At 45.4% G+C, this 553,941-nt stretch overlaps 6 protein-coding genes across 17 annotated transcripts; 4 read left to right on the forward strand and 2 right to left on the reverse strand.

Annotated features, from left to right (window-relative positions):
• Nucleotides 1-9,490: 9,490 nt before the first annotated feature.
• LOC142572858 (uncharacterized) lies at nt 9,491-81,602 on the reverse strand. Of its 5 annotated transcripts, none has more exons than XM_075682269.1 (20): nt 81,399-81,602; nt 80,744-80,864; nt 80,319-80,423; nt 76,642-76,974; nt 64,364-64,492; nt 61,464-61,541; nt 58,093-58,178; nt 55,441-55,686; nt 52,096-52,377; nt 50,096-50,335; nt 44,117-44,252; nt 42,052-42,192; nt 36,734-36,912; nt 35,959-36,009; nt 35,299-35,362; nt 34,398-34,510; nt 24,724-24,810; nt 22,464-22,571; nt 13,550-13,722; nt 9,491-10,223 (listed from the first exon to the last, which is right to left on the reverse strand). In XM_075682269.1, exons 2-20 carry the CDS (start codon nt 80,817-80,819, stop codon nt 10,094-10,096), a joined length of 2,757 nt encoding a protein of 918 aa, XP_075538384.1. In that variant the 5' UTR covers nt 80,820-80,864; nt 81,399-81,602; the 3' UTR covers nt 9,491-10,093. The 5 variants fall into 5 exon arrangements, with proteins under 5 accessions (XP_075538384.1, XP_075538381.1, XP_075538383.1 ...); XM_075682266.1 differs by having other exon boundaries at nt 58,087-58,178; XM_075682268.1 differs by having other exon boundaries at nt 58,087-58,178; nt 80,744-80,876.
• A 6,771-nt stretch (nt 81,603-88,373) lies between these two features.
• Nucleotides 88,374-163,955, forward strand: na (sodium leak channel non-selective protein na). Its single transcript, XM_075682271.1, has 41 exons — nt 88,374-88,519; nt 89,393-89,508; nt 92,959-93,144; nt 93,394-93,477; nt 94,576-94,715; nt 96,369-96,497; nt 98,896-99,041; nt 102,088-102,230; nt 104,788-104,892; nt 108,829-109,050; nt 111,338-111,505; nt 111,956-112,015; nt 112,143-112,274; nt 113,326-113,463; nt 113,551-113,625; nt 113,837-113,968; nt 115,253-115,452; nt 117,024-117,128; nt 117,601-117,783; nt 120,306-120,485; nt 122,167-122,287; nt 125,027-125,158; nt 130,001-130,168; nt 131,249-131,353; nt 133,032-133,135; nt 137,763-137,883; nt 142,105-142,203; nt 144,223-144,423; nt 144,789-144,863; nt 146,016-146,135; nt 146,302-146,370; nt 147,500-147,648; nt 149,154-149,247; nt 150,902-151,031; nt 151,965-152,080; nt 152,165-152,212; nt 152,551-152,660; nt 154,769-154,919; nt 155,236-155,448; nt 157,329-157,425; nt 160,321-163,955. Exons 2-41 carry the CDS (start codon nt 89,407-89,409, stop codon nt 160,503-160,505), a joined length of 5,238 nt encoding a protein of 1,745 aa, XP_075538386.1. The 5' UTR covers nt 88,374-88,519; nt 89,393-89,406; the 3' UTR covers nt 160,506-163,955.
• A 6,103-nt stretch (nt 163,956-170,058) lies between these two features.
• Nucleotides 170,059-388,137, reverse strand: Uggt (UDP-glucose-glycoprotein glucosyltransferase). Of its 6 annotated transcripts, XM_075682272.1 has the most exons (45): nt 387,940-388,137; nt 372,132-372,268; nt 369,692-369,777; nt 356,635-356,765; nt 276,183-276,298; nt 274,938-275,130; nt 270,548-270,644; nt 269,544-269,619; nt 267,121-267,221; nt 256,616-256,776; nt 253,410-253,565; nt 252,778-252,864; nt 251,949-252,068; nt 249,134-249,219; nt 244,514-244,649; nt 243,913-244,041; nt 243,741-243,824; nt 242,893-242,973; nt 241,461-241,584; nt 236,287-236,379; nt 232,320-232,414; nt 229,812-229,838; nt 227,567-227,776; nt 223,442-223,573; nt 218,584-218,723; nt 218,068-218,157; nt 216,740-216,925; nt 213,325-213,514; nt 211,977-212,028; nt 208,623-208,729; nt 203,032-203,117; nt 202,571-202,655; nt 201,164-201,249; nt 199,204-199,263; nt 196,535-196,552; nt 195,938-196,039; nt 194,183-194,267; nt 188,884-188,993; nt 186,128-186,200; nt 184,452-184,555; nt 182,684-182,740; nt 181,185-181,299; nt 178,100-178,216; nt 172,593-172,767; nt 170,059-170,287 (listed from the first exon to the last, which is right to left on the reverse strand). In XM_075682272.1, the coding sequence occupies exons 2-45, from the start codon at nt 372,263-372,265 to the stop codon at nt 170,253-170,255; spliced, it is 4,728 nt and encodes a 1,575-aa protein (XP_075538387.1). In that variant the 5' UTR covers nt 372,266-372,268; nt 387,940-388,137; the 3' UTR covers nt 170,059-170,252. The 6 variants fall into 6 exon arrangements, with proteins under 6 accessions (XP_075538387.1, XP_075538389.1, XP_075538391.1 ...); XM_075682274.1 differs by lacking the exon at nt 229,812-229,838; XM_075682276.1 differs by lacking the exon at nt 199,204-199,263.
• A 209-nt stretch (nt 388,138-388,346) lies between these two features.
• Nucleotides 388,347-451,683, forward strand: Acsl (Acyl-CoA synthetase long-chain). 2 transcript variants are annotated; one of them, XM_075682280.1, is made up of 14 exons: nt 388,347-388,515; nt 432,399-432,540; nt 433,158-433,361; nt 434,473-434,650; nt 436,930-437,036; nt 437,407-437,696; nt 440,345-440,403; nt 440,768-440,832; nt 440,967-441,038; nt 441,481-441,620; nt 443,413-443,585; nt 444,042-444,305; nt 445,420-445,695; nt 450,457-451,683. In XM_075682280.1, the coding sequence occupies exons 2-14, from the start codon at nt 432,406-432,408 to the stop codon at nt 450,633-450,635; spliced, it is 2,142 nt and encodes a 713-aa protein (XP_075538395.1). In that variant the 5' UTR covers nt 388,347-388,515; nt 432,399-432,405; the 3' UTR covers nt 450,636-451,683. The 2 variants fall into 2 exon arrangements, with proteins under 2 accessions (XP_075538395.1, XP_075538394.1); XM_075682279.1 differs by lacking the exon at nt 388,347-388,515 and adding an exon at nt 417,278-417,595.
• Nucleotides 451,684-456,465: 4,782 nt separating this feature from the next.
• Nucleotides 456,466-462,275, forward strand: LOC142571028 (uncharacterized). Of its 2 annotated transcripts, XM_075679329.1 has the most exons (3): nt 456,466-456,595; nt 457,847-458,419; nt 460,714-462,275. In XM_075679329.1, exons 1-3 carry the CDS (start codon nt 456,518-456,520, stop codon nt 462,196-462,198), a joined length of 2,136 nt encoding a protein of 711 aa, XP_075535444.1. In that variant the 5' UTR covers nt 456,466-456,517; the 3' UTR covers nt 462,199-462,275. The 2 variants fall into 2 exon arrangements, with proteins under 2 accessions (XP_075535444.1, XP_075535443.1); XM_075679328.1 differs by lacking the exon at nt 456,466-456,595 and having other exon boundaries at nt 457,611-458,419.
• Nucleotides 462,276-520,403: 58,128 nt separating this feature from the next.
• LOC142570505 (uncharacterized) lies at nt 520,404-520,973 on the forward strand. The gene has a single exon (XM_075678887.1). The coding sequence runs from the start codon at nt 520,404-520,406 to the stop codon at nt 520,971-520,973; it is 570 nt and encodes a 189-aa protein (XP_075535002.1).
• Nucleotides 520,974-553,941: the final 32,968 nt, after the last annotated feature.

Here is a 553,941-nt window from a genome sequence, read left to right on the forward strand (position 1 = left end):
ATAGCGAGCGCGAAGTTTTCAAGAAAGGAAACGCATCCAAGACAGATGAGTGTTCTGGGACAAACATAAACGCCAACGGGTGCAAAGTGAATTTTGCTAACTTTGCACGTTTCGAGTACCTGTCTAGCCTCCTACTTCATGATGTTTCTTCAACTGGGTATATATCAGAATACGCCTGGGGGCATGTCATGCATGTATACATAGCATTCACGAGATGTCATAACCTCGATGTCAAGACATAAATGGTGCGAGTGACATGGTGCCGTCGCGGTCGTTTCTTTAATTCGTTGTATATCAGGATATGAATTGCATGCATGTGATGACATGACTAAGGCATGCACGACATGACACATGCTTGTCATGGCACGTATGTCATGACAAATGGTATGAGTGACATGATGCCGTAGCGGTCGTTTAACTCGTTATATATCAGGATATTATTTACATGCATGATATAAGTATGACATGACATGCTTGTCATGGCATGTATGTCATGACGTAAATGATATTGCTACATCGAGTTTTCCCGATGGAGTCGTTCAATCGGCGACGTAGAGCGAGCGAGATGACTGGCGACGAGAGAACGGCGAACGGGACTGGTGACCACGTGGGGATGGTGAACGACGATACGGCATGGATGGAGCGTCGTCACCGGTGGTTTGGGGAGGCTCGCGGTAGGGCTGGAATCGGCCATGATCCATGTCGGGGCGACGGCTGTATCCATAGGGCCAATACCACCAGTTGTTACAATGGCGGGCCACGTGTCCAATACGACGGCAGTTGAAACAAATGGGACGATCATCAGCAGTACTCCACTCGGCTGGATTGCGAGTACGGAACGGATGCCTTTGACCTTGGGCGTCCGCGGTCCGCGGACGCCCAAGACTCCGATAATCCGCGGTCGATCAGCTGGTAAGGAGCTGCGGTGCACACAGAGTCCAGGCCAGCATTGGGGAGCTCTTGATGAACGACAGCTTCGACTAGTGGCACCATCTGGGAGCTATGGTCACAGGTACGGCCGCGCGCGGAAGCAGGAGACAGCATCAATTTCACGTCGGATGATCACGTGCTGAGCGGCGCCGACGGCTCAGGTACGTCTTTGCACGAACACGTTGCTGCCGTGTTCGGAAGTCGAGCGAAATGATGGGCAATGCGTCGACGTTTGGCGGCCTAAAAGCGCTTGCACTCTTGGGTGATGGCATCGAAGGTGTCCCAGTCTTTGCAGATTGGCAGATTTAAGGCATCATCTCCTATGCCCTTTAACACGTGGCCAACTTTCGCAGAGTCAGTCATGCCGTCGTCGGCTTTGCGACAAAGGGCAAGCACGTCCTGTATATAAGTCAGGTATGACTCTGTCGCTGTCTGCACGAGATGCCAGCTTCTTCTTTGCAGCTGCCTTTCTACCTGAAGACTTGCCGAACAAGGAACGCATCTTTTCCTTGCATGCATTCCAGCTCCCATTTTCGTCTTCGTTATTTTCAAACCACACCTTCGCTGTTCCTTTGAGGTAAAATAATATGTTTGCCAAAATGATCGTCTCATCCCAGTGATTATTCTTACTTGCACGCTCATACAGGGGTAGCCAGTCCTCGATGTCGACATTATCAGTCCTGCAGAATGTGCCTGGGTCTTTCAGCTGAGCCAAGACGACCGTTTTCGTTGCAGTCGCCTCGGTGGGCACCGAACCCTCTTCCACCATCGTGGAGAAAGCCAAGCGTCGGCCGCTGCGGAGCTCCATTGTACTGTGTGGATACCCCGCACCTCCACCAAAATGCCACGGGGATGAGAGCAGCCAAAAGGGGTAGGAAATAGTATTTACAAAATATATACAGAGAGAGACGGCTGCAGGCTAGATGGCAGAACAACACGAGTGCTACTCTGATCGTCATCTTCACCGTCTTTCTGGCGCATTCTTCCATGCTTGGCAGGATGCGTGCTTCAGTGTGCCGGAATAGCGCGTAATATTAATGGCATGACGCCGGCGTGATCGTTTATTTTACTCTATATACTCTATCGTATATCTTAAATGGATGACATGAATATGACTTAATTGTCATCTTATGCCTTATCGCATGAATTGCATGTCACATAATTCTTGTGTCAGGCACACGTCTCATAATACATATCCTGATACATATCCAGGTAAAGAAATGGCCACAATGCCATCGACGCATTTACATCATTCATGAGAATGACTATTTCTTTAAAAAAGGCACCTGACATGACCATCATGACATGACATAGGATTTAATGATATGACATTTCTTTACCCGAATGTTTTTTGGATATGCCTATCATGACACATGCATGCGTGACATGACATGTCACAACGTGCATGTCATAGCATGAATGCCATGAACGCAAATCATGGCATGTCTATCAGACTGACATGATTACCGTAAATGCCACGGCAATAATGACGAATTCATGACATGCATGCATGCATGGCATGCATTATTACCATGATGAAAACATGCCGACCCAGTGGACCAAGTTGTCTGCTAACTTGGTTCGGTGGCTATATGCTCGTGTTTGTGGTGCAATGACTGTACTGCTTCATCATTCCAGCATCGTAACCAGACTCTCTCCTCCGATTCTCGCGCTAGAGCCGCGTGGTATGCGTAAAAAGATCCCGGCACCTCGGCAGCAGCACACCGGGTGGCGGTTGCTTCCAGTGATTGAAAAGCAAGTTTTCCATTAGCTTTTTACAGCTCTTCTTATGGTTACCAGGACGCTTTATCAAACATCGAAGCCGACTTTTGTGGTGCACATAGTATCCGAGTACGACAACGCTACACTTATTTCCACTACGAAAGCGTCATCGCGGCTCGGCCAAAGTGAGCGACGCACCACGTGACTCATCCGAATGGCTACAAAATGACACAGGCTCCAGGCTGTGCTAGTTTCACCGTGATGTCATTCGTTTGTGCCCTCCAAGTGAAACCACGTTCTACCGTCGGCGAGTATTTGGCTTCAGCGTTTGTTACCCATCTCGCACGTCCATTCCACTCGATCACATGAATTCTGTTGTTCATAGAAAGCATACCGTCATCGTCATCCTGCTGCTATCGTCACAAATACACACTATCATGTTAATTCCAGTTCATTGTGCTTGTGTCACACACACACAAATACAGTCGACTCTCGTTACAACGAACCCTGATAATCTGACAAAATAAAACGACCATTTTATCCGAAGTCCGCAATATCCGAGACGCCTCACTTCCAAAACTTGCGCCGCAATGTCTAACAACTTTATTGCAAAGCGAGTGACGACGGTCCAAAGTTACAAAAAAAAAAAACAGTCGCAGTTTCACCCAAAAGGCGAAGCATGGATTGTGATAGCAAATTAAGCAAAATAAGCGCGGCAGCAGCAGCGAGCGATGAACGTTGAAAGCACAGCACATACGAAGCTACCGGTACTGAGCGCACTTGTCCACATCGTTGAACGCGTTTAAGATACGGCGCTCGCACGGCCGCACCGTTAAAGGGTCCCTCACCTGGCCCCATAGCAAATTTTGGTTATACGCTGGAAGTTCTTGTGTGTCCTCTAGGGAGCGTTCTACCGCAAAATTTTTCAAATCAGCTCATTAATAGCCGAGATATAAATATTTCAGTGCCGCGAACTCTTCACCACTGGTAACGTCATTTTAGCCACGGCCTGTTCCTGTGCTGTGGTGGCAACGGGAGTCTTTGAGACGACCTCCAGTTTGCTGTACAGGCTTGTGGTGCACAGCCGACCGTCGACCCCTCTGCTTCCATTACGGCAAACCAGGCCACATTGCCCGTTACTGCCCCCATGCAGGTGCTGGAGCCGGTTCCTTTTTGCCTGCCACTTCTCTGCACTTCAACGATCATCGCGCCCCATACAGTGATCAGCTGTCACCCTGCCAAGCAGCTTCACCACGTCATCGCTGGCAGTCCCCTTCACCTGTGCACTCCACTTCCCCAAAACGCCAGAGTTTCACCACTCCAGAGGAACATGAAGAGATTCAGAAATAAGTGAAGAAGATGCTCGAGGATGGTGTGAAACAGCCTTCGAAAATTCCTTAGGCGTCACCTGTGGTATTAGTCCAAAAGAAAGATGGTACTTTGCAATTCTCCATCGATTACCGTGAATTAAACTAGGTCACGAAGAAAGACGTCTACCTGCTGCCACGCATCAACGATTCGCTGGACGAGCTGCGGCATACACATTATTTTTCATCAGTGGACCTACGAAGCGGGTATTGGCAGATCGAGATCAATGAGAAAGATTGTGAAAAAACTGCCTTTGTGACCCCCGACGGTCTTTACGAATTTAAGGTCCTTCCTTTCGGTTTGTGCTCAGTGCCTGCCACTTTTCAGCATCTAATGGACACCATACTGTCAGGTCTGAAGCGGCAAACATGCTTGATTTATCTAGACGACGTCATAGTGTTCTCAGCTACATTTGAGGAGCACCTAAGCCGATTACTCACTGTTCTCGAAGCTATACGCTCGACTGGCCTGACGTAAAAACCCAAGAAATGTCATTTTGGTTTCAGTGAACTGTGCTTCCTCGGCCAGATCGTCAGTCACGAGGGCGTACGACCTGATCCAGACAAAATAGATGCTGTGGCAAAGTTCCCCACACCGTCGGACAAGAAGGCAGTGAGGCGCTTCTTGGGGCTGTACGCCTATTACCAAAGCTTTATTGCAAACCTTTCATGTATGGCTGCACCGTTCACACGTCTGACACGAGATGATATTCCCTTTCCGTGGGGGGAAAATGAGCAAGCAGCATTTAAGCAAACTACACCAACACCTGCAAGCACCTCCTGTTCTTGCGCACTTCGACCAGCATGCTCCTACAGCACTTCACATTGACGCGAGCAATGTTGGTCTGGGTGCTGTACTGGTGCAGTGGCAAGACAGCTCCGAAAAAGTAATCGCCTACGCTAGCCAAACTCTCTCTCATATGGAGGAAAACTGCTCGACTACCGAGAAGGAATGCCTCGCCGTGATGTGGGCGGTTATCAAATTTCGCCCTTATTTGTACGGCCGTTCATTCAAGGTTGTCAGCGATCATCATTCTCTTTGTTGGCTGACTAACCTGAAAGATCCATCTGGCCGTCTGGCGCGATGGAGTCTTAGGCTTCAGGAGTTTGACATGACCATAATTTACAAATCAGGGAAGAGGCACACCAACGTGGACTGCCTCTCGCGGTCACCCATCGAGTCCGCAGGTACCGATGACATGGACCTGGACGCTGCATTTTCGGGCGTCGTCGATGCCGTTACCACTTCACAAGAGCAGCGCCACTACCCAGAGTTGCGCCCACTATTTCTTCGAAGGCCGAAGCAAAGACGTTCCCGGACTTTATGCCAGGGGACTGCAGTCATTTTGTCTCCGGAACAATGTTCTCTATAAGAAAAACTTTTCTGCGAGTGGCAGCACGTACCTGCTTTTCGTACCAGCATCACTACGAACAGAAATACGAAAAGCACGCCACGATAAAACCACCACAGGTCATCTAGGCGACACATAAACATTGTCCCAACTCCAACGCAAGTACTAGTGGCCATGGCTATCCGCTGCTGTAAGACATCACGTGCAAACATGTGCTGATTGCCAAAGACGCAAAGCACCTCCCGGTAAGCCTGCAGGTCTCTTACATCCGGTCGAGATACCAGGCCAGCCATTCGCCCAAGTTGGAATGGATTTCCTGGGCCCATTTCCAACTTCTACATCTGGCAACAGATGAATAACTGAGTAATACTTGTTGGGGGACTAGTTGGTGCGTGTTTCCAGAAGAGGGTTATAGCGCCGAAAAAAACACAACACACAGCAAGTGAGACGGGACAGGCGTGAACTTTTGGAGGCCTTCTATATTGAAAGAAACTGTAGAGATTGTGTTAGCGCCCCATCTATCTCCATTTATAAGAATGAAACTGCTTTTTTAGATACACGGGCGTGAGATACATGTGTACCTCACCTATCTTTATCTGCTTTTTGTAAAAACCTCGTGCGCATGTGTGGTTCTTGCTACCCTTCTTTATTTGTCCTTATATTCATTCGCATACGCGGTGAATAAACAGTTGGAAGTTGCACCTGTCCCGTCTCGCTTGCTGTGTGTTGTGTTTTTTTCGGCGCTATAACCCTCTTCTGGCAACAGATGGATCATTGTTGCCACCGATTACCTTATGCATTACGCGGAGACGAAAGCTACCCAGCGGGGCACAGCAACCGAAGCAGCTCATTTTTTTCATCGAACACATCGTCCTTAGGCATGGTGCCCCAAAAGTCATCACCACAGACAGGGGAACTGCCTTCACTGCCGAGCTCCTCGACTCTGTTCTCAGACTCAGTGGTACAAGCCACCGAAAAACAACCGCATATCATCCCCAGATGAACGGACTAACGGAGCGTCTTAATAAGACCCTCACAGACATGCTTTGCATATATGTCGACGTAGATCATAAGAACTGGGATCAGATTTTGCCTTACGTTACCTTCGCCTACAATACCGCTCGACAAGAAACTACTACACCGTTCAACTTGGTCCACGGTTGCGAAGCCTGGATGCTGGATGCCACGCTGCCGCACGAGTTTGACGACACACCTACCGACATTGACAAATTTACCCAGCGCGCCGAGGAAGCCAGGCAGCTTGCCCGCGTACGCATCTGCATTCAGCAAGACCAAGATGTGAAACGATACAATCTTCGACACAGGTCCGTTTTCTACACTCCCAGCGACAAACTATGGGTCTGGATACCCATACACTGTCGTGGACTTTCCGAAAAACTCCTACGACAGTACTTTGGGCCGTATGGAGTGATCCGCTGCCTGAGTGACGTGAATTACGAGGTCGTTCCTGACAATGACAATAGTTCAAGTCGCCGCAAGCACTTGCCTGAGGTGGTGCATGTGGTACCTGTTGAACTAACTTTTGATTTTTATCCTTTTCTTCTCTTTTTATTGCGTGTTTAACTCTGTTCTGTTATACACCGCCCTCATACGCTTAAATTGCGCATCGGGACGATGCTTTCTTCGGAGGGACGCAAATGCCATGCCTGTACTCCATTGAAGAAGAGGAGAAGTCGAGTGTGCCCGAGCGTATTTGTAAATGCGCAGTGAAGAAGAAGTCGCGGTTGCACACATAGTTAAAATGGCGACCTGCTGCTGTGCCTCCTGCTTTAAACCCCTGTTTCGACACTGCGACAATATGAAAGGTTTTGCATTTGTGCCGCATCGATGCTACTTTAGCATTTTAGCATTTTTGCACATGGCTACCGCACTAGTAACAACTGAAATTGAGTCAACCTTAGAGTCACTGCCGAGAGATCTTTAATCAAAGCCTTTATCAATTAGAGGTGTAACCTTAGCTAAGATCTTAGACTGTTAGAATGTGTAGAACAGTTAAATCAAGGCAATGCAATAACAACAGACACGAATTTTCACGATAGCAGTTCGCAAAATTCACTGGCTGATGTACATTGTGTATATGTTCAAATGTTCGAGCAACCCGAACAAATGCTTTGTCGCGTTCATTCTGGCTTATGCAAATACATGAACTGTAACCACGGTGTGTTTGAGCCACCACCAAGAAACCAACAACAACAAAGGGAACGACCGAAGCAATCCTTTCGTTGCTGCAAATGCACTCGCGTCATACAACTGTGGTACCGCTCATTGGTGCCTTCTTTGGCTGGCCCATAAACAAGCCAGCTCACCAGGTTTGCAAACCATTCACCCTTTCTGCCCTTCCCTGCATCTCCATGTCACAGTCTGCATTCGCACAATAAACATCAAGCACTATGGCTAGGTGATTTATTGAGTAATCTTCAAAGTATTTAATGCTTCAATTGTGATTAATTGCTTGAGGTCAGATAAGCAAAATCTGGCAAGCTTCAGCATCTCGCTTCACTTCCTCTTACTACAGCAGGGACGGGAGCTATTTCAGTTTCAACATTCCCAATAAAATTATTCCAGTGGATCTTCTGGAACTGAACATGCCCGTGTGCCACCCACCTTAGAGTTCACAAAAAGAAAATACAACACAATACAATTGCCTTCTTAGGGCAACAGGCAGGACTAGAGCAGAAGAACTCTCCACTGACAGAGGACATTGAAAAGCTTCTTTGCCTCCACATCTGGAACCTCACTTGCGTTCTCAGTGAGCCTGATATGCTTGATATGTCCACAAACACAAAGTATAGCTACATGGTACTGAAGGCAACTGTGGGCTCAAATAGCTAGATGTCTTTCTGCAATGGTTACGTACATAAATTGTGAGGTATATTGATTATTTTAGCTTTGTACTTAAATCCACAATTCCAAGGAATTTACTGAATACTCTGATTATTCCAGTTGAAATCTTTAGTCAATGGCCAGCCCTACTTAATGCCAGCGTGAATAAATAGATGCACAATACTGCTAGGCCAGCATTGCAGACATCCAGGTGTGGAACTTCATTGACAGGTACGATCGATTGCCTGCATGACCCTTCACGAGGTGCTGCACTCTGCCATTCATTTCAGCGGTGCATCAATGACGCACTCTAAACCCTGCCGTTCGTTTCAAAAGGTGCAGGGCTGGTACAAGATTTTACTTCACCCTCTCTACTGTCGGTGCTGACTTGGTGCATGCACACAGGTGCGAAGCAGCAACGCAGAAGATGATGCAGCTTACGGCCGCACACGTCGTTGAAACCATGCTTACCCGCATCTGCCGTGTCTACGCAGGCACAGGTGTACTTACACCTCAGGAGCCAATCACACCAACGGTTCAGGGCCACTGAAACTTGTGCACATTGGGCAGACAAAATGTAACGCCTGCACTGCATCTGCACCTTGGCATTCATTTCAAGTGTCATGCTGTGCCTGCGCCACAGAAATCGAGCTGTACAATTTCTGAACTTCTCGTGCACCGCCGTGAGCTGGCTCACAGTGGCGCAGGCAAATCGAATGGACCTGCCAAACGGCAATGCACTGCAGCTGGAACAGCGCACACCGTAGCCATGCACGAAGAGGGCCTTCCCTGACATTGCCTCTGTAAATTCTTGGAAAAGGCCATGTCCAAATTATTGCAATAGCAATTATATATGAACACACGAGATGCACTTTTGTTGCTGCCGCCATACTGCCTTGAGTCAAAGTGCAAGGAGTCCAAGTGGGAGAAGAATGAGCAACCCACACATGTTGATGGTCTTATGATCTGCTGCGGGTGCAAGGGCAAGCATGCGAGTGCAAGACGAGAAGGCTGGTGGCCTTCTTGACTCGTGGGCTGCAAATTATCAAAGATGTCCAGCCTGTTTAGGGACCCTTTAATTAGGTAGTAATTTATTTTGAACCTGCCAGAAACAAGCCAGATGTTTTTCCCTGTGCAACACAAAGAATTGAAGAATTGACAGCATACACAAATGCCTAGATGAAAAGGCTGAGTCACAAAAAACTTGTTGCTTTGCAGCTTACTTCAGAGTATTGTTACACAGAATGCCAGAGGCAATGGACAGTCACCACATAATGACAAAAGACAAATGCTTGCTTTAATTGTTCCTTCAGTTTGGCACTTGAGCAAGGAAGTAGATTTTCCGCACAGTTATGTTTGAGCAATGATCCTGTAACTGGTTCCAGACAGGAGCTTAGTTACCATAGCCTGTCATTTGCCACATATAATTCTGTCCAAAATTAAAGGTAAGTGCGCAATGTAGCCATTCTAGCCCACTCTGTACTTAAGTCACCTTGCCACGCACGATGCAATAATCTTAACCCACAGAATGCTAGGGTAAGCTATTTTGTTGCAGCTACAGTACTAATACAGTCCTCCTGCAGGCCTACAATAGTATATGACTACGTGATAACACGATTTAAAGAAAAGCCACTTGATTATATAAAAGTTATCTTATTGCTGCATATCTACGGAAAAGCAAGAAGAATTTGGCTAACTGTACAAGCACTAAAACATTGCTAGCGAATAGCTTGACAAGAAAGTCACCGGGATATGTACAGAAGCACTGAATACAGCACACACACAACAGAAAAGAAAACTCAGTTGAGACATTGTTGCATATGCACATCCGGAGTAGTACCACAAGCTGTGTAAACTGATGCTGGAAGAATATAGAAGTCACACGAACTGCTTGACATCCATAGCTTTGTACGCTTCAGGGTCCCATTTACGAATGCAGCTCAGCACTCTGTTGAAGGCTGTACACCAAGCATTCAGATCATCTTTGCTGTCTGCAGAAAGCCGGTGCCTGCAAGATAAACAAGATTTTTCCTCAGCAAACCAGCGCCAATCTCTGGAACGTGCAAGAATTTCCTATCAAAGCAGGTTGGAAAAAATAAAAGCACTAGATAATGTCAGAGTACAGCCTGCTCACTACTGTAATTCCTACAGCAGCAGTAGTGGTGCTTTTGAAGCAACATCATTCCAACCACACTGTCACAGCAACACCTGACAACCCCTGCACTGCAGACGTGGCAGTTGGGCCAAAAAGATAAAGTATGTCAAGTCAAGACGTACTTGACCAGTGGCCTCACTGGTCACTGCAATCAGCTGGGCACCAAATTTGTTCTATCTCAAGGTAGTATCATTATCACAAGGTGGACCAGAACCACAAAGCTGAGATAATCCAATTTGTATGTCACCACTCTACCACAGGTTTATTAGTAGTGCTCCCATATAATTTACACTGTTGCAATGTGCCCAATATTCAAGGAATTGAACAGATGCTTTTTGCCCCAAGCCCACAAAATTTCTTTCATATGCAAGTACTAAGAAGACTACTGACACCAGGCAGCGACATGTCAAATAATGTATGTTTCCTGTAAAGGAAACACATACACCTATTACAGCACCACATATGCAGCAGTCAATGATGTCTTCAACTTCCTCTTCTGCTAATGCTCATACCCACTAGTATTACCATGCTCAGGCACTGCGATGTGCTGAATTGCCACATCCAAAGGAAGGGCGGGGACTGTTTGTTCGATATAAATGATGTTCATGTCTGAGAAGGATTGAACATGGAGGAAGGAAAGAACTAGGAGGGAGCATTGAGGGATAAAATTAAAGCCAGGAGAAGTTGTCCCAACTCATGATCATATCATGGAAAGTTTTGATGTTTTCCACCATCGCGCCAGCTATGCTCAGCACGTGACCTTCCAAAAAGTGACTGCCACAGCAATGTGCAACTGCCACACTAGCACATTGCAACAAAGATGTTAAATGTGTTCGTTGCATTAGATGACCAATGCACAAGTATATTGGGAGAAAATGTGCTCATAGCAATTGGCGAAGTACCAAAACAAGTGCACATTAGCCAAAACCTACCAGGAACTAAGCACACTGGGTAGAGTCTGCCATGGTCAGGTGATCAGCTGACTTTTCGAGAGAGAAAGCGATGGGGATGGCCCTCACAAGGAGTTGGTTTGCAAAGGCTGGCCGCGTGACGTAATGCTCCACCTTAGTTTATTTACTTCCTCCATGAGATTGACTCGGAATTCAGTAACGCATCACTTTGGCTGTGGCACACACCTGTTCCCGTGCCTCAGGTCTGCCAGAAAGTTGAGAAGAAGGTTCTTCAGATGGGAGGTTGGGACAATTATTTTATTAACATTTCAAATACCCCCCCATATTACTGCTTGTGCGGTTGCCCTGTCTTTGTCCCTACACTTTCCTAAATATATTGAAGTTCGAAGAGATACACTGACCAAGATAATTGAAAATCTTTTCACACTTATTCAATATATATTACCAGCGACACAGGCTGCATCAAACGTTGGACTTCACTTACCTATACTGGCTGCTTGTGCACGCCACATTTGACTGAGACATCTTCATTGCTTCTGAAAGCCTGGAAGGCTCTCCTTTGTGCCTACACTATATGTGGGACTGCATAGGAATGGAGAGGAGGTGCTACTCATTTTCCTAAGTGTGTGGGTGGGGGTCTGTTGTAAATTTTAGGCCTGTCACTGACTACTGTTTTAGCTTGATGTATGCATTACCGTTACCTTATTATACCGTAATAACAAAGACTACGATGAGAACAGAAGTGGTGACATCTTGCAGCAGCACATTCAACCTTGACTTGTTAGAAATATTCTTGTGTTACACAAATCTTCTAATTAAAATGCCAAAGAAAAAGAAAACCGTTTGTGATTATTATGTTACCAATGGCACCTATTACAGCACCACATATGCAGAACAGAGTTACTCATTGCACTAAGAATTATGCCCACTTTAGGAGAACACAGTGACCCAAGACCTCGCCAGTTCATGTGTGTCCACGAACATCTTTCATATCCCAGTATTGTACAGAAATAGTAATAGGTACATGCCAAGTTAAAGTGCATTACTAAACAAAGAAGGCTACATCTCAGTGACATAGTGCGCTGTGGTTCACAAATGCAGAAGGTCTCAATTGTGAACTGCTTTCCATGCAAGTGTGTGCAGCATGTGAACACAAAAGAATGCCAGTCTCTCTGGCACTTCACTCAACTTTACCAAATATGTTGTGCAGGTGACTGAAACAGTATAGTATGTGAAGAGACCAGCACTGCACAAAATTAAACCGACTGCACTGCAAGAGGCCTCCCTCTCCGAGAAACACAATGGAAAAGAAGTGACATCTGGAACTTCTGCTTACTACGTGTATGAACAACAATGTAGCAGAAGCTACTTTAAAGGTGTTCTATGACCTCAACACTATGAATAATAGTATATGTACAATAATTAACAGTCATGAAGTGGAAGCATCAAATGCAGTCTCTCCACTACAATAGCTTTAATGTCAGCAAGCCAATGTAAGCGAAGAGGGAAGAAATAGCCATAACACCGTGATATTTAGACAGTCGTTTTAGCGAAATCTGAGCAAGCTGTTCAAATTTCTTTTGTGTTCAGAAAAGTATCAGGCAACAGTCTCTGCGGTAGTATCGTTGCATGTTCTGGAGGTCATGCCAATGTTTAGAAAAGTACTCAAGTGATGATGTCCTCGTAGCTATCACTGTATGCCCCAAAGATCATGCCTCAGAGTGGAGAAGATGATAATAAAAAAAGCTTGACTTTATACTGGGTCGTGATCCCACAAATTTGCACAAGTCAGCAAATTTTTTTAAGGAAAAGCTTTCTCTTGATTTCCATTTAATCCAGCTGTAATAGATTGTACTCTGTGTTCAATTTGGCACTTGAAGCCACTTCAATATTTTAGTCTGCACAATCGTAACTTTAATACAACTTTTCATTTTTAGCATAACTGAGCCATCACAGTTTTGCTATTAGGTCCCTTAACTGACAATGACGAGTTATCTTGTCATGACAAAGGCTGCAATACCTTGCAATTTTGACATGACTAAATATTACACAATGTCCCGCTGTCTTTTCTTATATATTTTTTTAACAAGAGCAATAGCGCTATAGGCATTCCTAGCATCACATATTTTAGAAAAAAAAAGGGGGATAATGAGTGCTTATTTTGAAAAATCTGCACTTCTCATCAATTTTTTTGAAATTTCGCATGGCAGTTGAGAGTAATGCAATGCAGGAAGAGTCTTGCCAAAGGGCAGTGGGTACTACACCTACCTCGTGAGTGCCACTGTGGCATGCCGGGTGGTGGTCAGGGTGTCACGGTGCCTGTTACTGAGGGGCTCCACAACAACCAGCTCGAAGGTGTGGGCCCGGGCGCACTCAGTCCGTGGCAGGCGTGACACCTCCTTGGTGATGCACTGCCGCAGGTCTATCGAGTCAATGGGGGGCTGCCAAGGACAGCATTATAGTATGAGGATCAATCCAAATACACAAAATAGAAGAACACTCAACAGGGAGATACAGGATGAGAAATCTGATTGGCACTACCAGACATGATGGCAATGATACTGTTATGACTGATGCATCTACTGCCTCTGCACTGGTTTCTTCCAATTGGCCATTATCCTAATTAAATACTGCACTACTCACAGAGACATTCTTTTTTATTTGCCAATATGGGAAGCAATGTTAATAAATGTGAAGCTCTGTCATCAATTTTAGATGCATGCTCGACCAACGTGGTTCTACTTACTGAAACCTGGTTATCATCATCAATTGATAGCTCAGCTTTTTGAATGTGAAAAAAATTAGGTGATTTATCACTGTGATCGGTGTGACATACATAATGGCAGCATGCTTATTGCTGTAGCCAATTGTTTTGTACTGCATATGGCTGCAACCAAATAAGGTTTGGAATTTCCGTTTGTGCTTGTATTTCTTTAACCCTCACAAAATTTTTATTTTTATTTTTTGCCCATGCTACCACCCATCAAGTGCTGCTTTGGATTTCTGTGAAAAATTACATGACATGCTGAACAATGTGGTATCACAGTTCCCACGCTCACTATTATTTTTCTCGGGGTTACATTATACTGCCCAAAATTATCTGGTCCAGACATGCCACAGTTGTATCTGAAACATTACTTAACACATCATCTTTCACGGCTATGTGCTTAGACTAACTTCACTTAGCTCGTTTCCGAACCTACTGCGATTGGTCCTGCATTGGCTAGCATTCTTGATCTCATTTTAACAACTAAACTTGGTCTCATACACTCAATTTCACGCATGCCTGGGTTAAGTGACTACAGCTTTATTCATTTTGTTATAACAAGTTACACCACATGTCAGCCATCAAGAACAAAGATGTTCACAAGAAAGGGAGATTATGTAAGTCAATGAGGAGCTTGAATTATTCTTGGACCACTGCATTCCTCAATTTTTATTTGTACAGTGGAATAGAATACCACTACAAAAAATTTCACACAAACAACAGGCACCTTGGTTTAACAACGCATTGAAAAGGTTACTGTAAATAAAAGAAAAAAAGAAAAGAAAAACTTCATTTAGCAATATGCACCAACAACCTTGCATGTTGATGTGCATATGAAGATATTTGTGCTCGTACGCATAGCTATCAAACACGCTAACAAATATTTTTTGCAGAGTGCGCTCCTTTCTCTTTCCATCAATCCTTCCGAATTTTGGAACATTATTAAAACTACAAATAATCATGCCATTTCTCTTTTTGACTATGCTATACATGTGCTGTGCAGTGATACCGTACTTACTCGAATCTAATGCGCACCCTTTTTCGATAAAACAGGTCCAAAAGTTGCATCCACGTTGGAATCAAGTATGACCCTAAATCTGCATTACCATATCACCATCGGCATTGGAAAAATGGCTGCCTCGTACACGCTTCTAGCCTAGCTGCCGTAGCTTCCTTCATGTGCATACCTTCATGTTTTAGTCTACCGCCTGTCTTCCCATTTTCTGCGTTTATTCAATCAGCATGGAAGCGCCGACTGCGAAGACGTGCCAAGTCCACCATGATGCCAGATTTAAAAGGAAAGTTATGTGCACGGAGATTGGTGGAAATCGGGCCACATCACGGGCGTTTGGAGTACCCGAAAATTGTGTGCGGGACTGGCGCAAACACAAGAAGAATATTTTCGCCAGCAAAGCAACAAGGAAGGGTTTCAGTGGACCAAAGCAGGGCCACTCCGCCGAAATAGAAGAGCTGCTCGCGGAATACGTGCTACAAGAGCAGCGAGTGGCACAGCAGCCTGTGGCGACCGATCTGCTCAAAGTACGGGCGATGCAGTTAGCCCTACAGAAAGGGCTAATGCGGAGTGACTTCAAAGCAAGCAGGTGCTGGCTATCATATTTTATGAAAAGAAAAGGCTTTTCTCTTCGAAAGCGGACAGGGATATGCCAAAAATTGCCCAAACAATATGAAGAGAAATTGCACAGTTTTCAGCAGTACGTTTTGAAGTTGTGCCATAGAAATCGCTACCACTTCGGACAGATTGGAAATGCTGATCAGACGCCGCTCTACTTTGACATGCCTGCCACCACAACCATTGAAAATAAAAGGGGCGAAGCAAGTGTGCGTTTTGTCTTCCGGCCACTAAATAACTAGATTCACCACCATGCTTTGTTGCACTGTTGATGGGCACAAGCTGCCCCCATATCTTATCTTCAGACGAAAGGCGCTCCCGAAAGGAATCGTGTTTCCGAGTGGCGTAATTGTGCGCGCAAATGAAAAAGGTTGGATGACCATGGACTTGGTCGCTGTCTGGATTGATAACGTTTGGCGAAAGAGACCCGGCAGCAGTTTGGGTCTGCATGGAATGCTTGTGCTCAACGTGTTCAGGTGCCACCTTGACCAATGCATCAAGGACAAGCTGGCTGCACGCAACACCGACCTTGTTGGCATGACATCGCAGCTCCAGGCACTCGATGTTTGTTTCAAGAAACCAGCGAAAGATAGAATTCGGGCACTCTTCGGGCTGCCACGAATTTGCACCCGCCAATAAAATGAAGCGTGCCTCACTGCAGGACTTTGTTGGATGGGTGAAAGATGCATGGTGCACGATCCCATCTGCCATGGTCAACAAGGCCTTTAAAAAGTGCGGGATTTAGAATGCCACGGACGGCACTGAGGATGAAATGCTTTGGTCTGTTAATAGTGATAAGGAGTTATCTGATAGCAACGACTAGTGATAATCTATTGCGCCATGCGGGTCGTACCGGTGCAGTGAAAATCTTGGCGGCATGGTACACCGCTTCCATTTGTTTTTATTTATCGCAACTTTAGTGTATTGGGAATAAATGTTTTTTCCAAATGAGAGAAAATAGTATTTCTATATGAAAGCATGAGGTGCGCGGTATTGTGCTCTCTTTATTTTATGTTTTTTTTTTTTGTCATGGAAAACAGGTGTGTGTTACTATCAAGGTTTTCATTTTTTTTAATTTTTTGGTCATGGAAAACGCGTGCGCGTTACAATCGAGGGCACATTAGAATCGAGTAAGTATAGTAAATGGTTGTACTATCATGAATGACGTTTTCTTAAGTGTGATTACTCAGTCAACTGTCATTGTAACATTGCAGCTGAGTAATTCCGATTTCTTTCCTATGGATGCAATTGTAGTCGACTTTGCGAATAGCTAAATTGATGTTTCTGAAGAACACAAAAGTTTACTCTTCAGTTTTCCCATCATACCTCTTCCCACAGTCCATTGAATGTAGCGGGCTACCATCAGATTGGAAGGGTGGGAAAGTAATGCCACTGTTTAAATCTGGGAACACGCATTCTCCTCTCAATTATTAATTTATTTCTTTTAGCAGTATCCCATGCAAACTTTTAGGGCATGTAATTTACTTTAACTTAGTCCCATATCGTCATTCAAATGCCCTTTCTTTTTTTCCTGCCAACATAAATTTTGAAATAATTCCTGACAGCTTCCGTTATTTACTCATCACATCGCAGCAACTCTAGATCGAGGTTCTCTTCCAAGAATTTTTTCATTATTTTTTTAATGCATTCAACAAAGTACCTCATCAATTACTCCTACTAAAGAACAGCACCTTCTATATTGACTCGAACATCCTCATCTCAACAGCCTTCGCCACGAGTCTCCGCATAAAGTCCAAGTGCGATACAATTGTGGTGCGCGCCATATGTTGTAGGTGCAAGGGAAAGCACGTTGCGAGGGTGAGTCAAGAAACATAGTGGCTCGGTGCGGCGGTGCCTGCTCGCGTGAACAGCGGAAGAAGGCAGAGAGAGTACGCGTTAACTTTTCGAGTGCACAAGGGGGGGGGGGGGGCGCAAGGAGATGTGCTCACACTAGGAGGGGGAGCAGGGGAGCACGCGTCTGCGCTTCTACTCTGGCCGCAGCTTGGTATGGCACGACAGGGCACCTATATTGAAGGTAATCTGTGGTGGGTTCGAAGGCTAGCCGACACGAGATAGCTGATGGTGTTGTGTGCACTGTGTTCTCGCACATCTAGTTCAAGTTGAAGTGAGAGGCAGCACAAAGGAAAATTCGCTCTCTGCTGCTAATGCTCTTCATCACACCAGCGTACTGGCAGGGAGTTTGGCGTGCGCTTGATCGCGTTACCACAAGCAAGCTCTCCTCCCCCTCTTTGCTTGTGCGGGAAGGCGGTGCTCATGAAGCCACCATCTTTCTTGTCTCGCCCTCGCACACTTTCACTCGCACCTAAAGCACGAAGTGCACGGGCCGCGATAGGATGTTATCGCACTTGGACTTTATACCGAACATGATGCGGCTCCACTTTGGCGGTCGTTCTTGCCACACTGCGTGGAGTTTGAAAGGTGCGTTTGCAAGCAGCCACTTGTAATTCAATCAAGTAACCATCTGCGTCTGCCGAAGTTTCCATTTATTGTCTTAACATTCCTTTACGTTACATTGAAATCGCATACAAACACACTATTATATTGAGGTTATACCGTAAAAGCCTGCATATAATATGAACCCACATATAGTATGCGGTGAAATTTTTGGTGCGTGAAATGTAAAAAAAGTTAAATAAAAAAAATAATACGAGTTAGGAAAATTCGAGGGGAACATGTATTTATACTGCACTCCGCATTTCAATCACTGTCTCCCTCTCTCTGCTGCGCCCTCTTCGGATAGTTCCTTGTTGGACATATAGGTCCTCATCCTCTGTGCCCATCGGGCACGTTCGAGATGCCGCACTTCTCGAATATGCAACGCACAAGGTCCTCTGGTATGCTGGCCCATGCGTCCAAAATCCACTTGCATAGAGTGGCTGGTGAAGCCCACTTCAGCCGCCCCGGTTGGAGTCACTGCAGGCTCACCTGAGCGCATCCAATCTGTGTAACACCGCTTGACCGCATCCCTGAATGGCTTGCTCACGCAAACATCTAAAGGCTGCAGCTGAGATGTCATCCCACCCAGAATAACGACAAGTTCAGTGCCCGATTCGCGCAACAGCCTCTTCACTGAGTCGGCCAAATGGCAACGAAATGCGTCCAGCACGAGAATGGACGGGAACGACGGCAGTGCACCGGGCCACCTACACCAGACAGACTTTATCCAGTCGAGCACAAGATTCTCGTTCATCCAGCCTTTCTTATGGCATCTCACGACCACATTTTTTGGCAGCTCTTCACCTTTAGGCACTGTCTTGCGCTTGAAGATGACATAGGGCGGGAGCTTGCGTCCGTCTGCCGCGCACAACAACATGACGGTAACTTGCATTTTCTCGTTGCCAGTGGACCGGACATAAACTTGTTTAGAGCCCTTTTCGTGCACGGTGAAAGGCGATGGCATGTCCAGATAAACTGGCGTTTGGTCAGCATTGCCGATTTGCGCTAGCTGGAAGTTCTTGGACTTGCACAGCGAAATAACATGGCGCTGGAAAGCCACAAGCAGCTCTTCTAATGATTCTGGCAGCTTTTGCGAAAACGAAGTTTGGCGGCGTAAGGAAAATCCAGCACGGCACATGTAGCGATAAATCCAGTGCTTGCTCGCTTGGAAGGCTGAGCTCGGTAGCCCTTTTTCTCTTGCAAGCTCCTTAGCTTTTGCCTGCATAAGCTCCACACTCACAGCTAGATGCGCAGCTTGCTTCTGTCGATGCCATCCGCGAATGCTTCCCTCGTTGACGCCAAACTGTCTCGCGGCCACACCGTTACCGATGTCCTGTGTGGCTAAAATAACCTTTCTCTTGAAAGCAGCAGAGTACTGTTTTCGCGGTCCGAACATCTTGGTCTTTCAATGCGGAACAAAAAAGATGCCCTTTGCGAAGCATGGTTTGCATGTGTGCTGCCAAGGTGCGCACTCAACAATAAAGAAGCGATGCTGTAGTCACGCAGAAATAACAAAACCAAGCCGTTTTGTTCGGATCCGCATATAGTACAAGGTGAAAATGTGGCACGCTAGTAATAGGAAAAATACCTCATATTATAGCGGGTTTTTACGGTAAATACATGATGTTATATGGACAGGAGGTTGTGAAAACTACCTCATTATATAGGGAATTTCGTTATATTGAAGTTTATCAAGGTTTAACTGTATAATTTGCAAGTGAATATCTACAATAACATGAATCTGCAGTAACAATGTGTCAGCATTCACTGGTCTGCAACCGCTAAAACAACATCTATCTGAGCTATGAGAAGATTGACAATCTCAAAGCAATCACTTTGGACTTTCTTCTAGTCAATACAACTGCGATATTGGAGCAGAGGTTTACTCCATCGTAACGAGGGTTTAGTAGGTTTAGTGTTGCGCATAAAGGACACGGACACAAGATAGAATACAACACTTTGCACACTTATGGCATACCAACAAGCCCAAGTAGCTACCTTAGAGGGTTTAGTGTATATGGTGCTAGGCTACAACTGTTTCAGCCCCTGAACTTATGTAATTTGTCTGGTAATGCCAGAGGAAAGACCTCCTCGGCTCATGCCTATTATCGCTGCACAATAAATCATGGAGATTGAAATTCTGAAGCCACAGGTGGCTATATGCAGGAGAGTACAGTGGGGGCCGCATTAATCACTGTGATGTGTGGTTTTAATGTACACATAAATTTAATTAGGTGTGAGCACTTATGCATTCTGTCCCCATTACAATGCGGCTTCCAAGTGAGCAGTAAGCAACACCTTTCCTACACCGAGTTCTGCCAGGCAAGCAGCTTCCTCAGCACCGCTTTGGGTTCTTTCACCAGCCTTTGAATGTACAGGTTTATACATTATAGGCTTAAAGAATTTTCAAAGATCACCTGTGAAGGAATAGTTCTAGTCCTTGTGCTGGATTATTCAAACAGGCAGACATTAATTGCATGAGAAATGAAAATGCAATCAATTGACAGAAATTCACTAATTAACTTAATTACTCGATGGCACATACAGAAAATAACGAATTGTAGCAGGTGAGTTTGCAAGGCATATGCACTTGGAACAAATTTTGAGGATGGCACAGGTTTTCATATATTTGTCATCAAACTCGGGTTAAAGTGCACCGTTGTTCCCCTTAACTTTTTTTTAACAAAATGGTCTTCTATGCACTGAAACACAAAAGTAACTGGAATGCCCATGTATTTCGTTTTCCACTTTGCCAATGAATATATTGAAACATGTTATCCTGAATGCATATTTGTGTACTGCCTTCAAATTCACTGGCTGCAATTCATAAATTACAGTATGTGCCATAAATAATTCATTTAGGAATTATGTTTTGTGATTTGAATATGTGTTGATTTTTTGTGCAAGTAATAATTTAAATACTAATCGAGCTCAAGGACTAGAATTATGTTATCTGCCGCAGGCAATTACTCAACATTCTGTAAAGCCTAAATATGATCCCCCGGTAGTATTTACATATAATAACCAGCGGGCACAACGTAACAGTGTCATTGTGGACATCACACATTTTAATGGGAGAAAGTTATGAAAAACATTTCTGGAAAGGGCAGTGTTGAAGTGTTGCAGTTTTGTAACGTACAGCGTGCACAACAATAATTGCATTCAGAAAGGCTGCTTGCCAGCGACATTGTAGAAGACACTGTGGCCTCTCCTCTCAGTGCAAGTAACTGTCCACCGAGCTTTGCGTAACCTGAACAACATAGAATATTTATTCAGTTAAAAGTAACTGACATATAATTTAGCTCTCTTTTTAGTTTTCGTTTTACCTGCAGCATTTTTGCTACAGTGCGAACACAAAAGAGCAATTTATAAACAAGGCACCAGTATCACTGACTCGCATTGGTTAACATCCTTGTAATAGCTAAGCTTTCTACAGCAGGCCAATGTGTGCAAGAACATTGTCCCAAGTACTCTTGAGGAGCCAAGAAAACTTTAAATGCTGCGAGCTTTGTGCGAAGCTGTTCAGTCAAGCACGTTTAAAATAACATGCAAGTTTTATGAAGATAAAAACATTCATGTTTGGCATCCACCATTCGACACCAAAAAGAATTTGCTCACTTCTTCACAGACTTCCCCACCTTCAAGTATTAGCTGCTCCTGCTGAAGCTATAGAGAGGCTTCATCAATTCATATCTCACAAGATAAATTTCAGAAAACAAATTTGGAGTTATACAAATGGCTATACAAATAGACTAAGCAAGCATTCGAAATTTTTTGTACAAGCATATGTTATGTAGCAGTGAAATCTATTAACACTTAGTGTTTTGCACAAGTATCTAAACTTATGTGAATGATTTGGTGCTTGCAAACTGTCAGGAGAAGCTGTATTTGGTGTTCTACTAAAGCAAAGGCCACACAGCAATCACAGTGTGGCATCCATGCAGGGTGCATCAACATTTATCCAAATAAACAATTTCACAACTCGGCAAGTTTCACAAATATTTTGTCAGTGGCGAGCTCGTTATCAGAGTATCAACCCATTGCAATGAATTCAGCAAGTTTCATGCTAGTAGTACAGCAGATCTCCTAGCCAGCCGTTTATGCAACGTATACCACATGGCACACACTGAAGCACATCAAATGAGTGCTTGCTGTACCTGCAGTCCTGCACAAGTCCTGCAAGAATGCGATGCGCAGAAGCAGGTATAAAAAAAAAGAATAATGTGCTCCCATGCTTCCTTTCTAAGCAATGATTGACGTGAAGTAAATTCAGGCACTTTCTTTTCGTCAGATGCTAGGCGCCACTTTTCTGCTGGACATTTGCTCACCTTGCTATCTTCATCCTCGGGGTACCTCCAGAGCACCAGGTGGCTTCCCCTGAGCATGCACCACAGGCGCGTCCAAGCACCGAAGCCACCCACTTCCTCAAACAAGGTCTTCAGTTTAACATGCAAACAGGAGTAAAAGAAATTACAGTCAAGGCACATCATAACGGAGTCATGCTCCAGAAAGGAATACACCTTTGTTATATCCAAGTTCATTAGATGCTAATATTGGAAAGAGGCATTTTATATCTATACTTTGAGATAGTATGATATTTCATTACCTAACCATGTTCACTATATTGACGCTCAACTGATAGACTAAGTTCTACTAAAGATCCGTAATTCAAGCAGTGTAGATTGTGCAAAAACAACCAGGGCAACTATTGCTGAAACACAATGTTTCATAGCTTCCTGGGCAAAGGCTAGCAGGGCACGCTGCACAGACTTCCCACAGCCTCCTGTCTGATCCACCACTTTCAAAGTTCCTGCAGTGAAGTAGCTATCACACTCAACACAACCAGCACATAATACAAGCATGATTTGTGCCTACCATATGTGCTGCTTCTAACCTCTTATGCTTTGACCTTGCCCACATGACCTTCAAGTGGCCCATGCTGGTTTTCTACGTTGTTGTCCACTCCAGGACTCCAGCTCTGCACTTCTGGTCCCACTACTGCCAATTGCTAGTTCGGCTCAGTTTTCGACATCTCTGCAGAGTCTCTACATTATGTCTGGATGCCAGCCGCCATTTTTCCTTGATATGCATGTTTGTGCCAACACATTGGGGTGGGTGAGCCACTTCACTCAACACTGCTACCAGCATGCCACTGCTAGTATTTCACAGTCGCTGACCTCCAGGCAAATTGTACTAGGGCTCTTCAATGATATTTACCTCCAATAGGAATACAACACCAGCCCAATAAGCCCCTTTTGAAGATGGCATGCTTGGCTCAAAGCTCGCTGTTATGACAACCTAACTAGAACTGGAGTATTAAGCCCCAAACTTATGCAAACCCCCAGACCACAACTTGAATGATAGTAACGTTACCAATGCTCATACCACTTATGGCACACGTACCATACTTGCCGATGCCAGTTAATCTAATTTTGCTAGACCCCCAACCAATGCAACACAATTTTACTCCCTCAGATTTTGGTAAGACTGCCTTGCACTTATTCTGGCAACACTCAGCAGGTGAGCTGATTTCTGCCAGCGCAGCACACATGTTCTTGTACTGAATCAGCAACTATGTCACAGGTGCCAAAGTTTGCTGGATAACCATCTCTCTCAACATCACTGCTGCAAGTGGTGCCTTCATGTCCAGTGATCAAGCTGTACACCCCAACTACTCAAGATACAACTGTTCCACGAAGCATGACCTTGTGGCTGCTTGTGACTGCTTTGGCCATGTTTTGTGCACGGCTAGTGCACGTTTGTGTTCAACCACCACTCCAGGGCAGGGAATCATTCACACAATGGGAAGACAGCTACTATAAATTGTGATCGTGGCAGCTACCTTTTCACGCCACCTCCAGCTGTTGAATGTTCCCTGTCATTGTTCCCTACACAAAACCACCAGAGCAGTGGCCATGCCTACTCTCACTCCACCACAATGCCCTTGACCTTTCCTATATAGTGCCAGCCCTGGTCACCAGAGACAGTTCTAGCAACTTTCACATCCTCATGCATGCCTACTGAGACTGTTCTACTGCTACAATGTTTATAGCTTGGATACATTAGTATAGTTTGCTTCTTTAACATTATAGCATTGTTCAACACTCATTGGAGGAGGCATCGCCTGCAGCAACCTGCGTAGCAAGATAAATTTAGGGGGAAGGACAACTGCTGTGACACAGGCTACTATTACAAGCTACAACATTCGACCAACTGATTTGGTCATAGCCAATTCCACACAAATCCTTGCCAAGCGATGATCACTTCATCAGCAGTGTCTGCAACATCTGTAAGCTAGGCCCCATTGCTATGGCCAGCTGTTTCTGTCATGTTTCTTCTGCTCGATCGTGTCGTTTACCCATTCCCCTTTCCTCAGATTCTTGTGGTCAAAACCTTTGTAAGATTGCAGAGTCTTTTTGTGCTTACATTGTTAAATTCAGACAGAGTGAGTCGACATTTTCACAGCGACGATAGGCCCATAAATATTGGCAAGGAAACAGCATAAGATAAGGCACAAAAGTAAAAGCTTACCACAAATATTTTAGAGCTCTATTACTTTAGTATAATGACATGGCGTAAGATACACACCAGGAAGCCCCGGTGTTCCAATCCATGATCAGCATGCAAATGTAAATCCACAAATGCCTTGCCTTCTATGAAGAAAGAGCCTGGGACCTGAAAAAGAAGAGCCCAGATTCACAATGTAAATCAACTGCACATATTTTCATTTGGCTATACAGGTGCTATCAGCATGTGAAGAATTCCAAAACTACTCAAATGTGTTGTTACATTTCAAGGTTCACTTGCGATAATGGCTTAATTCAGATTTCAGAATGTACATCTGGTATAAAAAAGGACTTGCTGGGGGCCTAGTTGGCATATACTTAACATAATTAGTGAGCTCGACAATTCATTAAAGTTTGATTTTAGCACTCATCAATTATGTCAAGTGCACTCAGGACTACTCGTTCAGAAACCGGTTACAGAGTGATTACATGCCGTGTTTCCTTGTTATTACATATAACTGGCGTTCTGATCAGTTATTGACTTTTCATATTTCAATTTGTGCTGATGGTACATGGGCTGTTACCATAAACCTAGGACACCCTAACTACAGCAGACTGCCGTAACCAAAATATACAGTACATACATGCATGGTGAAGAGTAATTGCATTTTGTGGCATTTGACCACTTTTCAGAACATGAACGGGTACCAGAGGTAAATATTGAGAGGAATATTATTTGCAATAGCAAAGCAGCGACTTTTGCAGTGCTTCAGGTGAATGCACTTCTGTCATAAGCAATGTTGAGCACGTGACTGATCATCCGAATAATATAGCAACAACTGATGGTGTTGTATGCCATAAAACTGCATGGTTATGACATAGGCTTCAGGAGAGATGCAAGTTTGACCACACAGAGCTCTTTCAAATGCATTTAAATCTACACATGTAGGTATTTTTTGGATTCAGGTTCATTGGAATTCCACAACCGATGCTGGGCATTGAACTCGTGACCTTGTGCTCACTAAGAAGAATTAAATTCTGGGGTTTTACATGGAAAAACCACGATATAATTATGAGGCAAACCATAGTGGGGGACTTTGGATTAATTTTGACCACTTGTGGTTCTTTAATGGCACCCAGTGCGTGGTACAGGAGCACGTCTGCATTCCACCAGAATCAGAGTGTGACCACCGCGGCCGAGTTCGAAACCACGACCTCGAGCTCATCAGCACCATGCCATCGTCACTGAACTACTTACGGCGGGCTGCCTTGTGCTCATCAGTAAAAAAACCACATGCACCACGATAGGTTATATGTGGAAGTGAATTGGGCGAACTGGCAACAATCCATAATTGAGCAAGCATCAGACGAAGCATGATTTACACATTATGGCATGTGCCCTGTGTCACCCATACTTAACTCTTGCCCTTTGCGTACTGCTGGCAAGTATTGTGAAAATGGATTGCATGCACACAGATTGCAAGAGAGAACAAAATGCTGTGTCTGGTGAAATCTAAATGCAAGCATACTTGCCAGGAGGAGGGTTAAAGACTTGAAAGAACCCTTGAAAATTTCTTATGCATATAGTGGTGGCTCTGGCAATGTTTTTAAGGATTCCACAAATTTTTCTTTAAATATTACCTTAGCAACTATAAGAAGTATAGTTAATTCTAAGCACTGTCCATATCTATACATACAGAGATCTCGCACTCTAAGGTGACCAACATGGTCTTGTAGATTCCTTCGTGGCTCCCTAAAAAGAAAATAAGAATGGTTTCTGGCAAATGCCTTGTCTCAAAGAGGCTCTGAACACTCTGCTAACTAATCATGGAATGTCCCGACTACTAAAGGAACTTGTCTCGTGAATCTCATGCCACAAAAATTTTTCAAATCCTTGAACTGTAACTGGAGTTATCACACTGATACTTGACTTTCTCCCTCTTCATCTTCTCTAGCATTCTGGAAGCTACACTGTGGGGGAGCCAAGAGGGCAAAAGCCTTGACCGAAAGCATGGGTAGACAAAGCATAGTTAGCACTCCCAAGAAGCAGCTTGAATACAAGGAGCGGCAAAAGGAAAAAGAAATGGCAGTACGGCCAGAGATGGCGTGTTGCCAAAATTACCATTACAGTAAAAGCTCGTTAATTCAAACCGCAAGGGGAAGCCGCTTCAGTTCGAATTAACAAAAGTTCGAACTAACGAAAGTGAAGGAGAACAACAGTACACTGCGATTTGGAAGCAGTAGGGCATGTCAGGAAGTGATGGCGTGTGCTGCGTGCACATGTCATCTTCAAGTCGCAGCTCTGGGTCCGATTGTGCCACACGACCAATGTCCACCGAAACGAACGTTAGCTGAGGCTTAACACCATCATAAAGAATCGCGATGGCCAGTATATCCTAAGCTGAAAACAGACGTGCACAACCAATGAAGACTGCCAAGACAAAGACGCTGAACATGTGAAGGTGGCGAAGGCCCCGATTAGTCTGTTCTTGATTGCAAGCGCAGCTGCGACGCACTTGATTCGCTGCGTTTTGGTGCTTGCCGCACCATTTGCCGCGCAACATTGGCAGCTACACAATATTTGCAAAGCCTCCAAGATTCGCGACGGGCAAGAAGTCTTGGAGGTCACGTAGAACAGAGAGGAGGCAGCCGCCGCTGCCTTCTGGCTGATCCCACGCCGGTTAGATTTTTCCTGATTTTGACTTCTCTCGCTGTTCTCGCCGTTCCGGAGGCGATTCAGCCTTGTGTGTAGGCAGTAGGCACGTTTCTCTGGCCGTGTGCCAGGCACCAAGCCGCCGGCAGGGTGGCGCGTAGTTCAAATTATCCGTGGCAGAACCTTCTCACGTTTGAATTAACGGGCTTTTTTATATAGACTTCTGTGAAGCTTGGCCGGACCAAATCGTACAGTTCGAATTATCCATAAATTGGAATTACTGCAGTTCGAATTAACGAGCTTTCACTGTACTACCATTACTCTAAAGCAATAAAGCATAGCATGCCCCCCTCAGCAGTTCTAGTGGTGGTTTCCAACAGCGTCGCTGGATATGGACTTTTGCAGGGCTGGGATGGCGAGTCAATTTTATATGTTTGATTAATATAACTCAATGTTAGCATTACTGAGAAAGGCCTCACAATCATGAAATCAGCAAATAGCTTTGGTGGATCACTGCTTGGGGCGACTCTGCACAATGATGTTACGAAAGCAGGAGCAAGCGTTTTTCTCACCGTTTCTGACACGAGATTGTAAATTCCCTGCAGCATGCAGGGCAGTAATATTTGGCTCGCATGTTCACAGCAGCCTCTATGACAAATTGGCGGTGTTTTCTTACTACTATATCGAAAAAGTGTTTCAGAGTCTTCTAAGTAATCTCTATATACCTATGATAAGTAAGACAGTTGTACAGTTCAGCTTATGGACAATGAGTTCACTAGGTCACTACAACTTCTGCATGAGGAGGGCCCGCAAACTTCTATTTAAGTACCCATAAGGTATGCTGCAGGGCAACTTGTTCGAATTTAAAAAAGAGGGAAAAAATGCGAATCAGCAAGAATGTGTAAGGAACGCCATATATGTAGGTCTAATTACCTTAATACAGTATATTAAAATGGCAGTCTTATTTGCTTAGACAGCCTTGTACTTCCTTGTCAGCGACAGTAATCCCAAGTTATAATGAAATCACTTTACTCAAAATGTCGCTTTATTTGAAATTTCTTATGGTCCCGATCCAAATGCATCCATTTTAAGCCACATCACTCAAGGCACACGAAGAGCTTGACTCACTTAGAGCGAAGTGGCGACCCTTTTGCGCATGCAGTGTCAAATTAATACCACCAACGAATTACTCACATGCAGGCACAGAACAGGCTACGAAAGTACCAAACAGACGACCAATGACCTAGTAACGGGTACCAAGCGAGTGCAGAGTGCTCCCAGTGTTTCATCATCATCATCAGCCTTGTTACGCCCACTGCAGGGCGAAGGCCTCTCCCATACTTCTCCAACTACCCCGGTGATGTACTAATTGTGGCCATGTTGTCCCTGCAAACTCCTTAATCTCATCCGCCCACCTAACTTTCTGCCACCCCCTGCTACGCTTCCCTTCCCTTGGAATCCAGTCCGTAACCCTTAATGACCATCGGTCATCTTCCCTCCTCATTACAAGTCCTGCCCATGCCCCTCCCCCCCCTTTCTTTTTCTTGATTTCAACTAAGACGTCATTAACTCGCGTTTGTTCCCTCGCCCAATCTGCTTTTTTTTATCCCTTAATGTTACACCCATCATTCTTCTTTCCATAGCTCGTTGCGTCGTCCTCAATTTAAGCAGAACCCTTTTCGTAAGCCTCCAGGTTTCTGCCCCATACACGAGTACTAGTAAGACACAGCTGTTATATACTTTTCTCTTGAGGTATAGTGGCAACCTGCTGTTCATGATCTGAGAATGCCTGCGAAACGCACCCCAGCCCATTCTTATTTTTCTGATTATTTCCGTCTCATGATCCGGATCTGCCGTCACTACCTGCCCTAAGTAGATGTATTCCCTTACGACTTCCAATGCCTCGCTGCCTATTGCAAATTGCTGTTCTCTTCCGAGACTGTTAAGCATTACTTTAGTTTTCTGCAGATTAATTTTTAGACTCACCCTTCTTCTTTGCCTTTTCAGGTCAGTGAGCATGCATTGCAATTGGTCCCCTGAGTTACTAAGCAAGGCAATATCATCAGCGAATCGCAAGTTACTAAGGTATTCTCCATTAACTTTTATCCCCGATTCTTCCCACTCCAGGTCTCTGAATACCTCCTGTAAACACACTGTGAATAGCATTGGAGAGAGATCTCCTTGCCTGATGCCTTTCTTTATTGAGATTTTGTTGCTTTCTTTATGGAGGACTACGGTGGCTGTGGAGCCGCTATTGATATCTTTCAGTATTTTTACATACGGCTCGTCTACGCCCTAATTCCGTAGTGCCTCCATGACTGCTGAGGTTTCGACTGAATCAAACGCTTTCTCGTAATCAATCAAAGCTATATATAAGGGTTGGTTATATTCCGCACATTTCTCTATCACCTGATTGATAGTGTGAATATGGTCTATTGTTGAGTAGCCTTTACGGAATTCTGCCTGGTCCTTTGGTTGACAGAAGTCTAAGGTGTTCCTGATTCTGTTGGCGATCACCTTAGTAAATACTTTATAGGCAACGGACAGTAAGCTGATCGGTGTGTAATTTTTGAAGTCTTTGGCGTCTCCTTTCTTATGGATTAGGATTATGTTAGCGTTTTTCCAAGATTCTGGTACGCTCGAGGTCATGAGGCATGGTGTATACAGGGTGGCCAGTCTTTCTAGAACAATATTCCCACCATCCTTCAACAAATCTGCTGTTATGTGATCTTCCCCAGCTGCCTTCTCCCTTTGCATAGCTCCCAAGGCGTTCTTTACTTCTTCCGGTGTTACTTGTAGGATTTCAAATTCCTCTAGGCTATTCTCTCTTACATTATCGTCGTGGGTGCTACTGGTACTGTATAAATCTCTATAGAACTCCTCAGCCACTTGAACTATCTCATCCATATTAGTAATGATAGTGCCGGCTTTGTCTCTTAACGCATACATCTGATTCTTGCCTATTCCTAGTTTCTTCTTCACTGCTTTTAGGCTTCCTCCGTTCCTGAGAGCATGTTCAATTCTATCATTATTATAGTTCCTTATGTCAGCTGTCTTACACTTGTTGATTGATTTAGAAAGTTCTGCCAGTCCTATTTTAGCTGCAGGGTTAGAGGCTTTCATACATTGGCGTTTCTTGATCAGATCTTTCGTCTCCTGCGATAGCTTACTGGTATCCTGTCTAACGGAGTTACCACCGACTTCTATTGCACACTCCTTAATGATGTCCATAAGATTGTCGTTCATTGCTTCAACACTAAGGTCCTCTTCCTGAGTTAAAGCCGAATACCTGTTCTGTAGCTTGATCTGGAATTCCTCTATTTTCCCTCTTACCGCTGACTCATTGATCGGCTTCTTATGTACCAGTTTCTTCCGTTTCCTCCTCAGGTCTAGGCTAATTCAAGTTCTTACCATCTTATGGTCACCTTGTCGCACCTTGCAGAGCACGTCCACATCTTGTACGATGCCAGGTTTAGCGCAGAGCATGAAATCTATTTCATTTCTAGTCTCGCCATTCGGGCTCCTTCACGTCCACTTTTGGCTAACCCGCTTGCAGAAGAAGGTATTCATTAGCCGCATATTATTCTGTTCTGCAAACTCTACTAATAACTCTCCCCTGCTATTCCTAGAGCCTATGCCATATTCCCCCACTGACTTGTCTCCAGCCTGCTACTTGCCTACCCTGGCATTGAAGTCGCCCATCAGTATAGTGTATTTTGTTTTGACTTTACCCATCGCCGATTCCACGTCTTCATAGAAACTTTCGACTTCCTGGTCATCATGACTGGATGTAGGGGCGTAGACCTGTACGACTTTCAATTTGTACCTCTTATTAAGTTTCACAACAAGACCTGCCACCCTCTCATTAATGCTATAGAATTCCTGTATGTTACCAGCTATATCCTTATTAATGAGCAATCCGACTCCTAGTTCTAGTCTCTCCGCTAAGCCCCAGTAGCACAGGACGTGCCCGCTTTTTAGCACTGTATATGCTTCGTTTGTCCTCCTAACCTCACTGAGCCTTATTATATCCCATTTACTACCCTCTAATTCCTCCAATAACACTGCTAGACTCACCTCACTAGATAACGTTCTAACGTTGAACGTTGCCAAGTTCAGATTCCAATGGCGGCCTGTCCGGAGCCAGGGATTCTTAGCACCCTCTGCTGCGTCACAGGTCTGACCGCCGCCAAGGTCAGTTGCTTCGCGGCTGCTGGGGACTGAGGGCCGGGGTTTGATTGTTGTATTCATATAGGAGGTTGTGGCCAAGTACTGCACCAGGGTGGCCAATCCTGCTCTGGTGATAGAGTGCGTTACCGGTTCTGGTCACCGGGATCAGGCTGCACTCCAGGCCTGTTTATAGAATTTTATCAACACATGGACTTTTTTTTTTTTATCTGGTGGAAAATTGCGCGGCCCTCTTGCATGCGAGGCGGATACTCTACCTCTTCGCCACCGCAGGAGTTGTACGCCTCATTTAACCTACAGTGGTGCCTTCTTACTGCAGAGCGAACGGAAGCTGTCAAATTCAATGATGTAGCGCGCCCGAAGCGTTAATCTATAGAATCCACACGAAAATAAAGTTTTCTCGATGCTTTGCGATGCCAGAAAACCGCAATCTCTTGGAAGGCAAGAAGTGGCCAAAAGACCGCAGACAGACTTGTACCGTAGCATCCCATGGGGTGCACTCGATGAACAAAGTTTTACCGCTCTAAAGAGCACTTCTTGCACTGAAACGTGCCGAAAAGCACAAGAGAAGTGTCCCCATGTTCGACGCAGGGAGCTATATTAACAAATCGAGAAGATGACTTCAGGAAAGCCGGTCTAGAAATTTGCTCGCCGCCCGCCAAAATCGGCTTGCATCGCAATAAACCGCTGCCCCTAGCTTTGTTGCACTTTTGACGGTGCAAATGAACCAATAAGTTGCAAAAACATGAAAAATCCGAGTTGCCAGCAGCGAGTCAGGCTGTCAACATGGCAGGTCAACGCAAGCTGGTGTTGCTCCGGTGATTTTCTCGAGCTGGTTATGCTCGATTTGTGCCATACTACTTTAGACAAACAGCCGAACGTGTGGTATGGTCATTTAATTTGTTCCTAGACATTTGTCAATGGCATGGACGCAACGGTACACAAAAACCGACACTCAAACCGTAGAATTAGCACAGTGTTGTTGACAATGGTGCGCCAAAAAAATCTCGTTTTGCAAACTTCACGGCTGCACACCTCATGAAAAAATTGCTGATAGGTCACGCAAACCCCTCCTGCAAAACCATTCAGTTTTCACGATCGCGCTGCATGCCCACAATGAGTGGCTAATCGTTTTTTGAGCACAACAAACACAACTGAGCCACGGCATTTGCGGTGCTTTCTAGCGCGACACTCTCATAGTCTTCCGTGACCTCCGCAACCCCCCTATAAGGTGGCCACTTCCTTCCCCTCCTCATATGCTCTCCAGTCTGCAATTTGTTTGGATGCCAGTCACTCCTCTTACTCGCCTTCATGTCAACTCACCTCCTCGCTGCCAGTTTCGACGTCACTGCTCCTCCAAAGCTGCCCTCTTCTGGCCTGCCCTCCCAAGCACAATCTCCCACCAACAGGTGCTCTTCCACAGTTCCTACTTCTTGGTCTCCACAACCCAGATCGCCTTTCTTCCACTACAAGTGATGGGGATGCCAAGCCCACCATTGCAACCGTCGCCATCACTAACGCACACTGATGAGGTAATCGAGATGCAATGACAACATTTTGAAGCTTCTGCCTTCTGCATTGCCCGCCGCATTCAGTCACTTTGGCGCCGACAGCGCGTGCATTTGGATCTGTGCTGCATGCCACGTGACTGTGTGTTATTCCGAGTGCTTCGTTAGCATGCCTCGTGTGTGCTTTTGTGGTGTACAGTGATAAATGGCTTCGTCAGTCTCCAGGCGAAAGTGTCTCACTTTGGAATAGAAAGTTCTGCTGATAAAAGAAGTGGGAAAAGGCGGTGACGATGACCAGACTTGCAGCAATCTTTACAAGGCTATTCATAAAAGTGATGGCCAAGAGATAGAATGCGACTTCGAGAAATTCGCATTGGCTGACGCAGCTGCTCCCATGGTCGCCCCAGAGAGTGATGCGGAGATAATTTACACTGTCGGTGGCCCAGATAAGGACGAAGAGCCATGTGAAGTGGCAACTATGGTGCAGACACGGGAGGACCTATGCTTGCTGCGAAATAAGGTTGAATGCACAGGTGGCGATCACTGCCTCGTACAATGCTTGGTAAAATTATAGCAGGCGTTGCTTGCGCCCAGTAAGAACTTGAAACGGCCAAAGCTCACTGCCTTTTTTGCACCTGGATAAAGTTTTGCATCACCGAATAGCATTCTACTTTGACTTCCTCGCAGTCGCAGCGCAATTAAAGCTCGACTGCTTTAGCTTTTCTCGAGTGGTCGCTTATGTCGAGTTACTGCTTATAACAAATTTTATCGCCATCCCGCTGACTTCACATTAACGAGGCATTATTGCACTCTAGAAAGAACCAGCCAGCTTAGCTACTGCTCACACCAAGCTTCCTATTGTGTGCATGACTTTACAAGTAATGTATAAATGCATCATGCTGGCATGTTAAGATTATAGTATTTGACTATCTTCAGTGCTGTCAGCAATTCAAGTGTTACATTGTCTACATTACCTTGAAATAATTGCTGTATTTAATTACATGAGCAATTCAATGTTCAGCACCAAAGGGGCCAGTTTCACTGCAGGGAACTTAACACAAACAACAAACTGCACAAGTGCATGTGAATTTTAAAATTGCTCTCTACAAAAAGAAAAGTCATTCCCTGCCAGTTCCGGAGACATGGTTATACCTGAACTGCAGCTCTCTTTGCACCATGCTCAGTCACATAGTGCAAATACACCAACCCCACAAATAGCACAAGTTTCTGCAAATAAAACTCCACAATAATCATTTCCAAACTGATAGCATGGCATGTCAATTCCTTAGTCCCAAGTCTTTTTCGTTTTGGCTATAGCTCTAAAAAGTTGGCTCTTCGATTTTGGACTACTCAGTCATTTTTCACAAGTTGTTTTACAAAGATCGAAACAGATGCATGCTAGCACACCTTGGACAATGCAAAGGCGCTCTGGTGACAGTTTGACGTGCTCAGAACGAAAGAACCAAGGCTCTGGAAGGACGAGGTACGCACAGCATTGGGACCACCTGGACTGGAAATTCCTGTAGGGAGGGCAGCAGTTGCCACAAGAGAAAAACGGCAAGCAAAGTTCACATTTGTGAGCAGATGTGCCAAAAAGGCATTACAATGTTGATTCTACAAGAACCGCTTCACAAGAATTCTATCAGGCAAACATCTTTATTTTGTTGCACAAATGTTTGAGTAGCAATTGTACAACTCTGTCTTGCGGATGGCACTATTGCAGCAGCAGGAAAACTAAGCAAAACATACAAGCCACGGTGAAAGAAAATTACAAGTCGTACATGCTAGAATGAGAACCAAAAGATGAACAGAACCTAACTTGGCTTAAAGAAGCTTTCAACTACAATTTACAGCTGCGTGACAAGCAGATGAGGCTCAGTGTGCACAGTTTTACTTCCGAAAATTCTCCCTCAGACATTTAGCAGAACGTCAAACGACTGGTTGGTTATCAGACCATCAATTTCTGCAACCAAACAGTTAAAGCACTGTCAACACATATATGCTGTCAAATGTGATTATACTACTGAGCGATTCCAGCAAAACTCAATTCACAATGGAAGCAGTGGTTTATACAACAGAATTTGCAAAGGCTCTTTTATATGCAAACCATGTTTTTAGAAAGGCCCCATCCATCACATGCACACACAAGAATTGCCTTGCTGACTATAATTTGACATGCCATCTTGCGGATATCGGGGGCTACTTTTCGAAGCCAATGCTGTCCATAAACGCTGCAACACGGAAGATACAAAAACAAATGAGAAAGGAGCGATACTCTTTGCACCACAAGGTGAAGCAAAAGTCTTACCTGGAGTCATAAATATGCTGTCAGTCTTTTTGCCCCGAGACGACAGCTTCATCCTAATTGTTTCCTAGAAATTCAAAGGTGTACAGGAATTAGTTTAGAACTGAGAGTATTTGCCAGACAAGCCATTTAACTATATTCATATCTACACACAAGATGCAAATGCTCAGAAAGATTAACACATGTGGCAAGTATGTATGCCATTCAGAACAAAAAACCGAAACTAAAATAAAGGGCCTTAAAATACAGCTGATTCAAAACCACCTTAAATGTGGAACCAAAAACATATCTTGATATAATTAAGAAAGTCTAAGAAGAACAGTTCCTGCACTTTCCACAGAAAAATAAAATGGACAGGCTTTCGCCTTCTGTGCGAAATACTATATCAAAGGCATGTAGCGTTAACTCATGCCAGTTCATTGATTCGCTATAGTATGCATGCCGTAGTCCTGCACAAACTTGACATAAATTTGCTGTTAAGGAGAGAGCCTGCACTTGACAGAGCTAGACAGCCTCCCAGATAATGGGGTTAAGTTGTGCTACTAATGACTAATATATACCATGACTAAATGTTCACAATCACCCAAAGCTACCATGTGAACATTGACAGTTGTAGCGCCAAGAGCAAGTTGATAGATTTGAGGAAAGATGTTGCAAACTCACTTTTTTTATGTGGTACTTCTTGTCATGAGGTACAACAGGAGAGACAGTTTTCTGGAAAATTAAAGGATTTATTTTTGATGGCAGTTCAACCTTGCTCCGCTAATTCCTAATGTATTTTAGAGAAATAGACTATTGCTAGCATGAGGGTTTTGGACATTTATTGGCTTAAGTACTACACCAATCAGTGTTTAAGTTTCTTTAGCTACTTGAGTATCTTGTGCTCAATAAGAATATTTCATTTCAGGCATCCTTAAGGACCGTAATGTATAGCAGAGGCAGCATCACACATACTATAATATCTATTTTAACCTGCACACAATTCTTTACGGCTTTTTCTACAGGCAAAGTTTTGCTTTGCCCAAAGTGATCGACACAAGTGATTAACAAGACACTTGTACAGTTTCTTCAAGATGAAGGCCTGCATGCATTTAACCATTAAGTGCCATGTGGCAAAATGTGCAGAAAAATTTTTTGCCGTTGATGCAATTGCACAGTGAAATAAGCCTATTCAGAAATCTAAATGAACCCTGAAGCTTTGTCACAGAGCTGAATTTTAAGCAAGAAATCATGAAATCATGCCTTTTGCTAAGTCAGCACATCACACAAACTTTGGACATTCCATCAACAGCCATGGACAGATATTGGAGAAAGTTTAACAAATAATTCCTACATATTACATACAAGAATGTACTAGAATTGCTATTGTACTAGAGTGTGCTAGGATCTTATATACTACTACAGGCTTTTACATTGCAAACAGAAAACCTGTACGTACGAGTCCATACAAGTCGATCTGCACTTGGAAGTCCTCATCCACGTTGGTATATTCAATCACGTTGTCAAACTCCAGACAGCTCTGCTGGCTGCTCAGCAAGGCGTCACTCGAGATGAGCTGAGATGCATGCACCTTTCCATGGCACTGAACCATGCACAGGAAGTGGTACAGAAAGCCACCTGCACAACCGTTTCGAAGACACTGATGAATGCACTGCAACAGACTTGCACACAAGCAAGCCAATGTTTCGCCCCGAAACAATGTTTGCTAGTAAACCAATCTATTCAGTAGATAACCTTAGCAGCCTTACAAAGAGGGGGAAAAAAATCCTCAAGGAGCGCTGTTAAGACATTCTGTAATCTGGAATTTGGTTGATGAATGAAAGGCAAAACGATACTGCAGAATATAAATTGTCAATTACAACAGCAAAGCATGGTAAAAGAGGTTTTTGAAACACTTATTACATTCAATTACCATACTGCCTAGTTACAGGCCAACTGCAACATAATTTTGGCCCACAATAAAAAGTCTAGTTTAAGGGGCCCCTCACCAGGTCTGGACATTTTGAGCTGACGAGCGCAAAGCATACATAGTGCGATACATGATCGCGTCTGCAAAGTATTACATCGCTATGCGCCGCAGAAAGATATGAAATTTCACACCAAACGCTGTTTTTCCTTCTCCTCATGGCCGCCGTGCTCCAAGCCGGACGGTGACGTAGTCGGGCCCCTGCGCTATGTAGTCATGTCTGCAGTGTGACGTCGCTCATGGTGACACGCGACTTCGACAATTATTCAGGACAACATCTGTCACCTGTGCGATCTGTAGCTTGAATTGACGAACTGAAGTTTAGAGAAATAATAAAACACACAAACGGAATGTCTGTGTGTTTTATGTTTTACTTGGCACCGAAGCAAGAGAGATGTACTTCCACTTCGTCTGCTTGTTCCCACGGCCTTGTGGTCACGTGCACAGGTACCGAAACTCATTTTCTACCGTGTTCAAGCATGTGACCATGCTCTGTGATACGCTTTTTCTGCCTCAGTAGTCGTGTAGCACTGACTTATACCACTAGTCATGTTTCTTTGTGCACAGCACGCAAAATCGTGCACTGCGCGAAATGAGACAATTGCAACAGCTCGCACGCAATGCCGTCAACGGAAGTGCGCATTGCCGAAAAAAAAAAAAAAGAGGAGAAAAAAAATGAAAGTGGGGCCTGTGACGTATGCCTCACGCAATCCTCGAGGTGTGGTATGGGAAAATGCAGGGAAGTAATTTCACTTGCGAAGGCTAGACGGGGCGAGTGGAGAGAGCATCTTGCTTGGCAGTGGAGCTTGCCTGCTGAAATCATGGGTTCGCGGCCCTGAAATATTTCTATCTCGACTATTAATGAGCAGATTTGAGTGTGAGTGAGTGAAAAACTTTATCAGCTCTAGATTCACTGGTCTTCTGCGGTCTTCAGATGGAATCGTCCATCTTCTAGCACAACGGTCGGTTGCCCTTAGTCCAGGGCTCCGCTGGATGCTGCTGCCAGTTGTGCTCGCCGAATCAGACCTTCTTGGTCGACCTGGCGATCGCTGGAGAGCACTCCCTCCCATTGCTCCGCACTCGGGTTTGGTATAGACGTGAGCAGATTTGAAAAATTTTTGCAGCAGAACGCTCCCTAGAGGGCATGTAACAACTTCCAGCGTATAACCAAAATTTGCTATGGGGCCTGGTAAGGGGCCTTTTAAGATGATATGGATATAAGGAGTCTCTGTGAAACACTATAGGTTTGATGTTTTAAATGTGAGCAGGACGTCACAGGAAGCTTGGAACAATAGCCATTTTTGATACCGAAATTAGAAAAAGCACCGCAAATTATCACTCATCGGAAGGGACGCATCCTTGACAGGGCCTTCACAATCTCAGAGGTCACAGTGCTGCTAGCAAACAGATACTGCAGCAAGCCCTTTATGCCACGTGTTCTAATCGGTCTTTGTGGTTCTCCAGGTGTGGCTATGGGAGTCAGCCCAACAGGTCTGCACCCGTGGCACTCCGAAAACTTTGATGCGACTTGCTGGAACTTGCATCATACCAACACAACCAGGTATAGAAATTGTGTGCTTAGATGCTGCTTAAAGGCTGCAAAATACCTATACACTTACCAGCTCTGCACCTTTGCCAAGATTGGTTCAGTGGTGTACATATATACCATGCATTTATAACAAATTTGGTCAAAGTGAAATTTCGTTGCAGTTGGCCTTTAACTGCTGGCACAATATATGAATGCTTTGCTGCAGTTGCATATTTGCTACTCCATGTGCGTTGAAGTTAATGAAACAAGGTGTTGAAATCAATACGCACTGTTACACAATCTTCAAAAATAGATGTGCTCATGATACTTTAGCACACGAGTGCTACAACCATACATCAGTACATCATGATTCCTAATACCCAAATTCTACTAGGTTACTCACGAGTGCACTTGTATTAGAACTGCATCCTATTCGCATCCTGTGCACAGTGTGTGCAGCATTCTAAGCTTGTTGCCCTGTCAGACACGTCAACCATGACTTCCCCTCAAGATCAAGCATTCATTTTTGAATACGGAGTTATCATACTAATGCAAATCCAATAATGCATTAAAAACTAGTTTTCAATTACCTTTGAAGGCAAGCTCATTGACTCAACATTAAAATCCCGTGGCAGCACTGGAACACATCCAGAAGCAATCATGTAAAGGTGTTAAAAAAAAGTGTGTTCCAATGATCCAGAGAAGAAGCGATGTGATAAACATGCAATTGGCAATATGTAATGTATGTGCATAAGGGTTCAAGAATCCCCCTGCTGTTTTCTGTCATGACAATACAGAGAATATTGTTGGTGGTGTCACTACCATATTGAGATGTAATAAACATGAAATTTAAAGCTCCACTACAAGCACCTTGGGAAGGGGAGTGCACAATCCAATGAATTCCATTTGGCACACAAAAATGCTCAATGGCATTAATTGAAAGCCAAAAGGGGCCACCGATTAGAACAAAATTAGGATCAGCAGTGCAGCACCAGCAGCAGCAGTACCACCCGCACGTGTTTGCAACTCTCCCATATATGAATCTGATGTCCAAGAACACCGTAGTGGGCAAAGCTATGAGACAGCTCAACCATGGCCTCAAAGAACTTCAAGGTCAGGACTCAACAGCTGCCCTTGGTAGCAGGCCAAGTGCATGCCTGCCAGCCTGTGAACTTCAGTATTTGTAAATATCCCACAGACACATCAGAAAGGGATGGGGGGGATAGCAATGCACTGTTAAAGGGCCTCTCACCAGGTCTGACAATATTGAGCTGACAGGCGCAATGCATTCACTGCATGCTAACGATTGCATCTGCTAAGTATTACGTCCCTATGCGCCGCAGAGAGGGCCTAAATTGCGAACCGAACGTCGTTTGCCCTTCTTGCAGGCACTACACCCCCAGCCAGAGAGTCGATATCAATCGCACAAGTGTGCCTATGTACACAGCAGGGCTGTGACATCGCTCATAGTGGCATGTGAATGAGAATTATTTAAGGCAACAGTAGTCATTTGATTGATCTGTTGCTTCAATAGACAAATTAAGCTTTAGAGAAGTAATGAAACTTACAAACCGAATGTCTGCGTGTCTTTATTTTACTTCGTACCATAGCAAGAAAGATGTACTTTTGTTACTTCTGCTTCTTCCTATGTCAAGCAGTCGCACGTGCAGAAGGCGAAACTGTCATGTTCTACTGTGTTCCAGCACACGATCACACTCTGCTTCGCTTGCATCTGCCTCAGTGTTCGTGTAGCACTGGCTTATAGTGCTAGTGAGGTGTTATCGTGCACAGCATGCAAAATCATGCATTGCGCGAAATGACGCAAACACAACAGTTCACGCGGGAGGCCGTCAGTGGAAGTACGCCATGCAGCAATAAAGCAAGGAAAAAAAATAAAGAGGGCAGGGCCCGTGACGTATGTGTTTCGCGATCCTCCAGCTCCAGTATGGGAGAACATAGGGAAGGAATTTCGCTTGGGGAGGCCAGACAGAGGCAAGTGGAGAGACTTATGTTGGTGGTGACGCTCGCCTCCTGAAATCATGGGTTCACGGCCCTGAAATATTTCTATTTCGGTTATTTTTTTCGGTAAAAAAATTTTGCGGTAAAACACTCCTTAGAGGGCATGTAACGACTTTCAGTGTATAACCGAAATTTGCTATGTGGCATGGCGAGGGGCCCTTTAAGGTGTGCCCCGAGAGCACACAGTTTTGGGGATATATAGCATGCACTTTATTAAGGACTGACAAGCAACATGGCATTTTTAGATGACAGTGTCTTTTTCAGTGAAATTTCTGTTGCAAATTTTGCCTGAACTCTTCTGAATGAATTTACTTGACACAGGTGCCCCTCTAATGTCCTTTTGCAATCGGAAGGTTTTCAAGGGTATGGTTAGAGACCAGCAGGCAAAACTTTTCCAAAGCGAACTTATTTTTCATAAGACTTGACTATTATACATTTATAAAACCGTAGAATAAATCTGAATTTGTAAACTTTACAGTAAATTGGGGGGAGTTAGCAGGCATGCAAGTGTGACTGACCATATTGTGCCGTATGTTGCTGTTCCTCGAATGTACATCACTAAGCAACAGGTCTCCTGCTAGATGAGCGCAGCTCAGTGTAACGATGAGCTGACTACTACAACAATCACTGTGTTGATGCAAGTCGAAGTAAAAAAAAAAACGCAGTTGTGTTCCTATGGCTTTGACACACAACAGTCAAAAAATATTTCAGCAGCCTCATCACAAGGCTGCTTGAAGCCTGACTATGAACGATTTGATTTAGTCATGATCTAGTGACTGCTCTGAAATGTGAAGTGACGCATGTATAAATAATAAACTTTGTCTGTGGCATAACATACAGTGGCAATGACAAGGCTCGCCGATATTGTCATTTGGGCGTTTCTTCTATTTAGGGAAACAAAAATAAATGCGATTTCAACAAATCTAGTTTAGCTACTCAATACTAATGCCACTAAGCAACCACGGCGAGTGATACAAATGCCAATTCAGTGCTCGCCCACAACGTGAACAATCTCTAACCGCCCAGCCTCTGCACAAGAGCTGGGCAGGCTTGGGATGTTGTCATGCTCCAAGAAACTCCACTGAAGGAACACCTTAGAAAATAGGTGACAGAGCAGATCATGACAGCGCTCGTTCAAGTGCTCCCTCCTCGGTTCTTTCCTCGTGCATTTCATACCAACTCACTCAGAAAAAGAGCCCAGTGCCAACAAAATGTTTCGAGAGAGAATGGCATGCACACTAACTGGAAGACTTTAGGGCATCCTTATTGATGGGGAACTGAATCTTCTTGATCACCACGGACCCCCTGGGAAGCTCGCTTGCCGGATTGTCGCCTCCAACCTTGAGCCGCTGGATTTCGTTGATGTAGGCCAGTCGCTTCTGGGCTGTATGAATAGGTGCAAACAAAGAGGCCATTCACAGAACTTTGGAAAAAAATACAAATCATTGACTCTTAGGTTCGTCAGCTACATCAGAGCCAGGTCGACTGTATTACTTTCGGCTACCCAGTATTTTTAATGCATGAGCCAAATCTTAATGTACCAATCAGGTTTTGGTGAAGTGAAAAGAGTCTGCTTTGTGCCTAAAGTCGCACTGCCCTTGACATTACGTTTTAGCTGATCACACAAAAGGTAATCTAAACAATTATTTGTTGCACTCTTGAGAAATTGACGCCCTACAGCATACTTGGCCAAAATCTATCCAATAAACATACATAAACATGACAAATTTTTCCTTAAACGGTAAATATTAGGGGTATTTTGAATACTCAAATGCCACCGAAACAAATATTGAACATTCGAATACTTCGATTCACGAATACGATACCTAATATTCTATTTTTATAATATTCTATTTATAGAATATTTGGCACATTTGGCGCAGAGATCCGCGCAGTACCACATGTAATATGCGCCACGGAGCCCCTCGTGCTCGATGCCATGCAAGTGAGTGCATCATTTGGTTTTTCCGTTTTTCATTGTAAAAGGAGTGCCAAGTGCACTGCCGACAGCTCACCCCAGCTGACCCAATCATGGAATCTGGTCCTTAATGCAAGCACTTTTGCCTAATGCGCTCTCTGACATCAGCCCAATCCGGGGACCACACACACAACACCTAAACACTGCAATCTGCAGGATGGAGCTGAGTCAGCTGGGGCCGACTCTGTCAGTAGAAGGTTTGAACAGCTTGACATAACCAATCGACACGATAATGAGACATGGACAGATAGAACAGCACCAAAAGTAGGGCATATTTCATAAAGTGCAAAAGCATGTGCGAAGATCGTGTGGGATATGCAGCGATAAAATTAAAGCCATTTCAACAGCCATCAATCTAACCTGTACATGTGATCTCAGGACCAATCATTTATGAACCACCCGTACAAACATAGCGGCAAGCATTCTGCGACAGCTTGCAGCCCGTTACATCAGCTATTAGGCCTAATCGGCACTGCTTCGTTGGGCATCAGCGACTAAAGTTACGGTCTGGTACCAAATCGGTGAGGATTTATTCACAGTAGCCATGCAACACTCGGAAAAGTCAACAAGCTGCCTCGCAAATGAAAGTGAGTGTACGGGATGGCAACAAAGTTGTTCACTAACGACCACCATCTTTGCAACACACCACATGCCAGCTTTTCGTTCCCAACGCCAATCATACATTAGTCTTTTTGTAGCTTCGAGCAACCTATTGCAAGACTAGCTTTAGATGGAGGGGGAGGGGAGCATTGTATAAACTTGCCGTGACCCTTCAGTTTTAAGAATCTTTGACAGGTGGCAAATCACACCAACCTTGACAATGAAAAGGCACCTGCTCTTTATGATCGGTGCCAACCGCAGTTGACCCACACGGCACAACACGATGATGGCTACATTCGGTGCAGAGCACTGATTGAGTCATGCGATGCCTGGTCCACGCTTTTATCTGTACCTCAGATTTTATTTTATTTGAAATCTATATTAGCACACCCCTAGTATATGTGTCTCACTAGATTCATACATTATTGCCCCAAAAGTCTCTCAGTCTAAGTTCTGCACAGAATGGTGGCTTAGCAACGTCTGAATACAGAGTATTTCACGGAGATAACAGATTGTCTGAGAAATGGATCAAAATATGTCGTCCACACATCAACACAAAATTTCTGTGTTGTGCCGGGTTTCTTGGAAATAATGTACAGCTATGTGCTACTGACCTCAGAGATTCTGCATTCCAATTTAACTTGGCATAATGTTTCCCTTTAGTGTTGCTTTAAACAGCTGATATGTTTATACGACTAGCAATATGTGAATAGCTGGTGTCCACACATACTTGCAACGAGCAGCAGTTTCTCTCCTTCAACCTGCTCAGAGGAGCCAAGGAACTCTGCCGATGCTTGGCAGAGGTTCAATGCCTGGGTGGCCTGGCTTATGACTGTTTGCTGGGCCAGAATACAATTCTGTAAGGCCTGCAATCACATTAGAGGTAAATGATACCAGCATAAGAATAAAGCACATATCTTCCACACTGTTTATGCACATGGCAAGCAGTAAGAAAGCTTGCATGTGTCATATGCAAATGTAAACCCGCAAGAAAGAAACAGAGCAATTATACCCAGGGCAAAAAAGCTATAAATGTGCTAACAGTAAGAACCATTCACCCTTTTATTCATAGTGGCTTTCATTATTATTTCATTTGGCACAACAATAATTTTGAATGTTGATAACACAATATGTATCAGTTTACAGGACATAGTGCTATTCGATTGGGTGCACTAAAGTTACTGCATACTAGAGCTTGAACTCTGGCTCCAGTACAGAGTTGTGTGTGTTTTCCACACACCACTCACCCTGTCATTCGCTGAGTGCTGTTATGTGGCAAAGTTCAGCAGAGAAGCAAACAAAATAGCTGCACTGCTGAGAGTACAAACACTTGAATTACTGTTCATCATATTCACTCATGCCACAATGGTCTTGTGATATAGTTCACAATATTTCAGGTGCTGTGCTGTGCAAAACTAGAACTGCTTGATCATTGCATCATCTACTCGGGACACAAATACAAATGTTCCTTCTAAAATACCTTTCTCCAGTGCAATTTAGCACAGAAATGGCCATCACAATCACACTTACTCTTAAAGTATTTTACATACAATTGTAATCACAGATTAAAAGATTATCGTTTGAAAGAAAAATCTGAGGTACACTGTGTTGCTTACTACAGTAAGAATCTGTGGACGATTCCACATAGTGTGGGAATCAGTTGCAGACCAGCTGTAAGTAAAGACTACAAGCCAGTTAAGCACATTTTCCCTTGAAAACACCTCACTTAACATAAACTTGTGGTTGACCATGCATATGCTAAGCATGGCAACGAAGGAATGACCACAATGGAATAACAACTGTTTGACCACAATAGCATGGCAACACTCGAATCGCAACACCAAAATGGTCTTGCCATAGATGTCTTTCTTCCAGTGTAATTCAGCACAGACAAAATGACAACATGATGACAATGCAATGACAATGGCATGATGACAGAGCGAGGACGAAGGAATCACAACAATGGAATGACGACGATGGCAATATCACACCGACATGACATCAACTGCATGACAACAACAAAATATGACAATGGGATGACAACGATGGTATGATTACGATGGCGTAACAATGATGCTGATGCTGGAATGATGCCACTGATATGACAGCGACGGTATGACAAAGGGAATGATAGAGCTGGAATGTTGATGGCATGATAACAATGGTATAGCTTTTGGAATGACAATGATGGCATGCAAATAGCAGCATAACAACATTGGAATCACTACAACATAATGATTATATTGGAATGACCATGAAACCGACATGAGGACCATGAGATGATCAAATGATGACAAGGTCATGCTGATGGTATGACTATAACGGCTTGATTATACAACAGTGTGACGAATGGAATGACAAAGCTGGAACACAGAAAGTGGCATGACAACTATGGGGTGACAAAGATGGAACGATTTTTGAGACACAACGAAGATATAATGATGACGATGCAATGGCGACAATTGGCATGACGACACAGACTGACGGCAGTGTGACAAAGGGAATGACAGAGCTAAAATGCAGATGATGGCGCGATAACAATAGGATGATAAAGCTGGAATGCAGACTATGGAATGATGATGCAAGGACGACGTTATGATGACAAAGGCAAGATGACAATGAAACGACCATGACGACACGATGGTGACTTTGCGGCGACATCGCAATAATGATGGGCATGATGATGGACTGACGACGATATAACGCAGTGAAGCAACAGAGTGAAAATGGCAGAAAGATGATGACATGACAGCATGTTTGTGTTTGAACTCATGTCCATGCTTAATTGCATCACCTGTCACCACAGGCCACCTCAAGTCGCACTTATATGCAGTGTTTCTTCACAAATGTCCGGTACCAGCCAATCAGACAACAATGGTACAATGTTGACATCACTTTCATTAGGTACTACACATTCAGCAGCCGGAAAATAAAAGTAAAAGGCAAAGACAGCTTCTTTCTAAAAGCTTGAGTTTGATGGGACTGTGTCCAAGGAAATGGGAAGAAAAGTACACAGTGAAATAAAGAAAAGTTCTGGGGCTTTACGTACCAAAACCACGATACAATTATGAGGTACACCATAGTGGAGGACTTCGAATTAATTTTGACCACCTAGGACTTGAAGTAGAGCACTGCATGGGCAGGTTTTTCAGGCCCAGGTCCGGGCCTATGCGGCAGCCCGCCCGAGCTCGACTAGGTTGTTTCAAACCTGACCGGTAGCCAGCCCAGGCCTGAAAAATTTGGGCCCAGCCTGGCCCGGTTCGGCCCGCTAGCCCTTGAGCATAAGCGAAGCATGGTCCAATTCTCAGTAATTGTGAAGATACTGTTACGAGGAGTATTTGATTGACAGTAAACAGCTAGCACTTGGCTAGTCAAGACTGCACAGGGCACACAGGTTTTAGCAGGTCTTTTTCAGTCCAACAGGAGAGACTGACCCAGCCCCACTACAACGTCCTTGTCCTCGCCACTTTTCGTGACATTATCCCTGGCCGGTGAAGCACCATCCCAGAGCTGGTTGTGGTCAAAATAGGTTATCACAGTTGTAACATTTGAGGCGGGAGACATGTACGATGTCACTTCGTTGTGACCATCGATGAAGTGGATGCCATGGGAGTTATCTCATAGGTGACAGGGTCAATTGGTGCAGCACGCAGTAGGGCCCGACGTACCACGACATTAACTTTTCACAGAGGCCAACACGACGAGATGGGAGCCAGAGAAGGACGAGAGAGCCCAGTGGAAAAGCAGTATCCCGGTGTCGACAATCGTAAGGGGACTTTTGTGCAGTCTGCGATGACGAGAGCCGAGCGCGGGCTACTGTGCGCACGACTAGTGCACGCGTGATGGCATTTTGCACATAGGAAGTCGTGGACATGGATGATGGATCAGAAGAGAGCAAGGTGTCGAAGAGTAATAAGGGATGGCGGCCAAAGAGAAGATAGAAGCGTAAGTAGCCGGCAGTGTCATGACATGATGAGTTGTATGCAAATGTGATGAATGGAAGGGCAACGTCCCAATCGTGGTGATCATAAGAAACGTACATGGAAAGCATGTCAGTCAGTGTATGGTTGAGACATTCGGCGAGGCCATTGGTTTTAGGGTGACACAAGGTGGTGAAGTTGTGATGAGTAATACATGATCGAAGTAGATCATCAACCACACGAGACAAGAAGTAGCGACCGCGATCTGCGAGTAGGTGACGTGGAGCACCACGTTCGAGGATGACATCGTACAGTAGGAAGTCAGCTACGTCCATGGCGCTACGCTCGTGCTGATCATCAGCACGTGCCAGCCCCAGCACCAAACTTCTACTCGGTTCGTGAGCCTCCTCCCCATTTCAAAGGCAATGCCTCTTTCCAAGGAATTCACTAAGTCAAACGCAAGCACTTTTGGCTACACTACAGCGCACGAATCTCCTTCCTTGGACGTTCCTGCAAGTTTTCTGTTCAGGGGCACCTCACTCATTACCGATTTAGAGGCTATCCCACCGGCTCCACTAGGTGCAAATTTCACTCTCGCAGGCACGGCGATGCCACAAGTGCAACCTTGGCAATGCCTTCAGTGACCACCGCAACCGTGATGCTATTGGCATTCAAGATTTCACTGCAAGCAGCAGAAGGAGAGCTTTCCGATGTTCTGTGCCCACACATTCTGCAGACATGTGGCCTGCTGAAGTTTTGCAGGAGCAGCTCTGCTATCTGGCTTCTTCAGCTCTAAAATCACTTCTACGCCAACAACATGAGTGAACAACACTTTCACTATCGCCATGCAAGTCGTGAGCTGCGAGACGGTCTTCTTTTGGAGCTTCAACTTCTACAGGCCGAGGCATTTACGAAAACTTGCAGTAGGTCGTAATTTCGCACTACGGCATCACTGTGGCTGCGCCTCACTCACAACCTACACTGCCGATGCTGCCTGGTAGATCTTTCTCGCAGTGCGGAACCCAACACTACCAACGACTGCCACTGTTGCTACCAATGACACTACCAATGCCACTTCCACTGTTGCATGCCGTTCGACAACACCATCTTCAATATTGTTCCCCTTAACGACCTGAACACTCTGCATGCCCCCAAAACCAGCTAATATGCCTGAATTCTGCTTGCTGAGTTGCAACGCACAAGATAAGGCAAACTTTTTGCACATGTTTCAATCGTGCTTCGCACTAGGAGGGGGGCCCTGCAGCAGCGCAACTATCACCTCCAGAGCCTGTAAAGGAAAAGACGGCGCACAAGCATGTAGCACAAGAATAGAACATTAGCATGCTCGGCCTGAGCGGGCGTGGGAGCTGCCGCTCGCAGAGATCCCACGGCACCATTGCTGGCTGGGCTAAATAAGCCGTAGCTACAGCAGCTACCTTTTCGTACCACCTCCCACAGGTTCTGCAATGTGTGCCTAAATCCTAAATACCTAATGTGTACCTAAATGTGTACCTAAAAGTATAAACAGTACTCAAACCACATTTATCCGGCCCTTGATAATGAGAAAAATAAGATAATTGGGTCTTGTCCTCTGTTCCCAGCAGGTGTATGCTTTATTTAATGGCAACAAACTCTTAATTTGGACATATTTGGCATCAAACTAATTAATTCGGATAACTCTTGAAGCGAGGCAAGTGCAGAGTGCCGTGAATGTACGATGCAAATTAGCAAAAACTGCATTAGCATCCATCCGAGATGAAGCGACAGAGTCTCCATAGCCACAGTCATCAGGGTAAATTGTATGGGGAACAACAGGTATGCCAGGATGCTTCGTGCTATTTGTGCCTTTATATCCTTTATCGTATTTACCGCCATAGATGGCACCACAGTCTCCACGGGCCTTTGAACTTCATAATCACCATACATCATGATCGTGTCGATTGTGACCACGATTTCATCCACAGCATTTGCGGCAAACAAGTTTCATTTGGACTCAGCGTGCGCGTTAACTCCGAGCCTTCGGAAATGCATGGTCGCCATTTATGATCGCGTCGACAGCAACCACGGTTTCGTCTGCGGCGGTTGTAGCTTCATTTTGGCTCTGTACAAAGTGCACAATGTCACAAAACACGGTAAAAGTAGCCGAAGATGAACAATTCTGCCGTGGCCCACACGCTGGCATCAAACCCACCAGCCACATAGTGATGGACGGGCGGTATGTATGGCGGCAAGAAAATAATCGGGATGTGTGTGCAGTATTGAAAAGCATGTCTCAGATGAAAACGTGGGTCTCGCGCCGTGGCTGCACTGCAAAGAAAGTGAGTAACCTTCACCGCTACAAGCACTAATCAGTCACAATATGACAGAATCGCAGCTTCCACACCGCTTTCGCGCTAAACAGAAGCAGGAGTTTATTCATTAGTAAGCATTCGGTTTATAGTTTTTAAATCTTCGGTAATGTGACGTTCAGTTAAAACATTTTTAGGGAAGTCCTGTGAAATGCAAAGTTAACGAGTTTTTACTAAATGATTTTACATCTCGTTTCCATCGAAGTGTGGCCGCCATATACGACATCAAACGCACAACCTCAACCTCAGCAGCGCAATGCCTAAAGCCACTGAGCTATTGTGGCGAGTTACACAGTGAGTTCTAATCCCATCAGACTAAAGTGGGATACATAAATATTCCTAAGGCTTTTCATACACTGCCACTGGAGGATGCTGAAAGTTCGTGGAATAGGTTAAAAAAAAAAAAAGAACTGATGGAATGAAAGAGCAAGAATAACTTGCCTTTAGTTTGTCATCCAGGGACAACTGCTCCTCTTCTCCCGCCACAATGTCTTTTGAAGTCTTTGACGGTGTGGAAAAAGAGGGGTGCTGAGGCGTGGCATCACGTTGCTGCTTGCGGAAGGAGCTGATTGTGCGTGGAAGCCCGGCTGTGCGCTGGCCTGTGGAAGCCTTTGGACTAGCAGGTTTTGGTGTTGACATCAGATGACTTGAGGGCTGCTGGCACTCCACTACATGTGAATTCTTAAAAGAAAGCAACAACGCCATTTAGGCTCGCAGGCATGTAAAATGGACCAAAATGATAAGCTTCTTGCATAGGGCCAGGAATGTCACTTACAGCAGTTTATCTTAAAGTTTAATCCAGACTGACTCAGTTGTATCCATACTATCTTTTTCACGCCTTGAAAAAGACAAGTCCACTTGTCAAAACATTGGCTTCTGCTTTTACCTTGTTCTCGTTTTACTCATCGCCTTGAATTTCCACCTCCCGCCTTCCCCGTGTTTCCCCACGCTATACCAGAAACACGACTGGTCACAGCAAACGGATCATAGAAGAAGAGTCATAAATAGCACTTACAACAGGCTCTTACTAATGTCTTTGAACAATTTTACGTACGAAAAGTCAATTCGTCTTCAGCCATTGTGCACCTTCAAAAACATTGCACGACAACAAACCGTGCGCACATAAGCAATACTGCCCAGTCCATTGCAATGCTTTGCAATTACCACTGCCATGGCCAGTGAGAAGAAACACTAAGCTAGGCATAAGTATTTGACAAAGAAAACCAAATACGAGACTATGTCAACTTGGTAAACATTAAGCTTAATGTAACATGAACACTGCCAGAACTGCTTAACGACACTAGAAACACTCGACGCTCTGGAATGATGAAATTTCCTTATGGTATCACAAAGCCACAAACTTGGCATGCAGTATACCATATTAGCATGCATAACACTTAGCATTACGTGCAGAAGATCAGCACCTCAAATGTGCTTGCATTATTTTTTTCGTGCATCAGATGCATGAGCAAACTTCAAGAAAGTCAATAAATTGAAGTGCAAGGCATTCGTTCATTCAAGGCTGAGTAGCCAAGCAGTCGCATGCAAGCTATGTGCCTTGAAGGGATGTGCAGCTAGCATTATGCATGCAAAGATGCCATACCTTACTTGCATGCTCCTCTGTTCAACACCAACAATTTTTTTCTAAACAGGTAAACCTATCACAAAAGTTGACCGCATGGCTACAATCTCACCTCCCATTGTTCAGCTGCAGCAGTGACAAGTCAAGATACCATGTTTGCACACTTGCACAACTCGCTCACAAAAGATAGATTTTTAGGCTGCACCACAAGTTTACGAACCTGAACTAGATTTTGTGATCTCACTCCCTGCAACATGCTAAATCAGAGAAACCTGCAGAAGAGTACGCATTTGGGCTGGTTGGTTCACGATTACAAGCAATAAAAAACAGCGCTAAACAACAGGACGAGTGAAGGGATACAGACAACAGCTCTGACTAACAACCCCTTTTGGTTGTTAGTCAGCGCTGTTGTCTTTGTCCCTTCACTCGTCCTGTTGTTTAGCGCTGTTTTTTATTGCCAGAGAAACCTGTTTTTAACTTCAGTAATGTCAATCATGTTCTAAATGGCTGGTCTCATAGAAAAATGATAATGCCAAGGGTTCTTTAGTACAGGTATCTGCAAACAAAGGAGTTTTAATGACAATTTACAAACAGCAAGGTTGTGGAAACATAAACCTAATGTAACATGCCAGGTCTGCAAACACCATTAGCTGATTGGCCACATTTTTAGACCTTCAAACCTTGACAGGAGATGGACCACTGCCAGCTGTCAACCTCAATGACCAAATGAGCTGGTTACTTGTTTATTGTTACATTACTAGGCACTGTTCGAGAAACGGCTTGCACGAGTGAGTCATTGCAACAGCTAACTGACAAATTCCTGCAAGCAGCAAAGTGATGCCAGAATATCCTCACTCACTCGAGGTGGAGTCAAAGGTGGCTGCAGCTGCACAGGCTGCACCAAGCTGTAACTTGTCTCGCTGCACTCACTGTCCATGGCATCATTCAAGATGTCGTCGATTTCATCAAACACTGCAGCTTCCTCGGCAGTCATCAGACAGTCTCTGCTCTCGCTGCAGTGCTGGACTTCACTTATGTCCTTAACTGTGTCGCATACGGTGTCTGGTGCGCTTGGCAAAGTTTCCGCACCATATTGTGAAGGGTGTGAAGCACCAGTCTTCTCGCCATGTGTCTCGTCAAGCTGGAAGTTCAGGGCACCCATACACATGGGTAATTTTATTTTCAACTCTCCTCAACTAGCATTCCCATGAGGAGCCAATTGCAACAGCTCCTCAATTACAGAGGAAGTTAGCATAAAATGGCAGGCAACCCATTTAAACTTGTGGCTACTGTTAACACAGTTGTATCTACATTTTTGCCACTTACAACACCTTAAGCCAGAAAAGCCTTAGAACCGGCTAGTTGGTCTATCATGAATTAAAGATCAGGTGCAAACAAAAAAAAGTAGCACAGTAAAAACAGGACCAGCACTCTCTTCTGTCAGTTTACGATTGCATCCCCGTGGTTGTGCCATTACACCTTGTGAGAGGCAAAACAGTGCAACACTACTTGTGTCCATACAAACATTCAAGAGGAGTTTGCACAAGAGCGAAGAAGACACACATTGAGTTCAGAGGTAGACAACTGGCAACAGCAGTCAAGGTAAATCAGTTGTCAGAACCTCTTATGCCATTTGTTACATTGACTTTGTATTTGTTTTAAGGGCAACAGTCATTTGGACAGTGTACCCATAATCTGTGTTCAGTGCTGCTATTGGCTGACAAAAAGAGAAGCCTAGCTAAAGCTGGGTTTACAGGACGGACGTCATCTTCAATGCATAGGTGACAGCGCAAACGCATTGAAACACTGCGCATGTTCATTTATGGACACTGAGCTAACACCGTAACATATGCATTTTTTGCATGCATTTCAACTCGATTATCGACTTGGACTGGATGGAATATGATTGTCATCAGACCAAGGAGTTTTATCATCAACATTTTTGTACTTTTTGCTCAAATTCCAACAGTGATTTGGCTTTCAGGCATATTGCAAAGCACTTCGCAAGTACCAGGGGAGTGCCGCAGGAGTGGGTGGTGTATGATCATGTGATACACCATCTGCCTGCTCAAATGCGCTGTTGAGTGCTCTGTTGTGTGAATACACCTCAATGGGAAAGAGAAAATGCAGTATGAAGTGGGACTGCAGATTTCCGAAGGCATGTGCATGGAGTGCAGAGGATATTGCCAAGCAAAAAGTGGGCATGCTAAAGTAGAACACACTCATTGCTTCAAACATAGCACTAAGCGGCTCACAAGCTTGACCACAGCACCAATAATGTGCTCGGTAAGCCAATGAAAAGTGTGCTGTGGTAGGGGCACAAAGTGCACAGTGTTGCAAAAGAGGAGATCATGATGATTCAAGTTTGCGAAGTAGAGCAATCACATAAGTGACGCATGCATGATACCCCAAAAGTGCTACAGTGAGGAAAATAAGTGAATGGCAATGCGAGGTCCCAATGTCTTAAACAGTTTGCTTAATCTGCAGGGAGCTTGAGCTGTTGCCCAATGACTAGGCACACAAAGATGAAAGGAACTGCATACTACTTTGGTATATATCAATTCAAAAGGCTGTAACTGCCCTATACACAGTCCTCGCAGCATCATGCAACCAGAACTTGCACATTATATTACTGTAGAATTGTCACACGGTGATATTGTACAATTTCCAGCCCAGGAAGCCAGTGCAGCATGATTAGTATATCATCGGTGCTACATGGAAAAAATATTGGGAAGTTCTGCAGCAACAGCAGTTAAGAGGACTTCCAGAGAAACCTTGTCCTGTCGTTTCCTGTTTGGAATCATCACTTCGGTACCAAATGTTTCACCCATGCTTGTGTTGCAGAAATCTACAGGCAATTTTCAAATGATTGCCACAGGTAGGCAAGAAGACGAAGTGAGGTAAAATTTTGCAGGAAGTGAGTACACCTTGTGTAGAAAGTGATTAGAACTCTAAATATGTAATGTGTAGCAAACTCATAACAACTATCATTATAAAAGGTGCAATGAACCTTGGAGCAGGTAGATGCCACAGCAGCCAGTGGAAAGCTTTTTGAGTTTCGAGTGGTCTTCATACAGATTTCTGTAAACTTGAGTAACCTCCGACAACTTCAGCACTACTAACTAGACATTGCATTTGGAAATTCTTGCACACATTTAGGGTGTTCGATCTTCGCTGATGCCGTTCTTGATGGATGCTTACGAAGTTTGCATGGATCTGTTCCTCAGGTTTTCTTCAACACAAAAATGCTGATTTAGTATGATACTTTACGCTCAACCACCAATCCTGCATAGAAATGTTTTATAGCAGTACCAAATTATTCCCAGCCACTTTTTTTTTTTGTGCATATGTGTCAGCAGCATGCACAGAGGAAGTGCACATACATACCCATTAAGCTAAATGCATAACTACAATACCAATAATAATGTTGACCACTGGTACCAATACCATTAGCAAAGCAAGTGACCACAGACAATCACATAAAATGACATGCACATGTTTTTCAATGATCCAGTCCATCTTAACAAAAGCAAGTGCCTTTAAACAGTCCCATACATTCTAGTGCATGCTGGTATGCAGTACAAAGTAGTGAAATGTTCACCATTTATCTCATATTTCTCATGAACTTCTCGTGAAAAATCAAAAAGCATTGCGATGCTTCACATGCAAGCAATGATTAACACTGCTGACAAGGACAAGTATGGAAGTTCGGTCAAGTTTACAGCGGTTCAATACGGTGGCATTCGTATCAGACGAATGGCTACAGAAAATTAAGAATAGCAGGCACTTTCACATCTTACTCATTATTTTCTGTAAGCATATGTGCACTTTGTATGCCATCGCAATGGCAAGGGCAAGTGTAGTTCTTTCAGGGTGAAAGCTTTCTCATGAACAGCAATTAAGTCCGCTGCTCAGCGCGGTTCTTTACTTCATCAGAGGCACCACACCCTCTTTTTACAACCACTATCCTTCCTCATTACACCTCAGTCAACTTTACAACAGTGCTTGTTTACAATACATGAGTGCTCCCTTCAATAGCATTATATCTAGCACCAATGCAGCAATAGAGATATACAAAGCAAAGAAATGGTGCATATTGCTAGGCTGCTTTGATATATACCAATACAAGGCTAGTGTACTAGTGAGCTTTATCAACACATTTCAAAGCCCACCGCAAAAGGACAAAAAATGGGATGGAACTTACTGCCGGAGTTGGAGACAATGTTTCAGTTTCCAATTGTGTGGCTGATGGAAGAAAATTTTCAGTTTCTAATGACGTTGCTGTATTAGAGTTTGCAGGTTTCCCAACATCTTCTCTGACACCTTCTGGCTTGCCATCGTTTACAGTAGTAGCAGCCTGAGCAGCTGGATCAATCTCGGAGGGGACCACCGTGCTTTGAAAGGTGCCTTCATCAGTACACTGCTCATGCATTTCAGCAACCTCGTTTGCCTGAAACATGCGTAGGCAAACAACCACAGTGCAACAAAAGCATTAATATTTTAGGGTGCTCCAACTGTAGCTGTAAACAGTACTGCCATGGGCTCATTTTGGCAATGCCAAATGTACAAAGCTTGGCAGCAGCTAGGAGCATGGAAGTTTAACAAAACATAACCACGAAATGGTGAAATCGCCACCACAAAAGTGGGATCAATCCTACCAAAAGTGATAAAAGCTGACCACTAACTCAGTACAACATCCCAAAGCAAACCAGACAGGAGATGCTCCCATGGACTGCAATTAATTCTAATAAATAGATGTGCATTTCAGTTTTCAAGAACATGCTAACTAGAATAAAAAGTCAGATTTACTGCTAAAGTTGCACATGCACCTGCTAAATGTGGTGGGACCACGGATGAATTAAGTGTAAATGTTGGTGCAAGTTTATTTCGATGTAGACTGCCCTGTTATTACCTTTCTCATAGAGAGCAATGAGGTGACAATCATGGCAGCAGTTATCTCTGTCGTTGAATAAAGAAATGTTGAGGCAACGCTCTCATTTTAAAAAACATTCTGAATTCAATCTTAACGAATTGTGCTTTTTTTTTTTGTGCTCCACTCCATTAACTATGTCCAAATATTTCCGCACGCATTCCTGTATTTATAATAACATGCTACCCCTTCAAACTTAATGAGGCAGTCAGTAAGGACAGCATTCCTACACTGGGCCTAGTTTGTAGTTTTCTGGAAGATAACAACTAATGGGGTTTAACATTCTGAAGCCACACAGTAGGCTATGAAGGATGTCGTAGTGGGGAACTTAAAGGGGCCCTGAGCCACACCTTAGACTTATTAAATAACATAGTCTGTGGGTGTCATATGCTGCTGTTACCATCTCAGTCAAGTTTTGCTGTTGTACGTGGTGTGTGAAGCTTGCAAGCGGATCACCAACTCACCTTTTTCTCAAACGCTCTCTTTTCAACAGAAAGCTCGGTCCTAACTCTCTTCTAGATGCACTATTTCATCATCTGACGCACTATTCCGTCATTCCCTTAGACGGTTGCTGTTGGCTGATAGCCGACATCAAGCTGCAGTCAGCTACATAGCGTAGATACCGCGGCCGCCGCGGGGTGCTGCAACGAGTCCATTGGCTAAGCACACTCACACTGCAGTTCGGTGAGGACAACCGCATTTGGCTTATATTTAGCGCGTCGTAGGCTCCAAAGGCGGAAGTCGTGGCATCTACGTTAACATCCAAAATGAAATTTGAACTGTGCACCATGGCAACATTTAGAAGGCGGAGCGCTGCAGGCATGCCCCATTGCGCCTTAGCCTTCGCAGTGCAAGGCATTGATGAAGGAATGGGAGCACAGCAGCTGCCGCATTTGATTGCCAATAACTACGCTTCTGCGAACGCATTGAAGTACGCATTGAATGCATTGAAGAAGCCAACAAACAAAGACACCAAGAACAACATAGGAGAAATTACTTGTACTTACCAATTGAATTAAAGAAATTATAAATTATGGCAATGAAAATGGATGAAAAAACAACTGGCCGCAGGTGAGGAACGGTCCCACATATTCGCATAACGCGTAAGACACTAACCAACTGAGCTACTGCGGCACCGTTTCTCCATATGCTTTCTTGGGTATTTATGTTTTTACTGCTGTAACTAACCTTGGGGAGTGTTACCCAGCGCCACCACTCACAAACCTTGGTGGCAAATGTGGAACATCCTTTCTGCCGCAAGCGTCACCACTACGTGATCTTTTCTGTGGGGGAACGCAACTGGTCAATAAACCCACACATGATACCTGAAGGCATCAACGTTGCTGGATTCGAGACTAGTTAAGTAATGAACAAGAAGAAAGGGGGCTAACCGAGGGGCCCGATATTTATTAATCATATGATAAGAAGCCAACAAAGACACCAAAGACAACATAGGGGAAATTACTTGTACTTACTAATTGAATTAAAGAAATGATAAATTAATGACAATGAAAGTGCATGAAAAAACAACTTGCCGCAGGTGGGGAACGATCCCACGTCTTCGCATTACACGGAGACATGGGAAAGTATTTCTGAAATAGCCCATTTTCACTTCAAATGCCTTTCTCCACTTTGACAAAAAGTGTTTCAGGGTCCCTTAAGACTGATTTCGGCTCGAAAGAAAGGAGGGGCTACTTAGGATTTATTTAATATGCATCTAAATGCAAGTACTTGCACATTCTTTGCATTCTTTTCCCAACACAGACTTCAAACTGCAGCTGGGATGCGATTCTGTGACCTCGTGCCCAGCACAACATAACTGGCGAGCCATTGCAGCGTTCTCTTTCCAGCAGATATAAAAGCACAAAGAGGCAAATAATGCCTGCAGTTTCGAAAGAATAAATAAATGAACAAGCTCACCAATACCTCGTGTGTGACGTCAGCTTCCTCGTGCGAAAGGGAAAGTGAGCCATTTTCAAAAACAGAATCATCTGCGTCCTCACAGTCGCCACCTACAAAACCAGGAAGCACACAAGACAGAGCTAGTGAAAAAGCACCATGCCACTCTTGGATAACCGCCAAGCATTAAAAGAAAAAAATCTCATCAATCCAAATTTGCTGCAAGAAAGTATTGTAGAATAATAAGAGCAGAGTAGCTTGGTAAATGAATACAGAAGCATTCCTTACATGATAATGATGCCCCCGCATTTTCGCAGTTTAAGTACACTATGACTTAAAGTGCCAGAATGCTAACAAGAAACAAAAGGAGAACAAGTGGGTGATGGGTGGTAGTATCGTACACCATTATCCCCTGATGAATAAAAAGAAAGGCATCAAGCCAAAAACAACTGCATTTTCTTCCATTATTCAAGGGTCCCTGAAATGGTTCGGACAAATTTTTTAGACACCTAGGGTAGAGGTACTGCGAAACATTTGGGCCGTGGTCTAAGTGAAGCATCCTATATTAAGAGAGCAACAGAAGATTAAACGTTACCCTCTTCCCTAGCCATGGTTTTTCTCCTCAATTCATTCGCCAAGCGATCGGGGCTCTGGCTATATGTCATGATGTGACATCGTGTCGTCTACTTCTGGTGCCTAGGAGCCATCGTGCAATGCCTCTCCAACCTCTTCACTAGCCACTTGGCGTCGATCCCTAGCAAGCGCTATCCAAGCAGCATTCATTGCGAGTGCTCAGTCACAGTGCCGAGCATGTCCAATATTTCGATGAACGCAGGTGAGCTGGGCGTTTTGACGGATGGGCGGAGATGTAGACTAATGCCCCTCCATACTACTACCATGTGGTGAAGGGGATTCAGCGCAAACGTGAGTGGCCTAAGCAGCCTGCACGGTGCAGCCACCTGGTGGCACAGAGCTTAGCCAGCCACAAACAGAGCTAATATTGATGCAACTAAGTGTAAAACATTTTAAACATTTAAGAAGACAACATGTTCATGATTACATTGCTGCAAAAAATTTACACCAGCAGCAAAATAGAATACATTTGGTCACAGCTATTTTAGCTCTGTGCCACCAGGTGGCTGTACCCTGCAGGCTGCTCATGTTGCGCCTCCACTCATCTGGCAAAATGTCCAGTTCACCTGCATTTACCAAAATATTGGACACGCTTAAACTCTCTATTGTGGCAGTAATCCCCCGGCATGAAGTGACAGCTGCAAATGCGTAGATCCTGGTGTCGATCGCTCATTAATAGCCTGATGCACTGCAGCCGCTCTGCTTGCATGTTGCTTTGCAGAGGGACACGATGTCGCAGCTAAACATGTCGCCGATCGCTAGATTTACAGCCCACAGCGTAACAAGGGTGATTCATGGTGCTCACGAAAAGAAAGCACGAGACCAACATTGACCTCGCAGCTCGTGTAAACACGGAATACATTGTAACACAAGCAGACAACACTTGCTGTGTGCCTGAAGTGCTTGAGTGTAGTGATACATTATCATTGTGTATTCCATTTCTGTTACTTTTTTTAGACAAACATTTTAACCAACATTCAAACTATTAGGAACATTTGTTCATCATAATGTTGGAAAAATTATTGGCGACGTGACCTGGGTAGCCAATCGGATAGTTCGCCCAACTGATGTCAATTATGCTGCCACGTCAATTGTAAAAAGGCGGCTGAAAACTCAGGGGAGAGGCGCCATTGCGATCAGCAACAATGCACATTTTTAAAACCTTATAATAAATTATACACTATAAGCGGGGCAGTTAAATACATCGCTTAATGATCAGAAGGCCCTGCCCGAACGACTCAGTACGTTTGCACAAAATCGTCAAAATTGTTTAAGGGTCCCTTTAACATTTCACACATGGTATAATAGTCTTAGAGCGATTCATTATTTGCTGCTGTGAGAGCTTGGAGTAATCAAGCATCTACTTTGGAATCTCAATGATGCGAATGTCTCGGGCTGGTGCCAAAATTTGTGTCGCCCAAAAATGCAAGAAAATTGGGGAAGTGAAGGGGATGCGGCAATAAAATGGACAATTTACTCAAGATTTCCTATTTTTTTATTTTCTAATACATCTTTTTACCCAATCCTAAGACATTCCTTTATGTTATGGGGAAATATCTGGAAGGAATATGCAGCAGAATTTTTAGAAATTGGACATTTTTATTGTGTCGTCTTTGAAATCGGGAAGAAAATCAGACTTTGGGTGATGCTATCGCACTGTTGATCGTGTGGGCATGGTTTCCTATTGACGCTGTACCACCATATTGATATTGCCGTAAGCACGAAATCAGCGAGCCACTGCCCTATTTCTCCATGCAGAGATACAGCGCTGCAAAAGAAATTGATTGCGAAAAGGGAAAACTAGCATTGCAATTCGTTACTGCAGTCACATGGCACGCAGGGAGCACTCCTACTGACTATGTGAATGTTAATCACTGGGAATGCGCTTGTTTTGCACATTTGGCCCACATTTTGGCAGCAGTGAGCTGTACACTTTACGTTCTGAAGCCGACATTTCAAGATCTGCCTGGTTATCTCAAGTTTCTTTTACTGATTTTCATTTCCAAGCTGCTGCCTGATGGTGATAAGCACATGACTTGCACAAGATATGGGAATATGTCTACTTCTGTCTTCGAAGTAGCGAAGCTACTTTTTATCATGTGATCTGATGGGTGCAAAGGTAGATAAGTTGCCAGTTGCCCATTGGTTTCTGAAGACGACAAACAGCATGGAATACAGAGGGCTACCCAAAGAAGCGAATGCTTCTGATCTAGCTAATGGGAGAAGATTGCGTCATGTGTGATTGCCAGCTTCTGATAAAGTTGCAAGGCATTTGAATATGGCCGACAAGTTGCAAGACACTGCACACAGCAATTTTTTTTTTTTTCTTTTTAGGAGGCAGGCGCGGGGGTTGGAGATGGTTGAGTCAAGGAGGAGGGACAAAGGTTGCCCTGGCAACAGGAATGCAGCCAGCGCATTAGTGTGGCCAGTTCAGTGGCCTGAGAATAGCCAGTGTCTGGCATTAATGGTGCACCAGGGAATGCGCAGTGACTCGATTGTTCATACAATCCACCGTAGCACGAAAAGCAGTCCACAATATTTTAAATTTAGCACACTGTAAGCTAACCGATTTGGGATGGGACTTCTGAAAAATTAATATCCTGAAATTCATATCAAGTCTTATTGTATCACCAAGATCCTACTGTATATATTCTAGTTACTGAATAGCTAGCTTATACCTTACTGCAGCATATCAGTTGGCTAGGAGCTGGTCCATGTTAAGGGTTAATATTCATTAATGCAGCCTCAACAGACATCCAACATACCAGATAGAGGTCCCACAGGAGCATCAGGAAGTGTTTCAACATTGTCGGTATTCACAGGCACGCCACTTTCTTTTGTGTCTATAGGAAAGCACAACAAACCATGATGACAAAGTCACTCTCAATTAAAGCATGACGCCAAATTGATCAAGCTTTAGGTATGTGTGTACAACGACATGCTCGTGCTTAAGTGCATGCAACACTCTGGTATTAAAGTATCCTATAACACAAACTGCTGAAGTTGCAGTTTCCCCTTTGAATTGAAGTGTTTATGTGCCCAAAACAGCCTATAAAAGTCTTTAATTTGGTGCACAATAAATAAAGACAAAATGAGGTCATAAACAAAACACACATCAAAATACACATAACATGCACAAAATAAATATATATTTACGAATAATAATTCAATAGTATTTAAAGCAATAACAAATATTTATGAAAATGTCAGCAATGTCATTGCTATTCACATTAAATAAACATTACAAACAAATTATGGGTCTCAGGTCACTAATTTTATTTACTCTGAACGAATGTTTCCGCCTAAATCAACTTTCTAAGAAATAAAAACAAATAGATTAAAGCGAAAATGGGCATTCACTATGTACCCATGAATACACCTCTGCAAAAATACGAAGTCTTGAACTTTTCATCACCATTTCAATGTTTTCATGTTGTACTCATCAAGAACTCTCGTGTAACTCATATGAGAAACCTATGAAGCTATCAAAGAGTATACTAATAAATGTGCATTGCACTTTTTCCATTTTCTCCTGAAGAACAATGTCAGTGAAATTCCATACTATTGAACAATACAAAAGTTTACTAACAACCAAAGCTTGAAACAATCTAATAAAGAAATGACAATCACTAAAACCACTTGTTAATCGGGATATAAAACTAAGAACATTAAAAGATGCACTTATGATGCGGTTAACATGTTCACCAAATTTTAGATTACTATAAAAATGAACACGTAGATATTTACATACTTTTTGTTCAACAGTGCCATCCAAAGAGTATGCAAAACAGTAAGGGCAATTTTTTCCGGTAAAAATACGTAAGTACGTCTTTCCTGCATTTATAGACATTGTGCAGGCATTGCAAGCATGTTAAATAGTGCAGAGGCTGGACTGTACAGCACATGTATCGCTTACCATGCTCAACCAGTCGAGCCTAACCACATCGGTTCTAAGGTTCCAAATACTCCTCTCAAACCTAGACAGCCCTTCCAACACACACAACAAAGGTCACTGCTCATAGTGGTTGATAAAGCTACTAAACATTGAGCTGATGTCAGCAGTCAAAAATGAGGCTGCTAAAAAGTTTGTCATGCACAGAAAAACAAAAATGTAAAATTTTTTCACATTTCCTGCAACACATAGGCACGAAGGAGGACACTGAACGATCTTCAAATGTACAACAAGATGTTAAATAATTCACAGCCTGCCAATATCAAAATTTCCATACTCTAGTGTTGACTCATACACCAGTAGAATTATCTCAAAATGCAAGTACTCATATAGAGAAGAAGCTTTGAGAAGTCCAAATGTCATCGCTTCTGTCACCACCGTATTTAGCACTAGATTTTCCACGATAAATGGCAATAACCATTCCTGGAGTGATGGTGTGTCACCCTACTTGCATGAGATTTCCCCACAATTAAAAGAAGCACAGCTTCTTTTATGCACTGTGAAAATGCAACATTCTGTCTCTCAGGTAATTATAGTCAAAGTGACAAATATATTTGCTTTGTGTTTCTCTCTTCAAAGTGACAGCAAAAATGACGACACTCTGGATGACACCAAGTACAGTCGACTCTTGTTACAACGAACCTTGATGATCCGACAAAAAACGTCCGTTTTATCCGAAATGCCTCACTTCCAAAACTTTTTTCGCGATATCTAGCAACTTTATTGCAAAGAGTAAGTGACAAAGGTCCAAAGTAAAAAGCAAACAAAAGAGTCGCAGTTTAGCCCGAAAGGCAAAGCATCGATTGCGATAGCAAATTAAGCAAGATAATTAAGCGAGGCGGCAGCAGTGAGCGAGTTGACCTTCACGCTGTCTCTCGCTTCAATGTGAACTAAACGTAGAAAGCACAGCACATACGGAGCTACCGACCCTAGGTGCACTTTGTCCACATCGCAGATCGCTTTGAAAATACGGCAGCCGCGCCGTAAGCAGCAGCCGCCAGAGTTTGAAACCTACATGATAGGAGACTGCACGTTACCGGGCCCGCCTTCCTCCCTCGCACGATATTGAGCCACGATCATCGGCTGACCTTCGCAAGCCAGTTGCCAGCCCGTGTCGACACGGCAAAAGTATGTTTTATACTCCCGACTCTCAAAAAATTGCCGCTAATTTCGTCTGCTATAGCAGATAGTCCGTTATAGCACGATCCATTAAAAGCAAACTTCGTTGCAATAATAAAATAGGCGGACCAAACTAAGGCTGAAATATGGTCCATTATATCTGAATGTCTGTTGTATGCGGGTCTGTTGTAACGATCATAGACTGTATAAAGTTCAATTTTGGGAGTACTACCATACTACCGTTAGTCTCCAGTACTTTTCATGGGAACTGTGAAGGAACACTGGAACTTTCACAACTGTCACTCAAAACAATCCCTTGTTCAGAAAGTTCCAAGGAAGAAAGGTGGTTTTTCATTCTTGCAAAAAAGTGCTTATTCTTTGCTGTAAAAGCTTTGCAATCGAATTTGTGCGTTTTAATGGCTTTTTAAGCATTTGAAGTTATAAGTGCAATCCATTCAAACATTCTGAAAATAACTTGCAAGCGAGACCTTAATGGGCTCAGAAACACCAATTTGCTGTGGTTTTATCCACGTGTAATACATAAAGCTGTTTGGAACACTTAGAAGAGGTCCAAAGCAGGGTACCAGCCCTCACCTGTTTTTGCAGCAGCGGTTTCGCTTTCAGGTTCCTTGATAATAGCAAGACCTGGCAATTCAGGCTTCTTGGGAGTGCTAGGTCTAGCAAATGATTTTCCTCTGTTCTCAGGTGGTGGTGGAGTCACTGCTGTTAACCCAAGGCAATGAAAAATGCACATTTAACATCAACAGCGAGGAGGTCACTTCAAACATTGTTGCCACGTGTGTTCTACAGCCAACTCATAGCAACAAGCATTTAACAGCCAGCAGCTTAGAGCCCATTCTAAAATGTTTTGCCTGGACCAAGTACTATCTAGTTTAACAAGCTGCCTCCAAAGATGGAAAACTTGGCATGGCATGCGACTTGCTGTAGCTGAGTAGCCAAACAAGGCATAACTGTAGCTTCAGACTTATTATTGCACCTGAATAGAAGGCCTATAAGCTAGACACTATGATGATGACCCACAACTTTTGCCCCACCCTTACAATGTAAATTACAGATAGTCTCGAAAAAAAAAAAGATATATATTATAAAGGAGATTTATTGAGGCTTGTAATGACAGCCGGTTCTAGGATGCACCAAGCTCAGTCTCCTAGCTCGAGCCTCTGCCACACGCTTGATGCTGCTGACTCTGCGCTCATGTTCGTTATCTTCCTTATAATGGCCCCACGAAAATAAAGGAGCCATCCTGTCGACAGTTTTCTGAAAGGATGGTAGAATGGCGATACGGCTTGAGAAGCTGAACGTGAACGACTTCGCGGTTATGACGTCGCATGTCGGACTGCGGCGTTAGCAGCTCAACCAGGCAATTAACGCGTTCTTCAGAAGTTTTGAAGTGAGCCCAGGCGTGCGGTGTGGCACTAACAATCAGATGAGGGCACCCAGGAGAAAAGTGGGAGTCGAATTCTGGGCGTCATGAACGGATTTTTGATGGTTCAGGTCGTCCGAGGTGAATCGGCAGGCCAGCTGGCTACATTCTTCGGCGTGTCTGGCGGCTTCCGAGATCGGCCGGCATTCGGATGGGTCCGGATGGTAGGGCAGAATGGCGTTGACTGTGTGCGAAGGATTACGGCTGTAAAGAAGGTAAAAGGGTGAGAATCCGGTAGATGCCCGAGTCGCGGTGTTGTAGGCGTAGGTGACAAACGGAAGAACTAGGTCCCAATTAGAGTGATCAGGTTAGACATACATGGTGAGCAAGTCATCAAGAGTTCAATTAAAGCATTCCATGGTACCATTAGTCTGTGGGTGACAAGCACTGCATTTACGATAAACAATAGCACAGTAAGCAAGCAGTTGTTCGATGACTTCAGATAACAAGGCGCGGCCTCTGTCGCTTAAAAGTTCACGTAGACCTCCATGACGAAGGAGAAAACGGCGTAGTATGAAAGTGACGACCTCCTGCACTGTAGCATTTGGTAGAGCAGCAGTCTCCGCATAACGTGTTAAGTGGTCTACCGCAACAATTACGCACCTGTTGCCGGTAGGAGTCAACGGAAGTGGCCTGTAGAGATCTATGCCCACACGATCAAAGGGTCAGAATGGGCATTGTAAAGGCTGGAGTTCCCCGGCGGAGTTGTGCGGTGGCGCTTGGCGGCGCTGGCACTCATGACAAGAGTGGACGAAGTTTCGAATGAAGTTGCACATTCCCCACCAGTAATAGTGGTGTCGAAGTCTTTTGTAGGTCTTGAAGGCTCCCGCATGGCCACACTGAGGGTCGACATGGAACGAGGAGCAGAGCTCTGATCGAAAGATTCTCGGAATGACGAGTAACCAGGTGCGTCCCTCTGGAGCATAGTTGCGTCGATACAGTAGCTGGTCTTGAATCGCAAAATGATATATCACGCAATATGATCTTTGTCGTAGCGGTGAGCGAGAGCCAGTGTCGATGTCTTGCTCGACTGTCAATGCACGGCCAAGAGATGTTTGCGCAACATCGAAAGAACGGCGGAAGTGCTGAAGGATTGCGAGAAGTGGAGATCGCTGCGAATGTGTCAGATCTTCGGCGATGAATGGGCTGAACACACCAGTCCATGTTGAGTCAGGGCGGGAGAGGGAGAGACAGTTCATGGACGGCAGAATAAGGTACTTCGTCGAGGATGGAGACAATTCGTGTTAAATTAACCGACTTGATGTAACCAAGGCATTTGTGGCGGAGCTGTGATAGCGACGATGAAAGACGATTGTAAATAGGCATTGTGCTGACACCGGCGGCAAGGTCAAGAGCTGCAAAGGGCAAAGGAAGTGCTTTTCGGGTAACAAAGTGACGAGAGGGCATGACGAAGACCGTCCCATGGAATATAGTACTACACAAGACTGGTACAAATACTGAAGAGCACGGGTGAATACAGGTGTCTTCTTTCACAACAATTTTAGCAGCAGGATGAGCATCGACTGAGGCCAGGTCACCAAGGTGGGAAAGTTCAATCTCAGCCCGAGCGCAATTGACGATGGCATTGCAACATGAGAGAAAATCCCATCCTAGAATAACAGCGTGGGAGCACAATGAAAGAACTATGAACTCAATCGTCCATAAAACGTCCTGTGTGGTCACACGGGCAGTACAAGCAGTGGTAGGGCTAATGGGTTGAGCACTCGCCGTTCGAAGCGACAATCCAGACAGAGACGTCGTCACTTTACGAAGCGAACGGCAAAACCTGGCATCCATAACTGAAATAGCGGCACCGGTATCGACGAGGGCGACTGTAGCGACATCTTCGATAAACACATCAATGACATTGGCAGGTAAAGGAGGAGGACTTCGGCATGGTGACACTTGAGCATTTCTTGCCTCAGGAACTGCGTCCTCTAGTTTCCCTCTTCGTTAGACACTGGTTGTCGACACACAGGGGAAAGTGATCGGCGACGTGGGGAGGGTGACCAGAGGCGTTCGAAGCGAGGACGGCAAACAGTCTGGGAGCAAGCTGGTGATGGGTTGAAGAGTCCATAAGGCACATTTGGATAAGGCAGCCCCATTGGGCGCTCGTCAAACGCCATCAAACGCCTGCGATCGGCAGCGCCAGAACCTTGCGACATGACCGAGATACCTACATGCAAAGCATATAGGACGATTGTCCGGCGAACGCCACGGGTTAGCGACGGCAGTGGTGGCCCAGGGGACGGGAGGGGGAGGACGATGCACAGGCTGCTGCGGTGCAGGCACTGCGAGGGGCCATTGCAGCAACTGTAGCATAAGTGACTGGTGTAGCCATGGCATCCTGCTGGTGAATAGCTGGCAGTGCTTTTGCGACCTCTTCATGGATCACGTTACGGAGATGAGACAGCAAAGTGCTGGCAGACTCCTGAGTAACAGACAGGACACCAGAGATAGCTGTCGTACGGTTTATTCGCAGACGAAATCCTTGATTTGGGTTATCAGGGAGGCTTGTTCAGGGCCGGTGGTCAGGCTGCAGAGTGACGCCGCATTTGGTGTGGGATGTCACCTTGCCAAAGCTCGCCACTTACGTAATTCATCATAGCTCTGGCACAAGCTGATAACGTCGCAAACAGTGTGCGGGTCCTTGGCCAGAAGCATCTGAAACGCGCCATCAATTCCCTTCTTGACGTGCTTGATCTTTTCCGCTTCTGTCATGGCAGCATTCACGCTGCCTGCACAAATCGAGAACATCTTCTATATAGCTGGTGAATGGCTCACCCGTGTCCCTTGCGCGTGTACGCAAACACTGCCTGGCTCGGAGTTTCCTGATGGCGGGTCGGTCAAATACTTCTGTAATTGAAGTCTTGAACGCCGACCATGTTCGAATATCCCTCCCATGATTTCTGAACCAGAGACTGGCCACACCCGCAACATAGAATGATACGCAAGCCAGCTTGTCCGAGCCATTTCATTTGTTGTGAACGCTCACCCGTTCGTAGGACAACAGCCACTCTTCAACAACGTCGTCGGTTCCGCTGAAGATGGGAGGTTCCCGCTGGTGAACGGTGCCAGCGCAAGGGACCGGTGGCGATGAAAGAGTCTGCTGGTCGGTGTCCGGCATGGCAGAGGGTAGCGTCCGAGAACGGATAATATAATATTTGGGGTTTTACGTGCCAAAACCACTTTCTGATTATGAGGCACGCCGTAGTGGAGGACTCCGGAAATTTTGACCACCTGGGGTTCTTTAACGTGCACCTAAATCTAAGCACACGGGTGTTTTCGCATTTCGCCCCCATCGAAATGCGGCCGCCGTGGCCGGGATTCGATCCCGCGACCTCGTGCTCAGCAGCCCAACACGTCCGAGAACGGAGTTCCAGGATGGTAGAGTGGAACGTTACTCAGTGGCTCCACCACTTATAAAGAAGATTTATTGTGGTTTGTAACGACAGCCGGTTCTAGGATGCACCGAGCACAGTTCCCTAGCTCGAGCCTCTGCCACACGCCTGATGCTGCCGATGCTGCCAACTGTGCTCACGTTCGTTATCTTCCTTATAATATATATGTGTGATGCGAGCGGGAGGTTGCGGACGGAGACAAACATGGTCGCGCAAACAGTGCCTTTATTCTTCATCTTCCTCTTTCTCTTCTACCATTCATTCTAGGGACTGAATGGTACATGGTGTGGCCTATACTTGTTTCATGTCTGTTATTTGTCATGTTCTTTTGACCTCTGTCGATTTGTCGCAGCTGGTAGACATGTGCTGCTGCTCAGTTCAATGGTTGTTGGACTATCTTACTCGAAAACAGTCTGTATCCTTTGCATCGTATTGTGTGAAGTAAAACAAAGAACACGCAGACATTCTGTTTGTGTGTTTTATTATTTCTCTAAACTTCAATTCGTCAATTCAAGCAACAGATCACACAAATAACAGATGGTGCCTTGAATAATTCTCGAAGTCATGTGTCACCACGAGCGACGTCACACCGTGGACTCGAGTATGAAGGTGCAGGGACGCGAGTAGGTCATCCTCCAGCTTGGAGAGCGGCAGCAGCAAGGAGAAGAAAAAACGGCGTTTGGTTTGAAATTTCCTATCTATCCACGACGTGTAGCAATTTAATACTTTGCAGACATGATCGTTATCACACAATGTATACTCTGTGCTTGTCAGCTCAAAATGGCCAGACCTGGTGAGGGCCCCTTTAAAAAATTCCCATCTGCTGTCAATATGTGGCTGTTTACAGAGGAAGTACAGTTACAAAAAACGGCTGTAACTCTTGTTTTACGAAACTACCCCAAAACAAATTATATGACAATTAGCCCGTAAAATGACTACTATTACGCTGACTTTTATCTACTTTTAATAATTACGTAGTTCACAGGGAAGTTGTAAATATTGTGGAATTCCCGTCTGCTGTCAATACATGGGCTTCTACAGGAGGAAAATGGCCAGTCCCATGTTTGTCCGCTAGAATAAAACTAGTCCTTCCAAGTTTAATTCACCTAATTAACTAGGAAGTATGCTCAATCGCAAATTACAAATGTGTTTTGTTTCGTGCCCTCCTGTGACTGCGCTCCGGTCAAACCATATGGTCGCTCGCGTCCAGGCTCGGTTTAACAGCCACCTGCGTCATATACACACTGTTACCAACAGTGGGTGTTGTTTGTTGTGGTTACGTCATATGCACCTAGACGAGCTTATCGGCAGTCAGTGCTGCCAACGCTAGAGAAATGTCCTTAGATCTAGGAATATTGTGTGCTTTTCAGAGAAATAGGTAATTTTGACCAAACTTAGGGACACAATTTACTAAGAAAGCACTTCTGCGGCACCACAGCAACCGATACCTGAAACTGCTGCTGTGAAGGCGAATTTTACAGTGAAGCTGTTAAAAGTTCGCCAGGTTTCTCTTGACGTGCGCTACTTCGCCGAGCTGGGGGAGAGAGCTGAGAGAGTGTGAAAGCAGAGTATAAATACAGCATCGCGCAGCCTGGCGATGCAGCAATGGTGGGTGGAGCCTAGCTGGGGAGAAGGAGCAGTGCGCACACGAGCGAGGAACGCGGCCTGGATAAGTGCCTCTCCTGTGGCGCGCGATGCAAGGGGGTCAAGCGAGGAAGCAGGGGCATTCTTCTTTGGTGGCTGCTATACTCTGTTCCATACATAGCAGTCAATGCTGTGGAGCTGTAATTTGCGATTGAGCATACTTCCTAGTTAATTAGGTGAATTAAACTTGGAAGGACTAGTTTTATTCTAGCGGACAGACATGGGACTGGCCGTTTCCTTCCTGTAGAAGCCCATGTATTGACAGCAGACGGGAATTCCACAATATTTACAACTTCACTGTGAACTACGCAATTATTAAATGTAGATAAACGTCAGCGTAATATTAGTCATTTTATGGGCTAATTGTCATATAATTTGTTTCGGGGCAGTGGCTTCGTTCACACTTGGATATAGTTCACCAATTTTTTTACTACAATTGTGCGCAACTGTTTTTATATGGGCTCAGTATTGAATAAAACAAATTTCAACACTCACAAACAAACACACTGTGGTATGCAGCAGCTAGAGCATTTTGTAGATCATTTTTGTTCTTGTTCTTTTGGGATTTTTTATTTGCAACCCGTCGCGAGGAGCCTCACGAACATGCTCGCGCGAGCGAACGCTGTTGGCGCGCCGTGAAGCATAGACGGAACGCGCGAAGTGATAACTTTTCTTGACCGAACTTCTTGCGTAGCTTTCACAGCATTGACTGCTATATATGGAATGGAGTATAGGGTGCCTCGATGTCCTCCTTGCCTGCTGCTCCGTACAGAGTGGAGACAACCGCAGCGTCTACTACGGCGTTGGCAACGCGAATCGCGGACGCCATAGTGGACGCCTTTGGCAGACACCGCAGGAACATGTTGCTGGCGCTAGTGCGTCTTGTGTGCGGTTTGGCACTACTTTATTGGCCGTCCCCCAGCTCCACTAGTCTCTGGCGCTTGCAATAGCAGAGCCATGCATAATTTTTTTATTTCAGTGACCACAAATTACCATCTCATTACTGCGAAGCGTGACTTATAATTGCTCTGCAGTTTGGTGAACGCATCCTGACGAAGAAACTACAGAGTGTGGATGCCCTAGCTTGGCTGGTTACCAAAGCATTGATTTGAGCTTTTGCCGATTACAGTGCTGTTGTCCTGTGGATATCCGTGCATTGAAGGAAACTTCGATTTGTCACCTGCGAAACTTTCGCATGCCGCAACACTGAATGCAGCAAATATCGGCGCGAGTTGACAGTGTAAGAGTTGGGTTCGGATATGTCAAAAAGGGGTAACTGGCCCATGCCATCATCCGACTCATCCATGCTAAGGACGTTGTTGAAGGGAGGAACATGTTCTCGTCGAGAATGAGGAGTACTGGGTTTATTTGCAATATCTACATGAGGAGTTGAGAATGTTATATCTCAACAGTCTAGCATGACTGAACTGAAGCACATTGAGGAGCTGAAAAAGTCCACTTAAATCTCCTCTGTGCTCCCTAGATCCCTAGGCCTGAGAAATCTGCCATCCCACCTTGGTCCAATCAAAGCGTCCAAAGTCATCGAAGGACCTGGTTTGAGGGCGGGGGTTCGCACATTCGCTCCCACACCTTTTTTCACTGAACATACAGAAAGGAGGAGAGCTTTGTAGACAGGGATTACCACGCTTGACTCAAGCTAGCGCGTGTTGGTTCCTGGGATGACCCCGCAGTTAGCTGGAGCGTCTGTCAAACGACCGTGGCGGTTACCGGAGTCTATGATGAAATGCCTTAGAACACCCTTTTCCAGGAGTTTCTTGCTCCCATTGGCCCATGAAGACGACAGTGGACCATCAAACAATACTTGGTCTGACAAACGTGTCTCACCTTGGTGGCGCCGCAGGCCTGTCCATTGTTAGCTTCGCAAAGCAATTCAACACAGTGGGGCAGGAAAGACTAGAAGGTCAATACCCACGCTGGCCGATTCTAACAACGGATACATACTATACTGTCGAGTAGGACAAGTCAGTTTTGGCACTGAGCAGCAGACAAGTGCATGACAAACAAGAAAACTTAATCCACATCTTTTATGTCGGTGTCTTGAAGTGGCACACTGCATTGACACTGTTACATTCTGTAACGAGAGGTAGGGTACCCACCTTCCGCAGAATCCCAAAAAGGTCCCGTGAAAGTCTTGTTTTACGTATTGAGAAAAGTTTCTTGACTTGTTCACCGGTGAATTACTTCCATGCTAAGCTGTGTTCTTCAACTAACAACTTGCACAGCAACTTAATTTCAGCTTTAGTTCAGTAAAACTTTATTTCAAATCGAGATTAGAAATAAACTTAAACATAAATTTCAAGGTGTACTTATATAACAGCATATTTGTGTACAGAATTCACATTGGCAAACTGCACTGCAGTTAGTGAAAATCTAGGGAAATCTAGAGAATAATTAAAGCCAAGTTTGGAGAAAACTGGCTTCAGAGGCTGGCAACACTGTCGGCAGTTTCCACAAAGCTCTGGTATGGGCTGGACGCATGTTGAGCATACGGAGGAGGAAAAATGCACCCATGCAGAGTGACGGCGAGAGCAACAGCGCGCATATGCATATCGGCGACGTGAAGCAGCATAGGTGAATCGTGTGAGCATCGACGAGTCCATGTCGTCTAGCGGGTCCACCAACGAGTCCCACTGTATGCGCCTGAAGTTTGTCGACGGGAGCAGCAACGCGAATATCAGCAACAGCGCCGTGAAGCTGCTAAGGAACACTATAGCGAAGGCTTGGGTGAAGATGATCTATGGTGCATCCATGATGAACGAGACCTTGCAAGCATCCGAGAATGTAAGCGACAGCGTAGACAAAACGCCACTACTGAGATGCGTGCGGCAGATGCGGAGTGGAAGTGTAAAGCCCGCCATGTGGCTGGAGAAGAGGATGCGACTGATGCCATGGAGAGCGAAGACAATACACGAACTCACTTGAACATTTCACCGCCATCACGGCTCGGTTTCAGCGGGAGTTTGTGAACAATCTGTTCCAATACACATGCGACGTATGTGATTTCAGTCGGACTTGAGCGGACTCGACACCGTGTGCGACGAGACTCAGCGAGAGTGCGCGGTGAAGGCATTAGGATGGCGTTTGCCATCGGATCGCGTGTCTGGCACATGTGTGTGTGGCACATGCTGCGAATCTTTGTTCAATGGCGGCGTACCGCGCTTCACCACGGTCATTGGCCACACATACCCTCCGATTCACACACACTTCCCAAAACTGAATGTGGTCAAAGAAAGGCTGATAGCGCTTCGCCTGCCATTTATGGTGGTACATCGCTCAGTAACAACCAGTTCAGCATAAAGGGTCAAGTCGTCAATGTGCCTATCAATGTTCAAGACATGGTGAACTGTTTACCATGTCACATAGGAAACGATCTCGCCATAGACGTTCACATTAAACATCTTTTGACGAAGCCTACATACCGCCGAGGCCTAGTCAAGAAATTGAATATAAAGGCGTAGTTACAATATTTTGTGAATACGCCTTTGTACATATACCATAACATCACTATTGATGACCATGTAATGGCTACCATTCCGGAGCATGATAAGGACGATGGTGATGACGATGAGGTTGAACATGAAGTAGAGGTGGAGGATGTCAGGGACCTGGTGCAGTGTACAGCAGCGATGAATGCGGTAGGACACACATTAGTCTACGACGACGAATGGGGTGCTTTGGCCAGGTTAGATGAAACATGCATTACCAAGCTATAGCCCCAGAGAGAACCAGGTGCCCATCTTTCCTCTATCATGAACACGCAGAGAAACTCATTTCCCCAGATCTATATCGGTCAGCCGCTTAACATAACGAGTGCGCACCCCATGCCGTTCACAAAGGCGACCAATGAGATTAGGCACTCCAATCGTCAAGGCGTTGAACCATGCCACGTCCTTTATATGGCCATGAAAGTCATTCATCATAACATGGTCAAGTGCATGGTGACATTAAGTGCAAACGCCAACACTGATCGCATTACCCGCAAACACAAAGAAGGCGACTTTCTGCAGGATGCCACCGATAACAATATGGTGTTCATGCAGGGTGTGCCAAACACAGTCAGTTACTGGATGGAGTGAAAGCGCTAGGTTTTCGCAGCGATTCGACAGATCGGGAAACCCACAGCTTTCCTCACATTATTGACGGCCGAAGTTCACTGGCCATGCCTCCTCGAGCTACTGGAGCGTATCCATGTTCGCAGCGACGAATCATTGCAGCGTGCAATTGACAACCTGCGGCTTGTGGACAGAGTGGACGTTTGCAATAACAGCCCCATGACTTGTGCTGTGTATAGCAACAAACTATTTAGAGTCATCTTCAACATACTGCGGGACACATGCCTCTCTCCGTTTGGACAGTATCAAGTGATAGACTTCTTTTCAAGAATTCTACCAATGAAAATCAAAAGTGCAAGGAAAAGTATAGTTTCAACAACGAAAGAGAGTCGAAGTGTAGCACGAGACAGAGTTCCGCGAGAGAAACGGCAGAGAGACGGTGCACTTGTAGTTCAAGTTTGATGTGCAGCACGTTGGCCAGATGGCACAACTCAAAAGATGTCAAAAGATGTATTCGTTGTCTGTGTCCTTTAACAACAACAACAACAACAATAATACACACAGATGCCTCGATTCAGATAAAGCACACCACAACTTCGCTGCTAGTCCTTCAGCCACCTCGCTCATAGAAAGCATAGCATAACAATGGCTGGACCTATTTTGATTCAGTTTATTTTGCTGTGAGCCTTAAACTGTGCTGTGCATCAATACATTCTTGAAATGTTTATCTTTCCATTAGTTCATTATTTCAGAATAACTACATGGCTCTGTGCAGTGAAACACCGTCACATGAATCTCATGTTGAGCAAAAAACTATTAGAGCACTAAAAAAAAATCTAACACTTTCTATGTAGATTACACATTTGGGCAAACATACAAAGCATTCCCAGTTCCCTAACTTCTTTCGTTACTGTGCCAGGCTTTCCACATTCAAGAAACTTGTAAATTCTTATAAAACAAATACTAATGAAGATATGTTAATGAAATTTTAGACTTTTCTCTTTATTGCAATGCATGTGTCAAATTGCAGCCCTTTCTGCAAGAAACAAAAATTTATTTCTCATTCCCTCCTCCCCTTTTAAACACTTGAAAAATTTTTTTCCAGCTCAACAGGATGTCGTTTCAAATTATTTAAGTAAACTACACTAAGCAAGCTATAGCATCGAGAGTACGCATTTCTCAGTCGAATTAGTTCTGGCAAATGCCTTCAGTGACAAATGGCATTAAGGTGAATGCCATTTGGTTGGCGTGTGTGGCACCGCTCAAGTGACATTAAATCTTAAGTCATTAGGAAGTTATTGCCATTTTCTGTGCCCATATAGTATGGGTGTTATAGAATCTCAAACTGGCTCACTCTCAAGCCTTGCAATGAATAGATCGTGTTTCCGTGATGTTCTATGACACAGCTTGGAGATCTACAAGGTAACGTAGTAGTGTTAGTCAGGGCCCCCAAAACAGAAACCGTAATGTTTGCCTTCCCATTGCTTCAGGCTATGTTTATTACTGTTGCATCACTGGTTTCTTGGGGAAACCTTGTTGTGATGGCAATTTCGTGCAACCTACAGAATGAACTGCATGGATTCAGAAGGATCAGCCTTACTTGCTCAGAAATTTCTCACCGGTGCTGGCAGCTACGGCAAGGCTGGTGCACAGGATTTTAGCCTGGCACTCCTGCCATAATACCCAACAAGTGTTTTTCTAGCAAATACCGTCTGCTCCTACAATATTTCTGGCCTATTGCCCTTTTTATTGCCTTTTATATTGCCCTTTTCAGACGAAAATTTCTGGTGGTAATTCAAGACAAGGTACGCGACAATCGGTATTTTATGCAAGACAACTACATAGATTTTTTTTGCTATCATGTCACTGCACGCCAACTTGCTTTAAGAGACCCCACTCGCCCACGCAAACACCCAAACCCACCCGAACATGCAGCGGAAACATCCCTAGCTGTTTTAGTCTACAGCAGAGCAAGAAACTGGACCAGTTGACAGACATTATAGCGCGAAATTGGACCACATTATAGCAAAAAGTGAACTACAAAAAAGACAGGACAAGCTCTGTTCAGTAAAGCAGTATAACTATACATGAATGTAGAACCGCAGCACTATATACACTTCCAATTATTCAAGTAAGTCGAGCTGACGCTATATTTTTACTAAGGAACTGTTGTACATCAAAATTTGCACACTGGAGTGAAAGATGATGTGATGAAACCGCAATACCTACAGATAAGCAAAGCGCAAACAGCAGCACACCCTGAAAACTCCTTGCCAGCAACTAAGCCATCCCATGCATGCATCTACTAACCTGCACTCAGCTCCTCTGCTGACAGGGCCGACAACTTGGCGGCAGCATTCAGGCGAGGACCATCAGTTCTTATAGAGTGTGACCGTCCCACGTTCAATGTGGAGAAGGACTGCTTGAGAGGGGGTCTCGAAATCGGTCTCTTGAGAGGAAGGGTGCCCCGGCCACTGTTGCCCCCAGACTTGGAGATCGCACTCTCAAATAGGGCAGCCCTTGCCGCCACTGACATTGTGACAACTGATTGGTCAGTGCCAGTGCCATTGGGTGTGTGTCCTTTTGCTTCCCCCAGGGCAGCCACCTTAGGGAGCTCTGCTTTTGGGTGTTCACCTCGTGGCACTATATAGGTAACACACAAACAAACATACACACATTATAGGTGCAGCAAATGCAAACTTGAATAAAACTGTGTCAACGCCTACACGACCAGTGAGTATGAAACTGAAGAATTAAAATTTAAGTTAGCTAGCACAGATTCATTTTGGTGTCTTAGGCACCAAGCAGAAAATGCAATTCCATCCTCTTGTATTGTGTTCTGCATGCCTGTCAATCTGCAAGCTTTAAAATACGTAAAATATCGCTCGTTGAAAAGGGGGAGAGAGGGCATAGCACAAATATTTTTGTAAACACTTGCCCTGAGCCCTAGCATTTTTAGGGATACGTATGCACTTTATTAAAGATGAGTTAACTTCTGACGCCGCACAGCAAATAGTGATAATTGTATTCAGATCATAGTGACTTTTTCGGCAACTGTTTCAAGAACTAGTCTGTACAAACTTCTTTCACCGTGCATCAGAAAACTTATATACCTATGGGGACCTATGCAAAAGACATTTTTGTGACCATAATTTATTTTTCACATAACTTTATGGAACATTCGTAAAATCCTAAAACATGCCCAAGTATGCAAAGTTCATGAAAGCTTAGGAGAGTTGGCAGGTATGGTTCTGCTTGGCACCAATGACACCACGAGCAGCTTGAAACTGGTGTTTGCACTGACATGTATTGCAGCCAATGACAGTGTGAAACAACCAAAAAGGAAACTTAAGTGAGGGCTGGTTTTACATAAACAGAAAATTGAAGGCCAACTGCCTCGAAAAGTGAATCTTCAATCCAATAACTCCCTTTGACTATCTACTATGGGCTACTTCCACCAAGCACGGGGTGGCAATTGGGGGGTACTAGGACAACCAACTTTCACAGGTCTAAATATTGTAAAAAAAAGAAGGGGGGCGGGAGGCAGGGAGCAGTGGGTCTGCCTGTCTGTCAATGCTCCCATGATGCACATGCAAAGCCTCCTTTGAGTAACTGGAATAGATTACTTGTAGCTGGCTTGTACAATCACACTAATTGAATGGTACAAAAACAATGGCAATCTGCACTAGCTGCTCCAACAGAAAGCCCAGCTCTTCATGGCACATGCACAAACCATGGCCACTCAACACACATGAACACAGAGCCGCAGTCTTCAAATGTTAGTGCTTGTTTCTTTTCCCTTTATATTTTGGTGTCGGAATCTGATGATTGCACCACAAGCATCTTAGCATTTCTGAAGGGCATAAATTGTTTTGGGACATTCCACACCAAATGCACCAGACATTGAACTCGATCATCTCAAACTTCTTTTTGAAAAATTATGATTTATCTCGTTTATAGTGAGAAGTGGCTCCTTCTGTAGCATACTTCCAGCCAAAAAAAATTTCTTCAGTTTCTGGCCGCCTAATTCGTTTTTGCAGATGCAGCAAAAATGTCACTTAAGAAAAAAATTTTTACAGTATATGGCTTGGGCATTTCCGTTGTCAGTGAACAACCCGCGAACTAGCTCATTGGCGTCCTTTGGTGTAAACGCGATCGTGCCACTGCTCACGCGTTCGTCGACGTCTCCTTCCACAGCTGGCTCCATTGCCGCTCCTTTCTTAACTGGTTATAAGCCATTCATTGGCAAGAGGAAACTATTGCCACCATCATCATCAACTATCATTATCAGCAACTATCATCCTGAGGAATGGCTCGAGCATCCTCATCTTCCACAGCTGGCTTTGTTGCTGCTCACCATTCCACCATAGAATTTTATTTCTCCTCTTTCGTAATTGGGAAGTCCGCATTGGAAACATTTTTCTTTTCTTTTTTTTAGAGTGGTATGAACAATTGCTTAAAGGGGCATAAGCCATTCATTGCCCTACGCGACAGATGCATTTAGTAACAGAGTTAATACGACAATGTGTGCGCATACCTATCGTCCCTATGACCACTGATCAGGGCAGTGAACACGTTTGTACTTTTGTTCAAAATTTTATGTCACCTTTGTCTCGTGTGCTAAACAGCTTCGCTGGTCTTCCACCGTCACAGAGTAGAATAGCTTACCATTTTTTATTCCAATTTTATTTTTATTGGTATCAAAGTTTCTTGAATGGTTGAGAAGGCATTGTTTGTAAAGATTACATTTGCTGTATGATTTATGTTTAACTTTTTATGTGTTTACACCGACTATAAAAAGTAGAAAAATTAACAAGGTTTGGACTTTTCCACAACCCTTTCTGTTATCTATCAATTTCAAGACATTTTTCTGTTAGGTACAATGTAACCAAGTGGCCACAAAATATTGCATGGCTCGAAAACAAAGGAAAGTCTATGAAGAGCCATATAAGGTTTCTCTCTCTAGCAATTAGTCATGTAGAACCTTGACTCAGTGTGCAAAACAGATTACTACAGTGTGCAGGAGACCCACGGTATTGCCCACGCCTGACACAACACACTTCAGGTAACTCTATTGCTGTCAAGGGAGAATTCAAAGAGAAAAAAACCTACAACAAAGAAAAAAGCTACTATTATTAGCAGATACATCCACAGCAATTTGTTGCACTTGGTCATGGCAATTTCTTCTGCAATTTTCACCTAATTAAGATATTCACAATGATCAAGAGCATAGTAACTGTTTGTATCGCTTTCAAAATCTGACAAGATTGCTATCGTGAACAAGGTGATCACTCGCCAATTTGAATGTGTTGCATGCATGCCATCTAAACTTTTCACAAATGGCACAAAGAATCAAAAGACAGTTAGGCCAACACTAAGTCCCCATGACACATACCTCATTGCATAGTGTACAAAAATTATCTTTGCTAAGATTACACAACATTTTCATATAAAATGCTGACATATGGCCTTCAGTTCTGTTCACAACAGCTGTGCCTTGGTCGTGAGTAGCTAGATTGCAAGGTAATCAAGTTATAAAGGTGTCACATGGCACACTTTTGATCATGATCAAGCCTGATCTGAATCAAGCCTGATCTGAATCAAATTTCTCGGTCTCAATCAGCTCCTTTGAGCAAACTGCGCGAGGGAGCTAACTGCAGCTGAGAATTTTGATCCGGATCGAGCTTGATCGTGACCAAAAGTGGTCGTACGACACCGCTATTATAGCTACTCACTTGTCATTTAAGGCATAAAATACAAAAAAAAGGATATTGCTCTTCCAATTATTTTCCAGCACAGCAATTTCATAATGGGTATAATGTTATCAAATGCTGATCTCGTGAGCATGACACAAAATTGCCAACCAAAAAAATAGTCATGCTTCCATGTTCAGCTCCCCAGTTCAGTGCACCCGTGCTGCTGCAGTTCACACAGGGCACGTTACAAAGACGCATTTCAAATTGTAAATGTGGTAGCATGATACTCACTCTGCTCAACTGAAGGCATGGGCGCGTCGTTCTCTTTATCCTTATCAGTTTCCAGGCTCTCTCCCAGGTCTACTGCACAGATCTTCTTGAAGATAGTACTGCTGTCTAAAGTAAACAGAAAAATAACGCAATCTCTTGACCAAAGCTACAGGGTGACAAGCAGTCTATAAGCGCAAGTTATACCAATTTGCCCATATGCACGCAATTAAAGATTACAGAACGGACGATCTTCGGCAAATACCAGGTCAGAAAGTTGTCGCGGCTGATCATGTAGGCTACGTTGTAATCACAGACAATAGTCAACAAGCGTCCAAGGACAACGAGTAAAAATAATTCGCGAGAATGCTGCGAAAGCAATAGCACATTGCAGTTCGTGCGATGTGTATGCGGCAGGGACAGAATCAAAACAAAAACAGTGTTCTCACCGGAACGAGCGGAAGCTTCTGATGTGGCCACGTCCTGTATCTTGCGTTTTGCAGACCGTGGAGACGACGGCGGCATCTTGTTAGGCGTCTTCTGGCGCACCTTCACACGAGTGAAGAGACTCTGCAAGGACCGCTGCAGTTGGCTTCCTCAACGTACAAGTAGCTCGCAAACACAGAATACACATGTCTCGCAGATAGAAATCGCGATTAGCGCTAGAAAACTAACGCGCCCACTGAAACAGCAACGAGGAACTAGCGCTAGGGTGAGTCAGCTTCACAGAAAAGCGTCGATGGGATTCGAATGTCACCGTAAGAATACAAAGCGGCAACGGAAACAAGCCCAAGACCGCCGCCCCTCGCGCTCTCCGAACCACTGAGCGGCCGCGAAACGCGATGGGCGTCATCCGACTAACTCACTGCACATCATCAAGTTTCAAGATGACAGCCGCGTAAACAAGCGACGCTGCGCCGACAGCGACGACGTGCAACCGGCTGCCGGCACAAGAAACCGAATTCACGTACACAATTAGGTAGTTCCTTGTAGTACGTAAAGCAAGTAGTAAAACATGCGACGAAGAACTAATTTTCAGAGCTACGACAATCAAGAAACTCGCGCACAACTCGGGAAAATGACACGGGCCGCCCAGAAACATACCTGCGCCGCTGCTTCTAGTTCCTCAATCTTGGCGGCTGTGCGGTATCCTCGCACGGAAAAAAGTATGGTTAAAGAAAACTCCCACGCGCAGCCGAAATTTGAAACGGCGACGAGCACACGGGATCAGATAAGGGCGAGTACAGGCCGTTTGAACTGTTTAAACATCCCGGCGGTCCCGGTCATGAGGGTTTGTCCGGCACTTATCGGAGGAAATTTGAGTGGAACGAACGGTGCTACGGTGCTCTCCCTCTGAGGCGCTGCGTGTGGAAAAAGCTTGCGAGGGCGCTGCGAGCGAACTGTATTGGGATGGAGCCGCGCTTCGCGGCACATTCAATGTAATTTCGCTGCGGGCGTTGAGACCGATTGTGTGCGTACGCTCTTCTAATGGCGCTTTATCTCAAGTGCAAATTTCTATTGACCCCATGTTGCTAAGTATACATATTTGAGGCATGGGTTGTAAGACATGGCGTCTTCTATTTTGATGTTGTTATCAAGTGTGTCGTCTGCTAGCGAGCGGGCTTTGGTTGCGCGGACGCCAGCGGACGCCCTGTTTTTCTCGCAGAAAGCATGTGCAGTAAATTTTTTTATGGTTTTCCTTGCTTTGCTGCGCCCGCGACTCTTGTCGACCGGTACCAATTGTAGTTTTAGTCAGGTGAACTGCTATATTTAACATTGTCTTCTCAAAGTAACACGTAATTTTTGCCACAAAAGCCGCCCATCTGCAACATGTAGCTCCGTAAGAAAAATTGATATCGTGTCATTTTACGCGCGCTTCTTGTTGGTGGAATATTGATCGGGAACAGTGATCAAATAAAACAATACTATATAGTGAAATAAATCAGGTTTATTAACTGCGTGGTGCGAAGAGATGCAGAGATGATCAATGCATATCTAGGTAAATCCATAGGGGTACACAGACGTACACATATATGCACAACATATATGTAAGGGAGGAATTGTCAAATATTGTAAATACACGAATTGAAAAAGTGAGATATCCCGACCAGAATAAACGTGTTTCTTTTAAATGCTGCACGAGCCCCAGGTGAACCAATCGAGCTTTCCGAAAAATATGGAATCAAGGTAATTATTGGACGTTAATATGAACAGTAGTGTTAGGGAAAGACATTGCTTATATACTCAGTCTGAATCGGGGAGACCGGAAAGTCTTTGCCAACGTAATCTCCGTGGCTTGTTTAACGATCTCCTTCAACGTGCCAGCAGGTGAAATGAAGTACAAACATATGTAGTCTAATCGAATGGTGTTTGCTACTCAGATTGTATTCGACTTCAGACTTCACTATAAAAATTATCGCATAGCCGTCTCCGTTCGAATATAACGCATAACGTACAGCACTTACCCGCCGCGGTTGCTTAGTGGCTATGGTGTTGGATTGCTAAGCGCGAGGTCGCAGGAACGAATCCCGGCCACGGCGGCCATATTTCGATAGTGGAGAAATGTGAGAACTCCCGTGTATTTAGATTTAAGTGCACGTTAAAGAACCCCAGGAGGTCGAAATTTCCGGCGTCCCCCACTACGTAATGCCTTATGGCGGTTTTGGCACGTAAAACCCCATAATTTAATTCGAATAACAGCACTTCTGAAATCTCGAAGGTGAGGGGCCGATATGCAAGTGAGGACTTTTATTTCGGATGATTGTGGTGCGGCTGTTTACGCAGAGGCGCACCAGCTCCTCAGAAAATTAACGCACGTGTGTTAATCGGCTCTGCTGAACAAGTTCCTATAGCTGCCATTCAATATAAACGGCCTGTTTTCGGGAAGTCTGTAAATCTGTTAAGTTGATTCAGGCTAGGAAAACATTTTTTGACAGTATCATCATGTTTTCAACCCACTAAAACTGTGTGCCCAATGTGGTACCACACTTCAACGAACACAGCAGATCTACAAATATCTCTACGTGTATGTGAGGCATGCGCCGTTTCATTAATTGCTTCAGTATTGTTCTTATGAAAGCGCACCGGATAAATGAAAGCAGCAGCTTATAATACAGAAGCTGCTGCGGACGTACAGTTGGGAATGATATGAGATAAGCGCAACACGTTTTTCTCAGAAATCAGGCTCGAGAATTATTTCTTTCGTTTACACACCTGAAAAAAGGCAAAGGACGCAGCTACCTCCTTTTTTCTTGTATATATTAATTTTAAAAATTTCTGGCGTTTTAAGTCTGGTGATATGATTATGAAGAATCCTGTTCAGTTCTAAACCTAAAGAGAAGTACACGAGTGTTCCTCCATTTCGTTCCATCGAATTCCACGACCTAGTTTGAACCCGTACGTGAACTCGAGCTTAACAAAGCAACGTCATGGATGTCCACTATGTAGGCACTAATTAGGCAACAGCGTCGCTTCTCTTTTTTCGTTGTTGTTAAGCATGCATGGACTGGACAAAAAATTTCACACGGCTTACGGGCCAAAGATTAGCATATATAATGGCTACCTACAGCTGTTTTCGGCACCCTAGGTCCGACCGCGATAGAAGAACAATTACTCGATCCACATTCGGCTACGCGAGGAAGACGGAAACATGAATGGAATGTTGCACTGCAGCCTTTTTATTGCAATTATATGGACACTCCAGGCGGATTTCTGCCGTCGCCGTGAGGTTCCGTGTGAGTGAAAGCGTGTGAGGCAGAGCTGCCGAATGCGGTTCAATCTCTAGAAGAGTTGACTGTTGGGCTAGTTGGTCGTCCATATTTGAAGAGGTAGCTTAGCGCAAATAAAACCGCTTGTGAGCGCTTGTCCTTGTCTGTCTTCCTTGTGTCCGTGGTTTTATTTGCGCTAAACTACCTCTTCAAATGCGGTTCAATCTCGCGTGCGCGAGCGATGAACGCGGCCCGGATGCGTGCCCTCTCCTGTGGCGCGCGAGGCAGGGGGGGAGTGGTGAGGCGAGGGAGGAGAGGCGTTCTTCTCCGGTAGTAATAGCAGAAAACATTTATTCACAAAAGAGGAAAGAAATACGGAGAAAAAAATGTACAGTGAGTGGAGTCTTGAGTCTTCATTTCAAAACTCCAGTGGCCTTGGCTGCTGCTCTCGCCTGGATTACCAGTCCGCGCTGAGTCTCTAGGTCTGAGCTGGACAGGGTGGCCTCCCACTGCTTCTCTGGTGTTAGGGTTGGCGTCTGACACCACGTGGCGAGAGGGCATTCACCCTACCCCTGAGCCGGAGCCCACGAGCGACCTCATCCCCGTCGCCTCTTATGGTCGTGGCATCGTGTGTGCTTACCTCATCCCCTTCACCCCCCCCCCTGAGCCGGAGCCCACGGGGGCCCTCTCTCCGTGCCTGTCACGTGTCATTCGACGGAAGCAAGATCCCGCCCATAACTTGTAGAGAGCCTATTTAAGGGGCTCCGAAATGTACTTTGAGAGACTTCATACTTGAGACTTCATACTTGAGACTTCATACTTGAGACTTCATACTTCATGCTTTTCTTGTTTTCTTTCAACTACCTTTGAATAAACAGTGCAAGTTTCGCACTAGCAAATCGTCTCGCCCCTGCTTGGTCGCCATGATCTACCGGATGCCTGCAGCCCGCCGACAACGCCACGCTACCCAATAAGTAATGTCGGTCGAGCTTCGATAGGCAGGCGTCGCTACTTCTAGGCAGCAGTACGGTACGCTACCCTGGAGTACGCAACACCGGCTGTTGTGTTTGTATGTCTGGCGGTTTGGGGCCCGTACGCCCCCACGTGACGTGGTAGGCAGTGGGCTGTTCGTTACACTAGGGGCATGAGTCTTTGTAGTGTTCTGAGAAGATGGTGTATTTGTGTAAGTTGGGGAAAGTCTTGGTCTGGAGCTGTCTCCAGTCCCGCGCTTCCTGTGAGTTTAGCCCCTTGTGTGGTGGGGGGCAAAGCTGTCGTTGTTTGCGCAGGTATTGAACTTTCGCGCCGTAAGCCGCGGCGACGGGGCGGGTGGTTGTGGAATCGAGGATTGTGGCCGCTCGGTTTGTGTGCCCTCGAGCTAGCCTGTCCGCGACCTCGTTATATCGTCCAGCCCCGAGTGTCCCGGGGCCTACGTAATCTGGTGTTTGAGTGATGAATTTGTAGCCAATGGATTATTCGTGAATCTAGCTAATTTTTGAAGTATTCTGCCTGCTAAAAGGAGCCGACATGCCGCTTAAGCGGGATGTCGGCTCCTAATTGGGAGTCGGTTACTACTTGTAGCTCTCGGTCGGTCGCGTCCCCGTATTGAACAGCCAGCACGATCGCCGCCGCTTCCGCTTCCGTGACCGTACAGTGCGGAATGGAGATGCTGGATACTTGTGTGTAAGAAGAGTCCACCATCACGACTGCTGCTGCGTTCGATGTACCCTGATATAGGGAAGCGTCAACGTATATATAGACAGTCTTCGGGCTCCGTCCCACTGTGCGTTTGAGGTAGTCTACACGGACGTTTATTCTGCCTTCATTGTGAGCTTGAGACATGTTTTGTTGGGAGCGGGGCCACGTGTACTCTGGCCGGGTACGGTTTAGGAATGTTCGTGGTCGACTGGATGGTGTCAATGTCCGCCGGGTAGCCGATGCGCTTGTGGATGTGTCGGCCTGTCGCTGTGGAAAGGATGGCGTTCTCTCTGGGACAGGAAGACCGCCTCTTGAATTTCCTCGAACGTGTTGTGTAGTCCCAAAGCTTCCAAGCTCTCATTGGATGTATACGGCGAGAGACCAAGGGCATTCTTGTAGGCTACGCGTATCATCGCATTGACTTTGTTTAGGTCTGCTCGGAGCTAGCAGGGGGAGGTAGGGGAGCCCGTAGGAGATGCGGCTGATGACCAGCGCCTGCACCAGACGGATCGTGCCCTCCCCCGCATGCCTTTGCTTCTGGCCACCTGGCGGATCATCTTAGAGATCTGCTGTGTTGTCGTTTTGAGCAGTTGGATTGTGTGGTTGGCCTTTCCGTCGCTCTGCAACCAGAGACCCAGGATCCGGATGACTGGCACTTCCCGGATTGGAGCCCCTTCTAGGAGGATGCTCAGGTTGCCTGGTGATTTGTAGTTGTGTCCCTGTATGCGGATAACTTCGGATTTGTCGGGTGAGCAGCAGAGCCCGCATCGAATGGCCTCGGTTTCGACGCAGTTTGCTGCCGCTTGGAGTGTTTCTTCCTTCTCGGCTAGGGAGCCGGTGTTTGTCCAGATCGTAATGTCGTCCGCATACAGGGTGTATCCACTGTTCGGAACTTGTTGCAGAGCCCTTGCGACTCCCATCATGGCGAGGTTGAATAGGAGCGCGGGGAGATGATCGATCCATTGTGGCGTGCCCTTGTTGGGCATGTCTTGGCGGCTGCGACGGTGCCTCGATGTCCTCCTCGCCCTCCGCTCCGTACAGAGTGGAGACAACCGCGGCGTTGGCCACGAATCGCGGACGCCGTTATAGACGCCTTTGCCGTGCGCCGTATACGAACACGTTGCCGGCGCTCGTGTGCCTTGCAAGCGATATGCGATGTTTGTAGAGTGCGCGTAGTGCCAGTATAGCTCCGTATGCACTTTTGTCGCTTCGTACGCGTTGAAGCGACATATGCACGGAGGTCAGTTGGCTCGCGGCTGCTGCCGCGATTACTAACTCCAGCGTTTTTACAGTTTCCGTTTCCGCTGTGATCGAGCGATGTGTTCATGTACCTGTGCGCGCGTGATACCGTGCCGGTTAAATTGCTTAAAACACGTTGACGGGCTAGTTGGTTTGAATACATGATAGAATGTGTAAGCGCGACTGAACAAGGACGTAGAAAGAACCAGACACACAAAGACAGCGCTGTCTCCGTGTGTCTGTTTCTTTCTACTTCCTCGTTGAGCTTACAAGTTCATACAGCCGATAAAGCTACTATCCTTACTTTGTACAGCTACCTAGCTAATTTGCTATCGCAATCGGTACTTCGCCTTTCCGGCGCAATTGCGAACTTTTTCTATAAGAATGCTTTCCGTAAATCTGAGTACAGGGGCCGGATCGGGTAGATATGTCTTCTTTGTTTCAAGGGCGCATGCAAGAATTTTACATGTTTTTTCCGTCTGCGTCTCGCGGAACCTATTGATATGAAAAAACTATATGCGCAAAAATATACACGAGAGATACATGCTGCTTGAAGAACAAGAAAGAAATATCTGTTCTACAAACGGAACCGTACAAATGACGTAGAGTAGAATGAAAGCCAACACTGCGGCCGCAATGCAGGCGCAATCATTGAGCGGCATTAAAGAAATAAAATAAAAATAAAGAAGAGAAAGAAAGGCGCCTATTCCTAAGGCATAAATAAATGTGATATCCAATTATAAACACCGATTGAGCGGCCTGAACGCATAAACCAGCGCGCGAAGACCCTTCCAAGAAGTCTCACCAGCAGTTTCCAACGGCGCGACCTTGATGCAACCCAATTCATTTCGATCGCAGCGCCGCCACAGTATTTTTTGTCGTCGCGTATCTCATTGCAAAGCATTCGTCGCCCCAGCCGCTCGCCCCACTACACCGTATTCGAGCAAATCCTTTCAAAACAACTGTCGCCGCCGCCGTTGCTTTTAGGCGCTAGTGTTGAGTTAAATTAAGATTGCCATCATCACCGATGAAAATAAATTTGATGCAACCTTTATACAGCAAACAATAACACATTTTTAAATTAAAAGTGAAATAATAAATATAAATTATTTGTTTCAACCAAAGCTTGCAAACTCCTATTAAAAAAATAACAACAAATTTAAGCGCCCCTTACTGCAAAACCTAAATGTTTCGTTAAACAATTATAGTTTCATTTTTTATTGCTAGATGACGTTACCATAAGCATAACGCAAATGTCCCCTCAACACGTTATATTCTAAGGTTTGAGGCAAACAAGGGACTATTATTGGGTTAAATAAGCTCTGGGCTGATCCGGGCTGCAACGGAGGATGTTTAAGAGAAGAGAGGAGGTTCGGCGTGCGCGCCAGCCCTTTCCCGCGCGCTCCATCCGCGCTTTTCCTCCTCGTCTCTCGCCGCTCTGGGTGCTCCTTCTTCGAAGAAGCGAGGCGCCGTATCCATCCCTCCGTGGAATGATCAGGCCGGCCGGGGAAAATGCGACTGCGAGTCGTCGTCCTCTTCACCTATCCTGATCATTTCTTAATAGGACTGCCACCGACCTTCAAGGTGAGCGCCCCACATGCGATCACGGCGTATCAGATATCTCCTATTTTCGCACCGCGCGTTGAACAAACATCGCACGTCGGCAGCGCGCGCGCGCGATGACAGGTAGCCATGAAATCGATGGCGGCCTCGCTGCCGGCAGCTACGTCCCCCGCTTCTCGCACGCGTCGAAACGGCCGTGGGCCGCCAGGTTTTAGCACATTTATATGCGCGTTTTACGACTCGTGGTATATAGCGCTGCCTCGGCGGCCTAGGCGTAGCTAGAGATACACTTCGAGCACGAGACGTGCGACCAGCGCCTTTGCTTCGCCAGATGCTGCGCCTTCTCCCGGTTCCGAAAACGGCACTCGCGGTTTGTGTATACAATATCATCTCTGCCATCTCGCCGCTGAGTGAAACGTAAACGAGTGAAAAAATAAACCGTGTCGTGTGTGTGTAAATATAGGCGCGCACTGCGTGGAAGCGTATATATAAGCACGCATTTTATTAGTCTCGTTTAAAACACGAGGAAGTTTAGGATTTGAGAGAGTCGGAAAGTGCCGCGGTGAATGTTGACTTCCACGTGCGCAGGGAGCTGCTCGCGAGACCGCACGTATCATATACGATACGTGCCCCATAAATTAACTGTAATTAATTTTCATATATATACCGCTAATTTAGTGTCCAAATATTTTCTTTTTAGGAGATCATTTGTGTGACTGATATTTTGCGAGTGTGTATTTTGCTTCCTTAAGTTGTTTTAATGATGCTTTCTTTTTCTGATTCACTATATAAAGCATCTATATATATATATATGTATATTAGATCCAGTGTATTACTGTTAACCTAATCTTATTGCCGCAGCTTAATTAATTTGGCAAATGGGCCTTCTTGCAGTCTATACGTGAACAATGCTAGCCAGAAAACAAAGCGTCCGAGGAGAACCAATCCTCGCAGACTATGGACCTGATGAAAGCCTTAATGAAAATGCTGATATCGAGTGGGTTAACAAGGTAAGTATCAGTAACCTCTTTTATGACATGTATTATATCAGTCTCTTTTTTTTATCAGTCTTCTGCTCACAGATAAAAATTGAACTGAGGGGTATGAATAAGAATTTTTAATATCTTCACATTTTCGCACCAACCAAATGACTCATTAATATAGATCTGCACTTACCCTTGCCCAGAAAAGTTTTGTTTGGGTATAAAAAGCAAGGGTGTTGTGAAAATAAAGTGCAGAATTTGTATGTACCGCCCATTTGGAATAGTTTGGTTGCATTTACTTGGCATGTACATAAGTGAACAAGTTCAATAGTTGTTATAGAATATATGTGTACACACATTACTAATTTCCAGGGCTCTAATATATATCCTAAAGAACATTGAACCTGGCCTATAATGGCTATATTTGTCAGCTCTGGGCACTCGTATCTGAAGTGACAGCAAGCTCATATATTGATCCTTGCCTCGGGTATTCATTTAAGAACTATATAAAATTATATAAAGGTTAATCAGTGATCATGTATCCATCTTGCTGTGATAGCTTATGGCCATTCTAACAAAATAATCAACAATTATTATAAAAATGCTGAAAGTCAAAAGCTTCTGCTGTTGATCGGGAAAAGATACCTTCAGTTTCTCTTATACTCAGTTCAGCTCCTGTATACATACATAAGTTTGTAGAAGAGCATATGAAGAGCTGTTCTATATGTTGATTTTTTAAAAGTTAGTTCAACATAAAGACAACAACAAACATTTTGGAAGGTGTTGTGCAACTTTATACATTGCTTTTACTGCTGATCTTAACAGGTGCTACAGCATGCAAACATTCCCGATTCATGGGGTTGCTGCTTTGCAAATTAAAAGTAAACCACCTGTATCTCTTACCAATGCATAAAGTTAGTAGATACGTAAGCATGTATAAGAATTTGAAATGCGTGATGACAGTTTTCACAGTGCATTCCACCTGCAACAGTGTGCAGTTATAATGGTTGCCTTTACATATCTGCTAAGTCCTATAGTCAAGGTAACTGGTAGGCCTTTTACTTCCTGGGGCCGTATTCTGAAACGATTCACTTCAGTGATACTGTCGCTGAGGCGATAGTATCGTAAAGTGGATGCTTTAGATAATGAAGTTGTTTAAGTGCCTAGTTGCATGGCAAATCAATGTGTTTGGTGCAAGACACGTCTTGAGAAAGCAGAACTCCTACATACTTGCTGCATTCCACTATATGCAAGCTACAAGCTTGACAAGCATTACTGTTGTAATGTTTATGGTTTTTAGTATAGTGAGAGAAATGCATGAAGACTTTGTTTTGAGGTAACTAGAATTAAAGGCAATAAGTACATTTATTTCAAAAGTTTCTTTTGATGAAGAGAAAAAATTTATTTATTCAGTAGCCCTCTGCAGATATCATTAGTCTTCTTTCGTCTTCTCGACTTCTTGCTTAACAAGCTTCCAACCTTCATCATTAAAAAATGCAGAGCTGTGCTTGCAACGCCTCTCGCATGATAGCGAACGCTTCTCGAGCAGAGCGGGACAGGCTCACCAGATACAACGACATAACCAGTGCATATTTGAACGCCAGAAGAATATACCCACCGCTGAGTCCCAAATTGAACAGGAGGCAGGCCGTCGCCTGGCGACAACTCCAGACGAACACCTTCCCTAATCCATTCCGTCTGAAACGTATCTTCCCAGATAAGCATCAGGACGACATGTGCAAATTGTGCCAGGAAGGACCAGCAACACTCAAACACATGCTATGGGAGTGCAATGTAGTTATAGGAGGGATGGCAGTTACTCCGGAGACCTTGTCGTCGAGGTGGGCCGCCGCTCTGCGCAGCTCATTCCTCGGAATCCAGATGTGGGCAGTCCAGCAAGCCCGTGAGGCGGCGTTGAGGCAGGGCCTTGACATTCCCCCGTGGGAAACCTGAGCTCAGGTCGCGTTAAACCTTGCCGGACGTACAAGAAAGTTGTATCCATCCATCTATCCATGTGCTTGTTGCAAAATTGATAATTCTTACTGAGTCTCTGCCCTGCTTAGCAAACCAAAGAAATATCTTACTTTTACTGATACACATTCACTGCAGAGTGATGTTGAAGAGTTAAAAATTTAATTCTCATGCTGCCAATGTCTATATTTGAGAACTATCTTAGTTCATTGATGCACATCACCAAGATATCTCTAAAGAATCAACTACTTCTGCTATGCTAGAAATGTTCTTGTAGTCTCACAACCTCGTCATTTTTTTCCTCCGTATATACATGGAGTGTTTTGTATTTTTACTATCATATTTGTCTGTTCTTTTTACCACTTATGATTATGATTTTGACATAGCTGGCCTTATCTGTGGCTTAACTTCCCATGTTTCACATTTGATAAAAAGATTGATGGTCTCTTATTGCTGTCAGGTGCATTAATTGTGCCAGTCAGTTAGTTTAGAAACATATTATGGATGAAGAAAGCGAGAAAAAGCTACTTTGTATATTTTTGTCAACATGAAATCAACAGGAAATGATATCACAGACTGCATCTTTGTATAGAAAACAATTACTCAAAATTTGTGAACAGAGCAAAGTATTAATTACTTCTCTCCATCTTGCGGGTTTCCACAGAACTATTACTTCAAAGCAAAGTACCCTCATTTATCCAAATTATAGCTTGTGTGGTTACCTTAAAACGTTTAAAACAATGGTAGTTTCTTCTTAGCTACTTTGCTTTGTAGCTATCACAGTGTACAGTCTCAAAAAATAGGCAGAGCACATAGGAAAGAAACCTCATAGCTGTAACCTGACTGGTTAAGCAAAATTTCTGTATGTTGTCTGTTTGTTCTGGGTCATATGATACAACAGTAATTGTTTCAAATAAGTTTGTCTACAGTGATATACAGTTACAACAAATTGGTGTTCTGGCTGACCAACATCACTTTAGGTGATCTGCAATGTGCGATTTCTCTTTTCATGTGGAACCAGACAGCTCATATGTACCCAGTTGTACACAGTGAAAATGTAGCTAATAAATATAGTAGTCTAATGTAATCTTATTAACTAGGTGATTATTATGCATGCTTTTCTTTTTACTGACAAAATTTGATGATACAGCTTTAGTGGTTCTTGTATATTGGCCACCATACTACCAGTGAGCATGGTAAGTCACATAGTTTGGTTGTAATATATAGGGTGTCCCTGCTAACTTTAGCCAAGCTGTTCAACAGAAAAAAAAGATTGAAAAAGAACTGTGAAAGACATGACTTTAAGACCGAATAGTGTACGTCTTATAACTGTATTGTGCACCGTGTTTTGTTAATCTTCTTTTTCGTTGAACAGCTTGGCTAAAGTTATCTGGGACACCCTGTATATATGTCTGTGATTAAAGCTACATTACGCAGAATATGCAAAAGCTGTTTGTTCACTTTTTCCAGCTGTCTGTGCATGTCAGCTGTGGTTGCTCTATGCAGGTATGGGTGCGACGAGTACTGCGTATGTGCGCGCTTCTGTCCTTGGTTTCTGTCAGCCTCAACACCACACGAACATTTGAGAAGCACCCGCCCCTTGTGTACGTCACCTTCTTCTGGGACATCTTTGCCACTCTGCTCTTCACAGCAGAGATGATTGCCAAGATGCACATCCGTGGGCTCATCACAGTATGTGAACAGTTCACATATGTTTGATATCTCAACAATTTCTGTGCGAATTCGGAAACTTAAGCCTGGTAGACACGCACTGCACAAGTTGTGGAAGATATAGCTGGATTCATTAAATGCCCAATGACATAATTTCCTTTCATCACAGTATCTTGCCATTGCTGCCTACTCTGCATTTTCTTAGCCCACAGTCACGAAACTGCTGACTTTCTGATTTTTTATATATACCTTTTTTTTCTGATTTTTCAGGGAGAGTCACCCTACCTGAAAGATCGGTGGTGTCAATTTGATGCCACAATGGTATTTTTTCTTTGGATATCAGTTATTCTTCAGGTAGGTTTCATGACAGTGATTCTGTGCTTTACCACATCTATAGCTTTACAGGAAGGTAGAGTTAATTGAAAACAAGATAGTCTGTTTGTAGTATTCAGTCTTACCTCACTGCTGCCCAGTTATATATCCACAATACCAAACTGAAAATGTTGTTGTATATAGGTATCCTTATATATTGATCGACTGACCTCAAAACTGTCCCACAAAAATCTTTATAGACCCTATTCACAAGCTAGTTCGCTCACTGTAAACAAATGGCACTTGCGCCGAGTCTTGCCATATGTTGTTTCAAGACCTGTCGCATTGCCTCCACGACAGTTTGATTCCCGGTCGTTGTGGGCACATTCTGAAAGGTATGGAATGCAAAAACGCTCCTGTAATTAGATTTAGGTGCCCACTAAAGAAAACCAGATGGTTGAAATTAATAATCCGTCATAACCCACTGTGTATATTCAGGATGCTAAATGCCACATTTTCTTAAAATCTGTTAAAATGCATACACACTTGAGTAAGGTGGCTTCCTAGTTGCTGGATTTACAATTGTAGCATTCACACATAAATTTTTGTACTAATGGCTGATCAGCTTGCAATATTTTGTGTTCACAGTGGTGAAGCATTGAAAAAAGACGTACCACTCGTTAATGGCATGCGGTTAACTCTGGTTTACAGTAGCTGCTATCATCCCAAATGTTCTTTGTCCTTGTATCTTTTTGCCACAATCTTGGTATAACAGATCAAACTGTCATCTAACTCAAACCAAAGTGTTGCTATGGGAGAACAACTTAATTATTAATTATTACATGCAATTTACCATGATATGTGGTATGGTTGGAAGGGGACTGTACTGTATGTTGTTCCTTCTGTTACTTTTAGGATTATGGCCATTTTATTATGTTTCAAATCATTCCGTAAGCCAATATATTTGTAGCCCTTGTATGTAACGGATCTTATAAAATGCATGCATCTAGTATCTACTGTTTCTTTAATCAGCACATAAGATTGCGTAGCTTTTGTACATGTTTCAGCATAAATCAGTCATGGGGTATTTTGCAGAGATGGATACTGAAAGTAACGTTTGTCTCTGGCTTCATCTGGTAGGTTTTCGAAATCACGGAAGTGGTTCCCAAGTTCTCCTACCTGTCTATCCTGCGAGCTCCTCGACCGCTTATCATGATCCGATTTATTCGAGTCTTCCTCAAGTTCTCAATGCCAAAGTCCAGAATCAACCAAATTTTCAAGTGAGTGCAACATGTTACTTTGGCACTAGTTGTTATGTCTGCACCTTAATGATGATAGCCATTATGCAGATTGTTCACAAGCACTCATGTTCCTGGGGTTGTCATCAGAATTGACTTTAACATTTTAAAGAAAGTGAATGAACAGTTCAGAAGAATAGACTGTTGGGCCAGGTGGTTCATCATGTAGTGTCGTTGAGTGGAGATACTGGAGGAAAGAAGTGAAGTTGACAGGACAGACACTCTCTTACAACTCAGAAAGAGTTGTAAGAGAGCGTCTGTCCTGTCCACTTTGTTTCTTTTCGCCAGTATTTCCACTCTCGTGACACTACGGAATGAGCTGTATCTGCACATCACTAAATGGTGTCAACACATTGTAAATGACATAGTACATGCATGGTGAAGCGGCTTGTGTAAATGCATTTATTGCAAAAATGGATGGGTTCCACTCGGCTATCATCAGTAAATCTTGTTTACTGTCGAAGTTAAAGAGTTCTTTAGATAAATTTATTTCTGACAGAAGTGATTTATAACAAGGTAAAATAACCAAAGCACAATGCTGATAATTCATAGGGCTAGTTGGTCTTTATATCTGAGCAATGGTTGCATTACACAGGTTATAAAAAAATAACATGAATGAAAGGTGAAACTAGGCACAAAAATACACCTTGTTTTCGTGTCTCGTCCTGTCTTTTATCGGAGTGATTTTGTTGTAACCTGTGTAGTGTAATCACAGTATGGGCCTTAGAAAGATGTCTATGTTCACAAGTGTGTTCATGCACCAGTTGCACACAGGCTTGTTTATTTCAAAAATGGCAACTACACACATCAACATCTAGCACTCTAATATGCATGCTGCAATATGCTTGACTTGACACTTCTGAGCTAAAGTATCTGTCCAGGCAACTATCTAGTAAAAAAAAAAATTAAAGAAAATGTTTCTGTCTTGTTTGAAGATACACACAGGAGCTAATGAAAGTTTTAGAAGCATAAAAGTGACAAGAGCTAAAGCATACAGCCAGAAATTAAGGGGTGCACTCAGCACTCGAGTGTAAGCTAAACACACAAGGCTCAAGCAGATTGTTTTTTTCATAGTGATATTGTTCTGAGCACTTCTGCGAGCAGCTGAACGTTTGTTTGCATGGTACTATAGTGAGATTTCATTAGGTAATAATCTCTCACAGCGACAATAATCAAAGGAATATGTTTTGCACATGACACAAAAACAGAAAACCACCAGGCAAGTTGATGAGCTTACGTATGAGAACAGTTCAGAAACTCAAGGGGTACAGGAGTGGCACACTACTTTGCATTCCTTCGACTGTGCCCTATTTGTTTTCATGCAGTTCTATATATGTATACGCAGGACACGTGTGGGCAGCTGGCCTTTTGTTAAATTGCCCACATCTATGTATTTAGGGTGTAATGAAATTCTTCTCAATCAGCTTTCTTTTTTCTTTTTGCTTATGTGTGTACATATTGTAAGCAGCAAATGTTTTAAATTAATCACTGACTGCAAACATAGTTTTCCTCAGTCATTTCATGAAACCCGGAGAATGAGCCCTAAAAAACTGCACTTGCAAATCACAGCTAATCTGGTGCAGAAATACCATATTGCTAATCGAGCTTGCTTGTCCTTGTTCTTATGCTCTGCAGGCGATCAAGCCAGCAGATATACAATGTGACGTTGTTCTTCCTGTTCTTCATGTCTCTGTATGGTCTGCTGGGAGTACAGTTTTTTGGCGAGATGAGCAGCCACTGTGTTAGAAATGGAACGATTGCAGAGTGAGTCTATTGACTGTTTTCAAGGTGCACCCTGCTATAGTGCAAGGCACTCAGTTTTTGCACTCTGGCGACATTACTCTCGTTGTGATGTGATTTGTATGGTAATAACTTCTAAGAGTTGCCACCCTATGGGTGATGAAGAGTAGTATAATTAAGACTGTCACTAAAGCCAACGCCTTGACAAGCGTTAAGAGGCAGGATTCTCGTTCTAACAATTGGCGGCAGCGGTGGCATACGAACCAACAACTCCAAAGGCACTGTTTTGAGGCACCAGTCTCTTCGGAGGTGTGCATTTGTATTCCACCGCTGCCAACAATTGTTAGAAAGAGAATCTGGTGTAGGTACGGTAATTGCTTGCAAACTGCAAACAGCAACTGCAAAAGCAGTAGTTGTCCTGACAAAGAAAATTCTCATTGTCGATAAACCTTGGCTCCAGAACCATTTCTTGTTCTACCATTGTTCATCATTTCAAGCCTCCATCTATCTGTGGACCCCTCTTTTGTTTTGGATTTTCACCCTATAGATGGTAACTCTTTGAAGCATGGTGACCACAGCAGATGACTATTATTTCACTAGTTTTCCTCTGTCTTCGTGATAGTTATTCCCCTTCCTTGTCATCACAATCTCCACAATTTTGCAACCTTATACCGTTTACTTCAGGGCAGTGGTAACTCTATGGCTCTGCAGTGGCAAGGGGGGGCAAAACCTTTTTCTGCTAGCTCAACAGCAGCACAATGATGCATCAAATTTGTGTGACTTCATCAAATTTTGTTAGTCCTTATAAAAGTATTTTATTTTTAATTCAGTAGCATTTTCCTATTGTCTCTTATCTCCTGTATATTTTTGTGTTGTTGTTGTTGTTGTTGAATAAACAAGATTTTTTTAAATAAACGTCTGTGCTTGAAAGGTTAAAGTAAATATATGCTGACAAACCTATACAGCCGCAAGTTATGGCCTCCTTGAAAGATACTATGTTGGCTTCCCTTCTAAACTGTTTTTGATATGCTGCATGAGTATGAGTGTGGTTAATTGATAACCTGGCTTCTGTGCACAACAAAAAAAAGAACATAACAGGAGAAATTTAACTTGTGTGATGCGTCTTTAGAAGTTTGTTGCAACCAGGCCTAGAATAATACCGCATTCGCATATCTCCCCATTTATGGCATGAAAGGAAGGCTGCTCTCTTTACCACGCATGAATTCACTGTGGCACAACATAGGTAGGGAGCTTGAAACAGTATATTAAAGCATCTTTAGAACTGCAACTAACTTCAAGAGTGCTCAGTGGCAGTGACAGTTATGTTGATCATAGGTTCATTCTTAAGTTTATAAACTACAGAGGCTCTGTGAAGTACACCTTATTGTAGGGCTACAAGATTAATACTGACCACATAAAGTTCTCTAATGTGTATTGAAAGCCTGATTGACAAACATTTTTGCACTCCACCTACATTGGAATGTGACCACCATTTCTAGAAACTAAACCCATGGCATCGTGCTGAACAGTACATGTGGAATTGAATCTAACATAGTTTGAGCATGCTGCCAACCAGTATCGGTACATTAATTGTTATCATGGCCATAACAAATGCAAAATTAATTAGTTAAATTATCGTGTTTATGTACCAAATGACGATCTGATTATGAGGCACGCCACTGGGGGGGACTCCAGATTAATTTTGACCACTTGGAGTTCTTTAACAGGCATCTAAATATAAATAAACAAGCATTTTTGCATTTCACCTCATCAAAATGCAGCTGTGCGGCCGGGACTGAACCTGCCTTCGCAAAATTAGCAGTTCAGTGCCATAGCCACAAAGCTACCACAGTGAGGGTAAGGAACGCGTCCACTGTTATCATGGCTGAAACGAGTACCATGGGGCACCTACTGATGACATTTGATAACTGGTTGAGCGTAACGTCTCCAATCAACACAGGGACTATGAGAGACATAATATTGAAGGGCTTTGAAATAAATTTGACCACCTGGTGATCTTGAACGTGCACATGGAGCTTGGTAGATTAGTAGCACTCTTTTATTACGATTCCATCCTCGTCAAAACGTGGCTGCTGCAGCCAATAGAACCAAATCTGTGGCTTGGGTACCTGCTGTCACCTTTAGTTCCATGGAATACATTTTGTCTAAAATCACAGTGCAGTCATCGTGAAATGTGAAATGGATGCCCCTATACAAGTCAACAGAACACTGGAAACTCATCGGAAATAATTTTCATGTTGTTGCCACTCTGGCCTCTGAGCCAGTGTGGAAGAGATTTATATTCATTATCACAAGCCTAGTTGTCAGAGGATTTTCAGCCCACTGCTTACACTGTGCCTTGATGCATAAGACTCCATAGCCAAACATTGCTTGTGTCCTAATAGTTCCTTTATTTTTGCAGAAGGGTCACACTGAACGACCTTGCAGTGCCAGACGCCTACTGTTCAATGGACAAAGAGTCCGGGTATGAATGTCCTCAGGGAATGGTGTGTATGGATCTGAATCTTCCAAAGAGCATTTCTGGGTTCAATGGCTTCGACGATTTCGGTAGGTTCCCTCTTTTTCTTTCACCTATTGCTGAGTATAGTGTTTGGATTATTATTGTCCTGTGTGTTTGTTTAAGTTAGTTAGATGCTCCTGCAAAGTTTTCAGGAATCATTATTATGTGAGGATTTTTGCCACCTGTTTTGTTAATGTGTGTGTAAGCTAAAGTGTACGAAAATGTGATTAGGAATTACGAAATGCATCAATGTGATGCAGTGAGGGCCTCATATGTAAAATATGTGGCCCTCTATGTGCAGTTACGCATCATATGCAAGCACATAAAAGTGCAGTATAATTGTAATGATGATGATGATTATTATGATGCATTGAAGTAGGTAGCTGATGCTCATTTATAAACAGCAGGCACCAAAATTAATTAATCAATTAACTTATATCCTGAGGTGATTTCAAAGTGAGTACAAATATGATGTCACGGTTACTGCTAATTACTATGTTTTGCTACCATTCCATAATTCACATTCACCTCTGGAAGTACCTATTGGTACTAAATGCTCTGAAGAGGAAATATGATTCTATAGTTATATGAGAGGTGTCAAGGAACTGCTATTGGTATGAGTTCATCAAGTCTAACAAATACATGCGTAATTGGCATGAAAACTTATTGATATGTCGAGTTGAGGTTGTACCTTATCACACTGTAGGCATTGTGTGTGGTCTGACTGTGTTAAAGCTGCTTTTCATTGTAGATTGCAGAGAGTGAATAAGTCTGCAGGCCGTGAAATGTTTTAAGATTACGATAACAATAAATACCTTTTACAATATTTATCCTCTGTCATTTTCTCTGCTTAGTGCTGCATCATCTTGAATGTGTAGGAAGTAGTCACCGTGTTCAGATTTCCAAGAAGATAGAATTAGTGGTCCTGAAATTAAAAATAGCCTGCCTTTCTTGACGAGAAATGTCACTTATTTTGACTCTGAAATGTTTATTGACAAACTCCAACAGCAGTAACATACACATGCATGTATTCTTTGCAAGTGATATACAGAGCAATTGTATGGTGTCCATAAATATTCACGCAAGCTATTGCCAGTCACTCTGCACCATAAAAAAGTGGCAACCTGTTCGTGTGTGTTATTCAAGCCACATCCTTAATGTAATACCCTACATTGGTCCCCAGGAAAGTAAAAGTGAAGTAAAAGCAAGGCTAAATTCAGGTCCAGCTGCCCCATGAACTGCGTCTCTCACATTGCGATTGCAAATCCTGTCTCTGCAGTCAAATGCAGCAAGCTGTGCTTATGCTAGCAAAAGAAACAGCATAATGCAAATACAAAAGGCATCGCATATCACACTTGTAAAGAATATCCCAGCCAGCAAGTTTCAAGGAGTTTCTTATAGAGTCCCTACTGAGGAACCGGATAGTATAGTCTACGTGACACCTTCGAAAAAGATAAATCTTTACACCTTTGAGCACATGCTGGTGGGCGAGTTGGTTATGCATGATTACAGCGAAGGCGCCAGATAAAACAACGGACAAAGGAAGGAGACACAAGGCAACCACGTAGGCACTATGTGGTCGCCTACGTGGTTGATAGATCCCAGAACTAAAGGAGAAAGAGCCTTGCCATTCTTGTTATTTGGCAGTGCCAGTGGCAGAGTTCTACAGGTTTTCCTGCTCACTTTAATCCTAGCACCAGCTGAAATAATCCGAGTGCCAGGCTATTTAATCCAAGTGCTAAACATTTAATCCTTAGATCAACGTATTTATTCTCAGCACCAGCACAAATAGGATGCGCACCAGTGAATTTAATCCAAGTGCCAACGTGTTTAATCCAAGCGCCAGCAACTTTAATCTAAGTGCCTGCCAATTTAATACCGGCACTAAAAACAAGATTGCAAAATAAAAAGGCTGAAACATTGAAATTCATTTACTGGAAGATGACAGCACTCGTTTTTGTGGTCGTTGCTAACATTTATCAAATGAATGAATGTGGTATTTTTCTGGAGGCCTAGAGACAGGCACTTATATACTTCAGTAAAAAACAATATTCACGAAAATTGGATCGCACCATTAATCTCTTGCTTGTAGTTCGTATAATCAATGTGCAGTTATAAAAAATGAAGACAGTGCTAAGTTTGCTGGGTAAACAGTTTTATGCATAAAGGTTTTTGCTTATCTTTAGAGCGGCATGTGAATGGAAAGGCAGGTTTTTTATCATTGCTTCTTATTTAATGCAAAATAAAAAAAAGGAAATTTTTAGTTAGTAGTTTTAAATTATTCGTCTATTTGAAGCGCGGACAAATTTTGTTTGTAAGGTACCATGACGGCGTCTTGCTTTTCCAGCCCAGCAAGCGAGTTTCGAAAAGTCCATGAGAAAGTAGCCCGAAGGCCATTTGCTAGCAGATGACAATAAATTTCTGCCAGAACGCAATCAGTCACATACATGGTTAGCAGAAATTGTGTTACTGTTACGAATAATTAAACTTACGAGTTCTCGGTTGCTTATAAAATTATAACCTGATGGTGCTTTAAGCCTTCATAACCTCTAAGCATGTAAAGTAAAATTTAAAAAATATGTTAATGCTTTACATCAAAATTTTGTCCATAATGTGATATTTCTTTCTATGCAGAATACCCCAGTTATTCATCAGGTAAATGTTAGCAGTGACCACAGGAATGAGTTCTGTCGTCTGCCAGTAAATGTCTTTCTGTGTTTCAGCCATTTTAATTCGCAATCCTGTTTTTCCCCAGAATTTCTTCATTGTATGCAAAGAGGTCCTTGAGGATTGTGGTGATAATTTTCCAACTCTGGATGTTTGAGATAACATACAAAACCACAAACTAAACAAGATGATTGTGACCAAGGTAAACAAAGCTTCTACGCTCAGCACCGATGCGCCAAATAATTTTCGTTATTAGACTTGTGCAGTAAGGTTTTTCCTGCCTGTTCGGACATTTCACATGCTTTCTGTCTTCTGCTCGCCAGTGATGAGATTTACAGGTCACTCATGACAGCGATTTCTGACTGCACACTCAGGAAATTCCACGCTAATCAAAGCTTTATTCCTTTGCCGCGCTCTCCGCTGCAGCCCATAGTTTTTTTACCGTGTACCAAGCAGCCTCCCCCGAGGGATGGGCCATTCTCATGTACCAGGCCATGGATAGTCTTCCAGCGTGGAGAGCCACCTTCTACTTCACCACCATGATATTCTTTCTCGCATGGTTGGTCAAAGTGAGTCACATGCCATTTTGTCTCTATTCGTTAGTGTGTGATACCTGGATCTACACTTCCCATTTCTTGTGCCCCTGATGACCATAGTGGGGGAGAGCTAAACTGAAGGCAAATAAAACATTGACATACACGCTTTAAAAAGTGTTTTTTCTGGCTCATTCATTCTGAGAATGGGGCAGTGCTTAGATTTGGTGGGATACCAAGATTCGATGATGTACAGTACGCATGCACATATGTCGGCTGGCTGTGGTAAAATTAAATCTGATCGACAGAAGCCAATGTGTGACTTAATGTGTGCATGTTTCCCATGCTTTCTTAAAATTGGGCCAATCCCTTGGCTTACATAAATTGCCAAGGATACCCTCCAAGTATAGATGAACCACTTAAAATGCACAGACTACTGATATCTTTATAAATTGCTCTGCTAATTAAATTCATTAAACGAGAAGAAAGGGGATTAACCGAGGGGCCCGATTTTATTAGTCATATCATAAGAAGCCAACAAACACTGACACCAAGGACAACATAGGGGAAATTACTTGTGCTTAATAAACAAAATGAATGAAATAAATGAAATGAAACCTTCGCATGCGAAGGTTGTGGGATGTTAAGGTTGTAGGATCATTCCCCACCTGTGGCAAGTTGTTTTTTCATCCAGTTTCATTTTCCATTAATTTATCATTTCTTTATTTCATTTATTAAGCACAAGTAATTTCCCCTATGTTGTCCTTGGTGTCAGTGTTTGTTGGCTTCTTATGATAGGACTAAATAAATTCATTGTTATACAAGGGTCACTGTGCAGAGAAATTGAGAACAGGATATATATTGGTGCACCTGTCAGGCCAGGTGAATGATCAAGAGCATTGCAACAGTGACCAAAATGTGAGAGAAAGAGTTGTTGCAAGCATCAGCTTGATGCATGTGTAATCAAAAGAGACTTCCTCAAGAGCCTGTTAGATTAATGTTGCGCAGCAGTTATTCAGAAATTCATACCAGCAGACAGTCGCACCAGGAAATGCATACAGCATCCCCAAGAGATTGTAGAGAGGATGTACCACGTCCTTTCTCCCAGATTCTAACTATCTCCATGACACTGTGGCAGCTACTTGCTTTATAACGGAGGAGTAATGGAGCAGCACCTTTTTCTCAGTGAACAGGTTGTCCTTGACGGGCTAGTTTTGCATCCTTATTACTTCAAAGAGAGATGTGTTCTCTTCAATAATACTGCAAACTTTGGATAACTGTATTTGTCAACATATTGTACGGAGCGTGAAGCTAGTGTAGAGGGTGAGCTTCCTTTCAGACACACACATACACACAATTGTTCTGTAACATGTCCACAACCCATGGTGCAAAATATTTAGAATCATATTTAGAAATATTTAGAAACCATGGTGAGTTTGGAAAAGTAAGGCAACTCAACAGCACATGCTTAAGACAGTCTTTACTGTCTGAGAAACAACACAAACTTAATTAAAGTAGTGAGGTGTCCCCTTCACATGGTTTGATGGCACACCCATCCACTGCACGGGCGTGTACATTCACTGTGCCCAAAGCCCATGCACGTGCAGTTGTGCCACTGGCAGTCTATTAATGGTAGCAGTAACATGACTCCAGTATGCCAAATTGTCCTAAATGGCGCACTACTGCAATGGGGCGGAAAAATAAACCATGTGCATACAAGCTACATGTGCTATTGCATGCCATGGTTATGGCGGTGCTCAATCTTCGAAAACTGGTGATGGTAGTTGCTTCTGCTCTTCAGTTCTGGTGAAATTTGCGCAGTGCATTTTCACCAATTTTCATGTGGTGAACTCACGACGGTCATTTGCACTTTATAATATCACAGCAGCACCATTTTGGGACTCTTACAGCAAAGAACTTCCACAGCAATTATAGCCTGAAGTACCATACATATGGAACTGTAATTAGAGCCCACGTGATCTGGGCTTAACTTCTAAAGCATTGTCTACAGTCTGCATGTAAATCAGCCTTGAGGTCTGATTTAGTTGCTCTCATTGTAGCTCATCCATTAGCGTGGTAGTTTGCCTGGTGTGCTATGGTATGCTGCACGTTGTTGTGGTAGGAGAATATATTGATATGCGTCTTTCTTTTGCAAAAATAGGCACATGCCCTAACCCATACAGCAATATACTACAGCATGCTTCAAGTGTACTAGCGATATCTTGGGCATTAAATTCAGCGCAGTTCAGTTGCGTTTTTCGCTGATGCTGTGGATACTCATTACAGTGCATCAAGCCATTTTCAGCAGTTTGCCAAACCGGTTTGCTTCGTTCTGAATTGTAACACTGAACTTAGCATCAAATTGTGTCTTCTTGACTAATTTCCCTTTAGCTACTGTGTCGTGCCCTTGATATGTGGTGCTATGTTCTGCAACACCCCTGAGGGTCAATAAAGTATTTTTACCATGACCACAAACTTTATCTTGGAGGGAATGTGCCTACCATACCTGCATGCACAGTGTGCAAAGTTGGCTTTCACTGTCACGCTTCATTTCTTCTCTGATTCAAGCATTTCTATGCTCTTTTTTCTGCAGAATGTTTTCATTGCGGTCATCACAGAAACATTCAATGAGATTCGAGTACAATTCCAGCAAATGTGGGGAGAAAGGGTCCAAATTCAAACAGAATCAACACCTCAGGTGAGAAATGCATTCATTTATAAGTAAAAAAAAAATTATTTTCAATCGTGCTGTGAAATTATTCATTGTTATAAAGCATATATGGATGCTGGTGAACAACTGCATCATTTAATGTGCTTGATTTTGGACACCTACTGTAGTCTGTCAAGTGAAAATTATTTCATGACGTTTTTTTTAATTCTCCCAATTGCAATTACATTGATATACCATATTTACTCGATCCTAGCGTTCTCTCAGTCATAACACACACCCAATTTTCACAGCCAGAAATGAAAAATGCAGTGCCCTTGATTGTAACACCCACTTTGATCTTCATATTTAACAAAAAAAAAAGAAATATAATGCTTGAATTTTAACTCAGCAGATTTTCATAACAGTGAAACTAATGGTGATTTGTTCGTGCTTGCAGAAAGAAAATATATTGCGATACAGCCATAGTGGACCTTGAACTGCTTTGTTGTCACTGTCAACAAAGGCCTTGCATACCCTGACAGCCTAAGGAGCTTACGCAGGGTGCACAAACATTAACGCAGCTGTAGAGGATATTTGGATTGATTTGAGCTACATCCATTTTTAATGACAGTGAGAATAGCTCTTCACCGTTGCTCTTTTCATTTCGTATTCGATTCTAATGAGCATGCCATTTTGTAGTAAATTATTTTAGAAAAATGAAAGTGCCTTATAATCAAGTTAAAATGGTAATAGGAATAACCTATGTCTATAACTGTGACAGGTGGATGCAATTACTGATGTGCAAGGTTCAGTAACTTTCCTTTCCTTCTGGGCTTTGTCTATAGTTCTAAACCAGGAATCTTGTGACCAAAGAAGCAAAAGAAAATAAGGACTGCCACGACTGCACATGGTGATGACCTTCAGTGTGTAGCTGTGTAGAAAGCAGTGTACGATACATGCTTTGCTGCTGCCTAGCTTTCAGCATTTGAGCTGTAGCACTTGTGATCCTAGCTTTCAGCACTTGAGCCTTAGCACTCGTGATTTTACACTATGCTAGCAAATGAAAAGTTAGCTACGCCTGATGCTTGTTGCACAACCACACTTTCATCTGACTTGTCAGTGCAAACAGAGCTCTGAACTGCTACCTTGTGCACAGCAACACTCGGTAAATGGCAGGCTGCTGCATTGCAACATGATAGCCACTTGTGTATCCCTTGAGGTAGTGCTCAGCAAGACATTTTTGTGTTTTATTTCTCGTATGTAAGTAGCATGCCCTTTACTTTTTTTCTTCGGTGTCCCATCTGCAGGATGTCCAATCAGCTTAAGGCATTGTAAATTCTGTTCTGCTTCTTTCTAGCAGCAGAGAATATCCATTACTGCAATTAGTACACAAATATCGACACCATTCAAGTGAAGCTTTCACGTGCAATATGTAGCTACGATATGAAATATCCTAGTCATGCAGTAAAAATATTATGATAAGCACTCACTTCCAAGTGACCTGAATGCCACTATAGTAAAGAGCATCCTATGAATCTTAGTAAGATGAAATTGTAGAAAATGCAAACATAAATAAGGGAGCAAACATTCTAAAGACATAGACGAGACAGGTAGTGACCAGCTTTCAATCAACTTTGACCATCGTAAGCCTTGGCTACCCTAATCAATCAATGGTTGATATAAACATCTGTGCATATTAGGGAATGTCCTCGCCTTATGCATGCCAATTTTACGCCAAACATACAACTTCCATCTCATGGGCGTACTTCACAAGATAGCTCCATTTTATAGAAACATTTACCTACCAAAGTGCCATACTGCTTTTGAACATTGAGGCATTTTTGACAGAGCTTGCATTTTGTAAAATGAATGTGACACACGTTTATTTATGTTTTTTTCTTTTCAATAAAAGTGTGGATGCAAGATTAAATATATGTAAAATTACTCTAATACTCGATGGAACCTGGCATTAAGCACAGGGACACGCTGATCAGACTAGTGATATTAGCTAGTGAATCCACATGAACTCATGCCTAACGCAGCTCTTGAATGAGGAATTAAGTGAGTTCGTGTGCACAATCATAAGCCACTGGGTTATTCTAATTTTCTGCTTAAATATACACCCTGCATTATTCCCTGAACAATGCAGCAGGGCAAGCTTAGCAAGGTTTTTGTTATGATGATATTCCCACAGGCAGCAAAATATTACTAAGCCATCTCAGGAGCTGTGCTATGCTAACTTCTTACTGTGCTATCAGTATGGCTAGAATACACTGACCCAGCATAATTGTATAAATATTTCTGGATGGCGCTTTTAAGTTCTGAGCTTAGCTATATAGCAGTAAGTGGGTTCACTTCTGTGTGTGCAGTCATAAACGTGATGCACTGCATTAGTTTGCATCATTAAGGTTTACTATTGTGCTTTCAGGTAAATGTGGTACGTGTGGCATATTAAATATGTACGGTATGTGCTTTTGGTATTGTAGGGCGCCCCCTCATGGATGCCTTGCGCACCTGGCTCGCCATTGTTATCTGTGTCGACACATGTGAACCGCTGGCGTGTGAGCATATAAGCACGCTTCACGCTGCCAATGGGAAGCAGCAAGCTATGCCCACAGTGTGTAGACTCCTGTTAATTTGACTCCGGTTAATTTGATTTATTGGTTAATTCGATCCCGAGCGAAGGCCCTGGCTGGTCTGGGCCCAAACTGTGGGCCCAGACTTTCGTTATTTTGATCCTAATTATTTTGATCCTGGATAATTTGAACTTGACCACTCAGCACACACATGTCTGACCGCTGTGATGACCCCAATAGCGACTTAGTAGCGACCCAGCTACTGGCAGCCTCAGTCTCGGCAGAGCTTCAGAGACATGGAATGCATTGAACACGCATACGTCATCTCCCGTCGAAAGCGCCTATTTCCAGCCTGTCCTGGGAAGATTCTCATGCAGTAACGGTAGCTCACAATGTCTGATTACGGTATTTACCCGATTTTAATGCCCACTTCTTTTTTCTTCTTTTTTAAAAACCAAAAATCGCATTAACAGCGTTTGTTTGCTTTGCCACATAACATTTCTGTATTGCGGCGAAGCGGACTTTTAAAAACTGTGCGGCGAAGCTGACATTAGGAAACCGACCATGCACTTTAGATTCCTATTTTGTGTAGGAGCTGTAATGTTATCTCTACGTTGGTTTTTCTACTTCGAGTACATAAAAAGCAGGCACATGTTTGATTCGAGGCCGTGTTAGAATCAGGCAAATATTGCCAAATGAATCAGGCGGTGGGTTTTGATGTTTTTTTCAGTATGTTGTTTTAGTTGACCCGCCGGATAATTCAATCAGTTTCGATGGTCCCGTCAGAGTCATATTAACGGAAGTCGACTGCGTATATATATATATATATATATATATATATATATATATATATATATATATATATATATATATATATATATATATATATATATATATATATATATTGGAGTGCTGTAGACATGTGTATTACAGCCATGAAATTTCCGTTCTAAAGAGGGCGAGCCAGATTGCTTTATCATGTGGGCAAAATATGAACTAACAGAGAAGTATCCACAAACACTATATTGTGACTTCCATGTTGGCTCTCTTACTGCTAGTCCTCTGTGTTTGAAGCTGAAATATCTAGTACAAAATTTCAGAGGATAGAACTTTATAGCATGTTCACACATGCCACAGCAAAGGGGCACACAATGTACTGACTTACAACCATCTGGATTTATTAATGAGAGTACTATGTACAGGAACTGTTGAAAAACGTAACAAACAAAGCCAAGGTATAAAACATCATTTACTATAGATGACCAAGTCATCTACAGTCATGGTCTTTGTATGCACTGACAAGTCTCTTGTGTCTGATACATGCGTAGCTGTTTGGGGCTCCTGGCTAAGGAGTCTTGCTTGTCATCTGCATGACATTAATGACGGTTTGGTGTTCTCATGCGTGCAGGTGCTGAAAGGGGACGACACTGGCTGGAAGCTGGTTACGGTAGACGAGAGCAAAGGCCGTGGCAAAGCTCCGCGATGCCTTCAAGTGGCCATCCACTCGGCTGCTTTTCAGGTCATTGTCATGATGGTGAATGTGGCGAATGCCTTTGTGGCCGCAAGCATCTCCTTCGTGCACGACGAGCGACCACGGGAGGACTTTTTCAAGACCTACTACTTTGCCGAGGTGTGTCCTCTGTCCTGCAGGTGCAGATTTTCTAGCTTGGGTATCGGGTATCTATTGTGCCTAAAGGTCTGGTGTTCACTAAAATTTCTTAAAGAAAACGGTTGCATATCTTTTAAAGAATTAATTCAAAAATATGAACGCAGTCTGTTTGTTGTATATTAGACTAATTCAGGGACGTCGTAAAGAAATCTTTGTCGAGTTTCATCAACTGCAGCCAACTGTGAGGAGAGTTGAGGTGATAGGAAACAGCATTTTCACATCGAAAACAAAGCTACAGAAATGGGAGTCAGCAAAGTCTAAAGTACTTCTGTTCCTCTGCAGTAAATGTTATGTTTAAATAAAAACTCACAATTGGCAACAAGTATGGTCACTGTGGCTGCATATTGGTTTTATAGTCTTCAATAAAATTGGTCTTGATGTTCATTAGCTGCTCAAAACTTGTGACACAAACTCATTCACAAAGCAGGAACCATGTAGACAAGTATAGAAATCTTTGGGAAGTGTCAAGTGAACTTTTTCTGTAGTTCATTACGCACTGTTATATTTGGTATCTCCTAAGATGGTGTCAGTCTACTTTCACTTGTAGTTACCTTTTCTCACTTGATAATTTATTTTCATAACTGCCTTTGTTTAATCACATCTCATTAAGCAGTGTAGGCTCTTTCACCTTCCCTTCCTCATATAGAGAATTTGCTGCCTCATTTTCCTTCTGTCTCGGATGCACAGAATGGTGACTTAAGGGAGCAGCTCTCAACAGCCAGAATGTGTTTCTGTCACTGAAGCAAGTAACAATGAAGCTGTCTCAAATCGGGAAATACCCACAGTGGAGCTAGCTTACTGTCATGAGAGAAAACAGCATTGATATTGTCTAGGATTGTGAGCTTTTCCTGTCAAATATCTACACTTTGGAAGAAACTGTAGCAAGGAATGGAAAATCAGTTTAGATGACCTGAAGCTTTGTCAGCTCCTTCTGTTGTCAAGAGCCAGGTATTTGTGCTGCACTATTAGGTATTTATGTCGAGTAATTGTTTGAAATTGTGCAGTGGAGGCAACAAGGTAATTTTTTGAGCAACAGATTATTTGCATAGGCAGACATAATGAGTTGTGTGAGTATCACTTATTACCCTATGGTTTAAGAAAATTCATTGATTTAACTTTTTCACATTACTTCAAAGCACATGTTGCCATAGTGAAATTAAAACGAGTCAGTGCTGCCCACTTTGTCAGTGTCCAGAGATTACGCTTGTGGACAACTCTCTGTGGCAATGATGGGAAAGCTATAGGGATGGAGCTTCTGTACATGCGTTACGGCGCCAAGTAGTCTGGCAAAGTTTGACAGCACTTTCGTTTTCTTGTAACAGATGCTGAATCAGTGTAGCTTCCATGTGCAGTGGTTTAGCATATGCCCGAGTGCACAAGACAGAAGCAGAAAAATAAGTCAAATTTAACACTCACTGATCCACTTTGTCTTATTTTGATGCCGCAAATAAGATGTTTCTGTATTCCATTCCACTGCTTAAACATGGATGAGGATGTGGGACTTTTTTCAGGAGCGCTGTTACTTGTGCGTGCTTTGCCTCCGTAGCTTTCCTTTCATAGCCCCAGAACGTTCTCCTTGAATATAGCACCAGTTTGAAGATGTTCGTTCAGACACTTTCAACGAGATGCATTGGTGTTCCACTTAGCTCAACAAAGTGTTTTTGTACGCTGTGTCACAGAACTATGTGGAAAATAAGATTAATTCAGGTGAGATTTTGGAGAATATTAACTCATACTGGGTTCCTAATAAGTCGACATACCTTCATTATAATTTGCTTCACTTTCCCAATTACGACACGCCCACTAAGGTTATTACTTAGAAGGTAAGTTAGTGACTTTTAGTTCATAAAAAAAGTTCAATGGTGATTATCACTTCTTATGTATACTGGCATAAAGAATGTGTAAGCAAAAAAGCATGCAAGCATAGTGAACTGTTTTCAAGAGTTGCATGAAGGCTATCCTTAAACACTCACCACCTGTTCTTAGCGAGTACATTTAACATGGGAAACTGAATGGAAAAACACATGGAAAAACTTCAGGGAATAGTATTTTATGCAAGTGGGAGGATCAAGTGCCAGTAAGTTCAGCAGTAAGCATGGTCACGAAATTCTACGCATGCTGACAAAAGCATTTTTCATATGTGGAGACTGTGCAGATGTACTTTCATCACTTGTTATCTTTGTCATCTCAATTGATGTAAATTTAAATTTGATTTGCTCATCATATATTACCTGTTCACTCGTTACAGATTGGTTTTACAATATTCTTTGATTTGGAGGTACTCCTGAAGATTTGGTGCCTTGGTTTTAATGGGTACATTAAACGTTCTCTGCACAAACTCGAGTTCATCCTTGCCATTGGGACTACACTGCATCTCATGCCTGACTTCTTCACCTCTGAATTGACTTATTTTCAGGTGCGTCACATTCAACTTCACGGGTTTTGTTGCTATGCACCTTGCTTGTTCGGACAGTTAACCAGGGAACCTACTAAACGTGAATTTTGCTGGCACAAGAAATTGCAACAACTTGACTCAGAGAATGCATTCATCAGAATGACAGGTAGCTCTGGTCTTAAATTCAGAGTAATATAGGGTGAATCTTGAAGAATTGAGATATGTAGCTTGATTAGACTATAAATAATAACATAGTCACAACGGATGGTCACGCCACAAAGTGATTGCTTTGGCATTGAAGCTTGATATTAATTTGCAAACCACAGGAAAGAGAGGCGGCTAGAACAGTTAAGAAAAGCTTGTCTCATGGCAGAATTAAGAAGATTAGAATCAAAGAAAAACAAATGGAGCTTTTATACTGCTTGAATGGTTGCTAACAGTAGCTAACAGTTGTGGCATTTTATTGTGCAGGTTCTGAGGATTGTCAGACTTATTAAAGCATCGCCAGTGCTTGAAGATTTTGTTTACAAGGTAAGATGCTCCATCTCTTCCTTATCTGGATGACAGAACAAGCTAGCATGCTCAGTCTATTTATTATTGTATACATTCAATTGTGCAATTTGTGTGTTCATACCCAAAATTTCACTTATTATTTCAGATTTTTGGTCCTGGCAAGAAATTGGGAAGCCTTATAATATTCACCATGTGTTTATTGCTGATTACATCTAGCATCAGTATGCAGCTATTCTGCTGCCTTTCAGACTTCATGAAATTTGAATCATTTCCAGAGGTAAGCTGGAGGATTGGTGCACAATTACGTGTCTCATGATTGGTCAGTTGATTGATTTGTGTCGCTTTATGCAAGCTGCATCATGCTAGAGGAACATGTTGAAGGGCCAGTCAGTATACCATTAGTAGGGTATTTTGTCATAGGCTGATCGAGTCATAGCTATCTGTGATGACTATTCTGTTTGCATTTCACAGGTTATTGGGAATTGCTAAATGCTTTGTTTTGACAAATAATGCTAAGGGCACTGCCTGTGACTTCACTTCAAAACTTATGGCTTTGTTTCGCTTTTGCTTGGTTTTTTTGAAAGCATAACAAAGTGCGGGAATGAGGACGCTGAAAGTGACAGAAAAAGGTGAAATGTTTCTGACCTAAGAAGCTTTCTTAAGAATCGGGGCTACAAAGTATGCTGGTGGTTGCACGAACAAATTCTGTTGGCACCCCTTACTGTGAACAAACTTCCCTCTTGGCAGCTTACAGTACATGCATTTTTGTTGTCTCCTGGGCATTCTTGTTTCCCACATTTCATAATGATTTAGTTTTCGCTGGTACAGATGTTGTAAAATTTGACTATCCTTGAAGAATTTTTATGCAGCTTAGTACAGGGTGAAGCAAACAATATGCATATTTCCATTTGTTGAGTATGACTGATCGCTTAACTAGGCCCCAAAAGTGAAGGCATATTATCATCTAGCTTAGTTGCATTCTTAGCAAGATCCAGAAGGCACATCATTTAATGTCATAGAATTTAGGTAGCAGTAAAGACACAGCAATATGAGACATAGCATTCCCTTTGTACTACTGAATAGCCTAGTTTCTTTGCCCCCTGTTAATGTATCTTTTATTATTGACACACACTTGCTGTTGGGTAGGAGCTGCAATTAATAATTGTGGAGGAGGGGCTCTATATAGGAACACTGATGTTTAGAGATGAAAATGGAGTTGGTATATTGCTTTTTGCATCGAGAACTCTATAACATTATACAGTACTAAATCAATGTAATGAAGTGACTGAATCAATATGAACACATATTTTCTTTCTTTTTTACTTTAGGCATTTATGTCGATGTTCCAAATCCTCACCCAGGAAGGCTGGGTTGAGGTGATGAACGAAACGATGTTACGAACAAGCAAGACGATTGGCCCACTTGTGGCCATTTATTTTATCCTGTATCACCTCTTCGTGTCTTTGGTAAGAAAACAAATTGTCTGAACAAAGAGAAGAATGCGACAATTTTGTGTACACTAACCATTCTTCTATGCTGTTTTATTCCTCTAGATTGTGCTCAGTCTTTTTGTAGCTGTCATTCTTGACAACTTGGAATTAGATGAAGACATAAAAAAGCTTAAACAAGTAAGTGCCCAGCGGCCATTGCTTGATAGATTCTGTGCAAGCTGCTTGCATAGAGTTAAGTATTAAGTCTTGGAGCTACTGGCAGTAAGTCTGCTACCTTCATTATGTAGACTAGCTTTGAGCAGCAAGCCAAGATTTTTACCATTGTGAATTTCCATGCCACTGTTCTGTCAAACTATTTTTAATAGTGATCACTGTCGGCATGTTCCAGCTTAAAGCAAGAGAACAAAGTGCGGGCATCACTGATGGCTTACCTATACGGCTCCGCTTCTTTGAAAGGTTTGCCGATAGTCCACAAATGACCCGACTCCATAGAGCACCCTCGGAGTTTGGCGTGCCCAAGGCAAGTCTGATAAGCTGTTGTGTTTCTCGCTGCATTATTTATGCCTAGCAGACTTGAAGGTTGTGCTAAGCAAAGTCATTAAATGGAGTCATTGCATTCTTTTGAAGCAAGTGTGGTACTGGTAATTAGTGACAAACCCATTTCCTGTTCTATAATATGTGCTTGCTTTTAGACTTGCTGTGCAAGTACATCTGATGTGCAACTACATTAAGCTACATTTGAACAGACTTTTTCACGAGTGATCAGGTTGTTCGATAATTCAGTAAGATTTACACTTGGTGTTTTGTATCTTTGTATCACAAAATAGAAAGATTTTGACCTGGAAAGATGCATGATGATCCTTACACTATAATGGGTCAACAGTTGGCACCTCTTGCTGCGCTTCTATTTTGAGGCATGCGCCAAAGAAACTGTCAGCTGTGTACATATAGAGTTCATTAACAAGACCATTAAGACTTCAGTCAGGCCATTCTTGGGACAAATATGTAAGAGCTACATTCACTCATGCGATTATGTCTTCTGGCTTATTGTAAGGATGTTATATAACTCGTTTTTCTGTGCTCACCACTATGAAGCTGAGAATTCTGTGTCTGTTATTGATATTGTTGGCTTACTTCAAATGTAGCAGTAAGTATGACAAAGGCTAAGCATGAAAGAAATTGAGCAGAAAACATCAGAGGATAATCATCAAAGCCATGTGATAGCTTCCCAGTAGACCTACTGAAATATGTTGCTGAATATACTGACTGGTTATAATCTGTTGGTCAATGCTATGACACGTGTAGGTGCTGTGACATTGCACTGCCTCCAGGATTGGCCTGCATCACGAACCATGTTAAGATTCTGAGAGGATACACATCATGCATTGGCCCACCAAGTCACCAGCGTTGATTACACGATTTTCAGGAGTGACTGAGCTTCGATTACATTGTCTCTCAGATCAGCCCAGTTTACCTGGTCAGACAGGTGTTTATGCAAAGTGGGGGGGGTGGGGAGGAGCCAAAGAAAGCTTCACTTTTGCATACAAACTATAGAACTTCGTGTGAAGTGGAGACACTCTGTTGTTTGTGTCAAGTCAGGACACTTCTGCTGCGTGGCATTATAAAGCCTGAGTAACTCCGTCGAAACTGTGAAGATCTCACATATTTCAATTACTATTACCAGCTGCTGCTTCAAATACCAGGCACTTAGTACTTCTGTAGGCCAGCAATATTCAACGATCTTTGTTGACATGGTGCACCTCTGCTTCGGAGTGCACCATCATGTACGGGTTTGTGCTCCCAGGTTCGGGAGAGCTTTATGCGTCAGTTTGCGGAGGAGCTGCCCGAGGAGTGCTCGGAGCTGAAGAAGGCGGCCGCTGCCGATCTACCCGAGAACCTCGTGACATACCGCAAAAAGCCACCCATTCACCTGCTGTCCTCACCGAGCAAGGGCCGCAATGCTGCCAGTCTACTCAAGAAAGTCAGTGTCACCAGCATTGTTCTGTGAGTCCTAGCTCTGTCCTCCACATTTTCACTCTGTGCAGGCTGCACAGCTACGTTCGGTCATGAGTGTGATCACTCACAACAATAGGCAATGCATGGTTTTGACAGTGCTCAGCATTGAAGTGTTACAAAGAATACAGAGGGAGTTTTATTGGTGTGAGCGATTCAATGCACCATGCTGGCTGTTTTAAAGGGCATCTGTGCCTGAATTTTCAAGTTGGCCATGTTGAAATGCAGCAATGTCTGATGCTCCTATTTTTGTATCCACAGTTCAGTGTCACCCTTGAATAGATTTCACTATTTTATATCATAACGAGCATAGGTTGTTACAAAGATGATGTGGCGAACCTTTTGACCCCATGACACTCATTTCAGTGTGCATGTTAACAAATGTTCCTAAACAATGCAAGCTGTTGCAGCTAGCTTTATTTACAGGGGCTGTGTAATGTTAGCTGGCAATAGGCTGAAAGTCGGTCCATATATAAACATTAGCAGTAGCAGTAAGATTGTAGCAGCTGTCAAGATCACGCAGTGGTACTGCCATGTTGCTGCACCTCTGTCCAACACCTAACACCCTTGACCTTAGTATGGTAGCATTGAAGTGTGGAATGCTTTCATGTTGTGTAGTTGTGCTGCACATGAAAATGTGTTCTCCTAGAACAACACATCTTCATGTGCAACAAAACTATACAAAACAAATACATTCTGCACTTATATGCTGCAAATACTAGAAAGAAAAGAGCATTATAGTGTTGGATAGTAGTGCAGCATTATGTCATTGCTGTTACAGTGGACTCTTTTTAAACGAAACCTCAAGGGACCAGGAAAATCGGTTCCATTTATCAGGACTTCCATTTATTGAGAGACATTGCAGAGAGCATTGCATGAATACAAAACCAACCAACCATAAGGATGGGGTTCCGTTCAAGCAGCAGTTCCGTTTAAGCGATTTTCGTTTACTGATATTTCACTGTATATTCCTTGTCCAGTCCAGCTGCAGAAATTGTTCACACATAGGCAGTTTGCCTCATCATACATAAATGAACTTCTGGCAGTAGTAATTTGTACTGCATTGTAACTTGGTATTGGCGAGTCTCATTTGGGAAACATTTTCAAAAGATGGTAGTACTGCGCTGCTGTTGCCACCTGTGAACACTGCAGATGAATGAGCTGTGCATGATGCACAAGTGCCCCTTAATCTGGGCTGGCCTTCTGTAGTTTTGCTTATACTTTGTGAGGTGCCCAAAGGCTGACCAGCTCAGTTATCTGCTTGTGCAGTATTCCTGCATCAACAACTTTGCCACTAGAGGCCCTGTTTGCAGTCTGCCGGTTGTAACGAACGCTGGCTGCCTGGATACCATACTACATTTTGCATCTTATTGTTTTCGCCACGATTTTGTCTGTGCACATTTGTTTCCTTTCAGGTATTGATAACTGAGTAGAGCAATTCAGTATGCCTTTATGTAGCTGCAGCTGATAGGCAACTAAGGTTGAGCAAGGAAAAGTAGGAGCCAGCCAGCCAGTTGTCAAAGTCACTGAATCGTGTCGCATTTAAAAACTTTTCTTTACAGTGACTCCAACAACCAGCGACTATTGGATGGGGAGTCTGGACCTCTCCCAACGACTGTCAAAGGTCAAAAGCAGGCCCAGAAGCAACCCATGAGATTGGATCGTAGGTGAGTCCACGTGAATCATTGATGTGACACGGACAACCACAAAACTGTCTCTTCTGTTATCACTCGTAATGCTTTCTGTGAGCTCTGCATAACTGAAAAACAGCATATTCCATCCAATAAAAATGATTAGGAACATGGATATATTGTGAATGCTTGTGTTGATTACGTATAGCGAAGTCATGCAGGGCTGCCATTTATATTCCCATTGCTTGCATTATAGTTGAACCTCGATATAAATATGGCCATAACAGATTATCAGATATAACAAAGTAAAAACATATTTTCTTGCTGGTATCAGTGCGTAACGAATATATGCTTATAACGAATATCAGATATGGATGAAACTGCAATAAATAAATGAATGAATGAAGGTCTAACTGTGTGCAGGTTTTATACGTGGGAAAGCATTTTACTTGATGGCACCATTGTACGTATTAAAAAGTGTGACATGCACATTCCGGTGCCTGGGCAGGTTCTCCCGATCTAGGAGCATGCGGAGGTCCGTTCGTGGCTCCGTGAAGATGAAGCAGACCTACGATCACTTGAAGGAAAACGGAGACATGGGTTCTGTCAATGCCGCTACGTCAGGCAGGAGCCTGCACGATTTTGACATCAAAATGCTGCAGCAGAAGCGTCAGCAGGCTGAGATGAAGAGGTCAGTGGCATTTTGGCGACTTATGACATCGGTGATGCTTGTCTGACTATAGAAGCATGAAATGACATATGTTACATTTTTTTCTTCTACAAGGATCTCCGATGGTGCCTTGCACCTTAAGTGTTTCGGATTGTATATAAGCAATTCTGATTTCTGCGGCGAGCATGCTAGGCCTCTCTCGGCCACGTAATCGACTATTAGAATTAGAATCGTGGGCCTGATTCTCCAGTCACACGGCCACAATGGCTAGACCGTCAAGATGCTGCAGAATCACGCAATACAGACCCCGAGCCTAATTAGGCGGGTGGCCAGCAAAGGCCGAGGGCTAAAGGAGAAAAATTTGATTAAACTTATACAGGCGTACATGTTCAGCCGGGTGAGCTATACAACGCCATATCTCAATTTGAAAGTAGTGGAAAGAGAAAAGATTGATTCTCTAATGAGAAAATCCGTAAAAGCAGCGCTGGGACTGCCCATGTGCACATCCACAGGGAGACTGATGGCTCTAGGAGTGCACAACACAGGGGAAGAACTGGCGGAAGCGGTGTGAACCTCTCAAATTGAGAGACTTAGCACCACGAGGACAGGAAGAGCCATATTGGCCAAAGTTGGAATAAATCCAGACAGAGGCCCCACCCAAAAGGTGGAAGTAGATAGGGAAGTGAGAAAAATTTGATTACCCCCCCTCCTGCCAAAAAACGTGCACCCGGAGCACAGCAAAGACAGGAGGCATAAACGAGCTGAAGCATTAAAAATTAGATTCGGTAAAATTTCGGAACACGAGGTGGCCTATGTAGACGCGGCGGGAGGTAGCGGCAGTTTCACGGTGGCAACGGCCGTCAGTGGCCGGGGTATTCCCGTGACCGTTGTCACTCTGCGCGGGTGCAACATAGAAGTTGCCGGGGAAATTGCGATCGCATTACCTTGCGCTGGAACGGACGCAAAACTTGTGATCAGTCACAGCAAAACTGCCCTACAAAATTTTAGCAAGGGAAGGATCTCGCCCTTAGCGGCCAGAATCCTAGGCCAGAGAAAGTTAGATCTAAAAATTTTGATAATTTGGACTCTGGCGCACGAAGCCGTCCCCGGCAACGAGGCGACCCACGAGCTGGCTCGAGATCTCTACCGCCGAGCTGCTACGGGGCCCCTCGATGACCGAGGGAGCGGAGAGCGCATGCTAAAATATGGGGAGATCACGCAGCATTATAGATTGACTCGTAGACTGGTATCCCCGCCAGACCCAAAAGTAAACAACAGTCAAGCAGTCGCGTGGAGACGACTACAAGCTTATACGTATCCGCACATGGTTATGGCGAACCACGTGTTTCCCGAGGCCAGGAGCGATAGATGTAATCTTTGTGGGGCGAGAGGGACCCTCGACCACATAATGTGGGAATGTCCGTACTCTCCCGGGGGAACGCACAAAATAGGTAGTAGAGACACTTGGGAGACCCTGCTGCGCAGCTCGGACTCTGAGCTCCAGCTCCGGCTCGTCCAGCTGGCTGAAGAGGCTGCTGGGACCCAAGACCTCCCACCCTGCATCTGAGACGGCGGCACTCGCCCCCTGACCTGTGTGTCGGGGGGTGAGTAGATCACCTTATTCGTTGAACAATAAAGTTTATTCTATCTATCTTCTACAAGGAAACTTTTCTTTGTTGAGCCACATTGCTGACCTTAACTCCTTATTAATTGTGAGTATCAAATAAATACAGCCCTTGTCATAACCTGATATGCACCTTGGATAAGAACTGCTTAGTACATTAGCATAAAAATTAAGCAGTTTCACAAGATGGCCTGTGCAAGTGGTCTGTCTTGTTGAAATAAACAGTTTGACCATGGTGTGATGGTACAGTTATATTGCTTATCTCAGAGTCCACATGCCGCTGTATGCCAGGATACCTTATTTATGTATTCATATCACGCATAGAAAACATTTATTGATAAAAAAAAACTCATTGTTATTTGTTTTGTGTTGCTTTCAGGCTAATAGGCTTTGACCCGTCAATTCAATGCTTTGCATGCGAAGTGACTTACGAGATGCTTTAAATATTGAGGGCTTACTCACCTGCAAGACGAGGTAACAAGCATGCAGTTAAGTTAAGGGGGTGCTAGAGTTTGAAAAAAATTAGATCTAATATCTGTATTGACAGTGTGTGTAATAAATTTTTAAATCTGTGTAACTCGCGTAGAATTTTGCGTGAATATTGCTTTGAGATACAAAAGTTTTTACTGTTGTGCTTTTGCCAAGAAGGATACCAAAATACTAGTATATTGTATTGCTTTAGACTGCAATTTATGCCATCCAAAGGAAGGAAAGCATGACAAGAAATACTGTAGTGTCACAAACTGCACAAGAGATTCCGGAAGATGCATGATGAGAAAAGCTTGCTATTAACCACAAAAAGGGGTTACGGTTGATGATTAGGTGAGCTTAGCCATAAACCATTAAAGAAATCTGAGTATACAGTTGTAGAAACGAAGTCACGCTGTGCATTAGTGAATGAAAACACTCCATAATGCAGGAATCAACGAGAAGAGGACCTCCGCGAAAACCACCCCTACTTTGATACGCCTCTGTTTGTAGTGGGCAGGGAGAGCAAGTTCCGCAAGATCTGCCAAACCATCGTGTATGCCCGCTATGACCCCCGGTTCAGGGACCCTGTCACCGGACAGGAACGCAAAATCAAGTACAAGGCCGTGCAGTGAGTATCTGTAGTGCAGCCCGAGGGATGTGGTCTGGTTGTGCCACAGGTGTGCAGGTAATGATGCCTCGTGTAAGGTATACCTTCTCACATTTATATGTGCTCTCCGATAGTTATTGAGAAGCTTGAAAAATATTGCTAAGAGATTCTGTTGCTTTCTCTGCATAGTCAGCGGGGCAGCTATCAGGCTAAGTAGGCCGTGTTTGGCATATTGGATGTTTGGTCGGTTTTAAATGGTGCACTGAGTTTTTTCTCAGCATTATAGATTATATTATTGGCTTTTATTTCAGAACTTAAGGGAAAAAAATATTCCTTTGACAGAAACGATCAAACTTTATAATTTTCAGCACCAGCTTCAGTTTGGGTGAAATATTAAAGCAGGAAACTGCTTGTTAGAGGCACAAATGTTTGTGAACAGTAAATACTTATAACAGAATTATCGGCAAATTGAAACACTCGGATTTTATACTGTCTTGAGAAATTAAGGTAAAAGCCGAGCTATTCACTACAGCTTGTTTGTAGATTTCTTGTTAGAAAATACTGAGCAGCTCTATAGGCTGTGTGTTGGAGCTGAATTTTACGGTAATAGTTTTAATACATCTTGTCTTTTAGACATATTGATGCTATGCTTTTCAAACTGTGACAGTATTATTTGCTGTTCAGCTCCTAGAAAAGAGAAGCAAGTGTTCTTTGTGGTGGAGCATGCAATCACTTTGTTTGCGTGCATTAATGGGCTTTCGTGAGTGCAATATATAACTCACCTGCCATGCCAAGACACTTGATACATACACTTTGCCATTGTAAACAAGGCCTGTATATATATGTATGTTTCTATTGATAAGTAAATGCCCTGTAAGCATAGCCAGGAAGAGAGCTTGCCCACTTTGTCTTGGCAGTGTACGAAGCATGAAGTGCACTGAAATTAACTGTACATGGGGCCATTACGACAACTAAAATTCTTTAATTTCTGGAATTTTATGTCCCGAAACCACAATATGATTATGAGGCCCGCCACAGTGTAGCATGCCATGCAAGTTCTAAAATACACGACGTTGCAGCAGTCGTTATGTGGAAACGTCTAGATACCCACTTCCGGCAGTTTTCACAGAGAACACTTATGACCTCATGAATGCAGGCTGAAAACCGCAAGCTTTTCTATGACAGATATGAGGAGTCACTCTGAACGAAAGAACTGTACTACATGTAGGACACTTTATATATATATATATATATATATATATATATATATATATATATATATATATATATATATATATATATATAGGTTAATTTTGCCCAGCTGGGGATCTTTAATGTGCACTCAATGCACCATGGGATATGGAGGTTCTTGCATTTTGCTTCTGCCAAAACGGGGCCACGGTGGCTGGGATTTGATACCATGACCTTGTGCTTAGCAGCACAATGCTACAGCCGCTAAGCCACCATAGCGGGTTCATTATGACAAAGGTCTACTTTATGTTTTCATGTAGCAGAAAGTGCACACGTAACAATAAGGACTCTGTGACACCACCACTTTGCATTCGCATGTCACATTAAAACTTCCCATCTGAAAAGCACCAATGTCTGAAATTGAAGCAGCATCGACTTGGAATGTGAGCCCTAGAGTGTGTGTTCCACATACAAAAGCAAAGCAAACAAATCAGCTGAACTTTTTTTGCAGTAACCTGCTTGGACTTGTCACATACCTCGACTGGATGATGATCTTCGTCACCACACTGTCATGTGTGTCCATGATGATGGAGACACCAACACAGCGAATTATGAATACACCAATGCTCCAGGTGAAAACACTGCATGCACAATTTGGACATGTGTGCATCAAGGCTAGTCACAACCTGTGTTTGAACTTGTTTATTACGGCCAGTTTTGCTTGGGTGTTGTAAAGATTTTAGATAACTGTATGGTTCTTTTCACAACTGTTTTCTGCTATTCTTATCAAAAAAAAAAAGGCAGTTAGATTTTTTATAGAAGCCAGTGAGACTCACCTGTTACTGGGATGAAAATTTTTATTTTGGTATTGTGCAACAAAACATTAAAGTGAGCTGGCCGTACCAAACCAGCTCAGTTAGAAGAAATTGAATTTTAGTTTGACTGGTGATGCCAGCAGAACACTAAAACTTCCTGCAAGGCTCATTTGGGGACGTATTCTGGGACGATCACTTTCGGTGATGTTATTGCCTCGGCCATCAGCTGCACATTGATTGGCTGGTTGAGCAAAACCGGATGAGCTGATTGGCTGGTTGAGCACTACGTCACGCGGAGGTGATAGCGCCGAAAGTGATCGTCCGAGAATACATTCCTTGGTGTCGATTGGAGCAGTCTAATTTTTATGCGGCTCATATGGCACCAACTGTAACAGTCGATGGTCTATTTATGGCACAGCTGGTATTGCTACAGTGACCAGTCAGAGGAGTCCACGGGACCAAATATTTTTATAATGAGGTCTGTATGAGGGTCACTTTTCAGTGTTTATGGCGATGTGACAGTGTTGATTATAATGTAATCACAGTTTGCTGGGTATATCTTGAAACAACCCCATTCATTGTTTGAGTGGGACCAATACATATAAACAATGTTTATTTGTCAGTTATGCCAAAAATTTTACAATAAGCAGTCTGCACATTATTTACGAGCTCAGAATGGATATAGTTGTAATAAAGTGCAAAAGACAGGTTCCATTCACTAAATGAGAGAGCAATTAAAGGCTGACTTATTGACTATGTTGCAGTATGCTCATGCTGCATTATGACAAACTATTGATTATCATTACCTGAGAATTAAGAGAAGAAGGAGAGAGCACAACCTTCTTGTTCTTGGTCAATCTCTCAGAGTGGGGATATGCCTTTTGCACTGATGGAAGCATCAACAAGAAGAAACAGCAAGCTGCCTGAGGAAGTGTAGATGAAAGATGGCGTTGCAGTGACTAAAGGTACATCACCATCAAGCGTAGACCGAAAGGTGCTCCAGAGAGAACCCTGAAGTGTGGCGACTCAAAAGAGATGGAAAATGCAGCGCTGTCATTAGGAATTTCTGAAGCACAGTAGTAAGGCACTGAAAACAAGTGGCAGTGATGGGTCGAAGCAAGTGCCAGTGAAACCATTGAGAAACCATCACACTTCCTGAGTGTACATCATCAATCAATTCAATTTGTCCCTTCTACATTTGGTGCCATTCGAATCACCAAGTACAAAGCATACGTAATTTCACTAACTGCTTCCAACCGGCAATTTTTAAAAAGGAATCAATTGATCTTTTTCACTGGATTTTTATATACATGTTAACATTTAATTCTTGACTAAAGAATACCAGTAGGATACTTTAGCACCTTACTATTTTAGATTTCACGCATGTAGTTGTGCATTTGACATATTTTTTATATGCTTTTGTTGGTTTACATTAAAATACACATGAATGAATGTTGTAAAAAGGAGTATACTTTAAAATCTTAAATCTTAGGTTTATGCTACTGTGACAAAATTCCTTGGGCGCCAAAGCAGTACGGGAGAAGGGGGGGGATCGAATATAGAAATTCTGGATTTATTTCAATTTTGCTTGCTTGAACCGAACTCTTTTCCAAGGTGTTCAGCAAATTTGCACTTGTGTTTCGGCATTACTGCATGCGCTTCCAACACCACATGTGTTACAAGCAAGATAGCATGAACTTTGGCTTCTACAGCTCGTTAGCCAGTGCATAGGTAAGTTTATTGTAGCTGGATTGAGAAAATGTACGAGGCATGAGTGGTTGTTCACTCCAGGAGAGGCGCACTATTACAACAGTGTGAAAAGCGAGCCATTCACTTGCCCTCGTGTGATTGATGAGAATTGTGCTTTCAACAGCAAAAGTGCCATTGTGACCAACACCCAAAGGCAAGGCAACAGTTCGCTTTCTGAATCGCTTTCTGAACTGTTATGATATTGCAGGTGCTATTGCCTCACTTCCTGAAGTGTTGCGCCTTGGCAACTGCCTCTCAAGTTTTTTTTTTAAATGTGGCACTACCACACTCGAAGATGTGAACAGCCAATTCGGCCATCACAGCGCAGGCATTTCGGTACAAGTCAGTGTCCTGAGAGGCCAAAGCAGGAAAAACACTGTTCCACACGTAAGCCGTTGGACAGGGGGTTCATGGTGGTAAAAGCTGGACGTGTCCAGCCTAAATCAGGACGTCTCATCACCGTAGTTTATGCACACACGTCTAAAACATCATTTTCTTATTCTTAGGGAAGTGTAGTAATTTCTTGACTCAAAACACTAGGGTATATCTTTCTATGTTTTTCACTGAAAGAAAAAACAATATTCATGGTACGGCATTAAACTTTATAACAGCTTAGCATGTTCTAGTGAATCCTTTGGATGTTTTTATTTTTATCATGACTGAAGTAAAATATCTTGTTGCCTTAGAAAAATTTTGTGACAGCTACATTGATGTTTGGAATAAGCAGTGAACTTAAACATGCTGTATTTGCAGTGTTGATTTAATGTTAATGTGCCATGGCCGCCTTTTCTTTTCTTTCTTTTTCAGATTGCAGAATATGTTTTCGTGGTAGCAATGAGCATAGAACTGACCCTAAAAACTCTTGCTGACGGATTATTTTTCACACCAAAGGCCCTTATCAAGGATATAGGAGGCATTGGAGATGTTTTCATTTTCATTGTAAGTACTAGTTAATATGACGAGTTATCCTGTAGCTTCTTAAATATCATACGACATACAATATTTTTGTGTATTCTCGAACTGACAAACAACCTAGCAGTATATTCTGAAAAAGAAAATAAAAGTAAAGAAAGGGAGTGATTAGTGCCTAATATTTCTTTTTGAACTCACTGTGGTGATAACGTACGGCACACTGCGCGTGAATTGTTGACACGATAGATTGGATGATGGTCTTTCACGAGTGGATGTTATATAACCACTTGCTGGAGAATAAAGACCATATTTTCTGCCCGCTTAAAAAAAAATAGAAGGGAGGTCTGGCAATAGAGTATGGTGCACCGTACGCTATCGCCACACCTACGATGACTAAACTTACAACAGGCAGTTGTGCTTGAAGCAGAACAAAGAAGCAGTATTATAAAGGCCCTGTGAGAAGTATTGTTTCATTACACAGAAACTAGAAATTGAACTGTAAACAGTAATTTCAAAAGAAATAAAAGAAGTTACAGCCAGCTGGGTAAATTACTTCTTGACATTTCACCAGATGTTTTTATAGTCACTCCTTTACAATATCAGTCAATGTACACAGAATCCTCAATGCAAATTTTTAAGCTGCTCTTCCCACTGCTCCTACATCGTAAACAGATTATACCAACTTCTGTTGAGACAATTTGTGATGCAGCTAGGCTTGCTCACTGTCCCAACTTTTTATTAAATGTCCAGAGTCCCAACTTGATCCAGTCAGCACAGCCAAATTCCCTGACTTTTCATTTTTGCTACTGAATAACAATCAATAAACCAAATTCCCTTTTAATAATTCCTGGCAGCTCTGTTGCACATTCTTCTTCTTTGTGTTCTGTTACACTGTCATAAACATAACATTCTTCTAGTTGTGTCTGAGGCCCTAACTGCTCACAGTACCTCTTGGTAGCTGTGTTCCTATTAGTGCTTATTGGTAGCTGTGTTAGCAAGGCAACTAATGCATATTTTGTATTGTAAATTGTGACATGGTAGCACTGAAGAATGTACAGACTGGACACTCTTGGCACTGACAAGGTCAGTTGTTACCAGCCCCCCGCACTGCCAGCCTGTCCACTAGAGAGTTGGCAATCCTAAATGCAGCACTTACCAAACGACTTCACTGCAACATGGACTTGAACATTGGCATCTGGCGTTCAGGTGCAAATACATACAGTACTACATGCTCATACATTTCTTAATGCATTTTTTATTAGTCTAAGAAAATGGGCAGATGCTTAGGTTCCTTACCTGCTTAAATTTGAGAAGACACATTAATTTTATGGTGCTTGCTGTACTTAGAAGAGCAGGCATGCAAACTTTAATATGTGCAGACAAAGTGTTAAGAAAGGAAGACCAGCTGGTGCAGTTGATTGGTTTGCTGCTAATGTCTTTCATGCCAGCCATGACTTGCAGAATTCATTGAATCAGTATTTGTAGTGAAATGCTGTGGCACTTACTGCCTTAGTGAAAGAGAAAAAAAATCCATTGTACAGGTGATTGCCTGCATGCATGCTTTTGTGTGCATTGTCCTGTCAGGTCACTGTCAGACTAGCGACAGGCGCATCATGTTCTGAGGCATTAGGTACTCTTAACATGTGCAGATAACCTGTCTCGACTGCAGTAATGGTTGTCATCATCATCAACATCAGCCTGGTTACGCCCACTGCAGGGCAAAGGCCTCTCCCATATTTCTCCAACAGCCCCGGTGATGTACTAATTGTGGCCATGCCGTCCCTGCAAACTTCTTAATCTCATCCGCCCACCTAACTTTCTGCCGCCCCCTGCTACGCTTCCCTTCCCTTGGAATCCAGTCCGTAACCCTTAATGACCATCGGTTATCTTCCCTCCTCATTACATGTCCTGCCCATGCCCCCATTTCTTTTTCTTGATTTCAACTAAGATGTCATTAACTCGCGTTTGTTCCCTCATCCAATCTGCTCTTTTCTTATCCCTTAATGTTACACCCATCATTCTTCTTCCCATGGCTCGTTGCGTTGTCCTCAATTTAAGTAGAACCCTTTTCATAAGCCTCCAGGTTTCTGCCCCCGTAGGTGAGTACTGGTAAGACACAGCTATTATGCACTTTTCTCTTGAGGGATAATGGCAACCTGCTGTTCATGATCTGAGAATGCCTGCCAAACGCACCCCAGCCCATTCTTATTCTGATTATTTTCGTCTCATGATCCGGATCCGCCGTCACTACCTGCCCTAAGTATATGTATTCCCTTACCACTTCCAGTGCCTCGCTACCTATTGTAAATTGCTGTTCTCTTCCGAGACTGTTAAACATTACTTTAGTTTTCTGCAGATTAATTTTTAGACCCACCCTTCTGCTTTGCCTCTCCAGGTCAGTGAGCATGCATTGCAATTGGTCCCCTGAGTTACTAAGCAAGGCAATATCATCAGCGAATCGCAAGTTACTAAGGTATTCTCCATTAACTTTTATCCCCGATTCTTCCCAATCCAGGTCTCTGAATACCTCCTGTAAACATGCGGTGAATAGCATTGGAGAGATTGTATCTCCCTGCTTGACGCCTTTCTTTATTGGGATTTTGTTGCTTTCTTTTTTATGGAGGACTACGGTGGCTGTGGAGCCGCTATAGATATCTTTCAGTATTTTTACATACGGCTCGTCTACACCCTGGTTCCGTAATGCCTCCATGACTGCTAAGGTTTCGACAGAATCAAACGCCTTCTCGTAATCAATGAAAGCTATATATAAGGGTTGGTTATATTCCGCACATTTCTCTATCACCTGATTGATAGTGTGAATGTGGTCTATTGTTGAGTAGCCTTTACGGAATCCTGTCTGGTCCTTTGCTTGACAGAAGTCTAGAGTGTTCCTTATTCTATTTGTGATTACCTTAGTAAATAGTTTGTAGGCAACTGACAGTAAGCTGATCGGTCTATAATTTTTCAAGTCTTTGGTGTCCCCTTTCTTATGGATTAGGATTATATTAGCGTTCTTCCAAGATTCTGGTACGCTCGAGGTCATGAGGCATTGCGTATACAGGGTGGCCAGTTTCTCTAGAACAATCTGCCCACCATCCTTCAACGAATCTGCTGTTACCTGATCCTCTCTAGCTGCCTTCCCCTTTTGCATAGCTCCCAAGGCTTTCGTTACTTCTTCCGGCGTTACCTGTGGGATTTCAAATTCCTCTAGACTATTCTCTCTTCCATTATCGTCGTGGGTGCCACTGGTACTGTATAAATCTCTATAGAACTCCTCAGCCGCTTGAACTATCTCATCCATATTAGTAATGATATTGCTGGCTTTGTCTCTTAACGCACACATCTAATTCTTTCCAATTCCTAGTTTCTTCTTCACTGCTTTTAGGCTTCCTCTGTTCCTGAGAGCATGTTCAATTCTATCCATATTATACTTCCTTATGTCAGGTGTCTTATGCTTGTTGATTACCTTGGGAAGTTCTGCCACTTTCATTCTAGCTGTAGGGTTAGAGGCTTTCATACATTGGCGTTTCTTGATCAAATCTTTCGTCTCCCCTGTGATAGCCTACTGGTATCCTGTCTAACGGAGTTACCACCGACTTCTATTGCACACTCCTTAATGATGCCCACAAGACTGTCATTCATTGCTTCAACACTAAGGTCCTCTTCATGAGTTAAAGCCGAATACCTGTTCTGTAGCTTGATCTGGAATTCCTCTATTTTCCCTCTTACCGCTAACTCATTGATCGGCTTCTTATGTACCAGCTTCTTATGTAATGGCTGTGTGCTGGCCTAAACATTTAGTGGGTGCTTGGTTGAAGCCCCAGTGATTTGTATACAGACTCTCCTTGAGGATGAACATAAAATGACTCTGGAACTCTGTCTGATCAGAAGTTCAGCTTTATTTAGGTGCACTAGATCACCAGGAAATTAAATAGAAGTTACTAAACTGATGTTGATATTAAGGGCAGTCTATGGTTCTCAATAGTTTGCATCCGAGTTATTTCCTTGCTTATTGCATAATTAGTTCTACGTGGAACAAGGGCACTGATGCAGAAGGGTGGCAGCTGAAGAGTGTGTGTGCTCTTTTCTTGTCTATGCTGCCTGAAAAATTTATCATTATATACTATACCTGCTTATTTATAGATGGCTGCCTGAGCATATTTGCCACAGACTACAAGCCACAATTTTTCATACTGAGCTTTCATAATGGGCTATCTCCCGTAAACGAAAAGTTGATGAAAAATGCAGTAGCAATAGTTATTCGTTCCTTTTTTTTTCTGCATATAGAACTGCAACTAATGCTATAATACTTAAAGAACATGCAGCATAAATGGTCATAAATATACAAACAAGAAGTTTTTTTTAGCCAACTATAAAGAATTGTGCTGCTGAGACAATGTATGACAAAACACTTTCATGCATTGCAAAGCAGTTCACTTTTGTAAGCTCTATGTCTTCTGTATCTAGCATTAGTAGATTGAAGCTAGCATAATTGCCTAGTAGGTTAGTTGTCCCTTGTCAGTTAATTCTTCTCTTCATTTTTGTGCCACTCCTTTTACTGTGCCACTAAGCATGCTGCAGAGTCAACTGTGAGGATCAACTGACTTCACAGTGACACTTGCAAGTACTGTGTTGTTCATGATGCAGTGTCTAAGAGAATGAGGAAGTTTAATGAGGGAAAGGTGGAGAGATTAACTTCAGTGACGAACCTCTAGCCTGCTACTCCATGCTGAGGAAGGGGTCTGTGGGAATGGCAGGGACAGGGACTTTAGGGACTTTAGTGACTCCAGTGTAATAAAGGCCTCGTATGCCGCAGAGTTAAGCTTAACTTTCCATTGCTTTAGATGTCTGCCTTTTTCCCTTGTTCAGGTAAGCCTAGTCTTTCTGTGCTGGATGCCCCAGCAAGTCCCACCACAGTCAGGCACGCAGCTGTTGTTGCTGCTTCGCTGCGTGCGGCCACTCAGGATCTTCAGCCTTGTGCCTCATATGCGCAAGGTGGTCTGTGAGCTGTGCCGTGGATTCAAGGAAATACTTCTGGTAGGTTTGGATGTTTTTGGCTGTGGTTATGAAGAGTGATTGAGATACCTTGGGGTGCACTATAGGTGTGTTGTGCATCAATCCTTTTAGTTGAGTTGGTTGATCCCACAGCAAACACCTGCTCTTACTTGTTTTTGCTTACAATGCCGTGGCAATTGAATCTAGTACCATAGTACTATTTCTGGCACATTCTCACAGTGACACCTAAAAGCATGACATGTGTTGCATGGGCCAATGGAAGCAAGAAGCTCCTTCTCTCTGCTGCCTGCATTAAAGAATAAAAATAAACATGCCACATGTTTCATGCGGTAAATTTTGATTTTAACTTTAATTTGTCCACCCTCCAGAATTAGGACACAGTGCTCCCTCCTTGTTTTTTCATCATATGGGACAACAAAATTTGGTCACAAACAGGTTACATACCAGTGGGTTGAGGATTTTTCTTCTGCCATATGGTGAGAGTAAAACTGATAATAAGGAAGTGGCCAGCCTGATGACGTGCTTACAATGACATGATAATGACAACGGCGTAACAGGAAGGAAGAACAGACACAGCAAATGGAGTTTCGAGCTCAACTGCTGTCACTGTAACAGCATTGCTAATTAGCATTGGGTTAGGAGGGCACCTCCATCAATGGACACCTTAACTGAACCTGAACTATCCTCCAGCATAACGGGAACCATCAGTACTCAGTGTTCCCAGGTAGTCTTCCTCCCAAGTACTTAATATAATAAGTGCAGTGCAGCTTGTTTAAAAAAAAAATTTCTGGGGTTTTATGTGCCAAAATCACCGTATGATCATGAGACATGCCGCAGTTTAATTTTGGTGATCTAATTAGTGCTGGTGTACTTGGCATAACATGGCCAATGACCAATGGACAATATGTGCAATATGCTTAAAATGCTTAGTTCATGAGCTTATGGCAAACAATGCTGTTACCATGCATGTTAGTACTATATTTTCTAACTGCAATGCTGTATGCTTACCATGGTAATCACTTGGTGCGACAAGGAAAATTTCTTACTGTGTGCATTAAATGTGAGTGCAGTTGCTAACTTGAGGCTCTCTATTCCTTACAGGTCTCCATTCTATTAATTGTTCTCATGTTTGTCTTTGCGTGTTATGGCGTGCACCTGTTTGGTGGCCGATTGGCACGCTGCAATGATCCGGATATCAAGACAAGGGTAAGTAATCAATTCCAGACCTAGCTGCACTTCATAATCAGCTTGCCTGCCTGCCTTTTATTCAGTTGTTAATTTATTCTCAGCGACATTACAGTGGACTCTTCATAAATTAGCCTTGGGCATACAAAACAAACAAATAGGTGGAGTTGTGTGTGCAGCTGCAGTTTGTCGCAATATGGTGTGCTTCAGCTAAAGAAAAGGGTTTCGTTCTATCATTTGGTGCAGCGATACGATACCATGAAGACTTTCAACCGTGTTAGTGAATGCTGAGAATGCCTCATCACATGTGCCACTTCTTCAACTATGAGCTAACCAAAGACGACTTAGCGAAAATCATTCAGTTCATATGCATATGGTACTACATAATTGTGGCCTGCATAGCGTTGCCTGTGTGTATTACACACAAATAGTGGCGATTTGTGTTCAGCATTTCTGTGCAGATTCACTGAAGTGGAATTATTGTAATGAGAATAAACATAGCCCCTTCTTGCGGTGAAGCCTTACCAGTAGGAGTTGCTTGTTTTCACGTGAGCTCAATTATTGCAATTGTCAAAGCAAATGTTTAGCTCACTGACAGTGCTCCTGCATTAGTAGCATGTCTGGAAAACATTTGGACAGGCTCAGCTTGTCTATAGAAAGATTTAGACTAGGCATTTAGTAAAACCTGTGAAAAACCAGCCATGTTAGGCTCTTCTGTTTATTTCATGTATAAAACTTGGTCAATAATTTGGTTGCATTAAACTACTCAGATGGAAATACCTGTGACATTCGATCAGCACAGGTTAGTGATGTTTATAGTAGTGAAATGTAAGGCCAGGTTGATAATGTCAGCAGGTCCAGCTGCACCATGATGCTTCCTCGTAGATGTCAGAAGTGCTTGACAGAGGTAAATTTACTTGCAACAGTAGTTTTCATTAAGTAGCCCACTTAGGAAGAAAAGAGGAACGCCAAGAAACACCTGTAACAATAGGTGAAATGTATCATGAGAAGCCAACAAACAAAGACACCAAGGACAGCATAGGGGAAATTACTTGTACTTACTAATTGAATTAAAGAAATGATAATTTAACAGCAATGAAAGTAGATGAAAAAACAACTAGCCGCTGGTGGGGAACGATCCCACGTCTTAGCATTACGCGTGCGATGCTCTAACCAAATGAGCTACTGAGGCACCATTTTCCCATCCACTCTCTTGGGTGTATTTTTTTTTCTACTAGAACTAACCTTGAGAGTGTTAGCCAGCGCCACCACTCACAAACATTGGTGGCGGATGTGGAACATCCTTTCTGCCGCAGGCGTCATGAGTATGCGGATATTCTCACATCGACAACTGAAGGCTAACCACCTTGATAATCTATGCCAGCATTTCAAGTATGTGCACATTCTTGTGCAGAAAAGCGTTATGAAATGCTATGTAGAATGCCACAGAATTGTGTTACCAGTATACTTTACACTTCTAGAACAGCGATACTTGAAGAACAATGTGTAGTTCCATCGAATAGTACTTAGGCTAAGTGAAACAACATTGTCCTCCTCTTCAAGCCCTGATAAACGAGATCTGCAGTAATTGATGACTGGTGATGGTGACCGGTGACTGGTGATGATAAACAGTAAATTAGTGTTTGCAGGCATATTTACTCTGGTAATCCACCGTCCTACTCTCCATCTGACTTTGCAGAGGGAGTGCGTTGGGTTTTTTATGCGCAAGGTCTTTGTCACCAAAATGAAGCTCCAGCCAGCAGAAAATGACACCTACCCTGTAATCCTGGTGCCTCGTGTTTGGTACGTCTTCTGATTCTTCTCACTTACTATTAAATTGTCTATTTGTGTGTCCCATGACAGCATACAATAAGCCTTCTAATTTGGTGCACAGTGAAAAAAAAAAAGAAATGTTCTGGCAGCATTGTAGTACACGTCACTCTCAATTTTGTTTTCAAAATGTTTTGTATTAAGTTATTTTCCTACTACTGCACTATTGGTACGCTTTTCTTCATTTTTTACATATATTTTTACAGCAGACAGATATAGTGCACTGAACAGTTTTATTATGGCACAGCCAGGCCTAGTACAATGACGAATCTTACATATTTTAGTGTAAAATGTACTTAACTCTATGCAAAATTTTTCATGCTTAGTTTACTGTGCATTGTCAAAGCTCTTTTAATGTTTGCTGTTGGCACCAAAATATATGGGGCATGTTTGTTGTTAAAAATATTTTCACGAAAATTCTTTTGTAAACTAATGTAGCAGAGGCTACATTGTTGTCGTCTCTGCTAGTGCGTGCAACAAAAGCATCACTCTGTTGCTTTATATATAGGCTGTGTGCGCAAAGTTCGCACAAATTTAAATTTTTGATCTAACCCAACCTTTTGGCGCTGATAATATGGTACACTGTAGTGCACTGTAGTAAATTAGGTCCTTCAAAAATGTGCACTCTCCTTCTGCGCAACTTTACACTAAGGGAAGTTGCAGCTGTCCTGTTATATAAGAACTTTTCCGTTTCTGTTTTGCTAGTAAAAGGAACATGCACAGTGAAAAATGTGCAGAAAAAAAAAGCAACTGCAGAAAGATAGTGTGCAGCATGTGAGGTATATTTTGTAGTTCTTGCTGCAGTCCTGAAGGCACTGGTTTTTGCAATAGATACTGCCTTCCACTTGCATTTTAATAATGTCCAAGCCATTGAAAGATTGATGAGGTTGGGCACGATTTGCTGGAAAGTGGCTTTACACATGTCAGATGGGTATGATAAACAGTCAGCACATTGGACAGCATGCAAAGCCATGTACAAAAAATTAAGCGATATCAGTACGACTTTCAGCAGAAGCACATAATTAACAGCTGTTATGATGCAGCTGAAGCGACTTGACAACACATAGGCAAATAAATTACGTGTATACATTGTGATTTATTTGTGGTTATATGTTGGCAAGGCATTCTGCGGCACCAGAATAAATGTGTTGCAATTGTGATGAAATTCACTTTGAGCTGGGAACCTGCTACCCTGATCCTCTGTGAATGTGACGTAAAGGTGGCATCACCTGGCGGCATATTCCAAACATAGGGCCTGCTCGGTGGGAAGGAGAGCAAGCACCAAAGAGCGCAGCACGACACTGCTGCGTGTTGAGAGGGAGGGCAGATTGTGATCGAGGAGGGCTTCCTGTTGCGAACAGTCAGTGATAGACAGGGTAGGCGCCAAATGCAGCAATAAGAGCTTTTCACTGAAACTACAATAGTTCATTGGCTCCTTGGATGTCAAGTTCTGGTGTGCCATTGCCAGAAAAGTTTTTTTTCAGTTGTAAAACATGAAATAACTGAATTTTCTCTCAGGCTGCAGGCAAGCAGCTGAGAGTTAAAAGGCCCCATGTAGTGGCCACACACAGCTAGGTGCTGAGTGCAGTTCTCAGTTCTGCATTGCTTGCCTTGGCTAGGAGGAAATTCAGCTTATTTTGATACTCATGTTCGATCAATATTTCTGAGCTAGACTGCTGGCTTTGCAGAGACAGGTAGAGCAACGAGTTCTGTCAAAGGAGCATTTTTTTTTTGTTACAGCTGCTTTCTGTTTATGAAGTGCAAGCCACAGCTTGTTTACCTAACCTATTGTAGACATGCCCGAAATACAAAGCACGTGTAGACAAGGCTGACATTGCATTGCCATGTACAGCTTGTCATCTGATGTGGTTCTTTGTGAAGCCACCAGTGGTAAACTGAAATTGTTCCCTCCCCTTCATTGCTTCCTCTACCTTCAGGGCTAATCCGAGAAACTTCAACTTCGACAACTTAGGCAGCGCTCTGCTCGCCTTATTTGAGGTGCTCTCCTTAGAAGGCTATACCGATGTCAGAGACATTATTATCGAGCAAGTGAGCCGTGTGAGTCTCGACTGCACAAGGGATTGCAAGGCACAAGCATGACTCCATTCGTGTGGTGTCCCCTGGGACACATGCACCGTGTGCACACTGCAACTAAACCGCCATCACTAAACCGACTGCAAAGCGACCTGGCTAAGCAACTGCAGCTGTGGCAGAGCATATTGAACGGCCATGCGACTTGGTCCTTTGTCCACTGCTTTTAACATCGCTTTTGCACACTTGTGTGACATCAGCAGGATGCTACTAATGTGATCTCAACTGGAAAGCCTAGCAGGATGGTTTAATCAAGTCTAATGTTGAAATGAAGTGCCTGTATAAAACCTTTCTATGCACTATTGTGATGCATCTAGGCATAGCGTTTTCATTCTCCATGCGGTGTGAAAGCCAGGATTTATTCATGTTGTTTAATTGAAATACACAGCTGAATATAATGGTGCACATCAGAAAGGTTAAGCACAGAAGCAGAACTTTTAGATAGAAAACACAAGAAACACATGTCTGACATATTTTTGACTTGACATAGCCCTATGTTGGCAACACTGCAGCAGGTGGTCACTCCATTTTCGTTTAACTCTGTCACGATATGAAGCACATTTTATCCAGTATATTATAGCATGGTCATTATGTAACAAGAAATAGATGCTGGAAGACCAGGAAACCGAACAATAAAAATATTCTGGAAATGCATTCGTGTGGTTGTTGCTGCAAGAGAACTGGGATATTGTGAGCTCAGGCTGGAGTGTAGAAGAAAAAGAACAGCAACATAAAAATTGGAAATATAAATTGCACATGTCCCACTTCTAAGTAGCACCACAGACCACATCTAAACTCATATATATATATATTTGTCTTGAGCCCATGCCTACATCTTTCATAATGTTAAAAGCACCTCGGGCAGACCTTAATAAAATATTAGCTTTCGTTTGTGTTCTTGGTTTTTAAAGAAACTGCAGTTGCTTGAATCCAGTCGGCAGAGGTGCCCATGATTACTTGCAACCAGAAGCAAGGAAAAACAATCTGTGCACCTCTGTACTTCTAAAAGCTGACTAAATCTTGCCACTCGGGACTAACTGCACTCTCTGCAGATGTAGACCAGTGCCCGCACCTTCACGCTCTTTGAACTAACATCTTTCGAAAATGTGTTTAGTTATTGTCACATTTTACTTAGCTGCAAAATACTGTGTGCTGCACAGATTGTTTGGAAGGAAAAGCTGTGAGTAGCAGTATCAGCAGTCGATTTATTGCATACTTAAACTGTTTGTTATTTTTCATGCTGACCACTTATTATGCTGTCCTTGGAAAATTCTCCACGGAATTCTGCAGTCTTTGCTGCTCCTACGTGCTGTAAAAACAACTTTAATAGACAGTCCCTTCTTGAAAAATTTGTAGTGAATTTGAGCTTTGTGTTCTACATCAGCAATATTTGCAAACAGAATGCAGTGAATTAACCCAAGTCAAAGCATAGGAGCATAAGTGTTATGCTAGTAGCTGTAAAACCCTAGCACTAGAAGGGTGATGACCTGTTAAAACCTTTGCAGCTGCTAATGAAAAGCTTTTCCTTGACTCATATTTTTTATACTTTGAAATTTTGTTATAGGAGAGCACACTGCAAAAAGTGCCAGAGATAACTAAACAAGAAGAAAGGGGTTAACTGAGGGGCCCGATTTTACAGGTTAACCGAGGTTAACCTGTAACCGAGGGTTAACCGAGGGGCCTATCACTTACATAAACTAAGTAACGTGAACTTTTGCTCTATTTTAAGGAACCCATGGGGTGTTTTATGAGGAAATAAGCAGCTACTTTGCATGTGGACTGCTGAGATAGCTACAGAAGTTGAAACGGAGCAATAGAGAAGTGGACTTTGCAGCTAGGAGCAGTTCACAGCAGTGTGTATTTTAAAATTGCTGGTAATACATTGCTACAGTTGCAGGCTTCAACCAATAGCCTAGACTGTTATTTGTGCAGATAGCCAAAAATGCGATCATTGCTGTTTGTGGCAGCTCACAAGGAATGCCTCACTGCTTTTGTGAAAAGAGGCACCAAGTAGACAGTTACCTTCCATGATGTAGCTACAGCAATTTGTAGTGCAAGCTCACGCATTTCCTAATTGATGGTACAGGGACACTTGTCAAATGTGATTATTTGTCTGCCTGCAGCTGTAATTGCATCTCATGTTTTTGCAGGCTGTACGACAGCACATGCAGATTGAAGGCATTGAGCACGTGCAGAGACTGAAACTTTCTACCACCGCATGTGCTCGTTAGCAGCTATTTATGTGCATTTAAAAGTTCAATCAGCACTTTTTTTTCCCAATGATCAGCAATGTAGTCGACACTGTGCTTCAGACAAAAAACAAGAAAGAAAATCGAGTAGATGGTAGTGGCACAGCTAGAGAGAGCATGGTGCTAGCTAGCACTTGTAGTTAATTGCGCTAGTTCACTGCGTGCTTTCTAGGCGAAGAGAGATGAGCCCCTTATCTCTCCAGTGTGCTTACCGTGCCTCTTCTCTTCCCTGACCTGGCTGCTGTCTTCCCTGCCCACAGGGCAAACCCTCGCAGGTTCAACTTTGACAGTATTGGCAATGCTATGCTTGCCCTCTTTGAGGTGCTCTCTTTCAAAGGATGGCTAGACATTCGTGACGTTCTGCTACACAGGCTGGGGCCAGTAAGTCTCTACAGCTTGAACACTCACATCCTCACTTAGCACATTCACGCTGATAGTAAAAAACAAAACAAAAAAAAAAAGAACATGACAGACAGCCAGAGAGAACACAAGAAAAAGACAGGTTGCAGTCTTGTGTCCCAGCCATTTCTTGTGCAGAAATAAGCATACTGTGCGTGGAATGGACACCACAAAGAATAAGACTGACAACGGAATGCTACTACCAACGGTTGGTAGTAGCAATCCATTGTTGTCTATCTTCCTCTTTGTGGTGTCCATTCTGCGCAGAGCATGTTCACTTATGATGGTCACCAACTAGCCCAATGCCAGGTTATTCAAGAATACATTTCTTGTGCTTTGTCTGGTTGCACTGTAAATGTACCTTTCTTTTCTTTTTTGCTATCGATATGTGCAACTTGTCATTCAGTGCATTTTGCCAAGGCATTCATGTTGCTTATAAGTTAAATCTCAATATAATAAACTTCAGCATAACGAAATTCTTGAGATAACGAAGTATTTAACTTTTTGTAGCTTCTTGTCTATAAGAAATTATGCTTATACATAATTTCAATATAACGAAATTTCACTGCCTCCGCCAAGGAATACTGGCACACTAAATGAAAACTTCTGCAGATGCAATTGGTCAAATGATTGAATTACGTGTGTCTGCTTGCAAATGCACCTCAAATCACGCGCCGCCAAAACGGAACAGTGTGAAATGTTCTAAGATTCTATCTCACCCCTCGCGCTGTGTGCTTTAGATGCAAGTGAAAGGGTGTGAAGGTGAGCCGAGAAGGCTCGTGGCTTGATCAGCGCCATCTTCCTCCTTGTGAGTGAAGGGAAAGGAGGGAGGGAAGAGATGCCTCAATGTCCTCCTCGCCTGCCGCTCTCGCCCGCTCCTTGCATGAAGCGGTGGAGGAGGTGCATATCGAGGCACTTTAGCAGGAGGCTGGCTAGGCATGGTTGCCAGTGTGGCTGAGCACATGCGCAGCCTGTGCGCACGCTCTGTTCTAGAGGTAATCTGCTGCACGTGCGAATATTACTGGGACAAGCTGAGTTGGCATGGCTCCGTGCACTGGCATCCCACACATTTGCTGCTGGCAGTTGCGCAATCTCAAGTTTTGGAGGCGCATTGAAGCGAGAGGCAGGTGAAGCATTCACTCTCCACTGCCGTGCTTTTCATGATGGCATTGTTCCACTGTGTGCGACACTGTCAGCCATGGGAGCGGAGTGGGCGCAAAGAAGTTTCTTCTCATTCAAATTTGCTTTTTTGGATTGCCTAATAATTCGGAAGGTTTTGCGGCCACTTCCATGTAAGAAAAAAAGCATTGGCGACTACTTATTTGTATAAAACACGGAATTTCAGTATAACGAAATTTCTATATATTGTCAATCTCACTGACTTCGTTATATCAAGGTATAACTGTGGTCATCACTCTGCGTGTCACTTTAAACTAGAACCTGTATTTGCACAACTTGAACAAACAGAGTTTAGAGCAAACAAACAGTTATTAGTTGTGTTGTAGATTTCTAAAAACAACCGGAGAACTGGAAGCACATCACCTAATGCTGCAGTTATTGTAATTCTATAGCACTTTTGCCTGAATGGTGAGAAAACTGGCTGCTGTAAGAAGTCATTTGCCATCACCAGCCATATTTTTTGTAGTATGTGTTTTCATATTAAATGTTATGACATTGCATAAAAAAGTGTAATTCATGCTGCAATTAAAGTTTTTATTGCAACATGCTGACCAAGCAATTTCAGCCTGGTTCACAATCTCACTTGAAGTTTGTTAACCCCTTCTGTGCTTTGGACGAGCCGGGCTAATCCATGCGTTTCTGATAAAAACAGCCAAGGACAAGAGCAGCTCATCAGCTGTACTTTGCACATGCTAGCAATGCCATGGACGAGCCCAGTTTTGTCTCAGTGCTTAGTTATGTTTTTGGTAGATGGCAGCACATAATCCATAGGACAACATGAGCAGGAGTGAACCTATTTTTTCTGAGGAAGTATAAAACATGTCGGCAACTGAGGTCTTAAAAAACAATCTGGCCATTTTTGATCAGAATTCTGGATAGTAGCTGGCACGGGAGGTGTTAATTTCATTACCAACCTGTGCATTAAGTTTGCAATGAGTAGTTTAGCATTCCTGTACAGAACAAAAAATTGCAGAAGTCTGTTTCTTCATTCATGTGTTCGTATGTCAATTTCTTTTCAAAGCTCATCACTGCCCAACTATTGCAATGTAGAAAAGCATGCTTGTGCTCTGATTCAGCAAAGCTTGGCCCCAATCAAGTGGCAACTGCTATAGCAAAAAAATTTTCACACATACATTTCTTAGTAGTCATTTGCACCTACGTTTTCTTTGTTAGCCATTGATCTTTAGGACTGCTGCAAAATGCTATTGGTATAATCTGGACATCTCACTTTTTTTGTCTGCAACTTTTATTTCATTAAAATATTACTTTTCTACGCTGTTGTGACATTGCCAATGGTACCATGCATTTTGTTAATGCTATAAAAATGTTTTCATTATATTCAACCTTTATGCGTTTCTTTTTCTTTTTATAAGCAAACAATCGATGTTAAAAAGTAGCACTGATGTGCATTACCTGAGAAGTTATTATCTGTTTCTCTGCTCCAGTGCTTGTTCTCTTCCTTTTGTGCTAGACACAGTTTAGTTGTTTAACATAACTAACACATTGTTAGCATTTGCATGTGGCTATGACATTTCTGAAGATATGCTCAAGATACACACATATGCTACTGCAGTAGTAGGGTTTGCCCTCATGCTTGCTCAGCAGAATGATAATTTTCATGCTAGCATGAAATGTTGAAATCTTCTTTTATGCAGGCCAATAGAAAAACGAGGTAACTGACAGCCAGCTCTTCAAAATCCACTCAATTGCATCCTATAATAAGTGCAAACGTGACCTCTGTCCATTTCTTGTTGGTGAAATTTATTGTTTTATTTGCTCTCTTAGAAGCCACTGCTGATATCATTATGATGATAATGGCCATTAGTATTATGATCACTGTTGTCAAACATTGATTGTTATTAGTATTATTAGAGCTGGTTAAAGACATCTCATTTTCAGTTTACAGCTACCTAGGCTAACAAAGGTCCCCATTCCTGGTCTTTAATATACACTATGCTCTGATGTTTGAGACGAAAATGTTAGCTAAGAGTCATATTGGCACCTCTGCATACCATAAGAAGTGGGCTTAACCAATTTATAGAAAGTGAACCGTAAAGTGACGAGGGCATTCCTTCATATCGCAAGCCATCAATATGCCATTTTCTGTACATTACTTTTCGGGTACAGCACCCACAAACTGAGCAGCAACTGTGGCTTCCGACCTTCTTGCAGATTAGGCTATGTTCTGTACATAGCATGCGTCTTATAACCAAAGTCATGCGTAAACCACACGCAAACAACATGCAATGGTGTTGATGAGCAGCAGTGAACATGACACTGCATATAAGTACCCACTATAGAGATAGAGCCAAAATGAAAATTATGCACCACAGGAGTTGTAGATTAAAGACATCTGGTCCAGGGCAATCAAGGCTGTCATTGCATGGACACTAGCTGAAGTCACTACAGTTGAGGGCCGCTTTCTTTTTCGCATTCGAAAAGCCAACATTCAGTTTCACCTCACGTGATTGTCCAGGCTATGCCGATATTGCAGCTTAGGTAATCTAGGCCAATCGCGTGACGCGATACCGAATATCGGCTTTTCGAATGCATACAAGGTAGCAGCCCAGGTCAACTGTGGATGCTCTTGAGTTGAGTTGAGGGTCGTTATGTCAGATGGCTGCTAAAAGCAGTTCTGCAGCACAATGATGCCTTGACGGAGTAAGTTGTTATGCAACGCTCCAAACACGCGACAAATATTGAGGTTTACCCTGGTGTTTGCACGCAGACACATGGCCACGTTCAAAGCTGCTGACGTTACTCTGCTGAGCTCTATGCATCCAATAAATGCAGAGATTATGACATATCATTGCCAACTGCTGTTACATCATCATACAGGCACAGTGTCTCATGCAATAAACTAGAGACATTTTTCTGACAAGTGAAAACATTTGCTAAAATTCATGCAAGCTTGCACTTCAATACTATAAGTAGTACTGACATTTTATTTTTGTACTGTGATAAAAAATGTAATTAATTTTATAAATGAAGGGTAAAAGGAATGAAGCTATATTTATTTTTCAGGTTCATGCCATCTACATTCACATTTTTGTATTTCTTGGCTGTATGATTGGGCTGACACTATTTGTCGGTGTTGTGATTGCAAACTACAGTGAAAACAAGGTGAGAAGCTTGTCTGGTGTTTCTCTGGCGGTAGCAATAGCAAGTAGCTATTGAAATACCTTGTACTTTACTCTAGTCAATTTTTTTTTCAAGTACTTGAATTCCTCTCTTGATCAGTGTGCATGTAACCTAAGGAGATTGTCTCCTGCTTTATTGTTATATCTTCTGGCTTCAGTTGAAATAGCTTCTTCAAGGCCCCTTAAGGTACATAGGCCAAGAACTCCACTGAGGTCAGTGCAAATGTTGTAGATGCTAGTAAGTCCAGTGGTCAAACCTCTTCTTCGGTTCTTTGGTACCATTCGCTATTTCTTGCTGCTGTCCTTCAGAGCCTACTGGTATGCAGGCACAAGTGCACACAGGAGATAGCAGCCTAATGAGAGTGCCAACAGAAAACTGATAACAACCATATAAAAAGTCAATAAACACCGATACCAAAGAGTACCATGACAGTAAGCGACACTGGTTAGCATTCTCAGGGCTAGGTTACATAAATATGTGCTCACTTACCAAGAAAAGCTGTCATCTTAGCTTAAATTAGTAGAGCACCGTGTGCATCATGCAGAAGCTGCGAGTAAGGCTCCCACTGGCTGCAAGTTTCCTTTTCTTCCACCGTCATTTTTTCTCTTTATTGTGAATACGAATAAGAGCTTACATTTAGTGCTCTCCTGTGTAGGTGATGCGCAGCTCAATTTTCCTTTTAACTGAATTTTTCTACGCGTGTCATAGCTTCAGTGTGTATTGACTTACGCGGTCATTCATTTTAAACAGCACCAAAAAACACATGGGCTAGGGAAAGCATGGGACCAGCACTGATCCTTGTCTGTGTGTTTTTTGGCGCTGTTTAAAATGAATGACCTGTACCAACTAGCTCAATCAAGAAAAAGAAATGGGCATGGGCAGGACATGTAATGAGGAGGGTAGATAACCGATGGTCATTAAGGGTTACGAACTGGATTCCAAGGGAAGGAAAGCGTAGCAGGGGACGGCAGAAAGTGAGGTGGGCGGATGAGATTAAGAAGTTTGCAGGGACAACATGGCCACAATTAGTACACGACCGGGGTAGTTGGAGAAGTATGGGAGAGGCCTTTGCCCTGCAGTGGGCGTAACCAGGCTGATGATGAACTAGCTCACACCCAAACGCTTCTAAGACTTATATGATCACTATTAAATTAAAATCAAGCTTCTTTGTGCTCCAAACACCTGTGCATGGAATGCAGAGTGGTTACAAAGCAGAGGGGGAAAGCTTGGCCATGAAGTGGCTCAGTGATGTCAGTGCATACAAAAGTCACTGCAAGCCTCTGGTGTTGAGCTTATGATTTACTCCTGCCTATTGCCATCGACATGAATGATGCATGCGACGTATTTACGAGCGCCATGAACAATAAGCTTTCTTTCCTTTGTCAGTGCTCGCCTGGATCACTTCATCTGTTGCTATCCGGCTCTGTGGCCTAGGCCACACATATGGTGACTGACACCACACCTCTCAGTAGTAAAAGAAATCAAATTGTCAGGGTTGCCATTTCCTAACACAAAGCATTCCTTCACTCGTAACAGGCACTTTGTGGTAGGTAGGTTCCTGTCTCGCATTGTTTTGAGTCTCCTTAATGAATAACAGAAAAATTCCTTCACAGATGTATGCCAATCTCACAACTAATACATCAGACAGCCGAAGTTGTATAAGCAAATTCTCACACTCTTCGGACTGAAACACAGCAGCGGTTGCCGCTGCTGCGTTTGAGTGCAGTCTTGGTTGTCTGCACTTAGTGATGGCTCCCACGTAGCTGCTGTTGCATATAAGAGAGGCTGTGGCTAGCTGTTTTTAGCTGGATAGACAGCTAGCTGCAATGCTTCACATAGCATCTATTCCCACAGTGTGTTGGATCTGCATAATTTTTTGTCTTTTTGTATAGTGTTGTGGGCCCTCTGCAGCTTTGTGCTTATAGGATGACATGCAACGCCTACGAAATTTCTGATATGTTTTTTTGTGTCCGCTGCTTCTTTTCCCTTGCTGACGAACAGGGGACGGCACTTCTGACAGTTGACCAGCGCCGCTGGTGTGACCTGAAGAAACGACTCAAGATTGCGCAGCCCCTCCACCTGCCACCGCGTCCAGATCACCACAAGCTGCGCGCCTTCATCTACGACATCACCCAGAACCTGCTCTTCAAAAGAGCCATTGCCATGCTTGTAATGGCCAACAGCAGCCTACTATGCGTCAGCGTGAGTATCTTTGTTTGGCAGGTAAATTTGCCGCTAGTTCTCTTTCAACTCATGAATTAATGCAATCTATGCTAAACTGATCAACAGTGGCCAAACAAGGCAACCCTTTCCTTAGAGCCAATGTTTCAGCAGAGGGAGTTGTCTTTGTTGAGCTACAGTCACATACATACTTCACCAACGTGTCAGGGAGCCTGGCAGCCATGACACCCTGGCAGTAATGCCTAAGCAAAAGACAAGAGCCCTTGTCAAAATGTTGGCCGAACACTGATCTTGTTTGCCCACTGTTGAACAAATCAAGTCTCCATCTTTCTGTGTCTCCCTGGTCTCTTTGTATGTTGAGCTGGTCTCTCTTGTGCTGGTTGCAGTGGAAATCGGATGAACCTCATACAATCCCGCTTGCGACAGTTTCTGCCGGCTTCACAATATTATTTACAGTTGAGGTGAGTAGCCTCTTCGTTTCTGGAAAAAAGAAAAAGAAAAAAAAGAGAGCACCTTTAAATTCAAGAAGATGACGTTAATTCCCTGTTGTTGTAACCTTGGGTATAGTGAAACTTTACTTATACCAGTAGTGAAAGTGTCAGTCCCAGCTGAATTCCTATGTGTTCCGTGACAAAAATACCCTCACACAGTAGGCGTCATCTAAATTAGCAACCTCTGAAGTGTTCTTTCTAGTCAGAGACATACCTTGTAGGAGCAACCGTGGTGCTTAAATTGAACCTTTGTGTGTTTCAAGGGTTTTGAAAAATGAACAGTGCAGTTCTTGTGCATCTGCTAGACCTCAGCTATGCTTTGCGCAAGCTTAGTGCCGTTTGTGCTTTGTGCAATTCTCCTGCTGTGATGAGACATTGGTATGGGGAGATGGCTAGTGCACATTGTTTGTACAAAAGGCGCACTTCGTAAACATTTTGAATGATAACAAACTGGTAAGGAAACAGCATTGGTCATAACTATGTAGTCCCAACAGCAAATAGGGGAAAAACACCCATTTGAGTGAAAAGCACAAGGCATCTGTGAGGCACAGTCATATAACCAGCTTCTTCTGTGCAAAGTAATTGATGAGTATACTTTATGCCATCTATTGATGAAATAATAAGCCTTTCTTTTAGTCTTAGGGCTATCCTGCTCGTTTAAATGAGTGTCTGGATTGACTCTGCTTACAATAAAATGCTCCTAATGTGGTCAGATGTTTTGCTCAGTTTTGATTGGTTAGTGTATGTAGTGAGGGTATACTGTAGCCAGACCCTCAAATATGCAAATTTGCCCCTTGCGGTGTGAAAATCGTAATACTTTCGAGATTTTAGGTCTGAAAGTGCAAAGAAATGTTGCAGGAAAAAAATAAATAAATTTGAAGAACTTGTTTTTATCTCCAAGTGGCAGGCAGAAACATAAAAATACAATCACTACATTGAATAAAACTCCTTTCTCTAACACAAAGAAAATTAAGCACACGTAATTCTACAGAAATTTTGTATCAGAACAAAATATAGTTATTTTCAAGCAGCATGAAAAGTGTGCTGTGATGCAGTTTAACCGGAAAATATACTCTCACATGTGAATTTTGTTGACAAGCTGTGCTTTGATTATCATTGCAGGTTACCATGAAGAACATTGCTTTCACACCCAGGGGATACTGGCAAAGCAGGAGGAATCGATATGATCTGTTCGTCACGTTTCTTGGCGTAATTTGGGTGATAATGCATTTCATGATGATGGTGAGCACACAACTTCAATGCATACATTTATCTGCTCAATAAGTTGATAAGAAGGTGATAAAGCTGGTTCTAAGATTCTATGACTTCTTTGCTGATTAATGCTCCAGAGTATTTTGTGTGCTCAGAACCTTGAAGTTAAGTGCCTCTTGCTTATTTCCTGTTACAGAATGACTTCAGCAACTCATTTGGATTCGTTGTAGTTATATTACGTTTCTTCACTATTACTGGTAAACATGTGAGTATTTTGCCTTACTTACTTAAGCCATAGCAAAATATTACTAATTTATGTTGGCAAAAAATGCCAAGCTGTATTAGGCTGTCTACAAGTAAAGTGCATAAAACTTTGCTTCTCAAAGTGTGCTTGCACTTTGCTGTTACCAGAAAGGAGAGGAGCACAGAAATTCAGACTGTTGTCTGCAAACAAGCACACCTCTCCAGACTAGAGGTTGAGGACAGCGCGTGGAGGCAGTGAATGAGAACTTGACGAAAATAATTGGCAAGGCTGCAGTTGAAGACAGAGGTCACATAACCGGATGGCACGTATAGTCAAGGGTGGTAGAGAATTAGCTTGAATGAAGGATCAGGAATGTCGAGTGTATATGATGGGTATTGACATTTGGTACAGAGGTAACTAGAGATGTTTGGGAGACGTCTTTGTCCGCAGTGGACTTAAAAGGATGCTAAGGAAAATATTAAGTCGAGCTAGATTTAAAAGTTTGGCTTCTCGGCTGCTTCTGTAATAATGAATTCATCATTTGTGATGAGAATGGATTTTTTGTAAGTGGGAATATGACGAATATGGAAAATTGGTGTGGCGCGACCTGTATTGGACTACAGTACCTCTAATGTGGTGTCAACACTGGTCGATCCACAGACAGTGGCAGAAAGAGGTAGTTTGGCGACTACGTTTTGGCACGCATTTCCAGATTGAGGAGTAGCAGCAGGATCTTTGGCACCAATTTTCTGCACTACAAAGTCATATATTGGCATGCAGAAAATGATAGACTTCTAGAAGAATATTATTGCAATCTAACTTGGCTTAATATTTTCCTTTACTGTCCTTTTAAAATTTGGCAGAATAGTGATGCTTTGCTTTACTGTCAACACAGTGTGCATCAACCTTGCTAGCTTTTGCGTAGGTTGAAATTGCGGAACTGTAGCGAGTGCTAATGGATGCAGGACCACAGCAAGAAGGACAGAGGACACACTAATACTAGGGTTCAACACTAGCCATTGAATTGAAATTGATCTAATGAGTCATGTTTTGTTGGTGCAGTAAAACTTACACGCACTTGCAAAATGCAAGGACACAGTGTGCTGACTGCATTATAATGTACACTGTCCTTGTTTTTGAATATTTTCAGGCCACCTTGAAGATGTTAATGCTGACTGTGGTGGTTTCCGTGTACAAAAGCTTTTTCATCATCATGGGCATGTTTCTTCTCATATTGTTTTATGCTTTGACTGGAGTCATTCTCTTTGGCAATGTCAAATTTGGGGAACACATTGGAAGGTGAGTGTAAAGAACTTGCTTCTACCGGCTCTCACAGGGCTAGTTATCCTTATTAGACATTTCTGATCATTGCATGCAGCTTACATGCACACCTTTGAACACAGAAACGGGAAGCCTTCAGAGCATGTCATGTTTTTGTTTGTTTGTTTGTTCATAAAAAAGTGCTTATGTTGAGTTCATGGGAGGCAACACTTAGACTGCATTTTGGCAAATCCTGGGAGAGCAGTTGTTCCAGCCATTACCATATATATCAGGGAATGCACCTGCATAAAATTATCCAGCTTTTTTATTTCTAGCCAGTACAGAAAATAGAAGCCGAATCCAGCTTTGAAGTTATAAAATGAGTGGAAGTCAAAGCTGGAATAGCCATAATCTTGAAACGTACCAGCTCGCTGCTTGCTTATAGTACATAGTTGCAACCAGTTTCAAACACAAACCAATTTCATGTGTGCAAATGCACTTACAGCTGGCCTTTGTCACTACCTACTGGCACTACTACAGCATGGCACTACTGACGTGCTGTGCCATGCTTATAATCGTAAAAAAATATGTTCAATTCAACTTTTTTTTGTGCCCCAATAAAAACTTAGTCCTTATTGGTCTTAACAGGTTCTACTTGGTTTTAATTGTGTTTTGGGGCACAAACCAGTTGAACCCACTGTACTTTGTATATACTCAACCTACGGCAAGCATAAATCACCAACAGGCTCCTTAGAAGCAGTGGCTTTCCAAGAATTGCAGCAAATTTTCTCTTCTGGCAAATTGACATGAAAGACCAAACTGACAATTCAGTTTGCTGACAGTGATCGCAACATGGCTCAGAAGTATCAAATTATTCCATCATCCAATAATGCGTTGAAAGCTAGCCGATCGTAGTGCAAGTCTGTGCTACTGAGCCACATTATGCCTAGTTTAAGGAATGCATTACAATTTGGTCCAGTGTATGAATCAACCTCTAAAGATCTGCTCAGCTGCCATTGCATCAGTGGGACCCAAGGCTTCTCACAGGCTCTTTGTTTTCTCATTCAGAAAGGACAACCTCAAACAGTGTTTTGAACCTGATTTCTTGTTATCACATGTCAGAGTTTCATTATGTTGCGTTACGTTATATTGTTTTAATTTATTGATAATATCTCAAAGCTCTTTCATGTACATTACTGTGAGCCTGCTTTTTATGTTGAAATGCAGAAAGATGTTTAGTAAAGCCTTTATTTTCGCTGGAGCAGCTTAAACGCGTAGATTGCCTTGACTGCAATGTTCAAGTTTGCCGCTTTCACAGTTTCAGTTTTTTCTAACACTGTGCCACCAACTAACCAGCACACCACGCTTTACCTCTTTCCCCCTTCCCCTTTCCTTCTAGCAGTCTTGGTCATTACAGGCCTGCATCTTGTTATCAACTGCTTTTTGTTTCGCAGTCTTGCGGGATTTGCACTTTTTTGTTTGCTGCTAACTATGACTGGCATACTTTTTGAGCTCCTTTTCTCTTTTCATGTATACTGGTTCAGGCAAGCAAACTTTAAAACAGCCCCCAATGGAATGGCTATGCTATTCAGGATAGTCACGGGAGAAGACTGGAACAAAATCATGCACGACTGCATGGTAAGAACCTGTGTGCATAATTTGTTACGTGCGTTTAATAGTGAAACCATCAGACAGAATCAGAGATCACTATTTTAATGCGATAGCGTTAAGGGCTTCGTGGCGCAAAAAATCCGATGCCGGCGTTGGACATCGCTTGGCGAAAAATCATTCCAAACCACAACCACGCAGGCCCTCCGCATGGCGCTGTTGCATTACTGAACTAATTGAATTCTTTGGAAGTAAAATATGTAAAAAAAATCGTAAAGTACGACCTAAATACAACCTACAGAAATGATAGCATTGGAATTTAATTGGAATAGACCAGGAAACAGAACTCTGTTACGCAGAAACCCAGACACAAACCCCCTTTTCCGAGCGGGGCGGCCCGCTTAGTTCTTTGCAACAACATCATCACGCTCGCCTCCATGCAACCGCAAGAAAGCTGCAGCTGCTGGGAAGCATGACAAGTAGCCAGGGATCTTTGAAATTTGTTGCGTTCCACTCTTAAAAGTGAAGCTTGCGCGTCCTCCAAATTTTTAGAAGATGCCTGCTTCGGATATGGTGTCCAGAGCTGAATATTTTTCTAAAGAGCAGAGGAAGAAAAGAATAGGGGGAGGGGGGACACTGAATGGTAAACAAAACATGTTTATACCTTTATTTTTTATTTTCTCCTTTTTTTATAATGCACAATTTAATTTACAAGTGTAAGGAAAAGCCTTGCCATTAAGCAAACCTTCTGACAGGAGTTCCATGGCCAGTTTGCGGACTTTCTTAAATCAGCGTTGACACTAACAATTTGCAGCTATACGTCATTTGCTCTTTGTTAAACTGAATGCAAACAGAAAAGAAAACCTGGAAGTTCCATGTAGAGAAATCTTGGAAGTAATTAACTTTAGGGAAAATTATTCTTTATTCTGAAACATCATTATATTGAAAGCCTGAAAATGAACCCTAATACTAATTACATTCAACATTTTGTACAAGGCTGCGAGCTTCGAATAACCAAAAGTTGTTGCAGGGCTGGTCGGTGTGATGTAATGAACATATACTAGTGCATGAGTAGAAGGACGCAAGAATGACGTAGGTGTGACGCAGAGTCTTTCAATGTCTGGATTTATGTCTGAGTAAACAAATTGAGAGTCAGTGCTCTTGTGTCGTGTTCTCTTTGTGCTTTAACACGCCTTTAAACTGAATGTCTTGAAATAATCGTACCACATGAAATACTATTCAAATGCATGGCAATTTCAGTACAGAATTGCGACTGTGCTCCAGATGAGAACGAAAAAACCAGTTAAAAACGCAAAGGACAAGAGGAGAGGTTCACACCACAACGACTGGACTATCAACTGAGGTTTATTAGAATCGGTGTAGTCCCAGCAAGGACAGCAGAGCATGCGCAACTGCTGGCCTTGCAACTGGTCACGATAGAAGCGTTTCTTGTCTTTTCATGCTATGTGATTAGCGATGATGCAGTTGCGCATGCTCTGCTGGCCTTGCTGGGACTACACCGATTCTAATAAACCTCAGTTGATAGTCCAGTCGTTGTGGTGTGAACCTCTCCTCTTGTGCTTTGTGTTTTTGACTGGTTTTTTCGTTCAAGTATGTACCAACTGGCCCAGATTTCAGCCCTTCTGCAAGATGAGAAATTAAAAGCCTTTGTTTCATTCTTCAGGTCAGTCCTCCATACTGCACCCTTGCTGACAACTACTGGGAAACGGACTGTGGGAACTTCACTGGGAGTCTCATCTTCTTCTGCTCTTTTTATGTCATTATTACTTACATTGTGCTTAATCTTTTAGTGGGTGAGTGAAAGGCTTAACAAGTTACTGAATGCGACTGTGGCGTTCGTGCTTTGTGCAACTGCCTTGGTGATGCCTTAATTTTTGATGGAGTGAAGTGACATTCAGTCAGCTTGGATTGTGCTCTTACGAAGCAGACTGCATGAAATAAAACACTAGAATTAAAAGAAATATTGTGCATTTTACATCAACATTCCTGCATAATTTATTTGTCTGGTATTTAAACAATCTACTATATTGTTTATTTTCTTGCCATTGAACATGCTAGCGTCTGATTATGCATGGAAAATTCCAATAAAGCTATGTTAATGTAACAGGTCACCTCTTAATGAAATTAAGGAAGACATAGAAAAATACACTGCGTCTTTTGTTCTTGCTTATTGTTAGTGTATGTGGCAGCATTAATAACATACTAAATGATCAACAAAAAGCAAGCAGATGAGGTGATGAGAATAACTGTGCTTGAATTTCACTTGTGAATTTGAACTTGAATTCCAATTTTAATTTTGCTTCAACTTCATTATGAAATGTCTTACCCACTAACCTTAAAGAATAATCTGCCATTAGTTCATCTGAATTGCAGTTGCGTACTTTCTTGCAGCATGTGTAGATTGATTTAGTAAGTATTCTTATGTGGCATTCTTTAGTAACTTTTCTATTTTGTTAGTAATGTTTATTGCTTACTATGTAGTTATTTGCTTATTATGTAGTTATTTCTATCATGCATGTGACAATTTGCCCTCTGTTGTAAGAATTCTTATTTTTTCTACTTGTAAGTATTAACAGGAGGTCTTGCCCTTACAGTCTTTGAGACTTTTATATATTTCACACCTAAATGCACCGATACTATATGTAATAAATAAATCGAAATTGAGCTTCACGCAAAGCACAGTTTACCTGCCCAGGAATTTCTGCTGATTCTTGTCACTTTTCCAGCTATCATTATGGAGAACTTTTCCTTGTTTTACTCCAACGAAGAAGATGCACTTCTCAGCTATGCAGACATACGAAATTTTCAGAACACGTGGAACATGGTCGATATTCAGCAAAGGGTAATGACCTTTGATTTACTTACTTACAGGCTCTCTCATCTAATGTTGCAACATTTGGAACATCTTTCTTTTGCTTTCTTCCAGGGGTTGATTCCAATAAAACGTGTGAAATTTGTCTTAAGGCTCCTAAAAGTAAGTGATTCCTTTAGCACAGAATTTTCCCAAACACTTCTTTGTTCTATTTTTCATCTTATTTGACGACCATGAGCTCCAATACTTCATGCAGCATTATCGTGTCTTTATTATCAGGCTCTGCTGTTATTGCGAACATGGTGGATATCAAAGAAATTAAAACTGGTTCTGTGGTTTGCAGCAGCTGCATATGCATAGATCTATTTAGTGAAGGTTAGCTATTTAGGTTAGCTTACCAGATAAGCGAAATTAACTGAGAGTCAGTATTTCTTTATTTTTTTTTTGCTCACACAAATATTGGGTCATATCACTCAAGTGGCGTTGCTCTTTTTTCAAAGGGTCGTCTTGAAGTGGATCCTGAAAAAGACAGGCTGCTTTTCAAACACATGTGCTATGAAATGGAGCGCCTCCACAATGGAGAGGATGTCACGTTTCATGATGTGCTCAAGTAGGTGCCGTTCTTTGCATTTTGGCTTCTAGGAAAGAAATGTAGAGAAGTTTATTACACTTGCTCTGTGAAAATTTAGAACCATGTCAATATATGTTGCTGAAAATCATGACAACTAATAGCTGATAAGTATATGCAAAAAACAGAGTGTAATAAAACTCATCAGTGGAAGTTAAACTTCCATGTAATAATGAAACTTCACAAAAACTTTCCACGAATGTGATGATTACCACTGAGAAGAGTACAATTGCTGTGCCTTGCAGTTTAGAAGGCAGCAGCCAAGAGATAATATGCAAGAACTTGGTTTCTTAATATTGCGCACTGCCACTAACGAGGTGATGTTTATGTTAAAAGCATGTGCAAAGCAACGAAGGCTTCTACACATGCTGCTTCCCTGTCGTCACCCTCAGTGCACAAGCCCCAGCTTGTGTGCTTCTTTGGGCATGAGATTTGCCAATGTGTTGGTGGTATTTCGGTTGTGTGAAATCAGCTTATTGAGTATTTAACACAGTTATTTAATCTCTTAACTGCCGTGACTATTTCCGAAAAAAATTTTGAAAGTGAAAAAAAAATTGGCATATGTCACTGTGTATTATTTTCTTGTCAAAATTACAAGGCACTGAACACATACGCATGTGCAAAAATTGCCAAAAATTAATGATGATTTAACTCGTCATCAGCACCAGAGGACGCTCATTGTGATGGCGAGTTATCTCGTCATCAACAGTTAAAGGGTTAACGGACCGGTCACATCATTATTCAGTGACATTCAGGGCCGTTCTTAAGTTGGATGCTACACTTTTAGCCTGTCCCAGTGCCTAAATTTTGCGAAGGTGTGGCCTGAGAACACCTCCTTGCAGGCATAACTTGTCGTTATGTAGGAAGGTAGCTGAATAACTGCTCTATTTAACTGAACACATTCACTGCAGGCCCTCTTTCTTGACCTGCATATTCATTGTTGCACAGTAGCAATGCCTGGTACAACTCATCGCTGACCCAGAATGCAATAAACATCATAGAAAGTGTTACTGCTGCCATTACTTACGCATTATCTGATACATTAAGATTTGTGGCTGGGCATACATGGCATCTACTAATTCTACATCCACAGGTGAAGCCCACAACAGCATGCATTAACCATAAGTGCCGTTTTTTAAAGGCATACTGGCAAGATGTTTTTGACGCTTAATTTTCTTTCATTGAATGAATGTACCTAAACCGTAGAAAAAATGCTGCCAAGCTTCAGAGTGCCCTAAATAATTTAATATTATGACTTTTTACAGCCACTTTCAGTTTCATTTTTACTGTGTTGTGGCGTCATGACACAGGTGATGGTCACATGGTAAAAAGACATTGTGACGTTATGACACTCACTTCGGCTTGGTCAATTGTCTACTATGCTGTTAGGTAGGCTTTTATAACGAGTAGCAGCATAGGAAGCAATCAAGCAAGCCGAAACAAGTGTCAAAATTTCGCAATGTCCTGCTCCCATTCTTTCATCTTTTTTGCTGCCTGTCAACTACAAAAGAACCATAGCTAGCTGGGTGAGTCGGTAAAATTGCACTTTTACCTACAGCATAAAGAAAGCAGACTGACCGCCAAGGAATAATGACATGACGTGAGCACTGACTTGTGACTTGAGGTTTATTGCTAATAAATCACATATAAATAGAAAAAAGGTGCGATAGTCTTACCAGAGACAAGATTGCAAGTTCAGTCTTTGTAAGGCTTCAGGAAGTGTATTTCTTTAGAAGAACAAAGACGAAAAAGCCTTCAAAGTTCCACTGACCTTCTGTGTCATCACGTCAAGATACATTAATCTCCTGGGAAATGAAACTGAAACTGGCTGTAAAAAGCTATTACATTAAATTATTTAGGGTGCTCTGAGACTTGTCACTATTTTTCCTGTGGTTTAGAGGTATAGAGTAGATCTATTAGAGGTCTAGGACCTTCAGTTATTGCAGGAAAAAGGAAGTATAGAAAATGCTGTGTTAGTATTTCTTTAAAGATCAAAATGAACAAAAACTGTCCGTAATGTTAAATTGTGAAACTTGCTTGTCGTTCGTGTTTACATGCTTCACTTTCATTATCCCACTGCGCACGTGCAGCATGTTGTCATACCGGTCAGTGGACATCCGCAAGGCCCTGCAGCTGGAAGAGCTGCTGGCCAGGGAGGAACTGGAGTACCTCATTGAAGAGGAAGTGGCCAAGCAGACCATCCGCGAGTGGCTAGACAAGTGCCTACGAAGGATCAAAGCGGTGTGTGTGCATTCTCTATCTGTCACCTCAGCTCTGTGCTAGCACGTTGCATTTCCTACCGAAGATAATGTTTATTTAGAAATTACCAAACACCTTAGGCAGCAGCATGTTTCCAACCAACCAAAAGGGTTGTCTTCATTGGCTGATCATGAGTTAGTGGAACATCGAAAAGAAGGAAGCCTATTCCTAACCTGTAAACTTTGGCGACTAGTGAATGCAGTATGTGTAAAAAAATATGTGAAGGCACTTTTTTGAGTCTATTCTTTTCTTTTGTGAAACAAAGGACTGACCTCTTAAGGCTTTGCCTCCCATTCAGCAACGATTTCAGCAGAAGGAGCAGAACAGCCTGATCCACAGCCTACGGGCCACCAACGAGGCCCTGTTTCCAGGGGGCGGAGGTGCAGAGGCAGCACCAAACAAACCCTCCACCTCAGAAGCCCTCAAGGATGAGGGCAAGGAAGAACCCTCATCGTCCCTAAGGCTGCGCAAGAAGGGCCTTGGCGGCCGCTCAGACAGCATCTCCTCGCAGGTAAGTCACCAGATGAGAACGCGAACTGTCCTGGGTTGTTTGCACTTTACCAGGTACCAGGCCTCTCATCCTTATCGTGTTGATGAACAGTTGTTGAGCAAGAGATGCCTCTGGAGTCAGCGTTTTGACAAGGGGACTTGTGTGGCTAGTCCTCTTGCTGATATGCTGGCTCCTAAGACCTCTTTTGTTCGCGACTGTTGTTCCCTTCAGGGTCTCCAGCCTCATGTGAATCTCTGTTTTGTTCGGATTGTTATGGAAAATCAATTCTGTGAGAATCCGCAAGGTGGAGGAAGTTTCATGAAAGAGAAAAATTTTCCTCGACCTGGTGGTAGCAGAAAGCTACAAAGAAATTCTTTCATCTTTTTTGCTGCCTGTCAACTACAAAAGAACCATAGCTAGCTGGGTGAGTCAGTAAAATTGCACTTTTACCTACAGCATAAAGAAAGCAGACTGACCACCAAGGAATAATGACATGACGTGAGCACTGACTTGTGACTTGAGGTTTATTGCTAATAAATCACATATAAATAGAAAAAAGGTGCGATAGTCTTACCAGAGACAAGATTGCAAGTTCAGTCTTTGTAAGGCTTCAGGAAATTTCTTTAGAAGAACAAAGACGAAAAAGCCTGCGTTGTAGCGGAGTTACACCGGATAAAAAAAAGTAGCAACCCATACATAAGTGAGCCGTCAATAATGCTACACAGCAAAGACACACTTTCTGTATGCTTATAAGGATTGAACTTGCAGTCTTGTCTCTGGTAAGACTTTATTGTGTTTTGCGAATAAGTTTTTTTCCATTTATATGTGATTTATTGTCAATAAACCTCCAGTGGTGAGCCTCCTTTGTTTGCCTTGTGGTAAAGGCGTTAAATACAAAGCAGTGGTGAGAGGTTTCAAAAGCACTAGTACATTTAATGCATACATATTATTCCCCGCACCATTGTAGAGACATCATTTGGTGTCCCTGTGCAAATGTTATTTTGTTATGTGCGTGTCCACTTACGAACCTGAATTCACTCAGTATACACATTCTCATGCACTGAACCTGTGTACAAGAAACTTTTGCTTGTGTGTTGTTTGCGGGTTCTTGTAAAACAGAAGCAAATGAAAAAATGGATGTAGATAAAAGTGGGAAAGTTAGTATCAGAAGGGTTATTAAAGATATTGTTTCCAGGTAAAACAGTAAAGAACAGTCAAAGGATTTCCTAATACACTGAGCCTGGCATTAAATAAATTTAACATTTTTACGCTCAACTTTAAAAATTGAACAACTTTCTTTAGCCTTAGTAACAAGAGTGTGCTCATCAGTCACATGACAGAATAGGTGCACAATTGTGTGGCACTTTCTTCAAAGGAAAGAAAGGTTTCCATATTTGTTATGAATCCATGGACAATAGTAGTGCTGCTGGGAGGAAGCAAATTAGCAGCAACTTAGTGATAAGGTTAGGCACTTCGACTTCTGGTGAGAGATTACTTGGAAACAACTTTGTTTCTCACCAATTCTTGCACATTTTCAAGACAAAATACAAAAGATTAAAGGTAAGGACATCTTCTCGTGCACATGACTTGGTTCCCACAAATGGGTTTGAGTGAGCAGATGTGTGTGCAACTCGTCAGCTTACAGTTCAATTGGATTATGCTTTAATTGTGCAGTTGTCGGCACAATGAACAAACAACACATTGTGGCAACTACACTGTGTTGTGTTGTAAGTTGAGTGACGTGAGATATTGGGCCAGTTGATACTTAATATCCCAAAATTTCACAAAAAAGTTTCAATTTTCTTGTTCTGCATTCATGCCACAAGTTCTCTGAAAATGTCATATGTGCATGGCAGGAACAATGGTGCAGATTAACAAGCAGTGTTTTTATTGATTTGCAGGGAGGCCGCAAATTTCTCATTCCTTCTCTCTCAGAAGGCACTAACAGAGTTGAAAAGGAGAGGTTCCAAATGAAGAAATGGGCCTCACGCCCAGTTGGTCAGTATGCATGCCTGATATATTTTCTTTTAATGCGTGGGTGTGTAATGCATTGGTGGAGTTGTAGTGCAGGCTGCATTGGCAAACATAATTCGTTTCATCGAGCAAGACTGCCTAACTGCCAAACCAAAAGCCAATTGTGCATGCCTTCCTACCATTTCCAGCAATAACCAGTATGAGCCACAATCCCAGACTAGAAGTTTCTGTATGTCTGTTTGTACATAGCCAACCCCAAGATTTCTGAATGCCAACTTCATTCCGCTGATAGTGCATTGAAATATCAGGGGTGAGCAGATATTAGGGGCACAACATTGGTTCGTGTTCGGCTGGTAAGCTAAGGAGTTAAATTATCTTACAATTTGCGATGCTTTATCCTACAATGCACAGCACATTCAACGTAGAAAGTCTGCATAAAATGGCTATCATTGTTAAAAGTGGAGGACAAGCAGGATGGCATTAAAGGGACACTAAAGCGAAACAATAAATCAGTTTAGACTAATGAAGCATTGTTTGAGAACCCTGCAGGCAGTCATTTAAAAAAAATAGTTTGATTATTAGATGAGAAAATGAAGGTCCAAGTATCAGTATTTGAATTTCGCGCCGGTACGTCAGCGTGATGTCAGGGATTCCGAAGTATGTTTTCGCATTTGGGCCGCGTTGGCTGAATAAAGGTTCCCGAAACTTGCCATGTTTAATATTTGGTTCCTTTAAAACACAATGTAGTCAATCTGTACTGCTATATGTAATTAGTAGGTCCTAGAAGATGCCATCAAAATCCAAGACGTCACAGCCCCCAGGTGCGGAAACTTAAGTAGGTGTCGCCACCCATATTTCACTCTTGCACTTTTTCTGGCTTACCAAACGTCTTATCCTTGTAAGAGTGGTGTTTTTGGTATTGTAGTATGGTAATTTATTGATGCAGAAGAAATCATTTTTCACTTTAGTGTCCCTTTAAGAAACACTTCTGTGTGGTTCAATGTGAACATGGGCGGTGCTTAATCGAAGAATCTCAAATGGAGGATATACAAAGTGTTCCACTGTTGGAGGGAACTCTCTAATGCGTGGCACTCACTCATGCTGGTGCTGTAACTGCAAGCACCTGCTGGCGCTACGTCAATGCAGTGCACAGGTGTGTAGAAAGGTGCCAGCACCACTAACCACAAGTAATCTGCTGCAAAGCCAGGGAATCGCACACATGCCAGATGGTACTAAATGTCATGCATGCTTTACACTCATACGTTCCCTTTAACATTGGACTGCACTGTACCCGGCGGCGTCACTAGTCAGTGGCACCTGGGGCAGTGCCTCTCTCCTCCCTCTTTCTCTCGTTTCAAGCAATGAAGCACAATTTTATCCTCATGACTTGCTTCAGCGCAGAGTTCATTCTGTAGCCAACAACTATTTATTTTCATTTCTTTTTGAAATATCCCAAGTAATGAGTGCCCTACACAACTCCAAATTTAGCAAGATATTACACTGAAAGCAAATATTTAGATGTTTTTGTATTAACAGGCAGAAAAACAGGAGTGTGGAATTTTTTTTTTTCAATTTCACAAAAGAACACTCTTTGTTAACAAATAAACAGAGCAAACAGTTTTCACCAGATGAATGCCCAGATTAACACTGTAAATTTAAATGTGCATGTAAAACACAAGAAATGCAAACTGAGCATGTAGAAAGACTTGTAGTGATAAGTGTAGTCATAGCCACGTGCGGTGCACATTGCATACGTAGCTGTGTAGATATATACAAGAATAGATTATCCACATTTTTTAAGTGAAGTTGAAAGATGCACTTCGGAAGGAAGAAATGTGAAAGGAAAGGAAAATGAAGACGAGCCAGAAATAGTAGGTGTCTAGGCAGAAAACAGTAGTCTCAGTAGAACAAGTTGTATTTTAAAGGTGCTTTCATATGAAAATTGAAGCACAAATTTATGCTAACCTTGCACTACCCGCTAGTGCAGTCGGACCCGTTGGGAAAGTATTTCTGCAGCAGTTACAACGGGTGCTATGTGGGTGTATGTGCGAAGCATATTATGCACCTCTCGGGGGGCAACGTTTTAAATGTATATTTTATTTTAACTGCATGTTCTAAAGCACCCTAAGTCATTAAGCTCTGCTAAGGGCACCCTCTTACAAGTTTTCATTCTTTTTGTAGTCAACGCATAGTGCCACTGTTCCACTCAGCAAAAGGCACCTGGCACCTTTTTGCTTCTTTGATGAATAATTATTTGCCATTTCACCCCCACCCCCCCTTTTCACTACCCACTTGCACCCTTCTGAACACTTCAAACGAGGTGTCCCCCCCCCCCCCCCCCGCCTAGTGACATCAGTGCTTATTCAGAGAAGTTCACACTTTCTGAAGCATACATGAGAAGCTTGTAAAGAAAGACTATGCACAAGTGGGAGACATCTCCCACTTGGACAGTGCATTGTATGGATGATGATGGCTGCAGCCACTTTTCTTCTTTTTCTTTTTATGCGAGATGAAATGTTCCTGGTTTCTGTCTTTAGAAAATTCGGAGCGTTCTTTGCACTTCCCATCTGAAAACACAACTTTCATTCTTTTTTTCTATGACTAGATGAGATTTACGTGAAATCTCATCTTGCTTTTAACAATATATATATGTCTGCTACATTTGCATAACATAAAAATTTATGAAACCTGTTAGCTCCTCTCTACCAAGGGAGTATTGTTGTACTAGCTGTATGAAAATGTTGTGGAAGAAACAGGAGCAAGATGGTTTGTTCAAAAAGTGAAAAAGAGGACGTCATGAGCACATGGTGATGCTAGACAGGCTTATTTGGAAAGCACAAGAAGCCTGTGTCCTACAGTCGACTTAGTTTTGATAATGGATGACGATAATGATGTCTGGTTTGTCTGTGCCTTTGGCAGGCACCAAGGGCTTGCCAGACGTGAGTGAGGGCAGCGAGCTGTCGTCGCCCACGCCTGACGAAGAGGAGAACAACAATGGGGCCGTGGGCTACCGGGCGCTCCGCATGAGCTCCCTGGTTGGTGAAGTGCACGACTGGTGGGGCTCCCAGCTTGAGCTGTCGAGCGCATCCGACTCAGATGCATGACGCTGCCCGCCATCCCCTACCTACACCGCCTCTTGTGCCACCGCCGAGGCGCGATCGCGTGACAGCCCTCTCTCTCTCCCCTCCTCGCATAGCTTCTCCTAATGGAGGGGGGCCTGGCAGTAGATGCTGGCCTTGGCAGGCACTCATACAGTATGCAACGGTGCAGTCCCGATGAGCTTTGATTCTTGAAGTTGACTCTCGTAAGCTGTTGCCTGCTACCAGCAGTTTGACACCTCTGTTGGATTTCAGTGATTTTCACACGTAATTTATAGGGAAATGGCGTATAGTTCTTTTTCTTTTTTGCAACCATACAATTTCCACACTGCTTCTCGGAACGAGCACACTCCTCCCTATGTTCTGCAATTGGGCTTTGCATGCATTCCTCCCTATAAATGCTTTACACAAGAAAGCAAGGAAACCTACTTTCCTCGTGAGACTAGAGATGCCAAATATATACACTGTGGTTGTCCGTCTACTATGAGTGTTAGTGAGGCAGTGCATTTTATGCATTGCAGATATGCTTTGCCATGCATTGCAGTTGGTTGCTGCCTGCACTGCGTCTACTCAACACAGCCAGGGCAGGTGATGTGATATTGAAGTTTATTATCAACCAGTACAGCCCTTTTCAGTCCTGAAGGCAATACCCATGTTGTTGGTCCTAAGCACACACACCTGTTTGCATAGGTCTTTGCACGTCACAAAAAATAAAAAAGGCAATCTGTTAAGTTATGGTAAAAATAGCCTGAATGTCTTGGCATAACATAATTATGTTTTTCAAACAGTACATTTCTTTCCTACTTTCATAATTTGTACCCTTTATGTGCTTGCCCAGCTTATATATTATTGCACTGAAGCATGTAGACTTTATCTTCCAGTCATCACATCTTATTTCCACTGTCATCTCTAATCGTACATAGTCACATTAAGGTTCAAGTGCTAGCCAATCCTTATCATTTATTGCAGGTCTTTTGTTTTTTTTATAAATGTCATAAATGAGGATTTTGAACAGAAGCACTGAAGAACATTGTGAATGAGTAACAGGTGGAGTTTGGGATTTCCTTTTTGACATGCTCATTCTCAGAGGGTGAAATGTAGAGAGAGTTTGAATGTGCCTGCACCGTTGCACATTTTATAAAGTGAAAATTACAAGGCTGCATCAAGGGCCACAATTTCTTGTCTGTCATTTGTTCACACTGGAAAAATGACAATGAAATTAAAGCTAAAGCTCAGTATACTCAACCTGGCATAAATCTGAATGAAATTGAATAGTGAATACATGACAGGCAACAAGCAAAGGAAAGGCACGAACAAAGCACACAAGTGCTATTTGTTCGCCGAGTTAAAGTGTAGCCGCAGCAGTTTTAGTGCCAGGTCAAAATATCTGCACTTTCTGTAGCTACTTTGTGCCAGGTACAGTAGGTGTTTCCGACACCTTTCTTTAGGCATCGAAAGTGCCTGCACGACATGGCTGCTGGAGTGCACGACGCATTGTTATACAAACCCTGCTTCACAAGAAATGTTAGCAATGCGCTTCCAGATTTTACCAGAGCAGCTTGGAGGACCTGCACACTAATAGTCATTATATTTAGTCCACATGCAACAATTTTGTACTTACTGCTTGCCCCTCTCCAAATCGGAGAAGTAATTCCTTTTATATAAGCACAATCGATGGCAATACTGCTGACATGTTTCGTACTATAAATAATGAATGTTGACACATAAGGACTCTTGGACAGGAAGCTTGTTCCCCACATAAATCACAGCGCATTAAAAATGACTTTGCCGAGAGGGGGCTGTTCGACGATTGCGTCAGTGCGGTGGTCTCGCTTTTCTAGACACAGAACACCATTGGTAATGCCTGCGTTGAGTGAGGAACGAAGCTGGTCCATCCACATACTTAAAACACATTCTTGAAGTGTGCGTTCACTCTTCTGAAACTACCTGTTGAATTGAACTGCTCTTGCATAGAGCTAGTTGCTCTGCAGCAATCATTATAGCATTAGCTATGGGTACTTAACGTCAAAATTGTCACATGCATCTCATGTGCATGCAGTGATAAGCATAAGCTGAACCAGTATTGTAGTTAGCTGCACCAACATCTTCACAAACAATGTTTGGCCTAAGCAAGGCATGAAGAAGCTTTCCTAAATGTTCAGTGCATTTCTAGTTTTCCTGTAAATATTTTGGTGCAAGTCCTGTTTGCAAAAAATTTAGTGCTGATGTATATGTCTGTGTTCTATATTTCTGTAGGAATGAAAAAACATTGAACAAGTGCTTGCAAGGTCTAGTGCTGGCCAGAAAAATCAAGGGCAGCAGAAAGCTTTGTTCCCATCTTGGTAGTGGACTTTACTAGGAGATGCAACAGGAAATTGTTGAGCAACTGTTTTGTCTTTGTTACTACCTAAATGCTGCGCTTAATGCTGAAGCAGTTTCCTACAGCCAATTTTTGACGTAAGAGCTAGAAATTTGCTGTTTGAGGTTAGCTTAATAGCCTTCGATCATCATACCCCCCATACTGGAAGTGCTCATACATAGAAGAAGACTAGGGCAGTCCCCTTGAAAGATTAGAAATAGTTAAGGGCTTGCCTTTGCAGCGAATCTACGTGCGAATGGGGCTAGGGGGTTTTATTACATGTCAATATTGAGCGTGCTTGTAGCGACTACTAACAAGTCACAGTTGGTTATATTGAAAGGCTGCATCGACTGCCTGCATCACTTTTCCCTCATCAAGCTTGCGCAACAGGTGTGGACTTTAACCCCCACTTGCATGCATTTGTTCTGTGCTAGAGAGAAGCATAGGCTCTTTGGGCATAGGTCACTTGCTAAGCAACCGTTCTTGCATTGTTAGAGAATCTAGCACTTTGTATTGAAGCTGCAACGTGCCGCCATGTGATGAGTCTTTCACGCTTGACTGTACTTATCTCCTTCCCTTGTCCTTTGACACACAAATGCAACACACGAGGCCGTGTTTCCTTCACAAGGCGGTGTTTGAGCGCTTGCAACACAAAATTCAATGCAGAGGCATGGTAATGACGTTCCAGGTGCACTTTCAGGCCGCAGACAGGTTGAAAATGAGTCTAGCACATCTGAAACTGCACCAAGCATTTTTGTTTTCTCAGAGCACCCGTTGCATTTTTCCACAAAGCTGTTTGGAAGAACCAGTGAGGACCCATCATGTTCTGTGGCGTCACACACGCGTTCTCGTCGTTGGTCCATTTTTCCGTTGGTTGTTGACATGTAGTACGTATGTGGCATGTGCTGTGGTAGTTTAGTGCAATATGTTGTTGTGTTCTTGTTTCTTCTGTTTGTCAGGTTTATACACTGTTGTTGACACTTTGAAACCATGTTTTCAATAATACAATGTCCACCACAGTGAGTATGTAGCACTCTGCAGCCAATCATGAGCAAGTGTTGAGCAGATGTTTTGTTCGTCCAAAAAAAAAAAAAGAAGCATTTGCAAGCAAGCAAACTGTAATCCATCCAGTCATGTTTTATGAGTTGCCCAAGAGTCATATTGTGCATTTTTTGTATGCCCTTGGTAACCTGCACTAGCGGTGGCCTACATTTAAAAGAAAAAAAAAGAAAGAAAACCAGCTTATGCGGCTTACTATGCGAGTTTTCCCGTCTCTGCACAGCCATTTATTGAGTTATATGCATTACCAAAGCCAAGCAGCCATATCTCATAAAGAGGGACTATGGTGCCGAGCGCTGTCTAGTGCAGTAATCTATTTGACCCTATCCTTGTGCTTTTTGCTGAAGCAGGAAAATTTCAACATTTGCTTTTTGAAAAGCGTGTTTTTTAGACATGTCTCTACAGCAAGCTAATGAGAAGTCTAGTTAGCTTCTATGTTGTGCTGGAACGTGTTATTGGGAAACGCATGTTGGTACATGTGTTTACAATTGGTAAATATTTGGTGTCACAGCAGGCACTTGCTGACAAAACAAAAGCTTATTATGTATAAATACAACAATTCTCTATCTGCTATTCTATTTATTAGAATGAAAACAGAGTTGATGTTTGCCACCAATGATACAAGCTCTTGCCATTTGTTATTAGTGATGAATATTTACCACCTGTGGCACATCAAAAGTACTAACACTTGCAATTTTATATTGCTAATTAGCAAATGTGAACTGGCACCTTGGCAAGTGCACCAGACAGGACCTTGGATAATGAACATGAATGAAAACAAATAATGAAAACAAAAGTGATGGCAGTGGCGCACCCTCTGATAGTTGTCACATTAGGTGTCACAAAACTAAGCAGCGATGTTTAACTGCTAGTTCACACCTTTTAAGTACACTCTGGCATTCAAGGCATACTTTTACTCCCAGTATCCACAGTCTTCAGGAAAGAAGCAACGTGCAAGGCTTACTGTTGCAAAGCCAAGACTTGCTGCTTGATGTAAATTTAGATGGCATGTTTGTTGTGCAATGCAAGGTGTTGAAAAGGTCGGGGCGCACAGCTGGCTTTCTAGTGCAACTTGTGGTGTGCCAATGTCATGTACCAGTGCGCTGAACGAGACGCTTGTACTGCCTGGAGCATCTTTACCTGTGTTGCAGGTTAACTGCGAGATTTCGATATGTGCTGTAGTGATGGCAGGTGCTCTCAGTGTGTATAAATTTCCTCAGCTAATCCTCTTGAGAACAAGGGGTAATGAAACTATGTCACTTACAGCTTTGTTCTACCGATTCATATATGTATTCAAGACGATACTCTCTTTTTCTGTCCAAATTTATTCTTTTTTTTCCCCTTCCCATTTGCCACAGTCAGGTTACAGGGAGCTTGTGTAGTAAGCGAAACTCCTGGAGCGACGCTACAGCTTGTCAGTTCATAATATGTTGTGCCACAGAGCCATCACGAGCACACGTCAAACTTCTCAGATAATTTGCGCGTGATGTTGTTCTAAGATATGCAGCTTTGTTCTGTTGCTGGTTGTCCTGTGGAAGAGTGCAACTTTATCCCTTGGACCACTCAGGTCTGAAGTTCCACTTCTTGGTCAGTAGTCCTTGTCATGACTTAGTGCTCTGGTTGCGCAGTAATGCTGCGCTGTGCGAATCTTCGGCCATAGACTTAGCGTGGGCAAATTGAATCTTTGGCCAGGAGAGTTTCTCGTTAAACAGGGGTTGCCCTGTGTGCGCTTTGAAGATTTTCCATTCAGAGCATAGTCCAGCTTGTCGTCTTTGATCTTCCATGGGATTCTTACAGCGTACTTCAGTGGTAGTGAAGTGTGCAGCCGATAACCAATTTTCAGGCTTGCAAGCCAGGCGTAGAGAACTTGCAGTATCTTTACTCCAAGTCATAGAGGTAGAGCAGCTACATACAAGTGCCACAGTACTAAACAGCACTCAAACATGGTTTTCTGGCTCTTTTTAGTACAGCTTGTAACACGTCCTGTAGAAAGTATAAATTGTTGTCCATGAGAAGTGTATTTACTTCATAGAATCAATAAAGATATTTACCATAAACGGTGTGCTATGTACTTCATTTCTGGTAGTTACATTTTCATTATATACAATATTTGTTTTAAGCATGTGTATTTGTTGCATGCTAATATTGGCGAGACGTTTTAGATTTACTTCATTATGTCCTATAAATCTTTATGGAAGTTTGATTTTTCCGTATCTGCTGCCTTTTTACAGATTTTCTTAAATATAAGTAAGCTGGCAAGAACAGATTGCAGTTGACCCCTGGATGTGAGGCTTTCTAATGTAGAAAATCACCCAAGCTGAACGCCTTAGCTTCAGCGAGAATTAAACTTATGCTAGCTGAGCCATGCCTGTCTCAATTCCCTTCTGGTCTTTCTTGTGCCAAATTACTTGCTTGTGCTGACTCTTTGTTATAAGCATGACATCCAGCCAATTGAGGCACAAAGGCGTAAGCGCAACATGTACTGCGATAACTATACTATACCGAGGTGTTCACCAGCAGGAAAAAAAAAAAAAGCTGCCGTTGTGAGCAAATAAGACAGTTATAAAAAAATAGTAATAGAAAAGAAGGCTTTGGAAACTATTTGGTCTCAGCCACAAGAAATGATCATCACTAATTAAAGCAACACTAGATACAAATGTCTCGCAAAACCATCAAACCAGCAGCTAGCTCCAGACTCTAACCTCTAAAAAGTACTGAATCTAAATCAATGGTTAGAATCAGCTCAGCCAGCCTCTGTGCATCCAATCCAGCTTACAACTCAATTGAGGAGTTGTTGCAGATAAAACAACTCTCACAGTGACTTGGTTCCCAAGAGACTAACATTTTGTGCTTCAAATTACCGTGTTGTGTAATTCTCACGAGAAGGGCCAAGAAAAACATGGGAAATAGATGAAATATGAAAGTGCCAGTGTGATGGACTCCTCGTTAATGCAATGAATTCTTTTTTTAAATATCTGAATGCATGGATCGAATGAAAGTAAGGTATTCGACCCCCTCCTTCAACACTACAATTTCAAGCTATAGAGCAACAACGTCTTCTCAGGGAGAATACAGACACACATGAGGGTCTGCGAAGGAGCAAAAGTGTAGTGAAATGAGAAATGGGGCAAAATGGGACATTACACGTCCCAATTTGTCAACAGTCTCCTTCCATTATGTCCCTGGTCATGCTAACGTTTGTTCAATTGTGCAGTACGTGTGCATGGCACACACATAGGGCAATGATGATCATGCTGCCCCGCGTTACTTCTGTGTTATAAATGCAATGTTTATAGATTGTGCAGACACACTCAAGGGAAAGAAGTTGTTCAGACACAAAATGCTCAGAAAAAAAATTTACTAGGCTGAAAAGGCCCCTGGATACGATGAAGACGATGAAAAAAAGGCAGCTTTAAGGGAGCCACAAGAGAAATTTTCACCGTTAAAGAGGCCCAGCAAGGATGATAGAAATGTCAGACACTTTATAGCGTGTGGTGCGGCAATTCGAACTCCAACATTGAGTATACTGCGCTGATAGGCCACCGAGTCGAGCTAGAAATAGCGATGTTTTCATTGTGCGATGTCGTCATCATGGTCGTCGACGCTCCGCGAAACTGAAACCAGAGAAGCCTAGTCGATCTAGCAGTCGCCCATGAGCTTGCATTGACAGTACTTTTGTCTATCTGTAGCGACAGCATGATAATGGTTGAGATATGGTTCGCGACATTGTAGTGATGCATCCTGCTCGATTTTATGCGTCACTCTTATCATCCGCTGTTCATGGCAGGCTGACCCCACTGACAACGCGTGCAGGGCATCGTTCTGACCACTGATGAAGCGCGAAAATGGTGAAAAGGGATTACATAAAAGGCACTGCTGTAAAATTGCCGCCGCGAAATGTCTCAGCCAAGGGCAAGCGTATGTGTGTGCAGCAACATGTGTTGCCAAACTTCTGCCATATTCACAAACTTTTGAAAGAGCCTTTTATTTTTGCGATATTTCGTGTGACGTGACTGGCACCAGACGCGTTCACAGGCAGCAGCATTTCCACAGTAATAAGATACTGAACTGAATTCTGGGGTCTTAAGTGCCAAAAATGATTTGAGTACGAGGCACGTCGTACATAATGATGAATGTTGTGGATGAACTCCTCAGAAGATGTCGCTACCAGCGCTCCATTAAGTATAGTTAAGGTAACATTGTCCGTCGGAAAGTTTGGCTACAAGTTGTGGGAAGGCTACAAAGGGAAGTCAGCTTCTACAACTTGAAGCCGCATTTTGATTGGAAGCAGCACAAGTACTTGCTGGGTGAGTGAAATGCGAATGGGTATGCCAGTCTTGTTCATTGGTCTTTATTTTAAATTTGCAAGTTGAATAACTTTTGTATGCATGCGTCAATTTGCGTAATTCTTCTTGCATTTACCTCAGGATAATGCAAGGAATGCATTGTGATGCAGAACGGATGAAATAAGGTCACGAGCCACAGCTTTCTTTTTGCAGTGTACTAGCAATACTATACAAACGTAAATTGCACATTACATACTCAACCAAGGATTGTAGTGCCACACTTCAACATCAACCCCGTCAGGCGAAGTGCACGAAATCACCACATCGCGATGTTGCTATCGGCACCGCCCAACGAGCTTTCTCAGGAGCACCGCAGGGTCCCTTTACGAGATTGAATTGCACAACTGCACCATATTACCCCGTTACGAAGTCCATGCAAGTCTCATTACTCCTGTGCCCTGCACTACAGAATTACACCTCACCTGTGGCATTGCATTTTGATAGAATATGAAGTAGGAAGCTCTCATATTACGTATGCAGTCCTACGGGACATATAAAAATTTGCCATATGTACCATCAACATAGATTGAAACATGAAGACAAAATACAGTCGAATGCCTCTACAGCAAAATGATCTGTATGATGAAGGATTGATTATGTCTCGGCTGAATTCCTATGTTTCATATATATTGTGAACGTCTTTACAACGAAGATAACTACAAAGAATTTGCTTGAGCAATGACGGAATTCGGTGTCCCTAGTGGCTGATTTGTTGCTTTACAACAAATGCCACGTAGCAGTACCGTTACTGCTCTCCACAGACGACACTGAAGTGCACTCTGCGTTAGCACTAACAGCAGTGCTACCCACACCTTTGACGAGTGTGTCGATGCCGGAAGTAGTCCTGCTGCACTGCTTCAGGAACTGCTAGACTTGTACGCTGCATGTTGTAACGCATCAGTGGGTGCCACAGCTGATGAATACGTAACGTTTGATGACATGATGATGTAACTGACAACAGACGACATCTTCAAAGCCACCTAGGGTGGAAAGCAAGCAAATGTCTACGATGGCAACAGGGATGAAGATCATGCAAATGAACCATGAATTTTCACGGCAAGGGAGGCGACAGCAGTATTTGATGACCCATAGCTTTACATTGCACAGCTCCAGTACTTCACCGCTGAGCTGTGAACCTCGATGCAAAATGTTTGGCTGCAGTCACACATTCTGTCATACAAATTGTGCACAAAAATCTTGGAGACTTATTTCACCCAGCCTCTCTTAAAAAAAAAAAAGGAAAGGTTAGATTAAGGTTTTCTTTAATTGAATGTACATGCTTAGCCTGTTCTACTGTGAGCCATGCAGTAGTGCGACCTTTCCAACGAAGTGACATGTATAACGAAAGATTTTGACCGTCCCGAGCACATCATTATATACTACAGATATTTGACTGCAGACCAGAACACATGTTATGCATAATCACAATACAAGTTCCCAGTAATCACTAGATGTTTTTTATGAATTGCGTAGGCCCAGCCATACGATTTGGAAATTAAATTTAGCGACACTTAGAAATGCCGGCAAACCTGGAAGCGCAATGCTACACTCTTGTCATTTTAGACTTGTTTCCGTTTGAATTGAATTTATGCCGATAATACATGTTCATGCGACCCCGCATATGTCCCTACTGTGTGTCCTCGAGGCGTCCATACATAGCAGAGTGTAAACAAGGCCCTGAAGTATGCTAGTGTCATGGAAGACTGTTCTGGTGGATGTCAGTGAGATGGTCACTTTCTGACTAAAATAACGAAAACTATGCAGTATACAGTAAAGGAGACCCGAGAGTCCTCGCTGAGGTTGTCATGCGAGATGATTTTTATTCTTGAACTCAATGCTCTCCACACGTGTCACCACGCACTGCAGACCCACACAAGCATGTACAAAGAGGTGTGTGTGTGTGTGTGTAAGTATATGACAACAGGCAAAAGGAAAACAAAAATCAGGTGTGAGCGATCAACCACTGTACAAAACAAGGATGAGTGAAAATCATAATTCAACATGGGCAGCATCCCGCAATTTGCCTGCAACAGAAAGAAAGAAAGCAAGCAAAGTTAAATACAGAAGCAGCATCTCTCTGAATATGAATAATACAAACTGAGGAGTACTGTACGTGTTGCATGCTTTAAAAAATGATTGTAGAAATTAATGAAGGCAGCGCAGTATCACTAATAAGCCCATTCATTAACATAGTGGTAAAGGAACTAACAATTTCGAGACAAGCACTAGTATTGCTGAGATAGCTCCACTTTGCGTAATGCTGTTTAGAACGTACCAGACGTAGGCATCTACAGATGCAAAAATTTATTTCGTTAGCCATAACAACTGTGTGACATACAGTCACACTTCTATACAGTCAAGTTGCAGTTGCACTGAAAAACTTCCTTAAATTGAAAATTTAATTAGGTCGAGCTTTATTTCAACAGTGTAAAAATTGGCTAACACATTCCTGGATTTAACCCTGGTGGCTAGCATCTTGTCAGTAAGCATTCATGACAAAATCTCACAAATGGCTCGAGAAATACTACAGAACCAAAAGCACTGGTGCATGCAATAGAAATTGTGCAGTGAGCAAGGCTTTGACATAATTGCACCTAGTGTGCTAGTAGCGTCAAACTGCGCTAGGCATATATGTATACCAAAAGGCAAGGCTTGTCAATGCTAGGTGCTATCTTGCTTTTTTTTTTTTTGTTTACAACCGTGATGCAATTCAACAGGTTAAGATCACTGTCATGCCACAATTGCCACTCGCCGACAATGCTTGCAAGTGCAAATTTGTGCGCAAATTATTAAATCTGTACCGAATGATGCTTTTCCTTTTTTTTTTCTTTTGCTTGTCACAAAGACACCATGTGCAAGAACTACATTAGACTCCCTTTAAGACGAACTCGAAGAGACCATGAAAATTTGTTCGTCTTATCAGAAAAATAATTGGCAACATGACCAGCTGCATCCAAATATCTTACTTCAAAACGGTAAACGAAGTAGAGTTATGAAGGGGGGAAAATGGCATAAAAAGCATTTATTTAACTGAATTTATTAGAAAACTTAATAGAAAAAAGGAGAAACGAGGAAAAGTGTCGTGGAGGAGGAAGGTAGGCAGAGGCACGCTGGGTTGACCTCTTCTAGCAGTTTCTACAGGTTTTGTTTGCAATACGGACATACCGGCTTCGTCTCCTAATAACATCGTCCTCGCGAGCCGCACACTGTGTGTGCCAGTGAAAGCGTGCAACGGTCAGCCAATGATTATGGCTCAATCTCACGTGCTCAAGGGAGGAAAGGGTGGAGGAAGCGCACTATCTTCTGTCGCGTGCATGGCACCAGGGGCCGGGAGGGAAGGGGGCATGGAGACTTTATCTTGAAAGTGATCTGCTTTGTGGGCACAGCCTAGGCAATGGCTTGTACCTTTGCGTGTGCTGTGTTCTCACTGCTCAGTTTGCGTTGAAGCGATAGACAGCACGAAGGTCACTTTGCTCGCTGCTTTTGCCGCGATTCCTTACGCCAGTGTTTTGACAGCGAGCACTCATGGTCTCATCGAGTTTGATGTGTTCATGTTTGCCTGTGCGTGCTGACACCATGCTTGTTAATCTAGTTAGTAAGCGAATGTTTACAAAGGGGCGTTCTACTTCAGCAGCTGCTGCGTATGGCACGACTGCGAGACCCCTGTCTTGAATACAATCTGCGACGCGGACAGTGTAGGTGTCTAGGTGCACCGAGGGCTGATAGCTTCGTTTGCGTTATAGCACCCATATGCTTGCAGGTCACTTGCGTGCACGAAGTGAAACTACACTTTTTTTTTTTGTTTCCTCCTCTTTTTTTCGCCTCTGTCCATGGGCAATGTGCACCTAAGACCTCCAGTAGGATGCCTCGATGAGCGCGCCACGGGTGCGGCGCATTGAGGCATCCTAGCCTCCAGGATGGGTAGCGGTGGCGGTCATTCTGAATGTTTGTATTAACCGAAGAGTAGGTCTGAGGCGGTTCGTCTTAAGAGTATTTTCTTTTGCATTGAGTTTATGGAAAACTAAACAAACGTTTCCATGTTATTCTTAATATGTGAGAATACGGCTTAACCGAGTTCATCTTAATGAGAGTTCACTGTAAACTGAAACTGCAGAATGAAATTGGTGAAATTGCAGAAAAAATGAAACAGTTTTAAATAATTCCTGGATCAGGAAATGAGTCAGTTTGTTACATCACTGTTTTTGTTAAATTGAGGTTGATCATGGTTGACAGTCAACCATAGCAACTTCTGTACAACAAGGGCACCAGAATGCGACATTAGCAATCTTTCCGACCTGTGAGCTTCATCAGAAAAGAAAAGATACCTACCATCATCAAGCTTCACGTCCACTTTCTTACTGTCAGCTTCAGCTGCATCTAGCCTAAGCACACCACTTTCGTAGCGCTCCATAAATTGCTTCAACTCTTCATCGTAGTCCTTCCACTCACTGATGATGCGAGCGGCACTCACTAGCTTGGGCTCCTTGGTCTTTGGGTTGTTGCACTGAAAACGAAGAGGAGGAAGAACACAGGCATGCATGAAAACCAGTATACAGTAAAATCTCGTTACTACAAACACCACATTAACAAACTTTTCAGACTTAAGAATTTTTTTTTAAATCCCTGCCAAAATGCCTACATTTTCAATGTAAAAACTTTCAGTACTATGAATTTCAGATTGCCGAATATGTCAGAGTAATGTACGTAATTTAATCCCGTAATCACCAATATTCTTCGTTATTAAGAAGTTCCGTTGAAGTTTCGGTACTGAATCCCTGAGGCTTACACCTATCATCATCCGTAGCAGCAGCAGCCATGTGCCGGGGAACCCGTCTCAACGGGTACAGCCCCAGCAGCATCGGCATCAGCGTGAGCGTCGCATGTGGTCATGCTCGGACTCTCCTACTACGTCGTAGGCCTAGCGTCACCGCGTTGATAGCGATGGGCAGGAGCTACAAGGTTATCGGTGCTGTGATTGTGTTGTGCGTTTGCTTTGCTGACAATGAGTTCTCCTGGCCCCCGTGTTAAAAAGAAGCGATGCCAGTTTTTGCTCAAAGAAAAAGTGGACATTTTGGCACAGCTGAATGCTGGAAGAAAGCAAGTCGACCTGTGCAGGGAGCATGATATTCCTCCATCAGCAATGGCAACGATGCTCAAGGATTGGGAAAAGATCATGAAATTACACCGAAAGTCACAGCTGGCTCCCTCAAGAAAACGCTTGTGGCTTGGCAACTACCAAAACATCAACGACTCCATCCTCACATGGTTTAAAAGGAAGCTGAAGAGTTTTCCAGAAAAAATGAGTGGAGAGCTGTACATAATGGTTTTCAACCCTCCGAATTCGAATATCGCATCGAAATTGAGTGAAAGAAAGCACAAACAGATTTTATTTTGACGAAAAGTGCAGCAGTACACTCGGGCAGCTCGCGCGCCTCATTTCCGCCTGTGATTGGTCGGGCGCCTCATGACGTCAACGTTGGTGTTCATCCGGACCGGCTGCTGCCGCCACACATGAAGTACGGTGCAAGGTGGTTTGGCGAGACGGTAACAGTAAATTTCGAGAGCTTGCGTTTCTCTGAGGAGTTCGGAGTTGCTCCCTACATGTATATGTAGCCAGCCTCTCCAGGAAGCAAAAGATGCTGGTAGCAAGCAGTACTTTCGACACGAACGAAAGTGAAGTGTTAGCATCTCCTCGTGTTAGAAATGTTCTTTGGTGAGTATGTTTTTTGCAAAGCTGTATTCAGCGATCCAGTAAGTTTGTTTCCGGGCAAACAACTGTACTGTTATGTTCCTGCATGCCTCCTCGTGGAACGTTAGGAGGGATGCGATCGTCAGCATTTGTGCTCTGCGCCAAAGCTGTCAGCAATCTACACAGACGGTTTACATGCGGGAAAAGTTCTCCGGCTCTTGTAGCACGTGTAGTGGCCTTCATCAGCGCATCATCCGCACGCTACTCGTAACTGGAGCCGTAAAGGCGGCGAATTCCGTCGGCTACATGAGACAGCCGGTTTCTCTTTGTGCGCGAAGGGAGCCCAGCGTCGGGGCGTGCGCCGGCTTTCAAACACATGAAAACTTTACACTTGCACTCCATTATGGTAGCTGCATGTTTGCTGTTTCACAACACACTTGCAAATAGAAATTTAAAGGCGGTTTGCGACTAAACCTGCGTCAAGGGCGGGAGATGAACATGTACCTTCCGTTCAGTGTGCTAACACGAAGGAGTTAGCAATAAATCAAAATCCAGGTTTGGACGAGTTTGTGTATTCATAAGGTCTTCTATGACCAGTTACCATCCGTCCGCCAGCACCCGTCCTGCCTTTGTGCGTTCGTTGCCCCGACCTTCTCGCGCTGCGTTTAGAAAGCCTGCTAGCAGAAAGTCTTACTCTCACTCATTCACGCATTATTGATAAACTCTAGTAGTAACCGTCGTTACGGAACTGGTTAGAGCACAGCGGTGTTGTTCTTGAGCGCTTGAAATTCTTTCGATTCACAGCAGCCTCCCACTTAGCTGCAAGCTTCTTGTCTTGCGGGGAGTAATGGAACATCGCCGCGGCCGCTGGTGTTCGTGCAACCGTAGGCTGCACAGAACGCTGGCATGATTGGCCAACCACTTTAATTGATGCTGCGCATGTCACATACCACTCTACGTACACACAAACAAAGGAATGCAGGCTCGAGCGAGGCAGATTATGACGGCACGCACGCAGAAACAAGCGCGGTCGGGCATGGTCGCGGAGACTGCGAAGGAGCGGAACACCAGTGTTGACGTCACTACGCTGCGGTTTCCGGTCTCCGCTCGCATTGTCAGCGTCAGCAGCAGCGCGCGGCGCTCGACAGGGGGCGGAGCGACAGCGCAATATTAACGCCAATTACGTTGTTCCTAAGTGAAAAATCCTGCCCAAAATTTTACATGCATGGTTTATAAGGTTCCCACATCCGTATATGAGCATCTTATTGAATTCGAGAGACTCTTCAGCTTCCCTTTAAGGATGCCAGACAAAATGATGTGCCCTTGTCAGACCCAATTATTCAAGAGAAGGCGCTACAGTTCGCGGCCGCCTTGGACATCTCCAGTTTTGATGCAAGTGCCAGATGGCTGTACCGCTTCCGGCAAAGGCATTGCGTGGCAGGTTGCTTGTGGCAAAGAAAAGGCAGCAGATGCCGAGAGTGCGGTTGCCTGGCGGAACGAGCGCCTTCAAGAGATCATCGAGTCTTTCTCTCCAGATGACGTTTTCAACGGCGATGAAACGGCATTCTTTTATCAGTTGTTGCCTGATAAAACAATGAACTTCAAAGGTGACAGGTGCAAGGGCGGAAAGAAATCACATCTCCGCGTATTGGTTCTGTTTTGCTGCAACCCCATGGGCACAGAAAAACTCAAGCCGCTAGTTGTTGGCAAATATGCTAAGCTTTGCTGCTTGGCTTGAAAAATGCCTCGTTGCCTTGCGACTACCGAGCCAACAAAAAAGCATGGATGACGCGAGAATTGTTTACTCAGTGGCTGCTGCAGCTCGACGACACAATGAAGAAGAAAGACAGAAAAATTCTCCTCATCGTTGACAATTGCTCGGCGCAGATCGTGAATGTGCGATAGAGCAATGTGCAACTTGAATTTACGCTCCCGAATTGTACTTCTTTGCTCCAACCTTTGGACCAGGGCACCATCAGATGTGTGACGGCCGAATTTCGGAAGCGTCTTGTGCAGCGCCTCCTGATCAGTATTCAACTGAAGCTGCGCACACAGGTTAACAACCGTCGAGCTGCAGAGATGCTTACAGGGTCATGGTAGAACGTGAAGGCAAGCACGATCAGCAACTCCTCGCGAAAGGCAAGCCTTTTAACGCCTTCATTTATGCCACAAGACTGCGAGGACACAGAGGAGCTCAACCCAGAACTGTGGGAAGAGCTTACCGAGAAGCTCCCTGTCGACACGGTGGTGATCTTCGATGATTACATTGACAGAGACGGCTACATCCGCGAAGCTCACCAACGAAGACATTGTGAATAAAAGGCGTGAGCAAGAAGATTGCAGTAGTGACAAAGACGATGCCGACACTGAATCAACACACGAAGGGGAAGAGACTGTTTCCAGCTTGGATGTTTTAGTTTTTCTAGAAAAGATGCGGTCATTCCTCGGGCGCGGTAAAGATGTCTTTGATGACGTTCAGAGGAAGGTCGAGGATGTGGAGGCGTTCATCCTGCAGCGCTTGCTGTCTGCTCGCCAGAAGAAGATTAGACTTCTTCAAGCAATAAATTGCAGTTAAACTGTGCCCAGCATTCTCGTTTATTATTTACGTACGAACACACGCATCTGCTGCAAAGGTATGTAATTTTCATTGTTGTATTACATTACTGGCATGAAAGTATTGGTTTTTAAGTACTACGATAATTCAAATGAACAAATTAAATTCGGCGGTCCTGCAAAGTTCGTTGTAATGAAATTCTACTGTACAGAACTAAGAGCTTAGTATTCTTCTATGCACTTCTAAGTCACTAAGCGTTGCTGACGAAGATGCAGCTGCCACGCTATTCTACATTTGAATTCTTTCTTCCCCACAAACAGCATCATGTTCCCACTTCCATAATTTTCATTGAGGAAAGCCGTTAGTAGCAAACTTACACAACCGTATTATGCCACTAAAATGTGCTTTTATGTACGTACTACCCATTCCTTTTGGTAATGCATTGGCACTTAGAGAAACTAAGTAAATAATTAAATAAATCAGCACAGTGGCCACATCTGGGCTTGAAGAGCCAGTGCCTCTTCCAAAATGTACAGGAAGAGGAGCAAGATGCTATCTGACAACGTTCACAGGTGACATACAAAAACCTCAGCAGACTTGTGCGACTTTTCAGAATCGCAACATGGATAAAAGAGAAGCAGACAGTGTCTGGCGTTCTCCTTGTTGCAGCCTGAGAGAATTTTCTAGGTGAAGAGGTGTTTCCAATTCTTGCGGGGCTATTGTGCAGCCCTTGTGGCTCCACCTCACCATCTACGTGTACCCCGCAGAGCCACAGTTGTTGCACCAGTGCTGATGGCATTGAAAGTGCAGCCATATACAATTGGTGCTCTCAATTTAACACTTAGAATCTTACAATGACTCTTCTAATGGCTCATTCTAAGTGTAAAGGATCTCCCTTATGTGCGTGCGATGTATCGAGCACAAATGTTGAGCTGTTTGCTTACAGCAACAACTCTAAAATTCAAATCACTGCCTGAAGGAGCATCTTCAAGCCTCCCACAACACTTTGGAAATTTCCTACGATGTGTCCAACACATCTACAAACCTATGATTTTGAAATTTATCCGTGATGTTCCATAAGATGAGCACCTTAGTTTTACAAAGTTTTCCACGTAACGTGTCTGACAGTTCACAAATAGCAAAAGGTATAAATCTCCCAGCAAGTGTCGAGAGAAGCACTAATTGGCACAAATCTGATAATTTGCTATAGAGCTACAAGGTGGCTGCAAATCTGAAGTTTTTCCGCCATGCTTCTCCCAAGATGCACTTTATTTCTATCAATCTTCATCTTGATATGCCTGACAGTTCTGATACTATGCATGGCTGATTACCCCGCAACACTCCCAAGTACAAATAACAGAACATTGGTGATTTCCTACAACACACCAAATTACCCCAAGAACTTATTCCTACATGTTACTCTTGACAATTTCATTCAACTAGCTTGAATAGTTCTCTCCATAAACTTTCCTCAACATTTAGAATGGACAACATGGAGTGGAGATACTCTACTGCAGCTTTTCAAAATAACAGCGTTGCTCTAATTAAGATGGCATTCGCAGAAAGTTAACTGCCAAAACAGTTTGTGCTCACCAGGTCAATGGTCTTGGCTTGTTTCTTGGAGTCATCATCGCACCATGTTTCGCACCAAAGCCATTCTTGGGGCAAGGATTTGATGGCTACCTGATGAATCATGTTGTTTGGCAGGTCCTGCAAGCAACATGAGTGCACTATCTGTAGATACATCTCAACCAGGAGTGCAGGTTTTTGGACTAGTTGATTTGTTGCAGTAATTGAGGTCATAGTGCTGAGTAGACATGGACAAGAATGTCAAGAATGAAAAGAAAGATGAGCATAAGAGCCAGCTCATATGTGCTGCCAAATGTGAGTAATGTTCACACCACAAAACATCATCATGCTGAAGTCACAGTGACACAAACTTTAGTCCCCTTCTTTCCTTCTTTTTTTTTATTAATGGGTGCTTGTCAAGTGATTACAACAATTCCACTGTACAGTACCACAATGAATTTCGAATACCAAAGCAAGTAAAAAAAAAAAGAATTGTGGAGCCTGAAAAATCAGTCAGCTACTGATCACTGTATTCTGCCAGTGGCAGAATACCCATGGGAGTGAAACTTCAAGAATTAAGAAATAAATTTGAAGTTAAGGGTCACACAATGGGCAGTGGAGATAAAAATGATTGGTTTAACACTAAGAGATAAATAGGCAACAGTTATAGATAAAAATGCTTGGATGACATTCTAGTATAGATTAACCCATTGGCTGCCAAAGCTGGAAAATTGCAGGGCAAAAGAATTGGGGCCATGTTGCCAAAGCTGTCGATCCTTCAGGTGGGAAGTAATAATGGCTTAAAAGGCTATTTGTAGATACCATGAATGTCAATATATGCTGGAAAACGTTAGAAACATTGCCAATAGATGGCCCTAGATGCCCACTTCAGGTGGATTTGATTTTTTTTTTTACTTTTAGTTGACATTTGCAAAAGGTTAGTGTGTGTTTAATGCGTGTTCCGAAATCTGTGCTCCCTGAAGTAGTGCATTGGGTGCCTTTCATGTGTCAGACTCCGGCAAACCCAGGGAAAAAAAAGAAAAAAAAAGGAAAAGAACCATTATGGTAGTGCAAAGTTTGAAAAAAAAAAGTCAACAGGTGAGGGTGTGATAAGTGTAATGCTGCTCTCCATATCAAAGATTGTTTCAAGCTTTCACACACAAAAATGCCAGTCAAAAAAGTTACTTGCAGTTGGGGTTCTGAAGTGAGAAATACTGCTTCATATTGTAAATGAAAACTTTGTTGGCAGATTTTTTAGTGTTTATTGCAGTAGAACCTTATATAACGAGCGCAACAGTGGAAGTTTTTGTAGTGCACTTACGGGCCAAGAATAATCGGAACAGAAGGTCGCATGGCACGTGTAATACTTGGTAGCCAATGGGTTAAGGAAAAGAATTGGTGTTGGGCAGATCATGTAAAGAGCAGAGTAGATAACCGGTGGTCTACTAGGGCAAAAACAATGGGTGACGAGGGAAGGGAAACGCAGTTGAGGATGGCAGAGGAATAGGTGGGGTGACGAGATTAGGAAATTTGCAGGCAGAGGATGGGTTTAGTGGATGCAGGTCAAGGCCACTTGGTGACCTTTGGACACAAGTTCGTTGACCGCTAAGCTGATGACCCCTTGATAATGCATACGGGTGCATAGATTTCCAGGTAGATCATACAGCTGACGTTAAACATACAACACACGAAGGAAAAGAAAAAGGTGTATACACATTGCCTAACCACTTTCAGCCGATGCCACCAATGTAGCATATCACATATGCACACTTTACACATTTCGCTTTTCTCACCTTAAAATACCTGTACAAAATAACAATAAGGTAGCAAAAGGTAGCAAAAGTGCCTTGGTGGCAGAAACATGTCTCTTTTTGGCACACTTTAAACAAAGCTGGTTATGCGGGTGGCTTTAACAAAATTGTTGCCTGATCAAAAAATAAAAAAAGCATAATCTCTATAAGACTGTTGCAATCATCCATTATTGGCCTCTGCAAAAGAACTAACTGTCTACTACGGATCATAACAAACTATACTAAACCTCTCATACTAAACCTTGTTAGACGTAATTTTTATAACGCCCCCCAGAAAGTAAAAGAACAGCTTTACATAACAAATGTTCATCCGGTACTCGAATACGCTTGCCAGGTATGGGACCCTCAAAGCTCTAAACTTATAGAAAAGCTCGAACGCGTCCAAAACCGCGCTGCAAGATTTGTTTCTGGTAATTATAATTTCCGTAGCAGTATTACATTGCTTAAAGAGGACCTTGGTTGGAAATCACTAGCACACCGCCGATTAACTGCAAAATTAGAACTTTTTTTCCGAATCTACTTTGATCTCACAGGAATAAACAAGAACTTGTACATTTTCCCTCCCCACTTCATCTCTAAACGATGTGATCACGAGCTGAAAGTCCTTGAAATGCGCTGTCGTACTGATGTCTACCGTAATTCATTTTTTCCGCATGTTTCCGCACACTGGAATAGGCTTCCCAGGAGCATTGGTGAATGTAAAACGTGTTCAGAGTTTCTGTCTTTATTGTCACGCAGTCTGTCGTAGTATATTATCCCGTTTTCTTTATATCATTTGGCTGGCATTGCACTTCATGCGATAGTGTACCCTTTCCATTTCTGTCTTGCAAATTTGCACCGCATTTCACAAGACCGTTTTGCCGTCGAGATGACTCATCTATGTTACGTATTTTGTTACTCTTACCACCTGTGCTCTGCTGTATCAAGTTTTTGTCACATGTTCACTTTTCTTCAATTTGTCCCCCCCTGCAATAATGCCCTTGTGGCGCTGCAGGTACTTGTATAAATAAAATAAATAAATAAAAATAAACATGGCCACTGTTTTCAACAACTTTTGCAATCTAGCCACTTAAGTAGCACTCTCAGTGAATAGACTGAAACTTAATGTTCACTAAACTAGATGCTGACACCATTGCGGTGTTGTGAGATAGTGCCCCCAACAGATGCATAAGTAAAACCACACTGTATACAGTAGTCATGCCATGGACCTCGTCAGTGGGTAAAGAGGTGCAAAAGCAATGCATAGCAATAAATGGCACATCAAAGAGCATAAGAATTCAAGTCTCTGTAGTACGCACCTGGTCTAAGTTGGACAAGCTGTTGGGGTCCTGGCTGAGACCCTGGTACTGGCCCCGCAGTCGATCCCCAGCAGCGATCCTCCGGAACTTCTTCAGGTCCACCACATAGAGGGCACTGCAAGCAAATTCAGCAGCATGGAATCAATGAAAGATTGCACTATAGGGGCTAGCTGGTTTTGAGCAGGGAAATGAAGCAGGGCTGTGTAGCTTCTGAACAAGACATGCACAAATGCTCACAAAAGCAGTGGCAGAGGGAAAAGGGTATGAGAGGACTCCTGTTTGACTGCTAAAATTGTGATGTGTGGGCAAAGAAGCAGCTGAATACTCCTGCCACAGGACGATGGCCTCTTGACCCAATGGATGCCTTTCCGGTGTGCGTTTACAATACACAACCCAAGAAGCTATCGTTAATAAATGAAGTGGCATGACCATGATGCTGCTCTACACCTTTTGCATGTTTACAGCCATTCCTGATGTTGTATTCTTCAACAGTGACACAGACCATCTATTATGGGGCACTAGTTGTGCACTTGCTCCTTCTCTTCAGTCACAGTAACGTTCAAGAACACACAAGATCTGGTGGCTACCTTCCCACATCATATTCACACATTATCATCACGTCTGTAGTGCAGTAAGAACGATGACGATTAGGAGATGTTTGGGCATTTAAAGAAAACACATTGAAGAAGAGGAAGTGACTAGCATGCTGTATTAAAAGATTGCCCTTGCTACTGTTCTTGTGGATCAGCACGTCTGGCCTCTTAGTTTCTGACATTGTGACATGTTACCCTCTCAATGTGCAGTTGATGAAATGATGGCGCACTATGCATTCTGTTAATTCAAGCAAAGTAGAATCGCTAAGGGTGCATGTTTACAGCCATTCCTGATGTTGTATTCTTCAACAGTGACACAGACCATTTATTATGGGGCACTAGTTGTGCACTTGCTCCTTCTCTTCAGTCACAGTAACGTTCAAGAACACACGAGATCCGATGGCTACCTTCCCACGTCATATTCACACATTATCATCACGTCTGTAGTGCAGTAAGAACGATGACGATTAGGAGATGTTTGGGCATTTAAAGAAAACACATTGAAGAAGAGGAAGTGACTAGCATGCTGTATTAAAAGATTGCCCTTGCTACTGTTCTTGTGGATCAGCACGTCTGGCCTCTTAGTTTCTGACATTGTGACATGTTACCCTCTCAATGTGCAGTTGATGAAATGATGGCGCACTATGCATTCTGTTAATTCAAGCAAAGTAGAATCGCTAAGGGTGCATGGTACATTGCCTCAAACAATGGCTGCCTGGCAGTGACTGGCAATCACAGCATCTTTTACAAAAGTCACACATGCCTATTGTTAAAGTTGAATTTTCCAGTCACCACAGCTTTAAAAAAAAACACTGTAGTCTCACACATATTGAAGAGACTTTGCACCGGGTGTACAGCTTTATTACATTAATGCAATGAGACAAAATGTCACAGAGAGACTCTCACCTAATATGGTACCTGCGGCCTCCCAAGTGACTGGCCCAGTAGCCAGACTTCCAAAACCTTGCACAAGGAAGAAGAGAGAAACATCAGCAGTGCAATGAGGTGTTGTGCAACACAAGAATATAACGAAGCATTACTTGTAACACAACAACGATACCATGCACAAAGCACGCATTATATGCAGACAACTTTGTCCAACATCTCTGAGGAGTGTATGTCACCAGACGGAGCCATGGCAGGTAGAAAAAGAATATTAATCTGCCTCCTGGACTTTCCACAGGGAGGGAGACTTCAGCACCTATTTCTGATTCTGTGCCCTTTGTCCTATTCCTTCTACAACAAATGACATTGGTGAATGTTGGTGGTTGAACCCTACAGAAATAAATGCCTTACAACAACAATCAACTAGCAAAAAGTTCAAGATAAAAGAGAAAGCAGCGGACAACTGTTGGCGAGTGCTAGAAGCACAAGGCTACAGAAATCAGCTCATTTCACGTTCAAGCGCTGACTCAATTCACACACACACTCTTTGTAGGTCACAGCTGTGCTTGCTTGCACCATAAAGTTTTGGCACACTGGCAGTCGCAATAGTAGAACTAGGTTGAATAAGCAGTCACTTCAATCCAGACAAAGAAAACTTTGTTCCTTACGTGAGACTGTGGCTACCTGCATTCATGCACTGACTGGAAGTCCCTCTGAAGCATCCTCCGCTAGAGAAATTATAGCCTCCATGATGTCACAGCATACATGCTTAGCGATACAGTAGAGGCTTGTTAATTCAGCAAATCAGACAAGTCATACTTGCCATGTCGTCTTGACAATAGTATACAACACTCTATGACATAAAATGCTTATTATTTTTAACGTGTTTGGCCACACAGTTGGCTAATTTTAATGTGCCTCAGTACCAGTGCAGTACCAGTGCAGAGCAGTGCAAAAATGTGCCAACTGAAATGAAGTGACACAGCATGCACAGCTATGATGACTTTTCATCAAGAAAATGCAACAACACTTCGCACTTCTTTTTTTTTTTCCATTTCTTGTACCATGAGTGTGTGGAACCAGCTGCAATAATAAGTCAGAAAAAATTTTTAATTTTATTCATTTCTTGTGCTGGGTAAGACTATGGTGCACTGTGAAAGACACCACAGAAATTGCTGAAGAATAGTATGACAGGCACTTTCAATGCAACTTGCGTGCCAACACTGAATTCACAGGCTGCACTGATGGGTAATTATTTTGCTGGCCAGTTCACTGATGACGAAATAAGTGGAAGAAGTACTTATTTGGATGAATATATGCATGTTGCATTGCTATCGCTGCAGTTGTATGAACAAAGTAGTGAGGTTAACTGGGTGTGGAGTTGGTAATTCACATTTGCACTTGAAAATCCACACTACAGAAACGGCAGGAGGTTGTGAGGCCTTCATTCCGAACAATTGTATGTGGGTTCTCCCAGTGAATTGTGAGCGCTGAATTATTCACACCAACTTAGGAAAATTGCAAATTCTGAACGGCTAAACGAACTTGCAGAATGATAAAATTTTGCAAACTTGCAATCTGACATTTGAAGTTTCAATGTTTATAAATTGATATTGCAAAATGAATTTGAAATTGCTAAAACGCAAACGGGTAATGGATTTCAACATGTGCTGGTACATGAACATTTTCTTTGTCCATTCAATAATTCAGCACACTCGGATAATCGAACATTTTTTCCAGGCCTATATCTGAATGCACCCACTTCGGCTGTATTGGAAGCTGCACTAACCTGTAACCGTCCATGTCCTTACGGCTGTCGCAGAAGGGCGTGTAACCGTATGGGGCTCCACCAAGGTCTAGGTCCCGTAGCTCCTTCATGTCAGCCCTCACCACCTTAATTGGACGTGGCAGGAATGTTTATGGTCAGTACTGCACTGCTTGTAATTACTACAGATAGGATTCAAATATTTTTGACTAAAACAGAAAAGCAGCAATTTTTGCGCTACAAAACACCTATTTTTGTCACAATTTTTTACAGGTTTTCACAGAATTCTAAGTGTTTGACAGCCATATTAACAGATTTTGGAAAGTTGTATGCCTAAAGATGGCCAGGAATCAGAGCAATGAACACACAACTTTTGTCAATGCATAAAGAAAATGTGGAGAAGAAAAGGGATAACACACAAAAATGCACAATCTGAAGTTGCTCAGAAGAAAAATTACACAAGAGCATATCTTGTATATTTTTTTTATTATACAAGAGCACAGCACTATTAGCACCATTATCTTGCACTATTAGTGAAAGACCAAATTATCCATTTCAATGCCATTCTGAGATAAACAGTTTTTCTTTTTTTTTTTACTCCTTCTTTCTGCTCTCTCTCTCTATCAAGAGAGATTGCTGATTAAGAGGTTGCTGATTTTATTGGTGAAACTTGGGAACCATCAGGAGCACCTACTGCCCGTTGTCACCATTCTTTTCATGTTCCACTCACATCTTCACTACAATTTACGCTAAGCTCTGTCGGTCACATGCTGGCCATTGTCATCACAATGAACTCTACGAACGCACTGTCCGTGTACTGGAGCCCCAATGTTGCTGCTGCACTGGCATGCACTGATGACAAGGAACAGTCAAGTACGTAACCCAATGTCACGAGAAATGTCAGATTTTCATCTCATGTCCTCAAGATATCCGACTCTCCTTTAAATACAAGACCTTCTGTTTTCTTGACAAAATCATCACAATGCTCCAGCCACAGCACATACCAGCCTAACCATCTGACGTGGGCGTGTGGAGCAGAGCAGGAAAGCTGCCGTGGCAACTTCAATCCTGTTCTGCACCTACTCTATCTGCATGAGTGCGCTGAGGCATGGTGATTTACTTTATTAGCATTTCTTCCACTGATTGCAAAGCATATAGTACGATCAATATCTGGCAAATTAAAAAAATACCAGAAAACTGGTTCATCTGGGAGCATATTTAACAGTGAATAAAGGGGTCTAACTCAGTGTGATAATTTCTGTATTCTCTAAGATGAGTAGCTAAGTTGGGAATAGCATGAACTGGAAACATATCAATGATATTCTAATGTATGTAGTATGCATACAAAAAGCACAGAGTATCCCAAAAGAAAGAGCACAATTTCTTGAACAGCAACACAGTTCACGTCAAGACACACTACACAGCTGAAGTGACTATTACATGGTGCAATAGCAATAGCACAAGCAACATAATAGTAGTTAACCATGTGAATGTTTGACAGTAAGACATTAATTTAAAACAAAGTTTTCACTTTTGATGCACCTTATTTCGAGATAAACCCTGCAAATGGAGGCTATGCAGTGCATACATAAGACATGACAGTTAGAGATAAGATAACATGACTGTTAACCTGAAACTCAGTGCAAGTATCACTGTTCTACCACAGAAATTCAAAGAAGATTCTATAAATCATACTTCACCTGGTCAGCATCGACGAAGATGATCTTCTTCACATCCAAAGGAAACAGCACATCCAGGAACAATATTTTATACCTGTTCAAAGATGAGGACAAGAAAGCCAATGAAAACCAAAATGTAAACTTACTGTGTGAATAAACAGTGTTGTTCAATTTTTCAAGTGCACTCTATACAATTGAGGGCAGCAAACTTTGAGAAAAAGAAAGTGACATGGAATTGAGACATGCCATTTTCATACAATGATGTGTGACATTCTGTGACGAGATAACGTTTTTTACGTGTCACATATTAAAATAAAGTGTTTGCCACTTCAGTCGTAAGTGAAGTCACCATACTATTGTACTTCACTGCTGCCTTCTACAAGGTGGCCTTATATACAAGCCAGCTGTTTATTTTTTTACTCAATCACTTATGTGTATTCACTTGATGGTGTCTTCAGTCTGAGTAAGAATAATATATGACATAAAAACAGTTGTGATGCGAGGATATTAGTTTCTACCATCACACACAATTTTGTTACTTTTGTCAATCAGCACACAGTATAAGTGATAGTAGTCACAGTGGCCAATCAAAAACACAGAGCAATTTTCAGTTTGACTGAAGGCAACAGATGACAAAATGATAGGCAATGCAGGGTTTGTACAGTCGACTCTCGTTAATTCGAACTTCCGGTTTATTCGAACCGACGTTGTGGTCCCGTCAAAGTTATGCGTATTCCAATAGGTGAAAATGCCCGGTCATTCGAACATGCAAGCATCTGTGATGGTTAATTCAATGATACTGCACTCCGACAATGCTCTCAGCAGCGCGCCAAATCAAGCAGCGGCACCTCCGACTAGCATTGCTCTGACCCAGCCGTAGAGGAAAGGATTAGCAGAAACCCCTCAACAATGTGCGTGCACACACACACACACACACACACACACACACACACACACACACACACACACACACACACGCACGCACGCACGCACGCACACACGCACGCACGCACGCACGCACGCACGCACGCGCACGCACACACACACACACACACACACACACACACGAAAAGCAACAACTGTGGTGGAAATTTCACCCTCTCTCAAACAGCAAGGTCACTGTTTCTGCGTCACGTCGTAATACCCCAGTCACACTAGCGCCAAACACGTGCCGCAGGAGGGATCGGTCCTAGGCCGATTTTCGGGCCTTGCCGTGGCGGCAAGCAAGTTGCAAGCGGAGGAGACCAATAAGAGTGGCCCCTACAGTGAGGTACACGTGTGAAACTGGTATCATGGGGACCTGCTCAACTGCTCTATTTGAAGACTAACTGGTTCAGCCGGACCGCTTGTTTCGCACTATCGCATCAGCACTTGCTCGCGCTTGTTTTGGTTGGCTTGGTTGATCTCTGTTGCGCTTGTTTTTTTTACAATGACGCATCTAAACTGAGACGTCCTGATGAAAAGGTTGTTGGAGACAGTGCACCACATTCAATTCTGTACAACAAGACAGACCACGAATACAAGAATGCGAAGGCGATACCCAGTACCTCATTTTCCTTGTCTTTCGAATGCAGCAACGCCACAACAGAAGGGAGCACACCAACACAATTATGATCAGTGGCAGTGACTTCGTCATCTTGATAAGACGTGACTTGCATTAAGAACATAGGATGAAGAAGGTAAACACAGTGCCGATCTGTCAGCAGACGAAGGAAAAAAGATGCAAGCACACAGAATGGAAGCAGCAGTGGAGGCCCAGTCTGGCCTGGGCAAATCTGCTGCTACGGTGGAAGTAGGTGACAGAGGTCGTCAGTGCCATCCAGCAAGCTGGCGGGAAAGCAAATCTGCTTCCCTCCCGGCGTTCCTCGCAACTGCGCTCCCCTCGCCTTCTCTCTCAACTCCCTCATTTTCGATGGTCTGCACGCGTGCACTGGCACCGCCACCCTGCCAGGCCGGTGCCAGCTTAGCCCGCCCCTTAAAGTTTCGTTTTCTGCTGTTGTCTGGAAGCGAGCGTTGGCTGGCATGGGCAGTTTCGTGGTCCTGACTCGCAGGGTGCTTGCGCACCACGATAGTTCACAACTCACACCGTTTGTGCATCGTGCTATGGTGCACAAATACTTCAAAAACAAGTCCTTTTAATTCAAACTTCTTCCAATTTGAACAAATTTTCGAGTTCCTTCGAGTAGGAATTATTGAGATTCGACTGTATTACGTCTTACTACTTATCATCTTGCCTCCAAAATTTTGCTTTCAGAGGAGCGCAAAGCAGCAGCAACAAGCTTGGAAGCAGCTGGAACTTCAGTACAGTGCTACTATGTACGAGAATTTAAGAATGAATGGCAAATACACAGCTGTCCAACTCAGAGAACTTGTATAGATGTGCCAGCCAATTAAATTTACTCATTTCCATGATGCCAAAGCAGAGGCAAACTTCTTTCAAAACTGGAGTCTCTTGGGAACTATGTTTAGGTGCGCAGAAGCATGAAAAGCAAATGCAGTGTGGTTTTGCAGTTGGATCTTGTAACAGAACCTCAACATAAGAAAACACATTTTAATGAACTATCAGATTTAACAAGACTAATCTAAAATGTGCTTCGTCAATATCAGCTTGTAATGAATATACGCTCATAACAAATATTGAATATAACAAAGATATTTTTATGCTGTATGCAACTTCGTAATATTGAGTTTCAACTCTATTGAATACTTCGAATGTCACATAGTATAGGCAACGTAAAGAGATTAAAAGATGCCATCAGGATGCAGCACTGACTTACCCCCAAATGATGCGCTGCTTCTCGGTCTGTTGGTTGAGCCAGCGGGGCCACTTGTACTGTACTAGCTCGTACTGAAAGCCATACTCCTTGGCCATGTAAGGGAGCACGTCCTGCAGGAAATGGGTTTAACACATTTCATTCAAGGTGGCTGAAATCACTGAAGTGTGTTGCATGTCTGCCATGTGAATCAATGCTAGTTAGTATTTTTCTTTATTCTTTATACAGTGTTGAAACACTTTCTACATGAACATATACCTAGCTTGTTACTTCTGTCTTGGGATTCTATTGCAATGATATTCTAATGTGGACGCAGACGAAAGAAATAAAGACCCGAAAGAGAAATTTGTAACTTGTGCTTTGAGTGCTAATAATATGTTTTAAATATTGAGTTATGCCATTTTACTGTTGATTTATGGCTCAATTTAATGTAATCTCGAACCTCTACATAAAATTTTTAATATTTAAAGCCCTTCACTTCACCAAGGCCAAATTGGTGAAAAGCACAGACTAGTACAGTCGATCCCAGATATACAGTAGAACCTCGTTCATTAGTTCTGGAATATATATATATATATATATATATATATATATGTATAAAGACACATACTAATCGGGAAAATGTATGATCCATAGTCATTATAAAAATTGTCAGACAACTGTAGCTGACATCTACGTAACATGAAGCATTGTGCTATTTCTATTTCTATTGCACGGATATCTCATGCTTACAGCACGAGATATCCGTGTGTGCCGAGCTGGTGGGGCCCAAGTGGCCCAAGACACACTTTGCTGTTTTTGCGGCTTCTGCAAGCTTATGTTTGCACTCCTCGAAGCCGGTCTGGGTTAGCAGCTTCTTCAGGTGGAGCATTTTAGTGGGAAGTTTTGATGTGTTCACTCGGCGAGAATCGTTGCGGCACGAGACACTGACGCACATCGAGCTGTGGGGCCCCAAGATGTGCTTTGTCATTTTACTATAGCGCAGTGTTTTAAGATGGCAAAGTGAAACCAAAACGAAATTGAGTTAGTGGGCAAAGCAGAATACGACGCCGCCAAAGCGAAACTTGACGTTCGCTTAGCACCATCTGCAGCAGGGAACAGTGGTACGTTTGTATTATCGCCTATTAACCGTTTAACTGCTGTGACAAATTAAAAGGAAAAAAAAAAATAGAAGGGCGGAATTAAGTACCTGCATATTTTATGCCATTCTCTTCTAACATTTGGGGAATTTACTGCAGAAATTGCCAAAAATTCACGACGATTTAACACATCATCGGCATCAGAGGACGCTTGTTGTGATGACGAGCTATATCATCATAGGCAGTCAAGGGGTTAAAAGCACGCAGTACACTTTCAACAGCACTGTGCCACATGTGCTGTGAAACTGATAGGTGATGATGCTTATGGCAATAGGGTTCACAGTGATAGCTGTGAATGCAATGTGCGACAACCCATGAGGAGATTTGCTGGCACCAGAAGAGGAAGCTGAGGGCGTGCCTGAATTTTCATGTGACATGGGCGGGTGAGTAGAATCGCCAACCAATAATTTGGATTTAACGAGCACTGCTAAAAAGTCCGAATAATCGGGAGTTCGAAATAACAGATCTGCCTGAAAATAAGTGACTTTATTCCACAAGTGGACATAAAAGATGCGCGATATTCTCAGATTGGGTCACTTTCGGAGATGCCTTCAACTTCACGTGACTAGTGCTACGCCGTCTACAAGCGACAGTATTTCTGGCACACTGCCAAGAACACTATCTTTTGCGTGACTGGCACAAGGTGCATCAGCGTCTACGAGCGACATTATTCTTGGCACAGTGTCAAGCATGCTATATTATTACAGTGCAGAAACGCTGCCGCTCATCGATGGGCCCAGTCCAAGACATGTGAGATATCGTGAAAATAAAGGTATCTTTGAACGTGACCGTCCAAGAACACGGCCTAAGCTTGTCAATGTGTGTTACTGCATGCGCATACTGCTTGCCTTTGGCCTAGACATTCCGTGGCCGCATCTTCTAGCAATGTCTTTTATGTTACTCCTTATCACGCTTTTCGCACTTTGTCAAGGGTCAAAGCGATGCTCCTCACGCTATCAACAAGATCAGCTGGCCATGAAAAATGGATGATAAGAGTAGCACAGAATCGAGTGGAAAGCATCGCTACAAACAAGCGGGTCATATTTCAACCACTGTTACACTGTTGCTACAGATAGATGGAAATACAATCAATTCATGCACCAAATTATCATCAGCAACTACTAGACTGACTAGGCTTCGCTAGTCTCAGTATTGAAGAGTGTCAGCAACATGGCTAAAGACCACGACTGTGGTGTCACAAAATGTAAATATCGGCATTTCTGCTTGACTCGGCGGCCACATTAGCACATGGTCGTGCAGTTGGAGTCCGAATTATCACACAATGCGCTGTAAGGTGCCCAAAATTTTGGTCATCCCCATATAACATGTTCACTCGATTCTAATGTGCCTTCGATTCCAACGTGCACCCATTTTCCGTGACCAAAAAAAGGAAAGGCCCTTCACAGTACTGTGTACCTCATTAATTCATACAGAAATACAACGTTCTCTTATTTGGAAAGACAAAGATTTACTCCCAATGCGCTAAAGTTGCGATTATTAAAAAAGAAAGTCGCAGTTTCGCATTAAAGGAGAAGCATCAATTACAACAGCAAATTAGTAGACAGCAATACGAGAAGTAAGGATAGTAGTTTCGTCGGCTGTACAAATGATTAAACATTTGCTTACTAACTAAATTAACAAGCGTGGACAAGCAAACATGAACACGTCTCACTCCATTTATTATCAAAACGCTGGAGTGAAAAAGTGCAGTAGCATGAACGTGTGAATTGACCTTTGTGCAGCCTCTTGCTTCAACGTGAATTAGGTGACGAGAACACAGCGCAGTGCGCCTAGATGCGTAGACTGTCTCCATCGCAGATCATTTTCATTATAGGGGCCACGCGGCCGTGCCTAGGCATCAGCCGCTGAAGTACAACTCCTCTCCTGTTTGCACCAGTCCCGCACGCAAGTTTAGAGAACTCCAAATGCCCGTGATGTGGCCCAATTTTTGCCCAACCCCGCACACGTGATCACTTTCCTTTGATTTGCGGCATCATGACGAATATTCAGCGTGTCTTCGCAGTCAGCACTTCCATGCTAATAAAGCAAATGCAGAAAACGGGAACACGGATGGTGGACTAACCTAAGTACACGTACTATAGCACATGGAGGAAGCTACGACAGCTAGACTCAAAGCGCGTATGGGGCAGCCATTTTGAAATGCCTATGGCAATATGGTAACACAGATTTAGGGTCACGCTCGATTCGAATGCGCACGAAATTTTTGGACCCGTCTTATCGAGAAAAAAGTGCGCGTTAGATTAGAGTAAATACGGTACAGTGAGTCTATGATGCTAGTGGGAGTGCTGCAGGGCTGTCTGAATAATCAAGCATGTCTGAATGATCGGTCGTTGACTGCACTATGGGGAAGCTGCCGTGGCGGGAGCCCAGTGCTCTTGATTGCGCATGCCTCGTGCCATTACTTGTTCATGTAGGACCTTCTAGCAACCAGAAAACATATGATCACACTTTGATGATGTAGTGAATGTTGTGCCAAAAAAAAATCAAATTTTCCAGGAGTGTCTTAACTGGTAAAAAAGATGTGCGACTGCATTGGGTCATTTTTGTGTGTTCTCGATCGTGAACCTTCGTGCCGGAAAATAGGAAACGGGATCAGGTCAATGAGGTTCTACAGTATCGAACTTGAAAGGGATTGCAAATAGTTCAATATATAGATAATTCAAAATGAAACATTGGCCTATCTGAAGCTTATCTAAAACCTCCGTATGTCTCACAGTTTCCTACGACCATGAGAAGCGACAACTTACTGATTCCTTTCTGGAAGGCTGTGCCAAATGCACAAAAGTTTGCTTATTTTTTGCACACGAATGCCAGAACTCGTTCCCACTTCAGAATGGTCTTTGACACACTAATTGTAATGATAAGCCTAAAACTCGTGGTGCACAGCCGCGAAGCCACAGTTTGCCCTGCGCGTGTTGAAGTGCTTCATATGTTTTTTTTTTTGTTCGGAATAAGGCAGAAATGGAACACAGTGCAGAAGCAAACCACATTGCGTGCATATGCGCCAAGCTGCCATCGGTGCACTTGTACAGCAAATCGCTTGTGAACGTGCTTGGTCGACATTGCAATACGCTGTTTAAATAGCCAATCTTCACACTTTGGCAATGTGTCGACCATGCAGACTCTTCTGTCAAGTTTTCGGGTTCCGAACCGACTCGATGCGCTTCCCGCTCTCCTTTCCTGTTGGAACCAGTTGTCATCGCTTCTTGTCCAGCCATCCCTTCTTGCATGCCACTCAGCACTCCGGCGCTCCATTTGTTCTCGGCCCTACCCCTCCGACTACCGTGTCGGTGACTTCAGATACTACATGCTGTGAGATTCGAAAGTGGCTTTGAGCTTGCAGAACAACCGAGCCCATTTCCACTCGGGTGTAACACTGCAAGCACGAATGAAACACACTCAGCGCAAACTGCAAGCTCGCGAATGGGTCTTGCGCACCACTGCCGCAATAATCTTTTCACGAAGTGCGTATGCGATGTGCGGTGCCTTAATTAAACCCAAACTTCAATGTAAAGACCCATCGAAGCAGGGGTCGGTGCCGAATTAGTTTTGGCCACTCACAACACCGTATAATGTCATTCGCGGGAAGTCCCTGGCATACATCAAGACCCTGACGGTGCAGACATCTCCAGTTTGGAATCCCATGCTGCTCAGTGAAAAGATAGAGTGTCATACAAGTTTCTTGTGGAACATGGATGACACAAGCATCAATTCAAGAGGCCTTTCATGTTTGTGGACCAGGGTGGTGATCTGCTCCAAATATTTTCTTTTTTCCTTTTGAGAGTTACAAAATTGTGCCTTATGTCTACGTTATGTGTCTACGTTACAAAAGTCTACGTTATGTGCACGTTTTTACATTATCTTTCAGCATGCTGCAGCACAATGCTCAGCAAGTGAGACATTGCATTAACATGGCTAATGAAGTGCTACAGTGGATCCATAGTGAAAAATTGGAGGCTAGCCTATGTAAATGGTAAAGCTTAACATTTACACATATGGAAAAACCGAGGCAAATAGATTTTGTTACAGGGTACCTTGTTCCCAATTAAATAAAAGTGCTTCCAGAGAATTACTTTATAGATATGCAACTGTTCGAATCAGTTGCTATAATGACGTTTTAGACATGAAGCATGTAAAGTCACCTTAAATGTGGGGGATAGGTAGTTTTTGAGGAACCAAAACTTGACAGGCGTCTTTGTATTCTTCAGCACACTGAGCATCATAATTCTGAAAAAAAGAAAGAGAGGGAAAGAAAACATTCAAACATTAGACACATCTATGCGTAACTGAATTCAACCTTTTTATATCACCTTACTGGTGCAGTCTAACCTTGATATAATAAATGCGGGTAGCATAACTAATCATCGGATAAAACAAACTAAAGCTTTTCTCACTGATATTGTCATGTAATTAACACATGCTTATAACAAATATCGAATATAACTAATGTAATGTAGAGTGGAATGCAACTTTGTTATAACAAGCTTAACAAGCAACACACAGAGCTCTGATAATGCAATGCCAATGTGCTATCAGCATAAATTAAAATATGAATTTCGAAGCTACTCCAAAGCATTATTTTGTTTCTAGTTTCACCTGCATTTGAAACAGTGGCTTAATTAAGATTCCAAAATGTACATTTGGGACTACTACATGCTTAGAATCTGGCTACAGAGAGATTACACACTGCACTTCCATGTAATTACGTGCAAAATGCATTTGTTGCTGTTTGCATTTAAATTTATGCTGACAGCACCTGACAAGCACACCCTTCATTTAATGCCATTTCAGTGTATTTGAAAAACCATTTGCAATGCAGTAAAATCTTGTTAATTCGAATTTCATAGGACTGGGAAAAAATGCCTGAACAAACGGAATGCTCAATTATCGAAGGTATTAAGAGAACAATAAACAAATGCTTACTACATCAATTTATTTACTGAATGAATCCACAAATCCCGTTTCCATGTTGCTCAAAAGCAGTATAGACTCTTTCCCACAACTACTGCAAACAAAACCACAGTTGCTACTGATGTGATCATGGATGACGACCGCGCAGTTCTGAACGAATGTGGCCACATGCACCCCGAGTCGAAATTAGACTACCGTTTGCCGCAACCTCGGCGGACAAAACCATGGTCGCTATCGATGCAGTCATGAATGACGAAAATTCAGTTCTGAAGGTATGTGGCCAACATGGTGTCATGTGTGCGGTAGAACGCAAAAATAAAGGCTATAAAGGGACGAAGAGGCACGAAGTGTTCCGGCATTCTTGTACAATTACCACTGATGACTATGATGATGCGAACTCCGCCGCTTTGTCTCGCTGGACGCTAGCATCACTTTTGGCCTTCTGTGGCGCTCGGCAAGCCCTGAGGGATGTCCAAATTATGTGTGACAATCCATCTGAATTAACGTGAGTTTGATGCCATTAAATGATGTGCACGCTTTCAGAGACCGGAAGACAAGTCCGAACTATCTAATTTTCTGAATGAATAATACAGGTCGAAATAATATGGCCCCCCCACCCCCTTCACTGTAGTACATAACGTAAGTTTGTTTCCAGAATTGGTCATCAGGCAAAGAAAAGAACCCTTCAATGGCAATCTGTTTGGTTCTGTGAATGGTGATAGCTCGATTCAGTGCAATAAAGGGAAATGGAACTGATTGAGCAAATGACAGTAAGAAGGCTCATCTAAAAGCCTGAGGCACGCCAGCTGTGCCTGCTAAAGCGACATGCATCGATTCGTTCGTGGGCCCCACCTCTGCGCAGTGCATTGTGTTAATTGATCATCAATCTCGCACAGTTGCCTACCAACTTCATAAAAGAGCTACGAAGCCTAACGCACCACAGTTAAAGTAACCACAAGCTAAACGCCAGTACATGTGTCACTCACCTCAAGAGTCGCTCATAGAGATGCCCCGAAGCAAGCGAAAATATGTTGATGACATCATCATGCTCTTCCTCATCTTTCTTCGCTGGCTCGCCCACAATGGAGCTAATGCGCAAGTGAAGGCGAGCAAAGAAAACATAGAGTTAGACCACTGAATGCATGAGAAATCATCTCGTTCACAGGAAAGTCCAGAAGGAACAATAAACATGCAGCAAGCAACCACACTGAGAGCCCCGGGATAAAAAAGAAAGGAGAAAAGCATGCACATAACGATAAAAAGCTTTTTGAGGTTTTTGGGAAAGAGAGCAACACAGCACACAAGCATCATAACAACAAGGTGGTCCTGACTTTGGGTGAAAAGCCAACAGAGAGCAGCACATCACATGCACAGACAAAAGCGCTGCAGCCACTGAAAGCTGCACACTGCCGGTTTCCTTTTTCCTTTTTCCCACCCCAGTGCAATGTAAGAGAAAAAGAAAGTTTCTTGCATAGTGCAGACGGCAAAGCGGCATCCAACACAGAAAGCAGCCGCATCAGCAGCAGCAGGTTAGTTGCAAGCTGCTTGCTCAGGTTAGATGCCAGGCAAGGAAAGTATCTCACCTATCACCGAAAAGCTCTCTGGAAATGTGAAGGCAAGACAGTTGGGTTTCGGTTAGGTGCAGTAAAACTTTGCATTAGCGTAGGTACTGGCAGAAAGTAGGCATGGTACTGAGCAGCATTTGTAAGCGTACAACCACGTGACAGACAAGAAAGCACTGTCTGCAGGACCAACAGAATGCGTTCCTCAATGAATGCGTGCTGACGGTCAGAGAATGCTCTGAGCTTACACCATAAGCAGATTTTGTGCAGGACCAATAATTTATTTTTTATCAATTGAGCCCACGAGAAAGCTTCCTGAATAATAACTACAGTTGACTTCTGTTAATTTGACCCTGACGGTATGGATGACACTGAATGAATTATGCAGCAGGTCGAATTAAACAACACGCAGAAAAAAAAAAAAAAGGCAAAACACAACGCTGATTCATTTGGCAGTTATTTGCCTGATTGTAATGCACCCCAAGATAAAATACACTCCCACTTTCTATGCGTACAAAGTCGAAATCTAACACGCATTCAATTTCTTAGCCAGAAAAATGGGCAAGGGTCTGACTCGCATTGCGCAATGGGCGGCAGGAATTCTGAAGTCAGCTTTGCCGCAAGACTGTAAAGTTAGGCGGTAAAGCATACAAATGATATTTTGGGTTCGTGTCCGATCGCACCATGCGGGCAATCTTCAACCCAATTGGTTAAAGAAAAAAAAAAAAGAAGAAGAAGAAAAGAAGGGATCGTTAGAATCCGGTAAATACCATAAAGAAACATTGTAAGCTACCATTATTGCTCGAAAATGTTCCTAGGGCAGATCGAAAATAGCTTTTTTCGATGGGAAATTGACATGCGTTTTATACTTTCAATGTCCCCTAATTTCCGCAGAGACATGCTGCCACTAATGGGGTTGCTACTGGGGTCACTGTAGGGTTCAGTCATGCAAATGCCAACTGGTCAAGCTTGAATTATCTGGCGAAGGCCAATTTTAGGTTCAAAATATAGAAAGTTTGGGCCCACAGAAACACATGGGTGCCAGCTGGGACCTTGGGTCAGAATCGAATCAATCGAAAAATCAAATTAACCAGAGTCGAATTAATGGAAGCCTACTGTAGTTTACTACAGGCAGTAAATAATAAATAATTGACTGAACTAATAACCTAGTGTATGTGCATGAGAAAGGCTGATTAGTACTTCAAGAACTTGTTCGATAGAAGAAGCCCGCTTTTAAGGTGCATGAAGGATTGTCAAACAGTGTTCAAAAGAGAAAAAAATTTGTGCGGCTGCTTCTTGTGTGGTCTTTTGTGGATGCCATTTCCTCCATCATTTAATGTGCCCCTAAATTAGTGAATATCAGGGTGGTTTGTCACAAGGGTTGTTTACAATGTTCCTTCTTGTCATGATTAAAACACTGACAGGGAGTAAAAGGGTGCAAAGGTGTATGCAAATCAAGCCAACTGCTGAAAGCAGAATTTTGACTTGGGCCTGAAATTTTGCACAAGAACTGCCAAAAATCATTAGAACTATAAGAAAACTTCATGAAAACGATTTACAACTTCTACACTCCAAGAACAAATAGTGCAGTTCTGTAAAATGCGCCTATGAGAGCATTTTAAGCAAACAAATACGATGCATTATCTTCTAGCTTGCATAAAAGATAGATTTCATGTAATTTTTTACAGAAGCTTGATTCACATATTATTAGCATATGACAAGGGGAAGTATATTCCTTTTGCCTACTTTGGATATTATAACTTATGCAGATGGTAGCATTGTAACATGTCTTGATTGAAGTTGTGAGCCTGATGCAGTTTTAACAAATGTTTGCTGATATTGGCAGCTTTCTTTACAAAAACATTAAGCCTAATAAAAATATTTACTCCCAGCAGTCAGTAGGATTTCACTTTCTCCTTTAAGATTAAGAAGCTTCATTAAAACTGGTTCAATGAAAGCCAAGCAAAACAACTTCCCCGTTCTGGTGACTTGAGATGGGAACTCCCAGAGATAAAGCTTTTCTTCCTCTTAAATTTGTATATTTGCAACCTCGTGATGGCCACCTCACAGTCCCTTTCATGGTTACTGTGGACCGTAGCCTACAACCAAGGCAATGGTATCATCATCATCGTCATCGTTATCATCATCATCATCCTATCTTTATGTCTACTGCCCAGGATGAAGGCCTCTCCCAGTGATCGTTGATTACCCTGTCTTGCGCTAGCTGATACCAACTTGCACCTGCAAATTTCCTAATTTCATCACCCCACCTGTTTTGCTGCTGTCCTTGACTGCGCTTCCTTTCTCTAGGCGCCCATTCTGTAACTCTAATCATCCACCGATTACCTGCCCTATGCATTACAACTAAGACAATGTGTTAGCTCTCAAATGAGCACACAGCCAAGGCAACACATCTGCTCCCAAACGATTGTGCAAACAAGCAAGGCCTGGTGTGTTGTGTCTAGAGTAATGTCAAGTGGTGGCAAGTGGAGTGTGCTCAACTGTCACCAACAAAGTCAGGACCACCCTCTGCAAAGAATAAGCTCAGATTAAAAAAAAAAAAAATCTCCCTGGAGACACAGACAAAAAACAACCCAGAGAGGGACAGCAATGCTCGCGGCTGGCAATGCAGAAGACACTCTCATGAGCTCGCTTCTGAGCACAAGAATGAGCAGAGAAAGCTGGCTGACCTGTAGACTGCTCTGCCTATCTGCCTCCACTCCGTTAATAAGCCGCCAACTATAGGTATTCTGTTTACGAGAGAGAGAGAAAGGGAAACAAAAAAAAGAGCGCACAGGAAGGAGATGCTTTTGCAACGCCTGGGTGCTGCAACCATGTTACGCAAACTCCAAGCAAGCTGTACAATATGTGTCTATTCAGCAGGCAACAAGCTGCCACCACTCAGAGGCACTAAACACGGTGACATGCACCAGAAGTCTAGAGTTGTGAGGGGAGAAAAAAAAAAAAGAAAGCTGGTAGAATCCAGTAACTTGTTGATTCTATTAACTCAATTATTGCGAACCAGCAGTTGTGCAATGATCCTGGCTGCAGCTGTCCACTGTACAATCCAATGACGAGTGTCTCCTTTTTCCGTGGTGGCATAATGCCCTGATAGTGAGAGCCAGCATGAAGCTTTCCTTTAAGACTCATCTGTAACCCACACCCATTGTACCAAAACTCTTTGCTACCTATAGTGCATCATTCTGCATAACTCAAGGAATCCGGTCAGGCCGGCATGGACACAATCAGCCCATTTTCTAGCTTATCACTATAGAAGATGGGCGCAGTCAAAGGCTGCCGTGGAGTGGTTAGATTGTTCAAAGTCACAAAAGCACTGGTTCGATTCGCCGCAATAACATGCAATTATGTTTTGTAAGAATTATTTGACATTCTTATATAAAAATTTTAAGCTCAGGCCATTCTCTAGCTCACAACTGCTGTTCACAGAAAAAGTATGGAAGGTCCTTTGTGGTACAAGTGTACCTGAAGATCCTAATGTTTCTTTCTAAGGTTTGGGCATCAAGTCGGGCTTAATGCTTATATCATCCCTTAAGCAGGAGGAATTGGTGCCTTCAGAGCTGTGGGACTTGCTGCCGAGCTGCAGCACCATTGTGCTGTGTGTGGTTGGTGTGATAAGCTCGAATGATCATTTAACCAATGATCATTTAAGAGCACCCGCAAGGAAGCAAAGCAATATTAAGCTGTCACTGCATTAGTTATTGGCTTATTAGTTACTGACCTGGTAAGGCATATATTCACACACACACATACATATGAAAAGAAAGAGCACTGTAGCTTCACTGAATGCTGGTACGCACACACAAGTCAGAAGGCACACACAAATCTTGTCCTAGTCATGTTTACAACACTTGAAAAACGCTATCAAATTTCCTAGAAAAGCAGAGAGTCTGCTACACTATGCTTGCACACAAAACACTTGGTTGACATTTTCCTGGTCCGTGCAGCATTAGTGGTTTTCACACACAATAAATAAAGCCATAAAAATAAAGAAAAGAAGAAATAATAATTTAAAAAAATAAAGACTTGCAGAACTGAACAAGTGCAACAAAGCGATTTGGGAAAGCCTACTCTTCAAAGTTGTAAACAAAGAGCAAATGGCATGACCAAGTGCCACAATAGCAAAGCTGCACATCAATTCTACTTTCCACTTGAACATATAGTACGACATGAACACAGTATGACTAGATCTGTGCACCTTACTTCAGGTACCCAATACCTACAGACGAAACATGACCTAGCCTATATTCCATATGATGGGCATTGTGCGAGAAATTTTAATGCATTGCAGCCTTTTTCTTTTCGTTCTGACAACATGGACGAAAAACTGTGAATTCAGCAACATGTTCTGGCTCAAGTTATCAGCAACCTGATACTGTGCTCAAGCTTTCTGAAAATGCCCAAATACATGAAAAAAAAAAATAATAAATGCCTACTCATCTCTACTGAACAGAAAAAGAAAAGAGAGCCAATTGAGTGCAGTTAACACGATGACTAAAGGTTTCTCAGCAGGCATACATTGAGGAGGCATTCAGTTGGGATTACACCACACAAAGTATCAACAAACGCAAATTATTCACTACGTGGCTGAAACATGTGCCCAACCAAAATGAGTAGAAAAAATACACTCACTGTGACAATGAACTCCACAGATCATTTTCATCCTCACTTCCATCAGAAAGCAAGTCCTCACTTTGCTTTCCAGGCTTCTTGCCAACCTAGTGGAACAGGCAGCTCACGTTACGTGTCACGCTACATAAAGCATCACATTAAGTGCACTTTACAATGAATTCAAAAATAAAAGCGGCCTTCATGCTTCTAAGCTGTGTGTATAACATTTGTTACATATTAGCCGAAAACATGATTTGAAAAACCGGTTAGTTGCAACACAACAGTGGTGAGAAGTGAAATATCCTGTTCAGTCTAATGTGAACTAAGTCAACTTCTGTTAATTTGACCCTGATGGTATCGACGAGAGATTGAATTTACCGGTAGGTCTAATTAAGCAAGATGCAGAAAAAAGAAACGTCAAAATGCACCACCAATTGATTTGGCAGTGTTTTCCCAATACTAACACGCCCCCGAATAAGACGCGTGCCCCCTTTCTATGTGTCCGTAGCAGAAAACTAATGTAGAGATGTCACTAAAGCTTTTAAACACAAAACAAATCTAACCACCACCCGATTTTGTGGAAAGAAAAATGGGCACGGGTCTAATATGTGTTGCAGAGTGGCAGACGGTTTTTTAAATCAGCTTTGCCGCACGGTTTTGAAGTCATCTTCGCCGTGCAGCCGTGTTATGCGGCAAAGCATACAAACACCGCAAACGCGGTTTTTGGACTAATTTCCATGGCAAAAAAAGAAAAAGAAGAGGCATGCATTAGAATCGGGTAAATACCGTAATCAGACATCGTGAGCTGCTATAATTGCTTGAAAATATTCCTAGGACAGGCTTAAAACAGGCATTTTCAACAGGAGATGACGTGTTCCCATGCATTCATTGTACCCTAAGCTCTGCTGAGACATATGCTGCTACTACAGGAGTCGCTACTGGAGTCACTATAATGAATAGGTGCATGCATGCTGACTGGTCAACTACACATTATTGGGTGGAGGGCAATTTTAGGATTGAAATAATGATAGCTTGAGAACATTTAAATGCATGGCCGCTAGTCAAGATCTTCCATCTGGATCGAATTAACCAAAAAATTGAATTATCCGAAGTCTATTTTGCGGAAGTATACTATACCAGCTAGTTGACCCTTATGCAATAAGATAATCAGGCAACTCTTAGTGGGGGACACCGGAAACCTCCATGCACTTTTGTTTTTGAAAAAAGAAAGAAAAGCTTGCATGATGCCAATATATATATATGAATTGAAAGGCACTAGAATGACTTGGTTAAGCAGCATGAAGACAATTCAGGCACAATGTAGCAAAGAACAGAAACTGGGCAATGAATAAGCTTAATCACTACTGCAAATTACAGTTTGTGATTTTTCTACATGATGTAAACACATGATGGTATCGTGCTACTTACTTTCACTTTCAGAACATGGCTTCTGAAGCTGTTGATTACGACTAGAACATCACTTGAGTCCTGTGGAGAATCGGTGTTTTCATGGCTGCCAAGAAAAAACAAATACAGTTCAGAAGACGCATCAAAACTGAAACTAAGCGTTAAAGAAGGCATTTCACTCTGACTGAAGAGTGCAAAGGTTTGTTTAACTTGGCATTTTGTTTGTTGTCTAAACATGATCCCAACCACTGCAGAAAGCACAAAGATGGGCTACTGTGGCAGCTCAAAGGGTAAGGAACACATCACGGTTGAGGCTCATAGAAACTTGACTGCAAGCATACTTTCAGTTTAATCCTGTTGGGACTTCCAGATATAGCTTCGCCTATGTCTCATTCTGAAACTTCTTCCCTGCTAACTGTCCTACGATGTGTAGGAAAAATGAAGTGAGTGCGCAGTGTACCAGCTTTGAACCAAGCACTCACCTTGTGATGTCATAAAGCTCACTGGAGCGCCCTGGTCTCAGGCGCAGAGTCCAAGTACCAGGGTTAGCCTTCAGCTGAAAGTAACCCTAGCAAGCAAAAAGTGGACAGAAAAAAAAAAGAAGGAAAAGCGATGAGTGTTTATTGCTCAGCCCCACAAGAAAGAGACGGGTTCACATGTAAGACTGACACACAAAATATCACGCGGACTCAGAATCTGAAAGAAAGCAACTTAGCAGGTCACAGTGGAATAGTCCATGACAAGTTTTACATGAGGAAAAAATTCAGTGGAGATTTAGTGGTAAACACAAGACAGATGCGTTGGCATTACGTCACACCTCTTTGAGGTCCCCGATCCATTATTTAAACTATGTTCATCACATTGAAAAGTGTTGCTCAGGGGCTCACTAGACATACGTCCTATCTCTTTGAGGAGCGAAGTGCAACTGACGCGGGTCTGGAGAAGACCACTGTCAGTTGCATTATAGCTATACAATAAAACCTTGTTAATTCAGATTTACGGGACCAAAAATGGCCGAATTAACTGAGTGTCAAATTATTAAGGGTATCAAGAAAACAAATAAATGCTTGCTACACCAATCCGCTTTTATTTACTAAATAATTTTGCCACTCCTGCTTCTATTTCGCACAAAACCAATGCAAAAATGGCGATTCTTATCATCTCGTGACTGATTAGTGCTCACAGTGGCGAGGGTCCTGCAAATTCGTCACCAGTGTGACCTGTTTCGCTGCAGAGCAAGACCCGCGTCTTCATCTCAGTAGACATGCTTTTTACTACTGCATGCACAACCCAAATATTTTCTTGCCAATGAGCAGGTCGGCGACTGATTGTCCATTCATTGCGATATAGCTGCGAGTGCCAGCATGCGGGCCATGGTAGAATCAGACCCCATCCTCAACAGCTTCTGCTATGTTTCGGACACTGCGCTGAATCAAAACAGTACTGCTCGCAGAAACAGCGGTTGCTATCCACACAATCATGCATGGTGACTGCGTAGTTCCGAAGGCATACAGCCAATGCACGCACTGAGTTAAAACGAAACTTTTCCCTGCACCTGTCTCGGACGAAGCTGCGGTCGTTATTGACATGGTCACAAGTGGCGACTATGCATTTCTGAAGGCATGTGCGGCCGAAGGCGTGTCTTGTGTTGCAGTAAACATATAAATGCAGAAATTGACAATAAGCGTTCGGCATTTCTGTCATTCAGTTTCCATTGGTGACTACGGCGTTGCAGACTCCACAGCTTCGTTTGAGTTGGCTGTTAGTGCTGCTTTTTGCATTGCCGTGCTCTGAGTGTTGTCTGAATTAACTGGTGTGCAGCCAAACGTTTACGTACAAATTAACACGAGTTTGATGCCATTAAATAATGCACGCACCTGTCTGTCATTTTATTGCTTCTTGTATCATCCCGACCAGACGGGCTTCCGCTGAACCCTTGACTTTATTTACAGGTTATATCCAGAAGGACGCTTCAGATATCACTCAAGATGGCTACTGAATCTCGCGAACATCACAGAGCATCGTTTTCTCTCTCTTCATCTTCGTCGCTGACAGCACCTCGTAGCATGACCCCCGGCGGAGAAGGCGCCGTCCCAGTGCTTGGTGGGTTTAAGTGGCTTTAGACTTGTGACCTGGACGATGTCAGAGGCACATCACACCATGGTGACATCGAGAGGTTTGATTTCATATGTCACGTCGGTTACTTTGTGCAAGACACGACATGGGCCAAAATATGGCGAAATCAACTTCTCACAAAGACCAACACGTCGTGATGGTGTCCAGAGAAGGACCATGTCACCAGGGTTGAAATGTGCTTTGCGGTGACAGGTGTCATGGACACGTCGTTGCTTTTCCTGCGAAGCACTGAGATGCCAACAGGCAATTTCACACGCATCTACAGTTATAGAGATGATATCCCGGGCGTATTCTGACGTCGTGTGAAGAGCAGTGGGAAGGAGCGTGTCGAAAGGAGATGCGGGGTCTCAACCGTATAAAAAAAAAGTAGAGAGAAACCTGCAGAATAATGCCAGGACGTGTTGTAGGCAAATGTTACAAAACGTCAAAAAGTAGGGCGGCATCCCAATCCTTATGGTCAGCGGACAAATACATGGCAAGCATGCCTGTGATGGTTCTATTAAGACGCTTTGTCAGCCTGTTGGTCTGGAGGTAATACGCCATTGTAAACTTGTGTTGTGTAGCACAGGAGTTGTTGTAGCACATGTGTTGTGTAGCAAGGTATTCTCAACAATTTGTGATAGAAAGTACCATCCTTGGTCGGTAAGCAGTTGTCAAGGAGCACCATGGTGAAGTATTACATCTTTGAGCAGGAAGTCAGTCAAGTCCATTGCACAGCTGCTAGAGAGAGTGCGCGTAACTGCATAACGGGTGGTGTAGTTTGTAGCAACTGCTATCCATTTCTTTTCACTGACTCAGAGAGGAGAAGGGGCAAGGAGGTCAAGACTGACCCTGAAGAATAGTTCTGCTGGAATTTCAATGGACTGAAGGCGCCCAGCAGAAAGAGCGGATGGTTTCTTGGGGTGTTTACAGGATTTGCAGGAAGCAACGTAGCAACAAACAGAACTGTCTATTCTGGACCAGAAAAAGCGATGTCGAACACGGTCTGATGCATGTGCCTAGGAAGGACAAGAAGCAGTTCAGGTCCATCAGGGTGCATGTTGTAACGATATAAAATACTGTCTTGGAGCATGAACATGCGCAGAGGAGCATTAGTTGTTGAGACTGAAATTTCCAGCTTACGTATGATGTCTCTCACGTATGGATCACGCTGTTGCTCATCTCCAAGGTTGATAAATGCGGTAAGTGACAGCACACAAGCAGACTCGTCACTGTCAGGAAGTCCTGGTGGATTGACCGGATGACGCGACAAGCAATCAGCAATCAGCGTCCTTATGTAGTCAGCCTGTCTTGTACACAACTCTGTGAGAGTACACCTGGAGTTATAGAGCCCATTGACCAAGACGACCAGCAGGATCTTTTAGGGACGAAAGCCAGCATAAAGCGTGGTGATCGGTCACAACTGTAAACCCCCATCCATACAGGTAGGGGTGAAATTTGCTCACTGCCCAAACAAGGGCAAGGCATTCATGTTCAGTGATCGAGTGGTTGCGTTCTGCTGGGGACAGAAGACGGCTAGTGTACAAAAGGACATGGTCGCAACTGTGCTGTCGTTGAGTCAAAACAGCGCCGTTACCGTGACCACTGGCGTCTGTGTGCACTTCTGTGTTAGCGGATATGTCAAAATGGCCAAAAAATGGCGGCGACGTGGGTCCCTTGGTCAACTTGGCGAATGTGCTAGCCTGTTCATGACCCCAAGCAAACGGCACGTCTTTGAGAAGTTCTGTGAGAGGGCGTGAAACGTTAGCAAAATTACATACGAATCTGCAAAAGTAGGAGCAGAGGCCCACAAAGCTTTGAACGTCATTGGCACAGGTCGGCACAGGGAAATCCTTGACTGCATGAACTTTATCGGGATCAAGGTGAACACCAGAAGAACTGACAAGGCGTCTGAGAATATTAAGTTGCCGGCAACCGAAGCTGAATTTTGACAAGTTCTGTTGGAGACCTGCTTTGCAGAAAGCAGAAAGAATTGTCGAGAGACGCTCAAGATGTGTTTCAAAAGTCGTCAAAAAGACAATTACGTTGTCGAGGTAGCACAAGGAGATTGACCACTTAAAGCCATGAAGTAGAGCATCCATCGTGTGGTCGCATGTAGCTGGGGCACTGCGTAACCCAAATGGCATTACTTTGAACTGATAGAGGCCGTCAGGTGTAATAAAGGCGGTCTTTTTATGGTTTATGTCATCAACAACCATCTGCCAGTACTTCGAACGCAGGTCTATCGAAGAAAAATATTTTGCACCGTGGAAGCAGGCAAGGGCGTCATCTATCGGTAGCCATCTTGAGTGACATACGAAGCGATATATACATACGCCTCTACCACAAAGACCGGCTTCCCACACGTCACATACTTTTTTCTACTTTGATACTCCTAATGCACATGCATTAAAATAGTGAGCTTTCTGCACATCTGATATAAAAGCACTTCTTATTGACCAGGATGAGTTAATTTTCCACCAACAAGCAGATGCCAATAGACCTGTAGCCCACCCGTGGCTAGAGACCTGCATGGTAATAAATCATCACAATACCTTCAAGCCCATTGCAACTGTCTTCTTTGTATGACAAATATTGCCTATTTTCTCAAGTGCAGCCAGCTATGATAACCTATGGCTGTTTGCACCAAGTTGTACTTACTGCAAGTTGCAGATGCATTTACGAAGTTGCTGTGAAGTCAACAAGGTTATTTTGTTTTATTCATTTATTACACAGTTGTGCAACACAATAATTTATTTATTTATTTATTTGTTTATTTATTTACTTATACATACTGCAGACCACATAACATGGTCCAAGCAGGACGGGCATTTTTTTTAACAAATCACATTGAGTATAAGGGTGAACATACATTGTGTTTTACATCCAGAGACAAATAAATAGCAAAAATGGACACAATGAGCAAATGTACACAATGCTACACGATGGCAAGACGATCACGCTCTGGTATAGAATTCCACTGAGACACTGTGTGCGGGCAAAAGGAAAATTTATAAGCATCTGTTTTTGTGAAATATGGCGTTAAAGATCCTGGTTGTTGATGTCGTGTATGTCTTGTTGATAGGGGGGATATATACAATGAAGAGTCAATAGCGAATTTCTGGCTAAGGAGAGAATTCAGGAAGCCCAAGCGAAATTGCCTTCTTCTGTACTGAAGTGGGGGTATGTTATTGGCTGTCATTAGTTCCGACGGAGAGTCCACACGACGAAATTTAGAAAAGATAAATCGAACAGCCTTTCTTTGAATTCTTTCGAGTTTATCAACATTACGTTTTGTGTAAGGGTCCCGTACTATGCTTGCATATTCTAGCTTTGGTCTGATGTATGATTGATAGCATAGAAGTTTTACATTTGGTGGTGAATTACGAAGCTTGTGTCTTAAGAAGCACAACTTTCTGAAAGCAGAAGAACAAATGTTATGAACGTGTGAATTCCAGGAGAGGTTGGCAGTGAACATTACACCTAAATATTTGTAGCTATCGACATAATTAACTGTAGATGAACCTAGGGAGTAAGCATACAGAAAAGGGGATTGTTTTTTAGTTATAGAAATGGAAACTGTTTTTTGTGAATTTACGACCATGTCCCACTGGTACAACACAACATATAATAACAAGAAACGAAATTGTGGAAGTTTAAATGCAAGTGATTTTAACCAGGGTCCTGGTCCATGGCTGGATCTGTTTGCCTACCATGGTCTGGATTACGAAGGATTCCGCCTTAGACACATTGCACAGTAGTCAGACAAGAAGGAGCATTCAAAGTATAGCTGCTATAGCTAGGCGAACTTTTGTTCACTTTGGCGTCTGCCATCTCACATCAGCTACTTCTTAACTGTTCTATACATGGCTCTATGTAAGCCACTAACAACTAGACTAAGCCAACACTTTTTTTGTTTAAAACAACAATGGGTTGGCCAAGGGCGACAGCAGCTCACCAGGTTTGCCATCACAATGGTGTCCACCACAGCAGGGTTGCTCTGGGTGCCCAGGATAAACTGCAGGCCCCTCGGCGGGTTGCCACTTGACTGTTCAAAGCAGTGCCCTGTTGCAGCCACAGTGCAAGCGAGAGGAGCATCATAAGAAGCCATCTTCACAGGGATGCAAAGGCATGCTTCTCCAGTGTACTAAATTTGGTATTCTAACTGCAAAGCCCAAATAAGTGAGAACCTTAACTGGAAGAAGCAAACTAAAGGGGTTGCTGATCTACATTTCTTAGGCACTTTAACCAGAGCACAGATTATTCAGGGGCTCTTTATACGTCTGCACAAAAAGCTAAGTGTTGTGCTCGGTACAACCGCAGTTTTAAAAAAAAAATGTTATACATTTCCATTTTTTCAGAATGACATTTCATGTACCCTCTTGTTTAATAAAATGCGCTTGTTAATCATGTACCTTTAGAGGGAACTACCAAGTGTTGCCTACAACTTCCTTCAAGTATCTTAGTGGTCTGCCAAGACCACAGTCAAGAGAAACACTGCTTTAAAAAGAGCTGTTCCAATTTTGTTCTTGTGGCCAGATATCAGTTCAGGCAACAACAAAACACACCATTTTGCACATATATGGCCAAAGGAATTAATGCGAAGGGAGGCTTTTGACGACTCATAAAAGAAAGAAACTGCAATGATCATAATGCCAATAAGTTATCTACAATGCAGCCATAGCTTCAGGAAAATTGGAATGAAAAGCATAAGAAATCCATTGAGGTGTGTACCATGGTAACAGATTGCACAATGTGCTGTGAAATCTCCCTCCATGAGGACCATTTGGCGTTTCTCTGGGTTCAGACGATTAAGTCCTCGAAACGAATATAGTCACAACTTGAAAAATCAAGTATTTTTCAAATACTTTTTGAATATGTTATTTCTTTGACTGTACATGATCAAACATGAAATTGAAGCATAAATGCCATAATTTTATTCCAATCCACATTAGAGATAATGTACTAGAGCACGCTGCATTGTTCAGTTAGTCGGACTTTCTCGGCTAAACAAAATCACTCACAATAAAATGTTGTTGTGCAAAGTATTTGGCAATGGGTATTGTTTGGTACTAGTATTTATAAAGCAGCACATCAATCCTCTCATCAGATTAAATCATATTATGCTTAATTGCAGCATACTGTTAAAATAGTGGCACCATCTGCCGAGACGATTCAAACTAGAGAAAACATGCTTTTCTTTTTCACTCCGCCGTCACCATTGATAAAGTTACTTTTATAAAATGATAATGCATGACAGCAAACTCTCCTAAGCGCCCTGAGTTTGCGAATAATCTGCTTAATTCTTCCTAATGCTCCCTTTGTGCTTTTAGTAAAGCATCTTTTATAACGTGCAATGTAATAACAGAAATTTTCTGTTGTTTCATATTATTGGTGAGAAGGCTGTACATTCTTTGCAAACTATTAGAAAATATTCAATATAGTCAACGAACTATTTTCTGGATGCCCTATTTTCCGGACATGTCCGATAATTCAGACGCCTTCACGGTACCACCTCATACCCCATAGAGTCAATGGAGATTATCTGAAATTTCGGACAGAAAAAAACATTCCCCTTCCGATATTCCAGACTTTTTGCCATGACCGCAGGTCCGGAACGGCATTGATTAAAGCGACCACCGCCGCCATTTTGATTATCTCGCCGCTTCGAACCGGAGCCCTCGCACGCAGATCCTGATGCTGGCAGCCATAACCACCACCGGGGCAACGCTAGGCCTAGCTACTTCGACCAAGTAGCTACTTCGCTACCAAGATTCTTGCTGTTCAGTGCCGTGTTTTTCGTAGAAACAATTCGCCACTGCTAGAAATGGCGCCATCCACCTTTTTAATCCTCGCCAATGGCTTCGAAGATCGGAAAGCATGATGCGTTGCATAATGCCGGTTCCCGACGGGCACCTTCGCCTCAATGCAGAAGTGGTACACGGTGAAGCAAACACAAAGCATTGCAGTTAAGTATACCAAGAGTGGGAAGGGGCAATTGTCATGGGCTACGGTATGTATTCCTTGATTATACGTGCGTGCACTCACCATCTTCTATCACAGTACAAGCACCGATACACCTAATAAGTGTACTAGCCAGCCTTCAGGGCCATTTTGGACGTGCCTGTGGCGATTTGAACCTTTGGGAGCAGTAAAAGGCACGCATTCAAATTTTTCGGACTGCCCATTTTTTGGATCTTTTCGCGGCGCCTAGGGAGTGCAAAAAATTGGATGTTGACTCTATTTGACCCTACATACTGCTATTTGCACACCCTTAAAGAAAGCCTTCAGTACTACTTGGAGCATGATCCTAAATATTTTAAGAGCCAAAGCTGACAAGCTGGATTTGTTACAACAATGTCTCATTGAACACAGAAACGCCTTTGTTATACATGTCAAGCTGATACTTGACATGTGGGATGTAAAAAATGCTAAATTACAAAAGTGCTTTGCAGCACTGCTGATATGCAACCATGTGTAAGTGTGATCACACAGGATCAGTACACGGCATGCTAGTTGAGGACACGCAAAGTCAAGTCAATAGCCGAAATGCACATGTAGGCTCAGAATGGGCCATTTCAAGTTGGTCTTGCTGAGTGTTTGGGGTCTTCGCTGCTGGAATACTTACGTTAAGCTGCCAAGTGAACAAATATTCGTTTCACTATAACTGCCATTACCACCAATCTAGCAATGTCTGCTTCATTATGGCAGTAGAATTCTCACTAAAATAAAGCATGGCCAACCAAATTTTAAGTTTACTTTGTTATGTCTGATATGCCATGATTTACATATTTGGTATATTGAGATTCGACTGCAAACACACATACACATGAAATATATATATATAATATAGTTATGGCTGAGGAAATCATGCTGGCCCCGGTAGTAAAATGAAGAAAAAGAGTACGACGTACGTTGGGGGGGGGGGGGGTGGGGGGAAATAAGCACATTATATTTGACTGACGTTTTGGCTGGTGGACCAGCCGGAACGTCAGTCAAATATACTGTGCTTATTCCTGTGCTCTCTCTCTCTCTCTCTATACATTATATATATATATATATATATATATATATATATATATATATATATATATATATATATATATATATATATATATATATATATATAATGTATAGAGAGAGAGAGAGAGAGACTGACAGACAGAGAGAGCTTGTAGTACGATGCCTGAAGGTACAAAGGAAACAAGTGTAAGAGCCTTCAGCAATCAGGATGTAAGCAAAAGGCTTCATTATGGCATCACACATAATCCAAGCCGTACACTGGGCACATTTAAATCTCAACTCTACACACCTTCCAAAAGCAGATTTTCCAGTTCAAACTCGGCGTGCACTCTGCTCTCCACCTGCATGAGAGACACAAGCAGCAATTTGAAAACAGCTGTAGCATCATTTGAGGATACAGTGGAACTTCGTAAAAGCAAACAAAAATTTAATGCAGGCTTAACAGGCACACACAAGCTACGCTATGGAGTAACAACAACAATAAAAAAAATCTCAGGAATGCTGAGCCTTTTAATGACAAATATCCCCAACCAAAATTTAAAAAAAAAATACATAAATAAATAGGGAAATGTTCATTTTGTAATCGGGGACGTGAAACCTGTCATATTTGTTGCTAATGCATCAGCCTCACACAGGAGGATGTTGATTCTAAGGTGTTCACTCATGGACCGAACTCTGTTATGAGACATTATTGTTCTGGCTTTTTAATGAACTGCGGCACCACACTCAGGGCCTGAAGAGTGTGGTATTCTTACAGCAACAAAGCAGTGCTTTTTTCACGAATTCAACTGCATCTAGTTCGACATCTTGAAGTATTATGTGGCCAGCCATGACCCTCCACACCCTGAATTCAATTAAAATTGAATCATGCCGCTCAGTATCTAGAAGCCACTCAAGGGCTATGAGAGGTACCGCAGTTGGGCCCTCTGGACTAGTTTAGACTCCCTGGGGTTCTTTAACATGCACCCCAAGCATGGCACGCTAGCATTTTTGCATTCTGTCCACAATGGAATACGGCAACCACAGCAGAATGATGCAGCCACTTAGCCACCCCAGCAGGTCCTTCTCATCCTTGCTGATGCCACAAACTGATAAAATGGCTATATTGGTATACTGAGATTTGCCTGTAAACATACATACACATTGCATTCCGATGAAGGCGGAATGCAAAAAATGCTCGCATGCCATCTTTAGGTGCATGTTAAAACACTCCAATACAGTGTCCCTCAAAGCCCACTCACACACTGTAAAGTTTGTGAATGTTAAACCCCATAATTAAATTTTGTAAATGAATTGTCATTTGCCATACAACAGAGAAGTTTAGGCTTTTATGAAGTCGGAATTTACTGACAGGCCACCCAGATATACCGACTGTGTGAATGCTGAGCTAGGCTTCCGCACGCACTTGCACCCTTCAAACGGCAAGTGAGTTCGAATTTACCCATAACTACAGTTCAAATTTATTTGCTATAAAGCCTGTCAGGCAACAGAAGGGGCTGTTAACTGGCAGCAGCAATCACCTATCAAGCCAAAACAATGGTTTTACTCTGGTGCAATTTCTCTAACGCATACCTCCAGCACGATGCAGAAGTGAACGGCCCTTGCAGACACACTACATGTGCTCCCGTCATACACACCTGCTCCATGTGGATGTTGTCAAGGTCGTAGGGAGATCGCACTGCCTCCACTAGCCAGTTCTCGGGGGTCGCCATACCCAGGGTAAGCAGGGGAGACTGGGGCATGTTCACAAACTTGGCGTAAGGCCCTGGACCCAGCTGGCCATCTAGTCCAAACTGGGGCTCCGGTTCCAGCACAAAACGGTAGTAGCTGCATCGGTTTGTTGTACAGACACAGTGCATAAATTAACTGAACAAATGTTCACGCAAGTGACACAGCTTGCATAGCATTCCCTTCACCTCACGCCTCTGACAGGGCCCTGTGAGTGTCACCTAACAAGACAACACAACTGCAACTAAAAACCGGAACAGTGAATGCAGTAGCCTGCATGTGACCCTTAATATAAGCTCTAAAGCAAATCTGATTGTTGGCAGGTAAACGAAAACATGTAAAATGACGCACTTTAGCACACTGAAAACCATGATTCAGTAAGGCATGCCTCAGCCATGCCCGAGTTAATGCCTAAGTTATGCCCGAGTTAGTGAGCGGTTAACTACTAGTCTGTACTTGCAGCCAGTAAAATCGTGCCCTTACAATTACCGTATTTTCCCAACTAGAAGTCATGTTTGCTTCTTGCCAAAATTTTCGTAGGCATGTCTTGTACAACGGTGTGACTTGTAAATGTATAAAACCACACATGCTGGCATGACCATTATGAGTTCTTTTTTTCCTGAGCATGCCGTGCTGCAGAGGCAATGTCGGCAATGTCTTGTACAGGGTTATTCAGAGGCTGACAATGGTGACCTAGCGATGCTTCCGGCTGAAATAGCTGAACTTTTTTACTGTGTCGGAGGACGAGGCCGTCTATGGCTTCGAGTGAAGTGCAATAAATGTTGGTTTTCTGTGCCTAAGGCGAGTGTTGGTTGAAGATTTCTCTCCACTAGAATTAGCAGGTCATAAAAATTTGTTTATGGAAATTTAGTGCCCTGATATTGATAAGTACAGCATTTTGCAATTAGTGTACAAGTGTGCATGCCATAATTTCCGGTTTACAACTTGCATCCTTGAACAAGTTGTAAGCCCCAAAAATATCCCTTTTACAGAAAAGTTGATATATAAGTTGCACCTTTGTATAACGAGAAGGGAAACCGAGGGGCCGATTTTCATATCACAAGAAGCCAACAAAGAAAGACACCAAGGACAGCATAGGGGAGATTACATGTACTTATTATGTGAATGAAAGAAATAAGAAATTAATGGAAATGAAAGTGGTTGAAAAAAACAACTGGCCACAGGTGGGTTCGTTCCTCACCTGCGGCCAGTTGTTTTTTTCAACCACTTTCATTTCCATTAACCCTCTCAGGGTCAAAGACGTAAATATACGGCACCCCGAACAAGTCCAAGAATGGTTGATGCCATATATTTACGGCACTGTCTGTACGTTCAAAAAGCGTGCCAATTTCCTAACTTTTTCTTTTCTGTCACATGCTGCCACTATGTGGGAACACAGGGAATTTTTTTCTTGAGCCTCCCTCTCTCGGTTTTCGTAGCATGGTTTGTTTTAAAGCTAGTTTGCTCCCGCGCGTCTATATACTACTGCTCACGTATTGGTGCGCACGCGGGTGGGCGGCGGTTTGGGTTTTGTTCCGCGGGTGGTTTCGGCTTCTTGCGCTTGCAAAACTGATGGCTATCTCGTTACTAATCGCTCAAAGGGTGACTGCTTGTTTCTCGCTCATTTAGTGCGCTCACAGGGGTGCGCTAGGAAAGATGCCGCAGTGCATGCATTTCCGTTGCTTTTTCTTTATTCTGACACTGGCGAAAACTAATTGCCTCTGGTTGGCGATAAGATGAAGTTTAGCAGAAGTTTGTCACACGTTTTGGTTTTTTGACGGGCACACAACCACACAGTTTTTTTGAGTGTGTGCACCTACGCAGTTCAATTACGTTATGAATGTGCATATTAGTGTAAGAGCAGGAACATTTGAGTCTCGTGAAATATTCTCGTGTGCGCATTTTAAAAGCCTTGAGCTATGCGTATAACAATTCATCAAATTTTTAATTCTTATAAGTTTATTTCCTTTTTTCTTGTTGTTATTCAAGAACAAAGAGTACATATATATCAACGCAAAATATTTTTTTTTCACTTTACGGTCACTCTAGAAAAATTACGGTAAATTCTTTTCGAAATAAGTCCCTAAGAAGAATTGGAATCTGCAATAACAAAAATCGACCCTGGGCGGTCGCATATGGCGAAAAAAATGGACCCTCAAAGGGTTAAAGACCAACTGTAACGATTCAGAAGATAATTCAGAAGCATCGTTTCAGATAATTTAGACAATTTTACAATAGGCTCTGTAGAAAATCTTACGCTTGAAATGCGAGTGGGCACTTTATAAAACGTTCGCAAAAATAGATGTTTTTCATATTGAAACTGAAAAAGATGCTGCCATTACCAGTTGCCAGAAGTGACATACTATGCAGACTGTAAAGAACCAGCGCCCGGGTCGTCTGCTTCCCTTGCTTGTATACCGTTTCCATTTATCAGCAAACAGGGCCCGCATGTCTGCTAGCCACAGAGTTAGTATACTTTGCTATCTGCTTTGTGCACTGTGCCAACGCCGGCCCACCGGCGATGTTCTTTTAATGCAAACTATTCTCCGAGTCCAGTGGCTTTTCTTTGTCTGGTTGTCTACATTCAACAGCACAGCCTCGATGCGTTCTGCCTCCACACGAAGAAGAGAGCATTGGGGTGGTCAAGCTGAAGGCACAGATATAGTTTGGCTTAATGTAGACGTGATCCACATGTGGCGTAGTTATGCTACATCGGCGAAAATTCGACGCTCGACGGTCTAGTGTAGCTGGTGCAGGAATAGAACATTTCCTATCGCATGCCGGAGCCACTAGAACAGGGCGCATCGAGCGCTAGCTTGGCTGGCGAGCTATACATACAGTTCGGGTTCACTGAGACGAGTATGTTACGTTCGTGCCTTTGACAAACAAAGAAGCACTGGATCACTGCACACGTGTGCACTTGCTTATAGTGTGGATATTCGCGATTCTGGTGGCTTACGCTATAAGCAGTTTATGCTGTATAAGTCTTACCATTGTATAAGATGCACCAGCAAAATGTATTAAAAGAATAGTCATATTCACCAGAGAATATGGTAATCGCACTTCACCGTGCCGACCAAGTTAAAAGAGGTACTTCTTATGTACGAATACTTTCTTAGAAACTCGCAAAAAATGGGGGGTGCCACTTATACAAACATGTGATTTATAGTCAGGAAAGTATGGTACAACTGTTTATACTATAATGAGCTATTGGTTCCAGATAATTACTGCAAGTATAAGATGCAGTTGAGCAATGCCTCAAATGCTTCAAAAACTGCATTTTAAGTTTTAGTAGCCTTTCCAGCACGTAATTGGCATTCTTACCTCTTCAGGGGCATGTCTGAGTGCTTGTCGATGCAGTTGAAGAAAACCTTTACATTGGCATTGATCACATTCTGGAGCACCAGTAGTATATGCGAGATCTTCTGAGCCCCTCGTGAGACAGGGTCCACGATCACGATCACCTCGTGTGCTGGCTCATCTGGCTGAGAGCATGGAATCTTCAGCACGCTGCAAGTGGTAAAGTGACATCACTTTGACAGCCACTCTCCGCAACGATTTTGCGAGATATGGGAACTTGATTTATGTGCTCCAAATACAAGAAACTATGCTAACTGAGATGGGGCACCATGACTGTCAGAATAGGCGTCAACTAAAGCCTTCTCTCAGACCCTTCCATTACAAGTTTCCCACTACTGGTGACATTGAAAGTCATGTTTTCATGACAGTCATGACATTGAAAGTCATGAAAATAATGCTCACAGATGGAAAGCCAAAGTAGTATTAAGACAAAACTCTGCAGAGCAATTAACAAAGTTACATTGAACCTTGCCAGAGTGGGTCGGCACTGCAGCAGCAGGCAAAGAGCCTTCTCATAATTTCACACAATCTTCATGTCAACTTTGGTTCATCTTAGTGAAGACTCTTATAGTTAACTAAATATTACATTTGTGTAATTCTATCAGCTATTTCGTTTGATTCTAGCTGCTGTTGTTCTCAATACATGCCTGTGAGGAGTTTGCATAGATTCACGAGGTTTTTGTTTGTTCTTCCTGCACCCACTCAATGTTGTCAGAACGTAATTGTGCAAATTACCAAACCGTACATTTATTGCAATGTTGTGATCTCTTTATATAAATGTTGCAATAACCACCTTTTGATTTGAAATGAATTGTCATGACCCACAAACGAAGTAAGCTTTGAAATTCAATCCTACAATTGCCCAGGGTAGCCACTATCACTGCATTCAAGTTACTGCTTAGCTTTATTGGTACAAGTTTCCCTCATAAGGAGTTTTTCACTTCAAAGGTCTTCATATGCCTCATCTGCCTGCTTAAACCGATGATTCGAATAAAAAAGGTGCCCTTCTAAGGGCACCTCTTTTATCACCAGCTTAGATCAATTCTCCCATGTGCAATAACCACAATTACATGCAATAATGTATTCAAGCCACAGCTCTGGTCATTTCTGTTATAAGCCCACTGTAGATTAAGCTGGCAGGTGAGCACCACAGATGCTCCTAATAACATGGTTACCGGTCAGTACCAAGTAGAGAAGATTTTCGCACATAACAACACAAACATTCAGCACAAATGCAATGCAACACTACAAGAAATAGAAAAAAAAAGAACATTAACAAAAGTGACACACACCTTTTCTCTTCCTTGTATGCATTCACTTGGTGTCGTACCTTTGTCTGCACATGCGACATCAACACATTTGCAGCCTTCATGGCGAGATCACTGAAAAAAACAAACACATACAAAGCAGATAAAGCATAAAACTTTAAGCAGGTGAATTGAACTCCAGTATTGAGCTAGCACTACTGTGCAACCAAAATCAGCAATTGCTGCTCCTTTGTAAAGGTTAAATTGTTGGGAATACAAAAAAAAAACAACCTTAATTTGCTTTTCAGAGAACCAAAAAGAGTGTTCAAATTATCCAAATGTTGAACTGCCTAAGGAATAAAGAAAATATTATAAAGTGTTCAATTTACAAACTTATCATATTTTGTATCAGAGAACAGAGTAACGAAGCTACTGCAGGACAGTGTCAAGGTGCCAACTTGTGAGACATATTTTAACACAGACCATGTGCAAAATTATAGCATTTACCAAAGTTACACAAACAGTGAAGGGGCCTTTCTAGTGCAACGTGCGACTGCTTACCTATCCACATCACCAGGGCTGTCACTTTCAGCTCTCAGAATATCTGTTATCTTCGTCCCATAGGCACTCAAGGAATAGCGCTCCAGGAGATTGAAGTCGTCGCTGTTGAACACTTCACTGTCCTCGAATGGACCAATTATCTGCGACAAGAGTTTCAATCAACTATGTAAGTACTGCACAGGCTCTGGTCATTGTTAGAATTTCAGGTCCAAAATAAGAAGCAGTGGAAAAAAAGTACCCCATTTTTAAACTCAAGTGAAAGGGCTGGCTCCACAAAAAGACAAAGCGAAACATCTTTGAGTTTACAAGGTCTGCTGGTGGCAGCAAAGCAGCTGGCCAAAACCTCATTTAACGGTACAGCCTTTAGAAACAATCTCGTACACTCGAACCACATTGTAATGAAGTTTAAGGGGAAGCCGAAATGACTTTTTATATACATTACTTTGTTATACAGACTATTGCCCTTTACTGCCGTTTGTTCTCAATGGTATGCACAACTTTAAACATGCAAAGAAGACTATGTCTCGGAGGGTGCATTCACCTAGCTTCCCCAGCTACGTGCTGCAGCAAGAGAGAGGCGCAATGTTCCTCGACGGCGTATCCGACGTGGGAATTTTGAACTGCTGTGCCGAATGAGTGCGGAACCCAGCCAAAAGCGATATGCTTGATGCACAACGGTAGCTACTTTTGGTTTTGGAGATGAATCTAATTCGTTATATCCATTGGCAGAACAATTTTACTTCGTTAAAAGAAGGTTTCAAATACGTGGGTCTCTATGGGGATATCAAGGGGAATTGTATTTACTTCGTTATATCAATTATTTCGTTACATCCAGTAACATTACAACGAGGCTCAAGTGTAAATATATTAGACATTGGACCGCTTCACACTGTTGTCTCAATAAAAATAAGTGCTCAAGTGTGTCAGAGATACGACAGGCATTCAAAAAAGCTCTGGAACGTGAAATACACACAAAAGGTCTGGCGTTTCTTGCAGGCAGCACAAGCAGCCTGGAATTGAGAGATGCACAGCACAAGCCACATACCATGTGGGTGTGCTCAGCAGGTGTGTATACTGCTCACCCTGATGCATGGCTGTACAGCGTGTGCATTTCAATTTATGGCTGTGCATACAACAGGCTCTAAGAATGTCCAGATTCTCTGCACGGTTCACAGCTAAGTTTGGCAGCCGGCTCAACAAATCAAATTGAAGAATGAAAAAAAAATAAAAATAAGGACAGGATATGTACGGAATGCATTATATCTGTTGTTCTTTTTTTGTTTTTCATCTTTAAAATGATGTTAAGTTGCCCACTTTGGCCAAGAATGGTGCAAGAGCTCTGTATACACAAGTACGAATACATAGACAAGAAATAAGTAATGCAAACTATGTTAACTCTTGCTCATTTTTCAGACATCTATTGCACAATCTCTGCATGAATGTTATGGGGGGGGGGGGGGGCCCTCATTTACCTATGAGAAAAATAAAAAAAAATTACAGTGAGATCTCACTTCGTGAATGCGGGTTACGTGCAAGTGTATGGGTGCCATTTATATATAGTTGCAATAGCAATTTATATTGGTACATTTCTGCTGTCATTGCCGCTGCCGCAATGTTCCGTATAATGTGCAAGGGCAATAACTTCATCCCCGTGCGCCATATGCTATATGGGCGAGAGAAAGCATGCAACGGTGGGCTGACGAAGAAGGCTCACTCTCATGCGCACAAGGGAGGAAAGCAGGAAGGAAGCGCGCCGTCTTCCACTGCGTGATAGGCTCCAGGGGGAGGGGAGGGAGGGGTGGCGTTATATTCCTGCAGCAACTGTGTATTCCGCGGCCGCGCACGCCCTATCTTGAAAGTGTTTTGCATGGAGATCAGAGTCTAGGTGCTTCGACGGCTCATACCTTTGTGCGTTCTCGCCACTCGATTTGCGTTGAAGCGATAGACAGCACAAAGGTCTCTTCATTTGCTGTCGCGTGGCAGAGACTAGGTGCGCTGACGACTCACACCTCTGTGCATGCTGCATTCCCGCCACAAGACAAATTTGGTACCTCCATAACGCACACACAACCAATAGCAACTGCCAGAGAAAGTCCTCCTAGCGCGCTTCCGCCTACCCTCAGGACTTTCCTCTAGGTGGCATTGCTTTGCCATGCGCTCAGTGTACTCCTTTGTACTTTCCCCTTTGTACTTTCCCATTCTCTTCTCCACCTACCGGCACCGTCTTCCTCTGGCGCTCGCTTCCTTCATGGCTTCAAACACCACATCGCCGATTTCACTGGTGAGCCATGTACGCTTGCGTGTAAAATGTAAAATTGTAAATGCAATGTGGCGAGTGAGAAGAACAGGGGGAACCGAGGGACTCTATTTTTGCAAATCACATTGATACGAAATGACGGACGATGAACCCAGATGTAATGTGAGCTAGTGATATGTAATATATTCTAAATTTTCTAATACAAATCAAACATGAATACTTAGCTTCAAATGTCGAATTAGGATATGCGCATGCATTTATTAGGAAGCTTCATTATATTAACATGTTGGAACATTGTCTTTACACTGTAAACGGTAAAAAAATTAGACTGGTAAGCAGTTACACTGAAAAATTGTGTATTTGACTCATGCTAATTTGGAAAATTGAGTAATTCTGTCTAGTTGTCTGTTTTGTGCCTGTGCCCTATTATACAGCAGCGATTGCCCGCACACTCAGCGCATTTGCTGTCTCGCAGTAAGTTCCGGATTGGGGGTGGCACTGGAAAAGTAACAATTGAGCAAGGCGAAAGCTGTGCTCACACCCAACCAAAACGGAGTGGTTCTGTACTGCTAGCTATCATGACCCTTGCTTAGAAAATAACTGCAAGAACATTGTCTTTTATTTTTCCTATATTTTGTACCGTATGCAAGCAGGACTTCTGCAGCATAGCTTGTGCAGCAAGCCCCTTCTTTTGCATTGTAGGTACCACATTTGCTCAAATATAATGCAACTACCAAAATAATGCGAGGTATACTACATTATACTGCAGGAAGAAGCTAAAGGACAACTTTGATTGCATGAAAAAAAAATGTTTTGATTATAACTCAAAGTAAATGTGTGTAATTAATCCACATTCGTCTAGAACAGCACCTTTTTGCCTATTGCGGTATGTGCAGGCATTGTGGCAATGCCCATCGCGCAGCACCCATTATGTGCGAGATCTGTACTACAAGTCCTGGGTTTCGTTCGGGCGCATATTTCAGTAGCAAATCGACCAGCTGTAACATGTTGTTAATGTTGTAACAGGCATGCAATATGCTGCATGGAAGCATGACGGGGGCACGCGGCGGGGAGCTGGTATATTTGCTTGGGGAGGCCGTGCGGACGGGCATTGCTGCTGAGGATCGGCCCATTGGACCTATACTTCAGAAAAAAAGCCTTCTTATAGCAGTTGTATTCTTTTGCGTAGTCGCCCCCATCCCCTTTCGTTGTGCTCGAAGTGCACCATTGCTCTCCGCAAACCCAGAACTCTTGCTAGTGAAAGGCTGGCTTTCCCGCACAGGTTAGTCGTCCAGTGGCTGAGCGTGCACTTTACAGGTGAAATTTCGCCAGCAGCACGAAATTATCACAAAATTCGGCACAAGATAGGACTGATATTCTTAAGATTACATAAAAAGAAACACTAAGAACTGTGTTTACTCCCGCACAACCAGCAATGTATTTGACTTGTTTTGAATATTCATATCCAACCAAATATTTGAATGTCATTGAAAACCTAGTTTTTTAATCAAATACAAATATTAAAAATATAGCATTCTATATTATTAAAAATTTTTGAATGTTCACACAAACCTAATTATATTACATTACAAGGTGTGATGAATTGCTGACTATCGTAGTGTGCAACTGCATGAGACCACCTTCTCATCCTGCACAAGCGAACGATGCAGTTATGAATCACCTGCTGGGTTAAGCTAAAATACTCCAACAGGAGTGAAAAGTCCAGTTAGAATATTTTTGTATTGCGCAACATAGCATAGCCTAGCAAAGAAAATTCTAGCACAAAGGAATCATATGCACGTGTGTGCATGCAGGGGTAGCCGCTTTCACACAGAGAGGCTGCATGGGTGTACATTACTATAGTGGACGGTACTATGTAAGCAAAAGTGACTCGATAATTTTTGCTACCGTAACTGGACCCTCTGCGTTATTACCATCTTTCTCTCGAAAGCACTGAGTTGCATTCTTGCTATTTGCACACCAACATGTACTGCCATCGAGAGATCAGCTTTTCCACAGAGCTCAGTCACTTGATGGCTGAGCTTACCACATCTTAAAATAAGAAATTTTTGTTAAAGAAAACAACCAGCATATGCTACAAGCCTGCTCCCGAGTATAATGTGACATGTGCATTAGAAAAGAAAGACTCGCATTCTCCTCATGCAAATAAACTAGCTTCCATGTTCTGAAAACATTTAAGGGCAGGCTTACACATAGGTTGGCACACTCACACACAAGTACACTGGCTCATGCTCGCTCCCCTCATTTCAGATATGAAATCGGGCATTGGTGAGTGACAAGTGGTGCAAATTGATAAATGAGCGTGAGTGCCGGTGAGTGGGACTCGATGCGAGTATGGGCGTCAGTGGGTGGACTGAATGCAAGTGCATGCTGTTGAAGTATGACTTGGCACGAGTCGAAAACGCGAGTCAGTGTGAGTGCAAATGAGTTTGAGTGGGTACAAAGCCTGCGAAAATAGTGGCAAGCGAGTATGAGCGAGTTTCTGCTTGTTCTGCCGACCTACGGGCACACATCTTTCTGCTTTTTAAAGAATTTTCCTTTAGCAGGATCTGACACCTGTCAAGAGACAATAGTGCTCACCCTTCCGCCAGCGACCACGGCACGCTGCTGCGGGGAGAGCTTGAGAGCAAGCCTGGAGAACGTTCTGTGCCATGTCAGGAAGCCGTCATCACAGTCTGCCAGGGCCTTCTTGAATGCACCCACGTTTGAGTTCTGTTCACAAGCATTCAAGCCAAAAAAAATGACACATACGCATGCACGCACACAGAGATAACCAACTGTGACTACGAACGTAAACAATAAATACTACATTACACCTAGCAGTTAAGGATGCTGTTGCTTGGATGCCTTACTGAACCAGAACAACTAGGAAAGCAAGGAGTGAAAAATGCGCAAAATTGTTGGACATGCCACATGTTCCCCCGAACTAACTTCTGCACTTTCTCCACACAAAAGTTGCCAGCTTTCAGGTAAAGGTGTAGTGCAATGACAAATTATCAGAACATCACAGTGGTGCTCATTCAGTTTAAACAACCTTTCTCACTGACCCCAATGACTGCAGTGTCCATTGTGGTGCCGCTAAAGGATGTGAATGAACTGAAAAGAAGCTCTATCTCATGCCAGAAGCACCTATTTCTGGCTTGCCATTAGAATATTTCTGAGCAAAAATGGGAGCTCACAATAAATGATTACCATGTTTATCAGAGTTTAACAGATGCCTTTTTATCCAAGAAGATTGGTACGCAAATCGTCTGTGTGGCACCATCAGATATGAAACCAAAAATGTGTTTGCAACAGCCTGTCATCAGAGTCAGCCTAGCCAATGTCATTGTCATCATAGAATGGCTGCATCATCATCACCATCACACAACAAAATACAACGTAGAATGGTGATGACAGATAAATTTCAGTTTTTGCTATGAAAGCTCATTCAAAAGATAAGTTTTTTTACATGCTTAACGTGTGGCAACAAAGCCGAGTCCCATGTTTTTGAAGTGGTAAGCATAGGCACGAGCGGCCATTGTGGCGAAGTGTTTCAATAAATGTGAAATATTAAATGTGCAATAGGCCTTAGAAACGACATGTTTGGGTCCATAAACAATGATAATGCGCTGTCTGAAAGCGATGACAATGGACATTAGGCACACATTCATTCTGATTCAGTGAAGGTAAACTTGACTGGTGCCATATTTCTCTGATTGCCAGAATTGGATGCATGCCACAATTTTATTATTAAAGATCAGGTGCGTGTTAGATTTCTATTTTGTTTAGGAGCTATGATGTCATTTCTATGTCAGTTTTCTATTTTGAAGCCATAAATACTGAAAGTACAACAGATTCAGGGGCATGTTGAAATCGAGTAAGCACTGCCAAATAAAGCAGTGGTATGTTTAGGAAAGACATTCTGTTGTCCACTCATGGATTATTATAGCTTTCTGCCCATATGATTTAACCTATTGTCTCCACAAATAATAGCAGGAGATTTTAATTATCTCCATAATTAATTACCTTACAAAAAATAATTGCATTTTTAAAATCAGCTCCAAACTGAACAAGTCTGTGCCTCTTAATTGAATTTGGTCTAAAACTACGTAGGATAGCTCTAGATACCATGTCTCCCTCCCTTACTGCCAACTACAGCAGACTTTCGTTAACAGGACTCTGGTTAACTTGATCCCGACTGAATGTCCCGGCTGGCACCCATGTACATTGATGTCACAAAACTTTCATTATTTCGATTCTAAAATTGGCTTTTGCCAGAGAACTCAAACTTGACCTATCAACATGCACGCAACTGACTCCTATGATGACCCTTGTGGGACACCTTTAGTGATACCGTCTATCTCGACAGAGCTTGGGGACAGCAATTGTGTTGAACAAACATCACCTCCCGTAGAACACGCTTATTTTGGGAAGATATTAAAACAATAACCATAGCTCACAATGCCTGATTTATGGAACTTGACCAGTCAACACACACACAACTGACCCCTATGGTGACCCATCTAGACAGAGCTTGGAGACAGTGATTGTGCTGAACAAAGATCATCTCAGTAGAAAACGTTTATTTTTGAAAGCTATTTAAACAATAACCATTGCTCACAATGGTATTTGCCCGATCCTAATGTGCAACTTCTTTTTTTCTACAAAATTGGGTTGATGATTGCTCGCGCTGTGCAAACGGACATGAAACAATAGCAGCCTTCGCAACTTCATATGCTTTATCACATAACACAAATATACTGCGGCGAAGCTAGCTTTAAAAACCGTGCGGCAAAGCTACTTTAGGAAAGTGGCTGCTGTGGTGCAACATATATTAAACCCTTGCCCATTTTTCTTGCTAAACAATTGGGTGCGCACTACATTTCTACTTTGTCCAGGGGCCTTAATGTCATTTTTGCATTAGTTTTCTACTTTAGACACATAGCAGGCAGGTGTGCGTTTGATTTGGAGGAGTATTAGAATTGGACAAATACTACTGCCAAATTAATCAGCGGTGTGGTCTGGCATTTTTTAGAGCACAGCTCTTTGCTCCCCGTTCCTGTGTTTTGTGTCGCAGTCGTGCCTCACCGTAACCAAGGTCATCATCCGCACGCTGCTCTAGCTGCGCACATTCCTGCTGCCACCTCTCACGTGTGCCGCGAGCGTTGCTCTCCCCTTGTCTTCCAAAGCTGGATCATGTGTTCTCGCCTATCCCCTCACCCCCTTCCTCCGCACAGCGCTGTTGCGGTGACTCTCGCTGCTACCGTACACTCCACCCTAGCCGTCCCTTCTCCTGCTGTCGCAGCACTGCCGTGGTGCTGGTGGCGGGTGCTCCTTGCTGCCTCATGCGTGATCCATGGCTCTCTGCTCTTCCGTCTCCATGCTGTGTGGCTGTACTGCTCTCAGCAGTGTCTCTTGCTTCCCCGTTTGCGGGGCGCGTTCCTCAGTGGCATTTGTCGCCTCTGGCAGCACTTGTGCCTGGCTGTCCTTCTCCCGCCTTCACTCTTGCCCTATACCTCCCCTTAACTGGATCAGTGCCTTTGCGGTGACTTGAAAAACAGTTATAGTGTTTCGTCCCCTCACTTCTACTTTCCACCCCAACATTGTGTGGCCACATTGAGGCCTGTCTGTTAGCGAACGAGTGTGAGACTTCTATTCAATACCCCTGTTCTCCACCTGTTTCCTCATCCCACCTCAGAAGAAACATTAAATAATAATTGCTAATCTCCTGCCCCCCTCTCTCTGCAGCGGTGGCCCACTATAAGATGGCGTAATGGTGCGTCGCCAGAGCGCCGGCTCGAGAGCGGCGGATCGTGGTGTGTGCTACCCAATCCGAAACGCAGAACTGCCTCCGTTTGGCACTGCGTGTTCTGTATGTGGTTCCCTGTTGTTGAAACAAGGCAGCAGCTGCGCTCAAAGATCGCATTACCAAGAAGCGCAATCATTGGCCACTTCTTTTTTTTTCTGAATCTCTTTTAAATTGACCCACAGGATAATTAGATCAATTTCTATGATCCCGTTGGGGTTCAATTATTGGAAGTCGACTGTATTTGCTCTTGTCACCATGTATGGCTACGAGCATGACGCACAAGTCCTTGTTTTTGAGGCAGTTTTTCTTTTCTTAATTTCGTTTGTGACAACACTGTGCAGAAAAAAAAAATGCTACCAGCATTTTTGCCTTTGAAGCAAAATTGAGCACACTCCACATTGTGCACACGGAGCACTGAATGCGCATGGGTGACAGCTCGGTGCTCGGCAGTTTGGGTTGTACAGTTGAAACTCGTTAAACAAAGTTGCATCTGGCACTAAAATACTTCTGCTATATCTGATAGTGGTTATAATCATATGTTCACTGCACACTGATACTGGCGAGAAACATTTAAAATTTATTTCATTACATCTAATAACTTGTCATACCCATGTTCGTTATACGGCAGCTTGACAGTATCTAGGCAAGGGTATAAAACTACAGCAGCTGGGGGGCTGTTGAGCAGAAAACACAGCAACGATGTGTTGGTTGGCAACCAATTTTCACTAGACTGCAAATGAAATTTAACGGATTTAAAATCACCTTCACAAAATTCCTTGCAACCATATCCGAATATTACATGGCTTTTGTTGAGCTGTGAATTTGCTTTTTTAAACAGCTTGCAGTAGTGTGAAGAAGTGTTTCAAGTTTAAAAAGAGGGAAAAGATTCCAACCAATGACAACAAATGACTCACGGGTGAAAGGAATTCATAAGCCTCTTTCCGGCCAGCAGCAAACTCAGCGTAGTTCTTCTCCGAGAGCAGTTTTCGCAGGAACCCAATGGCCTCCATTGCTGGCAGTGACTCTAGCGCCGTCCAAATAACCTTATTTGCAGATGGGCCGTTCGCGGTGCTCGATTCACCAGGGTTGAAAACAACGCCGAAGCGCATGTCATTGGTGCTGTCCTGACGTTGAAAGAAAACACATTGTTTTGTCAGAATTTACTGAGCACAAGCTGATGGGCTAGTTGGTTTGACAGTTTTGTCAGAAACACAATAACAATAGTAAAAGAAAGTATTTAGTAAGATATTTGTTCAACATTCAGAATATTTTCGTAAGCCATTACTTAGTGTGTTGGTTTTCTGTTATTTATTAATTTAACTTAGGCACCTGAACAGCTGTACAGCACTGTGAGTTAGAATTCACATTGATTTTGCGGGAACAAAAACCTGCAGAGCTTCCGTACGATAAACCATATACCTGTCCAATAAAAAACCAAATGTTAATTTTTCTACTCAATTAAGTTCATCATTTATAAGTTTAATAAGTGCGTAAGTTTAACATAGCTAAAAACTAATTAATCTCTGCTCTTTTAGTAAATGTAAACTGCAAATAAAAAGTTTCCTCATTGCACAGAGCGCATGACTTTTAAAAAAAGTACCTTAAAAATAAGAAAGCCAACTCCGAATGCCATGTTCCCCCTTAAGGTGATTTTCCAACAAAGCATAGTTATCTATTAGATACCCCAATGGCTCTGTAGGGCATTATATATGAGAAAAGAATGAATAACAGTTAGTTGATCCGTAATCAGCCAAACAATGCATAACAAGTTTAGCAAATTAGAGCTAACAAGTAATGCAGTCTACTGATTAAACATCGACTGGGAAACATTTTGGCAGGCATGTGCAGCACAATTGCGAGAACTGCACAAAGACGCACATGTTATTGAATAAACCTTAAACACAAGCTTTACGCTTCACATGTACTTCAGACAAAAGGCAAGGTTTTGACAATAAGAGAAATACAGGTGTGTAGAAAAATCACTTTCAAGATTGTTTTAAATGTATGTACAACTTGTTTTTCTCAAAACTATGGTGCTAGCTGGCCATACATGCATTTGCTATTTTGCAGGTGTTGATTGGTTTAGCAATTACTTTTAATGACACCAGCCAATTAAAGTCCTTTTGCTCTTCTGATGATGGTGGTGGAGTCCACATTAGCGCTATTCTTGAACCTCTGCACAAAAGCTCACGCAGCACTGAGTGCATATGCAACTCTGTTCATTCTATGATCTATGTGCTCGAAAACTATTGCCATAACAAAAAGGTTTCTTGACTGGGTCACCTTTCAGGATGCTATAGCATATGACGTTAAGTTTTACAAATCAGCTTGGGGTGTTAAAACCTGAAAAGGAACGAGGGTGTGCCATGCAAAGCAGTGACGTAGACACGTGCAACACTAGATGTGAGCAAAAAGAAAAGTCAAAGCGAATGTGAAGAATATGAAGTGCAATGAGAATGTTAAGAGCAATCAAAAATGATGTTTTAATGCAGAAAACTGAGCTGTCATATCCTACACATGGCCGACGCCAATACTTTCATTCATGCAACAGCATGAAAAAGCACAATTTGTTTCTACATTTAAATTTTCTTTGAGTAAACGACATTAGATATGATGCTTTAGACATTATGCTATAACAGAAAACACTGCACGGTTACATGTCAAATGGGAGAATAGATCTCTCCTTATGGCTTCTTGGCAATAATAATTTATTTCTGAAAATGAAAGAAGCTCATGCGGTGACAAAATATTTTTTTTGGCAGTAAGTAGAATTAACACTACTATGACTTAGTCTGACTTTTGTTCAGGGGCAACCTTACAACATGCACAAATAGCAGGGCATGCAGGAATGACGACCACACATGCATGCAAGTCATAGCAGGCACGACTAAAATCATAAGCAGCACTGCCAAGCAACAGTATTCCCGTTTTTTATCAGTGACATGATAATGAATAAATAGGTTCATTGTGTTATTGCACCAGGCACCGCAATGCACTTGATGTGCCATATTTTGTGCTAAAGTGAGACTCCGTAACATTTTTGTTTTTCTGGAAGCCAACCAATAGTTCACGGATAAAGAACAAGCAAACAATGTTGTCTGGCTGTGTTAGCACCCGAAACAGAAGGAAAAAGCCACAGAAGGATTCAGCCATGCTTACGTCAAACAAAGGGTCTTCCATGGCTGCCTGAAACAAACATGACACATCATGCAAGCCTTAGACGAGAAGCACAAAGGATGAGAAAAGGGCAAGAGGTGAGACACGGCTAACTTCAGAGGGCTGCAAACAGCGTAGATTCCACCACCTAGTAATATGGAGCAAACTAAGTGAAAGTTTTCATGCAGAGCTCTGTATTACCTTGATTCTAATGTGCACATATTAAAATTGACAGGTGCAAGTTCAAAACAGCATGCACACCGCAAGCTGACACAAAAGTAAAATCGACATTGTTGTCTATCATTTTTCTGGCAGCCTGATTTTTTGATGCCCTCAATTGTCTTCTACTTCTTCACGGCACACCCTATTGAGAGCCTCGCACAGCTCCCCATAGGTGTGCTGCCAAAGTTCAACACAGTGGAGCCAACCCAGGCCGAGTGGTGGGTGACATGATGTATTGATGCATCAATGGTGAAATGTAATGTGGGTGGTAAGAGGGCTGATAATCCAATCTACTGACCAAGGAGGCTGAGGAAGTTGAGGAAAGATACTGTTTTCTAATTCAAGGCCCCTGCAATCACTAATGTTGAGTGCAATGTTGTGTGCTTCAACATATAAACATCTGATCTGCATAACGCAACATCCCCATTCTGAGCCATGGACAAATTGGCGACGTCGCAGGCATCATAGTGACCTTAACGTTGGATCTTGCACCCTAGTTGGTCACTAGCTAGCATCATGTGTGAATTACCCAATTGCTCAATTTATCTTTTGTCACCTCTAAGATATCCTGATTAGTCACCAGATAATCGTTACATCTGGTCGCCTAAATGGACAGTTTCGTGTGTTTTGTGTGTCAGGGTATTTCATAATGTACTAGTATGTCACTATTAGACAACCCAAAACTCTTCTAAAATCATATCATATACCAACCATATCATAATTTGTAAATAAGGCTTTTGCAAACATTTTTTTGAAATTGTGACCCTGGTGTAGTCTTACCATTTGAACAGAAAAACCTGATTGCTTCTCAGTCTCCATGTCTCCAAAACTAGCCAATTATCATTCACTCACTCACTCAATCGACTTCGAAGTGTGCATGTGTGCCTGAATATTCACCAGTCACTACATCAACTCGTTGGATGTTTGCAGCGTGCTGCTTGATTGCAGCAATGCAGCATGCTTATTGTTTACTGCTGATTCAATGCAACAACTGCTTTCTATGCTCCCGTAAGATGTGAGAAAAATTTTCGTATGGAGGGATGGAGATCAGCTGCAGCGTACTTTTGTGGGCAAATGGTTAACGATAAATATATATCTCAGGTTAAAAAATAATTTAAAAAGCAGGAATGCTATGAAATTGAAGGTTCTGAAGTGCCTAAATGATACTGCAACTCCGAGATGTCAAGGTTCGACTACAGCACTCTAGTTTTCTTCAAGTGTGCTGACCAGGCATGTGTCAAAACTAGTGCTCGTTAGAATCAAGCTCATATAAAAACTAACGAGAACCGAGACATGTACATATTGAGCAAGCAGTGCTGATTGACAAGACTGAAGGAGGACGGCAACACATTTATCAAGACATGAAGCCTCTGTTGTTGGGCTGCTGAGCACGAGGTCGCGGGATCGAATCCCGGCCACGGCGGCCGCATTTCGATGGGGGCGAAATGCGAAAACACCCGTGTGCTTAGATTTAGGTGCACGTTAAAGAACCCCAGGTGGTCAAGATTTCCGGAGTCCTCCACTACGGCATGCCTCATAATCAGAAAGTGGTTTTGGCACGTAAAACCCCAAATATTATTATTATTATGAAGCCTCTGTTCACTGACCTAGGAGTTGGAACAGTGCTGAAAGCAAGGCAGCGAGACAGAACTGATCAAACTTGGCGCTGCATGCAGAAGCACATAGGTGGCATACAACACAGCTAACACATGAACATGTTCGGTAAGTACCACTTCATTTGTGAAATGTGCAGTAGGTATTGGGACTACAGATATACAATGACTGAAAGAACCTTGAAGTCCTTTGAAGGGCACTAGGTGCAGGTGCGAGTACCTAAATATAGCTGAACACTGATGCAAGCAATAACCAACATGTACACACAACAAAAATTTCCTCAACTCCTCAGGCAAATCCAATGAATCTAATATTTGCCTCACTGTTTTTAAACAAACTAAAAGCATGAATGCACGTCGATGCAGTTATTTCGTGCACTTTTGTGCATGCAAATCCAGCTTACAAATAAAACTGGCCTACTTTACAATAGTCCCAGGCTTTAAATGGGAACCAGAGCACTGAAAAGAAAAGATGCATTATACAGCTGTTCTACTTGGCACCTGTACTGTACCAAAGAAGAAACGTAACTAAACAAATGCAACAGGTCAAACATATCTTATGGCTCAATGTGTACTGTGCTAGAAACACATAACACACCTTACAACTATAACATTTGAAAAATAATAAAGGTCATTTGTATTCTATATGAACATACATACATGTGCACAAACTCACCAGATGTTCCATGGCACTGCGCAGCAGGTGCCGCCCCTCCGGTGTCTCAAAGTCTCCCACCACCCAGGCAGTCAGCGGGTAGTACCTTGTCCGGTCTTCAGGCATTTTGAGAGCAAAATATGCGAGGAGGCATGAACGGCGTTCCGATTACTTGATTTCGTTACGTGGTCTGCACATTGTAAGCTTTACAGTCATTGAAGATTAAAATGAGCACAACACAACATTGCCTTGCTGCACAGCATAGCGTAGGCACCTTGGACCATTTTCTTCACCAAAATGTGAAGTAGTTTTACAGAGCACACAGAAGCTGTGATTCCTTTCAGTTATGATTTGAAGTGATCTCAAAACATCTTTAATTAAGATATAAATGTGCTGCAAGGTCTGCATAAAGCCATATGTCTGATCTCACGCTCAATTACTGATAATGCCCTACAAGTGCGAACATAAATATGCATACGCTGCCGGCAGACTTTGCGGACACAGAGGGGACTGCACTAGGATCTGTACACTGCTACAACAGCTGTCAGTCTAGGCTGTAGGTCTGATCTTACGCTCAATTGCCTATAGGGCTCCCAACCTAAAGTCTGCTGACAGACCAGTGCCACGCCTTCCCCAAGCGGAGAGCCACGTCACCATTTATAAGGTCGCCGACACCGTGCAGCACTCACAATGCCCGTGATCATAAAATTGCTCCTCGCATTGCTTTTGTTTAGCGATGGCTCGACAGTATGGCAGCCAAGGATCCCGGTATTGCGGCATGGTGAAATGCCATAATAGTGATAAAAACACCGCGGGCCTGCCGCCGCTTCTCAATTTTAACAGCTTCCCAGGTAAATGGTATGAAAAGGAAAGCGGGCAGGCACGGATAACTGGCGTCTGCAGAAACAAATAAGTCGGAATGCTTGCTTTAATTCGTGGTAGCATTGTTGCTTCACCTTGTAGCTCAGTCACAAACAGTTTGCTCGTGACGAGGAGGATATTGCTGTAGCACTACTTCGACGTGCTTTGAGTAATGACCTGTGTTCATGGTGGATTGCGTGTGCGACACATGCTGTGCTTTCTTGTGTTTGTTGGACAGCGTGCAGGTAACATTTCAGTAGTAGAAAGCTGCAAGCAGTTGCGTGCTTTAGCACAGACGCGTGATTAGGTAGCCCATTCGTTAAAAAAGAAACAAAAAAACTGCAGTTCGTACTGTGCGCCACTTGACTCCACGAGTTGTGTTGCAAGAGCAAAAAAGTGGAGGTTTGAATCACTTTGGCTTTCGGTCGTCATAATATCCGTGCAACAAGCACACTTTGGATATCAATCAAGCCTGATCTGGATCAAACTTTTAAATTGCGATCAAGAATGGTCGCTGCTGCACGGTCAAACATTCCGGATTGAGTCGGATATCCTGATGCTCTGTCGCCAGCCACTCTTCTGGCCTCACTGCTTAGGCCGCTAGGCTTATCGGCTATTGTCAACTAAAGCTGTGGTTTCGTGCCAGTTGACATGACAGCAACTTGGTTCTTGGACAGCATGCTTGTGACATTGCACACACGGTTCATGCCTGAAACACCGTGCGATATTTGACATTTTGGTTATTGCCGTTATACAGTAAAATATCATTAATCCACACTCCAAGAGGACTGGAAAGTCAAATAATATTTAAGTAAAACAGAGTTCTAAGGAGAGCCCCTTTAAATATAGTGCCCGGTCGAATTACAGTTCTTGATGGATGCGAATTTCATCAAGTGTGGTTTCACAGCAGCACATGCCATGCTGCCATGAAGCTCTGCTTGCTTCAGTTCAGTCTCGGCTCCCCATGGGCCTTTCCTAGTAATTTTTACAGCATGTGACATTACAGTGCTAGTGACACACTGAGCGTTCACTTTTGGCTCTAGTTTGTCTTAAAGTGGTTCATGGGAGTGTTAGCCCCAACTTTGTTTGTTTGAAAAACTATTGCAAAGTTTTTTGGTGTTTGAATTCACAAGAGTTTTCCCTACTTAAGTACATAGGACATTGTCGGTACCGACAGAGCAGTTCGAATTATCCATCGATTCGAATGAAGAGATTCCAATTTCTCTGGATTTCACTGTGTATTAATACTAGAGCGTAGGTGACGGTGCCACAGAAATCATGCAAGTTCCAAAAATCAGTTGTCCTAAATTAAGTTGGTGACTGCCTTTGACATCTTTGTTACCAGAATTTATATATTGAGGCACGTGCAAACAAACATTTGCTGCCCTATAACCGATACCGTGTCGAATCTAGCATTCTCAATTTCATTAAAGTTGGAGAATACTCCACTGAAATAAAGCATGACCAACCAAATTTCATACAGCCAAATCTCGTTAATTCAAACTTTCAATTTATTTGAACTGATGCTGTGGTCTTGTCAAAGTTATGTGTATTCCAATGGGCAAAAACGCCCGATAATTCGAACGCGCAAGCATTTGGAACGATTAATTCTAACATACTGCACTCTGACAATGCCCTCAACAGCGCACCAAATCATGCGGTGGCGCCTCCGACCAGCAGATCCGCTGGCAGCCGTAGCCACAACACGGCAACGCTAGGCCTAGCTACTTCAACGTTCGTTACCTAACTTCTTGCTGTTTGGTACCGCGTTTTTCATTGAAACAATTCGCTGTTGTAAGCAATGGCACTGACTCCATCTTTGTAATCCTCGCCAATGGTTTCGGAGTGCGGAAAGTATGGCGCCATTGCATAATGCCGGTTCTCGAAAGTCAGCGTCGTCCCAATACAGCACTGTTATGCAGTGAAGCATACCAAAATTTAGTCATTATGCAAAAAGGGGGGTGAGGCATGCAGACAGGACACAAGAGTAGAGAAGTGGACAACACGAACGCCGAGTTAAAAGGGGCAATTGTCATGGGACATGGTACGTTTCCTTTAACATGCATGCACCCGCCGTCTCCTGTCACAATATGCGCACCGATACGCCTGATAATTGTACTGGCAGGCCTTTAGAGCTATTTTGGACGTGCCTGTGGTGATTTGAGCCCTTGGGGGTAGTAAAAGATGCGCGTTCATTTTTTCAGACTGCCCGATTTTTCAGACATTTTTGCAGCTCCTATGGAGTCCGAAAAAATAGAACGTTGACTGTATTTTCTTTAATTATGGGGTTTTACGTGCCAAAACTACTTTATGATTATGAGGCACACTGTAGTGGAGGACTTTGGAAATTTTGACCACCTGGGGTTCCTTAACGTGCACTTAAATCTAAGTACACGGGTGTTTTCGCATTTCGACCCCATCGAAATGCAGCTACCGTGGCCGGCATTCGATCCCGCAACCTCATGCTTAGCAGCTTAACGCCATAGCCACTGAGCAACCGCGGCGGGTGTGACTGTAATTTAAAAATACGTGTGCATAAATCTTGTGGAACTTCCCACTCATGTGTTAGCTCAGTGCACATGCACTGCTGCAGGTAAGTGCTCCATTCAATTAGCTTCCTTTAACTCAAGCTTTCTTTTCATTAGAACAAATTTTCGGGCCCCTTTGAGTTCGAATTATTGAGGTTCAACTGTATTTACTTTACTATACCCAATGATTCATCATATCCATGTTTCTTCAATAGTATACATGTACTCCTCCTGAGCCAAAATATAGACAACAGATTTCACGATAAAGTCGATTTTCTTTTACACCGATGAATAGAACTTGACATTGAAGGCTGCACTACAAATTTGGCAGAGTAAACTTTCCAGCGCCCACGTCAATTTTGTCTGAATTACTGATAAAATCAGTTTCTTCAGCAAGCCTCTGGTCCACATACTTTTGCTCACAGGTGTATGTAATGTGCGGTGATTACCTTGTGAGACAGCAGCATTTTTATTTTAAGGAAAGCTGCGCAACGTGCTATGACAGATGGCTACCCAGACATTGCCAAACCAGTTAAGAGGTGAATACAGCTCTTGTACAAGAAAAACAGCTGGCTTTTTTAAGTGTGAAGGAGCCTCACCTTTGGGCAGTACGTACAGAACCTGCGAAGCAAATGTGGCTCCCATGTCTGGTGGTGAAAGCGATGCAAAGTCGTCAGGGGTCAGCCCTACAACTGCAATATTAAACAACAAACAGAGCACTCAGTATTTACGTAACGTAATGCAAAGCGGGCATAGACATTATTTAACAAGTGAATAACGAATTTTATTTATATGTACGCAGCACACAAGTGCCAGCTAAGGACTCTCCACCTACATTTCACTGTGATAGCAATTACATGGACACTCCAGGTGCATTTCTGCTGTCAGCGTTGCTGTCACCGTGAGGTTCCGTATGAAGTCCAAGGGCGATAAAATTGTCGCCGTGCACCATATGCTGTATGTGCGAGTGAAAGCATGCAAGGATGAGCCAGCAATCGTGGCTCAGCTACGGCAGTGCACGGCCGCCCGGGCTGCTGTATCTTGAAAGCTATCTGCGACAAGGACAGAGTTCCCCGCACACTGTGTTTTCTTGGCTTAGTTTGCATTGATGCGACGCAGCACAAAGATAAATTTGCTCACTGCTGCTGCCGCACTTTCTCACTCCAGTGTTCTGACAGCGAGTTTCCGCGGTCCTCGAGTGAGATGTGTTCATGTTTGCTTGAGCGCGCATGACGCCATGCTTGTTAATTTAGTTAGTATGCCTAACTTTACAAGTTTGTACGGCCGATAAAACTACTATCCTTACTTTGTGAAGCTGTCCACTAATTTGATATCGCAATCGATGCTTCGCCTTTTGGGCAAAACTGCGACTTTTTTAACCAAATGCTTTTTCATGCATTGAAGCACAATATTAACTGGAATGCCCAGGTATTTCATCGCATGCTTTGGCAATGAATACCGTGAAATTGATGTCGTCCCAAAAATTAATTCTAAGTGGATACACCTTGCAATATCGCTGGCTAGAATTCATAAATTGCAATATGTGCCATAATATGATTATTTCCGGAATTAATTAGATAATTCTTGTTAATTAGGTTAATATGTGTTTCGGATTCTTGTGTGAGCAATGTCCACTTCTTTGAGTATTCCAGCTCAATTAATGGAATTACGTTATTGGCCACAGGTGATTTTTAAAAGCTCTGTAATACCCAGAAATGATCACCTGGTATGTGACTCCTACACAATTACCACTATGAATAAAACAGAGAATCTGTTCAGAAAAAAGCTGTTTGCTTTATATGTTGCCATAAGGATGGAAAAGTTTGGCCCTTTTCTCAGACGAAGATTCCTGGTCTGCTCCTCTTTCTTTCTTAGCAGCAGTGGGGGTGTTTCTACTCCGGTAGCGGCTGCGTATAGTGCAGTTGAGCATGGCGGCAAAAGCCCTAACTTCAAAGCAATCTGCGTTGAGTACTGAGTCTAGGTGCGCCAAGGGCTCATTGCTTCGTTTGCGCTGTGTTCTCATCGCTTAGTTAATGTTGAAGGGAGAGGCAGCACAAAGGTTAATATGAGCACTACTGCTGCCGCTCTTACTCATGCTAGTGTTTTGACAGCAAGTGTCCACGCTCATGGAGTCAGTCAGTCAAGAACTTCAGTGAGGTCCTGAGGAGTTTTAAGCCGTTAGAGATTCCATGCAGGGAGCTCCTCGGGCCGAGACCGTAGGCGACGCCCAAGTCGGGACAGGGACGTGGTGTCGCTCCGCCAGTTCTTGGGCCCTATGTTTTTCTTTTTGCCTGTGCGTGGGTGACACCATGCTTGCTAACTCAGTTAGTAAGCGAATGCTTACGAGTTTATACGGCCGATAAAGCTATACTATCCTTGCTTCATACAGCTGTTCACTAATTTGCTACCGCAATTGATTTGCCTTTCACGCGAAACTGCAACTTTTTTGCCTAAGTAGAGGCAGCAAGTGGATGGAGCCTCAGAAATCATGAGCACAACAGTTGGAAAGTCAGGAGGCATGGAAGTAATGTAAAACGACAAAATGTGCAAGAAAAATTAAAAATGGCACATTTGCAAGTTTCATCAAAAGAAAACAAATACTTAGAAAAAGACTTTGGCATGCAGAGGCTGGGTACCACACTTGTCTTGCTGCACTGCCTATGCGCAATGCCCATGTATGGACATGAGACTACGTCCCTCTGGAGCTTGCTAATCAGTGCATTCCAATCCTGTGATGAGGCAACTGGCTACATAGAGGAGAAATGCCAGTAGGCATAGGTGTCATTTGCAGGTGTTCGTGGTTTGTGATTCATACACCAAGCTTCTCTATTTGCAGTGTACAAACCAGCTGGATTTTTTAGTAATGCGTTTCATATATTCTTTTTTACATGGCTTTGTTCTCATCAATTTTTTATTTTGTCATTTGCTGTCAGTGCTATAGCAACGTGACAATAATATGAAGCAAGAAATCTGCCAGCAATCAAGTAATGTATGCATGAATGATAGGCACGTGGCTGCTTCAGTGCTATCAACTGTAGAGACACGTTTCAAGTGTAGGGAACAGCTCGTTTCCTAAAGACCACTTGGCATCCTTGTTGCAAGGTAAGAGTTCCTTTACAACTCCTGCCATTATGAGGCACTAAAATGAACACTCAAAGTCCTCTTAAAGAGCAAAGTCCTCTTAAAATCCTCTTAAACTGCAGGCACTTTTGTGTACCCAAGAGCTGTGACAGAAAACAGTTTCGATGAAACATCATATAAAGTATCACAGGTTTTGCACAGTTACACTGTCGAAGCTCATACTTATAACGTGCAAAATACCAGACATGCAAAAGGCCACTTTTCACATGTGTCTTTGGGAAAGAACTGAGAGCTGAACGAGTTGGTAATTATTTGTGGTAAAACTGCAGCACGCACGAATGACGAAGGATATGGGTAGTGCCTCCTGGCAGGTTCGGCATTCTACTTGTTCGCCTGAGATTCAAAACAGCGCTTGCTTGTAAGCTGCTTGTGCCCTTTGTCATTTGTGCACTGCAGTTTTACCAGAAGTGTGTCATTGCACTTATTAAAAACCATGATTTCATTCAATAAATTCTCAACGCTGTTATCATTTCTTTATATTGCAGTGAATACAAGCAGCTATTGTTCTGTTTCCTTTCTGTAGGGACAGGTACAGCGAAAACCCGGGTATGCATGTCCCAAATTTGTGATGTCCTGGGTTCCATGGCAGATTAGTGCAGTCCTGGCGAACTTCTTACAGAAACAATGCAATGAAGACCTCGATTATGTGACACGAGACAACACATCCTGTCTCATACTACGACCCGCACTAAATTGCGATGCCAACGGCAAATGCGTGAGAAACGCTGCCAGCCACCGGTCTGGCCCTCACAGCCCCATCCCCTCCGTCAAGAGGGGAAGAGTGCCCCTTTGCATGAAGCAAGCTTCGACTGTATTCGTACTTCTGTCGTATTTGCTCCCCTCTCATCATTCATTTCCCTTTCCCATCTTCACATCACTCAATGGCAGCCTGGGTGATCACTTTCAGAGACAGTTTCACTTTCATGAGATTTCCTGTGACTTGCCAGAATCAGCATTGCGTGCTTTTGCATATACGACTGACTGTGTTTTTGGCACTGTGCCAAGCCTCACACAGTTAGCTGAGTCTCGCGAAGGTGATCGCCCGTGAATATTGTCCCAGCGCGTATGAAAAGTGTGAAGGTATGTGCAAAGATCGAACCGATCAGCCACCGGACGGCATGCAGATCGTGTCTAATCATGTGTTTCCACATTCAGTTCAGAGCTTTCTGTTTACACGTGTGCATACAAAACTTCTAATGCATCATCCGTTGTTGGGTTCCTGGTCTCACATGGGTCATCGTATGAGACGGGATGTGTGAGCAGGCACTGCCTCACACCAACACTGCTGGCGGCCACCTTGGACAAGGACGACACCAAAGATGGTGCTGTGCCTGTGCTTACATTAACGGATGTGCTACGCAACACTGACAACATTCGGAGATCTGTCTGTACAGGCGATGCTGTAGGTAACCTTCTTGCGGATGTTGCTGTTGAAAGCAAACTCTTGCTGTGTGGGTCTAAAGATGCTTTAAGAAACTGACCAACTTTTTTTACGGGTGTAGTTGAGAAAACAACGTTTTAGCATGCTGGCAGGTGTGGATCACGGTATGGAGTATGCTACGTAGTATCTACAATAAAGTGCCATTGCCACCTGCACTGCAGTATTCTCTTTCCATTTACTTTTTAGCAGTTTTGGTTTGCAAGTCCTGCAGAGTATTAGTGTACAGTTTAACTTGAAGCCCCTCAAAACACTGTCATGTGAATTCAGTTAGAAACCAATTCAGTTAAAGACCGACATGAATGCATAAGTTGATCTGTTCAGAACATTAATTTCTAGAAAGGTACCAGCATGAATGAAGAAAATACAGTCCGCAGTTCACAATGCTTGCTTAAAAGCCCACTGGCGTTTTTTGTTTGTTTGCTCCACACCTGCTGTGTTTTACACTATGGCTTCTCTGTAGAGCCATTACCCTATTTGATTCCAACAAAGCAAGCCCACAAACTGCCTACACATTACAGTTCGATACACAACCGAAGCAGAACTTGTGACATGTTGACAATTTATCATCACATCCAGTGCCATTGCCAGTGTCATCAAGAGATGGCAGCACTACAAGTTTCTACAATGTCCAATGTACATTAGCTATGATGATGCATGGACACACCTATTCAATTGAGAAAAGTCATTCAAGATAGAAGTTATTTTACCAGCATTGTCACATGTTCTTGGCATTAAGAAGAGCTGTGTGCATAATAAGACAATGTAGTGATATGGTTAGTTGAGGCGTGGGCCCCAAACCCATTGTGAATGATTATGGAGTGGTCCAAGGAATGCGGAATATCAACTGCAATGAATTGCATGGAGGACATGCTGTTGTTCATAGGAAATGTTAATGAGATGTCTCAAAGTGCGTGTGAATAAATTCCCATGAAAATTTTGAAGGTTACATGTTTTCTTTTCAGATAGCAAAAATTGTAGGCATGCTGCTTTTTCTTTGTGATAAAGATGGGTGCATGCTACTTTCGGGTGCAAATTATTTTCTTGCTTTCAACTCCCAAAAACTGTATGCATGTTAGATTCGGAAGGGAGTCAGAGCTGGGCAAACATGGTAAATGACTGGTCAGGTGATCTATTGAGTAAGACCAAGACACCACTAACAGCGGGATGCAAGTAGTAAAAGCCTGAACTGACCAACTCGCCCAGTGAGATCCAGGAAGTTGGTGCCTGGTGCAAGAACTCGCTGGTTCAGCCGAGGCATGATGTTTGGCTGTTCCATCAAGAAGTCCAGCACATCCTTGGAGTCATTCAGCTCCCCCTGAAAATGCCAGTTTCACGACACATCAACCAGGCAGCACATTGTGCCACTCACACTGAAAGCCCAGTCTGATCTGGCAGGGCAATCAGTCAGACCTGTCAGCTTGGTCAGGCTTCCCAAGTTAGCTCAAAAGTTGCAAAAGCATCACGTCAGTCTCCGCTATTAATCTGTATAATACTTGTTCAAGCGCCCATAAGCTACGCAGTCACAGATGCAAATGCTTTAAGGCAGCTCTTGGATTGTTCATCTTTTCTTTAACACAGTGTGAAGAAAGGACTGGACAAACATAGCCCTGCCTTGCACTTTCCTTCTCTTCCGTGCGATATGGGGTATTTGTGAGTCAGTGAGTCGTAAAAAGAAGAAGAAAAAAAACAATAACAAAAAAAGTCGGCCACACTGTCCCGGCCACCTATATAAGCAATGGTCTCAGCAGCTCTGCCAATGGTACAAGATATGTATATAACCTGACATCACTATGGGCCTATTTGTCTCAATGCACAATACTGCTTGCAAGAGAGTGATCAAGCCATCTTACTTTAAGGGTTAGTGGGGTAAGGTAAGTTTCAGCATGCTCATCCAACCCATGCAGACATAATGCCACATGATGTGCTTGTTTTACTTTTTCTCGTCACTGCTCATGTGCGGCCTTATCTTTTTGTTTCGAAGTGTGAGTTGTCATGTTTGCCTGCACTGTTATCTCCCTCTCAGAGCGCATACTGAATGCAATGCTTACAGCGTCTGCACAATCACTGTGCTATGGGCACGTTGAGAACTTTCTGTGTCATGTATAAATAGCGGCCGGCCAAGAGCCGCTTCAGTTCGGTTCTCATTCAACAATCGCCGACTGTGCTTGCTACTATTCTTACCTAGTGTTGCTTGCTCCCTCGACACAGGTTTGCCAAGTCAATACTTCTTTTCTCTACTGATTATTTTTGGTACTGTTCCTCCTTCTTCACCATCACACACCATGACAACATAGCAAAGAATTTATGAGGGAGTGGAGCTTGGACCCCAAACAACTATACTTCACACCCTTGCAGCTTCCGTCAACACAATTTAGCGTGACACAGTATGTACCTAGTTGGAGCTAGCACTTTGCATAAAAACTGCAGGGCTGAGAAGTGCGACACAGGAAGTACCCAGTTGGGGCTAACAATTTGCATAGAAAGCAAAGAGCTGAGAAGTGTGACACAGTATGTGCCCAGTTAGAGCTAACACTTTGCATTGAAAAAAAAAAAAACAACAGGATCTCGTGCAAACAAACAGAAGCAGACAAATGATTCTGGGACTTGGGATACACAAACTGACCTTGTAGACACTCTTCTGGATCATGGGAGTCTGCTTCATGATTTCAGTCAGGACACCTTCCTCAAACATGTCTGCATTTAACTGCAAGTAATAAAAAAACAACAAAAAGATGAAGATGGTAAGTTACAGTGAAGCTGTCTATATAGCATCAATTAATACGACAGCACCTGGAAGCCTAGAAAACTATTCATGGAAACAGAGTGAAAGCACAGATGGGACATTGTGCACTGTTCATTACTGCATGAAAACTGACGTCATGATGGATTGCAGGCTCCAGGTGGGAACTGCGCAGCCATTTTTTAATGTAGTTTGCTACCATGCAAAGTTGCAAGCTTATGCACTACAAACAAAAAAAAAAACTTTTTTTTTTTTTTTTACAGAGAACTAATGCATACACATCCTCCGCATGATATTTTAGGACAACTGACTCATTTTCATGTCATCACTATTTTTGTCTCAGCAAAGAACGCATGAAAAATGGATTTAGCTATAATAATGGTGCACTTGCATTGCAAACATCCACAATCTGATGTTCGCCACGTGAATTGTGTTTGCGAATGTTTATGACAAATTTAAGCCTTATTTGTTTGTTTAGGTACCCTAAAGGCACCAGAGGGCATTACATGGGGAGGGAGGGGGGAGCGATACGATATCATTATGTCATTCTCTTCTCAATACACATCATCGTCTCATACATAAATTAATTCTATAAATCAATAGAAAACAGCCAATTTCGCCCAATGCCTTCCTTGAATTCCTAAGATTTCAGAAGGAAATGTCATGCTGCACGTTTTTAAATATTTGACACTGATAGTGGCACATATTGCATGATAGACGCGTCCACTCACATGACTTTGCTTCAACAAGACACCATTCAGGAGTGCCTGTGGAGTGCCGGTGATGCCCGTCTTGTTGATGAACTCCCAAGCTAGCTGAAATGCGGATGGGTGAAAGAATATGAAATGTGCAGAAAAGCAAGACACGGGAGGGAGGGGGGGTGAGAACGGCTCTCTGTCACACCTTGCGTCCAGTGTCATAGTCCGAGTCCTCCCCAAAAACCATCTCCAGGTCCTCTCCAGGAAACTTGAGCTTGAACTGAGCGATGACCGTCTCGGTAGTAACGGGTCCACCTTTGCTTACTGCATATATCTGCATGAAGAGATTTATAAGTTTAACACTCAATGAACATTGAACTGCAGTCGCACCTGGTTATATCGAACTCGAAGGGGATTATGATGTAGTTCAATATATTAATAATTCGAAATATGAGATATGCCTACCTGAAGCTTATCTGAAACCTCCACACATCTTATGCCGTTTCCCATGATCGTGTCAAATGCACAAAAGTTTACTTATTTTTTGGACACAAATGCCCCAAGTCACTTGCACACTAGCGTTGTATACTCCATTCTTTTACCTGTCAGGTTACCTGACAGATTCGGTATTGTAAACCAGTGCTGCAGAAGCTGCTTGAAGACACCCTCAGGGTTTGCCTAAACTGTCGGACAGATCATCCATTTCAAAAGCATGCTTCACTATTGATGGGACACTTCAGAAGGCAAGAAAGAGAGAGAGAGATGCTGAAATAAATACAGACGAACAGAAGAGGTAAAACTCTCACATCAGTAATGAAGGACAGTCCATCGTAAGGCACGGTGTTCTGACTGATAAAGTTGAAGGCATTCAGCATGGCCACACCCGCATCCTCGTTTCCTGTCACAGACATGTTGGGGTTCACGGCAAACACCAGGCCTACCCTGGAAAATGAGAGGGCAGTGAGCTGCATTAAATTTCTCTTGATACACACTGTGAACCACAGATGTTGAAAGACTGTTTAATTGGTTACTGGCATTGTGAAACATGGTTTCAGCAGTAAGCAAGATGAAGACAAACACTGTGGGCAGCACGGTATGAACATGGTGCTCTGCGGTTTGAGCCTATGGTGTGCGGCTTGGCCTGCCCTGGGAAAATATGCCATTCAGTCGTGGAAGTTGGTGCCTTGACACGGTCAAGTAAAGGTGCCGCTGTCCGCTTGTCAGCCTAGTGTCTATCTATGGGAGCATCAGCTGGCCGTCTCATTCAGAAACCGCAGCCCTGAGCCTACAACACAAACATGTATGTAAGCAGTGATGCAGTAAAGCCAGTTGATTTCTTGTGCCCGTCCAATGGTGTAAGAAGACAAGAGCTCCAACAGGCACAGGCGGTGCATCCAACAAACATTCGGTTATGCCAAGCCCCGCTGCAAAGGGCAGCACATCTTAATGGCCAGTCACTGTGTTGTTTTCGCTGGGTCTTCGATGGCAGCGTCCCCTTCGAACATTGCTTTTTAAACATGTAAAAGCTTCTTGCTATAATTTTCAGCAGCAATAGAACCATCTAGCACATCTATTGTTGCCATTTAGTGAGTGCTGACATTGACTGTGCCCTCGAGAGGTTCTGTTTTGGTCTTTTTCACGCTGGTGCAGGTGACATTTTGTATTGATCTTAAAGGGAAACTAAGGGCAAATACGAAGACAAGCTATAGTGATAGATTAGTGCTTAAGAATCTCTAAGGCACCAATATTATCACGAAGAGCTTCAATAATCGAGAAATTGAAGTAAATGCAGGTCATGATTACAGACTCCCCCGGGACATTCAAGTACTTGCCCGATGACGAAAGCACTCCTCAGTTTAATCATGTCACTAGTACTGAACCACACGTCACAAAAAAACATCCTTGTATTGTATTATGAGACGAAATAAAATGCTACTTGTCCAGTTCTACTTCATTTAGAAAAAAAGAACTCAATGACATTATCCTTGACAATGATGTGGGCGGTTGAAAGGCATTGTTTTTGCTCTACTCCGCGCCACCCACACTTTCGCATTTCAGTAGTTTCATTATCGCGTAGTGCAGTGCTGGTTTTGCTGGCTAGTGAAACTTACACCAACTGCAAGTAGTAGAAAATTCAACTTCCATGTGATGTCGCGGGATGCCCGACCAGTCTACGCCACTTGACCAAAACACAGCTGCAGCAGCGAATCCACTCCTCTGTCTTGGCTTGGTACCGCCGCCTGTTGGGCGCCGTTTTACTCACAGATGGCAGCAAAGGGTGTATGCAACATCACCACTCCCCCGGTTGGGTGGCGGGAGATTTGAATTTTGAAAGAGGTATTCAGACTGTTCAAATGTAATTTTCTCGTAAACTAAGTCTTTTCTGGCCATGAAACAAATGTTGCGAGGTTTCTGGAATGGTATTTAAACAGTCCACATCGACTTAGTATTTGCCTTTAGTGTCCCCTTAAAGGGTCCCTGAAATGGTTTGGACAAATTTCGTAGACACACAGGGTATCTACAGTAAATCACTTGCACCACCATTTGTGTGAAGCATCTAATACTAAGAGAACTAAGGATGATTATAAGTTACCCTCCTCCATAGCCATGTATTTTCTCCTCAATTTGTTCCCCAAGTGATCGGGGTTAAGCTCCGCCTTCACTGGCTCTGCGTAATGATGGAATGTGTCATCTGCATCCGGTTGTCTTGGAGCCAGCACGCGAAGGCTCTTCAACCTCTGTGCCAGCTGCCTAGAAGCCAATCCATAGCGATAGCTATCAAAGCAGTGCGCTTTATGAGCATTTTCAGTATTCCGTTAACTACAGGTGAGCTCGACATTTCGATGGTTGGGTGGAGGCGTAAACTAAAGCCCTTCCCCACTACTATTGCTGTAACGAAATACCTGTAGCATAGACATGCGTGAGCGGCCTGATCAGTCTGCACGGTCCTGCCACCTGGTGGTGCAAAGCATAACCAGCCAAACAAAGAGCTAATATTGCTCTAACCAAACGTAAAACATTTTAAACATTTAGAAAAACAACATGTTACCGATAATGCACCTGCCGAAAATTTATGCCAGCAGCAAAGTAGAATAAACTTGGTTACTGCTATATTAGTACTGCGTTTGGTTGAGCTCTGTGCAACCAGCTAGCCGCATCGTGCAAACTGTTCATGTTTGCGCCTCCGCTCATCCCGTGAAACGCACAGGCCCAGTCTGCTTGCGCTTGCGCTTACCCGAATACTGGACGTAGGAAACACTATTGTGGTAGTAATCCTCCGACATAAAGTGACAGCCACAAACGCGCAAACCCTGGTGCCGATCGGATACCGACAGTCCGATGCACCGCAGCCACTCTGCTCGTCTGCTGCCTTGCAGAGCGACACAATGTCGCAGCTTGACATATAGCCAGTCACTACGTTTGCGGCCCACAACGCAACAAGGGCGAACTATAATGTTAGCAAAAAGAAAGATTGAGACCAACGCAGACCACGGAGCTCTTGTCAACATGGAGCATGTTGCAACACAAGCAGACGACACGTGCTGTGTGCCGGAATTCTTATGCAGTGATAAATTGTCCTAGTGCATTTCCTTTCTGTTACTTTATTTTCTATAGAAACAAATTAACGAACATTCCAACTATTACAAACAATATTTGTTTGCCATAAAGTTGAAAAAATTATTCATGAAGCATCCTGAGCAGACAATTGTATAGCGCGCCCTACTGACGTCATATGGTCACCTCGCATCACCTGGTCAGGTGCGGCTGAAAACTCAGCCAAGTGGCATGCTGCGATCGGTAGCAATGTACATTTTTAAAGCCTTATAATAAATTATACACTTTATACGGAACACTTAGATGCATTAATTGATGATCAGAAAGACCTACTCTTATGACACAGTATGTTTGTACAAAATCGTCAAAATCGTTTCAGGGTCCCTTTAATGTATTGAGCTGCAGTTTTAAGCAAATGGTACCTTTAAATGATCATTTGATGCCTTTGAAGCTCTTTTTTTTGCTGTGACTTCTTACTGCCAGTATGTTACATTCCCGATCTGCGTGTGTGTGTGCTTTGTTGGTGAATGACAGCAAAGCAACAAGGGGTAGATATTGAGAAAGTAAATTCAGAACTCTTATGTTTAGCACCACTTTCACAAGGCAGACCAGGGATACCTTTGGTGTTGTCTTGTGAACTTACAAGCACGTTTTCTGCTGTCTTGTGTAACACATCTAACTGGAATATTAGACGTTCATGGAGGCCTTGCTTGAGTTAGGCTGTTTCTCAGGCAAGTCCTTTGGCTCTCCTGTCGCAGAGTGCTTTGAAGGGCAACTTGATCAGTTAATAAAAATTGTCGCAACTGCGCCTCTTCTGCAAGACATACCGCTGGATTGTACATGTTGTGCAACATTTGCCACTGGGCTCAGAAGTCCACGTCTCGGTGAGAAAATGAGGATGGAAGTGCTTTTAGCAGACATAGTCCTTTGGTTGAAGTACAGACTTTTCACACGTTTGCAGTCAGCTTCTTTCTTTTTCAGCACCCAGAAAATTTACACTTTTATCGCACGAAGCGTAGCCGCTGTTAAAATGTGGCAGGAAGCACTCATTTCCCACGGTGATGTGAAGTCATCGCTGCCATAACATGCTTTGACAGGCATACTAAGTAACCGCCCAGTCGTTCTTGCTGCTTTCTCAATGAAGAAAAAGCAATACTTTAATTACTCGCGCAGCACTGGAAATGCAGTCACATCATGTTCGTTCAAATCGCCACAGGTATGCAAGAAGAGACCAGAACAAGAAACATCCCAAATGTAATCAAAAGGTATAAATCCCACACAGCTTTACTAGACCACCACGCAGTGCATCTATAAGCAATGCATAGAGTGCAGTCAATGCTACAAAAGAGTATTTCAGTACGTCTGAAGAAGGTAAGAATAGCACTGCGATGAGCATTCCCACAAAAAGGCTGTGTGCTGTCTGCTTGAGCAGATGACACGAGCCTCTGTGGCGAGAAAATTGGTTGGCTACGAAGGAAATGAAGAAGAAGTTACACACTCGTGAGCATCATGTTTCATAGAAACTTGCAGATAATCCTGGTGAAGATCAAAGCTTGCAACATAAATTTTCCAGCTCATTATTGCCATGCAAACTTCCACGACCTATTGAAACCCCAGTGAAACCAACAAAGTAACAGGCCACTAAGACAGGTGCTGCTCCTAGCAGTGGCGAACATTTATTTAACTCCACTCCCCATTGCGGCGACTCGCTGTTGAAGCACCTTGCTTCGTGCACCGTGGCCCATCATGAGCAGTTCATGTTTACGTGTTCATCTTGCTCATCACTGTAACCATGTTTGATAACACCACCAACAGCTGATGACACAGTAAAATTGCGCTTAAAAATTACAAGCACAAAAGCAAGCAGGTACCTCAGGGGAGCCCGGTGGACGTAGAATGACTCTGCCAGCTTGAGGATGTCCTTGGCATTTTCTTTGGAAGGATCAACTATGACCACCTGGCAATGACATAAAATGCATGCCATCGTTGAAATGCATGCCTTCTCCCATCAACATAAGTGAAAAAAACATTGGGCTGCAAAATGTGCTTCATTGTAAAGTGAACATTTGGTGTCCTTGCCATTTCATTTCGTAAAGAACAACTTGTTGAAAAGGTAGAGTTCTAAAGAAATGAGTAGCCTATCCTAGGAGATGAACTCGAGCTGTGACGAGCCTAATTTAACTGATGCTCTGACTATCATACATTCTCATGTTAAGGGTACTCATTTAAATTTCAGTTCAAATTTATTGGGTGCAGCTCTTTATGCACGAGTAAAACGTAAATAAATGTGTGTCTACTCTGAACAACAGGCATGCTTGCTACCATATGTGATGACCGTGGGACACTTTTATTATAGCTTTGATTGCTAGCTTGTTCAATACAATTTCAATACGACTTGTGGCTACTTGTTCTTTGTGTATTTGTTCAAGGAGAATCAAATCCAATTCAATTCAATTCAATGTTGCTGGCATGTAAAATAGTAGAGCTGGAGCAGCTGCAATCGGGCTGATTCACCAAAATCATGCAGTTCAAAACTAAAGCTGTCCTTAAATGCAGGCTCACATGCAGATGTCGCACTGTGTATAAGATTGTGCAATAAAAATGCCGCTAGGGTTTTCATGCAAAACACGAACAGAATGTTACAGCCAATAGTGCCTGCGTGCGTTGCAAGCTGTGTGGGACTGATGAAAGATAGTTCCAGTTCTTGGTAACTATTACTGACATAGAGACATGTACATTACTTCTGTGTACTAGCCAAGGCTGGAATGGAACACAGACCTTATCACTAGGCGTGTGCAAACATCAAATATTAGATTTATAATTGAATATCAAATCAAATGAAGAAACATAAAAGAAGCCAAATATTACCTCGGATATGAAACGATTTTTCACAAAATTTAATGCTTACAAATTTTGGGCAAGAAAATACAGTGCTGCACATGGCCCGGAGTCCTCTAGCATTGCATAATGAGAATGTAGCAAGCTATCGGTATCTTAGGTAGTACATAGAAATCAAGTTATATAGTATGGTCTACTCTTATATAATTTCGTATGCTGGCATATCAAATTAATGTGGCAGCACTCATTACAGCTCAGTTCTGGTATATGAAGGTCTAGAAAATAATTTTTTTGTCAATAGAATTTCTGTTGAATAAAATTGAGTGCTCTTTTTTTGTCTCTGAAAGTAATGAATTAGTGACGTTCTGTTGTACTGAATAACAATGAGGTTCTCAGTTTAATAGCGGACCTGTGTTTTGCGGCAATCGTTTAATTATTGCATTGAAGGTCTTTCTTTCTAGTTTTTCTCCAGAATACTGAAGGGCTTTCCCACTGTTATGGCAGGTGGGTTACCGTAAGGCCAACTTGCACGGCAGAAGAAAGGTCTGCACGTCACATGACACTATCACTGTTCCGTGCATAGTTGGCGCTGACAGTAAAGAGCAGGCACTGTCCACACCGTTTCATTGTCAGGTTCGGTGTGTATTGCCACCTGTCACAGGTTCTGAAATCTCGAGGGTTATGGCAAGTTCTCGTGAAGCTAATGGCCTGGATCCAGTGTAGCTATGACAAAAATTCGTTCCTGTTCCATGTGCCAATAGGCCACAAGACGTCACGGAGTGCTTACCACTAATATGTTCATACGGCTGGGTCATCAGTAATCGGTCCCGATATCATTTGTGCGGGTTAGATTGATGTCTGTTGAAGCAGCGTGAAGTTCATCGCCGTGTATCCAACATGACCTGTGCACCCATCGCACGCTTTCGCACTTTCTGAAATACGTGCTGCTTATGTTTCTGTTCCATTTGTTTGTGTCACATTATCATTTTGACTGGTCCTGTCGACCCAGACGAATGTTGTAGGTGGAACCGGCTGATGCCGCGATGTTCTGCAAATAGTGACATTCAAGTGCTGTGTGTGTGATCCCCGCATTGGGCCGATGTCAAGAAGCTCTTGCACTGACTAAGTCTGAAACCGCATCAGCCTGGGTGATCCATCTGCAGCACACTCGGCGTTTCTTTTGCACCAAAAACGAAATGAAATGCTTGCTTGGACGGCATCAAGCACGAGGGGCTCAGCGGCGTGAGCGACAAGCGGCACTGTGCGGGTCTGTACAACGAATAAATATTCGCAAAATCTAATAGTAGATATTTGATTTGCGAATCAAATTATTTGAACATTCACTATTCGAGTCGGTGATACTCGAGTATTTGCACACCCCTAATCATCACGCATGGCAACTTTAGCACACGTAATCTAATCGATAAAGACCTCAGCAGTAAACCTGAAGTGAATTCTTCCTAGGTCTATCTCCAAAAAATTTAAGATAGAGAGGAGAAAACTTGAATTTGGCATCAAAAGATGACCACAGGGGCAATGTTTACAGGTCATGTAAAGTCACTCTTTGGACTTCCCAATATATTGAGAGCGCTACATAGAGACCAAGCCCAACATTCTAAGAAATAGACTCAGATCCAGATTAAGGCCAAGGAAGAAAAAGAAAACTATTATGAAAGTGCCATCAACAAACAATCTATTGATTTAGGCACATCACAAAGATGATCAATCAGAAGCCACAATTTCTAACTTGTGGCTCAAGCTGTATTGTGTAGGGGGGAGCTATGAATTGCTGCGGCTAGAAACACATTCAACAAGTGGACCTCAACTCTTGATGGTAGTGATGCTTACCAGGTTGTACATGTTCTTGCGCACATGTCTCAGCATGCCAGGGTAGGTGGGCCGTAGCATGTCCTGGACGCTGCTTGGCCAGGTGCGGTACACTGGGTCTGTTTCAATGTCATTGATGTACTGGGGGGGGGGGGGGGAAGAAAGACAGGCAGATTCCTTTTAGCCAGGCAGAATCTTGAAGCAAGGTTCTTTTGATGTCAAATCACCACAAAGATAAAGTACATCTCTGCACCATGCAGAACATTCATCGTAGAATGCCCATCACATATTGAGTGCCAGAAAACGGATACCAACAATGGTAATGGTACCATGAAACGATAACCCTGGTACAAATACACAGTAAACAATGAAAAACATGCAAGCATAAGAAGGGTATCCTGTATCTTCAGTTTATCTGTATGACACTTTGCGACAGCCTAGGCATGGGCTTTTTCAAAAGATGCCGAATTGCACAAATAATTCAGCCCCAAGCAAAACAATCACACAGTAGCAACTTACAACATCATGGTAATGGCGTTGTAGTTGTAATCCAGGCAGTCAAAAGCCACCACTATCGATACTGACAGGTTGTTTTTCTTTCAAAAAGTGCCACACAACCCCTCTTTTTCAGCAATAATGTGCACTAACTGAAGTCTGTTCTGTGCTACCTAAACATACATAGCCCCCTTGTTGGTCCAACACAAAACATGCTTTCCAATATTAGAACACAAGAACGAAACCACATTCTGTGTGGTCAGGCCTGTTCACAAAGCATTAAGACGTACAATTCCACACTGAGATGCACGCACTAAGTTTTAGATGGCAAATGATAAATACAGGGCTGACTCACCAGCACTGCAGAGTCTCTGATGTCAACTCCATATTCTTGTTTGTTGTTTACAAGGTCCACTTTCACCAAGCTTGGTATGAGATCTTTCTGCAAGTAGAACGCACACACACATCCTCTTTTAACTTTGCAGCTATTTTAGCCCACAACATGTTGTAAAAACATGTTAACAAAAGGCCTTTTCCAGATTTCAGTATGTCCAATTTGCTTCTATATTTTTTTGTATCCATATCCAAAAGTTTTCAGCAGCTTATTGTGCACCCACTCACAGTTTCATTATCAAAGTGTTGAAAAGTGAAAGAACCTACACCAGCAGCAACACAGGTGCCACTTTTTGGTGTCTGTTAACAACTTAAACTCTATTTTCAACCTTCCTTGATTGCTTGTTTAAAGCTGCTATAAATACACTTTGAAGTATAGTGAGAAATTGGGCTAGTTGGTGTTCATTCAACTTGTAATGCACTGAGTAGAACTGACCACGACAGAACCCACCAGACAAGAAGCCCGAGAGAGCGCAACTGTCATCCTTGTCTGGTGTGTCTTATTGTGGTTAGTTGCACTTAGCGCACGGCAAGAGGAATAAAAATACTGAGTGACAAAATGATGGCAATGAAGGCACCATGACAACCACTCACAGGGATGCCGATGTTGTGCAGGCCCTCGAGCAGCCTGGTCTCCTGCTTGAGACTCTGCAGTAGGCTGAAGAGGTCAATGACGTCCACATCATAGTACAGGCCATTCAGGAAGAGTGCCCCATCCGCAGGTTCCAGGCTGAGCGTATGGGCAAATGCCTGCATGCAGCAAGCCCCACAGATATAAAATTGTCATTCTAACTATATATTGAACACAAACACCTGTTCATTTAGCAAACTATCAACTTTCAGGTCAGGGGCAATTGGAGATCGCTGGAGAGGCCTTCATCTTGCAGTGGACATAAATAGCATCATGATGATGATGATTATTAAACTTTCAAGCTGCTACAAGGCCAGAGCCATGTTTATGCATTCCCAAGGCAATGATGCACAACTGTCTACTTCACTAATTTCTGTTCTGCCCTTAAGCAGGCACTACTCAATTTCTTACTTTGGGAACCTTAGCCTTCTTCCCCCTAAACAGTATTTACAGCTAAAACCTTCTGCTTGTCTAAGTAAGTTACCCTAGAAGAGACCTACTACTATGAATAAAATGTTCATACAGTTAGGTCATGTCATACAAAAACACACTGACACAAAGCAAAATTCGTTTTCTTTTCATTGGAAACAGTTTTCTTATACAGAAAAAAAGAGATAGTGAGTGAGAAAAAAAATTTGTGCAGCTCAATGTGGCACCCATACGCCACGATCTAAACTGCTGTCATGTAAATGACAAGCACGATGTGTGTGGAAAGAACATCAAGCTGTATGCAGAGCACTTGCCAGAACAGAGCAAAAGCAGTAGTAGCTCACTGTAAGAGAGTTTAAAAAAAATTAAAAGAAATAAGAAAGAAAAAGAGAAGTTATTGTGTAACTATCTACATGACAGCTGAAATGTCAGGTAGAACTACTGCACAAGTGGACTTCTTTAGTGCCAAAGAGCTGCTGAATGAGTCCATGATTATAATGGGCCCTTGTTGCAATAATATGCCATGAAGCTTGAAACCAAACACACACACGTGCAAGCACGCTTAACCAAGTATAACCAAGTATAACTATCTAACACTCGAATGAGTGTAACATGACTGTACACACCATCACTTATTTCAATGCCAGCAACAAAACACACTCCTTCATTGCATGTTAATGTTCAATGTTGCAGAGAGTTCACCCTTTGGAGTTCCGCAGGAGAACACCAAAAGGAATTACTTATGACATGTGGCCCCAAGGTAGCAATGCTCTGCAGTGAGATATACAGTAAAGGCTCGTTAATTTGAATTCTACGGGGATGCTACGAAAATTCGAATTACACAAGATTTGAACAAATGAAAGTCAGAAAAAAAATTGCACAGTTAAGGCACGTATATATTCCGGCCTAGTGTGAGTGTGCACGTGCACATGCTACGTCACATTGGTGTGAACAACATCTATAGTTCGAAGCACTGGCACATCTGACGTAACTGGATGCGGTCAACGCGGTCCGACGTGCCAGACATCGAGATGGCTCTTGCTCCATCCGCACATTCGCCGCACTGACTGCGCCGACCCACAATGCATGGTGCGGAGGAAAAAAATGTCGCAGTTTCGCCCGAAAGGCGAAGCATCGATTGTGAATTAGTAGATAGCTAAACGAAGTTAGTATAGTAGTTTTATCGGCCGTATAGCTTGTAAACATTCGCTTGCTAACTAAATGAACAATCACAGTGTTATGTGCAGACAGGTAAGCATGAACACATCTCGCTCAATGACCATGGAAACTCCCTGAAAAACACTGGAGTGAGGAATCGCAGCTGCAGCAGTGAGCAAATTGACCTTCGTACATCTCTTGCTTCAAGGCGAATGAAACGTAGAAAGCACATTGCATATGAAGCTACTGGCACTACATGCGCTCTGCAAACATTACAGATCGCTTTGAAGATGAGGACCGTGCAGGAATGCACTTGGCCACGTCGCAGATCGGTTTAAAGATACAGCACCTGCATGGCCATGCTGTGCAGGCACAGCGTGGCCTTGAGAGAGGAAGAGAAGGAAGATCTTCAGAGAGGAAGAGAAGCGACCTGCAACAGAAGATTTGGCCAGGCCTGGCCAGGTGCAAATGCGTCTCTCTCGTCAGGCCTAAACAAAGGGCCGCAGATGTAAAGAGCAAAGCTGTGTGGCCCGCACAGCGACACCAGCGTCGTAAATGTGCTCACGTGCACTAGCACTATCTTTCCCTCCCCTTTTCCCCCCTCCCCAGTGTAGGGTAGCCAACCGGGCTCAGTCCTGGTTAACCTCCTTGCCTTTCATTTATCATCTGATGACTCTCCTCCCATCCACGATGGCACGAAGTTCGAATTATTGGCGACGGTGCGGATTTGAGTGTGAATTAGTGGGATACGTTACATACTGCTTTCAATAAATTGTTGGACGGACCGCAGCAGCTACTACGAATTATGCAAAAATTTGAATTAATGAGTTGTGAATTAACGAGCTTTTACTATATATCATTGTCCTCTGCCTATATGGCCGGCTTGTTAGCGCTCGTATTTCACGCTCAGGTGCAATTTATCAGTGCTTATCATTTAATACCTTGCCTGGAAGCAGCACTTGCCCTGCTTTGTTCAGAATAAATCACAACAAGTACATTGTCTGTGGCCAGGAGCTAAAGAGTAAGTGACAAAAATTAATGCTGCGCTGCTTGCGACTGTTACAGGAGAATATGATGCGCATTGTGTTTCACTGTAACTGTGACAGACCGCAGCATCATTCTGTCACTAAGTAAACCTACATATTTTGTTTAGCGTCGACGTAGACAAATCGCACTTATAATTTATTCTGGATGAAACAGGCGAGTACTGCGTCGCAAAGCAGTATTAAATTGACTACACTACAAAATGCCAACTTAACGTGAAATTTCAGCACAAACGAGCCAGTGGTTTAAAAGGGGAGCAATATTTACCTAGCTCTCTCAGTTATGTAACATCCAGCACATACGAAATCTGCAATGAATTCGCCATTTAGGTGCAAATAAAAGGAAATGGCATTTTCTGAATGCTCTCTCAGACCCTGGTGTTCTGAATTTCAGTTCAAGGTCACACAGGAAATACACAAGTGCCCAGAAACCACAAGTACAGGAACAGAATGCTTGGAGTAAAGTACACAAGAAAGCCCTTTCCACAATTAAAAAAAAAAAAAAAAAGCAAACGGGAAAAGGAGTCAAAGCAACGCACGTGCTGGTTGCCCTCCACTTCTTTCTTGAGCTCGGAGCTCACGGCGATGTTCACGAGCGAGCGTGCCTGCGAGGGGAAGTTCTGCGAGGTGTCCCTCATGGTGCGCAGCGCATCCTCGGGTGGGGCAAGCAGGATCTTCTGGGCCGCTTGCAAGCTCAGCTCTGCGCAAGAACAAACACCGGCGAACATCACCACCCGGAGGGCACGAAATAAAACGCATTCCTTTAGCACTGGCTCAAGCTTCTATTTGACATACCACGGTGGCGAAACGGAGTCACCAACATGGCAGTTTGCACTGTCCTGGGTTACTACTAAGGGAAAACTGGCCTTATTTCTTGTTACATAGAGTGCTTGCACAAGGCCAGGCAGAGACTTTTGTTGGAGAACAACCCGTTGACACTCACACCAGTAGAAAATAAACATGCATTCTCAAGGTGACGTGGTACCCTGTCTCTTCATTTACTAGTGTTCGGTTACACCAACTCTGCAAACAAATAGCTGTGAAAAGCCTTTCAGCAATCAGACACTATAATGTTATGGCGTAGAGACAGTGATGAACTAGAAAATATATATATATTGTTACGCATGAAGAAAACGAAGACCAGTGAACGTGCTTGCGGTCCCGAGTGGAAGAAGGAAGAAGAGAACGACGCTCAGTTGATAAACCAGCTGACCGCTCTTGCGCTCACCTTCGCGACCTAAAGTAAACGGTCCCCTTCATCCGTCAGGGTTATAAACGGTCTCCTTCGCGCGTAACAAAGTGGTGGAGGTGCGGGGTATCGCTCACAACAACGGAACCATCACTGCCGCAGCTTCGTCGAAGCCGTCGACTTGCCGGCCTCCCGCCATCAGCCGTGACCATCTTCGACATGCCAGAAGAAGGAGCCACTCCGAGGGCAGCGCCTAGCAGTCCGCTGCCATACTACCGAGTTCCACCCACCTTCGGAGGCAAAGCGGGGGAAGATGCCGACGAGTGGCTCGTCCACTACAAACGAGTGAGCAAATCCAACGGGTGGGATGCAACCGCTCAGCTCACCAACGTGGTGTTCTCCCTGACCGATACCGCCCTCGTGTGGTACGAGAACCACGAGGACGCGCTTACGACGTGGGACCATTTTGTTGACGAGTTAAAGGCGTGTTTTGGGGACTCAATCGCCAAAAAAAAGCGTGCGGAGCAGACACTGTCGCAACAGGCGCAGCTACCAGGTGAGACATGCACAACATACATCGAAGAAGTGTTAAAGCTGTGCAAGGTGGTCAATGCTCGCATGTCGGAAGAAGATAGAGTTGGGCATTTGCTGAAAGGAGTGGCTGAGGATGTGTACAATTTTCTAATTGGAAAGGAGAGCCTCAGTTCTGTGTCCGATGTCATACGGCACTGCAGAACTTTTGAAACGCTAAAGATGCGTCGGATTGCGCCAAAGTTTGGTCGGTTGGCAAACGTTACGACGGTTGCCAGTGTGGACACGAGTCCTTGCCTCGACCTTCCTTCGACCATCCGACAGATTGTCCGCGAGGAACTTTCCCGCCGCGAAGGGTTGTCGCATTCCACTGGTGACCACCATGGCGTGTACACGTCACGTGAGGCTATGACGGCGCCACATTCGGCCCCTTGGCAACCGATGGTTACCGCAGCGGCCGTGGAGTACAGCGCAGCCCCACAGTCGAGGATGACAACACGCCCGCCGACTCCGCGCTATGACCAACGCACTCAGCGCACGCCTTCTCGACGCCCGATGTATCGTCGTGACACTCGCCACGAACCAACCCACTACACGCGGGAAAATGATAATATCCGCTTCATCGACGAACGACCAAGGTTTAGACCTCTCCCGGTGTGTTATTCCTGTGGTGTCCCGGGTCATATATCGCGGTTTTGCAACCAGCGTATAACCACGTGGTATGGCCAGCCGTCAGAGTTTTTTCGGCCCTCCGAACGGCCACACGGTGCCCCGTGGCCAGCGCACGTATCGTCTGGCGACGAGTATTGGCCGAGCAGCTCCCGGAATCGCTCCCCAGCATCTGACAGAAGTTTGACACCCCCACCGCAACGTCGTGCTCCCCGTTCTCCCTCACCGCTGCGTCGCACCGCGTCCCCTTCGTCACCGGAAAACTAGCTAGCGCGGCCGATGGAGGTGAGGTCGCTGGAGACGTGCTACTGACAGAAATACCTCCTGTGTTGATGCTGAAAAACAAAGTGCGCGTGCTTGTGGATAATGTCCCTGTGATGGCTCTGGTGGACACAGGCGCAACAATTTCGGTCATGAGTGTCTCGTTTAAACACGTGTTAGGGCGAAAGGTTTTGTTTAAATGGGACGAAGATTCAAAGTTCTGTGGAGTGAGTGGTGAGCCGTTGCGACCTATTGGTGTGTGTAGTGCTGACGTATTTTTGGGAGGCCATGTTATTACGACAGAGTTCGTAATTATTCCTCGGTCGACCCATGATGTTATTCTCGGCATGGACTTCTTGCGGGAGTGTGGTGCTACTGTCGACTGCCGCACCGGAAAAGTATTCTTAAGTGGTAGGATTCCATCAGGACTCCTGGAGAACCCTGTAGATCGCGAAACTACACTGTGTGTTTGTGGTGATACGGTCATACCTGCATCATCTACCGTTTGCGTTCCCGTTGTCTGTTGCGGCGCCGATTCCGACTGCTTCAAAGCTACCGTAGAACCGATGCACTTTAACTGAATGAAGAAGAATGTTTTGGTTCCACATTGTGTGGTGTCGATCAAAGGCGGACGCACTGGCTTATGGACCGTAAACTGTTCTAAGGAGCCCGTTATACTATCTGACGGCATGAAATTAGCCTTCGCCAGAGAACACGCGTCCTTATCAGTGGCTCAACTTACAGATGTGCCGGAAGAACCTGACGGCCACAGTTCGGAAACGGCCCTTTTGTCGATGGTCAATAAATCGCTCAGCACGAGTGAACGCCGAACGTTAGTGGGTGTGCTTTCGAAGCACGTTTCGGTATTCGACTTTGCGCAGAAGGACAATATACCTGCAATCCCTGCGTCTCGAACGCGCCATACCATCAACACGGGTTCGGCAAATCCGATTAGACAAAAGCCATATCGTGTTTCACCATCAGAGCGCCAGATTATCAACGAACAAGTGCACGAAATGATGAAAAAGGGAGTCGTACAAGAGTCAGCAAGTCCGTGGGCAGCTCCAGTGATTCTTGTTAAAAAAAAAGATGGATCTTGGAGATTTTGCGTCGACTATCGCCGTTTGAATGCTGTAACAAAAAAGGACGTGTACCCACTCCCACGTATTGATGACGCAATAGACTGCCTTCATTCCGCCTCTTACTTTTCCTCAGTAGATTTACGATCCGGCTATTGGCAAATTCCGATGCATCCTGACGACAAGGAGAAGACTGCCTTTGTAACCCCTGACGGGCTCTTCGAATTTAATGTGATGCCATTTGGATTGTGCAACGCTCCGGCAACTTTCGAGAGATTTATGGACACTGTATTGCGTGACTTGAAGTGGAACATCTGCATGTGCTATCTCGACGACGTCGTCATCTTTGGCCGCACCTTCAGCGAACACAACTCGCGTCTGGATATTGTCCTGAACTGCATCAGAAACGCTGGTCTAGTTTTAAACTCTAAGAAATGCCACTTCGGAGACCGCCAAACCCTTGTGCTTGGGCACCTCGTCGACAAGGATGGCATCCGCCCTGATCCCCAGAAAACAGCAGCCGTTGAAGCGTTCAGTGCACCGCGCTGTGTCAAGGAGCTCCGTAGTTTTCTGGGGCTTTGTTCCTATTTCCGCCGATTTATTCCTAAATTCGCCGACGTTGCGTATCCGCTGACATGCCTGCTACGAAAGGACACCCCCTTTGAGTGGACTTCGGAGTGCGACTCTTCTTTTCGTCAGTTGAAGTTCCTGCTGACGTCACGACCGGTTCTTCAACACTTCAGTCCTTCAGCTCCGACAGAACTCCATACGGATGCCAGTGGCATAGGTATTGGTGCCGTCCTAGTTCAACGCTGCGGTGACCGCGAACACGTGATCGCATATGCAAGCCGCTCATTAAGTAGGCCCGAGCAGAATTACACTGTGACGGAACAAGAATGCCTCGCGGTAATATTTGCGGTTCAGCGGTTTCGTTCTTACCTGTATGGACGCCCCTTTACAGTGGTCACCGACCACCACTCGTTGTGTTGGCTTGTGAATCTTCGTGACCCTTGTGGCCGCCTTGCGCGCTGGGCGCTCCGACTGCAAGAATACAGCTTCACCGTCTCTTATAAGAGTGGTCGACGACACGCTGATGCGGACTGTCTCTCGCGTATGCCACTTAGCACTACGGACTGTGACGCCGACGACTTCGATCACCTCGTGGCTTCTGTGTCGCCGCGTTTTCCAGACTTCGACTGCTTCAAAACCGAACAGCGAAAAGACGATAAATTAACACCGCTCTTCACCGCTACGACCGCCTCGACGACAGCAAACCATTTCTGTGTACGTGATGGACTCCTCTATAAGAAGAACTTTTCCAGCACTGGCGCACGTTTTCTCCTAGTGGTGCCGGAGAGCCTTCGCACAGCAATTCTGCGTGCTATGCACGACGACCCTACGTCTGGCCATCTGGGTTCGGCGAGGACGCTTTACCGGATTCAGGAACGCTTTTATTGGCCTGGAATGCGACAATCTGTTGAGACGTATGTGGCCAGCTGCATGCAGTGTCAGCGCCACAAACGGCCATCTACTGCTCCGGCAGGTCTTCTGCAGCCGATCCCGCCTCCAAGCACGCCTTTCCAACAAGTGGGCATTGACTTCGTAGGCCCATTTCCCAAATCAGCCAAGGGAAACCGCTGGATAGTTGTTTGCGTCGACTACCTCACACGCTACTGCGAGACGGCGGCCGTGCCCTCCGCAACTGCCACTGACGTTTCAACATTCCTGCTGCAATATGTGATCCTGCGACATGGTCCGCCCCGCGTGATCATCAGCGACCGTGGACGACAATTCACAGCGGACGTCGTAGAGGAGCTGCTTCGTTTGTGTGATTCCCACTTGCGTCACTCGACACCATACCATCCACAGACGAATGGGCTTACGGAGCGTACCAACCGAACAATTGTAAACATGCTATCTATGTACGTTTCATCCGACCACAAGAACTGGGATGACGTACTGCCTTTTATCACGTACGCATTCAACACCGCCAAGCACGAGACCACCGGCTATAGCCCTTTCTTCCTGCTGTACGCACGGCCACCCCGGTACACAATCGACACTGTTTTCCCCTTCTGCAGTCACGAAAATTCCACTGTCGCCGAGACTCTCTGCCTCGCCGAAGAAGCTCGTCGTATTGCTCGTTTGCGCACTTTGGCATCGCAGGACAGATCAAAAGTACGCTACGACATTCGCCACCGTCCGGTAACCTATCGCCCTGGTGATTTAGTCTGGCTGTGGACTCCAGTACGGAAACGCGGGTTATGCCAAAAGCTTTTGGCCACCTACGATGGACCGTTTGTGATTATTAGCAGACTCACGGAAGTCACGTATAACATAGCTCGCCTCACGGCGAGTGGTAGAAGAGCTGCCAAGACACAAGTGGTCCATGTCGCCCGCTTGAAATTGTTCACGTCAAGACACATGGAATGACTCGCCCGGCGGGCTTCGTCTGCGACGAGAGGAATGTTACGCATGAAGAAAACGAAGACCAGTGAACGTGCTTGCGGTCCCGAGTGGAAGAAGGAAGAAGAGAACGACGCTCAGTTGATAAACCAGCTGACCGCTCTTGCGCTCACCTTCGCGACCTAAAGTAAACGGTCCCCTTCATCCGTCAGGGTTATAAACGGTCTCCTTCGCGCGTAACAATATATATATATATATGTGTGAAAGAAAGGAAAGGCAGAGAGGCTAAGCAGAAGAAGAAGAAAAGAAGAAGAAGAAGAGAGAGAGAGAGAGAGGGAGAGAGAGAGAGAGAGGAGAGAGAGAGAGAGAGAGAGAGAGAGAGAGAGAGAGAGAGAGAGAGAGAGAGAGAGAGAGAGAGAGAGAGAGAGAGAGAGAGAGAGAGGGGGGGGGGGGGGGGGGGGACAGAGCACATGCACACAATCACTGCTGTTCGTGGCACAGGAAAACATATAACACTTGTCAGTGCTAAAGCCACTCCTGCAGGTTTGTTGTCCATCAGAACTGCAACCATGTATTTGTAGTCGTCTCTGCGACGGCTTGTGAGGTCGGTATTCTACAATGATTTGTTCTGACAATGATGTGCTATTGATGTGAGCTAGCGCAGCTACTAGCGTTTGTCTCTGCACTATAACAAGTGATACTGCCAAAACTTTGAGTTAGAAACCTGCACTGTTTATTGTATGAGCTTGGGCCCAGAAAGCCAAGCAATACTCAAGTTACAATGATAGCAGTGAGCATGATCGTCGGTCATTTAATCTAATCTCATCACTCAGTTCTGGCCAGTATTTATTTATGTCTCACTGCATATTCCATGGTAACCACAGGTGCTTGCACACATTTGAGAATGTACAATGCTATTCACGTCATGCATGCAATCTGATCAGACATGTCTACAGTACTATAGAACCGATAGAACCGACAACGACATTCAAGAAGTTTCAGACACAGCAGATACATCTTGCACCAAGCGATAACTTGGTAACAGTAACAATCTGGTGAAAGCTGTCACCGGTAAACAGTAAAACAATGCACATGTAACACATTGAACACCAACAGCCATACAGAATGACACTTGTTTGTGTTAAACAATACTACTGCAACGAGTACATAGTATTGTGCCCCGAGTGCAGCAGCACCCCTTCACAATATGATATGCTATGAACTTAGACACAAAAGTGGAGAAGTATACATGATAAGCACCTACCAACAATAGGACAATAGACTCAGTTCTTACAGCAGCAGCAGCAAACAACAAACGGCACTGGCAAGCCAGTCCCGTGCAAATCCACAAGGTGGAGGAAATTTCATGAAAGAGAAAATTATCATTCCTTCGAGAGTGCTGCCAAGTTAAAGAAATGCCCTGCCTCCGCTATCCATAGGGTGGAATCTCACTGAAATAAGATTGCTGCGGCAAGGCTACAGTTAATCCCAGATAGGAGAAATGCCCATAAAGAGAGCTTCAGCTTGCCAATGTAAACTACTGGAATTACATTGAGGTGTGCTTAATGAAAAGCCAAGGATGCTACAAGCAAATGTACAATACAGTATGAATAGCGAATTGATAACATAATAGCCGATTCTCTTTTCTTTTTGGAATTTAACAAAATGAAAAATTAATTTGTGGGGTTTAACATTCTGAAGCTGCACACTGGGCTATGAGAGGCGTTGTACTGGAGGCCTCCGAATTAATTTTGTAATGTGCACCTAAATCTAGGCACAGTAAAACCTTGTTATTTCAGATTTCACGGGACGGAAAAAAAAAATGCCCAAATTAACTGAATGCCGCATTATCGAGGGTACCAGGAATGACAAATGCTTAATACATCAGCACAATTTTATTTAGCAAATGAATTGGCAAATACTGCTTCTACTTTGCACAAAAGCAGTTTGTAAGTTGCAATTCTCTCATCTTGTGACTGACTGATTAGCGGTCGTAGTGGGGAAGGCCTAGTGTCTTCTTTCGCATTGCAGGTGTGGAGCAAAACCTGCGTCTTCGTTCAAGACATGCTTTTTGCTACTAAGCGCACATCCCAGTTATTTTTTCGCCAGTGAGCTGATTGACAAATTCGATGCCAGGCAGGCGGGTTCTGATATCAGCAATTCATTGCACTGAGTCAAAACGAAACTATTGCTCGCTGCAACCACTGCGGACGAAACTGTGGTCAACGCTGCTATCACGAATGCTGACTAAGCAGTTCTGAAGACACGCGCCCTATGCAGTGTCATGCGCAGTGGTAAACGCAACAGTAAGGGCTATAAAGACAAATAACCCTGAAGCATTCCAGCATTCCTGTTGTTTTCCACTGATGAATGGTGACGCGTACCTTGCCACTTCGTTTTGGTTGGACACTTGAGGCAGTCCACATTCGCCGCGTTCCAAGGTTTGTCTGAATTAACCAGTGTGCGGCCAAATACATTCAAATTAACTAGTTTGATGTCATGAAATATTGCACATGCCTGACGGGAACAGAGGACGAGTACGAATTATCCGATTTTATGATTTAACAGAGGTCGAATTAACGAGGTTTTACTGCACAGTCAACCGCAAAAGTTAACGAAAATTGCGATGGGAGAAAATGATGAATTTTTGAGCAGCCTGTAACTGTAGCCAGTAAAAACCACACAGCGTTGTTTGTGTACTAATAGAGGCTGCAAATGCTAATGCTGGGTTGCATTCTGAGGTTCTGGATATACATATTCAGCTTTTCCTTGGATACCGCGGTCTGTAAGCTACAAATAGCAGTTGATTGTACATGATACTCTTTGTTGCAGTAACTACCAGGAGCCGAACGTGCAACCTTGTATTCAGCAGCAGAACACTTTGGGGAACCAGCACTGGCCTGGGAGTGCTACAGCAGTCTGAGTGTACAGTTAAACCTCGATACAATAAAGAGCATAAATGCGGCAATTTGCTTCGTTATAATGAAATTTCATCATATTGAAGTTCGATCTTTTATGCATATAAGTACAGTAGTCGAGGAATTTTCCTTACAGGGCTACAAAATTTTACAAATGATTGGGCAATCGGAAAAAGTAAAATAATCATTTTGTTGAATGTGAGAATCGGCAACGAAAGATACGGTTTCATGCTTCGTTGATGATATCTTCACATTGGCAGTACAAAGTGAAGCCAGCCACGCTTTCACGCCCAATCCCCTCCCGGCTGATAGTGCGGCCCACAGTGAAACATCGTTGTAAGGAAGAGTGCTGGCAGCATGAGAGCGAATGCTTTGTCTATCGCTTCAGGGTGTCTCCAAAACTAGAGATTATGCAACATCCAGTACTAAATGCACGGGAAGACAGCGCACGTGATGCCATCTCGGCATGCCCACTCTTTGCACAAGCGGCAGATTAGCTCTAAAGCAGTGCGCAGGGGTTCCGTTTGCGCTCAGCCATGCTGACAGCGATGGGAAGCCAAAGCTGCGCTAGAAAAGGAGACGCTCGCCAACCGTCACCCCATTCCTCCCTTGCGCACTTGATCGCGTTACCACGAGCTAGCTCCTCTTCCTTTCCTCTTGCTCATGTGGGGAAACTACCCAAAAACTAGTCCCACAATGTGTTTTACTGCTCACTCAATAACCCCAAACTCACCATCACAACAGGAACAAGCGGTTCATACCATGTCTTGGAAACTTGAGACTATGAAACTGCCAACGCTAGATGTGTGGGAACAACAAAATGCATGTGAAGGCACCAACCATTTCGACTCGACCTTTGCACTTGCCGTGGAGCGATTACCTCCAATTTATAGAGTGTACACGTGAGAGGAGGACACATACGCATTCCTGACCCCCCCATTGCCTGCTTGAGTACTTGATAAAGTTACCATGAGTTCACTCCCTCCCCAGCACTCTTGCACAGAAGGCATCGTCAGATCTTGCATTTATCCGAGCCCTGCGAGCTTCTGTGTGCTCTGCTGCCTCTGCAAGTTGTTTACCAATGTGACAAATGGTGCAGGGGTGTTTCCTGCCTATCTGCCTACAGCGTACTGGCATGTGCGCTTTGACGGCGGTTATGCCATTCAAACTTTTCACGCAGAAGGACATTTGAAGTAATGTTTGCCTCGGCTGACATTTTTATAATTTTTCGCTAGATTAACTGGTCATAAAGGCTCCAAGTCCATGCTTGAGATGGCCGAAAACTTCATTAAATTGCAACTGCATCACAAAATTACTTTGTTACATTGCGAAAGAAAATAGACGGTTTTCAATGCAACTAAGATAGGGAAATGCAAATAGTTCGTTACATCGAGGTTCGACTGCATTGGAATCGTGCATAAACACACTTCATACCATTAAGGTTAAAAACACATGGTCTTCTTTGGACCACAAGTTATAAAAAGTTAGATAATTCGTTACTATATCGAGAATGCCATTGTACTGAAGTTCACTATACCGAGGTTTAACTGTACTAAACTAAAGTATGCCGACACTGGTCGGCAGGGAGGCCACAGAAATTTATATCTTGAACGATGAGAGACGCGTGCCTGTGTCAATGCTTGCTAACACCCAACTCATCCAGCCGAGCCCTGTCCATGAGAATGAACATTCCAAGAACCATGTGCACTCATGTGTTCTTGCACACCAGTGCCTAGTCAGGTCAGACACTGGACACACGTTCCTCGTGACAAGTGGTGAATTTTCTGATGCAAAACTATGGCATGTTCTACTAAAATGTGTTACCTCCACCTTCTAAGCTGTGTGTTAAGGTACTTATGTTGGCACAGAAAGTTTCACTGGTGGTTTCCAATAGCCACTAAGCCACCGGGAAGGATCAATCTGTTCCATCTGAGGATAACAGGTGCCAACTACCAGTGCAAAATGAGGTTGCGCACAAAAGCCGTGCTCACCTTGCAGCTCCCACACTTTCAGGGCAGCTAGTTCAGTTCCAGAGTTGGTCAGGTGGGACTTGAGCACATTCAGCTTGTCCTTCTTGTCAGGGTAAAGCTCCCTGGTAGGAAATAAGATTACACAGGTGATTCTTTTTCCAACTTCTAAAAAAACACATTTGCCTTTTGACATAATGTGATGTACTGCTTCCACTTATTAAAAGACATACTTTATTTATTTGTTAATATCACTATGTGCACCCAGAGGGCATTATTGCAGTGGGGGAGGTGTAAAAAGAACAAGATAAATGTAAAGTAGAATGAAAATTATATAAGCAAAACAATAGGGGTGTGCGAATATTCAAAACTTTCAAATAATGAATCGAACAGTCACGATTCATAAATGCAAATATTTTTCAAACCCTTTTCCAATATTTCGATACGTCAACTGTGCCCAATTAAACATAATATTGGATCAAAAGTATGGAAATTTTCACCCCAATGGCAATAGTATAGACACAAAACATGAGAACTTGCATGATGGAGCAGGCTATGTCGATTAGGTAGCAATAATTTACAGGCTATGCAGTGACCATTCGTACTTTCTGAAGGGTTCTGTGCATGCAAAGAAACTACTTGTTTGCTCCTAAGGCTCCATTTGTGCTTTTAGTAAACAACGCTTCATAATGAAATATGTAATCAGAGAAGCTTGCTAACTTTAAGAATACTAGGATGTGAACATAATTTTATATTAATTGTGATAACGACTGCTCATTATTACAAAACTATTAGGAAACCATTAGATATTCGATTCAATTTGTTTCTAGCACTATTCAATTTGCATTCGATTCGGCCTCAAAAATCACTGTTCGGACAAACCTACAAAACAAACATGGAACAACAGTGTCCATCACTTGCAGAAAGGTGCCCGAAAAATTTACAGGGTGTGGCGTGGTAACATACAGTTCCTCATCATGACTGCACATCATGAATATGTCGGTTGAGTATGGTGGCAAATGACTCAGTGGACGCAACAACAGCAGTATCAGGGAAGTTGTTCCACTCATATATTGTATGCGGGGGGGAAAAAAGAGACAACCTGAATGCTGCAGCATGGCACTGAATCTCTCCTATTTTCTTATTGTTATCATTCTTTCGGCAAAAGTAAGCTGGAGCCTTCAAGCATAACTGTCGATTTATGTTAATATTGTTGCGGGCTAACAGGCTGAAGAAGAAAAACCTGAAAAAGTGGCGTCTAGTTCCTAATCAATCCAAAGTTAACCAAAAGCAAAAGCATTTCGAATGCCACAAGCTAGTAATGTGTTGGCAAGCACATCAATTTCAGCCTCAGTCATGCCCACAAATGCACAGCTAAAAGGTACAGCACATTGGCATATGAAGAAATAGAGTGCAGTGTGAAGAGCCAGCAGTTGCTAGTTACAGACCAAGTATTTCATGAAACCATGTGAGCCTTGCATACTGTATTTACAAGAATCTAACACAGATATTTTTATCAGAGAAAATGGGTCTGAAAATTGCCTGCACGTCACAAGTGGACACAAACCAAAACCACGTTCGCAGCGTTGGCAACAGCCTATTGCCAGAAGCGCAGCATCATCACCATCACAAGGTGGCGACAGAGAGTGTTTTTGATATTTGTGTGAAGGTTGCTGTGGGTTCATTTTGAGCTTGACTATAACCTGGAGCGGTACTCTCGGTGAATCACTTTCAGAGAGACTATCCCTCTCATGAGATTTCATGCGACTGGGCACCAGATGCGCCGACGTATACGACCACCAGCATTTTTGGCACTGTGTCAAGCTCTCTATCTGCATGCAGTGAAAGGAATGCTGTCGGCCGCATACTTCGTGAAGTCTGATGCAGTCACATACAATTTTGCGAAAGTGATCGTAGTGTTTCTAAAGTTATCACTTGAGAATACCGCTCCTATGTGCTTGGCATCTACGACCAATGAAGCAAGAATGGCAGACAACATGCTGCTTTCATTATGAAAGCTTTTGAAAAATATGTTTCCCTTCTGTGCAGGTCTCGTTTTTTCTGTTCACGAATGTGGGGGGCATGCTATATTTTTCTTATATATATTGGGGGCATGTTATACATTCAGGTGCACTTTTATTTTCGGACTGTAAGCTCGTGAAAGTTGGGTGCACATAAGATTAGCGGGTGCATAAGAATCGTGTAAATAGTGTATTCTCTTATTCTGTAAAGTGTGCAATGATGGCCAAAATAAATACAATGTATGGCTCTTACATATATGATAGCACTCATTCACACAAACACCCTCATCATTATAACCTCAAATACTCCACAGTGTTACATGAAAAAGAAGTGTTTATAGAAACCCGAGGCCTGTTTCACAAATACTAGGGCGTGAAGCCCAGAAATATCAAGACACCTGTGCCAGTGCAAAGGAGAGAACTCACTTCAGCTTCTTGAAGTCGAACCCTTCCATGTTTTCAACTTTTTCGACTTCCTCAGAATCCACCACATTTTTCTCCTCTGCGAACAAAGAGAAAAATAAACCCCACTTTTAGAGAGCCACAACTCAAGCACAAAATTAAGATGACACAAACAAAACCAAGGCTAGGCTACATACAAGACACTGGCTCGAGTATTCAGGAGGGGCAAACCCACAATATTTAGTTTTTAAACATGCCCCGTGCGATCATCAAACTTTCTTGGTGATCGGGTTTTATTGTAGCAGAACACAAGTTAAAATACATTTTTGTGCGACTAAAGCGCAGCGTACGTCAAAGATGAAGAAAGTATAAACCCAGAACTCAAGTTTTTTTTTTTACCACACACAACTGACATCAACAGGTTGCGAACACAGAGAAGCTTAATCGATCAACCAATGGTTACATGATGAAAGGACCAGGTCACGTATCATCAATTCTTATTTTTTCTTTTTTTTCAAGGTAAGTGGCGGTTAACTTGGTCATTTACCTGCACATTTACAGATGTGAAAGCCTACTGTGACACACTGAAACACAAGATGAGCTGCTCGGAATGGCGTCAACGACTAAAGAAACCGCGTCAAGTTGTGTCAACAGGCTGAAGATGTGTGATGAAGAAAACACGTCTAGCCACCGTCAGTTGCTTCACTAGTCCCACCAGTACAAACAACCATGCAAGTTTTTTAGTGACTGATTAATAGCATCCCAAAGCAACTTTGCTGATATAAGGGATGCCACAGTGCAGGACTCACGGTTGTGGCAGCTGGGTTTCGAACCCGCGACCTCGTGCACAGCTGAAGAACACTGTAGCCACTGCACTGCTGCAACTTTTTTTTTTTTAGTTGATGCTAAGTTTAGTCTTTGCATTTCTCTCCTACTTACTTCTCCAATCAGCAATGCTTCTGTAGTTGAGGCAAGATTAATGTTTCTGAATGAACTTCAACAAAATGTAACAAAAGTTTCGGAGTCACCTTTAACCTTAGTGTCGTCTTGAGCCTTGTATTCCGTGCTCTTAATAGCAAGCTCCACTCCATAACCGGACAGCCGGACCTTGCTGGCAGAGGGGGTCTGAAGAGGGAATACATGGCAGGGGATCAGTACCAATAAGCACTTGTATAAAAAAAAACTCTGGCACACATAACTACCAGATATCCTTTAAGCCTACCATATACTACCAGTGGACTGGCAATAAAAAGTTTACCACTCATGGTAGCACCGTGCAAGTCAAGTGATTGCCCATAGCTGCCACATTTTCAGAACTACCGTATCACATTTTTTTAGAAGCACTGCATCGCACTTACAACCACTCTCCAGTTTTGCCATCTGAAATTGGTGCCCCGTGCTTCAAACTCACTTGGAATATAACAGTCTAAGGAAATACCTAACACTTCAGGAATTTCTTGCTTTGCTACAGAACTACTGCTAATTGCTCAAACTTAATTTCTTTTTTTCTGTGTGCAAATTGATTAGAACTAATATACGAGAGATTGCTTGGGGAAGCTTGATATTTAAAAAGTCATTCAGCAGCACTAGCACTAGCACGATCAGGGGGGGCATTCCATAAGAGTTCACCTAGTGGACTATCCATTTTGGTCACTACTGATTGGATGCAGCTGTACGAGCGAGGAGGATACGAGCGGCCCCAGCCAATCAGCAGCGGCCGAAATGGACGGTCCACTAGGTGGACTCCTACAGAATACGTCCCCAGTTGTCAGTATTGTGCACAATTTTTCTAATAAAGGAAAAACCAAAAGGACAGCACAACAAACCAAGAGTTTCAGCTGTTTATGCACCATGAAAACCCAGAAGTACATCAGGCAGCATGCAACAGGGGCACCCTCACTGCTCAAGCTAGTAACGAATTTGCAAAGTAAACCAACTAAAACCAATTATTAAAAAGCTATATTTGTTATGAAAGACTAAAAGAAAAGGCTATCATAAACACATCCAGAAGCATCACATCAGAAACAGTGAATCAGAAAGGGTGAAGAAATAGATGTACAACTACAGTATATTCAACAGAATTGAATGCTGAATTGCATGCATAGCCGACATATCTGTGCCATGCAGGCATACAAAAATTACATTAGCTGCTTAATGACTTAAAGTTTAATGCCATCCGCACACTTACGCACATACCAACTTAATGACATTAAGACTTCATGCAACCTGCAACATGTGCATTCTCACGACTCATTCGGTTGGTGAATACATACTCTTGCTCCCAGTGCTAGTAGCGGCAGGTACATGCAAAATGCACATTTTTGAAGTAAACTGAACTTATTCTGCATAAAATGTACCTATTAAGGGGAGACAATGCCCTTGGTACCCGAAAACCTGGCCAAAAAGTTTTTTCGTGCTTCTCTGCTCCAGGTTGGTGTAGAGCATCTATTTTTGCTTGATTGAACCTGTGTACCATCCTTCACCAATTGAATTTAGCCTTTGCACTAACCACCATGAACCCATTCTGAAACGTTTTTCATATTTTTTTTCTAAACAGCATTTCTGATGGTGTTGCACTTTTGGAGCGACAATATCTCTGGTTCTGCTTATCCTATTGCAATAATTCTTTTTCGCCAGAAAAGTAGACAATGAGAAAGTGAAGTAGGATTAAATTCTAACAAATACTAAATATTACAGAAATTTTCAAACAGTAATACCTTGTCCTGGTCAATACTACGGGTTCTTAATTAAAAAAATTCTGAGGACACCAAGCACTTCTTATGAGTTATGAATCCGAAAGCATTAATGTCTAATTGAACGGCGCTGAGCGGTCCTTCGGAGTTTTGCACTGTGAGTAATGTTACCATAGCGGAACGTGCAGCCCGAGCCAGCAAGCAGCAGCAGCCTGTGGTGCCAACACCGCACCCCACCAACGTCCTGTGTGACAAGAGACTCCTCTCACACAAAACCTGGCGCGTGAACACGGCATTTCCTTTCGTTTGCTCTGCACCGTCGAGGCGTGCTCGAGACGTGGCGTCTCAGCCAATGGGAATCCAGGTGCTTTTTCGCTGCTCCAGACGACAGACGCTGGCTTTTTAGCTCAGCGAGCCCTTTAATGCTTTCACACAAAAAGTTTGACATGCCACCACAAGGACGCCTACCTCAAGGAGATTGTACACGAACAAAGAAAACAAGCTACACTTTTGCACCTGTAGTTCCCACTGCCCACTTTTGTTGCAGAAAAGAATAATGTTTGCTTTAAGCAGTCTATTGTGAAAACACCAAAGCACAAGCAGCAATGCTGCATTACTTGAAGCATTACCTTCCTTTTTAAAGCATGGTCTCATTCCTGCTGGTTCCTGTTATCACTGACGCTGTGTATATTTGCACCATCTGTCACAAGTAAGCTCTCTGTTTGATGCATGATGCAGCTCCACTCAGATGGAGAAGCAGTTTAGCTCCTTCCTCTTTTGTTTTTCTTTAATGCCAGGAAAAGCATATCTTTTTCCTGGTTTTATTGTTTATCACCTGATTTCAAGAAATGTCCATTGCAACCTATACTGTGGGCACACCGAACTGTGACTTCATTGTTGGTATTTCTGGCTGAAGGATAACTCTTGAAAGAGGTACCGAAAGGTATGTTAAAAAAGTAAAGAAGAAAGAAAAGGAAACCCAAGCAAGTGCAAACAAAAACAATAATTTGTGATTTTACTGAAAAGTACTGGGAGTAGAAAAAAGCCTTGTACATATATAAGGCACATTTCTTTATCATGGTTTTCGACTTGCATAATATAACCCAGTCAACGGACACTTTCCAAGTCCTTTGAACAAAAGGGCCTTTACTTCAAGGGAAGATGTGCGCTGTCACATTAGTGCATAAAATAAGACCTAGATGAAGGGAGCCTTGAGTCAAGTGAGTCGGCGTTTGTCCTTTGAAATTTCAAGGGAATACGCTTGAGCCTAGAGGGGGTCCACCAGAAGTAAAAATTTCTGTATAGATATGGAAGTTCAATTTTTACCTGTTAAAAACAAGTTTCACTGTATAATAGAAGTCTCTAAGCACTAAACACTTCCGTGACACTAGCAATCTCAATGATGAATGGGCCGGTGCAGCAGCGATGGCATGGCCTATCACCATCAGCAACATTGACGCAACATGGGTGCCATGTTCGATTTGGTTATCAGCTTCTATGCGTTGAAGTGTCCTTGTTTTCTTTCTCCATGTCGTTAGCTTTTCTTATTTTTCTTTTCTTTTTTGGTGGTTGTTGTTGTTCCTCATCAATTTTGCATTTTAGGATATGTTGCAGTTTCTGTTAAAAACTTCAGCGGAGACCACCTGGCGACAACGTAGCGCTGACACATATCGCTTCCTTTCAAAGCTCTATGCTCCCTAACTTCAAAGGATCTTTGGTATGTCCGTGTGACTTCGGTATAAGTTAGGCCATACCAAAAAAAGTTCAGGCAGATTTTATCAAGATTAACGTTACTCAAAAAGATGCTCATGCCGTGTAGAAAATTGGCTACTCTATAAAAGTGATGGTGGCATGCCCCTTTTGGAGCACAGTCAACTGAGAAGAGGTGTTAAGGAGCACCCTCTAACAAAACAGCACACAGCTAAGGCTGAAGAGAATGCTGAATAAAGAAGGGTGTCATGGGTGCTAGCATTGATAAATGTGCCAACATGGCACACACAGCTCAACGCGCCGAAAGAGAGGCTTCTGCCAGCAACCCTCTTTATGTTATGGTGAAAATTGAGCCTATTCAGCAACAGTCCACAAACCTGCCCCGCATTGCCGCTACCTGTGGTGCCACAGAGAGCTGCTTCAAAAATGTGGAGGTTTCATCTCCAGTTGCGTTACACCTTTAGATCGTTTTGTTTTCTAACATATCAAGCCTCCATCCAGCCTTGGTAAAAATTGCCTATTTGTTTCTGCAATGAGTGTTATTAGAAAGTGTTTGCTTGTCTGTAAATGTACTGTATTGGCATTTGAGGAACACTGGGTTACCGGGGAAGTGTATGACAGCAACATTGCTTGTGGTCACATCTTGTGATGCGGGGTTTAACCCGTGAGTACACCAAGCTAACACTGCAGTGATTTACCATAATGTACTTGACTGCTGCTGTAGAGTGCAGCCGGCAGCAATATATTGGTTAATGCGCTGTGTTTTTAATTATTTTCCTTCAATAATATTACACATTTAACACAAAAATTTTCTTAACACATTGCAGTTCGAACGCACTGCAGTTGCACAAGGCATCGCAAGATCCCACTACCAGCTTTGCTACTGCTGTCCACGGCTCCGACAACACGGTAATCTATAAATGGTAAGAATTTACGGACAGGCTAAAACTCTCCATAAGGTTAACTTCCAGTTTTTCACCAGAGTGCCTTTTGAAATGACAGTTGGACCACCCACCCGAACGAAGTGGCGCAGCACATAGCTGATCTTCCTGCTCTTGGCTCGCTCCTCGAGAGCTTCATGGAAGTGCTTGAAACCTGGTGCGCCAAGGTCGCCGTGCAGGATCACCACGGGCCTCTGCTGCTGCTGGCTGATGCTTGTAGCAGTGCCACCATAGAAGTGGTCCACCTTGAAGGTGTACAGCTTGGCCCTGTGGCATCCCAGACACAAGACATGCCACATCTGTCCGCAGAAACACGTCATTCACAGATGCAGGCATGCTTACAGTGAACTGTGTGACGAGGATGCTAAAAAAATGTGAGGCTCCACAGCGCTGCGCAGGTTTTCTCGAGACTGTTTTCCACTGGAAGCCAGAAATGACGTCTCAGCCAATGTTAAATGCACTTGTCTGGACGTCCAGTCTTTGTCAGAGGTTCTGACATATCTGCATACATCTACCTGGCCTCTCGTTAAAGCGCATACCAGTACCTGAGTAGAGCTTGTGGTTTCCAAAACCCCAGAGGTTATAAGAATTCCAGAGTTGCTAAATTTATAAGGAATTCATAAAGAACTAGGAATTTTGGTTCACCTTTATAAAAGAAGAGACTACTGTGACATAATGTTAAAGGGAAAAATATGCAGAAAGTGTAAAAATTACATAGCAGCAGAAAGTACAAGAAATAAAATGCACTGCAAGGCCAGCTGTGCACTTGGAATAAAGAGGAGACAAATACAATAAAGGATAACAAACTTAGCAAATAATTTTTATAGCCTCAGCTTCACAGTAATAGGTTTGCGACATGACCCAGTCAATAACAGGTCTTGTCACTCACAAAGCGGTGTTAAATGAATGGCTTGACTTAGTAATGAAAAAAATTGTGTTCACTATTGAAGACTGGCAATACAGAGACAATGTTCTCACAGTTAATTTTATAAGTACCGAACAAACTAGAACTGTGATACCACTATCAATTAAATTGTTATTGGAATTTTTTACCAATTAATGAAGTACCAAACTTAATTATGATTATGATTGCCCTCCCGCTTACTGCCTCAATGCGTGAAATGCACAGGAAAAAAAGACCACAAGGCAGAATGCTCATAGCACTGCCTCTGCAATGTAAGGAGTAGTGTATTTTTTTTTTTCAAGAATTAGATATTCATATGGATGAGGACCACTATTTTTTCTTTTGTTTTTGTGTTTCTGGAAAATGCCCGAGCACTGTTGAGAAAAAAAAAATAGAAAAAGAGAGAATTGCTTACTCCTTGTCTCTTTTGCGCAGAGCCTCGTCCAATTCCTCAATGCTACAGATGGCGCCGCCTCCTTGTACCTCAATGACGAAATCGCATTCCTCTGGAAAACCTTTGTCACGGGCAGCCTGCACACAACGTGGAGCCCACGCATATAAGTAAGGGATACACTTGGGAACAGATGAAACATGAGAATGAAATAAATAGAAGCATGTCTCATCCCTGTATTAAAGTGCCAGTTCCAATGGTAACAGTTGAAAAAGGCTGCAAGAAACAAGAAGAGTTGCTTCTTTTTCAGGCTGGCACCTGTGAGTAAATAGGAGAAGCTTTAAAGTAGGAGATACATAATGTGACATGGCACCTGACACAATGTGAGCGGTGGATTGGAAAGATGTGTACTCTCACTGTCGGAACGTGTTGAAACCCTTATGGGTGCGGTAGTTGATGTGACTGGCCATGTGCCGGACTAAATGCCAAAAGCATCTCCTGCTTATCTTGGGGCCAACTCTGATTTCCGTATTCAAGTACATGTAAAATGCAGAAATATTAATCTGCTTGGGCAACTTTCCTGCACATGAGAGAGTTAAGCATTATGAATTGCTGAGAGCAGAATTTAGATTTGATTGTCTCAAATTTTTCTCAAAAGTTGCTGAAAATTTTTAGATTAAGAAAAAGGCAGTAACAAATTTGCAACTCTGAATTCTGAGTCAAGGACAGATATTATAATTCCATAAGCTGCACATATTACAGTGTCTAAAATTAAGAAATGTCATGTATTAAATTGGAGTTTGCATAAAAGTTGCTACATCACTTGTGTAAGTTCTTCAACAAAAGTCCTATTAGTAACTTACCGTTATCTTGCAGAGCAATGTACAAGATATCAATTTTCTCCACTTCAGATGTGTTAACTCCCGAAGTTAGCAATATCATGATATCTGCTTATGTTCTAGAGTGACAGAGTTGTAAACTCGATGTTTCGTTTTAAAAATGTGTGATTTTCGGCACCCATTATATATAAAGACAGCCTGAATGAAAAAAAAAATCTGCTTCCAGTGGCCACTAGATTTTAACTCCTCCTTCTAAAACATGACAACATCATCGAAATCAGTTCAGCGGATGCCAAGCTAGATGATTATCAGTTTCAATGTATTTAGGTCGAGGCTGCCGCAGTAAATCGCAATCATAAAGGGGCCTTCACAAGGTTTAGACATTGCACACAGCGGTTGAGACAATGGCAGCAAGTTTCTTCTGCATGGAGGCCAGCTCACCTCCTATCACCATTGCCTCACAACATTTCATTTTCTTCTATTCCCAATTTTCGTAAACCCTTCTCAAAAGTTCTAGCAGACGCATGTGCTCCGGTCCGTGCATATTACGACTTCTAGCACAGAATCAATACTTTGGGTTGTGCCTGCCTTGTGAAGGGTACTTTTATGTACATCTCAATTATACAACTTCTACCTGCAGCACACTTTCAACACATTGTCTTTATTGAAATGAGTGCTAGGAGGCATCGGATACCAGAGTAAAAGCACACGGCAGCATAAATACCAATCATACGCCAGGGAGGTTATATAAAACTCTCTCTCTCTCTCTCTCACTATATATATATATATATATATATATATATATGTATGTATATATATGTACACACACACGCGCGCACGCGCGCACACACACACACACACACACACACAGACGCGCACACCTTGATATACCAACGCTCAGAGATTTCTTGACCATTGTAATAAATTCCTGTGTTAAACCACTTCATTTTATCACCTTCCCGCACTTCATAACACACATTTGCGAGTGTTAAGCTGAAGTGTACCGGTGTCGCGACTGCCAGCCGTGACTGCCGCATTCCGGCTGTCCAAATAGACATGTTTTGCCCGGGTATTTCGTCTCGTTCAAGAAGGTCAGACACTCGAACGCGCGCATGAGCGCATCAACAGGATGACGCAGACATTACTCCCTAACCGCCAGATGGCAGCACAGACATCTATTAAAAAGACAATGGCCACCACACAGCACAGCAGTGGGAAGCATCTCTCGGCAAAGATACCGCCAGGAAATGAAACAACCAAGCTGAGGTGATGATATCGCTTGTTAAGGACACCCAGAAATCAACTCGATCTCGCTTTCGTTTTCCTCTTTTCCTGCTCACATCCATTTCCGCGCTTCTGTACAAGTGTAAAAGGCACACACGCGAAGCGAACTTTGTATTCACGGCACCGATTTTCAGGCCCAATTAAATTTAGAAAATGTAACTACTATTATTTCCCCACACCGACGCGTTACCACCATCATAATTGACCTAAATATTGCGGCCAACGTAGCTTCTCCGCAATGCAAAGCCATGTGGCGAAGCCATTGGCGCCCCACGAGTCCGCGGCGCCAAAATTCAATTCGTTTCAATTTGAGCGATTACACACTGTAGTGCTGAGCCCGCAACCGGCGTACACGCGTATTTACCGTGCGTCCCAGATAACGTTAGCCTACCAGTTGAAAAAAAATTCACTCGTCGGACGACCGAATACCGCAGGTCTTAAAATCGCATCTTGCACCGCGTTTCTTATATCTTTTTGTTTTCCTTTAACAGCTTGGCTAGCGCTAGCTGGGTCACCCTATAGGATTAAACAAGGGCTGTTTTCGTAAAGACTTTCGTTTGGCGCGAGTAGCAAGACTGTAACAATCTACACTTCTTTCTTTCTCTTTTTTTACATTGTAGATTATTCCCTCCCCTGACCAACTTCAAGACGATGTAAAATAAAATAGGTCACTACAAAACACGGCCGCGGCAATTTTCTCTGAAGCCGCCATTGTGGCAATATCCCTTCTTTCTTTTTAGGGCTACTTCAACTAACATGAACGTTAACGGAAATGTCACTGGAAGAAAACTCGTGATTTTTATTAGTTAATTAGTCCATAAACGATTGTACTAATTCAAAAGCTACACCGCCAACACGACTCCGTGCTCCGTCCTTCGTCTAACACATTTTTTTACGCGAGATAAGAAAAAAAAAGGAGAAAAAAAAAGCAGCACCCAGCCCATCTAAGCCCATCCGCTTCGGTATCGTACGACCATCGCGTGTTGTTCGCGCGCGCGTCATACGGGAAAAACACAACAGCATGCAGGCGCGTGAAAAAAAACCCGTGCGCGCGCACGGAGAGCCACCCTTTTTTTCCATCACTTTCGCGCGGCACGCAGGACTGCGCCAATCAAAAGCGAGTAATCGCCTGCAGATAAGGCGAAAAACAAAGAGCGAAACAGGAAGCGGGCGAACAAAGCGACGCGGGACGATGACGTCGTCGCGCCGCGGTCCAGCCGTGTCAACGCACCTCGGCGTGCAGCACCATGGAATGAAGTGCACACCGCCAGTCGGCCCCCGTCCTATTCGGCGGCGAGATTGCGACGCCCGCCGGATATCCGGACGAGCCGCCGCAAACGACTCGCTGATTGCGCGGTCGCGACCGATACAGAAATCATTCTGGGACACGCCGCGGATCTGAATGGCGGCGGGGCGTACTCCTTTTTTGTTTTTTTGGACACGGCGCGATCGTCTAGCTTCAAGTACCGGCGGACTTGAGCGACGTTGCAGAATCGCGGTCGAAAATTCTCGCGGTAGCGATCGTTGGAGACGGGGGGTTTGGCACGCCGTTACCGTTATACACAGGCCTGTGCCGCCGAGTGCGCGAGCACGGGGTGTAGTAACGTGCGTGCTCAGTTGAGTGCACGTGGTTGAGTGGAAGCTGCAGTGGTAGGTGGCAGACCGATAACGCTGTGCTAAATTTCTTCCGGCAAAGACAATATCCCGTGCCTGTGGAAGTTTTTCGCAGACCTCGTACTTTCACCTCTATACTAAAGGGTTCAGCGTTTTCGTTTCTTGTTTTTTCTATAATTCGGCCTACTTTTGTCGTTCTTTTATTTCCACCAAAAATATCGTTTCCTTCTTGTTTTTTTTTTTCAGACGAATATATTTTGCTAGATGACCTTTCACAAATTTCTTCCGGCGGAAAATTTTTAGCGTCGACCTTAGAGGTTCTTTTTTTCTTTTTCTTTCCCAGTAAATATCTCGGTCCAGTTGACGCTGAGACGTGTTGTATGACTGCACAGACTATACCAAAGTCTACGAGAAGCACTCTCTATATTAGCGTGCTCATTTCGGCTCGTTGGAGCATATTTAAGAGCAGAACTTGGAAGGGGCGACACAGGGCACAGAAAAGAGGCACGGCCGGGACAGAGCGTTCATCATTAACAACCAAATCTCTTACAGAATTCGCATATGCTACTACAAAGGCGCGAGGAAGGTTTCACGCATGTGATAAGGAAAAGAATCAGCGGGACAGATTTTCTACTTCTTTTGTCTACATGCGTGAAGATCGACCGAGAGCTGACAGATGCGTCCCCGGGAGTCAGAAAATTAATGCTGCAGGTTTCAAAAATCTCACGTGCGCGCTGTCTGCGGTACTTATTTAGGTGCGTAAGCATTTCTATGCCTACCCGACGAGGAAAGCCGTCCCTTGGTCCGTCACGTAAGGCGGTCGCATTCAAGACAGGGCACGCATCAGGGAGCGAACTGACCTTCGCGCTGCCCCTCGCTTCAACGCGAACTAAGCGGCATGAACACAGCGCACACGAAGCTATCACCACTCGGCGCACTCTTGTCCCCATCGCGGATCGCTTCCGAGGTAGGGCCCGCGCAACCACCCCCTACCCCCGGCGCCTTGCGCGCGCGGTGGAAGACGGCGGTGCTTCCTCCCCGCTTTTCTCCCTTGCGTGGACGAGACAGCCGCGATCGCCGGCTCAGCCTCGCACGCTTTCACTCGCACCTACAGCATGCAGCGCGCGGCCACGGTGTTAACACGCTTGGACTTTATACGGAACGTCACGCCGACGGCGAAGATGACGACGGAAATGCGCCTGGAGTGTCGGTATGATTGCTATCGCAATACAACAAAACTCTCTTACTGTGTTGGTGCAAGCGTATACAAGTCAGATACGTTTAACCAATGACAGTTTCTTGTAGATAACGGTTTTGCGCGCGACAGGTAGCTGTTTGGAAAGGTGAACTTGGGTGAAGGAGCTTGAGACAATGTGGTCTCTACGAGAAAGAGCAGCAGACCAAGGACCTCCGTCTGAGAGGAGGTCTAAAATTTTCCATGATAACGGCGACATATGAAGCGAACAGCTTTTCTGTGAACAGATTCTCTGTCTTGTTTATAGTGGTAAATGTGTAGGAGTTACATAGCGGGTGATCATTTTTAAGTTTTACAGGATTTTTAAAGGCCATTTATGGCAGATAGCATAATTCCATTCCTTGAGCTGGAATATTCAGAGGCGGACATTACTTGCACGAGAAATCGAAACACATATCTCAAAATCCGTGCCATCCATAAAACCTGTTCTTAGTGGATATACCTTGCAAGTCAACTGGCTACAATGAGTAAATTACAACGTAAGCCGCAAAATAATTAAGGACTTAATGCACTTTCACCAATTAGTTGATTAATTGTTTCCATTTCTTGAGCAAGTAATGCCCGCCTTGCTGAATATTCCAGCTCAAGCAATGGAATGATGCTATGAGCCACAAATGATTTTTCAAAATTGCGCAAAATTTAAAAATGATCACCCCGTATAGCAGCGGCATGTTGAAGACTAGGTCTTACGAGTATTTTGTAAATTTACGAGTATTTACGAGTATTTAGTAAATGAATCCGGCAACATTGATGCCTTTAGGTAACATATGTGGGTTTATTGACCAGTTGCATTCACCCAAAAAGATCACGATCTCGTGACGCCTGCGGCAAAAAGGACGTTCCACGTCCGCCGCCAAGGTCTGTGAGTGGTGGCGCTGGCTAACACTCCCAGGGTTCTACTAGGATACATAAATATACATAAATGCCCAAGAAAGTGGATGGGAAAACGGTGCCGCGGTAGCTCAATTGGTAGAGCATCGCACGCGAAATGCGAAGGTTGTGGGTTCGGTTCCCACCTGCATGCGGCAAGCTTTTTTTTCATCCACTTTAATTTCCATAATTTATCGTTTCTTTATTTCCTTTATTAAGCACAAGTAATTTCCCCTATGTTGCCCTTGGTGTCAGTGTTTGTTGGCTTCTTATGAGTATTTTGTAAGTTACTTACAAAATGAGTTTAGTTTCTGTTGGAACTACACGCAACTGGCAACCGAAGTACCCATTTATTTATTTACTTTATCTGTTTGTTAATTTTTGAGCGACCTGTTGCGAGTGATGATGTGCTCTTACCAAGACATGATTGAAGTCAAAATGAGACCTAAGCATTTGCAGCATGAAACGCACTGTATAACAATGAACACTGACAGAACGGACTGAGCAAAGAAGCCATCTCGCTCGCACTTAATTTAGTCGGTATATGCCGGTGAGCAAAAGTATATAAACTAGTGATTGCGCGATAAAGCTAATTTTCTCCTCTGCCTGCGATTGTAACTTCAAATTGAGGAGTGCGGTCCAGACGTGGCATTGCGAACTTTCCAGTGCGCTTGTCAATTTCGGTTTATGCATGTTAATTACGAAGAATGACCGCTTTTCTTTTTTCAGCGACCCCATGGTCAGCGTATACATTAACTCTCGGCTGTACGGGTGTTCAGCGGCCTGAATATGTCGGACACAGCTATACTGTTCCAATGTTTGCATCGTTGTCACCGCTGCGTGTTAAAGAAAAAGAAACTATGCACCGAATTACTATAGAACAATAAAGATGGGTTGGAATGAATGATTATGGAAACGCCTGTGGTCCAGCGGCGAGCGTATGAAAGACAACGTACTACTTCACAAGAGCAACAAACAGGAAACCGAAGACAAACTTTTTTTTGATAAGACAAGATAGGACGACGCAAGGGCGGCACTTTACCATCGCTCTCCCAAATTTTTCCAGTTGCCACACTGCGCTACACAAATATACACGTTACGGTGTCACCAGGGCGTTCACTCGAGATAACCCGTCCAGAGACGTCGCGCTACGCACTGACGTATCAAGGCTGTTTCACATGCTGCGACTGCAACGACGAAAATCGGTGCTGTCGCACGCGTCGCAATGCGATTTTTAGAGGGCTCATTTCACATGATTGCGATTTCAACAATGCGACTGGTGCGACGCCCAGGGTTGCTTACAGCCAGGTTTCGCGGCACACGCTGCATAATTACTTTATTGTAGTGAATAAAACGTTTACACTATAATATTATTGACTTATCTTGATTGGAAGCAAATAATATGTACGTTTACTAATTTAAAACCGTTAGTTAAGATTTGTCTTGGAGTGCGCGACGGCGGTTTCTGTAGTTCAGTGCAACATCGCGCACGTAAACAGCTGTTCGCAGGTGGTTCAGCAATTCTTTATTCTATGGTTCAGCGCTGTGTGTTGTCTTATCTACCTTCTATGACCGTTTCGTTTTGCCTGCGCTACAACAATCTACAAGATGGCCTACCGACAAGTTCATATAGCTGCCTCACCGTATATGCAGTATTCGGAATTCGGCTGCCACGAAGTTGTCGTGTCAGCCCAACAAGATCCTCGCGCTACCCGTGCTCGGCGTCAGCTTCTGGAGAAATGATGCGTGTATATTGCCCGTCATTGCGCATATGTGGTGCCTGCTCCTAGCCATATTCTTACGCCAAACGCATCAAGAAGCACCAACCCGAACGCCCGCGTGTGCCCCTGAACGTAGCCTCAAACGATCTGTGTGATTACGACGTGGAATGAAAATTGTGTTGTGAAATTCAACCTTAGCGCTAGCCTGGTTCGTCCATCGCCGTGCTTGCGCTGCGAATATATATATGGGAGCCCTCTATAAATATTTCTAAAGGCGCAAAAGCCGACGAATCAAATGTTTCGAGCAGTTACCGTCACTTTTGTAGAAACCTGTACGTTGTAACATAGCATTCTAAAAGACACACTTCTCGTCCACTTTGTTGTCCCGTGTCTCGCGCTGGTACTATACTCGGAACTTCTAACAAGAAGACCATATCAATACGCGCTATCCATAATGCAGGATCGTGGGCCCACGGCAGGCGCACTTGCCGTAGAATTTTTCAGCTTTCTGCTCAGCCTCGCACGCCTCTCACGGTTAGCCTGTTCTGTGGAAATAAATATTATTATCAATGTTATTAGATATTATAGTTTCTTCACTGTAATTTATAGCAATCTTCCAGATTTCTTAAGATAGTCATGCATTTAACCTGTATTAGATCAACATTGTTACGACATGCTTATGGGAGTCATTTCAAACTAGATTGCTCAGCCAGAGAAAGTACAAGTGCAAGCCTCCATGTTTATTCCAATTTGGTATTCCTAAACAGATTATATTGGCAGAATTTTGTGTCTGCTTGCATTTCCTGCAATTCGATGTTCAGAGCTGGAAAAACTGATTCCTTTTCTTGCTGTCGAAAGGCTGCTTCAATGTCGATAGCAAGCTATAATTATTCATTTCGAAAGTGTTAAGCAATGACTATATGTCTAAGCTTATCAATGCATTTTTGTTCCACGAACACAATCAAGTTTTCTCTCTCCGTCTCATTGACAGCCATGGAATGAAACCGTTCACTTTCATAAGCATCAGGATGCAAACATTCTGGAGTTTGTCCTGAGCATTTGTCTGCATCCTATAGTGTGCATGTTTGTATCAAGTTATGGTGTTACAATCTATAGTAATTAACTATAGTGCAACAGAAATACGATGGACAGGAACGAAGTCAACACACAGAGCACTTCGTTCTTGTCTGTTGTCAATCTGTTGCACTTTAGTTAATAATGATTACACACAAAGTCATCTAGTTTTTAGTTATTATGTCGGGCTTATAAGCCTGCTTGTGTCCTAGAATATCTGCACGGTTATGTATCCTGTAATTTAATTTCTGGCCATGTGCTTGCAAGTCGCGTGTCAATCTCCTGATTTTCCTTACAATCTTGTGTGATGTGCAGGCCCAAATAGTTTCTAGTGAATCCATGCAGGGTGTTGTGCAGGGTGTAATCTGCACTACAAGTGCTGCTTTGGTTGCTTTCAGTTCAGCTTTTCTAGATGTAGGATGACCTGGAATGGTACTCACTTATATAGGGTTTAGCTTTATGTAGTGTCATACTACTGTTACACTGCTATTGCCATGCCATATGTGCCTTATGTTTGCTTGCATCTTCATGATTAGCAACCTCCTCTGTGTGTTTGGCAGTTGCATATAGTCTCCTGGCTTAATTGTTTGCCCCCATATTCCACGGTATGAGCCTGTTGTGTTTCAAGTTCAGGCACTCCCGAGGTTGTGTTTCTGAAGGGAGGGGTAGTCGTCTTTGCATCTCATATGCTAGCTGGCATAGTATCTTGGGACGAGGTTCTGAGCTCTTGAGACAAAGAATTTGTGCTGCAGGCTGCAACTCTACTGTCTAGGTGCTTGTTCGTTAGCTCTTTCTCATAGAGGTCTTCAAGCATGGTAAAGTTGGAAAGACCTGTTATTACTACCCGATGCCTGTATTCGACGAGTTGTCTTTTTTGTGTGCTGCTGGTAATTCATACCGTACCATACCTTGGACACAAGCACAGCATCTGCGATTTTCTATAGTATCCACTTGTCCACCCCCATTATTTTGAGATTATTCTTTTCACCAGGTGTGGAAGTTGCGTCCAGGCATTGCATAATTGTTTCACCCACGTGCTGGCTCTGCCGTCATGGGCTTACACTGGCTGAGGATTTGTGGATGTTGTCTTGTGGGCATACTTGTCCAGCTATGTGGATCACAATGTGCAATCTGGGGCAGTTCTTGATTCTAGTCTTTCTTTTTTTTTCGACGTTGATATGAGCTGACTTATCAGAAAGCGAGAGGCCAGACCGGCCAAGAAAGTCTGAAGTGTTGTCGAGGGCTTGTTGCATCATTCTTGATTTCTGCATAAGATAGCTTTCCCATAGACTGTAATACACCATAGGCTGTAGTGTTTCTTGTAGTATGCCCGTGTTGTTGGTATGTGTGGGCCAAATGTACCTCCAACTCTCACCTGGAATTTTCTGCCTTTCAGAAAGTTACTGTTTAAGTGCTCTACCAAAAATGTTTTTGCTCATCGTTCCTCTTATTAGAGCAGCATGAGGTACTCCTGTTAAAAGCCTCTTAACTCTCTTCATTCTTTCATAAGCGGTATTACACAATGTCCTGCAATAAAGTTCCTGCTGCTTATGGCCCACTCATATCTGCCAGAAGGGACAACTCTTGAAAAAGGTTTTCTTTGTGCTATGTGTGCGACGTATATGTAGTATGAACATTCATGCCTTGATATTATACATCTGTAGAACCAGCTTCCTGACAGAGTACTTGCTATACCTGATCATGCTTATTTGTGCAGTGCTGTTGAACAATACATATTGATGCAATGAATATTTACACACTCGAATTATCAAGAAACATGGTTGTTTTACAATTCTGCCCTTTGCTTTCTATTGGTGTTAGATTTTGCATAAGCATGCCCCCCTATGCAATAGTATATTGAAGTGCAAGGGTTCAATAAAAGGTGATGAACTAAATCTAAGTGCAAGAGCTTTTTTTTTCACCTATGACTCCCATTGAAATGCGACTTCCATGGCTGGCAAAACAACCCCTCGCCTTGTGTTAGCAGCAGAATGCTATAGCCACAGTGGCAGGTGAGCAAATTGAAGAACAATATTTCTGTCTATAATTTTTTTTCTTGCCTGTATGTAAGTAAAGTTTGGAATAAGTTTGTCATTGCAAAAAAGCCCAGTTTGTGTTATTTTATTGAATAAACCACATATTGTGTATAGTTGAAATGCAGAAATTTGTTCTAAAATCCTCGGGTGATATATGTTCTTGCAAGTAGCATGGTATTTCATTATTTATAAAGATAGTAATCGCAGCGGATATCGTTATATGGTTTTACACACTAATATATGTGATCACAAACTTGTTAGAAACTTACTAGAAACGTGTAAGGCATGAATGTTTCTGCACACTTGATCAGCCGTGAACGTGCAAGAACTGCTTGTACTGGCTGACTTCACTGCACAGTTTTGATTTACTTTTCTTCAGCGTGTCGTTTTATACTGTTTTATCCCCACTAGAACAGGCCATTTGCCTGCTTTTCGCATTGTTGCACGAGTTCTACATAATTGTGCAGGAGGGTACGTTGTCACTGTGCCATTATAGCAAGCAATTTACTTAATCTACTAGCTGTACAGTTAAGTACCTTGCAGAGCAAGTGTTCATACAGATGCAGTAAGGATACAAAGTCCGCAACATAGTCAATGTTTATTGGTTTCTGTGCAAGAAAAAAAAAAAAAATATCCAGAGAAGAGGTGCAACTTGACGTGCATGTAATGTTTTATTCAAGCCACGGATTTAATGCTATCGTAGCAAATTCATTACGATAGCCTACACTTTCGCTCTGTCAAATTTAATAAGAGGCAAGATAAGCTTTCAAGATGCATCGGGAAATTCATGCTTGAAAACCGACAAGAAAATGCAACTGAACGGTACCGCGTTCAGCGCAACGTTGAAACTTCGGGTACTTTGCTGTCTTGTCATTTGCCCTTGCCAAGTTTGAAGTAATTCAAGCTGCTTTGTAAGCGCGATTTCTGCATGCTACTCAGCAAAAGAAAATTGTGACGACCTCGTCGTCTGCTGGGGTTCGAACACCTCCTAGCACTGAGAACTCCCAAAGGCGTACGAAGCAAACGTGAAAATGCACTTCATTTGCTGTGTAGCGTGTCAACAAACGCATAGCAATCGGAGAATGCAATCTGCGGTACAAGTTTTTTATTCTCCCTTCGCGTACGTACCGAATTCGACGATCCACCTCTCCGCGCATTGCACTTGTCGTGCGAGACGCCATTTTCCAAAACAAACCGGCGAAATAGCTCCGTTGACAGCTCTCCGCGCAATTTCGACGGAAAATCGCAGCGATCGGTGCGACGGTGCGACTGTGCGACCAACCGGTTGGTCGCAGCCGAAAATCGGGGGGTCGGCACTGCGACTGCGATTTTCATCGCAAACGACGGAAATCGCACTTCCGGTGCGACGAAAATCGCATCATGTGAAACAGGCTTCAGGAGAGCAACTTCTCGCTCGTTTGCGACACGACGCCGCGCCAACTATCGCGAGCTGTTGACGCGCGCGACGCGTGTGTAAGTATACGCATGACACGCTCATATGTCACGCAATCGCCGACGGGATGCGACGACTGCGGGGCGCGCTGGGCATTATTTATATTCCGAGAAAGGCCCAGCGGACCTCGCTATATAAGGGGTCGGGTGTCGCCAGCAGCTGAGCTGCAGACACGCAACGGCCGTTGTTTCACAGCGAAGCTGCATATACCTCTACCGTCCAAGGAAATTTTCGTGTCGTTGGCGTGGTAAGCGAAAAACTCCCCATACGAGGGCCGATTCCGGAGACAGTGCAATGCCGGGCCGACCCGCGGCGGAGGTGCAGTTCGCCATTAAGGGCCCCACATTCAGAGCTTCGCTGGCCATCCTTATTCACAGCTTGGAAGGGCACTGAGGTTTTTTTTTTTTTTTTGTCTACGTTTCTGGGACACGATGTGAGCTTGATTGCACTTACAGTGGGAACGGGAGCGCCCGCATCGGGACAGCTGTAACCGACAGCGTGACAAAGGCGCAACCTTGCCTCGTCGTCAGCTTTCTACGGCGCTTTGCAAACCGTTAACAGATAGCGACCACGGAAACGTCCCCAAGGTCACATTAATGATTGACGGCAGCGGCAACTCTTCACCAGCCAGTTCCTCCCTAAACAGGCAGCCTAAATTGCTTCCCCGTCGATCTGCAATCATCCCTGAGTTGTGTCAGCCGATTCCTTGCCTGAAATTTCCTGACCTCGTAACGCTCCTCTGCTGTATTGCGCTGTATTACACTTGACATTCACTTTGTTACACTGCATAGCAAACCACCGGCTATCTGCCCTGCGGATTACATAACCTTCCCAACTCCATTTTTTTTTTACTCCTAAACTACACCAACGTTGACTACAACCATTTTATTGTGGATTATAGCCTTCGAGGTCTGATGACGCACGTTGTCCAATCTCGGAGGCCACGCTCTAATCCGTATAGTGTTGGCCGCTTGCCCACTGCGACGAAATTTCTCGCGGGCAAAGTTCATTACTATAAAAGAGCAGCAATAAAATTGAAGCAATCTCGGCTGAGTTGTATAGGGCTGGTAATTGTCAAATTTTCTTCTTTAAAGCCTTTAAATAGCACCTAGCTGAGCAGACAACGCGCGCATCTGGTGGTTAGCGGATATGACGCAAATCCCGGAGGGCCTCTGAGACATTCAGCGCGCCGCCTACAACCTCAGAGTTTATGTCGAGGCGCCGTACTGGTTTTCAACGACCCGACTCCTGCGTCATTTCTGGCAAGCGATAGCGGCGGCATATTTTTTTTTTCAACGAATTTCGGTATAAAAGATGGCTGGCTCTCCCGTAATCGCGAGTAGATGGCAACCCGCAAAGCAGACTGGTTGGAGATGATACTAGCCACAATATTAAAATAGGTGTAGTGCCATGTTCGCAACGGCACACCTCACCACACTTCACCACGCCATACTGTGCAATGGTCCATATGGACACTGCCCAGACAGAAGAAGAAAATCGGCTGAAGGCGGCACGACTAGCAGCGAAATACACCAGGGAGACAGAGCGCACTTCTCAGCTAGAAGAAAAGCGCCCGAAAGAGGCGCCACGCGGCGTGGCGCCATCTCTCGAGGCGATGCAAAACCCGCGCTACGGTACTCACGGACCGCTGGAGTTCCAAAGAGCTAAGGCAACCCTGTCTCAGCGCCACACGATGACAGTGACGTGCATGGTGGCCTGTATCTGGCCTTTTGAACGTCGTTATTGGAAATGACAAATGAAACGTCCGCGTCCTAAAAGTTACAGTATGAGTATTGTGAACATTAGGAAGAACTCGGAAGCAATATTTTTTGTAACCTGTTTCAGCAGTAACTAGCGTATGTAATGCGGTCCCGTAAAAAGGGTCGGGAGCTATAGACCGCATTTCCGTAAGTTCTGACTGGTCGCCCGGAAGATCTCGTTCGTTATGTTCTCGCAACTTGTCCAGATGTTCTCGTTAGAATGCCGGGATAATGGCTTTGGCTTTTGACTCGAGGTCACTTGAAGGTCGCCGACAACGAGCTAAAAGCATTCCATGTTTAAAAACAGTTCATCTTTTTGTGAGCTCTTTGCAGCGCGCCCACTCATATTCAAAGCGTAAAGTTTTGCACGGAGGTTGCCTGAAACGGCTTTTGATGCGGGCCAATATAACGTTGCAGTTGGCCTTTGACGTTGCGCCTATAATTTTTCTGTACACCACTCGTTGCGTTGTCCTTAGTGTCCTCCCAAGCCTCTTTGCTATCCTCTAAGTTTCAGCATCATATATGGGTTAGTTACTGTCTAATGCTCTCACTGTATATTTTTTTAGGATATCAGTCAACCACAGTTCACAGACATGAAAGGTATACTATACTTGAGACGGTGCCCTTTAAACAATTTTTATTCGTATGGAGATTTGCTTATGATTCGGGTCGTACTTGGCGTCACTAAACTTGATCTTGTTCACTATTGTGCTAATCGTCAAACCTACGCTTAGGCTTTGCCAGTTAAGGTCTTCAATCATTTGTTGCAAGTCATCTCCAGCGTAGCTGAACTGGACAATGTCATCCACAAACTACAGGCTGCTGCAATGTTTGCTGTTGATCCCTATACACACAACCTATAATGTTTCCTAATCTAACATTTTGAATACTTTTCTAAAGCATGAAATGAACAGCATTGGAGAGAGAGAGAATAAACGTTTGGTCGTGTTCCCAATGTCCGAGCGCTAACGCTTTTGTCAGTGTGCTTAATTGGCATTTTCTCGCTACTGTCGTGAATGATTACAGCAGCCGTGGAATCTGTATATATATTTCCGAAGACGTTCCCGTATGCTCTCTCCTTAACTGCTTAACGCCTCCGTGACTACATTATTTTGTATAATCTAAGACGGCAACATATTAGGTTGGTCATATTCTAGAGACTCCTCAATTACCTGATTGGTGACTTGGATGCGATCAATTGCCGAACACTCCTTCACAAGACATGCGGTCTGCTTTGGCTTCGAGATTATTTTGCGCGTCACCCGAAAGCAGCCTGTAATACAATTATTTACGTTGTCATGAATTAATATTATGTAGGTATTCTTCCATGCCTCTAGCACATATGAAGTCACGAAGTATTGCGACGCAAGTTTACCTCAAGGTTTCATAGCGGGCCCGATCCACATACGCCTCGGGCCCTTTTATCAGCGAGCCATTAAAAAAAAAAAAAAAAAATCAGGGGGCTGGCGAGGACCAAGGTGGCAGAGTCACTGGATATGTTCACGAATTAAGCAACTGGGGTTTCTAAAAGCTTCCTAGCTGTTCTCGACTTTCCGGACACATGTGCGTGCACGTGCCAAGCGCAGACATTTACACCTTTCAATCTACAAAAAAAAAAATGGCCCGAGGCTGAGTGTACTTGCACGTGTAGCTTGGTTAATGCAAGACGACGCCGGCAAATGACGTCAGAGCGTCAGCAAGTTCGAGTGACTTCCAGAAGCGACACATACGCCCGGTTTCCTTCGCTATCGCAGTGGGCGATCCATGTTGAAGCTACAGTACACAATACTGAAGCTGTACGGCAAGAAAGGTTTGCTCCGAGGCAGAGGAGCGCTGGCTCCTCCGTACTAACACGGTACTGTGCCCGGCAGTACTACAGTACTTTAACCCTGCTTTCACTGGGGAGTGCCCACTGCGTGGTTAAGCGTTCTCGGACGTTTTCCACACATAGTACGGGCTTGCCCCTCTAACCCGGCTTACCTTTCCCCTTCGCCCCCCCTCCCCCCCACCCACCCGAGAGAGCTGGGAGGCTGCCCTGCTCGGCTGCTCTACCTTAAAGAGCCAAAGTGCTCTCGTGGCTAGGGCCCGAGCCGCCGCGGAGGCCACAGGGGTCCCGGACTAGGGACCCCTCCTAGATTTTGTAAGGGGCCGGCCCTTAAGGTCGTCCTAAACTCTCTCTGTAAATAAGTGAAATAAATGTTTACCACCACCACCACCGGGATAGATGGGTCCCAACAGGGGGACAGTCAGCCACAAAAGTTGTTTGTTTGCTAATTCGCCGTGTCCGAATTGGACCACAAGTGACCGCAGCGGAGTTAGGTACGTCGATATATCATCTCCGCTTGCGCTGACGCTTTCAGTGAGAACGTTTTGCATGCATGCATGCATCAAGACGCACGGACACGGGATAAGTGAAGAATCCAGGACCACCTCCTCCTCCCCCCTGCCTCCCCCCCCCCTATAACAGAAATGCATAGCGCACTTGCCCTTTTCGTTCATGACCCGCCGTGGTTGCTCAGTGGCTATGGTGTTGGGCTGCTGAGCACGAGGTCGCGGGATCGAATCCCGGCCACGGCGGCCGCATTTCGATGGGGGCGAAATGCGAAAAACACCCGTGTGCTTAGATTTAGGTGCACGTTAAAGAACCCCAGGTGGTCAAAATTTCCGGAGTCCTCCACTACGGCGTGCCTCATAATCAGAAAGTGGTTTTGGCACGAAAAAACCCCAAATATTATTATTATATTTTCGTTCATGCTGACATTGTCAACGACTAAAATACGACGCGATTGAGGATACCCGGTCGGACGCCTGGCGAAGAAAACCCGGTATGAGATCCAAATAATATTTTGCGTTAAAGAGAAAACTAGCACAAACGTCTGACAGAGTGTGAAAAAAAAACGCTCACGCAGCTTGCCTGCGATTTTCGTAAACGCTTTCATTTTTTTTTTCTTTTTTTCCACATCGATTCGTAGAACACTCCACGCTACACTGCCCTTTTGGCGGCTAGCAGCTCATATAGCAGTGCGCTATTCCAACAGCTAGATCCTCCGGCACGTTTCAGACGTCGCGCGAGCAGATACAGAACGTCCCGGATGTGCGATTTCTCACGGTTTTGCATTATCTATTGTTACTATTTTTTTTTTGTCCTCGCTCTTCGTTCAACTGCATGTTTTATCTCCTCGAGTGGATGATGACCCCAGCCGCTAGCAGGTCTGCTGCCTCTCCAGCACGCGCACTTGTGAGCTCAAGAGCCATCGAAAGATTACGCCCTGTCTATCTACTCCCACGAATACTCTACAGCGTACGATCGGCTTCTCTGGTAGTTTCGTACGAGCACGACAGGGAACACGGTTTACACAAAACGGCACGGACGAAAGATTGTGACCTGTGCTCTATTCAAAAAACGGACCTCCTCGACTTCGCAATGGTCGGGCGGCGTCGACCCCTCGAATGAAGTAGGCGGCGCGCTTTGGTAGCGGAGCTGCCGTGATAGACAGCCGCTTGGCAAACACAAATTCCCGTCCATTGACCTCGCGAGTGCGGACTATGAAAGCAAACGACGATAGAATCATATAGAGAAGCTGCAAAGCGCGATATCACGAAGGTAGGCCTGCTGACGTTCGGACCCACTCCTGCATATATGTGTACATGTAATGCTGCCCTTCCTAAAACAAAGTAGTTTGTTTACAGCGAAGCTGTTAAGGGCTATTACTGAAGTACTATAGCGCCAAACAGACGACACAAGAAGAAGAGATGCACCAACTAGCCCAACAAAAGTTCTGTTAAGGGCTAGTTCCCCCAGGATCGTGTCCGTGTGTCGATACAAAGCTCCCATACATACGTGGCCCGATCCCGAAGAACGTGCAATGCCGGGCAATGACGGTATCATATTATAAAATATGATATAATCCTGTTCCGCGTTCGAGGAATTGAGAACCCGTGCCTATGTGATGCTAACGGAGCCGACTGATAATTTATTTTACCTATTTATCACAATAGCCGCAGGGCCGGTAAGGGCATTAGTGAGAGGGTGGGCACATAGCTACAACGCGTACGTATGCACATATGACAATTAAAATGTTCAGCTGGCTCGTGAGAGCACCTACTTTTCATATACGCCAGCGCTTTGAGATAGGAACGACCTAACAGATGACTCTCCTATCGGCACGAGCTCTGTGAGCATGGGCTTAATCGTGACTCGTTTCGCAAGCTCGCTCCATCGAAAAGCGCTGGAAAGCAGAAAAGCGGCGCTCGCGTGAGACAGCTAGATATTTGGACGGTTGTACAAAAACCAAACAAGGCAAAAAAGTAAATCATGTGCAGTGCATCACGCAGATTCACAGACTCAAACAGCAGTGGATCCACACGGATTACGTACGACAGGGAAAAAATGGCTATACGGAGGATTTGAAATCTTCACTGCTGGCGATGGAACAGGGGCGGCTATTTATATACTCGGAGCTGGTTTTCCGTAGAAAGGGACGAAGCAGCAAACTCGCACGACAACGAGGAACGTCAACCTTGTATCGAAGTGAGTGAGTGAGTGAGTGAGTGAGTGAGTGAGTGAGTGAGTGAGTGAGTGAGTGAAATGAGAGGGAGAGAGTAGCCGGTGAGATTGCAAGGCGTGTCCTTTTGAAACGAATTCTCAGGATTACACCAGCTTCGAGACATTAATTTGCCAAGTTTCTGACAAAATCCATTGGCGTTCCAGTTACTTTTGTGCTTCAATGCATAAAACAGCGCTTTCTTTAAAACGTAGTGGAACAACAGTAATTAATTTTTTCCGCAAGTTCGACGCCGCATATCTCGAGACCAATGTCTTCCTCAGAATTCGTTCGGTGAGACACGTTTGCTAGTCGATACGTTTTGCAAGCTCACTAGTACAACTCGTAGACTGAAATGTGTGCCGTAAAGTAATTTATTAACAAACTAACTAGCGTAATTGCGTTAATTATCCAATTAACCATTTTGATTTCTTGTAGAAGTAATGGCCGCCTCATCGAGTAATTTAGCTCAAGGGTTAGAATTTCGCTATCAGCCACAGGCAATTTTTTAATAATTTGGTACCACTATATATGCACTATCTGAGACTAGGCTCATTACGCGGTCCAAGCTTTCGTTAATCGCCAATTGGTCTTAAAGGGGCGCGATTGCTATGCACGCGCAATACATAAAGATGCCTTAAGGGAAGCTCTTCGCACAACCTATACGGGGCGCGAACTTTAGACGCGAGTGGATACGGTATAACCAAGAGCTCCGCATTCGGAGAGAAGTAACGCGGCTTCGGGCCACGCAGCTAGGAACCGAGGGAAATAACTACGATCGCAATATGCAGCAGGAACTGCTGCATATGCAGATAGTAAATAGAAGTAATACGCGAGAAAAGGATGGGTACAATTAGAAACACGAAGTGTTCAAAAGTTAGGTCGAACGTACGCGCGAACAATCGAGTTTCGTCGCCTCAAAGATACGGCGGAATGGCGGATCCGTGCGGAGAACGCTGCTCCGCAACCGCGGCATTCCGCTACGCTTCGCACTGACTTCGCAGTATATACGGTGGCTAGAATGCGTGCAGAGCCGACCATCACACACGCACGCGCGCAAATACCTTCCCATCGTCCCAAGTGCAATATAGGCTAGGAACCTGCACAAACAAGAGGAAGGATCGAGTACGCGCCGTACTCAGCGCACTTCGACGGCAATCATCGATGGCCCATTCACGAATGAAAAACTGAAGGCGCGACTTGAATGGAGCAGTACGCGTCAGCTGAGCTAACTGTAAACGGAGAAGAGTTGCGCTTCTCTGCATTTCGTTATAGTCAACGACTGCGTTAACTTGTGGAACTGCAGTTTCGACTTCGACATCTTCGTGATTGTGAGATGCTGCGCGCCGCACGAACCGATTTCCATCGGCCACGTATAGTGGATCGGTAGCGAAGCGTAATTGCAGCATCGCTCGGTTTGCGATGAGCGCACCTTGTCATATACACAGCATCGCCTCGAGGGCCATGCCGAATGGAACGCGTTTCTCGTGCTGCGGAAAGCGCGCGTCAACGCTACGAAAGCAGAGGTGCGGCAGTTACAGCATTACAGTTACAACAGTTACAGTTACATTACAGTTACAGCAGTGCAACCCTCGCACGACGTGCGAGGGTTGCACACACCGAAACAGCTGCACGCAGCACCGCAAGCCCACGACACACACAGAGTAAGCGCTGACGCGAGGGAAACATGTATTTAGGTGAATGCTCGACGTATCAAGCTTTAACGTGAAACGTGAAAAAAAGAAAAGAAAACCAACGTGAAACGCCGGACTTATTCCACAAGAACACCGCCGGATCTGTCTATAACGTATCTGTAAAAAAAGTTGGAGGGAGAAGAACTTCCACAGAAACGAAGAAATTTGACAAAAAGATGCAAACGGAAGCAAGGTCTCTGTCCGATCGAGAAGGGCTCAAGACAAATTAGGGCTAGCGAAAGTAAAGTCTATGGCGGAAAGTGACTGAGAACAAACAAACAAACATGGGTGTTCGTGCGTTAATGCATAGTAAATTATTGTTAGCAGTTTATCACTCGAATCGGTCTCAAAACGTCACGAAGTATTATGGGAGCTAAAGTCCCCGGCAAAAATGATTTCTTTTCTGCGGGACGTAAGTATGCTTTGCGTGTATATATATATATATATATATATATATATATATATATATATATATATATATATATATATATATATATATATATCGATATAGCGATCGATACATCCACGGTCGCTATCTTGCGAGATCTCTCGCTCAAAATGTGCGCCACTGAAGAGGCAAGGTCTCGCCGCAATTGGAACGAAGCAGCCCTCAAGGCCTCCTTAAATGAAGTAAAGATATCATAAGAGTAGAAGGAGCTTCGTGTCCTCGCAGAGGCCGCGACGATCAAGCGCCGCGACGTGACGCGCCGCACCGTATGAATGAGTTAAGCCTCTATACTGGAGCTCGGGGAGCTATAGCATTGTCACGGTCACTGGCACAAGGTAGGTCGTCGTATTATATATAGTACATATAGATTACCGGCGTAAAGGCCGCCGTTGTATAAGGCCGCGTTATAGTCGCCATCAAATCGTGCCAAACGACAAATTTACATTCTGGGGTTCTGACGCGCCAGAACCCCAATACGATTACGAAGCACGCCATCGTGGCCAGGACTCCGGACTAACTCTGACCGTCCGGGGTTACTTAGCCTGCACCAAATGCGCGGCACGCGAGCGTTATTGCATTCCAATGCCCCCAGCGGAATGGATCGAACCCGCGACCTCGAGCAGCGCAACGCTATATATCGCATATTGCAACATATGAGCTATACCGCGAGGAGGGTGTGCCAAACGAAACCGAAAGTAATACCATGCGGACAACACGCGCTCTGGAAATCAATGCTAAGCCGGTGAATCGCACGGCTATATCTACATATACGGACTCGTTCGGCGACGCGCGACGTGTTGGCGTAACGCGCGCACGCGTGTATAATAAGGCGAGCAATCGCGTGCGCGGCAAGCGCGTGGTCGTTTCTTCGGCGCCATCCTCAGCGGCACGCAGTCCCCGCGCCTACATATAGGAGTCGTGGGGAAAACACGGCAGCTACCGCACTGGCAAGTCGTTGTTTGTAGGCAGACGATGCGGCGTGACGCACGCGCGCCCATCGCCTCGATGGGTCTCAATCAATGCTCGCCGAACGAGGAAAGCAGAGCGCCGGTCTGAAGGGGGCGGATCTGCATTGCAGGCGCGGGTGATTCCGAGTCCCATCATCTGTACGGAGGAGATATTTTCCCCCGAACGACGCCGGACAGAAAGATACACCTACGTACCGCAACATTCCCCGGCACGAGGCAAATATTACGTTGTAATTGATAAAGGAGAGAAGAACGCGCACCTATCCTGGGTTCTTCACTTCTGAAAACTGACGCTCGACCCCATGGCAACTGCACCGCCTGCACGACACGTATCAAGCAAGGTGTCAGACCGGACTACAGTTGGCATTCCATATTGATACAAATCGGCGCAAAAGCGGAAGCAGAACATAAGTAGAGGCGACAAGGACAAGCGCTTGTCTTTGTCATGATGTGGTGACATCGCGCATTAAGCGCGGGCAATTGGAGCCGCATTGCCTTACGAGGAAACGGTTCCAGTTTCTATAAAACTTCGACTAGACAGACTTTACTGTATACTATTGGGCGACATGTGCCCTAAAATGAATACAGTCGAGCGACTTCCTAACGAAGTCCTCGGGGCTTCCGAAGTCATTCATTGTATGCATGCAGGTCACTTCGCTGCAAAGGTCGCGCACCGCACAGCTCTCGATAGAACCGCGGGACAGAATTATTCCTTCGTTATAGAGGTATTTTCGTTATATAGAGGCGTTCAACTGTGACTTAAAAATAAAGTGAATTAGTGCACCTTTTTAATTAGCTATCTGCACACTGCAATTTGCCATGCAAATAATGCCTTTTTTACAACGTCACTTAAATATGCACGCACATCGCTATATTAGCAACAGAACATCACAGTCACTGGGCTGGCCCCTATAGAGCGGCCAATAACGTAACAGATGCGATACGCTACACAGCATAAGCTATACAGATACACGCATGTGTGTGTCAAGATAGCAAGTTTCACGAAGAAACCTGGACGCATGCTGTGCTTGCTTAGCGGAACCATTTTGGTTGCTTTATAGCCCAAAGCAAGTCGCTTATACTGCCGCTCCATATTCGCGCCCGCCAAAGCGCAGCGCGATATATTTTGGTCGTGGATCGACTTCCGTTAGCGGACGTCGCTCGTTACGTACACGCGAGTAAATGCGGCACCGCCGGCATACAGATGGGATAAATATATCGCGCTCTTCGGCGCGAAATAACGCCGATGCGAACAGACTACATCGCCGAGATAAAAAGCGTGCACGCGATAGCAAGGTCGCACGACAAGCAAGGTCAGCAGCGGAGAGGGGTTATGCGCACACCGCGGGCACGTCCTCGCGTACCCGTCAAAAAGTCCTGGACGTCCCCAAGGTTTGACACGGATATATAATCAAGAAAAACAAACCGGCTTTTTCTTGCAAGAAATCTGCGCTATGTACTGACGACCGCCGCATATGTCTTCGTGCAACCCTTTGTATACATTTTAATTTCCCCTCCCCACAGAACCAACAATTAAAGAAAAAAAGTTTACGGCAGATATACGACGCCTTCGCTGGACTCAACGCTGGACGAAGCCTTACTGAAACGTTTCAATTAAAGTGTTGTATTTACGCAAACAAACACATGACAGGTGCAATTTTATTTAGAAGTATGTTCGTGTACGTACTGGATCCGTTCTATATATGCTATTTTCCCGTCTCAACTTTTGTGTAATTTGTCTCTGCAGTGTATGTAACGCGCATGTAACTTATATATGTGACGCGTGTTCTTCGCAGTGCGTTTTGCGCAGCACACCGAATACGCGCCTACATATATACCCGGGTAAGGCGCGGAGACCCCCGCCAAACTATTCACGCGACCGCGTATGTTAGACAGTTTTAGGGTAGGGACCCCAAACGTTTTGGGGCCCCAAAGAAATAGCGTCGAAGCCACTGCGCATGCGCGAGACGCAAACAGCGTTTGTGCTTTGCGTTGGGAACGCTATTTCACCGATTTAGCGAGAGCCCAAACAAAGCGGCCCCAAAAGCTTTGCGTCAGCAAACATGGCGGCACCCATCGAAGCGACGGCTCTAACCTAGCACCAAACTGGGTTCGATTCGTGGTAACACGTGTGTCATGAAGACTGATTCATTAGACGCCACTGATTCCGAATTCGATTGTGGATTTTATATTTCCTAGGCTTAACACGGCTAAGCTTGGCTGGTGAAAGCTCGTAAAGTTGGTTTGCTCAAAACTAAGCGCAACTAGTTGTTTGCTGCTTACAGAATAACCTCAAAATTGTAATTAAACGCAAATACACGCAAGTAAAAATTACTATTCCTATCGTAAAATGGTATATTTTATTTAACAATTTCTAATAGCTTTTGTTTGACGCCGTAGTGGCGCTGTCAGCGCAAGACGATATCCGCAAACGCAAAGCCCTATATTCTAAAGCTCTTCACTCCTGCGTGCCCCAACGTTAACACCCGCAAAGCTCCTTGGGGCCCCAAACTATTGAGGCCACTATTCTAAAACTCTCTATTATATGCGCTATAGCTATTCCCGGGATCGACGCAGTTTCTTCATTACACTTTTTCCGGGGTCACCTCACTCTGCACGAAAGCATACCCGAGATCGGCCCATTTTACTCGGGTAGCAGACAAAGAAAACTTCGCTTTAATGCAATCTCCGCTATATACAGGGTGTCCTTGCTATACTTTATCCAAGGCTGTAAAATACGCCCATCAGCGCACGCACTCTATACGCGGACGCAACCAAATGCATGTTGTAGGCCATCTAATGGGACTGTACGTTCTTATATTCTGCTTAATTACAAAACTGGCCAAGATTAATGAAGCAATTTCGCGGGTATCAACATGAGGGAAATATTATAATTTACAGCTAGAATTATTTCATAAGCAGAATACAAAAAGAAAAAAGAAAGTGCGAGTTGTTCCAGACCATATAGCCAACAGCATGCATTATGCCCCGTCCTCCTATAGGGGACTTCGACACATTTTCAAACCTTAGCTGAAGTTAGCAGAAGCAACTGTATATGCTAAGAGAAAAAAAAAGGGAAACTGTACAACGGAAGTGGCCAAATGTATCGCACGAAGTACGGCACGAAAAAAAACAAAAACAAAGTTGCCGAGCCAAGCGAGGCGCGCACAGCCGAGCGGTTCCGCAGCAAGCAAGCTCGCGCGCTGAGCACGCGTGCCTGCGCACGAGCCACGCCAGACAATGGCGCGCCACTAGTGACAAAGTTTTTGTTTTAGTGACATGCGCAGCGGCGCCGCGGGCCACGGCATCCGTCGTCGCCTGGAGCAGCAGGAGCGCGCGCGTCGCATGGGTGCGCACCCACGTCGCGCGGGTGCCGCCGCCGCCGCATTTCGCTCACGCGATCGCCTGCCTGACGTAACATTACGTCAAACCCGATATACACGTGGCCACTCCTCTACACTGCCGATTTTTTTTTTTAAAGAGAAAAGATTAAACAAAGGAAGAAAAGAAGTAAGGCGACTCAGGTCGACAAAGAAAAAAAAAGAAAGAGAAACCGAGAGTCGAATCAGGTGATCCGGAATATGCGTGCCCGCCCGCTGTACCAACGTGCGCTGCAGCGCCAGGCGATCGACACGATGATGATCCTCGGGCTCCGCGAAAGTGCTGCGACCACTTTGCTTTCACGTTGCCCGTCACGGTTTCACGTTACGCAACGGATGCGTCGCTCGGCTGCCGTGCACAACATAACAGGAATGGTTAACCGCGTCTCGCCCTCCCTCGAGCTCCACCATTACCGCAGCGCGCGAAGGGGGGGAAAAAAAATGAAAGCGTGTCCGCAACCGCTTCCAACGGGTTTTTCAACACATTGCCAGTGAAGCAATGTGCGTTTGGGAATCGAGCGCGACAGCCACAGAGCTACTGCGAAACAGCAGCGCCGAGGCAATTAGTGCAATGTTTCGCGCTCCACACACGCACTCCGAGAGCGGTGGCACCTGTATTTCGAAGGCCAGGACGAGAAATACTGCGGCGTACGAGGATCACATTGTGCCCATCGCGCACAAATTGCTCTCGACAAGATGGCGGGGTGTTTGCGTGCAATTGCTCGTTGTCGTGATCGTGAAAAACGGCTTCGGCGGCACAGAGAGAGTAAAAGATCTTTATTAATAGTATTTGAATGGCGAGAGCAGTGTGGGAGGAACCCTCAGTCCAGGGTCCCTAAGATGATTCCGGCGATGTTTCGAGCCCGTTGTGTCACAGCTCGGAGGACCTCGGGAGGTCCGTCGCGGAGGGCATCGTCCCACAGCTCTTTGTTGCGTAGGGTGTAAAGGAGAGCTGGCAAGGGAGGAAAGAGGTTTGCAGTGCACTCAATGGTGACGTGGAAGATTGTGGGCGAGCTGCCACAGCCAGGGCAACGATCAGCATAACAGTGTGGGTAGAATTTATTGAGAGAGACAAGATTTGGAAAAGTTGCGGTTTGTAACTGGCGTAATGCCACTGCTTCCTCCCGCGAGAAGGACGGCGGTGGAGCGGCGTGGGTGCGACGAATGCGTGTATAACGACGGAGTATGTCTTTGTAACGGAGCAAGGGATCCTCCCACTCTGAACTAGTCGCCTCACCACGCCGAGTCGCCCGGAGGGAAATTTCTCGGGCAACCGCATGTGCGCGTTCGTTACCCGGCAGCGAGGTATGACCAGGGGTCCAGAGTAAGTGCATGCGGGGAGGTGTGGTTGGTGTATTTTGCGGGATCTGTTTGAGAATTTGGTGCGCCGCTCTCGGGATGCCATGTCCTGATAGGAACGCCCGGCATGCCTGTCGCGAGTCCGTCAATATACACACTTCTTCAGGAACACGGATGGCGTATCGAATTGCAAGAGCAACACCGAGAATTTCTCCGCAAGCGGCATTTGTTCCGCGCATTGCAGCAGAGTCTCTCAGAGATTCGGTGCCATCCAAAACTACCGAGGTATAGCCCTCTTGAGTGCGTGATGTGTCCGTGTATAAAGTATGTGTTTCCGGGATGTTTGCAAGCATGCGGCCAATGTATCGTACACGGGCTTTGCGCCGCCCTTTGTCATACTCGGGGTGCATATTAAGTGGCAATGTATGAATACTTAGTGCTTGGCATACCGCTGACGACAAGATCGTTGGAGGGGTTTCAGACTCAAGGGGTGGGACAGAGTATTCTAGCAGTGTGAGAAGATGGCAGCCAGTAGGAGTGAGTAGGAGGCGCTGGCGATGGGTGACCCAATGTGCCTCTAGCAGCTCGCCTAGTGTGTTATGTGTCCCTAAGTTAAGGAGGCAGTGTGGGAAGTATAGTTCGGGAGGCCATGGGCCAGCTTCGTCGCTTTGCGAATCATTGCGTCTATGCGAAGTTGTTGCGCTTGGGTCAACCGCTGAAATGGGAGATGGTATGTAAGGCGGCTGATCACGCATGCCTCCACCAAGCGCAGCAGGTCCTCTTCTCGAAGGCCCGAGCGCCTGTTGGAGACCCTCCGGATCATGGCCAGAATTTGCTCAATCTGTCTGGATAGAAGGGAAACAGTGTAGTTTGACCTGCCATCGCTTGGACGTGTAGGCAGAGGATACGGGCACGATGAACCTGCGGTATCGGTGTGCCATCCACGTGCACAGTGATAGGGGGAGTAGAGGAACGGCTCCGGGGGCGAATAATTATGAGGTCCGACTTTTCCGGAGCACATCTTAAGCCGCATTTTCTCGCGTACTCGGAAAGCGGCACAGAGTACCGTGCTTGGAGGTTGTCCCATTGAACGGTGGAAACTAACGCCGGTGTCCCACGTACAATTCTCATCGCGATTGGGGCCGATTCGAATAGGATTTTTCGATCGCGATCGACGATGGTGGTCCAACAGGGCCTAACGGCCCGGATCGAGTTATCGTCTGATGATCGTCAGCAACTCACAGACTGCATAATGACTAACCTACAATTTCATATTTGCAAAAACATGGTTAAATCTGCACAATATCTCAATTTTACTGCTTACTGTTGCTGATAAAAAAGACTTTTAAACGTTTTTCATCGAGCTGCCTTCACTTTTTTTTTAACGTTTTCAACATACTGCGAAAGAGGGCGCAGACGTCAGCCTGCGATCGTGATTGTCCGGATCCCGCAAGAGCGCGGTCGCAAATTATCGCGTACATCATTCGATCCGGATGAAGCTCAGCCCAGATCTTCCCCGATTGCAATCAGAAGTGCACCTGTGACAACGGTATAAGAAACGTGGCTCGTGTTATACACAAAACAAACAAAAATAAACATGGTGTACTAATATTATCTGAATAAATATACTGTATGTAATCCGCACTATTCTTTCTGTACTATCTCACAATATCTCTCCAATATTATAACAATCATTTATTTTTTATTCCTGTAGCATTTATAAGCTTTTACACGACGTTCCCTTCCCCCTAACAAACCACCCTTAACCGCTGGGTTCTTGTCCAGTTCACCTTAGATGGACGAATGCAATTATTAGGGGAAGAAGCAGGCAACCAGAATGAGCAAACAAATAAGGTGCCGGTCTTCACTGGGGGAGGGGGGGGGAATGCTTATGTCGCAGCGAATGAGTAAAGTGCCGCAAGAATCGTTGAATTGTCCACTCTCTTTTATTTATCCCCCCCCCCCTTTTTCCTCGGTTATACCGGTGCCAAGAGCCATCCAGGGAGCGTTCTACCGCCAAAATATTTGAAACGGGCTTCGTTAAATACGGGAGATAGAAGCAAGAAAGAAATGTTGCGAGGCGACGATGCGAGCGATGGCGAGCTATCGTCCCCGCGGCACAGCCCCGATTGCCTCCTCAACCGGGGCCACCTGCAAACCTGCTTTCCATCATAACGCCGCCGAAGGTTCGTGCGAAGTTCGCGACAAGATAGAATAAACTTTATTCTCCAACGGATAAGATGATCTACCTACCCCCCGACACGCAGGTCAGGGGGCGAATGCCGTCGCCTCAGATGCAGGCTGGGAGGTCTTGGGTCCCAGCAGCCTCTTCAGCCAGTTGGACGACCCAGAGCTGGAGCTCAGAGTCCGAGCTGCGCAGCAGGGTCTCCCAGGTTTCTCTACTACCTATTTTGTGCGTTCCCCCGGGAGAGTACGGACATCCCCATATTATGTGGTCGAGGGTCCCTCTCGCCTCACAAAGATTACACCTATCGCTCCTGGACTCGGAGAACATGTGGTTCGCCATAACAGGGTGCTGTTTGGAGTCGGCCCGCTGGTACGATCTGTTGGGAACTCGGCGCTGACGCCCGTGGTTGTACCTGGGTCGCAAGCCCCAAGGGTAGCGTTGGCCTGGCGGCCTGGGGTACAACTGGAAGCATCCGAAGGTCCCGGCAAAGCATGAGTCGACTGGTAACAACGAAACAACTTGTTTATTTTAACATCGCAAAGAGTTGGTGGTCAGGTTTGACCGAAGTAGAGAGACGGGAGAGCACTTTACTCAGCAGAAGAAATCGGAGCCCTCCCTTTTGCGTCCGGGGGCAGCTGTTTTTATACTCTCGCAGTTGAGGGCAAGAAGGAACCCCTCAAAAGACGAGCACGTGAATGTACAATGGGCTAATGGTGACGCACACTGTCGTAGCGATGCCGTAGCACCATGACGAGCACGATCTCGTAGCACCCTGTCGTGGCGCTGCCGGTCGGACACAATGACTGTAATGAGAGGATGGTCCCTGCTTTGGCATCGCCTGTTTCGGGCACAATGACTGGAATGAGATCCCTGCTTTGGCATCGCCTGTTTCGGGCACAATGACTGGAATGAGATCCCTGCTTTGGCATCGCCTGTTTCGGGCACAATGACTGGAATGCGAGGATGATCCCTAGGCGGTCGCATCGCCGCAGTCGCGCCTGGAAACACCTGGCGATGAGTGTTGCGGCGACGACGATCGGGCCAAAATGTCTGCCGCCCCGCCGCAGTCGCGCCGGCAAAACCACGTGTCGCAGGCGAAACGCAACAGACCGCCCCGCCGGGGGAAGGAGATCCCGATGGACAGGGGACTGCATCCGCTGTCCGGAGGGATGTCGCTCGATGATGCTCATAACCGAAGTCGGGCGTCCCTCGACGTTTCTTGAGCGCAGCGCACCGAGAAGGCCTCGTTCTCTTGTTCAGGTTCGCACGGGACACTGCAAAGTGACTTCGGGAGAGTTCACATTTTTGTTCTCGTTCCCGGCAAGCGTTAGAACTACGCTGAAACTCAACCGCTCAGTCAGCAAGCACGGCACAACCCTCACTAAGCCCTGCCAGGCTCTTTCCCCTTTTTATACCACTGCCTAGTTCCTTACAGTAGTCTAGCATCACTCAGAACGCGTCCACAAATTGAAAAATTACACTAGAAAGCATATCATCACTTTGAAACACTAAACAAAAGCAATATGTTAAAAAAAATCCTGCCTCAGGAAAAAAAACATCAGTAACAAACAATATTGAGGCTGATTCCTACGTTAGGGGCTTCGACTTAAGCCATCGGCGTTACCGTTGAGACTCCCCTTTTTGTAACGCACCTCAAAGGAATATTGTTGTAAAGCGAGGCTCCAGCGCAGGAGGCGGCCATTTTTGGGAGAGATGGTCTGCAGCCATTGGAGAGGGCAGTGATCCGTCTCAATGATAAACCTCGAGCCGGCTAGATAGCATGACAATTTCTGAACGGCCCACACGAGACACGCACACTCTTTCTCGGTGGCGCTATACGCCTGCTCACGACTGGTCAGCTTACGACTAGCATACAGGACGGGGTGTTCTACTTCTCCATTTTCCCGTTGGCACAGTACAACGCCCATGCCTCGCTCACTAGCATCGCACTGAACAATGAACCCTTTTGTATAGTCTGGCGATCGTAGCACAGGCTGGCTTGTTAGGGCACTCTTTAGGGCGCTAAAAGCTCTTTCCTTGGTCTCGTCCCAGACGACTGTTTGAGGCTCTGTCTTTCTTAGAGCATCCGTCAGGGGAGCCGCGATATCAGAGTACCTAGGGATGTACCTCTGATAGTAGCCGGCGACACCTAAGAACGACCGAATATCGGTCTTTGTGCGCGGTTGCGGAAAGTCTCGCACAGCGGCCACTTTTATTTCAGAGGGGCGGCGACGACCCTGACCAATCACGTGACCGAGGTAGACAACCTCGGCCTGTGCTAACTGGCACTTAGGAGCCTTTACTGTCAAGCCTGCTTCGCGCAGGCGGGTTAGCACTGCCCGCAAGTGTGTCATATGCTCAGACCAGGATGCGGAGAATATCGCTACGTCGTCTAGATACGGTAAAGCGAATTCTTGCTGTCCCCGCAACACTTTATCCATGAGACTTGAAAAACAGTATGGCGCGTTCTTCAAACCAAAACTCAACACTTTAGGACGGAATGTTCCCATTGGTGAAATGAACGCCGCATACCTACTAGCCTCTTCTGTAAGTGGAACCTGCCAATAACCCCTGACAAGATCTAGGGTGGAAATAAACTGAGCGCTACTAACTTTCTCAAGGCGCTCCTCGATGTTAGGGATCGGATAAATTTGATCCTTAGTGATGGAATTAAGCCTGCGGTAGTCGACGCAAGGACGAGGTTCCTTGCCCGGTACCTCAACTAAAATCAAAGGGGAGGTATAATCACTCTCACCTGCCTCAATAACACCGAGCTGTAGCATTTTCCTTACCTCAGCCTCCATAATATCGCTCTGGCGGGGTGACACCCGATACGCCTTGGATCGTACTGGCTCTGGGGAGGTAAGTTCTATATCATGAGTAAGTACAGAAGTCCTACCAGGCCTCTCAGAGAACAGACCTTGAAACTCTTGTAATAGCTGGTGTAGTTCGGTTTTCTGCTCAGGCGACAGCGGTGCTTTACTGATAAGGTCACTAATGACTTGACCGGTGTCTTCCCTGTTCGTCACTGAGCCTAGTCCCGGAAGCTCGACCGGAAGCTCTTCAGGAACGTTTACCATCATGCACACCACTGCTTCCCTTTGTCTATAAGGTTTGAGCAGATTACAGTGGTAAACTTGCTGTGCTTTCCGCTTTCCTGGCAGACTTACCACGTAGTTAACGTCCGACAGTTTCTGAACAATTCGCGCTGGGCCCTCCCACTGCACGTCTAGTTTGTTGTTTAGCGATGTGCGCAATATCATGACCTCATCGCCCACCTCAAAACGACGGGCCCTGGCTGTCCGATCATAATAAACCTTGGCCCTCTGCTGGGCCTTTGTCATTGCTTCACCTGACAACTCCTGTGCCCTTCTTAAGCGTTCGAGGAGCTTAAGTACGTACTCCACCACGACTGGGTCGTCGCCCCTACCTTCCCATGATTCTCGAAGCATGCGAAGCGGAGATCGAAGCGAGCGACCGTACACCAGTTCAGCTGGCGAAAACCCCGTAGCCGCATGCGGCGCGGTCCTTAAAGCAAACATCACCCCAGGCAGACACAGCTCCCAGTCAGTTTGATGTTCAAAACACAAAGCTCTCAACACGCGCTTCATGACGGAGTGGAGCTTCTCAACGGAATTCGACTGTGGGTGGTACACTGAGCTGTGTAGCAGCTTTACCCCACACCTTTCGAGAAAAGTTGTCGTCAAAGCGCTAGTAAACACTGTGCCCTGATCTGATTGAATTTCTGCAGGAAAACCAACTCGCGCAAATATGGACAGTAGTGCATTAACTATCTCAACTGAGCTGAGTTCTTTAAGCGGCACTGCTTCAGGGAACTTTGTCGCTGGGCAGATCACAGTCAAAATGTGTCTGTACCCCGTGGCTGTTACCGGCAGAGGTCCCACAGTATCAATAACGAGCCGTCTAAAAGGCTCCGTAATGATAGGTACCAATTTCAACGGCGCCCTCGATTTGTCCCCTGGTTTGCCCACCCGCTGACAAGTGTGACATGTCCTCACGAAATGGTCTGCGTCCCGAAAACACCCTGGCCAATAGTACTCTTGCAAGAGACGGTCCTTAGTTTTCTTAACTCCTAGGTGTCCGGACCACGAACCCCCGTGTGACAAGCGCAACAGATCCTGACGATAGCATTGAGGAACGATCAGCTGATCGAACTCCACTCCTCTGCGGTCTAGATACTTCCGGTACAGGACTCCACCTCTTTCCACAAAACGCGCAGTTTTCCTGGCGATACCTTCTTTGACATTGCAGCGAATGTTTTCTAGGCTGCCATCCTTCTTTTGCTCGGCTATCAAAGCCGACCGGCTGACTTTTAGCAACCTATCAAGTCCGTCTGACGTAGGCGCGATGAGCAAATCAGTAGATAGCTCTTCTAACTTTCCCGAATCGGGATTTTCCTCTCCAGTATCTGGCGCCTTCAACGCTACAGACTCAATTTTATTCTGTTCGGGCGTGCTCTGAATATCAGCTTGCTGCGCCTCTGACCCTTTTTCGTTGTTTGATAACGTCGGCCCCGCAACTACCGCCTTTGCAGCGAGCTCCCGAACCTTCGACCTGGTTAAGGCCTGAACACTAGCTTCACCCAACAAAAGCCCCTTCTCGCGCAGGAGGTGATCGGACCTGTTTGAAAATAGGTACGGGTACTGGGGTGGCAGCATAGATGACACTGCCGCCTCTGTCTCAAGCGCTCCGAAAGGTCCTTCAATAAGCACCTTTGCTACTGGCAGACACACGCTATGAGCTTCCACGGCTTGCTTGATCCACGCGCACTCGCCCGTGAACATATGGGGTTCTACGTAAGATGGGTGAACTACATCCATCGTAGCTGCGGAATCGCGAAGCACTCGGCACTCTTTCCCGTTCACGAGGAGGTCTCGCATGTAAGGCTCGAGAAGCTTCATGTTCTCGTCCGTGCTGCCTATTGAAAAAAACACAACTTTTGGTGTTGTTTCCGGACACTGCGCCGAAAAGTGACCCGGCTTCTGGCACGTATAACAAACGCCCGCTCGCCTCATCTCGAACCGCTTTCTGCGTTCGGCTTCGGCTGCCGTCTCTTTACGTTTGGTCGGATTGCTTTCACTCGCATCCTCACTACGCGTGTCCCCCTTAAATCTCATGGGCGTGAACCTTGGCCTCTCAGACTTGGAGCCAAATTCACCCTTTTGACCGTCCTTAGCTCCGCGAGCTCGACGCGTCACAAACTCCTCGGCTAGCTCAGCGGCTCTAGCCACCGTACTCACGTCTGGCCTATCCAAGACCCAGTATCGCACGTTCTCAGGTAACCGACTATAAAACTGTTCTAGCCCGAAACACTGCAGAACTTTATCGTGGTCACCAAACGCTTTCTCTTCTTTGAGCCACTCCTGCATGTTCGACATAAGCCTATACGCAAACTCTGTATATGACTCACTCCTGCCTTTCTCATTTTCCCGAAACTTCCGACGGAACGCCTCCGCAGACAGCCGGTACTTTTTAAGCAGACTCGATTTTACTTTGTCGAAATCCTCTGCCTCCTCTCTATCCAAGCGAGCGACTACGTCGGCCGCCTCGCCGGGTAACAAAGTGAGCAAGCGCTGTGGCCACGTTTCCCGAGAGAACCCCTGCTTCTCGCACGTTCGCTCAAAGTTAACCAGGAACAAACCAATGTCCTCTCCAAGCTTAAACGGCCGCATCAGGTCAGTCATTTTGAACAATACTCGTTCTCCTGCACCGTGTGCCTGACTTCCATTACGAGCGCGTTCCATCTCTACCTCGAGACGCTTCATTTCCAAAGCGTGTTGACGCTCTTCTTTCTCTTTCTGTTCTTTAAGTTCGCGCTCCTGTTTCTCTTTTTGCTCTCTAAGGTCGCGCTCATGTCTCTCTTTTTGCTCTTTAAGTTCGCGCTCCTGTCTTTTTGACCTCTCCTCAATAGTCTCAAGGCATTCCGACAGCTCGTCATCCTCAGCCTCTAACTCAAGAATAGCCTTTAGCAGTTCAGGTTTTCTTAGTTTGTCTGAGACATCCAGACCCAACTCTCTTGCAAGCTCTAACAATTTCGGTTTGCGCAACGACTTCAAATCCATGGCTGCTCTGAATGCTGCTTTCTCTACTGCTTACTATTGTCTTGCCGCAAACTAACCCGGCAGCAACGACAACCACAATTACCAGCTCTGTTTCTAACACTAACAAAAGCCTGGCAAAGCTCAGAAGAAGAAAGTCCCGCACTCACCAAACCTCGCAGGCAGGAATTCCGCGCAGTCGTTCCGCTGCAGGCAACCAGTCGTCACACAGGGCTCGTTGCACTGCTCCCGGATCGTCGTTGAGCTGCTCAGCATACAGTCAACTGCATCTCTTCGCTGCTGGCCTCCGTTGTCGCGATGTCACCGCTGGCAGACAGTTGTTTGAAGTCGTAGGCGATCTCACCGCTGCCAACCAGATGTTTGGAGTCGGCCCGCTGGTACGATCTGTTGGGAACTCGGCGCTGACGCCCGTGGTTGTACCTGGGTCGCAAGCCCCAAGGGTAGCGTTGGCCTGGCGGCCTGGGGTACAACTGGAAGCATCCGAAGGTCCCGGCAAAGCATGAGTCGACTGGTAACAACGAAACAACTTGTTTATTTTAACATCGCAAAGAGTTGGTGGTCAGGTTTGACCGAAGTAGAGAGACGGGAGAGCACTTTACTCAGCAGAAGAAATCGGAGCCCTCCCTTTTGCGTCCGGGGGCAGCTGTTTTTATACTCTCGCAGTTGAGGGCAAGAAGGAACCCCTCAAAAGACGAGCACGTGAATGTACAATGGGCTAATGGTGACGCACACTGTCGTAGCGATGCCGTAGCACCATGACGAGCACGATCTCGTAGCACCCTGTCGTGGCGCTGCCGGTCGGACACAATGACTGTAATGAGAGGATGGTCCCTGCTTTGGCATCGCCTGTTTCGGGCACAATGACTGGAATGAGATCCCTGCTTTGGCATCGCCTGTTTCGGGCACAATGACTGGAATGAGATCCCTGCTTTGGCATCGCCTGTTTCGGGCACAATGACTGGAATGCGAGGATGATCCCTAGGCGGTCGCATCGCCGCAGTCGCGCCTGGAAACACCTGGCGATGAGTGTTGCGGCGACGACGATCGGGCCAAAATGTCTGCCGCCCCGCCGCAGTCGCGCCGGCAAAACCACGTGTCGCAGGCGAAACGCAACAGTGCGGATACGTATACGTTTGCAGTCGTCTCCACGCGACTGTTTGTCTGTTGTTTAATTTTGGGTCTGGCGGGGACATCAGTCTACGAGCCAATCTATAATGCTGCGTGATCTCCCCATATTTTAGCATGCGCTCTCCGCTCCCTCGGTCATCGAGGGGCCCCGTAGCGGCTCGGCGGTAGAGATCTCGAGCCAGCTCGTGGGTCGCCTCGTTGCCGGGGATGGCTTCGTGCGCCGGAGTCCAAATTATTTCAATTTTTCGATCTAACTTTCTCTGGCCTAGGATTCTGGCCGCTAAGGGCGAGATCCTTCCCTTGCTAAAATTTTGTATGGCAGTTTTGCTGTCACTGATCACAAATTTCGCGTCCGTTCCAGCGCAAGCTAATGCGATCGCAATTTCCTCGGCAACTTCTATGTTGCACCCGCGCAGAGTGACAGCGGTCACGGGAATACCCCGGCCGCTGACGGCCGTTGCCACCGTAAAACTGCCGCTACCTCCCGCCGCGTCTACATAGGCCACCTCGTGTTCCGAAATTTTACCGAATCTAATTTTTAATGCTTCAGCTCGTTTATGCCTCCTGTCTTTGCTGTGCTCCGGGTGCATGTTTTTTGGCAGGGGGGGGGGGGGGGATAATCAGATTTTTCTCAGTTCCCTATCTACTTCCACCTTTTGGGTGGGGCCTCTGTCTGGATTTATTCCAACTTTGGCCAATATGGCTCTTCCTGTCCTCGTGGTGCTAAGTCTCTCAATTTGAGAGGTTCGCACCGCTTCCGCCAGTTCTTCCCTTGTGTTGTGCACTCCTAGAGCCATCAGTCTCCCTGTGGATGTGCACATGGGCAGTTCCAGCGCTGCTTTTACGCATTTTCTCATTAGGGAATCAATCTTTTCTCTTTCCACAGCTTTCAAATCGAGATATGGCATCGCATTGCTTACCAGGCTGAATATGTACGCCTGTTTTCGTTTAATCAAATTTTTCTCCTTCAGTCCTCGGCCTTTGCTGGCCACCCGCCTAATTATGCTTAGGGTCTGCATTGCGTGATTCTACAGCCTCTCGACGGTCTCGCCATTTTGGCCGTGTGACTGGAGAATCAGCCCCAAGATTCTAATTTGCTCGACTATTGGTACCTCCTTACCCGCCACTTTAATTTTGATCTCCGACGGTACCTTGCAGTTTAAGTGTTTCGGATTGTATATAAACAATTCTGATTACTGCGGCGAGCATGCTAGGCCTCTCTCGGCCGCGTAATCGACTGTGATGTCGGTGGTGGCTTGGAGCAGGCTTTCTACGGCTGAATCACTTCCCCTGTTGACCCAGAGGGTGATATCATCCGCATATATACTAAATTTTAATCCCTCGAGCTTAATTGCTCGGGGAGTTCCCTCATAGCCACGTTGAAGAGTAGGGGAGACAGCACTGATCCCTGGGGCGTACCCTTACTCCCTAGCTCAATTGTGGGGGATTCCAACCTTTGGAACCTCATGCAGGCAGTTCTTCCCGTCAGGAAGTCCCTGCTGTATCGATATGTCCTGGTACCTACATCTTGTTCAGCCCTTCCAGGACCGCCTCGTGCCACGTTGTCAAAAGCCTTCGTGAGGTCCAGTCCCAGAATTGCTTTTGCCTCTTTAGACCTTGAGTCTATTATATCATGTTTGATTTGGAGCATGACGAAGACCAACGCTTCTTCGTTCCCACCTTTTTCTTTTTCTTTCCCTAACCCAAAACGGGCAGGCGACGAATGTGGCGATCGGCACCATTTTGAGATTTCGCGAGTCTAAATTGCCGCGAAACTCTGGTGGCCACGCAGATTAATTATGCGTCCTGCTTGCATGTAATAGATCACCTGGAATTAGTCTTTCCAAAGAAATACCCATTGCACAAACTTAACCGTGTCGACAATTCCCCCCCCCCCGTCTTTTTTTTTCCTTTTTTTTTTTTTTAGCGGTCTAGCGATAGCGGAATGCTCGATTCGCTGAAATGCTGCACGCGCACCTCTGCCTGAAGTACGTGTAAATGAATGCACGAACGAATTTCTCAGGTAGGAAGCTTGAAAGCGTAAGCGACATGACAGTGTAACGTTGACTTGGAATCCTGCAGACTAAGTTGAAAAGGAAGGCCGAGGTTTGCGAGAAATATCCTGCCCGCACAAAAGGGAAATATCTTTTTTTCTGTCCTGTGCACCCGCATGCTTCGCGCACGTAAATATTCCGCCAACTAAGGAACACCGAGCCAGCTAAATTCAATACATCGGGCATAGGTCAACGTCACGCACTTGCTTCCATATATAGGTACGTCCGCGTACTTCTGCCAACAGCGGCCATTTTCTTGTTTTCCCTACTGCATCGAATACAAACGGAAGCCCACTGAACAAAAGCACTTTCTCGGCACTCGCATTTACGCAGCGCGCAGGAACTCCTCCGGCAAACGACAGCACGCGAGCGGAGGAACGAGAGCTCTCGCTCGCAATCCTCTCCACGGCGTTTATTTTTTTGTCGATGACGTCAACGAAACCCCGCTCGCAGCTCGTAGGCCTGTCGCGACGCCAATCAATCAGAAACGATCGGCACGCCGACTGCTCTACATTCAATGTGCAAAAGGGTGCATCAGCGTGCTCCGAAAATTGGAAACCGTTCGGAGAAAGCCGCCTTCGCCGACGACAACGAAGTACAAAAACGACGAACGGCACCGGCAAAGCCAGACGGGACCTGCCTCGTCGCAGAGGGGCGCCGCGTCGACGAAGGTCGACCGTGCCCGCGGGCTGTATGTAATTCTTGCCGTCGACGCCCCGGTCTCGCGGGGCAAGGCGACAGAGGGACGACGACGTGCATGCGAGTGGCGTCTCGCGATGCGCGCCAGTGCGTCATTATGGGGCGCCTCGCGCGGCCGGTTCGACGATATAGGCGATTCTTATTTCTCCGCGCCACCTCTGACGTCATACCGGGCGTGACCGAAAGCGGTACGCGCAACGTGCAAGCATGGCTTCTCTTCGACGGCTTGCTATATATGCTGACCACCCGCTGACCACCACCGGCGTCCATGGCGTCGTGCAGCGTGCAACGCAACAGATTTCACAGTGCTTCCGCTCAATTTCAGCTGTGTTTGAGCAGGAACAACGCTGAACGAAAGCGCATATTCCCACTTGTCTAAGCTTCTAAGTGGCACATACCCGAAGGCGCGCTAAATACCCGTCCTGTTAAACAGCCAGCTTGAAAGTGGCGGGAAAAAAAAAGAAGAAGAAAGACCTCAGCTGCGATCGCGCTAACGCCCCAAGTCTACACACGGTCAGCAAGGAAAGTGACGACGCCTAAGGAGCACGATGCGCAACAAAACCGATCAGGAGCTCCTCGGTTATACGGGTTGATAATTTTGAAGTCTCTCGGATTTTTTTTTTTTTTTTTTTGAACCGCATGTTGCACATAAATTCTAGTCCTTGAGCTGGATTATTCAGAGAGGCGGACGCTACTTGCCCGAGAGTTCGAAACACATATTCAACTAATTAACAAATATCCACAAATTAACTTCATAATTAATTACTTTACGACGCATATTGCAATTTACACATTGTAGGCGATGCGCGGTATCCACTCGGAATGAACTTCTAGATTGACACCAGTTTGCAGATATGCGCCATCGAACTCGCCGTAAAAATGCACGGTTATTCCACTTACTTTTCTTTTTCTTTAACAAAACATTCTTTTAAGCATTGAAGCACGAAAGTAACTGGAACGCCCATTTATTTCGTCCCACACTGTGGGATATATCTCGAAACTGGTGCCAACCTGCAGATTCAATTTAAGTGGATATATCTGGAAAACTCACCGGCTACAATTCGTAAAGTGTAATATGTGCCGTATAAAGTGAGTAATTATGGAATTAATTAGCGACATTGCGTTAATTCGTTGAATACGTGTTTCGATATATCATGCTGTTGATTCCCGCCTCTTCCGATAATCCAGCTCACGGACATGAATTTGCTACGGGCCACAGGCGATTTTGAAAAATTCCGGAAAACAAAAATGATCACCCCTTACTCGCGACTCCAAGTAAATGCCCGCTACCTAGCGGCCGCGCCGAGAAACAGTCGATCCAGGTTCGAGCTGAATGCCTCGTAGTTCTCAATTCGTTGTGATGCCATAGCGCACAAGTGCAAAAATGAAAAAAAAAAACATAGAAAAGACGGACGTCGAAAGACTTTTGTTGTGTTGTATTATGCGTGTCATCGCGGTGGAAAGACAAGCGATGTACGATTTCATCGTTTCCAGAGAGAAGCAGACGCCACGCATCGGAGAGAACGAACGGGATAAGAAAATTCCGCATCGGAAAAAGGTGAGAATCAGAATCAGTTTATTTATTTTCCTCAAGGAACAATGGACCCCAGACAAAAAACTGCTCATTCAGCAGCTTAACGAGGCCTGGGGCCTCGTCAAATGATATAGCATACCGGTTTGTTCTAAACACTTCACTCGGGACGACTTCTTTCTTTCCCGGCGAGTAGACCATAGCTTTCGTTTTGTTTATTTTAAATATATTGTTGGCGTTTCCAATCGCAGAGTGTACTTTGTTCGGGCAGGCGCTTTGGTATAAATTATGGTGATGTACGCTAAATTTTCATTTGCTTTTGCTCGTTTATAGTTTCATATTGCCCCAGCATTAGTAACACCAATGTTTTAAACAGCAGGAACATTCTCGCTCATGCACTTTTGTTTGCAGGCACGCGATTGGCAACTGAGTCGGAAATTCTGAAGTTGATCATGACACGAGGCGACATATGGTTTTTATAGCATGCTTTAGTTTCGCGGCGCAAGAAGAAGACGCTGTTTTCTCATTCAACCGGGTGAGCTGTCAGTTTATTTGCTCGCGAGAAATTTACAACTGCAAACAGCGCTCGCTACAGCTTTGGAGGGTTCGACCTGCGCACAGCGCCGCTATGGTTTGCTTTCCGACACATGTGCACACACCTAAATTCCATTACGACTGGTTCAGTTCGTTTCCAACTCATGCACGTACGACTTAACCCAAAAGAAAACCCTCGCTAAAGTTTCGGAAACCTGTTGGAAGAAACTTAACGTGGAACCGGCCGATGGGTTGTTGTTCCCTTCTCGCATTTCTCGAACCCGGATGTCTCGCATCTCGCTAGGGTTTGCGAATTCTTACGGGCAGCGGGTGTCTGCCGTGTTAGCAAGCCCGGGACCTATACCTCGAGCACTGCGTATACAGCGAGCACGAACAAGCGCCAGTCATCGGACGCCGAAGACCTTGGCACAGGTATCAGCGAACTATAAAAAAAGAAAGAACTGTGCGGCCCGGACTCAGAAACGCAACGCTCTCATTTATTTTTGTCCTAAGACACACTGACCACATAACCTTGCAGTTTCTTTAGCATCGTTCTATCAGTGCAGAATGCCCGTATTTGGCTTCTGAAAGCACGACAGACGTTACTGCGTATATGCAGGATGTCCCAGCTAACTTGGTCCAATATTTTAAAGAGACCGAAGGGCTCCAGAGAAATCGTGCCGACTGCATAGTAGCCGTAGACGTATGCACTTACGGCCAGTATTTTTTTTTTTTCATCACGAAGTATTACCTAATTACTTTTAATTAGTGAACTTTGGTTATTGCTTGATTCGCAAATATATCAATTACAAAGTTGTAGGGCACCTCAAATAACCTCCGAATCAAGCATTTGTTTAGTGCTCAGCTTTGTCTCGTTGGTTTTTCCGAGAAAAAAACAAAAGCGCGCGAAACATCCAAAATACGAAATAGATACGCGCTCGCGCGCAGCTGCTTAGGCGCTCCCAAGCGAATAGCCAGGGATACTCGGCTTCACTAGCGGCGGCAGCTCGATACAGGGCTTCACGCTATGCGATGGTCGCGGCATCAAGAGAGCACGCCGCTGACGCATTGATAAGCGTAGCGGAGCCTTGTACGATGCGGCGATAAGAGAATGCAGCCGTATATATTTCAATGGTTGCTTGTAAGCGCCTGAGTAGCGGCGTGCGAGTGCGCATCTATTTCGTATTTCGCGAGCTTTTGTTTTTTCTTGGAAAAAACAACCAGGACCGCTTCAGCACGAGATAAATGCTTGATTTGGAGGTTATTTAAGGTGCCCTACAACATTGTAATTGATATGTTTTCGATTCAACCAATAATTAAATAGTTATCAAATTAACAGTAATTAATACTTCATGATAAAGAAAATACTGGCCGTAAGTACATAAGACTGTACAGCTACTATGCAGTCGGTACGATTTCTCTAGAGCTCTTGGGTATATTTAAAATCTTGGTCCAAGTTAGCCGGGACACCCTGTATATTGTGAAATGCTATATGCATGACACACTTACAACACGAGTCGCAGTGCGGAGTTGCCCACGAAGGTCGAAAACAGCCGAGCATCGTGTCTATATAGCAGTAGAACAACGCCGCAGACAAGTGATTTCACATTTCGGAGAGGCTCGCTACGCAAAAGAACACCTCCCTTTCTTTAAACCTTTGGCTCGCTTGAAGGGCTCCTTTGTGTCCTTAAGAAAATCTCGTGCGGCCCGCTGGGCAGCAGGCCGGACGCTGGCACGCGCAGCGCAACCATTTCCGTGGTTTGGTCGCTGGAATCCTCGAGACCGATCAGGATAAGGTGATCGGCAGTAAGGACCCTTTCGCGGCTCCCACGAAACACCTCGATTCGACGCCACAATAGAGAAACGCGTGACCACAGCGCCAAGAGAAAGAGCCGCCGTGAGCCTGGATGTCGGAGCCATCTTTATCTGTTACAGATAAAGATATCTGTTACAGTGTTGCCAGCAGAAGTAGCGGATTCTGGAGAGTCCAATAGTCATATACACGGCGTCTCACATAGGAATTTATTATGTTGCTTAGAGACGTTATGTCAATCAATCAATCAATCAATCAATCAATCAATCAATCAATCAATCAATCAATCAATCAATCAATCAATCAATCAATCAATCAATCAATCAATCAATCAATCAATGAGCTATAATCACCCTTCGAAAACGTAATTTTCATAGAAAGCGTAGACCTTTTTACAGCGCAGTAAGGCGGCGTGGGCCAATCGTATCGAGCAGGTAGGTATATGGCTAGAAATTTCCAAGGTCGAGCGAGAGACTATTTTAACCACAGGGAACACACGCACTAGACCTTGTCGTAGAAAAAAAGAAAGACAGAAAAGGCTGAAAAGAAAGGAAAGCAAACAGTTGCAGAACAAGAACAGCGAAGGCAAAAAAAGAAAAGAAGAACCAGGAAACAGTGGAGAAAACCAGCCTGCACGCACGTGTCTCGCGCGCGCCATGCACTGCGTACACGCACGCGCTCGGCGAAGCGTGGTGGGGCCGTCGATAACAGCGCCCGCCGCGCCGAGCAAATCGCGGCGCGTGCTTGCTCAATACGCGCGATTTCCTTCTTCGTCCCACACCCTGGCGCAAAGCTGCGGCCCCCATAGCGACAAATGACGGCGCATCTGCGTACCGCAAGAAGGGCCTCCGCAAGCACATATTAATAATAATAATATTTGGGGTTTTACGTGCCAAAACCACTTTCTGATTATGAGGCACGCCGTAGTGGAGGACTCCGGAAATTTTGACCACCTGGGGTTCTTTAACGTGCACCTAAATCTAAGCACACGGGTGTTTTCGCATTTCGCCCCCATCGAAATGCGGCCGCCATGGCCGGGATTCGATCCCGCGACCTCGTGCTCAGCAGCCCAACACCATAGAAGCACATATTTAGTACACATTCGTGAGATGAACCTCGTTGCCGTCCAGACGCATTTCCTTTCTTTCTCTCTATCCCTCTCTTTCAACAGATAACTCGCAGAGCGCGCCATACAGGCCATTCCACATGAAAGGAAGGGATCGGGGGGGGGGGGGGGGTACACACCTTGACGTCAGCAAAACGTCAAATTAACGTGCACAGCAAGTGCTGGGAATGAACTTGGCATACAAATCCCCAACCAGCTTACCGGTAAAAAGTTACAGGCAGGCCGCGATGGAGAAGGATAAACGGTGCTGCCGTCATAGTTAGTTCGTTTCGTGGAACTGAGCATCTAACAAGGCGCGCACATTTGTCCCTCTTTTTTTGCTGTGGACTCCAGTCGTCAAACTGGTTCGCGCACGCGCCCGACACTTTCTTTTAAAATTCAGTTTGAAGATCAATCGGCAACCAGTCGTCTCGCGATCATTCAGGGCTAATGCGCTGCACGTATACGGTATACAACGGGCCAGGGTACAGGTACACATCTATGACATGTTACTTTTGCGGCAAGCACACAAAGAAAGCTACTGCTTTCCAGATTCGGTACTTGGCGACGTAATTAAGTAAAAAAAGAACAGCAATGTTCAATCAGTTGGGCCGTTATTCTCTCAAGACCTCACATTCATTCACTTGGCAAAAAAACACAAAAGAAGGCGGGGGAGGGGGGTGCAAACTTTCTCGCCTTCAACATCGCATCGAGCGAAACTTCGGAGCTCGTACACGTCATTATAACACGCCACGGATTTCCCAGTATTTTCATGCATTTGGGCTCCTTTATCCAATTAAAACGTCTCGAAACTATACCTAAATCGAGTCTGCAGTTCTCTCAGAATACCATATAGTCCTGCTTTACCTATAAACGATTAAGTAGGCCAGGGTATGCAGGGTGTCTCAGCTAACTTTAGCCAGAGCTTAAAATTATACCGATGCACTTTAAGGCGACGCGGCCAAATGAATGTTGCTGACTACTGTATGGAATAGGTCACCCTATTGCTTGCTTTTGCTGAATTACATAATTAGTCAAGATTAATTAACCAATTTCGGAAGCAACAAAGGCAAAAAAATTCCAATTAGAAAGTTGTACAGCGCTTTGCAAAACGTCTGCATAAACAGTTTCGAACTTTCTATCTATTAGGTATTAGTGTTTTTCCGCTTACTGCAGATGCCCGCTAAATGAAATATATATATATATATATATATATATATATATATATATATATATATATATATATATATATATATATATATATATATATATATATATACACACACAAAAGAATACAAAAAGTAGTGTCACTTACTCCATACAATAGTCAGCAGCATGCATTTGATCGCGTCGTCTCAGATTGCATCAGCATATTTTTAAACTCTGGGTAAAGTTAGCTGGGACACCCTGTATAGAGGCTGTCAAAATTATGACGTAACGAGCTGGTTCAGAAACTTTAGCACGACGTGTCACCATTTAACAACCGCCTTTTCGCTTTCGCAAATGTTCGGCTTACCAGGCCTGCAAACACGATAACGGTAGCCACTTTGCTACTGCGAAAGATTAATATTTGCCGATAGAGTTTGATATTCCTCGCTAATTACATCTGAAGGTATTGGACGTCAGACCTCGATTTGCCCCTACTCTTGTCCCTCAGCTCGGCATAGAAAGGCGTATTTCTTTTCGCCCTCTGTATATTGTTGCGAGCGGGTGTTAAAAAAAAAAATTAAGATTTTTTTTTTACCGCAGATCAAAATGCGTACTACAATACATCTAAAACTCTATTACGTTTTGGACCTGCGCGCCGCGGAATTAACGCCCCTCGCGACAAATATGCGCTCTCTCGGGTTACTCCGTGTTCGCCGTATACAAATCTCGTCCGGTCATTTCTTCGTCGAGTGTGACGCGGAGGCGTGAGCTGTGACGTCGTGCACGGCAGGAAAAGCGCGAGGAAAGCGACACCTCCGAGAAACAGCGTATGTGTGTACGTATATACACCGCATGTACCGCTAGCTTTCGTTTGAATTTTCGGTCGTTTTGTGGGCGCACTTTGCTGGCAAGATCGTCACCGCGTGACGTTCACACCACCGCGCCTCGTCTGTTTTAAATGCTCAAACCTTTCTTGAAAGGGGGCTTATTGAGTTTGTCGCGCAGGCGTCTTGGATGCATGTTTTCCCGTAAGCAAGCACGAACGCGCATGTGACCCTGACTCGCGTTTTCTTTTTTTTTTTTCCTTCTCACCCGCGGGGTCATCTCGTTCCGAAGAGTAGCGGCTAAATGCGGTGGAGGGGAGAAAGCGTAACGACTTTTCCGCGGATCGTTTAAAGCCTCGTGGTAGCTAGTGCAGCGGCGAGGCGCGGGGAGGAGGGGGGGGGGACGCAGCTCGACTCCCACATTAACCACGATTCCCGCAGTAGTAAGGAAAACGACGCCGTGAAGTACACGCGTATACAGCGCGTTCGTATATAACGGGCCCGCGGGAACGCCCACCGCAGAAGGTCGTGCGGGACGACCGAAGGCGGAACTCCCGACTCCATACAACGGAGAACGTGCAATCACAGCCCCGCGCGTTTATGGTGAAAGCGCGAGAGGACCTTCCGGGCTCGTTGGACACGGACCGCGTTCCGCCCTGCGCGCCTCGTTTATGACTTGCCAATGCCGAGCGCGTGATGCCGCGGAAACGAGCGTCTGCCTACTCGACGCATCGCGATCGCGTGCTCTTCGCGCGCCTGAATGAGTGGTGCGTATACACACACCGCACGGGGAATAGAGATGATTAAGCAGCGCTTCCTCCATGAGCTTTGCCTCATATACCTGCATTCCTACACACACCGTACAAGCATATGACATCGACCGTGGGGTCTCGAGCACGTCTGCTGCGCTCTGTTAAGTTCGTACAGAGGAGAATGCACCGGCCATCTGAGAACCGAAGTAGAATGAAGGGCGCCGCCGCGTATTAGCAGCGAGTGCTGAGTGCGAACTGCGCCTCCCGCGAGAGGAGGGCCATTCCGCTATCTGCACGCAGCGACCTGTAACTTGTCACACGAATGGCGACGTGCAGACATGGTCGCGTTGCACTGACAAAACGAACGGCGAAGTGCGGGCGAACAGAATTATAATGCATTGATGGTTCATTGATTCCACCATAGCAATGGCAAAGAGCCTTCGCTTTCTCTCTCTCTTAGGAGCGGCGGGACGGGGGTCGCGGCGTTAGAAAACAAGCTAAAAAGAAAAGAAAAAAGGAAAACAAGCCACGATACAGCTTTCACATCTCCTCAACAGTTCAGCTCGGCGCAGAATGATCCTGTCAGCGTCGCAGCCTAAACGTATACTATATAAGCCTGCTCACATATAAGACACCGGTTCGAAAGTTCGGTGCACGAACTTTAAGAAAACAACAGTGCAATAAATGTGACCCGCGCGTTTGCACTGCGAACTGGCAACGAACGTGCGGACCACGGTCTCTTTGTTTGAAGTCGCGACGTTGCGCGGGAACACGTGAGTCGACCCAAGTGATAAGAGAAGTCACACGATGTGGTATGTGCGTACCACGTTTAATCCCACGACCATAGCGATACGCGGCAGGGCGGAAAGGCGCCGCCTTGTCTATAGCTGATACGCGGGTTGCAGACAGCATCACCACAGCAGCGCGCGTCCACTTTGATGCACATAAAAGGCGAGTTGGTCGCAGCTTCAGCTATATACCGGGCCGCGTTCCAATCGACCGGGCACTTATGAAAGACAGAACGACAGTCCGCACAAAGGCCACGGGAGGAATGGTTCCCGCCTAATTCTGTATCCACAGGAACACCGACAGGCGTTCAAGTTGGCAGCGAGCGGGCATCGGCCGAGCGCGCGGATCTTGTGCGAGGTTTCTGAAGCCTGCGCGTAACGCTGCCACCACAATGTTGCGCATCTTTCTTTGCCTACTTTCCCGGCTTGCCGTGGCTGCCGGAGTGTGGGATCGGTCGCTAATTCGCCCGAATATATTTGTGGATACAGCACATACAAACGTTGTATGAAAGTACCCACGAAGTGGTTTCATAATAACCCTTGCATGCGAACAAAGTCACCTTTGTTTTGCGCAACCGAAAATTAACTTCCCACCTAAAACCTGTACATCGAATGTCGGTTTACAGGCATCTCTATACAGTTTTCTTTTTATTGTTGCGCCAATTAACAACAACAACAACAAAAAAAAAAAAAAAACAGTCTGCGGTAGATAGCACCATTCAAACCCCTGATCTAAGTTACTCTTTCAGGCGACTATTACACGAGAGACCGAAACACTGAATTGAATAATTAACATAATTAAGCTAGTTAACTTTTCCACTATCAACTTCAAGGCACATATTTTTAATCTACAAATTGTAGCTAGCGTGTTCGCAAGGCGTATCCACTTGGTACGAATTCTCTGGACTGCACCAGCCTCGACATATTTGATTTCGAAGCGTCCGACGAAATGCGTCAGTGTTCCAGTCATTTACTTTTGCGCTCGAATACATAGAACACCGATTTCCTTAAATAAGGTAACTGGAACGGCAATGCACTTCGTCCGACACTTTGAAAATAACGACGAGGGCGAATCAGATAGTCTTTGGCCCCCTTTCTTTTTTAATTTCTTTAAAGGCAAATCACGGCTGTAAATGCGAAGTCAACATATCCGTTACTGGCTACAAGTCGTAGATTAAAACATGTATCGTAATGTTAATAATTACATAAATATAACGTTAGGGTGATTACGTTAATTATTCAATCAAGTGCTTTGATTTCCCGTAGAACTATTGGACGCCTGATCGAGTAATTTAGATCAAGGATTAGAACTGTTCTATCTACCTGGAACACATTTTTTTTTCAAACAGGCGCAGCTAAAAAAGAAAGCACCCCTGTTAATGGAACGGCGAATTACATTTAAGGTATTATTTCATTTACTTTAGTTCCTTCGACTTACGTGGCATTCAGCATGTGACACTTGGTGTGTGCCCGTTATTAGCCAGTCCACTCGGAATAAGCACGTCCCACTACAATTCCTACACAAAACTCACCAAACCAAACCACCCTTCGTGTATGGCATAAAACAGGCATCACGAATGACTGAAGCTTCCCTCCACATAGCTTACAACATGTGCGTTGGACCTGCATATTTTCCCCCCTCTGACGTAAACATCAAACGCAGCCTGATCGTTGATTGATTAATTCATTCATTAATTCGTTTGTTCATTCACTCGCTGCAAAATCGCGTAACAGTACGCTGGAGAAAGTAGCATGAGGACCACACACGGCGGCCCCGCTCGCGCGCGTGCAGAAATCCGAGCACGCGAGAGTGGAGTGTTTTTTTTTTCCCAGGGAGCTGGACGCGTCGCTCCGTTATCCCGTTATCTAGCGGGCGCCGGTCAAACAAATGGACGTGCTTGAAAAAGGGGGCGAGGCAGGCCGGGGAGGAGAGCAGCGCCGGGGCAAAGAGGCACACCCCCTCCTCGTATCTCTCTCTCTCTCTCTCTGCGCCATCGCAGTCCCATTCGGTCGCCAGAGGGGAGGCGCCTCCACACCGCGCGCCGGCATCCGTCCGTCCGTGTCGCGGCAGCTCGAAATAGACGGACGCATCCGCGGCGGACCTTACTTAGGGGAGATAAGGAGCGGCGACGGCCTATATTTACGCCTCGACCACCGCAGCAGTATAACAGCGGGCTCGCGTGCACGCGCTAGCGTAACGTATGCGCTCGCACACAGGCAGTCGCAGCACGCGGCTTTCCCGCGCCGCTCAGCTCTCGCGGACAATTGGCGGTGCATCTACAACATAGTTACGGCGTCGCAAAGGGGGTTACGTCCGCGGTTATTACGTCAGTGCCCTTCGCGGCCGCTCGCGCGGGCGGGAGAGCCACGCTCGGTGGAGGCGGGGTTGGCGACCCTTCCAGGTGGAGCGTCGGTGTCGCACCGGCGTCTGACACCGAACGGTGAAGCCACGGAGGAAGGAAAAAAGTTGGGAGGGAGCATCGCGCAGGCGCGATTGAAGCCAAACCTGGTGGCCCAACGTGTGATCGCACGTCAAAGTGGGCCGCGGTAGGTTTTAGCGTTCCCACTGTGGGCAGGGCAGCTGAACAAGCGCGCACTAAAATATATATATATATATATATATATATATATATATATATATATATATATATATATATATATATATATATATATATATATATATATATATATACTGACATAGCTACCGGGAATTAAACGTCTCGGTACATCTCGATTCTTGCTCCGCGATCTCGACGCGAGAGGTCACGTGTAGGGCCAACACTGTGACTTCACGGAGAGTCCGCTTGCCAAGGCGGCTACGTGACGTAATGCTGTCTCCTATGTTCTTGCTTCCTCCATCGGTGAAACCGATGAGCCAGGAGACCAGAGGTTGAACGCAACTTCCGGGTGTACGAATTCATCGAGCTGCTAGGGCACGCATTTTTTTGCAACTTGGCTCACTAGACGTATATAGCTTTTTTTTTTTTTAGCTACACGAATTTTTTTTAAAGACTTCCTACGGCAGATAGCCCAATTCTAACCCTCGATCTAAATTACTGGATGAGGCTGCCATTACACCTACGAGAAATCAAGATTTCAATTGAATTATTAACGCATTTTCGCTAATGAACTTTTTAAAAATATTTACTTGACGCCACATGTTTCAATCTAAGAATTATAGCCGCTCAGTTCGCAAGGCATGTACACTTGGAACGAATTCTCCGGACAGCACCAATTCCGAGATACTAATTTTCAGCGTCGGACGAAATGCACTGGCGTTCCAGTTACTTTCTTAAGGAAACCGCTGTTTCATGCATTGAAACACAAAACCATGCACCGCAAAATGCGCGAGTGCCCATATGAGAGAGAGCAAAAACACACACACAAACGGACCTGTTTGCTATTGTTTCTAGCTACGAGCAGTTCCTTAAAGACAACGCCACCAACATAATCCAAAAGAATCCGCCTCCATTCCACCTTGTGAAACTAGATGTAAAGCGAAGCTGCTGCCGATGTTACACAAGCGAAACCGACGTTAGACAAGTACCACCATCCCAACTTACCAGGGGCGTAGCCAGGGGGGGGAGGGGCTTATGGGGCTTCAGCCCCCCCCCCCCCCCCCGAAATGTTTTCGTGCTGTCCATGCACGCCGACGAAAGCAGCCCCCGGCACCGGAAATCACTCTGTATTTTGTCTAGAATGTCTTTTTCACGCTCGAAAAAACATTTTACTGAGAACATTGTGAACTCAGGCTGGATTTCGCGGCAACGCCCATGCACCGGGAGTCACATAACGCAAGCTGCCCCATCCGAGCACAAAGTTTCAAGGGCGTGTTGATGGCGAACGGGCTCGCCGCGGCATCTCGCGGAGGCCGTGGAATCTACGGAGCGCATGGATGTCAATTCCGAAACTTTATGGGTATAAAGTTCTCATAAACATTTGATGCCAAAGCTGCATTGACTTTTCTAACGTCGTACATCGAAACATACAACGAGACAAGCCAAATCAACACACTATCAAACAACCAGACAAGTTGACAAAGCAAGCAGCGAGGTCCGATGAGACGAAGCATTGTGGTGGTTCATTTGTGCCGTCATGTCACAAAAATATTTTCTTTTCGCTTACGCCAAAGCATCCATGTCAATACAGTAAAGCGAGCAAAGGTAACTACATTCTTATTTATTGTTTCTATTATGACTTTTATTGGCGAGGACACATTCAGCCTCTTCATTTCTTTTTATTTTTTATTTTTATTTTATTTTATTTTTTATTGTTCTCGCTAGTCTACCCGCGGGCTGCCAGAGCCAGCCAGAGCGCATGCGTTTTTCTGGTGTTGCCACGATTACCGCGCGGCGCACTTCGGTGTGCGTTCGGTTTTCTCTGGCCGAGTGGATTTTCGCCTGGAAGTTTTGGACGCTTTCTGGCTAACAGACCAGAAAAAGAAACAATGGTCGCTCGCCGCCATCACTGTGGGGACTCGACGGATTGCACCGCGTTCGCTTGAGCGCAACCTCTCTTCAAAGTCTTGTCTCGCCGGTGTAGGATACAGAGCAGTATGCGTATGGTTCTTGGTGGACCAACCGTGTCACGTTTTCTTCGATATTCCTTCGGTAGCCACACTAGGTGCCCAAAGTAGGCATTCGATTGTGGCCAACATACTCTCCTTTGCGTTTTTTTTTTTTTCATTTCTGTGCCCCCGCCCCACAAAAGAAAAAGAAATACATTGTTGCTGCGCAGCGAATTGTCGCATGGTGACAGCTTGTTACTTCTTTTGCGGAAAGTAATCAACCACGGCACGCTTCGGTTGCCGGATACTATTATTATATTATTGCGATAGCAATTATATGAACACTCCAAGCAGGCGCATTCCTGCTGTCGGTGTCGCCCTCATGTTTCGTATGAAGTCTGAGGTCGATAACGTCGTGACCGCGCGCCGAATGCTGTATGTGCGAGTGAAAGCGTAAGTGGTGGGGGGAGGCATGGGTGAGCCGACGATGGCGGCTCAGTCTTCTGTGCGCAAAGTAGAAAAGCGGGGAGGAAGCGTGCCGCCTTCCGTCGAGCGCGATACATCGGGGGGAGTTTAGGGGGAGTGGATGGAGTGGGGGCGGGATCCAGGATTCTGTGAATCTGCAATTGCGCAACATGTTTGTTTGCCTAATTAAATTAAATTATGGGGTTTTACGTGCCAAAACCACTTTCTGATTATGAGGCACGCCGTAGTGGAGGACTCCGGAAATTTCGACCACCTGGGGTTCTTTAACATGCACCTAAAGCTAAGCACACGGGTGTTCTCGCATTTCGCCCCATCGAAATGCGGCCGCCGTGGCCGGGATTCGATCCCGCGACCTCGTGCTCAGCAGCCCAACACCATAGCCACTGAGCAACCACGGCGGGTGTTTGTTTGCCTTGTTTGACGCATTATATACGGTGATTTTTTCTTAGTTATGTAGATTTATTGGAGACTTATAAGTATATTTAAACATCTTGTGGCGAGGTCTTGTGTACAAGTGCAGCGAACTTTGTTTCCGGTGACACTTTCTTGCCCTTTATCAAGCTGTATCTTCGGATTTGTATATTCCATTGTATCTTCGCATTTCTGATGTACGAGGGCGAGTCAAATGAAAGTGAGCCAACCCACCCCGCGCAATAATAGTTCGGTTCATTATCTGCGAGGCATGCGCGTAGCACACAGGCATCTCTCATTTACAAAAGTGATTTACAAGTGAGGATAAATGTTCTTTAATGCTCTCATACACTGTGGCGAACATGGTTGCGGGACGTAATGGACGCTCCAGAAGATGAGCAGCATGGTGCCGTGAGGTTTCTGACCCCCCCCCCCCTCCCCCCAGCTGAAGGTGTTTCCTAAAAAGAAATTAGTAGCCGTATGGCTGCCGTGTACGTTGAACATTGTATTTCATTGGCCACTGTGAAGCGTTGGAACAAACGGTTCAAAGAAGGACGTGAAAGTTGCAAAGGCGATCCAAGACCGGGCCAAAGTCACCGTGCAATCACCTTCAAAATATGCAAAGGTTGATGAGCTGATAAGACAAGAACGGAGGATAAGCGTCGATGAACTGGCAGAGCGTGTGAGCATCAGTCACGGTTCGGTTCACGCCATAATTCATGAACATCTCGGTTATCGGCTCTTGTGTGCGCAATGGATGCCCGAGAGTTTGAACCACCACCAGAAGACGGTGAAGTTCGGCGCTGTCTTGACTCATCTGATCTGGGTATCACAGTCAGGCTGACGACTTCTTGCCTGCAATTGTGATCGGGGACGACCCATTGTGACACTACTACGAGCCTGAAGCACGATAGCAAAGCTTACAATGGAAAAATTCGTATTCACTAACCACAAGAAAGCAAAGGCCGTAGTTTCCGCCGGAAAGGTGTCGACTTCTTTTTTTTTTTTTTGATCGTCAGGGGCAATTACTGATACAATTCGCTCAATCTTGAGAGACTATCAATTGTTTCCGATATCGTGAAACGCCGGATCGGCTGCGTGTCGCAATCAAGGTCAAACGAGGTGGAAAATTGGCGAATGAGGTCATCTTGTTCCACGACAATGCCTGTCCCCACATGGCTGATGTGGTTAATATAGAAATGGCAAAGTTCAAGTGGGAAACGCTGCAACATCCGCCATACAGCTTGGACCTGTCGCCTTGCGACCTCCACATTTTGGGGCAACTGAAAAGAAAACAGCTCGAGGGAACCAGATGTGTGTCGGACGATGACGTGAAAGAGTCAGTTGCAGACTGTTTGAAGCAGCAGCTCAAGGAGCCCCAAGACGGGAATCACGCGACGCGTTAGTCAATGGGACAAATGTGTAAATGCTTATGGAGCCTACTCTTAAATAAAGTACCCCGTTTGTCAAATATTCGCATTGGCTCACTTTCATTTGACTCGCCCTTGTATATTTTGCAGAACTACTGCTTTTATACGTGCGCTCTGTTGCGACTGTAATTTCGGTGCAATTACTCACGATACACGACCGGTGACAGCTGTTCCTGCGTAATACATTGGAACAAAATGACAGCGTGATTGAGATTTTTCACTGGCCGTTGCATGTGTACAAGAATGTAAACAAAGTTCTCGAACGAAAAAGTTTCATTAACATGTTTGTCTTCAACTTGTTCATTTCGTGGCCTTTACATTTTTCATATCAGCGGCATGCCTGCTTTGCTGGTTTCGAACTGATATAGTTTTAAAGTTCGTGTGATATTTTCTTATTAAATAGAAAAAAATAACATGGGAGCATTGATATCAGTTATTTTGGGCACAACTTTTGACACATACGAGTTTATTCTTTTATTAAAAAGTACATAATTGACTTGTTTTGACAGTGAGTAGCATTCAAGAATTCGTTTGCAGCATCTTGGCAATGGCAATGTAGTTATTATTCAAGTATTTGATCTCTCGACAAATTGTATAAGAGGAAGCTTTAGCTCGGGCCCAACTCCGACGCGGCCTATTCAAGTACATGTAAAACGCGGGGAACGTTTTTCTGAGATAACCTCCGGATCGCTTTTAATGAAATTTGTTGCATTTGACAGAGAAAGTTGAATTATAGTGTCTATTGAAAGCGGAATTCCAATTTAGGGCCTGAATTTTGTTTAAAATATCTTGAACAAATCGAAAGTTCGAAAAAAAAAAAAAACTAGCACTACGTTTACAAACTAATAGCTCTCATCAAGAAAAGATATCGCGGTTCATTAAACGGCATCTACTATAACAGTCAAAGCGGACAAATTTGGTGTCAATTTGTATCTTACGTGAATTGGTTACGTTGTGTACAAGGGTTCTGCAAAAGCCGTAATTCCATACTAAATTTCTACGCGTAACACATTAATTTTGTCCGTTGTAGATGTACTGTTAGATGAAACTCACCGAATTGTGATATCGTTTTTCATTGCTGAGTTACAGAGTTTTAAACTTGATAGTTTCGTTTTCCGGAAATTTACAGTTTTTGCCAATTTTGAATACAGAACTGACAACCTAAATAAAAAATTCGAAATAAACGGTCACTAGAATTGAAGTTCTCTTTAAATGCAACAAACCTTGTCAAATTTGGTGCAGTGGTTGTCGAGAAAAACGAATTCTCCTTCTACACGCATTTAGATTGGAGCAATCAAACTGGAGCTTCCTTTTAAGGAGGAATTTCTGGCTACGCCGCTGCAATTGACACGTTAGACGACACGTTAGACAGGCAACACCGCCACAGATGACGTACAGCCGTGAGCAATAGTTTGGAGACCACGACATCGGGGAAAGAAAATATAATCAAGCGAAGCTGCGCGGCCTGGAACTGGTTTACGACACTGCAATGGTCAGACAAGCGCACGTAGTCGCGCGCTCTCGATTTCAGCCGAAGCGCCCAGGCTGCGAGAAAAGAAAGAAAGAAATCGCGGCACCTTTCCCAAGCTTTTGTTGGTACGTCACGCCGCGCGCGCTCGCACGCACGTGTGCGGAAGTGCAGCATATATCCTCGTTCTTCTAGACCCTCCGACAAGCGCAAGTGCCTTACTGAACTGAACGAACTCCTAAAGGTAAATTGCGCCAGAATATTCGTGAAGTACGACTTGCACACAAGCTGCATACATGATAGCTTCGAATTGTAATTCGAATATACAAAAAAAAAAAAAGCGTAACTCTGTTGCGCGGAAACTCATAGATAAAGCCCCTTTTCCAGTAGACAAGGCCCTTATTTTTTAAAGCCCTTTTCCAGTAGACAGAGTCCCCCCCCCCCCATTTCTTTAAAACCCTTTTTCAGTAGACAAAGCGCCCCCCCCCCCCTTCACCCCATTTTTAAAAGCTCTTTTCCAGTAGACAAAGCCCTTTTCCAGCTGCCGTTTAAAGTCTGTCTCAGTGGCCGCGGCCGCTATGTGACGGTAGGCAGGCTGCGGCTATTCAGAAAAAAAAAAAAAAAGAAAGAACAGTTTTGTTCGCCATATTAACGTATATTTAACGCGTACACGTCACTTTGACGCGGTGAGTTTTCGCGGTTTTGTGACGTCGCGTGACAGGCAAGTGGCTGCAGCCCTATAATATGACCAATAGCCTACGCCTAATGGCGAAAAGGCGTCGAATCGGAATTAACTATTTTTGTTTTGTTCGGTCAAATCATGCATAATCAGTGTGTACACGTCATACCATGTGGGGGGCTATCGCGGTTTTCGTGACGTCGCGCGACAGACAGGTGAAGTGGGGGTGGTCCAAAGAAGTTTTTGACCAATCGCGGAGGGCTGATTTCAGAATCGAACAGAAAAGTTTGGAATAGTTTTACGTTATAGCGCCCTATATAACTACGAGGGACGTTCCGAAAGGATGTTTCGTCATTTGTTCTGGCACGGGAACATTATTGCAAAAAAAAAAAAAAAAAATACACCATGGCATCATGAACTATACACCTTGCACTATTTTCCCACATATAGTCGCCACCGGCATTGAGACATTTGTCGTAGCCGTGTAATCAGTTTGAAGAAACCACTCTGGTAAAACTCGGTGCCCTGCGAAGCAAGGCCTGAGACGTGACCTCTTCACCATAAACGATCTGTAGGCGTTCATGGATGACGGACACAGTAGTGCCACGTGCGCGTTCATATCGGATAACAGCACGCGCACTTCCGTCGGCGAGCACGTTGTCAGCACACGTATGTACGCCATCTTGATTTTTTACTCGAATTACCTCGGGCCACGCGGGTCTGCTGCTTCTCTCTCTTCTTCGACGCTCTGCCCATGCGTCATCCCTCTTCCTCTGAAGGTTCTTTTGCCTTTAAAGAGGCAACGGGCGTGGATTCTTGTGGCGATTGTTTGTTTCGCCTGGTGTACCGTCTTTAAAAAAAATAATAATAATAAAAGAGACGCAACTTACTTTCGCAACGTCCCTCATATAACGTACGTAATATAATAAATATGTTAATAATATGACTTGTTATTACTATAAGACATTATTATTAATATTTTATAACATATAACATACCTTGAATAATATAATAATACCTATATAATCGTGCGGCCTTTGAACAGACTCCTATAAGTTAACTGCACTGCAATGATGGGAAGACCAATTAAGAGAGGCATACCAAGCCATGATGCTTTGCAGAGATTTGACATCCAAGTGTCACATCATTCAACTCATTACGTTGGAAATGTTTTTCCCAACCAACGCAACATTACATTTTCCATCAGTCCCGTGCACCCTCCTTTTTTTTTTTCGTTTGTCACGTAGCAAGAAACATCTAAATGACATCTCAATAGGAAATTTCACTAATTAAAAACGTCATTAGGTTAGTGCTGTGACAGGAACGTTGCCAAGTCATTCCCAAATTAGCTGTAAAAGAAAAGTAAGAAAAGAACAGCAAGGATACCGAAACAGTTGGGAGCTGCGTGCGTTGATGACGTCTCGTTCGTGATTCGTGGGGCCCACACGTGGTTTACTGCGGTCTCTTCGAAAGAACCATTATTTTATATTTATTTAAATAATATCGTTATTTAAAATGGCAAAAGCCCTTTCTTTACGGATAATAAATTAGTTTTCTTGAGTACCCTGCCTCAGTATTGGTCATTACAAAATGATGCAAGGCAGAAAAAAAAAAAAAAGAGACAGAAAGAAATAAAAAGAAAGAATAAAAGAAACACATGCGAGACTTCGCAGTGGTTGGCCCGTCCGGATTACAACTACGCACTGCCGCAGGGGCACGAGCTCGATCCCCAGTGGCGGCAGTAGGCAGGGTCTGGTTTTCCTTCGCGTGAAGGCAAGGGTGACGAGAAGGTATTAAAATGAAGTTGCAAGAGTGGGCAGCCCTAGCGGCGTCTTACCGGCTGGAGAGGCGAAGCCAACGCTTGCCTTTCAAGGACTGGCAGTCCTCTGATAGTTCAGGTGTCGTTAGTCCTTTGCGTATAAACAACAGAAGAATAAAGGTTCATTGTTTCTGGCTAACGTATGGTCCTTGGCCGAGTTTTAACATCGTAGTCGTCAACCGAATTTCCCGATTAATGTTGAGGCTTCATCCTAAAACCGGTGACGCAAGGACACGCGTCGAGCAGAAGGCCGCAAGACAAAATTAGCCGTCTTAAAGCCGCACGAAACGAGCATAAAGCGCTTCCCACATCGTGCACTACTTGCCAACGTTCCTTTGCGCCTACGATGGCGGTTGTCCGGCCTCACTCTTCTGAGACATCGTCTCCACTCCAAGGGACGATGATGAGGTGGCCGGCCAATCCAGTTTAGAGCTACTAACTGCTGTCGCAGTATCAAGAAGAAGCAAACATGCTTCTGCACCCTGAAGGCGTTTCAACATGACTTTTCCGTCCCGAGTCCGGTGTTCTAATAACTATACGCGGTAAAGGCATCGAGCAAAAGCGCAGTAACGCACATGTGATTGAACTGTAACGAAGGATTGAATTGCATTCTGAAACATTTCCAAAGACATCCGGAAGGTGCTCAGGTTTTCTGGACAAGAAAAAATGGCCCAAGTGTGAAAGAAACTTGGAAATCCGTGACATCTATATTCACGAGCAGTCGCTGACGCCCTTATCCTTGGGCAATGCAGGATGCTCTAATACTTATAACAATAGAATAAAACCCCTTCATTGTTCTTGTTTATCAGCCGTTTCTGAATACTCGCGGATGTGTGCCCCTGACCATATGCATGCTATAGCGTGTCCTCATTATCGGTCACTTAAGAGTGCGCGGAACGCATGGACAAAGCGCAGCCTGCCCTCGTCGTCGTTGAACCGCAAGTTGTAGAACGCCCAACTGCCTTGCCGCGAATAGCGCAGAGAAGCGGTTCCTCTGTCCTCAAAACAAACGATCCTACCCCCCCCCCCCCCCCCCCCCCCCCCCCCCGCAAACTACGCCTGGACGTTTGTTTGTACTGGCGTGTTTCGACTTTCTATTCCCTCACAGTTGCTTATTTTGCTTTCGTGTTACGGTATTTACTAACGCGCTGCGCCGACCCACGACGCTGTTTCGACTTCATTACACACAGTGTCACCACGCACCGACCGTGTCGGGTTGCGGCATTCTCCAGATGTGCTCGCTTTCTCGTTTCCCGTCGTGTCATTTTGACTTTCGTGTTACGCAACCCGACACCACAACCGAGCCACAAGAGTGTGTCACAGTCAGCGGCGAAAGCCGCTGTAAGATCAAAGCGGTATTGGCGTGGGTGGCATAACTGCAGTCGACGCAATCGGGAGTCTTGTAACCCCGTATTCTGAAACGATTCTAAACTCGAAACTCTTCGTTTACTCCACGATAATGATTTATTGACATCCCCTTTGAAACGAGGCAGTGACAAATAGTCACCTAGCTTGCCTGAGTTAATCAAGTATGATATACATGTTTTTAAATGCGAAGCATTTCTTGGCGAACATTTGCCATTTGGACAGTATCTACCTAGCCGCCTACGTCTTGGCGCTCTGGTCTTCGTTTGGTTAACTTGGTTACGCGCCGAAATCGGCATAGCATGACAAGAGTGTATGACGATCATAAATGATCGGTCATGACATGAATATCACGACGTGTGTGTCCTGTAGGTCATGAAACAGCTGCCTACGTCTTGGTGCTCTCATGGTCGCTTCGTTAACTTGGTAGGCACAGTGCTTCACATAACATCGATTCCCACAAGGCGTGGGATCTTTCTTCCATTCTAGAATTTTGTATACATCGCCTTAATCTTTTTCTCTTTCTTTCTTTTTCCGCTTCCTCGGAACTTCTCTGCCTTGTACGACTACCCATGCCTAAAACGTATCCGACTGTATCAATATCTTCCCTGTTTTTTTTTTCCCCCACCAATATTGTAATTACTCTTGCTTATCTCGACTGCTGACCGGTTGACGTTTTCGTCCGCTTTAAATGCAAGCCCTTCTGGAAGGTGCACGTTACCTATCCATGAGTCTCGCTGGGTGAACACCTTCGTAATCCGTTAGGATCTGCTGAGTGGTCCCCGGATTTTTTGTTGCAGCAAACACGTGACTAATCTTGCTGCGAACATTTGCGCCGGTATGTTTTTGTCCTTAGGGCAACCAGCTCGAGCCTCAAATAGCAAGGCACTGCACTTTGTGTTATCGCAAAGATTTTCCCTTTTAGTTTCGTTCTTGCCATTCTCGTGAATCTCCGCGGCCATATTTTGTTTCTATTCTTTGCATCCAATTCGCTGTCTCTGCTTCTCTTTCTTTTACTGCGATAGCAATTATATGGACACTCCAAGGGCAATCCTGCCGTCGCCATCGCCGTGATGTTTTGTATAAAGTCCTTACGCTGTATGTGTGGGTGAAAGCTTGCGAGGGTCAGTGTTTTACATAAAAGTGTTTTGCCGAGCGTGAAAGAAGCCCGCGTAAACACGAAAAGTGCCTCGAGCGGACAGTCGCGCGGCAATTTTGCGTGCATTTGCGGGCTTCTTTCACGCTCGGAAAAACACTTTTATCTAGCACTTATTGAGCAACAGAAAGCTGTATCGGGAGTTTTTCATGTCGCTCTACAATTTTCCCATTGACGCTTCTCATCTAATTATATTATTTGAGAATTTGATTAATTAAGTAAGACTAATTATCTAATTAAGCAAAATGAAAAAAAAAGAAGATGAGTATCTCCAAGCGACGGCAAACATTACCTTGGTTCTGTCCAGCTACGTGGCATTCGCATGTTTTTAAACACCGGCTAAAGTTAGCTGGGATAGTAACGTCTGCTGCCGGGCTAGTTGGTACATGGTTTTTAGAAATGGTCTTATGCCCCAACCACTGGCACGCGCTGGAAAGCTTCGGCGCGCGCCGAAGGGTCAAATGCGTCAAAGCGTCGGTCGGGAACTCGCTGAAGCGGAACGTCGCGCAGCGATTATGTCTACTGCCGATGCTAGAAGTTTGCCGGCGCGCGGCGAAGCTGCGCCGGCGTGCACCAATGGGAGGCTGCGACGCCTCGCAGGCGTCAACCAATCGGAGGCTGCGGAGCCTCCGGCTGCTAGGCCTGTAATGGCCGACCGTGCGGAGACGCCGGCACCAACGATCGTCCGAGTGTTTTGGACGCACGACGCGCGCGACAGCGTTCCTGAAAGACAGTGTTGTAAAAGTAGGCCGACAACGACACGATCAACCGACCGACGACCGTGGGTTGTAGCAGTGCGACGTGGATCCGAAGCGACTTCGAACGACGCCGACTAATCCAACCTGCCCACTGGGTTCCGCCGGGGCTCAGTGCGATCGTCTGCTAAAACAGCCAACCGAATCACGATTACCGCAACGTCTGTGCTTGTTGTGTGTGTATTTTGTTGTGCCCAAAACGAATGGAAACATGTTTACGAGTTCCGAAGTCTGGATAATCAGCACTCGCCTATCGCCGATGTTGTTTACGTTACGCGTAGGCCTAGCGGGTCCATCGAGTTCGTAACTGACGAGTGAACGAGGCCAGCTAAGAAACTCTGTCGAAGGAAGTGAATTTTCAGGTCCATTTGGTGCTGCAGTGATTTAAAATATGGCACTCCTGACTTCGTGTGATGTGGTGAATGAACCGTGTGGAAGTTGGGTTGGTCAACCGCAGCGTGTTTCGTGTGGTGTCGGTTGACTCAAGTGTCACGGCCAAGCTCTGCGCTGTTTCCAGTGGTAAAGATAACTTCCGAAAGCGAAATACACTAGTAGCCGAACTATTGCAAGTACTTACATAATCAGCCGTGCCGCCTGTTTCAGCTGACACTGCGCTCTTCTATTCGGCATGTGAATCCAGTTCAGTACAAGTTCACTGTACTCATTCACTCACTTCTTTCTAGTGCGTCCGTCTTTTGGGCTAGTTGGGCATAAATCGCTCGTGTACCAATCAAGAACACTGACGCACTGGAAGCATACGTGACGATGCAGTCATGTTTGAGTCAGTGTGTCGTTATAGTTGAGCACTGCAAAAAGAAATTATCTGTTTGCAACGTGTGCCCTGTGTGCAGTGCATAGCAGGAGCTGCATCATGCAAGACCTATGCGTGTAGCAGCGTATACCACGATTGCTTCGATGCCCGCTTCAGAAGCAGCAAGTACTGAGTCAATGAAACTGTAATTGATTTTTTATCTCACTTTTTGCTTATGGAAAGTGTAGATGGTGTGAGTGCATTGTGGGGAAGGTGAAAAGGTGTCGTCAGTGTTTTGTGCAGTCAGTATGCTTAAACTGCTGGAATCCCTTCAGCTTCTACTAAAATGTTTCTTGCTGCGATACTATAAATTGTAGTCAGGACAAAGATCTACTCAAAACCAACTTACTAATGCATCTGCGCAGAATGTGTTTGATTAACAAGTTAACGCTTCCACAACAACAATATGCCTATGCACAGCACATGTGCTTAGAATAAATACATTCCGTAAAGGTGAACGACTGGGATCAAACTTTGTAGTAGCCCCGTAAAAAAGTGCTTCCATGCGTATCAGCCACAACGAAACTGCTGCACGTCCAACCTTCTTCCTTTGAGGCACTTCTATAAAGACTGTTCGGGCCCTTCCCATTCTGGGTGTAGCATTTAGCTGTTCTCTCAACTTTTCCGCATATGTCACCAGCACTGTATGTAAGCACCAGCCCTTTCTTGGGTTTGTGTCGCGTGTCTCCCTTCCCTGATGACCTAAGGTTTTCCGAGCACTCTACACTTCTATCATTCTGTCACGACTTGAGTACTGCTCATCAGTATAGTTCCCGTACCAAACTCGCGACGCTAACAAACTCAAGCTTGTTCAGCGCCGGACAATACGCACCCTTTACTCCCGTCTTTTCGGTTGTCACAAGCTCATGCCAGCCTTCGAGGATTGCCTCAAACCCCTCAAGTAGCACACCCTGCAATACCAGCACAACATTGCACTAGTCTATACTGCAGGGTGCTTGACGACTCTCTGGACAGCACTAATATTTCTTCAGTTCGTCTGAACAAGTGGTCAGCACAGTCTGAGCCCTCATCGCGCCTCTATGGCCCGACACCACTACTCCATGATTATATCTGGCATGCAGAGCTTTCTCTCCACCCCCCTGGCGATTTGGATTCTCCTTCCTTGGAACCAGACTGAATTGGCACTCGTGTGTGTTGTGCACCTGTGAAATGTGTGCGTGTGTGCCGTGCTGTGTTATTGAGCAAGTGTGTGTGCACATGGAGAGGAAGGAAGTGTCTTCTGCATCCTGCAAATTCCTGCTCTAGATGGCTGGTTATCAGATGCTCTAACATACAGGCATCAGCCTTCTTTTTAGTCTAGTGTGCCAAGTTACCACTAAGATTATTATTGTTGTTATTATTATTATTGTTATTATTAGAATCATCACTTTGACCACGTTGATTGTGTTGAAGCCAGCGTGACACATAATTCAAAATATTTCTGGAGCTTTGTGGGCTCTCCCTTCTAAAAAGAGTGCCAAAGATGTACGTCTTCTTCATGAAAATAGTGGTGTTGTCTCGAACACTGCTGATGCCTTTGCAGAACATTTCTGTTTGCTATATGGTGTGAAATATGCTTCAAGTAACCTTCCTTCTCAGTCTGGCGCAGTGTATGCTAACAGTCAATGAAAACCTCGTTTCCAAGTATATGAAGTGCCTTAAACTTTGCCTTAAACTTTCCCTTTCTTGTGGTGCTGATGGTATTTCCTCCACAGAGCTTAACCCTTTGAGACGCTGTCTACACAATTGGGCACAGCAGGAGCGTGCATCAATAGCAAAAGCACTGATGAAAGTAATGGTATTTAAAATGTGTTTCATACATCTTGAAACACTTATTATTGGAACTGTGCTGCAATTTTGAATAACGTGCAGAATGTTTTAACAAAATGAGTGGGAAGGTAGACGGCTGGGTGTTGTTACTCTGTGTCAGTACGTTGTATGTAGCGAGTTCACTTCTTTCATTGTTTTTTACAATGTCGTGCACCAGGCATAATTGTCAAGTGGCTGGATAAGTGCTTTTCAAGCTTTTCAAAACACAATATAGTACATGTTCTCATATTTTGTGTTCCTGTAGTGAGTTTTCGCATGGAGTCGAAATTTTGTAAACTTGACAAAACTCGCTAAACAATTGAAAATTCTTAATATTTGCTGCAGCTGTACACTTTCTATGATTCTGAGTATGCAAGAGATGTGGTGAAAGCAACTTTTCAATCAACGGGATAAAGTGGTGTCTGAAAGGGTTAAGACGTATGGAAGCATACTTGTTCCTCGTTCTCACAAGCATCTTCAATAGTTCCCTAAAGTCTAGTACCTCTTCTAGCACTCGGAAGGTAGCATGAGCATTGCCCATGCACAAATCAGGTGCTGGATGTGCAGTTACTAACTGCCGACCTATATCTATCCTCTTCAGTGCGTCAGGTGTTTGAATCGATATGGGATTCCTCGCTTTCTGTTAGTGCTAAGAGCATTTTAATAAATGAACAGCATGACTATGTGTGCCGACAACTTAAAAACTATTTCAGACTGTCAACAGTGTTCATCACTGCATCGACTTCCAAAAAGACATTTTTTCACTCTCAAACTGGTGCAGAAAAAATAAGTACTCTTAAATGCTTCCAACACTAGGGCATTAAGTTATATGCACAAAACGCACCATGTGAAATTTTGATACACCCTACGTGATGCTCCACTCCTTAGGGTCGATGAAATGAAAGATCTTGGTGTGTACTTCGACAAAATGCTAAGCTTCTCTTCACATAGATAATTACACAACATGCCCTTCACGCTCTTAGAATTGCATGCCGTATATTGCATGATTTCCACTCACCTGTTGTGTTTCTGAAATTCTGCTGTGTGCCTCCAACTACTAGAGTATGCCTCTGTAGGAGGGGGGTGCAATGAGCAAATCTAATTCTGACCTCATTGAACGCATCCAGAATAAAATGATGTCTATCTTCAAGCACCACTTTTGCCATTCTGGCAACTACAGTTGAGCCTTCTCAAATATACTTCAACTCGCACCTCTAGATTCAAGTCTTAATTAATCGCACCTTTTGTTCCTGTATAAGGTGGTCCATGACATTATACATTCCTTAAAGCTCGTTAAGTGCACCAGTACAAAGGCTCTCTAGCTGTTCCTGGGCACTACAATGAAAATTTGAATGATTGATTATTATCGTAGTATAAAATTGTGCTTTTCAAGTATGTACTAGTATACTATTTTAGTGCAGTAGCTTTTGGGCAATTAAAAAAAGGGCATGAATTAAGAAGAGAGAGAGAAAATGATAAATGAAAGGTAGGGAGGTTAGGAGGCACGATGGATGCTGACCTTGTTAGAGAAGGACACCTGTGGTCGTAGTTCTGGCATGAATTAGGAAAGTGCAATAATATGCTATGTGCCTGATCATATGCATTGTGCTATTAATTTCTTCTGTCTGAGTTTTAATAATGGCTGGCTACTGTATGCAGTTTTGTGCAATAAAATATGCCACAGCAATTATTGCGTGCCTCGCAGAACAAATTGAATATATCTTTCTCAGTCAAGACATCATAGCAGGCTGAAAACAATAAACTGCAATTTTTCTTCTTGTGGTGACGAAGTGTATAAATTGTGAAAATAACCTGTTTATATATTTCTTATACTATGCAAATGAGCTGCTCCCATGCATGCGAATAAGTGCTTCAATAGTACGACTTGGCAAAGGGCAACGAAAGACTCCTATTAAAACCCTCTAATTCTCAAGCTTGTATTATCTGACGGTATGTCATTTCATTAATGTAAAGAAAGCCAAACTTGATATGTGGAAACCAGTTGCAATAGAACATGGCCCTTACACTGCGAAAATGTTTTGTAGCAATGAACTCAATGTGAAGGCCTCCAGATGCGGTGTTGATGCATCAAAACAACCTAGAATAATAGAGGTGCTCCATGGGCTAGATTTGGCAGAATCAAGAATTGGGGGGAGACAAGATACGAATTACATACATTTTAGCTATTCTAGTTTTTTTTTTTTATGTGAGTGCTACAGGTGTTTCAATTCTGTTTTGCTGATTTTCTCAGAAGCCACTTTTTCATGTTTCTCTCATGCACCAACAAGCATAATTATATTGACACGGATGCTTTATCTGTATCCGGTTACCGTATTTCACCGGCTAAAAAATGTTAAAACGTTATCGCTCGGTGCAGGATGCACCTGAACGTATCGGAAGTTTCGCGAATGTTATCGATGGTTCTGTCTGTTGTCGACGAACCTTGCTAATCTGATTGCATACGCGACACGAATTGTGTTGTAGTTTCTGGAAGGCGCGCGGGCACCAGCGAATAGGCTAACTTTCGACGACTGACGTATGCAAACCGACGCGCTTGACCCGCAGATGAGATTTTCTACGATTGCCGACATTGCTCGCCGCTATCGTTGCCATTGAGCCGGCACTGTTTATTTACCGTCACTACTACGTGGCAATATTTCCAACACAGATTTTTTTCAGTTATACCATTGCACGCCTAATTCTTACATAGTTGGCTGTGCAATAAGCTACCAAAAAATGAAATGGTACAACAGTTTTTGATATATCGCATCGTCGTGCAGGTGTTTGCAAAGCGATCTTGCAGACAGACGACGCGCGAGCGCTGATGTCGATATTTTGTACACTATTGTTACTTCAAAAATAAAAACGAACTGTTGCGGCAGGTGTATATTCATTATGCAAACGTGTTTTTTGTATCTAAAAGCACATACAGATCACAACCTTATTGTTTCAAGCTTAGTTTACAGCAGGCTGTTTTAGGCCGGACTTTGACGGATGAAGACGGAATAGTCCAGCAACAGTGCGCCGCAGCCGAGGAGCGAGCTTCGGCTACAGTGGCTACAAGGGGGAAGTGTGAGGAGCGCGCCCGGGCAGGCGAAGCGCTTTGGAAGGAAAGGGGCAGATGGCGCTGCAGCGCGCATACACGTCAGATTCTTCGGCTGCAGCGTTGGTAAACGCGTGTTTTATACGCGGCGGACGCAGTTTTTCTTTCGTCATGTTTCCATGGCTCTCACTATATTACAGAAATCGGTTCTGCTGGACACTTGGTTGTACAAGAGAGCCGGAAATATTACTGAGTTAATTCCAAATTGAGCAGAATGTCAAGAGAAAGCAGACTTACCGTTTCCATGTTGGATCGCCCAACAGCGTAGATTATTTCGCGACGGGTTGATTTCTGCTGTACTCGGACAAAGCACCACATGTTCAAATGCGCAAAATTTCTGAATAAAGCTTTATTTTGCTAAGCTGCTCTGGTAGCGGCAAAATAAAATGATTTCCTGGTACTTGGGAGTGAAACCTCTTCCAAACAGTCCTTAGGTAACCCGCCTCAGTTTCAAGTGCTTCTTTTTTTCCCGCGATGATTCCCTCTCTTTGTTAAGGGATTTCATGTAGAAATGAAGGCGTGTTAGCAGGAAAAACTTGGTGATGTGGTTGGTAATACTCAGCCCATGAAGTTCACAGCCAATCAAGACATTGTTCTTCCTGAGACAGCATGTCAGCTGATCAAGGCTGTCATAGTGCAGTTGGTTGTTGCTAAACCACATAGAAAAGGTGAGTTCTAACGCCTCTACAAACGAGAAAAGTTCGTGGGATGGGTAGAGCAGACCACCTTTGTCACAAAATTTGGTAAATGTCGAGAGTTCTTTGTTAGCATTCTCCGGATTCACGAGAAGCTGATCAAAACAGTCTTTGCAGTGAGTTTTCAGGATGGTCTTTCGTGCAACATACCCTGCAATGTAAAACACCAGGCGGCTGTCGCTCGTTTTTTCATTGTACACATGGTCAGAGAGAAGCTCAGATTTCTGGAGCCTTTGTGAAGCATCTTCTATCTGTCCTCTGTCAAGAAGTTCATCCACTTCACCGCCTGCTTCCTTCTCACCCAGCAAAAACTGCAGGGTGCCTCCTTCACAGTTTCCGCTGCTCGGCGCTTTCACTAAGTTATAAAAACTTAGGCAATTAACAGTGATGAGGAACTGGGTTGCGTTGGGGTGGTCATTACAGCCGGAAAACTGACGTATGACGCCAAACAGTTTTTCCAGGCTATCCTGACAAAGGCGGCTTGTCAGCAAGTACTTGTACCCAAGCTTGTCATGGACATACTTTAACAGATCTAATGTTGCATGGAGGGTAACCCTCAGTCCTTCAGCTGTGCTTGCTGACAAAAAACCTACTCTGGAAGGTGCCAAGGATCTTTCCCATTTGTTAAGGTACTCGATGAAATCTTTGATGTTTTTCTCTTGAATGGACCCAAGTCTTAGAGCTTCGGATGGAATACGTGCTGTCATCGCCTCTATTAGCTTGGCCATTGTGCTGACAAATGCCTCAGTTGCTGCTGGGTCACCCCAATTCCTTTGAATTTCATTCTTGTAAAAGAAAAGGCCACGAACGACTTCTGAGCTGAAAAGTTGGAATGCTAAGTTCACCCTCATTTTCTCAAAATTATTGGGCTTCACGTGGCATGCACTAATTTTTGGCATGACCTTGAGGGTGACTGCACATTTATCTTCCTCGTGTGCCACCCTGATGTGCTCAATGTAGGCAGCACCATCCGGAGTTTTGTAGAAGCACTTCAGGAAACCGTTCCTTACGCATTTTATCAAGTGGGGAAAATCTGACATAAAAAAAAGACGTCTTTCTTTATCAACAGGATGAGCAACCGACGACTTCACACAGCTCGAGGAACCAGATATTCCAAATATGCGCCACATAGAGCGGTTCCATGAAGCGCCATCAGCTGTCACAAAATCAACCTTCAGGCCAGCTTTTTCGGCAAGAATCACAGCTTCTAGGACGATTTTCGACAACAGAGCTGCCTTCACATTGCCCCTTGAGGCAAAAACACCAAGTATTTGATGCCAAGAACCGCTTAGAGGTTGAAACATGACCACTAGACCGTGATCACAAGGCACATGTTTCTCACTTTCGGGGGTGAATTTTCCTAAGTCCACAAGTCCCTCAATCTTTCCCCCTCCAACTACACTGAAACACTCCGACAGTTTCATCTCATCTATTATCAGGCCACCGTGGCACCTGAATTCATCCATGGTCTTCGTTTTCTTGCCAATCCCTGCAAGCACAAGGGAGTTGAAGCCAAACCCGCTCTTATACTTCCGCATATATGTCTTCAAGCAGGTTCTGTTCGGGAGTGTTAGTATTCCCTCTCTTCTGACGTGCTCGTAGAGTCTTGGACTCTTCATGCGCATTATAATGCACTCGAGTAGCCAATCTGGGTTGTATTTCATCCCTCTCAGTGATTTGCGACGAGCTGCCTGAAAACACTGCAGTACCGCGAGCCTTTGCTTAGGTGGAAGAGCTTTTAATCTGTCTTCCAGGACGCTCTCTTCCAGTTCTACACTCTGCCTCTCAAGATCCTTGATGGTTTGTGTGTAGACTGACAACTTGGCCTTGAGTCGCCGAACAGTTTGCGTTTGAAGTTTTTTCTTCCTTGAGAGTCTGGGAGCTGAATTCTGGCTACGACGCTTTTTTGATCGCTGGTTCAAAAGAGCTTTTCTTAGATGCTTGCACATCACACATGGCCTACTGTCATGCGCTACACCACGACACTTTATGCTTGAAATGATTGCGTCAAAAAAGTGAAATTTCTTGCTTCCCAACGCAAACGGAAATTCATCGACTGTGCCGGCTCCAACACAGACTTCCATGCTGTCGACCTCTTTCAAAAGAGATGTAGGATCGGTGGATGACAGCCCCGACTGGCGCACTCCCTTTAAAAAAACATCTTGTTTCACACAGTTCGCTTCTTGTGAAAACACAACCAGCTTGCTTGCATATAGGACCCGTTTATCCTTCCCTGGTTTGCACACACTGTAAGCCACAGTCAACGGCGAAGGGTTCAACGTGTGCATGCCCCACGAACACGACGGTAAAGTGAGGTCCTGAAACGAAGCTGTGCAGTACGGAACCTCCTCGAAGCCCACACTCACAGAAACGGCACTGTCTTCTGCACATTTCTTCTTGGCTGGAGCTGTGGGTTCAGGCTTTGCGGGCCGCTTCCTGTCAGGCGGCAGTTGCTTCGATAAATACTTTGGTAGGTTTGGGAAAAGCGTGGGCACAGCTCCAGGAAGCAACAGAGGCCTGCTTCTTTCGATTCGGACGAGCTCTCCATTCACTGTGTGCTCAAAGTACCTTGAAATGTACCTTGTGTCGAAATGAAGCTCGCACACCGCAGAGTTCTTCTCGAGTTGTTTGTCAGCACGCGGTATAGCCCGCTGCCACTGCGCCAACGCCAGTTCATTCTTGGGTACACCAAACAGCGACAGTTTCATCTTGCACGATTTGTAGCCAGTAGTGCACCCAGGCACAAAACAGTGGCTCTGTTTTCTGGGCATCACCACACATACAGCGCACAAGAAATAACTCACACAACTGCCGGCAAAGCCGAGAGAAACACGTGCAGCACAGCTCACGCCAGCGTATGCCACCGCGCCTTGCCCATCGACTGACGTGCAAACGTCGTCGAGCGCCGCCTGTCGGATCCTCCTCAAAGGCCTCAGTGGACCGCATACGGCGAGCGGCGCGCTGCTCACACTTCCCCCTTGTAGCCACTGTACTTCGGCGCGCGTCGGAGCTTGTCTCCAGTGGTTGCGCGCCCTTTCCCTCCAGCCGAAGCGAAGCGACGCGTTCGCTTGCCAGCGCGCGCCGAAGCTTTCGGCGCGTGCCAGTGGTTGGGGCATTAGGCGCAAAAAATAAGACGCGGACAACAGAATAAAGGACACGGACAGGCGCACAGGTTGGGACACCCTGTATATACACACTTTCAGTTACGCTGTACTTGGTTGCCAACTTTCTTGACCTCTTTTTTCCCTTCGGTGCCCATGCTTTTCAGGTACAGATACTTGTGCACTTTAGCCCCGCCATTTATTTTCATCCATGCTCCCGAGTCTTTCTTCAAAACTAATTCAGCCCTAAGCTTCTCTGACTTCGATCGAGGCCTAACCCATGTCACCCTGCACTGCCCGATTTGTGGCTTTACCGTGGCCTCCCAAAGCCAACCGGCCTACCGACCTTTGGTTAACGTCTAACGCCGACAATATACCCGATGTTACAAGCGCAGAATGGCATTTGCGAGCGTTAGCGCTGGCACCATTAACCCGTTCCAGATTCCACGCACCAGCGCTTATTTACTGTAGCCCCACCGAGTTAAAGCGCTGCCCCTCGACTGAAGAAGATGCCATAGGCTTCTCGAGTATTGACGTGGGGTGCCATTGAAAGGCAGTGACCACTCCTGTCGGGAGGTGGCGCTTCCATACACTTTCTCGAAAGCTTGGTGGCACAACCCACCGCCTCGTTCCAAAGGGGACGCTCATAACATCCATCCATTGAGTCGAGGTGGAGTGTTGAGCGGAGGAACGTTTTAGAATACGGGGGTTATAGCATTATTGTAGCGCCCTATATCGTCAACGCATCACCAGCGCTAAGGCTGCGGCGTCACATGCTAGTGAAAACCTAGCCACCTTTACTGCTAGGCGATGCTTGTGCAGTATAGTCCTATAGCAGCGTCAAAACAAAACACCCGATTTCACTAATAACGACGAAATATTCCCAATGCTTTCTCCTAAGCCTGAGATGAGACTACGCGATGATGGATTTTGCCGTTCATTTGTTGCTGCTAGGGCGGAGAGCCAGTACAAAGCGCGAATCGGGATCGAAGCGGCCGGTCTGGGCTACCCGGGGAGCGCTGCCACGTTGCTGCGTAACCGCGGTTAGGGCGGCTATTAAAGCTACCGGTGGTAACCGCCACAGTAACTCGCAGTATACGACGAGCGTCCGCAAAGGGCCTAATATAAGCACGTACCGCTGTAATGTATCGCGTGTGGAGCAAAAAATAAAGCTCCCTAATCCCGTCAGTATAATATGACAGTTGAGTCCCGAACTATATAGTGCTACGCAATAAATTATATTGCCCATGTACACATCGCGCCTTCGGCAGTGCTGCAAGTCACTTGTGAGATATAGTACAGAAGATAGCTTTAGTCATGTATTATCGCTCGAGGGCACACTTCGCCTTGGGGATCAGCCTTTCCATTTCGTAGAATGCAGAAGGCGGATATAGGCAGTGTATAACCGAAATTACCGTACTGCGCTTCCGTGTTCAATACACTACAGACCCGCTAAAGCTCTTTATTAGAGAGCTTTAGCCGTGCACGTTTGCATGTCAACCGTATAAGTATTTGCTTTCTACCATGAACAGCAGGGCGAAATTAGTATATACCACACGATCCCGGACGTATATCTTTAATCTTTAATTTCAATGCACAAAGAGACCTACCCCAAGGAATGCCTTACACAGGGGGTGGGAATTTATACACCGCTAAAACGACAGAGGCTCAAGCACAAGGCTTGCGTACATGCACCAGCTGATTTCATTGCCGAACACGTGATGACAACGACGCGGCGGAGAAGGTTTGTTCCACGGCCGAAAACATTGCGGAATACGAGCTCGCGGACGATCAACTTGAAGGGAATTGACGCGATGCGCCTTCCAATTATACGCGAGTGAAACGCGGCTGCGACATCCAAGGTCAGCGAACTACAGTTCGACACGTCTAATCGGCAGCGGGAGGCGATGATTAAACGACACGCCGTAACACAGATCTAATGATTCGTCACATATGATTAACCACAGCTGTGATCGGGAACGTGCTTATAGACTCTAACCTTTATATTCCTTGACCTCGCCGGGCTGGGAAGCCGGCCGCGCCGCCCCTTACTTCTATAATAATAATTCGCGATTCCTAGGCTATAAACCAATAATCAGGTGCACATCTGGCGTCTGCACGAATGTACCGTCGTTAGAGGAGAGATTCATCTTTCAAGCAGCTCCGCATACCGGAGCATGTCGCTGGCGGCACTGCATCTGTGTCTGCTCCCGAGTCAGCGGATTAAAAAAGGAGCATGGTGGAAACCTGGACTCCAGTTGCTTAACAGTACGTTTTTTTTTTTTTTTCTCCGGGACACAGTCGCGTAAGGAAGATGACGAAGGACACACGACATTCGCTTCCATTGCACACTCGTGCCGCACATATCGCTGGCGCACGCGGCTCGGGTTATGAATGACCAGCACATATGCCACATGCTCAAACGGCACATTTGTTGTTTTTTTTTTTACGTCCACGTGGGCGTTCACGTAAATTCTATGCTCCCATGCCCCACTCTCTACATTCTCGGTTTCTCACCAACCAATGTAACATCGCCGACAGGCACACGCGTCCGCCGCATTTACGCGCAGCTGGAACTTCTTAATTTAGCTCTCGCCGCACGGCAGCTGGCGTTCGTTTATAGGACTATAGTTATATACCGAAACTCGTACAGCGTGTCTGACACAGCCACGTACGACTCCTATTATTCCCATACACTCGCCATCGCTCACGGCGTGTCAGGCACCGCTTGTTCAGTTTAAGGAGCACTAAAGCAAAACAGTCAATCAGTTTAGACTGATAAATTATTGTTTGAGAACTCTACGGTCGCTAATTTTACGTTAACGGGTGTTGATCATACGAGTGGAAAATGAAGGCCGAAGTACAGTTCGCCGCCCCCCCCCTCTTTTTTTTTTTTAATTTCGTGCAAAAGCCTCAATGCCGGTATAGGTCAGCGCGACGTCCCGGATTTCAAAGTATTTTCTCCTATTTGGACCGCGTTCCTGAAAGTTCCTGAAAACTTGCCACGTTGAGCCCTTGATTGGCTCCTGTAGAACACAATGCAGTCCACATTCACCGATAAAAAAATTAACTAGGACATACAGCGGATTCCGTCAAAATCTATGGAGTCACGTGTACAGCTGGTGCGGGAACTCCAAGTCGGCGTCGCCACCCGTCTCTCAGTTTCGCGCCTTTTCTCTTTAATTTCGCTTTATCATTTTGCTCTTTAGTGTTCCTTTAACAACAACAAAGCACCGATCTTCCAAGTTTATGTTGAAGTAAGGGACAATTCACGATAACGAAAATCGTCTTGCACATTCACAACGAACCAAGCAAATAACTGACCACTTCAGCAGCGGCATCCTCACAGACACCGTAGCCTTGGCAACCCATCACGTGACTCGCCGCTGCGTGCGCTAGCCGCCGTCTGACCACGTGTCTAGCGTTGCGCCTGGCTAAGAGGAGCCCAGGGGGTAAAACGCCGCATGGCTGCCCTGGACTTTTCAATGGGGACGCTCTTTCGACGCTAGCGCCAAGGTCCCCTTCAGTTACGGCCCCAGGTGAAGGGCGATAGCTTAGCAAAATGGCGGCGCACGCGATTTTTCATTTCACTTGCTTCGGAGAGCGCTCAAGAACAGCTCCACGCCTTAGTATTGGCGTTATTCAGCGCGAGCGAGGAAAGGTGTGGCACGTTTATGGCGCCAATCAATCCAGCCGGAACGAGCATCCTGTTATGTGCGTGGCGCCTTGCCTTGCGAAAGAGCACTGTTCAGTTCAGAGTCGTAATTATAGCGCAAGCGCGGTTATAGAATTGCGCCGCACCCCCACCGGGAGATATTACGCTGCGCTTATATTTACGACGCTGAAGAGCCCCGAAACTTTACTTTCCTAATTATTACCTCAATAATTACAACCGGCACTGGCGAAATATTGCGGTATTTGGTGCTGGAAAAACAAAAGAAGCGCGACTTAATTATGAGAGCAATAACCCATATATATATATGCTATTAGCTGAAGGTAAAATAAATACAAGGACATGGAAGTTGTTATTAAGCGCCTCGCCTGTCTGGCGGTCTGTTACGCCGTGTGATGCATGGCGGCCTTAATGCAACATTGATACGTATATGTAGTTTCTATCATTATGTTGGATAAAGATTTATGCGCTATCTCATGGCGCATATATGTAAACGTGCAGACAGCAAGTTGCAAAAATTATGACCTTAACCCCCCCCCCCCCCCCTCAACCTGCTTTGTTTTTCCCGAATATGGACAGATGCTCACGAGTTTGCAGTCGTATGGCGTGCTTGGCGAGTTACAGGAATATTCAGGTGACGTCACTACCCGTTCTTTATAGCGTCATTTTACGGCATACAAAGCCTCCTCTACAGGTAACGTCTACGTGCATGATTTAGCATTCCATAAAAGTTGTGAACATTTTCTTTATTGTGATGCGATGGAAAGTTGGAATCTAACAGAAAGTAATGAACCTACAAAGAGATCCTCCTGTATGGCATCCCCACCACCCCCCAACAAAGTTTCGAAGTGGAATCAAAATTTGGTCCGTTCAAGGGAATCGAGCCTGAGCCGTCACAGCGGCCGGCGGCCGTCCTGCCAACTGAGCTAACCATGCATGGCAACAAACCAGTTACCAGCTCAAAGGCACGTTAATGCAGCGCAACCTTAATTGTCTTACGAATAAACGATCACCCTATCTTGGCCAGGCGCCGACACAATCTATACATGACGTCAAAGGCAAGCTCCGCCATTCCGTCTGTCGTAGAGCATCAAGTCCTCGCTCGGCGTGAACGTGACGTAATCTGCATTACTATCGGGGTGTGCCATCGAACAACCTGTAAGTTAACTCGAAGTTTATTATTATTCAGTGTCCCTTTAGCGATTAGCCGCATAAAATCCAGGAAGCGCTGCTAGCTCCCCGACTTCCCTTCGGGCCACCAAGCAGTTGCAAGCGTTGGCACGAATCGCGCATATTCAAACGATCGCGCTGATCACGCCCTTCGCGAGCCATTTTCTGCCCCTGCCAGCTCTATACCGTCGCCTGTGCACCGCATTAAACGCACGCCCTTTCGTTTCCTTATACGCATGGCTCAACAGCTGCACTGCAAAACGATTCCTGCGCCGCGCTGGCAGAGGTTCTATAAACCGCCGAGTTAGTGACGTTCTCCCCAAACCTATATACCGAGCGTTTCCTCCACGTGTTACAGTGCAGCTCGTTTCTCCTTGCCCTTACCTTTTTTTTTTTTTCGATCATTTGCGTATGACAAGTTCTCCCGAGACGGCGTGCACATAACATAACCGGAACGCGCCGCAGCGGCTCCAACAAATGCAAGCAAAATAACGTATACAGCTCATAAAATGGCGACAATACAAGGACGGCGGATACGCAGCGCAGCTCGCTTCACCCAATAACCCTCGCCCACGCAACCTAGAGTTATTCATCCCTGCCTCCTGCTCTCGGGAGCGACCTTAAGGGGAGCGAAAGAGGAGACGAGGGGGGGGGGGGGGAAGACCTCCCAAAATTTCCTTCTGCCCTCCCATCGCCCACCAGTTATGACCAGTGACCAGTTATGAAGCGACTTCTACACACCGAACGAAAATGCAGAATCACGCTCTGCAATGCTCCCTGCGCCCCCATCCAACGGAAATATCCTCGCGCCGCCTCTGATCAATTCATACGTTCATTAATTCATTCATCCCTTCCGTCCTGTCTTTCTTCCTTCGTGTTATTTTTTTAAATGCGAAGCATTTCTTGGAGAACATTTGCCACATTGACAGCATCTATCTAGCTAGCCGCCTACATCTTTGAGTTCTCATGGTCGTTTGGTTACTTGGTATGCATCAAAATTGGCACGACAAGAGCGTATGACGAACATAAATGATCGGTCATGACATGAATATCATGACATGCGTGTCGTGTGGGTCCCGAAACAGCCCCCTACGTATTGGTGCTCTCATGGTCGTTTCGTCAACTCGGTAGGCTCCCCGCACACTGCTTCGCATAACATCGATTCCCACAGGGCGCGGGATCTGCTGGATTTCTTTTTTTTTCTTTTTCTCTTTTCGTTTTGCCTCTTCCCACCCAGATGCTGGCGCTGACGTGTCTTCAGTAGCTCCGAGCTAGGCGTCTGGACACCTGACTCGTCGGCGCTCGCACACAGCCTGCGATTCCCACGGCGCCTTACACGAGCCGCGGGCTATGCTGGAAGAGACAGCTATAGCATAGCGTGCCCGTGTGTCATCCGTCGGTCCGCGCCGTCGTCGAACGAATCCCAGCGTCGAGGGTCGACACAGGCTGCGCCCCAGCGACAGACTGCAGAGCTGATAGAGACAGCTGCGGCAGCGCGCGCGGGGAAAGCTCTCGGGAACCGAAAGCCCGACGCAATCCCGAGTGGCGCGCAGCTCAAATGGTATAAGGAGTTCCTCCACAGCGCGTAGGCGCGCAGGTGTTCTATAATCTATTCTAGCGCATTACAATACAGGCTGCGTCAACACGAAACGCAACGGCTGTTAGGTATGCAAGCAACGAATGACTTCTGGAGATGTACGACTTCAAACCTCACTCTCTAACACGCCCCCGCAATAGTAGACCTCCTGTCGATGAATCTGTCCCTTCGCATTTATTTTTCTCGGCTTCTGCACTCACGAACAAACGAAACTGACGGTTCTGAATGCGACTCGGGTGCCTCGCTGTGTGCCTCGCTACACAGCGGACCCCGGCGCAAACGTATACCACGCAGCGCTACAGGCGCAACATCTCGCGAGGCTGCGGTGGACCATGATGCGCCATAACGACGCCGAGTCTCTGAAGTCGCTCGAGTGTCTGCTCCCATCAACAAACACCGTCATTTAACATGCACTCACACACACACACAAAAAAGAAAGAAATGACTCAAACAGGCTTTCTCTCCCTCTTATGTAACGAGGCGCAACGCCGGTGGAAGGCTCACGTCAAAACAGCGCGATTATATAGCTCGGCGCGGCTGATCATATCGTCTACCGTCTCGCTTCGTTTCGCCTTTTGCATACGAGAGAGAATGACGCGGACAAGAAAACAAAAATAAAAGACGCAAGCTGCGAATTAAACAGCGAGCGCCCTAGCTGCCGCGCCACCCGGAGCGATCACTGCAGCATTAAAGCTTCCTCAATCATATAGATGACTAAACAAACAAAGAAACAAGAAAACGACTAGACACGCGTCCAACGCACATTCATCTGAGGCAGGTTGCGCAAAACCAAGTGCGCAGCAAGAGGACCCTAATAACCTCTCAGCAAACACGCAGAGAGACAAAGCGCGCGTAAGCCAATTAAGTTGACATAAAGAAAAAGCGGCACAGCTGCGTCCTATGCTCACAGTTTGAGCAGCCTTACGGATTTTCGCGAAGGTCGCGCGCTCGGCGCACGCCATGCATGTGCAGTGACAACGGGCGAATTACCCTTCGCGTGGAGCGCTCGTTAATGAACGCACTGGTCGCGCGTAGCGAGGAATCGCCGGCATAGTATACGCCCCACCTCCAGCTTCCAGTGGGCCGTTCGGGCCGATGCCGCAGCTGACCTTGACGAGGACGTCCTGAGGTGACCGCATATATACCCTCGTACGATCGAGTGCGCAGCGCGATGTACGCTGGACTGCTTGCACAGCCCACGTTATACGACAAGGTATATGTTACCTATATATACGTATACACATGGCGCACGCCACCCCCGTTTCAACACGATTTTCGGCGCGCGCGCACACACACACACACACACACACACACACGCGACAGACCATCGCCCACCGCAGTGGCTCAGAGCGAATGAATTGGGTTATGCTATAGTGAACTCGAGGTCGCGGGTTCAGTTCGTGGCTGCCGCGTACCGATGAGGACGCGATAAAGAAACGAAAAGTCCCGGGGGGCTCCCTTGATCCAATCGGACAGTCGCTTACGGCAACGAACGTGACGGCCGTGACATGACCGCGCGGCACAACGCCCGAGCCAGACGATCGTCGCCATAGTGCGTGCGTGCGTGTGCGTGCGTGTGTGTGTGTGTGTGTGGCCATTGCGCTGGCCATTGCGCCTTCAAGAGAATTGCTCTTCCGTCACCCCCAACAGCGGACGGATGATGCACGGATGCCGACTGTCTATCCCGCCTTCCTTCGTAGCACACTAACAAGGCTGAAAATGATGACTTCGACGACTATCTAGTGTTTATCTCCTGCGATCTTACGCAGTCCTTTTTTCCGGGTTGCAAAGAAAGCCCGCAAAATATGAAAAAAAAAAAGAAAAGCCACATGACGGAGCGCTTGCGCAGTGGTATCGTGCTGCTCTAAAGCGTGCGTTCGGTGAACAAGGTCGGCTCTCGTCGGATGACGGCGAAAATGCATGCTGCTGGCCGAGCACTGCCGATGAGATATAGAACGCCCTGCCAATTCCTCGTCACCAGTCGCGATGCAACCGAGCTTGTTCACCAAACGTACGCTTGAGAGCAGCACGATACCACTGCGCAAGCGCTCCGTCATGTGGTTTTTTTTTTTTTTCATATTTCGCGGGCTTTCTTTGCAACCCCCCACCCCCCAGAAAAAAAAAAGGACTACACGAGACGTATCGTAAAGGAAACAACTCGATATGTGGTTTCTGAAGGTGCTCTACAAATCTGTTATCATACTTGGGGTCCTCAGCCAATAATTCAAAAGTTGGGTAATGAAACTTAATTAGCGAGTTATCGAGAGAAAAAAATTGTCTGAGTAACTATAGGCTATCGCGAATAGTATGCGCTCAGTTCAATTCGCTTCCGACTCACCTTTCATTTTTAAATTCTTGGCTCAACTTATGTGGGACACCCTGTATATATACATATACTGTTACACGAGTACACACGGCACGCAAAGCGGGAATCTCGCGTCGGACACACGATCGACGGTCTCCCGCCTCCGAATGGCGCAACGAGGCGCAACAATGCTGCAACATAAGTGGTCAGCGCGCACGCGTCTAACCGTGACCGAACATGCGGTGCAATGAGGGAAGCGAAGTTCGTCACCAACCCGTGCAGGGCCGACCGTATCCGCGTCATTACACAGCTGAAGGAGAGGACTCTGCAGCAGAACTGATAGTTGTGTCCTGTGTCCCCCCTTGTGTCCCCCCTTCACTGTGTCCTTGTCTATTGTGCGCGCAATATATTTTACTATGAGAGGACTCTCTCTGCGACCTGGGCCTTATGGGTAGCTGCCCGCGCCAGTGCTGCACAGTAACGCGGTCGCGTCGTGTTTCATCGCGAACGCAGAAAAGGGCCGCCGGTTCGAATGAAAACATGTGGCGAACACCAAAAGTCTCGCCCGGGCGAAGACGTGATACTCGTCTTCCGCCGAGACCGAAGCGTGGACCGAGGGAACAAGCAGTTCATGTCACAGCACGTAAGCTTCCATAAGCATGATTCCATTCCGGGACCAGACAAGAAGAAGAAAAAGAAAAAGAAAACAATACCGCTTGGTTGATGTGGTGGTCTGGCTAGGGCCTTCTGTTTCAAGGTCAAACAACATGGTGGCGAAACCATCAGCATTCTGCAGCATCGCGGTGACTATTAAGGCGTGAACGAACACGACAGGTCAAGCTGAAGCGCCTGGCCTATATACGCCCACGTCAACCTTTTGGCATCCCAGAACCATATCGCCACTACGGCTCGCCAGTTCAAGACACCGTGGCCACGGCTGCTCCCGCTTTCGGCAGCCTGTCGCGATCTTGGCCGAGTACACATCTGAGCCGGCATAACATTAGGATTCCTTTCGCTCGATTCTATTACTTAAAGATCACGGCCGGCCCACAAAGCTGATAGCATGGACGGAGCGCCGCTAGTGCCACTGACGAAGTGGAAAAAAGGAAATAGATTTAGAATATAAATGCTACATTATCCCGGCCTTGCTTAGACCAGGGTCCAGGTGCCTCGCAACTATTAGCGTGACTTCAATTACGGTGCGAAAGAAAATGTCATCCGCGAGTTCCTTGATGCATTTCCGGTGTCTTACCTGCTGGAAGGTCTCGACGGCCGGCGAATGGGCCCGCAGAGACAGCGACAGCTTCAGCAGCGCCAGCTTGGCCGGCGACAAGTGCTTCGCAGCCACCTCGAGCACGGTTTCGTACTGCGCCTTTGGCGTGCCTGCATGATAACATGGGAAACAGACCCTGGAGATTCGGGGCGGTTCTTGCTCAAGCGCTACGCAGCAAAAGGAATGGCAGTGGACGTAGAACTCCAAAGAAATGCAGCAGCACTCGCACAGTTTCACGTAACAGAGGAGCTCAAAGGAAAGAAATCGGAAGGCAAGAATTTATTTGTGGACTGGGCATGCAACATCGACATATGGGTGCACAGCGTGTGCATGAGATAAGACTAATTCTTGGCTTGCAATACATACTCAGGAATGTAATAACATCCATCTTTCATGTCGCATTTTACATTCGGAAAGCCATTGTGAAATGCTGCGCAGTCATTTAAAAAAAGAATTATAAATAACTGCCTCATCAATGGCCTCAGAAGCACAATGTCTGGCTGCAAAAAGGGGCAGATGGAATGACAGAGGCAGGCACATTCCCAGAAGATGAAATACTTCACTACCCACCTCACTCCTATTTCTCACTGGCACATTTACCATATACTTGCAGCCATTAGCCAACATGGAGTTTCAGCTCTGTGCAAGTGCATTGTAATATTGGATGTGAATGGGACATAACACACGTATGAATATGGCAAATCAGTTCCGCAAGGAGGAGGAAGGCTGATGAAAGTGAAAATTATCATCAACCCAAATGTAGCATGAAGCTACAAAGAAAACCCATATGGGTTTCTCAAAAAGAAACCTTTGCAAATGAACAAAAATTTTTCCCTGACCAGGCCGTCTTTTTCCTCAACTGCAAGGCTTTCTTTCTGAGAAACCCGTATGGGTTTCCTTTGTAGCTTCATGCTACATTCGGGTGGATGACAATTTTCACTTTAACTTTCACATGTCTGAAGTTACTTCTGATGGGCAACGACAGCCGGTGCGGTTTTTTGCAAACAGGTTACATTCCATGGCACATTGTGACATGAGAATGGACCCCTCACAAGCATCATGCATCAAACAGCACCAACTAGGTGCTGCACCTCCCCACCCCTTTGTCCCAGTGAATGCTCCCATAGATAAGCAGAATGCACATGCTCAGTGCCAGACTGTAGCTTGTAAATTCTACCCAAAATAAATAATGCTGAGAAAAAAATCAAATTCACATTGTGTGATTTCAGCTTACTGCATTAATGTCAGGCATAAAGAAAGAAAAGGAAAAAAAAAACCTAATGGGTATTCTTTCGACTTCCAAGAAAAAGTTATCTGAACAGAATCCAAGAGTGGGGCAAGCATATGAAGTCACTGTTGCAGCTCAATGTGAACAAGGTTGAAGAAACAGATGCAGCAGCCGCAAAGGTTTAGTTTGTAAACATTAGTGAATAAAGATTTTAGAAGGAAGCAGCCTGCACTGATTCTTTTGTTGATGTCCTTGGTGCTGCTGTTGCCCTGGTAGCAGTGTTTCCAGTGGCCACCTAGGCTTCTGGTCATCCTGACCGTGCCAACTTCCGACCCAACTGGGCACATGGCAAGGCATCAAGTGCAGCATAAAGTCAAAATGCTTCACAAAAACATGCAAAACCAGTGGAAAGTTGGCCACTGCTCCCTACCCTACATTAGACCAACAAATCTCTTTATTTCCTTTCTTGTTGCACCTACTGTCACAGCGAACACTCCAGTTCTAAGCTGAGTTCACATTACAATACTCGCCTAACAATGGGGGAATGAATGCTACCGCATTAACGACATCATGTGTCATGTCTCTTCGGCAAGCGACAAAAATTCATCAGCAGTGGGAGAACTAGGGAAGCCTCAGCCCAGAATCAAAGTTTTAACAATGCAACTTCTCTTCCTCGTTGTTGCCCTGACAAAAACATATTTTATAAAATGTTTGCTGTGGGCTGAAGCCTTTCCTTGTTTGTCCAAAGTTGGTCAATTCAACTCTCCATCTTTCTATAACCCTTCCGTCTTGCTTTGAACAGACAGCGGAAGCATAGATATATACATTGCAATGCCAATGAAGACGTCTGGGATAAATAGACACAATGTAAACTTTCATGCACCAAAGAGAAAGTGATTTTATCTATGTGCCACTGCCCTTGAGTTGCAGCTGCTTTCTATAAAAATAGTGTTACAATATAGGGCCACACACCAATACAAGGACGTTCAAGCGCACAACAGAACGAGCAATATCTGGCGATAACACAACATAGAGACTGATAACTGAAACATAAACACTCCAAATGCACTGCACAAGCTATATATAGGCTGCATTCCCAGAACAACCTCAAGAGAGAGAGAGAGAAACCAGAAGCAGCAGCCGTCACCCAAGATAAGTTCATCTTGAGGACTTAGCTTGGACAGGGCAGTGTCTGGATAGATGCACACCTTCAGAGGCCCAGAAGAAAACAGTGTGCTTCAGCAACTTGCGAAAAGGCAAGGACAAAACACACACGAGCCAGCAGGCACTCAATCCTCGAGGGGAAGGTGATACGTTGGCGCCAAAAACAGGATTGGCAGTGCATGTGTTAGGGACACAGCAAGACAATACGAAGCTAAGACAGTGGACAGCAAGAAATGAGCAAACACGGAACACGACGCACAAAGCCGTTGATGTTGTTGCCCCATCAAGGCAAACTGCAGAAGCCTAAGTCCTGGACACGTAACTGCTGTGCAAAACCGTCGACACAAGTGGTGCTTAAGAAACTGCTTCTGCTTATTTGCGTTACCAGGCATTGAGAGCAAGTGCTGGAAAGGGGCTGAATACCATGCACCAAAGGATAACTGCAGCTGTCATGCTTGGCTGCTTTGCCGGGGCATTATTCAACATTGTTCATTACTGGTTCAGTGGGAACACAAATGAACCAGACAGATCCAGAGAAAGAATGACAATAATAAAAACAATAAATAGCATGCATACTCATACAGTTAAGAATATGCACTGGGCCTCTGTCAATTCATTGTTGGTTCATTCAATTTCTATTTTCATTCCAAAGTGTCCAAAAGTCCAATAAAGCGCAATAATGTTTTTTTTTCTTCCTTATAATCAAGGTTTGATCATTTGAACAAATTTTTTACGTCTTGCAAAACAAACTAATGGAAGTATAACTATAGCTGCCTCCATAGAAGCTTTTCAGCCATCCTGCAAGAAAGCATATGCACTGTTGCATTTTTAAGGTGAAAGCCTTAAGTGGCTCATTGCAATGACTCATACCCAAAAAAAAAGCGTGCCCCCTGTAAGCAAATATGAATGGCTGAATATGAATGAAAAAACAAAAGAAAGAAGGAATGAAAGAAAAACAAAAGAACAAAAAAGAAGATGGAAGGAAACAAAGAATGAAAGAACCTTTAGGTAGTTAGTGCATTAGGTGCTTGCATGTGTCGATGGGGTCAACCTAGAGCACCATATGTTTACTCCACACTGCAGCTCGTTATGTCTTGCAAGAAGCCTGACCCCTCTGATCACATAACTCAATGCATTACCACATGTGCAGCAGGCTTTCACCTTCACGTGTTACAGGATTGTAACATGCTGCCGAACTTTCTTTTGTGCTTCTTGGAGAACAACCAAACACAAGGAAATGTATTAAGGAGCCCAACTTCCTTGAACATGTGCACAATTTTTCTAGTAGCAAATACAAAGTTAGTCAAGGGAACCAAAAGCGAATATCCTTTTATGTGGTCTTTTCGTGGCTGGTCAGTGAAATGCAAACTGCCAATAGGGCAGGTGCTTCAGAAAATGAATGCCACAATGGATCAGAATACTTAGTTGTTTTGCGTCTTCCTCCAAATTATGGCACTAGTCTTAGTTGCAGCCACCTTGTACTATTACCCTGACTAGCCCAATGCCCTTCTTTGCTTTTCTGTATGCCTGAGTGGCCTGCAGAGATGCCATAGACGAGAAAGTGTTGCACAGCCTACACATTAGGTCAACCCTTGAACCCTCTGCCTCATAACTCCCTCCTCCCCCCCTTCAACCTCCGCAATACTTTGACAGCTGCCTGCTAGTGCTTCAGTTACAGGCTGCTTGACAAAGTGGCATGACTGTCATGATACGAGGCGAACTAGAGTCTAACTCTATTAAAAGGCACACACACAGGTAAGCATGAGCACCATAACAACATAGCTCAGCCTCACACACATTTACATTCAGAAGGCAATAAGAAAAGAGATAACAAGCTGATTATTTATTTATGAGGCATTATACATACAAACAATGAAAAAATATGTCGGTGTGCTACTGGTGACACTTTCCATGAAGGACTGCAACTATCTAACCAAAGTGGTGAGCAGCCTTATGTGCACATAAGCAAGTAAGTGCATGAGCAAGAATACAACAACAATAAAAGAAACAAAACATATGCAAACAATCTGATTTTTGTTTTGTTAAATATGTACTAAAATACACAATAGATAAGTGACTGTATCAGTCTCTTCGAGTTAAGCATCAGTTTAAAAGAACATTTATGTTTCCCTTTCCTCGCTGAAGTGTTTCTTGGCCATGTTTTGCATAATGCATTTCATAAGCAATGGAAGTGCCCGAGCATCCATGTTAGAGCCTACAGGCACTAGTTACGCACAACAGGAGTGGATGCAGAGGGGCCCTCACCAAAACATGCAGAGAATAGGGGAATGACTCAATGCATGCTCAATTCTATCAGCTCTGAAGTGTCGGCATGTCCTGGGGCAGTTCCCCAAATGGCAACCTCCCCCTCCCTCCTTCCCTTTGATCCACCAGTGAGTGATGATGAATATGACCCACCAGTACTTAAACATATCATCTACACCTCATAAACAAAAAATGAAAAAAATGTGCCTCTCAAAGCAAACAAGAAGCTACAGTTTAACAACCTTTGCAGTAATAAAAATGGGCAGAGAGAGAGAGAGAGAGAGAGAGATAATTGGGAAATGAAAGATACTATACAGATCCAACACACCTCTTGGAATCTGTGTGAGGCAAAGTTTTTGTGAAGCGATGAATCAAATGCTAAAATTTGGCCATTTCACTCCTGCATCTTTGGAAAAGGAAAGTGGCACCCACATAAGCTGTTGAGCACATGTCCTATGCAATGCAACACACATGGCGATCATCTGAAGAGTTAGTTGGTATCGGCACAATAAAAGTATATGTGCAATTTCGGTTAGAGCATCGGGCTGCTGCACTGAGAAGCCCAGGTTCGATACCATCACTACGCATGTGATTCATTACTATCAAGCAGGCTGTTTAGCAGAGAGCCAGTCTGTACTGCTGCCTAGAAACAAACATCACAGTTCTGTTATCTGTCTATTAGAGCATCTAAAGCGAACAAATCTGATATATGAGTTTACAGCTTAGATGAGTTGGCTACATTGTTTAAAAGGGTTTTGCAAAACTCCCACTCACCAAATAATGGCATATTGGAGGTGAGAGGCCACAAAAAAAAAAAGCTTTTAAATCAATAGCTAAGATTGACAAAACATGTTTCTTTAATGAGGATGTCTAATTTACACTACCCAACTATATAAAGTGCAAAATATGGATCAGCTTACTTTCTGGAAGGCAACTTTTGTCATAAAATGAGTTTAAAAAGTGTTAGTTGCGCCAGCAATGATAAGTAACTAATGAACTGCTGAATTAGCAAAGCTATGGCATTTATGTAGCTAAGTGTAGAACCTGTGCAATAAAGTAGGATAAATTTAATGCGATAAAAATTACGGAAGTAAGGTTTGAAAAACAAAGCAAAGTGAAAAAAATTGCCCACTTGGACAAACTTTATTAGCAAAATGAGCTGTAAATTCAAAGTATTGCATCAGTTTCCTTTGTCCTAATTGCCCTAATTTGTTGCACACATCTCTGTGTGAGGAATGAGTGTGAAAAATGTCATTTTAAAATATTCATTCAGAAAACAGTCATCAAATTTGCATAACATGAGGTGGAGCAACATTTCATTTTGAAAAATAACCATACAAATGTTTCAAATCATGTGAAAGACGTCAAAAATAACAAATAGAGATTCACTAGAGTCTCCTTTTGTTCGCACGACTGCTCATCGAAAACATAAAATAAAAACAGTATTTTGAATATCATTTACGTAAAAGAAATAGTACTGACTTTTGGAACCAATGCAATGTAGTTTCAGCTTCGTAAAACAAGGGTAAGACAAGTGAGTGGGAAACTCACTGTAACTCTCAAACTAATGAATGATGACAGGAAGACAGTTTTTCTGCAACATGTTTCTGAATGTTTGGGCATACATAAGATGTAAAAAAACACAAAAAATAAGTCTTGTGCAGGAAAATTTATTTTTGAATGGGGCATCCCACCTTAACAGGGGTGGTATAATACATCAATTTTGCCTACTTTAGTTGTATTATTAGGTACTGTGTACAGAAGTGTGATATATTTCTTTGATTGCTGAGTTACAGAGTTCTAAACTTGATAGCATTGTCTTTTTGAAATTTTTCAATTTTCAACATTATAGTATATTGAAAAATCGATGGCCTAAATAAAAAACCCGCTTCCTACAGTCACTTGTTTCTAATCTTTTTTTTAATGCAACAAACGTCATCAAATTTTGTGCAGTAGTTGCTGAGACAAACAGTTTCTCTATTACGATGTATTTAGACAGGAGCCCATAAGCTAAACCTTCTTCCTAAGGAAATACCGCAAGACAGAATAAAAGAAAAATGCTTAATAATGAACGTGCCGATTAAAAGCTACAGCTACAAATAGTATGATCGACATAAACATGCATTAAAAATGACAGATGGGTTCCGGCTGTTCTATGACAAGAGACAAGATATGAAGAGACAAAAACACTGGTGTAGAAAGAGCCATGCCAAAAATAGGCTACATGTTCGATAGGCAGCTTCCCGGACCTTACACAACACGCAAAATACTACAGCCAACTGTGCCAAAGAGTGAGTGTCTGGCAAGGTGCCATTCAGCCAATGAGTCAAGGGCAGGCCACGCAGAAAAAGAGCTTCCTTGAAATCAATACAGTTACTATCCTCCCCTTACGCCATATCATGCATCATTACATTCATAGCTATACTTTGGCCCAATTACCAGATCTAACCTGACAACTTGGCAAGCTTTGATGGTCTAACCTGACAACTAAGACAAGCTTTGATGGTCATGTACTGCATCGTGCTGCAACCTGTTCCTTCTGCCTCCCCTTCTCTCCCCAGGAAGCTGCCATTTTTTTTTGCTTGTTTTTTTCTTTTAACTTAAAAGAATGGCTGACAGTGTATCTAAATGTTTTAGAGAGGAGTGAGAAATGTCACTTAATACTGTCAGTGATGTCAAAAACTGAAATTCAGTCAGTGCTATGAAAAATCTAGTGACGAAATAATTGAATATTTTAAAACACTGAAACGCAATTCACAATGTCGATGATAAGGTGACAGAAGGCAGTGCAGTTTCTGATGCCTTGCAGGCAACTATTCAGAGCCAATGCAGAGACTTTATTACAGAAGGGTTTGTACAACATTTAGGCAGAAGAATTTCATGTAAAATAGTGGCTGGTTCGTAATAGTCAATGTATTTCTTTATGAAAGCTGTAACCAAGCTTAAAACAATAAATTGTAGCTTGAAACATGGCTTAATTTAACAATGCCCAAGTAAAACAAAAACTCAGAACATACCTGATAGCCATTTACCGCTAGAATGTGAAGCATGCAGTATTATTTTTGGTATCATCGTCATCATCATCATCAGCCTATTTTATGTTCACTGCAGGATGAAGGCTTTTCCCTACAATCTCCAATTACCCCTGTCCTGCACGAACGGATTCCAACTAGCACCCGCGAATTCCCTAATTTCACCTCCCCACCTAGTCTTCTGCCATCCTTGACAGCGCTTCACTTCTCTTGGCACCCATTCTGTAACCCTAATCATCCACCGGTTATCTAACCTGCGCATTACATGACCTGCCCAGCTCCATTTTTTTCTCTTAATGCCAATTAGAATATCGTCTACACCCGTTTGCTCTCTCATTCAAACCGAATTTGTTGGCTTTATTCACTTTTACTGTGGTCTCTAGGCGTCAAGGTGCCCAACATCTGTTGATGCTGCTCACGTAAGCTCAAAGCAGGGGCAGTAGAGAGGAAGCCTTCCACAACACGTGACGCAACAAAGCTCACAGCGGGGCACAAAAACAAAGGTGGCAGCTACAATGCCGCGCCCCACAGAGTGACGATCACACCTGTCACATGCGTTAAAATAATACAATGGGGTATTGCTGTTCCATGACCACCCTCTGAAGCTGCCTGAAAAACTAGGTCAGAGGACTGCCAGGGCAAAAACAAGCACTCCATTCTGCGCTAGCAACAGCTGCGTGGTGTACCTTCACCAGTCTAACGTCACCACTGATGACAAGGCAACGTCAAAATAAGCTAAAGAATACACAACAAAGAAAAGATGCCACAAGCTAATCGAACCGTTTCTTTTGTTGACACCTCTTCAGTTTCATAGGGATAAAGGCAGGTAAACAAACTGGTAAGTAAGCTTTCTGTAATTTTGTTAGAATGCTGTTCATTGCAAGAGTTCAAATGTTTGATATAACACCATATTTATTAATGAGTGCAAAGAAGCAACTAAGAAAGACTACATGTGAAGTTCTTCAAATACATATTTCAACAAGTTGGCTAGCATAAAACAACAGATTTAATTTAATGGGAACATGTGTACTCAACCAGAGAGAAGACTAGAGGCAAAGAACACTCTAAGTATGTGGGCTATAACAGAAAGATCCAGCCTCTTGGTGCAGTAGTGACTGGCAATACTAGCGCTAGTAAGGAAAAGCCAGCATGGATTCCAAACAATTCATCCACACAACTTCTTTAACGAATAATGGGTCACTTTCAGAAATATTTCCGAGCATGCGCGAGAAAGGTATTCTCCAACCGAAATACTCTTGGCCTCGGCCTAGTAGAACAAAGTATTGTTCCATTCATCAGCTTTGCCTTTGCTACTGCCAAGCCCTGTAATCTCCTCCACATTACAAGGGTTCAGCAGCAGCAAATTCTATGCAATGGCAACGATACATTCCCTCTCTGTGACCAGGTGTTGGGTGTGGGGGAACTATGACATGAAATGTTTGCAGTTTTTCTCTGAAAGCCTCTATCTTACGCTTCCTCCCTAAGGGAAGGGGGGTGGAGGGTTAGTTCGTGGATGTGGATGAGAGAAGGCAACAGTACTTATGTAAAAAAAAGATGTAGTCTGTTGAGAGTTTTTGGTTAAAAAACAGCCTTGTATGGCAGCCGACTTAGACATTTGCAAATCATTTAAGGAAATATACACCACTGTGAAAAGTCCGTGTTCTAGGGAAGACATGGGGATAGTCTTCCTCAACCATTGACGACAGAACCAGTGTAACTGCAGCTATCGAATGAGCTCAAATGACACCACAAAAACGCATCAGCTATTTCAGTGTCACTTAGTGCAAGTGATTCCAAAACATATGCTTTCCAACGACACAGCAAAGTGTATGCTCCGTGACTTTGGTATTAGAGGTCACTACAAATTTCGGAAATGGTCCAGTTGGGTAAAAAAAAAAAAATGAAATGATTGCTGTGTAGCCTAGGGGATGAAAACTTTGAAGCCAACAGCAATCAAACGAATGCACTCTTTTAACAAAACAAGTTAAAACATTTGTACGGCAAAATAAGCTGGAAGGGCAGTTATTCTTGCTCATTTCGTTCACTACTAGAATTTTCAATGTCAATGTGTCACACAGCAGTAAGTAGAGCTTTAGCAATTGGGTTTTTATTGTGCAGCTCATTTTCACACTGGGTAGCAAGAGTAAAACACTTGTCCAAACATGCTACTCAAAATGAACTAACGATTTCTCTGTTTCTCAGTTTTATACGTTAGACAAGAGGTGGCATAATGCAAGCGCAAGTCTTGCATTGTGCTTAGCATAAAGGAATGCTTAGTAACAAACCACCAGTCATCACTGCAGGCAACCATGCAGACACAGCTGCATGAATGTGTGTGTGCATATGTACCAACTTCTCTTATTCTAAAATCTACCCAGTGCGTGCAGCAGTTACAACATGTACCATAAAAATCTTTTAGAAGTAACATGCTGCCAACACATCGAGTTTCTCTAAACCCTTTAACGCCCAAGTTCATATTGCGAAAATAGCATAAGATATCCAATTATATTTTTTTACCTGGCCACCTTTTCACACACGATGGTCTTGTTAAACAAAAAAGATAATGAAATGTGTGGTTTATGCATTGTAATCAATGTGACGAATGAGTAGCACATCAACAGATAGCTTTTCTCAAAGGACATAAATGACTGCAATAATATTTACGACAGCAAAATAAATGCGAACTACAAAATTAAGCGAGTGCCAAAGCCAGCAGTTATCAGTGGAACGAGTTGACATGCATGACTCATTACAGTAGAGCAAAGCAAAGTGTACTGTGTATTGGTATGATTTGTCCTTGGCAATATTGGCACAAACTGTCGGGATGAGTACAGCTTTGACTTGGAAAAGAGGGAGGGGAACTGGGTTAAAGAATGAAGTTTCTTTCAGCAAACTGTCGTGCAAATATGCAAATCACTGTAAGCAGCGCCTCAAGAACTCACAAAATGAACTTTGCATGTCCGCATGAGCGTTTAGTTTCAATAACCTCTAAATCTAAACAACCTCTCCGCAGACAGAAAAAGGAGCAGGAGATAAGCTGCCAAACTCTGTGCAGGAAGTTGCCGCAAATGAGCAGTGAACTGGCGTCCCCTCTCTGGTACCACAGGAAGTGCCAAGTGGGCGTGAATAAAGCACTGACCTTGCCCTTGCAAAACTGATGATCTGTGACAATCTGACTTCCTTTCTGATACCTCTTTTGTTTATGAAGCTGTCTGGCTGTAGCACCAGCACCCCTCGAATGCTTAGTTATATGCTGCACCAGAAGCCTTGTTTAACTCAACAAGCCATTCTTAGAGCACATCTCCGGCAAAACAGTTTAACTGAGTAATTTGGCTTTCTATTACTGCCTCAACATTACCTAACCTAATGTTTCCAGCAAAAAAGAAAAGAAGAAAAAAAAAAAGAAAAATTTATTATAAAGTGTTCTCTGGAGTTAAGCTATTTCAATCTCTGTCCAGAAGACATGCACTGTGGCTCTCAAGTCATCTTGACATTAAACAGTTCCACACAAACATGGCTATTGGTAATGAATTAGCTAACCTCCTGCACTAACATAATTAATAGTTTAATCTTAACACAATGTTAAATTAGACTAAATAAGCTCAACACATGACAGTTCAAGAAAACGGGTTTACGTGAATTAGTGCGCCTTAGTGGCCACACGAGCAATACCACATAACAGTGTTAACAAGGATACAAGTTAAACAAGTTGCTATTCATCATTCACTCTCAAATGCATTGTTCTTTGTGTGAAATTAAACAGTAAAGACTTTAAATGAGGTACATAGCAAATAGAGAGCACTGCACATATATTCCATGTCCTGTTTTCTCTCCTCACTCTTTCATTTTGTTTCTTTATATGCTGAATAACGGTTCTGACAGGCACACAAAACATAAATGCCAGCATACGAAATTTATAAATTAGATGCCTGGGCAAGTTGGTGGCATACTTGGAATGCAAAACAGTGTGAAAGACCGAACACCACTAAAAGAAAGAGACAGACATGGCGCTGGCTCCATAGGTTTATTCGTCACTACCGTGCAATATATACTTGTGCGGTCTATGACAAAAGAAGGAAATAAAATGAAAGAAATTAATAAAAGGAATAGTCTATCAGACACGATCACTGTAAATCGTACAGAGTGCGTGCACAAACATGCGAAGTCAAGAAACAAGAGAATCAATTTCTTTGTTAGATAAAGCAATGAAAGGCCTGCTAATACACATGTTGCCTAGTGTAGCCATTTCCAAAGCCTCAAGAATTTCATGTGTCAGCTGGTCCTGATGACGTTTTACAACATCACAATGCTGAAAGTGGCACGCAGCCGCTGTCTCAGCAGTGAATACCAAGGTAGCCAGATGTCGTTGAGGATACACTGTAGGCGTGCTCCCTTAGCCGCTCGTTCAGACAAACGGCCTGTTTGGCCGATATATCACTTGCCGCAAGCCAAGGGTAGAGAATACACCACCCCTTCAGTGAAAGGTACAAAATTATTGCAGTGTTTCGTTCTGCAAGCTTGGTCTTCTTGAGCACTTGGGTTTACTGCCCCGCACAACCTATCCAGCCTTTCAGGTGTGGAAAAAAAACCACGTCCACACATCACGTCTTCCAGCGATTCGTTTGAGGTTGTGGGCCACGCCGTGAATGTACGGAATTGTCTCGCCCCTTGTTGCACCTTTGACAAGCTTGAGTAAGTGCCTCGGGGCTCATTTGTGTTTCCTTCAGCAGGCACTCAGTGAGTGCGGTCACAACATAAAAAGGGAATTCAGCCTTTCAGAGGCGTTCAGTTTGCTTCTTAAAGCTGAACAAAACCTTGTGATGGCAAGGCTTTCACAAGGCATGTGTATCACAAGTTTTCGCAATGGCCCACTTTACAACGTTTGAGTGCACAGACTCAGAAGGAAGCATCTGTATGGCTTACAGTGACGGTGTCTGATATATTCCTTTTATTCATTTTTTTTCATCGTTATTTCCTTCTTTTGTAATATAGACTGCACAAGTATGTATTGCGCGGTCATGAGGAATAAGCCTTGTTGTGAATCAGCGCCGTGTCTGTGTCTTTCTTTAACTGGCGTTCTGTCTTTCCGCGCTGTTTTACATTCCAAATACGAAATTGCTCACATTCTAAAACCGCATCCTGAATGTCCCATGCAAAACAAGAAAAAGAAATCTAAATTCCTTTAGGTGAAACCCACTGAGCATGACATGAAGACTTCCCAAACGAGCTACTAAGCAGAAGGAAATGAACATGCAAATGAGGAAGCAGTAAGGCTGAAATGTTCACAATGTAGACATACAAAAACGTTATGCACTTGTGGGGGAAAGTAAACAATGATATGACTTACTGTTAGAGAATGCAGCAAGGTCCAGTTGTTGAAAGTCATTCACGTAACGCCAGAAGTAGTCACTACTTTCCTCGGCAAAGAATTCACTAAAGAAAGAAAAAACAAATATATATACATACATGTTTTCTTTTCTGCTCAATGAGAAAAGAGAAACAACACTACGTGAAAAGGAACATGACAGCACAAACTGGCAACATATGTAAGCCACGTGTGTTGTGAATGTGCAAGGTGATTTAAAATTGTTTATTTTACTTCATTTATATATTATTTTTTTGCAGTATAGGTTGTCCCACAGCCAGCCAGTTTCATATCTTGACCGATGCCTAAGATTCTAAAGCTGCAAGAAAATTCTGTTCTGTGGAGTTCAGTGTCTCTAAGTGCTTGCGACCAGGTGTACACAATATGTCAAACAAGTGACTAAATGGTTGATACGATGCCCACAACTATGAGTCCTATTGCATCTGCCACGGACCAACTGACATATTTCCGCTCTACAACACCGTCAGTTCATAATAAATCTGAGCAGTTCAAATAACTTATGACTAAATAAGCTCTCAAATCAGATCATTTCTTTGGTGCAATAGTAGAAATAAATGCTTGCATAGTTATGCTAAAAAGCAATGCATGGAGCATTAATGACAGCATCAGAACACAATGGCACGGCACAGAGGTTTCTAGTCTGTTTCCTTATATTTATATAAGTGACAAAGGTGAAGCATTTGTGAGCACTAAGTTATAGCTGATAGCCGTTCCATAGCCTCATGCTATGATCGAGGCTCAGACTATGGCGCAAATACTACGCCTATCCTCGTCCAAAGCCGGTAGACTAATCCTAAACGAAGCTAATATCTCCCCATCTCCCTATTTCGAGCATGCGATTACCCTACCGAGTGAAATTAGAGACAACTACAAGGTCTCACCATTTCCTAGAAACGTCCACCCACAACACAACGTGGGCAGGCGCCGGGCCCGCGCCCGCGCGATTCTCGATCGCACCGAGGCGGATCGTGACGCCACCGCATTTGTGGATGCGGCCCAGTACGGCAACACATTCACTTTCGCGATAGCAGTCGTGGACGGTAACGGAGCCTTACGATCATCCGCATCGGTTAAAACGACCACCAGCGCTAAAGCAGAACAGATAGCCGTAGCCATCGCTATGGCAGACCCCACATTTACTCATGTCCTCACGGACTCGCGTGCCGCAATTCGGGCCTACGAAAGCGGCAACGTATGTAAAGAAGTGGCGCACATACTACTAGCGAGCTCAAAGGAGAGCAAACGACGCCTCTCCTGGTTCCCCGCTCACATGGGGAAAGACATTCACCCGCGGAAACCAAACCTCAATGAAACGGCCCACGACCGTGCGCGAGAACTTGCCCGCCGCGACGGTCCTACGGCCTCAGAGGGGCTGGACATTCAGTTTAATGACCCGCTACTCACTTATCACGAAATCACCTCATACTATCGAAAAGGCAGAATGAAATATCCGCTCCCGCACTCCAAACTCGAACGCGCGCAGGCGGCCGCGTTTCGAATGCTACAAACGGACTCGTATCCTTCACGAGGCCTACTGAGTCACTATAACTCAGACATCCCGGCAAATTGCCCAGACTGCCAAGAACTCTATTGCTCACTCTCGCACATGCTATGGCAATGTACCGCGTTACCAAAGGGCCCTCTCTCTAGTGAGCCCGAATGGGAAGCAGCCCTCAAAAGCCCGGACCTCAAACTCCAGCTCAAGGCCGTCCAGAGGGCCCAAGAACTGGCGGAGCGTCACCACGTTCCCGTCCCGACTTGGGCGTCGCCTACGGTTTCGGCCCGAGGAGCTCCCCGCATGGGATCTCTAACGGCTTGAAACTCCTCAGGACCTCACTGAAGTTCTTGACTGACTGACTGACTTTAAATTAATGCAGCAGAACCTTGGCATTATACTACAGCATCTATGTTTCTGGTAAGTGCTGGAAAACTTTATGATTAAAAGAAAGAAGATCATTTGGAAAGACAGTCCTTTTTGGAAGAATAGTATCAGCATTTCAACATAAAGCAATTCCGGAGAGAAAAATTCACAAGTGTGGCTGTGATGAAAAGCTAATCAGAGCACTGGCAAGCCTTGTGTCAAATTTTATTACATAAGTTTTTCTGCCCCTCTTTTTCTGGACAACGCTCCACTGGCTAAAAAAGGAAAATACTGAAGCAGCCAGATTACTTAAGAAATGAAGACCCGACCTTTCCTTTTTATGTTTTTTGGCACTATGCTTATCGTTGCAGCAAGCAGACTGAGTGTAATATGTTGCCTAATCCACTTGACACAGTGTCAAGGAGATAACGTGAAAAGCAGACTACCAAAAAAGAACAGAGAGAGAGAGAGAGAGAGAGAGGCCCTGTGAGGCCGGTAATAAAGCAGAGCTGAAGTGAAATCAATGTCGAGACCACTCACCTGGCTTCTAGGTGAAGAGGTGTGTTGCTCCATTTAGAGTCCAATGTAACAGAGATAGCTTTCTGGGGGGCGCACTGCACGACGGCGACGATTGCACTCGAGATGCCCAGTAGTAAGACAGGCAGGTTCCACATGGTCTGCACAGCCAAGAAAAACAACAAAAATATGCATAGTCTTAATCTCATAAAAGCAACACCTTGGGTGTGGAAGATGCCATAGTGGGGGGCTAGAATGTTTAACCTTGTTGATTAGCTGGGATTTCCAAACATGCATTAAAATTGCAGCATACAAACATTCTTTTTTTTTCGTATCAATTATGATAATGTAGTCACCATGACTGGGAATCAAACTGGTGCTTTTGTGCTCAGCTTACAAGTACTACAGCCTATGGCTGATTTAATATTGGTAGCCCTCTATAGTCCACAGTGTTGCTAAGGCTGATTTCACATCAATACATCACATGATAAAATTCACTCAAACAGTGATACCTTATTCATTAAAATTTCATCAGAACATACAACACAGTGAAAACAGAACTTAAACAACAAACAATGCTATCTTAAAATGTATGCTTTGCTCCTGTCTTTTTTTCATCATCCCACTCCACATTTCCGATAACTTAGCAGGTAACATGTTGCACCAGTGCTGCATACATCAAATAAAATTCTAGATCAAAACATTTGCTCCCCACACTCCATATCAGCTGGTTGTCGCCATCATTTACAGCACCATGGTGCATTGCTTTTTACAAAAGCATGCTTTGTCATGTTATGCCAGTGTTTTGCATATTGAACAGCATGGTTGTATTAAGATTGTACTACTTGCTACCAGCCTTGTGCATCGACTGTCTTGTCCTTTCTTTTACAATCCTGGTCAACACAAGTCCGCGTGCATTTTGAGGTTTGACATACTGGCATAAAACTTGTCCAATGTAATCATATGCTTGCATACATATCTACTGCAGGTGAATTCAAATGAAAAGCCAATGAGATTACTTGTCTAAGTGATGTCACATGACTATTCTAGGTAAGATTGGTAGGGGTGACATGTGCAGAATGATGTCAGCGTAACTGGCAGAGATGCAAAATCCAAAATATGTTGTAAATTACTGGATTATTGCAAAGCACTTAAAGTTGTATTATCAACTCCAAAAGATTTCTCTTAGCACAAAATGCATTCATACAGAATCGGAATTGTTTTAGGGAATCACTAATACAGCCCTGCAGTAGTGATCTGTTAAACATGGGGATAAAGCCCTATTGCTACACCACCTAACTACATGGATGGTAATGAAAGGGTATGCTTAACTTGTCTGCTAATACAGACATTTACAGGTAAGCGTGTAACACACTGGTTTATTTGCTAATAAAGACATCTAATTTGAAGGTGAAACATACGTATAGCAAGAATTGAAAAAAAGGAAAAAAAATAGGTTCGAGATAATGCTTACAGAATACAGATGACACTTACTTAAGGAGGTTTAGGAAAATATTTCAACAACAATAGTGATAAGGGAGAATACTGCTGTACAAAATAGATTTATTATCGGGGCACTGTTATTTCTTATTAGTGTAACTTTAGCATTTCGACACAAAAGGCCAATTACGCAATACACAGATATTAGGGAGCAAGAAAGGTGCTCCTAGACCTTCCGCACTATAAAGAAGATATGTTGCCGTCACTCCTCATTAACAAGGGTAAATTATATGGAGTCATTCAGCTGCTATGCAACACAGCAAAATATAACAAAGCAAAATGCCTATTCCAGCTTAAGAAAGAAGTTTTCAATTTCCTCTGTGTATACATTTTTGCAGATAAGTAGAAAGTTACAATGTTTTCTGTTGTCCAAAGTTAAATGTTGCCATCAAGTTAGATACAGCAAGATAACTTCTAACTTTCTAAAGTGAGGTACAATAGCCAACAAAAGTTTGTCAATTCTGTGACTTCAGAAAAAAAAGCTGAACATTTCGTTAGCCTGGCATCAATTTCCAGCCTGTGCTAGTATGCGTATGCTAAAAGCATAGTGTCACAAGGTTATGGTCAGAGTCTGTTTGGAAATTCCATTTTCTCAGGTCCCATCATCCATAAACTTTTGATGCAGAGTGCAGTTTATTCTGGTCTGAATGTACAGGTAAAATATCTGCACCCCAACCTTAATACTCACTTTTCAACAAATGCAAATGTTTATGCTATAGAGCGGAATGAATTAACCCAGACGGAGCTTTCAGATCATACAGCAACCACATTTTTATTATTTTTTAAAATTTATTAGCAGTTTTGAATTGCGCAAGCTTAAATGTGTACTGTATCGGCTGGGCGTAACTGCGTAGCATGAAAATGCAAGAGGAACAAGCAAAAAACAGCAACAACATAGACGTGGACAGTTCCATTCGTGTATCGCGGATGTCCCACTCATCACATCGCCTGATCGGCAAGCGTAGAGCAACAGAGATAAAGCTGTTGCAGTGTGGACACAAGCCTCACACCAGATTCGCTTGCTGCTTGCAAACATGCCACATTGCAGTAGCCAGAACATGCAAGAGAAACAGAAGAAAGAAGAAATAGAGCAAGCACTTGGTTGCCCTTGTTATCATTACTCAAGTATGTCATTTGCTCTTTGCTTAATCTGGCAATACAGGTGCTAAGCAGTGCATCCTGATGTAGCTTTCTGTGAGACAGTACATCACATGACAAAAATTACCGCTATTGTAAGCAAGCTTAGGAAACTAGAAATCTGCAATTGTGTACTGGCCATGACATTGCCCATTAAGGTTCACGATTTAAATGAGACTGAATGGGAGCCCCCAAAAGGTGCATCATGCAGTCATAATGGAAGTTTAATTATGGTAGACAGATAGGTCAATTTGATGAAGCCATTTGTACAAGCATAGAAATGTAATAAAGCACAATATTTCCATCACTAAGCGCACCAACAATAATTGTGCTCTTGTATTGAACATCTACCAAAGTTTATCTTCACTGCTAAAGCACCAGCCTGCATGGTCTATTACATCATGCCTCAAGCAAAATGATACTCCCACCCATGTGTTTAAACATCATGAAGCATTGAGGTGAGAGCCATTAAACTGCTGAGAGACCACCATTAAGAGTGGTGGGACTACAGACAAAAATGACACAAACAATGGCTAACTCCAGCCCCCGTTCCAGAGCAGAACAAATCAGGAAGTGATCACAGATACCCAAACAGACCAAACTATCTGCAACAAGTGCAATAAAGAAAGAACTGCAGAAAAACAGAAACTTAAGGTCCTACGAGTCCCTGTTCATAAGATACTGTGAAAGGAAAGCATGGCTGACCAAATCACAAGTTTAAGCAGACTGATACAGCTCAATCATTTGAGATGTTTGCATACATTGCATTACAAGAAATATAGTATTACCGAGTCACAATTTTTACAAGCGCGCCGTGTTTCACGTGGTAGAGAAAAAGGGCTCGATCTTCACAAAACTTGCTGCTGTTTCTCAAAGCAGTTCTTTCACAACAAATTTTTGTACTTCAAGAGATTTACTCATGATAAGAATGTTTATGAAGCCTCCAGAATTAGTAAGCTTCTGGCTTTCTACAATGAATGCTGTAGAATACAAAAATCAAGAGCCAGTAAAGCTAGGAATGTTTTGTTATACAGTTTTTACTGTATTTACAACATGTACATGTAGCTGCAACTTACTAAAAGTGACACAGATATGTCAAACATATATTTTTTACTGGCAGTTGAGTGCCCGTTTCCTGTTCCTTTCGGAACCAGTGTAGTTTTGCTTCCTCCATTAAACTGTCCATACATGTTATCATGCACTTAAAATCAACTCCTTAATCGTTTTTGCAGCTCCTTTTCATGTAACTGTGAGTTAAGGGCTTTTTGATTTCGGGAGTGATACTTGCAGGCCTGTGACGTCTCACTTTAGTGCCTTTTCATTTTTTGTACATCGCCATTTACGTTGTGCACTGAGGTCCTCAGCAAGAATAAATTATGGGGATGATGATAATGATGATGATGATACATTCAACAGTTAAAAACTACACAACACTCAGCCACTGCAGTACGCTACTTTTGTGTGACAAAACTAAACACTACACATTCCCCTTCAACGCTCACGCTGGTAAAATATAAAACTGAGTGCCAAAGACGGCACATGCAGCAACCAATGGCACAGATGTAAGCCCTCCAGAGTGCTTGACATTGCATGTTTGTCATCACAGCATGCACAAAACGTGTGCAAAAACATAGCGATCAACATAATACCAAGTTGCTGCCCCACTTGATGAGAGTGGGCAGCTGTTCATATATCAAAAGGCTCCAGGCTATTAGAAGTTATGAGAGGCCAATGATCTGCAGGCAATGTCTAATATCAAAATTGCATCTATGTCAGTCTGCACAAAACTGGCATGTCAGCAGCAAGCTGTTTTTCTAAACAGCTGCAAAGAGCAGGGAAAATGCTCATGAAAAATGAGAAGTGAGGAAGGAGAGACATGCATGGACATTATCAAAGAAAGGCTCAGTGCCACAGTATGTGCAGCATGGTTCATTCCTATAGGAGGTATGCAAGAATATGGCCGCACACAATCAAGAATATGAAGACCTGATATGGTTAGCTCTCATTCAGAACTTCACAAATATCTTACAAAGGCTTGAAAAACATTTACAGCTTTCTTTTGTAAGCAGATATCATATCCCAGTTGGATATTAGATGCACTCTATCACAAGCAGAGAAGGGACTTCTAGATGATTTTTCCCCCAAGCCAAGAATGCCACCGCCACTGAAGTCACTAGCACAAGAGGAAGCTTTTGTTATGCTGTTCATCGACATGGCTTTGTTGAAAAATGGCAGTCAATCTACCCGACTTTCTCTTGTAAAGGCAACGATGTTAGCTTTGCTGATGTAAGCAGGACAGAAAAGTTTTCATCAGATTCTTAATCGCACCTAGTCTGGTTTCCGGCTCATCAGGGCCACTCGGTCAGCTCCAATGGTTGCAATCCTAACGAACAAGCTCACTCTGCTGTGCGAGATATCACATGCCGCGCATCAGATCAGGAACTGCTCCAGGATGACTGCGGCTCCTACAAACTTACTACTTTTCACGAGATCACCTCACACTATAGGGATGGCAGGAGGTTTTTTCCTCCCCCTCATCAGAAGCTCAACCGAGCTCAGGAAGTCACATTAAGAATGATTCAAACTAAATCTTATCCCACACCTTTTGTGCTTAACAAAATTGACCAGGATTTTCCCACGGAATGTAAAAGTTGTGGACACACTCCGTGTCTATTTGATCATATGTTCTGGCTGTGCCCCAACCAAAGGGCTTCGGATCTCAACAGTGAGGAGGACTGGAGTCGGCGCATATCCAGCGACGTCCTCCAAGATCAACTCCTGGCCGTCCGGAGAGCTCACGACATCAGGAAGGCCTTTGGCCTACCGGTGCCTACGTGGGCAGAGCCACTGACTTAGCCTGAGGGCTTGTGACCTCGGACCCTAGTTTCTCTGGACTAAAATATAGTTCTTGCCATGCCATTCTTAATCAATATTGCTCTGTTGGAGAATGGCAAATAATCTATGCTCGTGCATGAGCTCAATGTGCAGATAGGAATAAAGCTGGCTTGAGAAAGTTTGAGTGCGCAGTTAATGCATTCTCTGAAGAAGCACTCTTTGAAGCCCCGATTTTTGTGTGCAATGACCCACTGGTAAGTCCCACACCTTGACATCTTTCTAGGTTTTCAGGGAGATGAGGCCAGTGTGTTTGCATTTAGAAGCAACAAGAACTTTTCACACACACAAATTTTTAGTAAATACATTGATTTCACACTATGGGAAAAACCTGTATTTTTACAGCCACTCAACGGCAACAAACACTCTGACACACCAAGGCTCGTGCCTCAGTGTGTTAAAGAGAGTGCAAAACATCAATAACAAAAAATTTTGCCAAAATAGTGATGATGATCGTCAATGTGAGCAAATAGCCTGTTCAAATGCACAAGCAAAAGAGTTGATGAAAGAATGAGTGAGTGAGCTAGCTAGCTAGAGAGAGAGAGAGAGAGAGAGAGAGAGAGAGAGAGAGAGAGAGAGAGAGAGAGTAAAGGAGTGCAAACAAACATTTTGCTTTTCGAGTCAAGCCACTGTCCACAGATGTGCCTAATACCAACCTAGAACAAAAATGGCCGAAAGTGCCTATTAGATTTAATATGAACAGAATGATGGACGTGAACAGTGAAGCTGAGGCATCTAAAATAGAAGATGCAGAACTTAGCTTGCACCATGACCTAATCAAAGCAGTGTCATGCACATAAATCCGCAATACTTGACGTCCAATAAGGGAAGACACCGTATACGGTGCAGCTATACACACCAGCATGAAGGTATTGAACCAGAATTTCGGCTGGAACTGAACCCCCAAACCCAAATAAATGTTCTCGAAACATGCATAAACCTGAAGTGCACCTAAAGCTGACTTTCACAATGCATCATATCTTAGAATGGGGACAGACGCTGGGTATATGTTGGCAACTATGCAGTTATGAACTCAATTACATATATATGTTACCTATATATGCCTTCACAGCTGAGATGTTGTTGTTTGTTCGGTGGGCTCTTCAGAATCACCATCTCAGTTGAACCTAATGGTTCAGCAATTTGGTCTAAATGCTAGTAAATGGTGACATTCATTTTCTCAGATATGTGTTTGGTGTCGGCATTTTGTGCAACTGACAGTAAACGTCAAGTCATATTGTTAGGCAAGTTGGTTAGTGATATTAAATGAATTAAGAGAGTGCAAAAAGAACACTAACAAAACAGAGAGCTGCACTCATTGTGTTCCCTGTCCTGTCCATGTCTTTTTTGTAGTCTTTTAATTTGTTCTGCAGCAATTGCCAATGTCAGAGCAGTGCATTGATTGTGCTGTGCAAAGACACTTGTGGCAATTTGCATCATGTCTGGTAGTCCTGTTGCTATTGTGGAGCAATGATACCGTCAAAGTAATTGCTTTTTGGCATTATCACCGACAACCAGTAATTTATTACTTTCTTATTAGTGACAAAGTAATCTATTACGTCTACGTTACTTTCTTCTCAACTTTTATTACCATTGCATAGATAAAGTAAACAGAACAAGCTAGCCTGGCACTTTCAGTGTGTCCTCTACAGCTCTTTACACATACCAAGAGGCCTTCACTATTGAGACATACCTGCCTCGGTTTAATGTAGAAACAAATACTGAAACCCTGTGTTTGCCTGCTTGAACATGTGCACTCGCAAAGCTGCTCCATGGCATGACCTCGGGCATACTGCTGTAGTGTTCACCAAATTCATGTTCTCAAAACTGCGTTGCCTGATACGGCTTGTCTCACAAATAGAGTAACTGCTTACATGTGAATGGTCAGAGAGAAATGTAACTGAATGGACACTTTGCAAAAAAGCTGCTGCACATGCGCGAGGATGGATGGATGGATGCTATGAGCGTCCCCTTTGGGACGGGGCGGTGGGTTGTGCCACCAAGCTTGTGCTATTGTACTGCCTAATGTCCTACCTAGGTTAAACAAGAAAAAAAGAAGAAAAAAAGCACGAAGAACTCCCACAACCAAATTTTCTGATCCCCTATTGCGAACTTTGCTTTTGTACGCCTCCGTTTTTTGTCCTTTCCATACTTTTCTTCCACCAATACTCCAATTGCCACTTACTAATCCCTATTGTATACATGTTTACTTTTCCACTGCTCTAACTGAACCCAAGAGCTTCAAGGAGGCCAGTGGTGCCTAAATCGACCGCTGGGTAGACATCTTCACATTCCAATAAAACATGCTCCATAGTTTCCATAGCTTTACCACAGCAAGCACATGCTTCTTCTTCCTTCCTATATCTCGCTTTATAGGTGCATGTTCTAAGGCATCTAAATAGCTTTGAAAAGTAATGAGCTTCCCCTTGAGTTATCATAAATTGTTTCTTTCCTGATTTCCTTTTTTTAAGTAGTTACTCATGGCAGGTTTCTTTTCCATTGCCACCATCCATGAGATTATTTCAGCCTCTCTGACTTTCCGCTTTATGTTCTTTGTTGCTGTGCTGCCCACCCTACAGGCCGCATACTTGCTGGTAAGCTTCCTAGTTCTTTTCCTCCACTGTGAATCAATCTTTTTCCTGTACAGATACCTCAACACTCTGCCAGGCCATTTACTTTCTTCCATATTCCTCAGTCGTTCTTCATACTCAATTTCACTGCGAGCTTCCCTAACTTAAAAACTATTCCAGCCCATATCACCCTCCACAGCTTCAATTGTAGTTTTCTCGTGAGCGCCCAATGCGAGGCGTCCCACTGACCTTTGGTTCCCATCAAGTCTTGATTGTAGCCCTGATTCAAAGCAAACAACCGCATCTCCAAAAGTAAGTCCTGGAACCATTACACCTTTCCACATACCTCGGAGCACCTCGTACCCATTGTATCCCCCACAGCACTCCGTGCTTCCTTATGGCTGTATCTCTCTTGTCTTTCACTTCTATTGTTTTTTACTGTTTTTCCATATATCTATTGCCTTCGTTTATCCATACTCCAAGGTATTCATATTCTGTTACCTGAGGTATTTTCTGGCCCTGTATTGCCACTGTCTGTTCACCGTTTTCATTGAATACCACAACACCTGATTTTCTAACACTAAATTTCAAACCTAAATTGTTGCCTTCCTGTCCACAGATATTAGCCAGATGTTGCAAATCACTTTGCTTGTTAGCTACAATGTGGTCCACATAAAATAAACTTGAAAGCTGCTGCTCTGCTACTGTACCTGCCTTTTTGTATGAGAGAGTAAACCCAATATTACTCCATCCTCGCAATGTACATCATAAACAGCAGTGGGGATAAAGGGCAGCCCTGCCTCAGTCCCTTGTTGATATCAACTTTTTCCTGGCTCCTCATCCCTTCCCATTGAATGAAAACTGTATTTTCTAGGTAAATTTCTTTCAAAAGCTGTAGAAAATCGTCACCTAAACCTTCCCCTTCCAGAACATTCCACAACATGTTGCGGTGTACATTGTCATAAGCTTCTGTAATGTCTACAAAGGCCACATATAACAGTCTGCTTTCTACTTTTGATATTTCAATACACTGAGTAAGAACAAATAAGTTATCATCCAAATGTCTACCTATTCTGAAACCATTCTAAAGTTCTACCAAAATGCCATTATTCTCTGTCCATGCTTGAAGCTTTAATTTGATTGCCTGCATTGCTAGCCTGTATATTACCGATGTAATGGTCAACGGTCTATACGAGTGAATTCTATCTTTCTTCCCCTTACCTTTATAAATTAAATTCATTGTACTTTGTCGCCAACTGTCTGGTATTTGCCTATCTTTTAAAGTTTTTTCTACTGCTTTCACCAGAGCTTCCTTACCTTTTGGTCCTAGTTAATTAATCAGCCTAACGGGAACCTCGTATAGCCCTGTGGCTGTGCGCTTAGGAATTTTCTCTTCAGCTTTCTTCCAGTTGAAATTTGTCAGCATCAGCTCCTTTTCCACCTGGGTCTCTTTCATGCTCTTTCTTTCTTCAAATAAAACCTAATCATTGCCTTGGATAGATTCGGTTATTTTTCGGATGTAATTTATTGCCGCTTCTCCTTCCAGTCTGTTTCCATCTTCGTCTAGGATATGTTGTTGTATTGTTGTTGACTTCCTGCCTAATAATATTATGTGGTTCCAAAATATTTTAGGTGCGGCCTTCTTTTTCTCACGTATTTCTGACAACCAATGTTCACTTTCCCTTTTTATCTTAGCTTGCACCAGTATTTGAACTGTAGACTTTTTCTCCCGATATATTTCCCATTAAGTATTGTCAATTAAGAAATTCTCCACTAAAATTTCATTGATTACATGTAATTCATTACAAGCCAATCTGCAAGATGGTGAGGTAAGCTACACCTTTTGTGACACTCTTATGAATCGTATTTAGGGCAGGATGCTATGTCAGCCAAGACTCCTCTTGGAAACCAAATTTTGTGGTGTGCAAAATCAGTGATGACGATGAGCCACAATAAACAGGAGCATATTTTTACTGAGCAGAAGGTCATTCCTAGCTGACGGTCATTCCTCGGCAGATGAATGACCTGGCCGTCATGCCAGCTGTGTGTGATCTGAACCCCATGCCCGCTTCGCTTCCTAGGCAATGGCCTGTCCTTAGCCAGCTGCCATTCTCCTCTTTTTCCTCTACGTTGATGCTGCTACAGAAGCGCCCCTCCTCCACCTCTAGTGACGGAGCCGTGCAGGTAGCCGGAACAATACTTTGAGGCCTTTGGGTCGGGAAGTTGGGAGTTGATGTGTGTTTGATGACTGGCAAAGACCAACTGTCTTTGGGCTGATTGGTTTATCCGGTGACTGAGGGAGTGGGTCCTCAACCAAGGCAGGTTTGAGGCAATGAATAGAAAGTGTCCTGTCGGCCATTGAAGTCCACACTGAAATGCTAGTCGGCACGATGAATAACATGGCATGGACCGTCGTAAGGGCACTGCAGGGGTTTCTGTACGGATTCACGGCAGACAAAAACATAAAAGGATAGAGCCAGCTCTTTTGGAATATGCGATGTGGTACGGTGCTGACAGCATGGCTCAGGAGCACGAAGTGTTCTGAATGAAGCTCACAGCCTGTTGATGTAGACAGTGGGGTCAAGCAACGGCGATGAAACGGTAGGGTTGTAGAACTTCCCTGGAAGGCATAGTGGTGCTCCAAAAACCATCACGGCAGGCACACAGCACAGACCCTGCTTCAGTGTAGCCTGAAGACTCAGCATAACCAGGGGTAGTGAAGTAGACCAGTGAGTGGCATCAGGTTGCGCTCTGAGCGAGGTCTTGACGGAGTGGTGAAAACATTCAATAAGAACATTCAACAAGGCCATCGGCGATGGGATGATATGCCATGGTGTACATGCGAGAAGTGCCTATGAGGTACAGCAGGTTATTGAACAGTGCTGGTTCAAACTGGCGGCCTCTACCGGTTGTAATAGTAGATGGTACGCTGTGTCGTGAAACCCAGTCCACGACGAATGCTTTTGCGTCGGTTTCAGTACGGACGTCGGGTAGAGGGAAAGCTTCTGGCGATCGGGTAAAGCGATCTATGCAGGTTAGGAGGTAGAAGTTCCTGTTTGTTGGCGGCCATGCCCCAAAATGTCAATGTGAACCTTGCCGAATCATTCAGATGGTGGAGTAAACGAGCCAAAAGGCGCCCTTGTGTGTCAGTGAAACTTCGATTGTTGGCACACCAGACAACCAGGCACCCAGACGTGTACGTCCTTGTTGATGCCCAGCCAGAAGAAACGTTGTGCCACCACATGTTGCGTGGCCCAGATTCCAGGGTGGGATAGCTTATAAAGGGCATCGAAAACGGTGCGTCGGAAATTGAGTGGAACGACTGCCCGTGGGGTGTACTTGGAGACGTCTGAACGTTCCATGAGTGAAATCGCGGGACATGACGCATCCATGCCGGAGTTGGGCAAATGTTGTAGGAACAATTCTCGGAACAAATTTTGATCGAAGGTGCTTGCCTTGTCCCCAAGGAGCTGTTGAAAACGACGCAGGAGCTGTGAAGGTTTGCGATACCCAAGCTCTTCAGTTTGGAGAAACTGCTGTAGCCGTTGCAGTTCCAACATTGTCGTGCGTTTGGCGAGTTCGCTCGTGAGGTTGTAGAAAGTGTCTGTTGGTGGGGTTGAAGGATCAGGTCGCGAAGCTCAGTGCCAATCTCAGGTGGCAGTGAGGATTCTAGATGGTTGAATTTTTTAGTCTGCGACATGACTGACGCGATGGTGAACTGGCTGTTTACTTGAGCAATCCAGAGTTGAGGGTTTGCTGGCCAGTACTGGGGCAACCTCAGCAAGAGAGCAGCCACATCGCGCTGTGATGCAGGGGTTGTTCGATTGCTGTCATCCGTGATGGTGGTTCCGTGCTGATCACTTGAAGCGTTGCGGTTGTCGTCAGCTATGTCTACTGTCCGTGGTCACCAATCTTGTGTCGTGCAAAATCAATGATGACGTTAAGCAACAATAAACAGGAACATATTTGTACTGAGCCGAAGGTCCTAGCTGACGGTCATTCCTCAGCAGGTAAAGCACCCGACCCTTGTGCTGGCTGCGCGTGATCTGAGCCATGTGCCCGCTTTGCTTCCTGGGCAATGGCCTGTCCCTAGCAAGCCGCTGTTCTCCTCTTCTTCCTCTATGTTGATGCTGCTACATTTCTTTTGCTACTACCCCCCCCCCTCTCACCGTTTGTGGGTGCAGACTGCTGGTGTCCTGCCATTTTAAAACCCTTGGGCCACTGGATATATGCAATCGGGCATGTGCCACTGTGTATGTGTCCAAATGTACAACTTGATTTACTAAGTAGTGCAACAGGGCATGTGGCACTGGGTATTTGAGCATTCTTGATCAATTCCCAGAATAGGTATGTGCCACAAGGGTAAGTGTCCGAATAGACAAGCAGAACAAAAGGCAAGAGTTGAAGTCGGGCAGAAAAGTGATGAAGTCGGCGTCAAAAGCAGCCAAGCGTGAAGAAAGATATTGCAGTGAACAGAATCTGGACCAGAGTGTACACCGAGAGAAAAGTGTTAAGCTACCAAGAAGACAAGAAAAAGCCGGTAACGGAACATTGAAGGATTCAGCTACACAAAAGTGAATAAGAAGTTTGCTGCAGAAGTTGCTCAGTGTGGGGAAAGTATTAAAAAAGAAAAAGAGAGCAAGACCAGAATGTGCTTAAGTGAGGAGAGTTGATCTACATAGAAGTGAAGAGATTGCCGCAAACATCAAAGAAACCTTCACTTATAACCGATTTATACACATGTGTGATATCAGCCAAATGCTTTTTCTCACAGAATTTAGACAGAATCCCATTTTACTTACTATGCAGACTTCGTATACCTGCTGCACAACGTCAGTGAAGAATGGGTTCTATCCTACATGAGCAGAGGGCAGCATTTTCTATGGCTTTCAACAGTGAAGCTTTCTTTTCTTTCCTGCCAATTAGTGGGAACTGGCTGCTGCTGGCTGCTGCCTTTCAGGGTAGACACGAGCCCATTGCTCCCTGCCTCCTACAGCAATACCTACACACTAGTCCCTAAACGCTGTTCACTACCCATTAGTCTTGCTTCTATGCTTTTTGGAGTCCATAGATGGCTCCACAATGCTGCCGCAGCTTTTGGTTTTTTGCAACGCAGTGCATGCACTTTGCATTCGCATTGGAGGGCGACGAACACAAGCGGTGTTGTCAACATTCTGTAGCAAAATCAAGCAGCATTGATATGCAAATAAAAGTGGTTTGGAGCGTGAGATCACACTTGCTCATAAGGGGCAGCATCAATACGTGGTGATGAGATCGCAGTGGAACTGGAACACTTTGATAGTGCAAACAGGTACTTTGAGAAACATTTCATACAGGGTGAGTATGGTTCAGAGCACACGGTGCACAACAGTCTCTGGCTTCTGTTCGCCATGCATATGGTGTTGGAGCGCATGTTTACACTGAGCGAGGCATTTCCCGGTGAAAGTGTATTCACCTTAATTGCATGCTCTACTTGCAAATTGTTTCTAAACAAGAACAACATTCCTTGCAAACACTAATAAAAGCCTTGCCTAAGCCAATTCACACAGTGCATGCAATCACATAATCATTTCTTCTTTTTTAGATCCTTTCAAATAAATTTTATTGTTCAGCGAGGTACTTTCTACTTGGCAATGGGTGGCTGCGCTGCATGCTCATCTGGTACGTGCTTCTACGTCTAGGCCGCCAAAAAAGAGGGCCAGGCACTGTAACAGCGGCAATTTCCTATGTAGCCTCTCAAAGCACCTATTAGGTGGGGGCGCCCTCAGGTTGGGGAGGTACACCTCTTTCTAAGTGTTAAGGTCGGCAATGGCCGAGCACCTGGCCTGCAGCGTGCTTCTACCTATTTTACCGGCATGTACCAACCCGGTGGCAGCTCTACAGTCTGTCTCCCACAGCTGCGGCAGATGCTCTGCAACAGGGCCGTATGTGGTTGGACAAGGGTCACCCAGTGACCATGCCTAGAAGTCACTATAAGACCCCCATTCGAGATGAGAATCCTCACAAGCAAACGAGTGCTAGGGCCAGGGGACATCTCTAGCCACTAGAAAAATGGTAGGTTTACAGTGGCACTGAGCACTGATGCAGCCCAATAAAATATGCCGGCTGACTTGAGCCCGGCCCGGGCCTGACTAAATATCATCCAGGCTGCCTGAGCTCGTGTACATCTGACATGTCGCTCAGAAGAGCCGTGGACAGTGAAGCCCACTTCTAATGCCATGTTAGGCAGAATGCTCGCCTGCGCCAAGCTGTGCACTAGAGGTGGGATATGAGATATATGGCACCACTGCTGAGCCGGTATTGCCCAATGTCGAGGCACCAGATCTACCAGCGATGGACAAGGTGGACTTGTGTGAAAAGTGGACACCATTAACAATAAAGGAACTGATATGGCCACCGAGTACATCGACGAATGCAAAGCCTGAAGGGCCAAATTCGTCAGCACAACAAACGGCAGTCAGAAACAATGCTGATAATGACATGAGAAAGCGAAAGGGTGCAGCGCAACTCATTCAGTAAATTACACCATAAATGTGTAATCCTACAGCAGTGTATTTACTACATAACTTGGAATTTTTCGATTAGAGATGTTTGGTACCAACATAGGTCACTTTTATTTTTTCAATTTGTTTAGCAGGGGTTCTTGCTCACAGCACCATTTCTGTGCATGGTTATGGTTGCACTGACATGAATGTAACTGTAGTATGCTGAATATTGCACAAATGACAGTTGCTACTGTATTTAATGACTCTTCAAACTGCCTCTTACTAGCACAGGAGGCTCATGACGGCCATAAATGACCAACACATTACCTTATCCGCACTAGCTTCTAGAGCCACTGAGTAAAATAACTAAACTAGTCCGTACTGTTTCTACTATTGTTTGCAGTCCGTAATGCTGAAACAGCCTGTGGCAGAAGTATGCCGGCAAACGTGCAGGTTTAATTCCAATGAATAATTTTGGCGTCCCAAATTTACGCATGGCTATGGTCACCTTGTTGAGCTTCTTAAGTTACGCCCACTGTAAGTAGATACATTTATTCCTGTCGTGATTTCAGTGGTTCTGAATCATGACTAACTGCACAGTTAATAGATAGTATGGGGCCTCCATGCACGATAGTACGATACCACGACCGAAACAAGACGCAAGCATGCTTCGTTAACACGGCGTGCTGCAGCTGCGTTTACGTCTGATCCTGATAGCATAACGAATGTCGCTAGTTTGGTACTATATTCCTTCATAGGTGAAGACGGCAACCAACAAAGGTACCGTGGTAACAACTGCGATCAAGAAGAGGCATTAAACTCAGACTTGATCACGAGATATCCTGAAACTGTTAAACACTGACGCACATGAGCCTGCCTTCAGAGAAATGCAAGCAGCGACGAGATCGTGGACAATGGTGGTCGACACCATATGCATGGTCAGGCGCGGCAGGATCGCGGGAAAGGTGACAATCGGCGAGTTATTTGAACATTATTGCCAACATGTCCTTCCCCAAGAGTGACGTGGGCTTACAGACGGCGATCACAGGAAATGTTGCGCTGACGCGTCAGTGATCTTTTTACCTACTGCATTCGTATTAAAGGCAGTTTTTCTCACTAGCACGTGTTTCGGGCGAACCTTCTGACGAGAAGTTCGGAAGACTGAACGAGAACGCAGGCGCTCTTCCAGGGCAAAAGCTCACCGTACGGTTTCAAATGCTTCAGAACCAGTTGACAAGGTGCGCTTACCGATTAAATAGGCCAGCCTCCAGTGATTAGGGCTGTGAACTTGATGGTCACGGACGTAATAAATATTCCTTTTTAACTAATCACTAATACTACTAAGTTAACCTAATTAAACCAAATTAGATAAGACATCAGCAACAATCCCCATACCGCCGGCACCACAACGAAACTTGCATGCGTGTCGCCATGACACGATGCTCATCAAAGGCAGAAGCTTTACAAAACGACGCAACAATGCAATATAAATGTATTAAACATGATAAAAACGTTTAATTTACAACTAATAACCAATTTAAGAACGTAAACGTAACCCTGGCCAATTTTTGGCGCGTGCGGCCAATCGCGGTGTGACAAGACGCCTCACGTGACCTTGCAGACGCCCGGCGCGCGCTGCGGACGAGAGTACGCGGATCACGCCACCTCAAAAACGCGCGTACAAGGGTGGCCGGTTTGTGGTTGTTGATTGTCAGTGATTCACAGTCTGCTCTTGCATGCGGGTGCGCATTGACCGGCTTCCTTGACTTCTTCGTACTCTGGAACATTGTCAGCGGACACCAACGCATCGCAGAATCGCAAACGGTAGGCGATTCCTCCCAGTCTGTGTGCGACTGGACTCCTGTGTTGTGTGCGTGTGAGAGACTGTACTTTGGTTGTTCATTCATTCCCATTCATTTTTGTCGCGCCTTCGTTGCGACCTCCTTTACACTTCCTGCCGGGCACACGTGTGAAACGTCACTAAAGCAGTACGCTCGGGCGTGATCTGCGAAATTGTTACATTTGGTTTCGCTGAGACGTCTTAATGTCCCGGGGACGCAGCACGATCGTGTCGTGTGGGGAAGTCTGCTTTCGTTAACTTATGCCGCAACTCTGTCCTCTCGGCGTGCGCGGTGCTCGCGACGACATGTCGCAACCGCGAGTTTTTGCGATCGCTCTTCCATATAGCGGATAACTGCGTCGCAGATGGCTTCTATTTCTCGAGCACCCGTTCAGTCGAGCCACGCTCACGGTTGCGCCCTTCGATCCGTTTTCTTTTCGGCAACGGCCGAGGAGGGGGTGTGTGCAGCCAAAACAGATGACGTCACACGATGGGGTGATCTGACCGAAAGTGTCGTCATCAAAACGGTTCTTCAGTGTGGCGGCGGGCGTGTGAGTGTAGCCGATGAAGCAGCTGAAGTTTCGGCGTCAGTGGAGCGGGCCCGGGGTTCCTGCGCCTTCAACGTTGTGCAGGGCGCGGCATTGTAGCGTGTTTGCTTCAGACGCCAAATGTGAATCCCCGCGAAGTATATTTACTTGCCTTTGCCCCGATCGTCACCGCCTCTTTCCCCGTGCTTGTGGTATTTTGATCTAGCTGGTGCAGATGGTAGGAGACCCGTGCCGCGCGAGTTAGCTCAGAAGGCACGATGCCAATTTCTCTAAACGAACCAGCCTAGTAGCTGCCTCTGTGTGTGCCGCTGGCACGATTCCGGCTTGGTAGCCCGCGATGGGTTTGTCCTTGCCCTTCATTTCCGCGTGCCGGGAGTGTCGATTGCGGGAAATGTTTGCCGAGCGGCGAAATTGCCATTGGCCGCTGACCCATAGCTTCTCAATGAGCGCATGACAATAATTCATTCTCGCAAGATATATCTCGGCCTTTCTACGTTCAACAGGCGAGCATAGACGCTGCACGCCTTTGGTGCCTGCCGCGTACCCGCTTCCGCCTTTCAATGAAGTCTACGTCGATCTTCATATCGCCGTGTTTCGTTCGCTACCATGCGCGTCTGTTGTTGACGTGCAAGTGCGATTTTGCTGCATTGCAGTTTCGAAGCGATCGCTAACGGTCTCCGCACTGCTTCCTTCGTCGCGCACGGCGCCACGTGTTCGCGGCATTGTTTGAAACGCCGGCATCTCGTTATCGGCGCACGTGGTGTCTCCCGTATCATCGCGCGTCGTTCATGGCATTCATTGCCGCGCGTTGGTTGTGGTTACGAGCGTGCGAGTTGACGCGTACGGCTGCTTGCGTATCCTGCTGTAAAGCACGGACGCACGTTCCGCGTCCCTTATGAAGGCTCCTCGTTAGAACTCGCACGGTTGCCGCATCGGGCGAACAACGTGACCCCCGTTTGCAAGCGGCTCGCGCCACGAACGGCAGCGACGCTGATTGCCTTGACATCGCTGCATGTAAACCTTGTGTTCGCCCGCCTCGCTGAGCCGTGCGGTTCCATTTGTTTCCCTCCTCAGAATCACGGCAACGAGCGTTTTGAAAATCTTGGCCCGTGCCGGCGGAAGTCCACGTAAAAGAAACCGCGTGTTGCGGCGGTCCCGTTCAGTCGCCCAGACCGTCCGCGTCTCTCTCCTCTACGACGCATGTCCTCCGCGTGCTTGGGGAGGTCAATGCGCCGCTCTGTGCTCTCGCTCTCTCGTAAGTGGCTGGCGGTTGTAGTAGGTCGGCCTCGGAGGGCGCACGCCACTCTTGCGCGAGGCGACGACGCCCGCAGCGAATTTGCGGAGCCTGACCTGGCTGCACCGGGTGGCGCGAGCATTCCTACGCAACGGGGGAAAAAAAAAAAAAAAAAAATCCCTACCACGTCGTCTGCTATGCGGCCATCGCGTGACGGGCGGCTTTTTTTTTTTTTTTTTCTCGCCTGTCGTTCACTTCAAGTTTGCGCGCATCCCGCACAGTAGAGGTTTGCTGCCAGTCACTCTCGCGTGTGATTTGGAGCAGTGGGTGCGAATCGTTTCAAGGGAAACATAGGCTCGCCTTTGACTCCTGTCTTGAAACGCGTGTCGACTCTGCCTCGCAGAAGTGCGCACACTTGACACCAAACAGCCATCACATCTCTTCAGCGAAACGGGGACACTTTATTTCTAGCGCTGTCGAAATCGCTGCCGCTCTACAAGTGTGCCCATAAATATATCCAGATACCTGTACACGCCGTACTCGGACTTTAATATTGATGGCAGAAGTGTTCAGCCGTGCGGCTGGTCGCGGAATCACAATTGAGGTATTGGCAACTTTTCAGAGTTTTGAACCAACTGACACCGCTGCTTTTTATTAAGTGTTGCGCAATTGTCCGCTCGTTTCACTTTGTGTCTAACGCCACGTGGTGTGCCACCTTGGGTGACTCTCGTCCATGCCAAGAAGGGGCCGGCCCCGCCGGGGGACACCATGCGCTTCAAGGTCGTGACGCTCTGTACTTGTGGATTAACCGGCGGGCAGTCAGACATATCTGCGCTGCGGCCTTTCCACGCTCGCCGCCTTGCGGCGTCACCTGCCCGCGCGGGTAGCAGAAGTGCTGGGTTTTGTTGAGTGCCGAATCAGATTGGCTGTATTTGTGGCAGGCAACATCGTGGTCCAGTTTCTGGAAGGTCCGAGGTATCGGCACCTGCGTATGAAAAAAAAGAGGGGTGGGGGGGGGTGGGTACGGCCTAATTTAAGTCCACATGGCATAGTAGTGCAATTCTGCGAAGAGATTTGCGTCTACGGCACCATGGCCTTAAGCAATATAAAATGCAGACCAAGGTCGTCTTTTTTTTTTCCCCTATGTTTTCTGCGAACTGGAAAATTACATTCCCTATCGCATGGTGACCTAGGGCAAAAATTCTTGAGCCTCAATTGGAAGACCGTTGCCCCCTTCAAAACGGGGCAGTAGTGTCCGCCGCCATACTTCCCAGTATTTTCGGGTTTCATTTCCAGTGCATACATCTCGCTTTCCGGTGTTCCATTCCATTTGCGCACTTCGATTAATGTTACACTGACGATTCTCTTAAATCCTTAAGTGAATCTATGCGATAGCTGCTAATGTTCCGCCTGTTCGCGCATCACATGAAGCAATCAAATACAAAACATAACACGGCAAACGAAACGTTTATTTCTGCACAGCAATGTGTCATTTTTATTTCATTCGTGTGTAACTTCAAAATATTGGCCAAATATGCATGTTACGAAACACTTCGTTGACTGCTGGGAACGTGCGATGCTATGTTATCGAAATCGAAACGATAGCCCTGCTGTCCACTCGGTGGTTGACCCCCTTCGGGAACACGTGCTCGGCTATTGGCGCGTGCCGCTCCGACGCCACTTGCTTTGCCGCCAGTCGTCGTCGTCTCCACGCATTCCGCTCGCGTCCGCTTGCACACGAGCATTGCGCGTGGCACCCGCCATTGCTTTTCGTCGCTCGGTCACCGCCGCCATTCTTGGCACGTTCGCCCTTTCCAGCGAGTCGGCTCGTTCCTTTCTTGCAGAACCACACCGCGAAGCGAAATAAGGAAATAGTGCGCGGCGAGCCGGTGGCACACGTTTCAGGTGCTTAGTGTGCAGTAGGGTAGCAAAACGGCGGTATTCTGGTGCACCGCCGCTGAGGGTCTTGCCGATGAAAAAGCTAGAATAAGTGTTTATTATGACTATTCATTGTCTTGTCGAAGTTTTCTTCGCTACCCTTCAAAACGCAGCCATTTTGCATTATGGCGTGCGTTTCATAGGTTTGCGTTCGCGTCTTTGTCAGAGCTGCTTCCGCGTGGCGACAACGGCTAGACCTGTCATTTCCGGATATTCGTAGCACATGCAACTTGCCATGCAAGCAGTACCTAATCGGCGGACGTCACTCAACGGGATTGGTTGGTTTGCCTCCGCTCACCATCCTGCACATCAGCTTTTTATCGTTAACATAACTGGCGACTTGTGCTATATGTATAAATAACGCGCCCAACATTTCAAAGAAACTGTTTTGTATTTGTAACAATGTTTTTGTCTGCTATATATGTATATACTTCGCCAACAAGCTGCTCGATGAGTCTCCCGGCTGGGCATATCACGCGACCTTCCTGTACACGCTTGTGCAGATATATATCCTTTAACGGCGTGCGAGGGCATTTGCATGCATCTCAGGTGGTGCGCTTAATTATGCTTGCACACATGTAGCATATGCGATCGGCGAACGTTGGAAGCATGTATGTCTCGCCTAAGCGGGTGACTGACAGTTAAAATATGCTATTCCGAGTGTTAGGCAGTTAAGCTCCAGTTTTGCGCTACGGCTGCAGTATAAGCGTCGCGTAACTATTCTTGGCGCACGATTTGCTGAATTTCGGTCAGCGTGCCGAAGGTGACGCCCACGCATTTCCTGGCGCGTGGCGATAATCGGACGGGACTTCACAGTCAGGTGACTGTTTTCACGCAGGTGATTTTTTTTCACGCAGTCTTGCGACTTCGTCCCGCAATTCCTCCACGTGCACATTGATCCCTCCCTCCCCCCCCCCCCCCCCCCCCGCCACCCATATTCCTCACGGTAGAGCTCTCCGGGCGTACGCAGGTGACAACTGGTGCATCCGTAAAAATGTAGGGAGGGGGGGGGGGGGCTTCATTTCGGCACCCGTTTATTTTACTTTTTTTTTTTGTTTACGCATGCCTAAATTTGTTGAGCTGATTTCGCGCTCGTGTTTGCATGCTTCATAAAGTCGATCTACAATGTCAACGCGTGGCGCCGACTAGATGATCGATATTTCCTCGCTGTGCAGTCGGGCAGACACATCGGCTACTTATGTCCAGTTGCCGTCACTTGCTCGGGGACTGCATTGTCGTACTAGGCTACGTAAGGGAGTGGGCCTTGTTGCCAATAAAGCGGCGGTTTAACCTCTATGACTCCGAACGCTTTTCTCCGTTTTGCTTCCATGCGTCGCAGTGCCCAGCCTCTCTGAACGCCGGACTCTCATTTGGTACAGTTACTATTGCCGCTTCCCTTTTACCGTTTCCTCGTTGGGCGTAATCGACACCCCCTCCGCTACGCACTGAATCCCAACTGCATCGACGCGACACGCACTGTTGGCACGTTCTCCGTATGCATGACACCGCGTGCAGCGTCCGTCGGCGGCCATTTTAAATTTATTTACATGGCTCTGTCCTAAGTCTCTGGTTCCCATCCGTATACACTGTGCTTCCCACTGTTATGTTACTAAAGTGTAGGTTGTCTGCCTGCTGTTTGCGTTTCTCAGTGGATAGTCCACCGCATAATGCAACCGTCATTTTTTGCAACTGCCAAGCTGATTTCTCAATTAAGTGAGGTGAACGAACTTTTTTTATCCCGGTTTCGCAACTAGCCACGCTGCGTTGATGACACTGACCGCCTCGTTTCTTTTTATTCATTTTTTTTTGAAATGTTATTTCTCTCACCTTTCGCATTGGAAGCGCCGTTGTGTGATGTTTTAGTCTACTGCGCGTTTTTTCCTAAAACATACTCTAAACACGTAAGTGCTATAGCTACACGCAGAGTAAGTTCACAACCACATAGGTTGTGGTCTGCGCTTTCTATATCTCGGACTCCTATATATATATCGGGCTTTATATATGTCTGTTTCCTACTTGGCGGGCGAAACATTCAATTTCCTGTCGCTGCGACACGTATAGTGGCGCCGCATGCTCTCAAGCGACATTGTTCTCGAAAAATGCGACCGACCCCCGCGTCAGACTTCAGCAGCATTTGCGCTGCATTCCTCTCTGAGCGTTTTTCAGCGCCGGCTACATGAAGCGTATTTCCGGCGCCTCATTGGCGCGGCGTCTCTTGGTGTCGTCACCGTGCACGCAAGGTGGAATTCACGCGACGACTCTGTAATCCTGGCCCACATGTTTTACGACTGCTGTTAGGGTACGCTTATCGCGTGGCGGGTAATATGCGCGTCCATACGCCGAGCGACGCTCCATGTGGTTGCGGCTTCTCTCCCGCCTTTCCGGCACAGCGCGTTCCCTTGGCGACTCCCGACTTTCGTTTCTCGCTGTATAGCCGTGCAATAGTTCAGACAGTTCCGGGGCGGCAAGGGTTCGTTTAACCCTTCGTGGACCGCTCCCTTGCGGAAACCTGTTCGCCGAGAAGTGCGGAAGATGCAACTCGGGTATACGAACGCGGCGACATAGTAGCAATTAACCCCTCCCCCCCACCCCTCGTCGGCTCCGCGTCTCCTGCCATGATTAGCCGTTCGGGAAGCGATTTCTCTCTCCTGCGATTCCTGCGCGGCTTGTTTTTTCGACGCAGCGTTTATACGCGCCCGGTCTGGCTTGCTTGACTGCAAAACCGCCATTGCGAGGGAGCGGCGACGTTTCGCGTTGCTTTACCCGCGGTTGGTTCGAGTTGATAACGCAGCCGTGGTTCCGAAGCTCCGATCCCGTCATGCGAGTGCCACCGATTTGCCACGAACCGCTTGCGGTGTTTCCCAATAGTGTGGCACAAGTTGCAGTCTGCGGCAAGGCGCATCGTGCGCGTATTACGAAGTAGATCGCGCGAGTGCCTGCGCTTCTTTAGGTAGGCCCGGCGTTACCATTTCCCCTATATACTCTCAATCTTCGCTGCAGCATTACGATTTTCCTTTTCGCGAAGTCACTGCGTAAGCTCCGTACATCTGTCGTATCGTAGTGTGTGCGTGTGCGCGCGTGTGTGTGCGTGTGTTTGTTTGTTTGTTTGTGTGTGTGTGTTTGTTTGTTTGTGTGTGTTTGTTTGTTTGTGTGTTTGTTTGTGTGTTTGTTTGTTTGTGTGTTTGTTTGTGTGTTTGTTTGTTTGTTTTGCACCATACGTGCTGACCACGCGGACGATGGAAAGTATTAACTCCTTTTGGTATTGCAGTCATGGCCTTCATGTTGGCTCACGCGTCGCCGTTGTCACCTGCACGCGACCAATCGACGCGTCGAATGATGCAAATTCAACTGACCGAGTGGAATCCTTAAGAACGACCCTACAATGAACCCTACGCTAAGCGTAAGGGAAAGGTGGAATAGAAGGGCTCGTGCAGCGAGACATGCGACCGAAGAAAGAGCTTCGGCCGCTAATCGCATTCAATGGGGCTTGTGCCACCAGGTATATGTGTCGGAATCGTCAACCTGCGCATTTGGTTGTGTGCGCAACTGTATTGGTCTTCGCAAAGAGCCTGCGTCGTACCACTGTGTCGTAACCGCGTCGCCAACATTTCTTCTAAAGCGGGCGTGTTACCTTCGTATTCGTGCACACCGCAGGCGTCGGCTTGTCCACATCATGCAGCTGTGGTCGCTTCGTACTGTTCACGCCGTTCTTGTCAAGTTGTGGTGGTGAAAACTTATTTGCAGTGAAATTGCTGCGGACAGACTCCAAGTGGTCGGAGGTACTTGGCTTCCGATTGGTGGGGCCCGATGGGCTGCTGCTCTGCGGGCCGGCCCGGTCAGTCAGACTCGGCTGATCTTCCAGGCTCTCGCTGGCCAGCAGCTCCTCCCACCGCTCCGCTGTAGGGTGTTGTATGGGGGTACGGCAGTGACTGCCTCACATGCCCACGTCATATTGTATAGGGTGGCTTTAGCTGAGCTCCATGGGCAGCGAGCAGGGTATGCCGTAGGGTGTATTTTATTGATGATGTGCAAATCGAGATACGTGCCAGTTTGGATTTGCCTCCAACTGACCGATTCTTCATTTAGTGTTCGGTAGGGTGGGGACTAGGTTCGCTTAACTCCTCTATAGTGGTTTAAAATGGCCGAGTAGTCGGACGCGACGGTTTCATCAGGGACAGAGTTGGAGGGTGCTGGGCTCGTATACTCTCGAGCTACCCTATCCGCTGCTTGGTTTTCCTCCAGCCCCATGTGTCCCGGCTCCATCGTAAAGATTACGGCTTCAGTATAACGCTGCCATCCCACTGCCTTCAATGCCCACTAGACAATTATAGGGAAAAAAAGTAAACAAGACCTAAGCAACGCAGGTATCCCAGGTGAGCTTCCGTATTTGGAGTCCGTACATAAAATGCAGGGTAGCAAACCAGACGCTCGCCTGCATGACCTTCTCTGCAGTTCCTCTTATTGCTTTCTACTTGTCTAGTTCAAAGTGCCCTTTGACCCAACTTCTCTGTTTGCGTACAAAACCAGTGGCGCGTGCGCACTGGTCCAAGTGGTCGGGTTATGTCGCATTCACGGTGTCGCTGTCTACGACGAAACGACAAACCGTTAGACACAAATACATCCGCAAAACTGATGCGCTCAACAGTCTCGTTGAAAGATGAGATGAGCAAGTTGGGAGGTGGCGTGTTCAAGCACCTTGTCGTGTATATTGCGAACCGACTATCGGGGAAACCTTCAGTACCTGCACCTATACTTTGCTGTGCGTTGGCCCTCATCGCTGCTGTGCGTGCGTGCGATAACGTGCCGCGTACTGCGCGCGAAAACCGACCGCGTAGCCCCGGGTCAGCAGTTCAGTGTGTTGCCGTACTGCGCCTCCCCCCAAACCAGATGCCAGATACGCGCATGTCGGCTCTATCACGCGATTCGCGACGGCATCAAATGGTATCATTGTGGGCTGGCGAAGAAGCCGAGACATAACATCCGAGACAACAATCGACGAGATTGCGGCCGTTTTGCGTCTGAAGCGCATTCTGTTTTCGTTGTTGCTGACCCATACCGGGTGACCGTGTCAGGCGAGCACACTACCGCTGATACACGCGAGACACTGCGATAATTCTCGCTTCGCTTCCTCCCGCCGTTGGACTCGCTACGCCGAGCTCGTATTTCCTCGTCGCTGGCCGCTCGCCCCGCCCCTTCCTCCCTTCGGCCTGTCATCCCTTTTGTGACCCTGGCTAGCGTCTTCTGACCGTGCTGCTGCTTCTTTCGCGTGTAGCGCCTCTGCTAGTCCACCCCCCCTCCCCCCTTTTCTTTTCCCCCTTGTTGGGTTTTGCGCACTTGTGGTCACGCCAGATTGTTTCGTCCTTTCCCCCTCCGCGCAATCGCGCGCGTCCTCTTCGAGCGGGCTCTCCTGCGGTCGGATTTCCCCCGCTCTTCACTCTCCCGCTTCAGTCGTTGCTTGGTTTTATTGTTGCCAACAAGCGGAGCATAATTTGTCAGTCTCCTCTTTTCCTCTTCGATCTTCTGCGGCGCAGATCGCGTAACAGAGGAACGTCCGACGCATCCTTGGACCTCCGGTGTACCCGTCTTTTCCTCGTTGCTGCTGCTACCGCCTTTATTTGTTCTCTTTCGGGCCTCCGCAGCTTTTAGCTGGCCGCACAGCGCGCGTTAGTGAGCTCGGTTAAGGTTTGCACGAATGAAAACCGGTCTCATTACCGACGCGCGACCGCTCTTTGATTGCTCGCCTATATTATGTCGCCATAGTGCGTCTCCTGCTGTTGGTTGTCTTTAATGATCTCCGCTTTCCATTACTATACATTCCTGGGCCGGTTCAGCCCGTGACGGGGATTCCCTTATGCAGAATCGCTGAGCTGTATGTACACCGACGGTCTGTCGCCTATCGATCTCGTAGTTTTCGATTACCTGCTAGCCACGCGTCCGCTTCGGGCTTCGCGCATATCGAAAGCTTGTCGGGTATGCGCCTGCGTTAACAAAACGCGCGCCGGGCGCGCTTTGATCGCTCGTATCGGAAATCGTTCCGTGTCGCCTTTTGCCTCGCCGCCCGTTCTAATGGTGGTGGCGACGAATGCGGATTCAAGGTCGTCTCGCGCTACGCTTTCTGCGGGTAGCGAGCGCGATTTCGCTATACCGATCGCGTCGAAACCGCCGCTGCCATTTTGTCGATTCCGCCTTCGCGTAGTCGTACAATTTCGGGGGTACTTACGTAAGACTTCGAACATAAGCTCTGGTTGTTTTATGCTCCGTCGTGTAAAGCGTGCCTCTTGTCTTTGCTTGGGGTGTCAGCGTGCTGCGCCCTTCCGCGTTCTTCCGCCATTTTCATTAGTAGTAGTAGTAGTAGTAGTAGTAGTAGTAGTAGTAGTAGTAGTACAGACGGCGTTTGTAGATACTGGCGTGTCTGCTATGTGTTGCTCTCTCGTCTCTCCATATGTGGACGTCGGATCTTTAATCCCTGCTTGTCGCATATTTTTACGGCTTTATTGTCGTCAGCGAGGCACCCGTGTATATGTAGATCTTTCCGATGACACGAGCACATGTGGTGAGCGTAGGCAACATGACGGCGCTTATATATAAAGCGCTTCTGTCGGTTATCCTTGCTTTCAGGTGAAGCCGCACTTTTTTTATAATGTCAATTGTTTCAGTTCCTAGGTAACTCTACTCAGCAACCGTACTGACGCCGCCGTCATTTCAGGCGCAGGTGCTCGTCGATATTCAAATCCACCTCACCATTCACACACCCATCTGCATACTCCCCCATGCTCGTTATAGAACCGCGATGCTGGACACGTGCTTGAGTTGCCATTGAGCGTGTGCGCAAATTATCCTTCGCTGCAGTCCACATAATAGGGCTATAGGATACTGTACCTCTTACACCTCCTCTTTACAACCGTGAAGCATTATTTTCGAGGAACCCGCGTATTTATAGGGTGTTGCGATTTTTCTGGATCACCAAGTTTCTGAAAATTGTCTCTGGCAGATAGCACAATTCTAACCCCTAGATTTCCTTCATCAGGCAGCCATCACTTATGCGAGAGATAAAAATGCTTAATTAACATAAGCACGCTAATTATCCTCGTAATTTACTTTACGGCACGCATTTCGATCTACTAATTGTAGATTGTGGGTGTGCAAGGCGTATACACTTGGAACGAATTCTCGGACCACTAGTTACGAGGTATTAACGTTCGAATTTTACTTCTGTGCTTCAATGCGTAAAACTGCGTTTCCGTAAAGTGAAACTGTGCATGTTTTTTTTACCGCAAATTTCATGGCGCCCATCCCCAAACCGCTGCCATCCTCAGAACTCGTTCTAAGCCGATATGCCTTGCGTACTTACTACGATTTTCCTAGGTTGAAATATGTGCCGTAAAGTGGTGAATTAAAAAGGCCAATTAACGTAATTTTGTTAATTATTCAATTTAGGTATCTTGATTTCCCGTAAAAGTAACGGCTGCCTCATCGAGAAAATCGGGTCTTGGGTCAAAATGGTTTCATTTGCCACGGGCAATAACCAGGAACTAAAAAGAAAAACACGAAAAAGGGGGGCCCCTGTAAACGTATATACTCGGTTTTCTTTGTATAGCTTCTGATGGGTGCAGACTTTTCCTTTCGAAAGCTTTCTTTAATCATGCATTGTTTAATACGGCCCACATGCAGCGATGTCTTTCCGCCAGTGGAGTGGGGGGGAGAGGGTGGGGGCGCTGGCTGTCGCAGGGTTCGTTATTAACGCGCCGCTCTAATTGTTCTCCTCCCACATAGCGGTCGTTCGCTCAGCGCGGGACGTCCGACGAACGGGAAACGCGGTTCCTGCTTTCGGCGTATACGCGAGCGACGCGCTGCCAAAACGTAGGAAACGTGCAGGCCGTGCGTGTGTAGCCGCTGTCGCTTGCACGTGCCATCCGAGCGTCTTTTTTCCTTCTTTTCTTTTAAATGCCCCGCGCGCTCATTTCATGCCGCCGCAGTCTTGCTCGTGCTCCGGCCAGAGCTGCGCCCTTCGCTCGCTCCGCAGTTGCTGCTGCCGGCGACCTACTGTAAAACCCGGATTGTAGCTGGCTCGGGCTGTCGTAATACCGATCGAAGCGCGTGGTGCGGCCTCTCGGTGGAGCTTTGTTTGTTTCTTTCTTGAGGCCGCCAATCGTCTTTCGGCAATCGCCTATATCGATCAGTGTGGTTTTTCCCTGAAGCTTCACTTTCCTTTTCTCCTTAGTGTGCCATGCCGCGCGATGATTGCACCGTACTTTCGACTGATGGAAAGGCAGCGATCTGGTGCGTAGTTCTGGCGTAACATACAGTGACCGGTTCTTCTGTGTGCGTATACCAAGGTAAAATATACCTGGTAGCGAGGCTCCCATTGAGGCGTTCAAGACGGGGGTTTCTCCGGCAGTTCATGGGGCTTAGCGCCATCTATGTGAGGAGGGCACGCTTCCGGCGGAAGAAAAAAAATAACGCCACGCCATATTCGTTAAAAGCAGTATAGAGGCTAGAAAGCCTCTATAGCAGAAGTGACTTCACTTTGTTCTCAAAGGCGCGAGATTTGTTTTGGTGGCCTGTCATATTACAGCTGTGCACTCAAATTCCGTGCCATTCGACTTCGCGGGCGGCCTGAGCTCACGAGCCACGTCTCGGCTTTGTGTTTTGTGGCAGTGGCCTGTTTGGGGCCTTTGAGCGACTTCACGCAGGTATGCGGGGACCGGCGTTGATATATTCTGGACACTCAAATTATGCCACGTTGCTCAATTCGCCATCTTGTCGGTTTTGATTGGTTCGTGGGGCTGCGCTACGTCCTCCCCGATTGGCTCACGACGTCATCATGGTGGAATTCGACAACATCGCGGAGTCTGAGGGCCCAGAATAGCACCCCGTATTGGCGCGATCTTCCTTTCCTCCTTTCTTCTTGTTCATGAAGGGTGCGATCTCTCGGTGCATCATTTGACATCGCAAGCAGCGTTTCAGCTTTCTATAAATGGACGGTAGCGTAGTTGCGCCGGCTTGCAGTCTGCACGGTGCATTGCAGACGGCCCGAGGCGTGCGTTTACAGTGCGGCGCTCGTCTGAGCCTGCGCGAGTTTATGCAGCGCGGCCGATAAGGCGTGTTGTCGTTATCTTTTGAGGCTCTCATTAACAGCGCTCGCGGCCACAACTTAGAACCGGTGTTGCCGACTCCAATTACGTAGATGCTTCTTTTTTTTCTTTTTACTTCCCTAGCTGTCGGCTTCAGTTTACTAGCCGTGTTGCTACATGTCACGAGCGCTTACACAGCGCGTTGCACGGTGTCATTGCGTCGAGGACATTCTGGTTATTGACTGTGCGGGCACATTACGGCTCGTTTTCTTTTTTTTTGTTACGCGCCCAGCGGTCCCCGAGATTACAGATAACCACTGACCCCGACGTCATGCAAATAGAATTTGGGGAGGAGGGGGGGGGGGGGGCTACGTGTGCCAAAACCACGATTTGATTAAGGCGCGCCGTAGGATTGATTTTGACCGACTCGGGATCTTCAACGCGCCCCCAATGCACGGGACACGGGCGTTTTTATTTTATTTATCTAGTTATTTCCATTCGCCCCCGCGCTTGGCAGCGAAACACCATATCTCCGCTAAGCCACCACGGCGGGTGCGCCATGCAAACGCTCGACCGATCGTGGCTACTATACGCTCTTATTGCAATAGCATTCATGCGGACCCTGTCTCTGCCACACATTCGCCGCCAGCATCGCCGCTAAATATCCTGTTTACTCGCTCGTCCTGTGTTGCGCTGTTACTGTTCTTATTCTAAAGATGAACCAACCAGCCCCATTGGACACACTGCTAATTGTCGTAATTATCGCTGTAATCGTCACAATCTGCCCAAGTGCTCGCAGAACGCTTCCCGTGTTCCAGATTTTGCCGTCTGTCCGGGGCCCACCCAATAGCGAGCCTCGTGCGGGGGTACGCATCCGATAGCCACGCGTTCAGCACCATCCACCTCCGCACTGCGCCAGCGGCAGGAAACGCGTGACGCTGGAGAGCGCGGATGCTCGCCACCGCGCGACCTCGCTCGTCCTGCAGTGCGCGTGCGCGCGTGCGACCCGCATCCATGTGGGCGCAGGTTGCGACACGCCCGATCGCCGTCGGTGCATTTGTGTGCTGCCGGTTGCGCAGCCAAGGCGGATCGCGTTGCGTAACGGCAGCCGTGGATTTACAGTCTTGATCTCTGCTTCGACGATCGAATCTTTCTCCCAACAAAACACGCTCGCGTGCATGACGAGTCGCTTTCATCGGAGAACGATCTCTTCTCTCTACAAGTCCAGATTCGTCTTAACAATGCCTCCAAATGGGCTGGTGAGAACGGGTTCAGACTGAACCCACAAAAAAGCACATGTGTCGTTCTCTCTAGAAAAAGAGGCCTGCGCCCTGATCCTGAAATTGTCTTGCATGGTGAGCATCTGCCTGTAAATAGGGAACACAAATTTTTAGGCATAATCTTAGACGCGAAATTAACCTTTATACAGCACATAAAGTATCTCACAAACAAATGTATGAAAACAATGAATATCTTAAAGGTGCTGTCACGCACAACCTGGGGCAGTGATAGAAAATGTCTCATGAACTTGTATAAAAGCCTCATACGCACACGACTAGACTATGTAGCCATAGTTTACCAGTCGGCTACGCCAACTGCTCTGAAGATGCTAGACCCTGTCCACCACTTACGAATTCGCCTATAAACAGGGGCTTTTAGAACAAGCCCAGTGGAAAGCCTTTACGTTGAATCGGATGAGTGGTCACTTCATCTGCAGAGAACATATTCGTCTTTCATGTATTTTCTGAGAGTGAGCACAAACAGTGAGCACCCCGCGTATTCCACTATAAATGATTTGTTCAGTTCTCAACTTTTTCGCAACCGGCCCACAGTGGCAAAGCCTTTCTCACTGCGTGTTAGAGGCATAGCAGAAGAAACAAGGGTTCCACTGCTTGAATACCACCTTATGCCCCCTATTATACGGCCCCCGCCCTGGCAGTGGCAACCTATACACTGTGATACATCTTTCGTAGATGTTACAAAGTGCGCGCCTGTTGCGCGTATCCGAATGCACTTCCTCGAATTACAGCACAAATACACCTCTCCTGATTTTTTTACAGACGCATCGAAGTGTTATTCTGGCGTGTCTTACGCAGTGATCGGTCCATCCTTTTCGGATTCCGGTGTTATGCACCCTAGCACAAGTATTTTCACAGCAGAGGCCTACGCGATATTGGCTGCCGTTAAACACATTAAAGAATTTAATATCCAAAAGGCAGTTATGTACACAGATTCTTCGAGCGTCGTCAGCGCTTTGAAAACTGTCGAAATATCAAAACCCTATCATTGTTTCTCTTTACTCAGCATTACTAACCACCTATGCGTCCAAGCAGCATATCGTGGTATGCTGGGTGCCGGGGCACCGAGAGATAGACGGAAACGTGTTGGCTGACCAGCTAGCCACATCCGTCCACACGAACGCTTCCAACACTTCCATAACTGTCCCTGTAATGGACCTCAAGCCCTCAGTAAGGAAAAAGCTAAGGGCTTTCTGGCAGCGCTTGTGGGACAAAGAAACGGAAAATAAACTACATGTTATCAAGCCGTATCTTGGCAACTGGCCGCCGGTATCAAAGAACCGCCATACAGAAGTAACACTTTGCAGACTTAGGATAGGACACACATACAGCACACACGCATACCTCTTGTCCGGTGGTGATCCACCCACGTGTGATAAATGTGGTGAACCACTTACCGTGCTTCACATCCTGATGCAATGCAGGGAATTAGACGCAAATAGGAAAAAGCATTTCCATTACCACACCGGCAGGGAATTCCACTCCATCCTCAAATGTTCATAGGCATAGAACCTCTCTTTAAATACTAATAATATTTAAAAGATATACATAGTTTTCGTGTTATAGCCTCAGGAAATCTGTAGCACAGCCTCTCAACAGAGGTTTCTGCTGCGGTAGCTGCAATAAAAGAAAGCGCCTGCCTCCCAGCCTTTGCGCTCAAAGGCCTTAAGGAGACATATGTGCTATTTCCATATTCATGCATTTTAGCCCCAAGATCACTTGTCATTCGTGCTACACCCAGAGACCACTCCACGTATCACTGTCATAATTTTATACTATATATCGTTTTATGTTTATACGATAGCGATTAATTTTAGGCCACGTTACAGCCATGTTACACCCCATCATCGTAACTCACCAATCAGCGCTTAACACATCATTATCAGTCATGGCGCTCCTTGGCCACACCTGGCCCTTGCGCCACTAAACAACACACATCCATCCATCCATCCATCTTAAAATCTCATCCTTAATTGTAACGCTGCTCCCGTCGGCCCGATCGACAGGCGCCGTAAAATCCCGAGCAAGTGCGCCCAGCTAGTCTCTCTCTCCGCGTGTGTCGCTTCGTCCAAGCGGCAGCACTGACGCAAACGAGGTCGAGTGACGCGATGAATGCCGAGGGGGCATGTGTGGAGGTCGCCGTTTATATTGAACGTGAGCGATATGCGGAGAAGTGACGGGTGCGGCCAGCCCCGTCCATGACGTGGCGTCCGGCACCCACCCCCCGCCTGGCGCGTGATGCGTAAATAACGACGTTATCTAAGAATCGTCCGTAAACCACGCGGTTCGCTACACAATGCGAGGAGGGTACTTACTTCGGTGGGCAAGTTCGCGCCACGGTGACGCAGCAGTGCGACACTTGCTACAGAATCGCGAACACGCAACTAAGGACGCGCATTTGTAGCAGCGTTCAGGTCGCCTGTTATAACCGGCGACGTGCGAAGCAGATGCAAAGGCTTCTCGCCGTCGAAATTGCAGTGGACCGCTATATACGAGTACTATACGCTGCCTGTTGTTTACTCACGCCTGAAACGCCTCTGGGCTTCCCTTGGTAAGCTTAATAAAGGGGGCAATTATCGTATAGCGAGTCCCACATTTTTTTTTTTTTTTTCTGAGTACAGTGGTTTTCCCCCCGACATTCGCGGAGAATACGCTCATTGAGAGGGCACTACAAATGTTGCAAGAGCTTAATGGCGCGCGCCTAGCTGCTTTCGCCAAAGTGGCGGGTGCGTCGTTGTGCTCTGACACTCTCTAGTTGTCGCTTCGCATCCACGGCGAAAGCTGCCTGTTTTCCCGCAGGGCGGATAGTTCTCGCCTTCTCTGAAGAGTGAGCGAAGCGGCGAAAGACAGGTTCTTCAGCTCCGTCCGGGCTCCGCTCTGGATGCTTATCGCTCTTCGAAGGGGGGCATCCCGAAAAGCCCAGGCAGCGCTCTCCTTTAGAGAGTCCAGTTTTATTCAAGTGCCTTCTTTCTTGGCTGCACGCCCATTGTCGATGGTTCTTTTGTATCGTATTGTCGCACGTGTTTAGCGCTGAAGTCGGATCTGTTCATTCCACGTCATCCGTGCTGTGTTGCACAATTTGTCGGCTGCATATGGCTGCGAAGCTGACTCCGACAAAACTGACGCAGTGCGTATACACACGTGTCTGAAGTCTCCCTTTCCGACTGTTTGGGATCCGCCTGCTGGTACGATCTGTTGGGAACTCGGCGCTGACGCCCGTGGTTGTACCTGGGTCGCAAGCCCCAAGGGTAGCGTTGGCCTGGCGGCCTGGGGTACAACTCGAAGCATCCGAAGGTCCCGGCAAAGCATGAGTCGACTGGTAACAACGAAACAACTTGTTTATTTTAACATCGCAAAGAGTTGGCGGTCAGGTTTGACCGAAGTAGAGAGACGGGAGAGCACTTCACTCAACAGAAGAAATCGGAGCCCTCCTTTTGGCGTCCGGGGGCAGCTGTTTTTATACTCTCGCAGTTGAGGGCAAGAAGGAACCCCTCAAAAGACGAGCACGTGAATGTACAATGGGCTAATGGTGACGCACACTGTCGTGGCGCTGCGCACGATCTCGTAGCACCCTGTCGTGGCGCTGCGCACGATCTCGTAGCACCCCGTCGTGGCGCTGCGCACGATCTCGTAGCACCTTGTCGTGGCGCTGCCGGTCGGACACAATGACTGTAACGAGAAGATGGTCCCTGCTTTGGCATCGCCTGTTTCGGGCACAATGACTGGAACGAGATCCCTGCTTTGGCATCGCCTGTTTCGGGCCCAATAACTGGAATGAGATCCCTGCTTTGGCATCGCCTGTTTCGGGCACAATGACTGGAACGAGATCCCTAGGCGGTCGCATCGCCGCAGACGCGCCTGGAAACACCTGGCGATGAGTGTTGCGGCGACGACGATCGGGCCAAAATGTCTGCCGCCCCGCCGCAGTCGCGCCGGCAAAACCACGTGTCGCAGGCGAAACGCAACAGACCGCCCCGCCGGGGGAAGGAGATCCCGATGGACAGGGGACTGCATCCGCTGTCCGGAGGGATGTCGCTCGATGATGCTCATAACCGAAGTCGGGCGTCCCTTGACGTTTCTTGAGCGCAGCGCACAGAGAAGGCCTCGTTCTCTCGTTCAGGTTCGCACGGGACACTGCAAAGTGACTTCGGGAGAGTTCACATTTTTGTTCTCGTTCCCGGCAAGCGTTAGAACTACGCTGAAACTCAACCGCTCAGTTAGCAAGCACGGCACAACCCTCACTAAGCCCTGCCAGGCTCTTTCCCCTTTTTATACCACTGCCTAGTTCCTTACAGTAGTCTAGCATCACTCAGAACGCGTCCACAAATTGAAAAATTGCACTAGAAAGCATATCATCACTTTGAAACACTAAACAAAAGCAATATGTTAAAAAAAATCCTGCCTCAGGAAGAAAAACATCAGTAACAAACAATTTTGAGGCTGATTCCTACGTTAGGGGCTTCGACTTAAGCCATCGGCGTTACCGTTGAGACTCCCCTTTTTGTAACGCACCTCAAAGGAATATTGTTGTAAAGCGAGGCTCCAGCGCAGGAGGCGGCCATTTTTGGGAGAGATGGTCTGCAGCCATTGGAGAGGGCAGTGATCCGTCTCAATGATAAACCTCGAGCCGGCTAGATAGCATGACAATTTCTGAACGGCCCACACGAGACACGCACACTCTTTCTCGGTGGCGCTATACGCCTGCTCACGACTGGTCAGCTTACGACTAGCATACAGGACGGGGTGTTCTACTTCTCCATTTTCCCGTTGGCACAGTACAACGCCCATGCCTCGCTCACTAGCATCGCACTGAACAATGAACCCTTTTGTATAGTCTGGCGATCGTAGCACAGGCTGGCTTGTTAGGGCACTCTTTAGGGCGCTAAAAGCTCTTTCCTTGGTCTCGTCCCAGACGACTGTTTGAGGCTCTGTCTTTCGTAGAGCATCCGTCAGGGGAGCCGCGATATCAGAGTACCTAGGGATGTACCTCTGATAGTAGCCGGCGACACCTAAGAACGACCGAATATCGGTCTTTGTGCGCGGTTGCGGAAAGTCTCGCACAGCGGCCACTTTTATTTCAGAGGGGCGGCGACGACCCTGACCAATCACGTGACCGAGGTAGACAACCTCGGCCTGTGCTAACTGGCACTTAGGAGCCTTTACTGTCAAGCCTGCTTCGCGCAGGCGGGTTAGCACTGCCCGCAAGTGTGTCATATGCTCAGACCAGGATGCGGAGAATATCGCTACGTCGTCTAGATACGCTAAAGCGAATTCTTGCTGTCCCCGCAACACTTTATCCATGAGACTTGAAAAACAGTATGGCGCGTTCTTCAAACCAAAACTCAACACTTTAGGACGGAATGTTCCCAGTGGTGAAATGAACGCCGCATACCTACTAGCCTCTTCTGTAAGTGGAACCTGCCAATAACCCCTGACAAGATCTAGGGTGGAAATAAACTGAGCGCTACTAACTTTCTCAAGGCGCTCCTCGATGTTAGGGATCGGATAAATTTGATCCTTAGTGATGGAATTAAGCCTGCGGTAGTCGACGCAAGGACGAGGTTCCTTGCCCGGTACCTCAACTAAAATCAAAGGGGAGGTATAATCACTCTCACCTGCCTCAATAACACCGAGCTGTAGCATTTTCTTTACCTCAGCCTCCATAATATCGCTCTGGCGGGGTGACACCCGATACGCCTTGGATCGTACTGGCTCTGGGGAGGTAAGTTCTATATCATGAGTAAGTACCGAAGTCCTACCAGGCCTCTCAGAGAACAGACCTTGAAACTCTTGTAATAGCTGGTGTAGTTCGGTTTTCTGCTCAGGCGACAGCGGTGCTTTACTGATAAGGTCACTAATGACTTGACCGGTGTCTTCCCTGTTCGTCACTGAGCCTAGTCCCGGAAGCTCGACCGGAAGCTCTTCAGGAACGTTTACCATCATGCACACCACTGCTTCCCTTTGTCTATAAGGTTTGAGCAGATTACAGTGGTAAACTTGCTGTGCTTTCCGCTTTCCTGGCAGACTTACCACGTAGTTAACGTCCGACAGTTTCTGAACAATTCGTGCTGGGCCCTCCCACTGCACGTCTAGTTTGTTGTTTAGCGATGTGCGCAATATCATGACCTCATCGCCAACCTCAAAACGACGGGCCCTGGCTGTCCGATCATAATAAACCTTGGCCCTCTGCTGGGCCTTTGCCATTGCTTCACCTGACAACTCCTGTGCCCTTCTTAAGCGTTCGAGGAGCTTAAGTACGTACTCCACCACGACTGGGTCGTCGCCCCTACCTTCCCATGATTCTCGAAGCATGCGAAGCGGAGATCGAAGCGAGCGACCGTACACCAGTTCAGCTGGCGAAAACCCCGTAGCCGCATGCGGCGCGGTTCTTAACGCAAACATCACCCCAGGCAAACACAGCTCCCAGTCAGTTCGATGTTCAAAACACAACGCTCTCAACACGCGCTTCATGACGGAGTGGAGCTTCTCAACGGAATTCGACTGTGGGTGGTACACTGAGCTGTGTAACAGCTTTACCCCACACCTTTCGAGAAAAGTTGTCGTCAAAGCGCTAGTAAACACTGTGCCCTGATCTGATTGAATTTCTGCAGGAAAACCAACTCGCGCAAATATGGACAGTAGTGCATTGACTATCTCAACTGAGCTGAGTTCTTTAAGCGGCACTGCTTCAGGGAACTTTGTCGCTGGGCAGATCACAGTCAAAATGTGTCTGTACCCCGTGGCTGTTACCGGCAGAGGTCCCACTGTATCAATAACGAGCCGTCTAAAAGGCTCCGTTATGATAGGTACCAATTTCAACGGCGCCCTTGATTTGTCCCCTGGTTTGCCCACCCGCTGACAAGTGTCACATGTCCTCACGAAATGGTCTGCGTCCCGAAAACACCCTGGCCAATAGTACTCTTGCAAGAGACGGTCCTTAGTTTTCTTAACTCCTAGGTGTCCGGACCACGAACCCCCATGTGACAAGCGCAACAGATCCTGACGATAGCATTGAGGCACGACCAGCTGATCGAACTCCACTCCTCTGCGGTCTAGATACTTCCGGTACAGGACTCCCCCTCTTTCCACAAAACGCGCAGTTTTCCTGGCGATACCTTCTTTGACATTGCAGCGCACGTTTTCCAGGCTGCCATCCTTTTTTTGCTCGGCTATCAAAGCCGACCGGCTGACTTTTAGCAACCTATCAAGTCCGTCTGACGTAGGCGCGATGAGCAAATCAGTAGATAGCTCTTCTAACTTTCCCGCGTCGGGCGTTTCCTCTCCAGTATCTGGCGCCTTTAACGTTACAGACTCAAGTCTATTCAGTTCGGGCGTGCTCTGAATATCAGCTTGCTGCGCCTCTGACCCTTTTTCGTTGTTTGATAACGTCGGCCCCGCAACTACCGCCTTTGCAGCGAGCTCCCGAACCTTCGATCTGGTTAAGGCCTGAACACTAGCTTCACCAAACAAAAGCCCCTTCTCGCGCAGGAGGTGATCGGACCTGTTTGAAAATAGGTACGGGTACTGGGGTGGCAGCATAGATGACACTGCCGCCTCTGTCTCAAGCGCTCCGAAAGGTCCTTCAATAAGCACCTTTGCTACGGGCAGACACACGCTATGAGCTTCCACGGCTTGCTTGATCCATGCGCACTCGCCCGTGAACATATGGGGTTCTACGTAAGATGGGTGAACTACATCCATCGTAGCTGCGGAATCGCGAAGCACTCGGCACTCTTTCCCGTTCACGAGGAGGTCTCGCATGTAAGGCTCGAGAAGCTTCATGTTCTCGTCAGTGCTGCCTAATGAAAAAAACACAACTTTTGGTGTTGTTTCCGGACACTGCGCCGAAAAGTGACCCGGCTTCTGGCACGTATAACACAAGCGCGCTCGCCTCATCTCGAACCGCTTTCTGCGTTTGGCTGCCGCCGTCTCTTTACGTTTGGTCGGACTGCTTTCGCTCGCATCCGCACTACGCGTGTCCCCCTTTAATCTCATGGGCGTGAACTTCGGCCTCTCAAACTTCGAGCCAAATTCACCCTTTTGACCGTCCTTAGCTCCGCGAGCTCGACGCGTCACAAACTCCTCGGCTAGCTCAGCGGCTCTAGCCACCGTACTCACGTCTGGCCTATCCAAGACCCAGTATCGCACGTTCTCCGGTAACCGACTATAAAACTGCTCTAGCCCGAAACACTGCAGAACTTTATCGTGGTCACCAAACGCTTTCTCTTCTTTGAGCCACTCCTGCATGTTCGACATAAGCCTATACGCAAACTCGGTATATGACTCACTTCTGCCTTTCTCATTTTCCCGAAACTTCCGACGGAACGCCTCCGCAGACAGCCGGTACTTTTTTAGAAGACTCGATTTCACTGTGTCGAAATCCTCTGCCTCCTCTCTATCCAAGCGAGCGACTACGTCGGCCGCCTCGCCGGGTAACAAAGTGAGCAAGCGCTGTGGCCACGTTTCCCGAGAGAACCCCTGCTTCTCGCACGTTCGCTCAAAGTTAACCAGGAACAAACCAATGTCCTCTCCAAGCTTAAACGGCCGCATCAGGTCAGTCATTTTGAACAATACTCGTTCTCCTGCACCGTGTGCCTGACTTCCATTACGAGCGCGTTCCATCTCTACCTCGAGACGCTTCATTTCCAAAGCGTGTTCGCGCTCTTCTTTTTCTTTCTGCTCTTTAAGTTCGCGCTCCTGTTTCTCTTTTTGCTCTTTAAGTTCGCGCTCATGTTTCTCTTTTTGCTCTTTAAGTTCGCGCTCCTGTCTTTTTGACCTCTCCTCAATAGTCTCAAGGCATTCCGACAGCTCGTCATCCTCAGCCTCTAACTCAAGAATAGCCTTTAGCAGTTCAGGTTTTCTTAGTTTGTCTGAGACATCCAGACCCAACTCTCTTGCAAGCTCCAACAATTTCGGTTTGCGCAACGACTTCAAATCCATGGCTGCTCTGAATGCTGCTTTCTCTACTGCTTACTATTGTCTTGCCGCAAACTAACCCGGCAGCAACGACAACCACAATTACCAGCTCTGTTTCTGACACTAACAAAAGCCTGGCAAAGCTCAGAAGAAGAAAGTCCCGCACTCACCAAACCTCGCAGGCAGGAATTCCGCGCAGTCGTTCCGCTGCAGGCAACCAGTCGTCACACAGGGCTCGTTGCACTGCTCCCGGATCGTCGTTGAGCTGCTCAGCATACTGTCAACTGCATCTCTTTGCTGCTGGCCTCCGTTGTCGCGATCTCGCCGCTGGCAGACCGTTGTTTGAAGTCGTAGGCGATCTCACCGCTGCCAACCAGATGTTTGGATCTGACCGCTGGTACGATCTGTTGGGAACTCGGCGCTGACGCCCGTGGTTGTACCTGGGTCGCAAGCCCCAAGGGTAGCGTTGGCCTGGCGGCCTGGGGTACAACTCGAAGCATCCGAAGGTCCCGGCAAAGCATGAGTCGACTGGTAACAACGAAACAACTTGTTTATTTTAACATCGCAAAGAGTTGGCGGTCAGGTTTGACCGAAGTAGAGAGACGGGAGAGCACTTCACTCAACAGAAGAAATCGGAGCCCTCCTTTTGGCGTCCGGGGGCAGCTGTTTTTATACTCTCGCAGTTGAGGGCAAGAAGGAACCCCTCAAAAGACGAGCACGTGAATGTACAATGGGCTAATGGTGACGCACACTGTCGTGGCGCTGCGCACGATCTCGTAGCACCCTGTCGTGGCGCTGCGCACGATCTCGTAGCACCCCGTCGTGGCGCTGCGCACGATCTCGTAGCACCTTGTCGTGGCGCTGCCGGTCGGACACAATGACTGTAACGAGAAGATGGTCCCTGCTTTGGCATCGCCTGTTTCGGGCACAATGACTGGAACGAGATCCCTGCTTTGGCATCGCCTGTTTCGGGCCCAATAACTGGAATGAGATCCCTGCTTTGGCATCGCCTGTTTCGGGCACAATGACTGGAACGAGATCCCTAGGCGGTCGCATCGCCGCAGACGCGCCTGGAAACACCTGGCGATGAGTGTTGCGGCGACGACGATCGGGCCAAAATGTCTGCCGCCCCGCCGCAGTCGCGCCGGCAAAACCACGTGTCGCAGGCGAAACGCAACACGACCCATAGGAATGTTGAAGACAGCGGCGTACTGCGTGTTGCGCTATATAGCTGGGCGGTAACGAGTCTATTCCCGTCCCTCCTTCTATAGTTTTATATAGGTCTTTCGAAGTGAAGCTGACGCTTATGTAAATTTCAGAAGTTTTGATTGACTACGCGATCACCGGGAAGTGTTCGTTTAAGAGATCCTTTCATTCTGCTAGTCGACCTTGGCCATCGGTAAAACCCTGATTATCGATTGTGCCCGTTTCAATGGCCACGCGGTTTAACGTGGCGATTTCTGCCGCGTGCGGCCGCAGTGTAGTAGTACTGGCGCCGTCAAACGTGTGTGCGCGCGATGCGGCTTCCACGAAAAATGGTTGAAATCCAACCCAGTTTTAGCTTCCATCATGTTATTTGCGTAGTACGTACAGCCATGCTACAGGCAGCAAATCTGAAATTCTTCAGGCTGCGTTTCCAGGCCCCGGAAATATTCTTTCGCCCGTAACTTCTGACGCCGGCTGTGCACGTTTATTGGGGGCAGCGCTGCTTCGGCCCTGTATTTCGCCGCGCAGGGCTCCATCGAGCGAGCGGCCCCCCGTGACGGACGCTTCGTCTCGGTTGCAAACGTTGCTGCAAGCGGATCTCGCGTCGCGCTTCCTCGTTCTTTCGGGGCGAAGTGCTGTCCTCGTCGTCACTGCGTTTGTCGAGCACCCCGCAGTTTTCGTTCTGCCTGTTGATGCCGTTGTGCGCGATTTCGGATGCGTTTCTCTTTCGTGGGTGCTGCTCGGGCGCCGCAACTGTCGATGCGAGTGCCGGCGATGCGAGGGCAAGCGTATTATACCAACGCCTCCCGCCTCCTCAGCAGTTGTCGTCTGTTGTGCCACGTGACCCGTGGCCTGACACGGTCGCGCGCGTTGTCTCTCGCGGCGAGGCTATTTCTGCGTTCGCTTTCGTCAGCCCCCGCTCTCGCCTCTCCCAGTATAAACCGGGAGAGGGAGTCCAGTCTTGATTTCCGGACCGTGCGTTTGTTTAGGTGAGCGTGTGCTTTTTCTTTTTTTTTTTTTTTTTCCTCCCTCGTATAGGCTCGTTGACGCGTGCCGCCTCGCTCTCTTGCCGGTGGCGTGATGGGTGCTGGTGAGATTTTCGCGCTTCTGCTTATCTGGGGCGAGCGCGGCCGTCAACACGTGGCAGCGGGGCCGCGGTCGTTTAGAGCGCGTCCGACGCTCGTTGCACGCAATTAGCGGCGGCCGCCGCAACTCACCTGTGTGGCCGCGCCGAGAAGCGAACAGCGCCGGAATCTCGCCGCTCTCTCTGCTCGTCCATTGTAGAGTTGGATAAATACGGCTCACTTCAGTGGGCGGCTCGGAACGGCTCATCATCAGCCTGGTTACGCCCACTGCAGGGCAAAGGCCTCTCCCATACTTCTCCAACTACCCCGGTCATGTACTAATTGTGGCCATGTTGTCCCTGCAAACTTCTTAATCTCATCCGCCCACCTAACTTTCTGCCGCCCTCTGCTACGCTTCCCTTCCCTTGGGATCCATTCCGTAACTCTTAATGACCATCGGTTATCTTCCCTCCTCATTACGTGTCCTGCCCATGCCCCATTTCTTTTTCTTGATTTCAACGAAGATATCATTAACTCGCGTTTGTTCCCTCACCCAATCTGCTCTTTTCTTATCCCTAAACGTTACACCTATCATTCTTCTTTCCATAGCTCGTTGCGTCGTCCTCAATTTAAGTAGAACCCTTTTCGTAAGCCTCCAGGTTTCTGCCCCGTAGGTGAGTACTGGTAAGACACAGCTGTTATAAACTTTTCTCTTGAGGGATAATGGCAACCTGCTGTTCATGATCTGAGAATGCCTGCCAAACGCACCCCAGCCCATTCTTATTCTTCTGATTATTTCAGTCTCATGATCCGGATCCGCAGTCACTACCTGTCCTAAGTAGATGTATTCCCTTACCACTTCCAGTGCCTCGCTACCTATTGTAAACTGCTGTTCTCTTCCGAGACTGTTAAACATTACTTTCGTTTTCTGCAGATTAATTTTTAGACCCTCCCTTCGGCTTTGCCTCTCCAGGTCGGTGAGCATGCATTGCAGTTGGTCCCCTGAGTTACTAAACAAGGCAATATCATCAGCGAATCGCAAGTTACTAAGATATTCTCCATTAACTCTTATCCCCAATTCTTCCCAATCCAGGTCTCTGAATACCTCCCGTAAACACGCTGTGAACAGCATTGGAGAGATCGTGTCTCCCTGCCTGACACCTTTCTTTATTGGGATTCTGTTTCTTTCTTTATGGAGGACTACGGTGGCTGTGGACCCGCTATAGATATCTTTCAGTATATTTACATACGGCTCGTCTACACCCTGATTCCGCAATGCCTCCATGACTGCTGAGGTTTCGACTGAGTCAAACGCTTTCTCGTAATCAACGAAAGCTATATATATAAAGCTTGGTTATATTCCGCACATTTTTCTATCACCTGATTGATATTGTGAATATGGTCTATTGAGTAGCCTTTACGGAATCCTGCCTGGTCCTTTGGTTGACAGAAGTCTAAGGTGTTCCTCATTCTATTTGCGATTACCTTAGTAAATACTTTGTAGGCAACGGACAGTAAACTGATCGGTCTATAATTTTTCAAGTCTTTGACGTCCCCTTTCTTATGGATTACGATTATGTTAGCGTTTTTCCAAGATTCTAGTACGCTCGAAGAGGCATTGCGTATACAGGGTGGCCAGTTTCTCTAGAACAATCTGCCCACCATCCTTCAACAAATCTGCTGTTACCTGATCCTCCCCAGCTGCCTTCCCCCTTTGCATATCTCCCAAGGTTTCTTTCAACCGTGTTCGCGATAATTCAAGGGCCTGGTTAACACGGACAATTTAGCGACATGCCAACTGTAATCGAGATTTCGGCGCTATTTAATTTAGTAGTTTAATTACCGTTGTGTAGAAGAAAACTGTTAAAAAAACGCACAGTAGAGGCAAACACATTTTTTTTTCGCTTGCGTGACGCTCTCGGGACTTGCGCATGTCGCGATGTCTCGCGCGTTTCCTTGGAGTGCCGCGTTTAAGGAGCGTCGGTAACAACCTTTGCACGCGGTGTCACTTTCCTCTTCTCGAAGCCTCTCGTCCACCTTTTTTTGTGAAGTCCTCCCGCTTATCTCGCAGTCGGCTCGCCGCCGTCTCGCGCCACGCCACGTCCTTGGCCGGCCGATGGACTTTGCGCCGTCCGCGTTCCGGCCGGGACGGTGTTGGAGTGCCACTGCTGACGATTCGAGCATGCACTTCGCTTCTCTTACCGGGTGTTGCACGTGCGCTGCACCCTGCTGCTTCCATCGCGATGCGAGCATGCGCAGTCTGGAGCGGCGTGCGAACCCTCCCCAGTATACGCTTATCTCCATCCTCTTCCGTCGCTTGCTGTCGCCTACGTGCTGCAGTCGTCGTTTTCCTCGGGCTTCGTTGCGATAAAACTCACCGTCGTGCCACTTTCAGAGCAAACTTTTCACGTGCGCTCTGGAGTGGCTATGTATGCTTTTTGAGAAAGCGAGCACATCCATCGGCTTTAGGAGTGGCTGCTTCAGAGCACGCTCTGGTGGCGCTGCATATATATGTATATGTATATATATATGTATATACACATATATAAAATCGTCCTGGCGTGACAGCCGAGTCTTGTTTCGGTGCTCCAGTGGCGACAGCGTCACTTAGTAGTCGCGATCACGTGCAATTTGTATACCGGCACCCGTGTGCGCCGCCCCAGAGTTCATGTTCGTAAAATTGAGCTACTGATAGAGCCCGCGGACACATCTCCGGCCGACCTGACCCGTTAATTCGAACACTGTACGCTGTATTGTCGCACTGGCCGATTCCGCTGGCTATTATATGCCCCGTGCTGACAGGCGGGTTTACCTGAACCAACCCGACGTTCGCTCAGCCTGACCGGTAGTTTGCGCAATCCGGACAGGTATACGTTACAGCCAAACAAGCCGATGCGACCCGCGTTCTTTGCATTCACATAAGCGCCCTCTGGCCCTACGTACGCTACTTTGGTCGACACAGCACAAGAGGCCCATCAAATAACTCGTAGCATGTTGTAAAGGCAACTCTTTGGGCATGCGAACAAGCTCATTCTAATAATGAAACCACATGCAGTCAAAAGTAATTTGGAGGCACACTCCTTCCTCCCGCTGTGCTGTCCGCCGGTGGTAATTAAGGTAACATGGGAGCGGTTGTCGGTATAGTGTAGTTCCACGCGGTACACGCACGTATACTTATTATAGGGGCATTGGACAAGTATCGGCATGCTGTAGGCGATGTCAAGCGCAGTAACTATCCAAATCGGAGATCGCGGTCTAATTATATAAAGAAACCGCGCGAAATAGGATCCAGTCCCTTTTCGTCGGGTTGCGCTAGGCGCCCCCTATGCGTCTGCTCTGCCTGCCGTGTTTCGGTGCATAGTTCGTGTAAGTTTAGAAGACGACGACGATGTAGAAGCAGTGGCGCTGCGTTGCGGGACCCTGCTGCTGGTGGTGGGGGGTGGTGCTGGTGCGTGGCCGCATGCTGATCGAACGGCGCGCGTTCCGCCGTAGCCGCCACTCTTCCCTCGCGCCGCCGCCGCCTCCTGCTCGGCCGCCCTGCGCCGTTGGTTGACCGAGGCACCGTAGTAAGGCCGTGCACGTGTGGCCCTGCTTAGCCCTGAGCTCGCTCGGTGCCGACCTTCGGAGCTGCGAGGCCGAGCACGGCCGCCAGCGGCGACTTGGTGGTCGTGGTGGCGGCGGGGTGCGCTCGACCTGCGACATGAACCCGTCAGTCCGGTGGATCCGGACGACGTTGGCCTGGATAGCACTGCGGTGTCTGGCCCTGGTTGCGACCGTTGCCAAAGGGTTCGTGCTGTTTCCGTTTCTTGCTTTCCTCTGCTGCGCGCCCGCGAGTGACCAACTTGAGCTGGCGTCGAGGGCGTGCTTGCATGTAGCGTGCCGTCCAGTGAACGTGGTCCCCCACGAATCGGTGTGCGTGTGTCTGCATGGAGCGATGACACGTTAGTGGGTAACATTGTTGCACGTTTGGCGGTACGCCTTGGTGCTTGTGTAGCTGGGGCGTCGGCTACTTGTTTGCCCTTCAGTTTAGGTCAATGGGGCACTCTCGTCATCGCTAACTGTCTGTAACTCGGCCTACCGGGTGTCTTCGGGCTTCGCCCGAATCAGTGTGCCTTCGTTTATGACGGACGAATCACTGTTACTCCATTTGCATCGTGCAAACATCTGGAAATGTCTCTGCCACTGGCGCCGGCCAGCACCTTGCGACGCGTGCACGTGTGTATATGCGCCGCTTTCCTCAATACTACCGTCGCATCCTCGTTGTGGTGAATCCAGCGCGTTCCGAGCATGTGTGTAGTATAGGGCCGATGTTTTCTTACTTGTACACGAAGCTTGCTTCGCGCATTTTAGTTCGCCTTGCAAGCGTCGACAGCGCAATCTAATGGCTGTAGCGCCGCCACAACTCTTCGTCTGCATCTGGCGTATACAGTCGTTGCGGCGTGTATGTGCGCCTCTAACTGTTTTCTAAAGCGCGAGTCGTCGCCCTCCCTTTTTTGGGAAGGAGGGGGCGGGGCAGTCGTTGATCGCGCCGAGCGCGTGTGCACGACCTCGCCTCAGTCGGTGGCGTGATTTTGTTCATATAGCGCGTCCGGGCGAGAGAAATATGCCATAAATGCACTATGCCTATGCGCACTGTAGCAGGATGTAGCGCCGCCGCCGTCGGCATGTTTGACGCGTCGTTGCGGAATGCTGTCAGCATTTCTTCAAGGAACGCGCAGCAAGGGCTTCGCGTCGGAAATCGCCACTACGTTGGCCGCGAGCATCCAGCTTTCGACGCGGACGAAAGCTATGCCGTGGATTGCACGGGACCGCGTGCAGGGTCGACCATTTCTTAGGGGAAGCGCTGTATGTAGATCTTCCCTTAAGCATTGGACGCTTAGACGTATATGTTCTAGCGCGCGGAGCAGGCTTAAATTTCGTATCGGCGTTTGACTTTAATTACTATTCCGCTTAGTATCGGCCACAATTTCCTTACCAGATTGGACGGAATATGCGTTAAAGACCGTACGCCAACCTTTGTGAATTAAGTGCTCCTTCATCTTCGACCGCGATTTCCTGTGAGCTGAGGGCGTCGTGTTAGGTGGGCGAGTATGCCGGCCTACGCAGGTGGCGCATTGTTCTTTTTCTTTTTTTTTTTTTCTCCGCTTATGCGGTGGCTTTACGTGGACAACATCACCGAACATCCGTTGAAACTGCAACAAGAACTGCGAGAGGATATGTCGGAAGAGAGAGGTGGTCGACCGCCGCGTCGCCTGCGTACGCGCGGTGTAAACGTACGACCGTGGTGCCGCTCAAGTCTGCCGCCGCAGTCCGTTCCACGCTTGTCCTTCGGGGCAGCCGCGCTCGTGAGCACTGTTCAACCGTGACACGCGTTCTCCTTGGTCTGAGGCCTGAAACAAGACCTACGGGCGTCGAATAACTAGCTATACCTGGTTCACGTTTGTTTCGAACATCGCGAGCGAGGTGTTCCTTCAACCTTTCAATTAAAGGGACGCAGAAAAGTTTTTTTAGACCTCGTGTCAGAGAAATTGATAGCAGGACTTTCCTCGGTTTAAACTTTAGTGTTGTCATCGATTACGAATGCCTGACGCATGGAGGAAGGACAACGTTAAGAGGGAGCATCGCGCAACGCGGTTGAAGCCACACCTGGTAGCCCAACACGTGATCGCACGTCAAAGTGCGCGGTTGGTTTTAGTGTTACCGCTCTGCAGGCAGACCCACGGCAGCGCACCCGAATAAACGCGCACTGAATAAAAACAACTGGCATAGCTACTGGGAACAAACGTCTTCGCAAATCGCGATTCTTGCTCGGTTATCTCAGCGCAAGAGGTCACGTGTTGGGCCACAACTGAGAAAATATATGGGCTTCAAGCAAATGTATGTTTGCTTGAGGCGTTGCTGTGCGCCATACTTCGTAACTTCTGAGACGGTTGAGCCTTATTCATTGCCGCACATGGCACATCGCATCGTGGTAGAAGTACTAAACTTTAATTGAATTGGTTAATTGAATGGCACCCCCGACGCGGTGTGCCAGACAGCAACAGTGGCAGCAGCAACAGCAGGGGACAGTCGAAAGAAGAGGCAAAGAAAGCTTCGCTGTAAAAGCGAGAGGGTGCACTAACCGGACAAAAGCATTCGTAAACGCTGTTTATGAGAAAAAGAAAAGCGGGGATTTATGCCGATTGGCTACATTTTCGTTAAGGGCATTAATATTTTTGCTTTGAAGCCGTTCTTTAAAATCCGGTTTATCCGTATAGCAGCTTGCGAGCAAGCAGCAAGTAGGCGTGAACTTCTCTGCCACCAGTGCCTGTTACAACGTAGTACACATGCAGCGAGATTTAAACCGCTCTGACATTGAATGACTTACTGCTACAGCTGGTCGAGCGCATTACGTGCCACAGCTGCGCAGTGCCTCGCTTGCTTCTGTTTATGCGTGCTCCGAACCAGCTTGAAACTATTCCCATTACCAAAGGCTCTTAACAGACCTGTTCGTTGTGATGTACGTAAAGGACTCCCTGCCGCGCTGTGAAAGCACCGTTACGCGAACGTAGCTGTGGCCATGCTCGTGGGCAGGGCGTTGCAGCTTTTGCGTCGCTGTTTGCAGCTGTGACCTCGAGCATGACCGTTTCATAACCTTGTTGATACGCCGTACCACTGGCGCGAGGACGGCAGGGCGCACGCACGCACACGTCATAAGACTGCCACTTATTTTTAAAAAAATATGTGTAAGAAATTACGAGGAATTGGGTTGTGACGTGCCACCTTATTACGCTATCGTGAGCATGTCAACGCAGGGAAATTCGTCCTCGTGATGAGTATACGCGAGGCGTCACTTTGGTGAAACAGAAAATTGATGCTTTGTAGTCGTATAGTCTATTGGGAACAAGCTTTCGTGTGTTCATGATCACGATGCTGTGTGTTATAGCTCATAACCCCTGGTCACCTGGTCAATTATTTGAGCTAGGGTGGTTGCTTGGACTAGTTGGCAATTCATGATAAAAAAAAAAAAGACGTACAGCGCTAAGGACTGTGAGAGACGACATACACAGCGCAGTGTATGCCGTCTCTCGCAGTCCTTGTCCTTAGCCCTGTATGTACGTCATTTTTTATCACCGATTATTGTCATATACAACCGAGTTGAGCTGGCGAGTGGCTATGGTCACGCGCGGGTGTGCGCTACGGAATGGAATGTCGTGCGCCTAATCTAATGGTCGTTCTTCCACCAGGCTCGGGTGTAATGTCGCGCCAGCTTTATCTGAGGGCCTCGGCCTGCCGTTTTTATGGCGCACGTTCGCGACCGACCGCGTAAAAAAAATGTGCGATCGGTCGGACGAGTGCTAGCGCTTCGAGTGTTGTCGACAAATGCGTAGAAGGGAGCTGTATACGTCGGCGCCATGTTGAAGTGTCGAGGTCGTTTGTCGGGTAGTAGTTTTGGAGGCAGCGGTCGTGAATGACTCGCCTATGCTAAAGTGCAAAGGAAAGCGCACCCATGGTAATAAATACAAAAAAAAAAAACGCTGGCTCTACCGTAATCGAGAGATGTAAGCATGAAATGGCCATCGGCAAAGCACATTGTGGCTAGTATTTCCAACCAATCTTAAGATGAGTGTATTGCATGCTCTAGAACAGAGCATTCAATACATGCCTACAAAGTATTTACTAAGGTAATTGCAAATAGAATAAGGAACACCTTAGACTTCTGTCAACCTAAGGACCAGGCAGGCTTCCGTAAATGCTACTCATATTCACACTATCAATCAGGTGATAGAAAAATGTGCTGAATATAACCCACCGTTATATATAACTTTCATTGATTACGAGAAAGCGTTTGATTCAGTCGAAACCTCAGCAGTCATGGAGGCATTGCGGAATCAGTGTAGACGAGCCGTATGTAAATATACTGAAAGATATCTATAGCGGGTCCACAGCCACCGTAGTCCTCCATAAAGAAACAGAATCCCAATAAAGAAAGGTGTCAGGCAGGGAGACACGATCTCTCCAATGCTCTTCACAGCGTGTTTACAGGAGGTATTCAGAGACCTGGATTGGGAAGAATTGGGGATAAATGTTAATGGAGAATACCTTAGTAACTTGCGATTCGCTGATGATATTGCCTTGCTGAATAACTCGGGGCACCAACTGCAATGCATTCTCACGGACCCGGAGAGGCAAAGCAGAAGAGTGGGTTTAAAAATTAATCTGCAGAAAACTAAAGTAATGTTTAACAGTCTCGGAAGAGAACAGCAGTTTACGATAGGTAGCGAGGCACTGGAAGTGGTAAGGGAATACATCTACTTACGACATGCAGTGACCACGGATCCGGATCATGAGACTGAAATAATCCGAAGAATAAGAATGGGCTGGGGTGCGTTTCGCAGGTATTCTCAGATCATGAACAGCAGGTTGCCATTATCCCTCAAGAGAAAAGTTTATAACAGCTGTGTCTTGCCAGTACTCACGTACGGGGCAGAAACCTGGAGGCTTACGAAAAGGGTTCTACTTAAATTGAGGACGACGCAACGAGCTATAGAAAGAATGATGGGTATAACGTTAAAGGATAAAGAAAGAGCAGATTGGGTGAGCGAACAAACGCGAGTTAATGATATCTTAGTTGAAATCAAGAAAAAGAAATGGGGGCATGGGCAGGACATGTAATGAGGAGGGAAGATAACCGATGGTCATTAAGGGTTACGGACTGGATTCCAAAGGAAGGGAAGCGTAGCAGGGGGCGGCAGAAAGTTAGGTGGGTGGATGAGATTAAGAAGTTTGCAGGGACAACATGGCCACAATTAGTACATGACCAGGGTAGTTGGAGAAGTATGGGAGGGGCCTTTGTTCTGCAGTGGGCGTAACCAGGCTGATGATGATGATGATTGCATGCTCGCAACGGCACCGTACCTCGCCATACTGTGCGCTGGTCCACATGGACGCCGCCCAGCTTGAGGAAAATCAGCTGAAGGCGGCACGACAGGCAGTGAAAGACGCCAGGGAGACAGCGCACTGCCTAGCTACAAGAAAAGTGCCTGAAGGAGGCGCCACGCTGCGTGGCGCCATCTCTCGAGGCTACGCAAAACCTGCGCCGTAGAACTCGCGGACCGCTAGCGTTCAAAAGAGCACAGGCAACCCTGTCTCAGCGCCAAAAGATGACAGTGAAGTGTATGGTGCCCTGTCTTTTGAACGTCGCTCTTGGAAATGACACATCAGCTTACCAGAAGTTATAGCTTGCGTGATACTGTGAACATTAGGCAGAACTCGGGAAGCAATATTATTTGAAACTTGTTTGGCCTGTAACTCACGTATGTAATGCGGTCCTCTAGACCGCAGTTTGTTTTGACTCGTTGCCCAGATCTCGTTTCGTTCTCCTGCGACACTGCTTGAGAAAGGTTATAGAAAGTGTTCGATCTTACGAACATCGAAAGGATCAAAAATCCGCTCATGGGAATATAAGAGCATTTCTTGTGCCAACTGGATGCAACATATCTGCCCTGTGTACGCTGAGTGCGTGGAGGCGGGCAATTCAGCCACTCTTTCCGAGTAACGAGGAGGCGTCGGTCAGAGTGGCTGCAGCAACTCCATTGCCGTGCAGCTTATCAAAATTCGTCGCGTGCATCCCGTCTACTTCCACAATGACTCGCCGAGTTGCGCGCATGAATGGCGAGTTGTTACGAGCTGGCATTCCTTAAATCGAAAGCCAGTAGAGGACTTCGTCGTCAGATGTGCTGGCTCTACTCTCTCCGGGGGTCGATCCTGACGAGACGCGCATATATGTATAGTGTGTGTATACACGATACCTGTTTGCACAGCGACGCACCCGCCGTGGTTGCTCAGTGGCTATGGTGTTAGGCTGCTGAGCACGAGGTCGCGGGATCGAATCCCGGCCACGGCGGCCGCATTTCGATGGGGGCGAAATGCGAAAACACCCGTGTACTTAGATTTAGGCGCACGTTAAAGAACCCCGGGTGGTCGAAATTTCCGGAGTCCTCCACTACGGCGTGCCTCATAATCAGAAAGTGGTTTTGGCACGTAAAAACCCCAAATATTATTGCACAGCGACGCTCCGACGCCAGTTCCCAAATAACTACACACCTTGCAGTTCGCATGCATATCAGGGAAAGAACACCGTTCGCTTTATTATTGCGTACGCGTCGTTATTGGTAACGCGTCTGCTCCTGCCCCATGCAGTGTTCTTTTTTTCCCGCCCGCTCAGGACAGTCTGCTGGTGGTGTACTCATTCGTACACGCCCGAGACCGCCGACCTTGAGGGAGAGATCCACAAGCCCCGCGGAGCTGTCTTTTCGTCGGGCGGTGTTTTCCTTCCCCCCCGGCGGGGGGGAGGGGCGATCAGGCCACTACGCGGAAATGTGGGTCGGTTCGAGCGGCGGCGAATCGCTGACGGCATCTTTGTTTCCTTTTACTTTATTCTTAATCGGAGCAGCCCTTGACATCCGCCGTATTGATTGATAACGAATCGCGTTCGCCCGCTGCGGCCAGCGGTACGGCCTGCTGGCCCCATCCAGCCGGTGCTGCGACTGGGTGTATCCTATCTGTGAACGGACCAGACCAGGCTTTTCAATCTTACTTCTGCCCTGTTTCGGAAAAGTGTTTTTCCCGTCCCCAATTGATGCCGCTTCGTATTGTTCCTTTCGAGAGAGCGATACACAGGCATCACGGTTACGAAGAGAGCGTGAAGCATTGCGCTCGCTCGCTGCCGCTCAGCTACGAATTTTCAGACGCACAGTTTGCTAAAGGCAGAAATTAACAACCGCGCGTGGAAACGGGCAGCCATTTCCGCTCGCCAGCGTGCCGAGTTTTCTTTACCGCTTTGTACTGCAGTAGCCGTGCGGAACGCTTTCCGGCAACGACTGGCTTGCAGTAGGGCGGGAATTACCAGCATCGTGGTTTTGTTTCAAGGTTGGTGCAGTGGTACGTACTACTCAAAACAAGATTACCTCAAGTGACATTTCTTGAACTGTTCCATCGTTCAAACGTAACGCGTTGCGCTACTCCGACAACTGGAGGCACTGCTCCTTTGACTAGCTGTTATGATCAGGAATTCTTCTAGCGAGGGGGGGGGGGGCGGTAAAAAAGAAATAAAAGTTCACCGCCCTTTCACTACTGTGAAGAGGGGTGCCAGCGAAGCTCGGGATCCGTGGTTCTTTGTTGTAACGCCTCGGCTTCGCGCTACCTCACGGCGAGGGCCGCACGTCTACGAGGAGCCCTTTCTCGAGCGAGTTCCCGGCGGCGTTCATCGAACGCTGCGTGTTCGACCGAACGCACGGCCTGCTATCATTCCTTCGACGCAGCCTGCTCTTCGGCAGAACGAAACAAACGCGGCCTCCCCATGTAAGTGGCGGGCCTGAACTGGCGGGAAACAGCGGGCGCGATGCGAGCACGCGATACCTTTTCGCGTGCGCACCCTTTCCCTCCTCCTCCTCCTCCTCCGCAGCGGGGGATGCCTGTGATTGGCTCGCGCCTTGCACTGCCTCTACTTCACGCATATAAAATCTCGCTTTATAGGCTGCTTGTGATAACCGACAGTGGTTGAATCGGTTAGCGTGGTGGTATCGCAGCCCGGACGTCGGTGGTTCGAATTCGAGCATTTTTTTTTTTTTTTCGCACGGCAACACCCACACTGACGCCGACACGAGTGAAAAAGGAAAAGCTTGAAAAAGAAACGGGCAATTGTCGCAGTATAGCTCGACGCTACTGTTGTGCACAGATTTGCTTTAACGTCATCGAGGCCTCCGTGTTCTTGTACAGGTTGTACGAGAACAGAGTTGAAAGGCTGGACCTGCTTACCTCCAGCAGCACAGTGGAAGCCGTGAATTGAACAAATGCCGTGAAGTCGTCGCATTATTACGACCATATAGCCGTAGTTGCAGGGAAAGACGTGGCTCGCATCGAACTCCGCCATAGTTCCATGCTTCGGCATTTACTGCGCGGGCAACTGGGGTTTGTTCAGTGTACCGCGAGTTTTCCCAGCCGCTGCAATGGCTCGTGCGCACGGCGCCGTCGCTGCATCGTCGTGACAGCTGTAGGCCGCCATGGCGTAGCACTGTTGCGCCTGCACGCATCGCGCGTCCTGCAGCACCGGAAGGCGCCCACGCTGTTTACTGGGACACGCTGTCTCGCGCTTCCGCGTAACCATTCAGGTATCGGCCGTCTGCGCTTGACAGTTATTGCGCGGTCGGCCGTAAATTTCCCTCCTTCCCCTTTTTCATTTTATGGAGCGTTCCCCTTGTAGATTCCTACTGATTGTTAATGACTCCAACTTGTGCCGTGTTTGTTGAACCTGTGCATGTAAAAAAAAAAAAATCCGGTACGCGCTGGCGCTGCTGCGCCGACGTGTTTCCGAGAATAACACACTCCTTTTTTTCTCTCGCATCCATCTCTGCACGTTTTGTTGCGCCTTACCTAGCGCGACACTAAGTTTTCTGTTCGGCTGTGACCCATCAACGACGCCTCTGCACGAGCACGCAAGATTCGTGCGTTCCGAGCAGCTAGGCCGTCTATATTGAGTATGCTATATATCGCATCGAGGTCGGTCGGTGCGGAACGGGAACCTCGATTCTCCGATGCACTGTCCTTGGAAGAACCGCGGCCGTGCTGTCCGCATTGGAATGCGCAGCATACACGTACGCTCGCCACAATTTGATCGTAACCGCGCTCCTGAACGTTCGGCATATAAATGCGGCCGTGGGTCTTCCGTCCGCCGATGTGAGGCGCATGGCGGTGAACTGGATGGATTGGGATCGTATTTAGGGCCGCTTTCATGACATTTTTCTGTTCGCATACTTGGCTGAGGTTTTTTGTAGAGTTGTTTGGCTGAGTTGAGGCCGCTGTTGTCGCCACCGCCGATGAATTACGTAAAACGGAACGATATATGTGCTGCGACGCAAGACAACAGCGGGACTTTCTTTTTCCTTCCTCTTTTGCCTCGCCAAGGTTCCGCTGTATCGTTTCGACGGCGCCGCCGGCGGGGAAAGGTTTGATTCTGCGTTCGAAAGGAAGTTCCTACGGAATGAGCTCCCGAGCGATCGCATTGTTTTGTCACCTTGATACAGCGTGCGTCTGCTCAGGCCCGAAAGCCCGCGGAAGACAATAGAGCCTCGTGCTGGAGTAGGTCGCGCGCTCACGTAGCGCGTTCGAGCATTTGTTTCAAGTATCGGAAGAAAGCGTGCATGGCGCCGTTCTATTCTGGCCCTCTTGCGGAGCAGATCCTGTTTGTGCTGTTCTACCGTTGGCTGGCTGTCGGAGAAAGCACTGCGACGTTTGGGATGTTCAGTTCTATGCTGTTAATGTCGCGCACTTGAGAACGACCTTCCTTTCTTTTTTTTTTTTTCCCTTCCATAACCGTCTCGGTAGTCGTTTGTTGTATGCACATGTTCTATGTCTACTGCAGTCCCGAAGTGCATGCCTTCACGCGGGGTTGAATTGTTAATCGTTTTACGTTTGGGCGTTGCCTTATTTACGCTCTAAGTGTTCAACCTGCAACGTTTCGGGAAGATGGTTGCTCGTGCTTCCGGTACACCAAGTGGCAGCTTTGGGGCAACCCCACGCAGGTCGAGGCTCAAGCGGCTCTGGTAACCTATCGCCTACCCCCGACTTTGTATAGATTAGGGCGACGAAAGCGTGTGGGGCCCCTAACCTGAAACTATATTTTGCGGTTCCGTTAGGGTTGCCGATGAGACGCTATGAGAGAACGAAAGGAATAGACGACGGCACTCTTCCTTCTTTTTTCCTTTATTTTTTTTTCGTTTTAGTGCGCTGGGTCTGTCCGCTACCCATGCGGGCGGCGGCTTTCAGGCCGGCGTCGTCTTCATTGTTGTACGCAGCTTTGCATCCTCTCATCTTCCGCTACAGTGCTAGCGTTTTGGGATTGCCATGGGCACGAGGCGCTATGTATAGCCGGGTGGGCAGTTGCCAACGCGGGCGGCCTTCCGGCTGGGCACGGCTTCCGCAATCGCCCGTCTCGAACGGTACATACCTCTGCCGTTCCTCTACTCTTCCTGCTGCTGCTGCTACGATATCATCAGTGTAACGGGACTCGAATTCAAACATCTTGCACTCACCGCTACTCGTCCGCTTTGCATATTTCGCAGTGGGGTCGCACACCTGTTCGTCCGCATGGTGCGTGCCGGAGACTGAAATTCCCGACGAACCAAAAACAAACAACGACGTACGAGTGTTTTACCGAAGGATGCAGACCAAGGAATGCTGTCCTGATATGCAAGTTAAGGAAGGGGAAAACAGAACAGCGGTAGCCGCGAAATATTATTGTGCAGTTATTAGAATAGCAGCGCAGATTCAATGTCGAGCGCTATACATTCACCGGCTTCGTTTGGTACACATCCGCCCGTGTTAAGTGGCTGGTGGCTTTTATTTTCCGTGCACTGCTCCCCCGCTCTTAACAGTCCCGATCGTCTCTAGAGCCTGTAACTGGCCGTGTTGAACACGCTGTGGGTCTTCGGTCTGAATTTCCCCTCATTATAACCTCGGTTCGAACGGCCGATTCCTACGTAGATCTCACGGCCGACCTCCCGCCTGTTGTTACAGCCCTGAATGCGTGCGTATGGCACTCCATCGCAAAGGTTGATAGGCGCAGCTGTTTATTCTCGACTAATGCGCGCCGTGTGCTTCGCATTTTTCCAACCTTTGCTTGTTCCAGGGGACCGCCGTGTGCATTTGGCTGGCCTATTTCCAGTAACGAACAAATTGCTTCCGAGGCCACGTCTTCTGTCACAGTAGCGAATTACCGGCTGTTCCGTTGTTGTCTTGTCTAACCATTACTAACTATCCCGAACCAACGCTTAGACCAGCGAATTAGCTTTTCCCTTCGTGCTTGAGCGATCCACTTCGCAGTACCGTACAGTCTGCTGTTGCTCCCTTTGCCGCAGCCAGGGGTCGCATCGTGTCGCGTGTTTGTTTTCGCAGCCACCACACGTTCCACCTCTTGCCACGCTGCCATTATCGTGGTTTCGTCACGGCGCCGCTCGTTTGACGTCAGGGATGCCGTTTCTCTCTCTTTATACCCTTGCGTCTGCGCCCTATGCCCTCTCCCCCTTTTCTCTGTGTCGCTAAACCTGTCGTCTGCCTCATGGCGCCACGGAAAAAACTTGGCGTGTGCGCGCGCCTTCTGGCGCGTCGTGCAGGCAGGTGCTAGAGTTACTGTATATGCTACCAAAGGTAGCTGCTACCTTTGGTAGCACATACAGTAACTCTAGCAGGTGCCTGCGCACGTAGCGAAACCGAATCGCGCGCCACGCACGCACGTGTTTTGAATAGGCACAGCGGCCTCTCGCCGGTTTCTTAGGTGCAGGGTGGCATCATCATCGCATGGCCGTCACATCGTTTCTTCGTCTCCGCCTCGAACTGGCCGCTCCCGGCTATTACCTCCGGCGGCGCCTGGGCTTTCCCTGTGGGAATCTCTCCGCGCACGCACTCGCGGCTATTTTTATGGCTTCTCCTCGCCGCTGTACGTGCGTGTTGCATTTGTCCGATGCGTTGGCGGGTCGCTTGCGGCAAAGCTAGTATATAGTGTTTCGCGAGTAGAGTTTTAATTGCATTGACGGACGGGCTCTGCGTGCAGGTCAGTGTGCGTCTCCATCTGCTTTTTCTACTTTCGCGCATGTCGAATGACCTGTCGGAGGATCCAAAGACTTGTGCCGCTTCTGATGTTTAGTACCGCTTGACGTTTACGCAGCAGTGCTGACTTGCTCGATGGGAAAAAGATGCGTAGTCATACTTATCGTGTTCATTTTCGATGTGTGTAAAGGCGCTCTTGGGCACGGCCCGGCGAGACAACGCTATGCAATCATTTCGTGCTACCATAACGTCGCCCTCCCTTCCTGCAGTATACAGCAAGCGAGCAAATGGTGTGGGTCCTGTTGTTCCCGAGAGTTATAACTTTCACTCCTGACCGGCTGGCTCGCAAGCGTAGCCTTTCGTGTTGGTTACAAAACCTACCCGAGTGAGTGGTGCGGTTGGCTAACGCAACAGGCTACGTTAGCGGCAGTTATACCGACAAGCGTAGGCCGCAACACGACGTCGGCCGGCCTCGCTGTGCAAGACCGTTACGCAGTTTCGAAATGCCTGCCTGAGCACCTCTGTAATGCGTGCACCGTAGGATGGCCGTAGCAGAGCCCTCCAGCCCTTGAGAGGCAGAATTCTGCTGCTCGGCTCACGAGCACGTCGCAAGCGGCTAACGGACACGACGTTGTAAACGACCACGGTAATTCTGTCGGATGTTTTTTCAGCTGAGTGACGTTTAGTTTCGCTTTCCCGGCTGCATCCTCGCGTCGTCACTGCGGGTTGAGCAGTGTTCTTCCGAAGGCTTCCAGGCGGCGATGCCGCATATACGCGAACGGTTCTCTCGGAGTTCTCACGGCTCTGCGTTTTGTTTGATCGTCCCCCACTCCCGTAGAGGTCTCCTACCTCCCGACCGTCGATCGCATCGAGGACGGTCGAACCGCCATGAGGCCGTGTCGAGCATCGGATCTGATTGTAGGCGATTTCCTTCGTGATGTCCTTGGTCCGCGATCGCCGCGCCGGCCTGCACCGCCGCACACTGCCGTGTGCCGTTTTGTTTTCAGCGTCTTGCCTGTTTTTTGCTGCTGTCATTCATCTGCGTCATCTGATCCAGCGGGTTCCTCATGTTGCTCCGATACAATGCCGGTCAATCGATTTTCACACATTCTATTCTTGAAACTTGCCGTGGCAAAGACTTCGACTTGCTTCGTCGGGTGAGAGGGCCGGAAAGCTGCTGTGGCGAACGTCTGGCCCACTCCATAGCAGCATACATCATATGGTAGAGGTTGTACCACTGGTACGGCTCGCCATTCACATGCTTCGTAGCACCAAATCCTGCAGAAAAAACAAATATTGCGTTGAGGTCGTTACTTACCTGCATTGAGATTGCAATTTCGTGATTCACCGATGCCATCAACTGTGGGGGAACTGCACTGACACTTGTCCCCTTTCAAGCACGCGTCCGTACTCGAGATGCATATCGATATTTTGATATCGTGGCCATGTGACCTAAGTATTCCAGATTCGACTTTCGTCCTGCACCTAGGGCCCCTGGATAAACTACCTCCGTTTAATCGGAAGGCTATCGTCACTATGACGAAATTTGTAGCTTCAGGTTACCGTGACAAGAAACAGCTATAGCGTGCGTGCGTGCGTGCGTGCGTGCGTGCATCAATTTGCTCCACCACATCTGCTTACGCTTCTGCCGTGGTGTCGCATGCAGCCAGTTCTCTTATCTGCAACTGTATATAGAGGTCGCTCCTTTTCTTCATTCTTGGCAGTGGCTTCAAAAGGGTACAGGTAATAGCTGCTGAACCTTGCACGCAAGTCCCGCTGGTCGGTGATGTAATCTTCGCGTGAATTTCGTTGAAAGAGGCTGTCCTTCGTCGTTTCTGGGAAGGCTGCCCATTGTCGAGTATCTCTCTATGTGATCCCAGATATGGTCCATCTTTACTGGTTGTCTTAATCCTTTGATTTTGCTTGGTTCAGTTGAGGCTGTCAGACACTGGATATCTTAATTGTGAGTTTGTGCTAAGGATGAAGTTCATTAAAAGTCACATTTGACATGATATCTTGCATTGCTAGTGTGGCCGTTTGTTTTGCATACAGGATTCATGCCTAGATACTGATATGTAGTCATTTTGTGCTTTCGTAAACTTGAAGGCCTTGTGTTGGCGGAGGGCAGCATTGGAGTGCAGCTGCAAAGGGCACCAGAAACCCTAATTGATGGAGACTTGCAAGTGCTACTCTTGCAGACTCGTTTAGGTGCCTGTGATTGTATTTTAGCTCTGGTTTTGTATGCTGTCACAGGTCTAGTGCTTCTGCAGGGGAGAGCAAAATATTTTTCTCGCTATGTTGCAGCATGTCGTGACGCTGTCAGTCATTGCGATTGGCCTGCATCATGCCAGGCCTTGTTTTTGTGTTGTGCGAAACAGCCTCCCACCCTTCACTCTTAAGTGCATCCTTTGTTTCACACTCCTGTCCCTTGTCACAGCTGTCACTACTTCTGAACAGGAAGCAGAGCCTAATCTTTGTTGTATACTATGCCTGCCTTCCGAGCTTCAGTCACTGATAACAGGATCCTGCATTCCCTGCTTCCATTTGTGGAACTCTCCTGTAAGAGGAAATCTTATCTTGCTCTTCTGAGCCATGCCATGTTTTCCAAGGCACATCGGTGGGGCTGCAGTAACTTTATTTTCATCTGACCTCCTTTTTAGTATCTCACTTCTCAAATGGCCCCCCCCCCCCCCTAATCTTGTTCACTAAGCCCTGGCGGAAATCTCAAGTGTCTCACTTCCAAGCTTGTCACCGAAACCTGGTCACGCCAGACCAGTCACCTTTGCTCTGTAGGGCTATTTCTGAAGGAGCCGGAACAACTTGAGCTGGGTGCTGTGAGATACTGTCTCATTTTGTGTATGCGCTGTTTCTTGCAATTATCTTTCCAGTGTGATAAAGTGGCGTGCTCTTCTTAAGCTACCATCAGCACCTCTCTTGCCTCCTTTTAGTGTCTGGCGCTCCTTGAGTAACTTTTTCGACTGAGTATGCTCTGGTTCTCTTGCAGTTTCAACATGTCTAACCTGGGATTGGACATCGCCCTGGGCCTCATAAAGGTCTTGGTGACTGCATACGATGTTGTCACACTTCCAGTCTACTTCGTGTGCCAAAGGCCATGGGACTACTGGAAGAAAAAGAACCTGGCGTTTGTGAGTTCTCATTTATACAAGTTCATAGTGCGTTGAAGCACTACTGGATCCAAAGAGCAGCATGCATGTCAGCACCTTTAAACATGAACGCAGTACAGCTACTACACATTTCAACATATACTGCCTGGCCATGGTGCAAACTAGATGATATAAGTGATGCAGTTTGTTCAAAGTTGTGGTCAGCACTTCACACCAGTGAATTAAGTGAAACATTTTTTTTTCTTTAGCACTTCCTTTCTCCAGTTGCAGCTCAAATACTTTGTGGACATGCTGGCATAAGAAACGTGCTATTCCTTACATATACCTTTTCTGTGAGCATATTTAATAAATTTATTGTTGGGTGATGCAACTTTAAATTACCACCATTGCTGCTCATGTGTTACCGTGCTCCCCATGAAGCCAGCATACGATTGTCATGACCTATTCCATTTTCAATAAGCAACACCTAAAACAGTGCTTCTTCCACCTTTCGACATCTTTTCCAATTGTGGTATTGTTGCAATTGCACTGCAGCAGGCATGCGGTGCCCTTCTTTACATGTCTCATTATGTGCCTAACCAGTGGCTGTGACAGCGCTTGTGTGCCGCAAATTCATGTTCTTGACCTCTTCTACCCAGGCCAAGTGCGCAATTGAGGGGGACCCCAGTGCACCGTATGTGCGCACCTACAGCAATGGGCTGGACAGCCTCAGCGGCGTGCGGACCATGGACGAGCTGACACGAAAGGCAATCCACACGTTCGGCGACCGGCCGTGCTTTGGCCACCGCCCAGTGCTTGGAGAGAGTGAAGAGAAGCAGGAAGATGGGAAAGTCTTCAAGAAGGTACGACCTTAAGTTTTGTCTTTGAACCATTTTCATCCGACCATCTATCTCAATAATTGAGCAACTTGAGCTACTTCGTGCAAGATTGTATTTGAAAAACATAGAGAGAGAGAGAGAGAGAAAGGCAAAGGAAAGACAGGGAGGTTAACCAGAGATTATCTCCGGTTGGCTACCCTGTACTGGGGGAGGGGCAAGGGGATGCAATAGGTGAGAAAGGATAAAAAAAAAGGGAAAAAAAAACCTAAACGCACACATGCACCTACACACGAACTATTTCTGTAGGCACTGTCACGCAGCCCACAGAAAACAGCCTGACAAAAGGGCTTTTGGTTGAAAAGGTGCAACACTTCTGGTCTCACCATCTCACCATGTTTTTGAAGATGCAATTTCAAAGCTTGGTTAGCTTGTCTCAAATGCTGGCCAGTGGACTTTCTATCTCCTTAAAAATGTGACTGGTTCCACAGTTCTATGTACATATGCCTTTTAGGCATTTTTACATCCACTGAACTTTGGGCCTTTTGCATCTTTCTTGCATATTAGCACTTGAAAAATCCATGTCCATCGTCGCATTAGTACTCCTGTTAGTACAATTTAGTACTTGTTAGTGGGAGGTACACAGTGGCACTGCACTTCGGGAAATACTGTGGGAGAACGGAAATGCAAACAAAAATATTGAGGAAAACTTGGAATCGTAGAGTTCTTACAGTATAGAGCACTTTAATGTGAACTCAGTCACTCAAAAACATGTGCTCAAGCCATCAAAATTGCCACGGCACTGAACTAATAGGTTGTGCTGCCCATCAACTATTGAACTAAACGATAGTTAACCAGCATACAGTGTTATCATTCTTGGTCAATTCAGATGCATCGTGGCAGACCTGTAACTGACATGGGGTGCATGCATTCAGGAACTACAATTTTAGTACATAATTCCATGGCCACTGTTGCTGGTGTTTGCTAGAACAGGTTTATTATAATAAGGGATCGCTAACCTTTTGCTGTAGGCATCGTGGAAGCTCTACCAGCATGGATTCTTACATTTACAAGTGTAATTAGTCTGTGTTCATAGCTAATGTAACTATGTACCACTGTCTTGTTGTTCTGCTTGCAGCTTGTCCTGGGTGACTACCACTGGATGTCGTACAATGAAGTGGATGAGAAGATCGACCTGATCGGCCGTGGCCTTATGGCAATTGGTGTGCGTCCCCGCCAGAATGTCGTCATCTTGGCCGAGACGCGCATTGAGTGGATGCTGGCGGCCCAGGCCTGTCTGCGCATCAACATCCCAGGTTGGCATTGCGTTTCTGCCCTGTGTCCTTTCTGTTTCACTCTTACATACAAAAAGCTGTCGAAACGGTATCCTTGCATCTTCAGCACGACAGCTCCAACAACTCTGTTGCCACAAATTTGGAAGATGAGTGCATGCATACGTCAAGATGGCATTCCTGTCATTCATTATGGCATTAAATACAGCAGGACCTCGTTCATACGTTTTGGAAAAAGCTGCGAAAATAAACGTACTAACCAGGAAAACATACGATCCAAAGTAACTGCAAAGATTTGGCTTGCTGTTGTTCACATCTACGTAATGCGAAGCGTCACACTGACTGTTGCGGCACTCGACGCCAGTGCGCGTCGAGATGGGAGGTGCTCCGGCAGCCGAAGACTACACATTATGTTGTTTTCCTATTGCTTGGTGTTTTAAGACGGTGATGTGAAACCGAAACGAAATTGAGCTGGCGGGCGACATCAGATGCCATCGAAGTGAAACGTGATGCCCACATCACGCCACCTGCACCAAGGAATGGCGGCGCGTTTGAATTATCGTCTACTAAAAGCGTGCAGTACGCTACCAAAGGCACTACACACCACACTGTGAGACAGATAGGTGGACGCCTATTGCAATAAAATTGGCGGAAATAGCTGTGAATGCGGCGTGCGATGACCCGTGCGGAGATTTGCTTGTACCCGAATAAGAAACTGTCCGCGCCGTCATTTTCACGTGAGATGGGCGGCTATACACTGTTTTCGATCGCGCACGCCTCGCACCTTTTCTTGTTCACATGGGATCTAGCGGTCAGAAAATGCATACGATCGCAATCTGCAGCAGGGAACGGCGGTGCTTTTCGGTTATGGCCTTTGCCCTGTGAAACATAGGCAAAGATGCTTATCGCAATAGGATTAGCAGCGATAGCTGTGAGTGCTACCTGTGAAGACCACAGGGAAGATTTGCTGGTGTCGAATTAAGAAATTGAGTATGTGCCGGTGTTTGCACGTGAGAAGGGTGGACAAGTATTGCGGTGAAGCTGCCGTGGCAGAAAGCTATATACTCTTCTCGATTGTGCGCACCTCGCGCATTTTCTTGTTTGCCTGGGATCTAGTGGCCGGAAAACATATCGTACGATCGCAGTTTGGCGACGTGCTGGACATTGGTCCGAAAAAGCGTGTTTTCCAGTAACATATGAACCGGTACAAAAAAAAAAGATCGCAATTCTATTCGGTCATTTTTTAGTTCTCGAATGAAATCGTTGGTGCTGGGAAAGCATACGCAACAGGAATGTGCCCACGAGGTTCTACTTTATTTCTCGTGATGAATTCCTAAAGCAGTGCGACAGCAAATATATCTTGGTTTGCTGATGTTGCATGAAAGCCTTACTTCCATGACCACTGTCTCGCCAGCAGCAGTGTTACAGTTACTGTGAAACAAGCAATTTTTACTTGATTTCCTTTTGGTAAACTCGCCTGCAAGTGGCAGTAGAGAGGAAGGTTGATTAGGAAGTTCAATTTCTTTTCAAGCTGAAAGTAAAAGGGAGGAGGAGAGTTCAGTCACATCCTTGTGCAAGATTTTCCTTATGTTTCAATACTAGGAATCTCCATGTCAGTCCATAAGCAGTTCAAGTATGCAAGGCAACTCTGTGATAGCAAAGCACATCTTGCACACCATAAATGTCTTTAATTGTTGCAATAATATTGTTGTTCTTTACTTCTCTGGACATGACAACTAGTAAGTATTGTAGAAAACTGTCAGTATCTTCTCGTTATCTGGAATGAGTTTGCACTAAGCTTGTCTGTGTAGTGACAGCATTTCATGCAGTATGAGTAGTGCAATGTTATATTTCCTTCCATTTTTCTTTCTTCCTGTAACATGTGATCGGTTAGATCTGGCATTCCTAAGAAAAAGATGACTCACTTTCAAGAATAAACTCGGATGTTCCTGTTTCTAGAAATCTGAGATGTTGCACTTGTACCCCTGGTGTGCCATGATTCTAGTGCAGCATTTGATAGCAAGGTTCATGTCATTTCCTTTTGCACTTGCAAGCCATCTTTCCTAACTTGTCGCTGATCAGCTGACCGATTTATTATTACTTTTCATATTTCTTTAGAAAAGGACCTACCTTTTGCAGATTTTCAAATTGCTGATCCTTTCACTCATTTTATCTCTGTAGCTCTGTGAAAACCTACTCGGACAGCACTAATACCACAGAATGAAGCTGTATTATTCATAAGTTGTGCATACCTGTTTATCCTTTGGGCATCTTGTATGATGGCATTAAACGTTTCTCTGCAGTGGTCACACTGTACGCAACACTCGGAGAAGATGGCATCATCCATGGCATCAATGAAACAGAGTCCACCCACCTTATCACCTCCTACGATCTCATGCCAAGGATTGCGGTAAGTCTCTCTTCATCGGCTGAAGTACAAATTCTATAGCCAGCGCAGTCGCTAGCGAGGTACTCTGAAGCAGCGATGCAGTCTACTCTAAATTTTGGCCATCTGTGGCTGGGACTGCTGCCTGTGCGATTGCTGATTAGAACATTTGTTTCTGAACACTAGCCATTAGCTGCTTCTACAGGCTGCTCAGCCACTGCTGATGGGTAGTATCCCCCGCCTCCCTCCACACCTAAATCCAGCTTTCTTCTCCTTAACGTTGTTAATGTGGTCCAAGACTTGGCATTTCTGTTATGGAAGCTTGGGCAGCTGTCTTCATTAAAGAAAGTGCCGTAATTTCTAATTTCCGCTTTGCTGTTTGGCTTTCCTGCAGAAAATCATCCACAAGATTCCATCCCTGACGCACATAATCTACATGGAAAACCCTGTGGCCAAGGGTCCACCCGTGGCACCGAATGGCCTCCACCTCGTTCCTTTTGCCAAGCTTGAGGAGAGTGGCCGCACGGCCGACACAGAGCTGCGAGGCGAGACGCCCACGGCTGACGACGTTGCCATTATCATGTACACAAGCGGCTCCACAGGCGTTCCAAAGGGCGTCATGATCACCCACGGCAACATAGTCACCACTGCTCGGGGATTCAGTGTTATCTGCAAGGATGTCGGGTTAGTTTGCTTTTTTTTTTTTTTTTGCTTTTTCAAGCAGCGACTTCTGTGTAGCCCCATTATTTGTATAACGGAATGGTATTGTAATTATGTATGGATGAGGTGGAGCCAGCCACTTCCAGCAGTTCCCATTGCAATGGCAACTGTTCACAGGTGCTGGAACCCAGCAAAATGCTTTCACAAACTGGACACACTGCGACATCTAGAAATGACTTCTGGCAGCCCAGGCATGCAGAATCTAGCTGCCGCAAGCGCTTCTGTGTCTGACCAGAGAAAGAGAATGCTGACCAAGAACTCAACATTTAGTGAAAAATTTAGATGTTCTGGCTCCCCCATGGGAGCCTTTCTCGGAGTGAGACAGGTGCGAAAGAGCGGAAGGTTATAATCGTACGAGGTGATCTGACTGCAATCTTTCACACGTGTACGCGCGAAGCTTGGACCACCCCTTCAAGTGTTCATAACCTTCTGCTCTTTCCCATCTCTGATTGTGAGAAAGGCTCCAGTGTGGGAGCCGGAACATCTTTTATTTTTCACTAAATGCTTTCTTGCTTCTTGGTCAGCGTCCTGTTTTTTTTTTTTTTTTTTTTCTTCTTTTCATCATGCCTCTTGCTGCCCAGACAGGATTCTGTCAAACCCTGGATTTCTGTCTGTGCTTGGCCAAATCCAATCGCCGACTTCCTGGCTCGTTGGGCTTAACGTACTGAAGTTTGGTGCACTGAGACATTGCAGGCATAGACACAAGCATTGCACTACATTTGTGTTCCTCATTATGTCCATGCCACTTCAGCGCATGGAACTTCGATATGACCGATTCATGAGTGGAGGAAGGTTGTGCAAATGCTGCCAGTTTCTCTAATTAAACAGCGGATCACTTTTTGACGGCAAATGTAGTCGCTGATGCTTGCGTATAACTTTTGTCCGCTGTCTCTGAGCTTTTTTTCTGAGCAAGAATACTGCATCCAAGAGATATTTTATAAAAAAACAGCCAGTAAAGTGAGGGCTTGCAACTACTGAAGTCTGTTCATCAAACCAGATTGACATGTCTTAACTGTTGTATGCGTAATTTGGGGGGGATCTCTTTATTTCTTTGCTTGCTCTTGTACCCAATGTCCTTTCCGTGCGACTTTGTCGCTTTTGTACCCAGGAGTTTTGCACAGTTAACATAATTCACCAAATGTCCTTGGTCATTCATCTGACTTTCCCTTTTTCTTTTATGTCTTTCATATGGAACAGCACAGGGGAGGTACTATCTAGGTATTGTTAAACATTTTGCAATACTGCACCACCACACACTGTTTGACCACTTCGAACTTGTGTCGCTGCACTGCAGTCTGCGTGAATACACGCACAGCTTTAAGCTGCTGCCATTAACAAGCAACTGCACTCGAAAAGTGCATGCCTCCCTAGCATTCAGGTTTCTGTCTTCGCTCTAGCAAGCCTGTTGATTCCTGTTCAGCAACGGCGTGCTCACCATTTTTGTTGTCTATTGTTTGCTATCGAATGGCTTTTCTTTGTTTCTCAGCTCTCTTGGTTGAATCTGTATTGCCTCTCTTTCAACATGCTTTTCTTTTCCTTTCACTCTGCTTTTTCAGTATGCTACCTGTGTAAGCAACTTTCTCTCTCGATGCCTTTTCTGTGTTTGCATGTGTGTGTGTGTGGGTGTGTTCGTCCATGTGCATTTGTCTGCCTTTCCATTTCTCACTGTTTGTCAGTGTCTAAGCCCTTGTTGGGAAGTAGAGCGTGTTCCTTCTCATTATCTTCTATAGTCGGCTTCCGTTAATATGACTGACGGGACTTAAGAAATATGTCGAGTTATCCGGTGGGTAAAATTACACAAGATGCAGAAATAGTCAAAACGCACTGCAGCTTCATTTGGCCGTATTCGCTCGATTCTAACGCGCCCTCGAATCAAATGCATGCCACTTCATATGTGTCCAAAATAGAAAACTAACATATAAGTGACATTAAAGCTCTTAAAGTAGAATTATAACAATTTTTTAGCAAGAAAAATGGGCATGGGTCTAATAAGTGTTGCACAGTGGCCGCCAGTTTCCTCAAGTCAGCTTCGCCGCAATGCAGCTGTATTATGCGGCTAAGCCTATGAAAGCTGCAAAAGCAGTTTTGGTGTTTTATTGAATTGCTCTAGCGCAGGCAATTCTCGGCCCAATTTTCTGGGGCGGGAATGGGCACACATTAGAATCGGGTAAATACATACTGCAGTTGGACATTATGAGCTGCGCTGACACACGCTGCCACTAAAGGGGTCTCTATTCGGATCACCATATAAGCGAGGCTGACTGGTCAAGTTCGAATTATCTGGCAAACACTAATTTTGGGGTACACTTAATGAACAAAAAAACAAATTAGCGGATGTGTACTGTGTTGCAAACATTAGTGGATGTTCACAATCTCAGTGGTGTGACTACTTTTGCTGCCATGCAACCATAGAGGTGCTCCAGTTCTTCGTGATGGTTGCCATGTGGCTTGGGCGCCTTAGCACTCTAGCAGCCTTTGGTAGCCGGGTATTGTGTAATTGGCAGCAACAGGAATTAGCACATCCAGCACTTTGACGTTTGGCAACAATTTACTACAGCTTTTCTTTTACTGCAGGCTTGAGATTTATTTTATCTTCTGTTTCTCTTCTGCAGTGACACTGATGCCTACATCGCCTACCTACCTCTTGCACACGTCCTGGAGCTGGCAGCTGGTGAGTTGTGCATAGCTGTTGCGACAAAGCAGTTCGCTGTGCAGAGGCTGCAACATAAACTGTAGTCTCTTTTATGACATAACTTTCAGCTCAGCTTTGTTGTAGCAATGGGTATTAATTTATGTTGTGACGTATGACCCTTCCTACTAGCACACCTAATAAATACAGACAGGATATCCTCGAAATTTAGCTACTTGCAGCTTGCTACGATTCAGTTCTTAGATTACCTCTGGGGGAGGTGCTACCCCTGTTCTCTTGCTGCCCCCAATACGTTCAGAGGCTATTTCACCAGTCAGTATTTCACTGTCTCTTGTTTGCACCCACCCTGCAGTCTCCATGCTTCATAATCTTGGGTCTCTTACAGAGTGCCTCTCTTTTGCCTTGGGAGCAAGGATCGGCTATTCGTCCCCACTCACACTGACCGACAAGGTCAGTAAATGGGCCTCAGCCTTTTTTGCTACACAGCACCTTTACCTTGTTCGTGCGCTTGGCTTCACTCTTTACAGACAGTTAAACGTAGCTATTGGGGTTTCTCATCTCTGAATATTTTTTTTTTCATGCAGTCCACTGGGATTCAAAAGGGCTGCAAAGGCGATGCATCCCTACTAAAGCCTACCATCATGGTGTCTGTGCCGGTGAGTTTATTTTTCATGTAGCAAGAGAGGTCAATCTGCAAGCAACTAGGTACCTTATTTTAGACATTCTAGAGTGTGACTAGTGGCCCTGATGACCACAGAACTTCTTGGTTATTTGATGACTTTCTATGGCCACTTAAGAAACAAAAGAGCGGGAACTGATGTTTACTTAGTTCTTCGTTTTGGTAGATTGCCTTCTCATGCTAGTTATTGCATATGTATTTCAGTGTTCATGACCATAGCATTTCAAACCAGCCACAACTTTCAAACTAAAAGCCAAATCCTAATGTGCAGACAGGAGGGATTACCTGCGAGGATACTTGCAAGCACAGCTTTTGGGCTATTGCTTTTGTGAATGCTTAATTAACGAGGACAACATTGCTACTCCTTGGACGTGTTTTGCGACTGACCTAAGTGTTGTGCTTCCTTCCTTCCCCTGCAGCTAATTCTGGACCGAATTCGCAAGAGCATCACAGAAGTGGCATCTGTGAAAGGGCCTTTTTTCCGGCGCTTCTTCGAGTACCTCATCACCTACAAGGCATTCTGGCTTCGACTTGGCTTCAACACACCACTGCTGAACAAGTGAGGCAGCACGCTTTTTAACATGGCTTCAGTGGTCTTATACCCCTGACGCACTGGCACTCTAAAGTCCTTTAGGTAAGGTGACATCTACCGGAAAGCGTTCAAGCACAGTGACACACGACAAAGGAGATCGCACATTTACTTTTCGAGCGGAAAAGGCGTTACTCGCACACAGCGTGCACAACTTGTCAATAGAAGGAAACCTGCTACACAACCACAATGCCCCATAAGTATTTGTTTACCTTGCGAAAATGTTTTAATTTTTAGCGGTAATCTGATTTGTCGAACGGTGAAGATTTCCTCTAGCTATACTCTCAAACACTCGCATCACGTCGCTAGTGCCACCGTGTTGAATTCCGGCAGTGTCATTTGCTAAGTCATCTTTGGTGTGTTAGCATAGTGAAGCCATCGTTAGTTGCACACGTAGGCCCACCTTCAGTGGTTGGTGGCACGAGGGTACAGTGCCGAAGCAGTCGACACGGAGCTGTTCATGATGAGTTGACGTTTGATGTTTTCCACTTTCGCCTTGGCTGCGTTTGTCTCATCTTCAAGAGATCTGAGAACAATAAGTGTTGGAGGGACCTCAACTCTTGCTTTATCGCTCGCGTTTCGCTGAGCCATGATGCAACTGTGCAGTTCTGTCGCGCTATCACAATTGTGTGATTAACACATTGAATAAAACGCATTACGCCTGCACGCATAAAGGAAGGGAGAACAAAAACCTGGGCAGCACCAGAATAAACAGCATGCGAAGGGAACATGACAGCAAAGCACCGACTGTACATAATTGCTGGACCAATTTAAATTGCTAAGAGCGCAAAAACGCAAATAAAATAAACGAATATGTGCATTCTAAGCCATTTAACTAAAGAAAAAAAGCTTTTGAGTTCTACAGTAGCTAATTGCAATCTAAATGCGCAGCTTTTTAAAAATGTTTCCTCTCTTGCTGCTTTGACAAGCAGCATTATTTTTCTTGTGGCATTCATCTGAGGAACCATCTAAGGAAGTTAGTGCAGTGCCGTGTGTCATTGGCCCAACTCCATTCTGGAAAAGGTCCTTCAGAGTAACGAAAGGGGTTTACTGCAAAGGTCTTTACTTTTGCCAGTGTGTCAGGGGTATTAGTTATTAGACAGCAGGCTTATCTGCGAGCCATTTCATTCCTTGGCGAGCTCATTATCATTAGCTTTATACCCTCAACCTTGGATCCTGTGTTTGCTTATGTAGGTCATGGTACATGGCTAAGGGCTCCTGCAGCAAGGCAAGTTGCGAGCCTGTTGGACTATTCAGATAGCTCGGGCATTCCTTGCTGCCTGAGCTATCTGAATTGTCCAACAGACTCGCAATGAGTCAATATTGCACTACCAAAAGTATTTCACTTTTACAAAATGCATTATTGGATGCAACATTAAAGCTTAAAAATAGCTGCAGTATTATGCCTTCATTGCAGCCATTGTAGGGCTTCCCACAAGTTTAACACATTTTAGTGATTGCAAGCCCACTCTCACACAAAGCCAGCCTCCAGGAACATGGTTTTGTGCATATTGTTTTAATGCTGCTGCAAAAGCTTGCTACGGAAGTGGGAATATGCTTTTGCAAGTGTTTGTAGAGTGTAATATGAGCTGTGTGTGGGCTGGGAACTGTGTTGCTGTGTTCAGTGCTTTCACTTTGTGCTGTTGTAGGTTTACACACGCTCATATAACTCACTATCTCATTTTGTTGTTTCCACCTGTCACATCAAGATGCTCGTGTAATTCAGCATCTCGTTTCTTTCTCGATTCCATCTGTTTTGTAGGCTAGTGTTCAACAAGATGCGGGCCTTGCTTGGTGGCCGAGTGAAAGTGATTGCCACAGGCTCTGCACCACTCTCGGCTGACACGCACGAGTTCATCCAGGCTTGCCTTGACTGCTACGTCGTACAGGGATATGGCCTCACTGAGACAGCTGCTGGTGCCACCATCATGGATTGTGAGTGTTCATTCTGATAACCAACAACCCAAGTATTTTGTCTGTAGGTCACATATTAATTGAAGCTGTGTGTCGATTATTTGCCATGGCCTATGTATAGCTGCATCCAGTATCCAGTACAGCTGCATCCAGCACTTGCAAGTAGTAATAGCCTGTGGCACTTGATGGAGCTGGTGCTATTGCACCATAGATGGTTTAGGCAAAAAGGCCATGTGCAAGCTGTTAAGTGGACAGGAGAAAAAATATAAAGGCTACACAACACGTGTGGGTAAGCCTATCTGGAAGTGTGTTGACTTTTGATATTACCTTTTGAAGTTAGCCTTTTGTGTTTCATCAGCTCGAACTAGGAAACATAGCATCCCAATAGGGCTGCCTTATCAGACTTCATGGAATGTGATATGCACGGTGTATAGGATGCTCAAAGTATCGTTTACAAATGCAATTTTCTTGTTTCAGTGGATGACATGAGCTTTGGCCGTGTGGGAGCGCCCCTGGTGGGCTGCTACATCAAGCTTGTTGACTGGGACGAGGCCAACTACCATGTGACAGACAAACCATACCCGCGGGGCGAAATCCTAGTTGGGGGACCCTGCATCACCAAGGGCTACTACAAGAATGAGTCGCTCACAAACGAGTGCTACCGGGAAGAAGATGGCATCCGCTGGTTCTACACAGGTGACATCGGAGAGATGTACCCTGATGGAACGGTCAAAATCATCGGTGAGGAAGCATTTATTGAGCAACGAATAGCCGCACTTGCAGCTTGTATGAGAGCTACATCTTCCCTTCTGTGACAGTGCCACTGGTATTTAGCATTATCTAAAAGAATAGCTTAGCTCTATTGGGCAGGCACTTATTGTGGGCACCAGGGCTTTAATGAAGCAGGGGTGGTGCCCATACTGTGAAGGCTGCTGTTATTGTTGCGTAGAAGTCAATTCTCCAGCTCTAGCCCCGGAAATAGAGAGGATCAAGCAGCTAGAACAGACACTTCTGAAATGCTATTTGACATGCTTTAGCTCTTGTCGCTAATTGCCATGCTAATCCCAGTGATAGTGCACTTACAGATGCCAATGTAGTCCTTCAGAAATCTAGTCGCTAGAGGTGTTGAAATAATGAAGACACTTCACGAACACGTTGTCGATGCTGGCAGCCTGCATTGCATGTCGTTGACTATCTGCACCACAGTGGCTTAAAAAGATGCACCTCGTGCACCTGATTCGTGTTTCTAGAGGTGCCGAAATTGCTCTTACGCCCACACCACACATATTGTGAGCAGATGAATGGCGACGCCCCTCTACATATTCTTTGGATAATTTGCTAGAAACTGACGAGAGCTCACTTCTAAATAAATCCAATAATGCTAAAGCTTGTGTTGCAGCCACATGGGAAGTCTGTTCCACACCAGTATCGTGGACAAGTACACTTATAATTTGACAAGTACAAGTGCCTTCTTAATTTGGACTGCTTTTGCAAAGATAAGTTCAACTTACATGTGGCACTGTATGGTAAATCCAGTATGTCTCGTGTGTGTGTGTGTGTGTGTGTGTGTGTGTGTGTGTGTGTGTGTGTGTGTGTGTGTGTGTGTGTGTGTGTGTGTGTGTGTGTGTGTGTGTGTGTGTGTGTGTGTGTGTGTGTGTGTGTGTGTGTGTGTGTGTGTGTGTGTGTGTGTGTGTGCGCGTGTGCGGATGCATGTTAAAACCATTATCTAGCAAAACTTTTTCATTCAACACTATTTTTGTAAAACTTGATGTTATTATTGTAAAACATCAGATATGTATCGAGTTCCTCAAGTTTAGTGCCTGAATTTTCCTCTCCTTTGTATATCTTCCTAAAGATCGCAAGAAGGACCTGGTGAAGCTCCAGTTCGGAGAGTACATCTCGTTGGGCAAGGTGGAGACGGAGCTTAAGACTTGCCCTCTGATTGACAACCTTTGTGTGTACGGAAACTCGTTCCACACATACCTGGTTGCGCTAGTGGCGCCCAACCCCAAACAGCTGCAGATGCTTGCTGACAAGCTGGGCCGTGGCCACCTGACCTTCGACCAGCTCTGCAACGACCCTGTGGTGGTGAATGCGGCTGCTGAGGCCATCATCTCGCATGCCCGCAAAGGTAAGCCCAGCAGTCGTAAAGCGGTGCTTTATAGTGTGCATGCATGAACTTCTGTTGCAAGGAATGTGAAGGAGGTGCAGGAACAGTGTGCTCATTCTACTTTAAACAGCCATGTGCCTCCAGCTGCGCTAAAGTGAAATCTCGTTACTACGAACACCACATTAACAAAGTTACCAAACTTTTCGGAAATCCCCAGACGACTTCTTACGGTTTCAATGTAAAACTATTTCAGTACTACGAACTTCAGAATACCGAGTACTTCAGAATAAAGATCGTTGTTCAGTTTCCGTGTATGTTAACGCCTCGATACAACCAACTAGTAGTCCAAAATCTGGGGATGTTCTTCGATTTCTGTGTATGTTTCAGGGAATCTGAAACAGTAGGCTATCTGACAAGGCACAGGAAGTGGCGCCTTAGAAATCCTGAGACGGCACTCGGTAAAAGAACATGTGAAGCTAATGTTTTATCTATTCCGGAGGCGACGACGCATTGGGCTTTGCGGGGGCATGCTCCGGCCAGACAACTGTCGTCTCACGACAGAGGCGCGTCTCTTCCTTCTTTTGCCCTTATTTCTGTGGCCACACTAGCTAAGCGCGTGGAGAAATGTAACCGCTGTACTCGCGGGGATGCCGCATGGTCGCACTATACACTTTCCGGAACAGTGTGTTTACGTGCGCTTGTGCTTTGGAAGAATGGCTGCAGCTTGGCTCAGCTAATCCTGGATATGTAAAGCAATAGCTTGGTTTAGCCTGGTTAAGTCTTTGTTTCACTTGGTTAACTATAATTTAGCTGTAATTATTATACTTGGGTATACAATCATTGTTAAGCCAGGTATGACGGCTGTGCCTAGGTTGCTAGACACGACTGTGATTAGGCTTGGATAGACACACACCGTTCGCCGGTGCGACGCCTGTTGTTCCACAGGGAAAGCGCAAGTGCTGGACATGCAAAGAGACGCTGCGAACATGTGCAGCGTTGAAGCACAAACAGACAGGGCGCAAATGCAGTCACTACATTGATCCCGACGGTGCGATGCCTGTTCCATTCTGGGCCCTCTCACATGAACATGCTCGCTGGGCGATAACCGTGGGGTGGTCAGACGCCACTTAATGACAGCGCAAAGCCGGCCCGGCCTCCCTCTCATCCATGGCTAAGCTCGCACTGACTAGGCAAGCACGGCACTCCTCTTAGATAGGCGCGCAGCAAGTCGCATGGGCGGGTGGTCACCCAGCTTGTAGAGAGCATGTGCCAAGCCGGTGGCGACGGCAGAGCTCAGCGCGGCAAGTCACGTGATGCGTTCCCCAGGCTACGGCGCAGCTGCGGTCAAATGAAAGTCAAATTGCTGGCGACGGCAAAATTCGCCTCAACGCGGTTAGTAAAGTTCGATAGTTTGGGTGTTCTGCTTTGCGCGCGTTGCTCGCAGTGCTTAAGTGGTGTGTGGCGGCGGAATCTCTGGAAAATACCAACAGTGCGAGCCGCGAGCCAACAGCATCGTTTTCATGAATAGCTCAAATGGCGACAACTTACGAAGTGATGGGGTGATGGGAGGAGTGGTTAATTTTGGGGCTTTCACTATAACGACCTTTCAGATTACCGAAAGATTTTCTGCAGTCCCACGGGATTCGTTATATCGAGATTTGACTGTGTACCACTCGCCACAAGTGTTACCATTTGCTGTGCTTTGCACGTAGCTCTTGTTAGAGCTCTTGGAAAACCTAGATCGCTTCTGCCCCACTATTTGCCATGGTCAGTGCAAATGCACGGCAATGTTTCAAGCTATTAACTGGACACTATTGTAAGACCTTACATTGTTCATGTGACGAATGTTGGCACAATCTACAAGCAGTTTAGTTTGTCCCAAGCCCGCAGCACTCCTGCAGCATTGTTCTAGCCTCATACACCATGATACATGTGAAAGGTCTGGCGTGTATCTGTTCCATGTCGGTCGCATTCATTGGTCACTTTCATCACATTTTAATTTGATCAGAAATGCCACATCGACACTGTTCTTGCATTGTAAACTTTGGTGAATTGGCAGGCTGGGCCGTGAAAGTGTTGGCATCAACGAATGTCGCTACCTTGAGCCATCATGCTAGCCAAATCGCATGAAACTGCTGGAGCTTGCTGATTGGTGTTACAAATGCAGGCCTACCTTCCTAATAACATTGCGATATGAAGCGATAACCTTAAATGTTTTGTTAAATGAAGGTTTCTTTTCGTGCATCATACTTGTGTTCCTTTACTAGCCATGCTGGCTAATGTGCCGCAAAATGAATTTAACATCGTGGTAAACATCCCTCAGTTTATATATATCCATGTGAAGTGGTACCCTGTTCTGTGGGCTTAGGCCTCCAATCGATATTTATGATGAGTCAGTGTTGAACAGTCTTGATGTTCAGTTCGACTTTAATGGAGTCGTTTCGGATGTGGCACTGAGCATTTCAGACTTCCATCAATGCATTCTACAATAAGCAGCTCGTTAAACATGAAGTGCAACTGCACAGTAGAACCGCATTCGTAGTTTCTGTTTAAAAAAAAAGAACATGCTAACCGGGAGAATGTACGATCCAAAGTCGCTAAAAAAATTTGCAGGCTCAAGTATGTAATGCAAAGCGTTGTGCAGATTGCTGCAGCACAATACGTGTACCGCATTTTTGTTCTTATGCCTTGAAGGAGCTTACGTTTGCGCTCCTCGAATTCAGCCTTGAAGGTGGTTTTGGCATGCCCAATAATTGCTCGTTGGGCCCGAGCGACCAGAGATGCACTTTGTTGTTTTTCTATTGCACTGGCGACCAGAAACTTAAAGGAAACCAAGCTCGTGGGCAGCGTTGAAATACGATGTCGCTGGAGTGGAACATGATGCTCAATTCCCACCGCCTGCCGTAGGGAATGGCGGTGCATATGGGCCATCGCCTATTAAAAGCATTCAGTATGCTTCCAATGGCACCGTGCGCTGTGAAACAGATAGACGAAGATCTTATCGCAATAAGGTTGGCGGCAATAGCTGTAAATGCAGTGTGGCGGCCCCGGTGAAGATTTGCTCTTACCAGAATAAGAAACTGACTGTGCACCAACGTGCTCACGTGAGACAGCAGGCGAGTATTGCAGTGAAGCTGCCACATTCGACGGCTGCACAGTCAGACCCACTTACGATATTCAAGTGCCATGAAAATTCTATTGTCATAACCGATAATTGTTATAACCAGGTTGCATGACAAAATCAACATAAGAGGATGGCAGAGCTGATATGAGAACTACATAGGCAGGGAGGCCAGTGCCCTTTCCTCTGCCCGACTGCTGATCATGTTCACTCGTTTAACTGCTTCCTGGGTGCTCCAATCGCGTGTAACAAGCTGCGGCTGTCGGCATTAAAGAATGACGCTGCTATGACGACTGCAAATAGGTGTCGCAGGTGGCAAGCGATGTGTGACATTCGCCGAGGCATCACTTTGGTGGCCCCAAAAGGGGCCTTTTAAAAATTGCGAGAAGGCTGCTGCGGCAGCCTGCCAGCTTGAGAAATCCAGAAGACACGCTGAGGAGAGATCACCACAAGCATCTCGCCACTTCTCACTGGCTTGCACAAGAAAAGCCTATGTCCGTCAGCCATGCATGCTTTACGCGAAGCTTGCTGACATTGTTCTCCAAGGCATCCAAGCACTCCACGTAGTGCATTGGAAGGTTCCTCGCGAAAACGAAGCCTCGGAGGGTCTGAATCATGCCGGGCCTCCTGTGAGGACAACGTTGAGGCAGCCTGCCCTACCGCATCATCGCTACTGTCATCGCCATCCTATGCAGGCACATTTACGACGATCGTCTCATTGGTTAGGAGCACTTAGTTTCCAAATCTATAGCTGTGTGCTTTCTTTGCACTGGCAACCTCGTGCATTGCCGATAGATCAGCGGGCAGATTAGCCACCTTACGTTTCGGCGGTGAGTCAAGCGAAGTTGAGAAACCCCGTGGCCAGGAATGACTTCAACACAACCAACAAAAACGAACGCGAGCGATTAAGCTGTTCGCAGAACTGCACTGAATGAGGAGCCAGCAAGCAACATGCGAGCAATCTAATTGCGACGCAGTTGGTGCGGTCCATTTGTGTTTTGGAGGGTGGGGCGACGTAGAGCTATGGGTGCAGCTTGTTAGTGTTCGGAGGGGCGGAATTGGCGACAAGAGAGAGCCACGCGGAGATGGCTGGAAAACGAGCGCGCGGCTGCTGTTGGAGCAGTGGCCCATCATGCAGGGGCTCGAATTTCTCGTTTCATATTTCTTTTCAATGATTTCGCATTTCACTACCTTTCGGCTCTAACAACCAGCAGCCAGACTTCATCGTTATAACTGATCATGCGGCATCGGGCATTGAAGTAAGCAGGTTATTTCACAGTGGAAAACATACAAAAGTTAACGACAGGTATCGTTATAAGTGGGTTCAACTGTATACTGTTCTCAATGGCGCCCGCCTTGCACATTTTCTGTTCTACACAGGATATCAAGCGGTCCGAAAATGTATCGTACGATTGCAGTTTGGTGATGTACTGAATGTCGGTACCAAAAAGATCATGTTTTTTCAGGAAAGCATAAACGGGCAAAAAATAAGCGCAATTGTTTCGGTAATTTTTTGTCCTCAGTTGCAAACATTGACAGAGAAATCGTATGTAACACTATCGTGTCAACGAGGTTGTATGGTGTTTGAGAAAGCAGTTAGAACATTGGCAAAGGCATTGCAGTGCAAAAAAAAAAAATCATTCTTTTTGTTCCTCCTGCAGCCAACCTGCAGAAGATGGAGATTCCAACGAAGCTGAAGCTGTGCCGCGAGGACTGGCAGCCAGACACCGGGCTAGTCACAGCCGCCTACAAAATCCGCCGCAAGAAGATCCAGCAGTTCTACCAGAACGACATTGACATGCTGTACGACATCTCAGTGCGGGCCTCCAAGTCCACGTGAAGCTGCTAGGCCCGTCCGGCAAGAGAACCGGCAAAGAGCGAAAAGAAACCGCGCATCACTGCGACCCACTTCCTCCAAGCGTCGTTTCCACTTGCACAAGGGCTGCACGCGCACATCCACGCGACCATTTTGGAACTCTGGCGCGACTGCGCGTGTTGTGTACATAGGACTGTGTTGTACAGAAGACACTTCTCTCCACCAAGACCGACCCCCATCCCCCCCCCCCACCTCTTGCCCGTTCCAGTGTGCAAGTGCTGCAAGTGACTGAACTGTGATAGCTGCCATTTGCGTGGCAATGTTGGAAACTGTGGGGGAGGGAGGGGCTTTAGGAAAAACTATGCGCACACAGGCACACACATGCTTCATGCAATGAGCACGGTGTTGCTGTAGTAGACTGGTCTGCTGGGAGGGGAGAAAAGGCCGCTGCCACAGCGTTGCTTGTACATTACCTCCCCGCCCCCTCCTTTTACAACTTTTTCCTTTATTTTTTTTAAACCTTCTCGTCATATGTTCCCTGTGCGCACATTTTTTAGTTCTCTCATTCTTTTTTTAGGACGGAGTCTTGTGTTCAGTTTCAGAGGGGACTCTTTGCATCCTTTGTTAATTTATTATACATAATAAAAAACAAGGATGGTTTTTGCATTTAATGCAAGCAGCAGTGTTCCTTTGTGAGTAACAAGATTGGGTAGTGTATCTTTTTTTTAAGTGCGAAGAAGTAGAGGCCAATTTTTTGTTAGTATTTTTGTTCAAGCAGATGTTTTTAGTGTTCCTTGTAAATAGTCGCACAACTTTGTGCTGCGCTACTCTATTTATGGCATTCTATTATACACCGTTGACTAGTTCAGAATACGGGGGACCATGTTGTGTTGTTCTGCTTGTGTACCCGCTCTTCCTCCTGGCTGGGGGCCTCTATCTCCTCTTCATCTTGTCCGTTTTTCTTTCTCACTCGAAACGTGTTGACTCGTCATGATCTTGCAAACCTAATATTGTTGTGCCTTTTATTTCGAAGCCCCCCACTAGTGAAAACAATAAATCTACAAGTGTTGGACATTACTGCGTTGTGCCTTTTAATTTAAAGCACCTTGTGCAGATGACTATGAATATATAGGTGGCAAGAAATGGCACCAGTGTCTGCATAGCCTAGCTCAATGGTATCGGAACATTCTCATCTACAGTATTTCTCTTGCAGCAATGTTTGTTGGACCTTACTGGGCAAGAGACCAAACTATATACATGCCCAGAGGAAGCTGGTGTGTTCCCCATTCTTTAAACTGTCATGCTTATTTTGCACCATTGGATGAAAACTTTCCTTTAAGCAAAAAGTTGTGTACTTGATGTTGTTTCTCATGTGAAACACATTGGAATGTAAACTCCTTTCTACACTGCCTCAAAAAATGCTGAAGCCTTTAGCATTTGCCATTAGCTGTCGTCCTGTCGAGCGTGTGAAGTCGTGTGGTCTCAACGTCGAAATTACGTTGTCGGTACGCTCATTTCTCATGCTTTGCCCGAAGTGGCGTTACGGCGACGCATCGCGAGCAAGAGAACTTGCTTCGCCCTTGTCCGCCATGTACGAGTGGCGCCCGAGGTAAGCGTCGAGGCCCTTCGATGACGAGGAGGGCCGATGGGACGGCCTTACAGCGGGCGCGGTCAGAGGAACGCCGGCTTCGGCGAGCAAACTGCGTCGCGCCTTGTTCATTACAGCAAGAACCTGAGCGGGTGGATGCCTGAACACTTGTTCTTGCTTGCTTGCTTGCTCCTCAAATCGTGGTGCTTGCCCACTGCGGGTGATTTGTCAAGAAGCCGTTGGTTAAAGGTGGGTGGGATGCTCGCAAAAGAGAGATAAAAACATGGATGATAGTAATAAGTTACGTAGACGAGGAACGAGACAAGGAAAAGTGAAAATTATTGCAATGATACTATAGCACACTAAATAAAGAGGTTCATTTTAATGTAGAAAACGTGTGGCGCATAAGACAGGAAATTTGGGCGCATTAAAGTAAATACAGATACAAACAGGAAATTTCGAGGATGACCCAATTGTTTGTGTTGATTGCACCTGATCCTTCTTCCTGCTGAATTTTTCTTACCAATATTTTTCTATCTTTCTATCAAAGTACATGGCGATGGTAGTCGCTGAAGTAATTCTACCATCATCGCCATAGCTTCTTTAGAAGTCACGCTACAGTGAAACTGTCGTTCCTTGATTTCTGCTTCAAGAAACTGAAATTGCTATAGCACGCAGCTTAATCCCGACGTAATTATCTTGCAAAAAACCTGTCTTACTCCTCATAATATGTTTCCTTTTAAGGATTTTCTAGCGTTTGTTAGATCGCCTTTCACTAGGAGGTGGTTTAATCATTTCTCTGTCATCTAAATTCTGTCGCAAGGCAAAGATATCTTTTCAGTTAATATCCCCAGAATGTGAAATTTTGGCAATGGGCCTCAGCATCCCAGGTTACCGTTCATTTTCAATTATAGATGCACGTTTTCCTACGGGCGTTCACAATACACACCAATTGGATAGTGTGCTCGCATACTGCGAAAAGGAAGTCATCGTTACTGGTGACTTCAGCTCGCATCACGTGTCATGGGGACACAGCCAATCCCCATGAGTGGCTACGCGTCAAACACATCAAGGTAATCATCATCATCATACAGAACAGATGCTTGTGGAACGCTTCTAAGGGACTGGACCATGGATGAATGTCTCTCCGGTACAAGTATGAGACTACCTACATTTGCCCGTGGGCAATCTCGCTCAGTATTAGATTTGACTTTTTCTAGCACAAGTGTTGCCGTGACGTCTTGGACGACAGTTTTCTGTTAAAACACTCGATATCTTCCGGCGTTCTTTGAAGTTGCATGCCCATTAAGATCAGTTAAAAGACAATGCAGAGCATTGGTTAATTGTAAAAAGTTTAAAGACTGCATGTGCTACACGATTGCGTCATTTGTTAGCGGTAATAATGAAGAAATTGGCTTGGACATTTGCTCAGCACTACAGATATCCCGCAAAAGAAGTCCGAGTTCATAATTCGGTCAGCTAAACGTGACTCATCTAACCACTGGTGCAGTACTGAGTGTACACGAGATTATCGAAGAAAGAAAGCTGGTTGCAAAAAAAAAACATTTACGAAACTGCCGCGCGACTGTCCGCTCGAGGCAGTTTGCATGTATTCGCGGGCTTCTTTCACGCTCGGAAAAACACTTTTATTCAGCACGCATTGAGAAACAGAAAGTTGTAACGGGAGTTTTTCATGTTGCTCTACAGTTTTCTCATTGACACTTTCCATCGAAGTATAATAATTAAGTTGATTAATCAAATGATCAAGACTAATTACATAATTAGGCGGAATGCAAGAAATAATCTGAGTATCTCCGAGCGACGACAAACAACATTACCTTGGTTCTGTCCAGCTACGTAGCATTTGTATATATTTAAAGTTTGGCTCAAGTTAAGCGATACACCCTGTATGTAAAGCCGATAACAGCATTGAACATACAATTTTAATTAATTGGTTACAGGGCCACTGCTTTCCAGGTTATATTGTAGCATGGGTGAATGAATTTTTAGGAGAGAGGGAATTCTATTGTTTTCAAAGTGGCTTTTCTTGTAAACACTAGCAAACAAGAGGGTGTGTCTCAGGGATCGGTACTTTCACCAGTATTGTTTAATATTTTACTGAGCAGAATACCTGTTCACCCAGGTGAGACTACCTAAGTTTATGCTGACGACATTTCTTTTTTTTTAAATATATGTCTAGTGACATTCAGTCTTTTTACGGAATTTTGGAGTCGTATCTAAGGGAACTGGAAGACTGGCTAGATAATTTACATTTAAACAAGTACACTAATAAGTGTTCTATTCTTGTTTTTTCCCGTTGAAGACCCAGTACACATGTCGCATAGCTATCATCTCGAAGATATCCCACAAGTAGAATCACTCGAGTACCTTGCCGCATATTAAATATATTGCGACAGAAGGAGTTCGTGCAATGGAAATTTCGCATAAGTTGAGCAGTCGAAGATCAGGTGTGCGAAGAAAATTTTGATAGCATATAAAATGTATGATCGTCTGATATTAGAATTTCACTGTGTTTTATTGTAAGGTGTTCCGCCGTACAAGCTTCGGCTACTTGTTTTATGAGAACGAGTGGCACTATATACGTTTGTGCTTAGGACTTGCAAAATTCGTTGCGAATGCCGTATTATACTTCGAAGCGAGAATAACCCATTTTATGCCGATTTCACCTTCTGACCGTCCAGACTTTCTTGAGATTATATGAAACACCTTTAACCTGTCCTAAAGTCATTTCGATCTCCAATCCAGATTTTGTTTTCTCGTTCACTGGCTCAGGTTTCATACACCACAGATTATACTTGTGAGAACATTACCTGAGTCACTAAATGTACAGTTGCGAGCAAAAGTTTGAAAACCACGGCATCAGCAAAAAAAAAAATCGAAATATATTCAAGCGCAGCACCGCGGCCTGGAATTGGTTTAATGCATTGTATTGGTCAAACATGCGCGCGTACGCGCGCGCTCTTGATTTCAGCCGGAATGCCCAGGCTGCGATAAAAAATTAAAAATCGCGGCACCTTTGGTCGCCAAACTTTTGATCGCGACTGTAAAAATTCGCGATGTGCTTAGCAGTAAGACGCATTGAAATTCCTTAGAAATTACGTTGACGACATTTTTTTTTTCCAAACCACGCATAAGTACTACCTTACGACATCTTAAACGGCATATTACAAGATAATCTAAACACACCATCAACAAACATTATCATTGCGACAGATGGATCGCAGTTCGAGGAAACGGCTGACATTGAAATATGTTGCCCTGCACTCGACTGGTCTTTTTCATTAAGGTTGCCTGATCTTGTGCTTATTTTTATGGCGAGCTTATAGCAGCAATTCTCGCTTTAGGTAAATTAGACCCAACGACTATAACAGCTGCTATTCTTATTGATTCACTAATCTGTGTGCTCTTTCCTTACCGCGTCTTGTGATTAGCCTAAGTTAAAACTCTTTCACTTGCTAGTCCCATTCCATCAGCAACGTATTCATTTGATTAGGATACCCGGTCATAAAGGTTTATTTTTTCATGAAGACGACTGTTTTCGCCCCAGTCCTTCCTGTTCTACCAGTGACAGCACAGATAACGGCGGCTAGATTTCGGATGCGATCTGTTATTATAGCATCCCCAGTGCTGACTGCTTCTTCAGATGATAAGCACCTGGCATTCCTCTGGCGTAATGAATCCTGTAACACATAGACGCTTGAGGTTTCCCCGCTGCAAAATTCGTGAACCCCATCTAGTTATTTAAACTTCTACCGTGTAGTCGAGTCTATCTGTTTATCTGTTGTGACTGCTTCGCAAATTTTTTCACAGCTTCCTCAATCACGCGCATCTACGTCATCCCACCGACGCGCATATTCCACCGCACTAGCCAACCGTACCAAATTGCGCGCTCACGTGCTCGCACTACCACCCTTCGCTACCTCGTTTTTTCTTCGTGCAGCAGTGAACTGGAATGGCCTTCCCCGAGACATTGCAGCAATCACATGTCCATCGAGTTTTGCAGAAAATTTCACAGCACACTGTTCCGCATGAAGACTTATTTGTAACCTTCATTTGCTAGCCCACCCCTTTGTAATACCCCCTAAACAGGGGTCTCAAAGGTAATAAAGCGATGTGATGTGATACATTCCGCACCTTGCCTTGTCTTGTCTTGTGTCCCAAACAGTGGCGCATACCCACTATGGGGGATTGGCCAAGAAGCAGGCGGTTTTTCGTATACTTAGAAGTAAAGCCAAACTATGCGCAATGAGGTGCGCACTTCCTCTTCTTTATTCCTTGCGCGATCTGTGACAAGCATATGATCCCAATCGTCATAGCCACCCTCGTTCGATCACCACGGCAAGCTCTGCCTGCTGGCATGGATGGTTCGACCAATGTGAGTGCGGGGTCTGTACGAGCTGCTCTTACGCACGCATATATACAAATAAGCTATATTGGCGATCTTGTCTTTAGGCAGATCAGCTTGCGCGCTTCTCTGTTTCAAAGTGGGTAGAGGTCGCAAGATATTGGTGGACTGAGTGCGGAGGGAGGCGAAACTTCTGGAGGGCATGAAAAAAAAATGTGCAACACGATTTTATGCGAGCACGTGCTGTGCCTGCTATTGCACAAAGCTTGTGGTCGCGTATACGTCGTTTCTCTTGCCTGGCGAACGGAGGAGCGTGGCAATAGTGTGGCATTCTTCTTCCTTTCTTCTTTCTTTTGGAGGGGGGGGGAGGAGAAAGCGGGGGTGATACTATATACAGCGCTAGGATTTGACTACGTGGGTATGTATAATTTTGATCGGCTAGGGCCCCCTGTCACGCACGGGCCCCTTAACACGCGGGATTCTTCTTTCCTTCAGCCTAAAAAACTAAAAATAAAACGAGACCGTAGCGCTCGGCATTTCAACGACAGAAACGCATGTAAAATCAGCACCTTGTGTCGCCACTTGTGTCATAGCGCGCAGTGCTGCTCCAAAGTCATGATATGTCATTAGGCTCAACGAAGTCTTTAAGAATACGCCAGTTTTCGGTGTTAGCGGGCTGAGAATGACTTGACTAAAGTAAGAAGGCCTGTAATGACCAGGGGAGCTGTTCTGTAAGTGTCCACCTAGTGGACATGCCCACTAGGTGGACTCTTTCAGAATAACCCCCCCCCCCCTTCCCGCCCTCCTATATCACAGCAGTCAGTGGCGTAGCTAGGTCATCTGGCACCCGGGGCCCATAGGTCTTCTGTCACCCCCTACCCCTCCGGGTGTAATCGAGGAAGTCGAGGATATCAACAATTTTCGGGTGTCTTCATACATATATGACAACCCCCCTCCTCACCCCCCCCCCCCCCCCCCCCGGAAGCCCACGGCCCTCTCAGAGGTTACGAACTGGGGCGCACAACAACGCCTCAAGCAAACACATCTCTCTGTGCGTTCTGTGTACTACGCAGACAAACAGCAGTGGTGATCGCAAGCTAGCGTTTAACATCCACTCACCACTCTGGGGTTATACTAAACGTAGAAGAAGTTAAGCTTTCTCCGTCAAAATCACCGCTAATGATCGTCAATCAAAGCATATCTAGCACAGAAAACTTCACTTGCATCGATCCCCACAGTGCGTGGGATCCGCACTATTTTTCTTCGTGCCACGCTTTGCAGGGGCCGATCTCGCAGTCCGAGCAGGAGGTGAGCCACTGGCTCGTGGCGGTCGCCATCGCGTTCTCGGTGTTCATCATTGTGCTGGCGGCCGCGCTCGAACTCCAGTTCTACTACCCGGGGATCGTGCCGCGCTTCGGTCGCAGCAGGCGACTCCTGCGCAGTGCCGAGGGCAACGCCAGCGGAGACACCACCACCACCACCACGAGGTCGGTGCCGCGTGCCTTGCTGAGGCCCTGCGGCACGGCGGGCTGCGACCGCTACGCGTGGCTCTTCGTCAGCCAGCTGAACCGGAGCGTGGACCCGTGCCAGGACCTGCGTGCCTTCTCCTGCATCACACGACCGCGCTGGCGACACTCGCTCAGGGACGAGGTGGTCGAGAACGCGTCGCGCGCTGCCATGGTCAGTGCCGCGGTGTCCGGCAGCAGCGGCTCGGCGGTGGCCAAGACGAGCACGTTCTACAGGACGTGCGTGGCGAGCAAAACGCCTCTGGACCTGCAGTCCTTGCGGGCGTTTTTGGCGACCGCGGCCGCTGACGCCGAGTCGACGATGCCCGATGGCTCCAAAGCCTTTCAGGTTTGTCGTGTGCACCGTTACCGTGGTGGCTAAGCAATAGTTGAGGCCCGAACTGTTTTTCACTAGCATCAAACCCTTTCAGGAATGATGCACTGTTGAACTGTTTTGTTGCAGTGCGGAGGTGACAGCTGTGACAACCTTCAGAATTCCTCTTGGCTTCCATTTCTACATGAAACTCACCGCGAATTAATGTGGCCTGTTCGCTTTATATATTGATGCGCTACATTAAAGTGCGAGCAGGCTTGGCAGTCGAGGTTGGTTCTCAGTGCATAATAGTTTTCAACACTGTTTGGGAAATCTTTTAGAAAAATGCAGTTGGACCAGATGATTTCACTTGCCTGCCAGCGTGTTCGAGGAAATGGAAAGCAAGAAAGGACTGACAATGACAAAAAATGCCAGCGGCCATCCTTAGCAGCACTGTACTAAGCTGTGCAGTAATGAAAAAAAAAAGAATAGTAAAAGCATACAACCGAAGCAAGAAACACAGGTCAAATAAAAAAACAATATGATTTATACATACATACATACATACATACATACATACATACATACATACATACATACATATATATATATATATATATATATATATATATATATATATATATATGTATGTATATATATATATATATATATATATATATATATATATATATATATATATATATATATATATATATAGACCATATCAATAATAATCAACAATAGACCATATCCACATTATCAATCAGGTGATAGAGAAATGTGCGGAATATAACCAACCCTTACATATAGCTTTCATTGCTTACGAGAAAGCGTTTGATTATGTAGAAACCTCAGCAGTCATGGAGGCATTACAGAATCAGGGTGTAGACGAGCCGTACGTAAAAATATTGAAAAATATCTATAGCGGCTCTACAGCCACCGTAGTGCTCCATAAAGAAAGCAACAAAATCCCAATAAAGAAAGGCGTCAGGCAACGAGATATGATCTCTCCAATGCTATACAGCGTGTTTACAGGAGGTATTCAGAGACCTGGATTGGGAAGAATTGGGCATAAAGTTTAATGGAGAATACCTTAGTAACTTGCGATTCGCTGATGATATTGCTTTGCTTAGTAACTCAGGAGACCAATTGCAATGCATACTCACTGACCTGGGGAGGCAAAGAAGACGGGTGGGTTCAAAAATTAATCTGCAGAAAACTAAAGTAATGTTTAATAGTCTCGGAAGAGAACAGCAGTTTACGATAGGTAGCGAGGCACTGGAAGTGGTAAGGGAATACATCTACTTAGGGCAGGTAGTGACCACAGATCCGGATCATGAGACTGAAATAACCAGAAGAATAAGAATGGGCTGGGAGGCGTTTGGCAGGCATTCTCAAATCATGAACAGCAGGTTGCCACTATTCCTCAAGAGAAAAGTGTATAACAGCTGTGTCTTACCAGTATTCACGTATGGGGCAGAAACCTGGAGGCTTACGAAAAGGGTTCTGCTGAAATTGAGGAGGACGCAACGAGCTATGGAAAGAAGAATGATGGGTGTTACGTTAAGGGATAAGAAAAGAGCAGATTGGGTGAGGGGACAAACGCGAGTTAATGACATCTTAGTTGAAATAAAGAAAAAGAAATGGGGCATGGGCAGGACATGTAATGATGAGGGAAGATAACCGATGGTTGTTAAGGGTTACGGACTGGATTCCAATGGAAGGGTAGCGTAGCAGGGGGCAGCAGAAGGTTAGGTGGGCGGATGAGATTGAGAAGTTTGCAGGGACAACATGGCCACAATTAGTACATGACCGGGGTAGTTGGAGAAGTGTGGGAGAGGCCTTTGCCCTGCAGTGGGCGTAACCAGGCCGATGATATATATATATATATATATATATATATATATATATATATATATATATATATATATATATATATATATATTTATATAAATATATATATGACTGAAACATTCTGGGCCAGCGAGCTTTCGCGCAAATTACTGGGTGAAAAGCGTTTGGTTCGACAGCCTCCCTGATCAGAGTCGTAGACTGTAAAAAACTACTACTGACAATTTCACAGAACAGGAACAGATTATTCGAGCAGGAAAGTACCAATGAAGTTCCTCCAATCGTGAATATCCTGTGTAAAGTTAAGGCTGGGTCTCGCTGGCAATTAACCAAAGTCGCCAATACCAAATAGCGTTATTCTCCCTGACACTGTAGGGAAAAATATCCTTGAGAAGATGAATTTATTGTCAAATGAGACTTTTGAACAGTTACCCCAGTTTTCGCAGTTTTCGCGAGTCAATGCCTTGCTTTTCATTCAGGTTATGTCGAAGATGGCGGCACGTTATGGAAACGGGATCCTCTTTCGCCTCGGCACAGGATTCGTGCCGGAGAATGACTCTAGGATAGAAAGACCGGCGCTTGTAATGGGCCTGAACACTGACTTCAAGCGCTGGATGCAGAAAGCCAAGAGAAGCACCAAGGTCGATGCACACCAGAAGATTGTCGACCTAGTCCTCAGCCTGAGCATGTCACGAGACGACTTCGGTTGGCGCAACGTGTCGGACGACGTGATGTCAGCGCTGGAGATTGTCAAGGAAATCTGGAAAAGTCACAACGTGTCCAGGAGCCAACGGTCTCTTACGAAGGTGGCTCAGATGGGTGCGGCACTTACGACCATCAAGCCGGCCGTGCTCCTTGCACAGCTGTGGCGGTGGGGTGCCTCCTATTCCAAAGAACAACCGGTCGTGCTCGAGCAGAGTGGCGTCCTGTCCTTCCTGGACGCCACACTGGGACGCGTGAGTGAGCGACGCATGGTGCAATACCTCCTCTGGGAGACTGCGCGTCAGCTATCCGCCTTCTTTCTGCAGACCGATCTCCCGCACCTGGACCACGTGTGCTACATCAAGACCGTCGAACTGTTCGGGCCGGCGGCTGCGCTGGCACCCGTGATCTGGCACCAAGTGAGCGCCGAAGCCGTGGTGAGCGCCGAGACCACTTTCGCCAGCGTGCTCAAGGCGTCCGAAGACGAGATCTACGCGGCAGGCGCGCGCAGCATGGCAGAGGCGAAGCGCATGAGAGCTCTCGGAAGGCGCCTCAGCCAGGTTCGCCTCGCGGTAGCCTACCCGGAGGACGTGCGCGATCTTCAGGCGTTGAACGGGAAGCTGGCGCACGTTCCCGGCATGTCGGAGGTCTTCTTCACCAACTTGCTGGCCGCTCAGGAGTCCTCGTGGAACCGCAAGAAGGACAACCCGTCTTTGCCGACTCCACTGCGGCCGAGACCCCGCTACGACGGGCAGCGCAACGAGATCACGCTTCCCATAGTCTTCCTGATTCCGCCGTGGTTCTCACCGGACGCTCCGCCTTCTGCACGCTTGGCCACGATTGGCCTGTCGCTGTCTCTGGTCCTGTGGCGTGCCGTATTGGCGCAGAGAGTGTACGACGTGGGCGAGTCCTCGCGACATTTGCTGGCTCGACGGCACGGCTACAACCGCACGTGCTTGGCAGGCAGTGCTATTCTTCGCGGCACAGATGACGCCTTCCGTATGCTTGCCGTCATCGCGGTGGCCAGGGCGTTGAAGCAGGGCGACAACAGTAGCAGCGATGGCAGCGCCGGGATTCCCGGCCACTCGGCGGAATCCGCGAGGGACGATCTCGAGCTGTTGCTGGTGTCCTGCTGCCTTTCGATGTGCGGGCCTCACAACAAAGACATTTGCGCAGCCGTGATGGAGACACCGCAGTTTGGAAGTGTTTTCCGTTGCGCACGAAAAAGCGATGTTGATCGCGCAAATTGTTCCGAGTATTGACCTCTGCCTGTTATGTTACCAGAAAGATTTCCGATTATATATGCAGTACACTTTTGATAACTTAATATGTGAATAAATCCTGCAATTTCATTCTATATATATATATATATATATATTTTCGGGATGGATTTAGTTCGCTGTCATGTTTATGAATGCTAATTGCCATGTATGTGATAGCGCCACGTGCTGTCGATATCGACAGCAAGTCACGCTTCCATGTAGTCGCATGACCCGATCGCGATTGCTTATATAAGGCTGGCATGTTTCTCTTCTGGCCATTCTCACTTGTACTTCCGTTCTTGCTGCCTGATGCAGCGATAAACTGTTTTACTACTGTTCTACTATACATGATAAAAAAAAAATGACGTACAGCGCGAAGGACAAGGACTGTGAGAAACGACATATACACAGCGCTACCAACGTTACCAACTATCCCAAGCAACCACCCTAGTTCTACTATACGTTCGTTTCCGAATCCCTGCGACACAATACTAATAATCGGAAGTGCTTTCTCTGTGTCAAGCGGCTCCATGTTAGATCCAACTTCAATGTTGCGCGCTGCGAAACATTCACCGTTTTTAACAGCTGGACAGCCCATCAGAACTGAGCGACGTCCAAGAAATTTACCATGCGCTAGATATGACGTTGACGTGATGAGTTTCTTGAGAGTACTAGCCGAATTGAGACAGGAGCGTTCGTCTGGGCATGGCTCCCGAGATGGGCGCGCGCTGGCAGTTTATTCTACGTGTCGGAGCAAAATTTGCCATTCTCGCGGGGAGAGAGTGTTAATTCAGTGGTCGGCATTGTCTGATCCTCCTCTCCACCGCGGTGCTCGCACCCGAGGCGGTTTCATGCATCGAGGGGGTTTTCGCGAGCTCCGGTACTTCTTCTGCGGCTTGGATGAGGCGAGGAAAATGATTTCGCGTTGCTACGTGAAACCTTACTGATTGGGGAAGTGGCGGCTTAAGGCGTACGTAGGGCACAGCGCGGGCCGCTGGCTATTTGTTCTCAAGCTGCTTAATTTATTCTCCACACATACTTTCACTACATTCACGCGGGTATCCAGAAATGGCACACTTCTGCGAGAGTTTGCCGTGAGACGGGCAGAGAGTATGAACAGCCACCAACTAGCCCGTTTCATCAGCCCTTTGGACTACGTATCTGGTGTTGACTTTGTTAGCGAACGAACAAACCTAATTCGCAGGATTAAGTGCGCCAGTCCAAAGGCAAACATTCAAGGTGAAGTGTCTGCGTGCCTTTGACTGCTGCGAGCCGCAGTTGCAGGGCTCGGTGGAACGAGAAATTGTGCGCGAATCGTGAAATGTTAATTATGGTATTATTTAATCTTTTATTAGCATAATATGGCTACCGCCCAAGAAGGCATTATTTTAATTATGAACAGTGTGATTTCCAATGTTCGCTACACCGAACACAAAAATACTAGTCGCTCTTCCGCGTGTCTGCTTACGGCATGTTTATTTATATTACAAAAATATATTTCTTTCGGAATATCTTGCAGGCCTTCAGGAAGGCATTGGGTAAGGGGAAAGCTACGCTTATATGAACGTAAAACAAGCGCTACTGAAAAGCAAAAAAAAGGCAACCTAACAAAAGCTGTGTTCGCACAATGTGCAATAATAATAATAATAATAATAATAATAATAATAATAATAATAATAATAATAATAATAATAATAATAATAATAATAATAATAATAATAATAATAATAATGGCCTGCAACATAAATTTACAGCTAATACAAGAAGTGCAGTTGAAATGAAAGCTAAACACAGGAAAAAAATACGCGCGGTAAGCAATATAATTGAATAATTATAATAGATAATACAAAATAAAAAGAAGACAGAAAATAAAATAAAGCAAAACAATTAACCTCTGTCAATCTACGATAAGCTACAAGTTCAGAGACAATAGATAGTGTGTGAACCCAGACATGACTTGTTCAGAAAAATCAAATTACTAAACATAAGTATTACAATATCAAGTGACATGAATATAGAAAAGTGCTGGAAAAAATTGAAGGACGCTTAAGCTTCGCTTTTAACTGCGGAAGGCGATGCAATTCAAAGATCCCTGACTGGCTTCTCACGCTTCCCGGCAGCTGCAGCTTATGTAACCGCATTGTTTCCCGGGAAAAGCCGGCGGCCAGTGCTGTGCACGAAGGCGTGCTTTCTGGTAGAAACGCGGTCTCTTGCGTGGGCCGATCCCGAAGATTGTGCGCAGCCGCGCCCAAAAAGATTGCATCAGTTGCGGGTTCCTGTAATTGTTTCGCGCTTTTAATACTTAAATCCGAGACGATCTAACACAGAATGCACGCGCTGTCGGTGTTTTGTTTCATGACCTTTGCTTGTGGGCTGTCATTCTCAAAATTCCGAGGAATAACTTTGTCTAGAATCTAAGACAAGGTGTGAGCAACTTTAGTGGTAGAATGGCGTGGCAATACAACCCGCATGTGCCACATGTCATATAGCAAGGCGTGGCATTTACATATATAGCTGAATATACGCGGCAATTTTTGCTCACGGGGAGGCCATGGCTCCGGACGCCGTTACCGAATTTCCTGCGAACACGCGGCCCATAACGCTATCGCCTTAAATATAAAGGCACAAGACAACTATTTTTTATGGATGGTTGAGGCGGCAAAATGTTCGAGGCAGAGCTGAAAAATTGCTTGGCATGTATCCTGTGAAAATGTTCCGCCACACGTGAAAGGTGGGCAATGGGCCCATTGAGATCGGGCCCCTTCACGTGCGCAGAAGTCCACGGCGTTTTTTTTTTCTCGTTAGTTTGTTTTTGCTGGGGAGAGCGCCGAATGAGTCGACTGAAGTAAAACGTGCCAGCGCGCCCGATCTCGGAGGCCACGAATCCGTCCACTAACTCGGTTCCTGCAATGAAACGGCAAAACGGACACAGAAGTGCAGAAGCTTGCCTAAAATAGAGAATTTTCGCAACGAAGACCCAGTGCGCGACAAGTGCACTGAAAACAGCCGTGCGACTGGTGCACGCTTCTTCATCGTCTACGTGTGTTGGCTTGATTTCGAAGCTTCAGCTCGGGGGTTGCTATGTCAGTTACACGGGAAAGGAGAAATCATTCTTCTCAGCGACCACTGCGCTGAATTTGATGAAGTTTGTTGCATTTAAAAGAAAAATTTAAAATCTAGTAACTGTTGCAAGTATATTTTTTTATTTACGTTGTCGATTTTTTTAATTCACAGTTGTTGAAAATTCCATATTTTCGGGAGACGGAACTATCAAGCTTACAAATCTGTAAGTTAGCAATGAATAATCATTATCACAATTCTGACGCAATAGTTCTGCGGGAACCCGAAAGGTGGAGAGAGGTAATTAGTAAAGGGAAAATTAAACATCCACCCGTTCGTAGCAATTGCTACAAAGGAAACCCATACGGCTTCCTTGAAAGAAAAACCTCGTAGTTGAAGCAAAATTCGTCCTGGTCCGGTACTCGAACCCGGGACCGCCGCTCTACCATCTGAGCTAACCAGGCAGCTAGCAGATAGCAGGGCGAAGTGGAATATTCACAACGAACGGGTGGATGTCAAATTTTCCCTTTACTAATTATCACAATTCTGTTGATTGCTTGTAATATGTCTAAAGCAGACAAAATTGGGGTATTATACATGGTTCTTAACTACACCATTAATCTATGAGCAGGATTTTTGCAGAACTTTCGTAACCATTGTAACAAATTCACAATAGATATCAAATAGTGTATCAAATGTGTCCGCTTTGAATGTTATGACGTATGCGATTGACTGAACTGCGATATCTGATTTTGGTGCGCAGTTACAGGTTTGTGAACCACGTGGTTGTATTTTTTAAACCTCACCTATTTGTGATATTTCTTGTAAAAAAAAATTCAGGCCCTAAATCGAAATTCCGCTTCCAATAGTCATTATAAGTTACCCTTTTCAGTTAAATGCAACATTTTCCAATCAAGTAAACCCAGTGGTTGTCTCAAAAGCATTTCTGCGTTTTACATGTCTTTGAAGAAACGGCGTATTAGTTTGGCCTGAGCTAAAGCTTCCTCTAAATATGCTCCATATCGACGCTAAGGGTTAGTTATGCTCCATATCTCCATATGCTGCATATATGCTCCATATCGACGGTAAGTGTTAGTTCTTGAAGGGAAACTTTCTCTGGTTATTCCTCGAACTTTGCGCACACCGCGGTATGGCCGAGCTAAATGGGCCAATCCCTAAGAAGATCTGGTCAAAACCGGCTACGTAATCAATGGTAGCGACTTGGGGGACCGATCCTGGTAACCAGCGCACGTACGTCTGCGCCAGAGGACATTAACGTGGTTCGGAATGCGGTCAAATCCTGGAGTCAGGGCAACGTCACAGAACCCACGTGACTGACATAGCGTGGACGAATAGAGCTAACCAAAAGTGAATTTCGGGTCGACCAGGAAGCTATTGATTGGCTTTGACAGCCATGCCCCGAAGATTTCCGCCCACTTTGTATAGATTTTGACAACACATGTCACTGCACGTCTGTCGTCGCACTAGAGGCCAGAACCCATTTTACGATGAATGTCAACGTCAATGTGTTTAGCATTGAAGTAATGTGTCGATATGCCGTAATTCCGCCGCAGAGACTCGTCCTGTACGAGGCGCGCATATACAGCCGGATTCATATATCTAGCGATTTCCACTGAACACGCTGCATCATTAGAGCGACGCTACCGCGAACTCCGCACGTGGGCGCTTGTGTGAATGTGCACACAGACAAATGTTTCTGAATACATATGACGCGCGTTTGATTGCCCCCAAGCGGCGGAGAAATGTTAGACGATTTTTAATTGTCATCGAAGAGCGCCACATTCTAAACGACACATGTACTTACCCTAGTTGGCGTCAAGAAGGTTCAGTTAGCTGCGGCACATACGCAGAGGTACATACCCCGTGGCTCATGTTGGCATCAAATCGAACAGATTCACTGAAGAGCGGCACTCAGCTACTGGCGCATACCGAGTGCAAGGTAAATATACCTGGTAGCGAAGCTTCCATAGGAGCCCATACGTTCAAAACATGGCGGTCCATCGGTGGTTCATGGGGCTTAGCGCCATCTGTATGTGGTGGGAACACTTCCGGCAGAAGAAAAAATTATGTGACGCCATACCCGTTAAAAGCAGAAGTGACGTCATTTTGTTTTCGAGGGCACGAAATTTGTTTTGTTGGCCTTCTTTTGGAGCTATATATTCAAATGCCCCGCCATTCGACTTGACGGGCGTTTAGAGCTTTCAGTGCGGAAAGCGATGCAGGAAAAGCCATCCGTACGGATGTCAAAATCGCACCCCCGCACATAGCATACTTTCTTTGGAGGCCGACGAAAGCTTTAGGTGTCGAGTGCTGATCCTATCGTCGGACGCCAAGCTCGTCGGCCGGCGCAGTTGCACGAGAACAACTACACAATTATCTGGCGGTCGTAACTCGCTAATTTTGGCTGAACAGATTAAGAAGCGATGAAGCTACCCGCGTCACCAAATTCAGACAAACTTCGACAAGCAAGAAAGCACAAACTGTGAGGGGGGCGTATTTCAACAAGTGAACTTTACGAGCGCGCCTTCCTGCCCATTTCAAGACGTGCATTGCATTGCGAGTGACAGTGGCGAGAACGCCCCCTGTAGATGGGCGCCGAAAATAAATGCCTTTATTATTAATAATAAAATTGAATAAGCTTGTATTTTCTTAACTCGTCACGAATATACAAAATTGACCAGGAATTTTATTTTCGTTGAGTCAATCTAACTGTGTCTCGCTTGAATTAAAAAACGCTTTTTGCTTTCCCCATGTTTGTTCCCCTCAAACATAGTCGCGCTCACGGTGGAAGATAGGAAGTATTCTTCCACCGTGGTCGCGCTTCAATTGCTGCTCCCATAACCCCCCTTGCTGATGTCGGTGACAATCTGTACTGAACCGCTTTTCGCGGTTCAGTGCAGCACCCCTGCTTAGCTATAATTCGGGACACTCAAAAATTTTAAAAAGTGGCATAGCTTTCTCGTGCCTGAGGGCGGCCTTAACTGAGTCTTGCCCGGAAAAAATAAAAGAGACTTTCAGCCAACAAGTTATCAGACTAAAGAATGCAGGATATGAAAAACATGTACTGTCTACATCAGCCTATAAGTTGATTCAATATGTGTGCAATGGCTATCAGAAAAAGCGAAACAGAAAAGAGATTGACAGCGAAAAAAATTGTGTCACTACCATATGCACACAAAATTGCGCATAGCTTGAAAAACGTAGGTGGCAGATTTGGTCTACGAGTGGTTTTTTCAGCACCGAACAAACTCGGAAAAATATGTGCTGGACTGGATCGAAGAGTTTCAACAAAAGTAAATGTAAATGGTCGTAAGTGCATAGTCAAGCATAAAGAAAAACTTGTCGAGTGCAGGTCATCTGTTGTCTACTGTTTGCCCATATCGTGTGGAAAAGTATACATCGGCCAAACGGGTCGGTGTGTAAACACGAGACTTTTGGAGCCCAAAAGGTCACTGGGGGGAAACATTCATTCGCACATTAAGGGGCACTCCTCACAACATGGGTGCTGGCCGCTTTACAATGATACCACAGTTTTATCGCACCATAAGGATCAGCCAACCAGGGAAATAATCGAAGCCTTTCATATTCACAAGAGGGGAGAGGGTTGTATCAGTCAGCCATCTGTACATCTAAGCCATGGTGAGGTTGCCTTTTTGGAACTACACTAAAGGAAGAGAAAAAGAAAAAAGAAAAAAAATTAATGAATATGGTTGTTAGGGTTGCAACAAATTACGATAGGATTGCACACCATGATAGATAGGTGCCATATCTTTGATGCCCGAGTATGCGCGGGCAAATGATCTTTAAAAAATGCCTTTGATCTTGCCTTGATCTTCTTTGACGCCTGAGGGTGCGCAGGTATATAAATATGAAGTATGTGTTCTGAAATAAAATAGTGGCGAGTGCAGCGAGTGTCGTCTTTTCGTGTTTGTCTTCACTGTGTCCGTGTCAGTGCGCTGCTTCACCAGCAAGGTATGATGATTACTCACCAACTAGCCCAACTTTCCACTTTACTGGAAGCTCGGATGTTTCGAATGCGCCGAGCCACCCGCAACCGTTGAAAAAAGTCGCAGTTTCGCCCCAAGGCGAAGCATCGATTGCGATAGTGAATTAGCAGGCAGCTGTTACGAAGTAAGGAGAGTAGTTTTATCGACCGTATAAGCTCGTAAACATTCGCTTACTAACTAAATTAACAAGCACGGTGTCACGTTCGCACAAGCAAACATGAGCACATCGCACTCGATGACCGCGGAAACTCGCTGTCAAAACGTTGTAGCCAGGAAGCGCGGCAGCAGCAGCAAGAGAATTGCACTGGCATATTATAAATCCATGGGGAAGCTTACAATAGGGGTGGGCCAACTGAAGCAGCAAGAGATATGCAGTTACATATTGTAAATGCATGGTGAAGAGTATAGTAAGGGTGGGCCAACTCAAATTTGCGGATGGGTCAACTTGAAATTTGGAGGCGAGCTAACTGAAATTTTGGCCTGGGCCATCCTGAAATTTGGGCATGGGCCAAATTAAATTTAGGGGCGGGCTGACTTCAAATTTGCGCGGGGGCCCACGTAAATCTAGAGTGGGCTGACAGAAATTTGGGAGTGAGTTAACTTGAAATGGTGGGGGTGGGCCAACATAAATTTGAGGGCAGGCTAAATGAAATTTGGACGAACTGAAATTAAGCACAAGTAATCTCCCCTATGTTGTCCTTGGTGTGAGTGTTTGTTAGCTTCTTACAATATGACTAATAAAAATCGGGCCCCTCAGTTAAAGCCCTTTCTTCTCGTTTATTTGCTGTTAGTAACTCACTCAAATGAATTGCACTCATCGACATGAACATATCTGAAGGACGCCTATTCAGTTCGCTGGATGCTATAAGTCGTGTACGGAGGTATGTCTATCGCAACAAAAGAAACCCTTTCTCAGATTCTTTCCCCCGGATGACCGGGGGGGGGGGACCCTCGTGACCGCGGGGGCCCTCGACTATCGAGTGATATATTGAGCTAATATGAAATCGAGAGTACACGGTCATTTTGTGCGCGCTTTCCCAGAAATGTGCCAAGCTTCTTAGCACACAATGAGAAAGCATGTCTTGTCCCGTGTTGTAATACGAGGCACAAGTCGTGCACGGAAAATTTCTTGTTGTTTCCTGCGCCAAAAGACGATGATACCGCCTGAACATTGCGTGCAATTCCGAGGAAGCATCGATTACTTCGGCCGACAGAGTAAGTCTGCGAGAAAGATTTCGAGCATGAAGTCGTGTGCAATGAATGGACAGCGCAGTACAATCTAGTATTTACAATACGTAATGGAGTTTTCACATGTTTTACTGCACCATAAAATCTTGTTGTACATGTTTTAGTGCTCTCCTTGTAGAGTGTGCGCACGCTGGGTGCATGTGCGAACACTCATGTTATTTCGATTCACTAAATGCCTATACTCTTGAAGGTGCACTTGGAACAATGACGCAATTTAGTGTTTTTAGGTCGTCGCATCGAATCACATAAGTTAAATTCCAATAGTATCGATACTACTTCAGTTATCATGAACACACTCTTCGGAATGAACATGGAAAATGCCTGAACGACCTCATTTCATTGCTGCGTGTGCACAACCTCTTGACGACAGGCTCACCTTCACAGAGACTTCGTGACTAACCGCGCATGAACAACAAAACTTGGAGGTGATGGTGGCTAGCGAAAATGAAAATTCACAACTGGGTTGATTGACGGGCACTTAATTATTTGTAGCTAAAGAAGACAGTTGAGCCAATGCCTCGTACAACAGCGAATGCAGGTATCCCAGCTCCCTTCCGGAAAGTTTGCCGGCTATTTTTGGTGCATTAATTTTGGGTGGCCTGTTCAGGCAGTCCCACGTAATGTGGGCGAGAGTTGGCCGGCCTCCGCACCAAGGACAGCGAACGCTGTACAGCGTTGGGTGAACGGCATTTTTCAAATGAAGGTTTGGAAATGTGTGCGTCTGTATTCGGCGCCAGTCATAAGAGTCCTGCCTGGATAGGTCAGGGTGTGGTGGACTGTACTTTCTTCGCTCGCGCCGCTGGTGCTCAAGGATGTCTCGTGGTAAAAAGGGATTTTCGTCAGAGTGGTCGACCGCTCGGTTGACAAAAGCACGAGCTGCGCCGTCCGCTCTCTCATTGCCCTCGAGTCCTGCGTGACCCGGGCACCAGATGATCATGTATTTCTGCGTTAGGTTGGATCCTAATAGGTGAGTGGTGCTGTGTGGTAGCCTCCCGGTGAGGAATAGTCTACATGCGACTTGGGAATCTGTAAGAGTTATCGACGATTGTCCCAGAGCGTCCTTAGTTTTAATAGCTAGCGCGATGGCTGAAGCCGTGGCGCAAGTCACAAGCCCTTGATTTGCGGCCGCTCCTACCACTGTGTGGTAGGCCGCTCCTACCACGCAGTGGTAGGAGCGGCCGCAAATCAAGGGCTTGTGACATGCGCCACGGCTAGAGTTGCACTGTTTGGATCCCACCGATGGCAACGGTTGTTGTGGTCGCACCGATGGTACGACCTGTTGGGAACTCGGCGCTGACGCCCGTTGTTGCACCTGGGTCGCAAGCCCCAAGGGTAGCGTTGGCCTGGCGGCCTGGGGTACAACTGGAAGCATCCGAAGGTCCCGGCAAAGCATGAGTCGACTGGTAACAACAAAACACCTTGTTTATTTTAACATCGCAAAGAGTTGCCGGTCAGGTTGACCGAAGTAGAGAGACGGGAGTGCACTTTACTCAACAGAAGAAATCGGAGCCCTCCTTTTGGCGTCCGGGGGCAGCTGTTTTTATACTCTCGCAGTTGAGGGCAAGAAGAAGATGGGATAAGGTGACGCATACTGTCGTAGCGCCGCCGGTCGGGCACAAAGACTGGGTGGATAAGGTAACTCCTACTGTCGTATCGCCTCCGGTCGGGCACAATGGCTGGGAGGAGAAGGTAACTCCTACTGTCGTAGCGCCTCCGGTCGGGCACAATGGCTGGGAGGAGAAGGTGACTTCTACTGTCGTAGCGCCTCCGGTCGGGCACAATGGCTGGGAGGAGAAGGTGACTTCTACTCTCGTAGCGCCTCCGGTCGGGCACAATGGCACATACACTCACACACGCACATGAAGACACGTGGCATCGGAACATGCCTGGACGCGCTTGGCGGGGAGCGTAGCGGCGATGCCGAACGGGCCAAAATGTCTGCCGCTTTATTGCAGTCGCGCCGGCTAAACCGCGCGTCGTAGGCGAAACGTAACAGACCGCCCCGCCGGGGGAAGGAGATCCCGATGGACAGGGGACTGCATCCGCTGTCCGGAGGGATGTCGCTCGATGATGCTCATAACCGAAGTCGGGCGTCCCTCGACGTTTCTTGAGCGCAGCGCACAGAGAAGGCCTCGTTCTCTCGTTCAGGTTCGCACAGGACACTGCAAAGTGACTTCGGGAGAGTTCACATTCTTGTTCTCGTTCCCGGCAAGCGTTAGAACTACGCTGAAACTCAACCGCTCAGTCAGCAAGCACGGCACAACCCTCACTAAGCCCTGCCAGGCTCTTTCCCCTTTTATACCACTGCCTAGTTCCTTACAGTAGTCTAGCATCACTCAGAACGCGTCCACAAATTGGAAAATTGCACTAGAAAGCATATCATCACTTTGAAACACTAAACAAAAGCAATATGTTAAAAAAATCCTGCCTCAGGAAGAAAAACATCAGTAACAAACAATTTTGAGGCTGATTCCTACGTTAGGGGCTTCGACTTAAGCCATCGGCGTTACCGTTGAGACTCCCCTTTTTGTAACGCACCTCAAAAGAATATTGTTGCAAAGCGAGGCTCCAGCGCAGGAGGCGGCCATTTTTGGGAGAGATGGTCTGCAGCCATTGGAGAGGGCAGTGATCCGTCTCAATGATAAACCTCGAGCCGGCTAGATAGCATGACAATTTCTGAACGGCCCACACGAGACATGCACACTCTTTCTCGGTGGCGCTATACGCCTGCTCACGACTGGTCAGCTTACGACTAGCATACAGGACGGGGTGTTCTACTTCTCCATTTTCCCGTTGGCACAGTACAACGCCCATGCCTCGCTCACTAGCATCGCACTGAACAACGAACCCTTTTGTATAGTCTGGCGATCGTAGCACAGGCTGGCTTGTTAGGCACTCTTTAGGGCGCTAAAAGCTCTTTCCTTTGTCTCGTCCCAGACGACTGTTTGAGGCTCTGTCTTTCTTAGAGCATCCGTCAGGGGAGCCGCGATATCAGAGTACCTGGGGATGTACCTCTGATAGTAGCCGGCGACACCTAAGAACGACCGAATATCGGTCTTCGTGCGCGGTTGCGGGAAGTCTCGCACAGCGGCCACTTTTATTTCAGAGGGGCGGCGACGACCCTGACCAATCACGTGACCGAGGTAGACAACCTCGGCCTGTGCTAACTGGCACTTAGGAGCCTTTACTGTCAAGCCCGCTTCGCGCAGGCGGGTTAGCACTGCCCGCAAGTGTGCCATATGCTCAGACCAGGATGCGGAGAATATCGCTACGTCGTCTAGATACGGTAAAGCGAATTCTTGCTGTCCCCGCAACACTTTATCCGTGAGGCTTGAAAAACAGTATGGCGCGTTCTTCAAACCAAAACTCAACACTTTAGGACGGAATGTTCCCATTGGTGAAATGAACGCCGCATACCTACTAGCCTCTTCTGTAAGTGGAACCTGCCAATAACCCCTGACAAGATCTAGGGTGGAAATAAACTGAGCGCTACTAACTTTCTCAAGGCGCTCCTCGATGTTAGGGATCGGATAAATTTGATCCTTAGTGATGGAATTAAGCCTGCGGTAGTCGACGCAAGGACGAGGTTCCTTGCCCGGTACCTCAACTAAAATCAAAGGGGAGGTATAATCACTCTCACCTGCCTCAATAACACCGAGCTGTAGCATTTTCTTTACCTCAGCCTCCATAATATCGCTCTGGCGGGGTGACACCCGGTACGCCTTGGATCGTACTGGCTCTGGGGAGGTAAGTTCTATATCATGAGTAAGGACAGAAGTCCTACCAGGCCTCTCAGAGAACAGACCTTGAAACTCTTGTAAGAGCTGGTGTAGTTCGGTTTTCTGCTCAGGCGACAGCGATGCTTTACTGATTAAGTCACTAATGACTTGATCGGTGTCTTCCCTGTTCGTCACTGAGCCTAGTCCCGGAAGCTCGACCGGAAGCTCTTCAGGAACGTTTACCATCATGCACACCACTGCTTCCCTTTGTCTATAAGGTTTGAGCAGATTACAGTGGTAAACTTGCTGTGCTTTCCGCTTTCCTGGCAGACTTACCACGTAGTTAACGTCCGACAGTTTCTGAACAATTCGTGCTGGGCCCTCCCACTGCACGTCTAGTTTGTTGTTTAGCGATGTGCGCAATATCATGACCTCATCGCCCACCTCAAAACGACGGGCCCTGGCTGTCCGATCATAATAAACCTTGGCCCTCTGCTGGGCCTTTGCCATTGCTTCACCTCACAACTCCTGTGCCCTTCTTAAGCGTTCGAGGAGCTTAAGCACGTACTCCACCACGACTGGGTCGTCGCCCCTGCCTTCCCACGATTCTCGAAGCATGCGAAGCGGAGACCGAAGCGAGCGACCGTACACCAGTTCAGCTGGCGAAAACCCCGTAGCCGCATGCGGCGCAGTCCGTAATGCAAACATCACCCCAGGCAGACACAGCTCCCAGTCAGTTTGATGTTCAAAACACAATGCTCTCAACACGCGCTTCATGACGGAGTGGAGCTTCTCAACGGAATTCGACTGTGGGTGGTACACTGAGCTGTGTAGCAGCTTTACCCCACACCTTTCGAGAAAAGTTGTCGTCAAAGCGCTAGTAAACACTGTGCCCTGATCTGATTGGATTTCCGCAGGAAAACCAACTCGCGCAAATATGGACTGTAGTGCATTGACTATCTCAACTGAGCTGAGTTCTTTAAGCGGCACTGCTTCAGGGAACTTTGTCGCTGGGCAGATCACAGTCAAAATGTGTCTGTACCCCGTGGCTGTTACCGGCAGAGGTCCCACTGTATCAATAACGAGCCGTCTAAAAGGCTCCGTAATGATAGGTACCAATCTCAACGGCGCCCTCGATTTGTCCCCTGGTTTGCCCACCCGCTGACAGGTGTCACATGACCTTACGAAATGGTCTGCGTCCCGAAAACACCCTGGCCAATAGTACTCTTGCAAGAGACGGTCCTTAGTTTTCTTAACTCCTAGGTGTCCGGACCACGAACCCCCATGCGTCAAGCGCAACAGATCCTGACGATAGCATTGAGGAACGATCAGCTGATCGAACTCCACTCCTCTGCGGTCTAGATACTTCCGGTACAGGACTCCACCTCTTTCCACAAAACGCGCATTTTTCCTGGCGATACCTTCCTTGACATTGCAGCGTATGTTTTCTAGGCTACCATCCTTCTTTTGCTCGGCTATCAAAGCCGACCGGCTGATTTTTAGCAACCTATCAAGTCCGTCTGACGTAGGCGCGATGAGCAAATCAGTAGATAGCTCTTCTAACTTTCCCGCATCGGGATTTTCCTCTCCAGTATCTGGTGCCTTTAACGTTACAGACTCAATTTTATTTCGTTCCGGCGTGCTCTGAATATCAGCTTGCTGCGCCTCTGACCCTTTCTCATTGTTCGATAACGTCGGCCCCGCAACTACCGCCTTTGCAGCGAGCTCCCGAACCTTCGATCTGGTTAAGGCCTGAACGCTAGCCTCACCAAACAACAGCCCCTTCTCGCGCAGGAGGTGATCGGACCTGTTTGAAAATAGGTACGGGTACTGGGGGGGCAGCATAGATGACACTGCCGCCTCCGTCTCAAGCGCTCCGAAAGGTCCTTCAATAAGCACTTTTGCTACTGGCAGACACACGCTATGAGCTTCCACGGCTTGCTTGATCCATGCGCACTCGCCCGTGAACATATGGGGCTCTACGTAAGAGGGGTGAACTACATCCATTGTAGCTGCGGAATCGCGAAGCACACGGCACTCTTTCCCGTTCACGAGGAGGTCTCGCATGTAAGGCTCGAGAAGCTTCATGTTCTCGTCAGTGCTGCATAATGAAAAAAACACAACTTTTGGTGTTGTTTCCGGACACTGCGCCGAAAAGTGACCTGGCTTCTGGCACGTATAACAAACGCGCGCTTGCCTCATCTCGAACCGCTTTCTGTCCGGACACTGCGCCGAAAAGTGACCCGGCTTCTGGCACGTGTAACACACGCGCGCTTGCCTCATCTCGAACCGCTTTCTGCGTTCGGCTTCGGCTGCCGCCGTCTCCTTACGTTTGGTTGGACTGCTTTCACTCGCATCCGCACTACGCGTGTCCCCCTTTAATCTCATGGGCGTGAACTTCGGCCTCTCAAACTTGGAGCCAAATTCACCCTTTTGACCGTCCTTAGCTCCGCGAGCTCGACGCGTCACAAACTCCTCGGCTAGCTCAGCGGCTCTAGCCACCGTACAAACGTCTGGCCTATCCAAGACCCAGTACCGCACGTTCTCAGGTAACCGACTATAAAACTGTTCTAGCCCGAAACACTGCAGAACTTTCTCGTGGTCACCAAACGCTTTCTCTTCTTTGAGCCACTCCTGCATGTTTGACATTAGCTTGTAGGCAAACTCTGTATATGACTCATTCTTGCCTTTCTCACTTTCCCGAAACTTCCGACGGAACGCCTCCGCTGACAGCCTGTACTTTTTTAGCAGACTCGATTTCACTTTGTCGAAATCCTCTGCCTCCTCTCTATCCAAGCGAGCGACTACGTCGGCCGCCTCGCCGGGTAACAAAGTGAGCAAGCGCTGTGGCCACGTTTCCCGAGAGAACCCCTGCTTCTCGCACGTTCGCTCGAAGTTAACCAGGAACAAACCAATGTCCTCTCCAAGCTTAAACGGCCGCATCAGGTCAGTCATTTTGAACAATACTCGTTCTCCTGCACCGTGTGCCTGACTTCCATTACGAGCGCGTTCCATCTCTATCTCGAGACGCTTCATTTCCAAAGCGTGTTGACGGTCACGCTCTTCTTTTTTCTCTTGTTGCTCTCGCTCTTTTTGTTCTTTAAGTTGGCGCTCCTGTCTTTTTGCCGTCTCCCTTTCCTCAATGGTCTCAAGGCATTCCGACAGCTCGTCATCCTCAGCTTCTAACTCAAGAATAGCCTTTAGCAGTTCTGGTTTTCTGAGTTTGTCCGAGACATCCAGACCCAACTCTCTTGCAAGCTCCAACAATTTCGGTTTGCGCAACGACTTCAAATCCATGGCTGCTCTGAATGCTGCTTTCTCTACTGCTTACTATTGTCTTGCCGCAAACTAACCCGGCAGCAACGACAACCACAATTACCAGCTCTGTTTCTGACACTAACAAAAGCCTGGCAAAGCTCAGAAGAAGAAAGTCCCGCACTCACCAAACCTCGCAGCCAAGAGTTCAGCGCAGTCGTTCCGCTGCAGGCAACCAGTCATCACACAGGGCTCGTTGCACTGCTCCCGGATCGTCGTTGAGCTGCTCAGCATACAGTCAACTGCATCTCTTCGCTGCTGGCCTCCGTTGTCGCGATCTCACCGCTGGCAGACAGTTGTTTGAATCCCACCGATGGCAACGGTTGTTGTGGTCGCACCGATGGTACGACCTGTTGGGAACTCGGCGCTGACGCCCGTTGTTGCACCTGGGTCGCAAGCTCCAAGGGTAGCGTTGGCCTGGCGGCCTGGGGTACAACTGGAAGCATCCGAAGGTCCCGGCAAAGCATGAGTCGACTGGTAACAACAAAACAACTTGTTTATTTTAACATCGCAAAGAGTTGGCGGTCAGGTTGACCGAAGTAGAGAGACGGGAGTGCACTTTACTCAACAGAAGAAATCGGAGCCCTCCTTTTGGCGTCCGGGGGCAGCTGTTTTTATACTCTCGCAGTTGAGGGCAAGAAGGAACCCCTCAATAGACGAGCACGTGATTGTACAATGGGATAAGGTGACGCATACTGTCGTAGCGCCGCCGGTCGGGCACAAAGACTGGGTGGAGAAGGTAACTCCTACTGTCGTATCGCCTCCGGTCGGGCACAATGGCTGGGAGGAGAAGGTAACTCCTACTGTCGTAGCGCCTCCGGTCGGGCACAATGGCTGGGAGGAGAAGGTGACTTCTACTGTCGTAGCGCCTCCTGTCGGGCACAATGGCTGGGAGGAGAAGGTGACTTCTACTCTCGTAGCGCCTCCGGTCGGGCACAATGGCACATACACTCACACACGCACATGAAGACACGTGGCATCGGAACATGCCTGGACGCGCTTGGCGGGGAGCGTAGCGGCGACGCCGAACGGGCCAAAATGTCTGCCGCTTTATTGCAGTCGCGCCGGCTAAACCGCGCGTCGTAGGCGAAACGTAACAGCACGTAAAGAAAGAAGGCATCTGCGCATAAACAATTGTGCAAAGCGCACTTCGTCTTGCAGCAGCACAAAATCCCGCTAGTGACGGCGAACATGTGGCATCTGCGCGTAACACTGATATGTGTTAGAACGTGTCTTTCTACAATTCCCCGGCACTGTATACTAAGACTAAGGGTCTAGCACAGGCGTTTGGCTGCTTCAAATGTGTGCTTCTAGTTTCATTTTGCGGTCGTCGTTATCACATCTGAGGATAAAACTTGCCACAAACCTCCGAGTAGAGCAGCGGCCTAGATACCTACATCATATTTTGATGTCAATCTAACGCGATAGCGTTAAAGGCCCCGTCCCGTGTCTAGGGTCGATCGTCTTGATAGCGAAAAGTCATTCTGAACCGCGCATACCCAACCACGCAGGCCCTCCGTGCATAGCGCAAAGACGTTACTGAACTAATTCAATTTCTCAAGGTAATATGGGTCAGAAGAAACCGTAAAGTACGACTTACACACAATCTACAGACACGATAGCGTCGGATTGTAATTTGAATATACAAGAAAATATAATTCTGTTACGCGGAAACTCGAACACAAACCCCTTTTCCAGTATTTCTACCATTCACAGAGCGGCGCGCCCGGTTCCTTGCAACACCATCCAGATGGCGCTCGCCTCGGCGCATCCGCGGCCCACGCAGGAGGGCTCGTTTCTGCCAGAAATTATTAACTGCGGTTGAAATTAAAATATATAAAATAACGAAGAAGAGGGAAATGAAAGTGGACGAATATATAACTTGCCGCCGGTGTGAGCCAAGCCCACAAAACCTCCGCATTAAGTGTTCGTTGTACTACCAACTGTGCTACGGTGACGGCTAGCAGTCGGTCCACTAACCTGGGTATGTATGTATACTAGATCTGGCCCTGGGAGTGTTAGCGAGCGCCACTCAGAGCCATGGTGGGCGGACGCCCTAGTTAGTGAAGTTGGTGGACAAATTCATGGCCTCCGAGATTCCACGCACTGGCAGGCTTTGCTCTGGCCGTCCCATTCAGCGTGCTCCAAAGAAAAAAAAAGGAAACCCGAGGGTTCTGGCACACGCAAAGGTGGCCGTAGAAGGTAGACCACGCGAGATCTCAGTGCGCGTTAGCCATCTTTGACGTGTTTCGAAAGATTTTCGCAAGATATATCCCAGCCAATTTTTCAGCTCTGCCTCGAACGTTTTAACGTCTCAGCCATCTAGTTCGCTAGCACGTTTATTTCTTTTGCACTACTCTTCTGTATTCTTATCCAGTGCCAGTACTTAGCTTAATAATCTATTTTTCTAAAGAAAATACGTGTGGGTTCACGCACCATTCTCTTACTCTGAACTTGTAGCTTATCGTAGATGGCAGAGTTTAATTATTGTTACGTTGTCTTTTTCTCTTTTCTTTTTCTTTGAGAAGCGCGCCGAATGGAAGGGCTGCAGCAAAACCTGCCTTCGCGCGCAATCTCCGGGGCCATGGGTCCCTCCGCTAACTTGGGTGTCCTCCCACCAGGGTTCTGAGTGGCGCTGGCTAACACTCCCAGGGCTAGATCCAGTCACGGCTGCTGGATAAAAAAGAAAAGATGAAAAAGAAAGGCGCGGCCTGCCGCGTGCATCGAAAACGCTGTCATCCGCCGTTGCGTCACCAGTCGAGGACTGTTCGGGATCGGCGTAGAAAATGCGTCAGGAACGCACTTTGAACGCTGTCGTCCGTGGGAACCATCGAGTTTCATATTGCTATAACTAGAGGGAAATCTGGCGCTGTGATCGTTCAACCGTCATGGGAATCGTAGAGGTTCACATAGAGTTTCTTACAATAATTACTAGACGGAACTCTGGCGCTGCAATCGTTGTACCACCATGGGAATGATGGGAAGTGCATGGATTTGTCTGATCTTCGTGCTTGTGAATTCAGACATTCTTGTGGCTTTGTATATCACGCTATATAAATCTTAATGGCGTAAATTTCAGCGCAATCTATACTCTTCGAAGTGCGGAAGACGCCACCAACACGCACAATTGCTACTAATTGCAACGATTGAGCTTGTCGAGAAAGCCAAATCATAAGGCGACAAGCGTCTCAAGGCACTGGCATGCCCGCGATAAATTCATAAGGGCGGTTCACGTCGCTTGTCGTTACATGCGTCCATGGCTTATTGGTTTCAATATCAGGCTTCTGTTCTGGAGTTCCGGTGCTCGAATCCTGCCGTCGGACAATTTTAATGTGGTTTATTTAATTATTTATGGCGCAGTACATTGTTGAAAATGACTAGTTTACAAGGTCACAAAGCCGTTTAACGCCAAAAGGACGAAAGAAAGTTTAGGCAAATCCATGAACTTCCGATGCTGGTACAACCGTTCTTGTTGCAGCTCCCGTAGACACTAGCGCCAGAGTTCCCTCTAGTTATTATTGTATGAAACTTTAATAGAGGGAACTCTGGCGCTAGTGTCTACAGGATCTGCACTCGTCGGTGGTACCAGCATCCGAATTATGGGAAGTACATGGGTATTTGCCTAAACTTCGCCTTCTCGGCTTCCAACGGCGTTGTAAATTAGTCATTTTCAACAATATACTGTGTCATAAATAATTAAACAAACAACATTAAAATTGTCCGACGGCAGGATTCGAGCACAGGAACTCCAGAACAGAAGCCTGATATTGAAACCATTAAGCCACGGACACTTCCTTTAATTTATTGCCGGCTTTGTACTACTATATCAAACAACAAATGATATTTGAGAGAACAAGATAAATTAGCATGTTTTCAGCACCAAGTGTCATCCTTACAGGGCATACTATTTTAGAATTCTTTAAGCGCGGTCAAGGGTTCCACCCTTGACAGCCACGCAGGCGGACAATCTTGTGCTTTCTGAAGTTCTACAAATCTCGCCATGCATTCTCGAAAAACCATTCATGCAGGCCTAGCATCTGGATCGCAGTGATACACCGCCATATGGACGCGCCGCAGGCTGTGAAGGCCAGCTAGCCTAGTAAGGTCAAACGGCAGTCCATCATCGTTTTCTATAGGTAAATGTCGGATACCCTGTGGATCTAAAGTCTTTTTTGATAGTCCTCTGAAGTACATCTCAAAAGAAGACATCCACCCAGCAATCTAGAAATACATGATCTATAATCTCTGGTTTCTTACAGATCAAGCAATGCGAGCCCCAGGGTAAGAAAAAAACCACGATCTTCTAAAAAGGTTTTGACAGTCAACGTACCCGTCTGAAGCTTAAGAAAGAAAGACTTGGTCCCTGGTGTTACTTGCATTCTTTTCACCCGCTTAAGCACGTCTTGCCCCTGGCCTCCACTGTATATGACCTTGTACATTGGCGCAGGGAGAATTACATCGCATACATCTTTGTACAGAGTTTTACGTTTCCCTGAAAAAAGGTACTCATTTGAATACCTAACGCACAAAATCCATACACGTAAAATAACTTCTTTAAGAAATCCACAAACAGGACCGCTCATATTCTCTGTACAGACTACATAGCCAGGTAGCCTCGCTTGGCACACCGTGTGCAAGAAAGGATCGCTTAAGTCGCGGAAAAATAAAAACCAGTTTATGACCTGTCGTATAAAAAGGTGCGTCATTCCCAAACCTCTGTCTTTAACTTGCCTGAACAAATTCGTTCGACTGGGCAACTAGGCAACGAGGGGGAAACAATGTTAGCTCTAATTTTAACAAGCTGGAAGACAGTGTTGTGGATTGAAATGCAAACGGGAATATTCGACGCAATGCGTAGGGCCGATAAATGGCGATGGTATAGAGCGGATGCCATCAGAATGAAAGCGTAGTTGACGATGGGAATGAAGTGGTGTGATGAAATTAGGACAATAAGCAGGCATGAAATGGAGTCAGCTGGCGCAAGACAGGGGTAATTGGAGATCGTTGGGAGGGGCCCTCGTCCTGCAGCAGACAGAAAGAAGCCGATGGTGGTGAAAACGATCAAAGCGCGCGGTGGATTGGATGACTGCGCCCGTAGACGGTAACTGTAAAGATTAAGAACCTGACAGTTTGAGCCTCTTACCGGAAGAACGCCAGAGTTCAACCATTCGCTTTTCTCATGATACATTCAACGGTGTCTCACGTGTAAATTGGAAATCTCCTTTACAAAATTGCGCTGCCATATTCATCGTTACTTTTATTGGTACGGGTTCGGTCTGGTACCCTCCCTATATGTCATAGCTGTCAGGAACGTGAAAACATTGACAATTTTTACTACACCTGCCACCGGTTTTCAAATAATAGAAAAAAAAGCATTTGGAACTTTCCAGCCTACAATTAGGTTCTCTACAAAATATTCTCTCTATTTGGATTTAGCCAAAAGAACGTCTGTTTGGTCACTTGCGAAAACTGATGCGACCACAAGGAAGATACTATGTAAATTCTTTCAAATCAATAATTTGACAATGCACCAAATTGCCGATCCTGTATTCGAAATTATTCTAATACCGCAAAAATTTCTGTTTATGTATAATTCTTTTAGTTTCTTTATTTCAGTCTGTCACAAGTTTGTCTGTTTGAAGTTTCTGTTTCCTAATTATTTATTTTCTCCCACTTCTATTTTAACCACCTGCGTCGTGGCTAATCCCTAGTAGCAGGTAGACTCAATGGAATGACGAGGGATCAAACAAGTAAGCCAGCCAACCAACTAGCCAGCCAGCTGGCTGGCTAACTGGCTAGCTGCGTTTTCCTTTTTATTGCATTCTTTAAATACCACTGTTAGTTATCTGCTCTGTATGTATTGCATGTCCTGCCCAACTCCAATTATTCCTCTAAATGTCAACTAGATCGTTGAATATCGCCGTTTGCTCTCTAATCCACACCGCTGTCTTCAAGCTTCTTAGCATTACATCTAACATTTTTTTTTTATTTCCATTGCTGTCTAGTTGGTCCTCAATTAAGTCTTAATCCCAAGCTATTATCTAACCCTCCAAGTTTCTGCCCCATATATGAGTGCCAGAAGAATGCAATCATCGTAAATTTGTTCTTTTCAAGCATAGCGGTAATCTTACAGTCATGACTTGGCAGTACCAGCCGTATGCACCCAACCAAATTTTTATTCGCGAGCCTTTTTTGCAATTGTAGTATGAAGAAAAAGACGTCCACTGGCAGTCTCATCTTTGGAGCACAGATCGCTAGCGGTCGACCACTGGACCTGCCGCTACGCGATGTCCTTGTCCCCGAAGAGTACGCAGACGGAAATTACGCTGATCATCGTTGACGACGCACCGCAGCCCACATCAGCCGCAGCACCGGCGCCGTCTTCGTCGTCCGGCTACAGCAGCGCGGGAGGCGGCGCGTCTTCAGCGAGCACCGAGCCGAGCGGCAAAAGCAAGGGTCAGGTGAGGACATACGCACGACGGCATCTCTGCGACATTGCGACACCCTTGGCGGCAGCACTGCGCGCCGTGCGAATTACTGGCGCCAAAGTCTTCTTGGCGGTGATATTGCATATCTCAACTTTCAATAGAGTCGAACGTGCCGTGCGTTCTGGAAACTTTATTTGTAACTGCTTGAGCACAGGCGTTACAACACGGCTCTGTGTCGCGTGTCTCGCAGGCGAAGAAGCAGGACAGCAACGAGCAGCCCGAGGCAGGCAAAGTCGGCAGCCGTGAGCCGCCGCTGTGCACATGCGGCGACCTCAAGGCCGACGTGGAGCTCAACACGGCGGTCAAGGCAGCCACCGTGAACGTCATGTCGTTGCTGTGCGCGAGCATGGTCATGCTGCTCGTGTACCCGAACAGGGCGTATTTCAGCGCCTCGGAATCCGCCGTCGCCGATATCGCCGGTCCCGCCAACTACAGCGACATCGTGGTGCCGGAAATCGAGGAGCACAGGACGCCGAAAACTTGGCCTACGCGCGACGTCGCGGACACGGCCGATATGCCTTACAGTGAGGATGACTCTCAGGTCACTTCATATTGAACTCCATATTCGGACTTCGAGCTGGATTCCGTGCCGCCATACTACGGCGAAACGAGAGAACTGCCTGCAGGTGAATCGCCGGCAACCGGGGGTGGCCGCGCTGGAGCCCGTCGCTAACGTGTCGTCGTCGTCAGAGGAGGTGACCGTAGATGCTTCTACGCTAACAGCAACGACCGCCGAAGGAGTCGCGTCCGCGGCTGACAACGTTACGACTGCTGAAAACGTCAGAGGGCGCCTCCTGCGGGACGAAGTTTCCGACGACGATGGGCCTTCGACGACGCCAGCGCCAACTGCGGAAGTCTCGCTGGAGGAGGAACCTAAAGCCGTGAAGCCGCCGACCACTCTGTAATCCGCGTAGAGTGCGTTCCCACAAAGACAGCTAGATGCGAGAGTGCCGACTATGAAGCGACGTATCGATGCGGCCGCCTCTTAATTGCTGTAATTAAAGGGAAGAGCGTTTGCTTGGCTACAATGCGCAATTAGCATGCTCGTTATCTACAGTCGCTAGTAGGGGTGCATTTTTACTACACAAATTTATTTGCCCTACCATCACGGTTTCTTTTGTTGCGGCAGGGCTACTTGACTGCATAACTGATTATCGGCTTCGACCTAAGTAGGTATGCTCCAGATACGTTCCTCTCGGCAAAGGGGATTCGAATGGGCAAAGGGGATTCAAAGGGGATTCGAATGAATCATCGACGCGCGCGAGTGGAGCCCGGCTTCCCCATGGCGCGCTTCTCAGCGCTCGCACACACCGACGCGCGATGCATTTCGGAGGCTATTCGCAGCCTTCGTGGCGGCGCCACTAGAGGGCACAGAGTGTTCTTTGAGGTACTGACAGGAGATTGTGAAGTATCCAGTATTTTATGGTGAAACGAAAAGCTCACCCTCGCAAGTGTTTACCCTTGCGGCGGTGACTTCCAAAAGTGCGTGGATATTTTGTAAGCAGCATTTTTTGGATCTGAGCAGCCTCCAACAAAGATTGAGTCCCTCTTCCAACGACGCTGAGATGTGATAGCGATGCCGATAGCCCACCCGCAAATTGTCAGAGTCGCCCATGGTTCTGCTTTCACAGGTACTGTGGTTAACCACATGTTTCGAGCTTTTCAACCACTTTTGAAAATAAAGACCAGGTACAATAAGTTTGCTTTATTGTACAGACCTTTCTTATATTTATACCACGTTTTTCCCCAAGTACACGCCTACGTAATAGCTGGCTGGTCCCCGTCCGGCGCCGTTATTCTGCCGATAGACGAGCCAAGTAAACTCATCGAAAACGAAGGCGGCGCCACTTTTCTACTCACTACAGACGAAGGCTTATCTGCCCATTGTAAGTGAGAAATACCTTATAATAAAAAAAAAGTGTACTGCTTTTCAGTACTAATAAAGAGACGAGGAACCACGTACACTAGTAAAAGGTCACGTGATGAGTGAGTGAGTGAGTGAGTGAGTGAGTGAGTGAGTGAGTGAGTGAGTGAGTGAGTGAATAAACTTTATTGCAGGTCCGGCGAGGGCGCGAACTCGTCGCGTACCCGGCTAGTCCCACGTCGGGACCGGCAGGTCTAGCCCACCGGCCCGGTCGCGGGCACGCCGGACGGCCAGGATTTGCTTTTCAAGAGCGGGGCTACGCAGAAGCGAGTCCCACTCCTCCTTGATGAACTTGGGGTATGTCGACCCGCACTCCCAGAGCATGTGAGGTAGAGTGGAGGTCTGGCCGCAGGACGGGCAGGCGTCGCGATACACGTCGGGGTAAGCCTCGTGGAGAGCGGACAGACACGGATATGTGCTGGTCTGTAGAAGACTATAAGCGAAATGGCTTGCGCCCTATTCAACTTGGGGTGAGGGGGTGGAAAGACCCTTCTGGACATGTAGAAATATTTAATAATCTCGTTGTGAGTAGCGGGAGCGTCCCTGTGACCGTAGAGAGGAGGGGAGTCAGTGCTCCTTATAGAGGAAGCGCGGTCGGTGAGGTCACGCGCAGCCTCGCGGGCAGACTCATTGAGGTTCGTGGGAGCACCCTCGACCGATCCTACGTGAGCGGGAAACCAGTGAATTGAATGGTTTGTGAGAGCATGTGGACTCGAGACGCTAAGAAGACTTCATGCATCTTCATGTTTTATCCGCTTATGGCCCCAAAAGTAACTTTGTCGACCTTATTGAAGAAATAAATATTTAATGTACGTTTAATGAGAAAGACAGGGCTCGTTTATGCCAATATGATAGGCAATCTTTTCATCAGCAAGGTTATCTCCATTCATGTTCTGAGCGGTCCTCTGTCCCTTTAAGTCAGCGCGAAAGGGCAGTCATGCGGCAGTACACGCCTCATACATAACTCGCTTCGACTGTGGTATTACGCTGTGTCGCTATACATATTCAACAGTAAGCACATTACCACCTACAGTCATCGTAAGATGAGCTCTGTCGGATTTTCTTCTGTTGGGGGGAGTCGACATGAAGCTTTTTGTTTTCCATATTGCAAAACACACTGCCGCTGGCGCTTAGCATAATGTGTCATGCCTGGTCACGGGCCCAGTGTCGCACTGAATACTGGTGCAATGGCCTGCCGCGGTTTGCTCGGAGGCGCAGTGTACTAGGGTCGAAAGCAGCTCCAGAGTGAAAAAATGTCGCACTTTTGCCAGAAATGCGAAGCATCGATTGCGATAGCAAATTATTAGACAGCTATACGAAATAAGGATAGTAGTTTTATCGGCCGTATAAACTCGGAAACATTCGCTAACTGAATTCCATCTTAACGAAAAAGCGCGCGAAAAGGCGTAGATGTGAAGGAGATAAACGACAAACACGGGCGCCAGTCGCAACTCGCAAGTGCTGGTGTGAGCAAGCGCGGCAGCAGCAGCGAGCGAAGTGACCTTTGTCCATCGCTTCAACGCACGAGCGGCGAGAGCACAGCGCGCAAAAAGGTATGAGCCGTCTGCAGCTCCCTTTCAAGACAGGGCATGCGCGACCGCATAGGGCCGTGCAAAGTACGCACTTGCTGGCGGAGTCGAAGCCTGCCCTCCTCCTCCTCCTCCTCCTCCTCCTCCTCCTTTTACTCCCGTGTTTAATGTGTCGTTGGGGCACGTTAAAAATCTCCTACTGGTGAAAAGTGATCCGGAGTCTGCCACTAGGGCGTTCCTCATAATCAAATCGTGGTTTTGGCTCTTAAAAGCTCTGAATTCAATTAACTAAGAAGCGAGTTATCAAATCAAATCAAATCAAATCAGTTTATTTTTCATCTCAAGGATGAGGGTAGGCTCGGGATAAAAGTGACATCAGTCACTTGAGGGGAACCCGAGCCTCCCTGATACATGGAATGCATTGAGGACAGACGAACAAAATTCGTTCATAGCAAGAAGGGGTTAATATTTACAACTCGTAATACACATAGATTCGTCATGAACTGAAAATATAGATATACAGATTCCTTTACGGTTAAATTATACAGTATAATACATGAAGACAAATTCCAATATACACTGACAGTTTAGTTAGTGATAAACAATATTGCATTGATTTCATGATAAAAGGGCTTCCCTAATAACACTATGCCACATTCTTCAATTATTATCTTTTTTTAAATTAATTTGTTTAATAAAACAGGAACAGTGAAGCGGAGCATTTGTCGGCCAAAGTGTGTTCTGCACAATGGAATAATCCAGTGTTGTTGGTAACGAGTAGGGTATGGGATAGTGTACGGTTCAAGTTGAAAAATATCCAAAAAAGCTCGATTGCTATTGAGCACGGATTTTTTATACCTTATTGCTAGGTAATACTCGTAAAGCTCATGAATTGGGATAATGTTAAACCGTTTAGATAATTCACCCGTATGTGCATAATAGTCAACATTAGCAATGTGCCTAATCGCTTTTTTCTGCAGTTTGTATAGTCTATTAATGTTCGTTGCTGTTGTACTTCCCCATACCAAAAAACAATAACTGACATGCGATAAAAACAAGCTGTTATAAAGTGTTATCTTAACGGAAACTGGAAGCAAGGAACGCAGTCGTGCAAGTATACCTACACATTTGGAAATATTAGTTATTAGTTTATTAATTCGTGGTTCCCATGACATTATACAATTAAAAAACACTCCTAAAGTTTTAACCGTCTCTACAATTTCAATCGTTGCGCTACCTAAGCGTAAGGCATCGCGTGGAGAAGTAAGCTGCATCCGCGAGTGAAAAATAACTGCTTTTGTTTTTGATGCGTTAATGACTAATGAATTTTGCTCACTCCATGCATACAGGTTCTCTAATGTAGTGTTGATAACTGAAGTCAATGCACTCATATCATTACCGGTGAAGAAAATGCTAGTGTCATCGGCATAGATTATATATTTAGGTTTGTCATTAATTTTCACAATGTCGTTGATGTATAGGTTAAAAAGCAGCGGCCCTAAAATGCTACCTTGGGGTACCCTAGTGATTATCGGCTGAAGAGAAGAGCAGTAATTGTTAATTTTTACACATTGCGATCGGCACTTAAGATATGATTTCAAGAGTGAAAGTGGGATGCCACGAATACCATACATTTCTAGTTTTTCAATTAAAGTGTAGTGACAGAGACGATCAAAGGCCTTGGAAAAATCTATAAAGATTCCAATGCAGAGTTGCCTATCTTCAAAAGATTTTAGAATTATTTCTTTTTGGGCTAGTAAAGCAGTCTCAGTCGACCTGCCCTTCATGAAACCGTATTGCGATTTTGTTATTATGTGAAATTTGGTGCAAAAGTTTATAAGTTTATCGAGCGAGGACGTATAAAGCAAGCAAACAAGCGAGTAAACGAGCGAGAAAGCAAGCAAGCGAGAAATCGAGTGCGCAGGCGAGCGCACTCTGTAGGTCTCTTCGATTTGACAGCACTTTCTCCACTATTAGTTATCCAGAGTGCCGTGAGTGATTAGGAGAAAAGTGCAACGATTGAGACCTATCGTCTGCTGCGCGCTGTTAAGCCTTAGAAGTGCCAAGGGCATTTTCTTTTCAGTGTCGCGATAATATCTTCGGTGGTGGTATTGCACAGCGACAGTGAAGTGGCGGCCCAGGCCCATTAACGCTACTGTTAATAAGATTAGCGTTATTCGGGAACTTCACCCAGTTTGCGTTTGTGTATCGGTTCGTCCCCGCCTAACCTATTTTTCGTCAACCTTGGAATACTACGGTAATCATTGGTACACCTCACGACAACTTAAGGTTTTCTCTTGAACCCCGCCCCTCTCCCCTTTATCCTATGTAATTTCTGCAATAAATCTGAGTCTGTTAAGTATTTTGCGGTATTCCGTCGTCGATTTTCAACGAAAAAGGAAAATGTGAGGAAATTGTGTCTCGCCAATTTGAACTTCCTTTTGTTCGCTGGTACGTTTATTTCTTAGTGTACCTTCACTGGGCTCGTAGGGATGGTTGAATTTTCAACTTTATTAGTGACATATACGGCTACAGTGCTGCATTCATAAAAGCGTTCTTCACTCAGTTTTCCTTGTTTATGAAGATACTGATCCTTCACAATTACTTCATTAGTTCACTAAGATTTTCTTGCGATGTCTGTTAATGTTTATTGTTTCACTGCAACTATACCAACTCACACTTTATTGTTATCAACTATATGGACACTCCACGTTAGTCACAGTCATAAGCGTCGCTGTGGAGTTCCGCACAAAGTGCAAGTGCTATAACGTCACGGGTGCACGCCGTATGCTGTGGGCGCGAGTGAAAGCGTGCATGAGTGAGCCGAGAAGGGTGGTGGCTCGGTCTCGCGCGTCGTCTTCCACCGCGCGTAAGGCACCAAGTTTTACTCCGGCGGCGGCCGCGTATATGGCTCATATTGGGGCCCAGCTCCACCACTGGAAAACCTGGAACTACCGTCGGTTTGACGTGGCATGAGGGATCACATGGACACAGCTGCCACGTCGGCTGCTTCGGAAGCGCCGAAGCGAGCTGAAAATTAAAGTTTACAGTCCCACCTGCGCTGCGGTTCTGATTAAATAGTGAGGCTTTCCCGCCTTGGGTGTCTGCTTGACAACATTTGAAAGCACTATAATAGGTAGTGGCTGCCTTTGGAGGTGCGCAGCATGGTAGGCTACTGCTCACTGCCACTGTGCCGGACGTACGCAACGGAGCCCGGTGTCAGCCCTATTCATACGTAGCCGCAGGACAAGAAGCTGCGTGAAGCTTGGCTCGCGAAACTTAGAACCGGCGGACAGCCATGGGCTACAACTCGGGCATGCAGCAAGTACAGGCGCGAGGAAGATTTCTGCTATACGGTGCCGGGACTGCGATGTTCGGTGAGTAGCAGAAAACGCGCACTGAGACGCTCGCCCGCGCTCGTTAACCAGCTAATGTCATGACGGTTTGGTCTATGAACTTGTTGATGCTAGGTACTGGCAAGTTCACTGGAATGGAAAGGGAGCGGTGATAAGTACATTAAAGAAAGGCATGGCATATGGTCATGTTTGTGTTATGAATTAATGCACTGGATTACGATAAAGAAGCAGCAAGAAATTGCTTGCTGAGAAGATCAATAAACATACAGTGGAATACATCTTGAGAAATATTTATATTTTACGTCTTACAAATCTAGAGAAAGAAAGATTGAATCGTCCCGACGGCATATCAAAAGTCGCCGTAGGCGTCGAAATCCCTAGTTAAAACGGAATTTTGTTTGAACAGCTTTGATAGCGTCCACGCAACAGTGGTTGCTTGTGTGCGATAAGATGCTCATGTGCTGCTGCCTAAAGCTTACGGCACGGTGCGAAAACGTGCTCGCAGCGAAAGCGAAACGTTGTGCGCGGACATGCATGCATGCAGACGCGCAGTGGGCCACTGCGAACACGTGCGATCGCTACGTTCAGGCGTAATTCACTTATGCTCCATTTGGTTATACAGACAGCCCACTATAGGAACCTATTTCACATAGTTTGCTATCAGTGTTTTCCTACCATTCAAGCAAGAAGCCAGTTCGGGAGACTCCATCAGGGCGACCGCGTGCAGTGGGGTTCACCCTGCGTATTCGATAAAGAGATAGCGTCTGTAAACGATTCTGTGCTTTCAGTTTGCCCAAGATTATTATTTCGACAGTAAAAACTTCCCTAGTTTTGAGAGTACTGACAGAAATGTCCAGGTGGGCTGCCGCGTGGTGTTCTTATTGAGCGCCGTAAGCGAAACCTGTGAGGAGCGAGCCGCGTGATCCCTCATACTACGCAAGGGAGGCGCTTCCGACAGATGACTAGCTAATTTGTTATCGCATAATATTACTCCCGCTTTTGTACCCGCACAAGCGAGTGCTATTGCAACCTCCTCGGCTGTACAGGCGTCCCTCGTGCACGTGGAGGACGCTATCTTAACGCACCCGTCGCCATCAACCACCGTCGATACCGCAGCCCCGTCTCTGCCGCAAGCGGCGTCCACGTACGCTACTTTATGCGCCGGTGTGTTTTTAAGTTTATTTACTAGAGCCTTAGCCCTGTCAGCTTTCCTCTCTTTGTTGTAGATAGGATGCATATATTTAGGTAGGGGGGCGATTCGGAAGCGTTTACGCACATCCAATGGAATGTCTTTCTTCTCAGTCGGGGCACCCCTGTCGCATTGGATTGCTTCCCATTCCATGATTTTTCTCCCTGTTTTAGACTGGTCTAATCTTTCCAACTGAGACACTCGTAGCTATCCGAAATTTTAACAAAGGGAGAATCTCGGAAGAAGCCCTTCACATTCTACTCAAAAACCCTCCCAGGAGGGACATAACTTTTATTTGGGTACCGGCCCATGAAGAAGTCCCAGGCAACGAAGCCGCTCACGAGCTCGCCCGAGCACTCTACCATCAGGCAACTCTACAGCAGCCAGTTCCAGGGATAAAAGATAGCATCATCACGTATAGGGAAATTGTCGATCATTACAAAGCCGAAAGAAGAATCTTTCCGCCTCCGCATCGGTCTCTCTCTCTGGAGGATGCCCGCATTTGGCGACGCCTCCAGAGAAACAATTATATATCACCGCATTGGATCTACTTAACACAGGCGAGGGACAACAACGACGCCCTCTGCAAAATTTGTAAGCAAAAAGGTACGCTAGGCCATATAATATGGGAGTGTGCTGGCTCCCCAGGGGGCCAAGGAAAACATTGACAGTAGAGAAGCCTGGGAGGCCTTGCTCCAGAGCGAGGCTGAAGACGACCAGCGTCGAGCAATCCGCCTGGCCGTTGAGGCCGTGAAGACTCACCGTCCTGAACGCGCGGGGACTGCTTCGTCCTCCCCCCTACCTACGTGTAGGTTAAGAGGTGGGCACCCCAGCTCGGTAGAATAATAAAGTTTTCAATCACTCAATCAATTCCGACAGATGGCGACTCCGTAAGTCGTCGCCCTCAATGCTTGAAGGCCTAGCAGATCTGCACTCGATGCAGAGGCTTGCCGCTTAGTGCGCGTTGAAGCGAGTGGTAGCACGAAGGACAATTGGCTCACTTCTATATTGCCGCTCTTCCTCACGCCAGCGTTTTGACGGCTAGTGCCCGCGGTCATCGACGTAGAAGTGCTCGTGCTTGCCTGTACGAGCGGGACACTATGCTTGTTAATTTAGTTAGTAAACGATTCTGTACAATTTTACACGGCCGCTAAAAATACTACCTTACTTTGTACAGCTGCCTAATAATTTGCTATCACAATCTATGCCTCGCCTTCTGGGCTAAGCGGCAAAATTTCGTATGTTTTGATTTAGTCGAGACGCAATTCACGCAAAGAAAACAATTATGAAAGCGCCTCTTCCTTGGCCATACCAACGTAGTGGGTAAACGCCATTCTTGAGAACGAGCCCAAGAAGAATGGAGCGCGAACTCATCGCCCGGCAGGCAAAAGCAGCTTGCGCACCACGGGACACCCGCCAGCCGATGGCGAAGCCGTCGAACAGCGTCCTCGCCGACCGAGTCAACGAACACGCGCAGAAACTCCTCCAGGAGTGCGCCCCGGCGGGGCAGGCGGCCGCCGAGGTCGCCTCACCGACGCCGACCGGCCCTCGTCGGGCCTCGCGGAGAGGCGCCGCCATCAGCGGCACCCACACGACGGCCGTTACGGGCTGCGCCGCCCTGCAGGAGTACCGCGTTGGAGTCGTCGGGCGAGGACAGCGGGACAGCGGCCGTGGCAAAGCGATCGTCGCCGGAAGCACGAGCCCCCGGCGCGACGGGTTGCCATTGTTTCTGTGCGTGGTGTACCTGTCGGTGCTACTGGTGATTCTCGCTGTCGCGCTTCACATGGCTCACCGTCTCCGAGAAGCGGAAAGCCACAAGCGCCCCGTCTTACTCGTGCCGTCGCCGTCGCCGCCTACGAACTCTTCCTCATCGGAAACAACATCGTGGACACCCCGCAGAACGAACGAGAGTGCGGCTTCCTTCGATGAGTTCGAGCTGTTGGACACGTACTCGCTTCCGTTACCATCTTTAGCCGCTGCTTCGCCGACGAAGGCTAAGAAACGCGGCGCAGGGACGAAAGCGGATGTAACGAAGAAAGCGCCGTTGAGAGAGACGTCACGAGATGCGGCTGCTGGAGAAGAAACCCACGTTAACAATACTGAAGCAACGATAACTGAGCCACAACAATACTGAGGACACCACCAACACCGGCCCCAAAGTCTCGTTCCATCAAGAACTCTGGGCAACAGCTCGTCTTAGCAGGTGTACGCGAAAGGATGCGTTTCCGACAGCTGCTACTTCGGAAAATTCTGACAATAATAAAAGAAAGCCCTTTTCGTTCTTCTGCAAGGGGCTATACTGACTGTTTTATGTCATTTATGAAACACTACACAAGAATGACCCTCCAACTACTATTTTTGTGGACAAGGAATCTGAAAACGGAACGCCTTCTTTGAAGTTTTTGTTTTCCAGCGTGTCCTTCTTCCGAAAGGGGGAAACATAAAGAAGATGCCTGGCACCTTACAAATTGTCGCGTTCAAGTTAAGAAAATTCTTCTAATTGATCGCCTACAGCAAGTGCTTCTGCCCACTCATTCTGGATTTAGGCCCATGTTTTCAACAAAAAGGCATATATTATTCAAAATTAACACACATTATTCTTCCCGCCACCGAATTGTTCTATGTTATTTCTTGCTCGAGCGTGTTTCGCGACTCATCAAGAGGGAGAGGCCATTTTATTGAAAAAAAAAATTGGCAGAACCTATCTCACAATGACTGTGGATGGTAATCCGTTTGGCGTCGAATCAATATAGCTACACAAGGTGTTGCCACCGTCGAAACCAGCTATGCGTGAGGCGTGTACTGCAGCGGGGCTCCACTCTCGCGCTTCTCTAAGAACCACTCGCGCCATCTAGAGCCGTGGCCGCGAAGCGTGCGCACAGCCTCCGAAACGCATGGCGCCTAAGCTGATATATGCGTCATGCAGCAACCGCGCTTTTCTCGCGTGCTGCGTCATCTAGTGGCGCTGACAAGAAGTCTTCGCGTGACCTCCGAGACTAGAAGCGTGGCGTGCCGGTACCTGCAAACGCTGAGAATGGTTTTCTAGCTTCCCGCACGCCCTGTCGCACATACTCAGTAACACAAGTTTGCAAGATGTTCATTGAAAATCGGCACATATCCAGTGCATTTGTGGCTTAGCCACAAGAAATGCGTTACAAGCTTCAGCAAAACTAAATATGGACAGAGGTCGCCCCTGACAAGAACTAGTCTTGCGACATATTTCTTTGAGTTTTGCTGACCAGTGAGGGTTGCTCTTCCGGTTCTGAGAGAGAGGTACACCCAGATACCGCAGGCCCTGCTGTCATTAGCTTCCTGCAAAACGAGTTGGCGTCGTGCACCATTCATCGAACTTAAAACCTGAACTTTTATTCAAATTAACGCTGCCCGAGATAACTTAGAAAACGCCTGAGTGATGGCAAGGCTAACCTCCACACTTAATATAAAGACGCAGAAATATACAGCGTCATCGGCATATGACAACACACGAACCTCATTTGATGGCAGTCTGAAGCCGTGAAAGTTTTGCTCCCGTATAGGTACACCTTCATAATGGTTATAAATATAGGCAAACTAGCATTGGGAGCAAAGGAAACCCTTGGCGCACTGACGACTTCTGATAGATTGGCTGTGAGACGGAACCATTCACAATCAACCTTGTAAACCCTTGGTGTAGCAAATCTTTTTATCTTTTAAAGCTGGGAGCCTATGTGAGCATGTTCTAAAGAAAGTGACGGTGTGCTCCATTAAATGCTTTAGCCAAATCAATTTGTTTCATGGCCACCACGTTTGTATCTTCTGTTGCACATTAAGTTATCCATAGCGTGATATGAATGTTATTCTGTATAGATAATCCCTGATGCCATAAATATGATGATCTCGATATCCAACCGAATTGTAAAAAGTGTCTGTCGTTTTCACGAATATTTTCCTCGAAAGATTACGACGCTGTGCCTGTACTGATAGAAAACGGTGAGATTCCGTTTATCAACCACGCGCATGCGCGCTTTCTGAAGAGGGATAATGAAAATACGAGCAAACGGGTTAGAGTGCAATGGCTATAGCGAAAATCGCGATAATTGAAAATCGCAGCCCGCATGCGCTATGTTTCCGCCGCATGCCCCGGCAAGCCTGGTATCCGCTGTAGCAGATGCGATAGGAAACGTTCTGCAGCGTCGTCTATTAGGTGAGAAATCGAGTGACTGACCGTGCAAGCGGTGCGAGCAAGAGATCTCTATTGTTTCACCACTTGACTAAGACCTAAAATTAGAGAGTTTTAGAATAGGGGCCCCAATAGTTTGGGGCCCAAAGAACTTTGCGGGTGTTATCGTTGGGGCACGCAGGAGTGAAGAGCTTTAGAATAGGGTTTTGCGTTTGCGGATAGCGTCTTGCGCTGACAGCGCCACTACGGCGTCTCAAAGAAAAGCTATTCGAAATAATTAAATAAAATATACCGTTTTATGATAAGAATAGTAATAATGACTTTCGTGTAGTCGCGTTTAATTACAATTTAGATGTTATTCTGTAAGCAGCAAACAATTAGTTGCGCTTAGTTTCGAGCAAACCAACTTTACGTGCCTTTACCAGCCAAGCTTAGCCGTGTTAGGCCTACGAGCCATAATATCCACAATCGAATTCGGAAGCAGCGGCGTCTAATGAATCAATCTTCATAACACACGCTAGTTGAGAGAAAGCGATAACCGCAGTCACTTCTCCTAGCTTGCAAACTTCACGTGTTACCGCGAATCGAACCCAGTTTTGTGCTACACTCTAAGAAAAAAGAGAGTAAAAAGTGAGTCACGGCAACTTGACTCTCTTTTTTTTTTTACGAAGACCCATTTTCGCGCGGGTAGAGTCACAAAACAAGAGTCAACATTTGTGTATGGGTCGTTTGACTCTTAATAGCACGCGAAGAGTCGTCGTGGAAGATACCGACTTTGATATTCGAGATGAATCTGGCGAGAGAAAGATTAAAATGCAGGAGAAGAAATACCAGATAACGTCTTCTGTTTTAGGCGGGCCCTCGGGTTCCTGTCCTGGTTGTAATGCGGTGTATCATTCTTTCGTCCTTGTCATGTTCTGCAATTACATCGAACTCCAAATATCGATTTTCCTTGAACATGTTTGTTAATATCTCACACGCTTAAGTGATAGCTGGCTTCTATACTAAGGAAGACCCGGATTTGTCACACTGGATTCTACTATAACTAAAAAAAAAGCATTGGCTACTAAAGAGAGCACTGCAACGAGATAAGTTCAGTAGGCGCACTCAACAGTGTCGATTGTAAATGTAATTGCGCTACGTAAAATTAAATTTTGAGGATTTAGGTTCCAAAATCAAGATCTTGTTATGAGGCGCACGGTAATGGAAAACTGCACATTTATTTTCAGCAGCTCGGGTTATTTAATGTGCACGGAATGCACAGTATACGCGCGTTTTCGCATTCTGCCCCCAGTGGAATGCGACTGCTGCGGCTTGATTGGACCCGTGACCTCGAGCTCAGCAGCGCAACACCAAACCCACTGGGCTACCGCAGTGCGTTGCGTCCCGCGACCAGAAACAACCATTAGCGTACGAAGCACTGCTTTTGAACCCCCTAGAAATGTAAAAACAAAAATGTAGCAGTTTTACCCCAATGCTGCGTGAACCACTGCACGAACTGCACGAACCAAGCTTCGTAGTTTCATCGCCTGAATAAAGTGCAGTAAACAGTCGCTTACTCCGTAAATTAGCAAGCACGGGGTCACGCGCGCACGTGCAAACATGAACAGATCTCACTCAATGACCGCGACCACTCGCTGTCACAGCGTCGGCGTGATGAAGGGCGCGAACAGAGCGGACAGAACGCTTCTGCTGCCTCGTCCTTCAAAGTGTCTCCGAAACTTGAAATGGCGCTATAAAAGCGCCCTCCCCCCCCCCCCCCCCCCCGCTTTGCACCCATCGGAAATTATCGCCAAGACAGAGCGAGAGTGGCGCCAGGCCGGGCTAGAGCAACGGCCAGAGGAGAAGCGTGCTAAACCAGCGCCTCCTTTCCCCGGCTTGCGCGCGTTTTATCACGTGACCGCCTATAGATACTTGGGCACCCATCCAGGCACTATACGTCTCGGCTCACCCTCGTACACTTCCTTTAACGCCCCCAGCCCACGGCGCAGGATGGGATCTTATCGCACTTGACTATATACTTAAGCTCACGGCAACACCGACAGGTATATTTCGGCGGTTGTGTCCATATAATTGCTATTGCAAATTTCGCAATAAACAGAAAATTTTACTATGGAGCAACCACGCTGCTTCTCCATGTCGTGATAGAGCGGTGAACTATAGTTCTAGAATATGTGCTGCTAAATCTCCGCCAAATGACTACGCTCGCATTTGGTGACAGCGGCACACAGTCGCAAGAACTTGTGGAGGAAATACCGTAGATCTGGCAGCTTCACGTGCACTAGATCATTCAGTAACATGGGCGGCTTTGTAGTTCTACCTTACATCAGAGCAAACTGCACTCGACAGAAATCAAGGGCAGCCGCACCGTTATAGCTAAGCAAATTAAGGACAATTACGCCGGGTCTTCACACTTCGAGCACGCTCCGACAGCGCGATAGATATTTCAAACGCAAGCACACTCGGACGAGCAAATTTTGCTTCTGCCAAGTGAACGTAGCGGGTATTTCAAGACGCGTGTTAAATTCATGGCTGTTTCATTCGTGAACATTACTTAAGTGACGTGAAATTATCAGGGAGCAAAACAGTTTTTATCTGAACGCGAGGAAACAAAACCGAAACTAGCGCAGCTGTTTTGCTCAGTTGTGCAGATACAAAATGATCCAAAGCCGAAGCCGTCAATAGCATGACGCCATTTTACAGTTGCGCTGCATCACGCGCGAGTACGTTGTCGTTGAGTGGTTCTGAAATCGCTGCGTTAGGGGCGACTGCAACCAGGCGTTGCGGCAAGTTACGGTGGGAGCTTCTGTCCGTGCTGTGTGATTGCGACGAGGGGGACCGCCGCCAGCAGCAGCGTGTCGCCGATGTCGTCTTTGCCGACATCGAGCAAGTGCAGCTCGCCAGACCGTCACAAGCGCCCGAAGTGCTGCGGTTTGCACTGCATCTTTCATTGTGATATGGGAGATCGCAACGGACAGAGACGACCAGATGCATACGAGCGACTACCAGCGGGCAGTGACCTGTGCCATATTTCTCTTAACGTCTAAGGTAAGCATATCAGCTTTTGTTCCGAGTTTACAAACGGCGCGTACTCGGCCCTTCCGGTATGGCTACATTTTGCTCCACGTTTCTCTTGGCAGTTCACAGACGTTTCTTAGGCATGCGTGCGCGTATGTATGCGAAAATACTACTGGCAGACGGAAGCCTCAGTAGAGCGTCTGAAATTATTGCAAAGCTGTACTGCCAGGAGAAACACCGTTCTTAACGACTCTAGTGACGAGTGGCCTGTCGCATCGAAAAATTCGTAGAATATCAAGTACTGCGTAACTTGAAGTGTAGATACAATACTCGCACCAGTGTGACTTTCGCTGGCGAAGACAGGTAGTCGAAAAGACAGCTTGTGTATTGTGAAGGTTTACTAGCGCTTTAGGTATATTACGGCGAATAATAAAAGCGCTACAACGCTGTATGGCAGTGTCAGGCGATGTGGGAGCACAGATATTTTAAGAGCGGTAAAGCGGCTGGCTTCTCAAGCGAACAGACACAGCGCTTTAAAAGCGCTGAAACAGAACAAATTTTATGTGCATTTGGCTGTAAGTAGAAAACACATTAGCTCACAATCTAAGCCTATATATAATGTATTATTTTTACGTAATCTTTATTTTCACGGTTGTAAATATTTAAAAGCATGAACTTGCTGCAATGTTTGTATAGTAAATCCTACTAGGCTTACAAAACCTGGCTGTGTTATGTGGTGAAATTGTAATATTGCTACTGGATTTTTTTATATTGAGTCCGGCGTTTTATGAAAAAAAGGATCCTTTTATTTGTAGTTTTATGTTAATGCGTATATTTGCCAAGCAGCAATGAGTTCATTGCAAAGTTGTACCTTCCAGTGAGCTGCATATGAACCCAAGTTTATCCTGTCTTGGCTATTGTAATGTGCATACAACAATTTTAAGTATATGCAGCTGTAGTTAGCTTAGTCGCTGCAGCATATTTTGTAAAAGTAGAAGACCATTTATTATTTTGCTGCTTCCATGCAGAAATACCTTTTTTTCTTGTACCAAGAAATGCCGAGAATATTGAATGAAATGAAGTGTGTATTTTTCTACTAACTTAATAAAGGAAATTTCGTCTGCCGTGTATCAGAGATTAGTTTACCTTCTTGTACTAAACAATGCGTTATGTCCTCGGCTACTGCTGTTGTCCTGTGTATTTTTATAATTTTGATATGTATTTTATTTTAGGTATTCAAGAAATGGCAACAGCCAGAAGTCGCCATCTTATCCAGCACGTTATGGGTGAGACAAATTGTAGCAGGCACTTTTGCATATCTCATTAGCATATGATGCTATCTGTTGTAATTTTTGTGTCCACTTTCCTGTCTTTATGCATTTTAGTATTATTGTGCACAGGGTAATAGTTTTACATTGAGACAGAGTAATCGCCCAATGACTGGAGAAGACAACATACACAAGCCTCCTTTGTCCGTATCTCTATATTGCGCAGTTACTCTGTCGTTATCTACCAACAAGGCCAAATTCCTCATCAGCTACATTTACTAATGATCTGTTATTACAATTTCATTGACATAACATTGAAAGTACAGAGGTACACAGGAAGACAGAGATTTGACATGATGAAGAGCCATAGAACAAGGAGCATCGCTGGAGCCAATGTTTCGACAAAGAGGAGATTTTTCTCAAAACGTTGGCTCCAGTGAATTTTCTTGTTCTATAACTATTAACGGTTAAAAGAAAGCAGTATTGCTCTTGCTCAAGTATTTTGCATTATGGAATAGAAATTAGCAGGGGGAAATATCAGGAATGTCAAAATTCTTGTATATTCCAACGCTAGAGCGAAAGCCAGAAAAACAAGATGTAGAGAACCACATTGTTATTTTTCACTGCCCAGTTTGGCCAGCTTCATTCCGAGCTTGCACTTTGTTGCATTAACGACCACTGGAATTCGTTAATTTAATTAGCTTGGTGATTTACTTATGTTAAGAGATTTTGAACTTGTATTAATGCAGCTTACATGATGCATGTAAAGAAATTTACAATGACATTTTAAGGTGGCAGGCTTGCAGTTGACTAGCAGATCACTTGATGGTATGAGCTCAGGTTTCAACCGAGCTTCCATGCACAAATCAGTTGCACATTTTTTTTCATTGTTTGGATTTTCATAAACTTAAAGGGACACTACAGTGAAAAATGATTTCTTCTGCATCAGTAAATTACCGTTCTGCAACACCAAAAACACCACTCTTACAATGATAAGACGTTTGACAAGCCACGAAAAGCGCAGGAACGAAATACGGGTGGCGACGCCTACTTAAATTCCCGCACCTGGTGGCTGTGATGTCTTGGATTTTGATGGCATCTTCTAGGGCCTACTAAATATATATAGTGGTACAGGTTGACTACATTGTGTTCTAAAGGAACCAAATAATAAACATGGGCAATTTCGGGAACCTTTATTCAGCCAACACAGCCCAAATGCGAAAACATACTTTAGAATCCCTGACGTCACGCTGACGTACCGGCACTGGAGTTTCGGCGCGTGATTCAAATACTGATACTTGGACCTTCATTTTCTCATCTAATAATCAAACTATTTTTTTTAAATGACTGCCTGCAGGGTTCTCAAAATTTACTTTAGTCCAAACTGATTTATTGTTTCACTTTAGTGTCCCTTTAAGTACCGTTTCTTTTTTGTCGGGGTTCTATTTGAGCGGTAGGACCTAACTGTTTGCCTTTATTTGTGTTGGTAGCCATGTTACACAGAGAGCTCAATTTTTATTGTAAATCGTGACGTGGTAGAACTAAGAACATTTGTGCAAATTTGTTGCAGGTACACTCTGGCGGCTCCTACCCCTGCGTCCTACCACCACCCTGTCCTGACTACGTCCACTAGGGAGTTGGGAGCCTTTGACGGCTTCTGCCACTGCATTGCATCCTGCCACCACCATGTCCCGATCACGTCCACTAGGGAGTTGGCAGCCTTAGTGATGATGCCAAGCAGGCTGACAGCAGACAGAAATATTCAGGTAAATACCTGTAATTAAGCGGCGTCTTTTTGAGTGAAGTGGCTTGTAACCACTCACCAATGAAAGAAGTAACTTCGAAGCAGTTTAGACTCCCTTCTGTCTGTGCAGGGATGCTCAAGTCTATGCATTTTGTCTTAGCTTCCAAGTGGCTGTGTGTATAGACGAAACGCGATGCAAATTTTGAAACTACGAGAGACCAATTGTAAAATTGTTTTCTTGCGTAACACAAAAACTACTTTGATAAAGCTTTACCACTTCAAAAACAATACAGTGTACTCTCATACATGGTATTTGGCATAAATTTACTAGGGCTGCCTCAATGGTAAGTAGGCCGATAAACGTACACCAAAACTGACTTCTTTTCCAAGTTCATCCTCCTCTCTCTGCTCTGCTGCATAATGTATCTTTCTGAAACCAGTTCTTGCACACAGCACAAGTCCTAAACACATGGATTACATAAATTTACAGCTTTTGCTGTAGGTCACTTTTGTGAAAATAAAGTTAATAAGCCATTTGGTCCATTTTTAATCGGCCATAATAAAGTGAGCACTGGCTAATAAGCAGTTAAGTTTTTGGTGCAAGGCCTCTCTTCATTGTCGTTAAAAATTTGTCCCTCTTAATGAAGGAAGCAATTTTTTTGGCTATGCCATTTTATGATGCATAGTTTGGTGCATTACACAAAATGTGACATAGTGTTTACGCCAGTAAAATTTTTTTTGCTTTAAGCATTGCGTGAAATTGCAATTTGTTCTATATTGAAGGGCCCCCAGTTTTCAAAAAAATTCCAAGTGGTCATGTGCCAGGTTGGAACAGCTGGCATGGAATAGCCTACTGACACAAATAGGGAGGGTCGTGCACACTTGACTTTATGTTAAGATACTATTATTGATCTAGAAAAGGCAAAATCAAGGATACCATCCTACAAGCAGGTCTTCACATTCATTTACACTTTTGCACATTTATATACCTTGAGTCTGGTTACTTGTGTCTGTTTTCATCATCTGCTATGTGCAGATGGTAAACTTCAGATTTGCCCTATGGTGCAGAATATTTTGGTGCTTATATATTTGGATCTGTGTTTTTCAGGTTGCCTTGAAATTTTACCCAAGCCATGCCACATACTCGGGCCAGGCCTCTAGCGAACTACGTATAACCAGGCTCAACGCATCAGTGTCGAGTGAGTCCGGAGCTCAAGGAAACTTGCTGTGCAACCAGCGCGCCACACTTGGTGACCCCTCTACGTGTTTCATCTATTTCACAGCTGTACCTCAGTTTCCATCTATCCAAACAGCATCACCAGCTGTTTCTTTTCTTATCGATCACTTATCGAACCATGGATGAATGTTGGGGTGGAGTGATTTGAACAGACATTCTATTTGTCTCTTCAAATTCTTTGCAAATATTTCTATTATTATAATTCATGTTTCTTTAGTACCTAGTTTTTAATAGTTCCTTTCTCGTAGAGTTCTCACCATCAGCTCCTGCTATTATAATGTATACCTGTCTTTATGTCCCGTTTCTCATAGTTCTTTTGTACTTGTGGATGTAATTGATAGGTTCTTAATTCTTGTTGTACATAAGGCTAAACTGAAAACTTACGGTATTTTTTCTTCCTTTGATAACCTACAGCACTGCAATGTGTTCAAGAAATTTAACATAACACGGGCTCTGGTGCAGGATAAATTTAAGAGCAATATAGAGTACTTATTTCAAGCACCCGTTATTTTTGAAGAACTCAAGGATATAAGAGCACAAGAAAGAAAATATTAAACTAGAGAAACATGGGTTCCCCTCATATGTCTGGTAATAATGTGACTTTTTTTCACTGCAAATATACCAGTGGTACTCACAAGGTTTGAGACATAAAAGCTATGATACCCTTGGCATTTCTCAGTGCTTATTTTCCACACTGACGAATGTCAAAGGCAGCATAGGTTTCATGCACACATTGGTTGTATTACACCTTTTGAGTATTGCATTTCTCAAACACACAGGTTTACAGCAGTGCTTTGCATAGCAGATGTATTTCTTAATTTTCAGAATTTGTTAATGCAAGATTAACGCTACAGATCATGTATAAATAATTTTACAGACTATATGTCCATGGATGCATGCTTCTTCTGATGACCAAGCAGTGCCATGTGGTCGGGGGATGAATGTTATTATTTCAGCTTTAAACATTGGCTTCCAGGTCTGGGTTAGTCTCCTACACTGAGTATTCTAGGTCAGAGCCCATTTACTAGAGGAAAGTGAATTAAACTAGGAATTGTAAACACCAAAAGATCTTGTTCGGGACAATAATGTGACAATCAGCAAGTTCTTTGTGCATTCATTTCCAAATTTGTGAAATTATATTTTGACTGGTTTCACTAACGCGAGAACAAATATTTGTTTGTTCTCACACTAGAGTTGGCTGCCCCCATTGCCACACAACCCCTTTAGAGGCTAAAAATTCAGTGTATTAATAGGCTGTTTTTTGGTTTTGCGCACTCAGTGTTAAGGGATCCAAACGGTGACGTACAACAGAATGCAGAAAAATGACTAAGGAATACAAGCAGGGCGTGGGGCTTTCTAGGCAGATTCGTGCATGTGCTATCTATAAAACTCCCTATGGTATGCCGGAAGGCATTTTCTAACCCTTTTGTAGAAACACTAACACCCACTTATTAAGGGGAAGTGCTTCTCGAAACAACTTTTTTTAATTTGTACTAGAGGTTTGAATATACTGCCATTCATAGGGAGTTTTATGTAGATTTGAATTGTCATTGGTTTTTGTATAGCTGGTGTTTCTTAGTTATGTCCTACATAGTGGCAAAATATTTTTACGCGCACTTTCTTGTAAATATTTCCCAATTATTTTTGCAGTCTACAATTTTTGCTAATAATGGTATTCATTGCAGAAAGGGCTAGTACATGGCATTTAATAAAAAAGTATTGGTCTGTAGATTTTCTGTCTTTAGCATTTGTTCTGTTCCACAGCTGTTTCTTGAAATCTGAAATGAGGTACCCATCTCTTTGTTAGCGATAAACAGGGAAATCTGTCAGTATGTTTTGTTTAAAATGGAGCTGATCAACGCAATAGTTAGGCTATTTGCTAATTATAAATTACAATAATAGTACAGGACCATAAAAACAGATTGATGCTGAATAACAGCTGTGCCCAGCTACATCCACACAGCTGTGCCACACAATGTGCATGTGTTCAGAAGAGCCAAATGCCCCAGAGAGAAAGCAAGAGTAACTCATTGTTTGTCATCTTGTACAAGCAGATTATGCGCCAGATGTAATTTATGCTTAGTAAATACATAAATCAGTCATGTGAGGTGTCTCACCTCAGGTTGCAAGTTCGAACTTCTTGTAATCTTGCTTGTTTTTGTTTCCTTTGTGAGCATGAGTGACTTAGTTGCCTTGGCACATATTGTCAAAACTGTTTCTTCACTGGGAATCGCAATATTTCAATTACACATAATATTCCCAGTTAATGACATGGTAGACTTCGAGCTTAATTCTCTTATCTTTCATATGTTTATCTACCAAATAGTTTTATCATTCATTGAAACATATCCATGCAATGCACAGTGGGAACCCAAATTTTAGATATCTGTTCTTGCTTTCTACCCTGCTCTACAACATAATGAAGATAAAAAGCAAAACTATAAGTTTGCAATTGTCCCCCATAACCAGAGTTTCGCTTAGAATTTGAAAAACAAAATTGACATCCTGCTATGGTGTGAGAGTTGCTTTGGGCACCAAGTGAACCGCGTAGCACCTGTGCTAGAGTACACAACAAAGCAGAAAATCTCACCAGATTGGAATGGCAGTGGTAAGTTAAGAACAGATGTTTTATTTCGCGCACCATTAATGTGGCTTATCATCTGCTCCTGTTTTGTTTTGTGGGAACGCATACATTGGGAAGACAGTTTTTTGCACCAATCTTACCTTAGCGGGACACCAGAGAAAGGTAGAAATCAAGAACAGGTATTCACACTTTGTTGCCCACAGTGTATTATCTGGATTTGTTTCACTCTACAAAAGACTACTGTGGTAGATAATCAAAGACAAAGACAAAAGAATTGAAAGAGGTATGTGTCAGTCATCCTTCCATGGCCTCCAGTGTTTATAGAAACACTTCTTTCTGTATATATGCCAAGCCGTTGGGAGGCTTTACGTAACTCAGTCATGCTTTCCAAGTTAAAAATCGGAATAAGGACAATCACAAGAACATCATATGAGTGATTTCTAAATGTGGCACCTAATGTAACTTATTTACGTATGTGCTGAGGGTAGTATACAGGCAGTGCATAATCTGCTCTTACAGGATAACTTGTGATGAGTACAAAAAAGCCTTCCTCACATCTTCCTCTTTGTTTCTTTTGGATCTTGGTGCACCATGTGTATTCTTACAGCTGCGTGCATACAGCTGGGTATAGTTTGTTTGCTATCTTTGCCGTAACAAACTACAGCTACCTGTGATACATATTTTGTCAGCATGTTTGCATTATGGCAAGTTTTGTATTAGTGGTTATTGCAATCTGTGAAATTGTCTGTGTCAGCTATTATTCTTCGTCTTGGAAAAGTATGTTTGTCAACATAAACAATTAGTATAAATGTTGCTGTATTTATTTTTGTAATATTATCTGTTGTGAAGCTTTTATACATTGTTGCATGTTGTATGACAGAATAAAATTGATGCACAAATTTTTAATGTGGTATTTTTCAGATCAATTTTCAACTGACGCTGACACATACAAGTTGTGGGGGAAAAGTGCCAACACGAGTACCGTAAGGTAAGACAGCTGTTTTTACTGTTAGATTGGATTATCAATTGCCAACCAGTTGTTTTCAGCAAGCATAGTATAATGCATAGATTATGTAATCTAAGTTGGAATACTGTTTTTATTGCACTTGATTATCTGGGTCTCCTTTGTACATAAGTGCAGCCTTTTTCATTTGTTATGTGTAGCTTACTTGCTTAAAATGTTAAATCGTAAGTTCTAAATAAAAACACGTCTCGAAGAACAGTGAAATAGGTTTAACTTATAAATTTTTGACATTACAGACTTGTGCAGTGCTGAATTGAACTTCTACACGAGTTACATAATATTTTGGGGTCTCATTATGGTTCTGAGTTGCATTGCAGTGTCATGCATATGCACCTGCAGGCTACATATTGGATGTTTATTTAAGACTGTTTTGCATGGTTGGCTATTGATTCCAGTTTAATAGTAATGAGAACTGTCTTGCTTTCATGGTGATTCTGTGCTGACTAATACATTTGAATTTTCCAGAAGACGACAAAGGGTGATGAAATGTTAACTTTTTGTTGCTAACCTGCCATGTCCTTTTTGGCAAGTTTGCTATGCATTCTTATATGTTGTCTTTTTACAGTAATCTTGAGAACTAGCTGTAGTTGTGTGTACTTACAGCAAAAGTTGGTGACACATTCTGAAAAGCGGCTCGACACTGCCATCCGAGAGTCAAACGACTTACATGGATTAGTTATTTTACTCTATCTGCAAGAGTCCTGCACCACACACTAAGGGTAACTTGACACACACTGCTGGAGTCATCAGCCTCATCAAGAATAGTTACCCGAATCCTTCAGCAGTGGTCATGTGACCCCTTATCTTGAGTCGTCTGACTCATGCAGAGTAGTTAACGGACTCCCTCAGCACTAGTCGTGTAACCCTTTTGAGAGGGTTAGGAGACTACTACAGGAGAGTATGCATGACTATTGGGTGCGGAGTCACGTAACCACCTTGTATCAAGCACAGATAGTCTCGGGACCCTCTTCCAAAAGGGAGTTCGCGTGTCTCCCACAAAGTGTGTCGTATACGTGGCGAGTCCAGACTCTCCGAAAAGAGTAAGAGGTACTCCTTTTTTTCTTAGTGTGTAGGGTGAGCCGTGGCTTCGATGGGTGCCGCCATGTTTGCCGAAGCAAAACTTTTGGGGCCGCTATTTGGGCTCCCGCTAAATCGGTGAAATAGCGTTCCCAACGCAAAACCCAAACGCAGTTTGCCTCTTGCGCATGCGCAGTGGCTTCGACGCTATTTCTTTGGGGCCCCAAAACGTTTGGGGCCCCTATTCTAAAACTCTCTATTGTGTTTTCTAAGTCGGCGGAACATAGCTACAGTTTAGTGAGTACGCTATGATTTTCGTACTGTTTAGAAAATATCGCTTAGCTAAACACCTTGGAGCTAGTGAAGTTAAAAGCAGTGCTTTACGTTTGTAGTACAACACATGTACAGATGCTCGCCGGTCTCGGCAGTGTTGTGCGTGCGTCGAGGACATCGCTGACTGTGATGAAGGCTTTATCTGACTGCGGCGCTGTGTTATTAACACTATTGTTCGCGTCGGGTAGCGCAAGTATCTTGTGTTACGCTTTCTTTTAACGCGACAGCGTTAAGGAGCTCGTGTCGCAGAAAAGCCGGTGTCGTCGTCCGCGGCGTTGGCCGTGAGCGATAAATCACGGCAGGCACTTCATAAATAAAAAGCAACTTCCAAGATGGGCTGGGTGGGAATCGAACCAGGGTCTCCGAAGTGTGAGACGGAGACGTTACCACTGAGCCACGAGTTCGATGCTTGAAAGCGGTACAAAAGCGCCTCTAGTGAACGCGGTGTTGCCTTAGAAACGAGCTGTTTCTAAGGCTCAGGCGTGCGTCGCTTGCTCAGGCGCACATTTCGTTGTCGCGCCGAACGCTGCGTTGCTCGACGCTCACCGCGTCCGATGCGGGGCGCGTAGTCGCTGCGCCGTAGCCCATTGTCTTACACCCCTTGGCAGGTCGACGGGAACGCTGTCGCGTTCCACTCTTGAAGGCGAAGCTTAAGCGTCCTCCAATTTTTTTTTTTGCGACAGCAATTATAGGAACACTCCAGGCAAATTTCCGCCGTCACCGTCGGCGCAGTCGTGATGTTCCGTATAAAGTCTAAGTGCGATAACCAGACGGCCGTGCGCCGTATCTTGTAGGTGCGAGAAAAAGCTTGTGAGGGTGAGCTGAGGATGGTGGCTTGATGCGGCGTGCGTTCTCGTGCTCGCAAGGAAGGAAGGCGGGGAGCGTGCGTGCCGTCATCTCACCCGCGCAAGCGGGATCGAGGAGATATGTGCGCTCGCTGACGAAAGGGGAAGCGGGCGGTTGAGGCGTGGAGTGTTACTAGAAGGGGGCAGTAAGTTCACGGAGGGCCTGTAGCTGAGGCTCCTTTTGTAGACGTCACCAGGTGGCGCCACTGCAGCACGGGAAGACTACAAATGAAGCTGTCCAGGGTGTTATGGGATGAACTAGATTTGAAGTGAGAGAAGCTCGCAGTAAAATTGAGTATGAAGAACGGCTGAGGAATCTGGAAGAAAGTAAATGGGTTGGGAAAGTGTTCAGGTATCTGTACAGGAAAAACATTGATTCACAATAAGGAAAAGAACTAGGAAGCTTACCAGCAAGTACTAGGCCTGTAGGGTGGGCAACACAGCAACAAAGAACTTCAAGCGGGAAGTCAGAGAGGCTGAAATAATCTCATTGGTGGTGGCAATGGAAAAGAAAACTGCCATGAGTAACTACTTAAAGAAAGGGAATCAGGAAAGAAGCAATTTATGATAACTCAAGGGGAAGCTCATTACTTTTCAAAACTATCGGGACGCCTTAGAGCATGCACCTATAAAGCGAGATATAAGAAGAAAGTAGTAGCATTTGCTTGCTGCGATGAATGAGTGAAGCATCTTTGTTATGAATGCCGGCAGAACGGTTAGCCTTCCCCTGTTAGGGAGGCGTCACCGTGAAGCGGCCATGACGTCTTCGTGGCGTGTGGCGCCTCTGCTTCGGCCGCGGCCGCACTATTCCCTTTGGTCGACCGCGCCTGCCCCTCTTTTGGCGTGGCAGCCTCCCTCCGGTTTCGCTCGATCGTTGCCTTTCGAAGTCCGCAGAGATCTGCTGGACAGCCTGGGCTTGGAGATTTTGATCATAGCACCTCGTTGCGGCGCCTAGCCACGGCGGGATCGTTGTTATCGTGTCAGCTTCGTGCGGATTCTTAGCACAGTCCCAAAGGATGTGAGCTGCAGTAGCTCTTTCCTTTCGGCACACACAACACAGGCCACTTTCATAAACACTTGGACACACGTGCCTCATCAGCACCGGGGTGAATAACGACCCCGTTTGAAGCTGCCGATATAAAACCGCTTCCTTACGGGTCAAACCCGGATGAGGTGGCGGCATAGTCCTTTTCTCTAGTCTGTACCACTTCACAATTTCGTTGTAGGAAGTCATTTCGTCCTTGGTTTCCCACCGCCACGACGGGTCGACCGCAGTGGCAGCGGCATGGTTGGTTAGACCTCGCGGTGCCGCGTTCGCCGACTCGTTGTGGTTTGCGTTGCCACGATCCGACACATCACTGCCCATGTGGGCCGGAAACCACTTTATCACCCCGCACCGATTTTCACTCGCGAGATCTACCGCACGCAACGCACGCGCGGCTTCACCACACACCGTTGCTCTGGCATAATTTCTCACTGCCGTCCTAGAATCGCAGAGCACAGTCGTGCACTCGGGGTCGGCGATGGCTAGGGCGATGGCCACCTCCTCGGCTCGATGCGCCTCTCGTGTCCGCACACTCGCCGCTGTTCTCGTTACACCTGTCGATGCCCCGACGACTGCAGCGGCGAATGCCTTTCTGTCATGTGGATATTCTGCCACGTTCACAAACACGGCACCCGTGTCTTTGGCATGGAGATCGATGAGCACCTTGACCCTCGCCGCCCGCCGCTCTTTGTGGAACTCAGGGCTCATGTTTCTTGGTACCGGACATACCCGTAGCCGTCTACTAATTGCGTCTGGTACAGGCACTTCTGTATTTTCGTGTCTCCCTTCCTTTGGCCCCAGGCCTAGGTCACGCAGCACCTGTCTGCCCGTTCTTGTTTCCGATAGCCGCGTGAGTTGAGCGGTCCTCTGCGCCTCGGCGATTTACTCCAGGGTGTTATGCACTCCCAGGGCCAGGAACTTGTCGGTGCTTGTGGAGTCGAGAAGTCCGAGTGCAGCCTTGTACGCTTTGCGTATGAGCGCATTGATCTTATTTCGCTCGCACTGCCTCCAGTTGTGGGAAGCAGCAACGTATGTAATGTGGCTTATAGCGAAGGATTCTACTAGCCGGGTGAGGCTTTCTTCCTTCATGCCTGCTGTTCTGTGTGACACCCTCTTGATGAGGCGAATGGCCGTGGTGTCTTTGGCCGCCAGACGGTTGACCGTCTCGCCGTTGACTCGTTTGCGCTCAATCAGCATCCCCAGCACTCGGATCTTCTGGACATCCGGGATCGTGTGACCGCCACTCGTCTTGATCTTTATTGTCTCTTGTTCTCTCGCAGGTTCGTTGCCTGTCGTCTTCCTAGCTGCTCTTTTCGGATGAATCACCAACAGCTCAGACTTGCTTAGGGAGCATACGAGCCCAGACCCGTCCAGCTGCTCCTCGTTAGCGTCAACCGCCTCTTGCAATGTACTCTCGATGTGTCCGTCGCTTCCTCCTGGGACCCAGAGCGTTATGTCGTCGGCATAGATGGTGTGTCGGACCCGCGCGACTCGCGAGAGGCGCTCGGCCACCCCTATCATTACAAGGTTGAAGAGTAATGGCGAGCTGACCGAGCCCTGGGGGGTCCCGACACTGCCGAGCTTCTTCCTTTGGAGCCGCAGGTCACCGGCAATGATTTCGGTAGTCTGCTCCGTCAAAAAATCCTTGATGTACGCACATTTTCTCTTGCCCATGTTTAGCCGTGACACCTGGGCCAGGATCGCAGAGTGTCTCACTTTGTCAAAAGCGCTCTGCAGGTCCAAACCCAAGATGGCTCGCTTGTCTTCCGTGTTCGTAGTGTCATCGAGGATTTCATTTTTTAGTTGTATCATGGCGTCCTGAGTTCCGAGCTTGTTTCGGAACCCGATGACGGTGTTTGGGCAAAGCCCCGAATCTTCCAGGTACCTCTGTCACATGTTCATGAGTACATGTTCCAACGCTTTGCCCACACAGGACGCAAGCGAGATCGGCCGGAGGTTCTCAATGTTGGGTGGCTTGCCCGGCTTGGGAATCAAGATGGTCTTGGCTGCTTTGCACTGCTGTGGTAGTGACCCGGCTCGCCAGCAAGTGTTGAAGTGTGCCGTGAGGTTCTCGATGGCCGCTTCGTTAAGATTGTTTAGCGCTCTGTTCGTAACGCGGTCGGAACCAGTGGCGGACTTGCTGTTGAGATCGTGCAGGGCAACCCTTACTTCCCATACTTCAATGTCTCGATCTAGCCACTCGTTTGCTTCGCCTAGGTAGTCCGGGTGCGTTTCTGTGGGAGTGACCGGCAGGTACTTGTTGTCAAGGCGTTTTTTCACTTCGTCTTCCCCGTGCTCGGTCAGCGCCCTGTGGATGATCTTGGCCAGGTTGTTGTGCTGGTGAGACTTGGTCGTGGGCGGATCCAAAGATGCCTCAGCATACTCCACGTCTTAAAGCTAGGGAAACTATGGCGCATATTTTATTAGAATGTGAAGACGCCTACCCAGCGGCTGCTTTAGGCACCACTGGCCTCCTTGAAGCCTTTGGGTTCAGCGGGAGCAGTGGTAAACTAAACATGTCAGCAATAGGCATTAGTAAGAGGCGATTGGAGGATTGGTGGACGAAAAGTAGGGAAACTACAAAAGTCGCAGACGTACAAAAGCACAGCTCGCAATAGGGAATCAGAAAATTTGGGGTGGTATGTCATAGTGTATTTTTTATTGTTTAACCTAGGTAGGACATTAGGTAGTATAATAGCAAGAGCTTGGTGGCGCAACCCAATGCCCCGTTCCAAAGGGGACGCTCATAACGTCCATCCATCCATTCCATCCATTCCATCCATCCACCTATGCATGGAGGCAGGGAACTCAGGAGATGCCCTGACGTCACTCTTTGTGAAGCTAAAGTGAAGCCGGAAGTTCACGTTGCTCATGGTGTTGCTCCGCCTATCGGGCCAGCTCTCCTTTCTTGTTTGCATTTCTCGCGAAACCACGCCGCGCTGCGCGTAACCCTGCTCGCACGTGGGCGCTTCGCAGCAATACTAAACAATCGCGATGTCTCATTGCATTGCAATAATTGCCGAAGTCATTTTAAAAGAAGTTCATAATGAACTTCGCAAATAGCGCCCTGAGGTCGAATCGACTGCTTTTACCGGCTTTTATGAACATAAACATGTCTTATAAGGCCGGCCAACTGAACTGTTCTCATGAACCGCAGGTACCGACCGCTGCCCAGTTCTTGCGTATTTTTTAAAAATAGTTCACCATTATCGCTGCCTTCTACTTGCTTTTCTTTGCTTGGGCTTCCTGGGGCTCTCAGATGGTCTTGCGAGCTAGACGTCTGGCGATACGAAAAAAATGTACGCATTCTCACTGCACTGTAAGAACGCACTGGAGACACGTACGACAAACCAACCCATTTGCGATCCATTTGGAGTTTATGAGCACAAACACATTCTCGCTTGAGGAATTGTTGTGCTTTATTGAACAAGCTTCGGGTGGCCGCGCATCACTACCACAGCGCCACGGCGAGGAGGCAGAATGTCATTTCTGACTCCGCGTTTAGATTCATTGACTGCCGCTTGAGGTGCCTTCTCACCGCGGTAAGTGAAGCATCACGGAACCAAAGCTTTGCGATAGGCGGCGCACGGTGCAGAACAGTACGCTTTAGAACCGGCCTACATGCGACCATGGAACAGCCGTTTGATGTGTTCGCGGGCTGACGTTCTGTGGAGCCTTGCTCACTCTTTCAGCGCATCCGCTAACCTTCACTCCCTGCGCTTCCCGCGCGCACAGATGAGGTACGCCTGCGGTAGGGTGGATTCGTTCCTTTAGTCAAAGCATCCGCTTCTTTCCCATCTTCCAGGAGCAAGCCTCGGCTGGCAGGCGCACGGTGCCGAAGGCAGCACAATGCACATATTCTGCGTAACGCTCTATCAGCACGTGTATTGAGGTGCACCTGTGCAGATGCGCATGAACCTCGAATGCGCTCTGCTTAAAATACTTCGTACTGTCGCGAGTACAGCGAGGAACAAGCAACAGTTAAGCAACATGTGTTTTAATATGCAGAAAAGCAAGTTGTTACTGAACACAAACTATGCATTCATAACGTACGTTATACGTGCAGCAAATGCACCATATGCGCTGTCAAATGCAGGAATCACTGACCTGCGATGCGTTCATTGTACAAATTCTGAAACGCGTCGGTGTCGGCCTGCGGTGGCACGTTAGCATGATTCTGCCAGAGGGCAAAATTTTCCGCGGATATTCCTTCGTCCGTTGCCATTGCCGTGGCGCGGTACACTGCGTACAGCGTTGCATGTGCGTTCATTTCAGGAACTTTAGTTCCTCCTGTCCCACCTAGCCACAGCAACATCCGGGAGAGCACGGCCCAGATAACGCAGCGCAATAAAATACACAGACCAACGCAAGCCTGCCCGCACGGCGCCTTTGCCACGGTAGGAAACCTACGGAGCAACACGTGCGAGCGCACAGAACCATAAATAAGCCGCCATTGTGGCTCGAAAGGCGGGGCCGCTACAGCAAAGAAATAATTAAAAAAACAGCAAGGAAAAGGAGAGCCTACTACGTCATTTCCTCCACACTTTTCTCCTAGAGCGCGGAGGGGGTAGGGCCTCTCCTCAGTTTCTTCCTCCATGGATGTATGGAAGCCGCCATGTTTCCCCCGACACGCCTCTGCAACGACGGCTCGTGGCGCCGGTTGCGCTTTTGAAAGTTTGTAGCTTTATTTTTATTAGTGCGATTATATTATACGAACTCTCCAAGCGGATTTCTGCTGTCGGCGTCGCTGTCGCCGTGAAGTACCGTATTAAGTCCAAGGGCGATAACACCGTCGCCGATCGCCTGCTGCTTGTGCGAACGAAAGTGTGCCATGGAACCATGGTTCCATGGCATGATGGTTCTATGGTTCCATGGTTTACCGTGGAACCATGGGGAGACGACGATGGCGGCTGAGTCTCAGCCACGCGAAAGGCACGGAAGTGGAGAGGAAGGGCGACGTCTTCCGTGGCGAGCGAGGCACTCAAACCTGCGAGGCACTCAAAATTGCCAGGCACCAGGGGGAGGAGGGGGGCAGCGTTCTACTCAGTAAAGTACTACTCAGGCTGCAACTGCGCATGCAGCGGATGCGCGCTGTCGCGCGGCCGTATCTTGAGAGCAACATGCGGGGGGGGGGGGGGCGAGTCTATGTGTGTCAGCGGCTGAGAGCTCTGTGCGTGCTGTGTGTTCGGGGCGCTCACGTTTTGTTGAAGCAAGTGACAGCACGGAGATCACTTCGCTCGCTTTTGCTGCCGCGTTTACTCACGCCAGCGTTTTGACAGCGAGTGTCCGTGGTCACCGAGTGTGATGTGTCATTTTCGCTGTGTGTGCTGACACCATCTATAATATATAGTTAGCAAGAGAATGTTTACAAGTTGATACAGTCGATAAAAGTACTATCCATTACCTCGTATGGCTGTGTGCTAATTTGCTATCACAATTGGTGCTTCGCCTTTCGGGCGAAACTGCGACTTTTTATTTAAGGCCATGGCATGCTCCGAGGGGATGCACTGCGTGAGGCAGTCTAAGAAATGCTAAGCATATTGAAAAGGAGTGCGAGCCAAGTCGTTACATAAAATTTGGCAACATGAAATCAAGTGTTATACAGTAGTTAGCCGTAGACGTCACAGTTGTTGGTTAAACATCGTATATACATAGGCTGCAGAAAACAAAACTGTGGAAATGCGCATGCAATTCTTACAATTAGCTGCTACACATGAAAGAGTTTATGAATGAAAACCTACCCCTTCGAATGCATCATCATCATCATCATCATCATCAGCCTAGTTACGCCCACTGCAGGGCAAAGGCCTCTCCCATACTTCTCCAACTACCCCGGTCATGTACTAATTGTGGCCATGTTGTCCCTGCAAACGTCTTAATTTCATCCGCCCACCTAACTTTCTGCCGCCCCCTGCTACGCTTCCCTTCCCTTGGAATCCAGTCCGTAACCCTTAATGACCATCGGTTATCTTCCCTCCTCATTACATGTCCTGCCCATGCCCATTTCTTTTTCTTGATTTCAACTAAGATGTCGTTTACCCGCGTTTGTTGCCTCAACCAATCTGCTCTTTTCTTATCCCGTAACGTCACACCCATCATTCTTCTTTCCATAGCTCGTTGCGTCGTCCTCAATTTCAGCAGAACCCTTTTCGTAAGCCTCCAGGTTTCTGCCCCATATGTGAGTACTGGTAACACATAGCTGTTATACACTTTCCTTTTGAGGGATAGTGGCAACCTGCTGTTCATGATTTGAGAATGCCTGCCAAACGCACCCCAGCCCATTCTTATTCTTCTGGTTATTTCAGTCTCATGATCCGGATCCGTGGTCACTACCTGCCCTAAGTAGATGTATTCCCTTACCCCTTCCAGTGCTTCGCTACCTATCGTAAACTGTTGTTCTCTTCCGAGTCTGTTAAACAATACTTTAGTTTTCTGCAGATTAATTTTCAGACCCACCCTTCTGCTTTGCCTCTCCAGGTCAGTGAGCATGCATTGCAATTGGTCTCCTGAGTTACTAAGCAAGGCAATATCATCAGCGAATCGCAAGTTGCAAAGGTATTCTCCATCAACTTTTATCCCCAATTCTTCCCACTCCAGGCCTCTGAATACCTCCTGTAAACATGCTGTGAATAGCATTGGAGATATCGTATCTCCCTGTCTGACGCCTTTCTTTATAGGGATTTTGTTGCTTTCTTTGTGGAGGACTACGGTGGCTGTGGAGCCGCTATAGATATCTTCCAGTATCTTTACATATGGCTCATCTACACCCTGATTCCGTAATGCCTCCATGACTGCTGAGGTTTCGACTGAATCAAACGCTTTCTCGTAATAAATGAAAGCTATCTATAAGGGTTGGTTATATTCTGCACATTTCTCTATCACTTGATTGATAGTGTGAATATGGTCTATTGTTGAGTAGCCTTTACGGAATCCTGCCTGGTCCTTTGGTTGACAGAAGTCTAAGGTGTTCCTGATTCTATTTGCGATTACCTTAGTAAATACTTTGTAGGCAACGGACAGTAAGCTGATCGGTCTATAATTTTTCAAGTCTTTGGCGTCCCCTTTCTTATGGATTAGGATTATGTTAGCGTTCTTCCAAGATTCCGGTACGCTCGAGGTTATGAGGCATTGCGTATGCAGGGTGGCCAGTTTCTCTAGAACAATCTGACCACCATCCTTCAACAAATCTGATGTTACCTGATCCTCCCCAGCTGCCTTCCCCCTTTGCATAGCTCCTAAGGCTTTCTTTACTTCTTCTGGCGTTACCTGTGGGATTTCGAATTCCTCTAGGCTATTCTCTCTTCCACTATCGTCGTGGGTGCCACTGGTACTGTATAAATCTCTATAGAACTCCTCAGCCACTTGAACTATCTCATCCATATTAGTAACGATATTGCCGGCTTTGTCTCTTAACGCACACGTCTGATTCTTGCCTATTTCTAGTTTCTTCTTCACTGTTTTTAGGCTTCCTCCGTTCCTGAGAGCCTGTTCAATTCTATCCATATTATAGTTTCTGATGTCCGCTGTCTTACGCTTGTTGATTAACTTAGAAAGTTCTGCCAGTTCTATTCTAGCTGTAGGGTTAGAGGCTTTCATACATTGGCGTTTCTTGATCAGATCTTTCGTCTCCTGCGAAAGCTTACTGGTTTCCTGTATAACGGCGTTACCACCGACTTCTATTGCGCACTCCTTAATGATGCCCATGAGATTGTCGTTCATTGCTGCAACACTAAGGTCCTCTTCTTGAGTTAAAGCCGAGTACCTGTTCAGTAGCTTGATCCGGAATTCCTCTAGTTTCCCTCTTACCGCTAACTCATTGATTGGCTTCTTGTGTACCAGTTTCTTCCGTTCCCTCCTCAAGTCTAGGCTAATTCGAGTTCTTACCATTCTATGGTCACTGCAGCGTACCTTGCCGAGCACGTCTACATCTTGTATGATGCCAGGGTTCGCGCAGAGTATGAAGTCGATTTCATTTCTAGTCTCACCATTCGGGCTCCTCCACGTCCACTTTCGACTAACCCGCTTGCGGAAAAAGGTGTTCATTATCCGCATATTATTCTGTTCTGCAAACTCTACTAATAATTCTCCTCTGCTATTCCTAGAGCCTATGCCATATTTCCCCACTGACTTGTCTCCAGCCTGCTTCTTGCCTACCCCGGCATTGAAGTCGCCCATCAGTATAGTGTATTTTGTTTTGACTTTACCCATCGCCGATTCCACGTCTTCATAAAACCTTTCGACTTCCTGGTCATCATGACTGCATGTAGGGGCATAGACTTGTACCACCTTCAATTTGGACCTCTTATTAAGCTTCACAACAAGACCTGCCACCCTCTCGTTAATGCTATAGAATTCCTGTATGTTACCAGCTATTTCCTTATTAATCAGGAATCCGACTCCTAGTTCTCGTCTCTCTGCTAAGCCCCGGTAACACAGTACATGCCCGCTTTTTAGCACTGTATATGCTTCTTTTGTCCTCCTAACCTCACTGAGCCCTATTATATCCCATTTACTACCCTCTAATTCCTCCAATAACACTGCTAGACTCGCCTCGCTAGATAGCGTTCTAACGTTAAACGTTGCCAGGTTCAGATTCCAATGGCGGCCTGTCCGGAGTCCGGAGCCAGGTATTCTTAGCACCCTCTGCAGCGTCACAGATCTGACCGCCGCCGTGGTCAGTTGCTTCGCGGCTGCTGGGGACTGAGGGCCGGGGTTTGATTGTTGTATTCATATAGGAGGTTGTGGCCAAGTACTGCACCAGGGTGGCCAATCCTGCTCTGGTGAGAGAGTGCGTTACTGGTTCTGGTCACCGGGATCAGGCCGCACTCCAGGCCTGTTTGTGCAATTTTCTCAACACACGTTTTTTTTGTATTTTCCGGTGGAGAATCAGATATCACTCAAAAAATAAAGGAGATTTTGAAACGAGTCTGGCTATATCATTTATAAAAGAACCAGGGTCAACACGCTATTGGAGATACCAAAAATAATTAACAAGATGATTATTTACCTAATTACTTAATTATTTAGGTAATATGAATAATGCAAATCAGCAGTACACTTACCTATAATAGGTGGTTCAATTAACTGAAAATTTGATTATTCGATTTTTGATTGTGTAAATATTGAATTACCCAATTAACAAATTAAATTCGTTAAGGAAGGAATGAATTAATTAATAATTTGGTTATTTAGTGAATAACTGTATTTTTCACTTACATGAGTTATTTAAGTTGGATAATTAAAAGTAATTCAATACTTCAGATTGCATGGAGATCTTTATATTGCAGCGACAACCACTGCATATAATTAAAACTGGATACCTCAGGGAAAAAGCAAGCCTTTATTTTAAACCAATGCGTCGTTTGAACTACACAAGCTAATAATAATAATATTTGGGGTTTTACGTGCCAAAACCACTTTCTGATTATGAGGCACGCCGTAGTGGAGGACTCCGGAAATTTTGACCACCTGGGGTTCTTTAACGTGCACCTAAATCTAAGCACACGGGTGTTTTCGCATTTCGCCCCCATCGAAATGCGGCCGCCGTGGCCGGGATTCGATCCCGCGACCTCGTGCTCAGCAGCCCAACACCATAGCCACTGAGCAACCACGGCGGGTTACACAAGCTAAAAAAGTATCACTAACTGTTGTATACTTATCGCGTGTCACACTGCATTATCATGAGTATCTCTTATCATCCACGCAAGCACCCGCCGTGGTTGCTCAGTGGCTATGGTGTTGGGCTGCTGAGCACGAGGTCGCGGGATCGAATCCCGGCCACGGCGGCCGCATTTCGATGGGGGCGAAATGCGAAAACACCCGTGTGCTTAGATTTAGGTGCACGTTAAAGAACCCCAGGTGGTCAAAATTTCCGGAGTCCTCCACTACGGCGTGCCTCATAATCAGAAAGTGGTTTCGGCACGTAAAACCCCAAATATTATTATCCACGCAAGCAGCAGTCGGTGGATCACATGTTCATCACCCTATAAAAGGGGCACTGCATCCAATAAACGTTGTCTGTTCCACCTTGGCGTCCGGCTGATACGCTACAGTTGGCGACGAGGAAGTGACTACGATGGCTGTCGGCAGGATCGGCGAGTGTCGTCTCAGCACAAACGCGTCATGGGAAAAATGCGTCGAGAGGCTAGAAATGTTCTGCGAAGCTAACAAGATAGCGAAAGAAGAACAGAAAAGAGCCGTCCTGCTGAGTTGTTGCGGCGAAGAAGCGTACGGGCTCATCGTAACCCTGGTGAAGCCGGCAAGACCGACACCAGCCACCTACGAGGAAATTAAGAAGGCGGTTCGCAAGCACCTGCATCCAAGGCCTTCAAAGCTGTACGAAAGGTTCTTCTTCTACAAGAGAAACCAGGCTGCCGAGGAATCGGTTGCGGACTACGTCACGGCGCTTCGGAAGCTAGCCGAAGACTGCGGTTTTGGCGACGAGCAGCTCCCGTTGGACATCATGATGCGAGATTGTTTCGTATGCGGCCTCCAGAACGAAGCAGTTCAACAGCGACTTCTCGCAGAACACGACCTTACGTTCAAGGTTGCGTACGACATGGCCACGACCGAAGAAGCGACAGCCAAGCAACAGCGAGACATACGCATGCAAGAGCGAACGAGTCGAAGCACTGCCAGGGCATGATACAAGCTACCCGCACGTAGCAAGACGCCACGCCAGAGGGATCCAGTTGCTACCGTTGCAACGGTAAGCACGCTCCGCATTTATGCAGTTTTAGAAAAGCGGCATGCTTCAAATGCAAAAGGGTTGGACATATAGCGAGGGCTTGTCGTTCAAAAGACGAAAGTAGAGCGGCCCGGAAGACGCCTGAGCAAAAGAGGAAAGTTGAAAAGAGCAAGGGCGTGAACGAAATGAGTACGTTGTTTTCACTTTGCGAAGTGAATGAGCAAGAACAGAAGTTTATGGCTACAGTACAGATACAAGGACAAGTCCCGATGGAGGTAGATTTCGGAGCCTCGTGCTCAATTGTGAGTGAAGATACATTTCGAGTAATCGAGAGAAATCGGGGTGAAATACCACTCCGAGATTCTGGAACAACTCTCGTAACCTGGTCAAAGGAGGCGTTACCGCTGCTGGGTAGAGCAACCGTCATGGTAGAATTCAAGGGCCAGAAGGCAAAGCTGCCTTTGTTGGTAGTAAAGAATCGAGGCAACAGCCTGATTGGGCGAAACTGGTTTAGGGCGTTAGGCATTTGCTTGAAGGAAATCGAGCAAGTAAACGCGGAAGACGTGCCCTCACGATTTTCCGAGGTGTTTCGCAGGGACCTTCCTGGCTTCAACGGAACACCAGTTCACATCGAACTGAAAGACGACACCCAACCAGTGTTTCTCAAAAGTCGACCAGTTCCACTGGCCCTCAAGGACGACGTGGACAAGGAAGTGGATCGCTTGGTGCAAGAAGGGGTATGGGAACCCGTCGCGTATTCCAACTGGGCCCCACCAGTGGTAGTGGTAAGAAAAAGAGACGGAACATTACGCCTATGCGGCGACTACCGTAGCACCGCAAACAAAGTTATCAAAAGCAGCGGGTATCCTTTGCCCACTACCGCTGAAATGCTCGCAGCTCTGGGTTCAAGCAAATTTTTTACAAAGCCGGATCTAGCTCAAGCTTATCAACAGCTTACGCTAGACGACAATCGACTGAAGTGCTCACAGTTAACACGATAAAGGGACTGTACAAAGTCAAACGGCTGCCGTGTGCAATATTGGTGGCGCCGTGGGTGTTTCAACGAGTCATTGACACGCTGTTAGCAGACATTTCCGGCGTGAAAGCCTATCTTGATTTCTGGCCGTAACGCGGAAGAGCACGCCGACAAATTAGAAACCGTGCTATCGCGTCTGCAGATTGTGCAGTTAAGAGCGAATAAGGACAAGTGCGAATTCAACCTGCCGAGCATTGAATTCTTGGGTCACAGGATTGACGCCACGAGAATACAACCGAGCCGAAGCAAGACGGACGCCATCCATAAAGCGCCCGCAACCACAAGCAAACAGGAGCTGCAAGCCTTCTTGGGGTTACTAAATTTTTACAGCAGTTTCCTGAAGGGCAAGACTGAAGTGTCAGAACCACTCTACCGACTGCTCGACCGTGACCACGAATGGAAGTGGACAGGTGAGTACCAACGTCCATTTGAGACTAAAAGACTTGCTTAGCTCCGACTCTGTACTTGTGCCCTATGACACCAAGAGTCCTTTTTTGTGCTGCGACGCATCTCCTGTGGGAGTGGGGGCAGTGATAGCCCATCGTGCGACTGACGGGAAGGAACAGCCCATAGCTTAAGCTTCCCAAACGCTTGGAGCCAATGCACGCAACTGTGCTCAGATTGATAAAGATGGCTTGGCTGTTGTCTTCGGCGGGAAACGGTTCCGCCTTGCTGGGCGAGAATTTACGGTCATAACAGACCACAAGCCGCTACTGGGCCTGTTTAACACGGAGAAGAGGGTGCCTGAAGTTGTCTTCCAGAATGCTCCGTTGGATTTTATGTTTGTCTGCGTATAACTACAGCCTTCAGTACAGGCAAGGCCAAGAAAGCTCCAACGTCGATGCAATCAGTCGTCTGCCAGCTCCGGGAGACGAAGACGAGCCACAGTCACCTGGGGACGTGCTCCTGTTGGAAGCGGTTGAGTGCGCACCGCTGCAGGCGGCAGACATCGCTGCGCTGATCAAGGACCAAGTCTTATCCATTGTAAAGGAAAGGATTCTTAGTGGCTGGCCGTCAGCACAATTGCACAGCAAGTTCGCGCCTTACGAGGTGAGGAAGTCAGAGTTGTCGTTGCATCGTGATTGCATACTCTGGGGCAATCGCGTTGTAATTCATAACGCAGCAAGAGAAAATGTGCTTCAACTCCTGCATGCAAATCACTCTGGGATGAGTGCCCTTAAAGCGTCAGCTAGAGGGCTCATGTGGTGGCTGAGAATGGACCACGAAATTGAAGGGTTTTACGGCACTGTCAGCCATGTCAAAGTAACCGGCAAAGCGATCCCAAGGTTCCAGTGCATTTTTGGATCAAGCCAAATCAGCCTTGGAGTCGCCTACACATTGATTTCGCTGGTCCAGTTAATGGAGAAGTATCCTTAATTGTGGTAGACGCCTACAGCAACTGGGCTGAGTTCGAAGTCATGTCATCCATGAAAGCTACAGCTGTTGTCACCAGCTTAAGGAAGATGTTTGCGACACACGGTGTGCCAGACGTTATAGTTTCGGATAACGGCACAGCATTCACTAGCTCGGAGTTGCAAACGTTTTTAAAGTGCAATGGTGTGCGTGCTATTTTTACTGCACCTTACAATCCCGCCAGTAATGGTAGGGCGGAGAGAATGGTAAGGGAAGTTAAAGAAGCGTTAAAGAAGCCACGGGAAGGTTCAACGCAGTGCAAGATTTCGCGGTTCCTCTTTAAACAGCTAACGTTGCCACATTCGGTCACGGGAAAATCTCCGGCAGAATTAATGATCGGACGAAGGCTGAGGACAGCCTTGGACTGCCTTCGTCCGGACCGGCAACACGCGCCGGAACCGCAACGAGTGGAGATTAAGAAGTTCCGTGCCGGTGACGCGGTCTATACTCAAAGCTTTTGTCCAGGTCCAAGGTGGAAGGCGGCCAGGGTTGTGGCAGTCCGAGGCCTGGTGTCGTACATCGTCCAGCTGGACAACGGCGAGCGCCATCACAGGCACCGGAACCAGTTGAGGAGTGCCTCGACGAGGCTCGAAGCCCATCCAGTTCCAAGTGCAGACTACCACGTCAGGCTGCCTCCTACAGCCAGACGACAAAAGCTGCCGGTCAGCACGGAAGCAACCGCAGGGGCAAGTCCGGGCCAAGCTACCCAAGACCCGGTGGAGCCGCAGAGGTTAACACGCGTTAGACGGCCTGTCACACGTTATGGCATTGATGACTAACCAAGCACTTTGCAATTGTGTAACGAATCTTAGGAGAAAGGAATGCCGTATACTTATCGCGTGTCGCACTGCATCATCATGAGTATCTCTTATCAGCCACGCAAGCAGCAGTCGGCGGATCACATGTTCATCACCCTATAAAAGGGGCACTGCATCCAATAAACGTTGTCTGTTCCATACTGGCGTTCGGCTGATACGCTAAATTAACAGCACAAAGTTAGACGCATAAGCTGCCGGCGCGCAGCCAGCACAACTAACAACAGCACGAATGAGTGACGGGAAACCCTACGCCACGGACCAACGTTGGCGGTGGCGCTGCTGTCTCATGGGGTGGCATCCTAGTGCAGAACCATTACACTTTCCGCCTCACGGCAATGCATGACGCGTGTCGACCATGAACACACTACCCCCATCTAGTACACTGTACAGCGGTGAAAGGGCCGTGTTAGTGCGCATCTTCCAGTAACGGCTTAGCGCGGTCGCGTGCGTCCTCTCTTAGAGACAATCATATCCGGCTTTTCTGGACACGTGAGCCCCAAGCGGCTGCGGCGCGCAGCTAGAAAGTTTTCAATGGAACGAGCGGAGCTTTCGCAAATAATTGAAAGCACAGGTCGACTACTTAAAGAGGCAGGTGACAGAGGTTCTGAACACAAGCCGCACGAGACAAATGCCGTGACTATGCTGTGGAAAGCCAGAATTTTGCTCTGAGACCGGTGGAAGGTTCAGCAAAGGAAGCGTACGGAGGCGACGAAAATTTCTACTCAGTTTTCGAGACGATAACGGTCACCGTGATATAACTACGACGGCTATCGTTATAGCCGGTTCATTGTATGTAGTCCGAAGACTCTGCTTTCGAATGGTGCCTATCTTGGCTCTCTGCTCGTGGCGTGACACTGTTCCCAAAAGCTGCAGGAGAAGAGGGAATAACAGTCGATTTAATCAAAGATGTAGGAGACATCATGCTTGAAAAGCTTGCGGAAGTTTATTCGAAATGTCTCACGACTTCAAGGGTCCCAATGAATTGGAAGGATGCCAACTTTATACTAATCCACAAAAAGGGGAGACGTTAAAGAATGGATAAAATATAGACCGATTAGCTTACTTCCAGTATTGTATAAGCTATTCACCAAGATAATCTCCAATAAAATAAGGGAAACATCGGTCTTTAGTCAAACAAGGGAACAGGAAGGTTTCAGGAAAGGATACTCTACAATGGTTCACATCCATGTCATCAATCAGGTAATCGAGAAATCCGCAGAGTAAAATCAGCCTCTATATATGACTTTCATAGATTAGAAAAATGCATTTGATTCAGTAGAGATACCCAGCAGTCATAGAGGCATTAAGGGAAGAGGCAAGGAGTTTAGCTGAGCTTAGAACTTCTCTTGCTTGTTGCAAAAGCTCAGCACCAGGTGGTGACCGTATCATGTATGAAATGATCAAGCGCCTACACCCCAAAGCACGGAAAATACTCCTTTCTCTTTATTGTCATGTGGGCTGCTGGATATATTCAATCGTCTTGCAAAGAAGCTATAGTAATTCCCATACTCAAACAAGTAATAGCTACAGACCTATTGCTTAGACAAGCTGTCTGTGCAAGCTCTTTGAAAAGATGACAAACCGGCGCTTAGTCTCACCTAGAGAGCAACTGCATACTAGATCCTTACCTGTGTGGCTTCAGAGAAGGTAGATCGACTGCAGACCATCTTGTCCGCATTGAGGAAAATATAAGGGATTCCTTCATACACAAACAGTTTTGCTCTCTGTATTTCTTGATTTGGTGAAAGCATATGACACCATATGGCGCTTCAGTATTATTCGATACCTTTCCCCTATAGGTGTCCGCGGAAATATGTTGAGCACTATCGAAAATTACCTTTCTAACCGCACCTATCGTGCAAGTGTGGGTCATGCCAGGAAACTGGTGTTCCGCAATGTGCCCGGCGTGCTAAGCTGCACACTGTTTATTGCAAAAAGAATTCTTTGCGCATGGCTATGACAAGAGCAATGTTCTACTCTGTATTTGTATATGATGTGCAGATCGGATTAAAATCGTGGAACCTGGCTATCTGCGAACGACATGTCCAGCACGCCTTAAATAATGTGGCGAAATGGGCTGATGAAAGCGGTTTTAGGTTGTGCCCAGAGAAAAGTACATGCGTTCTTTTCACGAATGAGAGTAGAATAGTATCAGATCTTGCTATTGAGCATTCTCACATTCATCCCGCATATAAAGTACTTGAAGGCTAAGTGCTGTTGCGAAACCGTTTCTCGAACCTCGACCAGCGTACATGCACCCGACACATAACCTCGAGAGACGGAAGGCAAGGGCGAAGGCACTCCTTCAAGACATAGATCAACATAAGCAGCAGGCGGGGTTCGTTGACGCTGCCTGGGTTAAAAATAAGGATGCGTATACCTCCGTTGTTGTAGACACTCAAGGTAACATACGGGATGCCATCACCGTCTATACCAAGGACCCAACGGTAGCAGAACAAGTAGTAATCGCCTTAGCCATCCGGGCTAATCGGTGGACACATATTTACAGCGACTCTAGAACAGCCATACGCAACTTTACCAACGGATATGTGACACGGATAGCAACAAAATTACTAGAGAAGGTCAACAGTGAGAGGATTGAAATCCGCTGGTTTCCTGCACATCTGGGGGTAGTAGACGGGGCTCGGAGAAACCTCAATGAGGTGGGAAATGAAGCAGCACGAGGACTTTCTAGCCGTGTTCTTCAAGACCGAGCAACTTACACTTCACCCGGGGAATATAGGGATCGATTATTAACATATAACGAAATCACGAAGCATCATTATTTAAGCAGAAGGGAATACCCATTGCCACACGGTAAGCTTTGTAGAGCCCAAGCGGTCACATTACGTTTGCTACAGACCAGAACATACCCAAGTCCAGATTTTATTAACAGGATCTATCCTGAGAGGGAAACTCAAACCAACTGTAATAAGTGCAATGACATCATTACTCTTGACCACATGCTTTGGCAGTGCCCCGCGGTCTTCACAGACTGTGACAAGGAAGAAGAATGGTGGCGGCGAATGCTACACAGCGAATCACTCTTTGACCGATTACGGGCAGTCCAGAAGGCCCGCGATGTGGCTGAAGGGCTCGGCCTGACAGTCCCAACGTGGGAGCGGCCCGCGTCAACCTATGGCTGACCTTCAGGACCAAATAAAGTTCTTCATACCATACCATACCTCTTCGTAGTACTTCGTTTTTCTATACCGCATGTCATGTATCATTGTCTGGTTGTGTTACGAATATATTTACACACATTCCAACGAATATGTTTAGGCCTATATACAGCCGTGTTTCATTCACGTCTCAATGATCATAACTCATTTACCAATGGCAGTTTATTATGATAGCTTTGGCGCTCTTTGGCCACTTTTGGCCCTTGCGCCAAATAGCTCCAATCATCATCATCATGTGCATACGGTGCTAAGTAGTTGCCGCTGCGTAGGCGCCGCTACGTACTTGCCGCCATAGAGGATTTGTGCCACTGATCGAGGGCACATAACAGGGCAGAAGGGCAAAAGCAACTTTCCATATTTAACAACCACGGTCACCATATCGCCATCGCAATTTCTTCAATAAATCGTGCGCTCGTGGGCACGCAGCACTCCATTCACGCGCTGTCTAGAATGTTCGCGTTGAAGATCGTCCTTTCTGAGTCAACATTACGAGATTAACAACAGAGAAGAAAGTAGCAAGGAATGGAGGTGTGGTTTATGACACCACAGAGAGAGCACGGTAGAGGTGCGCCGTCCCCACCGCCGGAGGACCCCGTGTGCTGCGACCTGACCACGCAGCGTTCGTGGGCGCCGTCGGTCTGATCGCGGCTGCCGTGTGTGTCGCCGTGCCCATTGGGTTGCGCCTGAGCCTGATACGTTGCAAGGGCAGCGAGTGCCTGTCGCTAGAGCGGGACATGAAGCGCGCCATGGATCCCAGCGCGGACCCGTGCAGCAACTTCTACCAGCACGTCTGTGGCCGATGGGTCAGTGGAAAGACGGAATACGCATATGTCACCTACAAGTACAGGAACTTCCAGGACAAGGATCTGATGCGCGAACTGGTGACGGGCGTCTCCCTCACTCCGAATCGCCATCAGACCTGCTGCGAAAAGTTGGCCCTACTGTACCTCAGGTGAGGCGCGTTTGACAGGTCCACGGGCCGGCTCCGCTGTGCGTGAATCATCCACCAGTCGGTTTTAAAATGTACTCTCCCTCTAACTCTGTTATTTGGCATTCGTGCTTCTGTGGCCCTAGAGGACTTATAGATTGTTCATTATCGACTATTATCTTTTATTGCGATAGTAACGATAGGGATGCTTGAGGCGCGTTACCGCCGCGCTGTCAAGGTCAATGCGCCGCTCCCTCGTAAAAGGCCCAGCCATGTGGATCATTCCCGACGGATTTTCTGCATCACCGATGGTCAGTTCTAGCGTCGGTGTTGTGATCGGCGCTTTTTAATTGTCCGCATCGATTCGTCTGAGCGGTGCAGGCTACAAAGTTTAAGCTGGGTCCTTCGTTCAACAACAAACTACGGCAGCTCTTCTGTCTGGTGTCGTGCACTACCGAGACAGGACGCTTGCAACTCCTGCAAAGCCGTTGGCGACACCCATGATTATGCGAGCATTGTGAGATGCCTGCTCTAGCTCGCACACTGCATGGCGTGAAAAATTCGCCCCTGCGTACTGTTAGCGCACCGTGGAAAGAGCTTCAGAGTGATGCTTGACCTTGCAATCGCATTTATTGCTTCGTCCTTTGTGCGCAATTGCCGAATTTTCTCAAAAGCGAAACATGTGTTTGCGAACATCGCCGGGTTTTGTGGTCGAGCCTGCGGCCTGCATGTCTCTTGCCGAGTAGGTCAACCAATCACAGCGGTACACGCGCACCGCGCGGACCGCTGGGTTCCTTGCAGCACCATCATATGGCGCTCACTTCCGCTCATTTGAGGCAGCGGCGACGCTAGCTGTGCTGGGGCAAAGAAAAAAAGAACCAGAAAGCTCACATCTGCGCATCCGAGGCAGCATGGTAATGAAGAAGTGAACGCTTTTTAAAGCGAAGCTTTCTTTGCCTCTTCGTTTGACTTTCCCACTGCTGCTGCTGCTGCAGTTATGGGCTGCTGTGGTTGCTGCTGTCGTGCATACCGCGTCGAAGGGTGTTTCAGTGCGGGTGTATAGATGACAGGTGCGAGTCATAGAGGAAAAGCGACTGGAGAAACTCGTTTCCCCCCCCCCCCCGTGCCGAATGTGGACAATGCCCTCTGGAGCTCCCTGGCCGTAGCCACATTAGCATCTTGACAGCTGTAAATATCCTTGACTCCCCTCAGAAGCATTGCACAAGCTGCAGCGCTTCTCTTTCTACTAACGTGGAGGCCAGAGGGGACGCAGATAGAACTGTATAGAGAAGGAGGAGGGGGAGGAGAAGAGGCAGTTCCCATACGAGAGGGGGGGCAGGTGACATGAGAAGGCAAGGAAAGCCCACTACTATACGACAGCGATATCGGGGAAACAGGATAAGCTTAAGTTCAAGATACGGTACAGTGTGTTGTTGCTATTTCTCAAAAATAAACGCCATGCAAGTATGTCAAACGGGTAACTTACGCAGGGCGTGCAGAAGCAGAGCCACATTATTTAAAGGGATACTAAAGGTTACTATTAAGTCAACGTGGACTGTTGAAATACCATCCCAGAAACCTCGAAACGCTTGTTTCGTGCCAAGGAGAGACTTATTTTAAGAGAAAATGCGTTCTGAAGCGTCCGCGTACCTCTAGCGCAGTTCAAATCTCCCGCCTCCGATCGAGGAGTACTGACATCATGGTCTCATAGTGACGTTGCGCCATCGGTGAGTAGAACGGCGTCCGCAGACGGCGCTACGGCTTTTCTGAGCAAAACGCAAGCGCGCGGCCAGAAACAGAGCCAAGACAGAGCCAACAGCAGAGCGAAAGCGGGAGTATGGTGGCTAGCGGAAGGAGAAACGCGCGACCATAAGCTGGTACTTCATTCTGTGACGCAAACTGCGACGCTCGTCGCTATGGACCCTGACAACGACAGAGTTGCTCGCGATGGTGGGCTCAACTTCAGCGATTTGAGCACTGACGAGCGCGACCTGCTGCTGAGGGCTCGCGCTGCCGGCGTCGATGCGTACTACGACGGCGGCCTCGACACCGGCTCTCCGGAGCGGGAAAGCAACGAGGACTTCCCACGACATCACATGGACGTGGCATTCTCGCTGCTTGTTCCAAATGAAAGTCTCGCGATCCAGCAGAACCCTCACAGCACGACGCGATAACGAAACTACTGAAACTCCAAAGCGTGCGCGGCGCAGAGTCGCGCGAAAACGAAACCTTTCGACCACCCATATTACTGAAGGTTAACGTCAAAATGTTATTTTTTCTTGGAATCGAATAGACGTAGACAAGTAGCATTTTTTCCCGTCTTATAATCGAATGAAATGATATTTTTAATACGAGTAGTTGAGTATTAGTAACACAAATTATGAGGAGTGCTTTCGTCATCGGGCTAGTACCGGAATGTCGCTGGGGGGTCTCAAATCGTGTCATGCATTTACCTCAATTTCTCGGTTACTACAGCTCTGTTCGCGATTATATTGACGCCTTAGACGTTCTAGAACATTGCTCTACCACTTTAACTTGAGTTTCTGGTAACCTTTAGTGTCCCTTTAAAGAGCACCACAGGGTCCAGGAGGCACTATGGAAGGAGTCGACCGTTAAATCAACACTTCTGTGCCCGCCGCGTTAGCATTGCGGCTATGGCATTGCTAGAGGTCGTGAATTCGATTCCAAGCGCGGCAGCCGCATTTCGACGGGGACGAAATAGAAAACGCACGTGCACTTAGATTTGGGACACGTTAAAGAACATCACGGTGCCAAAATTAATCTGGAGTATGCCTCTACGGCGTGCCTCATAATCCGAGTGTAGTTTTGGCACGTAGAGCCTCATAATCCAATTCAAGTGTAATACTTCGGCCGCAATGCGATGTGCATTTGAGTCAATCATAACGCTCAACCCTCTCACTGGTTATAAAATATGGCGCACAACAACGCCTCAAGCAAACACCTCTCCCTGTGTGTTCTGTGTACGACACAAACAGCAATGGTGCACGCAAGGTTACGTTTAGCATATCAATTCACCGCTCTCGTGTTAGCCTAAAGGTTGAAGAAATTAACCTTTGGCCGCCAACGTCACCGATAATTATCGTCAATCAAAGCAACCAGCACGGAAAGCTTCACTTACATCGATTTCCACAGTGCTTGGCATATGCATACTATTAGTGATAGAATGTAATCGAATTGCGCTAATTAAGTGCATGTTACCTCTCAAACTGTGATGCATTGGCTTCTAACTGCGCTACGTACGTATGCGCGTGCTGCCTCTGAAACCATGATGGGTTCAATGCGTTCGTCGTACTCCCAAGTAGTCGGCTACTCCGCATACAGAAGGCTCGGTATAATTTGTGTGTGTTTGTTGTTTTTGAATATTGTTTTTTGTATACATGAATGATATTGCTAACATCCGAATCGCCCAATATGGTCATGTACGCTGACGATACGAATATATTTTTTCATCAAACTCCTTGTCCGAAATGGAGGCTACGGCAAATGCAAATTTAAGCAAGGTACATAACTGGTTATTAAACAATAGGGTAAGCCTCAATTTACCAAAGACAAACTACATAATTTTTCATCCTATTAATACAGTAGAAAGTAACACTCTGAAAATGTTCTACGAGCATGCTGAATTAAAGCGTTTTTCAAACCAGAAATTTCTTGGTGTTTGGTTCAATGAGAATCTTTCTTGGAATTTTCACACCACCAAATTAATCTCTAATCTAAGTAAAACAGTTGGCTGTTTGTATAAGGTATCTCATTTGTTGCCCCCCTGGTTAACGATATCCATGTATTACGCACTTCTGTACTCAAGGTTATCATACTGACGCGTGTACTTGTTTGTCTTTATCGGGTGACACGTTTCACCGCCTAACAAATGTTATCGCACAGCGCACGACGCGCCTGCATGTATCGGAAGTTGCTGGAATGTTATCGATGCTTCCATCCGCTGTCTGTGACCGAACCTTGTGTAATCTGATTGCATGTGTGCGCGACGCGATTAAAGTAGAACTTTGTGTAAGGCACGCGGGTCCCAGCGATTACTCTGGAACATTCGAGGACTGATGCATGAAAGCCGGCGCACTTCACTTTATTTCCTTAAAAGACCCCACAAGGGGTGTTACATAAGGGGCGGGTTGTACAGAAATGTTACTAATGCTACAGGTTTTTAAGAAGACAGGTATATGGATACACTTTGAATAAAACGTGATGGACAGGGGATTGAAACAATGTCGTGGGGAAGGCCATACCATTCTGAAGCTGCGCGGCAAAAAAATGATGCAGAAAAAGTAATGGAGCCAGAACGTGTCGGGTGACTTGAAGTGGATGGCCCATGCGGGGGAAGTGCGTGCGGCGGGAGCGATGTAAGGTGGATGGCAGAAAGGACTGTGATAAATCTTGTGGTAAAGTGATAGTGTGGCGATCCTGCGTCGAGACGAAAGAGTGGGCACGCCAGATTCATTCTTAAGGGATGACACGCTGATATCGTATGAATAAGAAGAATGAATGAAGAATGAATGAAGAATGAAAAAAGAAGAACTTACGATCTCCTTCTTTAAAAAGGACAACGGATTTGGCTAATTGCATTTTTTTTCGGAAATACTGCAGTTACTAAACAGATGTTAAAGATGTGAGCAAGTATAGGGCGATAACTTCAGCTACATGCTTGACTGGCCGAATTTGAATGTCATCAATATCACAGCTACTGCTGCTTTTGAGATTTCTTATTACTGACACTACTTCACCTTCCGTAACAGGTCGCAGGAAAACCGATTCATCATTTAGAATGTGTATGTATTATTTAGCATGATTGAGTAGCGCTAGTAGTCAGGTTTGTTAAAAACGTATTGAATAGATTAGCCAATTCCAAACCACAAACTTCCTTTCCATCAATATTTAATTTGGTTAATGCCGTGTGTACACTATTACGCTGCAAGAGAGTACTTAATCTTGCCCATAGTGTACTCTTTCGAGCATTCTTGACGTCTAGAAGTTGTAGGTGATAGGAAGTTCTTGCAGGTCGCAGTTTTTTAGTCAATTTATTCCTGTTTTTCTTAAAGACTGCAAAGTCCTCAGCCTTACGAGTGCACAAAAAAAAATTCTGTATAATTTTTGTTTGGTTTGTATTTCTCCGCGGAGCCCTAACGTTATCCAGGGCTTGCGGGTCTGCAGAAATTGGTTGCTGCTTTGCAGGATAAGGATTTGCAGCCCCTGCATCTGGCTCAAGTGAAGTTTGCACCTGCGCTGCTGGGCTTCATTGAGCGCCTTGGGCGAAGTCTTGACTACAGCTTCCAGAGGTTAAAAAACCGGACAACGTCGAAGACGGAGATCGAGAAGCTGATCAAGCAAGTCATCGCGGGACACCTGGTGAGCAGGGCTCTTGCCACGGTGTCGTCGACAAAGCCCATCGATTACTTCTCAGGGCTGCCTGCATAACGACTCTTGTACATGGCCACTTGCTTCAGATACTGCCAGGTGACACCGACATTGAGGAACTTTGCTGTCTGCAACGTAGTTGTGCCGCATCTTCCTGCGTTTGCGCTGGCGTTCGGTTGCAACGGTACGCCGGGCTCCGCGTACTCCTTGGGTGACATTCCTGAAGCCGCGCTGAAGAAATAAGGACGTTGTACGTAGTACTACCGATTATTTGTCGATTTAGTCCTCCTGGCCGAAGGCCTGATATAACAGGACTTGATCTTTGTTCTTGTAGGTCTTATTTTTCTAGTCAATGACGTATTTAATTGATCCTAGTGATCTTGAATAACTTATTTGCCTTTTTCACGATGTCACTTGTCGATACAACGCTTTCTTATATTTACGGCTAGCCTGACGCTGTAGGTGCTCTTTCGTTGAATTGCTACACAGAAAAAAAAAAACAATTTCATTACTACTACTACTGCTACTACTACTACTACTAATAATCTAGCGGACGAGTGAGCGCACGAATAAAGGAAACGGAGTAAGCAATGGGGATACGTGAAATCGCATGAGACAAAGTAAGACGGTTCAAAGCAGGCGAGAAATGGTTAAGTGTGCAATGAAAGGTGCCAAATAAAGTTTAGTGGATTCCTACCAACATTTAAGGCTTAACCTCATGAGAGTGATTTTGTGCGCGACGGCGGTGAGCGACGGCTTCGAGTGATGAAACGGGCCGTCGGTTGAACAGGTCGCTCTGTCTTATCGCTAGATCGCTCGGTTCTGGAAATCTAGAATTCATCGCTCGTCGTCCGGAAGTGCTACGAGTGACTAGCCAATAGCGCGAAGCCGGAACTGGATGTGCTACATCGCTCAAGTACTACCGATTGTCGCACAGAACGAGCAAGCGATTGAATTTTCATAGGTGCAAGAACCTACTGCAAGAGCGTCAGAATTATTTTATGCTACTTTTTACAGTGAAATACATCAACCTAAACTAATAAAGCACGCGTCACGCCAGTTTTGTCACGCAAAATCCGTTCAGAGCCCACCTTTACGACGTCTATTGTAGCCTGTGGGTTGCTTCAGCACGTAGGCGTCATCAATGTTTAGATAATGATTTCCGCTTTATTGGTTACGCTGAGTACACCCTGTCGTTATCTTCCGAAAACTTTCGCGTTTCCTCTGGATCATGCATGGGATTTTCATTGCCCGCATCTGCAAATACAATTCGAAAGGTGGTCCTGGCGTCTTACTGCTATTCTTCGACTGTATAATATGGTCGGTCGATTGGTTGGCCTGTAGGACTCAAAGACAAGCCATTACTATGCGAGTCCAGCAACTTCTTCAGTCGCAGTACTGAATCCGCAGGCTCCGGTTAATGTAACCATTGTATGCCTACACCATTGACCTTGGCGCTGTGTTAGAGGACAGAGTGGCCGTCAGCCGCATATTGAACAAGCTATTGACAACTGCGACATCAACTCTAGGAATAATGTTGATTTAATTCGGGGAGAGCAGTCGGCTCCGATTAATCAGCGACTTTTTCCGGAAGCGGAATAACTGTAATTGTGCCGGGAAAATCCCTAACAGGGAAAGAAGAAATGAGACAGATTTCATGCACTGTGTTGACCCCAGCATTTTGCAGGATTAGAAGTGTTACGTAGGGTAACAAGCCATATTTATCCTGCATTTGGAAAGAGCCAGACATTGGCACTCGTCTAATCATCTTTGTTTGAAACTATTTTACGGCAATTATCATTTGTTATAGAGGCCTAATATTGGCCTCAATTTGAAGAGAGAAAGCAAAATTAGCAATGAGAAATAGGCCAACCTAGACGCAGTCGGAGTAGAAGCAGATAAATTTAGGCTGCATCAGCAAAGTGTTATGCTGCTTAAAGACAGGATGATGAGGATGATGATAGCATACAGGTAAAGAATGACACCAACTAGACTAAGAGTAGCAATCGAAGTGGGATGTAAGGCATGAAATAAGTAGGTAAGCTATCTCAAGTAACGAAGAAACTAATAAAAAAAAACGCAAGAAATTGTCTAACGCAGGAGATAAGGTAGAATTTTTTGAACTACCCGCAGTGGTTGCTTAGTGGGTAGTGCGTTGGGCTGCTAAGCACGAGGTCGGGGAATCGAATCCCGGCCACGGCGCCTGCATTTCGGTGGGGGCGAAGTGCGAAAACACCTGTGTACTTAGGTTTAGGTGCACGTTAAAGAACCCCTGGTGGTCCAAATTTCCGGAGTCCCCCACTACGGCGTGCCTCAGAATCAGAAAGTGGTTTTGGCAAACGAAACCTCATACTTTTTAAGAATTTTTTTAACTTCCAAAGCTGCTGAACTAAATGTGGTATTCTAAATGAGAACGGAGGAGAATATAAGGAAGCAGCGAAAACATGAGGCAACATGAAGACAGAATGAATCTTGGCATAAAGAAGAGCATGACGTTTGCAATGAGATATAGGTAGGATAATGTCGTCAGCAAAATCGATATATTGTAAATGCAGCAGATACCCGCACTGTTCTGGGAGCTTTGATAGGAAGAATTATGCAGACCTTGTAATCTATGGGAAGTAAAAAGAATGGTAAATCATTTATTGGTGGTGATGCTTTATACAAAATGAATCTTTCGTTAAGCGGTCAATCAAATGCTGTAAATTTGACCGTTTCAGTCCTCTGTCTTTGGCGTGTGACCTCGCGCACCCGTGCTATTGGCAGTGTGACACGCGCGGCGATAATCTCAAATGGCTAGCTCGCGTAAGCACGATAGGAGTATACGTGTGATTGTGGCCTCCATTTGTCTTTAACGAGGCACATGAACTAAGCGACCTGCCACGCGGTCACTCGGTGAAGTACCTAATGTATAGGTACGAAAGACTGAATAGTCAGAGAAGTTCAACTCGGTTTCCCTGTAGGCCTATATCACGAACTAATTGTGACTATATATTTTTATGAAAGTACAAGCACGGGCGACTATACAATGTTATTAAGGAATTCATCGGGCCTTACCAAACTTTTCGCATTACGGGACATTCCATTGTGGCTAACATCATAACACGGGGTGTGTGCTCGAGTTCTCTGACATGATGCAAACATGAGCAGCAATTCAACAACTATACCTTTAGAAAGCGTTCGGTGTGTGCCTTACATTCTTTTCCTTGTCATCCTAGACAACGTCAATGCTGTGTCTGCATCAGAGATGAAGTAGCTTTGGCATACCAGAACTACACGACATGTGGAATTGCTAAATATCCACTGGTGTCCTCCATTAGGGGGACGCGGGGCTGAAAGTGAACTTCTAATGCAACTGAATTCTAATTAACTGACCCTGGCAACCTTTAACACCCGAACTCTCTCGAGTGAGGCTAGCTTAGCAGAACTCCCTGAAGAATTAGTAGGCATGATTTGGGACATCATTGGCCTTAGTGAGGTCAGAAGAACGCGTGAAGCTTATACAGTGCTGACTAACGGCCACGTTCTCTGCTATTGAGATCTCCCTGATAAGAAGCAATACGGGGTACGATCCCTAATTCATAAGGACATAGCGGGCCACAGTGACTAATTCTACAGCATTAATGAGGGTGTAGCAGTAGTTCTAATAAAACTTGAAAAGGTATAGATAAAAGGTAGTACAAGCCTACGTTCCAACCTCCAGTCGTGATGATGATGATGAAGTAGGTCAGTTATATGACGATGTGGAATGAGCAATGCGAAAAGAACACACTTATTATACTGTAGTAATGGGCGACTTCAATGCAAAAGTCCGTCGCGAGAATACAATTCATTTTGTTACTTTTCTACTGGCGCAGTTTGAAACGAGAGTTGGGGATGAGCTTCGTTATACGTCTACAAATGCAAAATAAAATAAAAAACTTCAGCGGCCTTCCTTTATGTGAACATTGAAGATCACCGAAGCTGTATTGCTCAGTAGCTGTATCAAGTTCTATATAGTGGTTGTGCTAAATTGATTGAATAAAGGCACAAACACATAACTGCGTTGTTTGTTTCGTCGTTTCTTAACTTTTTTTTATTTCGTTGTTTTTTCTTCTCGGCGCGTGGCCATGGCCCGAGGGGTGTCTTCCTGCAGACTGTGGCATTCTAGCACGATTGGAGCTGTCGAAGCACCGCGCAGACGTCGCGAATCGCACTGACGAGTTTGCGAGCGCTCAAGGAAAGCCCAAAACTGCGCCAGCCGGGGTGGCGCGCGCTCACCGAGTTCCACGCAACTTCCAGGCACAACCTTACAAAGACGGTCCTTGAATTTCTGATTACATCCTGATGCGTTTCTGATGACGCGCCAGAGTGAAGCCAGCTGTAGAAGACGGCGATTACGAACGCGTAAGCAGTGGCACTAGCGCGTTTGCGTGGTTGGCGCCGAGAACCTTTTAGGAGTCTTTTTGAAAAAGTTGTACAAAACATTTTTCTCCAAAAGCACCTGTCCTTTCCCTTGTGCGTGCGGCTCTTGGCTCCCACCTGTGTGTTCAAGGGCGCGTTGCAGGTTCCCGAGCCCACACGGGTATGTGCCATTGAGCTTGCACTCTTTCTGCGCTATCACCGGGGTCGGCCCACATGATACTTTGTTTTTGTCAACATCTCGGACACATTTTTTCCCACATCCTAGCCACAGAGAACTTCGCTGTAAAAATGAGAAAGTGCGTTATTGAGGCGAAAATCGTGATTTTAGACTCGCATCCCCCCTTTAACCGAAACCGTTCAGTTCACCAGGGCTACTGCTGAGCCAACAGACCATGTGCCTTGCGATCATAGAAAACCGCAGTATTCACGGTTTCAAATTACACTCATAGAAAGTAAAAAATTATTGTGTATGCGTACGAGGTCGCAGCTCGTGTCGATAAAGAAAGTGTTGAAACTGCTATTGCAGTAGTGAAGGGTTTCGGCAAGGCTACTGGAAGCCTGGTGAACTGGGGAATGTTCTAGGATTTCTGCGTGGAGAGTGGTCACCGACCCCTGTCACTATCGTCAATCATAAGTGGGTGTCTACACCCGTTCAATACATACGTGTTCCCATAGAACATTGCAAAAATGTAACGATCACTTTTGGCGAGAGCAAATAAGAGAAACCCAACTGAAAGTGAATACGTGGAAAGGTAATCATCTCTCAGTGTTTGCAGGAACTAAGGTCTGCAATCAATTGGTCTCGACACTGGGGTATGTCACACAAGTATTTCATTGCTCAATGGCGAATCTCTAAACGCTCCTTCAAGTCTTCGCGGTATTTGTGTGGCCCTAGAATGGGGAACGATGCAGCTGTACGAATTTGTTCAGATAAGTTGAGGGCGGAGGCTTGGGAATAGTGCACCTCTTAATACGACTAGTCATAAAGAGGTTCTTATTTTTCCGCAACATAATGAATCCTTTCTTGCGCACGGCATGCCACTTGAGGTTGAGGAGCACGTTACTAGCTATGTTGTTGGTACTGTTATGATCAGCTTAGAATACAGTGTCACAAGTCCAGGCTATGCTCCAGCTTGCTTATTTTTCGTCGAGATAATTGCCCTTCCCAAGTAGAAAAGCGACTACGCGCCCCGCATCGGACGCGTTGAGGGTCGAGCAACGCAGCGTTCGGCGCGACAACGAATGTGCGCCTGAGCAAGCGACGCACGCCTGAGCCAACACCGCGTTCACTAGAGGCGCTTTTGTACCGCTTTGAAGCATCGAACTCGTGGCTCAGTGGTATCGTCTCCGTCTCACACTCCGGAGACCCTGGTTCGATTCCCACCCAGCCCATCTTGGAAGTTGCTTTTGATTTATGAAGTGCCTGCCGTGATTTATCGCTCACGGCCAACGCCGCGGACGCCGACACCGACGCCGACGACACCGGCTTTTCTGCGACACGAGCTCCTTAACGCTATCGCGTTAAACCAGTCACTCCCTGAGGGGACCAGGGCGGTAAAGATCAGCAATTAATGGTAGAAGGCCACTGACGTCACAAATCGACAAGGGCACCGAAACGTATGCGGCGAGAACTCAAGCACTGGCACTGCCATGGGCGCACTCCTTGAAATGCCTCACACAACCTAAACCAAGAGGGAAAAACAACCTTTTCCTTGTAGATCATCCCTCTCTCCTGGATAACATTTCTATTAGCGGCGGCTCCACTCTCGTTGATAATAGACTACTTCGCTGATTTTCTCAGGTATACGCAGGATGTTATTCAAAGGCATCCTGGTCCCGGTGGTAACCAGAACCACTCGAGACTATCATCGAGGCACAGCCTTGTACATATCATGTAAGATGTAAATACATTTCCGCTCATCTTCAGCATCATGATGCCGGCCTTCGCCATCTCCCGATTCCTGCGGCGAAGCCCAGCTCACCCAGACATTATCGATAGTATTAGCACAGATAATATTTAAGGTTGAGTTTGTGGATTTCTTAAGTTTGCATTTTTGGTCTGTTAGTCCTCCAAACGAACACATCTTGGTTTCAGTGAACGTAAAGAAAAAAAAATTCCCAGTGGACTAGCTCGGCTATGCCAGGATATACGTAGCGAATTCTAAGGCATAGCATGGTTAGCCTTGGTTAATCTTGATTGCAAGTCCAGGTTAGTCTGGTTGTCTAGCTATGTTGCGGCGTTTAGCCAGTCGTTCGGCGCGCTGTTCGTCTGTTTCCTGCTCGATTCGTTTCATCTCCATCTCGTTCCGATGTCGATTCCAGGCCTCCTCCTGCTTATCGGAATCGTCGCCGTCCATACTGCCGCCTCCAGTGTGGTTGCGGCGCACGCGAGCTCTCCTTTTCAATCCTCCAACATATCAGACATGCGACGCAGCTGGCGAAGCAAGCGGCGACGAACGCAACGACGACGAACGCGGTGTGACGTCATGTGCCTCCTCAAAGCATGGCCACGGCGAAATCGCAAGTTCACGGCCAGTAAAGCTTTCGCTTTAAAAACTCTACAAAGATGTATGAGTTATAGTTCTCCCTGTTTTGCTATACAGGGCCATGTACAATGGAGGCCAAGGGCAAAACGTGCTTTAAGCGGATGAATAGAATGGAAGGGATACGAGGGACAGAGTCTTTCATACTTCATATTTCAAAAACTATACGTCATGTGTTTCTTGATTGTTGAAACGGCGTCTATTTTCGGGATTTGCTGCTGAGGATCACCAAGAATGATTTTCCCTTATAACCACAGGGTATTCGATTTTTTTTGTTGAATATAGAAAACAAAGATAGATGGGGGGGGGGGGGGGGGTCGTTTGACCTTATTATGCTAACTGGCCGTCACTGCTTAGAGCTCCCGTATGGCGAAGTTTCAGTGCAAGCGGGATGCTCGGTCCACAAGAATGCATCTTCGGGAATGTTTGTCTAGCTTTGTAGAAATTCATGCAAAACAAGAGTGCGTACCCGCATGGTGGAAAGGGCACAGCCCTTCACAGCGCTCATGCAATTCTAAAATGTTGTCACTCCAGTAGGGGTGACACTTTTTGTTCTAAACTGTGTGATTGTTCTCCTAATAATTTAATTGGCACTTAGTCATCCCTATGTGGATGACTAAGTGGATGACTATGTGGATGACTTTTGGATAAATCCAAAAGTTATGCGATCACCACCCGATGCTTACACATCATGCCACAACGCAAGGTCGTGGATTCGAGTGAATTAACTCTACCTTAGTTCACTGTGACTTAATAAACTTGGCTTTAATTTACACCTAAGATCAAGAGTTCGACTCCCGCCAAATGTCGAGGGCTATTACGCCTGTCATTTATTATTAATCGTTACATTTATCCAATTATGTATATATTAATTACTGGGTATTAATTACCTTCCCCATAATTAATACCGCGTGCCCTGGGTTCGAGTGACTTAATTAACCCTACCTTAATTGAGTGTGCCATAATACCTTCGCCTTATTGACACCAAAGGTCACGGTTTTGACTGCCACCAAAGGTGGAGGTTTCGTAACCTTTTTGCACTATAGTGTGGCCACGCCGACAACGCCGGATTTTCCGCGTTGTGTGCCATTTAATCCTTTCACATTAATAACTGGTTGCTTCCTGCTGCAATATGCACAAAAGGACGAATAAAAAAAACATTTGTGCGCCATGGTTAGCATGATGCTGCTGTGCTGGGGAACCGAGGTTCAATCCCATCATCCGCGAAGTAATTAATTTTTTCAAGTATGTACTACCTAGCATGACAGCAGCGGCAGTCACGGTCAGGAACATCCGGGAGGCTTCGGAAAAACTGTCACCCTTTATAGTGATGCGCAGGATACAGAAGCTCCATGTGTAACTAGCAATGTAGTTTTAAGCAGTGCGTAGAACCGAAACAATATTGCAGTTTAGGTTTCAGTTCAAATCCAGCAAGCTCTCATTTCGTTTTGCTTCAGTTCAGGTTCGGAGATACAAACAATATTACACGTTCGCAATACTGCACTGATTGGGCGCTCTATAATTTGTCGTTCCCCACGGCGACGACATCCCACATAGTTCATATTAATTGTCCGCGTGCGCGTGCTCATAGAGTGGCTAGATAGGAAATGATATTTTTGCATGAATATCAATTCACGAAGTTTAATGTTATACAGTTACAGCAGTCATCCAGGTCTTAGACTGAGATGTTGCCCGCGTGTGATGGACGCGGCGTCACGCGTCGAAAGGTCCATACGAGCACTCACCCTTTCCTCGCGACGGCTTTTATCGGCATCCGCATGAAGTGTGGGCCAACTAGAAGACAAATGTTTGGTGACACGTAAAAGCACGTGGATTGAGCAATTTCTACACGTGCAAAATGTTATGGTCAATGCAAGTTATCATTAATTTCTTTTGTTGGTAAATGGCACACTACAATAAAACACTTTGGAAACATATAAAAAGATAGGCTACATCGTTAGCCTAATATATAGCAGACGTAAATGACAAGCACCAAATTTTGAAGAAGAATGACGCGAGCTACTCCCTGTGACGCAGGATACGCAATTAAAATACACCATTGTTCGCAATGTCCAGAAATAATCCGTAAGGTTCAGCAAATATTGAGCATGCAGTGCAATCATATTGCGCACAGCTGCATGTACCTCGCAGAAGAATAAACATCTTCAGAAAGAATCGAAAAAAGAAGTTAAAATAAACGCTATAGAAGTAGTTGCTCTTCATTCGAATAAACTCATTTCTTTGCTGACGCTCTGCAGAATGCGTATCAAAATTGCCTTGGAGTTCAGGGTGGGTGGATGGATACAACTTTGTTGTACGTCAGGCAAGGTTTAACGCGACCCGGGCTCAGGTCTCCTGCGGGGGAACGTCAAGGCCCTACCTCAACACCGCCTCACGGGCTTGCTGGGCTGCCCACGTCTGGATTCTGAGGTCGGAGCTGCGCAGAGCGGCGGCCATCCTCGACGACAGGGTCTCCAGAGCAACTGCCATCCTTCCTATAACTACATTGCACTCCCACAGCATGTGTTTGAGTGTTGCTGTTCGTTCCTGGCACAATTTGCCCGTGTCGTCCTGATGCTTATCTGGGAAGATACGTTTCAGACGGAATGGATTAAAGAAGGTTTTCGTCTGTAGCTGTCTCCAGGCGATGGCCTAGCTGCCTCCTGTTCAATTTGGAACTCGGCGGTGGGTAGAGCCTTTTGGCGTTTAGATATGTACCGGTTATGTCATTGTATCTGGTGAGCCTTCCCGTTCTGGGCGAGGAGTGTTCGCTATCGTGCGAGAGGCGTTGCCCTGTTCGGCGCGGCGGGTCATGTAACGCGCGGTCCGGTGCGCCGTCTCGTTTAGTTCGGGAGCGCGTCGCCTTCCGTGGTGACGTGCGCCGGGAACCATATGATCCTCGAGCTCGCGGTTTTGGATCTGCCCGCTTTGACCAGAATGGACAGGGCTTCCTTGGAAATTCTACCTTTAGTGTAATTCTTTACTGCTGTTTGCGAATCGCTTAGCACGACTTCGCATTCCTGTTCTATGAAGGCGGCAATACACTCCGACGTAACGCGCGCGCTCGTCATGGCGACGTTACGTTGGCGAAAACACGACCCCCTACAGTCCGGCGGCATCTGGCGCCGACGCGGCCGGCGGCATTCAGCGCGCTCGGACGTCGTCCGGCGCCAATGCAACCGACTGCATTTCCGACCGCGCCGAGCAAGTTAGCGCCTAGCGCCCTCTCTCGTCGAGGTAGAGACTCGCTACTCGGCAGGCTGAGCCAGAACTCTCCGCAAGAAAGCGTGCCCGACCCATGCGGCTCCGAAATCGAAAGGTTTCTGGAGGCCGTCCAGCAACATCCTTGTGTCTACGACACCAAAAGAATGGACTACTGCGATGCGGAGCGGGAAAACAACGCGTGGGAGCAGATACGCATGTACTCCGGCCTCTCAACACGAGCGTCAATGCTACTACGCACGTGTGTGTACGTATACGTCTCCGGACATGCTATGCACTCAGCGCCTGTTTGTTTGTCTTGTTTTCCCTGTTTCAGTCGAAGAGTGCCTGAAACTATGGAAGCGGCTGAGGGACCGCTATACTCTTGAACTGAAAGCTATTGAAACGACGAAAAGGAGTGGCAGCGGCTGCGTGTCTGTGTTATGTAGAGAGAGAGACCAGGGCCAGCGCGATCGCTACATCTTCGTTATTTCCGAATGTTTGCGAGGAAGTCGCCCCATCTGATGACAAATAAATGTTTTTTTTTTCTCTCTCTCTCTCTCGGTAACTACACTGCATGCGATTCTGATTTTGGAGTTTGCGTCTGTGACTACGGCGGGATATTTTTTGACCGTTCGAATATTAGGCCGCGTCGATAAAGCGCGCGTTTATCTCCCTGCCGAATGAACGGAGCAGAACTCGGCTCTTGTCATTCTTCTGCCTCGGTTGTAATCGTGGTTCGCGTTTCTTGGGATGTGTGCCACCGTGACGGTGTTTCTAATTTTCATTGGGATTTGCATTTTCTGGCCGTGCTGGTTGTGTTACGTTACGCCGAGTTTGTTCATAATGTGCCTTCCCGTCGTGGTGGTCGACAGGCGTTCGAGCTGCGAGATGCGTCGTTCTTCGGCTATTTCTTCCACGGTGTTGTATATGCCCAGCTGGGCCAGGAGCTCGGTGCTCGTGGATTCCGGGAGGCTCAGGGCTATCTTGTACCTTTTCCCTATGAGCATGCTGATCTTATTCTTTTCCCCGACGTACAAGCTGTAGTAGGAGCTACGTAGGCTTTGTGGCTGACAACGAACGAGTGGATCAGTCGAATGACGTTTTCTTCCTTCATGCCCGCGTATCTGTTGGTTATCCTCTTTATCAGTCTCGTGGCGCTGGTGACTTTGCCTTCAATCTTCCTGACGGATGCTACCTCACTTTACGTAAAAACACTTCCATAATAGCATGCTGCACAGCTATGTACAACTGGTGAGAGCTCCACTTATTGCCCCGTTCACGTCACCGTTCTCGAAGACTGTGCTGGACGCAGTAGTTCGAAAATCCTTTTCTGTCGTAATTTCAGCAGGTGCACAAGACGTTATACAAATTGCAGCAAGCGTAGAAGGACAGCATGGTCAATGCCTAGGGGCGGGGACACCGGAAGATGGAGGAGCTTTAGGCGGCAGACGAAGAAGATGAATTTCTCATCCCGTCCTGGCAGTTGCATTGTTCTGTACCAAGGATACCCGGTCTGCACAAGTGTAAGTGGAAGGCGATATGCTGAACTACATGCTCTACACGGGAGCTGTCCACTGTGTTGTGTTAACAGGGATAGGGAACATGACAGAAAGCCTACACAAAGTGCAGCATGGTTCAGAACACTTATTTTTCTGCCACACAGGTGCAGGTTTCTTGATCACCTGATTGATGATATAATTTTGATCCATTGTACATAACCCTTCCTGAAACCAGTCTATTCTCCTGACTTACTGAAGTGTTGCTTTTAGTCTATAAGAAATTATCTTCGTGAATACTTTATACAATACTGACAGTAAGCTAATGGGCCCATAACTCTTAATGTTACTCCTTTCTTGCGGATTAGAATAATGTTGGCATTCTTCCAGTTCTCTGGAACACTTGAAGGCGTGTGACATTACGTGTAAACAGTCACTAACTTTTCAAGCATGATATCTCCATCTTTGATGAGATCGACTATTAATCTAATTTCTCCTGCCTCTTTTCTCCGGGTTATGGCTTACAATGCCCTTCTAATTTCATCGTCAGGTATATAAGGACCCTTTGCATCCTGTTTATTAGTTCTTCGAATGAAGGTGGCGCAGCTACTCTGGCTTACTCTACTTACGGTACCTACTGTACTTATTACTGGTCAGTACAGAATTCTTCCGTTGCTTTATTGTATCTTCTAAACTGCTTATGATATTAAACTGCTTATCTTCAGTGCATATATCATGGTTCTTCATATGCCAAGTTTTCTTCTCACTGATATCATGCTGCATCCATATTTCATTGCTTGCTAAGTCTTTCTCGTGTTATAATTTCGAATATCTTTTTGTTTCTCCTTGTTGATCAATTTTGACAATTCTTCGAATTCTATCTGAACTATTTTGAGTTGGACACTGTCGTGGTTTGTCGTTTCCCGATTATGTCCGTTTTGGAGAGCTTACCTACTGGTTGCCTTGGTACCTTACCTCCCGCTTCAACTTCTGCTTCTGAAGCCGGCCTAGTTACGGTTTCATTCATTACCTCTATGTCATCTTGATCTCTCTGTCCTAAAGCTGCATATTTATTTGCAAGCATCCGCCTGAATTGATCTGCTTTTACGCTTACTTTGTCTAGGTTGGCCTGTTTCTTCATGACTGATTTTACTATTTCTCTCTTCATATTCAGAGAAATCTTAGACCTTACTAACCTATGATCACTGCACTTTATCCTACCTACACACTTACATCCTGCACTATGCTGGGATTAGCGGAGAGCATGATACCTATTTCATTTCTTCTTTCTCCTTTAGAACTTTTCCAGGTCCACTACCTGTTGCTGCGCTTTCCGAAGATGGTATTCATTATTTGGAGCTGATTCCTTTCCGCGAATTCTACCGATATCTGCCCTCCGGTGTTCCTAGAAATGATGCCATAGTTGTGAAATGCTTTGTCCACCAGCCTGCCTTTTCCCAACTTTTCCATTGAAATGCCAAATGACTACAGTATACTGAGTTTACACTTTTCTCATCGCTAATTCGACATCATCATTAAATTGCTCAATTTCTTCGTCATCGTGACTGCAGTTTAGAGCGTAGGTTTGTACTACCTTTATTCTATACCTCCTAATCAGCTTTATTGCGATTACTGCTACCCTCTCATTAATGCTGTAAAATTCGTCAATTTTGCCCGCTATGTCCTTATGGATTAGGAATCCTACCCCGTATTGCTTCTTATCTGGGAGACCCCTATAGCAGAGAACAGGGCCGTTAGTCAGCTCAGTATAAGTGATGATAACCCAAACAATATCCGATAGTTCCCCAGAGAGTCCTGCTAAGGTAGCTTCACTCGAGAGGGTTCGTGTGTTGAACGTTGCCATTTTCAGTTTCCAGTGGCGGCCGTTCGGGTCCAGAGATTGTTAGCACACTCTGCCACGTTGCAGGTCTGACCGCCACCTTGATCAGCTGCTCCGCAGCCGCTGGGAATTGAGGCCATTGTTTAATTGTAGCAGTCATGAGATACAGAGATTTCAATAAATATTTGCAACGCATATTGCTTAGACAGAGACATGCAGACAGAAGGACAAACGGACGGACGGACGGACAGACGAAAACAGCTGAAGCAGGCAAAAAATTATAATCACGTTAAAAGGAGAAAAATGCTTCAGTTTCTCCAGGTGGTCTTAGCAGTGACAGCAAAGTATTACAATATTACGTGGCTTAAGGTTCGTAGGCTTATGGGAACTATAAATTGGAGTAAATCTTGGCTTACTAACGGAACTGAACTGAACGGTTACCCAACTCACCGAAACCATACATGATTTTTCACGCGTACTTAACGAGAAAGGTCAGTTATATGCTGTTTGCTTCGGTTTCTTAAAATCGTTCCACCGCGTTCCACACCCAGAACTTCTTCATAAACTGCTTAGTATCCGCGTTAACATTAATATTGTCAAATGGATTCAATCATATTCAGTAAGAACACAGTTTGTGGAAGTGAATGGCGCGAAAACGGGAGTGATGCCTGTAACATCAGGAGTTCTTGAGGGATTGGTGCTGGGCCCTGTCCTTTTTTCTCAGTTGGATAAATGACATTGCAGACCAGATTAACCCCGTTATCAAAGTGCGACTTCTTGCGGGCGACTGCTCTATGTATACCGCAGTATCTAGCCGCAATGACCAGATCATCGTAAATTTTGCATTAAAAGGTGACTGGTGCAATTAGTGGAAAATGAAAATAAACTATACAGCAAGACTATGTATATAAGGGTAACTAAGAAGATAAAAATATGCACTCCTTCGATCATGAGATAGATGGTAAGGACATGAGCCGTGAAAATCACGTTGAGTACCTTGTAATTACCATATCGAGTGACCTCAACTGGAAAGGACACATAAACAACATATGCTCATCAGCTGGAAAAAAACTGTGCTACATGATAAAGTTAAAACTTGCTCCTCAACAAACTAAATAATTAGCTGCATATTTAAAGCTTTTTCGTCCCACATTAGAGTACGCGAGCGTCGTGTGGGATCCGTTTTAAAAACACCTGGTAGATAGAATTGAAAAACTTCAATGATTCATCTTGTCAAAATATCATTCAACGGATTCCGTAACTGAAATGCTCAGGATGCTCAACCTACCTCCACTTCCAGAACGCAGAAGGATAGCTAGACTAAAATTTATTTATCTGATTCGCCATAACTGGTTTAACCTTAATGCACAGCAGTACATAAAACAGCGTCTGTCTCGAACAGTACGAAGCTGCAACCTAGAGCAAATTAAACCCATTTCAGCACTAATAGATACACAAAAGCACCCGTTTTCCCCCAGAACAATAGAGGAATGGAACGCGCTACCACATGAATTACTAACAGTAGACGTTCTAAATAAATTTGAAACCACACTAACACAATTTTTTACCTCGGCTAGAAGTACGTAGCTGCTACTTTAATAATGGTAGTTTGTCTTACTTTTGTTCCTGGTTGTGACACACATGATTAATCCAGCTGTTGTGGTACATTTAATACCACCCTACTGTAATTTGTCTTTTGCTTCTTCTTGCTTTGTATTGTGTCTTTTCCAGTGTATATGCGTTATTGGGTCTGTTATAGACTGCGGCAGCACTGCTATCTTGTTTCGTTTGTCTTGCACACGCGCTGTAACGGCCTTCGGCCAACAGTATTGATAATAAATAAATAAAATAAATAACTCATGTGGGTATAGTGATACTGAACACCTGTAGCAAGAAGGCCACGTCTTTTTCCCAAATTGAAAACATCCGTGTTACTCATCTTTTCGCCATTGGAATTGTACCGCGTCTTCGAAACTAAGCACATCACGTGACCTCCAACGCCGGAAACCTGGGAACAACGCACGTATCAGGCCACCATCGACAATAGCACCGGCGTTCTCAACTCGTATGCTGACTTCTATCATCCAACGAGTTCCACAAGTTCATTGCGGTTTTCCGTGGGCAATGCTTCTACAGGTGCTCAATATGCTATGACGCGCCTGTATACTTCTGTTGCTGTGATGAACAAGACGCGTTGTTTGACATTTATGTTCATTTCGCTGAATTGCGTATCAATTATCATTGCTTTTGTTTGATTTGAATAACTTGGGACCCCTACACAAAAACAAATACTGAGAAATTAGAAAGAATTCAAAAGAAAGCTGTCCTTTTTATCTATAATTCTTACGGTAGAACTTCTATAACTGATATCCTAAAGGTAGTGGCTTCTGTTCGATTATAGAACGAGCTCGTGTTTCCCGATAAAAATTATTTTTTTTCAGCTAATGAATGGCCACTACCATATTCATACCTCGCACATCTTAACACCTTTAACCGGTTATGCTACACGTCATAAACACTCCCCTAGCAGTTAACGCCGCAAAACAACTGCTTCAAATACTCTTATTTTACAAGAACAAGAGTTGATTGGAATAAACTTCCTGATGAAGTCATTACACTAATTTCTTTGCCCCGTTTCCAGGCGCACCTGCATTCTTGACTCTATAGCGTATAGTTTATTTGCTCCTTTTTTCATGCATTCCGCCCTTTTTGCCATGTTGATTTCAAGCGTCGGCATGATTGCACGTACGGCATGTTTGTATGAGTGTAACTCATTTCAAGGCAGTTTTCCTAGTCTATAAAGCCGCTCGAGTTCACGCTGCTCCTCTGGCGGCCATTTTTCCAAGAAATTATGCCTTCCAACCACTCAGAATGCCGGTGACAACTTCACGTTTGATCAATTCTGGATATTGTAAATAGTAAACAGCTACTTTTGCTTACATGATCGGCCATGACATTAAAATTGCTGATACAACGGAAAGCATTGCACCGGATGCACGTATATAGAGCTGTGTATGTTGAGTGAGATAAGAGCTGCACTATAGGCATCGCAGGCAGTTTTAATTGGAGGCAAACATGGCAAGTGCGCCTCGAATGATAAATTGTTTTGCCTAAACCGAGACAGCGCGAATTGGTAGGCTGTATGAAAGAGAGACATTCTTATTGAATGACAGGAAGTTATTCTGCATATATCTGGCGATCACTCAGGAAATGGTTGTTGTGGAACGACGAGTCAGTTCTGATGTTCGTCGCTATAAAAACGCGCGAGATAGTGTCGAGCAGCCTATATTGGCTTTTGTGTGTGTATATATATATCAATTCTAAATATTGTCAGGCAGTTTGTCGTGTGCGTATCATGGACACGCATGCTTATATCGCCTTCCGTTTCCCTACCACGGTTGCGCTTTAAAACCAACAGCGCGCGCATGCGATCCCATAGATGAGATGAATACATATATATAGAAAAGTATCAGTCATAGCTCTCGTAGTATAGCCTTCTGAGCCGCTTCCTTTTTTTTTCTTTTCTTTTTCTTTGAAAGAAGTCCTATTAGGGTTATTATATTTACACGAAGGTATTTCGCCCTCGCCAGCAGCAGTACTTGAGATAGCTATTCCGGCGGCTAGCTTCCCACGCTATGCGTGCCGCCCTCGCACCTGTTTAAGCTTTTTCCTAGACGCTAGAGCTATACAATGTCCGCGCAACCTTGAGCGATCGGAAAGCGCGTTTTCCACCCTTGGCCGGCGGAGAGGGGAGACTTCGTTCCGGCCGCGAAGCTCTCTACATCTCAGTAAGGTGCCTGGTGGTGGTCTCGTGTTGACGATGCCCTCTCGGTGAGCGCATATTTCCCCCCTCATCTTTTAAGAGATTCAATACATACAAGCATTTGTCTCGCAAACCAGATTTATTTCAAGGGAATTTTCCACGTCTCAATAATTTCTCTCGTCGTATACGAGTGCTGATTGCCGTGTTATAGTTTGTTAACGAAGCTTCTCCTCAAGTCTAAATATTTCAAGGCAGTTTTCCTAGTCTATAAAGCCGCTCGAGTTCACGCTGCTCCTCTGGCGGCCATTTTTCCAAGAAATTATGCCTTCCAACCACTCAGAATGCCGGTGACAACTTCACGTTTGATCAATTCTGGATATTGTAAATAGTAAACAGCTACTTTTGCTTACATGATCGGCCATGACATTGAAATTGCTGATACAACGGAAAGCATTTCACCGGATGCACGTATATAGAGCTGTGTATGTTGAGTGAGCTAAGAGCTGCACTATAGGCATCGCAGGCAGTTTTAATTGGAGGCAAATTTGGCAAGTGCGCCTCGAATGATAAATTGTTTTGCCTAAACCGAGACAGCGCGAATTGGTAGGCTGCATGAAAGAGAAACATTCTTATTGAATGACAGGAAGTTATTCTGCATATATCTGGCGATCACTCAGGAAATGGTTGTTGTGGAACGACGAGTCAGTTCTGATGTACGTCGCTATAAAAACGCGCGAGATAGTGTCGAGCAGCCTATATTGGCTTTTGTGTGTGTATATATATATCAATTCTAAATATTGTAAGGCAGTTTGTCGTGTGCGTATCATGGACACGCATGCTTATATCGCCTTCCGTTTCCCTACCACGGTTGCGCTTTAAAACCAACAGCGCGCGCATGCGATCCCATAGATGGGATGAATACATATATATAGAAAAGTATCAGTCATAGCTCTCGTAGTATAGCCTTCTGAGCCGTTTCCCTTTTTTTTTCTTTTCTTTTTCTTTGAAAGATGTCCTATTAGGGTTATTATAATTACACGAAGGTATTTCGCCCTCGCCAGCAGCAGTACTTGAGATAGCTATTCCGGCGGCTAGCTTCCCACGCTATGCGTGCCGCCCTCGCACCTGTTTAAGCTTTTTCCTAGACGCTAGAGCTATACAATATCCGCGCAACCTTGAGCGATCGGAAAGCGCGTTTTCCACCCTTGGCCGGCGGAGAGGGGAGACTTCGTTCCGGCCGCGAAGCTCTCTATATCTCAGTAAGGTGCCTGGTGGTGGTCTCGTGCTGACGATGCCCTCTCGGTGAGCGCATATTTCCCCCCTCATCTTTTAAGAGATTCAATACCTACAAGCATTTGTCTCGCAAACCGGATTTATTTCAAGGGAATTTTCCACCTCTCAATAATTTCTCTCGTCGTATTCGAGTGCTGATTGCCGTGTTATAGTTTGTTAACGAAACTTCCCCTCAAGTCTAAATATTTCAAGGCAGTTTTCCTAGTCTCAAAAGCCGCTCGAGTTCACGCTGCTCCTCTGGCGGCCATTCTTCCAAGAAATTATGCCTTCCAACCACTCAGAATAAAAAAAAAATCGACTGTCAAAAAAATCGACTGCCGCGGACAACATCAGTCCCTTTCCACATAAGTATGAGGCTCGGAGCAGGAGCTTTGGCGCTTGAAAGTAACCGTTGGCTTGACGAACCAACCGACTGAGCTACCTTTCCGGGCAACATTGAAGGATCACGAGTTCAAATCACATCTTATGTTCCTTTTTTCCCCCCTTTTTTTTTCTTTCTTTTAATGTATTTTCCTTCCTTTTAGCACTGTACGGAAACCCTCCTAAAAAATTATATATCCTCAATTATGTGTGGCCACACATGTGCAGGTCATAAATACCAGGTTCTCTAGCCGAGTGTCATCCATGCGGTATAACCGAGCTCAGATTGGTCCACCTTGACTGATCAAATAGGGCGCCACTGTAGGTTAAATGAGGCGTACAACTCCTGCGGGACCCGCCGTGGTTGCTCTGTGGTTATGGTGTTAGACTGCTGAGCACGAGGTCGCGGGATCGGACCCCGGCCACGGCGGCCGCATTTCGATGGGGGCGAAATGCGAAAACACCCGTGTACTTAGAATTAGGTGCACGTTAAAGAACCCCAGGTGGTCGAAATTTTCGGAGTCCTCCACTACGGCGTGCATAATCAGAAAGTGGTTTTGTCACGCAAAACACCATAATTCAATTTTTAATTTAACTCCTGCGGGGACGGTAGAGTATCCGTCTCCAGTGCAAGAGGACCGTGATTCAAATCCCGGTGCCGCGCAATTCTCCACCGGAAAATACAAAAAAAAAACCGTGTGTTGAGAAAATTGCACAAACAGGCCTGGAGTGCGGCCTGATCCCGGTGACCAGAACCGGTAACGCACTCTCTCACCAGAGCAGGATTGGCCACCCTGGTGCAGTACTTGGCCACAACCTCCTATATGAATACAACAATCAAACCCCGGCCCTCAGTCCCCAGCAGCCGCGAAGCAACTGACCACGGCGGCGGTCAGATCTGTAACGCTGCAGAGGGTGCTAAGAATACCTGGCTCCGGACAGGCCGCCATTGGAATCTGAACCTGGCAACGTTTAACGTTAGAACGCTATCTAGTGAGGCGAGTCTAGCAGTGTTATTGGAGGAATTAGAGGGTAGTAAATGGGATATAATAGGGCTCAGTGAAGTTAGGAGGACAAAAGAAGCATATACAGTGCTAAAAAGCGGGCATGTACTGTGTTACCGGGGCTTAGCGGAGAGACGAGAACTAGGAGTCGGATTCCTGATTAATAAGGAAATAGCTGGTAACATACAGGAATTCTATAGCATTAACGAGAGGGTGGCAGGTCTTGTTGTGAAACTTAATAAGAGGTACAAATT

Source organism: Dermacentor variabilis, chromosome 2, assembly GCF_050947875.1.
Source record: "Dermacentor variabilis isolate Ectoservices chromosome 2, ASM5094787v1, whole genome shotgun sequence".
Classification (NCBI taxonomy): Eukaryota; Metazoa; Arthropoda; class Arachnida; order Ixodida; family Ixodidae; genus Dermacentor; species Dermacentor variabilis.

Coding starts and splice junctions, on each gene's coding strand:
- na (XM_075682271.1), top strand. CDS start 89,407: ATGCTAGCCAGAAAACAAAGCGTCCGAGGAGAACCAATCCTCGCAGAC. Junction 93,478..94,575: donor GGATATCAGTTATTCTTCAG/GTAGGTTTCATG, acceptor TTCATCTGGTAG/GTTTTCGAAATCACGGAAGT. Junction 152,661..154,768: donor ACGTTTCATGATGTGCTCAA/GTAGGTGCCGTT, acceptor GCGCACGTGCAG/CATGTTGTCATACCGGTCAG.
- LOC142572858 (XM_075682266.1), bottom strand. CDS start 80,819: ATGCCGCCGTCGTCTCCACGGTCTGCAAAACGCAAGATACAGGACGTG. Junction 52,378..55,440: donor CATTGTCTCCAACTCCGGCA/GTAAGTTCCATC, acceptor CTGAACTTCCAG/CTTGACGAGACACATGGCGA. Junction 35,363..35,958: donor AGAAGTACCACATAAAAAAA/GTGAGTTTGCAA, acceptor TTGAATTTCTAG/GAAACAATTAGGATGAAGCT.
- LOC142570505 (XM_075678887.1), top strand. CDS start 520,404: ATGGCTGTCGGCAGGATCGGCGAGTGTCGTCTCAGCACAAACGCGTCA.
- LOC142571028 (XM_075679328.1), top strand. CDS start 457,745: ATGATCGTCAATCAAAGCATATCTAGCACAGAAAACTTCACTTGCATC. Junction 458,420..460,713: donor ATGGCTCCAAAGCCTTTCAG/GTTTGTCGTGTG, acceptor CTTTTCATTCAG/GTTATGTCGAAGATGGCGGC.
- Uggt (XM_075682272.1), bottom strand. CDS start 372,265: ATGTGGAACCTGCCTGTCTTACTACTGGGCATCTCGAGTGCAATCGTC. Junction 227,777..229,811: donor TGGAAGACCCTTTGTTTGAC/GTAAGCATGGCT, acceptor TTTCAACGTCAG/GACAGCACCAATGACATGCG. Junction 181,300..182,683: donor GGCCGCAGGTACCATATTAG/GTGAGAGTCTCT, acceptor ATTTGCTTGCAG/TGCCCTCTATGTGGTGGACC.
- Acsl (XM_075682279.1), top strand. CDS start 417,510: ATGAACCCGTCAGTCCGGTGGATCCGGACGACGTTGGCCTGGATAGCA. Junction 433,362..434,472: donor ATGGGAAAGTCTTCAAGAAG/GTACGACCTTAA, acceptor TTCTGCTTGCAG/CTTGTCCTGGGTGACTACCA. Junction 434,651..436,929: donor TCTGCGCATCAACATCCCAG/GTTGGCATTGCG, acceptor GTTTCTCTGCAG/TGGTCACACTGTACGCAACA.